This window comes from Felis catus, chromosome D3, assembly GCF_018350175.1.
Source record: "Felis catus isolate Fca126 chromosome D3, F.catus_Fca126_mat1.0, whole genome shotgun sequence".
Taxonomy (NCBI): domain Eukaryota; kingdom Metazoa; phylum Chordata; class Mammalia; order Carnivora; family Felidae; genus Felis; species Felis catus.
Window position 1 is genome coordinate 68,733,606 of NC_058379.1, and position 576,716 is coordinate 69,310,321.

The following is a 576,716-nucleotide window of genomic DNA, read 5'->3' on the forward strand; positions in this document are numbered from 1 at the left end:
AAGCTCCGTGAGGGCAGGGACTCTGCACAACAGTACCTCTAGAGTAAGCCATCCAAACTCAACCCGTGCCGCCTGAATAAATGACCAATAACAGAGGAATCCATCATTTTATCTGAGATGCTGTCCTTCCTGGATCAGGGATTAATGTGCCCTATCCTTTAGGAAACGGCTGGTCATAGACGGTGTTCATTTACGGATTTATTTCGCAACATCAAATGCTGGCAATCGAGTCAAAAGAGTCCCTCAGTTCAAAGCCTTAAAGTTGATGAATTGTTGCCCAAGCCCAAGGAAGGAATCTCAGACCCGGAGAGACCCTGGAGGACTCTTAAATACTTGACTGAGGGATAAGGTGGCCCCAAGGTTGAGAGGTAATGAAAACTCTGGATGACTTCGGAGTCAGTGCCCTCCGCTCCATGCCTCCCTTTTCTGTCTGGGGGCTTCACGTGCATTGTCCCATGTGGACCCCCAGGAAGATGGACAGCAAACTCTCCAAGATCCCCCAGCTGGTTAGAAGCACCTTCAGGTCCAGAACGCAACTCATCCCCCAGGTTCTCTACTCCCATGTGTCCCATATATCTACAAGACAACACAGCAGATGTACAGGTAAAAAGAAACAGGAAAAAAGAAACCAGCCTGTCCGTCCCCGGCTGGCAGACCCGAGCTGTTTTGCACAGAGTAGGTGCTCTGTGAGGGAATGAAAGAATGTGTGATTGCTACCCCGGCCTCCCTTCCGGGGACTCTCATGGCACTCCTGATCTGTATCTCATCGTTCACAGGATTACATTTCACAGTCCCCAGAGCCCTATTGCCCTGGCTGCACCTTGGGCCAGGGGAGCAGGGACGGCTCCCCAGTTCTGTACCCCAACCGTGCGCTGAGTACTGCTCCGGGCACACAGTCTGTCCTCAGGGAGTTGACATTCCTTGGGGAGACAAGTAAATGAATACATAGGAAACGTAATGTCACACAGAAGAGCTCTGGAAAACATGAAGTTGACCAAGGGACCAGGGCTATTTTGGAGCCGAGCGTGGCCGTTTCAGACCTGTGTTTGGGCGGGAGTAAAGATCAGGTAAGGTGCTTCCAGAACAGGGCGATGGGCTGGGCCCAGACCCTGAGACAGGTAAGCCAACATGTTACAGGAACAGTTTGAAAGGCCCATGTGGCTGGGGGCGGGGGTGACAGCATGGGAAGAGTGACTGGGATTGCAGAAAAGAGAGATCTGGAGAGGCTAGTTCATGCAGAGCCACCCAGGCATTTATGCTTCTTAAGCGGAATGTTCTGGCAAACCCAAGATAATGGAGACAATTACCGTTCGAGGGGAAGTACAAAGCACCCCAGCATTGGAACCAGAAGTGCTGTGTTCAAGCATCAAGCCTGTCACCGTTGGCTGTGTCACCTGAGACCTCGGTTTCTCCATGGAGAAAATGGGGATAATAATACCCACATGGATTTGTCTTGAGATCAAATGAGCCAACCAATGTCCAAGAACACCGTAGAGATAGGGCTACAGAATCACGAAGCGAGAAGAAACTCCAATCAGGCATTGCTGAGCCCGTCATTGAATAGTGTTGAACACTAACGCACTAACACTGATTGACCAGCAAACGCTCCGTTTGTGGAATCACTGCTAGATGCGTTTGCGTAGTCAATTTGTTATTATTTCACGGCTATATATGCAAATATACAGCTCAGGTCCCTTCCTCTTTCTCTCCTTGAACTAACAAGAGCAATTAAGTACAATTCCATGGTGATGATGGTGAAGAAACTGACACCAAAATGATCTGGTACTGACGTTTGTTTCCAATTGCGCAAACGCACTAATCTTACTTTGTAAGAAACGAACAAAAGAAAAACTGCCAAAAGAGGTCTAGGAACACAGATGCAGGCTCACTTGTAAAAGCCCCAGGGTCCTAAACCGTTGCCTGGGTTCTGGCCTTTCAGGGGAGCCCCAGATTCCTTGCACATGCTCTGGCATCTATTAGATCCTGATGCAAAGAGAGGATGGTCTCAGGCAGTGGGTGGGGTTTGAGATAACCATCTCCTCTTCTGGCCCTCCTCAGGCTGGGGTTGGGGGGTCCCGCCCCCTGGCACATCAGTCTGCTGGACAGCAGCCCTCCTGACCAGTGGCTGTGCAAGTGTTCCTTGCCCAGGCCCTCTGCCTCATCCCTCTGCTCTGCTCCCAGCGTGACTTTGTTCTCTCCCATGATCCTGGGCTCCAGGGAACACCAGCTCTGTCTTCTGGGAGCCACTGTGGAGCCGGACCAGGGGAGAGACTCCAACAATTGCCTGTGTGCCCAGAACTGCTTACCCATGTAGATTTCTGCTGGTTCTCTGTCCAGCCAGAGACACTTAACAGGCACCTACTGTAGAGTACTAAATCCTTCAGGATGCCAGAGGAGGGTGGGTACACGCATTCCATTTCCCACCCACCTCCCTCCACCCCGCAACAAACCACACTCACCCTTAACCCCAGCCAGCTATCTCCCAATGTCCTCCACTGGCTTGAGAAATAGAGAAGTACGCAAGCTCAGCTGGAAAATCCAGGCCCCAGAAGACACTCGACAAATGTGTGTTCTCTTCCTCCTTCTCTCCAGGTGATGGATAGGCCCCCCCCCCTGGGGGGGGGTGGCTATTTTCACCTTCCAAGAGAATATACTCCAATACTCCAGAACTTCGCTGTTTCCTCTGCCTCCACACGGCCTTGCAGCCCAACACTCAATCTCTCATGGAATATTCTTGACACTTTAAAGGATCTGGCCAGCCGTAAGCCAGTGTGGCTGCATTCTTTAATTAATATTTATTGAGTGTCCCTATTAGGTGCCTGGCAAGCACAGTGTGTAGCTAAAATATCTATTTCCTTTCCTCTCCAAGAAAGTACATTCCTGGACAACCCAGGGACGTTGGCATGCCAAGTAGAGAGCAGCACTCCGGCAATAGCAAAAGTGAGTTGGGAGTCAGTGAAGGGACAGAAGCAGTACACAGGGGTCAGGAGATAGGAGCTTGAGTCTTCAGGTCCTGAAACACCAACAATACGACACCCAGGAAGTAGTGTCCCTTCTTGGAATCTGTGTCTACACGCGCGTGATTGATAGTATCACCCTGTCTGCCTCCTAGGGATCTTACAGAAACTAGGTGATATCATGTAAGCCATGCTTCTTGAAAACTTTAACACGCTACACGAATTCCCGATGTTTTCTCGCAAATAAAATCTTTGGTGCCTTTCTTGGTAGACACAAAAATGGAATCAGGCCTAAAAGAATGGAACCTGGGGAGGTCAAAATCTGACAAATGCCGGTCTGGGCATCAGTTTAGATTCCGAGGCTCTGATCCAAACTATGGAAGAGCTCCTTTATTCTTTGACAAATACTAAATATGTTTATCTTCAGCTATACGTACGTATACGTATATGCATATGTGTATATGTATATGTATACACCCACCCCCCCCCCACATTTGGAGGGAGTCCTTTTGGAAGTCCTTTTGCAGAAGCCGGGTGCTACATATCTGTAAATGCAGAAAATTCTATGTAGATACGATACGAATAAATTAGGCCACAAGTTACTATAATACAGAGTTAGGTGTGCAAACTTCAGAATTTTTATTTCATGCAATCTTGGAAGACATGCAAATTGGTTGATCTTTCTGGACAGCGGTAGATAATTTGAATCCAGAGCCTTAAACATGCTCCTGTCAACAAACAAAAGGCTCTGTACACACAATGAGGGAGGAAATTTTCTGACACAGGCTACACCATGGATGAATCTTGAACACATTATTACTCCGTGAAATAAGCCAGTCACAAAAGTACAAATACTCTGTGACTTCATTTATCTGAGGTATTAGAGTAGCCAAGTTCATAAACAGAAAGTAGAACCAAAGTGTCAGGGGCCCGGGGGGGGGGGGGGGGGGGTGGAAAGTATAAGAGTTCGCGTTTAATGGGTACAGAGTTTCAGTTTTGCAAGCTGAGAAAAGTTCTGGAGGTCGAGCGTGGTGATGGTTGCACAACAGTGTGAATGTGCCTAATGCCACTGAACCGTAATACGCTTAAAAATGGCCAAGATGGTAAATTTTATGTTATGTATATTTTACCACAATTTAGAAAAATATTCCTAATTTATGACTCAGTAATCCATCTAGGAATGTATCCAAAGGACATAATCAGAAAAGACAGCAAAGATGTTTGTACAAGACCGTTGACTCAAGTCTTTTGTTTCTTTTTTTAAACTGGAAACAACCTAGGAGGAAAATAATGGTAGAATGAGTAAAGAGATTACAGAATATCTGTTAGGAAACACCATGTAGCCATTTAAAAGCCTGCTTTTGAAAAAGATAGAATGACATGGCAAAAGACTCCTAAGAAAGAAGATTCAAAACCATCTATCCAGGGTGATCTCAATTTTGGAATATGTTTACGGGTATAATTGGAAGGAAAGAAGGTCGTAAGGAAATAAACCGGTGGTTATCTCTGGGTGGTAGGGTTTATAGATGCATTTTTATGTTCGTCTTTATTTATTTATTTTTAAGTTTATTTATTTTTGATAGAGAGAGGGAGAGTGCAAGCCAGGGAGGGCAGAGAGAGAAGGGGACACAGAATCCAAAGCAGGCTCCAGGCTCTGAGCTGTCAGCACAGAGCCCAATGAGGGGCTCGAACCCGTGAACCATGAGATCATGACTTGAGCCAAAGTCAGATGCTTAACCGACGGAGCCACCCAGGTGCCCCTTTATATTCGTCCTTATATGTTTCCTAATACTCTATGATGAGTATGTATTAATTACTTTTTTTTTCAACATTTATTTATTTTTTTAGGGACAGAGAGAGACAGAGCATGAACGGGGGAGGGGCAGAGAGAGAGGGAGACACAGAATCGGAAACAGGCTCCAGGCTCTGAGCCATCAGCCCAGAGCCTGACGCGGGGCTCGAACTCACGGACCGCGAGATCGTGACCTGGCTGAAGTCGGATGCTTAACCGACTGCGCCACCCAGGCGCCCCTGTATTAATTACTTTTTATGGGGAAAATGATAAATGAATATGAAAAAGACTTTAGAGCCTGCAGGAGTGTCTCTGGATCCCTGCTGGATCTGGGAATGGTCAGGAGGTGGTTCGCACAGGCATAAGGTATGATTCCAACAAGTTCTCCTGCGGATGCATCAGACCTGCAATGTACATGGTCTGCCTGCAAAGTACCAGGGCACAATGCGGATATTTGAGATAAACATTTGTGATTAGGTAACTGTGGCCCCACATGCTTTATACTGCTTTGGGGCATCTGCAGGTGTTTTGTTGAAACCTTTGGGATACTTATATCAGCAGTTGCCTGAAGATTATTTGTCAGAAGTAGGAAAGAAACATAAGGTCGGATGTGTATTTCATGCTTAAAGAGGATGTGATTGACAAGTATGATTCATATGAGTTTAGCTAAAATGTCTAAAACACAGTCTTCCTTACATGGTAAACAGAGGTATTGGAAATTGACCAACTGAAACTACAAAATATATTTGAAGAAAAGCTCCCATTTTCAATGGCAACCCAAAAGATAAAATACTCAGGGAAAGCCTTCCAAATATATGCACATCTATCTGAAGAAAATTTTCAAACACGAAAGTAGACCCGAATAAATGAAAAGACATACCGTGTTCTTGGATAGGCAGACTCAGCGTTACAAAGTTGTGAATCCTTCTCAAATTAATGTATAATTTAACTTGATCCTAATAGAAATGCCAGTAGGATTTAAGCAAGGGATATGCAGGGGAACTGACAAGGTGGATAGACTAAGCCTCACGTTTAAATGAAAAGCAAATGCCAGGTAAAAATTGAAAATGCAGAGTGAGAGACAAGGCCAAGGCCAACCAAGTGTTAAAAAACATGATAAAGCTTTAGTAATTAAAGGAGTGTTTTACTGACACCTGCATCGAGAGATCATGGAACAGCATTGAGAGGCCAGAAATTAGTTTATAAATATATGGGTTTTGTCAATTATTTCTCGATAAAATTTTTGAAAAACATATTATACAGTTTTTTTTCAACCAACTCACTTATGGTTTTGATACTTTTCTATGTTATATGTTTATTTTCTATTTTGTTCATTTTCACTGTTTTTTAAGTCATTTTCTCTCTTTCTTCTTTGCACTTAACATGCTCCTTTTCCCTCACTAATTGAAATAGACACTTTGATCACTGAGTTTTAGCTTTGTTCTTTTATAATATATGCATAAGACTATGCGTGTCTTGAGGTATGATTTTAGCTACAGCCCACAAGTTTTGACAGATTATGTTTTCATCATAACGTCGTTAAAAATATTTTCTACTTTGCAAAAAAAATTGTGTTCCTCCTTTCCCTTTGACCCACGGGTTATTTTATTTAATTAAAAAAATAATTTTTTATGTTTATTAATTTTTCTTATTAGTAATATCTACACCCAACATGGAGCTGGAGCTCACAACTCAGACATCAAGAGTTGCACATTCATAGGGGCGCCTGGGTGGCTCAGTCGATTAAGCGTCTGACTTTGGCTCAGGTCATGGTCTCATGGTTCGTGAGTTCAAGCCCTACGTCGGCTCTGTGCCGACAGCTCAGAGCTTGGAGCCTGCTTCTGATTCTGCGTCTCCCTCTCTGCTCCTCCTCCCAACTCACACTCTGTCTTTCTCTCTCTCTCTTTCAAAAATAAACATTAAAAACATTTGTTTTAATTAAATATATTGAAGCATTTAGGAAACTACCTGACACATAGTAAGTGCCTCTGTGAGTGTTAGCTGTAGGGTAACAATCATCTATTTCAGTTTTGGGGTTTTTTTTTAGTTTTTTTTTTTAAGTTTATTTCTTTATTTATTTTGAGAGAGAGAGAGAGCAAGCAGGGGAGGCTCCTTGCTGCCAGTGCAGAGACCAACGCGGGGCTTGAACCCACAAACCGCGAGATCATGACCCGAGCGCAAACCAAGAGTCTGTCGCATAACTGACTGAACCATCCAGGCGCCCCTAGTTTGTTGTTATTTAAATTGAACTGTATTTGAAGAAGACCAACTCTTATGCTAAGAGGTAGATGACTTCATTTGTAGTTAAAGATGAAACTTTAGATCCTGAAATAAGAGATGCTGGAAATTTTTTTCCTTGGGCATCATGGACTAAGAATTGGGCAGAGCTTCAGAAATAATCAATAAGAGAGGTCATCCAGCCTATTTGGGGACTTTCAGGGACTGTGAATTCCCTGCTTTCAAGGAAGACTGTGCTCTTGGCGGACTCTCTAGTTAAAAGGCTGCCCCCAAAGTGACGTTTGCCTGCTTATAACTTCCATCCATTCATCTACCTCTGCCTTCAGCAGCCGCCTAGCAGACAACCTACGTCCGCCTGCCGGCTCTCGAACACTTCTACGACGTCGTCCTTCACCTCCTCTCCTTATGAACCAAACATGCCCTGTCCGGGCAGGTAATTGTCCCAGGACAAGATTTCCGGATCCTTCACCACCATGATCACCCTGCTCTGGGGATCCTCGGTTGGTTAGTACTCCTGCTGGGTATGGTACCTGGGTCACAGTAGTTTGGGGCTAGAATATCCTAGGCATGAATGTTGAATGAATGAATGGACAGAGTAGTCCAATTAGCAACATAATATACCAGAAGTTTCATCTCCCTTGTATTACCACAGCTTCAGATTATATTAACATTTTCACGAGAAGCTTCCGGATCATTGGCTTGGGGATGTAGGCGTGCCTCCCCAGCCTCTCTCTCCCTGGGGAGAGAAGGCTGTAGGACCCACTGACAGATGCCCACCCCTCTGGGAGACTGACAAAGAAGGCAGCACAGCAACAAAGAAATGCGAAATCAGAAGAGGACAGTCTAATCACGCAAAGAAAGAAGCTCACCAGTGACCAACTCAAAAAGCCTGTCTCTCCTGAGAGCCATTCATTGGAGCTACTCAACAAATATTTCTGGTTCCATTCACAGGCAAAGATTGAAACCCGCTTCCTTGCCCCCTTGAAGTGGGTGTAGCCACATATCTTGAGAGTAAAATGCAAGTGGAAGACCAGGGTCCCATCACCATGTTCCCATTTTCCCACCATTTTCCCACGGAGGTGACACCCCTCTCAGACGGAACCATGAAGAGCTCCCCTCCCCCAACCAACCCGCGACGGACACGGAATACAGGTGAAAAACCTTTGTTGCTTTTCCACTGGGGAAGAATAAAACCCAAGGGGGCGTCTACTTCCACCTGCCAAACTAGCCTGATCCCAGGCATTTTGCAGAACAGAAAATGAAACCCCATGTACACAAAGCCACGGAACCCAGCCGGAGAAGGTCTGGAGCCTCCCATTCCCAGCCGTGAGCCTGGGAAAGTCACTTACCTACCCAGGCCTCCATTTGCCTTTCTATCTCTCCTTCTTTTTAAAATAAAGTTTATTTATTTGGAGGGGAGCGGGAATCACAAGCAGGGGAGGGGCAGAGAGGGAAAGAGAATCCCAAGCAGGCTCCAGGCTGACAGCACAGAGCCTGACATTGGGTGGGCTCGATCTCATGAACTGTGAGATCATGACCTGAGCTGAAGTCAAGAGTCATTCACTTAACCAACTGAGCCACCCAGGCGCCCCAGGGCTCAGTTTTCTTGCCAAGAAGAGGATTTATCTTGATGATCTTTAACTACATTTCTTAAGTCCATAAGATCATGCAAAAAGTCTTTTTTTTTTTTTGAAAAAAATTATTTTAACTTTTATTTATTTTTTTTTGAGACAGAGAGAGACAGAACATGAATAGGGGAGGGTCAGAGAGAGGGAGACACAGAATCTGAAACAGGCTTCAGGCTCTGAGCTGTCAGCACAGAGCCCGACGCGGGGCTCGAACTCATGGACTGCGAGATCATGACCTGAGCCGAAGTCGGCTGCTTAACCGACTGAGCCACCCGGGCGCCCCTAAAAGGTTTTGTTTTTAAGTAAATTCTACACCCTACGTAGGGTTTGAACTCACAACCCTGAGATCAAGAGTCGCTGCTCTACCAACTGAGCCAGTCGGGAACCTCCAAAACACAGTCTTAATGCAGGATGTTCTCATTGAGGGAAACTGACTGAAGGGTCTACAGGATCTCTCCATAGTGTTTTGCACAACTGCAGGTGAAATCTACAGTGCTCTGAAAAACAATAGTCAAAAAACATCATAACCCGACCTTGGGGCACCTGGCTCAGTCAGTGGAGCACGTGACTCTTGATCTTGGGGTTATAAATTCAGGCCCTATGCTGGGGTAAAATTTACTTAAATAAATAGGGATACCTGGCTGGCTCAGTCCATTAAGTGACGCTTGGTTTTGGCTCAGGTCGTGATCTCGAAGTTTGTTTGAGCCTCGCATCACGCTCCGTGCTGACAGCGAGAAGCCTGCTTGGGATTCTCTCTCTGCCCCTCCCCTGCTCACTTGCTCTCTCTCTCAAAATAAATAACAAACTTAAAGATAAATAAATAAATAAATAAATAAAAATACTTAAAGAAAATAAAAGACAACCCAACCTAAAAGCTGAAATCAGTTCTCAAAGGTCTCATTTGTGAGTGTGACGGTATAATTCTTGAAGAGAGAAACCCCTCGAGAAGCCTCCATGGGATGTCCTGGGTACAGGGCAATTTGGCCATGTGCCCTGTTCCTCCCCTCTGAGCACGACTCTACTCCACCCATCTCCAGACCTCCGGAGAAATCTCGAGAGACCTATTCAACTCCCAACAATGGCAAACCAAGAATTCCCATTCTCCTGCTTAACTTAGCCACAAAGGTTACATATTTAAAAAATACAAAGATGTGATGCCATGATAGGTGTTCTTTCACAATGCAAAGACTTTCAGACAGTTGCACCTTTGAATGCTGGAATGACAAGTAAATTCTGGTGGTTATGCTTTCCGCTTTTCTATATTTTCTAGATTTTACTCAATAAAAGAAATTATGAAAGCAAAAAACATTGAAGGAAACAATAAAACTCAAGGTCACAGTGGCAGCCTGGTTAGCCAGACTGTTGGAGGACATTATTGACATAAGAACCTTTAGGAAGTATTAGCCTGGTGATCCTGGGTAAGTTGCTTTATCCCTGTAGGGCTCAGCATCCCCTTCGCTGGACCACAGGTCAGTCCTCTGATGGTCCTTGGACGTCAGAGTTTGAGACAGAGCTACAGGAAGACTCTGTCATTCCAGCAGCCTTTATAGTCACCAATATCATCCCCACCTTCGATTTTCCAGGCATAAAACCTCAGGGATCTAAGCACACAGTAGAATCTGAAGAATCTGACAGACCAGGACTAGCCAGACTAATGTCAGAGTGACATTTTTGGCGATCTACAGACACAGTATAGCGGTTGAAGATCCTCTTTAACAGTGAGTAAACTGAGGCACAGATGAATAAAAGTTTGGTGTAAGGTCACCCCGGGTTGGTGCTGGTACTGCCCTTCCCTGTGGTTCCCTCCTCAAAGATGTGTCTGTACCCAGATCTGTCAGTTGATTAAAGAGTTCTTAACTGTTCCATAGAGCTGTCCAGTGGAAAACCCTGGTTATGCAGGGATGGGCTCAACTATTGGGCCACTCTAGATTTTGCCTCCTGGGGGGAAGAGAGACGCATAGTGGTCTTTCCAAGATCTAAAGTTTAATGTTTGAAATGAATTGATCATGTTTAGACATTTTATTGGTGGATAACTTACACACAGAAAAGTGCATGGATCAAAAGCATACACCTTGGTGAATTTTCACAAAGCGAATATATCCATATAATCAGGTCCCAGGTCAAAACCCAGAACATCAGTAGTGCCTCAAAGCTCCCTCATTCATTTCCTCCCAGCCACCCCCCAACACTGAGAACCACTTTTTTGACTCCTCACACCTGATATTACTTCTGCCTGCTTTTGAACTTTATATAAATGGGATCACCACATTTTTTTCTTTAAGATTTTATTTTTAAGTAATCTCTACATCCAACGTGGAGCTTGAACTCACAACCCTGAGATGGAAGAGTCGCTCACTCTTCTGACAAGGCCAGCCAGACACCCCACCACGTTAGTTTTAAATGTTCTTTCTTTTTAAAAATTCTTTATTTGAGAGAGAGAGAGAGAGCGCTCATGAGCAGGGAACAGAGACAGAGGAAGAGAAAGAATCTTAAGCAGGCTCAATGCTCAGCACAGAGTCCAGGGTGGGGCTTGATCCCACGACCCTGGGATCATGATCTCAGCCGAAATTAAGAATCGGACACTCAACCGACTGAGCCACTCAGGCACTGCTAAATGGTCTTTCTTTTTAAGCAATTAAAAATTTAAGTTTAGGGGCGCCTGGGTGGTGCAGTCGGTTAAGCGTCCGACTTCAGCCAGGTCACGATCTCGCGGTCCGTGAGTTCGAGCCCCACGTCAGGCTCTGGGCTGATGGCTCAGAGCCTGGAGCCTGTTTCCGATTCTGTGTCTCCCTCTCTCTCTGCCCCTCCCCCGTTCATGCTCTGTCTCTCTCTGTCCCAAAAATAAATAAATGTTGAAAAAAAAAATTAAAAAAAAAATTTAAGTTTACATGTAGAGGAATTTCAAGACGGCAATGTTTTTGGTTTGGGCATCAGGCAGCAAGCTGCTTTAAAACCACCCTGTATAGACCATGAAACAATTTAAAAACCAACTTATTTTACTCTGCCTGATCAACTCACCGAGTCTCAGCAGTCAGTCTTAGGGTCCCTGGGCTCCATTTGTTAGTGGGTCCCCTTCTCTTTAGGACACCTAAATCGTGTAATATTAAAACCCAAGCCAGATCAGTTTGTGTTTTTTTTTCAGCCTTTTCTTTAGAACAGTTTTAGATTTACAAAAATGTTGCAGAGAGTGAAGATAGTTCCCATATACCCTGTGCTCAATACTAATTTTTCTCTATTGTTAACATCTGTTACTATGGTGCCGTTTGTCACAACCCAGAAACTGCATTGGTATACTATTAACTCCATACCTCATTCTTTTTTTCTTTTTAACAGAAAATTAAAAAACTGTTTTTTTAATGTTCATTTATTTTTGAGAGAGAGAGAGAGAGAGAGAGAGAGAGACAGAGCATGAGCCGGGGAGGGGCAGAGAGCGAGGGAGACACAGAATCCAAAGCAGGCTTCAGGATCTGAGCTGTCAGCACAGAGCCTGACGCTGGGCTCGAACTCACAAACCATGTGATCATGACCTGAGCCCAAGTGGAACCCTAACCGACTGAGCCACCCAGGTGCCCCTTAACAGAAATTTGTTTAGTGTTTATTTATTTATGTTGCAAGACAGAGAGAGAGAGAGAGAGAGAAACAGAGAGTAAGAGAGAATCCCAGGCAGGCTCTGCACTGTCAGCACATAGTCCAATGTGGGGCTTGAACTCTCAAACTGTGAGATCATGACCTGAGTCAAAACTAAGAGTTGGATGCTTAATTGGTTGAGCCACCCAGGCACCCCTCCATACTTCATTCTGATTCCACCAGTTTTCCCTAACATCTTTTTCTCTTCCAGGATCCCAGCTTGGATTGGCTCCTCGTGTCTCCTTGGGCTCCTCTGGGCTGTGATGGCTTCTCAAGAGTCTCCTTGTTTTTAATGATCTTGACAGTTTTGAGAAGTACTGGCCAGGTCTTTTAGAGGATGTCCCTCAGTTGGGTCTGTCTGATGGTTTCCTCATGGTGAGGCTAGGGTTTGGAGAAGAGGTACAGTGCTGTTCTCATCAGCTTACATCAGGGATGCGTGCTAGTAACGTGACTTACCACTAATGATGGTGATCACCCAGCTGAGCTAGCGCTCGCCAGTCTTCTCCGCTGCAAAGTTGTTCTCTCCTGCCACCCTTTCTATACTGTACCCTTTGGAAGCAGGTCCTTAAGTGCAGACCACACTCAAGGAGAGGAGGGATGGAGCTCCACTTCCTGGAGGGAAGAATATCTACATAGATTATTTGGCATTTCCTCTGTGGGAGATTTGACTCTTCTCTCCCATTTATTTATTGACGCATCAGTCATTTCTTCACATCAGTCTGAATTCCTTCATGGATATTTATTTTATGCTTTGGATTAAAATCCAATATGACATTATGTATTAAGTTTTTTGCTCAAATTGATCCAGCCTTGGCTATCAGGAGCTGTTCCAGGTTGGTTCCTTTAATATACCCCCCATCCTTTTGATCTTTCAGCCCTGCCTTACTTTCTAGCCCTAGAAGATGCTCTCCACTCATCTCGAATATGTCCTGCCTCAGCCCTAGAATCACCCATTGGTTCAAAGGGCGGATTGGCGGGGTTTCACCCATCTTTTCCTCTCTGGATGCAAGCAGTCCCCATGGTGGGAAATAGCCTAGCCTTATTATCCGGTGCAAACCAGCCACTTGTAAACAACTTTAAATGTAGTTTGGTGTTTCGTGGGGGCTCCCCCCGATTTTGATTTGTTGCTATGGTTTGAGTAGCCATGTGTCTCCCTGCATGCCTACTGTTCCTTCTCCCAAATGGTTTTCAGTTTGCTTGAAGCCACTTTCCTCATTCACTGTACTTGGACTGTGATGTAGACCCGCCCCAAGTGAGTCAGGCTGCGGAGCTGGGAGAATAAATTAGAGAGGTCCTCCTCTGACAAGGCTTCTGACCTGCCAGCCTGGAAAACTGCTGTATAAAGATAGATAAGTAGTCAGCTAGCTACACACACACACACACACACACCCACACACACACACACCAAAAGGGAGCAGGCACCAGAGGGAGGGCAACAGAGGCACTTGCTGTGAGAGCTAGTGTTCAAAGGGGAAAAACAGGGAGGCACTTGGGCAATCCAGAACTACAGGTCTGAGCTGGCCTGGGGTTTTAGCACAGGAGGAGTGAGTTCTTCAGAACATGACCAATTAAAACCTTTTAAAGTAATTGTTCCCCTGCCTTCTTTCAAACTTGGGCACTAATCACCTTGCCTTCATTCTTCCCACCATTCTACCATTTTAACATTTGAAATGAAACCCTTTGCTTCTCTCCCACCTCTGGCCCATCACAGAAATGCTCTCCATGTTTGCGGCTGGGGGAGCCATGGAAGGGGACCCTGACACTTACTTAACCCCAGAATCCCCGTGGGCTCTGTCCCACTCCACCTGCAGAGAAGAGGGGAGGAGGCCAGGGGCCGGACAAGTCACCAACCAGGTAAATCTTCATGGCTGCTTCGCCCAGGTGTCCACATTACTCAGCCTCTCCCAGCATTGGTGGTAGGGTGGACAGGGCCTCCCCCGGGGTCAGGGCCATAAACCTGTTATGGCTCCCTGAAATGTGACACATCAAGTTGACATCACCTGTCCACCTTTATTCTCTCCCTCTATCAAAAGTCCCTCCTGTCAGGCGCGTAGCACCCCTCCCTACGTGTCCTTTTGCAGGAGGATTGTACAAAGGTCTGAAGGTTCTGAAGTGATATCGAAAATAAAGTGGATGTTTCCCCATGGTGATAGGATAACATATAATTAATGGAACTGCACAGATCAGTGAAGGTTACCTTGACCTTGACTGAGCATAAATATAATTGGAGTCAGGCAGAGAGGACACCGTTCAGAGGGGCAACCTGCTTTCACCTCTTTTCTTTTTAATCTCATTTCCACGTTGCCTCTCTTGTAGTGTCAGAACATTTTCAGGAAGGAAAACCCGGTCTCCGAATGGTTCGGCCAGCTCCCTGGTCTCTCCTTTCTGGGTGGGGGGCGTCCCCTTTCCTCACACGGGCCGGGAGGGGCGGCGACGTGCCTCAGTGGCTCAGCCAGTTGGTGGCAGGGCTGTGACGGGAACCTAGGCCTCCTCCAGACGCCTCTCGCGTCTAGGCTCTTCCCATAATGGAAGGCTTCGCTCCATTAAAAGTTATTTTAGGGATTCCACAAGCCCACCACCATCCCCCCCAAGGTGGAAAATTTATGTAAACGAGTCAAAATAAAGCAACAGTTTCTTAAGAAGTATGTTTGGAGTCTCACTCCGGACTCAGGCGAGAGGATGAGGACTTAAAGGTTCCAGTGTTCTTGTCTATACAGCGAGACTATTTTTAAAAATTTCAGGACGCATTCAAGTCCACATCAAGTCCAGCAGTGCACACCCCCCCCCTTCCACCCCTCAGGTTAGGCGGGGCGCGGGTTCCGCCTGGCCCCTCTCCGACGCGTCCCCTCCGGGTGACCCCGGCCCCACCACCCACCCCCGCTGCCCGCACCCCCACGACACAGGGTGCTAGGCGGGGCCGCGGCCTAGGCCCGGGTCCCCTCCGTAACTGGATCCTTCTCCCTCTCCCCCGCCCAATCCCACTCGGCGGCGAGGGGGCCAGGCATCGGGGGAGGGGCAGAGGGACCCGGCCCTGGGGTCCCGCCGCTGCCGGGGGTGGCCAGGGGCCGGGCTAGGAGGCCAGAGGGAGAGGGGAAGCGGGGGGGGGGGGGGCGGATAAGGGGTGGGAAAGCATTACTCCGCTCGGGGTGCAGAAAGGGCGAAGGGGTGGGGGGTGGGGACGCTCGCGGAGGACTGAGGGGCGGGGGACCCGGGTGCTCGCTGCTCCTCCGAAAGCCGCCGGGAACGGCCCGGCTCCGCCCGCTTCCGGGCCGCGGGGGTCCGAGGCCGGAGGCGTTGGTGCCCGGTCGCCAGCGGTGAAGGGCTGTGCGCGCGCCCGGGCCGGCTCAGGGGGCGCCGGGGGGGGGGGGGGCGGGAGCGCGCGCGGCGGCGCCGGGCGGAGACCGGGCCCGGCCGTGCGCCGTCTGCCCGGCGCCGCGCTACCAGTGCCCGCGCCGCCTCCCGGGGCGCCGCGCGGGTGGCGCAGGTAGAAGCTCGGGCGGGGGCGGGGGCCACCCCAGGGCTCAGGTTCCAGCCGCAGGCCCGGCCCGAAGCTACGCGCCGCCAGCGGGCGGGCCGAGGAGGCGGAGCTGCGGCGCGGGCCCGGCCCCGGCCGACTCCGCCCCCGGCCCTCCGCCGGCGCAGCGGGAGCCGGTGGGGCGCCCCCGCCGGGCGCCGAGGCGTGGTGGCCGAGCGGGGCGCGGGGACCCGGGCGGGGCGCGGGCCGCACAGCCGCGGTGGCGGCGGCCGACCTGTAAACCTTAATGACAGCGATCTCGCCCGTCTGCGCCGCTGACTCACGCGGTGACCCAGCCTCCAGTCACCCGGCGGCCTCCCTCCCGCCCTCTGGCCTCAGTTTCCCCGGCCGCCGAACAATGAGGCCACTGTGTCGTTATTCATTCCTCTGAGCCCATTCACTCCGGGAGCACCGCCGCCTCCCCGGGGAAGGGACCGAGGCGTCGAGCTTTTAATTATCCCTGATGGGGGCGGGGGCGGGGAAGGCCGGCTGGGCTGCATCGTGAACGCGGGGACTATTCCCGAGCCGGCTTAGATTCTTTATTTTAAACCGTCTTTCCCAGTTCATCCTATTTAAGTTTTACCCCCTTCCTCTCCACTCTGGTGGGGCTGCTTAAAAAGCAATGAAATGACTCACCACCTGATCTGGTGGTTTTTGCCTTTCGCAAATATTGCATGGTTAATCAATTTAGTCGCTTACAAACTTGAGCGCCTACTACGGGCCAGGCCCTGTGTGGTTAGCACTGAAGATCCGGCGGCGGAGCAAGAGACCGATCAGTTCCCGGGCCCAGGCTGTCACAAGAGCCACACTACCTGTTAAGTCCTTGTGGAGAATCTAATGACTGATACAAGCAACAGCGGGTGAATCTAAGCCAGACACAAAAGAATACGTACGGTAGGACTCCCTTGTGAAAACCCTGGAAAAGGCAAATCTATAATCCACAGAAAGCCCATCATTGGTTGCCTGGGAGAAGGGCCAGGGGAGGTGACGGGCATGAGACAAGGAACTCTTTGGGAGGACGGAAATGTCCCATGTCTTGATTGAAGTGGCTATGTGGGTGTATACAGTTGTCAAAACTCACCATCCTCTGAGAGGGGTGCATTTTATTGTACATACGTCGTACCTCAATAAATTGAGGATGCTAGTCTCAGAAGTGTGGAAGCTTTGTTAAGGTCATATGGCTAATCAGCGTTTGCATCCCCCTTAGCATTTAAGAATGCTTTGAAAGAAATAACCGAAAATATTATACCTGTGTCGCTTTGGGGAGGGAAAGGGATTGAGGAAGGAATAATCAGGGCTCCAAAAAGAAGCCTTCACTTGCGTTATTTACCGAAATCCCGAAATCCTACAAGCCCTGAATATTACTGTTTCTATTATCATCCCCACTTAACAGTGAAGGAAACGAACTCAGATAAAATGACTTGTCAGCCTCACTACACGCTTTTGGAAGAGACTGTCTGCAGTTCTCAGTGGGGGACGCTGAGGTTCGGGGTTTGGAGTCACCAGCAAGGGCTTGGAGGCAGAGGGGACCCTGTTAGAGTCCTCTGCCTAGAGGTGTGAGCTGGGGCCAGTTAGCCTCCCCCAGTGTCTGTGAAGTGCGGCTTGCACCTCCCAGGTCTGGTGGGAAGCGGAGAGGGCCCAGTCTGCGAGGGCCCAGTCTGCGAGGGCCCAGTCGGATGCCTGTTAGCTGCTACCATTGTGACCTTTCCCCCTCAGGGCCTCAGCGTGCTCTGTGGCGCAGAGGAGGGGTTCCTTCTGTACTACTGCGGGGGGGGGGGGGGGGTAGGCCGCGGCTCCTGTGGGAACCTTCGTGCGGGGGCTCGTTCCTGCGTGTGGGCCCCCAGCCATTCCCTGCCGCACCACCGGCTGGACCCCATACCGTCCTTGAATCAGGGTGTCTGCTGTCCCCTCTGTGTCCAGCCCCCCATGCCTTCTCCCCCGAGATGGCACATCAGAGCTGTGAGGACAGGTGCGTCCCCCTCCCTGCCACCACCACACATTCTCAGGCAGCACCCGGAGCTCCTGCAGCCTCTCCTTGCTCACGGAGCACCTGCTCCCCTCACCTTCCCGGCCTGCTGACCATCCTTGGCCAGGGGCCTCATGACATTGAGTTCCCAAAGGGGAGCCCGATATCCCTGGGGCAGCTTCAGCAGGGAAAGCCGAGCAAGCCGTCGGTCCCCTCCAGACCCGATTCTGGTTTTAGCACAGCTCTCCTGGGGGGCGTCTTCTCCCCAGCAAGGGTCAGGTAGGGACTCCTGCTCACGTCAGGCATCGAGAGCCACAGATGGTCTCCTGGACGGACCCCACGAGCCCAGCTGTGTCTCAAGGTGAGGGTCAGAAACCTGGAAGCACAGCTTCCCTGTCCCTGTGGCCCAGTCTTAGCATCACTGGGAGAGGTGAAGACACAAGTCCTGCAGAGTCCTCTCTGAGACTGCAGTTTCCACGATGTTCCCATCCTAGCAGCTGACTGGGCAAGCGGGGGGTGGGGACGGGGAGTGCGACTCATGGGAGGAAGCCCGCTGCCCAGGTAGCTGGGTCTGATTGACCGGGACCGCAGAGCATTCTGGAATGGCAGCCGAGCCTTCCCTCGGTGGTCCTGTGCAGCCCCTGCCCTGACGAATCAGGCCTCTGCAAGGGCAGCCCCTCCTGCGGTCACGGCCAGAGGCCCTCCTGGGTGTCTGGCTGAGCCATGGGCTTCTGTGACCGGGCACCCCCAGCCGCCTGGGACCGTTTGCCTTCCCAGATTCCTCTTTCCAGTCTGCCCACACCTTTCCCCTCCCCAGCTAAGCAGTCCCCTGAGGGAGGAGGGCCTCGCCTGAGCAGAAGGCCAGCGTGTGGCCTCCCCAACTGGGGATCATCAGCTCGTTCGTGGCATGTGGTGGGCCTCCCATCAGCCCCGTTCCCAGGTGGCAGGGCGAGAACCCTGTCGCCTCCTCGGGAAGACACCCCGTTTCCAGTTCTGGGACTCGGGACCCTCATGCCTCTGCTTCCCAGCCCTCGTTGCTCAGAGGCCAAGTGGCCGGGGGACTCGGAAACTGCAGCACAAAACACACAAGTCACGTACACACACCTGTCCCCCGCGTGCACCTCGCACATGCACACACACGCCCCCACGCCCCAGAAAATCTCACGCGCGGTGCGCAGGTTGTGTCCTACCCACGGGCCCAGCTGAGGGGGTGTGTGGCAGCTCACGAGTCCCGGCCAGGACCCGTGACCCTCGGGGGGGAAGGGCATCTTCTCCTTCACACAAAGGCCCCGGCTCTGCTCGCTGTGGCTCTGGCCACAACACAGGAGAGTCCCCCACCCCCGGCCTCTCTGGACTGTTAGACCTCAGGACCCCAAGGCCAGCCCCAGCCCTCCCCACTGGACGTCCCCGTCCCACGTGGGGTCCCCTTACCCCTCTCCTGCTCTGGTAGCTTAGCCCTTCCATCCCCAAGCCCTTCTGTCACTTACTACCTGGACCTCACTGTTAACAGTTCACCCACTTGTCCCCCCACATGCTTGCTTGGACCTGCTTGGGCCAGGCCCCTGGCTGAGTGCTTGAGATAGATGCACAGGGGATGAGGTCAAGCTCATGGTCAGTGCGCACCGGCCATCTACACGCCAGTGGTCACACGTAATGAATGAAGCCATGGAAGGAGCATCTCTCGAAGCTGCTGGAGCCCAGATCGGGGACCTGTAGCCCCACTGGGGGTGCAGTCAGGAAAAACTTCCTGGAAGAGGCAGCACTGCAGGAAGGTGCACACCTCCACCTCCAACTGCGGTAAGTCACCGCGTGCTAGCTCTGTCTTCTGTCATCATACAGGGAGGCCTTGGTGTCGGCCAGAGACCAGTCCCGAGTCTCTGGCCTTGGGAAAGGGAATCTGACTCAGCCTCGGTGTCCTTGGCTCTGAAATGAGAATGTCAGTTTTGTCCTTGTGAAAGAATGATCGAGGTGACGTAGCGAGGTGGGCGCTTTGGAATCCCGGCCTCATCACTATGAGCTATTCAACCTTGGGAAAGCGAACTCATCCCTGATTCTGTGTCCTCATCCGATGCCAGGCTGGGGCACAGATGTGTTTGCTGTGCTCCCTTGAGACTCACGGCCAGCCTGGGCCCTTGTTTGTGGAGTGGGACCGCGGCGACAAGGAGGTGCCATCGGTCACTAGGTGGGTGGCCGCAGAGGCTGGCTCTGAACCTGTCTCCTCCAAGCTGGCACTGTGACTGGGAACGCGGCAGTGCCGCTCGTGGTAATCTGATTGCTTTCCTAACCTCTCTCTTCCCTGGACACGGGCTCACCTTGGCCTCAAGCCAATTTCCATTATTATGCCATCTCCTCATTCATTTCCGTCTTCTCAGAATCAACATCTAAATACCAAACAGTCTGGCCGTTCCGCAAACAGTTAGACTTAGCCTATGATCCAGCAATTCTAGTCCTAGGTACGTATCCTAGTTACGTATGTAACACGGGAGTCATAACAGGGATGATTTAGTAGGGAAGTTCATGGCAGCACAAAAGTCACAGAGTAGAAACAAGCCAAGTGTCCATCAACGGACAAATGGATAAGCAGAAAGTAGCGTATCCATACAGTGGAATATTATTTGGCCCTAAAAAGGGATGAAGTGTTGGTGCATGCTAGAACACGACGGGCCTGGAAAACGTTATATTAGGTGAAGAAGCCAGATGCAGAGAGCCACATAGTGTCTGATTTCATTTACTTGGAATGTCCAGAATAAGGAAATCCACAGCAGTAGAAAGTAGGGTTGGTGTGTGAGTAGGAGTCTTGGTGGTGGTGGGTGGAGAGGAGAGTGTTAGCTAAGGGGTATGGAATTTCTTCTCGAGGTGAGGAAGATGTTCCAAAATTGACGGTGGGGATGTCTGCACATGCCTGCGAATACTCTCTAAACCATTCAGTTGTATACTGTGAATGAATGAATTGCGTGACAGTAAATTACATTCAATAAAGCTATTAGGCAAACAGATATGTTCATACACACAAGGCCTTTCCTTCTGCTCAGGGAATGTTTTGTACGGATGGAGATCCACACGGTGCGTGCGGATAGTCTTGGGTACAGAGGCCCCCGCCTTGGGTCCTCTTGTGGCCTCCGAATACCTCCCCAAGCCCATGAGTACCCTTCAGCCAAACTACCCCCTTCCCTTCTTTCTATGGCTCTGTGTACCTCCCAGCTTCTCTCACCCTCCAGTTTGCCTTTCTCCTCATCCCCTGCCTAGGAATCCCCTCCTCATTCACTGTTCAGTGAATGGATTGTGCCCAATCCACACATCACCCCTCCAAGGCCAGGCTCACCGGGAACTTGGTGGTCTCTGTCATCGTTCCTGGGTGTGTTACTCCTGGGGAGTAAGGTTGTTTAGTTGTCTCCTTCCCCAGATGAGCGGAAGAATGTCCTTGAAACTGTCCCATACCCATTCCTGGAGCAAACTAGGTGCTAAGTAAATGCTCCATCGAGTTCCTTTGAACCACAGGGACTTGAACTGAACCAACGATCAAAACCTTCCACCTGAAGTGCTCAACCCTGAATTCAGATTTTAATTTTACTAACGCACGACTTCAATTCATTTTTTTTTTTTTAACTCAAAAAGTACCCAGTGGACCAGTTTGAGTTGAAATCAAATCTATGCCTTTTCTAAGTGCATTCGGGTTGAACGGGAAGACAATTAGAACATAATGTTTTCCAAGCTGAAAATTTCCCAGCGTGAAGGAAGGCCTGCGGGTCCTTTGATTTGGGTGTCTCCCTTCGTCGCCCCCTCTTGCAGGCTGAAACCCCAGCTAGCCCGGAGGGTCCCCAGAACCTCAAGGTTGTCACCTCTCCTGGAAGCTTGGTGACATTGAAGTTAAGGACGATTATCCCTGTTTTACAGATGGGGGCCAGAATGGGAGAGGGGAAGGCCTCTGTGAAGGCCACGAAGGCAGGGCTGGAGGCTAGATCTTTCCCTGTAGCCATTCGTCTCCATGGTAGGAAAAACATCTGGCCAGCGAATTCCCTGAAGATGTCACTGTAAAAAGGCTCACGGTATTCGTTCTCTCTGGGGGATTCGCAGACAGTTCTTGGGAGTAGCTGTGTGTTCAAATGAGCTCACTACTTATGGGCCTGGTTTTTTTCAAACACGTCTTCCAAATGACAAACTCGTGGTAGAAAAGAACCCACTATTGGCTTCGGATCCTTTGTGGGAAGCCTCAGATGCAGGACCCAGGATGCGGGAGATACTGATTCGGCAGGTCTAATGGGTAGGGAGGGGAGTTCTGCATACTCAACGAGTGTCCTCCGTGGTTCCGCTGCTCCCATGGTTTGAGAACAGCCACCAGGCAGGACCCAGCCCTTGGTTGCACATGCGTCAAGATTTGCTCATGAAAGCAGGGAAAAGCAGAGAAAAAGAGAGGGACTGATAACTCACCAGACTACTTCACATGACGATCCTTTTCTGAGGAGTACACAGTAGGTGCTTAATAATTGTCACATATACAGTGAATGAATGCCTGTCCAGGCCAACGGGGCAGTAAGCAGCTCCTCCGTGTGGCCTGAGAGGACCCTGTGGAACCCCTCAAGGGTCACTGTGCTGTCCAGAAATGGCAGCCACTAGCCACTAGCCACTTGTGGCTATTTAAATTAAACTAGAGGCTACCTTCCTCGGGTGTGTGAGCTACCTTTGGAGCACTCAGGAGCTCCAGAGTCTGAGTGCTGATGGGTCACAATCCGGGGTGGCTCACTGATGCAGGTGGCAGGGCCCGGTTCTCTTCTTGCCTCTAGCTGTGCTTCGGGGGAACCGAAGAGCTTGCTGGAACCGGAACTTCCTGCAGTGAAACCTCTACTCCCTGCTCAGCTGGAGAAGAAACTCGATGCTCTCTGATACATGAGTATTTATCCCATTAAAAGATAGAGCCCTGTTCATTGTTCAGTTTTGAGTAGGAATCTTTCTTAAATCCGTCACACACTCCCCGGAGAAGAATTGAATGCTTTCTTGGTGACTTGTGGTCCCCGATGTGACGCTTGTGTTTTCCGTGGGCCGTGACCTCAGAGCGCTCTGAAGGTGAGCCCCTCATCACGTTCCAAACTGACCAGTCAGCCGAGTTTGGATCCGCTCTCCCCCACCCCTTTTAACAGTACTTTCCCCTCCTTTCTCCATTCCTTCCACCTTGGATTGAGGTATCAGCTCATGCAGACAGCTAATTGTATATAAAATATGAGTTCGAGGGTTTTTTTTTTTTTTTTAGTGTTTATTTATTTTTGAGAGAGAGAGAGAGACAGAGCATGAGCAGGAGAGGGGCAGAGAGGGACAGAGACACAGAATCGGAAGCAGGCTCCAGGCTCTGAGCCGTCAGCAGAGTCCAACGCGGAGCTTGAACCCACGGACTGTGAGATCATGACCTGAGCCAAAATCAAGAATCAGAAGCTTAACCGACTGAGCCACCCAGGCGCCCCAGTTCAAAGGTTTCGACTAACCGTCTCACCAACAAATAAAGAGCTTGTCTTTCAAAGCATGGGTTTTTGACATCTTTTCTGGCTGCTAAGAAGTCTTTTCTGTTTCAATCCTGCTCCTGTGGGAATATTTTAGAGCTTGGATTTTTGACTAGTTGACATGCCACGACTCGTTGTAAGAACAATTACTGTACCAAAAGATTAAGTCGCTCCTGCCCCCGAAGCTTGTTTTAAGCTAGCCGTGACTACTCGGTGTTTGACGGTGGGGACAAGACCTAAGACGGTCTTGAACACTCTAGTCATCCTTTTCTTCTTTTTCCTTCCAAAACACTGGACTTGGAGCTTGTTTATGCAAAGGAGCCACCAAATCCTGACATTGAGGCCACGGGGAGAGCTTCGGGGAGCAGTTGGCTCTGCCAGAAGAGGGAACCGAGGGAACAGCTAACCCACACCCTCTGGGGTCAGGTCAGGGTACTCCCATCCATCAGTTCCTGAGTTTCGTCAGTGGCGCGCATTCTGCATTCTCGGAATCAGCCCTCTCAAGAGTATTTGCATTTTCAAATAAGAACTCGGGGGAGAGCAGTGTTTAACTTACTAGAGTCACTCTCTGCGGGCGGAATGTCATGTCCGGGGAATGTATTTATAGGCCGAGTCTGTGGCCCCCGGCAGCCCCACCAGGCCCTCAGAAGTGGCAGTGGCTGAAAGCCGAGGACACGGCTCTCCGGGCTCAGGCTGCCCCAGAGCCCAGGCCCAGAGCCCTCCAGCCTTCTGTTTTGTCATTGCCTTGGAAGACCAGAGCAGCCCCACTGTTTTCTTCCTAGACGTGGCGTGGAGGGAGTGAGGGGGAAGAGCATAGGTTCACTCCCCACCACCAGACCCACCCTCTGGAGCCCACCAGGCACCCCTCGGAGGGAGGATCTCGACAACGAGTAGGAAAGAGGTCACATTCTTGCAGCCTGTCGCTGGGATTAGTTAGGACTTTTCATACCCCAAGATGGCTGTCCAAATGTTTTGACCTGTAACCTCGTAAAAAGTTGGGGAGTTTTGGTCTCCAGGCCCCCGGGGCGTTTAGCGGGGCTCTCCTGCCACCATTCTGTTTCTATTGGACCACCCGCCCACCTACTGAAGCTGGGGCACAGGGGTGCAAGGGACCTGGCTCCGGGGGTCCCAAACAGACCAGGTTTGGCCACTGGCCCACTGACCAAATCCAAAGGCAGAGGAATGAGTGGAGGTGACACAAGAAAGGAATGTATTTCCCTGAGGCCCCCGCCCGGAAGATAGCAGACTAACATCTCAATGACTGTCCCCCGAGTCCTGAAAGCACCTTCCTTTTTCTTTCCTGCCTGTTGTTCCCGGAAAAGCCCCCTGCCGCACAGCATCAAATTCTGTACTTTCCCTGTTGATAAAAGTCTGTTCCATTTTGACCGGTGAGGCCCAGTTCGGCTCTTCACCGTCTGTGGCCCTGAATGTTTTTCTGTCTTGAGCTTCCCAGTCGCCACGGAGCTGGGCCCGGTCAGCCACGAAGCGGAGCCCCCAGGGCAGGAGGCACCCAGAGAGCCCACAACAGGGGCGTTCTGAGAGAACCAGGCTTTCCTTCCGCAGACACGAGAATTTGTTTAAGGAGACGGGAGGTGAAAGTGTGACGGCTCAGGGAAGGCCCTAACCCCAAATGCGATTTTACACAAACAAGACAGTCCAACGGCTTCTGGCTCGGACTGAAAATGAACGGGCTTTTCTGCTGTTCTTTTTTTCCTTCCTTCGACCAAATTATGCTCTCTTCTGTTTTCCCCCCTCCACACCGGAAACTCTACTTATGATTTTTAAATGGTCCTAACTGGGGAGAGGAAGTTGAGTGGCTGTGGAGAAAATTCCACACTCGGTCCATATCCCACTGGGCCGAGAGTCAATACAACAGCCCTCCGGGCTCCAGGCGGCAGGACACCGGACAAGCCACGAAGTATTTATTTTCTGTGGCTTTGCTCAGGCCTCTGCAGACAGAGTTTTTATTGAATCTGGCCCCAAAACTGCTGGGATTAGGCCTTGCTTGGCTACTCAGAGAGAAGTAAGTGTTCTCCAGAAAGAAAAAAAAAAAAGTTGCCCTCTCCTGCCCTCTCCTGCCCTTCCCTTCTTCCCCCCTTTTCCACTCTCCCCACGTGGTTTCTTTGTTTAAAAGTTTTCCAAAATGTGCTTGTACTGAGGAAGAGAGTCATGTTTTTCTGAGAAGCCCAGCGTGGCTCCTCTGGACCTGTGGTTGGCATTGGTTAAAGCGGTTCCTGCCCTCTCTGAGCCGAGCTCCAGGAGAAGGGTCTCCAGGAAGGCCTGGCCTCCCTGTGGCCTATGCCATTGAGGCCCACCAGGGGGGCAGCGGGGTCACGCCTAGGCCTTTCCCGATAGCTCAGAGCTTGGAGCCGACCCCAGGCCCCAGCAAGCCTCAGTTACAGCAAACGTAGCCTCGCGGAGGTGACAGCTAAGGGGACACGCTGAAGGCCCCGCGGGCAGCAGACTCTCCTGTGGTCACAGGCCTGGCAGGGCCGAGATCAGAATCAGGCAGAACTGAGCTCCCCAGCCAGGGGTCTGGGAGTCCCTGTTGGGCCCTGGGAAGTAGGCTGCTGAGTGCTTTTTGAGGCTCACGAGCTGGCACCGAAAACGTGCTCTGCGGCTGTGCCCTGAAGGCTCTGGTCCGGTGTCCCGAGGAGGCCTCTGGTGGCCAGCCGGGGCCACCCGGGGGCTATGAGAGGGTGAGTTCTGTCTAGGAACTGCTGTCACCCTGCTGGGAGGATGCCGGGTCCCGAAGGAGCCACTGAGGTGCCAGGGCAAGAGGCACCCTCGCTCCTGGCTGTGCCCCTGGCCATTTGCTCGGCTTTCACAAACTTGGTTGCAGTGTGATTTCTCTGAAGGCCCCATCCAGCAACCAGGGGGGCTCATTTCTGTGACTCATTCATTCATTTATGTACTCGAGGAACAACTGCAAATACATAAAACAGCTCTAAGAAGATGGTGTTTGGGGGCCTCAGAGGGGAGTGGCCTGGCCGCTGCTCCCCTGGGGGACGGGAGACACCGGGGGAAAGAATTAGACCGCCACCCAAAGACATGCCTCTGCCTCTGCGAGAAGACAGCCTGTGGGGCACAGAGACCCTCACAGGGGGCTGGGATGGGGTCTGGCCGGCCGGCTGGCCTGGACTTAGCTTTGGGTTGGCAGGGAGAGGGGCAGACCTCTGGAGGAAGAAGCGGGGTGGGATGAACTCTGCCTCTGCCGAACTGAGAGACACTCCTGGCACGTTGGGGGGACCAACGAATGGAGCCCTCTTGGGCACCGGCTGTGGCATTAAGCCACGGGAACTGTTACGTGGACCAAGCCCAGCCATGCTGGGTCTGGCGGTTTGTTCATCTGGTTCCTCGTTCCAAACTTGAGGGCTATCCGTGTCGTGGGAGGTGGAGGGGGCTTATCACTGGAGTCTGTTGTGTGGCTATTAATATTGAGCACTCTCCCGCTCCAGGGTGGGGGGAGATCGCGGCCAGCCAGCCGGGTCCCTGGAGCCCCTTCCTCCCTCCCTGCCAAATTCCTCAGAGCCCAGCGGATAAGATAAGCGGTTTGTACTTCCCAAAGGCAGAGCCAGTCCTTGGGGGCTTGGAGCTGGAAAACCCCAGGAAGGGGCCAGGCCAGGGCACGGGAGGAGCCCCCCTTTGGAAGTGACTTGAGTTGGGAATCCTAGGGGGCCATTCTGCAGAGCCTTCTGCTGCTCTCCCCACTTCCAGGCCTCTACTACTCTCTAGAGTCACAACCCTAAAGACAATTCCACAAGAGGGGAATTGCTGGGTGCTCACATAGCAATGGGCAGGAAGGAGAAAGGGGCAGGGAAGCCAGGGCCGGACACAGCCCCAGAGGCCCCTCTTGCTCTGGGTCCTTGTTCCTTTCCTGGCTCCCTCCAGCAACGTCTCAACAGCTGCCCTTGCTCAGGACTGGCCTCCTCCCTGCCCATCCATCCCCGTGGCTGGTGCCCCTAGTTCCCCCTTCTACACCTTCTGCCCACCAGCTGCTCGCCCAGACCCTACCTGCCTTTCTCCAAGGCTAGTCAGAGCAGAAACACTGCTAAATTTGCAAAGGTTCTCCCCCACCCCACCTCCAACCCCTGTGAGCTCATTCAAGCACCCCTGGGTGCCACATTTGGGCCTGCCTCAAGGCATTTGGTTGTTTTTGTGTGTGGAAGAGGGGTCTCCACCATTCAGCTGCTGGCTCCTGGGACCATTCAGCTGCTGGCTCCTGGGACCATTCAGCTTCTGGCTTCTGGGATACACACACACACACACACACACACACACACAGTCCCTCCCTTAAGTGAGCTTCTAAGAGGGGGGCAGGCACAGAACTGATGCTGGGTATTTATCTGACAGTGAAATGATCCATGGGGTGCATTTAAAATTCCCTGCTGGCAGCCATCAGGAGCCCTGGACTCTAGAACTGATTCTACTGCCTTGTGCTGTGGGATCTTGGGAAAGTCACCTAACGTCTCTGTAATGTTCTCATTTCCTCCTCTGGGAGAAGATTAGATTAGCCGATCTCTGCAGAACCTGCTAGGAATGAGGCCAGGAAGAGGTCACGAGTCACAGTGGGGTCAAGTTGTTCCCAAGTTCCTCTTGGGAGGGGTGCTAGGGCCACCCTGCCCTAAGGCTAGACAGGATCCTGGTCCTGCCTGCAGTTTCCTGATTCCCAGCAGATGAATGTCTTCCCTGACTTCCTAAATCTCTCCTCCAGGAGGGAGGGCCAGCGCGTCCACTTAGACCATCCTCACTTTCCCCTGAGTCCTCACCTGCCCAGCCTGTTGGCCTCCTACTTGGTGCAGAGCCCGGCTCTGAACTCAGTGACCCCAGTGGGCTGGCCCGTAACTATGCTCTGATTTCATCCAAGGACAAGTGTAGGCTAAGGAGCCTTCAGACGTCCTCTACCTTCCTGATGCTGGAGAGAGCTTTGATTGGTGGGCCAGCCAAGGTGGTGACTTTGGCCTTCACAGAAGCCCAAACAGGGTGGCTTTCTAGAAGCTCAAGAGTTGCCTAGAGGCCTCCCCACTGGCAAGGGGAGGCAGAGGCTTGAGTGGATTTTGCGCCCCGCACCCTCCACTATGCAGACAACCACCTCCCTGGCAGAAGGCAGTGTGGGTGGTGGTGAGTTACAGCTGCAGGCCTGGCCGGCCTGGGGTGTCCGCGTCCCCACTGCCCAGCCTCTCTGTGGTCTCCAGTCACACCTTGTCGTCATGCAGTTCCCATTTCTTGGGTGCGCCATCGGGGAATTCTCGGTGATGAGGATGCCGTGGACCGTCTTCTCCTCTGACTCCGGCCTTGGCTGCGAGAACGCCCCCTGCACCGATTGTCCTCTGGAGGGAGGCCTCAGTCTCCCCTGCCTCTTGCCCCCCCCCCCATACAGGGTCCCCTGGGGCCTGTCGTCAGCCCTGTCCTCACTTCAGCTCTCCCAGGAGTGACTCATTCTAAACCAAGTGCTCAAATGCTACGTGTGCTCCGATTCATCTCCAACCCCGACCTCTCTTCAAAGTTGCAGACCCCCGCATCCAGCCGCTTCCCGGATCTCGCCTTGGTGCCCTACAGACGCGTCCAACCTGTCTCAAAACCTGGTTCCATCTAGCGAACTGTCTTCACCTCGTCCTGGGACTCTCTTAACTGAATTTCCCGCTTCCCTTCTGGTTCGCCCTTCCAACCTTCCCCCACATGGCAACCACTGGGAAGTTTGAAACATGGGGGCCGAGACAGGCCACTTTTCTCTCTGACACCTCCCCAGGGCTCGTCACGGCTTGTAGGACAAGGTCCTCTCTGAGGAGCTTGGACCTTCCTTCATCCCAGCCCCTGTCTGCCTTCCTTTCCTCCTCCCAACCCTCTGCTCCCACGCATCCACCCACATCCCAGCTGGTCTGCCTCCTTGGAGTTCTCCAAAGTACTGTCGTTGACACCCCTGAGACATCACACCTGTTCCGGAATGCCCTTTCTCCCTGTGTCCGGCACACTCCTCTTCATTCCTCAAAACCCCACTCAAGTGCCACTTCCCGTCAGCAGCCGTCTAGGACCTCCCGGTCCGTGGGCAGGAACGCCTCAGGCTGCGATGTGGTGTTTTACGTTGTGAAGCACATCTAATATTTTGGCTTTCAAGGTGGCACTCTTCCTGTTGCCATGATCCATGGAGAATTTGGAGCCCCGCGAGGGAACCACAGAGCGTTCAGAGATCGTCACACGGCTGCGTACGGGGTGGGGGGTGGGGGGCGCTTATTAGTTTTTCGCAGGATGCAGCCGGCAGAGCCCGCGGCGTGAGCCTTGCCTACGTGTGTCAGGTGACAACTTTGTAAGGAGACTTCTCAAGTAAGAAGCAGAGGCCCGCCACGAGGGAGCTCTCTGGGGATGATGTCCGTGTTCTGTATCCTGCTGGCGTTTGCCTTACCCGGTGTATTCATTTGTTGAAATCCAACAAATACACACTTCAGACTTCTGCATCTCATTGTATGTATACTTTATATCGAAAGGAAAAACGCTGTAAATAAATATGGAATTCTGGGGCATGGCATGCTCGCTGAAGCGTCTAGGGGGGCGATGAACCGAAGGCTGCGATTTATTTTGAAATGTGTCCTGAAAGTGTGCTGGATGAAGAGAGAGAGGTTGACGGACAGATGAGAAAGCAAGCATACTAGTACGTTCACAGTAGAGCCCAGGTGGTGGATGAGCACGTATTCTCCGGAAAATTCTTTTAACGTTGCTGTAGGTTGGAAGTTCTAAAACAGGTTTTACTTATTTATTATTATTTAAAAAAATTTTTTAAATGCTTATTTATTTTGAGGGAGAGAAAGACCGTGTGCGAGCAGGGGAGGGGCAGAGAGAGAGGGAGATACAGAATCCGAAGCAGCCTCCAAGCTGCCAGCACAGAGTCGGATGCGGGGCTCGAACTCACGAACTGCGAGATCATGACCTGAGTCGGACGCTCAACCGACGGAACCACCCAGACGCCCTCTACAACAAGTTTTAAAATAAGATGTTGGGCATTGGGGCGCCTGGGTAGCTCTGTCGATTAAGTGGCCGGCTTCAGCTCAAGTCACGATCTTGTGGTCCGTGAGTTCCAGCCCTGTGTCGGGCTCTGTGCTGACAGCTCAGAGCCTGGAACCTGCCTCTGATTCTGTGTCTCCCTCTGCCCCTCCCCCGCTTGTTCTCTCTCTCTCTCTCTCTCTGTCTCTCTCAAAAATGAATAGACATTTAAAAAATCTTAAAAAAAAAAAAAAAAAAGATGCTGGACAGAAAAACCAAAGGTCCAGGGCCGCAGATGGTGTGGGGCTGGAGGAGCACTTCTTCCCGCTCCTGAAAGATGCGGCCCAGGCTTCTGGCGGGAATCACTGCAGCTCCTGTCTGAGGGGCCAGAGACTATCGGATGTATAGTTTTTATTTACACGGACTACATAAACCGGATATGCTTTATCGCCGAGTAGGTGCCCTGCCACTTCCAACAAATCCCTCCCTTGTCCTCACAAACTCCCAGGGAGGAGAGCTGGGAGGACTCTCCTGCCATTGCAACCAAGACCAGGTAAGCATTGCCTCCATGCTCCCCCAGTCCCGGCGGAAGGCTCTGTGGTAGTGACTCCTTTCTGCTCAGGGTTGACCGGTAACCCAGCAGGATTCTCAGTGTCCTCCAGCGCCCCCTGCAGGTGCACCCCCTGGGGCAGGGGCCACCGCTCGTTTTCCTTCGCATCCCCCAGCACTTGGTCCGGTGGCCGGCATGTGGTGGGAGCTCAGAACTGTTTGCCGGGTGAGGGAATGTTCTGGGCTATTTCTTGTCACCGTCAGTTTGGCCGGCCTGGGTGCTCTGACGGTGCTTGGAGCTGAAGGTGACACCAGCCCCCAACAGTTGCCAGTGGAGACAGCTTAAAATCACTTCGCTAGTGACTATGGGGTGTGGTTGGACCTCAGGATCCCTGAGTCCTGTGTCAGGAGGGAGAGACCCAGTCTGGGGCTCTGAGGGCTCCAGAGTTTCCCTGCCTCTCTGGTATTATTCCCGCTTCCAACGGGCTCATCTGCCCTGGCCGCTCAGCTCTAGTCTTGCCCCCCTACCTCCACCTGACCTTTTTCAGCCTCTGGGCCTTTGCTCACCAGGTGACCCCAGCCTGGAATACCTTCTCCCCCTCCCCCGCCTATCTGAACCGGCACCAGCCTCCTCTGCCCTCTGGCTCCCAGGCCAGGGCAGCGACTTTCCTTTGGTGCATCACCACTGGCCTTTTCTGCCCGCCTAGCACCAAACGGTATTAATTAATTACCAAGCACTTCCGGTGACTTCTTTCTGTGCGTCCCACCGATCTCCCAAGCTCTACCTGTTATCCACACCCCTATCCCTCCCCGGGGCTTGGCATAGTGACCAAGAGGGACAGGCACCCCGGGGGAGCTGGTTGACAGAGCCAACCTTTGGGGCCAGGGTTTTGGTCCCAGGTCCAGAACAGGAGCCATTTTTATGAATGAAGCGTCTGAAATTGAAACCCGCCAACGTGAAGACAGAAGCAAGGTCGAAGCGTGGCTTACTGGCCCTCCGGCTGGAGAGGTACGGACAGTTGAAGCCCCGTCTCCCGGTTCCCATTTCTCTGGAGCCTCATCTTCACCTCCCCCCTTGACCTAGAAGGGGTCTCACATTTGCCGGTTCCCCCATCTCCTCCTGTGCTGCCTTCTGTAAAGTGATCTTTCTATATTTACCTAAACTTCTATTTAAAGAGGAATTCTTCATAATTACTCAGCCGTGGAGAGCTGACACTGTTTGGTTCTGTTTATTTAGTTTCTCCTAGTGATTGGCAAAATGTCCTCGGTGGCTTTAAAGAGCAGATATAGACGAATGACCTGTCGGTCATAAAATAAAGTATGATGTTCTTTTCTGTCCTCGTGGGATATGGCACGTGAAGGGGACGTGCCCCGCCGTCCCGTCCCGTCAAAATGCCAAATCCAGTCATTTCCGGGGTTGGATTCATAAAACAGCTTTATAATTTTTGAAAGGCACGTATTAGCTGGATGTGACTATGTATCCCGCAAGGTGCGTGTTCAGTACGCATGCTAGAAGACACTTCTCGTGCACACACACGGTCACTCACACCCACGCACAGCCTCACAAAGAGCAGAGGGCAGACGTGCCCACGAAGGGATGAAGGGGGGATTAATACATCTATTTCTTTCTCCCCTCCCCCCCAAAAAATTAATTGATATTTGGCTTTTAGTCTAGTAGGGAGACTAAAATAGTAAGTTATTTATGTAGAAATATTCCCAAGGCACTTCCCTCTCTTCTCCCGACCCGCTTCTCTCCCCTTCCACCCCCACCCTCCACACAGTGACCTTACAGAACATTCGGGGAAAGTCCCGCTCCGACAAACCCTCAGAGATGCGCTGGGCTCAGAGATGTCGGCGGTCTGGGTTTGGGGGGGGGCTTTGGGGGGAATGGTATTGTCCTGGGTGCTCTCCAGTTATTCCTGATGAGCCTGGAAGCATCCGGGCAGCAGATACGATGGTGACACCTCCCCCAAAGTGACCTGTCTCACCTCACCCGCCGCAGCTGCCCCGCTCTGCTTGTCACGAGTCCTGCTCGCCGCTCAGTGCCACCACACCACAGACACCCCCCCTGCCCGACACCGCCGCGTCAGCCCTGCCTTCGTGGGGAACTTCCTGCCACCACCCCCCTCACCCATCTCTTCTTGACGTTTCCACCAGCCAGTCCTTGAGTTGACCCCTCTGTACTGGGGCAGCCCTGGGAGGCCCCACCGCCTTTTCAGCGCATGCTTTTCAGACAGCTTTGTGTGGCTGCTATGTGCTGTCTTTGAGTCAGTGTCCCCACATCACCCGGTACACAGGGCGGGGACCAGCATGGCGAGGTGGGGCCGCACGTACGTGTTGCCTTCACACGGCGCAGCGCGGGAGCCCCGGAGATGTCTGCCGTTGACCGAGGGCCCTTTCTGGAAACCCCCTTTCTGTGGGCACGCACGGAGACCGGCCAGAAAGATAGAGCACCAGGCAGGCAGAGACACAGGCCCAGAGCTGGACTGTGGGCCAGACGAGGAGTAAATGACACGTTCACCATCGGCTCTTCTGTTTCCAAAACCTGTTGACGAGGCACCCCCGAGTCCTGAGCTAGTTTCCAGTTTGTGATGATCCACCTGTCCCTTCCTGTTCTTTCACGGGCCTTGCTTCCCCTAAAACCGAGGACCGTTTCGGTAAAAGAGGTCGGGTGAATCGTGCCGGCACGAGGAGGGAGGGCCTCCTCACGTCTCCTCTATCCTGGGAGCTCCCCTCAAGCGTCCGTGAACAAAGCAGAGGGATCGCTGTTTTCACGGGCTTGCAGTCTAGCAAATGTGGGGTGCCTCAGCATCACCTCGGGAGGCGGTTGCGATACCGAAGGTTGGGCCCCAGCTCCAGAGTTTCAGATTTAGTAGGTGTCTCGGGTGGGACCTGAGAATTTGCTTGTCTAGAAGGTTCCCATGTGATGCTGATGCTGTTGGTCTAGGGACCACACTCTGAAAACCACGGGGTGTAGCACATCTCCCAAGGAAAAGAAGTCAGAGCGGTGTTTTTTTTTTTTTTTTTTAATTTTTTTTTTCAACGTTTATTTATTTTTGGGACAGAGAGAGACAGAGCATGAACAGGGGAGGGGCAGAGAGAGAGGGAGACACAGAATCGGAAACAGGCTCCAGGCTCTGAGCCATCAGCCCAGAGCCCGACGCGGGGCTCGAACTCACGGACCGCGAGATCGTGACCTGGCTGAAGTCGGACGCTTAACCGACTGCGCCACCCAGGCACCCCAGAGCGGTGGTTTTTAAGGAGAGAAGAGTGGCGGTCTCGAGAAGCAAAGCGGGTGCCTGAGAAGCACGTGGCCTACAGGCTCCCAGCATGCCAGAGCCTTGAGGTCTCATCGGAAAAGCCATCGGACTCACCACCTGGAGGATGGGTGAACCGGCATGAGGGAGGGGGTAGGCGGTGAGCAAGGGTGGGCAGGCCGGGGCCAAGGGTTCTGGAAACCACTGAGGTTGGGCGAGGGCTGAAGAGAAGGCTCTGAGCCTTCCTCTGCCTCCCCAGTTCGTCTTGGCTGCAGCCCTCCTCCCAGGCACCACCCTGCCCCCCAGGCCCCCAGACGCGGCCGTGGCCCAGCCCAGGCCAGCGAGACCTGGGAGCCCTCGCTGCCCACGACACCTACGGTTTTAGAATCTGGAGAGCAGATGCTTCTCCTTGCTAAGCAACTCATGAAACAAACAGTTTGCTTCAGGGCTTTCTTTTTTGAAGCTGACTTTGTTGTTGGGGTGGGGAGATGTGTGTACGGATAAGCTTCTCCAAGTGATGACATCACAAGAATAATAAAATCGCCACTTTGCACCCGGTGTCGTTCACCTCTGAGGCACGTTCTGCAAATAATCACAGATCCATTCCCCTTATTACCAGTTCCAGGGCCCTGGGGTGCAAGCAGGGAAAGGTTGCCCCCCGACGTACGGGGGGCGCTTTGTGGCAGCTCTCTGAGGGGCTTGGGGCGAGCCGCCTTACCTCTCAGAGCCTCAGTTTGCCCATCTTAAAAGTGGGCTGAGCCAGGTGGTTTGTAGGGTCCTTACCTGTTCCCATTACATACCCAGAATCGATTTTTAACTGGGAAGCCATTTTTTCGATGGAACTTTCGCTGCAGTGATGTTTATTGTAAATGAATTTGACCTGGGTACGCGGAAGTAAACTTTGTTGTTGTCGTTCTTACGGTATGGTCACAGGTTGCTCCAGATTCTGGGGGGCGCTGAAGCTTATGCAGTTTGTGAGGGCGTCTCCTTAAGAAAAGTAATACAGAACTGCCAGTCAAAATTAGGTGCGGGGCCCTGGCAGGGGCTCAGCCTAGGAGGTGCCCTGAGGCCCAAGCTTCTTAGCTCCACGGACTATCTTCTCTGTGTGCCGTTAAAGGCTCACTGTTAATGCTGGCCAACCGTCGGGGTCTGGAATATTGGAGACCCTTGGCACTTTGCAAACCTGAGCGTCTCCCGCGCCCATCCTGTCCTGGCCCATGTTTTGGCCTTGACATTGCGGTTGCCAGGCAACTGTCTATCCTATAGGAATTCACACTCGTTCTTCCAGGCAGACGCACATTTAATTTCAGACCCAGAGCGCTCAGTGACACGGGATGTCACCAGCCTGCGCCCTCACAGAAATAACCTGGAGCACCGAGTCAAAAGTAGCTGGGGGAACTGATACCCACATTTGATCTTATTGCCCTAAAATAGCTTGGTCCTGTTTGTGGGGCCTCTGTGTGAGAGGGGACGTGGGAGCCTGGCTGTGTGGTGGCTCCCTCCCTCCCCCCGGGCACTCGCCTCTCTGTGCCCATTGCCAGAGACACTTGCAGTGACTCATGGCTCTGAACATGATGTAACACCCTTGGCTCCGACGCAGGATGGTGGGGAACGTGTGACAGCCTTGGAATCCTAGGCAGGACCCTTGGTGCCTGCCTGCCAGCTCTTGACCAAGGTCAGGTGCAGCTCAGAGCTGGCCTCTTGAGCCTCGTGGGGACTGGGTAGGAGCTCCCACTGCGGACAGGCTCAGGCCTTGGTGCCACGGGAATACACGTCTGTCCATTCTCGAGAGCAGCGGTCCTCAACCTCGGCCCCACGCCGGAATCACCCGGGGAGCTTTAAACGATGTAGATCTGACGTAATGCTGAAATTCCAGTGCGCAGCCTAGGTCGAGAGCCAGTGGCTCTTGACTGGCATCACCTCTCTGACCAGCTGCTGGGCCCTTTCCCTCGGGCAAGTGTGTCTGGGGCCTGGGCGCCCCTGGCTTCTGCCATCCCGGAGCCCTCGTCTGCCAGGGGTAGACCTGCCCGTCCCGTCTGAAGCCCACATTCCTTAGGCTCCCGGGCTGTCAGCCAGGCACGGGGGGCTCAGCTGCCGGCATACCGTGTGCCTGTTTGGGGCCAGGCTCCCCTGTGTGGGTGCACCAGGCCCTCTAGGGTGCTAGGCCCGGACTGGGGTGGCAGGAGGCGGGGCCTTCTCGGGGTGCTGGCTGCTGGGTTTGGAGAACCGAATCACGGCGGTGTGCGTATCGGGAACAGCGAAGCGTTGAGCTCACCAACGAGGAAGCAGAGGCTGCCCGCCAAAAGAAAACTGTAGAATCTGTTCACTGGTCGGTTTATGCGTTGATTTTTCCGTGTGGTACGCAGCCCATAAAACGTACCCTCTCAGCCACGTGTAAGTGAACGGTGCGGTCGCGTCACCTCTATTCGCGTTGCTGTGTCTCAGGTCCCCGGAACGTTTTCGTCTTGCAGGACCGAAGCTCTCTGCCTCTGGGACGGCATCTGCCCCTTCGCCCTGCCCTGTGACCACCCTTCTACCTTCTGTTTCCATGAGGTTGACCACTCTAGCTATTTCATGGAAGTGGAATCCTACACTACCTGTCCTTGGGGGACAAGCTCATTTCGCTCAGCCAAATGTCCCCGAGGTTTATCCATGTTGTTGGCATACGTGACATGATTTCCTTTTTTAAGGCCGAATAATATTCCCTATTGTCTTCATTCATTCATCTGTCAGTGGACATTTGGGTTATTTCTGCCTCTTGCCTATTGTGAATAAGGCTGCGATGACCGTGCATGTACACGTAACTCAAGACCCTGCTTTCAGCTTTTTTGGACGAATGACCAGACGTGGGGTTGCTGGATCAGATGATAGTTCTATTTTTAGTTTTTGGAGGCATTTCCGTGCTGTTTTTCCACAGTGGCTGCACCATTTCACATTCCCACCAAAATGGTACAAGGGTTCCCATTTCTCCACATCCTCACCAACACTTTTTTCTTTCTTTCTTTCTTTCTTTCTTTCTTTCTTTCTTTCTTTCTTTCTTTCTTTCATTGTGGCCATCCTGACAGGTGTGAGGTGATACCTCAATGCAGTTTTGACTTACATTTCTGTAATGATTGAGCATCTTTTCATATGCTTGTTGGACATTCATATATTTTCTTCCGACAGATGTCTAGTAAGGTCCTTCTCTCATGTTTAAAAATCGGGTTACTTGGTTTTCTGTTGTTGAGTTGGAGGCGTTCTTTATATATTCAGGATATTAACCCTTCATCTGATATGTGATTTGCAAATATTTTTTTCATTTTATTGATTGTTCCTTCTCACTGTACTGATTGTTCCCTTTAATGTACAGAACATTGACCAATGTTTTGTTTTCTTTTTAAGATTTTTTTCTTTTAACGTTTATTTATTTGACAGAGAGCGTAAGCGGGGGAGGGGCAGAGAGAGAGGGAGACATAGAATCCGAGGCAGGCTTCAGGCTCCCAGCTGTCAGCACAGAGCCCCATGCAGGGCTTGGACTCACGAACCATGAGATCATGCTCTGAGCCAGAGTTGGCTGCTTAACCGACTGCGCCACCCAGGCGCCCCTCCAAGATTTTTTTTAAAGTAAGCTCTACACCCAGTGTGGGGTTGGAACTCACATCCCCGAGATCGAGAGGTGCATGCTCTACCAATTGAGCCAGACAGGCACCCCGACTGGTCAGTTTTGAAGTATAATATTGAGCCGGCCAAATAATTTAAGAGCATAAAATAATCGATTACATTTCCTGAAATACAGTTCAGATGTCAAAACCGAGGTAAAAATCAAATCAACATCACACCTACCTATTCATTCTAGCAACAAGTACACAAGAAATTGATAATTTGTACGCCCTGCCATCCAGAGTATGCCCCTGGCTGAGGGTCTGTCCCTCAGGGAGGAAGGATCTAGATCTTGGGTCCTGGGAGGAGGAAAGTGCTTGTTACAGCTAACCACCCGGCATCTGCAACCACATGGGTAGCCAGCGGCCCTGGGGGAGCCTGGCCCACCGCTCAAAGTTGAAGTGGAGTGATGGCTAGTTTTACTTGTGGACCTGGCTAAAGGGTGCCCAGAGAGCTGGTAAAACATTATTTCTGGGCATATCTGTAAGGATGTTTCTGGAAGAGACTGGCATTTGAATCTGGAGACCGAGTAAAAAAGAGGCCCTCCCCGATGTGAGTGGGCACCATGCAATCCACTGAGAGCCTGAAGAGAACAAAAAGGTGTGGGGAAGGGTGATGCTGTCTTTGCTTGAGCTGAGACGTCCAGCTTCGGCCCTTGGCCATGGCGTGCCTGCCTCCCAGGACTTCGGACTCGGAACCCTGATTCCTGGGCCTTTGGACTCAAACCATCAGCCCTGTTTCTCTAGAGAGCACTAATACAGGGGAGGGGAGGGCGTTCACAGCAGCCCCTCTGCCCTCAGGGCACACGGGCTCCCCTAGGGGCGCTGGGCAAACATAGACACCTCACTCTCTCTGCCCCTCCTCAGGCCTCTGCCCCGGAACCTTCTTTGCCTCACCTGTGCCAGGCCCCCGAGTCCTCAGCCTGCCGGAAGTCATACCGGGAGACTTAAACCTGCCTGAGATCCTCCCCGGCTCTCCTGGTCCCCTCTCCCCTTTGCCTCACATCTCCCTGAGCCCGCGCAGGCCCAGTCAACTGGGCCAGCTTCGATCATAACCATGGCAGGGGCCGCCCAGGTCTCCCAGTGGAAATGGGAAGGTATGAGCACCAGGCAGACAGTGTGAGACCCCAGCAAGTCACGTAACCCCTCCGGGCCTGCTTCTTCTTCTGTAGAATGGGAGTGAGTTCTCTGCCCTGCCAGGTGCCAAAGGCAGCCACGGGGCCCTGTGCCAGGTGCTGCCGGTGACAGAGAACCAAGCCCTGGGCCAGCACTCAGCCAACACTCAGCTCACAAATGGTCCTGTGGTCGTCACATTCAAAGCTCCGACGAGCCAAGCCCCAGGCATGTTCCTAAGGTGCCTCTCCCAGCGGTGTCCAGGAAAGGTGCTCTGGGAAGGGGGCCTGGAATCCTAGGCCTAGTGCTTTCTTGATCATTAACTTGATCAACTTCTTCTTTCCTTCCTCTCTCCCTCCTCCTTCCCTCTTCCTTCCTTCCTTCCTTCCTTCCTTCCTTCCTCTTTCTTTGAGGCTCCACACCCAATGTGGGGCTTGAACTCACGACCTGAGATCAAGAGTCAGATGCTCCACCGACTGAGCCAGCCCTCTGTCCCACTGATCACCTTTCTTCATCAACTCCCTTGGGCCTCAGTTTTCCTCATCTACAGAGTGGGAGCGATGACGTTCATTTCATCTCACTCACCACTTAGATGTGAACAGTTCTTTGGTCTACTTTTTTTTTTTTTTTCAACGTTTATTTATTTTTGGGACAGAGAGAGACAGAGCATGAACGGGGGAGGGGCAGAGAGAGAGGGAGACACAGAATCGGAAACAGGCTCCAGGCTCCGAGCCATCAGCCCAGAGCCTGACACGGGGCTCGAACTCACGGACCGCGAGATCGTGACCTGGCTGAAGTCAGACGCTCAACCGACTGCGCCACCCAGGCGCCCCTGGTCTACTTTTTTTTAACGTTTTTTTCTTTTTTTAATTTTTGAGAGAGAGAATGAGTGGGGGAGGGGCAGAGAGAGGGGGGGAGGGGGGAGACAGAGGGTCCAAAGCAGGCTCCAGGCTCTGCGCTGTCAGCACAGAGCCCGACGCGGGACTCGAACTCACGAACTGTGAGATCATGACCTGAGCCGAAGTAAGACGCTCAACCGACTGAGCCACCCGAGCATCCCCCTTTGGTCTATTAGAAAATTACTCACATACTGCATGATAAATGCTGGCCATAAAAACTTCCACCGTCGTGTGCCCTCTTGTCCCCTTTCCTGGGCTGGCAGCAAGCACCCCTTCCTCGCGTCTGCGGGCACCGTCGCACCCACATCCTGTTCGTGCGTAGCTGTTTTGTTGCTGTTTCTTTAGTCTGTTCTGTGACTTTCCTTCCTAGCATGATACGGTATCTTGGAGGGCTTTCTGGGGCCGTTCACAGCGGTCTCCTTGTGCTTCCCAACGACGAAGCGTCAGTCCAGAGCTTGCAAGGACCACAACTTATTCTTCCAGTCTTTGTTTGAAAAGGACCCTAGAAAGGCAGAGCTCAGGCAACAAGGGATCCTGGGATGGGGGAAGGGAAGGGAAGGTGGAGGTGGGGGCAGGAGGGAGGTATTTGGTCCTTTCCGTGCAATTCTGGTTCATGTAAGGGCTGTTGTCACAAATAATTAGATCTCCTGTCCCGCCTAGGTCCAGTGGCAAAGGGGCAGGGCAGGGGTGGCGGGGCTTGTGGAGCAGGGGTACCTGTGGTCGAGGCCCTTCGTAGTCTCCAGAGCCCCCGGATCCAGGGTCCAGCCTGGAGTTCTCCCTTGCACCCACAGGTTTTGACTCCTGTGACAAGCCCAATGGCAAGATGCCCTTTGGCCAGACCCAGGACACGGGCTGTCAGGTGGTATGGGAAAGAACAGGCTCAGGGCAGAGCTTTCTCAAGACCTAGGCCCCAGGGTGGAGATGAACTTGGCTCTTTCTCCCCAAGGGCTTGAAATGTGTGTGTTTTACTTGAATTGGAGCCTGCCCCAGTTGGGACCCGAGGCCTGACTCCCACCCTGGCTTCTGGAGCAGCTGCTCCCTGGCAGGGTGGGTGGCCTGGAGGTGGGCCTGAGAGAAAGGCAGGGAAGGAGAAGGGAGGGGGGGTCAGTCAGGCAGTGTGGGGAGAGGTCAGGGGAAGAACCCACATGCCCCCACCCAGTGCACTCCTGGCTCCATACGCCCTGCAGCCAGCATGTATGAAGCACGGGAAACAAGTTTATCATAGGGGGTTAGTCAATAGGTTCCATTAGTGACATGTGAGTGACAGGGCTCTGGGCTATAGAACGGAGCTAACTAATTTCCTCTTCCTCCAACGTGCCTTTGTGAAGAACGAGAATGGAGAGTTTCTGCAGAAGCACCTTGCAGTGGCTAAGAGCTTTCTAGGACGTGGGGCGCCCCCAAATCTGCCTCAAGGGAGGAAGAGGGCTGTCGTTTCTCCGTGGCCCTGCCAGGCACCAGCTACGCAGCCGAGCCCAGGGCTGGTGCTCAACACGTGCCCGAATGAATGCGTGCCTGGGTCAGTTATGAGTCTGAAAGGAGAGTATTAAGCAAAGCAACCTCCGTGTTACTGGGCCTCACGGTCTGCTCCCGGCCTTCACCTTGCTCGATCTATTAGCAGCATTCAAGGAGGGTCAGCCCCCTCCCCTTGACTCGCCAGTCACAGCACTCTGGCTCCTTGCCCCCCACCTTCTCTTCCTCCTCCTCCCCTTCCTCCTGCCCAGCTGCCCCTATCTCTTCTCTGCCCATTTTGGTCAGATGCCCAGACCTCTTCCTGGGCTCTACCCTCTGGCTACAGGAGGGAGATCCTGGTGGCCTTGTCAATCTCTGCTGTCCGTAGAGGACTCCCATGTCGTCGTCCAGCCCTGCCTTCTCCCCTGCACTCCAGGCTCCCACATCCACCGGCTTCTTTGACCTCTTCAAGGACGTCCAGCAACCTTATCAAACTCAGCAGGACAAACCTCAACTCCTGAACTCCCCCGCCAGACTGCCCCCCTGTGAGCGTTCCCTATCTTGGTCAATGGCAACTTTAGATGACAGCTAAAACCCTTGCTGTCATCCTTGACCTCATTTCCCTCATGTCTAATCGGCCAGGAAATCCCACTGACTCTGCCTTCGGAGTATTAGCCAGAATCCTACCACTTCTCACCGCGGTAATCACATCTGAAAGTTTCCATTACCCACTTGTGTCCCTGTGCCCGTCCTTGTCCCCCTGCAGTCTAAGCTCTCAAAGTAGCCAGACGGTCGTTTTCAAGTGCAAGCCATATCATGCCTGGGCCCCAAACCCGAAACCCTCCAATGGCTCCTCATCGCACTGGGAGGAAAACCCAAAGACTTGACAGTCAGTCACCTGTTATGGTGATTGTCAAGGGAGTGTCATCGGACCAGCTGTATCCACACCTGGGGACCTATTAGAAATGCACATTCTCGGGGCGCCTGGGTGGTGCAGTCGGTTAAGCGTCCGACTTCAGCCAGGTCATGATCTCGCCATCCGTGAGTTCGAGCCCCGCGTCAGGCTCTGGGCTGATGGCTCGGAGCCTGGAACCTGTTTCCGATTCTGTGTCTCCCTCTCTCTCTGCCCCTCCCCCGTTCATGCTCTGTCTCTCTCTGTCCCAAAAATAAATAAACGTTGAAAAAAAAAAAAAAAAGAAATGCACATTCTCAGGCCCTGTCCCAGACCCACTGAGCCCCAGACTTTGACGGCAGAGGAGCAACAGTCTATTCATAAACCCCTCCTGGTGATTTGGATGAACACTCAAGTTTGAGACCTACTGGTCTACTGCTGACCTGCTCCACCTGGCCCCACTGCCTACCCTGCCTACCCGACCTCATTGCCTCTCTGCCCCCATCAAAGATTCCATTCTGGCCAAACAGGCCTCCTTGTTGACCCCCAAACACTGCAGACACCCCCTTGCCCCAGGGCCTTTGTCCTGGCTGTCTCGTCTGCTCACTCTCTCACCCCCATCAAGTCTTGGCTCAATGTCATTTTCTCAGCTGGGTCCTCCCTTCCCACCTTATTTAAAACGTCCACTCTGGGGGCGCCTGGGCGGCTCAGTCGGTTGAGCGTCCGACTTCGGCTCAGGTCATGATCTCGCGGTCCGTGGATTCGAGCCCCGCATCGGGCTCTGTGCTGACGACTCGGAACCCGGAGCCTGTTTCAGATTCTGTGTCTCCCTCTGTCTCTGACCCTCCCCCGTTCATGCTCCGTCTCTCTCTCTGTCTCAAAAATAAATAAACGTTAAAAAAAAATTAAAAAGAAAAAGTCCACTCTGTTATTCATTATGGCTCTGATGACCTCCTTGTGCCTCATACAGTTTACTTACTTATGGATACATTCATTCAACAAAGACATGCCGGGCCCAGCACATTTATGGCACTCAGGGTCATCAGAACACAAGAGGCAAGCCTCTGCCTGAGTGAAGTTGGCATTCTAGTGGGAGAAGTTAGCCAACAGCAAGAAGCTTCATGAACGAATGAATGAATGAATGAGTGAATGAATGAATGTCCCCATAACCCCGAAAAGCAAGAAACTCATTTATTGAGGATATACTGTGTTCTGACCTTTTTTTCAGATGTTGGTTCTAATTCTCTCAAACTCCCTGTAGGCGTGCAACACAATCTCCATTTTATGGAGAACTCAAGGTGGTTAAGCATTTTGCAAAAAGTCGCCCAGCTAGAGGGGTTGGGTCTTGGTGTCTTTCTGATTTTGAAGGCTCTGTTATTTCCCTGATACTAAGGAAGCTTCTCCCAACTGCCCTTGACCCATCCTCCCCTGAGGCCACGGCAGCCCCCAGGCTCAGGGTGCTGCGGCATGGGTATGGAAAAGGTGGCACAGGTCCCCCCACCATGGGATCTGTGCGTAAGAGCACCAAGAAGGGAGAGCCCGCCCCCCCCCCCCCCCCACCGAGTCGGCCGATGGCGCAGGAGGGGGCCGGGGAGCGCGGCGGGCTGGAGTGGCAGTCTGTGGCCTTCCAGCTTTCTCTAGATTCTCATGCACCCCTACAGAGAATGTGCCCCTTCACCCAGTCTCTAAGCAACCGCCTTCTGCAGCGGGCGGGAAACGATCCATTAATGATACGTTAGGAAACCCTTACGGAAAATAATTACACCCTCCCCTGAGCGCGACGTGTCAAAACACACTTGGAGGATCCTTGGTTCAGGCAGAGCCCGAAGGCCAGCCCGTCCTCAGCCCTCTCCTTCCCACTCGCTCTTCTCAGCCTGGCATTTCTTCTGCTCACAGACCCACTCTCTCTTCTTCCCGAGGTTGGCAAAGGGGAGGGGGCACCAACAAATCCACATCCCATCTCTCTCTCTCTCTCTTTTTTTTAAAGTTTATTTATGTTTCTGTTTAAGGAATCTCTATGCCCAACATGGGGCTCAAACTCACGAACCTGAGATCAAGAGTCGCGTGCTCTACCGACTGAGCCAGCCAGGCGTCCCCGGGCCGTATCACACCCCATCTCTTGTATAAACCGCACCACTTAGCTGTCACAGGGCTCAGAGGCTGGGCATCAAGTTTCCAGAAGGGTTGAAATCAGGGCTGCCTTGGGAAACCCAGGACATTTGTAGCTGTGGGACCCAATATGCAATTCCTATAGTGGGGTTTGCTTAGGGGTCAGGCAGTATGACCTCGAGCCAGTCATTTGGCCTCTCTGTGCCTCAGTTTCATCATACGTAAAAGGGCCGAAACAACTCTGCAGGGTTTCGATCGTTACCTGCCCTTTGACCAATGGGCCTTACTCTGTGGGACGGAAGCCGGCACACTGTGGGGGTTCGCGGAGGTGCTTGGCTTCTTCGTTGGACAAATGTGGCTTCACAGGGAACAGCAACATACAGAGCGCAGCTTAGTAGCAAAAGAAATCTGGAAGAGAAGACAGATCTGGATGGGCCGGGGTAATTCGGGAGAGCCGGTTTACAGGTTGAGGCGGGTTTGCAAAGTCAGAGGGCCAGGTGGGGAGACAGCCAGCGCGCGTCCCGCTGGAGGCTGAAACAGCCACGTCCAAGCACATCTTCTCTTACTTGGCATCTCCCCCACCAGAGCTCGGGATCCCTGGGACGGCAGTCTGTCTGGTTGTCCGTCCTCTCACTGCCTGCCCACGACAGACGCTCCGTAGGTAGTTGTTGAGCGAAGAAGGAAGGTGCCAGGCTAGACCCACCACTCAGGATCCCAGACCCCAGGCAGGAGCGCTGACTTTGGACGCAGGAGGAAGTGGGAAGGATTTTGGTTACGACGACGGGTATGCGTATACAAACTGCTTCCCTTGGGGCACCTGGGTGGCTCGGTCGGTTAAGCCGATCATGACTTCCGCTCAGGTCATGATCTCGCGGTTCGTGGGTTCAAGCCCCGCACCGGGCTCTGGGCTGACAGGTTGCTCAGAGCCTGGGGCCCGATTCTGCATCTCCTTCTCTCTCCGCCCCTCCCCTGCTCACACTCTGTCGCACTCTTTCAAAAATAAATAAATGTAAAAAAAAAAAAAACTGCTTTTCTTTACAATTCCTCCAGGGGAGAAGTCTGGAAGGATTCACTCTGAAATGTTAAGAGGGGTCATCGCTAAAGAGTTGGAGGAAGAGTGAGGGTCTTTCAGCTTTTACTTTATATACTTCCTACTGTTTGAGTTTTATTTATCTTATTTTTAAAAATTTTATTAATTTTTATTTCATTTTAATGTTTTTAAATTCCTTGATGTGGCACAAACATGCTATGTTCTTTGTTGAATGTTTATTTATTTTTAGGAGAAAGACAAATTGTGAGCAGGGGAGAGGCAGAGAGAGAGGGAGACACAGAATCCGAAGCGGGCTCCAGGCTCTGAGCTGTCAGCACAGAGCCCGACGCGGGGGTCAAAATAACAAGTATGTTTGTGATTTTTTTTTTTTTTTTTGAAGGCAACAAATTTTAAGAAAATTGGGAACTGCTGGAGCAGGGGGGCAAGGAGGGGAATTGGTCTCTTGTGGGGGGCTCCTTGGGGAAGGTCAGCGTTGGTTGCTCTGCAGGGAGAGTTAGGTGCCCCTCGTGCTCCTGCAGTAGAGGTGGGGGCTGCGGGTCCTGGTGGCCAGTGGGTTTTAGCAGGAAGCTCAGGCTGGGCAGGAAAGGAGGGCTGGAGAGAGTCAGGGCTGAAGAGCCAGGACCCCACTCAGGGTCCCGACGGGAGGCAGGGGCCCTGAGGACTCTGCATTTCAGAACGATGCGGCCTGGCAGGCGGCTGCTTCCCCAGGAAGACCACTCCCCAGGGAAAGGACTGTGTCACTCCCCCGCCCAAGGGGCCAGAAGTGGCTCCGCGGGGACAGCAAGGTCGAGGCACTGCCTCGTTGCTGCCAGCTGTCCTCCACCTTCGCTCGGCTTCCCGCCCTTCCTCCCAGACACCAACAAAATTACCCACAGTTGACCGCTTGGCTGGCTCTCTCATGATCGTGTCTTTTTCTTTTTAGTTTTTCTCTGTGAATGTTTAGAATATCCAAGAACACCTTTTTGCTGAAAAATATTAAAGCAACACAAAAGTATCTAAATACGAAATGAATACGCACCCCACCTCCAGCTGCCTCTTTTTTCAATTCCATTTCCCAGAAGCTAATACTTTGTCTCTCTCTCTCTCTGCCTCCCTCCCTTTCTCTCTCACGGTGTTTTATTCTTTATTATTGTTCAGCTTTGCTTTGTCCCATGTCCACGAATTCGGACTCCCCTTACGTATATTGCGCTATGACTTGCTTTTTTCACCCTGAGCACAAAATCGTGGAACTTCCTTGAAGCGAGCGAAATGCCTGAGATTCACCGTGTGAAATACCACGATTAACTGGAGCCCCCTGGCATGGACGGGCGCTCAGGCTGTCGCTACTTTTTTGCTAATCCGGATAAAGCTGCACAGACCTCTCCCCAAAGCACCCTTGTGGGCTTGTGCGAGTGCTAGTGGGCGCCCTGCTCCCGGACTCGCTCGCCGGGTTGGAAGTCGGGTGCGTGGCGGCACTGCGTAGCTGTTGCAAAATTAACACTGCACGAGGTGGCCCCGACTTCCTTTCAAAGCGACGGCGCGTGCTGTTTTCTACACCCCTCCCAGCACAGTGTGTCGGCAATCTTCTTCCTCCCCGACGAATCGAGGAAAACTACTATCTCGTTGGTGTGGATTTGTATTTCCATTTTCATGGGTTTACGGACCATTTTATTTCGGGGCGGTGGGGGGTTTCTTCTCCCCATCGTTTGCTTCTATTTCTATTGGGTTCTCTTTCTTCCTCGTTTACAGATTCAGGATACAAATCTTTTACGTTTCACTTACGACGCAAATATATACTTTCTCCTGCCGTGTCATTTGTCTTTGAACTTTGTTTATGACCTCTTTTTCCCTCTCTTTCATTTTCTAAGTATCCAGAGTGTTCCTTTCTGCTTTCCCGGTGTCCCTCGCCTCCTTAAATCGTGCCCCTCAGAGTAAAATTGACGGGGACTCGGACCTTGTTGGCATGAGAGCCCAGCCTGAAGAGGCTTACCGTGACAGAGGCATTATGTCAAGCGAGAGCGCTGGGTCCCCAGGCCTCTGGCTGCCCCTGGGCACAGCCCCTCCTGCCTTCAGAAGCCTTCCCCGAGATTGCGGATGGACCCTGGACTCCGTGGCCCGTCACCGCCCCGGGAAAGCAGGGGCCTTGGGACAGGATTGCCCTGCACCCTCCAATGGAGATCCTTCTGGGAAAAGAGAGAGCAGCGCAGCGCTGGCTCCGAGGCACTCGGAGAGGAGAGATTTGTTAAAGGACTTTTCTGGAAGGGATAGGGCTCTGGCTCCAGTGGACAGACCAACCGACCACAGCACAAGTCCAGCAGAGACACCTGGGTGATGTCCTGGGCCTCTGGGGGGCGCCTCCGGAAAATGGGTCAGCAGCGTTGGTCTCTGGAGCACAGCCTCCCCACCTTGAGGCCAGCCCCTCAGTGGTAGTGACCACAGCCCTTTCTTTGCTAAATGTTTGGGTTCTTTTCCGGATAAACCTATTATACATAAACCATTAGCGTACCATACCCCGTGTACAAAAATTGCAACCCTCACAGAAGTGAACCGCTTGGGAAGTCCCTGCCGGCTGTTTGGAGCCCACCCCAGGCCTCGAGTCTGTCCAGAGCTACTCAGAGTTTCTAGCATTTCCTGAGGCTCTTTCCCCAGCAATTCCAAACGAGCATCGTCCACATGATCTCGATTTTCAGATGTTACGGCATGCCACGACGTATATCACTTCCTAACAACCTAAAAGTCTCATGCTTATCTCTGGTCAGGATCCCTTTCCCTGGTCCTATCGTTGTGGGTTTTTTCCACCCCCCTCTATTTTTTCAAGTTTATTTAATTATTTTGAGGGGGGGGAGAGAGAGAGAGAGAGGGAGAGAGAGAGAGAGTGAACGAGCAGGGGAGGGGCAGAGAGAGAGGGAGAGAGAGAGAATCCCAAGCAGGTTCCAGGCTGTCAGTGCGGAGACCGACTCGGGGGTCCATCCCACAACCGAGACTGAGTCGGAGGCTCATCTGACTGAGCCACGCAGGCGACCCCCCAAAAGCCTTTGTTATCATGAAATAGGCATAGAGACGAGTGTGTTTAAGACAAACGTACAGCTGAATGAAGGGTTATAAAGGAACCACCCACAACCACCACAGGGACTCTGGGAATGTTTCCGGCACCCAGAAGCTGCCCCCCATCCCAGGGTCCCTCCTAATCTCAGCCTCTTTCTGGTATCCCGCCCCCCCCAAGATGGCTGCCATCCTGACTTCACAGTGATGGCTTCCTTGATTTTGTTGGCATCTGGGCCACTGCAGTTTGGTTTTGCCTGTTTGCGCCTCTCTTTTATTCCCTGGGTCAAGGAATTGATCGGGCAAGGTCAATTGCCCTGTGTTTCCAAAAATGGTCTCCCGGGCCCTGGCCCAGAGCCCCTGTCCACACCCTCCTCTTCCCCTCCCAAGTTGCTCTGCCCACACTTCACCCCGCGGGCAGAGCTCCCTGGCTTCCGGGCTCATGGTTCACCTCACGGTGGGAATTCCTTCTGTGCTCCTCCCCGGTGTCTTTCCTATAAAGTGAGTTGTCGGGAGGACTGAGGTGTTGGTGCCCGGCAAGCATTTGGCCCAGTTTCTGGCACTTAGTAAGCAGGACACAGATGCTGGCTTTTATTCTCAGAACGTCCCACCTCCCCGACTTGGCTACTCCTATTCCCAGCTCTTGGTGTGCTTTTTCATTCCTTCCCGGTCACGGTCTGGTGCAAAGGCCTCAGCGTTTATGACACCCTCTGTCCAGTGACTTGTTCCTCCGACATCCGTTTCTCGCCCTGGACTCCTACGTTCCGAACGGCAAATCACATCCCTGTCACACGTTGGGCAACTACCCCATGCAAGCTCTTTCCACATGTGATCTGTCATTCTCGCATTAACCAGAAGTAGATTATAGCTCTGTTTTATAGATGAGCAATTTGAGGCTCACAGAGTTGAGGGATTTTGCCCAAGGTCATGGAGTTGGGAAGTGATGGAGCTGAGAGTCAAATCGGGGAGGGAGGCTCCACCCAGCACTGCTTCTAGCCCATGCAGCAGCATTGACCAAGGATCCTGACGGCTTTGGAAGTGAATCCTAGCTCTGCCAGGAGCTCAGGCACTGGGCCACATCCCTGAGTGCACATCACTCTGTGTCCCAAGCCTTCCCTAGGCCTGGGCCTCTCCCAGGCAGGTGCACCCACCTGTCCCAGGGGCATAAAGAGAGGAGAGAGGACATATGCAGGAAGCTAACCTTGGTTGAGCACCTTGCGTGCTGGACCATGGGGAGGGTGCTTTGCAAACATTTGTTTTATTTGTTTTTCACAACCTTGTGAGATAGGCGGTATTAACCTCTATCTTGTGTGAAAGAGGCTCAGAGAGGTTAAGTAACATGTCTAAGGTTACACAGCATTGGGATTCATTCCAGACCTATCTGGCTTAAGTCTGGGCTTTCTTTCTACAACTAACTTTTTGCCTTAAAGTGGGCAGTCTTCTGGGGTCAGCTGTGGATGGTCCTGAGGGAATGACTAAGGTAAGACCCCTACTAGAAGGTCCCATCCCTGATTCACAGAAATAGACATTTCAGAGACTTAAGACATAGGGATTACATTGATTCTCTAGGTCAATTTGGGGATGACTGTCATCTTAACAATATTAAGCTTTTCTTTTTTTTTTTAATTTTTTATTTTTAAGTAATCTCTACACCTAACGTGGGGCTCAAACTTATAACCCTGAGATCAAGAGTCACTCACTCTACTGACTGAGCCAGCCAGGCACCCCAAGCCTTTCAATCCATGAGCATGAGATGTCTTTTCTTTTCTTTTTTTTTTTTAATTTTAGAGAGAGAGAGAAAGCTTGAGCGGGGGAGAGGGCAGAGGGAGAGAGAGAAAAAATCCGAAGCCGACTCCATGCTGAGCACAGAGCCTGATGCAGGGCTTGATCCCACAACCCTGGGATCACGACCTACACCGAAACCAAGAGTTGGACGCTCAACCAACTGAGCCACCCAAATGCCCCTGGGATGTCTCTGCATTTATTCCCATCTTTTAAAATTTCTTTCAACATTATTTTGTAGTTTTCAGAGTGTAAGACCTAACATTTGTTCTCTTAAATTTACTTCTGAGTCTTCTATTCTTTTTGATGCTATTGTAGACGGAATCGTTTTCTTAATTTCATTTTGGATTGCTCATTGCCAGTATACAGAAACAAAGTGGATTTGGGGGTATTGATTTTGTACCCTGCAAATGTGCTGAATTGTTTACCAGTTCGAATAGCTTTTTAGTGGGTTCTTCAGGATTTCCTTTCTCTCTTTTTTTAAATAAAAGCATTTTTAAAAATATTTATTTTTGAGAGAGAGAGAGAGGGAGAGAGCACATGCGTGAGTGGGGGAGGGGCACACAGAGAGGGAGACAGAGAGAATCCCAAGCAGGCTCTGCACTGACAGTGCAATGTGGGACTCGAACCCACGAACCATGAGATCACGACCTGAGCTGAAGCCGGACACTCAACTGGCTGAGCCACCCAGGCGCCCCAGGATTTTCTACGTACGAGATCCTGTCTTCTGCAGACAGAGGCAGTTGTGTGCCTTCCTTCCACATCTCTTCTTGCCTGGTCACCCTGGCTGGAGCCTCCAGCGCAAGAAAGGAAGTCGTGGCGGCCGAGATCCCTGTCTTGTTCCTGATCTTAGTGGGAGAGCCTTCAATCTTTCACCAGAAAGCAAGCTGTCCATCGTGGGTTTTTCATAGGAATCTTTTATCAGGTTGAGGAAGTTCCCCTCTATTTTCTTGTTCGTTGAGTGTTTTTATCGTAAGAGGTTTTCAGATACAGTATAAGAATGTTCAAGAAACGGCAAGAGAACCACCTCCTGCTCGGGTTTGTTGGCCAAAGCTCAGTGCTCCTTGCCTCATCCTTTGCCTCCTCTCCAGCCCCCACACCCCCCCGCCGAGGGGAGCACTCTGGGTCCTCAGATCCCTACTCACCTCTCGGATGGGAGGCCCCACCTACCCAAACAGAAAACATCCTGGCTCTGAGGCTCTGGGCCAGGACAGGGCCCTCCTCCTCCTTCCCTGTGATTGGACACAAGCTGAAACCCCGTTCTCCCGCTTCCCTGGTCCCCAGCAGAGGCCCCATTCTTCTGGGGCGACTCATGCTCCCCGCCCACTCAGCTGTCACGCCTGGGCTCCCGGGCCCTAATGAAGATAATGAGACCAAAGAGGTATTTATGGCGCGTCTTCCTGGAGGAACCTCACAGCTTCCCAGTCATGACCTCAGTGCTCACGGGAACGGCCTCGGGTGCACCAGGCGGGTATGGACTCGCAGGAGGAGGAAACTGAGGCCCAGGAGGGAGAGGGTTCGCCTGAAGATGCTGCCCTGAGGGCCAGTGGGTTTCTGGAACCAGAAGCCTCCCTCCTCCCCCTTCACCAAACCCACAGAAATCAGGGCAGTGAGAACACAAAGGCCCCGTTCGGCCTATCCACTCCTGGTACGAATCCGGGTGCATCTGGTCTCCACCTTCCCCCGCCCACACGTTGGTCCCCATCTTCAGACACATCCAGGGCGGCCTCTCGGGGTGAAGCCACTGCTGTGCGTCATGGAGGAAACTAAGGCCAAGGCTTTGCCCTCATCCCCAGGGAGCCCAGAGAGGGGACAGGGTGGGTGGGTTGTGCACTGGGCTAGTGGGAGCCACTGAGCTGAAGCCCTGAGGGGCGTTGATCTGGGGCTTTGAAGGAGGGGCAGGCATTCCCCCTTCATGTCCAGGGCCACCATCCACGCAGCTCTGGGTGGCTTTGCAGTCGGGAGCTGGTAGCCCCCGGGAACCCCCCCCCCCCCCCCCCCCCTCTCCCCGGCCTCTCTCTGGGCCTCTGAGCCCCAGGCAGACCCCGCCCCTCACACCCTGCACAGATCAGCAGCTCAGGTCCCGGGGTACCTGCTGGCCGGCTGGCTCTCAAGCAGTGAGGCCTCTCCCTCCTTGGGACCCTGACCTGGCCCATCCTTGCTCCCCCACTGAGCTCAGCCGGCTGCCTCTTCGGGCTGGCTGGTGCTGCCTGGACCCCGGAGGAATGATTTCGATCTGCTGAGCCCCCGCTGTGCTCTACACGCGTTATCACAATTACCCTCCGCTCCCCGCTCCCCCACAGAAGCCTTCTGAGGTGGATGCCGTGTCACGGACGGGAGAGTGAGATCTAGGGAGGGCACGTCCTTGCCCAAGGTCACAGACCTGGAAATGACAGAGCAGGAAACTGCTCCCTCAGTACGTGCTTGCTGTGTCCCAGGACTCCGCCAGCTCCCTCCCTCGCCCCTGCGCATCCTGGCCCAGCTGAGGGGAAGCTGGCATGGATGCTTTTGTGGCCCCATCATCTGATTCTTGTCCTTACTCTTCAGGTCATAGCTCTGGCCATGGTAAGTGGGGGCCAAGTGGGAAGGAAACCCTACCTGCCAAGGAGCTGGTGCTCTGGGTGCGAATTGGAGAAGCCGGCCCCTGGGGTGGGGTCCTTGGGAAGGGACCACTGCAGGGCACACGGTACCGCACCAGGCATCAGGCACCGGCCTGCAGGGGAGCAGACGCCCAGGGCACAGCAGGGGAAGCGAGCCGGGAGTCCCGGGCAGAGGCTGGAGGCGTCTGCTGCTTAGCCATCGTGGGCCCTGACAGGCTGGGCGACCTTGGACAAGCCCTTCCCTCTCAGGGCCACATCTGCAAAATATGAACTTCCCTTGAGTTCACCTGGCCAGGGTTCCCCCGAGTCAGCCTCCTGGGGACGTCCCCGGGCCCTATGACATGCGCCTACATCTTGGCTGCAGGTGTGTGTGTGTGTGTGTGTGTGTGTGAACACGCATGACGTGTATGAGAGACAGAGAGAGTGTGTATGTGGGTGTGTAGCTTGGGAGTGAGCTTGAGAGTGAATAAAGACAGCTGTCCCCAGGAGTCCCCAAACCAACCACTGTGCCCTTCCTGTAATTGCTAAGGGTGACAGAGCTGGTCCCCAGGCAGCATGAGGGCGGGACCAACATGCTGTGCCCCCCATATGAGGAGGCACGTCAGACAGGAGGCTGGCAGGGCCCCCGAAGCCGCTCTCTGGCTCTAAATCTTCACCCCCAGCCCCTCGAGCATCCTCCCCACCCCCCACCCCCCCACCAGACCAGCCATCAGGGTTGGGGCCTCACAGAGGATCACTGGAAAGCCTCCCCTCGCACCCTGTGCCTCCTCTGCCCTCATCCACAGACATAGGTTGTCCTAGCTCCAAACACGGCGTCTCTGGGGGTTTGGCTTGAAGTCTGACAATGCGCAGGCCCCCAGGATGACACCTCATCCACCCCACCCTAGGTCCTGGGTAGCTCTGCCTCCGAGTCCTCTGAATACCTGAGGGCCTCGCTGGTTTGGGGTCATCCTTCCTGCCTCTGGGGAGATGGCTTCGGAAGCCCTGATCCTGGCCTGTCCCTACTCCACACCTTCCAGTAGTTTCCCCACATGTGCGTGGATGCTCCTTCCCCACTCCCAGGTCTGAAAACAGTCCCTCCATCGTCTCTGCTCACCCCCAACAGCCCGCCGCCCTCACTGTCGGCTGCTCCTGTCCTGGTCCAGCCATGTGGGGCCGAGTCCCACCATTTCTGAAAGAAGGGGCACAGCTCTGGGGTGGGGGGCGCTGGATCAAGCCCCCGCGGCCCCCCTGTGACCCTCTCGAAGCCTTGGCTTGCCCATCTGGAAACTGGAGCCCGCCGGTGTGTGTCAGCACTGGGGAAAGATACAGGACTCCTACAGAGACGGTGAGCGGAGCTCCGCCCATCCCTGCTCTCCGTTCTTGGTGGAGCCCTGGTGGCTGTCAGTGCCCAGCTGTACCTGCCTTCACGAGGGCCCCCGCAACCCTGGGGACAGGCCACGCACCCTCACCTGCGCCCAAACACGCCTCTGCTCAGATCCCTCAAGGGTGGATTTATCCCCTGTACCAGTCCAGGGCCACCACCAGTCAGATCCTGACTTCCTTCCACCCCACCCCAGGGTTTCCCCAAGACACCCCACGCCCCGGGGTGGGGGGAAGACAGCCCTTGACCTTCCCCGTCTCTGTCCTGATGCACAGACTCCCCCTCTGGCTACTTCCTCCCCGGCCCCTCCCGGGGCGTCCCTCCAGGCTCCTGGCTTCTCTTTCGAGTGGAAGGGACAGAAAGATGAAAGGGACGTGAAGCCCAGCAGGAGACACGGTATCTACGGGGCCCCTCCCACCTGCTCCAGGCTCCGGGACAAGGCGAGTAAGCTCCCGGAAACATGAGCTCAGCTGCCCCAGCACAGGGAGGGGCGGGGACTGTGGTGGACGCGACCCGTGACCTCACCTCTTCTGGCTCCAGGCAGCAGCCCTGCCCACCTCTGGAGAATTCCATGACTCAGGTAAGAGGGGTGGGGCCTTGCCAAAGTCTCAGAGCCGAGGTCACACGCCCTGCCACCCTACTATCCCTGTTGTGTCTACAGGAGGTACGTAACAGGACCAGAGGGCACTGCTTTCCCCACCTGGCCGGGGGAGCAGCCTCCCCGGCTTAGTCAGGGAGACCAAGTGGGGAAGCCATGAGGGGCCCAGAGGGGAATCTGGGTGGTTTGGGAGACCAGGGAGTTGAAAGCCACAAGCTCCTACCTGACTCATCCTGCGGGCTGGGGAGTCTAGGGAGCAGCCGGGAAGGCAGAGGGTGGGGAGCAGGGCCTGGGCCTCTAGGGCTTTCCCTAGAGGGGAGACTCAGGGCAGGGCAGGCAAGGAAGTTTGCATGGGTCGTGCACTGCTTAACTCCAGGGGGCGCCCCCCACATAGACTTTGACGTGATGGTAGGCAAGTGCGAGGTGATGGCTCCATCCTCTCTCTTTTTCACACACACACACACACACACACACACACGCGCGCTTCATTCACATGGCATCTGGAAAGCGACTTCACATCCGTGTCCTTACGCGCACTCTGCCCTGTTTAAAGATGGCAGCAGCACGGTAAAGGTGCGATTGTGGCATGGGCTCCACTGGAGGAATAGGTTTAGAATGGAAGAACTGAATCGCCCTTCTTCTGAACCTGCTTTCCTTGCCCTGCTCCGTGATCCCAGAGTCAAAGTTACCATCACCCCCGTGACTGGGACCGACCGGGGCCGGGCCTGGGGCGGCGGCCTCCTTTGGCCCAGAAGCTGCTTTCCCTTCCCAGGACTTGTCTCCTGCTTTTGTGCTGGCAGGGCCCTTCCTCACGGGGTCCCCCACCCAGACTCCGAGGCACGGCTAGAATGCGACCTTGCGTGTGGTGACTTCCCTGGGCCCCTTGAAAGGTCTCACGCCAGCCATTCCCCTCGACCTCACCTGAGACTACGGTCTCGCTCTTTCCCCAGCCCCTTCCCCTCAAATGTAAACACAGAGCCCCGGTTCCCTGTTAACTCTCCCCACCCCTCACCTGCATTAGCTCTGACGCCGAGTGTGTGGACAGCGGCTGTGAGCCATTCCGCAGCAGAGGGTGGGAATGTCCTCGAGCACGTCCCTGGGGTCTGGTGCTGCCCCCACAGAGCACCCCATTGGATGGGCAGACAGTCCGCGGTCACCAAATTAACGAGGAACATACACAAGGGATAGAACGAGGGTGTTAAGGAAATAAGGCGGATGAGGAACTAACAGGAGGGTCCGGTTGGGGGGACCTCTTCGGGCAGGGACTGTGGACCCCTTAGAGGCTGAGGGCCACGGGGGAGGTGGCCGTCCGAGGACCAGGGGGAGAGAACAGACCCGGCAGGGGACCTGACGTGGGGAGTGGCGTTGGCAGCCCGGGGAGGTAGCAAGGAGGCCACTGTGGCTGGTGCTGTGTCTGAGGGTGATTCCAGGGAAAGAGGGGTCCAGCTTCTCAGGCCAGAGCTGGAGCATGGTAGGGCTCTGTCCCGGGTGGGAGCGTATGTCCATGTGAGTGTTGGTGCAAGCGTGTGTGTGCGTGTGGGCGGGAGCGGGGGCATTGCCTGGGATGCCCAGCGGAGGAGGGAAGCAAGGAGTTGGAGTTAAAAATGGAAGGGATGAGGGGCGCCTGGGTGGCTCGGTCGGTTAAGCGGCCGACTTCGGCTCAGGTCACGATCTCACGGTCCGTGAGTTCGAGCCCCACGTGGGGCTCTGTGCTGACAGCTCAGAGCCTGGAGCCTGTTTCCGATTCTGTGTCTCCCTCTCTCTCTGCCCCTCCCCCGTTCATGCTCTGTCTCTCTCTGTCTCAAAAATAAATAAACATTAAAAAAAAAAAAAATGGAAGGGTTGAAGTGGGACCACGCCGGGAGCAAACTCACAGACGACGTCTGGTGTTCCAGGCTGAGTTCTGTCTCTCCAAAATCCGTATGTGAAGGCCCTAACCCCCAGCGCCCCAGACTGTGACTACGCTGACCCTTGAACAACGCAGGGGTTAAGAGCACTGACCCCCATGCAGTCGCAGATCTGCCTGTAACTTTGGACTCCGTCAAGACTTAACTACTTTATAGCCTACTGTTGACTAGAAGCCTTGCTGATAACATAAATTGACTAAGACATAGTTTGTATGTTATATATATCTTTACTGTATTCAAATGTTTATTTTGAGAGAGTGAGAGAGAGCATGGGCTCATGAGGAGGGGAGGGTCAGAGACGGAGGGAGAGAGAGAATCCCAAGCAGATTCCATGCTGTCAGGGCAGAGCCCGACGCAGGACTGAACCCACGTACTGTGAGATCATGACTAAGCAGAAGTCAAGAGTCGGATGCTGAACCCACCGAGCCACCCAGATGCCCTTATATATGTATTATATAGTGTATTCTCACAATGGAATAAGCTGGAGGAAAGAAAATGTTAAGGAAATCACGAGGAAGAGGAAATACATTTATAGTAGCACACTGCAAAAATCAGTGTATAAACCTGGGAGGCCCAAAACTGTGCTGTTCCAGGGTCCACTGTATTTGGAGATAGGGTCTTTGAAGAGGTAACTGGGATAAAATGAGGGTGGGCCCCAAGCCAATATGATTGGTATCCTTGTAAGAAGAGCTTAGGACATAAACATGAGCACACGGGGAAGACCGTGTGAGGACAGGGCAAGAAGGCGGCCGTTTGCAAGCCAAGGAGAGAGGCCTCAGGAGAAGCCAGACCTGCGAACACCTTGATCTCGCACTTCCAGCCTCCAGAATCGTGAGAAACCTAAACGTCTGTGGTTTAAGCCCCCCTTGTCTGTGGTATTTATTACGGAAGCCCGAGCAGACCAATGATACGTCTGGGTTCAACGCTGAGACAGGAGAAGGGGCACACGGAAGTGTTGGGGGCTGCATGGCAGTGATTTCCCATCAAGCTGTGCTCCCCTCCCCCAACCTAGGTGGGGAGGCCTCCGGGGCTGCGGTGCCCTTTCTGAGCTTGCTCTGAAGCACTGCCCCCCTCCCCCAAATTCTTAAAGGCTCAGCTCTTTTGCAACACACCGTGAACCTGGAAGTGAACCGGGTGGCCCTTTAGGAAACTCCCCCCACCCCACCCATCTTCCAGGACACTGTGGCGGCAATAGCCGCCAAAGGGGCCCAGACACGCGTGCGCACGCACACGTACACGCACACGTACACGCACACGTACACGCCAATATGTCACCTATTAAAATTCCAGTTTTACAAACTTGTTTAAAAATTGCCCAAAGGACGTGGAAAATAGCCCTGCTTTGAAGATGTGTGCGTTTTGGAATGGCCGCCTCAGCTGACATCTGGTCTCCTGGCCTCTGGACGAGGGGGGAGGCTGAATCTGGGCTTCCCGCTCTCTGGCGGGGGGTTGGGCTGGTCTAAAGACGTTTGCACCCACCTGGCTGCCCCTTGCTCTGCCAGCACCTGTTCCGGCTGGGGGCTTGCACCGGCATGCGGCTGGGGGGTGCGCGTGGTCCTTGGTCCAGGCCTGGGAGGGGCCTAGCGGGGGGACAGGGCTGGGGGCAGCCAGGGGCTGGGTGGAAATGTCCCCGCGTGGGACTCTCCTTCCAGGCTGTCCTCCACCCCCGGGTACTCAGGAGCACTGCTGGTTGGCTGGCTGTGGCAAAGAAACACCTTTCCCAGCGGAGAGCAGCCCCCCAGGCTTCTCCAGGCCCAGGCTTCTCCAGGCTTCTCCCTTGCCCAATAGCCCTCGCCAGCACCCCCCTCCCCGGCGGCCCCCTCCCGAGGCCAGTTCTCCCCACTCTCTGTGGGGCAGCAGAGGTTGCAGACGATGTTCCTGCCACCCTGCTCCCCAGGGGCTTGTCATCCCATCCCAATCCAGACCGGGGACCGAGGCCGGGGAGATCTGGAGACGGGCCCATGCTGCAGGGATGCACACTAGGTAGCCAGGTGGGCCTCTGTGAGGCCGGATTCTCTCTAGAACAGCCAGGGGACGGCACTGATCTCTGCCTCAGAAACAGTGGCCCTCGTGGGAGCGGTGTGTGTGGGTGTCAGCCTCTGCCTGTGGGACCCGCGTGCCCCAGTCCCTGCCGGGCACCCTTGGTCCCAGGTACAACGAATCCCTTCTGCTGCCCCGTGTTCACCAGGGCCGTAAGGATGCTAGCGTGGCCCTGACAGCGACTCTGGGAGCACCAGGGGAGACCCGTGTCATCTAACCAGCTGGGGCCGGGCTGCCTGGCCCAAACTACTTCTGAGCCTGGCCTCGAAGGGGGACAGGACCTGGCAGGGAGACAAGGAGGGGAAGGGTAGTCCGGGCAGAGAGTGGGGGCAGAGACAAGGCGATGGGTAAGGGACGGCCCTGGGGACTGAAGCTTCGGCCATCCGAGGGGCATCTCCCTGTGAGGCCCTGGCCCCCCATGGAAACAAAGCCAAGTGTAGCCCAGGGCTCCTGTGGGACCATCAGCCCTAGATCCCCCCATGGCCTGGGGTGGGCGCAGTGCCGAGGCCAGCAGGATGAAGCTAGGAGCCCGTGAGGCTCTGGGGCCAAGCTGGGAGCCTGGAGACCCTCCCAGGCTCCGGGCTCCTTTATGTTATTTATTCCCTAGAAGGTTCTTGAGTTCCCCAGCCAGGCCCGGCGGGCCCCCTCGGGAGCCGGGCTGGGCTGGGCTGGGGAGGGGGTGCTGCAGCAAGGACAGATGTTTCCAGTTTGAGGGCTGGGGTTGTCATACATTGTTTGTTCCCCACCAAGTCCTGTTTCCTATTAAGCGGACTCTGGGAGATGGGGAAGCCGCCATTCGTTCACGCAGCTTGCGTGTGGGAACCCCGAGGAGGATGGGGCTGTGGATGCCGTGGGCGCATCCAGCCGGCACACCTCCTGTTCTTCCACAGGCCCTTGTCCTGGGCATGGTCCCTGGGCCCTCGAGCAGCCTCATCTGTCTGTAGGGTCTGAGAGCTGGGACTCAGGAGCCCTGGCTGGGGGTTCTCGGGACAAACCTAGATCCGGCCTTCCCCACCGCCCTGTTCATGGCTTACAGTGTCTGTTACTTGTCTATCCTGCCTCCCACTTCCTACTTCCTAAAGGAGGCTGATTTTTATTCACTCTCTGCACACAGCTGGTCCAACCTGGCTCCAGAGCCTGATTAGTTTTCTCTGATGGCGGATCCCCCTCCTTGGCAACGATGGTTTAGGAATGGGTATGGGAAGCAGGCCTGGGCATGGAAATGTTAGGGGACTTCTGGGAGAGGAGCCTCACTCCCAAGCTGTGTCCTAGAGGAGATCATGCCTTGATGCAACATCAGGAACTGGGCAGCTCCTTTGTGACTATGAGGGGAGCCAGCCAGAGGGTGCCAGAGCTACAGACAGGCAGAGTCGGTGTCCTTAAGATGGGTTGGGTTGCTGCATTAGCTTTTTCTGGGACTTCCTATCATGTTAACTAATACTAGCTATTATTTATTAGTGCTTACCATGTTTTAGAAACTGTGCTAAATGCTGGCATTATTCAACAAATATTTCTTCAGGACAGGTACTGGTTTAGGTGTGGGATGCAGACACACAGAAATCAGACCTAAATCCCTGTCTTTAGAGAATTTACATTCTCCATGCTTTGCATTTATATTAATTTTCTAAGCATTATCTCACTTACGACTCAAACAATAGCATGGGGTAAGGTGACAGAAGCCACGGTTTGGCTCATGCAGGGCACTCCAGCCCACGTGGAAAGCTACAGGCTTCGCTGTCTCGGTTCCCCTGCGGCTGGGGTTGCGCGTGCAGCTGGCTTTCCCGAGGCAGAGCCAATCAATGGACTGATGGGTGGGAGTGAGCGTGGAGGGGGGTGGCAGGTGCATGGGCAGGAGGGCAAGGTGGTGGCGCTGGCTTCCTCTGGGGCAGCCGTGGGCAAAGTTAGTGACTGGTCCCCAGCTGTGTGCAAGGGTGCTAGGTGGGGCAGCGGCTAAGCTGCCTTATCCTGGGCAGCAGCAGTTGGAGATTTCTCCTGGTTGTACAGTATCGAAGCTTAGTTCCCACGGTGCACCCCAGAATTTGGTGGCTACCTCATACCCAGAAACAAGTCCTTTTCTTCCCAAATTAGCTCAAGCAGATTACACATAGGATTGCTGCAAATCACATGATGCGAAACGTGCCACTGACTTTGGGGAGGTGGCTGGGTGGCCGATGGCGAGAATCCACCTGCGGCGGCTGAGAAAGCAGAGTCCCTCATTTGAACGCAGTGGGAAAATACGAGGCCCAATTGGTTCCTCCCGTGCTTCAGAAGGAAGCCCACGGTCAGGTGTCAGGCCGAGCGCAGGAACAGGATGGGGCTTTGGGCGTATCTTCTTTGGGGAGGGTGGGTGGTGCTCTTTGTGTGGGGAAAAAGATTCTGTGGGTGTTGGGTGGGTAAAGGGAGGAATTAGGCGGAATCCTCCTTCACCTGTATCACCTATGTCGCAGCTGCAGTAGCACTGTTCAGCCTTCCAATCCACGAATTTAATACCCTCCGCTTATTTAGATTTTTAATTTCACTCCCCCCCCGCTTTTTTAGATTGGTCTCTGAGTGCCTAATGGATTTTTGTTGTTTAACTTTTATTTTTTTTCTAATGGATTTTCAGAATGCTATTGGAGATGGTACATTAACCGTTTGTTGTTGGCATCTGGAAATGCAAGTGATTTTTGTTATACGATCTGGTATCCAGAAACCTTGCTAATTCTACTAGTTCATTGGTGGATTCTTTTAGATTATCTACATACTTAGTCATGTCTTCTGCAAATAATAACAGTTTATTTTCTTCCCACCCAATCCAATTTTATATATATATACATATATATATATATACATATATATATATTTCTAATGTTTATTCATTTTTGAGAGACAGACAGAGTGCAAGCAGGGGAGGGGCAGAGAGAGAGGGAGACACAGAATCCACAGCAGGCTTCATGCTCTGAGCTGTTAGCACAGAGCTTGATGCGGGGCTCAAATCATGAGCCATGAGATCACGACCTGAGCCAAAGTCGGACGCTTAACCAACTGAGCCACCCAGGCACCCCCACCCCCCACCCCTTTTTTAAAAACATTGTCGCACTGGGTTGAGACCTTAGGTACTGTTTTTCTCCAACATACAATGAAGCTGAAAGAATTTTACAGTGGACACCCACACACTATCTAGATTCTACCATTCTGGATTTTACCAAGTTTACCAAACTTATTCTAGCATCCATCCATCCATCCATCCATCCATCCATCCTTTTTCTTCATCCTTTTTCTGTTTTGTTGTTGTTGGTGTGTGTGTGTGTGTGTGTGTGAGTGATGCATTTCAAAGTGGTTTCAGGAATCCCTGACTACTTCCCCCTAAATACTATGCCCTGCCTATTGTCACCCAGTATCATTTTGAATAGAAGATATGTTCAGGGACCTCTTTTTCTTGCTCCCAATCTTAGGACGAAAGTTTTTGATATTTTAAGTAGGATGTGTTCACTCCACGTTTTTTGTGGATATCTTTATCAGACTGACATTTCCTTATCTTTCTAGTTTATGAACATTTATATCACCCAATGATTGTTGAATTTCATAAAAAGTGTTGTCCGCATCTGTTATCATTGACTTCTCCCCCTTCATTCTATTAATGTGAATGGCTCTGATTTTTTAATGATAATCCAATTCAATCATGATGTATTTTTACACATCGCTTTTTATCCCTTGCTGGTTTCTGTTTGCTAACATTTTGTTTAGATCTTTTGCATCTACAATGATGAGAGAAGCTGGCATGAAATTTTCATTTTCTATACTGTTCTTGTCAAATTTTTGATATATAAGGATATACTGGTCTCTTAAGATGAAGTTGGAAGGTTTTCTATCACCTAGAAGAGTCTGAGTAAGATTGGCATTATTTTTCTCTAGAAAATTCACAGGCAATCCTATCTGGGCCTATAGATTGCCTTGTGAGATTTTTAAATTATGGATTCAAATGTAGGATGATTCCAATTTTCAAGATTTTCTTCTTCCTTTTTTTTTTTAATTTTTTTTCAACATTTATTTATTTTTTTGGGAGAGAGAGAGACAGAGCATGAACGGGGGAGGGGCAGAGAGAGAGGGAGACACAGAATCGGAAACAGGCTCCAGGCTCTGAGCCATCAGCCCAGAGCCTGACGCGGGGCTCGAACTCACGGACCGCGAGATCGTGACCTGGCTGAAGTCGGACGCTTAACCGACTGCGCCACCCAGGCGCCCCAAGATTTTCTGATGTCAGTTTTGAAAAACCACCTTTAAAAAAAAACTGTTCATTTTACCCAAAGTTTCAAAATGTCTTAATTGTATAATTAAAATGTATAATTGACATTATGAAAACAGCACATGGGTAAAGTGGACAGTTTGATTAGCTTTACATATGTGTATACTCCTGAAACATCACTACAATCAAGACTGTACCATCTATGGGGTGCCTAGATGGCTCGGTTGGGGGAGCATGAGACTCCTGATCTCGGGGTTGTGGGTTCAAGCCCCACATTAGGTATAGAGATTACTTTTTAAAAACGATTGTTCAATTTAAATTTAAAAATTATTAGTATTCATAACATCCTCTTAAATATTTTTAACATCTGTATGATTTGAAGTAATTTGCCCATCTTCACTCTGATACTGACTATTCCTCTGGCCCCCCTCCCTCCCTCCCACCCTTTCTCCTTCCTTCTTGACCAGTCTCGTTACACAGTTACCAAACTCTTAGTCCTTTTAGAAAGCCAATTTTTAATTTTCTTGATTCCCTTTATTCCCTTATTGCATATTTGTGTTCTATATTTTGGCTTTTGTTTTGGGGTTTCACTTTTTTTTTTTAAATTTTGAGGTCATTGTTTTTCAGCCTTATTTTCTAACATATGCATTTAAAGATATAAATTTATAAGCACAGTTCTAGTTGCAACTCAAGTTTGTTAATAGGCTTTTTAAGTATTTAAAAAAATTTTTTTAAACATTTATTTATTTATGAGAGACAGAGAGCACAGGTAGGGTAGGGGCAGAGAGAGAGGGAGACACAGAATTGAAGCAGGCTCCAGGCTCTGAGCTGTCAGCACGAGCCGCGAGATCATGACCTGAGCCAAAGTTGGATGCTTAACCAAGTGAGCCACCCTGGCGCCCCAATTTTTTAAAGTATTTTTAATGTATATTTGACAGAGAGAGCGAGCAGGGGAGGGGTAGAGAGAGGACAGAGGATCCAAAGTGGGCTCTGTGCTGACAGCAGAGAGCCCATTGTGGGGCTTGAACTCATGAACCATGAGATCATGACTGTGCCGAAATTGGCCCCTTAACCGACTGAACCATCCGGGTGTCCCTGTCCATAGGTTTTGATATACAGTAATTTTATTACTCAGTTCAAAATATTTTAGGCGCACCTGGGTGGCTCAGTCAGTTAAGCTTCCAATTCTGGATTTTGGCTCAGGTCATGATCTCACAGTTTGTGAGATTGAGCCCTGAGTTGGGCTCTGTACTGACAGCATGGAGCTTGCTTGGGATTCTCTCTCTCCCTCTCTCTCTGCTGAATTGTTACCTCTTTCTGCTAATTGAATTGACTCTTTTTATTTCTAATAATGCTTTTTTTTTTTTGCCTTAAAGTTTACTTCAATATTAATAGATCTACGCCAGTTTCCTATGACTACTGTTTGCTGGATGTATGTTTCTCCATTCTTTCCTTTCAAAATTTCAGAATTTGTTTTAAAAAGTGTCTCTTGTAAAATAGCATATGATTTTTATTGTTTAAATTTATTTTTAAAGTAAACTCCATGTTATACATGGGGTTTGAATTCAAGGATCTGAGATCAAGAGTTGCATGCTTTACTAACCGAGCCAGCCAGGCACCCCTATGATTGTTACTTTTAAAGCTAGCCTGACAATCTTTGTCAACAATGGAGCATTGGCCCATTTACATTTAATGTAATAATGGATTTATCACACATATCTTGCAACTTGCTTTCTATTTGTTCCACTGTTTTTCTTCTTTCTTATCCCCTTTTGTATCTCTTCAACCTGTCACTAAATTGGTTATTCCATCTCCTCCAATTAGTTTCAAAGTCACACACTCTTTTACTAATACTTTTTATGACATGAGTTCTTGATTTATCAAAGTGTAATATTAAATGGGATTTTTCTTACCCCTCTTCTTGGATGATGCAGGGGGCTTAAAACATTTAAACTGTATGTAAGCCCTCTCCATTTATATACCTTTGCTTTCATGCGTTTTAATTTGATATATATTTGGAACTCCACAACACCATTACTGTTTTACATCATCGGTACTTACGTTGACCTGTACTTTTCTCATTTTCAGTGCTCTTCAATCCTTCCTGAAACTGTCCCTATAATTGGTATCATTTTCTTGTCTGCCCTTAAAACACTCTTAATTTTCCTTTAGGATATGTGTGCTGATGAATTCTTCCAGTTGTTTGTCTAAAAGTGTCGTTTCTTCTTCTTCATTCTTGTAGGATATTTTGCCAACTAGAAGCGTCTAGGTTGGCAGTCATTCTCTCTTGGCACCTTAAAGGCATGATTTCACTGTCTTCTGCTGTTTCTGCTGAGAGGTAATCCCACCACTACCACTACTGGTGGCTTTAACATTTCTTTTTCTCTGGTTTTCGGCAGTTTTACTATGATGCGTCCAGGTGTGGATTGTCTGTTTTAGTTATTTATGCCCCAGGACTGAGGTGATTTAGAAGCTGGGTCACAGTATCCTTGAAGGACAGTCTGCTGATAGGAATGGAGGACTAGGTAATCTAAACCAACCCTCCAGCTAAGAACTTGGAAATCTGGCCACAAATTTAAAATTTTGCTTGAAGGTATGTGAGAGCCAACAGGATGGTGAGGTATTACCTGGTCAGTCACATGGGACTGTTTTTCCTCTGGGGTGGGGGTGGGGTGTCTTTGCTAATTCCAGAGGCTGTTGTCTGAGTAGCTGGCACTTTCAATACCCTTGTAGGGGCACCTGGATGGCTCAGTCAGTTAAGCATTCGACTCCTGATCTTGGCTCAGGTCATAATCTCACGGTACATGGGTTCAGTCCCACGTCGGGCTCTGCACTGATGGCGTGGAGCCTGCTTGGGATTCTTTCTTTCTCCCTCTCTCTCTGCTTATGTTGGGCTCTGTGCTGACAGCTCGGAGCCTGGAGCCTGTTCTGGATTCTCTCTCCCTCTCTCTCTAACCCTCTCCCGCTTGAGCTGTCTCTCAAATATAAACAAACATTTAAAAAAATTTAAAAATACGAAAAAAAAATAGCCTTGTAAAGTCAGGAGAGTCATGGTTGCCATATATGACCTGACCAAAGGGAGGGGGTGGGGCAGGTCCTGGTGAATCTCCCTTGCTTTGTCCCCATATAGGGGATATCCCCCAATGGACACACCCTAATGCAATTAAATTGTATGCTGTATTAAAGTTCTTAAAAGATAAAACATGTATTATTTGCTATGAATTGGGTGCTATAATCCATTCCTCAGCTTTTCATATTCATATGAGGCTTGGAGCTTCATCAGAGAATAGAAACCCTGATCTCCTTAACTCCTGAAGGCAATGTAGGACACTGGAATAGCCCTGAATTTGGCATCAGAAAGCCCAAGGATCAGTCCCTAATATCAGGTGGCAACTACTGAAATTGCAGGCAGAGTGCCTGGGAGGGAATTAAGAGACCCAAAGGGTTGACCTTACAAACCCAAGCCTATAAAGTATGAGCAAGTAGCACAATTCTACTTTATGACTCTGGAAAGGAGCACAGAGTGACTCAGTTACACAGAGAGATTTAATGCCTAAGGCAAAACCCCAGCTCGCCAGAACCTAAGGGCCAGTATGTTGCCTAAAGAGATTCAGAAATTCAGTGGAAGTATCCCCCACTCCACTGAACTTCTCTCTCTTTACCTCCGCAAGCTTCAGGAAGTTGCCGAGTGTTCTGACTGATGCTGGTCCTATGTTCTTTCCTCTCTCCACCTTCCTCCTCCCCAGCTCCTGTGATTTCCTTCCAGAGCAGTGTCCTTTCTGTGCTTCACCTCGGGGACCGTCTCAGTCTTTCCTTTCTTGGTCTTTGTCCTTGAGATCTTTCACACCCCTGCTGCTGTCTGAAGTTGAATGATGGCCGCCCTGTGGGGCCAACACTACAAGGCTGTTGTTCACAGATCTGCCAGCACCAGGCTGGATGGGTGACTATGGGAATCAGAGGCACCATTTTGAAGCTTTTTTGCACATGGCCTTCAGCTCTTGAGAGGGAAGGTGATATTGAGAGGGTCCCGTGCTTTCCAGAAGAAGCATCATGGCGGAACTCTTGGTTTATGACACAGTGTAGTAACAGTTCCGTATCTTGGGTAAAATCAGGGGCTAACTCTCATCCAAACACGCGACGGCCTCTGCTGCCTCATTCTACACAGTTTTACTTTGTGGAAAACAGATTTCTAAGCAAATTAATGCAAGCGTTAACTCAAGGTTATCAGTTAAATTTATTGTCGTAGTAAATCTTTCACAAAAATCGAAGAGACTCCTGGTGGGTTTCCAGAGCTGAGGCAGGGCTGCACTGGTGTCTGGGAGCATGTGCTCACGTACGGCATGAGGCCGTAGCCACGGCCGGGTTTTGAGGCCAGTGAGCACTCCCATTGTTTGGTTAATTAAGGGGGGGGGTGGGGGAGAGGAACCTGCTGAGAATGGGGCTTTGGAGGCACCTCGGTGAGCCAGGTGGCCCTCAGGAGGGGGCACTGCAGGATCCCCTCAATCAAGGGCTCCCTGACTGACTTTTGGGGGGCCCTATTTCCTCCTGCCACAAGAACGCACGGTCCTGCAGCCTGGTGACAACCCCACGGCACTGCCCAGCCCTCGCCCTCCAAGGACAGGTCCACGGTCCCACCAGAGGTTCACTTGCTCCCCGGGACCCTTTTAAAATTCTGTGTTTTGGTTTAAAGGAAAAGGAGGCAAATCAACATGCTTTGGAAACAAATTCCAGCTGGGTCTCACTTCCCTGTGGGGGGGAAAAATGTTGCTACCTAAAACGAAAATCGTTCAGAATGTGAGGGTTGATCCTTCCACCTTCAAACCACCTCTCCCACTGGGCTGGACTGAGCAGGAGCTGTTAACGTGCCTCATCTGCTGGGCTGAGGCCCTGTCCGCGGGATGGTAAGTGAGATCCACGAGGGTCTCCTGCCATTTGTGGAGACAATTAAGAGGGTCTCCTGCCATTTGTGGAGATAGTTAAGAGGCCTGAACGGAGCAAGGCCTGAGGAGACAACAGGCAAACTGCACCTGCCTCCTGGGTCTAGCCACCAGTGACGGCCCTTCGTCAGTCAGTCAGCCTCAGGGAGCCTCAGGGGCTCCAGCATCGTCCTGACGACAAGGAAACGGCCTGGTGGGCCGCAAAGCCCCTGAAGGGAGGGAGCAGCCCAAGCTTCTCACGGGTGGAAGCCACACAGGTGTGCACTGAGGTGCTGGTGTGTTTCTGACCTTTCCAGAGCTTCGTGTGACTGGAGATGGCTCCTCTCAGACCCTCTCACATCGTGACGGCCCAAAATGACTCTGGTCTCCAGCCCGGGGAACAGAGGGACAGGAGAGAATCTCGTTCCTCGTACAGACTGGGCAACAGCAGATTGAAACTGGGTGCTTGGTCTCATCTGGGACCGTGTGCTTTCTATGGGGAAAAGCAAATTCTTTCGTGTCTCTGAGAATGGAAATGAGGCTCCTCATTCCGGAACTGAAATTTCCGCCTCACGGAACTGCCACGCTCTGTGAGAGGGTGGTCGTGGGCTCAGACCGGGCCTCACAAGGACCATCCCACTCTGCCCTCAGTGCCTGCGCCTAGAAGCTTCTTCCTCCAACTCAGGGTCTAAAAGGGTTTAAGCAAAGTCAGAAATGAAGAGAAAAACATGTTTTTCATCTCATGTAGAGTACTGTATTAATCAAATTGGTCTCCTTTTCTCCTATTAGTCTGGTTGAAGAAAAAAGATTGCTTTCAAAATGAAACTTTTCTTTTCCCAATGATTAATACAGAGTAGATTAACTTAATTTGTGCTAGACTCCAATTTAATTCAGCTACAGCTCAGAGGCCAAATCCACAGAAAAGCTAATCTGAACTTCATGAGAAGGAGCCATTTCTTTTTTTGAGAAAGATGCAGGGGATCTGACCTAAAGGCTTCTATCCAACTGCCCGGCCATAGTGTTTATTAAATCATGGGCCCTCTGAAAGGCAACCCCTCACACATGTGACTTCACGTCCTCACCAATTCCCGTCTTGTCATCTTTTCAGGTATTTCTTAATGTTGAAAGAAGCACGCACGCGCGCGCACCCACACACGCAAACACACATACTCCAAAACAAAAATCTTGAACATGCGAAAAAAAAAACAAAACAACCCGAAACAGAAAACCCACCGTATATACTGGTGAAGTGTTATATGCCTGAGGCATCAGGTTCCCGGAAAAGCTCTAGATTTTTGGTTTAGAAATAAAATTGCGTGTGGAATAGCAGGTTTTTGCATTTATTATTGTCGGGCACCCCCCTCCCCATTTTTTTGCACTACAATCTAAGCTGAGCGATCTATTGCCAACTGGGCACCAATTCTCCAAATCCAAGTGTGAAAGGGAAACATGCTCGGGTGATCCTCTCTGACGGAAGATACACCGGGCAATCTGTCTACTTCCGTTCCCCAGAAAGAAAATAGTTAGAAGGGCTGCTTGGCTGGAGGGAGGCGAGGGTGGGACGTGGCGTCCTGCCCTCAGTCGGAGTCCATTGTGAAGAGCTGGATGTCCTGTGGGTTCCAATAGAGGCCTACCGCTGAGTTGTAGACCAGAGACCAGACATAGGGGATAAAAAACTCCTCGGGCTGCTCCTCTTCCACATACTTGAATTTCAGTTCTGGAAATTTCTGCAACAAAAACGAGACGATTTTATAATGTTCCAGTTCCGTGCAAAAGCAGCGGCAGTGTCTCAGTGGTACTGTGCTATGCAGGGAGCCCGCCTCCCTAACTGGTCACGGGCCCTGAGAGCTCTAGGGGCTTTACGGGCCAGTTTCCGGATGACTCCTGAGAAGATGCGAATTACCCACAGGAAAGACACGTCACCCTGTCAGTACCTGTCCGCTAATGTCGGTCTGCCGAGCGGAGCAGGGACCCGAACAGGGGGAGAGGCGGGAGGACAAGAGTCAGACTGGGCTGACAGAGGGCTCAAGGAGAGACCAGCTGCCGCACAGGCTGAGGGCTGGCTCTTCTTGAGGGACTTTGCTTTCAGGGCTGAGTCGCCTTGGAGATGAGCGCTCTCCCTCCTGAGCCCTGACCCGCAGGGGCAGGCACGTGTCCACAGCGGAAGGCCGGGCCGGTTCCGGGGCGGCAGCTGCTCCGAACAGCTTGGCCTTGGCCTTCTCCTGGGGGCCATGGTGAGGTATGCGGCCTCATGGAGGGAGGCTGGGGGATTCCTCACTGAGGCTCCGGAATCGCCCAGGTCTGACTCTGTGCACATAGCCAGGGGGACCCGGCTGGTAAGCAAGCACTGGGCCTGTAGCGCCTCACCAGGATTTGGCCTTTAGGTTCTCTAATTCTACCCGTGCCAGGGCAGAGGAAGTGGTTCTCATTCCAGCAGCCTGAGGGGCTGCTGGTCTCGAGGCCCCCGGGGCGTCCTGGAAGCCTCTGATGGGTCTGAGAAGGGGGCTTGGTGAGAACGCCTCTGTGCAGGGACGCCTCCGATCACCGTGTGGAGAAATGGAGGGCACCTGGCAGAGGCAGAGATAGGCCTGGCCCGGGGCCGGGGTGGGGGGGGGGGGAGGGGATAGACAAACAGGCCTAAACTAAGATGGAGGAGGGGGGGCGGGCAGGAAAACCACCCAGGCACCCACCCATCCACCTACCGAGTTGTAGGGATTTGAAAGCAGCATTTGCAATAATTGAGACTCAACACCTAAGTGCCGGATCCTCGGCGTTCCAGCAAGATGAGAGAAGGGCAGAGTAAGCAGGAAATGCTTCTGGCAAGGTGAGTTCTGAGTTAAATCTTGAAAACGTGTATAGGAATTCCTGAAAGGGGGTCACCCTGGTCACGGATGTTACTTCAACATACCACACAGAGCCCGGTCCCATCTGTTACAGCTTTAATGAAAACCAACTCTACTCCACGGCTCCAAAGGCGTTATGTAAATACAGAATATACACAAATGGGATTTATCAGTGGCCCGAACTCCAGCACCAGCATACCTACCCCTACAGCCTCCCTCACGCTCGACGTACCCCATACTTTAGAGGCCTTTGCAGAACTACTGTGGTTTAATGAGAACCCCAGCCTTTTCAGACCGGGAGCGTGGCGAATCAGTTCTTCGTTACCATCAGTGGAGGCTGGAAGTCTCGGAGTGTGCCGACGGCAATGCTGGTGACTGTGACGCCGTAGGCCACAGTTCCTCCCCCCACCCTGGCTCCCCCGGGCAGTCTGGCTGACCAAGTCTGGTCAGCTAAGGGATGTGGATGAATGCCGGCACTTCTTGAGGTGACTGGCATTCAGCGGGGCCCCCTGGTGTGCCATCCCCTTGCTGTCTGCTCCCGAAGTCCCCCTGAGCCTCTCCCACTCTGGGCCCGCATTCTCTGGGTGCACCGAAACCGCTCAGCAGCTGGGGGGGGGGGCCTGGGCCCTTGGCACCCTTGCTGAAGCTCCTCACACGCTCTGTGCTGCTTCCGGCCTGGCCCGGGGTTCTCAGGTAGGAGGGAACAGAGTTCTCGGAGGTGGCAATAAGTCTCTGTCACGGAAGCAGGTGTCTTATAGGCTGCAACACAGTGCCGTTCTCTCTTGTGAAAAACCTGTATTTGTGTGACTGAGCGCATGCTGTGGTCACCACGAGGTCTTGACGGAGCTGATCCAGACAACCCCACTAATGGAAGCCCAAGTGGGGCCTGGAGGCTAAGCCGGTTCTGAGTCACCCGGCCCGTGGGGCAGTGTAGGTCTGACTGGGTGGGAAAGTCTGTGTGAAAACGGACACAGGGTTGAGGCCACCCTAGTGCTTTGTCCCGGAATTCAACTCTCCGAGGCTCCGCAGAACCCCTCAGGGGTAGTTCCGTGTTCTTTCACTGCATGGAACAGAACCCGGCACACCACTGGTCCTTCGACAATTACCAAACCACAGTGATGTCCTAATCAAGAAAGAATGAGGGGTTGTGTTTGAAGAGGAAATTTACCCCCTAATAATAAGGATGAAAATCCTAGTTCTCAGAATGGTCTCAAACTTGAGAAAACCTCTCCCACTGACCCGGAGAGAAGCGAGGGGCTGGGGAGAGGCGGGTACAGGGTGGTGGTCTGGAAAGCTCAGAGCCCCTACATTCCCTCTTTCTGCTGGAAATAACAACATCCTACATTTCTAAGTAGTAAGGTCACCAATACGATGCACTTGTTGTTAGAAACAGAAGTGACTAAAAGATGTGAAACCTTTTCTCCATCCAGGGACATACTGGGGTTTTTCCTATGAAGGAGGCAGGAAAGGAGGTGAGGCCATTTGCGGGAGGCTGTTCTCTGCATCTCTGAGGGTAAAATGGCAAAGAAAACCAGAAAACCAAATGCTTTTGTAAGAACTCCTTCCAGCTTAATTAAAGACACTTAGGCAAGAGTCGCTGAGTGGCTGGCACTAGGTTCACCTGCCCTCATGATTTTGGGGGATTCTGATGACTCTTCAGTTAGAAACAGTGATGAGTCCAAGCCTGTCCTTCGATCATGCGGCGGCCCCGCGACTATCCTTCCCACCACCTGATCAAGCAGAGCTGAAAATGCCTGGTTTTCACTGTGGCTCAATGAGTTTATGTCAAAACAACAACCCATCTCATTCTGGAGTAGATGGAGTACACAGAGTCTCAACAAGGGAGGATACCCAGAGTGGCAAGAACATCTGAAATATAGTACCTAATAACATACGGAAGACAGTATATAAAATGGCGTCAAGTTTATCTGTCAATACCAGGCATGTATTTTATTACGAAGTTTTTCTTCAAGCTGACCAATGGTTATTTCTATAGAAGTTCTCCGTAAAAGCATCATCAACTCTGAGGCTATGGCGAACATAACTGATCACCTATTGTAGGGCGGGCCCATTCTAACGCTTCACATTGAGCCACTCATTAAATCTTGGAAGTACCCAGAAAAAGCACCTGAAAGGCGCTGATTCCTTCATTCGGCAAATGTGTACTGAGAGCCTACTGCGTCATGAGCACAGTACTAAAAGTCTAGCTGAGCAAGACGTGCATAATCCTGGCAACTCAGAGCTCAAAGTCCAGCCGCGGTAGCTGGGTGACCTGGGACAAATCTCACATCCTCACCCAGACTCTTACAACATAAAAGTTTACCGTGAGATTTTGATTTCGACCATCTCGTCTCCTTCACAGGGCTGGGACAAATCTGATGAGCTGGTGGCAGTCTTGGGGACGGGCTAAATATCTAACGGTCCCGGGCTGTTCTGTGGGTTGACAATAGAGGGCTTTAAAGGCTAAGCCTCCCAAATGCTTAACACAAAGACAAGCACGAGGCTGTGGCCGAGCTGCTCTTGTGGCTTCCGAGCTTGTGGCTCAGCGGGTGGAGGTTCGGGCACAGCCCCTGCCTGTGCTGGCTCGTGAAGGCCACGGGCCGGACGCCTAAGTCATCGTCGCCCGAGGGTGTGCCACTGGACACAGGAGAGGTGAAGAGCAAGCGCGGACGGAACAGCATGAACGCACTTCTATTACCGGCAGACCCTGAACACCGTGGACAGCACCCACGCTCGCCCCCGAACGGACACTACGGGCTCCTCTCTCCTCAAAGGGACACGTGGGCCGTGAGGTGCTATTTTGGGGGTTCTTTGCTCAGAACTTTTCCCCGGCACTTTTTTTTAAAAGGTTCAGAACGGAGGATAAGTCATAATAGCAGGAAAAAAAAAAAAAAAAAAAAAAAAGAGCATGTTCCCTAAAACTGGCTAGACACATTTGAAAGCAGGAGGTAAAGAGCTACCTTTTTTTTTTTTTTTTTTTTTTTTTTTGCAACGAGTTGTTTTTAAGGCCGTGTACTGGGAACATTTTAAAGGGGTGAAATAATAGACAGAAATTATAACAGAGTTTTGGAAACACTATTCAGTCAACCTGATTGAATGTGAACGCAGCCTCTGTATGACAAGCCGTGCACAAGCTGCCTTTAATTTGATCCCCTCTCAAATTTACCTGTCTCGCTACAGAGAGCCAACATGGTTGGAGATTTAAATAGACATTCTCAAAAATATGTGCTCCTCTAGTGTGTCTTAGAAGTCTTGAGAGCTAAGGAAAAGAAAGACAAAAGGTTTTATTTAGCACTAATGACACTGGGGACACATTTTGTCAGGATTCAGTCCAAGAAATGTCATAGTCTGAATGTCAGATCAACAACCTAGAAAAAAATCATTCTTTATGTTCCTTTTCAAGCCTGTGGAGAACAATAATGCCATCCTGTGATGGCTGAGGGAAGTCCAACTTCCTCACTCGAGTGTCTTCATTCTGACTGGGCTTCTCGGGCCCCGCCAGGCCTTCCCAGCTCTGACGTCTGTCCGCACGCTCTCTAACCGCATCTCCTCTTGGACTTCTCAGGCCCCCCCCCCCCCGCCGGGCTCTAGCCAGAGGCTGCCGGGTGGCTGTGCCTGAGGACTGCTAAAACTCTGGGAGAGCACAGGAGGCATTCTGGGGACACGGGGGCTTTGACTTGATAGTTATGGCAAGAATCTTCTGGACCAGGCTAGCAGAGGGCAGAGTGCTGTTCACCTTGGGCCTAGGCTCTTGCCCCGTTCTTTCTGAGACAGTTGTCCTGCGATTCAGCTCAATAAGGAGAGAAAACCCGTCTCTCAAAAAGCTTGGAGCTTGGTCTCAATCCAAAGCTACTTACAACAATCCGGTTGTTTTGATTTTTGGAGCCAGAGGTAATGCTAGACTCTCAAGTTTGGCTGGAATGTTTTTATCAGCTCCAGTGAATCAACCCACCACAGTGGGACATCCGGACGCCCAGCCCAGAGACAAAGCAAAGGTCTGATTTGGTGATTGAGACTTGCGTATAACAAGCAGACCAAAAGCTTTAAAGACCAAAAGCCTTTCTGCTGTCAGTCATGTGATTTGGTGAAAACCCACAGGAAGTTCAGTGAGCAGACACAGGGCTCAACTACAATAATTTTTATTACCACGAAAGTTCAATGGAGTTTTCCCCCTTCCCCCTACAGATTATATAGATAGCACCAGAAACTCTAGCAAGCACCTGGCACGGCTCCAGAAATTTAGTACAGCTTAAACTCAAATAGCTACACAGCACGTTAAAGAGAGTTCTTTAAAAGCCCACATTTAGCCTCTGAAGAGACGAGTGAAAGGTGATGGTCAATCGCAAGGCACCCATCACTGCTGGCGGGGGGGTGGGGGTTAGGAGGGAGGAGGTGGGTTCCTGTTAGCGCCACACGTAAGCGTCTGCGGTGGGCAGGTTCTGTGCACATGAAAAGCAAACTGGTTTCAAGATCCTGCTGCAAGACAGCAAGGTAAAAGCATTCACAGACAACGTTTCTGTCTGGGGGTGCATTTGGGAAGGGTTATCTAGCTTCCCTCCCCTTCTTACCCTCATATGCCACGGCTGTGCAACATTGCCACCTTCAGCGATGGGGCCTTAAGTTAAATGCTGGTTAGGCACCAGCTGCATACAATGTGCTGTGCTTGAGGCTGTCGAGGAAGGAGAGAGAAATAATGGATGTTCCACTAACAGGGGGTATAATTTGAGAGGGATAAGAACAGAGGGCAGCACGGAATATGGAAGGACAGTGCCCCAGGAGGGTTCCCTTCTTGGTCCATCTGGCTAACACTGGGGTCGGAAGATGTTAGATGGGCTCAGAAAGCAAACTCCAGGAGAAATAAGGAACAGACACTTGAAGCATCTGTATTCAGCTAAATTACCATCTGCACAAGCCTGGACTGCAGTCTCTTCTATGTGTAGTAGAATGAGTTACAAACGCTATCAACCAGTATTGTTACTTAACTGACAAAAAGAAGACGGGCCCTGGTCTATGAATGACAGCAACACTGAACGTGGAGTTCTAGCTTGTGTGAATTGCAAAATCGATGAAAAACTGAATTCAAAATATAGAAAATTATAAAGGGCTACTTCTTAAAAGTTAGAAATTATGAAATACAAAGCTGAAATTAAGGAGTCCATGATGAGGGTGGCTCAGAAGACAATCACAATACATTGCATAGGTGGGAGCAGTCTGGCTGGCCAGGAGGGGGGACTCTCTGGGAAGTTAAGTCACGACCCAGGAAGAGGGTTATGGGTGAGTAGGCACCTGTCCTGGCAGCTTGGGCGGGGTGGCCAGCCACCCCTCGCTCAGGACAATGTCTTGTCTTGTTACCTGTGCAAGTGACACAGCTTCTGTGACCAATGAGTGGTCAAAACACTTTAGGAAACATAGATGGAGAGAGTAGAAAGTTGAAACCTGGTGATGAGCTCCCCATAAATTTACCATCACGTCATCGGCCAGAATCTGAAACTCGCTTGAGTGCGAAGCCTGAGCAAATATCCCTAGTTAGACTCTTCTCTTACAGACCCAGGTTAAGGGGATCACAGAAAGAAAGGTATCTTTAGTTTTGAATTTCTCCCTCTCTGAGGGCTAGTGCAGTGGCACAAAGGAGAAGGATGGATGGACAGGCTCTCCTGTTGTTGCAAACGTTGGAGAAAGGCCCCGACACATGGGTTCTGACCTGCAGGGACAGGGCTGGGGACAGGGAACCGGCACTGCACGTGGAGAGACCCTCATGAGCCAAAAGCACACCCCTGGGCCTGGCAAGCAGCGTGGGGCCAGCGCACGGGCCCTGAGGCCAGCCGCCATGGTGTTGGGAAGATGGGGGGGTGGAGACAGGGAGGCTGGCCTTGAGGGCCGGGATGACGAGTCCATTCATTTGGTGAGAGAACAGGTTGGGGACTGATATTTGTAATTTAACGGCTATTAGCTTTGAGGCAGCAGTCTGGATTGCTAAATGTATAAACTAGTCAAGAAGACTGACCTGCATTATTGAGTCAGTGCACCTGTTTCTAAGGCAAATCAATTCCAATTCAGGAGGCTGGGAGGAGGAGGACGTTTTGATTCCAGGGTGGGCGACAGAGGGCCAAAGTGGAGCACTTACTGGCAGAACTCTTTTTGTTGGAAGCAGGCTTTTGGGCGAGTGGGTGGTGGCAGGAATTATCCCCCTGCAGGGGCTCCTCAGTTTGGATAGGGCCCGGCTAGCCGGCCAGGAGAGTGAGATCCCAGAAAATAAATACGCTACCATTAGATGCAATTTTAAGTAGAATACGAGCTCCAGGAGGGCAGAGATTCTTATTTTTCCACTGATGCGTCCCCCAGTGCTGAGAATACTGCCAGGGCTTTAAGAGCTGCTTGCTGAATAAATGAAGGAAGGAATAAATGAACAAATGTGTACAAACTGCTGTTTGCAGAAAAACCCAGAGTTCTTAGTTGGGGAGCGGGGGCGGGGGAGAGTTTGGAAGATTGAGTATGGCACACTAGGTGAGTTAGTGGATTAAGTGTCTCAATTTATTGGGAGCAAAGTGAGCCAGATTAAGCCCGTGTCACTTTGAGAAGCCAATGAGCTGACTCACTGGGGTCTGGGCGGCAATACTTCAAAGCTAACAGATTCATTTACTTCTCAGATCGCCACACTCCTTGCCTGCCACCATTCTGCCGCGTCCGATTCTTGCCGGTAGAAAAATCCAGCTCGTGGATAATGGATACTGTTGACATACACGATTAATGCCCTATTTTATATTTCAGAATCTATCTAATTATGGAAAATGGGGAACTCTTTGTATATCAGTTATAGTCATGGACTAGACTGGTGCATAATATGTAAATGGAGACAAATTCTACTTTTAATCAGTCCTTTACTGTTTACTCTTGCCCAGATTATGGTATGGCCAGATGCCCTCAAATTAACACTTAAGCCCTAAGTGCTATATCAGTGATAACCTTTCTTTACACTGTTTTCTTTTTTTGAGATTAATATGTGAACTAGGGGAGTGAGAGATACAGATCTGGAGAAAGATTCTGAATCATGTTTAGACAAATTCTGGTAAAACAAGAATCCTCGTAGAGTCTGAAAGGTCCTCGTAGAGTCTGAAAGGTCCTCGTAGAGTCTGAAAGGGAGTTACGTGTGGATGACACGTGGAATACACGGGACAAAGGCAGGCAGGAGGCTTCCCTGGCACACTTCAGCCCAGATTGGTGTGCCACTGGTGAGGGGGAGTGCGGGCGATCACGTCAGGTGAGAACACAGACTTTGCTACGATATGTCAAAGAACTATCTGGAAAGACAATTCCACCTGAGACACCTTGGAAGAGTTATCTCTAATTTCTTAAGAGTTAATTTCTTCGAACATTCTTAGGATTGAAGTTATAAGCAAATGTGCTAGTTTTCCAAGACTGTAAGGGACATCACCCATTCTTAGAAAAGTCATGCCTTTGGGGTGCTTGGGTGGCTCAGTCGGTTAAGCGTCCGACTTTGGCTCAAGTCATGATCTCCTGGTTCGTGAGTTTGAGTCCCGCATTGGGCTGTCTGCTCTTAGCACAGAGCCCGTTTTGGATCCTTTGTTCCACTCTCTCACTGCCCCTCCCCTGCTCACATTCTCCCTCACGCTCTCTCTCTCTCTCTCTCAAAAATAAATAAAACATTTAAAAAAGTCACGCCTTCATTATTCTTTAGCAAGAAGTTAAAACTAGCCTCTGATAATCTACATTCCCATGCACCCATTTTAGGTAGGAGGATTTTCCCCCTCTGCTTATGGAAAGAACAATCTATTCCAAGTGTTATGTGAGAAGCCTGTGGTTGCTAAACCAATGATGTCTTCCTCAATCTGGTCGGAGAAAACCCTACTTAAAAGCCATGGTTCTAATGGCAAGCATTTTAGAACCTAAAGTTCAGTTTCAGTCCTTCTTATGGCCGTACTGCCCAGTGACCCAAGCGTGATCCTTGGGTGGGTGAGCCACACCTGTGACTTCCTGTCAACGGTCTTGGCCCCACGGTTATTCCAACATGTGCTGGGAGTGAATGAAAAACACAAAATGAGATTTGTTTACTTCTGCACAGTCATTAGGACTAACAAAGGGTATCAGGAAATCTAGAGGAAAGGAAACAGAAGCAGAGCGCTGTAAATGATTCCTAATACTACTATGTGCCAAAAAGCAGAATTTGGTATGAAGTTGAGTCTTAGATTCCATTCAAGGACCATTATGTCTGTGAAGTTCCAAAATCAGGTAAATGTGAGGTAAAGCTATCTAGAAGATGGGGGGGGGGATCCCCTAGCTTAAAACAAAAACAGGTCTAGGTCAGTTAGAAAAATCCATATTACATTCCTGAGCCTTAATGCTAAGAACTCATGGAATCGTGGAATGTCACCACCAGAAGGGACTGAACACCCCCCTCCCACATACTCTTACCCTTTCATAAAATTTTTAAATGTTTATTTACTTTTGAGAGAGAGAGAGACAGAGTGTGAGCAGGAGCAGGGGAGGGGCAGAGAGAGAGGGAGAGACACAGAACTCAAGTAGGCTCCAGGCTCCACGCTGTCAGCACAGAGCCCGATGAGGGCTCGAACTCACGAACCATGAGATCATGACTGGAGCCGAAGTCGGATGCTTAACCAAGGAGCCACCCAGGCACCCTTCTCCTACCCTTTTAAAAAGAAAGTACAAACAAAACAACAGAAATCCTTAATAGTCGTAAGGTACACCAAGTCAACTGGAATTCACATTAAGTGGCTACTGGATTGATCTAATCAACCTAATATACTAATAACATCACTTCAGCCCCAAATGCCTTCAAACTCAGGCTTCTCTTTGGGAAAGCAGCGGATACTTCCCCAAAATTAAAAAAAAAAAAAGCTACTGATAAATTAGTTGTGTTTTTATCCCCTTGAAGTCAGTAAACATACTATTAAGTGAGCCAAAAACCTGATTTGGTGTTATGTATCACACTGTAAGATATCATCTTAGTGTGTCCTTCCCATTTGTAAAATGGCTATCAGTTGTGAATGTTCAATTGGTTGAACACCTCAAGACAGGAGATAAACAATGAATGCTTCAGAAAGAACTAATCAAGGGGCGCCTGGGTGGCTCCGTCTGTTAAGCGTCTGACTTTGGCTCAGGTCATGGTTTCAAGGTCCGTGGGTTCGAGCCCCGCATCGGGCTCTGTGCCGACAGCTCGGAGCCTGGAGCCTGCTTCGGATTCTGTCTCCCTCTCTCTCTGCCCCTCCCCCGCTCATGCTCTCTGTCTCTCTCTCAAAAATCAACAAACATTAAAAAAAAAAATCTTACTAAAAAAAAAAAGAACTAATCAAAGCCGTTCATTAACTTTTCTCTAGGGAAACCTGAACGGGAAGAAGCGAAGACAGCAAAGTGGGAAGTCGGGCAGGTCAGGGAGGAAGGGGGAGTAAGAAGAACCCTAGTTAGAGCTGTGATTGAGAACTGGGACAAAGAAGAGAAAAATACAGGCGGAACCTACCCTACCCTACACTCAACTGTACAGCTGAGAGAACTGAATGGTGTAACAGCTCTTCCTTCCAATCTGGACCATCACAGATGCATATAATTTAGAATTTATACCTGCTATGTTATCATCACACGAGAACTAACCCAAAGGCCTGTACAAAATATCCAGGGAATATAGGATACATCTTATTTTATAGTTCAAAAACGTGGTTAAGGGTCAAGCTTTCAAGAGTTTGAATTTTGAAAATTTCAGGTGTAAAGGTTTCAAACGATACACCAGCACGTGAAAGAACCAAAGCCCGTATTTCCGTCACGTGCTGCGTTGTACGAAGGACGCCGTGGCTTCGGGAGCCACCACACTTCTTCCTTCCCTCGTCCTCCCTGCATCCTCATCAACTAAGCAGCCTCTTCCGCGGGAAACCCTGTGAGGCACGGCGAGTATAAAGCAGAGTTCCTGTTCTGGAGGGCCCGGAAACCTAGTAAGGGGACGAAGCATAAACGCACAAACCGAGCACCGAAACAGCACTTCGTTGCTAAATACCAAGAAGAATGATACGGAAAGTGAGCTACTGAGGAGTCTCCAGCAGGGAGAGGTCAGTTAAGCCTGTCATGTGTGGGACAGTCTTCATGGAGGCGGTGAGACCCCGGCTGCGAGAACACGTGGAGAAGAGGCGAGGAGGCCGCCGGAGGCAGGGACGAGCAGGGCACGAATGAAGAGTGGGTTCAGGGGCTGGGGGGGGGGGGCAAAGAAGCATGGGGATAGGTGGTGGGGGGCGGGGCGCTAACGGTGGACAGGGTCGGAGTCTGAATCGTATGTTATTTTTCCTGGATTCTTCAGGCACTGGGGAGGGCTGGTGACGGAGGTAAGAGACACAGTGAAGTTCATTAAGATGACTGGCAGGGGCGGCAGTGATGATGGTGGTGTGTACGTGTGTGTAACGTTCTCCCAACGAACTACAGGCACCCAGCCCGTGTCCCCCCCCAGAAGTCCCGTTCGGGAAATGAGAGCCGCAGAGCAGCAGCACCAGTCCCACCTGGGTAGGCACTTGTTCAAATGCAAATTCTTGGGCGCCACATATTCCGTGATTCGTGATTCGGGGAGGCCGAAGGGAAAGAGTGCCCGGAGCCACGAGAATTTCAGTTCGGGAGGAGGAGCAGTATGTGGGCGTACAGGGTCTCAGGACCTGGGGGGGACTGAGACCACGGACTGCTAAGGCGCCCCTGAGTGCTGGAGTTGGAAAGATGCAGACACCGTCCACACAGCTCCTTCATTCAGAACACGGGGAAACTGAGGCCTTACAGCAACAGTGATCCTCAGGGCTAAAACGTGGCAGAGATCTAACAAGAAATCAGTATTTGGGGGCACTGGCTAGGCTGGGCCCCAGACACAGAGGCTTGGAACCAACGGCATGGAGCCTGAGAACAAAGGGAAGGCGACTGGCAATAAAAAATATGGGAGAGGCTGGTGGAAAATGGTGCTTCAAGACAATCCAGTGGGTCTAAATTTCGCTAGGAGCTGCCTAGCTTCACTAGCATGCAATCATTTCACGAATATTTAACTGCTTTTATGCTATTGCTGTTTATCTGCAAAGATGACCATGTTAATGGGGCACAGATTCGGAATACTAAGTGTCTGGAGCTCTGGCCAATCCACACTCTTCTTGGTTTGATGTTCCAAACAGATTGTGCGTGCAGGATCCTGCTCACAGCTAGCCTCTTAACAGCTCAGGGTCAAGATGCATAGCAACCCCCCCCCCCCACAAAGTGTGCATAATTTTAATTCCCCTCCTTGGACAAAGGTGTCCCTGCAGTGAGAATGGGAAGGCAGGGTATGATGAGCTGAGGAACAGAAAGGCTGAATGAAGAAAGGGTTCCTTCCAGGGTTCCAAGAAATACCCTGCGAGGGCACACGCAAAATGAACAAACCGGCCACGGGCGGCAGACGACTCTGGTTAACAGTGGCCCCGGTGCCAGGCCAGGCGTCGTGCCGGTGCTGGCCCTGCTACAGGCAAGTACGCAGCCACCCCTCACCCTGGTCCCCACCCCCCAGACCGGCCAGGGCGTGAGTGATGGGGAGGGAGGAACAAGGCCAAAGTAGACTTTAGCATTTTTTAAGTCATTCTGGTCATGTTCCCACTTCCTCCGCCATCACCCTGTTCCTGCTTTCTTGAAACAGGCAGGCCGCTTACGACAATTCAGAGAGACTTGAGAGCCACAGAACATCTCGGAGTCCTTCTTTATCTTAGCACCACGACTAACCAGAACAACTGGAGAGAGAGCATTTTTATTGTCAATATTACGGCAGGAAAGAAAAAATACTCCAGGCTCTCAGCTTTCCAAAGCCAGCATAGAGACAGGGTGATAAGAGTCAGGTGATTTGATCACAGATCGAATATGACTTGTGGATCTCGGACCGCATGGCACCGAGAAGATACTCATGGAAAGCTAATGAAGGCGAAGATAGTAATACTTGTGGGCGGAAACAAAGATCAAATCTTCCATTTATGAAAGTCTATTCTTTGCCATTCATGAAGCCCGCGTGTACCCTTTCCTGTACAAAAAGGCACAGGTTTTGTTTCATCCCTTAGTGTGTCAGAGGTTTAAAAATCAGCCTACCCCATCTAAATTGGAGTCCTGTACTGGTCCCGGGGCAGGTCAGAAACTCAACTGCACTGACAGAAGTTCACGTGACTTCAATTTTCTCCCCATCATTTTTTAATGAAGGGAACGCTTTACAACTTTATCCACGGGCAACAGCACCACAGGCGGGTCAGAGGTACGTTCCGAGGTGGCAAAGCAGCGGTTACTGAGTGCCAAGGCCAGGACGGCCCAGAAGGGTGAGCGGACACGTGGTGAAGGGGCCCCTTCGCCCCACGTGGAGCCCCGGGTCTCACTGACACCGCTCACGTACGGGGTCAGGCAGGGCCACAAACCTGGGCCCCGGCAGTCAGGAAGTGCGAGGCAAGGAGTGTGGGAGTCATCCTTGTTTCTGTTTGCTCCGCGTGCTGCGAATACGGGCGGAGAAGGTGTCCCTGCAAACATCAAGGAAGGGAGCCGGGCCGAGAGCCACTGCTGGGGCCGAGGCTGGGCCGGGCCAGCGCTTTGCCTCCTGTCCCTTCTGATTTCCTAGCTGACACAGACTGCAAGCTGTAAGAGGCAGGCAGTTGGTACTTAATGCTCCTCTGGCAACGGTCACACTGACCGATTACTTGAAATGGAAATAAGCACTGTGATAAGGAAGCATACACTTTTAAGATTAACAGCGTATCTCTGCCATCGAGGCTCTGACTGGTATAACGGAGGGGAAATTCGGGATGTCTGAATTTTAGACCTGGCTCTGACACTAATAAATAATAAACTCCGGCAAATCACGTCACCTCTCTGACACTTAGCACCCCATCTGTGGAGCGTTACTGCTGATGATGCTGCAGACGGGGCTGTGGTACTTAAGTGACTCATGTGGGGCCGGGGGCCAGGCGAGGCCGGGCCGGGCCAGGCCGGAACCTCGCTCTGCCTTATTCGAGTCGGGCCACAGAGGGGCTCCCGCCCTGTGACAAAGGTCATGGCCACAGGAAAACTGGGAAATAGAGGGACTCCTCCCTTCTCCATTGTGGTCCCCAACGTGACTCATTTTTTAAACCGATGCCCCAGAAGGAAGTAAAACCTCTGTAGGTGAAGCATTTGAAGATCTAAAGTCATTTCCAAAACATGACAGTGGCTTAACAGGAAGGAGTCTTGTGTTTTACAACATAGGCTCTAATTATTCCACGTTTACGTATTCAAATAGAGAAAGATACACTGCTTATCTGTCCATTTATTTCCAGGGACTAACCATGTATAACTCAATTTGTTACATATTGCAAACATGAAAATAAGGCTGGAATTTATCGGGAAAATACCCAAAAAACGTTTTAAAGGCTCTTTCTAAGAGCAATAGTCAACATATTATATTTTAAGCAAATAATAAAATGCTCTTTTATACTTGGAGTATATTTAGAAGAGAGCATACAGACGTGTTTTATTTTTTTTTAAAATCAAAATTTGGGATAAATAGGAAAACAAGGTGAAAACCATAAACTTCCCCAGAGAAATACTATGAGCTCAGCAATGACCTTCTGAATTCTGGAGTTTTTAAAATGTTAGAGCGTTATTGGGGCGACTGGCTCAGTCAGTTAAGTGTCCAACTCTTGGTTTCAGCTCAGGTCATGATCTCACGGTTCATGAGGTCAAGCCCTGAACTGGGCTCTGAGCTGACGGTGTGGAGCCTGCCTGGGATTCTCTCTCCCCCCCCCCCCCCACCCCTCCCCTGCTCACACTGCCTCTGTCTCTCTCAGGATAAATAAAAAAATAGAGCTTTGCTTTAAAAAAAAATAAAGTTTATTTATTTATTTTGGGAGAGCACGTATGTGCAAGCGGGCATGAGCAGGGGAGGGACATAAAGAGAAGGAGAAAGAGAATCCCTAGCAGGCTTCACTGTCAATGCAGAACCCTACACGGGGTTTGATCCCAAGAACGATGAAATGATCTGAGCCAAAACCAAGAGTCAGACACAAGTGACTGGGCCACCCAGGTGCCCGTAGAGCTTTGCTTTTAAAAGCAGCAGATTAAGGGAAAACGCTGGGCTTATTACAAGAGTAACTGACATTGCTAATAGTCTTTCCAAGGTTTCCCCATCCTAGTGAACATACAAACACCTCTGATGAAGGAAGATGGGTTGAGATAAAACTTCTGATTAAAACCCCTCTTGCAAGGTGACCTACTCATCCCTGCATCCTCCCTTACTTTGTTTTAATACTTAAAAAAATTTTAATGCTTAATTTTGAGAGAGAGAGAGAGAGAGAACGAGCGAGGGAGGGTCAGAGAGAGAGGGGGAGAACACAGAATCCAAAGCGGGCTCCAGTCTCTGAGATGTCAGCACAGAGCCCCACATGGGGCCCAAACCCATGAACGGTGAGAGCAGACCTGAGCTGAAGTCGGACGCTTAACCAACTGAGCCACCAAGGAGCCCTAATACTTACATTTGAATTATAGCCACTGATGCTTCAACAATTATGGTATTTTAACACAATGGTGGATACAAAATAATGGTCTTCTTTGCCATCTGGCTGATGAGTTTTGCATCATTTGTTGTGACTATCCCAGGACCCCTGGCTGACTCTTGGCTGCTTTCCTGGCTGTTCCGGTGGTCAGGGCCGTGGCAACGCTGTGGGAGGCACAGGTGGCTGCCACACGGTGCTGCAGTGTGAAGGCGGCAGGCGGGGAGCCCAAGTTGGAGGCTTACTCAGGACCACCGAAGGCTCACCACTCCCCTCATGTTTTGTCGGGGACAAGAGCCCACGACACAAAAGCAGAGACAACAGTGTGTCCATCAATCAGCTACAAGTTACCGACTCAAGGTCACTCCTGTTTCATTGCCCTCAAACTTCCCCCCTCTGAATTATTTCAGTACTGAGCCCAGACACAGAATTTCATCCCTTAAATATTGACCTACATGTTGTGAAACAGGTAAGATTTTTTTGCTCTTCTTTTAAGATACATGATAGGAGAAGAGACTAAGTTATAGAGTGATATTTTGTATCATAAATGTATTTTTTCAAAATATGAAACACGGTCCCTGCCCTTAAAGTAATCTTAATTACTTAGAGAGCTAAGATAAATGCAAATGGAAAAAAGAATCACTAAAAAGCAATTCTTCCATGTTACCTGTTGTCAGAAGACGCAACGTACTAATTGCCGGCTCTGATTCAGACCGAGCCTGCGATGCACACAAACAGATCCACATGACCTCCTAGCTTCCTGCCTCCTCTCTTTCACACAAACCATCAGAGCGAACTCCCGAGGTTCCATCTGGAGTCAGGGGTGGGGTGGGGAAGCAGGCCCTAGAAGCAGAGGGGCTACAAGATGAGGGCAGGGATCCAGGTGACAGGCCCCGGAGTGGGAACCGAGCGGTGGTGGCCATGCCACCAGAGTGGGAGGGAGGGGGCAGCTTGTCACACAGGCCTCTCCCCAGAAAGGGAAATCAGGGCTCGCGAGTGACAGGTCCAGAAATAAGCCCAAGGGTCTCCTCTGTTGATGGTTCTATGTTTTGAGTCCAATGACTTTTGCTACTTATTTCACTGGAAACAAAGGAGCAGACAAAACTCGGTCTGCATCCACTCTGTCTGGCTCCACACTAATGAGTCTTTATCTTGTGATATGGTTTCTTTGAGCCTATCTGCCTCTGGGAAAGGGCCTCGGCAGTGGACCTCACCCTGATTTTGTGTTTAGCTCAGCAGCAGCTGCTACACAAGGCCCCGTCCTGACAGCCTCGTGGCCCAGGTTAAACGAACTGTCTGGAAGGGCCATCAAAATTCTGCCGCGTCTGCCTCTGCTTTAAAAGTTAGAAAGGGGGGGGGGGCGCGCCTGGGTGGCTCAGTCAATTAAGCATCCGACTTCGGCTCAGGTCATGATCTTGTGATCCATGAGTTCGAGCCCCGCGTCAGGCTCTGTCCTGACAGCTCAGAGCCTGGAGCCTGTTTCAGATTCTGTGTCTCCCTCTCTGACCCTCCCCCATTCATGCTCTGTCTCTCTCTGTCTCAAAAATAAATAAACATTAAAAAATAATAATAATAATAAAATAAAAGTTAGAAAAGGGGGAAAGACAGCCTGGGAGAAGGTCCCAATGCCTATTTCTGAAGAGAAATGTTCTGCTCAATTTTGTCCATGTCCCTCTTGATCAGAGAGCAGTGACAATGGCGAGGAACAAGGGCAGACTGGTCGTCCTCAACGGACTTTTCCACTGGAGTCCAGGAAGTGCACCCTTCTCCAGCTTAAGTTCAGGACCTGTTGATGAATGCCCTGGTCAGTCCCCAGGCCTTGACTCTGGGATCTCCAAGGCCTGCAAATACACAGAGACGGATGGATAGTCCTCCTAAGCCAGGAAGCTGCTTCCCACATGTTTGTGGAAAAACAGCAGGACCTTAAGGATTCCAGGAAGAAAAGTTAAAACGGACTGGACTCCAGGTGCTTCACGGGGCCCCTTCCCGTCTCTCATGCACGGAGCATGCCCAAATGGTCCTGCTGTTTGCCGAGTGGCTTCCCTACGACTCAACTCCTGAATTAGCCGGAGAGGAAACAGGAGCCTTTGGGACACATCAGGGTAAGGGTTCCAGCTTAGAAAACTTGACTCCTTTTCAGAAATGTGCTTGTAAACTTCATTCCCAGGATTCTTCCCCATTTTCTTCCAGGTTTCACTTCTGGAAATCAGGGATGGGGACGGAGTGGGTAATGGGAAGGAGGAGATCATAACGGTATCGGAAAGCCACTTAGGTAACCTGACTTCATCTAAGGGTAGACGGCAACAGTATTCCCAAGCGGGAGCTTTCTGCATCTGGAATAGTCTGTCCTCACCCTTTTTTTTAAATTCATTTCTCAACTTCCTCTTCTCCAGTGTGGCAAAGACTTGATTTAACTAGAACCCGACTAACTGCAACTTTCACTAGAGCACACTTTATTTTTACAGCAAGGGGACAAATAAGAGACCAAACACATATTCAGTAAGTGAAGAAAAATACAACAGACTTCCAAGGAACCCTCCCACGGAGATTCGTGTGCGCTCTGCGTGGTTTTCCACACCTGGCAAGGGCCTGGACTAGGAGAACTCACAGGAGAGGGCTAATGGAAACCCAGCAGAATTGTGAATCATTCGCAAGAGATAAAAAAAGCATCATGTTATCATGTTCCTCATCTATGCCTAAAGAATTTCTCTCTTACCATAAGAAACTCGAGGAGCAAGTTATATTGAAATTGTAGTTTGTCAGCAAATGCCTATACAGCCAGAGCTAAAGAAATATGTAAGTGAAAGACACTGTATCCTAGAGCTAGGGGGTTGAATGCGGTTTAGGGCGGTCCTGACCCGGAGGGGCTTCCTGGCTAGGGGACAGCGCTGGCTGCGGCACGCTGGTCATTCAAAGTGTGAAGTGCTCTCAGGGCCGGGCTGACAAAGCGGGAGGGAAGGCGGTGCTGAAGTGGTGACAATTTCCAAATCCTGAGAGAAGGGGGCAGTTTGGGTAGGGAGGGAGCACCTGAAACACCGGGAAAAGATATGAACGGAGTCACGCATGCACAAACAATGGTGACTTCATCTTTTAGAAGGGAGACAGTAAAGGCGCGCCTGAGTGGCTCAGTCGGTTGAGCATCTGACTCTTGGTTTCGGCTCAGGTCATGATCCCAGGGTTGGGGGTAGAGCCCTGTGTCGGGCTCTGCACTGAGCATGGAGCCTGGTTAAGATTCTCTCTCTCTCTCTCTCTCTCTCTCTCTCTCTGCCCCTCTCCCCTGCTTGCTCACTCTCTAAAATAAATAATGAAATGAAAAAAAAAAATAGAAGAGAGAGTAAAACTAATCACTCCCCAAAGGACTAGATGTTTTCATGTTTTACTTCAAACAAACTGGCAGTTTATAATTTACAAGCGTATGGAGAACTTTATCAAAAAACCATATACAGCACAAAAATGTCTATCAGAACAAACGTAATGCCTAGAAAAGCATCATTTTGAGGTAGACTCTGGCTTGGAAATACAAATTCTCTGATGTCAAAATAAGGGGCTTCATAAACTTATTCACTGGTCAGTAAAAATTAACTTCTAAGATTTCAGTTGTTTTAAACTACTTTTTTAAATTTCAGTCTCCCAAAAGTCACTTGTCACTTATAAAGAAAATGCTTTTGAAAATAAACATGCAAACATTTATATTAAATACATCATTCTTAAAACAGATGAACTTCGGGGCGCCTGGGTGGCGCAGTCGGTTAAGCGTCCGACTTCAGCCAGGTCACGATCTCGCGGTCCGGGAGTTCGAGCCCTGCGTCAGGCTCTGGGCTGATGGCTCAGAGCCTGGAGCCTGTTTCCAATTCTGTGTCTCCCTCTCTCTCTGCCCCACCCCCGTTCATGCTCTGTCTCTCTCTGTCCCCAAAATAAATAAACGTTGAAAAAAAAAAATAGATGAACTTCTGTGAAGCTCTCCAGAGCAAACTCTATTTCACACTCTCTAAAGAAACTGTTAATGGTAAGAAATTTTACAGTCACTTCCTGAAGGCCATTCTGAATTTTCAGCTATGATCTATTTGATTAAATCCTACTTGAAAATTAAAAATAATGCAAAACTCCACCAGACTGATACAAGGGAATTTTTGGCCTTTGTACCTGTGCACAGAGAAGCTAACGTGAATTTGAGATCTCCAGGAAGAGTGTATTAAGTTCTATTAATAAATCTTCTGGGATACTGTGTTCCAAATATACAGTTTTCCTTTTTAGACTTCTAAATCTATAATTGAAATAAATCTAGTTTTAATTTTTCCCATGTTCAAAGTTGTAGTTTCTTTGCTTTCAAAGGCTGCTTTGCAATTCAATTCCTTGGTTATTATACATCTAGTATTAATCTGTAGTCATAACTAAATATTGACTCTTAACAGCACAGATGCCCAATCCCTACGGGTTGCTAAGCTATAAACACCTTATTTTCTCAAAATTTTTACTTACTTGTAGAATTTAAATTAGCTACATTCTTATTTCTGAAAGTACTGAACTATTTAAGGTGTGCTTAAAACTACTCGTTTAGCAAATCCATCGCCAGAGCTGAGAGAATAACGCAAGAGTATAAACTCTCTGAAAGTGCTCACTCAAATCTCAAAGCCCTGGCTCAGGTTCTTTGCACAGCATCGTCGCTAAAATATCTCAGAGGCGGCTTGAGCCTTTATTTGAGAGAAAGCAGGGCTATAATCCATTTTTCCCTTCCCATTTGCATTAAAACCATTACCTCTGTTAACCCCGAAGTCCACACATTCATCAGCATAACCTCCTCTACTCATACTGCCTTGATCGTCTTTCTTTCCCTTCTTTACAAGAGTCATAAAGAACATAAAACTTACCATCCTGTCCAATTTTAAATGTAGGATGCAGCAGTGTTTCAGATATTCACATTGTTGCGAAAGATCTGAAGAACTCCTTCCGTGTTGCCAAACTGGAACTATTTAAAGTCTTCCCGTTTCCCCCTTCCCCTCACCCTTGGCAACTACCATTCTCTATTTCTTCGAATCTGACTACTTCAGGTATCTCGCATAAATGAAATCATTTTGGGCACTGGCTTATTTCACTGTGCACGAGGACCTCAAAGTTCATCTATGTTGTAACATGTGACAGGATTTCCTTCCTTTTTAAGGCTGAATAATATTCCACTGCATGTATGTACCACATTCTGTCCGTCCATCCATCCATCCATCCATCCATCCATCCATCCATCCATCCACTTTTTGGTTTCCATGAATAGTGCTGCCAGGCATGAGGGTGCAAAGATGTCTTTAAGACCCCGGATTCTAGTTCTTTTGGATATATCCACACAGGTGGGACTGCTAGATCACGGATAGGGCAGTTCTATTTTTAATTTTTTGAGGAGCCTCTAAACTGTTTTCCATAGTGGTCGGACCATTTTACAATTCTACCGACAGCGCACGAGGGTTCCCATTTCTTCACATTCTCACCAACACTTTCTAAAAAATAGTCGCAATGGCAAGGGGTGTGTTTTAATTAAAAGTAAAAAAAAATTCTATTATGTACCTCATATTAAACAAAATCTACTACTATTCACTGGAGAAAAATTTTATAACAGGGATTTAAAAATTATCATGAGTTCCACAATGCAAATAATGACTATTAAACAATTTTGGTAATACATTCCTCTAGTATATTTTGATAATATATTCCTTTTGGGGGGGCACAGATCACATTTTAAAGGGGGAAAATGGGTAAGATAATTTGATTTTCATGTGCAGATAGAAACGGAGATGAATCTTACATACTAGTAAAAACATTTTTACCTTCATTGAAATCTCTTTAACATTTCCATCACTAATTACATATACTTCATTCATTGTTTAAATAAAGGGGTCTTCACGGACTCCCTCACTTTTTTAGACTTTTCTTTTGTGAAGGACAACACACACACAGAAAAGTTCACAAAGACAAATACACGACAATGAAATCAGTGGAAGGTGAGCATTGCCATTACCACCACGGGGTCTACAAGAACACTTCGTATCCCCAGATACCACTATCCTGACTTTCACAGTAAAAGTAAAACGTTGCTCTTTCTTATAATTTTTACCAACTACATTTGAATTTCTTAACACTACAGTTGAGTTCTACCTTTCCTTGGATTTCATATTAATGGAATTACACAATCTTATACTGCACCTGGATTCTTCCCTTTAGCATTGTACCTGTGGGTTTCATACATATTGGGGGTTCACTTATCTGCATGGTTACACAGGACTCTATTGTCTGAATATACCACAATTTATTAATTAATTCTGCTGATGGACTGGGTTCTGTCCAGGGTTTCACTGTCATGAACAATGATCCTATGGACATCCCTGTATGTACTTCCTGGCACACAAGGCCATGTGCTCGTGTTACGTGTGCACTGAAGAGTGGAACAGACTGTGTGCATGTTCAACTTTAGCAGACAGGCCAAACTTTTCTACTGTTTGTACAACTTGGATTTTTTTTTTTTTTTTAAAGGACCTCCAACAAACACACCACCCCTGGTCTGTTGCTTTTCTTATCCCTGATCCTGCCCTTCTGTCAAGCCCTCACTGGAAACTGTTAAAGCCTACTTGGTGGCCATCACACTCGCATGTTGGCCAATGTGGCCTCCTGTACTTTGGTCAGCCTCGCACCTTCCCATCACAATGAAGAAACGAACGTGCAGTGCGTACCTACTGTGTGTAAGGTTTCAGGCTGAGGGCCAGGGATATAAAAAGGAAGATGGGAGGACCTTGACATCATGTGTTAAAACTGAGCTGGTAAAGGGGGCACACAGAAAAGAAGGGGAGTCTCACCAGAGGCAGGATGCACCAAGCAGCTAGTAACCGGGGTAGATCATGAATGCTGCAGAAGTAGAGAAGACGAAGGGGTAAGGCTGATATGTGAGTATCTTGGGAAGGAGAGGTGATCTTGGCTGAGCCTCGAGGGAAACACAGGGCCAAGAAGAGCAAAGGCCACGGCTGGGAGCGTGCATGCTACGTTTAGAGAACAGGGAAGGATGAATGTTATCCTGGAACAATGATCTGTGTCCCCTATAGCTGCAACAGGGGAAGAATCTGTCTCCTGGATGGCCAGTTGAAGACGAAACTTGCAGCCAAGTAAGATACGCAAAACAATAAAAAAAAAAAAAAAAAGTCTGCCAGTTAAAAAACATTATGCTTAGTCACAAGTGTGCGTTCAAATACTACCTCAAAATACAGTTCTAAAAATACATATGGTACTAGGAAGGACACCGAGTACGTGACCCTTCCAAGGCATAGAAAAATCTGTAATATTACTGACACAGGAGTCCAGAAGTGGCCCTCACATTCTGTTGGTCATAAAGGCGCAGGACAGGGAAAGAGTATTTGAATGAACACAAATACACCATCAATGGTCAGCAAAAACTCATGACATCATCCATACGAACAATAGCAAAGGGCCAATTACTAGTAATAGTAATAGTAACTTTTGGGGGGCTTCACTGCTGGATGGGTTAGCCTAATAGTAGGGGTTGCAGCACCCCCTGAATGCAGAAGTGCAAAGTCGTACAAATGGAGTCAGGAAACCTGGATCTGGGCCTCCATGCACCCGTCAGCTTTGTGACCAGGGGCGAGGGGTTGATTCTGTCCATTTCCTCTGTTCATAAAATGAAAGGTTGAAACAGGGTTTTCTAAAATCTCTCTTATCTCTCTATTCTAGCGACTGATGCTGAGAGAAGGGATCTTTTTTTTTTTTTTTTTTTTTTTTTTTTTTGGCTCACTTCCTTACAAATGAGAGAGCTCATGCCTGGCTCCTCTCTATCTTTCTTTAAACAACAAAATTTCCCACAAACCCGGAGACTTAAATGCTTGATGCAATGGGGCACCTGGGTGGTTCCGTTGGTTGGGTGTCCACCTTAGGCTCAGGTCATGATCTCGTAAGTTCGTGAGTTTGAGCCCATGTTGGGCTTTGTGCTGTCAGCACAGAGCCCGCTGCAGATTCTCTGTCTCCCTCTCTCTCTCCCTCTTCCCCCCTCACGCGCACTCTTTTTTTCTCTCTCAAAAATAAACAAACATTAAAAAAAAATCAAAAAAAAAAAAAAGAGTGGAAATTACAACAAGGAAGTGGCTTCTCCTCTCTCCTCTCCAGGAGTAACTGCAGTCCAAACCATCTCTTCTATTTGACTGGAAAGTGGTACACTTGTGCAGTGAGTCAGGTCAACCATCATGATGAGTGTGAACACATCTGCATGGAATCGACAGATCTTTTCGTAAATACATAAAGCGTCCTTTGAAAATCCTGGAGTCATGGAAAAATCTCTAATACCAAGTTTTACTTGTTCTGTATACTGAGAACAGCAGGTATACTGAGGAGACACAAGCAAAACAAGAGTAGTAGCACAAGAAGTTGGTTATGGAAAGACCAGAACTTCAGGGCCAGATAACCTGGCGCAGCCTGACTTTATGACACAGAACTTTCTAGATGGAGTGATGCGTGCATTAAAGGAGATCACTTAGTTCTGCCAGAGCTACCGATGTGGCCACAAACAACAGTGCATAAATTGTATATTATTATAAACCAAATCGTATTTTAAAGTTACTATTTTAAAAGAATCTTGCTATGATTCCTTCCAAACTAAAATATCAAACCGACCGAATGAACTAGAATTACTCTGGAAGTGATCTGCTTTGAGAGTTCAGACTAGTGACTTGAGCCTTGGGATTAGGTCATTCACTCACTGTTTGGAAAGACAAGGCCTTATGTCTCTAAAGGACAGAGATGGGATCAGCTCAGTGTCCTATGATGGCCCTGACTTTTCTTCAGGGTCACACCCTCCACAGATGTGCCGCCTCTCCTGATATCTTTTCATGAACAGTGCATAAAATTTCTTATAAGACACAAAAAGTAAGATTCACACATGTTGTTTTGTGTTCCTTCCTTTGTTGCACCGGAATAAGTGGTACAAACAGACTTGCCTGTGGCAGTCCTAGCAAGCTGTGGCCTTGGATCTGTTACAAACCTGGGAACCAGAGAGCTGAGCCTGTAAAGAGCAAGGGGCTCCCAGCTGTCTCCTAGGGATAAAGAGCAAGGACCTGAAGCCACCTCTTCTGGGTGTTTAAATCTTCAGCCCCAGTTCCTGGTTTTGTTCTAGAGAAGTGAGGCTGACAGTTAAGTGGGAAAAGAACACGGGCTGAATGATTACTGAGCGCTTACTAGGAACTGTGCATTTATTGTCTCTTCCATTTCCCCAGCTACTTCAGGAAGTAGGCAAAGTCCTAAGATAGACCCATCCTACAGGTGAGGAACTGATGTACAGTGAGGGTTAAGTGACCTGCCCGAGACAGCACAGGTGGCGGAAACAGGATTTGCTCTGAAGGCCTGGAGTATCCTACCTGTCTCTCCATTTATGTGTTCCAGGGCACTGGTTTTGGGCTCTGTATTCGGTCCATAGCCATTTATCATTTCTACACTCAGGGAAATCAAAGTATCCCCCAATCCTGCAGGGCTGGAGCCTTCCTTTGCCATTGGGATCCCCCTAATTTACTTACGATTCCTCATTTACAAAGGAACAGAACAGAGGAAGTTGTTTCTTTGAATGATGCTTTAGAAACTGTGCCCTCCTATACAGGAAGCCTCTTTTTTTTTTAAATTTTTTTTTCAACGTTTATTTATTTTTGGGACAGAGAGAGACAGAGCATGAACGGGGGAGGGGCAGAGAGAGAGGGAGACACAGAATCGGAAACAGGCTCCAGGCTCCGAGCCATCAGCCCAGAGCCTGACGCGGGGCTCGAACTCCCGGACCGCGAGATCGTGACCTGGCTGAAGTCGGACGCTTAACCGACTGCGCCACCCAGGCGCCCCTCAGGAAGCCTCTTTAAGGGCCATCCTCTAGCGGGGTGCAGTGCAGGCAGGAACTGCTCAATCAATACTAGGTGAACAAACAAATGAGAGGCAAGAAAATCCTCATTGCAAACAGTAGCTTTGTAAAAAGAGGAAAGCTAGCCACTGGGTGCTGGAGATATTTATTCAAGGACTCAGAGGTCCAAGGACTGTGGGAGCCATAAATAAATATAATGATCAAGAGCCCACACGGCTCCTTGTATCCCACTGTATCCTGGTATGAAAACCCCTCAATGTTGGATTTGGTGGTTTTCTTCAATAGGGACTGTTAACAAGGAGAGGCTACGTGAGGGAATGGAGAGAACATGTGCAAAGAACTAAAATACTCACTGAGTTTTCATTTTCAGATCCTATAGCTTAGGGCTGGGACATAGATGGCCGGAGATGAAGGCAAATCTTTTATGGTGCCTACTGGCATTATTTCTTATCTCTGTATCAACAGGAAAAATGCTGAATACCCACATTAAAAAAAAAAACACCAAAAACATTTTACTTATTTATTTTGAGAGAGAGAGCACACCAGTGGGGAGGATGGAGAGAGAGAGAGAGAGAGAGAGAGAGAGAGAGAGAACGAACCCCAAGCAAGCTCCATGCTCTTGGTGTGGAGCCTGATGCGGGGCTTGATCTCACAAACCACGAGATCATGACCTGAGCCAAAATCAAGAGTCAGACACAGCCGACTGAGCCGCCCAGGCGCCCTGAATGCACAAATTTGATAAGACTGATACTTAATGGCAGGAATCATTAGAAACAAAGAAAGAACTAGACACTCCATTTGAATGTTCTCTTAGGTGAAATTCCTCTAATGCACGTTTTTAAAGATAGACTGCTTTCATTCCCTCAGATACAGTCTTTTGTTATAAACATGCCAAAACTGAATGGAGATCACTCTTGACTAAATGGAATCACCCACTTCAGACTATGTAATATTCTGGGATACAACGGAAACCATGGACACAATGCTCTAAATTCAACTCAGATTCACAAAAGCTTATCTCTAAGTGATGAACAGAGAAAATGAGTCATTCGTTTACCCTTTATGAAACCAGTGTCTCTCTCTGGGGTTCAGATTATGAGCACAGCCACCAGCCATCAGAGGCCACGGGTTGGCTTTGTGACTTTAAATATATTTTTAGCAAATAGGAGCTACGCCAGTCAAGGGGAAAGGTGCTCACAGATAGTAAGGTTTTACTAACTTGGGAGCTAAAAGTTAAGATGAAGAGTATCTCCAAAGAGTGGGGAAGAGTCTGAGGAATTTCCTCCTAAATATTACCCAGTGTATATGTGTTCAACATCGCATATTTAATGACAGAGAGAGAAAGGATAATAATGGTAGGACTACAAAGGGCCTCATTTATAGCGTCTTGTCATAGGAACTATTGAAAATTAAATAAGGCTGTTTCTAGCTGCTACTGCTCTCAATTAGCCAGCAGCCACTTCCCCAGCCATAATAACTGCCACATGCACTTGGTGTGTTACCTCTGGCCTGCTAATTCCAAACACAGGAGGTCGCAGCCATAGACTGCGCTCCCCAGACTGGCCCACAACCGAACGCCCTGCTGGTCAGATTCCGTTGCACAAAGTGGAATGATTCAGTACGTCAGAATATTTCAGATAATTTAGCCTAGTTCCGCTCCTTAAACATATGAACTAGATTATGTACTTTGTGATAATTTAACCTTCACTTACCCAAACATTTTCTGTGCCACAGAACTACATGCTTCTCTTTATTTTTGTTCCTTACAGTTTCACAAAATTTAAACAATGGTCTCTGCTCTAAGTTACCAGGTTGTGCTGCCAATGAGGTGACTCACGTCATGTGTAAGGGCCTTCATTTTTGAAAATGGAAAAAATCAGTCCTGTGAAACTGACACTTTGGTTTGGTTTGAAAGGCGAGGATAACGTGCAAAATATAACGATCCCATCCCCAAAGGTCATCTTTTTATGTCTATGGAAGTAGCTACCCACCCCCGCCCCTCGACGGTCCGGGGGCTATACCTCCATAGACGTACGTGCCCCCCACCCCCACCCCGCCACTCCAGCAGCCCCTCCCTTGGGGGGCTCCTCAGACCCTCGTCCTGATAGGAGGCCCCAGGGCCCGAGCCACTAACAAAGAGTTAAAGTTCCTCCTGAACTCTGGAAGAAATCGGATTTCGTCAGTGAGGTTTGGCAATGTGAGAAGCCCAGTAACCAATTTCATTTCCTGATAAATGAATGGTCCACAGGGGAAAGTCGGCCAGTGAGTTTCGGAACTGTTGAGAGCTCAGCCTTTACTGAAAGACTCCTTGAAGGAGCCAGCCTGTCTATTGCTTATCACTGCTGAGCCAGCCGGCCCCATGCAAACAGGGCAGCTGCCAGACTCCACTCCCAGCTGACTGGAGCGCGAGGCAGAGGCCGGCACAAACGTGTGGTATCCCTTTAAGAAACGATACTGCTATCGTATGCACCCCCCTCCCATTATCCTGGCCCTTTTAACCTGTGGGTCTGGAAACACATGCCTATTAAAATTATTTTAGAGCAGCGGGTTTAATGGTCTTCATCACTTAAACGTAACCCCTCCCCTCTCCTCCCCCCCCCCCCCCCCCCCCCGCAGCCCACCCGATACAAACTCTAAAATATCCTCGGTATCCAGCTTAGATTCAGATTTGGGGGAACGTAATGTCTAAAAACAGACAAATGCTCAGATAAAGAAGAGCCACGTGTAGAAAGTCATCGGAGGGCAGTTTTGAAAGACAGAAAGTACTTCAAAGTTCTGAAACAAGTTTACCTGAAATGTAAGCAGCCCAATTAATCACAAGACCCTTTACCTTTTAAGCTTGAAATGAAATAAATACCTGTATGGCCAAGTAAACCCAAAGGCCATTCTCATAAATACAACCCTATATGCTGTATTTACACTTACAAATTTTTAAAATCTTGAACATTTCTTCACATTAATTCGGAATTGGGGTCAAAGCATATACTTTCAAATACGTATGCCGGATTCAAGTGCATTTTTGTGAAAGGTTAGCTTGACATTTAAAAAAGCTAATTTGGCCTTGCTTAGAAAACACACAAAATTACCCTATATAAAATAGTCAAATGAACACTTGAAGGCAGGGGAAGGGAAAAAATCCTAAAAAAAAAAATGGCTCCGGGCCCTTAATTATAAAAAATAAAGCAAACAAAATCTGAAACTAGTGAGCTTTCAAGAGGCTTGCAGGCCTGGACCGGCGGCAGGGAAACCTGGAGCTGATTAGCCCCACCCTTGCAAAGGCATTCTCGTGCCAGTGGTGATGGTGACGAGGGCACATGCTGGGGCTTTACAGCGAGGGGGAGCACGGATTCCACCCACCAAGAGCAACGCAGAGAATGAGGAAAAAGGGAAAGCCAGTGGGCCCTTTAGCTTCTTCTCTAACCATTCAATACGTCTTTTTTTTTTTTTTTTTTTTCTCTCTCTTTTTCCATGGTTTTGGGACCACAAGATACATTCTTCCTTTGACTTCAATTTTAGATTGTTGGTGACACTGAGCTGGGCCGTCTCCAGGCCCAGGCTATGGAGAGAGGTCTGTGCATTCGTTTGGAGGGAATCAGTACTAAGTTGGCTTGAGCTAGGTCACATAATTTGATAACAGAAAGGGGAGAATGAAGGGCACGGGAGTTTCCTAGGCTATTTAAAAACTGTCTAAGTTGTGACCCTCATTGGTCACGTGAACCGAAAAAGAAGGCCACTTTAACACCGGGGCTCTTTTGGTCTCTATGGCTTCTAAATCAAGAGCAAAAAATAAATTTCTAAGTACTGGGTTTCTGAACCACTTCGAATTTTAATTATCTATGCATATACTAGCTGTACATGGTACTTCCAAGTTCAGAAAATAAGCAAAACTGATAAAACTCAAAGGTTTAATTCAAAAATAGGGCTCATTACCTGAGGTAGGAGCGTTAGGTCTGGTTCTTAACATGAACAGAGCTATTTAAAGGTTAATCGCCAGTGCTTTGCAGAACGGAGCTACGAATGACTACTGTATTTAATAAGCCAAAAGCACATCTGAGGCCTTTAATTAATCTGAAGAACTGTTTCTTGTAAGGATTCTGCAAAGCACATGGGTTTCTTATACAGTGGGTTCCAAAAGAATGAAAATGTTTTTCTGTTGTTTTCTTCTGAATGCGGCGGCTTTGAGCCGCACTCAGGTTTAGAAGCTGGATGGGGTGGGAGCGGGGGAGGGGGGAAGGCTTCCAGAGAGGGGGGGTACCGACAGACGGCCGGCCGTGTGACCAGACTCCCGGGGTTCTGAGAGGAGAAGCTGCTGCCAAGCAGGGCAGACGGGACAGGATTTCCCTCAGATGCTCCCCAACTAAAACTCTGAGAGGTCAAGAACCTCGCTTCAACGTTTGCCTCCTTGATGGTGAAGGACGGCCAGCATGATTTTCACAAGCTGGACAATGAGTGAGGACCCAAGATCCCAGGGACTGGCCAGCTAGGAATCTGAGGTTCTCATGAGGAGGAGGGGCCAGGGCGACCCCCTCTTTCCGCGTGCTTTTCCTTCCTTCAGGTTCTTTTCAGTCCACGTGAGTCATAGGACTTTCCCCTCTGAGAGCCGAGCGTGTCGGGGGCAGACCCAGCCTGAACGTGGGGTTCTCTCCCACTCCCACTATTCCTTAGGCCTCTCCTCAGACTTTCATCCAAGGATCCGAGTCACTCAGCAATGCTAGTCTAGCCAAAGCGAACAAGTATGATCATCGTAGAGCTGAGGACTTGTAGGCACAGAGAGGTTCAGTAAAGGAGAAACAGGGAGTTGACGACAGGGTCACAGAGAAAATACACACTTCTGGATCCTTACTTGGGAAACTGGCAATAGGTCTGATGAGCTGTAAACTATAGATGCGCAATTTCATCCACGTTTTGACGACGGGGGCAGTGGGTAATGGCTGTAAAATGTCAGGATTTTTCCAACACTGAGAATTCAAAACATTTACTACTCTGAGTCCTGGAAAGAAGGCATGGTAGTTTAAGTTTTGAGGTGGGGAAGCAGAGGGATCAAAAGAATGTTTACTCTGTTTTATAGGAAAAAAAAAAGTTTTATGAAGTGCTCTTTCCAGTGGAAGACATAATTATTATTTTCTGCTGGGAAACATTCTGGCTAGTTTACAGTAAGGACCTGATATAACATGGGAAGAGTTTAAACCCCACACGTTTAAGAGCTTGCTAACACATATTTTCCTATGTTGAGGCTGTGGTGATGTTTATCCTTCCTTTCGATAGAGCAGTGTCGGAAAAGTGTTAGCACCAGCACCCTGTGACTGCAGAAGCAGGGCCACGTTCAAATGAATTATAAGCAGGCAGGCAAACAAATAACCCCGACCCACACTTAATCTTACTGCTCAAAGTGAGTAAATGTTTTCTCTTTGGGGAGTGATCGTCCTGTGTGTGTGTGTGTGTGTGTGTGTGTGTGTGTGTGTGTGTGTGTCTACAGTTGGATGGGTGAATACACACATACACACAAATGCGTATGTATAAACACAAATATGAATATAGCTGTAATCGTGTAAAAAGTGTTATGATGTTTCTGAGTCTGGAAGACATTAAGAAAAGCTGCCACGCCTTTCTCGTTCTAGATGACACCATAAATTATTTCCTACTTTTGGTTTACTCTCCACGCTATAGAGAAGTAAACTACTGTCATGTGTTCTGGTAAAACATTACATTGTAATTGTTCAAGTAATTTACCACTCCAATGTGATAATGAGCCCTGTGTTGTCTACGCTCTGGGACGATGGGCCACACAGAATGATTTTTGCGGGGCCCGTTGACTTTTTCTATGAAGACTTATCACGTAAGAATGTAGGAACAACATAAAGGGTAGAATGTTCGCATCCTGAAGAAACCTGGAAAGGAGTGAGTTGTATATTCCACTCTAAGACAATCTCCGGAGGTAGTGAACACACGTGGTTTCAGTTACTCCCAGGGATCTCCCTGGGAGTGGCACGGACAGGCTATGGATGCCACAGAACACACCGCTGCTGCCAGTCCCGATAACTTTTTGGCAGATAATACGCTCAGATGGAAAACCTTTCTCTCGTTCCACCTAGAGGAGCTCGGTATTGGAGGGCAGGTGTTAAATAGCTTTTATTCTGGCACAAGGGCGAGCCCTGGGCTGTGTGAGAAGGAACACGGAGAAAGAATGCTCGAGTTCCCTGTAGGACCATAGCCCAGAAAGCTCCTTTTTCTAAGATCTGAACTCTTGAAATGATAGGACCATTAATTAGCTCTTTTCTCCAGTGGTGAAGCACACGGTGCCTTGCACGACAAGGGAGGGTCACAAAAGTACTTTTTCTCTTTTTCCTTTTGGCAATGTTTTCCTGGTCTCCAGTTAAAAAAATTTTTTTTTAAAGATTTTATTTTGGGCGCCTGGGTGGCTCATTCCGTTACGTACCCGACTCTTGGTTTTGGCTCGGGTCATGATCTCAGTTTGTAAGTTCGAGCCCTACGTTGGGGCTTGTTGCTGGCACAGAGTCTGCTTGGGATCCCTTCTCTTTCTTTCTCTCTGTCTGCCCCTCTCTTGCTGTCTCTTTCTTTCTCAAAATAAATAAATAATCTAAAAAAAAAAGATTTTATTTTAAAATAATCTCTACATCCAACGTGAGGCTCGAATTTACAATCTGGGGATCAAGAGCTGGGTGCTCCACTGACAAGCCAGCCAGGTGCCCCCTTCAGTTAAATTTTTATATTGAACTCTGGCATCTGTTAGGTGAAAATGACCAAACTGATTGTTTCCTTCTTGTTTGTTTATTGAGATTATCATACAATAACGTTGAGTAATTTCAGTGTTCAATTCGCCAAGTTTTGCTGTTTGGATGCACTCAATGCATCGCCACAATGAAGATACTGCCTGGTTCCATCACACTAAGAAGCCCCTCCTGCCCCTTTGCACTTACCCTGCTCCCCTTGGCCCAAGGCAGCCACTGATCTGCTTTTGGTCACAATTTTGTCTTTTTAAGCATTTTGTTAATTTCTTTAATTTTAATTATTTTTTTGTTTTTAGTTTATTTATTTATTTTGAGAGACAGAGCGTGAGTAGGGGAGAGGCAGAGAGGGAGAGACAGAATCCCAAACAGGCTCCAAACCATCACTGCAGAGCCTGACATGGAGCTCAAACCCACGAAATCATGGGATCCTGACCTGAGCCAAAACCAAGAGTTGGACACTTAACCAGCTGAGCCACCCAGGCACTCTGGCATTTTATTAATTTCTAATCATCACATTTAACTTTGATGACTCTAGTCTTCTTACAATTATTGAGGCTTGCTCTGGGGCTCAGAATATGGTCAATCTTGGTCTAAATGCGCCATGTGCATTCTAAAAGAACCTGGATTCTGCCACTGTTAGGTGAAATGTTCCATGAATATCAATCAAGTCAAAGTGACTGATAGTATTTTCCAGATCTCCCGTGTCTTTGTTGATTCTGTTTTGTCTGGTTGTTCTACCAACTACTGAGATTGGGATGTTAAAATCCCTATGATAGTGGAAATGTCTCATGTTCCCTTTAATTCTGCCAATTTTCTGCTTCATGATTTTGATGCTCTGTTTTTGGTCCCTATACATTTACAATTGCTTATATCCTCCTATTGAATTGTCCTTTGGACCATTATGACATATTCCTCCCTTTTGTCCTAGGTTTTCATGCGAAATCTGTATTCTCTCATATTAACATAGGCACTTAAACCTTATGCTTACTGTTTGCATGGTACCTCTTTGTCATTTCGTCATTTGCTTTCAGCCTATCTGTTACCTTTAAATCTTTTTTTTTCAATGTTTATTCATTTTGAGAGAGAGAGAGAGAGAGAGAGAGAGAGAGAGAGAGAGAGAGAACACGGGGGGAAGGGCAGAGAGGGAGATACAGAATCTGAAGCAGGCTCCCAGCTCTGAGCTGTCAGCACAGAGCCTGACGCAGGGCTTCAACTTGTGAACCATGAGATCATGACCTGAGAGGAAGTCGGACGCTTAACCAACTGAGCCACCCAGGCTCCCCATCCCCAGCCTATCTGTATCTTTAAAGTTAAAGCACTTCCTTTGCAGACTGTATATATTTCGGTCTTATTTTCTCCATTCTGGCAATGCCTGCCTTTCAATGAGTGTTTAGCGAATGAGTATTTTCTATAATTTTTGATGTGACTGGGTGTGGGGTCCGCCACCTTCTTTTCCGTTTTCTATTTGTTCCTTTGTTCTTCCTTTCCTGCCTGATGGGGGAGGGGAGAATCATTTGAATATTTTTTACATTTCTGTTTTCCTGCTGGCTTTCTGGCTATTCGTTTTTGTATTTTTTTTTTATAGTGGCTGCCCTCGAGATTACAATAAACACGTCTACCTTTTCACAGTCAACTTACAGACAACAATTTACTACTTCATGTAAAATACAGAACGCACAGGAGGGCCATTCCATCCTCTCCTAACCTTTATGCTATCACTGGCATTTACCCAGATATATTGCCCCTTCCGGTAAATACTCACTCATTCTTTCCCCCAAATCTGGGTTTCCGTCTGGGATCATTTCCATTCAGCCTAAAGAACTTCCTTAGCACTTTTTATAATGCAAGTGTGCCGGCAGTGAGTTCTGTTGGTTTTTTTTTACTTGATGATGTCTTTATTTCATTTCCATGCCTAAATGATCTTGTCACTGGATGTAGCATTCTGAGCTGACAATTGTTTTTTCTTTCATACTTTGGAAATCTTGTTCTGTTCTCTTTAAGACGATATGGTTTCTAACAAGAAGTGATACATTAACTGGACTGTTGTGCTCCTGCACGTATTATGACATTTTTCTCTTGTTCTTTATCACTGGCTTTCGGTACTTCTGACAATAGCATGCCTTGATGTGGCGTTCTGCGTTTATTCTGCTTGGTGCTAGCATCTGGCATTTGCACATTTCTGTCTTTTCCCCCCTTGGCTCTTTTTTTTTTAATGTTTATTTAGTTTTGAGACAGAGAGAGACTGAGCGTGAGCAAGGGAGGGGCAGAGAGAGAGGGAGACACAGAATCCGAAGCAGCCTCCAGGCTTCGAACTGTCAGCACCGGGCCCAACACGGGGCTTGAACGCACAAACCGTGGGATCGTGAGCCGAAACCGGATGCTCAACTGACTGAGCTGCCCAGGTGCCCCTGCCCCTTGGTTCTTTTTTATTGTTTCTACTTCTCAGCTGAGACTTTTCATTTTTCTGCTGAGATTTTCATGCATTGAAAACATGTTTTATGCAATAAAAACACTGAGGAGAGTTATAGTGACTGCTTTAAAATCCTTATCTGCTAGTTCCGACATCTGGTTCATCTTGGGGTTGAATTCGATTGATTTTCTTTTGTTTAGAGAATGTGTTCCATTTTCTTGGTTCCTTGGATGTTGGGGTATTTTGGATTGCATCCTGAATAATATTAAGTTGTGCAGATTCTTGTCTGGCCTTGAGCTGCGAACCTTGGATTTGGTGTCGCGCTCTAGTCTCTTGTTCAGATCTTTTGCCTTTGGCTGAGCTGCTTAAAGTCTGGTCCTTAGACGTGTGGTTCACACGTATTTCAGAGGTGTGGGGAGACACATTTTAGGATCCCCTTTTCTCCTGGGATTCCTTCACGATTTTCAGACTTCATAGATTCTCTGCCTCTCTTTTCCGGTTCTCTAGGCCAGAAAGGTTACAACTCTCCCCTCACGCCCCGCCCTGTTTCTGCTAGGTGAGTGCTCGCCACTGCAGTTAGCCCCAGGCTAAAAGCCTCAGGGGGACAAGGAGGTCAGGTTGTTATCCCCCCACCTCCAAGTGAAAGTACTCTCCGTCAGGGTCTTCGGATCTGTGCACGCCTCTCTTTCTTCAGGGTGGCAAATCTGGTCTTCCCTCAGACTTCTGGTCTTTGGCTGAAGTGCTGGGAGTCTCTTTCCCACATACGGTTCAGGGATCACTCACCGATGGGGACAGACACACTTTGGGGATTGCCCCTCGGGCTCCTTCCCTTCTGGGGTTCCTCTAGTCTCCTCAGCACTCAGGCTTTCCCAGCTTCACTTCTGTGGTTCCTCAGGCCAGGAAAACCAAGTATTTCCATGTGAACCTCTCACCACCGTGGAGTAAACTACACGGGCAGTGCTTATTAGCCCCAGGCTATAAAAGCCAAGGACACAAAACTTCTCTACCTTCCAATCTCCCTCCTCTAAATAGGCAAGAACTCCTGTTGGAATCTGTTTGCTTCCATTCACTCTCTAGTGCCTAAAATACAGCTGTATGTTGTGTTATTTGTCCAGGCTTTCTAGCTATTTCTGTAGGGGGTGTCATGTGGGGTCTTAGTCAATGACACCTAGAAACAGGTGTTCTCAAGCTGATTTTCAACCGAGCTATCTTAATTCATTCAGCCACATTTGATGAGTGGCTATTCTGTGCAAGGCAGTGTATTATGCTAGATGCCATCGGGAGACATAAACATAGACAGCATGGGAAAGGACTAAGAATGAAATGAGAGATGAGAATATATATACATATTTGTATACAAGATAGCACGGGAACTTTTTTTTGGTAGCTTAAAACTGGAAATCATCTGCATGTCTACCAGCGGTAGAATGGATAAACCATGGACTATTTACACAATGCCATATTAATACATCAGTGGAAAGGAACAAACTTCATGTAGCAACAAAAACGTCTCTCATAAACAATGCTGAGCGAAAGAAGGAAGGTGCAAAGAAAAATAAACTGCGTGATTCCGTCTGCGAAAAGTTCAAAAACGGAAAACCAGGTCGTTTGGGCATATACACACGGATGGTAAAATTATGAGGACGAATCGGACAGTCACCTCCAAAGTCAGGACAGCGTTTATTTCTAGGCATTTCTGGGCTGTTGGCAATGCTCGATCTGAACAGTGAATGCATGGATAGTCACTTTATAATTATTCTTTCATGGCACACATCTATAGCTTATGTAGTCATCTATATAAGGATGCTGTTCACAGTTTAAAAAGAAGGGGGGTGGCTTTATTAGGAAATGGAACCTTGACTACATTTGCACATGAGGCATGACCACGAACCAGTTATTATTCTTATGACTCAAAATTCTTCTGAAAATGGGTATAAAACATGTTCCTTCCAATCTCACTAAGACTAGTGAGCAATAATATAATTTGACAGCAAACACAGGTTTAACTTAATACCAAAGAAAAGCCAACTTTAAGTGTTTTTTAAAAACTGGGTCCCAATTTTAAACATCACAAGGTCATTTCTGTTTGAAAGAGCACGGGAAAAATCTTTTTGACGAGCACAGGTCCTTTCTGGACACAAATAACTAGCCGATATTTTATCATTTTTTTTTTTTAATGTTGGAGTCTCTGTATATCTGATTCTTTTAAGAGGGGCATACTGGTAGTGATCTTCGTAGTCTAGTAATCGGCACTATATTGGTCAGAGATTAGGAACCCCCTGAAATATCTGTCCAAGTTCGTAAATTTAGCTGTGTTTGCTATGAAGACCTTCTAAGTTTTCAAAATGGACTCAGTTGCTTGCAATTATCATGCAGTGCCTGAGGTACTTCCTGCTGCCCTCAGAGCTCTCAGGCGAGAATCCTGTAAGGAACCTGGATGTGGGGAATTGCCAGGAAAACAAATTGTTTCATCAGTTCCTTAGTTATCCCCAGTCGCTGATCGGCATTGACAGCATTCATGTTCTTCACAGAACCAGGCTTTCGTGGCCTTGAGCCCTCTAAAACTAACGGATGCGGCCCAAAGAAACTTTAGCGAGTATGGCCAGATGCTTACCAGCGTCCTCAGTGTGATTACTTATGGACCAATCACTGCTCTTTCCAGCGTGCCCCAGAAAGGAAAGCCACCGCGAAGAAAGTAGTTTTGGTCCTCCAGACAAACCAATTTTGCTACACGTAAGGGATTACAGTCAGTGGACTTTGCTTTCTTTAAAAAGTCTTTTATCACCTTGAAATTTTCAGAAACTTTTGGGATGTGTATGCTCAAGTAAGAACATCTCTTTAAGAAATCACCAGAACCAAACACAATGATTTAGTGTTTCTTTCTTTCACTTAACAACATTCTATTTCTTCTCTGGCTTGAGAGTACTAATAAGGAGAACCCACAGAACAAATTACTATAATTCGTTAGTCATCCTTTTTTTCAGAAACAATTCATTCTTTCACTTATTATCCAATAAAAAGAAATAATTTTGTAACGATCAGGGAGCTTTTCTTTTTGGTCATAAATTACATTACAAAACACTTTGTAAGGATTAGAGCGAATGACTTGAACAGTAGCTCTAAAGGCAACGGAACAATCTCAGTAATTATGGTCAACCTAACGGAAAAGTCAAGACTGGGACAGATGAACAATAATAACTGGTTCAATTTTTTTAACCACCAGAGTCGAATCTCTCCTTAAGAAATGTTAGTCTGTGAATCACACATTTCTGCCTCTACCAAAGAAAGTAATTCTATCAAAACCGATAGCAGAGATTTAAAGATAAAACCACACACATTCACGTTTCCTTTTCAGTGGAAGAGTATCAGCATTTTCCACTGCTGCCCTTGCATGGCAAACGTGTGTGTGTCCCTTCCTTGGTCACTAGAAATCGTGGTTTAGAGAAGTGGGCAAAAATTCTCTGCCTACAGAAAAATCAGATTTTTATCACTTTTCAATTATGTGTTCTAGTTTTCATGACTATACGTGAGATGTAATGAAAACAAAGACTAAAGTTTTACACTCTGGGATCACCGAGTAAAAACTAGGTTTGATTTCTTTCTCGTTCATCACAAGGAAGGGAAAAAAATCCTATCAACTGCTTACAAATCTACCATATGTTTAATGAAACAAAAATAATGTAAGACATTAAATATCATGAGTTAGACTATGGATCAAGAATGGCTATTCTAAAAGTTAGTATGACATGAAGTTTTTGCATGTTTAGTGCAATTTCAATACTATGTATGAGAAAACACTCCATGTATGTTTGAGTACTCTATAAAGTAGCAATAAGTCTAATTTCAAACAATTAAGTCAAAAAGTCAAACGCGGCCACTGGAACTACAACCCTGAGTAAGATTCTGTTGAAGCCAAGAACTTAACTAGGTGTATTATGCATGCTTTAGGTTACACAAACTGATCTAATAGGCAAGCAGGGTTGTGAATTAGGAGACAGAAATTTAAGGTTTAAAAGAAAGAAGAATGGAAATTCATGGCTCAAAGAGAAGATGAACTGAAATGAATGTGGACAAAGCATTAGATTCTCTTTAGCCTGTTTCCTCACTTGCAAAATGTAAATTACCTTCGTATTTCTTACAGTTGTCAGGAAGACTAAATAAAAACACTTATACAAAAATACCTCGCTGAGGACCTGGCACAGAGCAAGTGCTCAATAAACGGAACCAGATAATAAACAACAAAGGAAAAAGAGCCAAAAGAGGGATATTTATGTCAGACCGAGGAACAGATATGCAACATTTTAAAAGACACGGACTTTAATTTTTGGCGACTGTTTGTCTAGTTTATAAAGTAACTGTGGTATCTTCTATCGGGGTTACATGTAAAACAAATCTTCTGTTTTACGGTTTATCATGGAAGAGTTCTCAGTGTTTTATAGGAAAGGAAGATAAAACTGCTCTGATCCCACCAAGGCTACCTGGTAACCCTCACCATCACGGCCTTAGTCTTCATGCGGGCTGGGATTTGGAGGAAACCAGGCCATATGATGGTGGTTCTTCAATCTAGTAAATCATCTGGACCACTCAGGGAACCATTTAAAGTGACAGGTTCCCAAATTCATCACCAAACCACGGAGTCAGAATTTGAGGTGAGACCCAGAAATCTGCATTTGGAAACAGTGCTCTGTGTGACTGTGTGCACTCCTGGAACCCTCAAGTTGATGGGAGGAGAGACAGACGTATTACGGAGCTGTAATCATTAAGATAGTATGGTAACTGGCACAAAAACGGACACACGGATCAATGCAACGGCAGATTTGTTCTTACATAACACCCATACAGACAGGCTTCTAACAGCCACAAGTTCTCTTGTGCTTCCTACAGTCTTGCCCTGAAAAACTGCTCTGAGGGATTCTACTGAGGGGATGACTCTCCTTGGCTAAGACTTTCCATTTGCAGACCGGTGACTTGAAAAGCTAGAACAACATCCTGCACGTGTGTATGTTGGGGGAGTGTGTGCGTGCATGTGCACTTGAGACCGTGTATTTCCTAAGACAGTCCTCACGCGGGGATTGAAGGGTCTTAAGAATCAGCTGTCAGCATTATCCAGAGGTCTCCTGAACCACTAATGATCTTGTGTTTATTGTTCCATGACAGACAAAAGTAACTTATGAGTAAGACTTGATGCTTGTCTTTACTGGGCAGGAAATCAAGGAGCTTAGAACAGGAGGGAGAGCCACTCTGACTTTTAAACTTCTGCAGAGATCATTCTGGGTTTAGGGAAACTTCGGTAGGAATGTAGCCAGTGTTCCTTTTTTTAGGATGGAAGTCCAGCCCAGACCCGTACCTTTTACACTTAGCGCTTCCTAGAATCCACCCAAAAGTGAAAAGGGATTGATGATATTCCAAAAAGAAGAGAGAACAAAGTACAAAAAAAAAAAAAAAAAAAAATTAAGTCAAAAAGTCAAACGCGGCCACTGGAACAATTAAAGTAGTTACAAGCTAGTAGCAGACGGACTCTCAGGAAAAGGCTAACTGTTGGCCGGTGGGACGGTGCTGGGCACAGGAGCTCAAATTTCCCTGTCCGAACGCGAGTGACTTATTCTCGGTGTTTGTCAGAACCTGAGAACGTGCATGCTCTACACATCCCGAGGAAGAGAAAAGTCAGGCAGAAAGAAGCAGACGCTGGCTTCGTATTTTTCACTTGAGCCCAGTAGCTCCATCACGCTCTTCCCTTTCCAAGAAAGATTCAGAAATAGAATGAGGTCGCTTATCTGAATAGTTTCCTCTGCTTGAACGATAATGAAATCAGTGCAAGCCAAGAGGCAAGAAGAGATACTATTAAAAATTTAGGGAGGTCAATCTGCACAGGCAGTATCCTGTTGATGGGTGCACTCAAGTGGAGGTCAGATCAGGGTTGGGTAGCTCTCGGAATACACAGTGTGGAATAATATTATAGGCTTAAAAAATGGAACTATTCCAACAAGGTGACCAGGACTTCTGCTTTGACCTTTGTTCTGCGATGGTGTTTTGGCACGAAAGTGGACCCTGCAAGAAGTCTATGGAGAGCTGTTCTCCAAAGAAGCATGTTAATCGGAAGCAGAATCTCAGACCACCACCCCGTGGTCAACAGACCCCCTTTTCTGCCTGCCTCCTTTCCATTCGGCAAATATGGAAGTGCCCTGATGTGCCAATAGAGTTTCAGACTCTTCAAATTAACAAAACGTGAAGGTCCCTGACCTTCTGGAGCTTCCATTACCTGGGAGAAGAATAATAAATAAGCACACAGTATGTTAACATGATAAATAATGTCAAGGAAGAAAAAAAATACAGAATTGGGGGACAGGGAGTGTGAACACTGAAACCAGAGGTCAGGGTAGGCCTCAGGGAGTCAGGCATCAGGTGCTTGGGCGAGCGAATACACCAAGGGGGTATGCAGACATCGGGGACAGCAGTTGAAGCAGGCAAGAGAAACCAGTACAAAGGCCCTAAGAGTGGAGAGCTGCTGGTGTGCTGGGGGGAATTAGCCATTGCTGTGCTTTTCAAACTTGAACTAACATCAGACACCACCTTTGGGGCTTGTTAAAACGCAGACAGCTGGGTCCCAGCCCCGGAGCTTCGACTTCAGGAATTCTGGGGGCCCGAGAATGTGCATTTCTAACAAGTTTCTATGGGATGCGGATGCTGCTGGCACAAGGGCTATGCCTTGAAAACCAACATTCTAGGGGCGCCTGGGTGGTTCAGTCGGTTAAGCACTGAACTTGACTTTGGCTCAGGTCATGATCTTGTGGTTCATGGGATGGAGCCCTGAGTCAGGCTCTGTGCTGACAGCCCAGAGCCCGCTTGGGATTCTCTCTCTCCCTCTCTCTCTGCTCCTGCCCTGCTTGCACGCATGCTAAGTAGATAAGATAAACTTAAAAAAAAAAAAAAAAAGATCTAATGCTTATTTCAAAAACTGAGTTACTAAATCATAGTGGACTATTAAATTGATTTAATGGGTCTGCCTGGCAATTAAAAAAGAGGAAAGAAATAGGAAATATCAGCGCTCATCACATTTACTGAGGACAAATGACATGTTTCTCTTTCATGAAACTTTTGTTTCGGTTGTATAGAAATGTGTGTAAGATGCATATTTTGCTGTGGGTGGCAGTCAAAAAAATTTGAAAGCCGCCAGTCTAATGACATTAGTGTGTCACTAAATAACACCAGCCACATTAATCTGGTCGTAGGAATTATGAGAAATCTTATGTTTTCAGTGGGACACAAAGCTGAACTTGCTTTGGGTGTTCGCTTTCACTCACCCATACATTTCCTCTGCCTGGATTTCTTTCTCATCTCAGCCCATGGAACCCTCACCACCCCTTTAAGACAGAGAAGATCAAGTCCAGCTTTCTCCTTAAAACCTTCCCAGCGACGTCCCCTTTTCCTGCTCTGACCTCCCTCAGAACTGAACTTCTATGCTGTTCATTTGACGTGCAGCACTGATTGCCCTGCTCTGTGCACGGTCTTTGTGAGCTGCGCCTTTCTCTCCTGAAACGGGATACGTAGTTTTGAGGACAGGGTTGGTGTCGTCTGCACCTGTATCTGCCCACCAATGCTCTGGCCATGTCGTGTTTAAAGTGGACTAGCTGCAGACGGAATAAACAGTCAAAACACATTTAAAAATTATAATGTGTTATTTGTATGCTGTATGTACTACAAATGAGGATGATGAAAATCTAGTAAAGGAACAGTGAATGAATAAATTCTGAGATGTAAATTTGGGGACAGAGGCACACAGATGGTGGAAACAGCACAAAACGCAGGGGAACCAATCAGCTGGGAGAGCTTAGCGCTAAGGGCAGGCACAGCCCCCACCTTCCCATTCTGTACCCCAAAGCCTGGGCCGAGGAGGGGTCCTCACTAAAGCAGGCCATGGAGACAACCCTCACTTTGCATTGGGTGAGAGTAAGTCCTTTTGATGTTTCGCTCTAATGCTGCGAAATGGGTAAGGAGAGCTGAAGGAGCAAAGGAGAAATCGGTATTTTGGCAGAGAGGAGAGCTAGAAGGAAATCAAGAGGCGGGGTGGAAAAGTTCATTTCTGCCGTGACTGTGCTGCCTGGGTGAACCGGGGTGGGCCGCTCGGGAAAGGGAAAGCCTGCCCTGGGACTTGAGGCATGAGGAGTGCATCCGAAGAAAGACACGCAGCTGGGAGGGGGCGTTAGGAAAGGAGGCAGGAGGCAGGCACAGACCGAGACAATGCCGACCTCGTGGAGGTGGGCCAGCAGCCTGGAGCCCAGGATCCATAGGCAAACGGGACCCAGGGTCGAGAGCGAGGCTCTGCCGGGCCCCGCGTGCTGGGCCACAGGAGAGTGGGCACAGGAGACTCCCCTGGCTATGGGGGGGCGGGTGGGTGGGATGGGAACGTGGAGGGAAAGGAGAGATTTGGGAAGTAACTAGAATTCACAGAACTGGTGGCACTTTTGAGTTAGAGAGGATGTCGGCTGGTCACATTTCCACGGGAAGAAATCCACAGGGACACAGGGGAGCGTGGCTGCGGACCTGCTGACGAGAGTTTCTATGGGACCTGGAGGCAGGCCACCAACAGCAGGTGGACACGCCAGGGTGGCACTCAGGAATCAGCTCTGGGGACACAGAGCTGACAGACACTTGGGGTGGGGATGGGGAGAGACTCCCAGTAGGAGACAGGGGGAAGTTTTTAAGCAAGTCAGGATTAAGAAGCTATGAAAAAATTCTTGAAATTTCAGTTAACTAGATTTCTCTTTACATGACTAACAACAGAATATTCTAAAAAGTGAATATAAAATAAAGGCTTTAAAAATAATTTAGTGTCCAACTGGCTACCTGTCTTTAATCCTATGCTTTATCAAGTGAACGAGAGGAGACGTTTAGTTAATTGTCAGTGACTTGTATTATTCCGTAGCTTCCTCTTTATCCTAAAAGGGAAGCTATCTTCTGGTTAACTCCCCCTGAAAATCAGGGCCTAATTTTCAAACGCTAGATATGGTATCTTAGTTTTCAAATTACAGATAATTCACGGGATCAAAGAAAAGAGGGAACCTGGGGGACTTTATGCAGTTGAATATGAGGTGGTGTGGTAGGAGAATCCGCACAGGCCTGGATGCGTTCTGACCCATTGTCATGACGCTCGGATCGCTCTTGGGAGTCCGAACAGTCCCTGTTGCGGACGCAGACAGTGCGAACTTTGAGCTGTGGCTTCGAACTCAGCTCCTGGAGGACACACTAACTTTATTTATTTCCTTCCAACCCCTAAAGGAGAAATAAGCAACTTAGAATTTCAGAGCCTGTCCTTTAGGTCTCTGTTTATGCAGGAGAGTCTGAAAAAACTAATTACCTGGTATTGCCTTTCCCAGACTTCACGGAATACCAGTAAGAAGAGGATGTTTAGAATGACATTAATACTATTTACTCTGAACAGCCAAGTTGTTTAACTATATAGACAGATTTATCCAAAGAGTATATGTTCCCACACAGGATATTACACAAATATTTTAGAAGGCTATGTCAAATAACATTTGATTGAAAAATATTTTATTTGGTTGAAAGTCAATTACTATGCCATGGGCTTCCAGATCTTAATGTTTACTTGCCCAAAATTGGAAGAATAACTCCTCTACAAATTTGGCTTCAGTCCTATAATGCAAGGAAAACTTCAAAACCTTTTGGCTCATCTTCAGCTGACACTAGCTGATTATTTCTCAGGAGCAAGGAGCCTTGTGTTCCTCTTAACAACCCAAAGGGTCGTTGGAAAGAACTCCGAATTTTCTTGATGTTTAATTTATATTTTAGGAAAAGAACAAATCAATAACTGCACACTATCCCACACTTTCAGAAAGACCTTATTACAACAGCATTTCCAATTTAAAACAACCTCTTTTACATCAATCTTGCACACAAAGCTATTATTACAGGCCCGACAATTATTTTATCAGTATATAGTAGTAAACCAGCCAAAAGGCAATAATGTGCTGTCATGTGGTATAATACAAATATTATTCAACACACAGCTTGAATTTTCAATCAACTCTAGATACAGCAGTGTTCTATGAATTAAACTCTAGAGGTTTTAAGTGATTCGTTTTATTATAAACACTCAATCCAAAAAGATGATTAAAATAATTGAGATAAGGCTTGATTATAAAGATAAACAGCCTTTTTTTCTGGTAACATCTGTGGTAATAATGTGCTATCATTTAAACCAACTGAGGATGACTCACCATCTGTGAATAAATATAACTTTAGTTTCTTTTCTAGTACTGGGGATGGCTTGCTTTCTTGTCTTTTTTTTTTTTTTTTTTAAACTAAATCATCCCTCTTCCCTCATCGGTCCCTCTTGCAACCACAGAGCGAGATGGAAATCTGGAGTCAGGAGTACACTTTCTTGCTATGTTTCGGAAAAAAGTGAACCGGCATCTAAGGGATTTATCCATGATCTTGGTCTCCATAGGATCTTGCTCTAAATAAGAGTTAAATGGCTTGGGACCTCCTACAGATTAATTAATCTCTCTTTAACCATAATCCTGAAAAACAAAGAGTCATATTTTCAGTTATATGTTACTGTCTCAAATATAGAGAACACTTTCTTTCTGAACACAGTATAATGAATGCACAACATATTAACATTCAAACATATAGCCTGTATGCTGCAATTCATTTTGCTTTAAATTCAGTACTAGAGTGAACTAATTAGCTTTCAGTATCTGCTATGGTCCATGGAGGGGCTCTTGGGCCAGGGGCATTCACCAAAGGAATTAAAAAATAAAGTCTGGGATTGGAATGGGTAGGAAAGAAATGGACTAAAGACACAATTAGTGAGCAATAATCTGAAAGAAAGGAGCTAAGGTTTATCGCAAGGGAGGGATACAAAAGAAGAAAAATATCTGGTATGATAGCAGAGTGAGGAAGTACTGGCTGTCCACAGAACAGAAAGGAGATGGGGAAAGACAGAACGAGTAGAAGGGTACATAAAGTTCTAAGAAGAAGGTTGCCTAGTGCTGAGGTCTTGTTTCCTGAATACCATTAATTTTTTTAATTTTAATTTTTTTTTAACATTTATTTATTATTGAGAGACAGAGAGACACAGAGCGTGAGCACGGGAGGGGTAGAGAGGGGGGGAGACACAGAATCTGAAGCAGGCTCCAGGCTCTGAGCTGTCAGCACAGAGCCCGATGCAGGGCTCGAACCCACAAACTGTGAGATCATGACCTGAGCCAAAGTCGGTCGGTTAGCCAACTGAGCCACCCGGGTGCCCCTCCTGAATACCATTTATTAAAAAAAAGAAAAGAAAAGAAAAGAAAGGAACCAGAGCTCATTGGAGAAGTGGTTGATTCCAGGACTGGTGTAGGAAAAACATGAGATGAGTCTTGGGTATCTTGCACCCTAGAAAAGTAAAGATGTGCTCAAAACAAGATAGGGGCATGTCAGAGGATGCAGGAACCAACCCGGAGGAGCTCCCACTGGCCAAAGCTAGAACAATTTGAGCGACAAAATAAGTAAGTGATAGTACTGAATTATACTCTATAACGAAATACAAAATTATCATTAGGTAAATACCACAGTAATAACTGTGCAGGTAAGATCCACTGATGGACGATAAATTCAGTGGGCAAAAGTTGTGAGGAGAAACAGGATATTAGCAAAGTCTCACTCCTAACAGAGTCATCAGTTATAAAGGGAAAAACAGTGACTTTTTCCAGGAGAAATCTGGTAGACACCACATTAACCAAATGATCAAGGAGAACCATCATCAGTAGTGAGACATGGTAACATCAGGTACCTCCTGATTCTATGCACTGAGAAGGACACAACATCACTTCTATGCGTAGGTTGGTAGAATATGTGTTAATTTCAATGTAATCATGAGAAAAACCCAAACTGAGGGACATTCTGCAAAACAACTGAGCAGCACTATCCATACTGTCAAGGTCATGAAAGGTAAGGGAAGACTGAGGAACGCTTACAGACTGGAGGAGAGTAAGGAAACATGACAGCAAAATGCAAAGTGGGATCTGGATAGGACTGGGGAGCAGCATAAAGACACTAGGAGAAAAAAAATAGTAATATTCACATAAGGTCTGTAATTCAGGTAATAGTATTATACTCATGTTAATTTTGTGGGTTTTTTTTAATTAAAAAAATTGTTTTTGATGTTATTTTTGAGAGAGAGAAAGAGACAGAGGACGAGTGGGGGAGGGGCAGAGAGAGAGGGAGACGCAGAATCTGAAGCAGGCTCCAGGCTCTGAGCTGTCAGCACAGAAACCAGTTCAGGGCTTCAACCCACGGAACATGGGATCACGACCTGAGCCAAAGTTAGACACTTAACCGACTGAACCATCTAGCGCTCCAATTTTCTGGATTTGATATCGTACTTGAGTTATATGTGTTGTTAACATTAGGGGAACCTGGATGAAGGGCTTATATGAACTATACCTACTGTTTCTGCAACTTTTCTGGTAAGTCTAAAATTATTTTAAAAGAAAATGTAAGACAAAAAACAGCAAAGCAGCACTGATTCAACAATATTCTGCCCATGCCATCCAAAACTGCTTTCTTCCCAATGCTGTGTATTCTCCTCCTCCTCTATATTTTCCCTCCCATTTACTGCTACCTAGAATAGCAAACATTTTACTTATTTACCTGGTTGTCCATCTCCCCCACCAAAAAATAAACTCTATGAAGGCAGCCATTTTTATCTGTTTTGTCCAAGGCTGTATCTACCTACAGTCTAGTACGGTGCCCGACACATACACGGAGAAAGAGTTAAATGAATTAAAATTGTGAAGAGGAAGGTAGAATAAAAATACGAAAAGCAGGTCTGGAGATAAAAAAATGTTACTCCTGAACCTCTGAATTCCAACGAGTCCCTGTTTCCTCTTTAGAGCATGTAAAGTGGGAATTTCACTCATCTTCTCATCAGATTTATTGGGTAGCTACTATGTATAAGGCACTGAAACACGCATCAAGGGGACACAGATGAGCAAGACGCGACTCCTCAAGGATGTGAGAGTCGAGTGGGAAAAAAAACATTTGAACAACTACGTACAGGGTGGAAGAGACCAGGAGTCTCATCAAATGCTGCGGGCATTTAGAGGACGGAAGCATATGTAGGAGGAGAAGTAAAAGGAAAGGTTTCACAGCAGTTCACAAACTCAGCAAGGCCTTAAAATGCTTAGGAAGGATAAGCAAAAAGCAAAGGGGTGAGGGGCCGGTGCACTGGGAAGAGAGAACTGCATCAGCAAATCTGAACGTGCAGGAAGGAAGACGCAGAAGGCACAGAGATCGTTCTGGTGGCTGGATCACTGCTCAGGGAAAGGGGAGTATGGAGAACAGCGGCTGGGGGCTAGATGTGCGCGGTGTCGGGTTCCTGTCCCAGGACTCCAGACTTTATCTGGCAGCAGCAGGGTGCTCACCTCTAAGTCATTTTCAAGAGGAGGAGGATGTTACTAGGGCACTGCTCTACAGAAACTCTTCACGGAATTTTGGAAGATAGAAGTCCAGACCGTTAACTGCAAATCTTTGGGATCATCCTTTGTAACTTAAAAACATTTTTTTTTAAGTTTATTTATTTATTTTGAGAGAGAGAGCAAGCAAGAGTGTGAGTGGGGGAGGGGCAGAGGATAGACAGAGAGAGAGAGAGAGAGAGAGAGAGAGAGAGAGAGAGAGAGAGAGAATCCCAAGCAGTCTCCACGATGTCAGTGCAGAGCCCAACGTGGGGCTCCAACCCCTGAACCGTGAGATCGGGACCTGAACCCAAATCAAGAGTTGGACGCTTAACTGACTGAGCCACCCAGGCGCACCTGTAACTTTTTATAACAGAAATCCTTTCAGCCATTTTTCTTATGTTATGGATTGAGTGCCCCTGCCATCTGGTACTCCCCTTATGCTTACCATCCAGACTTATTTGTGAGTACTTCGCGATTTCCTGGAGCCACGTCTGGACCGCTGAACAACTTAAGTTGTCAGCAAACATTTTCTTACGTTGAACTAACACCTGTCTTGGTTCAGTTTCTACCCGCTGTCCTAGGGCCGACAGTGAACTGCTCAGCTCCTCTTCTACAGAATAATCCCGAAAGCAGTTGAATCCCGAAAGCATACGCACGCGTGCGTGCCCTTTTCCTGAAGTCTTCTCTTCTCCAGGTTACACATCCTCTATTCCTCACCTTACGTGGTTTACAGGTTCCCTACTGTAACTTCACCTGCATCTGCACCCCGCCTGGGTTACTAATGTGATACTCGGTCACATTGCTCCCATACCCCACAAGGCTCTTGGGAGCCCCTATTTCATGGTTGTTAAGTATCACTACATCCTCAGTCCCTGCAAGGAATCTTGCCTCCTTACTCCCCCCTCCTTTTTAAAAAATGTTTATTTATTTTGGGGAGAGAGAGAGAGACTCAGCACGAGAGAGGGGTAGAAAGAGAGGGAGACACAGAATCAGAAGCAGGCTCCAGGCTCGGAGCTGTCGGCACAGAGCCCGATGTGGGGTTCGAACTCGTGAACCACAAGATCGTGACCTGAGCTGAAGTCGGACGCTTTCCCGAGTGAGCCACCCAGGCGCCCTCCTTACTTCTTCTTTAACTGAAACTCAGCTCTCTCCCCTTGGGACTCCGATTCCCCTGGAGCCTTTGGAAGTTAGAGGCTGCTCATTCTTTCACATTCCAGCCTTCAGGGTCTGGAGGTGGGGCTGGTGCCCTCTTTGTTTTCATTACTGTCTCCTGGCTATTATTCCTCTACCCTTAGGCAGAAGGGTCTGCCCATAGGAGGCTGGTACCAGCTTCGTGTCGTCTGTGCACTGCCACCTACTGCCATTGACTGACCGCGGCATCTGGCTCACAGTCCTTCTCTCCACCCACAGCTCATCGCCCTGGGGGACTAGGAAGCTTATGCGAATGACCAGCCCATCCCTGGCTTCCAGTTCACTAACTGGCTCAACCGCACTGACTTCCATTCGCAGGCACAGCACTTCAGTCCCTCACTCATGGCCAGAGCCAGACCACGCTGTCACCAAGACGTGCTCCACTTCTGCCGTCTTCATTTAGCCCCATTTCCACTACTTCCACTGCACCCCCTCTTTGATCCCATTCAAATCCCCCTCCAGATACTTCTGTGACCCTTTCCCTCCAGCCTCCTGACGGCTCCGCTTCTCTATTGACTTAGCTGAGACACCAAGGTCCACCATGTCCTGTAGGCAGCCACTCCCATCTTCATGGGTTTTCATACCGGTTCACGTGGTGTAGTTCAGGTAAACTGGAAACAGCACGTGCGCGCGCACACACACACACACACACACACACACACGCGCGTGCACCCTCGAAAAACAACAAACCTCCGAAGTCTTACTCTATGTAAGAATAGAAACGATATGAATTCCTTACATTTAAAGAACTGTCAGGAAGAGAGTCAAGTCAAAGCTGGAGGGACCGGTGACCTGTAATCAGTTTCTATGTTATTGCCACATGGTGGTGCCATTTTAGCTGATAAACAGAAACCTTGCTGCTGTTTACTTTCGGTGGAACTTGTGCAAGTGGTTATCATGACTAATGTGCTATTATTTTACAAAGTCTGTTGTTATAACTGAAAATATTTTCATATCCTACAACAACCTCTCTCGGGCATTCAGAAGCAGTGGTTCTGTGATAGTGTTAAAAACACAGCCCCCCAAACAGTAACTCTGGAACAGAAGTTGGTTGTGATAAAACACTATGATGAAGGCGGCCAAACATCTACTATGATGCCGTGTTGTTAATTTAGGAATGAGCGCTCTAGAAAAATGAGGCAATGAGGCAAACCCTGAAAAGCAGCATTAAAGCTAAGATGTGTTACAATGCTGTACGTTCACAAAATACTCCCTTTATATCTTTTTTTTTTTTTTTAAGGAGAAAATTAGTCTTAGGGTATGAGTTTCACATCATGAGATCACTTTGGAAACACGCGGAACACGCAAACGTTAAGTGCCTTCGTAAGATACCCTATTTCCCCTACCTCTTCCAAGAGACGCTTCTCTTTCCAGAGCTATGTGCAGGCAGACACTGAATGGCATGGGGATTCTGAGCGTGGACTTTGGAGCCACACTGCGTGAGTATGAACCTCCCAGTTCCACAGTGTTCTGGCTGCGTGGTTTTGGGTAAGTCGCGTAACCTCTCTGTGCCTCAGTTTCTCCATCTGAAAAGTTCGGGCGAAACACTACCCACCTCCAAGGGTTCTGAGGATCGAAGCAGTTAACGGCACGTGACACTCAGAACGCCACAGGGCACTGAGTGAACACTGTGTGGCCCAGTGCTGAGTCACCATCACCAGCAGTGCCTTCCCTTCAACCCTTGACACTTGTAAGACTGAATCATTTCACTGGGTTAAAAAAGTAAGGGGCTTCTTTATTCACAGTGCATGGCGTGGTATGAAGGTGTTAGTCCTTCTCTGGCGGTTTTCTTTTAAAAAACTGTTGGAATCCCTCTACGTCACAGTTCTGTGTACGAGTGTGGAGTAGAGAAGGCAGTAAAGAGCCTTTTCCAGCCAAGTACTGGCAAGTGGTAGGACTCCGAGTAGGGCCTGCCCAGACACTAATGTTTACACCAAGTGATACAAAAGTGCACGTGTCCTTCAGCAGTCTTACCTTCAGCCTGTCTTTGGGCAGTGCGACGGCCCCCTGCTTGATGATTTCCAGGACCCGTTCCACGGAGAGCTCGGCTCCCGCTTGCAGCAACCTTGAGCTGAAGAAGGTGATCACCTGGAAGGTAAAGTGTTACTTCTTAAACAAGGAGATGCACAAGCTGCCTTCCTCACGTGGTAGGTCCATTTCCTAAAGGCGACCCAGCCTTACTCCTCTAGCTCTCCTGCACACGGTCCTCTCTGAAAGCATTTGATGGCTGAGTCAGAGCCAGCGTCTGAATATTCCGGGCTGATGACCCGTGCTGTGGCTTAAGCAAGCCTCCGGAGTTCTGCTCTTTCAGTGTGCAGCCTCACCTTGCGTTTGTTTGTATTTCATTTAGAGGGTGGCACCCATCAGAAGGTGGGGAGAGAGAGCTAAAGCTTAAAATCTGTCAATTTTGAGGCTTACTGACTGGGAACTCTCAAAAAAAAAAAAAAAAAAAAAAAAGCCCAATGAGAAAGCAATCCGAAGCTAACAGCTAAAATGACGTATGGGGGGATCATTTATTAATAGAATGTCATCACCATACTCTTATCCCTGATCAACAAGGCTAATCAACAGCAAGCTAGAACTGTTTTTGTTTCGTGTGACAGCACAGTTGGAACTATGCAGCAAGACGCTAATAACAGAGGTGCTCTGAAAATAACTCTGTCCTTTAATATTGGTCACTAAAGGGGCTCAGTTAAGTGTCCAACTTGGGCTCAGGTCGGGATCTCCACTCTGTGAGTTCAAGCCCCGTGTCTGGCTCTGTGCTGACAGCTCAGAGCCTGGAGCCTGCTTTGGATTCTGTGTTTCCTTCTCTCTCTCTCTCTCTCTCTCTGACCCTCCCCAACTCGTGCTCTGTCTCTCTGTCTCTCAATAATAAATAAATGTTAAAAAAAAAACCACCACACATTAATATTGGTCACTAAAAACTAAAAGAATGCCAGTATTTTTTTAGGAAATCATTTTAAGATCAAGATGTTAATAAATTAAGAAGATTATAGGTCATTTTTTTATTCAAGAGAATAACCTAAGTATTTACAGTCAGGCACGTAAAAATATAAAAATTTGTTTTGTTAGAAAATTGAGTATCTCCATTTATAGGCTCTTTTATATGTGAAAGAGAAAAGCTAGTTTAAAACGTTACCTAACTACAGACACAAAACACCTTTTTATACTCATTAAAACATGATCCTTAGAATGAATCTGGATGACTAACTGTCCTGGATCTTACACGTCACAGAGGCTTCACATTATCAACAGCAAATACGGTATCGGTCACAGTAAGAGCACTGCTTATCGCAGTAAATACAAACCCGTAATGCAAACACCCTGCTTGGCAATTTTTGTGCAACCGTCTCTTGCGAGATGAGAAGGGTTCGTTAGTGTTTTCACCCTGTGATTTAGCATCTGCTCCAGGTTGAGGGGGACCTCGGCTCTGCCATTTCCTTTGTGTCACGTGTACTTCTATTGGACCGCCTTTGATTTATGGCTCCTTTGCAGGACTCTTTCCAATACTCCATCTTAGAGGCTTTACTTAGTTAAACTCAGATTTATAACCATGAATAACATACATCCAGGAACTATAGGTGAATGAAAGGTGAGAGTGCCCACCACGCCCTCCAAGCCGAGACCGCCCCTCTCCTCCCCGGGAGACCCGGAGTCTTGCAGCTGACACGGAGAGCCTGGCGGGCGGTCCGTGCAATGCTATGAATTGGGAAAACTCAATCTCTTTATTTTTAGATGAAAAGAAAGCTCTGATACAGTCCTCCCACGCTGCTATGGACGGTGGGTACAACCTCCAGGGTGTGCGTACCCGTCCACTTTGGAGACTGCCGACGGGGAGACCAAAACGTACAGAACCAAAGCAAAGCAGACTGTGTGGTGCTCAAATACACATACCACAGCCCACAAGGGAGAGCATGGACGTGCCGCACGGTCACAGAGGGAAGGAACGCAACGGGGATCCACTCTTGTTCACTCTGTACCATGTGCGGACTTGCCTCCGGGCCTCAAGGAACTGCCGTTCTCAACCAGGAGAGCTGCGGGGTAGGAAGGAGACTCAGTTTCTAACTAAATTCCCTTTTTCAAACTGGCTCCCATTCGTCTGTTTTAAGCTGATGTTCTCTTGTCGCATTCAAACTCACGCTACTTAAAAAAAGGTAAACCTACCACTTCCCGAAGGGAAGTATAAGTTATGTATCAAAAATGAAAGGAACGGACATCTACTGCATGTTTACTACGGACCATGTGCTCTACTGTTAATTAATTCTCACAACAATCCAGGGAGCTGATAAAGCTCTGTCCTACAGATGACTCAACAGGGTTAGAGAGAGAGAGAGGCTTGTCCCAAGTCAGCCGGTCAGTGTCCGGAGGGAGACCAGTACTTGGCTGTTCCTTACTTTATCATGCTGTCTCCAGCAGTTCTTATTAACAAAAGCCTTACTTTTCTTAATGGAAAGTATTTGAGGTGAAAGGTGTAATTTGTTTCGTCCCCAATTTCATTTGGCGTCAGGCTGCCACAGCGGCCAAGAATGTGAAACAATTTATTCAAAGGTATAGACTTGGGGGCGCCTGGGTGGCTCAGTGGGTTGAGTATCTGAGTCTTGATTTTGGCTCAGGTCATGATCTTACGGTTTGGGGGTTCAAGCCCCGCATTAGGCTCTGTGCTTACAGCGCAGATCCTGCTTGGGATTTTCTGTCTCTCTCTCTTTCTGTCTCATTCAAAACAAATAAACTTAAAAAAAAAAAAAAAAGATATAGGCTTGTATTTCCTACCACTGGGTTAGAATTTTGCAGACAACAGTAAATTTAGTGATGATGATTTTAACAGTTAGGTGGCTTTTATCAACTTTCAGAGCATTCTGTTATGATTAACAGATCATAAAAATGATCAACTATTTCCCCTCTGATAATGTCTGCAGAAGATAAAATATTTAAGGTGAAAATGGGAATGAATGATATGTCAGTGCAACTCAAAGGCAACTTTTCAAAGGAAGGGATTTTTCCCTGGGCGTGTACAGTTTTCCTCCGCCCACCACGTTTGGCTACAATTCCTGAAATCTAAGTACAGCACGTTACCTTCAATTATGTTATTAGTTGTGAACAGTAATTATCCAAGGTCACGTTCTGATTAATCAGCTGCGCCCTTTGAGTAACGTCACAATCACATTTAACCACTTATTATGAAACCAGTGAGTGATCACTAGAACACAGATTTATAGAAATGAGAAGCTCTGGTGGGGTAGATGGGGGTAAAAAAGAGGTAAGTATGTATTAGAGAGGCATTTTTGCTTGCTAAATGGCCATTCTTCCAAGAGGTAAAAGTAGAGAGCTAAGCTTTTTTTTCTTTTTCTTAAGACAATAATAAACACATTTTGAAAAGTAAAATACATGTATTTCCCCACTGATTCTCAGTTTTTCCTCAAGTTTTTGTGCTCTAATCAATACATGTGTTAACAGCCTATTCAGTGGGAGAGATCTTCTCCAGAGGATTTACAAAGAAAATAGATGATATTTTCAAGAAAGATGCGATGTAACTGGAGGACAAGATGAAGACTGAACATGTGTCATTACATAGATTAGACCTCGTGGTAATGTGGGCTGTGAAGTGCTCAGAGTCAGAAGGCGTAGTCTGGGTCCTGCCTCGGATACTTACCAGCTACCGGACTTGTAAGATACTCAGCTTCCTCTCTGCGCCGCATCACGCAGTAGCTTAGAGCACCTACCAGGTGTCAGATGCTTGGGCTTAATTCTTAGCTCTGCTTGTAAATGTAGACAGGTTATTTAACTTCTCTATGCCTCAGTTTCCTGATCTATAAGTGAGGAAAAACACAGTGCTTGCCTCATGGGGGTGTTGTTAAAATGAAATAGGTTAATACCTTCAAAGTGCAAAGAGCAACGCCTGGCACATGGTCAGTGCTCATGAAGTGTCAGTTTCCGTCATTATTATTAAGTGTATCTGAGTATCTCCATTTATAAAGTGACAACGGTGCCCTACCTACCATGTAGGAAACAACTGCAATACATGTGAAACTTATGGATAAACCAAACCAGACAGGAGTAGCAAGCGCAATCTACTGAAAATTCCAGGAAAGCCTGCTGTGTAAAGTCCAACATGATCATCTTAATACGTTACTGAGGGTCAATTTAAAACTCTTCTATTTTTACTTGACGAATTTATGCATGACCTTTCTCTTTCAAAGAAATTTACATTTTATTATTTTCAGAAAATGTAAACAGTACAACGCTGAGAAAGTTTTACTGCATTTTTTTTTAAACATGAAAGAATGCTGAATTTTGACAAATTTTTTTTTTGCATGTATTGAGATGACTGGTTTCTCTTCCTTAGTCTGCTAATGTGAATTACATTGGCCTTGAACTCCTGGGTTACATGATAATTGAGCATGCTGCATTATTCTTTTGATACATTGCTAGATTCAATTTGCTAATATTTTGAGGATTTTTATGTCTGTGTCTATGAGTGACACTGACTTGTACTTTTCTTTTCTTGTAAGATCTTTGTCTAGTAGTGGCATTAGGGTGATAATGTCCTTAATAAAATGAGTTGGGAAGTATCCTCTCCTTGTATTATCTGGAGGAGTTTGTACTGAGATAGTAATAGTTCTTTCTTAAAAGTTTGGCAGAATTAATTCAAGGTGAAGCCTTCTAGGCCTGGAGTTTTCTTTGTTGGTAAATTTTTAAGTATTAATTCAGTATCTATTAAAGATACAGAACTACTCAGATGATCTATGTCTTCGTGAACGAGCTTTGAAAGTTTGGGCCTTTCAAGGAATTTGTCCATTTCATCTAAGTCATCAAATTTACTGGCAGAGATTTCTTATGGTATCACCAATTTTGTTTTCTTCCTTTTTCAACTGTACTGATTTTTTTGTTCTCATCTTTATTATTTCCTTTTTCTTGTTTTGGGTTTAATTTACTCTTTTTAACTTCTTAATGTATAATCTTATAATTTATTCAAGACCTTTCTTCTTTTCTAATAGAAGTATTTAATACCATAAATTTCCCTTTAGCTGTATCCCACAAATTCTGATATTACATTTTCATTTTTGCTAACTCTAAAATAGGTTCTTTTATGGATCCAAAAATCCTCAACAAGATACTAGCCAATCGGATCCAATAATACATTAAAAGAATTATTCGCCACGACCAAGTGGGATTTATACCTGGGATACAGGGCTGTTCAATATCCACAAAACAATTAACATGACTCATCACATCAATAAAAGAAAGGACAAGAACCACATGATCCTCTCAACAGAAGGAGAGAAAGCATTTGACAAAATATAGCATCATTTCTTGATAAAAACCCTCAAGCAAGTAGGGATAAAACGATCATACCTCAAGATCATAAAAGCCATATAAGAAAGACCCAATGCTAATATCATCCTCAATGGGGAAAAACTGAAAGCTTTCCCCCTAAGGTCAGGAACGCGACAGGGATGTCCACTCTCGCCACTGTTATTCAACAATGTTCAATGTTCAATGTTGGAAGTCCTAGCCTCAGCAATCAAACAACACAAAGGAATAAAACGCATCCAAATAGGCCAGGAGGAAGTCAAGGAAGATACTTTATATGGAAAACCCAAAAGATTCCACCAAAAAACTGCTAGAACTAATCCACAAATTCAGCAAAGTCGCAGGATATAAAATCAATGCACAGAAATTCGTTACATTTCTGTACATCAATGAAGCAGCAGAAAGAGAAATCAAGGAATTGATCCCATTGATAACTGTACCAAAAACCATAAAATACTTAAGAATAAACCTAACCAAAGAGATGAAAAATCTCTACATTGAAAACTATAGAAAGCTTATGAAAGAAATTGAAGAAGACACAAAAAAATGGAAAAAGATTCCATGCTCCTGGATAGGAAGAACAAATATTGTTAAAATGTCGATACTACCCAAAGCAATCTACATATTCAATGCAATCCCTATCAAAATAACACCAGCATTCTTCACAGAGCTAGAACAAACAATCCTAAAATTTGTATGGAACCAGAAAAGTCCCCCAATAGCCAAAGTAATCTTGAAAAAGAAAACTGAAGCTGGAGGTATCACAATCCTGGACTTCAAGAAATATCAAAAAGCTGTAATCATCAAGACAGTATGGTCCTGGCACAAGAACAGACACTCGTATCAATAGAACAGAATAGAGAACTCAGAAATGGACCCACAAACGTATGGCCAACTCATCTTTGACAAAGCAGGAAAGAATATCCAATGGAATAAAGACAGTCTCTTTAGCAAATGGTGCTGGGAAAACTGGACAGCGACATGCAGAAAAATGAACCTGGACCACTTTCTTACACCATACACAAAAATGAACTCAAAATGGATGAAAGACCTAAGACAGGAAGCCATCAAAATCCTCGAGGAGAAAGCAGGCAAAAACCTCTTTGACCTTGGCCACAGCAACTTCTTACTCAACATGTCTCCGGAGGCAAGTGAAACAAAAGCAAAAATGAACTAGTGGGACCTCCTCAAAATAAAAAGCTCTGCACAGCAATCAGCAAAACTAAAGGGCAACCGACGGAATGGGAGAAGATATTTGCAAATGACATATCAGGTAAAGGGTTAGTGTCCAAAATCTATAAAGAACTTACCAAACTCAACACCCAAAAACCAAATAATCCAGTGAAGAAATGGGCAAAAGACATGAATAGACACTTCTCCAAAGAAGACATCCAGATGGCCAGTCGACACATGAAAAAATGCTCAGCATCACTCATCATCAGGGAAATACAAATCAAAACCACAATGAGATACCACCTCACACCCGTCAGAATGGCTAACATGAACAACTCAGGCAACGACAGATGTTGGCCAGGATGTGGAAAAGGGGGATCTCTTTTGCACTGCTGGTGGGAATGCAAACTGGTGCAGCTACTCTGGAAAACAGTCTGGAGGTTCCTCAAAAAATTAAAAATAGAACTACCCTACGACCTAGCAACTGCACTACTAGGCATTTATCCAAGGGATACAGGTGTGCTGTTTCGAAGGGGCACATGCACCCCAATGTTTATAGCAGTGCTATTGACAATAGCCAAAGTATGGAAAGAGCCCAAATGTCCACTGATGGATGAATGGATAAAGAAAATGTGGTATATATATAAAATGGAATGTTACTCAACAATCAAAAAGAATAAAATCTTGCCATTTGCAACTATGTGGATGGAACTGGAGGGTATTATGCTAAGCGAAATTAGAGAAAGACAAATTTCATATGACTTCACTCATATGAGGACTTTAAGACACAGAACAGATGAACACAAGGGAAGGGAAGCAAAAATAATATAAAAGCAGGGAGGGGGACAAAAACATAAGAGACTCTTAAATATGGAGAACAAACAGAGGGTTGCTGGAGGGGTTGTGGGAGGGGGGATGGGCTAAATGGGTAAGGGGCATTAAGGAATCTACTCCTGAAATCATTGTTGCACTAGATGCTAACTAACTTGCATGTAAATTAAACAATAAATTAATTAATTTTAAAAAAAGGTTCTGTTTACTTTTGACCTCCTCTTTGTGATGCATAAGTACACTGTTACTTTCTGAATATTTGGGGGTATTTTCCAGATATCTTTCTTACTGATTTCTAGTTTAATTTCCTTGTGGTCAACATATTCTATATGATTTCAAGTCTTTAAAATTTATTGAGGTTTGTTTTATTTCCTGTCTGTGCTCTATCTCAGTGACTGTTCCAGATGCACTGATGATGACGGGTGGGATGTTCTATAATTGTCAGTGAAATCAAGTTGGTAGTATTGCTTGGGTCTTCCGTATCATTACTAATTTTCTATTTACTGTATTAGTTATTGAGACAGAAGTGTTGAATTCTCTAATTATAATTATGGATGTGCTTATTTTTTCTTGCAAGTCTATCAGTTTTTGCTTCGTGTATTTTGAAAGCCCTGTTGTTAGGTGCGTCCACATCCAGGATTGTTATGTCTCCTTGGTAAATTGACCTCTTTATTGTTACATGGTGTCCTCTTTATCTCTGGTAATGTTCTTTTTTCCGAAGTCCACTTTGCTGATAACATAGTCACTCCAGCTTTCTTTTAATTAGTGCTTGCATGATCAAACTTCTTTCAGTCTTTTACTTTTAACCTGTCTAGCTCTTTCTACTTACAGTGAGTTTCTTATCGACAGCACAGAGTTAGATTCTACCTTTTATCCAGTCTGAAAACTCTCTTTTAATTGAGGCACTAAATGCGGTTATTGACAGGGCTGGATTTAAATTTATCGCATTGCCTGTTTTCTCACTGTGCCACTATTATTATCATTGTGACTTTTTAAAAGTTTATTTTGAGAGAGAGTGTGTATGCGTGAGTGAGCACACACGCAGGGGAGGGGCAGAGAGAGAGAGGGAGACAGCAAATCCCAAGCAGGATCCTTGCTGTCAGCGCGGAGCCTGATGCAGGGCTCAATTTAGTGAATTGTGAGAATCGTGACCTGAGCAGAAATCGAGTGGGACGATTAACTGACGGAGCCACCCAGGCACCCCTTTCTACTATTATTTGTTTTGCTTTAAACTTGCCTTTGGATTAAATATAATCTTATGATTTTATTTCATCTCCATCTTTGGCTGACCAGTTCTCTCTTTCTCACTTTTTGTGGCTGACCTAGAGTTTATAATAGACATCTTGCACTTACCAGTCTACCTTTGAAATACCCTTTCCCACGTGAAGACCTGAAGAATTTGGCCCCACCTGCAAGTTACCATTTTGCGGATCTTGGAAGGATATGGAGATATTTCTGGGTCAGTGATGAAGGACAGTTATTCGTCAAGCAACAGCAGCAACCAGAGCACTGGCCTTTTTTCACGGGTTCTGCAAGCCCCAGTTTGCACAAAGGTGGTTTGAAGAAGCTGGATGACCCCCCCTCCCACCCCCATGCAGTAGCTTATATTATAGGAAGAGAACCGTGAGCTTAGGGAGCCCAAATCTTTTACAATGGTCAGTAAGCAGGCCTACCTTTTGCTCCTGAGGGAGACACAGACATACCCTGATCCCACCCCTATGTTCTCTTTGCCTGGGACGCTCTAACCCCAGATATCTGCCTGGCTTACTCTCTACCTCCTTCAAGTCCTAGCTCAGATGCACCTTCTCAGAGACAGGACTTCTCTGACTGTGCTCTTTTGGTTTGCAATTTCCCACCCTTATTCCAACCAGCACTCATTCTTCCTCCCTTTTTTTTTTCCCCTTAAGCAATTGGGTAGATAGTGATGTCATTTACTGAGATCAGGAAAACTGCAGAAGAAAGAATTGATTCATTCTGTTTCATTTTTTGAAGAAAACAAAAGAATTGTGATTTAACCTTGTTCAAAATTTGTGGGATTGTTTTTTTTTTTAAGTTTTTTTAAACGTTTATTTATTTTTGAGACAGAGAGAGACAGAGCATGAACGGGGGAGGGTCAGAGAGAGAGAGGGAGACACAGAATCTGAAACAGGCTCCAGGCTCTGATCTGTCAGCACAGAGCCCGACGCGGGGCTTGAACTCACGGACCACGATCATGACCTGAGCTGAAGTCGGATGCTCAACCGACTGAGCCACTCAGGTGCCCCTATGTGGGATTGTTAGGTAGACAACAGAATGCACTAGTCTGGAGCTCAGCAAGGATGGTCAGGTTTGGAAATACACAAAATCTAACATGAATTTTACACTGTCCAGAGATAAAAATAGTTCTTGCCTTTACCACACTATACGACTTGACTGTTCATTGCCTCTGTTCCTTACTTATATGCAGTCATGAAATTTCTTTCACGTCTTCTCTCATTTGGTGCGGTAATTTGATTGTCCTGCTACTTAATTCAGCCAGATCGTATCACTTTATGGGTTAGATGGGAAGGATATGTGGCAGTGGCTAATAGAAATCTGGCCACTTGAAACACATGTCGATCTCCTTCCGTGGAAGTTAGAAGTGCTCCAAGGTTAGTCTCTCCTGTCTTAGATATTCAACATTGCTGAATGTCTCAATGAAAAATATCAACTCTGAACTGCCTGTCAGCTAAAAATAACAGCAATTCATAGTCTACCCACACTTTTCAAGGTTAACTCCACAAAAAAAGATAGAGCAACGGCTTGCTTGAGCCAAATTTCAGGGGCATTTAGGGCAGCGGAGGGGAAGGCAAAGTGCTGAGAGAGACAAAAAGTAGGGATGTTATTTTTATCTGTATCGTGGCATTCTTTCCAAAATATGTAAAAGAGTTTAAAATGCTTTTTGAACGATCTTCCATTGTGCCCTGCACTATTTTGGACGGCAGTATTCAACAAAAAGTTGTTGGAAAACCTGCTCGTTTGAAATCTTACGTCAGGTTTATTCAAGTGAATGCTGCAAGCATAGAGAGTCTCTGGTAAGAACACCTGGATTCGAGGCCTGGCTGAGTGACCTACTGGCTAAGTGACCTTGGGCCGACCATTTTGCCCCTCGAGCTCAGGAGAGCGAGCGCTGGGTGGATGTCCACGTGGTCACGCACCGTGTGAAAGCACAGCGAGGCCCCTTCTGTTTCCTCACCTTCACTCTGGTTTTTACATCTTTCCAAGGAAACGAAGTTTCCTGCATGGTTCTCTCTGCATGGTTCTCGTGTGTCTCTTCAAAAACCAATATGGCCCTTCTGAGATATTTTTTTAAGGATGTCATCTGCCTGGTTACCGAGAAGGATCCTCAGTTCTAACACTGGTGGAATAAAGACCGATCGGACATCATTAGACGTGATCCTGAGAGAGAAAGGAAATGGCGAAATCTCTGTGGCTAGGACTAGATGTTTTTAGGCAGTGTATGAGAAACTATGGGACCATTTAGTCAAGGGGTTCAGTAGGTGGGCATGGTGATTTCACACATGGGCATGGGCTTTGTCATCAAACTGCCTGGTCTGAGTCCTGCCTCTATGACTTTATGAATATGTGACTGTGAGCAAGGTAAAATCTCTCTGAGCCGGTTTTATCTATAAATTGAAGGTTAAAATGAAATCTACTTCACGTACACCCTTTTCCCAGAAAGCTACTACGCAGTATGCACTCTTGCCAACGTGACGCGGTCAGCCGAGAAAGAGGAAGACACAGGAGCCACAGTCAGCCAAAGGAGACAGGGGAAGGAAATTCCCAGGAAGATGTTGCAACCGGGCAGGAGAACCAGGGCACCGTGTAACTGGGGCAGAAAGCAGGTCTCCAAGAAGAGAATGGAAACAAAAACTTGATCTGATCTGCCTGACCAGTTTGCGAGGAGTCTTAGAGTTATGGCTGAAAGTCTGTCGCTGTGTCCATGACTGGATGCGTGTAACACATCATCAAGAAAGGCCTAGAATCCAGAACACATCAAGTATCTGCACAAAGATAAACAACAGAAAACCTGGCAAAGGATTTGAATGGAAACTCATAAAAGCGGAAACCCGTTAAGAGGTGGGGGAAGAAATGCTCATCCTCGGTGGTCATCAAGAAATTGCAAATTAAGACTATAATGAGGTGCTATCACAAAACTGACAAAACTAAGTGCATGTGAAGTAACAGAACCTCTCGTACACCACTGGTCAGAGAGTCAACAGTAGCCCCCCACGGAAAGCACTCTGGCATAACACACGTTACCTACTAAGCAATTCCACTTCTGGGCGTACATCTCAGAAAAGGGTATGTGCCTGTGCTTACTTATGACCAAACTCACATACTTAAACCGTGTAAGAATTTAACTATCGAGGGGCACCTGGGTGGCTCAGTTCGTTGAGCGTCTGACTTCAGCTCAGGTCATGATCTCACGGGTCATGAGTTCAAGCCCTGCATTGGGCTCACTGCTATGAGCACAGAGCCCGCTTGGATCCTCTGTTCTCTCTCTCTCTCTGCCCCTCCCTTGCTCATGCTCACTCACTCTCTCTCTCTCAAAAATAAACAAACAACAAAAAGAATTTAATTATTGAATGTTTTTCTGAATGTAAGTAATATAAGGACAAGGATGTTGGCTCTTCAGTTTACTCGTGCCTGGTATTGTGAATCAGATTAATTACTCAAGAAACGGTTGTGGAATCACAACAACACTAATTAGAAAAGAAATATGCACCCCTGTGTTCACTGCAGCATTATTAACAACAGTCAAATTATGGAAACAACTCAAGTGTCCATCACAGATGAATGGATAAAGAAGATGTGGAGTATATATACACAATGGAATATTATTCAGCCACAAAAAAGAGTGAAATCTTGCCATCTGCAACGGCATGGATGGATTCAGACGGTATCATGCTAATGAAATAAGTCACAAAAAGACAAAAACTGTGTCGTTTCACTCATATGTGGAATTTAAGAAACAAAGCAAATGAAGAAAGGAAAAAAGAGACAAACCAAAAAACAGACTCTTAACTAGAGAGAACAGGTGATCGCCAGGGTGGCGGCAGGTGGGGGCATGGGTGAACTGTGTGAAGGGATTAAGAGTACACTTACCATGATGAACACTGAGTAATGTACAGAATTGTTGAATCACTATATTGTATACCTCAAAATAACAGAACACTGTATTTTAGTTATACTGATATTATAAAATAAAAAAATCAAAAAAAGAAATATCCTATTCACAGTTTCTTCAGAAGTGTTTGTTTTCATGCAATATCTTTAGCATTTAATAAGATGATCCTATTATATATGGATGATTTTTTTCTTCTCATTTGCTCTACTACAATAAATAAATTACCAATAGGAAAGGCTGGTTGCTTTCCAGGGTCGAATGCTACCTGTTCATGGTATTTGGTTTGCTTGATAAACTACTGAACATATTTTCTGGCTACTTTCTTTAAGCTTTTCCCTAGTATGTTAAGTTAATTAGTAGGAGATTAATCTGTGAGAAAAAAAGGAAATAGTTGTGGAACCAAACTGAACTGGAAAACACTAATACAGCAATAGAAAATACAGCAAAAACATTTTTAGAAAGGACAGAAAGGTTATAAACCTGGGAAGAGTGTTCAGCCATACTTACCAGAGAAATTCACATCAAAATGATAATGAAATACCACTTCTGATATAAAAAGGCAAACATTAAAATAATTATACTACTCAAAGCTGCAAGAAGAGTGTAGTGAGACACATCCTCTCGTAGATCACTCGTGGAAATAAGATGATTTACAGGTGTCTCTGCCCAGTGTTTCTGGAGAGCAGTTTGGCAGCGCGTGTTGAGTTTTCAAAATAGTGATATCCTCCAAAAATAAAAACCAGTACAATTCCAGTTCTAAGACCATACCAAAAATATAACTGAATATAGGGGAAATACAATTTATTTATAAACCATTCATTAATTATGAAATAATATAAAATATGTGAAACACCCAAAATGAGCACAAATGGAATAACGGTTAAATATTCTTTTGGGACATCCGTTATCTTATACGTCACACAGATACTAAAACGTGAGATTTTCAAAGAATTGATGATACCACAGAAAAACGTTGATGATCTAAATGCTAAGTAAATACGGCAGAATATATTCTGTATAAAGTATGATCTCGATTCTATTAAATAGTGTGTGTGTAATGCACACGGAATACAACAATTGTTATGGCAGAACAGACTACAAATCTAGTTTATGTTCAAAGAAGGGATTCTAACTTATGTAGTTTTTTTTAATCAAAGTTTGTTCAACTTTTTTAACACTCAAAAAAGAATCGTGGGATCTCCATTTACACTTACCAGATCGATATTTTGCATTATATCCTGAAATGAAGGATGAGTTCGAAACTGTTCAAAGAGATCTCGCTTGTAAAGCAGTGCGTACACCAAGTTTGGATTGTGGTGAAGAGAATTTGTCAGGCAGGAATTGATGATCTCTAACATCATTCGAATCACTTCTTCAATGACATTTAGGTCTTGTGCCTGACAAAGAAAGAAAACACACACACACACACACACACAGTGTTCTTCTCGTTAACACAGAATTAATCAGACCAAGAGTAACCGCTTTAAAATTATAACGACATTGAAAAGATAATGCAAAAGAGATCATTTGTCAAGAATCTTTAGATTATTTTTCTGATTATTTTTGTCAAGAATCTTTAGAATCAGGTTGATCACTTACTACAGTATTTGAGTAAAAATCTTTTGAACTCAGATAGTCACAATTAGAAACTGAAATAATAAATCATAGACTCACCAATCTAGGAGGAAATGTGGTGCTTACTGAAGCCCTTACTTACTAACCTCTTGTTGGTATTCCCATATGGCATCACCCTAAATCATTAGACTTCCACAGTTTAAGGTGGTGGTTGGGTCTTACCAATTCCAAGAAAAGTGCCTCATTCAGAACATGACCTCACTTCTCTACACTGTCATTTTGATCTTTCTGTTTACAGATAAATAGCCTACTGTTTTGTCTCTTTTTCCCCAGTCAATAGTCTTTGGGAATCTAAACATGAAATAGTTACAAGACAGCAAAAGCAATCAACAAATCTCTTGGAAGAAAGAACAACGGAAAGAGCAAAAATATAGGTAAATACAACACTTTCCTTTTCCTCTTGAGTTTTCTAAATTATGTCGGAAAGTTACAGCAAAAAATTATAACATTGTCTGATGTGGTTCTTGATGTTTATAAGGGAATATCTAAGACAATTATACTATAAACCAGGGAGGGCAAAGGGATGTAAAGACAGAAAAAGTTTCTACTTCTCTCTTGAACTGTTAAATGTCAACAATACTAGATTGTGACAAGTTATGTATGTATACTGTTTAGAGCAAATCTACACAGAGATCCACACAAAAACAGTATATACATACATCAAAATGGAATTCTAAAAAAGTGTTCAAGTATCTATAGGAAGGCAGAAAAATAAGACAGACATACGACAAATAGGGAACAAACAGAAAACAGAAAGTAAAATGGCAGACTTAAGCTCTAAAATATCTATCAGTAATTACATTAATTGCAAATGGTGTAAATAATTAAAACTCAAAGTTTTGCAGAGTGGATAAGAACACAAGACTCAACTATATGCTAGCACCAGGAAATCTCAAATAGAACTCACTTCAAAATATAGTTAGGTCAAAAGCAAAAGGATGAGAAAAAGACATACCATGTAAATATTAATTGAAAGAAATGATCTGATCTATTAGTGTCAGATAAAGTATACCTCAAAGACGGTAGGGCCTGCAAAGTGAAAAATATTTACTATCTGGTCCAGCAGACAAAAAGCTATGCTTATTTGCACACAACTTATCTCCACCTGTACAATGTATACAAAGTATAATGTCCAGCATTCAATCAAAATGTGCAAGACAAAGAAACAAAAACCAAGTAAAAACAACTCACATCCAAGAATCAAAGTAACCAGCATTATCAGACTGACAGAAAGATATTAAGAATATCTAACAAGAAATTTTAAAGAACTATAATTTACAAAATCTATCATGATTGATGGGGAATTTTAGTAGAGCTGAAAACTGTAAGAAAGTGACAAATGTAAATGCTAGAATTTTAAAAAATATAGGGGTCCCTGGGTGGCTGAGTTGGTTAAGTGTCCAACATAACTCATCAGGTTATGATCTCACAGTTCATGAGTTCAAGCCCCACATTGGCTATCAGTGCAGGGCCCACTTCAGATTCTCTGTCCCCTTCTCTCCCCACCCTGCTCGCTCGCTCTCTCTCTCTCTCTCTCTCTCTCTATATATATATTATATATATATTCCTATATATATATATTTACTGCTAATATATATTCCTATATATATATTTACTGCTAATATATATATAATATATATATTCACTGCTAATATATATAATATATATTCCTATATATTATATATATATGTGTGTGTGTGTATATATATATATATATATATATATATATATATATATATATATATCAGCAGTAGAGAACACCTAGGTGGGTTCAATAGCGGACTTCACAGAGTCTTGAAGAGATAATGGCTGAGCATTAAAATAATGAAAGAATCAAACAATGATCTAAGAAGCTCAGAGAATATCCCCCCACAAATGCACCCAAAACAAAACAAAACAAAACAAAACAAAACAAAACAAAACAAAACAAAACACACATCCAGATACCCCATATTCAACTTTGAAAGCCAAAGACAAAAACACATTAAGTACGAGACACAAGGATAGGAATTATACGAGATGGCTTGGAGAAACTACACAAGCTGATCTAAACGGAGGGGCATGGATACAGTGCTGAAGAAGAGTCAAAGAAGAATTCTATAGCTAGCAAAAATATCTTTCAAATGTGAAGGTGAAATAGAGATTTTTTTCACACTAAAATAAGCTGAGATAATGTAGGAGACACCTGTACTGTGAGAAATGTACAACAATTTCTTCAGGCATTAGAATGAGTCTAAAACCAGATTGGATGGTAGACCTACACAAGGAAATAAGGAGTTTTATTTTTTAATCATTCTAGAAGAAAACTGGTCTCAAAAGTAAAATAGGAACAATGCATTATCAGTTTATTGCATATGTAAAATACATCACAACATTCTCTTACTAACGGCCATCCAATCAATTCCTGTCTCCTCGTTTCTACCGGCAATGATACAGTAAGTGTATCGGTAGATCTGCCCTTACGTCTGTCTTCTGTCTGTCCTTGGGGCTTATATCTGTCCTTCCACCTCTCTGGGACAGGTTCCAGGAAAGGGGCTGCTGAAAATATTGGATTTGTATTGTGAATAGATGTTGCCAGATTGTTGCTTAAAGAGCAATGACAACACATGTACACTGCCATGTAGGAAGGCTTATGCCTGAGTTTCTCATCCACATATATAATCATCCCATTTAATAGTCACTGTCTGAAAGATTCATCACTTCTGGACAGTTATGTCAAAATTTCCCCAGATAAGAAAGGGTTTATCTATTCCTCCAAGCGATTCACACATTCAGAGTGACTCTAGGTCCATGACTGTCATCTTTAAAAAAACAACAACACATTTTTATCACTATCTACTGTTTCTCTCAATCCATATTGTTTATTTTATGTGTTTTACTGATATTAACATTGTTGTACCATCTTCATTTTTTTTTTTTTAACATTTGCCAGGTATATCTTTAACTTTCAAGCCTTTAATTTTCAAACTGTGTTACTAGAAACATATATACTTAAAAGCAACTATATAGCTAGGTTTCATAGTTTGTAAATCTAATCTGTGGGGCGCCTGGGTGGCTCAGTCCGTTGAGCATCTGACTTAGGCTCAGGTCATGATCTCGCGGCTCGTGGATTCAAGCCCTGCGTCGGGCTCTGTGCTGACAGCTCGGAACCTGGAGCCTGCTTTGGATTCTGTGTCTCCCTCCCTCTCTGTCCCTCTCCTGCTCACACACTCTCTCTCTCTCTCCCAAAAATAAAACATTAAAAAAAAATCTGATAGTTTCTGAATTTTCAGTGAGTTTAATTCACTTACATTTGTTGTCATTGTTGGCACCTTTGCATTTATTCCTTCCATTGTGTTTTGTGACTTTTAAATCAGTTAGCTATTGCCGTGTGACAAACTACTCCACAGCTCAGCAGTGTAGAATAGCAATAATCATTTGGTTTGCTAATGATCTGGGCTGGCCTTGATGGGGACAGCAGGTCTCTGGTCCATGTGGCTTCCCATGGGGATGCCTGACTGTAGGTTAGAGGCTCTCCTAGTATGACAGCTCACACGGATGGCAGACTGGCGTGGCTTGTAAGAAAAAGGGTGGGAGGTGTAGCTGGGGAGTGGGGGCAGGGTCTTTGATTCTCTGCACACGGTCTCTTCTGGGCAGCAAGAACTTCCGCACAGAATGATGGTTCCAAGAGATCTAATTATCTATTCTCAAACTTTGATTTAATTCTAATTCCCACAGAAAACGATCCTGACAATGGTTAATTTACAAGTTATTTGCTACTGTGACTGGATTCTGGTGCAGGTACCTACTATGCATGGCAATAAGCAAATGAAATCCTTCCTGCTTCATTTTTAAAAGGCACTGTTGGGCAATAATCACTACCTGTACAAAGATGAAAAATAAGCATGAATTTGGTAAGAGTTTTTTTACAATTTCAGAATTGTCCAAATCTCAATATTTATTATTTATTTATTTATTTTTAAAATTTTTTTTTTCAACGTTTATTTATTTTTAGGACAGAGACAGACAGAGCATGAACGGGGGAGGGGCAGAGAGAGAGGGGGACACAGAATCGGAAACAGGCTCCAGGCTCCGAGCCATCAGCCCAGAGCCTGACGTGGGGCTCGAACCCACGGACCGCGAGATCGTGACCTGGCTGAAGTCGGACGCTTAACCGACTGCGCCACCCAGGCGCCCCTAAATCTCAATATTTAAACAGACCTAAATGTCATCTAATCACATCACCATTCGGGTGTCAGAATTTCAAATGGTATTTAGAGAAGATTGCTATTTGATTTTTTTTTCCATGACGATGAAATGAAATAGCACTTGTAAAGTCCTTAACATAGTGTGTAACACACAGTAAGGACTGCACCATGTGAGTGTTTTTTTAAAAAAGTAATAATGTATTTGAAAGACGAAAAATCATGGTAATTTCAGCCATTATATAAAAAGAAAAAGATAAATGCCTTTCCAAAGTTGATAAATTAATTCAATTACTGTAACTATAAAGAATTAGAAATCACATTTCTTAGTCTTAAATATAAGCCCCGAATTCCACTTCTATTAATTTATAAAACTGGTCCATTACAGGGCATGTATAGAAAAACTGACTTATGTTTATGGAATTATGTAAGGTTTTTATAAAAAGATGTGTCTTAAAAAACCAATCATGTTTCCCGTGTATTGTGTCAAAATCAGCTCTCTCAGGGAAAACCTGATGGCTCACCGGGAGAGCAGCAAAGTATGTGGAGAATATCATGTCTTTTTCATTCATGGGACTTTGTCTTTAGCACATACAGTTTCCATTCTAGAAACGGATCCCAGATCAGACTTTCTTCTCCAAAAAGCCCCCCCAGAGTCCCCCCAAAAACGAAAAACCAAAAACACATACTTATTTAGTCGTGCAAAGTCTCAAATGTAAAAAAAAGGATCCCGAAAAATGGTCCCATGTTCAGATGTTTCTGACGGTTTTTGTACGTGTTGGTAACGAACACTGAACAGGTTCTGTGCGAAGCTGTGATTTCACATCTAACAAACAGGCTGGCAGTTGTGGGAGGATCTGACCCTGTCAACAGTGCTCAGGGTTGCCTCATTGTATAAACTTCCTTTTCCTTTTAAGAGGGAATTTATACAGTTAAATAGTTTCAAATCATTTATTTTTAGTTTCCTTAAGAGAAGCATATGTATCTTGTTTGTATTAGTTTTGGGGGGATTCCAAGAGAGTTGTCTAAATTTCCTGCATTTTCAGCAGAAAATAAAACCTTCAACAAAATTAATGGGACTTTGCCAAAGTGGGGATGAAGGGGGAGGAAATGCACAGGCAACGCTCTTTTTAAAGTTAATGTGCAAATGGCCTTCAAAGCCAATCATTTGGTGATAGACTCTTGTTATCTTTATGTTGTTAATTTACTGGCACACACACTAAAAAGCTTTGTGACCATGTTAGTTCTAGCCAGAACTGGATTCGCCCCCAAATATCAAGCTTCTGATAGCAAGAACTAGCTTTATATTACATGGAAAACCGCAGCGGAAGAATAAATCCTGTGACCAGAGGAGACAATGTGTAACCTTAATAACGCGGGAGTAGGGGAGTGGTGGGGGGAGGCAGAGCAAAGGCACCACCGGCCTTGTGTGGGAATGTAAAACGATGTGGTCTTTTTCTTCATTCTTTGGACAGGGTCTGAACGTGGCCCACAAGCCGAAACTAGAAGCCTGGGAAGTCTGTTATTTAAAACATGCTTACTGGTGGCAGGAAGGCAAGATAATGGTGGCTGCTAGGGGACACTGGCTAACTTTACATGTTTTTCCATACCTGGAAAAGAGCCAGAGAACTCGCACAGAAAAGGAACGTTCTGATGGAAATCCAACTAAGTTGCAGCCCCCCACAATCCCATTACCTTAGCAGGCTACTCGCACGGGGCGTAAAGTGGGGTGTGGGGCAGTGCTGCTCTGATTTCCTCAGGCCCTCGTACGGGCGGACAGCAAGCGGACATCCAAGCCCGGAGTTTTTTCTGTTCTGTTTTTAAAAACGTATCGTTTTGCCTTAAGAATTAGTGTTCATGGGGCGCCTGGGTGGCTCAGTCGGTTGAGTGACCGACTTGGGCTCAGGTCATGATCTCACGGTTCGGGAGTTCCAGCCCCGCGTCAGGCTCCGTGCTGACCGCTCGGGGCCTGGAGCCTGCTTCGGATTCTGTGTCTCCCTCTCTCTCTCTGTCCCCCCCCCCCCACTCGTGTTCATTCGCGCTCTGTCTCTCTCTCAAAAATAAACAAACATTAAAAAATTTTTTTAAAAATCCCTTGCTACTTGGGAGTCTCAGCTTCCATAGAGAATGAAGAAAACACTGAATTTAGAAAGCAAATTTTATTAGAGTAACCAAACACATAATTAATGTAGAAAAATCTTTAGGATGACCTCAAACTTCAGTAAAATTCAGAATTTATGTTAGATTACCCCAGCATCTTGAATAGAGCCACTGTTAGTTTAGAAGGGAAAACCACTCAACAACCTTTGAGAGTAAAAATGTGTAAGGCTGAGTTTGAAAATAATCATTCTCTAAACCCTGTGGCTTTTATCATGTATTAAATGTCAAGGTTTATTATCTTTGATACTGTTAATGCACAAAAGGGAAATCATTCCTTTATTTTTTACTTAAAAAAATTTTTTTTTAGTTTCTTTATTCCTGAGAGAGAGAGAGAGAGAGAGAGAGAGAGAGAGAGAGAGAGAAAGAGCATGAGTAGAGGAGGACTAGAGAGAGGCAGACATAGAATCCAAAGCAGGCTCCAGGTTCTGAGCTGTCAGCACAGAGCCCGACGTGGGGCTTGAACTCGCGACCTGAGCCGAAGTTGGACGCTTAACCAATTGAGCCACCCAGGTGGCCCTGGGGGAATCATTTCTAAACGTGGGTGCCCTTTTTTCATTCTTTCTCCCTAAGAAGAGTCAGTGGTGCTAAGAATCACATATAGGAGAGTGACAGCCCAGTTTAAAAAAAAAAAAATGGAAAAAGGAAAACCAGAAGTAGCTGCCACTCGGTGGAGAGAGGCTCTAGACTGGGTTCTAGCCCCGGTTTTGCCATAGACGGGACAAGTCAGCATCTGGGCCTCGGCTCCTTCAAATGTGGAATAAGCGGGCACTCTGGGGCGAGGCAGGGAAGCACCATAAGGGACCCACACTGGCTTGTGCTTAGGATGTGTGAAGATCACCTCTCTCACTCTACCAGTGAGAAAAAGCCAGATAATTCAGTAAATCCTAAGTCTTCGTGAGGCCATCAGAGAGTAATTTTGGAAGTCCATCAAGTGACATGAACTCCCCAGAGGGACAAGCCCCTCTAAAGAGAGAAGGAGCACACACACTCTCTTGTTTTTGGCAAGCACAGGGGGAAGACGTGGTCTCCACGGAAGCTGGTAGAAAGAAATCAGACACTATTTCAACACATTCTCAAAGGCTACGTGTGGTCTAATGTGTCAGTCTGGAAGGCTGGAGCCCCAGATACAGTGGAGTCTGCACTCACTTGAAAGCTCTTTCCTCCCAGCCGTCACCAGGTGCTCAGGAGAAAGGCTGGGTGTGGAGAAGGAGACGGAAAAGAACCCTCTATCTGACCCTGCTTTCCACACCCTCCTCTCATGCTAAGCAAAAGCTTGAAGCTACTGGGGCAGCAAACTCTACTGGCCCAGAACACACGGAAATTTCCACTGTTTCTGGGGAGAAGTAGAAATATAACCCATCTGCCTCTGAATGAGAAGCAGGAAACTCATCTCCAGGACCTAGGCAGAGATCTGTTTCTGCTGGTGGGTGAACCAAACAAAACCCTCTAACACTGGGGATTAGGGTAGGAAACCATGTGGGGTGCAGAATCCTATACCTGGATCTCATGCTACCACTGGAATGGGGCAGGGAACTCTCACTTAAGGCCAACCACAGACACAGAGCTGACAAGATGAGGAGGGACAGAGGCGTCGAGAAAGCCCCACCTCTAAGACCCAGGCACGCACACAGGCTCCCCAAGAAAGAGTCCGGGCCAGGACAACAGAAACAGCCCTTCTCTGACTCGGCCGCAGGGACTGCTGAGAGCAACACGGAACAGAACCCAGGCCCGCCCTTCAGGCACAGGCAACAGCTACTGGGGAATGCCAGGCTGGCAAGCACTGAAGGCAAAACCTAAACCCAGCTCCCGTCCCAACCAGAATGAGTCAACTCCCACATCAGCAGAGGCGGGTCCGTTTTTAGGTGCGCTTTTTACTCCAGACTCCATTCTCCTATACACAGTGTCTGGCACTGAATAGAAAATTAAGGCACATAAATCATACGGCTCGTGAGTCACATAGAGTATATGACGTGGCAGGTGCTGGGGACAGAGTAGTGAAACGCACATGCCCGCACCTTCACACAGGTAATCATTTAGAGGAGACACCCCCTGGGAGGTACAGGGTGCCATGGGAACACTTGGGGGTCTTGGGGAGAAAGGGGAGAGGCAGTACAACAGAGTAGTTAGGACATAAGCTCTGGAGATACGCCTGGATGTGAACCCCAGCTTTAGCATTTACTAGCTATGTGTCCTATGAACCTCACTCAGCCTTCTCATCTCAAAATTAGAATATTATCTATTTCATAGGATATGATTAAATAATATATTTTAAAACATTTGCTGTCTTGCCTGGTGCTCATTACATGGTAGTTCCTATGACTACTTATTACGAGCAGGCAGAGACCTGTCGAAGTTGGCGGGGAGGTCAAAGGCAGAAAAGTGCATGCACAGAAAGCCTGACAGCGACATGGACCATGCTACGGGGAGGAAATCCAGTTTGGCTAGAACGTCAAATGTGAGAGAGGGTGACGAGAGGTGGAACCAGATCAAACGGGTCTCCCTGGCCAAGTCAGACAACTTCAGGACTTCCCCTAGTGTAAAGAGGAACTCTGGGGGTCCTCCTACTTCTGAAACACCCCAAAAGAAGAAAACCCCACTTCTGGCTACAAAGCGGCCCTGGAGACGGGTAGGCGAGACAATTCTGGAGAGGTCCAGAGAGCGCATTTTGAAAAGCTACAGAGGCAGACATTCGGGTGTTATGACTTGCTACCCACAGTGCAAAGGGCATGAGAAACGGGAAAGAGAGCAGAAACTGAAACTCAAGGATGAACTTTGGAACTACCATCCAAAATTTTGAAAAGGAACACCGGCCTGACGTTTTCTAACGAACAATATGTAGTGCAAAGCTATACTAGGTAATATGTTAGATATGACACCATACACAGAGAGATAAGACAGTGGAAGAGAAAGAACCCAGAAACACATCCAAGTATATGTGGGAATTCAGTAAATTATACAGACTGGATTTTATACCAGAGGAGACAAACAATCAAATCAATGCTACTGGGCTGAGTAATAATTAAATATAAAAAAATGTAAAGGCTAGATCTCTAATTAATTCCTTCAACAAAAAGAATTCTAGAAGATTAAAAGGTCAAAAATAAAGTTTAAAGGTTTAGAAAAAAAATACAGGTAAATATTTTTATAATCTTGACCCAGGGATGGGGTAAGAGAGGCTGGGAGGCTTTTTGACATTTTAGAAAAGAATCCAGAGTCTCTGAGGGAAAAAACACATAGTTTTGGATACATGAAAAATGTAAATCTTTTGAAATGAGAAAAGGAGCCTTAAAAATGGAGAAAAGACTAATAGCAACTAAGAAAAATATTAGCAACATATTCCTAAAGAGCAAAAACACATGAAGAAATTTTACAGATCAGCAAGAAAAACAGAAATAGCCAATGGCAAAATGCTAATCAGTAATGGATGCAACCAAAGTTGTTCTTAACAGAAAAATGCACGGCCTCCCAGTCACTCAGAAGTGAACAAGTAAAATTGACAAAGTAAACAGTACGTCCAAAGAAAGCAGGATAGGAGAAATGACAAAAAAAAAAAAAAAAAAAAAAAAAAAAAAAAAAAAAAAAAGCCCTAAAAAAATAAATTAGAAAATGCAGTAAAACCACAAGAGAAAGGTAAATAAATACATTTGTTTACCTTAAAAGCAAACGAAAAGCAGACAACATGTTAATGAGGAACAAAAGGAAAACATATAAAACACTAGGGAAAGAAAAAGGAACAGAACTATGGATTTGGAAAACATTTCAATGAAGATTCTCTGTCTAATTCTCTAAAAAAATTGACCATCTGTGGTAAAAATGAAAAACATGAATGATATACTCTATTAGTGAGGCTGCAGGAAAACAGTAACTCTCAAAAGAGGTCAGTGGGAATGCAAAGTGGTACAGTCTCAGTGGAGGAACATTTGGCAATATGTAAAAAAATTACATGTGCACATGCGCCCTGACTCAGGAATCCCACCTTTAGGAGGTGAATACGAAGGCATGTTTGCCCGATTATGAAACAGCATAGGCACGAGGTTAGTCATTATGGCGTTCGTAAATAACGAAAGAAAACAAAGTGCCCATCCATCAGCTATGGTATCTCCGCATAGCCTAATACTACGCAGCTGGGACAAGCAAAGATGTGTCTACACTAACATGGAGCGACCTCTGGGCTATACCGTGAAGACAGCGAGTTGTACAACAAACGCACAGTGTGTTATCTTTTGGGTAAGAAAGGACCTGGGGAAGACTGGGTCTGTGTGCATGCAAAAAGAAACTGGAAGGATAAAAAAATAATAAATAAACAAATAAATAAAATAAAATAACACAAAATAAAATAGTTACCTACAAAGGAAGGGAGGGAACAAGGAAGAGGGAACAGGAACTAAAGCAAGAGCTTTCTGCGTATATCCTGTTACACAGTTTTGACTTTGGCAACAAATGTTTTACATATTCCAACATAAAATCAAACTGAGAATTAAAAAGAATTCTCTAAAACTTGACAATATGGGGTGCCTGGGTGGCTCAGTTGGTTAAGTGTCCAACTCTTCATTTCGGCTCAGGTCACGATCTCGGGGTCCTGGGATCGAGCCCTGCATTGCACTCTGTGCTGTCGGCATGAAGCCTGCTTGGAATTCTCTCTCTCTCCTCTCTTTCTACCCTTCCCCTACTTGTGTGGGTGTGCGCTCTCTCTCTCTCAAAATAAATAAATAAACTTAAAAAAAAAACTTGACAATAAACTGTAACAATTTATCAGAACTGTAACATGATGATACTGACAAAAGTTCTTACCTTGAGTATCTTTGAAATCCTATTGACTGTACATAAATATTTTCCTAGCAGAATACTAAGTAGACTGTACTCTAAAAACAGACAGAAATGAAATCTCAAACTTAGTTCAATAGTCCAATGTTTAGTAGTCACATTGGTGACACTGTTTTGAAGCTACAGATTACTTAATGCAAGTAAATAGGCTAAGGTTTTAAGAATCAAGGTTTTCAGAATAAGAGAGGAATTCAAAACATAAAACCAAATAAAAAAGGAAAGCTAAAAAAAACTTGTAATGCTGAATGTGAATTTGAAATCATAAACATGATTTTTTGTTGTTGTTCAAAAAATATGCATTTTCTAATACAGTCCACTGCAAAGGTCTAGTAATGACAACCAAACAGCGATGAGAGCACCAGCTGTTAGATGATGTTCTCTAAACACCATTCAGGACCAAAAACCAAACAAACAAAACAACCCAAGCCTCCTTGAAAGGATGACCGGTACCAGGCCTGTGCCTGAACACACAGAGTATTCCTTGAGACACCGGCACTAGACAGAAATCCAGGAGGCTTGTCATGGCCAGTGGATTCCGTTAAAAGGACACAAAAGTCAACGTGATGTGATATCCAGTGACCAAAGACGAAACTTCGAAGAGCTAAACTTCACATATGATGAGATTTCTGGCAGGTGATCAGATGTTTCAGACCAACTCTCCCACCTGAGAACAGCTATAAAAGCTACACATGTACATATGTGTGTGTATACACATATGCACGTACATATACCGTATAATGGCCTCAGAAAGCCATCAAGGTAGTGCAAAATTGTAGATGCAAGATTTGGGAAAACAGAAAGATCTAGAGAGGTAAGTCTGGCATTTAGGACCACTTTTTCCTTAAAGATGTTTGCTCAAGTACAGCTGAGGATCTCAGAAGCCGAGTAGGTGGGGGAAGCTTAGCAAAAGGTTTGACTGGCTCACAGGAGTTACAGGTGGAAAGGGTAAATATTGGAATTTACGATCTGTCGAAGAAGAGGGACCCAGGTAATTCCTTCAGGCTTTTATCTGGAAGTCTAAGAGCTATACCTGAATTGTACAAGTGAAAAACAGACAGATCATCCCTCAGAAAGACTCAAGTCTAGCTTTGAAGCATCTCAATCAGATCGGATGAAGTCAATCTAGGTGTAATATCATTCCTGGCCTCACCAGTTGCCATAAGCAAAAATCCTCTCTGGAAGGAGATAACATCATCAAGGGCCTCAAATTACCTCCACCATTTTTCATATAAAATGTCTGGCACTCAATAAAACCAGGTGCATTAAAACCAGGTCCCTAACTGAAAGACAAGAGAACAAGACAGTAGAAACAGGCTCACAGGAAAACCTCAAATGCATGCTTTAAAATGATTATGCCTAACAAATCTGAGGATGAGACAGAATTTGGGGAAAGAACTGTAAGCTACAAAAAAGAACTACATGAAAAATCTAGATACTAAAAATGCATTAATAACTCATGAAGAACTTAATGGATGGCTTAAATAGCAAGTGAGACACAACTGCAGAGAAAATTAGTGAAGCAGAAAATAGTTGAGCCTGGGTGGCTCTCAGTCAGTTAAGGGTCTAACATCGGCTCAGGTCATGATATCATGGTTCGTGGGTTCGAGCCCCGTGTCGGGCTCTGTGCTGCCAGCTCAGACAGCCTGGAGCTTGCTTCAGATTCTGGGTCTCCCTCTCTCTCTCTGTTCCTTCCCCACTTGCACTCTGTCTCTCTCTCTCTCTCAAAAATAAATAAAGATTAAAAAAAGGAAAGAAAACAGCTGATAAGAAAAGATCCAGAATAAAGAGAAAGGAACTGAATCAATATTTTAGAGATAGATATTAGTTGAGAAATACATCAAGCAACAAATTTAAGAAACGTTATGAATTCTAAACAGGATAAATCTGACAAAAACTGATCTTAGTACATAACAGTAAAACTACTGAAAACCAAAGACAAACAGAGTAATCTTCAAAGCAACCAAAGAGGGACAATCTATGATAATCCTTCTCACTATCAACTTATGTTTCGCACACTTTTCTGTATGTGTGCAATACTTCACTAATAAGTTTTTTTTTAAAGAATTCAATGAATTCAAACATATTCAACATATAAAACTCCGTGAGTTTAATAATGTAACCCTTCAAAACATGAGAGCAAAATCTCTCACCTCCCAAACCCACCAATTCATTGGACAACATTGTCAGTATACAGGCCGCTAGCTTCTTACTTTGAAAACTTGAGATTAAAAGGGAATAATTAAGCCTTTCCTTTATGAATTGCATTTCAACTAACCTTGTCTGATAAAGAAATGTTCTTTCTAGAAAAACTACAGCTAATGAACGTAGAAAGAAAAATAAATTTTGAAAACAAAAGTGCTGTATTCTTAACTAATCGACTCATTTGGGCAACACTCACCAATGTGAAGAGAATAATATGAAAAAAGTAAATGACCTGTCAGAGATACACTGTTGAAAAGGGGGCTGTACTTATATAGTTTTATGAATAGCTCCTTGATTCTATCTTCAGGGAATATGTAATTCCTATGCCCTTTAAGCTTTTATTCATTTTTTTAAAAGGTTTTAATCTTGAATCTCTACACCCAACGTGGGGCTCGAACTCCCAGCCCCAAGATCAAGAGTCATAATCTCTACTGGCTGAGCCAGCCAGGCGCCACACCGTTTAAGCTTTTAAGGTCAGAAAAAAAGATAGTTTCTCATTTTTCCTTAAATGAGGGTAGCGTAACTGATTTCAAAATATGGTAAAGTTAGCTCAAAAGTGAAAACAAAAGCCGGTGTCATTAAAAGACTCAAAACATATACATATCAAAGTCAACATTACTAAAAAATTCTATAACCCAAGTAGCTTCAGGAATTCTAGAATAGTGCAATACTAAGAGATCACAGTAAATATTCAAAGGAGAAGAAAGTTATGGTCATCCTACCGGATTTTTAAAAGGAACGTGAGAAGAGTCCATTTAAAAAGTTGTTTGGTAAAGAAACAGAAAGAGCCTTCATTTGAAAAAAAATGCACCATGGACACAAACACGTAATTCACAAAAGATAAAAACATTAAGATACGTTCACTTTTGCCAGTTTAAAAATACCCAGTAAAATTATAAGGCTCTACCTTTTTTTTTTTTTTTTGACATATTGATACAAATAACAAATCTAAGTCCCAGTGTGGTCAAGAAGAAACGAAATGGGCCTTCTCAGCAGAGTCCAGATGGAAGCATGATCTAACACAACTCTTCCCAGGTGCCAACTTATCAATATGTACTAAGAAAGTCTTTAAAAGTGCCCAGACATTTTTGTGCCTGCAATTCTGATGTTAGAAATTTATTCTAAGGAAATAAGACTGTGCTCAAGGATTTTGCCTTGTGGATGTTTACGCTATAATAATGAAAAATTCTCATCATCCCTCAATTAGTTTTCTATTGCTGCCACAGCAAACCATCACAAGTTGTGCAGCTTAAAACAATGCAAACGTATTATTTCACAGTTCTGAAGACATTCGGGTGGGTTTGGCTGGTTCCTCTGCCCCGGGTCTCACGAGGCCAAATTCAAGGCGTCAGCTGGGCGAGGCTCTTATCTGGAGGCGCTGGGGGAGAATCTGTTTCCAAGTTCACTCAGGTTGTTGGCAGAATTCAGTTCCTCCTGGCTGCAGGGCTGAGTTTCCTATGTTCTTGCTGGCTGTCAGCTGGAAGTCTCTGTTAGCAGCTTTATGCGCCTGCATCGCCCGCTTCTTCCATCTTCGAACCAGCAACCGCGTGTCAAATCCCTCTCAGCTTTGAATCTCTCCAGCCTCCCCTTTGGGCCTATCTCTTCTACTGGAGCTGGAGAAAGTTCTCTGCTTTTAAGGGCTCCTATGTTCTGATTGGGTCCACCTGAAGAAGCCCACTAATCTCCCTATCTTAAAGTCCATAGCCTTACTTACATCTGCTAAGTCCCTTTGGCTGTGTGACTTAATGTATCCACAGGTTCTGGGGATTAGGACCTGGACACTTTTCAGAGGTCATTACCACAATTACTCAAGGGTCATTACACCTACCGCAATCCTAAATGTCCAACAGCAGATGATTAGTGAAATTATAGTACATCAGGACAATGGAATACCATGCAGTTATTCAAATGACAGGTACTGGGCAACTGAGAATGGACTGATAGAAGGACAGGGGTAAGTAGGTAGGTAATAAAGCAAGTTCCGTAAAATGTTAACTGTAGAATTTAGGTGGTAGGTATATGGCTATTCACTATAAAAATTTCTCAACTTTTTTTGGACATTTGAAAATTTTCATAATAAGATGTTGGGGAAAAAACAATTAGCCCAATGGTCTTCTAAGCCCTACTTCAAAGATCTTCAAGCTGCATTGGGTGAAAATCTAGGTGTCTAGGAGACTTCTAGCAAAGCAGCAGCAAATAAGCTTCTGCATAAGGTTTACAAGGAGACTAAGTCTCAAACAGCATTAAATCTCACTCCACTTGATTCTTCAGATAATTAGCAAGTTAAAACAGAAAAACAATAATACAGGATGCATTTTTTGAATTGTTAATTTGAAAACCAAATTACATCTCATGCTTGAGGCATTTTTATTTTCAAAAAGGAAGTTCCCCCTAAAATAATTAACACATAAAACAAATACCGTCTCGATTCAATTATTTCTCAATGGGCATAAACAAACCTACCCCCACAGTTCAACAAAATTTGACAAAACAGGTTCTCAGTTGTGACAGACAAACAAAATACCAAATAACCACAGAAGACGACGATTTTGCAAACAGTAACTGAGGGCCAGCATCATGACCTGTAGCGTTGTCTAAAGCACAGAGAACAGGTACTGAGGATATAAAATAAGATGCGGTCCTTGACCTTTATTTCACGTTGGGAGTTATAAAATCCTGTCTAGCTGTGTAAGGCAGAAATTTCTCAAAAACACTTCTTTCAACATACGTATGCAACCTTACAGAGAAACCTAACTTCATGTTTTCACTTGGAAATAACACTGCAAATATAATTGAGGGATCCTGAACCTCAATCTAGACACCAAAAGCTGTTTTCACGGACTCAAATCGGAAGCCATTACTCGGCATCTTGAAGACTTCCCAGTTTTATGGAAATGTGGCCAGAGCGGCAAAAGAGGAATACTGTCACAGGAGTTAACGGCCCGGCTCTGGGGTCACCCTGACTGGCCTTTGAATCCCTGTTCTCCAATTTACCGCTCATGTGACTTTGGGCAAGATTCTAAACCTGGATTTCTTTATCAGCAGAACCATTACAGTGGAGTGGAAACAAGCAAATGAATAAAAACACCTACCCCAATGCCTAATATGCAGTAGTTCAAAACTTGTTGTTCTTACTAGTAAAAGCAACAGTACTAATGAAAGTTTCTTAGTAGAGACAGAGGTATTTCAGAGGGATGTGAACTCTATCAGGCACTAAGACAAACAACTGTAATGTTTCTGACTTACACTTTCATGTCTATTTAGAGAAAGGCCTCCAGGATGTTGAAATTTGAATTTTAGAACATTTGAGTTGCCTTGCAGTGAAAGGCACCGAGCTAACTGTGAATCTGAGATCTTTAAGAACCTAAATGCTGTTGTTATATTAAATGGCTAATTCCTTTAGGAAATACCGTGTTCAAAACTACTCCAATTCTAATGCTGAAATACACATGGCCCCTGATTGAAGACAGTTTAAACTGAAACCCACTGCACTGTAACTCTATTCCATATAATGTCCAAAGCTGTATTTATGGTTGTCTAATGACTGGGATCAATGTTTGCCCAAACAACTGCCAACGCTCACAATTCAGTCAAGGTCAATAGCCATGAGGCTGACTCAGTCTTCTGTTACAATTAGAGCAAAGAATCACTGAAAAAGTTGCCATGGAAACCACCTATGGCCCAGCAATTACCATTCAAAAACTTTGGGAGGCAATTCTGTATTAAATTTGCAATTTATTTCTTGGGCAGAAACTAATTTTAAAAGCAGTTTGACGGTCCTTAGAGTAATGAAGAATGCTTACTACAAGAAGAGTTGCTAAAAATGAGATGTCTTTAGTCTGTCACTGGACTTACGTTTTCAAAAAGCCTCAAAGGCACCCAAAAGTATATACAAGCCCAATTTATATCTTGCTATTGTCTGTGATACAGCGTTATAAAATACAAATTTTACATTCATTTTAATCTATTTTTGTGTTTGTATAATATGAAATTAGTTTTGGGGAATGGAACTTAACCTGTAACGCTGACATGGATGGGACTTTAAATGGCTCACCTCTGGATCAGGCCTAGCAGTCGGTGAAGCCATGAGTTGGGGCTGCCTGCCATTTTGCTACACGGTGCTGCCTAGTTTCATTTTCTGGATATTTTTCCTGGAAAGGAGTTTGCAGCAACAACTACCAATATGTAAGAGATAAAATCAAAATAGGATGGGAAAAACCCTAATGTAGCATAAAGGAAATCCTTTTTTAGAGGCAAAGAAAAAGTTGATACTAATATAGAAACATAGAAAAAGAGCTATTAAATGAGTCTCTTCAGTTAAAAATCTACTTGGCAAGAAGGAATGTGATTCCCCCCTTGCTCATCTCCTATTACACTTCTTGAGTCTACGTGTACCAATTTGGGAATAAGGAAAGGATTTTGTTATGGGGAAGATACGAAATGCAAGCAAAAGACATTTTAGGGTAACAAGTAGGGTAACAAGAGAACTTTCAAGTGCACGTGTTAGTTTCAACGGCAACAAAACTAAAATTCACTTGGTGGGATTTCTCCTAAGAGCACAGTCACAGATGGGGCGCCTGGGTGGCTCAGTTGGTTAAGTGGCCGACTTAAGTGTTAAGTGGTTCGGGTCATGATCTCGTGGTTCATGAGTTCAAGCCCCACACTGGGCTCTACACTGACAGTGCAGAGCTTGCTTGGGATTCTTGTGCGCACGCTCTCTCTCTCTCTCTCTTTCTCTCTCTCCCCCCCGCCCCAACTTGTGCTCTCTCAAAAGAAATAAATAAACTTAAAAAATCTCAAAAAAAAAAAAGCACAGTTATAGGTAGTACAAGGACATAATATGAAGAAGATGCAGTCTTTTCTACAGTTTGTAGACCACTAAGTGGCAACTTAATGATAATCCCCTTCGGCCAGCTGTCTTGTAAGTTTGTAAACAGGACACAGGCAGCTTCAGTCCAAAGTCAGAGGTGTTATTAGACAGGCACCAGCACAAGTGCTGCCTCACCACATGGGCACCCATCACAGATCTGGGCTGCAACACAACGTCTCTTGGAACAGACGCCATTTGCTTAACTTTGGCAAGGACCTGAATGTGCACAGCAGCAATTACAGACAAATCTCCACCTCATTTCATCAATAAAGCCAATGTTCACTTAAAATGTTCCTGAAAATCATTTGGTTTTACCAGGAGATCACACCGGGAGCTAGGCGAACAAGGACTCTCAAATATCCAAAGAACCGGAAAATGGCAGTATAAAATCAATTTTAGCAATTTTGTTATTACTTTTTTAATAAAAGTGCCTCTCCAAGCAAAATTTTTAGGAAGCAGTTTTTTTTCCCTTGTAGGTGTTTGATTTATAGTGAGGAAATATGTTGTGACATTATTTGAACTAATTTACTGGGTTTCATTTATTCAACAGTCACTGTTAACTCTAACTTGGGGTGCCAACAAGCCAAACGGAGGAATGACGATAACCTTCTTAAAAACCTCAACTTTATGTCAATTAAAATGTAAGGAGACTGGATGGGGAATCAAACATGTCGAGCCAAAAGGGTACAGAAGCTGTAAGACAGACAAACAGAGACACGGAGGGAGATACTAACAATGAATTAACCGCATATACAAAATTCCAGTTACAAGCTGCCTTTTTTATAAAAGATCTCGGAACAGTTGCTGTCTGAATATTCCTTACACCTCCTAAGAGCTTTGCTAACAGCAAGGAACTGAGCACCTGCCCAGGCTTCTGGGCTCCCCTGTAATTTACCGGCCACGGTAGGTCTGGTTCAATGTACTCTAGGCAGCTGGGAAGTTTTATTAACTCCTTCAGGTTACTGGGCTAATTGATGCAATTTAATCAATCCTCCCAGTAGCTACCCATTAGCCCACACAATATTCCCAGGTGAAATCTGTCATTCGTTTAACAAATACCGATTGATGGCTGTGCTGAAAATGTACCCAGCGAGAAGCCGTACTGAAGCAGTGACCAACGATGTAACCCCTGCCTGTACTGCGTGTCGAGTCCGGTGGGAGAGCTTGTGAACTGTGGGAAACTCGGTGAAGGCAGAGAAAAGGGAGAAACAGGAGGATAAGTGGATACAATTTAGACAAAGACCTGAAGAAAGCAGCAGAGGAAGGGTCCCGTTTAAGACATCGCATCATCACGCTTTCAGAAGTGTCCCTCAGTGTCATTAGAGATTTCCAATCAAATAAGAATTCCAGAAGTAGGAGGAAACGCCTAATTGTGGACTGCATAATGTATTAGCAGTTTTCGCCAATCTCCCTTGAATTACCAACAATCCAACTAAGGTTCACAGTGTGGGGGTGCTGATGAGTCTGTTACTTTACGGGCTAAGACAGGCAATCACGCATTAAACTCCGTTTTGAAAACGATCTCAAATACTGCACGTGAGGGCTTGCTTTCCTGTTCTTATTTTTCTTCTCCCCAAACTTTTATCAAATTAACAAATGAGCCTAGTTTAAAAGCCAAGGCTACTACCAGATTTGGGCCACCCTTTGCCTCTCTCTAACCCCACCTCCCCAGAGGCAAGGATTTTGAACCATTTTATCTGTTTCCTCTAACATCTGTAGTCTTAATTCTGAAAGAACGCGTGCTATGTCTCAATTTTTAATTTTATAATTTTCAATTGTCTATTGATCTCTTACCCTTGAAAACTGAGGCTTTTCCTCTTCTAAATTAATTTCAAAATCAGCTTAAATTTTTCTAATTTACTAAACTATGAAAATATCCATTTTTTAAAACCACTATATGAAGGAGACCACTAAAAAGAAATAGATGTCTCTCTAAAATGCTGAAAAGAATTGAAAGCAAGATCTAACTGGGAATCTGAGAAAAAGATCATGCTTCAAATGTTATGACCCTGCTTTGAGACAACAGCAGTTAACCACAGGGCCTTGTATGTGAAGGTCTTATCTGTAAAATGAGGGACAGGAACAATAATTTCTCATGCTCTTTTTACTAGAGTCGAATCTGAGACTGTGAGACTCAGAGCATTTTCTAAATTCAGTTGGGCCTCTCCTAACTGTACCCCATGGTCACTCCCTTTGACAGACAAATGTATTTTGTAACTCTCAGAACAGGACAAATCCTAGGTGGTGGTTTTATTCCCTCTCTTTTGTTTTCTCCTCTTTTCTTTCTTAAGAGTCTGGCATTCCCAACAGGCTCAAAAGTGATCCTGCCGGCTTTCTCTCTTGCTCCTGTGCTATTAGATTTAATTTGTGTGCTTTTATAACTTTGTACTTACGCCCACAGGCTTTTGAACAATGGGCACCTATTCAATAAATCCAAGAAATAAATGACTTGGTGATTGTAAGTGCTTTGAACTCAATGGACAGAAGGCTCTACACAAGTAACATAATAGTAAGGACACAAGAATGTAAGACTGAAAAGAAAAAAACAATAAAGCTTGTGGGGAAGGCTAGTGCCTGCAAGTGTGTGTGTGTGCATGTGCACACCCCCCCCATCCTTTGTTACACAGCACGCATTTTGCTCATTTGTACTCAGTTCTCAAAATCTTTTCCTCTACAATTTTTAGAAAGGAAAATGACAAACGTTTATAAAGCAAAAAATGCTTTAAGGAGTATTTCCTCTGAACCATGGATGTGATGGTGACTGCAAGGCTTACTATATAATGTAAGAGATGCTTAAATATGTCCTACGATCTCATGGAAGTAATCCCAGGACTTTTATGGGGCTACCTGGAGCTTCCTATAATCTGACTTGTGAAAACACACTTTAATGTTAGTGCTTTCCACTTGGTTGATTAAGCGTAACTTAATTTAAAATCTGACATACAGATTTAAATGAATCAGGATATTTAGCTACTATGAGGTTTATTATACATTATTATTAAAGTACTAACTTGCTTTTTAAACAAGCTTAACTCTCACCATCCATCCATACAAGAATTTCATAAAGTTGGCTATGTTAAGAAATAGGAATAGGGGTATAGACATATTCTAAGGTAAGAAAGGCTGAATAGGAGATTGAAAATAGTTAGTTTTGTATTTTCTTTCCTTCCTAGACTTCAATTTCAAAATGTAATCTCTAAAGAATCTTCTCATCATTAATCTAGCTACCTATCAGCTTATACTAGTCACGATAATTCCCACTTTTACATGCCCAGATCCCATCTATGTTTTGCCAGATCCGGTGGCTATGTTCTAACCTTCACGGCATCCTCAGTCTTCAATCCACACGTGGCTCGCCATCTCTTCCCCTCTAAGACACACCTACCTGACACCATGCACCTGGGGTTTCCCTAATTCCCCCTGTTATAAGCACTTCCTCTTTTATCCAGCTTCTGAAGGTTGGAGGCCCCTCAGCCCTCAGAGCTCTGCACTGATCCCTCTTTCCTTCTCATGCCTCTCTCTCTTTCTCGCTCATTGTGCTCTCATCAATTGCCATGGCTTTGAATACCTTATTCGGGTAGACAACACCTATGTTTCCATCTCTGGTTGAGACTTCTCGGATTCCAAGCCAGCGTACTCTCATCTTTCACCGGATTGAGTTAACTGGCCTCAACTCTGACCTCTTTAAATCACCTCTCAAAATCACTTTTTCAAAGGTCCATCAGACCAGTTACTCCACTGTTCAAAACCCTTCAATGACTTAATGCCCCAACTATGGGTAACATCCCAACTCCTGACAAGGAACAGCCCACCAGGCCTGGCAGGGCCTGACACCGATCTATACCTCCAGGCTTACTTAATGCCACTCTTCAAGACATTCTGGCTTGCTTACACTTTGCTGAATAAACAGAACTCAGTCCCCCTTCAGGACCTTTGAACATGCCATTAAAACGCTCTATCCCCACTCCTCCTCTGGCGGACTCTTACTCATCTATCAGGTCTCAGCTTAATTCTCACAGAGCAAGTACCCCATTTCCCCAACCCCAACCCCCACCCCCCCCATTTAAACTGAGATTCTCAAAATTCTCTCGCATCATGTCACAGTTATTTTCCCTAGCCCTATTTATAATGTCACATTTATTTACTTGCTAAACGACTGTGGTTTTTCCCCTCCACCAGCTCCTGAGGTGCAGCAGGGTCCATTTCTGTTCATTCATCACTGTGTACTCAATGTCTGGGGCAAAACAGGACACAAATAAAATCATGTGTTTTAAATGGATGATGCCCTCCTTGAATATATGCTGTTTCACTTTGGTATTTACTGTGCTTAATCCTATGTAAAAACTAATAATAAGTAATTCGTAACAGGACTGTTGTGCTTATTTTCAAATATGGAAACTGAAACTCAAAAAAATTAAGTAATTTCCTTACTATCACATAGCTACTAAGAGACAGAAGGATTCAAATCCAGGTATGTCTGAGGTGACAGTCTTGACAAATCTTATTTCTTTTCTGTTTTTTCCCACTAGTGTCTTTTTGAAAAATTCTTTACAATTTTTTTTTTTTTTTAATTTGAGAGAGAGAGAGAGAGAGAGAGAGAGAGAGCGAGCACAAGTCGGGGAGAAGAGCAGAGGGAGAGAGAGAATCTGAAGCAGACTCCGTGCTCAGCTCAGAGCCTGACACGGGGCTCAATCCCATGACCCTGGGACCATGACCTGAGCTGAAATCAAGAGTCAGACACTTAACTGACTGGGCCACCCAGGCACCCCTAAAAAATTCTTTATTGTTTTTAATTTGCATACCGGTCTTGTTTCTTTATATTCCATTTCCTCCCCGTCAAGTGTTATTTTGAAGCAAATTCCAGACATATCTTTCAGTCATTAGCGTATTGTTAAGCACCTCCAAAAGATAAACATTTTTCTTTTTAAAACTATAACCGTGATGCCATTCTCACACACAGACAAGTTAATAGCAATCTCTGAAAATTATCAAATACCCAGTCAATCTAATCCAATTAGGTCAAAAAACCTTTCTGTTCTTTTTTAAAAAACAGAATGAGGATCCAAATAAAATTTTTATAGTGCAATTGGTCTTTATTAAAGTGTTTCTCTCCTTTTTTCACCGCAATTGATTAGTTGCATAAACCAGCTTATTTGTCCTATGTAGTTCCTTGAGATCTGGATTTTGGTGATGGTGGTGAAGGTTTCTCTGTTCTGGATGTTTCCAGCATATTGGCAGCTGAGTCTAAAGGCTTGATCAGATCAGGTTTGACTCTTTTTCCCTTTTGAAACAAAACTACTTCATAAACGGTGGTGTGTCCCACACTGGAGGGCACATGAGGTCTGGTTGTCTGTTTTTGTAAGTTCAGCGTCACTCATGCTCAGGGCTCGGATCCATTAATTTATGAAGGTCTGCAAAATGATCATATTCTCTCTTTTCAGTTGTTAGCTGGACTACTTCTCCAAAGAGGAACTTTCCCCTCTCTGCTGTTTTCTTACCATCTTGTATAAAAGGCAGGATAAATTCTTCGCTCCTTTTAGTGGAAACCTGGTTGCTAGCGGCGCTCGGTACTACGTAACTGGGTGGGTCACTGTTTCCATGAGTTCAAAAGGCAGGAGGAGGACAACTAACCACAGCTAGAGGTATTAAACAAACAAGAACAGGAGTCCATACAGGTACTTCCTATTCAAACTAAGATCAAAGGGGTGTTACTCAATCTCTCCTATTTTCCATCTGCATACGCTGCTTCCCTGCCAAGAATCCAGGTTCCCAAGGCAATGAGCGAAGCGAAATTAGAATACTGTACAATTGTTCATTGGCTTTATCTCATGTTACACACACATTTCTTGAAATAACAATGACAAGCCTTCTACACACATAAGATTAGTGAAACAGTTTAATTTTGTTTTCAATTATGTCTTTAAGGTATAGCCTACCAGGTATGAAGAGTCACTTGGTTCGTTGGATATGCCACCAACTGGTTATATATTTAGGTTTATTTATTCCAATGTATTAAACAATTTTTTAAAAATGTTTATTTACTTTTGAGAGAGAGAGTGAGAGTGAGAGTGAGAGAGAGAGAGAGAGAGAGAGAGGGAGAGAGAGAGAGAGAGCAGGGGAGGGGCAGAGACAGAGAGAGGGAGACACAGAATCCAAAGCAGGCTCCAGTATCTGAGCTGTCAACACAGAGCCTGACGCGGGGCTCCAACTCACAAACCGCGAGATCGTGACCTGAGCCAAAGTTGGAAGCTTAACCAACTGAGCCACGCAGGCGTCCCTTAGTCCAATGTATTTACATGTTAGAGGTTTGCTCTTGTATCATCACTAATATTCAGTTCAACTCTATATGGGAGGAACTACATAGTTTTTCAGAGGCTTGCCTTATCCCTCTTTATCACTTTCCTCCACTCTCCTTATAGGTGACTGTTCAAAAAAAAAAATATATATATATACATTTTTACAGTTTACAGTTTATCCTTCCATTGTTGTTGCTGTTGTTTAAAGCAAACTCTACCCCCAATGTGATGCTCGAACAGATGGCCAAGATCAAGGGTCAATGCTCTACCGACTGAATCAGCCAGGTGCCCCCACTGTTTGTTTGTTTTTTTCCTCCCCAAAATAGACGCGTCTAGGTGGCTCAGCTGGTTAAGTTTCCAACTTCAGCTCAGGTCATGATCTCACGGTTTGTGGGTTTGAGCCCCACGTCGGGTTCTGTGCTGACAGCCCAGAGCCTGGAGCCTGCTTCGGATTCTGTGTCTCCCTCTCCCTCTGCCCCTCCCCTGCTCGCACTCTGTCTCTCTCTCTCAAAAATAAATAAATGGGAAAAAAAAAAAGATACAAGTGGATATCACCAACCTATCCTGAGGATGATGATGTGGTGGCACGCAGAGCTTCATATAGAAGTATTTATTTGTTCTTATAGCTGCACAGGACACTGCTGTGTGAATGCACTGAAGGTTATCCAACCAGTTCTCACGGAGGGAGCCTTAAAGATCAGCTTGGTTGGTGCCAACGCTCTCAAATAATTTTATGTTCTATTCATTCGTAGCTAAGTCTTTTCTATAAGGAGACTTTTGATGTGTGGTCTATTTTGTTCGCTGTCTTTTTATATTTTGTCTTTTAGTATATTTTTTTGGTATTTAGGAAGTCTGTGTTTTTATTCTAATGGTCATCTTTATTTGAATAACGTATCATTTCTCTCATCTTCTCATTCTTCGTCATTTTCTGTTGGTTCACTACTATAAGCGATACTGAAATTAGCTAACTGCCTCTCTTACGTTCCACTTCTTTCCCACAATCCGACCTGAAATAATAATCCTGGAACTCCTAGGTACCTCTAATCAGCAAGCTTATTCTGCTTCTCACATATTCTCCCCACGGTCCTCTCCGTATTTTAAGACTTGTCAGAAATACAGCCTTCACTCACTACACTTGCTCCTTTCTGCCTATCACTTAACCTTCTACTGAGCAAAATGTAGCACCAGTCTATGTGTGTGGTCTGTCCAATCGTCGTGGTTGTACAAAGCTCCTTCTCTAGCATGGAGGTTGGCAAACGAACCATGGGCCAAATCGTGTTTGTGGACTATTTTAATACGACCTTTTGAGCTAAGAATGGTTCTTACATTTTTAAAGGGCTACATAAACCAATCAAAACAAAAACTAAACACCCCGTACAAAGACAGGCAATGGAGACTAGCCATGTGGCCTACAAACTCAAACATTTACTATCTGGCTCTTTCTGGAAAACCTTTGCTGGCCACTACTGAGAGACAGGAGTAGGAAACAGTCCTCAGGAAGGAAACAATACTGAGTTCCTACATTTCGTAAGATTGTCTGTGCCTGACTTACTTGCAAGTCAGTTTGTTGGGGTATAAAATCCCTGCTTATATGTGCTTTCTTTGAGTATCTTCAATATGTAATTCCATTTTCTTCCAGCATAAAACACTGCTGTCAAAAAGTCTGTTGATAGTTTGATTTTCTTCCCTTAAAAGTGCCCTGGTCTTTTTTGCCTGGCTACCCCTCAATTTCTTTCTCTTTATCTCTGTGTTGGTACCGACTGTCCTTCCACATGCAGTTTCGAATCTGTTTTCTTCTCTATTTTCGGAAAGTTTTCTTGAAGTATAGCTTTTAGTATTTCTCTTTTTTTGGGGGGGGGATTCGTATTTTATATTCTTTAGCTTCTCTCAAATCCTTTTTCTTTCTTTCATTCCTTTTTGCCTTCAAGTTTTTCATCCTTTTCACCTTCTACTAAGGCATTGTATTTATTTATTTACTAGATACTTGTGTATAGATGACATTTCTGAAATGATTCTTTTATTAAGAAAAAAATTACCCATTTCAGTTTTTATATTTCTGATTTATGTTTTTCTGTTTTACTTATTTTTTTTACTTTTTAAAAAAAGTTTATTTATTTAAAAAATTTTAAAAAAATCTTTATTTTTTTAACTTAATTTTTTTTTTAAATTTACATCCAAATTAGTTAGTATATAGTGAAGCAATGATTTCAGTAGATTCCTTAATGCCCCTTACCCATTTAGCCCATCCCCCCTCCCACAATCCCTCCAGAAACCCTCAGTTTGTTCTCCATATTTATGAGTCTCTTTTTTTGTCCCCCTCCTTGTTTTTGTATTATTTTTGTTTCCCTTCCCTTATGTTCATCTGTTTTGTCTCTTAAAGTCCTCATATGAGTGAAGTCATATGATTTTTGTCTTTCTCTGGTTAATTTCGCTTAGCATAATACCCTCCAGTTCCATCCATGTCGTTGCAAATGGCAAGATTTCATTCTTTTTGATTGTCCAGTAATACTCCATTGTATATATATACCACATTTTCTTGATCCATTCATCCACTGATGGACATTTGGGCTCTTTCCATACTTTGGCTATTGTTGATAGTGCTGCTATAAACATGGGGGTGCCGTGTCCCTTCAAAACAGCACACCTCTCTCCCGTGGATAAATGCCTAGTAGTGCAATTGCTGGGTTGTAGGGTAGTTCTGTTTTTAGTTTTATGCGAAACCTCCATACTGTTTTCCAGTACTTATTTTTTTAAGTAAGCTTTACATTCAATGTGGGGTATGAACTCACGACCCCGAGATCAAGAGTCACATGCTCCACTGACTGAGCCAACCAGGAGCCCCCATTCTGTTTTAACTTGTATCATTTTCTTAGTTTCTTTTAGTTGTTTTGGAAAGTTATGTAAGAGTTTTCATTTATTTTGTGGGTGTATCTCATGCTTTCATTATCACTACAGATACTCTTCATTTTCTTTTATCTTCTATCTTTGCACTGGATTTGACTGACCTTTCTCTTATGCTCATTTCTAATAAAGTGAGTTTTCCTAACATTTTAGGAGGGAGGGGTGGGTCTAGCACTTTCTAGTCTCAGGACACTACGGCAAACTTTTCTTAGTTTTTGTGAAGTGCTCCTAAATATTGCCACATTCTTTTTGGGATCTTCTGGCTCTCTTCTCTAGCCCGACGTTTATCTGAACTTTTTATTATTTTGCTTAGTGTCCTTGACCTTCTCTGTGGGCTGTATTTCTAGTAGCTTCACGTCAGTGTGGGGTTTGGTTCTAGAAGAAAGCTTCAGCTGTTTAGTTTTAAAAGTTCATAGGGCCCCAAGTCTAGAATTCCTTCAGATCTTACAGCAGACGCCTTACATTCAACTGTGAATTAGAGTATGCAAAACCCCTAACAGTTTCAGGCGCTTTTCTCAAACTGGCCTCTCCAGGATGCTTTCCAGTGAGTCCCTTCTGCCTACTTTGGGGTCCTCCTGTTCTCAGATCTCTTTGCTTCCTTCTAGTTCCTCCCACACAGACACTACAGGGATCTTGTAGTTCTCGGTAGTTTGCATCCACTCTCTTGTATTCTGGGTTTTTGGTGGTTATTTTGCCATCTCGCAGATGTTAGTGTGAATGAGTGCTGGTGCATTTTATTTGTTGCCTCCATAGGGAAATTTCAGGAAACTAAAAAAATATAAGGCTGGGTCCATCTTCTAAGAATTCTTCTCACAAAGGCGACACTCTCAACCACTCTATATACTGATGTAGTTAAAGGCCCTTCTACTATGGGAGACTCGAATGAAAACCACCCCAAATTTTTACTATGCCTTCTCAGGGAAGCCTTTTTATTTATAGCATTCTATAAAACATAGGCTGATATTTAGTTTATCTACAAATATGTCCATCATTTTGTGACATCTAAAAACGTCTGTCTCAAATCCTTAAAGAAAGGATCTGCACCATGATTCTGTATTTCCTATTAAGCCTCTTCCTACACCTGGGCCCACTATCGCAGTGTAACTCCAGGGCACAATATTCATACCATATTCTAGGCCGTGTTTCAGGGGACATCGTTCACACCGAATACAAGGTGAGTGGAGTCTCCTCCAATTGTGCATTCCAACAATCATCCAGACAAATCCCTTTCTGTCTACCCAGTGCATCCTCGCAGAAATAAGGGAACCGGCGAATGCTAATGTTAAGGAAATTACACGCAAAAAAGCTACTTCAAGATACATTTTAAAGGCAAGGAAATCAAGGGTCAGAATGGCAAAGTAAGTCGCCAAAGCTCACAGCAGTTTGAAGGTAAGAAAAAGACTGAGCACAGGTCTTCTGCTTCTCAGGCTGTTGCTCTATCTCAAACTTTTCTGGATTACTCCTCCACCCCGCAGTTGTTCAAGGTGATTATCCACAGCATCCAGATCATCTCTTTCCCAGCCTCAACACCCTGCCAGGCTCATGGCCGCTCCTGCCCGAAGCCCTCTGCATGCCTTGTTCCATCTCACCAGCACACGTCTTTGGCACAGCCACCTGACTTGTCTTTGCTCAAATGTTGCCTTCTCAATGAGGAAGGCACTTCACTGGCCGCCCACTGACACCACTAACTTCCCGTTGCCAGTGCTTTCCATCCCTGTCTATCCTCCATTTTCCCACGGGATCTTCTAACAGGCCATTCATTTGTTCATTCATTCACCCGGGCTTGCAATCGTTACAGAGCTCTCCCCATGAGAAGGTAGGCTTCAAGAGGGCAGAGAGTTTTATCTTTACTGGTGTCCTCACAGGGAAGAGAAAGGTACCTGAAAAAAATGGTAGCGGCTAACAACACGCGGGAGGAAAGAATAAGGAATTTCAAGTGCCATATGGAGCGTGTTTATGCATGCGTAGCTCCTTTGGAACCGTTATCACTAACTGTTCACCAGGAAAGTATGAGTGATGATATGATGGAGCGTTCCCAATGGGTACGGGGAATTTAGTACTTGGAATTGGTTAATGAGCGAAAGACCTACGCACAGTGAAACAAAAGTTACTCTTACTCTTATCTGAATTAGTGACCAGTATGAAACAACTTCGTAAGAGAGAGAGTACCTAATTATTAAAGGCTCAGTACTTTGTAGCCTTAGAATATGATCCCAAAAAGGATGGCATTAATTCAGTCACTAACATGGCCAGCTAGCATTGCACATTCAAGGAAAATAGACGTGTTTCACAACAACACAATACTCTTCTGGTGACCTCAATCAAAATGCAAAGTTGAGATCACAGAGGGTACCAGGTGAGAGATCACAAGGGGCCTCAAATGCATGAAAATAATGAACCACGCGCTATTCGTTATTAAACAAACATGCTTATAAGTAATTTCATTTCCCTGGCAGCAAGTACATTTAAGGACTGAATTTAGTTCTTATATGTCAATTATCCAAAAACAACTGCTTTGTTGTATTAACAAAAGAAGAAAACCAATATACTCCAATCATGAAAACGCCTCTAACAAATGTCAAATCACAAATGAACTTGCCTTTCTACTTCCCTCCATATACCACTTCTCATGACAGAGGCCTCCAAACTCACATCTCAAAAACTCAAATAATCTATGAGTAAATTAAGAAACAATTTAGGCTTAACTTTCTCTGGTGTTGATCGAACCTTCTAATACCCGAAGTCTGGGTAAAACTCTCATGCGTTCACGCTCGTTTTTGCGTTTGTAAGGTGGTCCTCAAATGTTCTTGTAAGGATTCTTAAGAATTTTTCAGAAATCCATGAAATTTCCAGAAAAACAGGGAGAGCTGAATTCTCAAATATAATTTGTTTCGTAAATTAAATCAGCTAAGGAAAGAGTTGAATTTCCATTCATACAATGAATAAGATTACTGGTTTTTGGGGGTCTTTTTGGAGAAACAAAAATAAAGTGCCATTTATAAAACATTTGCAGCTTTGACTATAATCAACTGTAATAATAAGATACCAGCTCAAAAAAATTCTTTTCATTTAAACCTCTTTTGTAATACTGCTTTTTAATAACCCTCATAATAGCCGAATTAAAGGACCCTAACAGAAATCATTCATCCCACATAAAACAAACATTGCCTTTTCTTCTTAGCTTTGTTTTACAAGCTACATTATTTCCAGATGACGCTTGAGGGGACTATGGTTTCAAGAATTAGATGCTTAAATAGACAGCTGCTTTCTATTTGCCATGTAAATCAAGGATATATCAAAGAAAATTCCAAATAGAAGACTTCTTTTCTTCCTATTAGGAACTACAAACTCAGTCAGAAAGGGAGAAATGGAGAAAAACACTCAAAATTTGAGGAAACAGAAAATTTAAATTAAGATTTCTTAAATAAATAAAACTTGGAGACTGACAGGAAAAGGTATTTTCATATTAGCTCTGCACAGCAGCAGGTAAGAATTTTTTCAGCACAACGGGAAAGGGAAAAAAAACCCCATTATCACTAGTTTTTATAAATATATTCACATACTGCTACTGAATTTAATACGCATGGGTTATTTTCTGTACTCTTTAAACTTTGCTTCGAAAGTTAATTAATCATTGCCAGACTTCAATGCAAATGCATCCTATTTTCCTTTTACAAGCCAGAGGAAAGAACATAAGAGTTATTTAAGTATTTTTAATGATAATTGTTCTTTAAAAGTCCTTAAAAAGAATACTCTACCATACTCCTTAAGAACAGACAGGACAAACATCCTTTCCAGGAATAAGGAAAGGGCAATATTCTTTCCCTCAGTGGAGGTGTGCTTTTTAAGAATGAAGAATTTTGTTTGTTTGTTTTTTTAATAAGAGGAGAGTCTTCCAACTAAATACTGCCCTTAGAATTCTCAGCGCATTTCTGAAACGTCTAGTTCAGAAGTGTGTCCAAAGCCAAGTTACAATACAACCAAGAACATCAGTTTGATTATGTTAAAGTCAGGCCTGGTTTGTAATTAAAGTGGTAGTTGGAAGGGGGAGGTCTGCTTACTTGCTAGAGGGTTTATTTATTTGAATTTGAAAATCAATTGTACTAAAGAAGAAACTTCCTGGGACCTAATCAATGTGGGGCTTGAGATCTATTTGAGATCAAAGCAGTTGTTTCTTTAGAGATGTTTACCAACATTATTTAGAATATTTCCTTTTCTGGTTTTTTTAAGAGCAGTTTCTTCATTATGAAAGCAGCTATAAAGATCTTGATTCTTTATAGAATCTGGTGGATTCTAGAGCTGGAGCAGGGGAAACACCTGATGAGCTAGAACATCTTGAATATCTCAAAAAAAAAAAAAAAAAAAAAAAAAAAAAGGTCTGAGCATATTCAAAGGGCTCCTAATGGCCAAAGTTGGAATAACCTGAACAACAAAATAGCAATAGCCCTGGATTAGAAGACAAAGAAATAATAAAATTAGGATCTATGAGTCCACACTGATATACATACATAACTGCATAAATGAATACATTGAGGACAGGTGACAAATCTTCCTTGCAGAACTGTTCAATAGATGTAAAAGGAATGAGACAAATAGAAAATCACTAATAAATCAGTAATATATGATGCAGATGAGATCACTGGATGCTAAAATTTGTGGGATAACATTTAAGCAGAAACAGGATACTGGCACAGTCGCAAAGAATCTCCCCCAAATACAGAGTAATTACAAAGGGAAAAATCAGCAAGTGCACAGTCAAGAATCCTAGCGGATATCACTACAGTGAACCGATCAAGGAAAATGCAGGTAAACGTCACCAGCAATACACACTAACGTCATGTGTTCCCTGACCTGAGACACTGAGAAGGGCATGTCACCTCTGCAGTACCCTTCTCAGTGATGCATAACGTCAATTTAGTCGTGATAAAATGCCAGACACACCCAAACTGAGGGACATCCTACCGACTAACTGACCAGTACTTTTCAAAAATGTTAAGGTCAAGAAGGACAAGGAAAGACTAAGGAGACGTGACGCAAAACGCAATGTGGGATTCTGGCTTGAATCCTAGAAAAGGGTAAGGGCATCAGTGATAGAACTGGTAAAGCATGCATGAGATCTGGATTTGAGTCAGTATGGACCAAGGTTAATTTCTTAGTTTTGATAAATGGTCTGTGGTCATGTAAGATATTAACAAAAGGGAAAGCTGGGTGAAGGGTATATGGAAGTTCCTTAAAACTCTTCTGTAAGTCAAAAGTTATCTTAAAATGGTAAAGGAAGGAAGAAAGGAAAGGAGGAAGGAGGGAAGGAAGGGAAAAGTAAGTCCCGGGTGTCCTTGGCAAAAATTTCAGTAACTGAGCCTGTAAAGAAAAGTACATGGTAAAAAGTAAAAGTTCTCTGCCCTTGCTGGCCTTCAGTTTGACACCCCACTACTATTTATTTATTAGTGACTACTATTTATTTAGTTTCTTTTTTTTTTTTAATTTTTTTTTTAACGTTTATTTATTTTTGAGACAGAGAGAAACAGAGCATGAATGGGGGAAGGTCAGAGAGAGAGGGAGACACAGAATCTGAAACAGGCTCCAGGCTCCGAGCTGTCAGCCCAGAGCCTGACGCGGGGCTCGAACCCACGGACCGCGAGATCGTGACCTGGCTGAAGTCGGACGCTTAACCAACTGCGCCACCCAGGCGCCCCTATTTATTTAGTTTCTTATGCATCTTCCAGAAAAACTAAAGGCGTATTTTTAAATGTACGTATAACCTACATACTATAAAATTCTCTGTTTTCTGGTTTTTTTTTTTCTTTTCTTTTTGTTGTTGTTTGGTTACTTAAGTGTTACATTTCACACAAACCCATATGGCCTGGATTTGGTTTTTATAAAAATGGCTGCAGAATATCGCACTGGATGAATTTATGCTTTTTCTAATCCGTTCCCTGTTAACGGATATTTTGCTTGTTTGCACTTTTTTGTTCGTAAGTCAGGCTGAAAAACGAACACACCTTTGTGCAGCTGCAGATCTGACTGACTTTAAGAGTTTCTCAAGTGAAATCACTGCTCAAGACACAGCTTCCCTCCCTGAATATATGAAATTTTCCAAAGTATGAGCTTTATTCTCCGACATTCATCCTTATGCGACAATGCCAGTCAAGCTGGTATCTATCTAGCCCATTCAACACATAGTTCTTTTTTTTCCTAGTGCTCCAAGCACTACTTTTTAAAAGTGGCTTCATCAAGATAAAATTCATACACCATATACCTCACTGATTTGAAGTGTCCAATTCAGTGGCTTTTAGTATATTCACAGAGTTGGGCATCATCACCACCATCCCATTTTAAAACACTTTCATCATTTGCAACAGAAATCTGTACTCCTCAGCAGTCACTCCTCATTCTGCTTCACATCCCCAGTCCGATGCATCCACTGTCGAACTCTGTAAGATGTGGACCTGTTGTGGCCATCTCATGTGAATGACATGTGGCCTTTTGTCACTGACTTCTTTAACTCAGCACAACGTTTCCAGGGTTCATCCATGTTGAAGCTCCTATCGGTATTTCATTCTTTTTTAACTATCCAATAATAGTCCATTGTATGGACATACCACCCTTTTTGGCTAGTTGATAGGTGTTTGGATTGCTACTATTTTTTGCCTATTAGGAATAAAGGTGCTATGACCACTCACGTTTCGCCTGGACTTCTGTTTTCAGTTCTTTGAGAGCATCATCATATGCTGGGTCATATGATTATTCCATGCTCAGCTCTTTGAGGCACTGCAGATTGTTTTCCGAACCGGCTGCACAATTTTACATTCGCACCATGAGTTGAATGAGGCTACTAATTTCTCCACGCCCTCACCAACACTTGTGAATTTCTGTCTTCACTGTGGTTGAAATTTGCACTTTCTTTTTTTAAATTAAAAAAAAATTTTTTTTAGTGTTTATTTTTGAGAGAGAGAGACAGACAGAGCACGAGCAGGGGAGGAGCAGAGAGAGAGGGAGACACAGAATCTGAAGCAGGCTCCAGGCTCTAAGCTGTCGGCACAGAGCCCGACACGGGGCTCAAACTCACAAACTGTGAGGTCATGACCTAAGCCGAAGCCGGACGCTGAACCGACTGAGCCACCCAGGCACCCCTAAATTTATTTCTGAGAGAGAGAGAGAGCGTGAGAGAGAGCGAGCACAAGTGGGGGAGGGGCAGAGAGAAGGAGACACAGAATCTGAGACAGGCTCCAGGCCCGATGTGGGGCTTGAACTCACGCACCGTGAGATCATGACCTGAGCTGAAGTCAGATGCCTAACTGACTGAGCCACCCAGGTGTCCCAAAATTTGCACTGTCTGACAATGATGTTGAGCATCTTTCAAAGCGCTTACCGGTCACCTGTATATCTGCTTTGGAGACATGACTATCAGATCCTTTGTGCCCATTTTCTTTTGTAATGTAGTAAAAGCATTATTGCTCTCTTGCATCACAGTCCAACAGGGTACCCAACTGGCTTTCAGTAAGATGATTCGGGGGTCCATGCACTTGCCATACTATGGACCCTGGAATCTCTTAACAGATTTCCTGCATCCAAGCTAGCACATGATGAGAGAGGTAGGGGGAGGTGGACACGCCCCCCTTCGCGTGCAAGATGCGAGCGCGATGGAAAAAAGTGCTTAGTTGTATATCCAGGGAGAGGAGATGGGATCGGTGAGCATCCAGCCCCTCACTGCCTCACCCGGGGCCTAGTGGAGTGTCTGGCATTCAGGAAAAGTGGCTGATGGACTCGAAAAGTGCCAACACAAGACACTCCTTTTGCTTTTGGTGGTCACTCTGGTTTGGTTCATCTTAGGAGCTCTGGGACACACTCAGCCCTGGTATATTTCTAACGCCAGGGAGCATGCTGAGTGAAGGCCCCTCTTTGGGGCTGAGATTCACCCTTTGGTGCCAAATAACTACTTAGATATTTCAAGACAGGTTAAAGATGCTTCCTGATGGCACCACTCAACTGTGGTCAGTTCATGGTGGCTCCCGTTATCTCTCCCCCTCCATCTGATGAGGTCACACGTAGCCTGCAGGAATTTTCCCTGTCACTAGAGGGTGTGGAGCCATCTCCATCCTCCGAACCAACTCCTGTTGCCCCAGAATATCTTTCCCAAACATGAACTGCACAGCACATCTGTAAGAGCTAACACTTACTAAACACTTGGCTGTGCCAAGGATCCTACCTGGACTCTCATTTAATCCCGACAACAATCTTGCGTAGTGGATTCTACTGTTACTCCGATTTTCAGATGAAGCAACGGAGGCCTAGAGAAGCAAAATGACCTGTCCAAGGCCAGATAGCTATGCGTAAGATATAAGATATACACGTTACAGAACCAGCTTACAAAAGATTCACCCGTTTTTAAAATTTGGACTGTTTGCCTTTTTTGTGATTGAGCTGTTAAGAGTTCCTTACATATTCCGAATCCTGGTCCCTTATCAGATATAAGATTTGCAAGTATTTTCCCCTACTCGGTGGGCTGTCTTTTCACTCTCTTGATGGGATATCCTTTGAAGCACAAGAGCTTTACATTTTGATGAAGTCTAATTTATCTGTTTTTCTTTCGTCACCTAAAATTTAGTCCTGCATTTTCTTCTAAGGATATCACAGTCTTAGCTCTTACATTTAAGGTCTCTGCTAGATTTTGAGCTAATTTTTGGGTATGGTGTGAGCCGCTCTTACACGCCAGACACCCTGTCACACACGAGAAACCCTTTGGCGACGACGTGCCGTTTTCACTTCTATGCCCTTGTTCAAGAAGCAGAACTCCTGGATTATTTTCCCGACTTAATCTCTCTTCTTAAAAGTACTACTCAGCTCAAATTGCAACTCCTTTCCATGAAAACCGGCCCGATTCCTTTCCTACTTCCCCCAAATTGTTCTCTTCCTCTTCTGAAACCCCCCAGGTTTGGTTATAGCCACCTTATAAAATATGTCACATGGAATTGTAATTTAGTTGTGTACTTGTTTTCATTAGCCTCTCAGATTCCCTGTGTACAGGCGCTATGCTTACTTCATTTTTACCTCTCACATCATGCTAAAGTAATTCCCAGATAGAAGTTTGATCAAGATCTTTCTTAATGTCACCATCACTGGAATAAACACCCAAAAGTAATTCCTTGTCGTATAGAATCAGTTCAGAATACCTCGTAGCCTCTTTCTGAAGAAATGAAATGTCTAAAAGCAAAAATAAACAAGAGCCAGGAGAGTATTGGTTCAAAAGGTAAGTCAAATGACATATTCCAGGGTTAGCAATATTTTTGGGTTCCATGTAGAATGATAATGATAAGCAGTCAAGACTTGATCAGAACAAATTTCAAATATGTGGCTTTTGCTCTTTAGGAAGCTACAATTTAAGACAGCAAATTATTAGATCAAGTTGACGTTGAACAACCTGTTTTATGTGTACTGAACTGAAAGGAAAAAATGCTACAACTACCCTTTGAATAGGAAAGAGACAATTCTTTTTTTTTTTTAAGATTTAATTTTTATAAGTAATCTCTATACTCAACATGGGGCTTGAACTCATAACCCCGAGATCAAGAGTCACATACTCCAGCCATTTGCAACTACGTGGATGGAACTAGGGGGTATTATGCTAAGTCAAATTAGTCACTCAAAGACAAATATCATACGATTTCACTCATACGAGGACTTTAAGACACAGAACAGATGAAAACAAGGGAAGGGAAGCAAAAATAATATAAAACAGGGAGGGGGCAAAACATAAGAGGCTCTTAAATATGGAGAACAGAGGGTTACTGAAAGGGTTGTGGGAGGGGGGATGGGCTAAATGGGGAAGAGGCATTAAGGAATCTACTCCTGAAATCACTGTTGCACTATATACTAACGTGGATGCAAATTAAAAGAATTAAAAAATTAAAAAAAAAAAAAGAGTCACATATTCCACTGAGGAAGCCAGCCAGGCACCCCAGGAAAGAAGCAACTGTGATATAAAGATCATGTACAAATTAATGAGAAAATATATAATTCAGCTTAAAAAATTACACACATCCATGACATGTGTTGGAAACTAATCTTCTTTGACTAAGAAAACGACCAAACCATTCAAATTAAATGTCATACAGATATAATTTAGGCCTGAGACTCCTTTTCAGTTCTGGACACCGGCGAGAGCGTGCAGGCATGCGGAGACAGAGCTTCATCCCCGTCAATTAACTAGTTAATATTTAGCCTCCTTTTTTCAGCCTAAGACACAAGAGACTCATGCCTTCAAAGTGCACTCAATCCTACTAGGAGAGAAGATATTACAAATGAAACAATTACGGGATAGAAAAGAGCATATATTTAGTTGCTCCTTCTTTGTGTGTGTGCAACAGATCACGTATACCACTGGTTCTCTCATCTCAAGAGCCTTTTAGCTTCTTAAAAATCTCTGATGCTCTTAAGAAACTGTTTTTATGCGGATTATATGTAGTGGTATTTATTATATTACAAATTAAAGCCAAGAACAATTTAAAACACAAGAACACAACGCATTCTGTGAGCTGCCAGAGCAATGAAATGATCGTTGACCATGCAGCCTCTGGACAACTCTACCACACGGTGGTACAGGAGAAGGAGGATAAAAATGAGACTTTGAAAACCACTGGGATGTGTGTGCATGTACGTGTACACACAGACACACAGATGTAAGTTAGTAGCATTATACTTGCTTAGCATTCAATGATAAACTCTTAGCTGCTGTTTATACCTCAGCTGTTTTTTTTCTGATTCTGTCTCCTTAATCTTTTTGGCTGGGTCTTTTTGGCTCACATCCTTGAATTCACCATTTAAAATTAGATGGTAGAGGGGCACCTGGGTGGCTCAGTCGGTTGAGTGTCCAACTTTGGCTCAGGTCACGATCTCGCGGCTCGTGAGTTCCAGCCCCACATCAGGCTCTGGGCTGACAGCTCAGAGCCTGGAGCCTGCTTTCGATTCTGTGTCTCCCTGTCTCTCTGCTCCTCCCCTGCTCATGCTCTCTCTGTCTCTCAAAATAATAAACATTAAAAAAAATTTTTTTTTAATTAGATGGTAGAGTCAGTCCTACAGAAAGTTTCCCAAGTTTGTTGATGATCAAAGGACAATATAATTTGGTTCCTTATGGTGCCACCTAAAATAAAGTTAGTCTTCTCATCTCAAATAGTTGCTAAGATGATTGTTAGAAATTAGGGAAATAAAGCTTACATGACATTGTAATAATATTCATAATTGAAAAACCACGGTTATAGTTTAAAAAGCAACTAAACTCATTTGTTATTTTTGTTTCACTTTCTAGATTCAGGTTTGTTGTATATGACCAAAGTTGTTTTAGAGGCTTATTCTTATTTTATTTACTTTTTTTTTTGGAAATCTTTATTTATGAGGGGGTGGGGGGGGGGGGGAGGGAGAGCACACACAAGCAAGCAGTGGAGGGGCAGAAAGAGAGAGAGAGAGAGAGAGAGAATCCCAAGCAGGCTCTGCACTGTCAGCACAGAGCCAGGCGCGGGGCTCAATCTCGTGACCTGAGCCGAAATCAAGAGTCGGACACTTAACCCACTGAGCCACCCGGGTGCCCTGAGACTTATTCTTAATTTTAAAAAATCTTGAAAGATTCTAACAATTCTCTCCTGTCCCTTTAGTCATCGAATTGACTTTTAGGAAATCCTGATATAAAGATACCAAAGCGCAGCCACGTCGTCAACTGAACTTCATGTGCTTCGCGAAACACGTACGTTGCCCCTGTACAAAGACCGCAGAACCAGCTATGACTCTCTGCACTACGGGTTCTCTCTCCCCAAAGAGGACTTGAGTGCAATTTTTTTTCACTGAAATTTTATTTCCCGTCAAGCAGCCGGACCAGTACCCTCATTATCTGGAACTTGGTGGAAGGCTTCAGGTTTCCCTTGAGATGTTTCGACAAACAAGGTTGTACTAAAGAATTAATACTGATGTTTTGGTAGCTTGCTATTGTTTTCTGTGGTGTTACTCAACTGGCTTGTGAATTACACACTATAATGAGAATAAATATTTTCTTAATATACTCAGAAACCTCCAGGTAGACTCAAAGCACTCTGTGTATTACAGTGAGAAGAAAAACGCATTCCTGATTTTAAGCACTTATTTAAACTCATTCAATCTCCACTGCTGCATGTAGACCCTTTCTTTTTCCTTTTCCATCTTTTTCAAATACGTGGTCTAAAGCATCAGTCTAGGACACAGAGCTTTATGTGGCTGGTGACAGAGACATTTAATTAAAATTTCTAGGGAGGGAAAAAGGAAACACATTTTATTTTCCCAGTTAGTGACCAATTTAAAAGAGAGTGACAGTGAGGACGTGCTTTCAAATATGCACCTCGCTCATGGTGTTTTGAACCCTGGGAATGACGAGTGAAAACAGCCGGTTACCTCGGAAGAAGAACATGTACTTAACTTTTACGACTGCCATCGTGTTCCTCAACTGCCTTGCAGTGATTCCGTTACTGTCACTACCACTGAATCAGGGCCACCCACCCTCTTCAATTAACTCTAAGGAAAGGCAGCAAAATTCAAGTTCATAAATGCACTTGGAGTATGTTGTGGCATGGCTGCTAAAATGAGGACTGTCAATGACTGATTCCAAATGGAATTTTCCCAGCATTTCTATGGAGCAGATACTTTAGGAAATTCACTGTTACTTAGTGAAAGTCTCATGCAAGAAGAAGTCAGCAACTCTAAAAGCTGTCATGTTCAACAGTAGAGGTCGTATGTCCGTTGGGAGTTCAACCTGTCCCGTCACTGCATAATCACCATGATTGGCGAATACCATTAAATACGACCCATTTTCTCAAAGACATTGTCATTTTTCTGGTCTCTGATTACAGGAGCATGCTGCTGGCACAATGTCAAGACTAAAGTCATTCAACACATTGTTATGAAAGAAATGACACAGGAGTACTACATAAGCAAATGACAGTTGTATAAGAAATCACAAAACATTTACAGATGCATTGACTTCAAGCTCTCAATAAACACGATCTCCACTGCCACTCTGAGGCCCCAAATGAGGTTTCCAAGAAGTGATTAGGAAGAAATATTTTTCCCATAACAAGTCATGGCTTGGATAGAAGTGAGCTATTATGCTATTTTTTTTTTTAAGTTGAGAATATTCAATTAGGAAAAGATTTTATATATATATATATATATATATATATATATATATATATATTATTATTATTATTTTTTTTTTTGTAAGAGAGAAATACTTCGGAATTAGAAACTTAATACCTTAATGGGAATGACAGATCACAGCATCACACACAGGCACACAATAAACACAAAATAAGACAAACAGCACGGGTCGGGTTGTGAACGCTCACGGCTATCTCTTGTTTGTCAGCGACTGCTACCCAGACCGGGTGCTGTTCCCACAGTCTCCTATCAGCACAGCCATTTAGAAATGAAACAAACCACAGGAAACAAAACAACTCTCCGGCTGTCTGGCATGCATCACCACTTCAAACTCAGAGCTTCAAAATTCTCTCGTGAAGTTTCTGAACATCAACCCACTGAGTTGTCGTCGGGGGATGCAGGGAGGTCCTTATTAGACTTGATGGGCAAGTTCTGAGGTTTATGACACGAGGATTTTTAACATCATCATCTAAGCCATGTTCCAACAAAATATAAGAAATGTTGCAGTTAGTGACACTGCTCTAAAGGAACTCTGAATGTTCTCTCCTTCCTGTTATAATGCTCATCCCCGAGCTGCTCCCATTCTATTCTGTCATCATCCTCTGAAGTTAGGTGGTAGTAAGCTCTTTATCTTTGAAGTGGGTGAAATCAAGGGAGTACATTAGTGCTGCTGTCCCCTGACCATGGCTTACAGGACCAGAGTAGCATCCTGATCTGAACAGAGCCAACTGGATTCTCTCTCCCAGGAAGTGAGAATGAGGACTTCATGACTCTAGTCAGGTGGCTGAACACACGACCCTCACAGGACATGTTACAGCTTGGGAGGGAGGAAGCTGGAGTGGCTGTTTTAGGTCCTAGTCAACGAATAGGAAATCTGGCCGATAGCAGCACAAGAATAATACCGAAGCAAAAGGAAGCAGAGCCTGGAAACTAAACTAAACTAAAGCCTCAGAAAGACAAAATATTCTTGAATCCAAAAAGCTTTTCAATTTCAGGTTCTGGTTCTCTGATATCTAGGTGTACCTGTCCCCCTTGAGTTCAGTGAGAAACCTTTGCATAGTTTCTATAAAACTGTTCCTTGTGCTTTTATGTAATTAGTTTGAGTGGGTTTCTTGCCTAAGGTAACAAGTCCTATTTTTTTTTCCTAAGTAGGCTTCATGCCCGGTGTAGAGCACATGAGGCTTGAACTCACAATGCTGAGACCAACACCTGAGCTGAGACAGAGTTGGATGCTTAACCGACTGAGTCACCCGAGCGCCCCGCAAGAGTCCAAATTATTAACAATCACTGGCTTAGGTTTGACTTCTTTAACCACTTGATAATAGTCATTTAAAGTTCTTCCTTGATTTGCGACATCACTCCTTTCTCTGCACAGTAAAGGCATCATGGCCATAGACAGACACTGAGAAGAGAGGAGTTACTGTTTCTTACAAACCTAAGCATGAAAGGAAAACCTCTTGCCGACAAAGTAAGGTAACTACTTACGTAATCTGGTAGAGGAACATCATTGGAACTCAGTGAACCTCTCAAGGACTGTGTGGCTTGTTCCAGAACTTTGTTGTGTTTTTTAGACAGCAAGGAAAACAAACTGAAAAAAAAAAAAAAAAAAAAGAATGAGTATCTCCTTTTCTAGGTCTTATACAGAATTATAGAGTTCCACAAGACGTCAATTATTCTAAAATATACATGTAATGACTTTTCTCATGCCTGTGTTAATAGCAGGATTAGTAATACTACCAAAAAGACAAAAAATGAAGTGAGGAGAATGTTTAAATTATAAGGAGTCTAAAGCATAAAAAAAGTTTGACAGCTTAAAGACCGTATTTCAAACACGGGATAGTTTTCTTTCCACAGTAGTGGACAGAGATTCAGACAGTCTGGGATATGAACGAACTTTATGAGTAACTTGGAACGTAATCTATTACTAGTCACTTGAACTTGTATCTCAATGTTCTCATCTTTCATATAAGTGTGTTGGGTCAGATTATCTTTCTAATGTAATACAGTCTATTGCTTATCACAGCTTTACATTCTTCTCAAAAATAAGGACTTTAAATACATTTATTAGAAGATTTCCACTTCTGGCCATCATGGGTTAACTGGTACCGAACAGCCTTCCTGCTATTAACACCTAGGAAAACTGGACGAGATACACGAGACAACATTTTCCAGATGTCGTACGACACCCGCAGGGCAGGACTGTGGTCCCTACGAGAGCGTGTGCGCCTAGACAAGCCTTCCGGACTGTGGTACAGAAAGCTGGCACCCGGCAGCGTGCAGCAGCGTCGTGCTGCGCTGAAATCACAGAGGGAAGGACTGGCGGCTGCGTGGCAGGTGGAATTTGCAGGCAGATCATTAGACTGGAGAGAAACGCAAGAGGGAGGTCCAGAAACCTGCCCAAGGGTCTTCTCCATTTGAGGTTTGGTTCTGTTTGTCATTTTGAGGTTGAAAGCGAACCTCACGCTTGCCGTTCACACCCATTTGCCACGACGCGCTGGTAGCCAGTACGGAGCAGCACTGCGTTATCTGTGATTCCAGAAATGTTATATGCGACAAGACATGTATATGAATGAATACTGTACACACACATCTATCTCTCTTATTCCACCGCCAAATGCGTACAGTTTTGCACCTCATACTTTTTTGCATTTCTTGATCCATTCAATAAACATCGAGTGCTGTAACTTGGTTATCTAAACATCCGGGTATATCAATAATTTAACTAGTCTATCATTAATCATTGCAACGTCTCCACTTTCATTTCGTTATTTTTCTATCAACGGCACTGTGCTGAACACCCTTCTGTATAATTTTTAGCATACTGAGGTGCGACTAGCTACTGGATAAATTCCTTGAAGTGAAACTACCGAGTAAAAGAATAATGGAAAAGAATAGAACAGTGAACTGTGTAGCAGTATACATTTTTCAAATATACAAGTTATTTTGTAAATAATGAAAATAAAAGGCAAAAATATGTTGGGATAGTGTGTAAAGTATATCCCCACGGAAATGCATAAAGAGAAAAATTGGTAAGATTCTTTTGCTTGCAGTACATTTCAGGAACAAATGGAATTTGAGAGGAGTTTTCTGAGACTGAAAGAACTTGCATGGTTAGTTCTAGCATAGAGAATGGCAAGACTCAGAGGCCTGAACCGAATGCCCGCACAAGAAGGGAAAGCAATAAACGCTCCTGGAAGAAGTGAGCTTCCCGGTGTGAGGAGAAGGGGGGGGGGGGCACTGAAGAAGACAGCACACTCTATTGAGTTCACAAAATACCAGAACTCGGGAGCTGCTTAATGGGTTCAACAAACTGGGGGTTCTGTCCATGCCCTGAGCTCACCTTCAGAGGACAACAGAGGTAATCTAGGGTAACTTCCATCAAACCTGAAGAAACTCATTAAACGAGCGGTAGGAATCAAAGCAGAAAGGATCTGAAATGGTTTCCTTTGGAGAAGAAAGGCTAGTTTGTTAACTTTAAAAGTGAATACCAACAACCCGCTCTCCTTGCTAGAAGAAGACAAAACCAGGAAGTGAGCTTCAATGCAAACACAAACTCTTTCCGCTGGGCATGATGGGAAATCTGAGCAGTAAGGGCAGAAAATGTCGCAATGGTCCACCTCAAGGAGCTGTGGCCACCATTCCTGGCTGCTCTTAAGAAAGCTGCTTTGAGAACAGAGGAGTTGAGGTCACTCCCAGCTTTCTATCGTGAAGGAGAAGCCGAGAAGTCACGCTTACTTCAAGTTGTTATTCTTCTACAATATAACAGGCTTTCCCCTCAGGTCTTAACCGCCACAGAGCTTTCAACTTCTTTTTTTGTTTTTTTAAACATTCTATTTCTGGCTCGCATTTAACATTTTTAAGGCAAAATGACCTAAATTTATATGAGACGTGGCTTGCAGATTGCTGAGAAAAGTAATGTCTGCTGAAAGCTTTGCAACCAAAGTACTAGCCCTGGCTTAATGCTGGTCAGAGTACGCGGTAAAGACGTAGGGTGTTTGCACGTAAAGGGGTAATTGCTGGCTTTCAACTGTACTATTCACTCAGGATATGGCTGCCACAGTGCTTGTTTTTAAAAGATTAGACTTTTCTTTTTATACAAGAATGTTCACTACAAACTGGTTCACCACTGAAAAACTGGGAACAACCAGAACACTGAGGAAGAACGGAATGGGTAAATAAACTGTGGGATATTCATACAATGAAAAACTATGTAGTAATTTAAAGTTTTCTAAAGGTACACGCAATAATACGGATACATCTCAAAAACAATGTTGTTTGCTGGGCCCTTAGAGAAGAATGTGACCAAAAGAATATTATTTAAATAGTGTATTAAAAATGCAAAAATGATACTACCTGTCTTCTATGGATAAAACATTTGAATAAAACATATGGAAGTGATAAATACTACATTTAAGATAGCTATTATTCTCTGAGAAAGAAGGGAAGGAAATGGAATCAGAGAGGGGAAAAAATAAGGGATTTAGCTCTCTCTGCATCTTTCTCTCTCTTGCTTTCTCTCTCTCTATATATATGTAAAATGTTGTTTTTGTTACGCTAGATACATACATAAGGGATTGCTATATTTATCTCTTTGACGTATGCTTGAAATACTATATACATTTTAAAAACTGGAATAAAAAGAATACACACCCTGAAGACAAGAGAGTTCCTGCTAACAGCCAACTTTTTTTTTTTTTAAGTTTATTTATTTATTTTGAGAGAGAGAGCTCAAGAGGGGTAGGGTCAGAAAGAGAGGGGGAGAGAGAGAGTCCCAAGCAGGCTCCACAGTGCTAGCACAGAGCCTGACGCAGGGCTCGAACTCTTGAATCACGAGATCATGACCCGAGCCAAAGTCAGGCACTTAACCAACTGAGCCCCCCCAGGTGCCCTGACAGCCAACATTTCAGCAAAGAAAGCAGCATATGGATAGAATATGTACGGTGAGTCCAACATGACACAAGCTAAAAAAAACCACCAGCTGCTGAAAAGGCTGCAGTTGAAGGTGCACAGTCAGTGACAGGAGATGAACCAGAATGGAGATGTCTGAGACAGAATGTGAAGGATCAAAAGTCCGGGGCTTGATTCTACGTCGAGAAGAAGCTAATGGAACATCTGTCTTCCAAAATGATGAAAGAGACATGTTGCTTGTTCCCAAGGAGCTCAAATCTAAGGCGATAAGAAACAACAACAACAAAAAGTCTGCAATTCTGAAATTGGAGAACACCATGTATCTTAAGAGTAGGCTGTGGGAACACAGAGGAAGGCTGGGTACATTTCGGAGGAAACCTACTTTCTGTGGCCTTGACGTTTAGGGGGTTGCTAGCTGGGAGACGTACAGGGTGAGGAAGAGGAACTCAGAAGGGGAAACAGCGCCCACAGAGGCACAGAGAGACTCGAGGGAAGTACCAAGGCCAGAACGACGCAAGTCCATGGGGTGAGCGGGGGCAAGAGAGAAGTTTAGCAAGACAGGGATGGGCTGTCAAAGAAAACATGCTAAGCGGTTTGCAGTTCATCTTGTCGAAGTCACTGAGGCGGGCAGGAAGTCAAATATTTACCAAGAACCTTCTATGTGCCGGGCAATGCACAAGTTGCCTGGGGTACAGTGACATGCAAAAGCAACGTGGTCTTTGTCCTGCCCTCCTGGAGGAGGTGGTTGCGTTGGGGACAAACCTACACAGAAGGTTCTACCGTCAGTGCAGCGATGGAGATGGGCATGGAGAGCTATGGGGACACAGATGAGGCTGCCCAGCTGCACCTGAAGGCAGGAACGGGAGGTCAGCCCTGGAGGTGATGCCTGAGCGGAATCCGAAGGAACACTTGGGGGTCAGCCAAGCAAATGGGGCAAAAGGGTAAAGGTCATCTGGACAGAGAAAAGAGCACGAGGGAAAGCAGACATCCAAGTGCAGGCAACGGGAGGGCACACACGCTCACCGAGTGTCACACGCACAGCAGAGCACGGGGTTAAGGCTGGGCTGCCAGTGGGGATGGTTTATGAAGCGTCTCTCGTGTCTCACTTAGACCTTGGGCTTCATCCTGAATGCCAGCGTTTTATGACAGCAAGGCTACAACAGGAGAGGCAAAAGCGAAGCTGTTGTGTCTGGTGTTCAGGTGGGGACTATGGGGCAAGGCATGGGCAGGAAGTGATCATTCCTTGTTCGTCTATGTCCTCAATCTCTCCCCAGTGCACTCTCATCCCACGGTGGCCAGGCAGTCCCCGCCACAGAACCCCAGGGCTCCAGGAAGCAAAGTCTGAAAACTAGAGCCCGAGGAGTGGGGCACAAGTACATAACTGCGTGCTTGCTGTAGACAGATTCCTCCACCCCCAGAGGGAAGGACAGACAAGGGCTGCCAAGAGAACGGTCCAGAAGCTGATCCTTTAGGTAACTTCTACGCTGCCCAAGAGCGGAGGAGGTAACCGAGCCAAAGCAGTCTGAGCCACCAGGAAGGCAAAGAGACAACAGAGAGAGTGACAGAAAGGAAGGCATGGACGACTCCGAGGTTCCCAACTTGGGAAACAGCAGCTGGCCGAGAACGTGAATGTATGTGCTAGGAACGGAAGAGCGGAAGAGCAGGGAGAGGGCCCAGGAGGGCCAGGGCTCTGCCTTAGAGAAAAGAGCAGCAGCAGTAGCTACGAGGATGCACACAGGGCTCGCTGTGTGTCAGACACCGCTCGACAATAATCACATGAGGTGCACATTATCACTGTCCATCCTTTCTAGGGAGGGTGAAATCGAGGCAAAGGTTGAGTACTTTGCTTAAGGCACACAGCTACTTAGCGGTGGAGTCAGGAGTCATATTCAGGCAGGCAAACTCCAGAATCTGTGTTTTTTAAATGTTTATTTATTTTTGAGAGAGAGAAAGAGAGCGCGTGTGCACGTGCGTGAGCAAGTGGGGGAGGAGCAGAGAGAGGGAAACACAGAATCTGAAGCAGGCTCCAAGGCCTCGAGCTGTCAGCACAGAGCCCAGTGTGGGGCCCGAACTCATGAACCGCGAGATCATGACCTGAGCTGAAGTCAGTCACTGAACCAACTAAGCCACGCAAGTGCCCAGAATCTGTGCTCTTAATGATTCTGCCGCAAAACCCAGAGATGCTCAGGAATATCCAGATGGAGAGGGTCAGGGATACCCAAGTGGGCAGTTCAGAAACACGAAGTTGGTGCTTGGTGCTTGGGAGAGAGGTGAGACCTTTTAGGGTTATCAGCATCAGCTGACATCACACAACTACAGGTGATCACCCAAGGATAATGTGGCAAGTAAGAAAAGAAGATCAAGGTCAAAATTCTGGGAAACACCATGACTAAAAGGGGAAACAGCAAACGGCCCCCTAGAGACATAGAAGGGGAAGAACAAGACATTCTGGAAGCCAAGAGAATGATCTCAAGGGAAGAGTGGTCATCACTGTCAAAAGGTAAAGGCTAGAGTAATACCCTAAAGGGGAGGCAACACTGGGAGGTCACTTTCAGGAGGTGGCATGGGGCTCCCTCCTTGAATACTGCAGACTTTCCCCACAACAGTCTTCCCCCTCACCACTTCTAGGCACCTTCTCTCGACACCCCAGTCCCTCCTTCATAAGAGCAGTCCCCTGAGAAACGAGGACTACCTTAACTCCGCAAAAGAATGGGAGCAGGTAAAGAAACTTAGGTGTACAATTGGAAGTTCGTCCAAGGTTAAAGTCACAGTGTAGTGAACACGCAAGCTCTCTTACAAATGGGGGAAATGCAAGGAAATACAAAATATTATTCAGGGTGTTAAAGGCAGAGCTACGGACAGAAACCGAATCTCCTTACGCCAAGCTTCGTGTTTTCCCTGTAGACAGTGACTCCTTCCACATGCAGGAATCCCCCTCTCTCCTCTCTGCCCGTCTAAATGCTGCCTGGCCTTCGAGGCACAGCCGCATGCTGTCGATTCCATACCCTCTGTGAAGGATTCCTCTAACCTGTGCTCACCCTGCCTCCGAACCACACTAACTTCTAACTTCTCCACACCTCAGCTGACGCTTAAATACAGTCTCACATGGCTGGTCACCTTAGTTTTAATCAGCTTTACTGAGGAATCAGCAGCACAGACTACAATTAACCAATTTTAAGTATACAATTCGAGGAGTTTTGAAAAATATAAACATGCATGTGACTCATCACCATAATCATGACCTAGCTCGTGTCCATTACCCCAGGACAGTCCCCGGCCCCTTGGTAGACAATCCCCTCCTCCACCCCCACCCCCCTCCTCCACCCCCCACCCCCCTCCTCCACCCCCCACCCCCCTCTCCCATCCTCCACCTCCCTCCCCCCTCCTCCACCCCCCACCCCCCTCTCCCATCCTCCACCTCCCTCCCCCCTCCTCCACCCCCCCTCCCCCCCTCCACCCTGGCCCCAAGCAACCACTGATCTGTTTCCTGTGCCTGCGGTACCAGACCTACTCTTTTGCGTCTGGTTTCTACCACTTAGCACTTCATCCACGGGTTTGGTATCAGCAGTTCATTCCTTTTTATCACTGAGTAGTTTTCCATTGTAGGAACAAACCTCGTTTTTTTTTAAATTTTTATTTATGTATTTATTTATTAATTAGCTGATGGACACTTGGGCCGTTTCCCCTTCTGGGCCCTTATGAATAAAGCTGCTATAAACATTCTCACAAAAGTGTCTTCGTGAACATAAGTCTTCATTTCTCTTGAATAAATCCCTGGAAGTGGGACTGCTAGGTTCTGTGCCCTACGTTCTTGCTGGCACTTGCTATTTCAGTCTCTTTAGCATTGGCCCTTCCAGTGGCTGTGAAATCTGGCTGTGGTTTTCACCTGCATCCCCTGAGGAATGTTCCTGTGCTCCTGGGTGTTGTTTGCTGAAGTGTGTATTCAGATCTTTTTTGCCCTTTTAAACAATGGGTTGTTTTCCTTCTTCTTCCTGAGTTTGTAAGAGTTCTTCATATATTCTAAACATAAGTCCTTTATCGGGTATTTCTTTGTAAATTATCTCCTAGACCAGTGGTGGTGGTGGTGATGGTGGAGGGTTCTTTTCCTTTTCTTAACAGTGTCTTTTGAAGAGGAAAATTTCAGAATTTGATCGAGTCCAATTCATCAAAATTTAAAATGCAAGTGGTGTTTTTCGTGTACTAAAAAACTTTTGCCTAACCCAAGATCCCAAAGATTTTCTCCTATGGTTTCTTATATATGGTTTGTAGTTTTACCTCTCCTATTTACGGTTTGTGCTCCATTCAGATGTATGCATGGCATAAAGCAAGAGTCAGGGTTTGTGTAATTGGTTTGGTTTTTTGCATGTGAATGTTTAACTGTTCCTGTGCCATTAGTTGATAAGACTATTCCTTCCTCCTTAAACTACCTTGACAGGCTTGTCAAGATTTCATATATGAGCATATATGAATGGGTCTCCTTCTGGATTCTATTCCATTCCATTGGTCTATAACTCTATTGCACACCAACAATACTACACTGCCTTGACTATGTTAGTTGTAATCTATAGTATACCTTGAAATCAGGTAGTGTGAGCTCTCCAGTTTGAGTTTTGTCAAAATTGCTTTTGGGTCCTTTGTATATCCACATAAATTAAACAAAAACTTTTTTTAATGTTTATTTATTTTTGAGAGACAGAGCATGGGCAAGGAAGGGGCAGAGACACACACACACACACACACACACACACACACACACACACACACACAGAATCTGAAGCAGGCTCCAGGCTCTGAGCTATCAGCACAGAGCCCGACACGGGGCTCAGCCTCACGGAACTGTGAGATCATGACCTGAGCCGAAGTCGGATGCTTAACCAACTGAGCCACTCAGGCTAAATTTTAGAATCAACTTGTCAATTTCTACCAAAAAGCCTGGTGGGATTTTGATTAGGACTGTGTTAAATGTATAGATAAATTTCAGGATCTCAACAATACTAAGTCTCTGATCCATGAACATGGGATCACCCAGTTTATTTAAGTCTTCTTTAATTTTTTTAAAAATGTTTAAAAAATTTTATTATTGAAGTACAGTTGACATGCAGTGTTATATTCATTTCAGGTGCACAACACCATGATTTGACTGATCTTTTCAAATTTCTTTCCACAATGCTTTAGTTTTCGGTATTCACATCTTGCATGTATTTGAGTTATGTTTATTCCTAAATTACTGCATATTTTTAGGATACCATAGACAGTATTGCTTTCAAATTTCAATTTCTGACTGTCACATGAATAGCAAAATATAATTATTGTTATATACTGACCTTATATCCTTTGACTTTGTTAAACTCATCTCTTCCTATTTTTTTGTAGATTAGGATTTTTTAAACATCTGACCCTGTTTTATGTGAATAAAGCCAGTTTTAAGTGTTCTTTTCCAATCTGAGTTTTTAAGATTTCTTTTTGTTGACTCACTGCACTGCCTAGGACCTTTAGTATAATGCTGAATAAATGTGAGAATGAATATCCTAGTCATTTTCTTGATCCTAGGAAAGAATACATTCAGTATTTTACCATTAAGTATGATTTTAGCTATAAATGTTCCATAGATGCCCTTTATCAGGTTGAGGAAATCCCTTCTATTCCTTGTTAACTGAATTTTTTTTTTAAATCATGAATAGACAATGAATTTTGTCAAATGCTCTTTCTGTCCCTAAGAAGATCACATGGTTTTCTTTTTAAGTCTATTAAATATAGTGGATTGTACTGATAAAGCATGGAATGTTGAGGCAACCTTATATTCCTAGGATGCATCTCACTCGTTATCCATCCTTTCATATGCTGAGAAGAAATAATGATGGCAGCTGTCACTTACTGAGAACATCCTCTGTGCCCAGCACCTTACTCAAGTTTTATAATTGTTAACTAAATTCATACACAACAGACTTAAGAGGGCACTACCATTATCATCACATTATACAAAGGAAACTAAGGCATTAGAGAGGTAAATTAATTTGTCGAGGATTATACTGCTCATAAGCGGAAGAGCTAGAATTTATATCCTGGTAAGCTGACTTTCAATTTTGCACTCATAACCATCATATAATCTTTTATCAGGAGATTTGTTTTACTGATTATAGTGAATTCCCCCCCCCCTTCATGATTCACTCCTACTCCCTTCTTTTAAGAACAGAAGTGACTACTCTCCTGAAAAATGTCTAACGACTCTCCTGACACAAGGCTGAGTTAATTATCATACCGTTTTCCTGGATCACAAAGACAAACATACGTTCTAAGCTGGGCCAGACGGAAACTTTCCCTAAGATTTTTCTACCCGGGAACGGTGAGAAAGACTGCTGTTCCCCTTGGTTAGAAGACTGTAGAGATGTTAATCTGGAGGTGCCCATGGTCATGATTTAGTTTCACAGAGAAAACCCAGGTGCAAGAAAAGGGAATCTGCCTAAGCTGAAACAGTGACAAGAAAGGCACAGACAGAGCAAGAGGCAGAGAGATACTCTGGAGGTACTGACTCCTCAATTCAAGTCTCTGGAACCTCACCTCTGGAGCCCCAACATCTGCATTGTTTTCTTTCTTTCCTTCCTTTCTTTCTTTCTTTCTTTCTTTCTTTCTTTCTTTCTTTCTTTCTTTCTTTCAATTTATTTTGAGAGAGAGAGAGAGAGAGGGAGGGAGGGAGGGAGGAAGAAGGAGAGGGAGAGTACGGGGCAGAGAGAGAGAGGGAGAGAGAGAATCCCAAGCAGGCTCTGCACTGTCAGCACGGAGTCCGACGCGGGGCTGGAACTCACGAACCATGAGATCAAGACCTGAACTGAAATCACAAGTCGGACACTTAACCGACTGAGCCATCGAGGTGCCCCTTCTACATTTCTTTTGTCAGCTCTTCCCCACCAAGAATCTCTTAAGACAAACCTCCTTTTTACACAGGCTAGGGTCTGGTAGGGCTTTACTCCTTCATCTTGAAGTATTTGTTCAAACTTCATCTGTTCTTTGGGGGCTACCACAACCACTCCAGTCAAAACTGCAACCCAATCCGGGCACATCCTATTTTCTCTCTGTTGCTTTATTTTTTCTCCACACTACATCCCACTTTCTAAAATACCGTACGCTCTTCTTATGTTTTTATTGTTTCCATCCACCAGAACAAAAGTAGGCAGAATACAGCTTGAAGACCAAATCTGGCCCGCCATCTGTTTTTGCAAATAAAGTTTTATTGGAACACAGCCACAGCCATTCATTCGTGTATTGTTTATGGCTGCTTTCATGGTACAATGGCAAAGTTGAGTAGTCATGACAGAGACCATCTGGCAGGCAAAGGCTGAGACATTTACTATCTAGCCCTTCGGAGAAAGTTTCCTCACTCCTGCACTAGAATGTAAGCTCCATGCTGTCAGCCATTTCCACCTGTTTTGTTCACGGTTATATTCCCGGTGCCTAGAACAATGGCTGGTGCACAGCAGGTATCTGATATTGGTTCACTAAATAAAACACAAAGGGAAAACATCCCCTGAAAAGAATGCACCTTTGTTAAGTTTAAAATTTCAAGGTTTATCTGGTTTCCAACTTGAGCCAAACAGCCAATTCTTTACGGCCAGGACAGTATCTTTTTTCCATTATTTTACTGCCTTAGAAAAACAAGTATTCTCTCCCATTTACCTAGAAATACAATTGACTCACATCTCTCAGTTTTTCCTGAGAGTAATCCTCCAATATTTTTCCTGTGTGTACAAAACTCATTGATGGCAGAGCTGCCTGCGGTTGCTGCCAGACCGGATTTGGGATAGAGAGGAGGAGAGTCAAGGAGATCATCAAAGTTTTTTAACCCCGAGCAAACAAGCAAACGGAATGAGCACATCACTGACTCACTTACTTGCATCGCAAAAGTGAGCACGTCACTTACTGAGACGGGAAAAACTATCCGGGGAACAGGTTCCAAGGAGACCATCCGAGGTCCCCTCTTGGAAACGGGTAAGTTTGAGATGCCTGTTTGCTGTCCAAGTGAAAGTTTCAGGTAGATACTCTGGCTTTAGGAAAGAGATTCCAGTTGAAGATATGTATTTGGGAACTGAAAACACACAACCGGAATTTAAAGCCATGGCAATGGATGAGAAAACTCAGTATTTAGCCTAGAGACAAAAAAAAGAGAGGCCAGCAAGGGCTGAAACCTAAGCCAGGAATGAAGGAAGACTAGACGCTAGGTGCTTATACTCTGGGACGCTGACAAGGTTCGGGTAAGTAGAAGTGCCAGGTATTCGAAGGTGGGGCACAGAGGAGGCCACAGGCAGGAAGGCAGACTGAGGATCTGTATTGAAAAAATCAGACTTTTGGCTCCCCTCTCCTCCCTCACTCGGCCCAACGAGTGCCTTCCTGCGTGTTGGCAGAAGGAGAGATGTTCACTCTTGAAAGGCTGAAGCAGACAGTGGGTTTCGAGGTGGAAGGCACCACCAAGGATGGGTGTGCTATCCCGAAAGAGGGTGATTATGTAACAGCCTAGAGGCTGAACACTGAAATCTCTGCTGTCAGCCCCCTGCTCCCCCGCCCCCCATCAGCTCAGAGAATGCTGTCAGCTAGGCTCGTACATTCGAGAGAAATACTGAGGAGGACTGTCTCGGGAACAGAGGAGAAGTGTAAGGAAAGGTTACCCATAGATACTGACACTGGGGGGGTTCTCAAGAAACCCAGCCCAGGGGAACGGGTTTTTTTGCTTTTGTTTTTTTTTTTTTAATGTTTATTTATTTTTGAGAGACAGACAGACAGTATGAGTGGGGGAGGGGCTCCGAAGCAGGCTCCAGGCTCTGAGCTGTCAGCACAGCGCCTGACACAGGGCTCGAAACCATGAACCATAAGATCATGACCTAAACAAAGGGGTACCCTTAACCGACTGAGCCACCCAGGCACCGCCCCCCCCACCCGCCCAGCTAGAACAGTTTTAAGGAAACGACCAATCAGCAAAGTCCAACCTGAGCACCCAGAACTTCCAGTCAGTTCTTTGATGCCTCACTGGTAAATATGAGCTCTGCCAAAGATCACCAGAGAGCCACTAAAATGACAAGCAAAAAAGAAAAAAGGAGCCCAAATGAAACAGAGATAACGTAGGGAGAAAATGAAAACTCTGACAATGTTACAATTATTAAGCTAAGGAATAGAAGCAAACATGTCAGCTGGGATACAAGAAGGAGGTGGTATAAGAAGACAACAAACAAAGGGGCGCCTGGGTGGTGCAGTCGGTTAAGCGTCCGACTTCAGCCAGGTCACCATCTCGCGGTCTGTGAGTTTGAGCCCCGCGTCGGGCTCTGGGCTGATGGCTCAGAGCCTGGAGCCTGTTTCCGATTCTGTGTCTCTCTCTCTGCCCCTCCCCCGTTCATGCTCTGTCTCTCTCTGTCCCAAAAATAAATAAACGTTGAAAAAAAATTAAAAAAAAAAAAAAAAAGAAGACAACAAAAAGGAACTCTTGGAAAGTGCAATATGATAGCAGAAATGAAAAATTCAATGAAAGGGTTGGAAAACAAATTTGAAGAACATTCCCAGAAAGTGGAACAGAAAAGACAAAGAGATGTAAAACAATAGCAAAAGGCAGAGAAATGGTCCACACAGTCTAACAGAGAATGTTTTAAGAGAAAAAAGAAAATGGAAGGGGGAAAAGTGGACATTACTAAAAATTATTTTAAGAAAAGTTCCCCAAACTGGGAAACATGAATCTCCTGAATGAAAGAGCCCACCAAGAATGCAGAAAATAGATAAAAACAAAGAAATTCCCCCACATAATAGCACATATGACTGGAAGTTCAAAACAGTGGAGACAAAAGGAAGGTCTTAGTAACAGAGAGAGAGCGCGAGTGAGCGCCATATACAAATTGTCAAGAATTACTATGACATTAGACAGCTCGACAGCTACAAAGCAATGAGCAATGCCTTCTAAACGCAGAGTGAAAATAACTCCAGTTCTGAACCCTGACAAGTTTTTATTCTAAAGGTTAAAATAAAGATATTTTCAGACAAATTGTCTAAGAAAGTAAACAGATCACATTATTGTATATGGACCACTGGTGAATAATATCTCACAGCCAACGTAAGCACTGGTCACTGATGTAAAAAGTATGTACACCTGTACTGGGAAAATGGGGAACAGGCCCCCAGAGCGTGTGTGTGTGCGTGTGTGTGTGTGTGTGTGTGTGTGTGTGTGTGTGTCCAGCTGCAGGGGAGCCTAAAGTGATGACTACTACTTCTGAAATATTAGTCTGTTCACATAAAATGTTTTTCTTTCTCATTCCACTTCTTTGTTTCTCATGAAGAATCCTTCTATCTATTCAGAGAAAGTTGAGCAGACCAATGATTGCCAAGAACGAGAGTCAGGCAGCCTCTGTCAAAGACCAAACCAAAGGTGAGGGAACAGCTGTTGGATGGATGGGTCTAATTAACGTGGGGGAAAATCTGAGAGTCTTGAACATCTTCGAGAAAATAAAAACTCATCAAAGTCTATGAAGATTATTACTCATCTTATGAAATATGTCCCCTTATACTTGTGGAATATGCTAGAATTAGTAACTTTCCAGGCTTGTCCTCTCAACCAAACTATATATGTATTTGTTTTAATATGCTGTTTTATGCTCTTAAATTGCTATATGCCTATATGTATGTTTCATAATACATATAATGCATTATATGTATGGTAAACATGGGGTTTTCTCCCCAAATGCTAAGTTCATTTAGGCCTTGATTCTACATTTTTACAGGGTTCTGCACACAAGAGGGTCTAAAATATGCTTACTACTAATGATTTGTCTTTCTTTTTTTTCCTCTTCTCCCTTTCTCCAGTAAAAGAAACTGCGAAGACATCAGTATTCCTTCCTTATAAAACTGGAAACACGAGGTCTTTGTTTTCTTAGAAAAAAAAAAATCTTATTTTTAAGGATCTAAAATTGAAATGAAGAAGATGGCTAACTGCATAATTATCATTACTAAGAACACTGACATTTACACAAAGAAGTACTAGGTTAGAGGAGAAGAAACTGTCCATTCACATTTAATTGACTTAATAACCATAAATATTACTTCAGACACATAGTAAAGAGCTTAAAATTCATTTCCATCCAGGACAAGTGCTAAAATGGCACCGATTTCGTGGCATGTAAGGCAGAGCACAAAATAGGAGACCTCACCACCAATAAATAGCCTGCCGACTGTTGAGTCAGGCTTGTTAAAATGCAAATGTTTAGCAGATCAGCAGTCTACACAGCAACGCACAGAAACATGTGTCCATCGTCACGCTGGATCAGCTAGAATCTACACTGCTCCCTGGTTCAACACTCGAAGACAAATTCAGTAACTCACCTTCTTGAAAAACGCTGAAGGTAAAAAGCAAAAGATATAAAGAGATGCATTAATAAAATCTACTAAGGACAGTTACTACCAAAAGGGCACGCTTGGAAGTGCAGCTGGAGAATCCAACCGGATTGCCGTAACAACACACAAGTATCTCAGTGAGAACTTGAAATTATGGTTACGACGTCCAGAATGATTTTCACTGTACGACTATATATCCAAAAATGACACATAGATGCAAAAATAACTAATTACGTGACCAGAGCAAGATCATCAACGAAATGAGGGGTCTTTTTAATTTTTTTTTTAACGTTTATTTATTTTTGAGACAGAGAGAGACAGAGCATGAACAGGGGAGGGTCAGAGAGAGAGGGAGACACAGAATCTGAAACAGGCTCCAGGCCCTGAGCTGTCAGCACAGAGCCTGACACGGGGCTCGAACTCACAGACCGCGAGATCATGACCTGAGCCGAAGTCGGACGCTTAACCGACTGAGCCACCCAGGCACCCCAGGGGTCTTTTTAAAAAAAAATGCTGAAAACTCAGGAATTGAATTTCCACGGTTAAAGGTAACAAAATAAGGAAGCCATTGAAAGAAAACCGGAAGGTAACTAACAACTTTAAAAATCATGTTACATGAATTATTACAAGAAAAAATGTTTTGGAAATAATGGATAAAATACATGATCTGCCAGTACACAATCTGGTAACTATATATTACAAAAAAATGTAAGCGCGAAATAAGAGATTCCATCTTTAGGTTAAAAGATGATTATATTTTTCACAAATGTATTCGTGCAGATTTGTGTGTTTTTAGCTTTAAAGTCATTCCGTGGAGAAATGTGTAGTGAGTGGACACAATGCAAAAGGTTTGTTTTCTTAAGCAGATTTTTCCAATCCTGACTAACCTTGGTCAGAAATGCTATTTAATAAGAATGACGTAAGTAAATTAAAAATTTTGTAATTTGATTTGTCTCAAAGGAAAAGCTCTATCCCTAATTTTAACTTACTTTTATACCTCTGTCATAGATACTATACTTAAAAATGATATTCTTATGCAAACTCAGATGCAATGAAAGACCCAAAGTATTTTCTAATTAGTACGCAATTCGAAAGAGACCAAAACGGTATTTTCAAGTATATTATGTAACAAACAGAAACAGATTTCCTGCCTGGAAAGAACTTAGGTTGTCTTTCTCTGGTTCTCTTTCTTAGTCCCTTGAGAAAACTAAATGCCAAGCAGACAGCAAACCCATCCGCTTAAAAACAACAACAACAACAAATTCTGTAGCACAATGTCACACTGTTATGGCAACGATTATGACTGAAATAATATTTAATGACAAAATTCATCTGGAAAGTGGGATTTCCCCCCAGTGAATGCAAGAGGAGTCAGGTCAGACAGTTTAGAAGTTACTGTCACAAGTTAAAAGGCACTTCCTAAGTATAAAGAAATTTCCTCTCAGGGGAAGCCTACCAAATGAAGTATGTTTACTACATGTCAGATTTTACAAAGATAGTCACAGGAAATGTGACACTAATCACTGTTATTTAGAAAATGCTGCAGAATACCTACCTTTATATTATAACACAATTTATCAGGAAGATATTTTCCTTATTTGTTGATCCTTAATTGGGGGATCCCAACTAGAATTTTGAGATTTCTTTTGTTTAGCTCTTAATCTTAATTTAGCGAATATAATTAGTCTTTGGGAGGGCTATAGGAACAGGAAGTCTTAATTGGAATTATAGGTCTTTACTAGTAAATGCCTTTTTTCAACTTCTGCCAGACTCATTACTATTAAAAATCTTAGATTTATAAAAACTATCTTTTTATTTCAACTTCCTTTCAACCTCTGCATACTTAATTACTAATTTATGCTTGCTCTATATGCTTTTAACATGTATCTCCCTTTATCTTTTGCTTGTATATTTATCCCATTTCTTCTAAGAACATAATTTTAAGGGCACAGATGTCCGTTATTATTCTTTCAAGTTTTCTGCAAAGTCTACTGTGTATGCATAGCGAGTTACTTGCTCCCCTTCCCCATGTTCTTTTTATTTTTTTTATTTTTATTTAAAAAAATTTTTTTTAATGTTTATTTATTTTTGAGAGAGAGAGAGACCGAGCATGAATGCGGGAGGGGCAGAGAGAGAGGGAGACACAGAATCGGAAGCAGGCTCCAGGCTCCGAGCCATCAGCCCAGAGCCTGACGCGGGGCTCGAACTCACGAACCGCAAGATCGTGACCTGAGCTGAAGTCGGACGCTCAACCGACTGAGCCACCCAGGCGCCCCCTCCATGTTCTTTTTAAACAATTATATCCTGGTCAGCAGATAAATTCTTAAAATATGATTGATTATTGGTGGGAAAATATACTTTTGAGTTCAAGTCGAGAAATACTTTTTAGAAAAACCAAGAATCCAAATATATAGACATCTAGATATCTAGATATATCTAGATATCTAGATATATCTATAGTAACTTCATAGTCAACCCACCTCTCCCATGACTCATTCTCAAATACGGGAGCAGCCCCCATTCCTCCCCTGAAGACATAAACCCAAACCACAAATAAAGAGAGGAAGATTTCCATGTATGAATCAGTGCCCAATGGAAAGCTATGAACTTTAACTCAAAGTCTTATTAATCCGATTTAACATAATTCTCAACAAGCTAAGTTATTAGCTTCCTCAGCTAAAACTTAAAAAAAAAAAAAAAAAAGGAATGAAAAAGGAAAAGCTTAAGTGTAGCGTAACCAAAAACACACAAACGAGTTCTGACATTAAAGTAAGAGCAAATTCAGAATTCGGTTGCAGTTCAGCACAACAGCCCATGTTTAAGCGACAACCCTGCAATACCAAGAAGGTTCGATTGTGCACAAGGTCTTGCATTCAAACACTCCAGACAGAATGCAACAGCAAGGTCTCTTATCCAAAATACTTTTAAGCCATTTTAAGGTAGGGCTTTCATGAAACATACTTTTGTCACCCGGAGTATGTAGAACTCTGTAATTCCCAGGGATGCTAGATAAATGGGGTATCACTTAAAGAGAACTTTAAAACCCTGTAATATTTGAAGGCACAGTCCCTTTTAGTTCTGGGTTAAAGCCCAAACAGCAGTTATTAGAGTATCAATCAGAATATTTGACATAAAATTACAATGTTTTAAAATTAAAATATATTCGACAATACAGGATACAAACCATAGTGATCCTCACAAATAAATAATCACTATGAAATGTCCTTGTAGAACACAGCTCTTTCTTGCAACTACCAATAATTTATAGAGGTGGAATTCTAGAGGTAGTTGCAAAAATATCACCACTTCTGAACAAAATTCGAGCTCAAATGAAGGTGAGCATAACCTGATAAGAAATAACCTTCCATTTGAAGAGCTGTGCTTAATATTTAACCACATAAAACCCCCCAAGTTTCCTAAGACCCAGACATAAATTCATGCTTTGTGCTCCCTCTGCTGGCTCTGTAGCTATAGTTAATCTTGAGAGATTTTTTTGTTGTACAAGATAATTCCAATACAACACGGAATAGCACTGGCACGTTATGTTTGGGATGTCAGAGATATAAGCCAGCTCCCTCTTTTGGGCACTGAGGAAAAACAAGAGGGGAAAAACAACTGACCAAGGTCACACAGGGTGCTGAGAGACAGAACAACCCTGGTCTTTTTACTTCCGATCCTGGGCTCCTCCTATTCCATGATGACCTCAATGTGTTCACGTACAAGATTTACTGACCTATACTTTCCTGCAACTTACCTAGAACAGGATATCTCTGAGCCACACACAGACTTTTCACTCGACTGTAATTACAACTGATTAAGGCATCTGACAGTATTCAGTAGAGACAGAGTAGGCTCAAAGACCTCCCACGATTCCAGTTTTCTTGGACAGTGACCTATTATAAAGTTTCCTAACACACTGAATACTTAAATTTCTCCAATGTGTTTCTACTATTTACTTACAATAAGTCACATGTCACAATATTTGCCTTAGAAGACATCGTCATCATACAGTATGCTTTCATGTTAGTAAAAACCGTAAGGTCATTTCGTTGATGATGGGGAGGGATAGTACCGTCTATCGAGTGCCTATCACATACCAAGTACAGGGTTGGGCCTTTACAGAAATCTGTGCCAGGGACAATCTATAAGGAGGGCACTGCTGTCCCTGTTTTACAGAGAGGAAGCCAAGGGAGAGTAGCTTGCCCAAGGTCTGTGTCATAGCCAAGTCTCTACCACATCCTCTGTACCGAACTCTTTAGATATTGTGTTCATTCTTTAATCAACAGAGACAATAACAGTAGAAGATGCTCCCTTACCACCAGCACCAGCACCCCACCTCCTGCAAAAAAGAAAGCTTTGGGCAAAAGATAATTTATTAAGAACACGACACTGTGTAATTTATTTTAAAATTTAAGCTAAGGTGGGGAGGGTTAATACTTTATTTTTAGCAAAGTACACGGCCCATACCATAAATGTTCATTAACTCATAGCATACATTAGTATTTATTTCCAATGGACTTTTGTATAATTGATGTATTTAATTATTTGTCAAGTAGTCAGTGTGTGGAAAACTGAAAACACGAGCCCTAGTCTGATAACAATACTATTTACACAGACACAAACAGTCTGGGATTAAAGAATTTAATCTGTTCAGACAAAAAGTAAATATTTATTAAGCTAAAATATACAAGTCTGTCTTTGTGGGGAAGAGACATTTGTTTCTTGATGAAAGATACAAATTGTTATCTAAATCACAGACAATTTTTATTCAAAGCGAAGTTTAAATTCTGTGTTCCTCTTGAAAACAGAAAACTAAAGACATCAGTGCCCACCTATCCTTGTTCTCTGGGAGTGGTTGGTTATTTTCACAGGAGGGAATCCTGTTAAAGTTTTAAAATAGGCAAATGGTGTTATAATGAACATATTTCTCAATAAGTTATCAGTAACTTATTTGGACAATATAAGACAACAAATGTCAAAATTTTAGAAATGAGAAAGTAGGGGTGCCTGGCTGGCTCAGTTAGTAAAGCATGTGACTCTTGATCTCGGGGTCATGGGTTCAAGCCCCACGGTGGACACAGAGATTACTTTTAAAAAATTAAAAAAATAAAAATATTTTAAAAAAATCCCTCTTTCAAAAAATTAAAACAACAACAGGAAATGAGATAGCAGCCTAGGTTAAATCCAGACTTAAGGAATTTAGGGGAAATGACACATGAGTGTCAATTTTAACCTTGCATAATTTAAATAACGTGATAAACTTGTTACTCGAGGCTCTATAGGTAGCAGCATATAATATTTACAGAGACCGACTGTTCGACTGAAATAACAGATAAAAATAGCCTTGTCTTTGATGTTCCAAAGAAAGGAATTCAAACCAATTCAGACACACTTCGGTTTAAACAGCAGTCGTCCACTTACTAGCTGTGTGAACTTGGGCACTTCACTTTCCAGAAACTCAAGCTTCTTTACAAAATGCAGTGATGAGGGCAGTGACAGCTACTAAGACTTGCTGTGATGGCAGGTTGACGGAAAAGCAAAAAGCCTCACGGGGAACATAAGGAAAAGGCCACCAGTCAGTTCCCCTTGATTCTCAGCATGGAGGAACGTGGGCTCTCGGTTACCAGCTGTGTCAACTCTTAATTGCTGTCATGGTGGCAGCAAATTCTAACTTCTGAAAAACACCGTGCAAACCAACCACAGCAGCTCTCTGGGCTGAGTCTGGACCACCAGCCACCAATACGTAGTTTCTGTTTTGGAGAATTGCTGGAAGCGCCACATGTCATCCAGGAGAGCAAAGTGTCCGGACTCAAGGGTGTCCCAGGGTTACAGGGATGTTAAAACAAAGAGATACGCTCTGGCAGGAAAAGTCAAGGGTGGAGGTGAAGATGATTTTATGGGAGAAATTCAAAGCAGAAAGCCTGTCTCCCTGGCACAGCATGGTTTTGAAATAACTCGGAACTGTAGTTATATTCCAGTTTAAAATCTTTTTCTATATAAATGTGTTTCAAAAAAGTGGTTATTTGGGGTGCCTGGGTGGCTCAGTCGGTTAAGCATCCGACTTCGGCCCAGGTCATGATCTCCCGGTTTCATGAGTTTGAGCCCCGTGACGGGCCCTGTCCTGGGAGCCACCCAGGTGCTCCTATATAAATATACCTTAATTTAATCTCTGATTCCCCACTTAGTAAAGAGAATGTTACTCCCTGTTCTCTGAACCTCTACAATATACATCCAAATTTACTCAACAGACTTTTATTGATCTTCTCAAGAAATGAACTTCTGTTTATTGATTTGCTCTACGGCTTTTCCATTTTCTGTATCACTGAGCTCTGCTCTTTGTCTTTGGTCTCTTTTTTTTTTTAATTTTTTAACGTTTATTTATTTTTGAGAGAGAAAGACAGAGTGTGAGTGGTGGGGGGAGGTGCAGAGAGAGAGGGAGACACAGAATCCAAAGTAGGCTCCGTGCTCCAAGCTGTCAGCACAGGGCCCGACGTGGGGCTTGAACTCGCGACCACGAGATCATGACCTGAGCTGAAGTCAGATGCGTAACCAACTGAGCCACCCAGGTGCCCCCAGTCTCCTCATTTTGGTTTAATTTGCTCTTCTAGTTTCTCAAGGTGGAAGCTGAGGTCACTGATTGACACCTTTTGTCTTTTCCAACATTGTTACAGGCATTTCAGGCTATAAATTTCCCTCTAAATACTGCTTTAGTAGCATTTTGATCTGTTGTATTTTCTTTAGCCAAAATAAATAAATAAACATTAAAGCTCCGTGCTGTCAAAGCAGAGGTTCGATCCCATGAACCGCAAGATCATGACCCGGGCTGAAATCAGGAGTCTGACACTTAACCAACTCAACCACCCAGGTGCCCCTGAACCGAAATAACTTTTTAAAATCCATTCATTTCTTGGGGCACCTGAGGGGCTCAGTTGGTTAAGCCAACTGATTCCAGCTCAGGGCATGATCTCGTGGTTCTTGAGTTTGAGCCCCGCACGCGGCTCTGCAATGACAGCACGGAGCCTGCTTGGGATTCCCTCCCTCCCCTCCCTCTTTGCCCCTACCCTGCCCGCACGCTCACTCTCTCAAAACACATAAATAAATATTAAAAAAAAAAAGTTTTTAAAAATTCCATTCATTTTTTTCTTTGATCTATGGGTTATTCAGAAGAATGTTATTTGATTTCTTTGGAGGGTTTTCCAGAGAGCTTTTTATTATTGATTTCTGTTGTAATTCCTCTGTGATCAGAGGACATGCTTTCCATGAGTGGAATCCTTTTTGCACTTATCAAGACTTGCTTGATGGCACAGAATGTGATCTTTCTTGATAAATGTTCCCGTGTGCAAATGAGAAGAAAGTGTATTTGGCTGTTACTGGTTGGAGTGTTGTATAAATGTCGGTTAGGCCAAATTGGTTGATAGCACTGTCTGAATCTCCAATATTCAGACTCATTTTCTGTCTACTTGTTCTACCAATTATGGAGAAAGAAGTATTTAAATCTCTAGCTATAATCGTGGAATCTTCTATTTCTCTTTGCTTATTTATTTATTTACTTTTTATCTTGAAGCTCTGTTATTTCTTTGGTACATACATTTAGGATTCTAATAGTTCTCTTGAAGAAGTGACTCCTTTATCACTATAATTTCTTTATTCCTGGGAATATCTTGTGCTCTGAAGTCACTCCCACTTTCTTTTGACCACTGCTATGGATGGCTAAGGTTATAGCTATCATTTTGCTGTTAGTTTTCTATTTGTCCCAAACATTCTTTTCCCCCGTTTGCTTCTTTTTCTGCCTTCTTTTGGATTGAGTATTTTTATGGTTTGATCAGTTGCCTTTTTAGCTGTTTAATTCCGAGCAGGGGTCTGGAAATTCTATTAGAACAGTAAGCTGTGATACTCACAGGGCTCACTCCCATCTTTTCCCAGCCATTAGGTATTAGTTTCTTATGTTGCCTGATGCCCAGTATTTTGAAAACCAATGTTTCTTACGTCTTGAATGTTCTTGGTGTTGTTTCAGGCAGTATGGTAAGCAAAAAGTGGTTTTTAAGCATCCATATGAAAAAAAAAGTTTTAGAAATTTTCTGTAGAAACTTCAGGAACGATGGAGAAAACCAAAGATTTTTACTCTTTTCCCTCACTTGAAGTTGTGCTGCATAATTTTTCCCAACTTCTCATAATCACAGTATTTTAAATTTCACCCTGATTTCCCAAATATGACACTGAATATACGTTTACTTTATCTTGTATGGAGAATTTACTCCCTTAAAATGCCACCAATTACGTGCTTTGCACCACTATCTTTTATTTGCACAATTAGTCTCCTGTTGCAGATTATAAATGCCAATCATTCTAGGCTTTTAAAACCTAATTTTTTCACTGTAGAAATCACCATACTAGGTACTCCCCACTTTTTCAGGTAACGTTGTTATCACCATGAGGGAAGACCACAGAGCAGTTCTGCATCTCCGGCTCAAGGCCACCCTGCCTACTTCATTTCATACACCACCATGTTGACCAGCTTGTTCCCGAACATGCCGTGCCTTTGCTCAGGCCAACCTCAGGGTGTATCCTTCCCTTTCCTACATCAATCTGCCTGGCAAATTTTCCACTCACCCTTCAAACTTAGAAAAAACACTGATCACAATTTCTAATTAGCTGTGTCCCTGTTTATCTCCTTCACTAAAATACTAAGTGCTTGAGCACGGACTAATTCACTTTGGCCTCCTTAGTGCCCAGTATGGTACCTATATATGTAAAACGTTCTCAGAAAATGTTTAATTGAACTAAACGCAGAAATAATATGGGATGCAGCACGTTATGGACTGAGTGTATGTGCTCCTCCAAAATTCGTATGTTGAAGCCCTAACTCCCCAGTGTAGCTGTATTTGGAGTAAGAAAGTAGTTAAGGCTAAACAAGGTCATACGGGTGGGGCCCTGATTCAACAGGATTACTGTTCTTATGAGAATCCACGCTGAAGAGTGGTCTCCCTGCCCTTCTCTCTCCGTGCACATACAAAGAACAGATCACATGAGTACCCAGCAGGAAGGCAGTCATCTGCAACCCAGGGGGAGAGAGAGCCTTCACCAGACATCAATCCTGTTAGGACTTGATCTTGCACTTCCAGCCTCCAGAACCATGAGAAAATAAATGCACGGTGTTTCAGCCTCCCAGCCTATGGTATTTTGTTACAGCAGGCTCAGCTAACACATACAGGGCTGTGGTTAAGATGAGGCTGTTCCTCTCCCCCAACTAGAAGGCAGGCAGGGTTCTTGGGTCTCCAGGACCAGCAGTACAAACTCTTCAGCTGAAAAAATATTATTTCTGCCTTCTCTCCAGAGGGCTATATTTGAAACAGTGCCGCTATTTCGTTCTTGGTCAACTCTGCCGGCACGACTCACTCCAAACCAAGATCAGATTGGCCTAACCCTGTTTACATGCAAATCAATACTAAAAGAAAGCTCGCTCCCGTAAGGACTGGGTTACTGAGGTATTAGACAAGCTCACATTTTTATTCCATCACAGAGTTTTAGTTACGCCAGCACTATACATCTCGGAGGCATGAAGAACTATCACAGCGCTTCTAAAATGACTGTCATTTATGGGCCGTCTGGGTGGCTCAGCCAGTCAAGCATTCAACTCCTGATTTCGGTTTGGGTCATGATCTCATGGTCAGGAGACTGAGCCCCGAGTCGGGCTCCGAGCGGAGTGTGGAGCCTGATTGGGAGTCTCTCTCTCCCTCTCTCTCTCTGCCCCTCCCCTGCTCACATTCTCTTCCCCTCTCTCTCAAAATAAAAAAAAAATTTAAGAAATGTTTTAAAGGTCTTAAATACATAAACAAACAAAAAAACAAATAAATAAATAGAACATCATTTATGACAATAAGGCTGAAAAAAGAATGAAGTGTGGACATGGGCTCTGGTTTTGGATGGGGCAGCCAGAGAGGGCTTCACTGAGGAGGTGACATTTAAGCAAAGATGTAAGGAAAGTGAGTGTGTGAGCTGTGTGGCCATCTGGAGAAAGACATTCTAGGGAAAAGGAGTTAGAAATGCAAGTGAATGGAAGAAGGGCACGTTCCAGTGGAATTAATGGTAAACATCTCATGAATCTCTTTAAATGATTGTCTAAAGCTTAAAAAATTCTAAAACACATCACTATTTTTGTTTGCCAAGATCACCCCATCCCACCCCTAGCAAAATTAAGTTACTTCTTTCCTACTTAAAACAGAAAGTTAAATGCTTACTCTTTAGCCATCAACCCCCTGCAGAACAGGAAACTGGATTTGAAAAACACAATGCTGCTGAAACCATCTTTAAGATTTACTTGAGCGCAAAAGGGAATCACTGCATTCAATAATTCAGTAACGACTGTGAAAAGTCTGTTTACTTCTGAAAAGAACTGGCAGGCAGATAGTGAGGTGTGAGCTGTATTATGTTACAGCTGGAATGAAAAATATTTTTCCAAACTTATTTTTCTTTAATTACTGAGTTGTCATTATAAATAAAAGGCAGACACTAGCAGCGACACCAGAAAGCTAAAAGCACATAGTACTTTAATTTAAATGGAAAACAGGCTAACCACCACTATAGAAATAGGAGTAGTTGTTGTGGTAAGCGTGGAAAAATAATAATAATGGTGCTTGATATGTGACATTAGCATTAGCTAAGTGTTCTGCATACAGTATCTCATTGAAACCTAACCTCAACACAGGGTGGGGCAGGTTTCCCTATCATCCCCACGTGACCTGGTCTTCGAAGACTGCCAGCTACTCAGTGGCAGACCCGGCACAAGCCTAGGCAGCCTGACCCAACACCTAAGCACCATGCTACACAGCCACGAAAACACTAACACCTGCAAACAGGCCTCGGTGATGGGTCGCTGATCCTGGTCAGAATCTGATTCTTAACTAGTTACCATTTTTTTTTTTTTTTAGGAATATTATGATGTACCACTTTCAAAAGTCAGATTTTTAATTTTTCCTGTCTTTGTGATCTGTTCATGAGTTACTTGTCCCAATTTGCCCAGGACAGTCCCAGTTTATGCACTCGGTCCCAGTGGGAGGATTAGAGTCCCCTTTTATTCTCTTCAAGGGTCCTAATTTGAATGGTGAATTCTATGGGCACCCACTTGATAATCACTTCAGTTTTCGCTCTGCCCACTCACTGTCTCTCTTATTAAGCAATGAAACACGATAATCTGCTGTCGTTCCTTCTTCTGGGGGTGTGAGCTCCGTACAGGTCTCCTCTCTCTCATCAGTGGGGCTCTCTGAACATTCCAGGCACATGTTTCCTCATCTCCAGATGGCCCCACCAAACTTTCATTGAATGTTCGGTCTCCTCTCCTCCCACACCCAGTCCCCGTCCCTGCTCCTTCCTAATAAGCGAACACTTTGTCTCACTCGCCCACTCCTCCCTCCATCTTCTTTCAGGACGCCCCCTCCCCCCCCACTGGGAACAACCCACGAATCTACCAAACACCTATCCTCAAATCACTTTAAAAGTCACTTTAGTCAGTGAAGTCTACCTGAGATCACCCATCCACCCACCTATCCTATTTATGGACCAAATCTGTCAGACTAACCTCTTGGAGGCTCAAATTTGAAATGTTTCTGCTATTACATCATTATGAGGTTTTCACCATATTCACTCACGTCAAAAACAAACGTGACTCCTGCCAAACTTTACAATTTCAAAGTAGGGCTTTTAGGTATGTCTATAGCTTTTAACCAAAGAGAATATACAATCCAGAGGGATCTTACTAAAACTCATAAATCCAAGCACTGCTTTCAGACGATCCAGGGACAAAGAGATGTGGTTATCTGATTGTCAAGAGGAAGGCCACACTCGTTGGTAGTGCACGATCCAAAGAGACTCTCTCCTTGGCCAGACTCAGGTAGGCTCAGGTAGGCTCCTGAGCATGAACTGGTTCCATTCTTGGACATGTCTTCTAGAAGCCCAGCTTTAGTAAGAATCCTGTCAAGCTGGCTTGGCCAGAGTCCCCCCACCCTTGATATCTGATCAAATATTCACCCTCCGATATCCCCCAGGTAATATCTGATCTAGCCTTTCAGTAAGAATCCTCCTACGTCAGTTTAGTGAAGAATTACCCTACCTTCTTAGTAATCTTCCAGTCACTGACACCTACCTCCCCCAAATCTGCTGCTTGGCTGTAAGCCCGTTTTCCTTTTCAGATTCAGTGTTGAGAGCCTAATCTCTTTCCCCTATTGCAAAACCCCACTGTGGCAGTCTCCCTGAATAAAGTCTGCTTTACCTTCTTCAACACCACCCGGGGTGGGGGTGGGGGGTTGTACACGGAAGGTGGGTGTTCTTAATATATCGTCTTTGTCAGTGAGTACTTTGTGGCACAAACATTGACAATGGAAGAGAAAAGTGAGTCTTGAAGACGTGGTTGTTCATAACTGAGAAATTCCCCTCAAGAATATGGGTACAAGGGCGTCTTGCTGGCTCGGTTGGAAAAGCATGCAACTCTCGATCTCAGGGTCGTGAGTTCCGGCCCCACGTTGGGTGCAGAGATTACTTAACTGAATAAATAAATAAAAACTTAAAAAAAAAAAAAAAGAATATCGGTACAGCTGCTGTGCCTTCTCTGGGGCTAAAAACACTCTGCCTTTACAGTTCTGATTAAACTTCTAAATGGCATATGGAGTACCGTGAAGCAACAGATGATACGCTGTTACCATATTCTGTCTCTAACATAGTTGAAAAAAGGAAAAAAAAAGCAATCTATATGTACTATCTGCCAAACAACGGGCTAAGCCCAGAAATGACTTAATAACAAGAATGCAGGCCAACAGAGCAAAAGTAGAATAAGAACAAATTACCCAAGAATCATGGACATAAATGAGTTGCATTTATAAGTCTGTAATCAGTGGCTCTTAGTTTCTATCGTGACTCCAGCTCGTGTGGACCATCTTTCAGTGGGACCAAAAATCATTAATGTACGTACATTTTGATGCAGAAACGGTACTATTGTCATCCTTACATTCGCAAGAGGAAGGGAGGGACTAGAAAACCAGACAGTGAGAATGAAATAAAACGTCTCAAAACCGTGGTAACAGGAAATGCCACAGACTCTTGTAACAGTCACACCAAGTGTCATGCAAACTTCTGTAGCCTGGACACCTCTTGCAATTTAGTGCCCGGGCAAAGAAATCCAAAGATAGTGATTCTTCAGAAGGAATATTAAAAAACTGATGAAAAGCAAAGCTCTCTTCTTTCCTTCAAACTAGAGAGTCGCAACACATTGCTTCAATACTTTGCTTGCTACAGTAATGTATCGCTATACTGGACAAGACAGCAAGGAGGAAAAAAAAAACATAGATGATTGCCCATTGTGTTTTACTGACCAGTATTCAGTCCACAATGAGGCTCTCCAACCTAACCATTTAAGGACAGTAAAAGAAATCCAGAGACCATTGTACAACCAGCTAAACTATGAAAAGTATTCCCCAGACCTGGTTTTCTTACTGAACATGAAATAACTACACCTGCAGCTATTTATTCCCTGGTTTTAGACTGATTTGTTAACATCTCTGTTACTATCTAACATTTTACAGAAAAGATACTAAAGTATCACTATAGGTAGTTCCACTGTTACCTTTAAATGTTTAGGAAGTTTAGGACTGAAGGATGGGACGTGAATCCTAAAAGGTGGACCTACCTTAACAAGACAGAAATTGCTCTCTCTGCCAGATTCCCAATGCTGTCACGAGCCCCGTGTGCCAGGATGCAGACTACATTAAACTCTTAAAATTTCTACTGTCGAGAGTAACAGGGACTTGAATTTACTACTGGCTTATACTGTGTGCTACTTGAAAATAAATGCACATAAGAAATTATTCGTGTCAATGAGAGGTACAACAAGAACAAGCTTAATACTTCAAAACTCTATATAAATGTTATCTATACTAGTGCGCACGCGCGCGCACACACACACACACACACACACACACACACACACACACACACGTCTATATGTAACTCTACTTCTAAGTCCCCAGGAAAGCTTCTGCTTATTTGCCTTTTTAATGTTAGAAGAGCAGCACAATTGTTAGTCATTAAACAGAATGACAAAGAAGCTGTAAGACTTTTAGTCACTATCAGAAATTATATTCGGTTGATAATTGCTCTTAATTTTCCCAGTGGCAAGTAAAATGCACAACGTATCCTTTGGGTTACTTTGAAAATCTGCCTATACATGTTTGCTTTGTGAAATCTGGTCAAAGACCTTTTGAGAACAGCTTGTATCTATTATCACTTTGAGAAGGGAAAAAAAAAAAACCAACAAATCCATATCAAAATTAACACCAAACTTAGACATCTGAGATGTCTAAGGGTTTTTGTAAGGATTAGTAGCTTTGGAAACTAAGAGACACTACATGTTTAGAGAGTAGCAACCAGACTAAATGGTACATACACAGAATTTAAAGAACCAAGAAATACAGTTTTGAATTTCTGTATCTATAGTCTACACTTCAATTTTAAATTTTAGCCAGTTTTATAAAGTACCTCAAGTGAAACTGTTGAATGTATAGAGAACAGAAGTTCAAGAACTTAAACACAATTAGCTGAAAATATATAATCATCACAGAATATCAGATTTGTAGTAGGTCCTAAGATAGGTCAAAATAATTTCAAAGGCAAAGTTACTTAATAAAATCATACTGTTGTTAAAAGGCTTGATGGGAGGCAGTAAAAGATTAGAAGTGGGGCTTTCAGGGGTGCCTGGGGGGCTCAGTTGGTTAAGCATCCAGCTTCAGCTCAGGTCATGATCTCACGGTTCATGGGTTCGAGCCCCACGTCGGGCTCTGTGCTGACAGTCTGGAGCCTGCTTCACATTCTGCGTCTCCCTCTCTCTCCGTCCCTCCCACGACTTGCACTCTGAATCTCTCTCAAAAATTTAAAAAAAAAAAAAAGAAAAGTTAGAGCCAGTATATTTGGGTTTCAATACTGGCTTTACCATCTTCTAGCAAGGATTAAATCGCTCCATGCATCATTTCCCTTGTGTATCAAATGGGGATAATAATATTAACTATCTCATAGAGCTGCCTTGAGGATTAAAATAAAAATAGTTAATAATTAGAACAGTGTCTGTTACAGAGCAAGAGCTCAATAAATATTAGCTACTATTAGCACTACTGGGCAAGGAAAATATTTTATATGCATGCTCCAATATGCAGCCTTTAGAAAATCTATACCATACATCTCAAGTTCATTTAAAAATTAATTTTTAATGAACTGCCTCTTATAGACAGCTACTTCGTAGAACTATTGTGCAAAACAAGTGGCCTGTTGGAACACATCTGATTCTAGTTTAGATCAATGTAAGAATGCACGTGGAAAAATGCCTGAGAAAATTAGGGACTCTTCAGTTCCCATTCCAGCTCAAATACACAGGGTGGAGATCGAAAATGTAACAGGAGTGAATGAAGGATATTTAAAAAATAGAAGAAGCTATCTACTGAGAGTAATTCGTTCCGCACATGTATGGTGAGATGGGTTTATCTCACTTTCTCACGCTGTATTATCCAGTAAAGACGAAACTCTGATCATAGCAGAGACCCTTAAAGACACTTAGATTCTACTTCCGCTTTGTTGTGTGATCTCTGCCAAACCATGTAACTTCTCTATAGTCTTCTCTGCTTCCTCGTCTTTTATAAGATAGAAATAAATCCTTTTGTTGTCAATCTAACTTAGAGGGATGAGCTTAGAATAAGTGCCCCTCCCACTGTGCAGCCACATTGAAAAGCACATCACGATGACTGGGTTACTCAGTGTCAGTAGGTAAAACATGAACTCTGATTTACATCACCACCTATTTAAATTCTAGAAGTCAAATAAATGTAAGGGCTGGCATCGTGACATGCCAGGGCATGGAGACTGGGTGGAAATCACTTTTCTTCCATATATGGGAAACCCTGTAAGTTTAAGTCTGTTGGACATTTAGTGACCAAGAATATTTCTATAATAAGCAGTTATGCAAGTCTGCGTGTCTGAATATGCACATGGAATCCCCTGCAAATGGCGGCCCCAGGGGAAGAGTATCCAGCTAGGGGAATTCTGTACCCACTCCATACACAGTCTAACCTGCACGAGAAATTGTAACTTGTTATCTAACGCGTTCACCTTCAGGAACTCTGGTTACACCTATACACCACAAATACATGGCTATGATCTGGGTGCCTCCTCTACCAATGCTCTCTATACCTGAGAGCATTGGGCGGGGAAAAAAAGATGACCACTTTTTTGAATCAAGTATGAATCTCATATTGTTTTTCCCTAGGATTCTATTATTTCTTTCTAAGTTTGGTTTCATATGCCCAAATTCTCATTGCATCCATCTCCCAGAATAAGTATCTTTTATGTTTTAATTATTGATTTCATCTAAATTTCTTCCCTCTGGGGGCGCCTCGGTGGCTCAGCCGGTTGAGTGTCCGACTTCAGCTCGGGTCATGGTCTCACAGCTCACGGGTTCAAGCCCCGCATCGGGCTCTGGTGCTGACAGCTCGGAGCCTGGAGCCTGCCTCGGATTCCGTGTCTCCCTCTCTCTCTGCCCCTAACCCACTCGCATTCTGTCTCTATCTCTCTCAAAAATAAATAAACGTTAAAAAAAAAAAATTAAAAATAAATAAATAAATTTCTTCCCTCTGGACAATAAATTGTACAACTAAGTGACGGTTCAGGGCAGATGACCATGGCAGGCTAGTGTAGCATCTGTTTTGAATGGGGTTTTAATGCTACTGTTGGTCTATCAATAAATACTACCAATATTCATAGGTGGAACACACCGAAAACATTTTTTAAAAACATTTCTGATTAGGTATAGTGTAACAAATTTGCTTGCTTGCCTACCAAATAGTTTTGAATTAAAAAGGAAGTTAAATAGAATTTTTAATACTTACTGGGATACACTTTATTTCTTATCCACATTTCTGAATCTTCATTCTATTACTATTACTGTAGCCACCAGCTTCCATAATTTACTGTATCAAAGGAAAACTTCTGGGGTGGAGGGTGGCGACAGAGCTTGTTCAAACTACTCGATTTTCCAGTTATCTTATAGTATTGTGTTTCAATTTTAAGAGGCAAAATTTCACGTAAACTAATTTTACTTTGCCCTCTGAGTTTCTTCTGCTCAGCTAGAGCCACCAGAGAAAATATTATTTTTGCATTTTGATGAGGCATCTTTCAAAGCATGTTGATACTGCTTGGATGGTCGTGGTTTACTACGTAAATCCAAAGAGTAGAAAGCTTATGAGGTGTTTAAGGAAAAGAGAGAGAAAAGCAATGCAATCCCATACATGCCAGGCAGAACTAGGGAAACTACAACCAGAATACTTCATTATCTAATGGTGCTACCCTGAATGCTTTTTTGAAGAGGTAGTGGCATTTTAATAGGACTGCCACCTTACTGCTTCTCCCAAGTAATCTCTGAAAAGGGAGCCGTTATTAGACGGGGCAAGTCTGCAAAAAGTTCATTATAATAAACTAAAATCATCCCTTCCAGGTAAATACGAAGCACCTATTGTGGACTAAGTATCACATGAGGCGCTAGTGGTAAGTGGATTCAAAAAAGCACACATTTTCTGTCCTCCTGAAGCTTACAGTCTAAGAGAGAAAAAGAGCACGTATGTGAGGGGAAACATAAAATTAAATATAACAATGGATTTGGGGTTAAGGGACAAACCTCTGTAAGGAAGTAACAAGCGTAGGAAATACAGAGTAGGGAACTATTCTGAACAGGAAAGAACATGTAAAAAGCCCTAAGACGGAAAAGGGGCCAGCGAATCCTGGAAAAGAAAGGCAGCTGGTGTGGCTAGGGAAAGTGCCACCCTGAGGGCAGAGGGAAGGCGCCACAGGGATCTGAACAAGCAAGAGCTGGAATGTGGCTTTGGGTCTCTGCAGGCGCTTGCTCGGGGGGGTGGGGACGGGACTGGGGGGCCGGGGGGCTGTGTAGTGAGACTCGAGGAAACCAGGTGGCAGGTTCTCGCCATGTGCGTGGGAGGTGAGGGTGGTGTGAGCTGGCACGGCTGGCAGCAGGCACAGAGGAAGAGAGGACACGTTCCGCGTACATTCTGGATACAGAACTGAAATGGACAGAGTGAGGATGGACGCGGGGGGAGAGAGAACGCAAATGCTGAGGATTCTCATGAGACGAGCTTGGCGGCTAGAGACACCACTTGCCGAGACGGAGGAGACAAAAAGACAAGGTTTGTGCAGAAGGGCTAAGAGTTGGCCTGGGAGACGGGGCAGGAGAGGTGTGAGTGCAGTGATGTTAACACTAGGGCAGCTGACAGTGTGGGGCTGGAGCTCACAAGTGCAGCTGGAGTTACCAACTTGGGACGTACTGACACGTGGATGGCGTGTAAAGTCACAAAAGGAGATGGACATGCCTGAGGTTAAGAGGTTTTTAAAATTTCTTTTAATGTTTATTTTTTATGTTTGACACAGAGATAGAGTGTGAGCAAGGGAGGGACAGAGAGAGACGGAGACACAGAATCCGAAACAGGCTCCAGGCTCCGAGCTGTCAGCACAGACCCCGACGCGGGGCTCGAACTCACGAACTGTGAGATCAGGACCTGAGCCGAAGTCGGATGCTTAACTGACTGAGCCACCCAGGTGCCCCGTGAGGTGAGAGTTTAAGTGAAAAGAGAGTAGGGCCTCAGGAGCAAGCCTTAAGGAATTCCAACATTTACAACAAAGGCCTACCGAGAAATGGCAAACCGGTGGGAAGAAAGCCAGGACTCTGCTGTCACAGAAGCCAAGGGAAGGCGGTAGGCAAAGCTGTCTACCTCAGCTCCGAGACCAAGCAAAGATGGCAGCTGCTATGTCAAGCCTTGCCCTCCTCTCCTCTCCAGAATGCACAGCCACGATTCACTCCTATAATTCCTGAGAAGAAAAAAAGACAATCCCAAGGGCCCAAACAAGGAAACATACTCCGTTAAAGGAGTGACTCTAAAAAAAATTTAACGACATATTGTTTATTCGTTCCAACTTTTCTGATCTGAATTTACCTGTCTGGTTTTGCCTTACATGCCACTGAGCACTAAAGAAGTAAATCTCAAGACCAAACACCACATTACAGAAAATAGAATAAGCTTGATGACAGGATCAAGCAGTGAATGCGTAATTCAAAAGGAAACCATAATGGTTTAAGTGGAATAATGCATTTCATTTCGTGCCACAGAAGTGGCACGGAAATCAATAAAGCACATAGCCACAACAAAATTATTAAGACAGTATCATATGCATGAAAAATTATTACTATGGCTGCAAATATTTATTCATGACAGATTTAGAGAGTGGTATACAGTATGACAAGACTGTTCTAGTAATTTAAAAAAAAAAAAAACCTCTTTTGAGGAAACTCATTAGGACATTGTCCTAGATTCAGACTGAGGATGCAGTTCTTTCAAAGCAATCAAATGGCACCAGATGCCATTTTTCTAAACCACAGTATGAAAGACATACCAAATGGGTGAAAACACTGCTAAATTTGAAAGTGCTATAGTTTAGAGACATGATTTAATGTTGTGCTTACTTAGAATAATAAACCAATTCCGTTAAGAAAAGCATCCCTCCCCCCCCCCAAAACTATAAAAATGCTAAAATAAGCTATGGGAGAAATTTTCTGTGATCACACTTGAAGGAACTCCTATCTATTCCCATAAACCACTGCAGTTCTTTGCCAATTAATAAAATGACATTATGTTATGGTGGTGAAGGAAAAAAAAAAAAAACCAACAGCCAGAGATATACATTTAACTTGGGACGGTGGAGGGAGGGCTGAGGAAAAAACAAAGAAACTTGTAATTTCAATTTGCATAATTTTTAAATGCTAAAAAAATAAATTTAAAATTCTTTTAAATGTCATGTATATTTCACTAATGCTCCGCAAGTATTTGTATGTTATCTAGTTTTTGTCCGCACGCATATAACAGTTTTAATATCAGTATATAATTTTATATTCTTTTTTCAACATTATATCGAATGTTTTCCATGGTTTTTTTTAAATGTTTATTATTTTGAGAGAGAGAGAGAGAGAGAGAGAGAGAGCACAAGTAGGGGAGGAGCAGAGAGAGGGAGAAAGAGAAGCCTAAGCAGGCTCCGCACTGTCAGCACAGAGCCCGACACGGGGCTCGATCTTACAAACTGTGAGATTACGACCTGAGCCGAAATCAAGAGTCGCAGGCTTAACCAACTGAGCCTCTCAGGTGCCCCTCTTTATTTTTCTTTATGATATATATATAAATAAATTTTTTAATGTTTACTTACTTTTTTAAAAAAAATTTTTTTTTTCAACGTTTATTTATTTTTGGGACAGAGAGAGACAGAGTATGAACGGGGGAGGGGCAGAGAGAGAGGGAGACACAGAATCGGAAACAGGCTCCAGGCTCCGAGCCATCAGCCCAGAGCCTGACGCGGGGCTCGAACTCACGGACCGCGAGATCGTGACCTGGCTGAAGTCGGACGCTTAACCGACTGCGCCACCCAGGCGCCCCTATGTTTACTTACTTTTGATAGAACACAAGGTGGGGAGGGGGAGAAGGAGACACAGAATCCAAAACAGGCTCCAGGCTTTGAGCTGTCAGTACAGAGCCCAACACAGGGCTCGAACCCACAGACCATATCATGACCTGAGCCGAAGTCGGTCCCCCAACAGACAGCTACCCAGGAGCCCCTATTTTTCTTTATGATATTTTTTTTAATTTTTTTTTTAACGTTTATTTATTTTTGAGACAGAGAGAGAGGATGAACAGGGGAGGGGCAGAGAGAGAGGGAGACACAGAATCTGAAACAGGCTCCAGGCTCTGGGCTGTCAGCACAGAGCCCGACGCGGGGCTCGAACTCACAGACCGCGAGATCATGACCTGGGCCGAAGTCAGACGCTTAACTGACCGAGCCACCCAGGTGCCCCTCTTTATAATATTTTTAATGGCTACATGATTTCCCATTGAGTTGACAAAATACGGTTTACTTGACTAATCCCTTATTTTGTTCTTAGATATCATTCTTCCCTTGGGTTATTTCCCTAGGATAATAATAAATTCAAGATATTAGCATTTTAATAACTTTCGGTAGATATTTCTTTATAGAAATCCACTATTTTCGGGGTGCCTGGGTGGCGGAGTCGGTTGGGCGTCCGACGTCAGCTCAGGTCACGATCTTGCGGTCCGTGAGTTCGAGCCCCACGTCAGGCTCTGGGCTGATGGCTCGGAGCCTGGAGCCTGCTTCCGATTCTGTGTCTCCTTCTCTCTCTGCCCCTCCCCCCTTCATGTTCTGTCTCTCTCTGTCTCAAAAATAAATAAAAACGTTAAAAAAATTTTTTTTAAAAAGAAATCCACTATTTTCTACCATTTTTTATGTTACATTTGCAACTTATGGGTGCAAAATAATCCAGGATTACACCACATCTTTAGTATATTAAAACAAATTTTAAAATGGTTGAAAGTTATTGGCAGGTGGACTCAACCTGACCCTCTAACAGTGAAACAGTAAGAACCCTGCTGCCTCCCGACATGGGAAGCACCCAGAAGCACTCTCTCAGGGAGGCTATGGAAATAATTCTTACACCGGGAAGAAGTTTGCAGCACAGTGACTGAGATTTCTACCTAGAGCAGTAGTTCATGTTAGACTGAGGTCAAGTTCTTTAAGGATAAACTAATGTTTCTCTCCAGAGACTGACTGGCGTGAGGATCACACTACGTAACCAAAAGCTACTTGAGACTGTGAAGTGAGTCCGAGATGGCTCCATTCAGGCATTCGGCTTGGTCTGTCCTGCTAAGTAACACAGGTCTCTTGAAAGAAAAATGTGTCAACTGCAGAGACTACATTACACTTGACCACGTGTCACTGTGGATGCAGGATGTTAGTCACTTGCGCATGAACGTGGCACAAAGGTGACCAGGCATCTCCCTTGGTGAAAATCAAGCTCATTCTGAGGTCCGTCCAGAATGCAAGCTTTTCACGCCCCCTGCCCCAGACAGCAAAGGGGTGGAGCTGGGATGCAAAGCCGGTGGAGGAGGGGGCGTGGCCTTACCTCCAGTGCCCACGCCCCTAATCGCTGAATTTCCTCTCTGCCATTCAGAGAAGGTGGTCAGGGCCTGGCAGAGTCTGGAGGCCAGGAGACAGTGCACCTGGTTTAACAGCTCTGGAATAAGGTGAGAGAAGAGGGCTGGCAGTCGGAGAGAGGCCAGGACTGCAAAGGGACAGCGTTTCAAAAATGCCATAGAGTTCTCCTGGCCTCAGACTATTTCCTCAACCCATCTACCTGGGTCTACCACAGCCTGATTTTCCTTCTAGAGGCAGCCTACAGGCTTTTCAGTCCCGAGGAGGGCTATGCACTGAACACATGCCCTTCGGAGGGTTATTTACTACCTTCTACCCTAGATGCGAGTACCGAACAACCTCCTGAGAATGAGGAAGGGGCCCCAGGAGGGGTGCTAAAAGAGGAAAGAAAACACATGAAAGAAAATGCTGTTCCAAGAAACAGAGGGTACTTCAGCTCTGCCAGGAATCGGGTGAAGGCACACAGGAATCCCATGCTGCTTTGGCCTTTATGTTTCCCCTCTCGACTTTCTTCACGTCTCCCGACTCTGTCTTCCTGGTCCTTTCCCTTCTGTTCCCTTTTACCTTCCCACTTCCCCTTGTATCCCTCTCTCCTGTCTGTCCCCGTGAGGGGAGGGGTGTGACCCAGAGGCAAGCGGATAGCGGCCTCGGGTACAAACAGCAGATGGTGAAACCCTGCAGCAACTAATACAGGTGACCAGCGCGCAGGTGTGAGGTGCTGCTAGGCCCACAACGAGGGGTCAGATGGCACGTCTACTGCACGAGGCTCGGAGTCTGGTGGGACAGACATGTCATACATGAAGACACACGGAGAAAAAACACAAGTACGGTGTGGTGGTGGCCTTAACGTGCCCACTTAGCTGGGCTACGGGGCCAGTAGGGTGGGCGAACACTCACCTACACGTTGCTGTGAAGGTTAATCAGCTGATTTTAAGGCAAGAAAATTACCAGGGCATCTGGGTGGCTTGGTTGGTTAAGTGGCCGACTTTTGATTTCGGCTCAGGTCATGATCTCACGGTTCGTGGGATAAAGCCCCTTATTGGGCTCTGTGCTGACGGTGAGGAGCCTGCTTGGGATTCTCTCTTTCCCTCTCTCACTCTGCCCCTCCCCTGCTTGCACATGTGCACACACCCTCTCTCTCCCAAAATAAATAAACATTAAAAAAAAAAATTACTCTAATGAGGGTAGGCCCCATCCAATTAATGAAAGGCCTTAAGAGCAGAGACTGAGGTTTCCTGAGGAAGAAGAATTCTTTTTCAAAACTATATCACAAAAATCCTGCCTGAGTTTCTGGCCTCCTGCCCGGCACTGTGGATTTAAGATTTAAGACTGTAACGTTAACACTCACCGAAATTTCCAACCTGCCCCCATAGATTTCCGACTTGCCGGTTCCTACAGTCACAAGAGCCAATTCCCTAAAGTAATTCTCGATCTCTCGTTCTCTCTGCACGGACACACACGCACACATGCCCGTGCGTCTTGCTGGTTGTTTCTCTGGAGGAACCTTCGGTGGGTCCACTAGGAAATCTGGGCAGGAATAGCTACGCTGCCCACTCGAGAGGCTCAATGATTAGCAACGGCTCTCTGTTCCCTGCAACTGGACACCTTCTGTCCCCGATTCCTAACACCATCACTTACCCGACACTCACTCGTTTTCCCAGAGTCAGCTGAAAGTAAATGGCTTTCCTTTGATAAATTCTTCCATATTATATGCATGAGGGCTTATTCCATTATCTTCACTTAACACTTCTGTCTCTGATTTTCTTTATGTCTCAAAACGTCTCTACGGGCTTAATTATGAGTCTGACCAACACCATTATGGGTCTGTAAGTATTTCTGCCACCAAAAACAGGCCGTCAGCTTAGATGTCACACTACCTTCTAGTCTTAATAATCCAAATGTATTCAAAATAATAGTCAAATTTCACTTATGCTGTGTAAAGCTTCTGTATGTTTCTTCAGCTGAAGAGATCTATTTTAATTCCAAAGCTTGCTCTTTTCTAGAAGGTGGTCACGGAAGTTTTCTTCTTTCCTCCTCGAAGTCATTCTGCACTGAAGACACTGCCTCAAACATCATACCTAGCTAACAGTATAGGGCTGGTGCGCAAGTCATTCCTGACTTACAGAAAATGTGTGTTTAAAATGCCACCTACAAAATACAAAGCAGTCGTGTCAAACTACGTCTCTACTTTGGCGTGTGATATACACTACACAGCACGTACGGATTTTCTCTGATACTTGACATCAGTGGCTTGTCTCTTTCTTGTGACTCCCACCATTGCTCTGTTTAATCTACATTCACCCATGACACACTGAAACTTACTGATTTTGTAACTATTCTACATACAAATGAGTGAGAAATGCAAAACCCCAGAGGACAATTTCTACCTTATAAAATCAAACCTGCTCAGCTGAATGTGCTTCTATCCAAATATGGGTGAAATGCCACGGTCAGCTCTCGGGGGTGCTTGCAGAGCGAGGAAGAGAACCCAAAATTCATAAGTAATTAACAGTAACGGTAGAGTCTATTCATACAGAAACCAGACAGAGCACCTCCCAACTATTACACATAAATCAAAAGATTTCCAAATGGAGCAAAGTATAGAAAAGTTCTGTCAGGTTTACGTGACAACTGTGTGGTTGAAAGCTTCTCTCTCTCCCACGAAACATAAAGTACTTAAGAAGACGTTTGCAAGGCAACAAATCCCAGCCATTATTTTAAGGCATCATTTAGCACCATTTCAAATAGAAATCTCCTCGGCAATCATTTCACCGACATGTATCCCGTTCAAACATGCGATTATCAGTCACATACAGCATGCAGCATGCAGTAAACAGACAGCAGAGGTTAATAACCTGGAAGCATAGGATCTGAGAATGTGAGAGCAAGTTAAAGACAAGAGTTCCTCTCCATTGTCACTGAGGGTCGAGAAGCAATGCTGAAGCGTAGAACAGTGATAGTGGGGGAAATACAGTTTGTCCAACACATAAACATATCTCCGCAAGTGGCGGCAGGTATAACTGAAAGACAAAGTAAAAGGAGAAAAACAGAAAGACAGGAGTTTTCCTTTGCAAAAATAAACCATTCTCAATGTCCTCAAAGCTTTCTGTGTATTTTCACTAGATGCTGCCCTAAGGGACAAAAAAACACAAAGAACAAAAAACAAAAAACAAGTGTTAAAAGAGAATATTAAAAACATAAAAAAGAAAACAAACAACGTGATTTAAAAATGGGCAAAAGACCTAAACAGACACCTCACCAAAGAAGCTGTACGGATGGCAAATACGCATATGGAAAGATGCCCCACCTCCTGTGGCATGAAGCAAATGCAAATCAAAGCCACAAGATACCACTCCAAACCCACGAGAAAGGCCAAAGTCCAGAACACTGACCACACCAACCGCAGGTGAGGGCACGGAGCAACGAGAACCGCCCTTCACTGCTGGGGAGAAGGCAAAAATCACACAGCCGTGTCAGAAGACAGGTTCTGTTTCCTCACAAAACTAAACATACTCTTACCACACGGTCCAGCAAGCACGTTCCTTGGTACTCGCCCAAATGGGCTGGCGGTTTCTGTCCGCATAAACACCTGCACATGGACGTTTCTATCAGTTTTCGTAACTGCCCAAACTTGGAAGCAATCAAGATGTCATTTGGTAGGTAAACGGACCAACTGTGGTACATCCAGAAAATGAAGTGCTGTCGTCAGTGGTAAAAAGAAAGGAGCAAGCCAGCCACAAAAAGATATGGAGGAGTCTTCAAACGTGTGTCGCTAAGTGAGAGAAGCCTCTCTGAAAAGGCGACCAACTGTAGGATTCCAACTCCGTGACATTCCAGAAAAGGCGGCAAAATTCTGCAGACAGTAAAAAGCCCAGTGGCCGTCAGGAGTCAGTGGGGAGAGAGGGATGAACGGGCCAGAGCACAGAGGATTTTTAGGGCAGTGCAACTACTCTTTATAATTCCTTACCGGTGGACGCATGCCATTGTACATCTGTCAAAACCCACAGGAAGTACACCACCAAGAGTGAGCCTTGACATGAACTATGGTCTCTGGGTGAGAATGATGTCAAGAAAGGTTCATCAATGGTAACACTTCTAGTGCAGAATGATGACAGGAGGGGAGGCTGTGGGTATAGGGAGGCAGGGTGCATATACGGCAATTCTCTGTACTTTCTGCTCATTTTTGCTGGGAATTTAGAGCTGCTCTTCAAGAAAAAGGCTATTTAGGGGCGCCTGGGTGGCGCAGTCGGTTGGGCGTCTGACTTCAGCCAGGTCACGATCTCGCGGTCTGTGAGTTCGAGCCCCGCATCAGGCTCTGGGCTGATGGCTTGGAGCCTGGAGCCTGTTTCCGATTCTGTGTCTCCCTCTCTCTCTGCCCCTCCCCCGTTCATGCTCTGTCTCTCTCTGTCCCAAAAATAAATTAAAAAAACGTTGGAAAAAAAAAAAAAAGAAAAAGGCCATTTAAAAGTGGGCGGAGATCTACTGACAGGGGGAAAATTTTCAAAATATGATGCTGTCGTTAGTTAACCATAGGAAAATTGCCTTGATAGAGCAAAGTGGTGTGAGAGACTTTCCTCTCTACAATACTACAAATACATTCCTGGAAGACAGGCAATTAATAGTACAGCGATATGGAAGATACCATGGTAGAGGGAACACTGAACTAGGAGTCAGAAAACTTCGAAATCTGGACCCGATCCAGCCACTGGAAGCTTTGTAGCAGTGGGTATTTGATCTCTCCAAGCCTCAATCCCACAAATTGCAACAGAGAAGTGTGTTAAATTATTCCAAAATTTTGGAGTGATACTTAAAAAAATAAAAGAATTATTATTGTCAGAGTAATTTCACTTGTGCCACATTTCAGACTGCTCAAAAATAACAAGTTTGAAAGAGGAAAATACCCAATCAATCTGACAAAGTGAATCAGCAAAACCATGAACACATTAACCGATATGCTTAAACCATTCGTCTTCGAGAACCTTTTCTAAAAATCCACATGGGATGCCTGGGTGGCTGAGTCAGTTAAGCATCTGACTAATTTCGGCTCAGGTCATGATCTCACAGTTGTGAGATCGAGCCCTGCGTTGGGCTCTGCACGAAGCTTGGAGCCTGCTTGGGATTCTATCTCTCCCTTTCCTTCTACCCCTCCCTCTCCCCTGCTCACTTGTATTTGCATGCTCTCTCTCTCTCCAAATAAATACATCAACATTTTTTAAAAATAAAAATTAAAAAAATAAAAAATAAAAATCTACACCCCACGTACATCAAGTTCCCAAGGGGCAACGTGTGACTTTTAAAGTGTGCTGAATTCAAAATAAAGCTAATAGATTGAAAGATTAGAAACAGGCAAATTTCCAAAAAGTGGACAGTCCAATCATCCATTCAACCTATTAACCAGCCTGTCTACTCATCAGCCAAGCAGTATCTACTATGTAGCACGTAGGAACTATGCACTGAGCTGAGGACAGGGTGAGGAAGAAAACAGACACAATTCTTTCCCGGGCAGCTTGCAAGACAGAAGACAGACACGTCCGACAACAACAAAATCCCACGTAAACTGTGTAAGTTCTAACTCTGGAAGCCCTTTGAAGGAAACCGTATAGGGTTCCCTAAGCGAAGTAATATGGAGCTCTCTCCCTGAGACATGGAAGTTGGGAAAGGGCTCCTGCAAAGTGAACTTTAAGCTGACATCTTAAGGAAGAATGGAAGGTGGCTAAATAGATTATGGACCGGGGAAGAGGCGCTGTGAATGAGCTAAAAATCGATTACAAACAATACATGAATATTGTAAGGAGAGTGGGTTCAAAATTAACAACCCTTCTCTGTTCAAAAAACAGGTAGTTTTTTTTTTTATTTGAAGGACAGTTGAGACACAATGTTCCACTAGTTGCAGGTGCACAAGGTAGCGATTCAACAACTCTTGACATTATGCTGTGCTCACAAGTGTAGCTACCATCTGTTACCATACCCAGGCTATTCAAATACCACTGACTATATTCCCTATTCTGTGCCTTTCATCCCGTGACTTATCCATCCATCCATCCTGTAACTGGATCCAAGCCTGTATTTCCACTCGCCTTCACCCATTCTGGTCATTTCCCCACCTCTCTCCCCTCTGGCAACCATTAGTTTTTTCTCTTCTGGGTCAGTTTCTGCTTTTTGTTTGTTTTTAAAAAACAATCACTTTTTAAAAATATAGTGGTTCTTGGGGCGCCTGGGTGGCGCAGTCGGTTAAGCGTCAGACTTCAGCCAGGTCACGATCTCGCGGTCCGGGAGTTCGAGCCCCGCGTCGGGCTCTGGGCTGATGGCTCAGAGCCTGGAGCCTGTTTCCGATTCTGTGTCTCCCTCTCTCTCTGCCCCTCCCCCGTTCATGCTCTGTCTCTCTCTGTCCCAAAAATAAATAAAAACGTTGAAAAAAAAATTAAAAAAAAAAAAAAAGAAAATAAAAATATAGTGGTTCTATTACACTGACAAGAAGATAAGATGAAATATCCAAGTATGATGTATAAATATCTATGAAGAAATCTTTAAAATGGTGGTAACAAAAGCCCTGAGTCAATAAAATGGAAAAAAAAAAACATTTTTAGACAGGAAATTGTAGGATTGTAAAGTCATCCAATGTTCAGGTATTAATCTAAAAATTCATATTCTCAAAAAATATCAACAAGATTTAAAAAAAACTAGCCTTATTAATTCCGAATTCCATTTAGTAAACTAAACATTTAAGAAAAGCCAGAATATTCTGGAAAGCTAAAGTTGATGGGACTAACTTAAAAAAAAAAAAAAATACCATAGGGACGCCTGGGTGGCTCAGTCGGTTAAGCATCCGACTTCGGTTCAGTTCATGATCTTGCAGTTTGTGAGTTTAAGCCCCAGGTCGGGCTCTGTGCTGACAGCTCAGAGCCTAGAGCCTGCTACAGAATTTTATGTCTGTCTCTCTCAGCCCCTTTCTCTCTCTCTCTCTCTCTCTCTCTCTCTCAAAAATAAACATTAAAAAATTTAAAAAAAAGATACCATACAGTGACATTAATAGAAACAGTTTGGCATGGTACATGAGCACACAGGACACTAGAAGAGACTAAAATAAGACGAGAACATAGTATAAGGTAAAGGTGGCACTTTAAAACAGAAAATCAGATGAAATATTCAATAAATGGTACTGGGATAACTGAGTAGATAACTAGGAAAAAAAAAACAGAGCTCTTTACCTTACCTCTTAAAATAAATTCCAGGTTGATCAAAGATTGGAAGGTAAAAATGAAACTATAGAAGTTCACAAATAAACCATATACCTGAGAGCCATTAAAAAATATGACTCATAAATCTGATCCCATAAAAACGGAAAATATAAATAGCCGCTTTGCACGATGCATCTTTCGTACTGTGTCCACTTTCTGTCGTTTTCATGTATCAGACATAAATTAATGGCTAAGTAATTTTTAAAAATGGAAAGGGGCACAGGAGCAATTATTTCAGAGGGAATATGGTGAAGCGGGGAGATCCAGGCAGGTTCAAGGATCCAAAGGAAGTTCAGCATGGTTGGTGTATACCTGAAAATGGTGAAAGGTAAGGTGGGCTCATGTGGTGCCTTGTGAGTTATCTCATCATGAAAAACTAATTAAGGGTCTGAGCAGGGGAGCAACTAGATAGGACTGACTTTTTTTTTTTTTTTTTTAGTATTCATTTTGAGAGTGTGTGCGCGCGCGCGCGCTAGCAGAGGAGAGGCAGAGAGAGAATGAGGGAAAGAATCCCAAGCAGGCTCTGCGTTGCAGTGCAGAACTTACAAACCGTGAGAGCATGACCTGAACCGAAATCAAGAGTTGGATGCTTAACTGACTGAGCCACCCAGGCGCCCCGATATGATTGACTGTTTTAAAGGTGCATTTCTGCAATACAATGATAAAATTGGGGAGCAGCAAAAGTTGAAAGATAACACTAGAAGCACCAAGAGTAGAAAAGCAAAGACCAGCAAGCAGTTACTGCAAGAGTTTATGCAAGTACTGCTGATGGCTCAGAGCAGGGGTACAGCAGATTCGAAACTATTCTGGAGCTACAACCGATGGACTTGCTAACTGATTGGAATGGGGGATGGGATCAGTAGAGGAAGATATCAAGAATAATTCCCTGATTTCTCATATTAGGAACCGAATGAAAGTACGTTTTCTGAGGAAGGAGAAACCAGAGGAGGGACAGGTTTTATGCAGAAGATCACGAGTTTTGTTTTGGACATGCTCAGTTTCAGATACTGCAGCTGTGAGATGTCACCAAATGCTGGTATACGTGTAAGCTAAAAGCTAAGAGAGGTGTAGATTAACCCAGAGGTATTATAGATGGATTATAGACAGACACACAGAAGCAGGTCAAAGCTCGGAGAACATATACAAGGTCAGAGGGAAAAGACAGGACCCGGACCAAGAAATTCCAGGATTTCCAAGTTAAAGACAGAGAGGTGCGGTAAAGAATACCAAGTGGTAGCTAGAGAAGTAAGAAGAAAATCTACAGATGTTGTCAGAAGGTGTTTCAAGAAGGTCATGGTAATGATACACCTCGAAGATAATTTCCATACATGCTGCACAAGCTGTATGACTGAAATAGCTAACATTTTCTTATAAAAGGAAAAGGAGCTCCTGTCCAATTTAGAGATGTTCCTTCCTCGTAATTTAATAATCTTGAAATATTCTTTATTATTATTATTTAATAGAGATCGAATGGAAATAGCCCTGCTGATTAGCAGACACATGAGAGATGTATTCTCATTATGAGAAAAATCCTTTGGTCCCATTACTCTCAGCTTTAAAAAAAAAAAAAAAAACCCACCAAGAAATGAACAAAAAATAATACTAGTTTTTAACAATTATCTTTTAATCACTTACAATTCTATCATGAAGTCTGTCTTAACACTTTCACAGCAACTATAATAATGGTAAAAAGTGAGTTCGAAAACTTAGTCAACTCTACACTTAGACTCTGTTATTTTGAATTCAGCACAATTAATCTGTATTCTTTAAATATAAATCAAGGCACAGGAAATTGGCTTTTAATTATATTAACCTGTCATTATTATCTATGAGCATCCACTGGGTAAATAATTATTGGTTGCTGAACTAGATTTTAATTATGAAATTATTTTAAAAACCTGTGATCTACATAAAATGTTTCAAAAGAAAGGCAGAGATGTGAAAATGGATTTAAAAATACAATGTTGCATTTACATCAGCACTTCACAGCTATGCCCGACAAAGGAATCTCTTCTAATCATTCTTTTTTTTTAAATTTTTTAAAAAATGTGGGGCGCCTGGGTGGCGCAGTCGGTTAAGCGTCCGACTTCAGCCAGGTCACGATCTCGCGGTCCGTGAGTTTGAGCCCCGTGTCAGGCTCTGGGCTGATGGCTCGGAGCCTGGAGCCTGTTTCCGATTCTATGTCTCCCTCTCTCTCTGCCCCTCCCCCGTTCATGCTCTGTCTCTCTCTGTCCCAAAAATAAATAAAAAACGTTGAAAAAAAAATTAAAAAAAAAATGTTTATTTATTTCTGAGATAGAGACAGAGCATGAGTGGGGGAGGGGGAGAGAGAGAGGGAGACACAGAATCCGAAACAGGCTCCAGGCTCTGAGCTGTCAGCACAGAACCCGACGCGGGGCTCGAACTCACCGACCATGAGATCATGACCTGAGCCGAAGTCTGACGCTCAACCAACTGAGCCACCCAGGAGCCCCTAATCATTCTTAAATAGAGTTAGGAACCTCTGTTTATAGCCTCTATAGGACCCACCTAGTCCAGAAGCTGTGCAAGTCCTGGCCTTGCCCACTTCTCTCCAAGTCAAGTCTCAACAAGCTGGTAATGTCTAAGATAAGACAGAGTGAAAAAGATTTTTTTTTTTTTTTAACAGGCTTATCATTAGACATTTCAGGACTCAATCCACCAAAGGAAAGCAAAACTTCAGAAAACATAGAAACTGTGTTAAGGCAGTGGTGATTCACATTTTTAAGCAAGTGATTGCAATAAATATTATCAACAGTAAAGAGACATCATGTAACTCCTGATACGATCACAGCAGAGTCTAAATCTAATCTTGAGAAATCAAAAGACCAATAGAAATTGAAGAGTATTTTATAAAACCCAAAAACAAAAAAAAGGTTCTACAATCTTCAAATTTTGAAATACCAAGAAAGGCAGAGGGACTGTTCCAGATTAAAGGAGGTGAAAGAGAATAAAATGCAACATGATTCTGGGATTGGAGCCCATACTACAGAGGGTTAAAAAGCATTTTTTTTCTCTAGAAAGGAAATTAGTGGGGTAAATGACAAAATTTGAGTGTCTGTAGATTTGACAATGTTAATTTCTTGATCCTGATAAATGTTCTTGTTTTTAAGAAATAGCCACTTTAGTTCCTGGTGGCAAAAGGTACATCATGTCTATAAATTCATTCTCAAATGTTTTAAAAAAAAAATACAATGATTAAGCAAAGGTTGTAAAATTTTACCATTTCAAGACTCTAAGTGAAAGGTGAATGGAAAATCTTTATGTATTTTTTGCAAATCTGCAATTTCAAGATAAAAGATTTTTAAAAATTGATATTAAAATATAAAAAATTCATTTATTTTTAATATAAGAAAGAAAACAGAACTAGGCTTTTTGATACACTGAATAATACCCATTTTAAGATTATGGGATTCCAATCAAGAGCATGAAAATGTCATTCTGACCTCTATACTTAAAGCTTCGGACATCAGAAAAACTAGAGCGTGGGAAGTAAGCAAATGTGGTCTGGAGTTGGCCCATAAAAAACAGTCACTGTTAAGTAAGAGCTGCATTTTCATAAAAAATAAAATCTCATTAGTGCCTTCTTATATGACAATGTCCAAGATTATGCAATGTATAGTTCTGAAATGTTATTTGATATGGTTATGCTTCACCCGAGTAAAGTATCAAAATGTTCTCTCCTAGAACAACGCTTAAATCTGGAAAAGATGCCCAAAACCACAAGCAAAAGAATAATGCTTTGAAAAGACCCCCGAGTCAGGCTTTCTAATAATGTATTTTACAGCACCTTGGCAATCAAAGTACATTTTCATAACAACTCTTTATTAATTTATTTTCTTAATCATTTAACAAGCTTTCAAGAAAAAAATATTGAGCTCACCAGGAGCAGGTTAAACTTTATCAACTCTCTAGACTATGATGTGTATCCCTTTCCAACATCCATTTAAAAAATTGTTTTAGAAAAAGCTTGTTGATGGATTCACTAGTAGATATGAAATACCAGGAAATCAAATTAATAATAAGTGTTCAGGACCTACATGAAGAATATTACAAAAATTTACCACTGGGCAGAAAAGAGGCTTTGATTCTCGATGGGAAGATAAAATATATAAAAAAGGATGCCATGATCCTCCACAGACTCAAAATCTCACTAGGAATGTTAAGTTAAATTTCTACCCAGTTATGTCATTTGGAATTAGAAAGAAAAGTGTTAACTTTTTTCTCTACATGATAGCCTTCAAATATATATAGAAACTGTAAACCTTTAAAATTTTTCTGCTCTGATTGATATTAAACATCTGTTCTTTCATTGTTCATGGGCTACAGTTTCTAGATTCATCATCAATTATATTACTCTCCTTTGGATATTCACATTGATTGATTACCTCCTCAGCAATGTAACAAGAGCAGAGAGGAGTATTTTCTCACTGATAGTATTTAGAATTGCTGATACATGGTGATAATAAAAAAGCAGACCAACTTTTAGTCAGTTTTATCATAGTTTTAAAACGGTTTACAGACCCAAGACAATGCATTGCCAGAACCACTGGTATCATCCCAGCCTTGGTATGCCACTTACCAAATATTTATTCTTAAAATACGGCAGCAGAAGTGAACACATTATTCTAGATGTGTTGTGTTTGGGCAATGATGAGAAAATTATATTCTATTGCTACAGCTTTAAATTATGTATGTTCAAAGACTATAATCAGGGCATTGGGGTGGCTCAGTCAGTTAAGCATCTGACTCTTGTTTTTGATTCAGGTCATGATCTCATGGTTCATGAGTTTGAGTCCTGCACTGGGCTTTGCACTGACAGTGTGGAGCCTGTTTGGAATTATCTCTCTCTCTCCCTCTCTCTCTGCCCCTCCCCTCCTCTCTCTTTCTCTCTATCAAAATAAATAAACTTAAAAAAAAAAAACTAAACTAGGGGCGCCTGGGTGGCTCAGTCGGTTAAGCGTCCGACTTCAGCCCGGGTCACGATCTCGCGGTCCGTGAGTTCGAGCCCTGCGTTGGGCTCTGGACTGATGGCTCAGAGCCTGGAGCCTGCTTCCGATTCTGTCTCCCTCTCTCTCTCTGCCCCTCCCCCGTTTATGCTCTGTCTCTCTCTGTCTCAAAAATAAATAAACGTTAAAAAAAAAATTAAAATAAAAAAAAAACTAAACTAAAATCAAGATGAAAAAATTCTCTCAAACTGAAAACTAAAACAAATGAATTTAACTATCAGGAGATGAAGCAACACAAAGAATTATTTTAAAATTATAAAAAATTATTTTAAAATATAGAATTGATCATACATACTCAGTGGGATACCTAAGGTCAGAGACAAAAAAAAAAAAAATCCTAAACTTTGTTCACTTATAGTAGTAACATTACTATTATTTTAAAACAATTACATGTACATATAAAGACATAGAGAGAGAGAGAGAGAGAGGAATAAAGAGAATATATTAATGCAGTTCAAAGAATCAAATTAGAATTTATATTAAATAACCTTAAATATGAATCAAAACTAACAGTATGAATTATTTTTTTTCCTTTCAAGAATTTATATTTTACTAGTTTTGTCCACTGAAGAGACGTCAAAAAAAAGACACACTCCTTACCAATTAGCACCCCTATCACCCACAACCAGATTGTGGTCTCTAAGTATCACTTCCACTAAAAGAAACCAGAGCTCTGGGAAAGAATGGTGTTTTCTAGGTCTGAGACAGGAAATGTGCAAGATGAGCCTGAGACATTCTACTAGTGGCCTCAGAGTGGGGAAGCAGGGAAACTATCAATGACAAAGAGGGTTCCATCAAAAGGCAACATTAGAGGGGCGCCTGGGTGGCGCAGTCGGTTAAGCGTCCGACTTCAGCCAGGTCACGATCTCGCGGTCCGTGAGTTCGAGCCCTGCGTCGGGCTCTGGGCTGATGGCTCAGAGCCTGGAGCCTGTTTCCGATTCTGTGTCTCCCTCTCTCTCTGCCCCTCCCCCATTCATGCTCTGTCTCTCTCTGTCCCAAAAATAAATAAACGTTGAAAGAAAAAAAAAAAAAAAAAGGGCAACATTAGAGTCTCCCACTGGCCGAAGATGGCACAGTTAGAAACCAGAAAAGATAATTTCTGCAAGTGACTGAAACACATGGTATATATATAAAAATCAAAGAGTTCATAATAACACACGTGAAAAACCAAAAAGCAAAATGCTTTGTTTATTATTGAAGGTAACAAGGACATCAATCTCTCTTTCTGAAAACTAAATATTAAAGGAAAGGAATAAGCATTAAATCCTGTCTTTCCAGGGTGCCTAGGTGGCTCAGTCAGTTAAGCGTCCAACTCTTGTTTTTGGCTCGGGTCATGATCTCACGGTTTGTGTGTTCAAGCCCCACATCAGACTCCGTGCTGACAGTGCAAAGACTACTTGGGATTCTCTCTCTCCCTCTCTCTCTTCCCCTCCGACACTCGATCTCTCTGTCTCTCTCTCTCAAAATAAATATATAAACTTAAAAAACATTTTTTAATAAAAAAAAATAAGAGTGAAAAAAAACCTGTTTTTCCAGGCAAACCTACTTGGGAAGAAAGAATTGTATCTAAAAAAATAGACATGCGATATTATAATTTTACAATTTCATTTTGGGGGTGCCTGGCTGGTTCAGTCAGTAGAGCAGGTGACTCTTGATCTCAGGGTTGTGAGTTTGAGCCCCATGTTAGGTGTAGAGATTACTTAAAAATAAAATCTTAACAAAAAAAATTCCTTTTGGCAGCCTGTGGTAAGACAACTAATCCAGTAAAAGATCATCAATGAATGAAACCATCATGTGAAAGAACAATAGTGTAATTCAGAAGGAAGGGATTAGGCTATCACCAACTGAACCCACTGATCAATTTTAGTATCTCTGGGATAGATATCATGTATCTCCTTATACTACACAATATGAAATATACAGGAACGCTTAATGAAGAACTTTTGCCAAAAAGGTTGAATCTCAGCGATCTATACCCCAGTTTACAGAAGAAATCGATGACAGGAAGAACAAATTAAAGGACACAGAAAAAAGCAAACAGATAAACCAAGAATGTGGGATATTGTGTAAAACAACTGACCTGTTGATCAACTAATCAAAGTTGTGAGTTAAAAAACAAAAATAAAAACAAATCAGAAAGAAAACAAAAAGGAAAGAAAAGCAAAGGAGGGGGCACTGCTCTAGGTCAGGGATCAGCAACCTTTTTCTAAAGAGCCAGGTAATAAATGTTTTAGACCTGTGAGTCATTACTGTCTCTCTTACAACTAACTGAACTCTGTAATTAGTATGATGAAGCAGCTATAGACAAGACGTAAATAAACGATCACTGTCGTGTTCTAATAAAACTTTATTTTGAAAATCCTGACCTTGCTCTAGATTGAAATAATCCTAAGAGACACGACTGTTTAATGGGTGTGAAGACCTCATTTGGACTCTGATTTGAACTAAGCAAAATAAACGTATTTTTCAATCAGGCACAACAGGAGTATTGCTTTGCTATGAGATTAAGGAACTGTTAGTTTTCTTGTGTGGAAAAACTAATCAAGCTGATGCAAACAGGTAATAGGTGCTACAAATGAAAACTAAAAATAAGGAGACTTCACCTGATCAGATAGGTAAGGAAAGTTTTCCCTATAAAAGTAATAATTCAGCCAAGATTTAAAGGATGAATAAAGATGAGCAGGAAAAGAATACAAGCAGAAGGAACAACAGAGACTAAGGATCTGCGCTGACCTGGAGGGAGGGAGGGAGCGGTGAAAGAGGCCAGATTACAGAGGAGTTTGGTCTTCACCCTAAGAACAATGAGAAATACAGAAAGGCTACATAAGCAATTTCAGGACAAGATCTGCGTTTTGAAAGGATCAGTCTAGCTTCAGACTGATGAGCCGAGAGTTGGTAACAAACCTAAGGGAAGTTACTGCAGTAGAGCAGGGAACTAAGGTAATGGGTCGAAGGAAAGAAGCAGCAGATATGACAAAGTTATTCACAAGACTCGGTGATGAATTGGATACGGTAGATGAGAGGAAAGGGGCATCAAAAATACTCCCAGGCTTCTGGCTTGCATAAAAGGTGATGTCATTCATTGAGGCAGGGGACAGGAAAGAGGATCGGGAAGGGCAGGAAAAAGGGAAGATTTCCAGTTTGAAAACACTGAGGTTTGCAGTAACCCTGAAAAACCAGGAAGATGACATCAGGTATCTGAAAGGACAAAAAGGTTTCAAAGGCCAAGAATAGGTCTACACTGGAGATGTATTTTGGGAGTCATCAGTATATAGGTGGGAGTAGCCAAGACCCAGGTAAGGAGAGAACAGAAAGGGGTCTAGGCGTGACCTTGAGAAGTGCCAAATTTAACAGCGTCATAAGATCACAATCTAGACAGAGGAAGATAAATCTTCACAGAATTTTGAGGAGTGGCCAAAAAAAAAAAAAAAAAAAAAAGACACCACAAAAACTTTACAAAGAAAAGAAAAAGAAGAAAGAACCAAGAGGAGACTATCTTAGGAAGGAGTGGTTAACAGCGTCAAACCCAACTGAGAGGGCAAATAAAACAGACGATGCCCGCTGGATTTAGCAATATAAAGTCACTGACGACAACCGACAGGGCTGATGCTGGAAATGTCAAAAAATACCATTCATTAAAACCCAACCCTGAGTATAAGACTTCTCATCTTTAATCCCATTGATTAGCTCATTCACATGCATTAAGTATCATTAAGTTTCCAGGGGAGATTTTTGCAAACCAAAACATTTGTAAAATAACACACACACAATTTTACACAGCATAAAACTTCCAATACAATGTGGATATCTAAGGACATCCAAGAAAATAAGCAAAGGAAAATCTGGGACGAATGTCAGGAAAGTACACAACAGTGGTGGGAGCACAGCCCTTGAATCATTTAACTCCTTGGCAGCAGAAGCCATTTTTCCTGGAGCTAATCTACTGCCAGCAATGAAGATCCTGGGAATCTCTAGTATGAAGGATTAACATACTGGCCCAACCACTGGAAAATACATTGAAAGGAACAATCTAGTGCTAGCTCAGAAGGGATGAAATGACCTAATACCTCGCTGCCAGATCTAGAAAGTAATAAAGATTGTAATAACAATAAAAAAGGGCCTCTTTAACAATATAACATTATAATATAAACTTCTTCCTATGACTTATTATTTCAGTTGCTAAAGAAATCGAAATAAGAAAATTCCCTAGATTTGTCTAACAAAACATTTTAATCAATTAGAATGCACACTATCATTGATACTTGCAGTCTAATCAACCTAATCAAACTCTCTGCTGATTTGAAAATCTTCCAATAAGATCTTTCATCCTCAACTAGCTACTTATTTTGGGATATACACCCATCAATAAAGGCCTAAAATGGAAACATGTATAGGAGCTTAAAAGACAGCCAAATATTTGAGACAGCAATTTCACAATGTTTTTGTCAAATTACTTGTTTCCTGTAACTAAAATAATATTTGTTATAATCAAATATAAATTTGGCAGTATCGACAGAATTAATCATACTTTCCTTTCGGGACAAACTGCATATCCAAGAACATTTCTGAAAACTTCAACTTGTCTTTGAAGACTTGATCACAGTTCATTTAATAGAATCTCCCTCTTCTCTTTATAGAAAACAAAGTAAAGGCATTGATCTTCATACTACTGGAGTAAAGGAGACAAGGCACTTGAAAAAAATTTTAAGCTTTGTAAACAGTAAAAGGCCCTACAAACCAGATATTTACATATTCGTTAGACTAAGTAGATGGAAACTTACATGGTACTCACTCGTTAAATATACCACTGTCCCTTGTTTTAAAGATGGTGTGACCATCTATATTTACAGGTGTCGATAAACAGTTCGGCTTATTACCAGCATTCCTTTCTACATGGCATATGTATATGAAAAATGTCTTTTGACTTTGGACAAAGCAACTATTTAAAAAGAATGTTGTTGTGGTTCTCCATTACAGACATTTGCTCCGCAAGTGCCCAATAAGGCCATGCAGCAATGTACAGCTGGCTGGGTTCCCAGCAATGCACAGTTATGCTATATGGCTTGAAGTTGTATTTCAATGTGTTAATAGCATATTGCTGTCTGCTCTGCTTAGGGTCTAATAAGCAGGTCTAAAAAATCTACAAACACATTCATTCATCCCAAGCTCCCTGCTAACATTTTCTTTTCATGACCTTAGAGTTAGGAGGAGGGGAACACTGACGGACATTTCATAAGGAAGGAAAATTCACTTGAAAAGAATTTCTTGATTGGATTTGTTTACGATTTGTATTTTAACAGAAGCATCTCAATATGTTACTATTTTCCTGCTTGTGCCAAGGGAAGTGGTGGACTGACAGAGCACCCTTTACAATGATGACTCCCACAGAAGCCAAGTTGGTTCCAGCGGGGGTGGAGCTGATTGAAGGAAGAAAAGGAAAAAGCAGGCGCTCATTACAGAGTTAGCTATCAAAGACCCAGAACTCAGCCTGAAAGCTAAAAATTATCTTTACACATGATCTGGCAAAATTAAGAGATGTGTTTTTAAAGAAATCTGGACCTTAGGGGACATTAATGATGATTATATACTAGATTCAAAAGTGTTCCTCAGTCCGCACACATCTGTCTACACTGAGTAATCTGAGGTATAAACACTACGAATGTAATGGAAAGACTGGGTTCACAAACAAATAGCTAAAAAACAGCATATTTAGCACATTTTATGACCATCAGGCTCACTTCTAAAGTCGTTATATTTTACAAACTCCCTCTTGACAAAAAGGCACGGAAGGATTTATAATCATTGTAAAATCCTCCTGAACGATCTGAGTTCTGAGTCTTGATTCTTCACGATACATGCCACAAGTATTAGATCAGTGAAGTTAGATAATCTGGAGCCATGAAAAAAGGCCAATTCTGCTGAGACTGATTAAATATTTATGTCACATCCTTTCTATAGCAGAGCAGGAAAAAATACACACAAGATAAAGTGCTCTATAATCAGAAGAGTTGGAAATCTATTAAGGTCATTAAAAATCAGGACAAGTCTTCATATATAGAAGTTATGCTAATAACTCATCATCGGGAGACCATCTCGGAGTCATTCTTTGGCTGTGGTCACGGATGTACGCTGAAACACCCACACTCCCCCACCCTTTCACCCACATGGGTGTGGTGACACACCCTAAACCCACGTCTGTGAGCTGGCAGCAAGGATTATGGGTGCCGTCTGTTACAGGAATGTGGTAATCATGAGACTGAAGCTCCCTGGCGTAGGTGGGCGGAGATGAAAAGTCTGGTGTCGGGCTCACTAGCTCGACGCTCTCATCAGCCTAACTGCAGTACTAGCCTGAGTGCCACAGTAACTCACGGACACACCACACCAGGACACCTTCTCCTGGGGGGAAGGACAGGCCACGCCTTCTCTTGCCCCTAGGTCTTTGCGCCTGCCGCCAACGATGTGGAGATGCTCGGTCCATCTCCTTGTCCTTCTGGCAACCCCCGCCTCCTCCATTCTTCACGTGCGACTCTTCCGACGCGCTCCCTGATTGTTGCAGGCACATCTAGTCCACCCCCTCTAGGTTCTGATTGTGCCTTGTGCTTCCTGCCAACGTACGACAAAAATACATTTATAACTGTCTTTATGTCTCTCTCCCCTCTCAACCATAACCTCTCTGAGGGAAGATTCTGAATTGTGAGTTTTCTTTCCCTAGCACCCAGCACATGCCTGGTATTAAGAAAGCACCATATTTATTAAGTCACGAAAATTAATGTCCCATATCGAATGATCCACAAGTTACCTTGTTTGGGGAAGTTTTTATGCATTTATGCTACACTGACAATCACACTTCAGGCTGGGCTGGGAGAGTCATAACCATAAATGTAAAATTACATCCTTCCTTAGGAGTGAGCAAAGGCCTATAAATCATTGGGAATAGGAACTTCCACAGTAATTTTTCTCTGAGGCCTTAATTGCTAACTTTTTAAATTCCTAAACGAAATGCATGATCTGTCCACTTTTTCAGAAGTGCAAAAGAGTCAATCGTCGTAATCACCTCTACCCTCCGACCAAACAAAAACTTACTTTCTTTCCATGGAACAGAGAAAACAGAGAGCATGATTAACCTCAGAGCTGGCCGTCGGGCAATAGCTTGGAAGACCTTATTAGCTGCCACTTTATTCATTATAAAATTACACTTTTTTGGAGCAAAATGAGCAACCATCTGTCAACCTTGAGAACTAGATGCCTTAGAAAGGCTTCATATCTTTTTTAAGACAAAAGGTGTAACTGTTGGATACAGGAAATGGGCAAGATGGGATAAAAGAAATCAAGAAAGAAAAGGGGGGAAAAGTTTACTGTAAAAAAAAAACAACCCACAAAACCCCAAAACAACAGACCAAAGTGTGTTTTTGGTGACCATTCAGAGAAGGAGAGAACAGGGTACAAATACAAAGAAGACTTATTTCATGTGGAAGGGACACCAGGGCTTATTATTTATCTAGCATCTGAATCAACAATTCACTCTCTCTTCTCATCTCTATTTGATAACTAATCTATAAGAAAAGTAATCAATGTCATCCATCAAGCAGTTTATAATCTAGCTGAAGATTCAAGATATGAGCACACTAAAAATTAAAGGACAAAAAACCACCTAAGACACATCACAATTCCATGTATTTCCTAAGTGGCAAAACGATAAATCCAGGGCAATGAGAAGTGTAAGAAGAGGAACAGAAGAGAGTACTATGAACTATAAAGGATTAAGTATGAGGAGACAAATATTAGTAGGTATTATGCGTTGAATTGTATCATGCCAAAAGACGTGGAAGCCTGACCCCCAGTACTTTAGGGTACTTTACTCAGAAATGGGGTTGTCAGACATTCCTAGCTAAGCTGAGGTTATTCTAGAGCAGGGTGGGCGCCTGGTCCAGTATGGCTGGTGTCCTTTTAAGAAGACACAGAAACACACGGGGAGAAGATGGCCACGTGACAAAGGAGGCAGACACTGAGCATCTACAAGCCAGGGAGGGCCCAGGACTGCCAGCAGACACCAGAAGCTAGGCGAGGCAAGGAAGGATCCTTCCCTACACGTTTCAGGGGAAGCACGGCCCTCCTGCCATCCTGATCTCGGACGTCTACCTTCCACAACTGTGAGACAATCAATCTGTGTTGTTTTAAGCTCCCGGTTTGTGGTAATTTGCTACAGCAGCCGCAGGAAACTAACACAGTGGGAAAGATGGTCACCACAACCCCTTCCCTGCAGGCTGAGGGGAGTGGAGGTGACAAGGAGACACTGGGTTAACAGCTGAGGTGAGGACGGCAGCGGCGGGTGGGCCCTTCGGCCCGCTTCAATGTCGTCATCACTTAAAATGGAGGACTCAAAACAGGAAGAAAACTGAAAGCTCATCTAGCTGCCCTCAGGCATTTCCTGCTACTGACCGAGGCGTTGCTCTCTCGACACACTCCTGTGTTCAGCTTCCGAAGATTGGGCTTCACCTGCTCTCTTTTTCTCCCCCCTCTGGAAAGCACACAGGCAAGCGGGACCATTAAAAGGATGTTTCAGGGTTAACTGTGAATCCACTCTGAATTACAGTACAAAAGACACCATCAGAAACAAACTACCTGAAGGAGGGCTTCTCCTGACCGACCAGCCGATTAAAGAAGTTCTGCGGTCACTTCACCTCACCCAGCCTTCACTTTCACTCATCTCAAATCCCCCAGGACATGGGTTTACTTGCCTCGCACCTGTGTCCCTACTCAGCAGCCCCCCAAAGGTCTAGCCTACAGGGAAGAGGAGGAGAAGGAGAGTCAATTAATTACAGCACAGCACATTATGAAACATGCCATGAATGGGAGGCGGTGGGTGGGGTGAATGGCAGTGGGGAGGGGGAGACCCAAACCCCAGTGGGGAGACAGGAAAAATGGATCTCAGAGGACGTGACACCTACAACTAAGACCTGAAAGACGAACAGGAGGAATAAACAGATGGCCTCTGACCTGGTGGCAGAGAACATGAAGAACAGGATTAGAACCGAGCAGAAGCAGAAGCAGGCTTTTCGAAAAGGTTCCTCCAAACTCCTACCTTAAGCCACAGATTTTAGGTCTTCTTCATGTCTCCTTAAAATACTTCAGTATTTTCCAAGAACATGTAATGTAACTTAGAACAATATAAACAAAGGAACAAAGGGCCCTAATCTTTTCTAAAATGGCCGGAATTACACTTGAGGTATGTCAAAATCTGCTGCACAAATTCTATCCTCCAGAAAAGAGAGCAATTTTTCCTTCACACTTCAATTGTGTATGGGTGCTGACTTATTCTAAATCCGAGGGATGCTGGCTGCTTTCAGGGTAATTCTTCACTTCAAAAATGCTTTGATGCTTCTAATCTATCACTTCAACATTAAATTGATTTGTAAAGGTAAAAATGTGGCTTTAATAATTTGCAGTTGTGGCTTCTGTGTTTCAGATGGTAATCATCTCAAGACAGACCACCACCAGAGCAGAAATCTGGAGGAGAATGGGAGGGGGAAGGGACAGGATGCTCGCGTCTCCTTCAACTTAGGGGGCTGAAGCTCAGAGGTACAAGCGAAGAGGGGAATGTTCCACAATGCCCCCGTACACGTGGTGATTAGGTCAGCTTCTCAAAAAAGGGGGCATGGGGTTCAAATGTTTGACAATTTTCTTGTTTTTTTAATTAAATTTCTCTTTACCAATTATTAATTCTTACAGGGTGGAAGAATGACATGGTTGGTGAGAGATGTATCTCCATAAATTCCTTTAAAAAAAAAAAATCAACTGCTGGGGACAGGGAGCAAAAAAAAAAAAAAAAATCAACTGTTAGCATGATGCCAAATACAAAGGAGAAAGGATAATCTTTTTGACACATTTTGCTGCAATAATTATATATCGGAGTTCAAAAAAAATGAACATTAATTCATACTTTGTGCCATATACAAAAATTAACTCAAAATGAATTACAGACTTAATGGTAACATCCGAAACCATAACACTTCTAGAAGAAAACATAGGAGAAAATTTTTGTAGCCCTGGGTTAGACAGAAGAGACCTTACTTAAGTAGATACCAGAAGCGTAATTTGTAAAAGAAAAAACTGATGAACTGAACTTCATCAACAACAATAAAAATCCCTAGCCTTTAAAGATGTCGTTAAGAGAACAGACAAGTTGCTAACTGGTAAATATGTCTTTATAAAATACACACCTGTAAAAGGACTTGCATTCAAAACAGATAAAAGAATTCTCACGTAGGGGGATGGGTGGACTGGGTGATGGGGATTAAAGAGTACACTTGTCCTGGGGCGCCTGGGTGGCTCAGTCGGTTAAGTGTCCGACTCTTAGTTTCAGCTCAGGTCATGATCTCACAGCTTCGTGTGTTCGAGCCCCTTAGCCGACTGCGCAGGCAGCGTGAAGCCTGCTTGGGATTCTCTCTCTCCAGCTCTCACTGCCCCTCCCCCACTCACGCTGTCTCTGTCTCTCTCAAAATAAATAAATAAACTTAAAAAAAAAAAGGGTACACTTGTCTTGATGACCACTGAGCTATCTGTGGAATTGTTGAATCCCTATCCTGTACACCTGAAATTAATATAACATGTTAACTATACTGGAATTAAAATTACAAACTTAATTTAAATAAATAAATAAAACATCCCCCCCCCAAAAAAAAAGAAAAAGAAACAAAAAAGAACTCTCAAAAGCGTCAACAGAAGAAACCCAAACAACCCGATATAAAAAGGACAAAAAGTGTGAAGAGGTATTTCATGGATGGCAAAAAGAGCACAGGAAAATATGCTCAACATGATTAGTCACTAGGGAAATGCAAATTAAGTTTAAGGAGCTACAGTTACATATCTGTTAGGACGACTTTTACAAAAGGACAATACTAATTGTTGATGAGGCCATGGAGTAACTGGAACTTTCCTACATTGCCAGGAGGAATGCAAAATGGTACAGTCACTTTGGAAAAGAGTTTGGCAGTTTCTCATAAACTTAACCATGCACATACCATTAAGCCCAAAACACCATTCCTAGGCATTTATCCAGCAGAAATGAAAACTTACATTGACACAAAATTCTCTATACAAATATTTACAGCAGCTTCATCATAACTGCCTCAAAAGGAAAACAGCCCAAATGTCCTTCGATTGATAATGGATAGACTGTGGTATCCTTACAGTGGCATACTACTCAGTAATAAAACAGAACCAGGGGCACCTGGGTGGCTCAGTCGGTGAAGCGTCCAACTTCGGCTCAGGTCATGATCTCCCGGTTCACGAGTTGGAGCCCCGTGTCAGGCTCTGTGCTGGTTGCTCAGAGCCTGGAGCCTGCCTCAGATTCTGTGTTTCCCTCTCTCTCTGACTCTCCCTTGCTCATACTCTGTCTCTCTCTCTCAAAAATAAAAATCATTAAAAAAAGAAATAAAACAGGAACCATACAACAACACGCATAAGTCTCCAGATTCAAAAGACTGCATACTGTACGATTTCGTATCTATGACAATCTGGAAAAGAAAGAACTACAGGAACAGAACGGGGCTCAGGTGGCTGGAAGGGTGTGACTACAGAGCTACACAGGGAATCTTCAGGGAGAAGAACCTTTTCCTTATCATGATTGTGGGGGCAGATACACGACCCTGTATGTCTGTCAATTCAAAGAACTGTACGCTAAAGAGGGGAGATTTTCTGTGTATAATAGAACATGTTATTTAACTGTCTTAAAGAAATAATAACAATCACCTATGATGAAACATTAGCCTGTGCTAGTCAAATATACCAACTGCATTCAAGGAAAGAAGAAAATTAGGTTCTAGATTCCAAGCTCAGCTCTATAATACCCTGATCAAACAGACCATGCATTTTAGTAAAAATGTTTAATACTAAGCCCTTTATTATCTCTGTACACTTTTAAAGTTTCTTATTCCACGCCATCATCAAAAGTTTCTTTCTATTCTCAAAACAGTACTACTATGAGACATCTGGGAACACAACCAAGTGTTTCCTGCTATGACAGAAACTTAACATCTCACCAAAAATGAACTCTACTGAAGTTAGACAGGTGACAGAGAAAAGCTTAACCACACCCTTAGTACTACAACAATGGCTCTTTCCACATCAATCTGCGTATTGGCCCAAAACAAACAAAAGGCGTATTAGAGAAGAATTATTTCCAGAGGTCTTAATGGAAGTCAGAGGAAATAGTCAATGAAACACTAAATATTTAATTCAAAACACTCAGTATACTTGGTTGGTAGCCTAAGACATATGCCTTATAATTAATAAAACAGACTTTCTCCATAAGAATCTACATTCTATCTGTTCATAGACAAAAATCTACAGAAGGCAGAGACCAAGAGAGAATAAATAATAGAACCAAGTAGAAAAACTCAATCTATATGTAGAAATAAATAAAAGAAGACAGAAAGTGTTTCTACATTACAAATATATAAGAAAATGCACAGCATTTAGATAATCAAATGGACCCATTACTTATTGTTTTTTAAAAACGACTTCACTAATGTTTATTCTACTGTACAATGTCCATCTTTCAGATGGATATAATACCTTAGAATAATGCACCACCTTTTGAGAAGTCTGAAAAACCTTAAGATCAACCTCATTATTCCATCACTTAAAGAAGTGTCTTCTAATTTTCCCAAGCTATTTCCACATGTCGGTAAAGACGTACACACGTATTTAAAGTAATGGTGCCCTTTCTTCACATGCATCTGATGTGGAAGTGTAGTATGTACAACAGATACTAGCAGAGGAAAGCTACTCTGGGAGGAGTAGGGGCCCCGGGAGCCCTGGCTGCTCACGTTGCCATTACCAAGGATGACAAGAGGTCTACAGGAGAACCACACACAAAGCACAAAGCCAGAATCCCACCATCTTGGATGCTGAGAGGGACCTTACTTAATTTTTCACCAGCCTCTTCTGTGGCGCCTTCCAAACTGTGCAGCCTGTGTTAAATGGCCTCAGTCATGTTAGGCCTTTCCCTGGTGAGAGCTACACTGTTCCATGTTCACATTTCCATACTGAAACGTATGAATCCCCTATGCTCCCCTCCTGGTTATTAGCATTCACATGCCCTCCGTGGTACAACAGAGCAGGGCGTGGCAGACCTCTTTGTGTCTGGTTCCTCTAAACCAAGTGGCCTCTCTAATGACACACACAGCCCCTCAACTGCCTCACACTGTATTAGCACACCTAGAGCTGAAAGATTGCTAGAAAAACCTTACTCAAAGTCTACAGACTGCAGCACTAACCAGTCTGCCTTGAAGAGAGCCACCTTCACCAAAAATTGATAGTGCCTGTATCTGATCTTATTTCCGCTAACACGAAAAGTAAGAAAGGCTGCAGACCAGAAAACTTCAGAAGCAAACATTCACTGATATAAAAACTTCTTCTATAGTAACAGGCAGTTCTATATTCTTTCCAAAATTCTTCCTCCTTGCCGGCCCATTGATGTATTTTAGTCACACGTGTGGTTTTGCTTTCCCCTGTACCTTTACCCGTTGAAATGTTATTCACCCTTTTAAGGTCTCAGTTAAATGTTGTGTATTTCATGAAGTATTCCATTTTATACTAGGTTAGAATTACTCCCCCCTTTCTTCTATGTACCTAACAGCATTTTATAAAACTTCTCACTTGCTGTCTTATATTATAGTTGGCCATGTAGAAATTCTACTGAATTGAAACTGAATTTCTTATTCCTATACTGTATTTTCACATTTCCTTTCAGGAGAAAAGATACTTAGATGCTATAGGAAATGAAGGACCTATATTATGCAAAAATGGATGGGCTGGTTATATACTGTGTTTCTAGTTGGAATTCAAGACAATACCCAAAAATGTACTTTTAAGAAAACAGCTGGATTAAAAAAAACATCCACCGTAGCTTTACAAAATTGCTTATCTTATTCCAAGTGTCACATGAGTAGCAACATTTTTATTCTTTCCAAAAATATTTACTAAAACCACTCTGTAAAAACACTGCGCCAGGCACACAAGAGTAGAAAGATAAGCCAAGGCTAGGTGCTCTTCGAGTCAAGCTACACTTACTCAAGAATTTCTCTTCCATCTGCTCCTAAGGGCCTTTAACTTGCCAGAAAGCCCTGTCGTCCCACTCCCGTGGCCTGGTGGCTGTGCTCCTGAAATCCTCTCTAGTTTCTTGTTTTCCAGGGATTAGAAAAATGTACTTGGGAAGAGACGGGGTGCTCCCTGCCCTCCAGTGACCCACTCCTCTCCTGACAGACTCTCAGCGAGCACGCGCTGCCACTTCTACTGCTGCGAAGTGGGGTCACACGACTAAGTTCTGGCTTTACCAGCTGTAAGTATTTCGTGGCGGCTTCTGGGAACCTTTCTTAAGAGTCACCTGGTGCCTTGTCTTGCTTTTTGTTCTTTGTCTCCTCTTCTTATCCTGTGGCTTGAACTCAGATGCTGACTGGGACCATAACAACAAAGATCAGACCCTAGGGGTGGTGGAGGTACACCGAAAGGAATTTACCCAAAGATGTCCATGCCCTAATCCCTGGAATCAGTGAATGTTACAAGAGGGGACTGGCAGACGTAACTAAGATTACAGATCTCAAAATAGGGAGGTAATCCTGAACTATCCAGATGTGCACAGTCTAATCATACGAACCCTTTAAAGCACAGAACTCTCTCTGGCTAGAGTCAGAAAGGTGTGGGAAAAGGATAAATCAGAGTGATTCGAAGCATGAAAATCATCTAATGTGCCACTGGCTTTTAAGATGTAGGAACCCATGGGCAAGGACCAGAGAGAGGCTTCTAGAAGCAAAGGGAAGGCCCCAGCTGAGTGCCAGAAAGGTATAAAGAACCTCAAAGAACTGAATTTTCCCAACAGGGAATCTCGAAGGAGATCCTTCCCGGAGCCTTCTGGTAATATCTCTGCAGGCCAGCTGAGCCATGTCAGACTTCTGATTCACAGAATTATGGAATAATACATTTGTGTTAGTTTAGGCAGTTGAGTGGATGGTCATTTGTTTTAGCAGCTAAAGGAAACTAATACTTACTGGAGCAGAACCTTCAACAGACCTTGAAGGCGTGCTCTGGACTTCTACTGGGAGAAAAATAAAATTCTTCTTTAAACTAGTAGGATTGTCAGTTTTTTCAGTTACTCACAGCTGAACCTAAATCTGACTGATACACTTGATGAAATCCTTTCAACACAGCACAGTATCATTACCAACATGTAAAGAACAGCAGAGGCAAGTAAAATATTAGTTCCCCCAATTTTAAGAAAGTCTTTTAAAAATGGCTTAAGTTTGCATCACTGCCAGTGTCCGGACCAGTCAGGGTTAGGAATTACTTACTGGCTACAATAAGGTCAGTATCCATCACCAAAATAGGTACAAATGGTTTGGCAGGAAAGAAAAGCACTATTTTAAGTAAGTGCTACATGTCACTGTGGACGAAAAAAATAGTTATCTTAAAAAAAGCCTAAAATTTTCCAAATATATGGAAAAAATCCATTTCATAATGGCAATATAGACATAATACTATCAAATCCTCATGCTACCCTTTTTTCTTCATAAGGAATAAGACTTCTGCAAACAAAATTTGCTTAAGCTATTCAATCTTCATTTTAACACGAAACACTTGACTTCTAGACATGTAAGGTATAATAACGTGTGTCCAGTATTTGATAATTTAGTTAAACATTTTGTTTTGTTCTAGAATGTTTTATTCACCTTTCAGGTGTCCCTTTTGGATAATCTAAAAATTAAAACCACTATCAGAAGGCACTTCTAGTTCTCCCTTTAAGTGAGGGTGGTCCGTGAAATATCTGTTAACACGTAAATGAAAATACACAGCTACTCTCAGTCATGTTATTTGTATTTCAGAACTGCTTCAATTTGATCAAGTATGCCCTACTTCAAGAAAATATGTGGAAAAAAGAAACTGCTTTCTAAACAGAAATGAATTCTAAGAGCTAATTAACAATGAATAAGAAATGAAAATTAAAAAAAAAAGTAATGACATAAGTAGGTGGGGAAATGTGAGTTGACTACCCCAAAGGGCAACTACTAAGGGCCAAACCTGAAGAAGTCCCTGCCACTGAGGCAGTGGGTGAACACAGCTATAAACCCATGTACAGCCAGTAGGGTCAGATCTGTCCAATCAGGTCTTCTCTTTGTGAATATCACTTAGCAAGGTGAACAGAGGAATGGTCAGCCCTTTGACTTTGCTCTGCCCAGGAAGACTCAGACGAGATCAGGTGCATTCAGGGTGGTGTAGCTGTAGACCCCCCCCCCCCCCCAGGAAGACTCCGAAACAATTTTCCCTGCTACCTAATGAAACACAAGACAACCTGAGATTTGGGACCAGTAGCAAGGGATTCGGCTCCTTGAAGAGAATTCTCCTGTGGCGGCTCACTCAGGATATCCTCATCCTAAATTTTTTTTTTTTTCAACGTTTATTTATTTTTGGGACAGAGAGAGACAGAGCATGAACGGGGGAGGGGCAGAGAGAGAGGGAGACACAGAATCGGAAACAGGCTCCAGGCTCTGAGCCATCAGCCCAGAGCCCGACGCGGGGCTCGAACTCCCGGACCGCGAGATCGTGACCTGGCTGAAGTCGGACGCTTAACCGACTGCGCCACCCAGGCGCCCCCTAAATTTTATCAAGCAAATTATCCATAAGAGTCTTCTGCTTGTAACCCCAGAGATCGCTCTGGAGGATAGTACCAAAAGGTACTTAAAGGTACTTAAAGGTACATAAGCTACAAACAGGTACAAAAAGGTACTTAAAGGTACAAAAGGTACATAAGCTACAAACAAATGCTTATGAGGGATTTTGAGGCTCATGAATAATGAACAGTAATGGTCACTCAGAACCAAGTCTACCATTTTTTCCCCATGCTCTATATTTGGAGAAAAGGAGTGTTGGCTAATACTTAAGTATGCTGAACACTGTTCTAAATGGTTTTCATATTTTTACTGACTCCTCACAATAACCCTACAGAATAGGAACTATTATTATCCACATTTTATTTAACTTGCCCGAGGTCACACAGCTAGCTAGAGGCAGAGGTGGGTCTCACTCCAGTGTATACTTACCACTGACTTTCACATACTGACTCTCATGCATGCACAAGAATTTTCTTTCCAGAGCTGTAGGTGTAATAATGTGCAAACAACTTAAATGTCCAAATACATGACATGTATTTTATTGGATAAATCAAATGATATTATAAAACTCTCCCAACACAGCGTGAGGCGAACATACACAAAAGCGCTTACAAAACTATGTATGCTATAGTCTGTCTTTTGGAAAACATGTACATGTATATGAATAAAAAATGATCTGGAGTGTTATATACTAAGGCATTACTCTAAGGATTACTCACAAGTGGGAACTATGGCTGTCTTCAGACTTGTCTATATTCTTGTAATGAGTCTGTGTCGCTTTTGGTTTTTAACTGTACTATTTTTGCATAATCATCTATTGTGCAAATATTATTTATGTGCCAGGCATTGTTATAGGCACTTGAGAGACTTTCGTGAGTACAAGGATCCCCGTTTCTCTGGTGCTTATGTAGTAAGAGAAGAGAAACACAGGGCAGTGAAAAGTCTTGCTCTGCAGACTCCATTTTAATCAGTTTATTATGTATCCTTCCACATTTTTCCCGAGTAAATAAGAACAAACACAAATATATATTATTTATCCCACTTACAATAATCACATTCTCCACATTATTGTTTTGTGCCTGGCTTTCTTCACATATCTCAGAGAGCCTTCTATCAGTACCTTTACTTTTTCGTGTAGCTACCCATTGTCTACTGTATCAGTGTATTCTATTTATTTAAATAAGCCTCTATGGATGGGTCCTTGAGGTGCTTCTAGCCTTTTGCTAATATATAAAAAACACTGCCAAAATAAATTAGTACATTGTCATTGTGCATAGATACGGGCATGACTGTTGGGTCAAGGAATAATGTATTTGGAATTTAGATAGAAATTGCCACCCTGTTCTTCAAAGGAGTTGTACCAATGTATACTCCCACGGGCAAAGTTTGAGAGTGTCTGTTTGTATATAACTACCCAAGCAGCCTTTTCTGATCTGAAAGGTAAATATGTAATCTCAGGTAAGTTTTAAATTGCACTTTTCTCATTAAATGGAGCATTTTTAAATCTATTTAAGGGCGATATGATTCCCTCTGGAGTAACTTTAAAAATCCTAAATTTTGTGAATATGTGATCTTTAGGCAAATTGGTTATACCTTTAGGGTGTCTAGAGGCAGCTATGGGCCTGGCTTGAATTCACTTAGGTATTATTTTTCCTCTTTTGAGAAAGTGTCAGGAAAGTGAACAGGCAGGATTAGGCTATGAGGATAATGACTGTGCCTTATTAGTTCCTCTAAGCCTAGCACAGGGCCTGGTACACCCTAGGTGTCCAATTTGCTAAGGAAAAAAAAGAAAAGAAAGAAGAGAAGAGAAGAGAAGAGAAGAGAAGAGAAGAGAAGAGAAGAGAAAGAAGAAAAGAAAAGAAAAGAAAAGAAGAAAAGAAAAGAAAAGAAAAGAAAAGAAAAGAAAAGAAAAGAAAAGAAAAGGAAAGAAAAGAAAAGAAAAGAAAAGAAAAGAAAAGAAAAGAAAAGAAAAGAAAAGAAAAGGAAAGAAAAGAAAAGAAGAAAGAAAAAAAAGGCACCAAGAAGATGTTTTCTTTGGAAGTTTATAGCACAACAGCACCACCAAGGGGAGCTTTAGCTAAAGCATCCCCCCCACCCCCTCACATCAAATTTCCAGATCTCTAAGCCACAGCAAACACATGATAGAATTGCAGACAGTATGACTGCTGTATAAATGCTACTTCCAAACTGTCTCTGAGTTCCACCCTCCAGATATAATGTTCCCCTTTAACCTCCCTTTACAGAACTTCTGCGGCTGCCATTGTCAGTCACACGGCCACAGGATAACACAGCTCTACATTTTCTCAGCCCAAAGGTAAGATCAGGCCAATATCAACCGCTCAGTGACTAGATCAAGTGCAGTAACATGAGCATTCAGAGGACAGGAACTCTGCCCACTTGTTCTAAGTAGAGAAGACACCGTTGCTAGAAAGTGGGCACTTCCTTCTCAACACATGAAACTGAATACAGGCAGAAGTCAGGGGAGAGAACTTCTACGTCAAATGTAGATTAAACAAACAAACAAAATACAAAGATGGCATCTGAATGGATTCAGCTGAATTTTCTATTTTGAAAAGAAATCCAGACGTTTATCTTAAGCCTAGAATTGAAGAATGGAAGTAGTCATTCATTTTCGCAGCAACATTGGGAATAATTTCTAACAGTCCTGTGACAGGCAGTGTCCAAAGATGGCTACAGAGGAACCAAGACCCCCAGTGTTTATCCTTCTGTGGTCCCCTCATTTTGAATCTGGGCTGGTCCTGTGACCTGCTTTTGACAGATAAAATGTGGTAAGAGTGATGTTCTGGGATAGATGAGCTAGGTCCGTTTCTGTCACTCTTGGGACCCGCCCCCCTTTTTTAAATTTATAGTCGACATAAATATTCCATTAGTTCCAGAGGTACAACACAGTGCTTTGATCTCTATGTCATGGTTCGTCTTGGGCACTTGTGAGAAGACCAAGCTTCATGGACAGGCCACATGGAAAAGAATGAGATGTTCTAGTCCACATTTCAACAGCCCTCCCAGCTAACAGCTGACATCGACCACCAGTCACGAGACTGGGCCACACTAGACATCTAACCCAGATGCTGTCTGACTCCAAGCACATAAGAGACTTCAAGCGAGTATCACTCAGCTAAGCAATCAATCCACAGCACTGCGAGAGATAATTAGTAACCAGTGTTTTAAGCAACTAAGTTTTGGGGTGGATTTGTTACACAGGAATAAATAACCAGAACTATTTCATAGCCACACCCAGGCAAGGGGAGCAACAAACTTATAGGACAATTTAGCACAGTAACATTCCCAGTTTATGACTTTTAAAGACAGAGACCATGCGCTCTTACAGGGAATAAACATGATTTATGTATTCTGTGTTATCCCCCTTCCCTTCCAACCCCTTGATAACTATGTTCTCGATAAATATTTATTAAATGGAAGCATGAATAATACAAACATAGCTAACTATTGATTATATTGATGGAAGGAAGTAAGGGTATAATTAATTCAGAAATGGGAGATATTTAAAAGTATATACAATGAACTCTGCAATACAGACATATACAGATGCACTATCTCTACCCCATCCTCTGAAAGGGCATTAAAACAATGGCTTTCCACGTATCTCAGGGCCCCTTTAGACTTCTAAAAAATTACTGAAGACCCCAAAAAACTTTTTGTATGCGGATTATACATATAAACATTAACTACAATGAAAATAAAAATGAGAAAAATAAAAATTCATTTAAATATAATAACACATTACACGTTAATATAAACAAAAAATAACCCCTTTTGAAAACAAAATGTCTGAAGAGTAACTTTATTTTCTATTTCTGAAAAATCCTTTTACTGTCCGGTATAACAGAAAACAGATCCTCACTCCTACTTCTTAAGTCAATCCTGTTTTAGTTGAAGCATATTAAAATGTAGCTTCCTAATATATGTACTTAGAAAAGAGAGGACCATTTTGCGGCGTGTGGGTGGCTTAGTTGGTTAAGTGTCCAACTTTGGCTCAGGTCATGATCTCACGGTTTGTGAGTTTGAGCCCCACGTCGGGCTCTGTGCTAACAGCTCGGAGCCTGGAGCCTGCTTCGGATTCTGTGTCTCCCTCTCTCTGGCCCTCCCCCGCTCACACTTTGTCTCCATCTCAAAAATAAAGAAAAACATTAAAAAAAAATTTTTTTTAAAGGGAGGACCATTTTAATGCCCTTTCCAGAAGATTGTTGATATTCTACTTTGACACCACAATAAAATTCAAATGGCAGTTTCTTAAAAGATTAAAGTATGGAATCGGAAGCAATAATGAAAAATTTTTTGAGTCTTTTGCATTAAGATCCATTGGTCTATTTTGTACTTTCAACGAATCTTTTTGCCGATGCTTAATTTTGTAACTGCATGCTTTGGTCATTTGAAAAATATCGGTTTGCTGAGTCATACAGATCTTCCAAATGTTGATACATTTCATCACACAATAGCCCAAATTCCCAAACTTACCATCATCTTCGATCGCATCATGAAAGTCTTTAATTATTGGGAAGCTGTTGAACTCACGGTGCCAACAGGAGTTTTTTACAATTCTAATTTTTGCTTCTAAGTTCCAATTTTATGGTTGGCAACCAACGCTAGCGGCTGTTTTCCTTGAAGTGATGGGCTCATTTTATTCATCTCTGCAAAAATGTCTGCCAAGTCTAAATAATCAGATTGTCACTCATTCTTTAACAGAGAAGTGGTATCGCATCAAAAAAGTGGCTAGTTTAGTTCACAGCTCAATCTTCCGTGTGCCTTCCACAAGACTGCGGCTCAGTACGTAGAAGTGCTCGCGTGAGCCGGTTTCATCACACACCGTGTTTCAAAGACATGTATCCAGAGGTCAAAATGTATTGCAACTAATCATTTTTACTGGCTCATCAAGGACATTCTGAAGTAAAAGTGGCTGTCCCCCACCCCTCACTCCAAGTGTGTGGTTGTAGAAAACACAGTGAGTACTAGGACAGACCAGCACCGCTGCCTTGACTTAATGTTTTACCCCAATTTGCTTTCGTAAGTTTGGTTCGAAGGACAGCACAGAGGAAAGGCCAAATGACATTCGAAAAGCAGCTCCCACTGCAGGGAACCCATGCGGTCTGTGGGCCGCACTTTGGGAACCTTTGCATTGGTGTGATCCCAAAACTCTACACAGTGGACACCACTCACTCACAACACAGAGTCTGACGGTAACGTGGTTGACACCTGTCTGTCCTTCCCAGTACTTGTCAACGTCAGGTCTGCCATAAAGAGAAGAACCAACACTTCTGGGCTCAGGTCACACCTGGATTCCAGTCTCAGCTCCGCCACGCTGGGCAGGAGGAAAGGTACGTCGCATCCATCTCTGACGATGGGCAGTATCTGACACGTGGCAGACATACAGAAAGTACTTGATAAATGAGGACATGACCCCTAAGTACTACCGTTGTTCTAAAACAATTTAAATATTGTGAAGAAAACATTATTAGAAGCAGTTACTCTCATTTCTCAGAAGGTATGTTTAGAATCCCAGTGACTGAGTGATTCTAAATGGGAAATTTACAATGACGTGAAGGTCTGAAGGTCTTTTATCATCTTATCTGTTAAGGTACCATTATTACGCTCACATCAGGGAGTAAATACAGAGCTGTGTACACTTCTGAACCCAGGACTGAGATCACGAAAGTTTATTAAATAAATAATGTATAATATTGTAATATATATTAATGTGTAATATTCTATGATCTTCATGTTTGACTAATAAAGGTTAAGAAAACAGGCACATTTTAGATGGGGAAACAGCACTAATAGCAATGTCATATCAGGTTCCTACAGAGGTTTGTCTTAGGTCTGTGGTCCTCAAACCCAGAAAACCCCTCAGATCTTTTTCAAACAGGGTTCCTGAAAAAGTGTAATTTTGTCATCAATTAACTCCTCTCCCACGTGTTTAGAAAGGTTTCGGCTACGTGCCATCCTTGGGGAAAATGGCCACTCATCCTGTTCTCCACAGGGAGGCTCGCTCATGGGACCCCAAATGACAAAGCGCGCTAGGGGACGCAAGGTGTCTGAGACCCCACAATTCCCCCTCAAATCTCAGTCAGCAACTACTAAATGGCTGTCAATGGTTTTTTTTTAAAAAAACAAGGGATCACGTGCTTAAAAAGGTTGAAAACAACTTGCCCAAGGCAGGATATAGTATTAAATGTCTCGTACGCCAATTATTCACATGTTTTTGGTTTCAAACTTCATTTTTAAGAAGCACTTGGCAGTGGAATGTGGTACAGTATGGTGGATGGAGGACAGATGAAGGTTTCAATCCCAACACTGTCACTGTCTGGCAACGGGACCTTAGATAAATTACTCCTCTGAGATTTCGTTTCTTCACTGTAAACCGGAAAGAGCGACACCCGTATCATCAGATAACACAAATAGCACTGCAGAGGGCCCAGTGTGTAGCGTATGGCAGATACGGGCTGTACAAAAACCCCAAGACGGTAGTCCATATGGCACGCTGTTGCTACCTCACCTATCGCCAGTAGATTTTAACTTTATTTTAATCCAACTAAAGCGTTAAGAATTTCACTGAGCCACCAGGAGCACGACATAGTGCTGTCTGTCCTCTAACCAGGAAGATTTTTCCCTCTGAGAAGTACGTGGTGGCCATTCCAAGTGTTTTACATATAATAACTCACTTATTCCTCCCAATAGCACTGGGAGGAATATCCCCACTTGTAAATGAGGAAACTGAGGCATAGGAGGCAAATGAACAATGGTGACTGCTCCGAGTACTGGTGAATGTGTGCGACAGGGAGTGCCTTCCTACCTTTCCAGCAGCTACCATTTCTCATCTCCATTTTCCCTCCACACCCCCACCCCCTCCCTGCCACCTCCCCACCGGAAGCGGTCTCTCCTCCCTTGCATGGCCCCGTTTGGGCTCCATCCGATTCTGCGTGCACGGACACTGGCCACGAGAGTCATTTTCAATCACTGAGCCTTCTGTATACACCTATTTCTCCTGTTACCACCACCCTTGTCTATCGTGGCTAGAAAAGGTGCTTTTTACAAAGTCTGTGAAGTGTATGCAATTCATCAAAAGAAAAATGCTTTCTAAGTCACTTTATTTCTCTTACCTGACCTTAGCATTTTATAACATATCAGGTATCACAGTTATGTTAAAAAAAAAAAAGAAGAAGAAGAAAAGAGAGAGAGAGAATACATGCACATAAATGCATGCCTTTTTTCCCCTCTTTTGTTCTGGGAAGAACACGAGGCAAGGAGCTGGGAGACGTGCTTTCTACGTCGGCCTCTGTAGCAACGTCCACTTGGACTAGTCACATAACAAATCTAGGTCTCAATATTTCCAGGTGTAAAATGTGCAAACTAGTCTCAGACGCTCTTTAAAGGTCCTTCCAAACCTAAAATTTCGTAATTTGTGTTTAAAACCAAGATATTCTTGCTTATGTCAAAGCCACTCAGAAACAAGGCTTTAAGGGTTGTGCCAACGACACTGACACGTGAATGGGAAATTCATTATAACACATAACAAAGCCGAGACTAGTGAGGCCATTCAATCCTTTCTTACTTTTTCTAAGATACATAAATCCAACACATTAGCAAGTGACACATGAAACCCAGAGTAGCATCGACTAGCTACCTTAATGACACAATGACAGGTTTTTCCAATTGGCAACAGAAACATGTAACTCAGTAAAGACTGCAGGGACACAATTTCCCATGGGTCTCTCGAGTTTTTGCACATCTTGAAAGCAGAGGCAGTGATGGTCTCATGCTCTAGACTATCTTTCTATGGGCATCTGCAGAGTGAACAGACGTGGAAGGTGAAGATGGCGTCTCCCTCTAGAGTAGAGGGCAGTTTGTTTGCTCTCAAATACATTAAAGAGGCCTCCATGCAAAGACTGGGCAGATTGCTTGAATCCTATAGTAAAAGATCGGAGTTTTCTAAGCTCAGGGTTCCTCTTCTGTGATGCAGCCCACGGCGTGTACAGATGCCCACTGTTGTGTCGTGCTCTGGACACATGAGGAACCACACACAAAAATGATATTCTGGCTCCTCCCACTGGTGTGGTTAAGAGACTGTCCTTTGTCTCTGACCCAAGAATACTGAGTCTCTACCAAGACCCATGAAAGTGTGGAATCTAATTTGTCAGCTTGAAAGTTGGGTAAAAATCTCAGATCCTTTATAGTAGACAGGAATAGGGGCTTAATAATTCATGGCTAAAGGACAAAGTGTGAACCCTCTCCATTACCTCTACAATATGACTAGAACATTCTATAAAGTTCCATGCATGTTATTTTAAGGTTTAATGTCCCATGTGACAATTCTGCTTAGAAAAATCTGTACTTATAAGAGATAAAAATTCAGGTAAGTGTGTGTCATGCTACTTTAAAAGTTGGTATTTTGAGTGGGCGAGCAATCTAAACTAAAATTAAACCAGTTGTGAAGTTTTCACATGTCCCATCAAATCTACGCAGATACACTTATTGCTAAATATTAGCAGTCTCTGAATGGTTAGAAATTCTCTATTGAAAACACAGGTTTTCAACTGGGAGCTAAGTACTCTCAATGTAACTTAAGAAAGGGCTAAACTAAAAAGCAAACCATGGCTGATTTTCCCGCAAAATTTAGTTACCTTCAAAGTACCATTAACTGTAGGAAGTGCAGGAAGCCACATTTTATGGCAAAATATTTTTCCTTCCTTTCTTGGTTGTTATGCCAAGATCAGACAAGGATCGGCAAAGTCCAAAGCAACTGGGAAGCTGCAAGTACTGTATTGCCTAGGCGTCAGGCAAAAACAAGTCAATTAAACAAGTCAATTCTCTCCTCTAAAATAAACCATGTAAATTTAACAGAAGTATTTAAACTGCAAAACCATTGCTCAGACCTTCAACCAATCTAAAATAAGACATATTACTTAAAACTATATTCAGTGACGTTTTCATTTGGTGAAATATTTGGGATATATGGGCAATTTGATGGTCCTTTGGGCAAGGAAATCAGAATCCAGGAGTATTAACAGGGAGCAAGAAATTTTTTTGTAGGGATGTTATGTAGATTTACTTTTAGATTAAAATTATTTCAAAAATGTCACAAAACTGTTAAGAGAAAAGAGACAGCTGCTAAAGACTTTGCAAGCAATTAATGACCCTCACAACACTTGCACGAGGCATACATATGTCATCAGAAAACACATCTTACCAGGATTTCAGAAACAGAGTTGAACTTTGTTATAATCCTTAATGTCACAGAATTCCTTCCCTAAAGAAATACTTTCCTGAATACAGTGATATCAGGTAACGATACAGACTGCAACGGAATTATTAGAGATTTAAAAAATAAAACCAACATGAGTATAACACTGAATTTCTAGATACAAGGAATGGCCTTCATCTGAAATTAAAATGTGAAGTATCTAAAATTAAAGAGAATTTCAGTAGTAGCAGGTCTACAGAAAAAGCCTGATAAGTACTTACTGAATTAAAAATAAATTCTAATGTCAAGGATTAAGTGGAATACATAAAAAATATTAGAATTGTAGGCTGAATGATACACAGTTCTTGTCCTCATTCCAAAGGTCATCTTGCAGGATAATATCCACACACCATGTACAGCAGGGCCTCGACACATCCATACCTTTCTCAACTAGCAAGTTTAAGAACAAAAGAAAAGACCTTCCAGTCTTTGCAACTGTAATTCTAGGTACTTAGCTATATTATCGGGAGAAAGTTGAAATGAGGGGGGAATGGAATGATCAATTAGAGCTTGGTCACCTTCCATGGCAGAGAACCATCTGTTCAAGAAAACCTCCATAGCTTGGATATGTGAATTACCCTCAGAAATAATGCTTTGCCTCTCTCTCTCTCTCTCTCTCTCTCTCTCTCTCTGCCAGTGCAGTGGAATGAACCCGGGCTTTTAATCTGGACACACTTACCAGCCGTGTAGCATCAATACCCTAAACTAAGCCTCCACACTTTTACTAGTCTTAAATGCAACAAAAAGGAAACTAGCAGAGAGATACTGAAGGTGATAGGTGTAAATTTATCATCGAATGGCCCTTATTTTAAAAATAAGACAGTATTGCTAAAATACCATAACCAAGAGAAATAACCAGATATATCACTATATATGAGTATATTTGAGTATTTTATGTTGCATAATATACATTCATCCCAACGACAGACCGTTTTGCTTCTTAATATTTTCTTGTAGGCTTTCAGTTCAATGTATTGCTTGGCTCAGAAAAAAAAAAAAAAATGAAAACTTAATTCATTGGGGACAGAAGTGAGGAAACCTGATGTGGTAAGTTAATACCAGATAGTATTATTAAAAGCAAACTGTCTATCTTTGATTCCATGAACCATCCTGAATGACCTAGTTTTGTCCAAAATACAGGAGCTAACCACTCAGAGTTAAACAACCAACCTGGTTTATGCAGTCTTCAGAAAAATGCTGGATGACTACAATGTCTATTGTTACATATGCAGAGCAGAACAAGGAAGCTTACATAACTGCCAGTCTGGGGCTGGTTAGACAGAGAGAAGGAGAATGTGCAAGAGTCTACATTCATTACTGCTGGCTGTTAACGGTAAGAAAAGGTAAGAGCAAAAATCATGGGTTGAAGCATTTTTAAATTCTTAGATTACTGATTAGATTTTACCAAAAAAACCTCCTTTGTACTACTATTAAATAGTTGTAATTAGGAGCGCCTAGGTGGTTCGGTTGGTGAAACATCCAACTTGGTCTCATGTCATAATCTGACAGTTCATGGGTTCAAGTCCTGTATTGGGCTCTGTGCTGACGGCTCAGGGCCTGGAGCCTGCTTCGGATTCTGTGTCTCCCTCTCTCTCTGCCCCTCCCCTGCTCGTGCTCTGTCTCTTTCTCAAAATAGCAGCACTTTCAACAATAGCCACATTATGGAAAGAGCCTAAATGTCCATCAACTGACGAATGGATAAAGAAATTGTGGTTTATATACACAATGGAATACTACGTGGCAATGAGAAAAAATGAAATATGGCCTTTTGTAGCAACGTGGATGGAACTGGAGAGTGTGATGCTAAGTGAAATAAGTCAGCCAGAGAAAGACAGATACCATATGTTTTCACACTTATGTGGATCCTGAGAAACTTAACAGAAACCCATGGGGGAGGGGAAGGGGGAAAAAAGTTACAGAGAGGGAAGGAGGCAAACCATAAGAGACTCTTAAAAACTGAGAATAAACTGAGGGTTGGTGGGGGGTGGGAGGGAGGGGAAAGTGGGTGATGGGCATGGAGGAGGGCACCTGTTGGGATGAGCACTGGGTGTTGTACGGAAACCAATTTGACAATAAATGTCATATTAAAAAATAAATAAATAAAACTTCACTTATTAGTTCTAAAAAAAGTAAATAAACATTAAAAAAAATAGTTGTAAATAAAAATCTAACCTACGTTTTATATTATTTTATTGTCAAGAGGTTTGGAAGACCAGAAAGCTTCCAACAAAACTCTGCACTGTCATCAACTTCCCTGGCTCCAAGCAGCAGCAGGTATGTGCAAAATGCAGCTAGAGACAAATCAATTTACATAAAGTTTCAGAAAGACGGCTGCCAGAACCAAGCTTAAAATGTCAGATGTCAGTCCACCTTCTAAGAATCGGTCAGTAAGTACTTATTAAAAGTCTACAGTGTGCTTCATGAGAGCGCCTCTCTGTAAACTAATGCAAAGAAATATAGCACAAGTCTTTTATTTCCAGTAATTACTACTCTGCTTAGGCAACAAGACTTGCAACCTCAGGTCAGGCCCATGTGTCACAAGTACCTATAATGGTCAGCTCAAGAAGACGCTCCAGTTATCTCTCTCCCACACCCGCCTCTGGGAGAAGCCACATTTTCCAACAGGTAACCTTCTCCTTTTCTGGCCCATTGGCCCCACTCCTGGCCCAGTAAGTAGCTACTGGGCCAGAAACTGATCGTGACCTGGGACTTCTATGAAGCAATGAATAGGGCCAGCTGGGTTCTTCCTCATTGTAATCTGAACAGGGAAACACGAATTGACTGTGTTAGCAGCAGCTAGGTCTAAAGTAAAAAGACCCAAGAGCCATAGGGGGTGGGGGGAGGTGGGGGGGGGGCGGGCCGGGAGGTCTGGCCATTGCAGGAGCAAGGTAAAATGCAACAGAGGGGTAGGAAGCTGGTGGAAAAGGCTCTGCAGAAGGAAGAGGTGATACAAAGTGAAAAAGCCTCAACTTTTTTCCAGGGCTAGACACAGAAGTGCAGCTGTGAAAGAGCAAGGAACTGCAGTGATTCAGCGAAGTCAGAGCAGCAGGCACCTGCCAATATATCACAGGTCGTAACAGAAGACAGAGGGCAAATGGCAGGACCCCGATTATTTCCCATAAGGCAAAGTTCCTCAGCCTCAGCACCACTGACGTTCTGGGCGGGACAATTCTTTGTTGTACTGTGTATTATAGGATATTTAGCAATATCGCTGGCCTCTACCCACTAGATGTCAGTAGCAACCTCCTCCCCAGTTGCAACAACCAAAAAAAAAACAAAAAACAAAACAAAAAAAAAAAACCAAATAAAACAAACAAACAAAAAAAACCCCACAAAAACAATGAAAAACAAAACCTTATTCCAGACACTGCCAAAATCACCCAAAGCTGAGAGCCACCGCTTTGAGGAAGTTGAACCGTAACCTCCTGGCAAAGGGAAGCTACTGACTAACTTGAAGCCCAAGGAGCGGTGTGTTGAGATACACCTTCAAACGGAAGCAGCAGAGCCAAAGCCTATGGGCAGGGCAGGTGAGGAGGCAAAGGATCAGGCAGGCTAATGACACCGTGTGGGTTCAAGATGGTGAACCTGTGAACCAAGGCAGTACTGGCGGAGACAGGACATGGGGCAGGAATGTGAGCTTCAACGGCAGAGTAAGACAGAACTCCAGGGCCCAAATGGATATAGCATTTAAAGAAAAGGGAGAAATGATGGAGAATTACTTGGCAACTTAGGCGGTTAGGGTGAGGGCGATTACCTGGTACAGGGAATTTACAAGGAAGAGCGGGTTTGAAAGAGCGGGAGTTCAGCTCCAACTGAGCTTAAGGTGAGCTTTTAATAAGTTTTAAACTTAATAAAAGTTTGAGGTGAGCGTGGGATACATCCAGGGAGTGACGTTAGTAGAGTAAGTGTTCGGCCAGTCAACACTTATATAGAGTGCATGTTATGTGCCAGGCCTTTTGCAAATATGAACTCACTTAACCCTCACCACATCCCCTGAAATAACAACTACTGTCACGCATCTTACAATGGGGAAGCTGTTACATAGAGAAGTTAAGTAACTTCTCCACGGTTCCAGAACTAGTACGTTTCAGAGCGGGGATCCCAAACTCAGAGTCTATGCTCTCACCCACTATACTGTACTGCCTGCCTCAGAAAAAAATGGAGCGATCAGAACCGTGAATTTGGATGGTTTTCCGTACACAAGTGCATGGTAGGTGAAGTCACAGGTATGTCTGTGAACTCCTAGGGACAATGAGCAAAGAGAGAAGAAAAAAATAATGTAGCATGAAATACTGCAGAAAAGTATGTATTAAGCCAAAGGTGAAGGCAAAGCCAGAGGAAGGAGCCAGTGGGGGGTGGGAGCAAGTTGGGAAGGTCTTAAGGGCAGGAAGTAACTAATGATGCCTTTGTAACCCACAATTCCCTGCATATATTCTATTCTTTCCTGGGTCTATAATCTACTCTTTATAAATGTTTTTTAGGTGTTTATTTTTGAGAGAGAGTGCACATATGCACAAGCAGGGGAGGGGCAGAGAGAGAAGGAGAGAGAGAATCCCAAGCAGGCTGCACTGCCAGCACAAGCCCGACACAGGGCTCGAACTCAAATCATGAGATCACGGCCTGAGCCCAAATCAAAGACGCTTAACCGACCAAGCCACTCAGGTGCCCCCCTCTTTATAAATGTTTTTAATTGAGTGGTCACGATCATGTCATAATCTCACGGTTCGTGAGTTCGAGCCCCATGTTGGGCTCGTGCTGGCAGTGCAGAGCCTGCTTGAGATTCTCTTTTTGCTCCTCCCCTGCTCTCTCTCTCTTGCTCTCTCTCGCTCTCTCAAATAAATACACTTTAAAAACGAATGTTTTTGACTGAGCTAAGTATAATCCCAGATAATGATCATATCAAATGCCCATGCTTATAGGATATTCAGAAGATTTTACAGTTGAACAAAACTCAAATCATATATGCTTATGAGATTTTTCTAGAATACCAAGAGTTTATGGAAGATACACTGTCATTAAACATGAAACAACAGCACAGACACCATAAGAAATAATTCCTTACATTTATGTCCAGCTAAAAAGGCTTTTAAAAGCTTTACTCACAGCCTACGTCACAGCAATGTAACGTGTTACTCTATTTTGCACTTTGTTGAAGATGGCATGAAATATTGGCTCTCCTACGTTTTGCAACTGATAGATACTGTGTGGTCTCTTCCTAAAGCAGGATTTAGAAAATGTGTATATGAAACTGATTACTTCTCACTTGAAGAAGTTACTGAAGCATCTGGTGAATCTTGAGTTGTACTGCTATAATAAATCTGTGTATCTATTATATATAGATCTGCTATAATAAATCTGTGTATTTTGTTATGCATTCCTTATCATACTTGACAATTCCATACCCCGAACACAAACATTTAGTCGAAAAACGAGTTTCCTCAAGATTAAAAAGTCGGCCCCCGTTTCCATCTGAAAGTGAGTGTTTTCTACAGGAATAAATTTTGATTTCCAGGTCCAAGCTCAAAGTGCTTTCCAAATGTGAGTATGCATACAAATCTCTGGGGATCTTGTTAGGATGAAGACTTTGATTCAGCAGGTCTAAAGCTGGGCTGACGCTCACATTTCTAACGGGCTCACTCCTCTCCTGGATGACGATGTCCCGGTCTATATTGGTGACTCACATGTGGCCCTTGAACCTGAAGTGCTGGCAGCATCTGGGAACTTGTTAGAACTGCCCAGGGCCCTCGGTGTGACAAACAAAGCATACCAATATCATCTGCTGAAACTGAGGACTCCAGAAACTTCTATTCAATTATTTTTTTAAAAACCCACTTACAGCTCATTCATTCACAGTCTCTTTTTTGTTACTGAAGATCAGACCTTCTCCTCTCTCAATTCCTTCCATTATTCCAAACTGTGCATCTAAGACCTAAGCACCCTCCAAGGCGGCCCCAGCTGCTTCTTCCAGGCTTTCCTCCTATAATCCCTATACAGGTCCACAACATGCCATCTGAATGGGACTGGTTATTTTCTAAATAGAATGCTGTTCATCACAGCCCCTCTCGGTCTGCGTTGTTGTGGTTGGTGCTTTTCCTTATCAGGCCGATCTCTAGAGCCACCACCTCTCTCGAATCACCTTGCCTGATTTCTCAGTAAGATGTAATTTTCCCATTCTCTGAACCAACCAGTCACCCTCACCATAGGGATTTGTCTCTCATTCTAAGACATTCTGCTGTACATATGCTGGCCCTCGTCTTATCTCAGCTACTGAAGGACAAGCAGGAACCTTCACAACTAATTTGGATGTATGGACTTTGCGGTGCGTAACACAGTTCCTCACTAACACAATGCTAAACAGAACTCCATGAAAATACAGCAGTATTCCTTATTGGTGATAAATTTGATCTAGATATTCCCAAATCACAAATCTCAATTATGTTTCTTAGTTCTCCAAATCCAATCACTTTTCTGCTTTATTCATCATAGATAGAAAACTGGGCACAGTGCTTTATCTGCTTTCCCAACTCTTATACTTAGAAACTGTGTATTTCATCTGTTTATGACACCTGTTATCAGAACTCGAAATGTGAACCAGTTCACTTGCCAATTTCATTTTGAACGGGTCAAATGTTGGTGTATCCATTAAGGAAAATGAATCTTGTACTGAAACTTCATCAAGCCACTATGAAGCTACACACACACACACACACACACACACACACACACAGACCTCAGAGCGGCACAACATCATTAAATATGCCATGCTGAACTAAAGCATAGTAACAAAAAAATTACTATTTAGAAACTAAAGAATCTTCAGAACACCTGGAAGAACCTGAGGTAGGAGGAGATGCTATGTGAGCTTTAAGTCATCAAGTCAGTGTTAGTACAAGGTCAGTCAAACAGACAACCACCTAAGTACAAACCCCCAAATAAGCCAATATAATGTATTAGGACCGGACCTCAACTAACCAGTGAGTCACTGGAAATATCCTTGCTAAATTCTGAGGATAAATATATAATGGTGAGTGACTATTAAAAATGAGGCCAGCTCAGTAAGCGTCTCCAACCAATGGATGGAAAGTAAGATCAGAGTTTAAAAGTGATACGGACTTGTGATTACCACCAATGCCTGGAACACAAGAATTAATCATTAGAATTGCACTGCTCCAAAGGCAAGGTCTAGAGGAAATGATCTGACTTCACTGACTTACATAATAAATGCTCTACTTCAGAGCCTCGAGGACAATCTTGTGCATTCCACCCCAAAGACCAAAAGTACCCATGTATATTAAAAATCTCTGCAAATGAGGGGCACCTGGGTGGCTCAGTCAGTTAAGCATCTGACTCTTGGTTTCGGCTCTGGTCATGATCTCATGGTTCATGAGTTTGAGCCCTGCACTATTAGTGCAGGACTTGCTTGGGATTCTCTCTTTCCCTCTCTCTCTCTCTGCCCCTCCTGTTCTCCCTCTATCTCTCTCAGAATAAATAAATAAACTTAAAATTCATTCATCATTTGTTAATTAGCTTTCCTGCCCTTAAAGACAATGTCTTTGGCAAAGGGTGGAGAGAGGACAGAAAGGACCTTCTGGTGACGTTGTGGCAGGTAGAATAATGGTTACTCCCAAAATGTCCACCTGCCGATCCCCCAACCTGTGAATGTGCAAAGGGCACTCTGCAGTTGTGATTCAGCCACGGACCTTGAGATGGGTACGTCACCCTGGCTTACCCGGATAGGGCCAAGGCGATCACAAGAATCCTCCGAGTGGAAAAGGGAGGAGGTCGGAGGGATGAGACATAAGAACGACTCAACAACCTAATGCAGCTGGCGCGGACAGTGGAGGAAGGGGCCACGAGCCAAGGAAAGCTGGCAGCTTGTAGCAGCTGCAAGAGCCAAGGAAACAGACTTCCTCCTCTAGAGCTGCTGGAGAGGAACGCCACCCGGTAGCATCTTGATTGTAGCCTAGTGAGACCTGTGTTGAGCTTTTAACCTACCGATTAATAAATCTGTGTTGTTTTAAGACATTAATTTGGGGTCATCTGTTACAACAGTCAATAGGAAAGTGATGCAACAGCAAACTGCTACCAGAGGAATTCTCTAAAACAAACACAGCTACCCTCCCTTAAAAGCGTAATGCGATGCTCTGCAAAATGCTCAGCAAATATGGTTGTGGTTTGCATTACTAAGAAATATACCTGCTCCTCTGTAAAAAGCTAACACGCAAAGCTTACAACTAAATTTTATAAAAAGACAGAAAAGTAAGTACAATTAACTCTGACCAAAAAGTTGGGTAGGAAGGCAGAGCAGGATGAGGTATTTTCAACGAAACAAGAAGGTGATAAATACTAGACAGGAAAATTTGATATTCCTCGTGGATAACATTAAAAAGGGACCACCGCGGTACGCGTTCCGCTGGGTCAGCCAAAAGGCACACCTCAGTATTTCTCATAAAGCTCATATTTACCTGATGATCCTCTGGGCAGCGTACTGGTGGAGGGAACGAAACTGTGCCGACATATTTGCCAAGGCGGCCAGACAGTTGGTGTGAAGGTACTTGTCCTGCGAGAAAATAGCAAGGTGAAAACAGACATCGAGTCGTCTCTACGTCTGAAGCAAGGTCAACCAGAAGGAAATGTCGACTCAACTGTCACTGATTCTAGAAAGTTCGGGTCCACGATCCCTTTTCTCTAATTCTAAAATCCTTAATAAAGCATTGAAAATTCAAAGTTTTGGGGTGCCCGGGTGGCTCAGTTGGTTGAGCGTCCGACTCCAGCTCAGGTCGTGTTCTTGCGGTCCGTGAGTTCGAGCCCCGCGTCAGGCTCTGGGCTGACAGTTCGGAGCCTCTTTCAGATCCTGTGTCTCCCTCTTCCTCTCTCCTCCCCCGCTCAAGCTCTGTCTCTCTCTTCTCAAAAATAAATAAATATTAAAAAAAAATTCAAAGTTTTTTCATACTGGTACAAAAGATTATGATGCTACTTATGGTCTTCGTTATCCCTCTCCTGGTGGATACTGAATTATTCCGCTGCAGAAATACTAATGTTTAATTACAGGAACCTAATGGTTCCATACACTGCAGCACTGTAATTTAAGTACTGTAATTATCTTTCTAAAATCAAAAAATTCTCCATTCTTAACCATACCCGGCTCCTAGAGTTTCACATAAAAGATTATGGACAAGCATCTACATTAGCCTCATTGAGGGAAATAACTGAACACAGTGCAGTAAACCTGACCATTTCTCTGAGCTGTGAATTCCGTGTATTCCTTCTCTATAGACCAGAACTGAAACTTGCTCCCAGGCGCTGCAAATACAATCCAGTTGAAGTTTTCCTTTTACTCTTGAAAGTATTCTTTCTACTTTTCTTTCCCATCTGAATTCATAATTCTCGCACACTTTGTATCTTCACACTGTTTGTTGTTGCTTTTATTTTTTTAAGTTTCATTTATTTATTTGAGAGAGACAGAGACAGTTTGAGCGGGAGAGGGGCAGAGGACGGGAGGCGGGGCAGTGGAGAGAGAATCCCAAGCAAGCTCCGAGCTGCCAGTGCAGAGCCTGACGTGGGGATCGAACTCACGAAACCGTGAGATCATGACTCGAGCCAACACCAAGAGTCGGACGCTCAACCGACTGAGCCACCCAGGTGCCCCTGTTGTGGCTGCTTTTAAAGGGAAAATCGGTGTTACTGGTTCAGCAAAGGTAAACATTTTTTATCTAAATATGCCCACTGCTCCTTTTGTTTCATGTAAAATATCTCTGTACAATCTATTAAATATTAAAACACAGACACTATACATGTTATTTCAGGATCATGTAATTCAGCGACTATACGCAGATCTGTATTTTCTGACCATATTTCATGAAAATGTTAGTACTCGAAATATTGAGATCGCTTTAAACTACAGGCCTAATTGTGCTATATGCAAAACAATTAAAAAAAATAGCCACGGAATACTTACTCTTGTCCTTGTCATGTTGTACTGGATGGTTCTTATTACGACCAGTATCAGGAGACTCCCCAGTGAAATTTCAGTTAAAACCCGTTCTGAATACCAAGTGATATTTTTTAATATCTGTAGTGGGGAAGAGAAGTTTAAGTGAACAGGATTGCTTCCAGAAAAGAGGGATTATCCATGTCTACAATTTCTGATAAGCCCTGACTTTGCTCTGAACGTTAGTATATAAAAGTGAACTGTGACACTTTCAGTTCAAGGTAGTGAAGCAGTGCTGAGGTGTTTACTTCTTCCTTCTGAAACAGAAAAGGAAAGAAAATAGATCTGGAAAACAGAGGATATCGTTAATAGACGAAAAGGAGATATGTCTGGAAGACGATGGCACAAAGTCGAGAGAGAAAACCCAATCAGAGCTCAGCAGTTTGAAAGCGAAAATAAGAAAACCGAGGAGTCTCTTGAAAAGTAAAGCTGTCCCAAGCACCACAGAAAAGCTTCAGACTTGTGTTCAGGAAAGGCCAAGAAACGCAGATAAGCCCAGCTCCGGAAGAGACGTGCCGCGTCCTGCTCCGGCTCCTCAGAGCAGGCAACGGTGGCGCTCACCGCCACACCTCAGAAAGCAAGAACTGTTTTCCAGCTCAAGATGGCGCGGTTCCACCGTAGATACGTGACATGGCGTCAGAGAGAGAGGCAAAAACTGGGCAGTGCAGCAGGTTGGTGATTTGAAAGAAAAAAATTGAAAAAGTTCTCTGAGACAACAGCAATAAAAGGCAAAAAGACAAAAATAAAGTATGAGAGCAAGCTGGAGACCTAGTATCTACTTAACAGAAGTTCCAAAGGGTACAAGACTAGGAGAACAGAATAATTAGTGACAGGAGAACATTTTTCTGAGGAAAAAGAAAAAAAAAAAAAAACTTTCAACATTCCGAGCAGAAATACTGAAAGAAAGCAAAATTTATTCTGGGAAGACTTCTGAATTTACAGTATGTAATAAAATCCTATTGGCTCCCAGAGAGAAGAAACAGGTGATCACCAAAAGAAAGACAAGCAAACTAACATTAGATTTCTCATCTTCAACACCACCCATCTGTGTAACAACAGAACGATGTCCATAAATTTTTGAGGAATGGATTATGATTTAAAATTCTATACCTAGAGAAACCACCACACAAGTATACAGACAAATAAAGACTTATAATTATGCAAAGAATCAACATGAACCGCCCATGCATCATTTCTGGGGAAAAACCCAAACCACCACACATGTAACTACTTAGCTGCTCATCCTCTCTACCGTGACAACACAAAGTGACTTCAAGAGAAGGACAATAACGACTACCAAACAAAACTCAAAGCAGTAACAAACCACAATTATAATCCATGGAATCAGGACAATGTGATTGAGACCAAATAATACAGCTGTACTTCAGTTCTTCTAAAAGATCATTAAAATAGGGGCGCCTGGGTGGCTCAGTGAATTAAACATCTGACTTCGGCTCAGGTCATGATCCCATGGTTAATGAGTTCGAGCCCTGCTTCGGCTCTGTGCTGACAGCTCGGAGCCTGGAGCCTGCTACGGATTCTGGGTCTCCCTGTCTCTCTCCCCCTCCCCTGCTCACACTCGGTCTCTCTCTCTCTCTCTCAAAAATGAATACACATTAAAAAAATCATTAAAATAGGTATTTCTCTGGTAAATCTGCCCCTCAAAAAGTCCAAAAACTATTAGAAATGAAAAAAGGGGGGATAGAAACAGACGAGTTGAACCTTTATAAAGGTACAGTGAAGTGCTGAGTCCTTCTGACTTACTCTCTAATGCAGCAGTTCTCAAAACGTGGTCCCAGAATGCTCCAGGGGTCCCGGAGACATTTCTGGAGTATTCTCAAGGTCAAAACTATTTTCATGATAATACCAAGACACTACTTTCCACGCGCATTGTCTCATGAGTATGTAGTTGAGTTTTCCAGACACTACACAACGTGGCTGATAGTCATGTTAAACAAGTTTAACACAGAAGCAGACGTGAGAATCTATCAGTCTTCTGTTAAGGCAATTCATTAAAAAGATTTGCAAAAACATAAAACAATGCCATTCTTCTTGCTAAATTTTTGTTTGGGAAAAACAGTTATTTTTCATAAAAATGGATTATTGATGCTAACAGGTAATGGGCTCATTATAATGACCAGTATTTCTAAATGACCTAATATTTTTTAAAATATTTCAGTTTTAATTTCTAATAAGATAGATGTACAAAACTATAACCCACAGAAAAAAAGCTATTTGGTGGCTTCAATTATTTTCAAGTGTAAAGACCAAAAAGTTTTAGAACCAGTGCTCTTAAGTCTGCAAGGGAACTAACACATAACACACGATACTCATTAAGCAACTTTACTAGAGATAGCAGCTTCTGTCTTTTTAGAGGTCACACCTTTGAGTAGAGCTCAGTTTCTCTTCTCTCGGCTCCTTGATTTAGAAATAAATTATCCTAAGGCATCCTTATTTGAAACAGAGGTCATTAGTTCTTATCATCTGCCTGTGTGTGTGCATTATATAACTGGATGGAAGGAGTGTTTGGAATAAAAGCAGTCTTCTTCATTTAACATTCTACAAATATTTAAATAGTAGCCACACAGTACACTTACAATGTTACTATAAAAATCAGAAATCCAATTTAGTGTTTACGTAAATTTCTTTCTTTTCTTCCTGTGAAAAATGATCATTGTTTAGAAATTCTGGTAGTGCTTAAGAAGAATTATAAATAACTCCTTACAAAGCTCACACAGCTTTCCATGGGACATCAATGCAGAATGGGTAACATACAGAAACTTTTCTTGGTAACCTAGCTGTAGTTGTTGACTTCTTTAACTGGTTCTTACAAAAACAGTTCCCCATCTCTCATATTCAATACTCGTACAGACAGTTTAATAATCACAGACTGCTATCCTGATTGTGCAATATATATATTTATCATTTCATGGTAAACTAACTCAAATAACATGCAGAAGGAAACCCCTCAAGGATCTGAAAATGTCTTCCTTCTCAAAAAGTACCTGAGAGAATTGCTTGTCCTAGGTCTTTTCCTGAGCTTCCCCCCCGCCTATACAAATTTGGCTTTATTGAATATAGCTCTTCAAAATGTTTATAAGCTAGAGTAGTATACATTAACATATTATATAATATCAACTCTTTAAAAAATCAAATATGTATAGAAAGACCAAGAATAATTAACCTCCACACTCCCACAATTGACATTAACTGTTAAGATTTCATTTTTTAAATGTATAAATCCCGTTTTATTCCCCCACTATCAACCACTAATCAACTACTATCTTGAGTTTAGTATGTATCTTTCCAGTCGCTTTCAAATGCTTTATGTGTGCACACACTCCCCCTAAAACCCAGGATTCCTTTGTATATTTGCTAGTTTACAAAAACAGTATCACTGTGTCTTAGACTGAATAGCGTTCTCCAAAATTCATGTCACCCCAAACCTGTGAATGTGACCTTATTTGAAAACAGGGTCTTTATAGATATGACTAAGATGAGATTATACTGGGTTAGGAAAGACCCTAAGTCCTATGGTGTCGCCATAAGAAGAGGAGAGACACAGAAACAGACATTCACGGGAGGGAAGGTCACGAGACAACAGACACGCTGAAACTACATGCCAAGGACACGCGTGGACTGGCCACCAGAAGCTAAGAAGAGGCAAGATCTCGCCCCTAGATCCTTCAGAGAAAACACGGCCCTGCTGACACCTTGCTTTTGAACTTCTAATCACCAGAACTGTGACCATAAATTTCTGTTGTGTTTAGCCACCCAGACCGCAGCAGGATTGCAGCCTAGGACACTAACACACATAGGTATTTATTTGCATCTTGTTTTTTCACTCAGTATGTTCTTGGAAGCCCCCTATGTTGATGCATCTAAGAACATTAATACTTACCACATATGCCAAATTCCCATAGTGCCGATCACTTTTTTTTTTTTTTCAACGTTTTTAATTTATTTTTGGGACAGAGAGAGACAGAGCATGAACGGGGGAGGGGCAGAGAGAGAGGGAGACACAGAATCGGAAACAGGCTCCAGGCTCCGAGCCATCAGCCCAGAGCCTGATGCGGGGCTCGAACTCACGGACCGCAAGATCGTGACCTGGCTGAAGTCGGACGCTTAACCGACTGCGCCACCCAGGCGCCCCCCGATCACTTTTTAAAATGAATACTTCTATGGCAGTCAGTAAGAGCTGTTACACCAAGCCACTCCCCCAGGACCTCCTGAGGGTTCAGCAACTAACATACAGCAGACAACGGAAGACCATGGTTGACACCCATTCTTACTGGCTGGTTTTGGTACCATACTTGTTAAGTATCTGAATATCGCCTTTACTCCCTTCCATCTAAGCACTGAAGAGTACTGCACTCATAGGCCACACTTCTTTTGGTTCACTCTTCTACTAATGGAAATTAGGCTATTTCCAGGTTTTCCCCTAGTAAAAACAATGTTACGATATAGATCCTTACCCTTAACTGTCCAAAATCTCACTATATGAAACTCAGAAACCAGAGATTCCTTACTCTACCTTTATTGCCTGAGCGTTAATTATCCGAAGTCAGGAATCACGAAAATTTTTTAAAGAAAAATAATCTATCCAACACCTGTTTTAAGCCGCCCATTTTTCAGTACTTCCTGACTTCATAAACAAATCGCCAAGATTTTGCTAGGACGCAAAATTGCAAAGTCACTGAATAGCTCTTTTTTTAAAATAAATGCAGGTCTGGGTCCCTGTTAACTAAAAAGCACAGAGCAGTACTGTTCATCACAGTAGCACTAGCCGTAGGTGGGTCCTTAAGTTAAACTTAAATTGTAATAAAACTAAAAATTCAATTCCTTGGTCACACCAGCCACACTACAAGTGCTACCATATCAGAGAGTACAGTTAGAGATTTCTGTCATCACATTTCAAAGTTCACAGAAGTTAAATAGCCAGCTATGAAGAACACCACTGCATCTTCACCATTTTATCAAATGTTAATGTCTTTGCTTCTGAACTCCTCCTCCCTAATCCTCTTCTCTAACCTCTGGCAGCCTGAACTGGACACCTGATTACCATGCAGATTTTTGAGATTTACTATTATCAATCCACGTGGCTCTATTTCATTCGTTCTGGCTGCTGCACGGTATCTCATTGATGTTATCAGCTGTTTGCCATCTTTGAACACTACAAACGATGCTACGATGAACATTCTTTCAAGTGCGTTCTTGTGAAAATCTGAAAAAGGTTTTCTGAGGACGCAAACCAGAAAACGGAATTGCTGGGAGGCAGAGTATTTATTTACTTCTGCAGTTTTTGAGGAATGTGAAAGGCCAGATTCCTCTCGAAAGTTGGTCTGCTCATTTATACAGTCCTCTCAAAGCGGACTAGGAGAGTCGTCTTTCTCTATATCCTTTCCGGTTCTTAACGGGGCTTGTAATTTCTGCCCAACTGACAAGGACAAAACACTGCAGTTATTTTAGTCAGCAGGATCCTAATGAATCACTAGGTTGAACATCTTTTTAAAATGCCTATTAGTCATTCGGGTTTTATATTCTGTTTTTCTATTACTTTGCCCATTTTTCTACTGAATACTTTGTTTTTCTGATTATGCCAATCCTAAAAAATGCTAATCCATCTTGTAGTCTATGGCTTGTTCTCATCTCACCATGAAAATTTTTTATTTTAATGTGGTCAAATGTATTAATGTTTGCGCTCATGGTTTATACATTGTATAGCATAAAATGTAAGAAATCCCTGTCTCTAGTTGGGAACAAATATTAGCTTTCATTTCTCTTTGGAGGTTTTAAAGGTCAGCTTTTCACATCCAAGTCTTGTTGACACAAGTGGAATTTGTCTTTGTATGTGGGGCAAGGATCATATAATTTTACTTTTAATACTTAGATAAGCCAAGCTCTCAGTCTCAGCACAATTTACCTACTATTTCTGTCACACTTTGTGTTTCCATGTGTGAGTAATTTCTGTACTCTCTATTTTCTTTTGCATTTATCTATTTTTTTATTCCATTATTAATGAAACACATCTTAATTACTAATGTTTTGTAACTAGTTTTATCTGCTAGGGTAAGTCCACATTGCTTTTCTCCAAAAACTCTCTGGGCAAAATACTCCTCCATAGAATTTCAGGGATCGTAGTTGACCCTTGAACAATGTGGAACAAGTTGACCCCCTCCACGGTCAAAAATCCATCTATAACAAAATTTTGACTCCTGAAAAACTAACTTAGTGATAAGCACTACTGTATTTATTGAAAACGTCCAAGTACAGCTACATAGTTCAAATCCATGTTGTTCAAACTGTATTTTATCAAGTCTCCTCCAAAAAACTGTTACAATGCTGGTAAGAACTGCATTGAACATAGCGATTAATTCGAAAGCAAAATTAACAACTCAGTCACTGAACAGAGTTGTCCATAAACACAAGATAGTATCCTCTCTCCATTTATTATGTCACATTTAGTACCTTTCATTTACGTACTTTTGCTGATTATTGCCATTTTAAATAGCATCTCTAGGAGCACCTGGGTGGCTCCTTTGGTTAACTGTCTGACTCTTGATTTCAGCTCAGGTCATGATCTCAAGTCGTGAGATCAAGCCCGGCATTGGGCTCTGCACTGATAGTGCGGAGCCTGCTTGGAATTCTCTCTCTCCCTTTCTCTCTCTGCTCCTCCCCTGCTCGTGCATGCGCAATACTTCTAGATAGATAGCTAGGTAGGTAGGTAGGTAGGTAGATAGATAGATAGATAGATAGATAGAACATCTAGGTCACATTTTTGAAGCACTTTGTTACTGTACAAACTGTATTTGTTTTTGTATACAACCTTTAGAACCGGAAAATTCACTCAACTTTCCTAACAGTTCTAATTTTAGAGTGTTTCTTGAATTATATATGCAGTCAATCACAAATTCTGTGAACATGGACATTTTGATTTCCTCTCTTCAATTTTTAAGCCATTTACATCTAGTTCTAGTTCAAATGACCTGCTCGGAATTCTGATACAATGCTGAAGAGGAGGGGTAACACAGAGCATCCTCTTTGTTCTGACTTTCAAGAGATTATTTCTAAAATTCTCCAATCAACTATAATGCTTTTTTTTTTTTTTTTGAACGTTTAGAGACCGAGCAGGGGAGGGGCAGAGAGCGAGGGAGAGAGAGAATCCCAAGCAGGCTCTGTGCTATAAGCACAGAGCCAGATTCGGGTCTCAATCTCATGAACCGGGAGATCATGACCTGAGCCGAGATCAAGAGCCAGACGCTTAACCGACTAAAGCCACTCAGGCACCCCTCAAGTGTAATGCTTTAACTGTAGGTTTTTGTAGATACACTTTACTAAAAGACAACGAATTTCTTTTCTACCCCTATTTTGTGAGAATTTTGCCTTGTTTACCATGAATAGGTGCTGAACTTTATCAAATCCTTTGCTGTTATCTATTGACATGATTTATGGTTTTTCTAATAAATTACATTAAGAGATTTTCTAATACTAAACCACCCTTGCATTCCTGGAATACTGTTATTGACATATGCTCTTTTTACTATCTTGCTTTACTCCATTTTACAATATTAGACTTACAAGCTTTCTGATTATATTTGTGCCACTTAATAAATTTTTGCCTCTCAACTCAAAATCCACCTGTAATTTTCCTTTATCAAATTTTGATAAATTTGGTATCTGGATTATGCTGTACTCATAAGATGAGCTGGAAAGATTTCCCTTTTTTCTAGTCTTTAGATGAGGTTTAGAAGACTGGTGTTACCTCTTCCTCCAATTTTCAGAAGAATTCAGAGGTAAAGATCAGTTGGGCTGATAATTTTCCGTTTAGGATTTTACATTACAAAGTCAGTTCCCTTGATAGAAACAGGACTATTTTTATTTAGTTTCTTTTGTGAGCTTTGGTTACTTTTTTTCTGGGAGTGGAGGAAATCTGTCCATTTCATTTAATACTTAAAGTTTACAGCATAAACTTACTCATAGTACCCTCTGAACATTTTTTTAAATATCTCTGGGATATGTGTCCTAATCTCTTATACACTCCCAGTAATATATATATTTGTAACTTTTTCTCTTCTTGATCATCTTTCTAGGGGGTTATCAATTTTATGAGTTTTCATATATTTTGCTTATAGGAAAAAAAGTGGAAAGATTTGAAATCAAAGATCTAAAATTCTATCTAAATAATCTTAAAAACAAAAAGCAAGTTCGTGGCTAGCAAGCTACGGCTAGTACAGATATAAAAAGGTAAGTGGACGGGGCGCCTCGGTGGCTCAGCCGGTTGAGCGTCCGACTTCGGCTCAGGTCATGATCTCACGGTCTGTGAGTTCAAGCCCCGAGTTGGGCTCTGTGCTGACAGCTCGGAGCCTGGAGCCTGCCTCGGATTCTGTGTGTCCCGTTCTCTCTGCCCCTCCCCCACTCACACACTGTGTCTCTCTCAAAAATAAACATTAAAAAAGAATTTTTTTTTAAATAAAAAGATTATCTGGGGGCACCTGGGTGGCTCAGTCAGTTAAGGCCCAACTCTTGATCTCAGCTTGTGTCATGATCTCACGGTTCATGAATTCGAGCCCCACGTCTGGCTCCGTGCTGACAGCTCGGAGCCTGGAGCCTGCTTCGGATTCTGTGCCTCCCTCTCTCTTTGCCCCAACCCGCTCGCATTCTGCCTCCCTCTCTCCCTCAAAAATAAATAAACATTAAAAAAAAAATTCTTTTAAAAGGTAAGTGGAAAAAACAGTAATAAGAAAAAAGCAATAATAAGTAAAAAAAAAAATTATGAACAACTTTACAGGAATAAAATCAATCCCTTAGAAGAAATGTATAAATTCCTTGAAAGACACAAATAATCAGAGCTCAAAATTTAACCAAATACACTGTATATAAAAAAAGAGAATATATTATGGCCAAGTTTATCCAAGGAATGTAAGATTGATTTAATATTCAAAACTTAATCAGTATAATATACAACATTAACAGACTAGAAAAAAAATCCATGTGATTCAGAATATATAAAGAAAGCTTACAACTCAGTAATATGACAAAAAAATTTATTTTTTTAAATGTTTATTTCTGAGAGGGAGAGGGAGGGAGGGAGGGAGAGAGAGAGAGAGAGAGAGAGCGAGCGAGCGAGCAAGCATGCAAGGGCAGAGAGAGAAGAAGACAGAGGATCTGAAGCCGACTCTGTGCTATCAGTGCAGAGCTCAACGTGGGGCCCAAACCCACAAACCGTGAGATCATGACCTGAGACAAAGTTGGACGTTTAACAGACTGAGCCACCCAGGTGCCCCCCAAACTCAATTTTTTCAAAGGGAAGTATCAGTGGGGCACCTGCGTGGCTCAGTCGGTGGAGCATGTGACTCCCGATCTCAGGGTTGTGAGTTCAAGCCCCATGTTGGGTGCAGAGATTATTTAAAAACACAATCTTTAAAAAAACAAACAGGGCACCTGGATGGCTCAGTGGGTTAAGCCTCGGACTTTGGCTCAGGTCATGATCTCGTGGTTCGTGGGTTCGAGCCCCACGTCGGGCTCTGTGCTCACAGCTCAGAGCCTGGAGCCTGCTTCGGATTCTGTGTCTCCCTCTATCTCTCTGTCCTTCCCCCCACTCACACTGTCTCTCTCTCCCTCAAGAATAAACGAACATTAAAAAAAAATTGTTTTTTAATATGAAACAATTTCTCAGTCTTCTTCTTTTTGTTCCTTTTTTTTTCTTTCTTTTTTTTTTTTTTTAATTTACATCCAAATTAGTTAGCATATAGTGCAACAAGGATTTCAGGAGGAGATTCCTTAGTGCCCCTTACCCATTTAGCCCATCCCCCCTCCCACAACCCCTCCAGCAACCCTCTGTTTGTTCTCCATATTTAAGAGTCTCTTATGTTTTTGTCCCCCTCCCTGTTTTTATATTATTTTTGTTTCCCTTCCCTTATGTTCATTTGTTTTGTCTCTTAAAGTCCTCATATGAGTGAAGTCATATGATATTTGTCTTTCTCTGACTGATCCCTATTCTTTCACTTACTGTGTATACAAGGGGCTGACCTGTTTGACAATTTCTGTCACAACTAAAAATGGGAAATGAAACACAGAGGAAAAACGAACTCAGTGAGAGCAAAAACATTTACTTCAATTACTAAAGAAACTGTTTTGAGAGTTTTTTCCCCCTCAAATGTTTATTTTGAGGGAGAGAGAACATGACCAGAGGAGGGGCAGAGAGAGAAAGGGAGACAGAGGATCCCAAGCAGGCTACACGCTGTCAGTGCAGAGCCTGATGCAGGGCTCAATACCACGGATCGTGAAATCATGACCTGAGCTGAAATCGAGAGTCGGACACTTAACCAACTGAGCCACACAGGCGTCCCAAGAAACCATTTTGAGAATTAAAATAAATTTTTTAAATATTTATTTTTGAGAGAGAGACACACACAAAGCACAAGCGGGGGAGGGGCAGAGAGAGAAGGAGACACAGAATCTGAAACAGGTTCCAAGCTCTGAGCTGTCGACAAAGAGCCTGCCATGGGGCTTGAACCCACAAACTCTGAGATAATGACCTGAGCTGAAGTCGGACGCTTAACCGACTGAGCCACCCAGGCGCCCCTTAATTTTTGTTTTTAATGTTTATTTATTTATTTATTTATTTATTTATTTAGTTAGTTAGTTATTGAGAGAGAGAAAGACGGATTGCAAGCTGGGGGAGGGACAGAGAGAGGGAGAGACACGGAATCCGAAGCGGGCTCCAGGCTCTGAGCTGTCAGCACGGAGCCCAGTGCGGGGCTGGAACCCACGAACCACAAGATCATGACCGGAGCCAAAGTCAGATGCCCAACTGAGCCACCCACATGCCCCAATTTTGAGAATTTTTAACAGGCTACTAGTCATTCATAAAAAAAGCACTTCATAAATCTGAAAAAAGACACACCGTTTCTGAGGTTCTTGTGGAAACATCTACCAGAAGGAAAAGAAGGAAGAAATGCTAAAGCCGCCGGAAATCACGTGGAGGGACATGCCTATTCTGTAACTCTGACACCCTTAAGTAATGATAACTTACCACTTCGTGAATGGATCTATTAAAGCCATCATCTTCTGTAAGGATCAGTAATATTATAAGGGCCATGTACACATGGTGTGAATTTCTTTCTTCAACGTGATACAGAATCTCAAGAATTGGTAAAACCTGTCAGATAAAAATTTTAATTTACTATTCCAATTACTTTATCAGAAGACCAATGTTTTCAACCTTTATGCTTTTATTATATACTGTTTCAATTTCATAGTTATAGGTTTCTTTAAAGGAAAAAGAAAACCACACAAACCAGCTTATGACTGAAAGTACTTTCTCCGTGTACACAGCTCAGATAGCAGGAGAGAAAACCTTCGCCCTGCCACCACATAAAGACTGGGTCTGCAGAGACCATCTGGGCCAACATGTGGCACTGAGTACAGGGAGATCTGCCTCCAGCCTAGCAGGAGCTTATACACAGTAAGGTATTCTTAGAAACACTAATGTGTCAAACACTATCTTCTTCATAGGAAAGATTGTAGAATAAAAGAACGGTTGACAACAAAATCAAATCAGCAGAGTAAATTTCCTACCGATAACACATTTTCTAATCATAGCCTCAATAAATATTGACGAAAGGCAAAGGACAGGTAAGGACATCAGTTGAGACATTATCAAAATAATCTATACAAGAAATGAAAAACAAAGGTAAATATATAATCCTCCACCCCCACTCCAAGGAAACCCAAAACAAAACCTTTTAAGTTTTTACTGGTGTTATGTCATCATATACAGATGAGTATTCTTATGTACTAACATCCTTACCATGAACTTTCTAGAACAGATGGTGTCATGGGCTTTCTGCTTATTGCCATCATTTCACTTAGGATACATCATGCTCAGAATTGTCTCTGCTTATTCCCACTCACCCATCAGTAAACAGGCCTTCGCTCCAAGTTTTTATTCCCATGAGCAGAACACTGTTACATCCAATTTTACTATGTAAAATAACCAATGTTTTCCACATACAGTGGGTGTGCAGACAGGTCTGTTCATTATGTTTTTGGTCTTTACCGTCACTTTGACACAGAACATACTCTTCAAATGAATTCTAATATTCCATGTTACGCAGTATTTTCACGTTAACTCTGAAAAAATGGCCACCAAATCCCTGGTGAATCCTGTTACCGCCTTGTAAAAACTGGTACAGGGGAACATTCCTGTTGCCACCAGCAAGCTGCTGGCTCTTGCAGGAATGTTCACAACTTTATTAATGAATAAATAGCCCACAGGTATCTCTATAGTATGCATTTCAAATATAATATTAACACCTTGGTGAGATAAGGTTTACTTGTCCAGTCATGGAAGCATTTTTGTTTACACGTTAGTTACAAAAGGAAATCACTGATTCACTACAGGAGTTCTGCAGCCACATTTCAGTGCTCTCTGGCACAGGTACTTTAAACTCTACCACTCTAGGAATTGAGTTCAGACAGACTTCAGGTCTAAGCCTCATGAAGGGACAGGACACGTGGGAAACCAATCTGGAATATCACCCTTCCGGATCCTAGCCATGTCCACCAGGAACTTGCTGCAAACAGGACTAGCTACATGACCTCGGTAGGTGGACACTTAGCATTGGAAAGAACCACCAGGGTACAAATGTCTTGAGAATGGGAGGCGGTGCTTCTTGGAAGACTTGATGGGGCTGGATCCTGGGCAACGGGCAGCTGTAAAGGCCTGAAGTTCAGAGAAGCTGGTTGCGCTGCGGGGTTCTCGGGCGCTGTGAGCACACTGCCATGTGCACTGTCTCCTGCACCGTAAAACTCCTACCCCCACCTGTGTCTGCTGGCAGCTCCCTGTCAACCTCTCAACCCTCAGCTTTGCAGAGAGGCAAAAGTATCTACCCTCTTGGGAAAAGAATCTGCTCTTCAAAAGATTATACAATACAAAAAGGATGACGAGGGTAGCGTGATACTTACAAGATTTTCCATGTCTGTGCGAGCCAACATGTATGTTCTAACGTTACTATTCTGATGCAGCAATGTGTACAAGAGGAGAGTTGCTTGGTCGGACGTCTGCTGTTCACACAGAGCTGTGTACAAACTGTTGAAGTTAATCTGGAAAGCGTGTGGAATTGATGAGGGGAAAGGACTGCTATCTGGAATACAGAAAACACAAAATTATTGGAATATTACGCTGGTATTTTCTGGACCATGCCTTATACAAGTAATAAAAGCACCGTTAATGTACACAATTTGATTCCCATTAATGTTGTATGTTGCCACATTTCAGGTTCAAAATTCCTATTTCTATTTTAAATTGTATTTAAAGAACTAATTAAAGCATGGTGACTATGGTTGGTAACATCACTGCGTAACTGAAATTTGCTAAGAGAATAGGACTGAAATGTTCTCACCAGGGAGGGGAAAAACTGGGACAGTTTATTTCTCTGTACTATCCAAACCACAGCCTTCGAATGATTATAAATATATGTGCAAATACCACTTAACAGAGTGACAGTTTATATTTTAACAAGCCAAATATAAAAAAAAAACAACTAAGTCACATACTTTGACTTCATTTACTATTTTTGCATTAATATAGCTAAATTAAACTGGCTATAAGAACATAAGCTTAAATAAACAGAGCTACGGGCCCAGCCCAAAGGCCCTTTAATAAATACAATTTAACCATGACATCTGAAATGTTCTGTTACCAAAATTAAATGACCACCAGTCCTAAATAAAGAATACCAAGACAAAGAATATAAAAGTTTCTATATAAAACAGAAAATCCTCTTGTAAGGGCTAAAAAGAAAAAAGGACTTCAAGCTAATCTTTTCCAATGAATAACTACGGCTCAAGTACTCACCAATGTCACTAATCCATTTATGAAAAAAACAGCTAGGATAGCAACATATAATTTAATTACTTTTATTTTTTAATTGTTTTTTTAAAAATTTATTTATTAAGCAAATAGTACCCCCAACATGGGGCTTGAACACAGGACCCGAGATCAAGAGCTGTGGGCTCCACCAGCCAGGTTCCCCGAGCCAGTTTTAAAGTACTATCAGCATGTTCAGCAGTAGCTTCTATAGTAGAATATACTGAACCTCAGACAACTATCAGAACATGTACGTGATTTTGTAAATCCTTTTTTTCACGTTTATTTATTTATTTTGAGAGAGAGAGAGAGAGAGAGAGAGAGAGAGAGAGCGTGCGTGTGCACACATGTGAGTGGATGAGGGGCAGACAGAGGAGAGCAAATCCCAAGCAGGCTCCACACTCTCACCACAAAGCCCTACGTGGGACTTGAAACCCATGAACCGTGAGATCATGACCTGGGCCGAAACCAAGAGTTGGACGCTTAACTGACTGAGCCACCCAGGCGCCCCTGTAGATCTTTTTTTTAGAGTCACTAGCATGATGAAAGCCATAAATCCCAGCCCATGTGGGAAAATTCCTGATTCCGCAAACTGACAGAGCAGAGCCCCCTTCCTACATGCGCTGGACTCTTGCTTAAACACCGAAGCCAGCAAAGTTAGCAAGTCAAAAAGGAGGTAGAGATGGGTCAACTGACGTAGAGAAAAGTATGATCCTATCAGATAAGAACACTGGAACATGACAGCACAACAAGGTGATTATTTTAATAATATCTTGGAAAGAACCAAGATGTTTTTTTTTAAAGACACAAAAAATAAATAAAAGTAAAAATTTTTAAATTCTTGCGTCAGAATCTCCACAAGCTTCACTCTTACGGAAAAGAAAGATGTACCAACACAACTTTGATAGCACAGTCCCGTACCTCTTGGAGCCTCCTTTCTAACCTGTACGTTGTGAGAATTATCTAAAAAATGTCTGTAACTTTACTACAAAGTGCCCTCACTTTTCCTCCCACATTTAGCATATAGGTTAGTTTTCCAATCCTAACATTGTATTTTGGTCAGCTACAAAAATCACTGTTTTGTGTGACTTGTTTTTGCAAAGGATGGCAAAAGGAAGCGTTGCATATAACCTATGAGTATGCAAATGACTACAGCATCTACAGAATGGAGTAGACACACTATGCCTCTCTACAATGAAGCAAAGTAACCTGTTTGCCAGGCTGATTTATACCTGACTGCAAATGGAGTATGTGTGATGTGTGTGTATCCATAACATTTATATATTACTAGCTAATAAGTGCTATGACCTAGCTATTATTTATAGATTTACATGTATTATCCCTTATTTAACGCATACAAGGATCATGTCATTATTCTGACCAACTTCACAAAGGATGAAATAGAGGCCCGGGGAGATGAACTTTTCCTAGAGCAGCCCCAAGTAAAACACGGATCACCCTCTGTTGTCACCACTGCATTATCCTGCTTCTTATAATTACAGCAATAATAGAATGACCCTGTACTATGATAAATACTTAATTTTTATAAAAACCCTGTGAGGTAGAAATTATAACCCCTGCTTTACAGATTAAAGACACTGGTATTTAAAGAATAAAAACTGGGGGCACTTGGGTGGCTCAGTCGGTTAAGCTTCTGACTCTTGATTTCAGCTCAGGTCATGATCTCGTGGTTCGTGGGTATGAGCCCCATGTCGGGCTCTACGCTGGTGGCATGGAGCCTGCTTGGGATTCTCTATTTCCCCCTCTCTCTCTGCCCCTCCCTCTTTCTCTCAGAACAAATAAATAAACTTAAATCATTAAAAAAGAGGGGTGCCTGGGTGGCTCAGTCAGCTGAGCGCCCGACTTCGGCTCAGGTCATCATCTCACAGTTTGTGGGTTCGAGACCCGCATCGGGCTCTGTGCTGACCGCTTGCTCGGAGCCTGGAACCTGCTTCAGATTCTGTGTCTCCTTCTCTCTCTGCCCGTCCCCCCTCCCCCCACCCCACTCACGCTTTGTCTCACTCTGTTTCTCAAAAATAAATAAATGTAAAAAAAATTAAAAAGAAAAAAAAAAGAAAAAGAATAAAAACTGGGATATGAACCCAAGGCAGTTTAACCCTAAAGTCAATGCTCAGAATCCCTGCACCAAACTGTCCACCAAAAAAGATGGCGACCCCAGAAAGGTTCAACCTTCAATAGCAACATCTGGCCTCAGCATCAAAAGTGACAATATATACTATAAACCAAGTATCTGGCTATGTCGCAAAAACTGAGCTAATCATTTTAAAACCTTACCTTGCTTGGTGCTTATACAAATATTAGGGGACATTATTCCCATTTTAAAGACAAAGCCAGGGAGGCTTGAGGTTAAGCAAACTGTGAGAAGCTTCACAGCTCTGAAGTGACACAGTGTGGCATAAACTCTGTCTGCTTGACTCCCAAAACTTGCTTTTGTTTTCTTTTCAAATTTTTGTTTAATTATTTTTTTTAATTTATTTATTTAAGCAATAGTGGCTTCAGGAGTAGAATTCTGTGATTCATCATTTACATATGCCCTCCTTAATGCCTGGGACTGGCCCATCCCCCCACCGACCTTCCTCCATCAACCCTCAGTTTAAGAATCTCTTATGATTTGTTTCCCTCTCTCTTTTTTCTCCCCCCCCCGCCCCCCCCCCCAACCAATATGTTCATCTGCTTTGCAAAACTTGTTTTCTTAACCAGTAAGCCACAATGTAATAGCAATGGGAACAGAAAAGTACTATCAGATGCATGAGTTTTCACATTTTATCTATCAAATTGTTAGAGGTTACCTATCATTATTTCCCCCTACAAACAGTGATACCAGAGTTGGCAAAGGTACACCCAACTGGCACACTCATATACTGTCTATTAAGAAACGCGTATTAGAAGAGCCTGGATGGCTCAGTTGGTTAAGCCTCTGATTCTTGATTTCGGCTCAGGTCATGATCTCACAGGTTCATGAGATCGAGCCCCGTTGTCAGGCTTCGTGCTGTCAGCACGGAGCCTGCTTGGGATTCTCCCTCTCCACTCTCTTTCTCTCTCTCAAAATAAATAAATAAACTTAAGAGAAAAAGAAGAAACGTGTATTAGAACTCTGGAAAGGAACATGGCAAAGCATGTCAGAAGCTTTAAAAATGTTCCCATCCAATAATTTCACTTCTTACCCATGTTGATTATACTAATGTCCAATACACCTTGAAAATCTAGCTACTGTATTAACCTGGCTTACAGAGTGTAATCTTTTGATTGGAGATTACTCTTTCAACACGGAACTATCTACCCATGCTCTACAGGGCAAGTTACAGACCACAGGCAAGCTCACCACCTATTTTGGAAATAAAGTTTTAATAGAAACCAGCGATGCTCACTTCCTTATTATCTATGCCTGCTTTTTGTACTACCACAGCAGAGTTAAGAGATGGTAACAGAGTTAAGACCCCTACAAAGGGGTCTGCATCTTTCCAGAAGCAGTTTATTAAGCTCTAATTTTTAGTTTTATAAAACTCTAACTGGAATACAGACTTTAAATGAAAACCTTCAAACAATCTATCACTCAGAGTTTTCCAGGTTAATTCCTATCCCTAACAGGTGGGACAGGAGGATCTAAATGAAGCATATTGCTGGCTTGGTTATTTCTGGACCAAAAAAAAAAAAAAAATAGCTTTAAGTGGCTCTAAAGAACTACAGCTTTTATCTAAGATTTATTTGACCTTCCTAAGAATACAGATAGAAAAATCTAACTCTTTCTCATCTTTAACCAATATGAAAATATACAAATATTCATCTCCACAACTATAAAATGATAACATGGGTAAGCAAAACCCTCATTCGTCATTAGAAAGAATACTCAGGGAACAAAGTACCACAAACCTTGCGTATTCTTAAAGGACATAATGGCCTGTCTGTAGGGGTTTGGCGTATCTGCAGCGTCGGTCAGGTTGGCCAGCACCAGCAGAAGCAGGAGACTCTGGTTGGCCAGAGGAGAAGAAAGTTCTGGAGTGGCAGCTGCTTTGCTGCCCACGCCGCCCAGTGTGAAGACCGTCCAGAGGCCAGCTTGAGAAAAAAAACCACATAGTTAAGAGGTGCTGGGACTAGTGAGATGGAAATGCGTACTTCTGTGTGATATTGTACACTTTTTCATATTTCAAACTTTGAAGAAACACTCTTTTCAGTTATTAAAGTAAAACAAGTCTGGTACGTGAAAAGTCTCCTATTGCCCAACGATATAAAATTCCTTAAGACCATCATTCCCCACTCCTATAACCTACTTTTACTTCCCAGAGATAACCACCGCTGAACTTCTTAGGTCTTTCGAGATTTTCTTTACATATCCAAACATCTACAAAATTATAAGAAAACTTCAGGTGCAACTTTATACCAACAGATTTGAAAACCTAAGCAAAATGCTAAAATATCTAGGAAGATACAAAATACCAAAATTGGCCAAAGACAAAAGCCTGAATGAACAAACAATCTTAGAAGAGCAGAAAACGGAGTCCAAGAGCTAGCCCTGAAAACCAAATCCAGTCCAAAGCTCACAAATAAGTCCACCAAGCCCTCCCAGCACAGACAATTCCGGGTCACATAAGCAGCTCCGAAGTACACAACAAGAGTCATATACACACAACTCATGTGACCAGGCCAGAAAAATCTCCCTGCTACAGAAACTGGACGATGACAGCGTTTAAAATAAGAGGGAGAAATGAAAAGAGAGGTTCACAGACAGACTCAATCAAACAAAAGCAGACGAAATCTTACACAAAAATTCGTTAAAAGAACAAATGCAGCATGATCATGAAAGTTTTGTCTCTGAGATGCAAGAATTGTTCATCATTTTAGAAGTCTGTTAATTTGTAGGCAGGCACACTTCAGAGATACTGCAGGTTTGGTTCCGACGAGTATTGTGGTGAAGTGAATCAAAAGAAGCTTTTGGTTTCCCACTGCATAGAAGAGTTATGTTTACAGGGGCGCCTGGGTGGCTCAGTCAGTTAAGCGTCCGACTTCGGCTCAGGTCATGATCTCACGGTCCGTGAGTTTGAGCCCCGCGTCGGGCTCTGTGCTGACAGCTCAGAGCCTGGAGCCTGTTTCGGATTCTGTGTCTCCCTCTCTCTCTCTGCCCCTACCCTGCTCATGCTCTGTCTCTCTCTGTCTCAAAAATAAATAAACGTTAAAAAAAAAATTAAAAAAAAAGAGTTATGTTTACACTATACCGTAGTGGATGAAGTGTGCAATACCATTATGTCTAAGAAAACCAACATACATACCTTAATTAAAAAATACTTTATTACTAAAAAATGCTAACCATCATCTGAGCTTTCTGCTAGCTGTAATCACTGATCGCATTATCACCATGACAAATATATTAATGAAAAAGTTTGAAGACTTGTGAGAATTATCAAAATGTGACACAGAGACACAAAGTGAGCAAATGCGGCTGCAAAAATGGTGCGGACAGACTTGCTCAATGCAAGGTTGCCACAAACCCTAAAACAAACAAACAAACAAACAATAAAAACTGCTGTATCTGCAAAGCACAGTAAAACACAGCACAATAAAATGAAGTATGCTTGTTACTCACTGTAAAAAGATGGAGGAAAAGATAATCTCACCAATATTTAAAATTAAATGTAAAACCCATTAAGAATTCTTACAAATTTGGGGCGCCTGGGTGGCTCAGTCAGTTCCGCATCCAACTTGGGCTCAGGTCATGATCTCACAGTTAGCGAGTTCGAGCCCCGCATTGGGCTCTGTGCTGGCAGCTCAGAGCCTGAAGCCTGCTTCAGATTCTCTCTCTCTCTCATTCTCTCTCTCTCTCTCTCTCTCTCTGTCCCCCTCCCCCACTCACGCTCTGTCTCTGTCTCTCAAAAATGAATAAAAGTTAAAAAAAATTTTTTTTAATTTGAATTCTTACAAGCTAGAAAAGAAAAGTAACCTCTTTGGATTCTAAAGTCCATCTAATCAGAAATCCATGGTGGTCAAACATTAGAAGAACACCCCTATGGATATCACCAACATCACCAATGAACTACAGGTGGTCAGAGCAAAAGTGTTAAAGCAAGGCGGGGGGGGGGGGGGGGGGGGGGGGGGAGGGGCGAAATAAGTCAGTCAGAAAAAGACCTATCATATGATTTTACTCATATGTGGAATTTGAGAAACTTAACAGATGATCGTGGGGGAAGGGAGGGAAAAATAAGAAAGAAACAGAAAGGGAGGCAAACCATGACAGACTCATAAACACACACAAAAAATTATTTGCAAGCAACCTGACTGCACTGTCCAATGGAGTAGCCACCAACCACTGTGGGTACCGGGCACTTGAAATGTGGTTCGTCCCAAACGCATCATGCTGTAAGTATAAAATACTCAATTCTGAAGACTTAATACAAAAGTAAAAACTTTTTTGCCAATTTTTAAATATTGATTACATGTTGAAATTATAATATTTTGGACATATTATATTAAAGTGTATTGTTAAGATAAGCTTCACCTGTTTGTTTTTACTTTTTCAATATGACTACCAGAAATTTTTAAATCACATATGTGGTTTGCATCTATGGCTCACGTTTGTATCAGACACAGCTGCTCTAGAACATCAAGAGAATCAACTGACACACTATCAGAACGAACATATTTTGGTACAGTCTAGAACTAAAAGAGTGACATATAAAAAATCAAAAACCTGCCTATACGTGAGCAACAAACAATTACAAAGTCCAATCACCACAGCAACAAACAATCTTCAAGGATCAATAAAATCTTCAAACATCAACACAAAAGAGGGGCACCTGGGTGGCTCAGTTGATGAAGTGTCCAACTCTAACTCCAGTCATGATCTCCCGGTTCAAAAGTTAGAGCCCCGCATCAGTCTCTGTACTGATGGCTCAGAGCCTGGAGCCTGCTTCAGATTCTGTGTCTCCCTCTCTCTCTCTCTGCCCCTCCCCTGCTCATGCTCTCTCAAAAATAAATAAACATTTAAAAAAATTTTAAAAAAGAATCAACAGAAATGTGTAATACCTTCGGGCAGATAACCACAGACCTTGAGACTGAAGGCCGTATAAGATCTAAATTAATACAGAGGTACAGTAGATTTCTAGATTAAAAGGCAATACTGCAAAACTACCCATAAATTAATCTAAACTTCAGGATAATCACTATCAAAATACCAAGAGGAATTTGTGTAATATTTTGTAATACAGTGCAAAAGAAATATTGCTGAGGAGGAATGTTCCTGGTTAAACAGCAAAATTTTTATAAAGCTAAGGTCATTTAAAAGTGTGATACTGGCAGTAGGCAAATTAGCTGGATGGACCAGAAATGAGTTCAAGTTCAGCAACAGAACCACATATATTTGAGAATTAACCTTATGATACAGATAGTATTCCAAATGAGTAAAGACAAAACTCTAGAAATATCTTCGGGACAACAGAATTTAATCATTTTCCCAGTATTTAATTATAAAAGTACCTGTATGAACCTTGAGTTCAGAAAGCCTTTCTGTTATGCAAGAAACAAAATTCAAAAAGATACAAAGAACAGCAGCGCCTGGGTGGCTCAGTAGGTTAAGCATCCAACTCTTGATTTTGGCTCGGGTCATGATCTTACAGTACGTGAGGTAGAGCCCTGTGTCAGGCTCTGCACTTACAAACATGCTGATTCGAAGGGGCACGTGCACCCCAATATTTATAGCAGCGCTATTAACAATAGCCAAATCACAGAACGAGCCCAAATGTCCATCAACTGATGAATGGATTAAGAAGATGTAGTATATGTGTGTGTGTACATGTACACACACACACACACACACACACACACACACACACACACACACAATGGAATACTACTTGGTGATGAAAAAGAATGAAATCTCGCTATTTGCAACAACATGGATGGAACTGGAGGGTATTATATTAAGCGAAATAAGTCAGTCAGAAAAAGACCTATCATATGATTTTACTCATATGTGGCATTTGAGAAACTTAACAGATGATCGATGGGGGAAGGGAAGGAAAATTAAGCTAAAAACAGAAAGGGAGGCAAACCACAAGAGACTCTTAAACACAAAGAACTGAGGGTTGATGAGGGTGGGGAGTGGGGTAAACGGGTGATGGGCATTGAGGAGGGCACTTGTTGGGATGAGCACTGGGTGTTACATGTAAGTGACGAATCACTGGGTTTTACTCCTGAAGCCAAAATTACACTGCATGTTAAATAACTTGAGAAATAAATAAATAAATGTGCTGATGGCTCAGAGCCTGGAGCCTGCTTCAGATTTTGTGTCTCCTTCTCACTCTGTTCCTCCCCTGCTCGTGCTCTCTCTCTCTCAAAAATAAAGATTAAAAAAAAATTTTTTTTAAAGCAAACAAAACAGACCACCAGAGACCTCACAGGCATACGATTACGTAGAATATAGAAAAACCTTATCAATACATCATTAAGTGGAAATGCAAATCACAAAACAGTATATACATACACAACATGCCCCACTTGTGTTTAAAAAATTATAAATGTACATCTTTCTGCATGTAAAAGCACCTACAGGTGCCTGGCAGGGTGCCCTTTTGACAGAAATTCTCTCTGATCATAGAGGAGAGTAGGAGTGAAGGTGGCCTGAAGGAGTTTCTTATTTCGTTCAGTTTATTCCCGACTCTTGTACGACATGGACATATCAATATTCAAGCATAACTTTCAATTAAAAACATTATGAAAGAAGTGAAGGAAGGGAGAAAATTCCTGGTCACCAACCCCACAAGATATGAGGCAATATGCACCTGGGCTAGGGGATACAGCCCGATGATCTTTATTTTTAAAAAGCACCTCCTGACAGGTGCTTTTTGGAAGGATAAACACCAACACGTTAACACTGATCAGATCTAGGATGGTGGCAATGGTCGTGATATTTTAGTCTTTGTACTCATCTAGGTTTTTATTTTAATTACCTGTTATAACGAGCAGATGACATTTTTAACGAACACCTCTGTTAAAGAAATTAAATGCTTTGGTAAAGAAATTTTAAATGGATGGCAAATAAACAAAACTGGGAAATGTCATTTTCCCAGAACTAACACAGGTAGATACTTTTCACTTCCTTTTTATAAACCGTCAACAGTTCAGTGTGACCATCTGTTCACTTCTAATATTTTACATTTTTGAGTAAACACATGATATAAAACTACCGCATGGATCCCTATCAGTATATCACTTCTTACATAATTGTGGTCCTTCAAATCTCAAACATTTTCTATGATTCACTGGAATGACTTTTCTATTCCAGTGGGGGTATTCCTGCCCACGTTTTGGAGGTCCCCAAAGGAACATGCAGGGACGCTCAGCATGCACAGAACGCCCAGTACAAACCCCCAGTGTAGGCACAAGCAAACTTGAGGCCCAGGAAGAGAAATTACCCAAAGGATGTTTTCTTTAACGTAGGAAAGATCTTAAGATGACTGACAAAGACCGTAAAATTTCTGTCTAGCACTGTGCTCCCTGCTTTGCATTAGGAAAACTTAGACATTTGAATAAAAATTATCAACTAATAATTCATCATTACACATCACAAACTTAAACTGATTCAAAGCAACGTTCATGTGAACAGTTGCGGAATGTGAAACATTTCATAAGAGGTTCAGAATCGTTTAAGAAAGCGCAACCAGCAGCCAAATATTATTTGCTTTGGGACTGACTTGTTGTTTATCTTAACATTATAAAAAGCTTCCAGTCACTTCCTTCCACTCAGAGTATGCCCCGGGACCGTGTACCCCTGCCTCCACCGCTGTGTGTTCCAGGATCGCAAGCAAAGAAAAACCCAATCAGGAAGTTCAATCTGCAAGAAAAATAATCACCGAGCGCTCTCCCAGGTAAAAGATAAGTGGGGTTTTTTGTTTTGTTTTTCTGTTTGCTTTGCAGATTCTCTTCACAGCTGCGCATCTTTGCGACTAGAAGAAGTAAGAGCTGACCGCCCCTGGAAAAAATTTCACACACGTCTAACGGCACAACTCCACTCTCATTTTTTTTGCCCCTTTCGGGTTTTCCCAAAGGGGGCTGAGAAGCTGCGTGCAACGTCAGACACACTAACTTTTTATTAAGAAGCTAGTGCAGCCCCGCCTGCCCTCACCACACACATCCCTCCTCCCTGCCCTGGCAAATATCACTGCAGGGCGGCCTTTCCTTATAGGGAGAAGGGAGGCTGCCTGCCACTGCCTACATTGTAGTTTAAACTGGCCCATGATGTTGGACCAGAATTCTTCCAAAAGTTCATTTCTTTTTGCTGATCCAAGTCTCTGATCTGTGACCCAAGAATCTTAGTGGAATTGCATTTTCCTGTTGGCAAACAAAATCTCTCTCCACCAGAAAAATAAGGGAAAGTTACAGTATGTTTCCTTCTGTTCTAAAAAAGCAAATTAAGGATGGTCTCCCAAGTTTTTTAATTGTATCCCTCACTCAGGTCTTCCAAATAAACTCTTAAAATAAGATGTATCTAACTAAAACTAGTAAGCACGGAAATAAACTAAAAGAACAAATCTGGTGTTGATGATTCAATCTTTTAAAAGTATGGACTCAAGATTATTTATCTGTTAACAATAAAAATGTGAGGGAGGGGACAGGTCTCATTACCAATATAACTGGTATGACAAAATTGTTGACTTTTTAAAGCGGAACTGAGTGTAAAAAATTAGATGTATGCCTCAGGTGTTATCGATGCTAAGAGAGCATCACTGCGTCCTGCTCCGTGAGAGCCATTCTCTCCCACTGGGCACACAAACTAAAGTGGTTTCCCATAAGCCCTTCCACACTGAGCCCTTGGTTTTGCTAAAGTGTTAACAGAGAGGCAAAAGTTGAAAATGCGTTAAAATTCTGGCAAAGGGAGCAAAATGACTAGAATGGAAGAGATGTTACTATTCACAAAACACCTGTTCACTTGCGATCATTACTTGATCAGGAAGCCATGTTTTAAGCATTTTATATTAAAAAAAAAAAAACCCACTAGTTTCTTTCTTAAACACAGGCATTCGGTGTGCTTTAAAAAAAAATGGCTGAGTAGGGGTGCCTGGGTGGCTCAGTCGGTTGAGCATCCAGCTCTCGATTTTGGTTCAGGTCATGATCTCACAGTTCGTGGGATTGAGCCCCTCTGCGCTCCATGCTGACACAGTGGAGCCTGCTTGGAATTCTCTCTCCTTCTCTCTCTGTTCCTCCCCTGCTCGTGCTCTGTCTCTCTCTCAAAAATAAACAAACATGAAAAAAAAATTTTTTTTAACTGGCTGAATATGTTGGGTCATTATCACATTATAATTTTTTTTATGTAAAATAATGGTAAATAGGCTCCAGATCAGCACTTTCGGCAGAATGTCTGATCTTCATGAACGGATTATGGATGTAAAGTGGTGGAGGTCTGCCTCACAGAACTATAGTGGAGGGCCAGTTGTTGGGGGTCCAACTACAAAGTCTCGACCTTGATGGAAATGCTCTATATCTTAATGACGGTGGTTTTTGCATAACTGCACATAATTGCTAAAACGAAACTAGACACAGCAAAAGCAGCTTTTACTGTATATAAATTATATCTCAATAAACTTGACTCCACCTTACCCTCTCCAAAAACATGTTGGCACGGATGTGGAGCAAGTAGAACTCTCATTTACTCCAGTGAGACTGTAAACTGGGGCAAATAATTTGGAAAACAGTTTACTTGTAACCAATATAAGTGAATGAGGCACAACTAGAACCCAGCGATTCCACTAATTATTTTACGAGTGGACCAACAAAATGTTTACATGTGTGCACAGACAGGTACACGAATGTACATAGCATTGTCTTAATAGCCAAAAGTTGGAAATATCAAATACACATTACAGTAGAATGGGTAAATGTGAGATAGTCTTAAAATGGAATACTACATAATAAAAATGAACAAACTATGCGTCATGCAAAACCACAGATCAATTTTACAAGTAAGCGAAAGAAGGAAGACACAAAAGAATACAGAGCATACGATCCCACTTCTATAAATTTCAAAGCCAGACGAAACTACAGCACTAGATGTTGGGATAGTGGTTTCCTTTGCAGTTGGGAGGGGAGAGAGGTCAGGTGAGTGTGTGAGAGGAGTTTTGGGGTGCTAGAATTACTTGATCTGACTGACCAGCAGTTACATACATGTCCATTCACTCTATCATAATGAATTGAACTACACTTCACCTGTGTATTTTTCTGTACGTTACCACTAAGAATAAAAATGTTAACTCCTACAAAACAAAACAAAACAAAACAAAGTATCCATCCTTTTTTGTAAGATGATGATGGTAAGTATATCCCACAGTGCTCAAAGTGGTTGTCTTTGTTTACTGGAACTAAAAGTGATTTGTTTTCCTCATTAGAATGCTTTGATTTCTAAACTGAGCATGTAGTGAAAGAAATCCTAAAATCTGCAAAAAGTTCATGGGGTATCCTTAGAACAACATTTCTTAAAAGAAATATGTTAAAATATTGGATTAATGAGGAAAAAAATCATACTTGATGTTCTATCTTTATTAAAGGGCATAGTCGTCAAGTGTCTCTTTATCTCTAACGAAATTTATGTTAAGAAAACATGATCCCTAGCAATTATTTTTTCATTTTAAAATGAACATAAAAGAGCAACATACACAATCTTGAACTACATCCAGTCATACTATAATACTAGGTGATGGGGGGGGGGGGCGGTCACTAATAGTTTCACTTTTTTACATGTGTTTACATTTAAAGCCCTCTTAGAATATCTGGTGACTGCTAGTTCCTAAAACAATTTTGAGTCAAATTCAGTTTTCCTAAGACAAAACAACATGATATTACTACCCCATCCTGTATCCCAGAAGGAATACTTTGACCATCACAAAAAGAAAGAGAGAGAGAGAGAGAGAGAGAGAGAGAGAGAGAGAGAGAGAATCCCAAGCAGGCTCTGTGCTGTCAGCGCAAAGCCCAATGCAGGGCTCGATCCCATCAGCCACGAGATCATGACCTGAGCCAAAATCAAGAGTCAGACACTTAACTGACTGAGCCACCCAAGCGCCTCAAATTTACTTTTTATGTAAAAATATTCATATGAAATTCTTTACCTTCTCCAAATAAAAATCAAGGTTAAAGTCTGAATTATGCATGAGATTTTGTCAGAAACTACCTAGATTAACTGTAGGATCAATCCTCAAAAAACACAGGAAATAAACAGTATCAGTAACCAAAGAGAATCCATTTGGAACCTACCAATAAGTTTCTACCCAGTAAAATCTTAGACTGATTACCCACATTAGCATTCAACTTCCACTTGTGGAGGAGTAAATATAAATCAAATAGGTGCAGAGGTAATAAACAATATAGATTTATTCCTACCTTCGGTAGCCATCATTTTTTCCACGTAGGTCTCCCAGTGTTACTTTTCTGGGAATTATAAACTGAGAATCTGTTACTACTCCCTGGTTGAAAATGACATTGATGGAAAGACGGAAGGAGTTTCTTCTCAAAACTCTGATCATTTCAATTTTAAAATGAATTTTTAGGGGCGCCTGGGTGGCTCAGTCGGTTAAATGCCTGACTTCGGCTCAGGTCATGATCTCACGGTTCAGGAGTTTGAGCCCTGCATCAGGCTCTGTGCTGACAGCTCAGAGCCTGGAGCCTGCTTCACATGCTGTGTCTCCCCCTCTCTCTGCCCATCTCCCGCTCACACTCTCTCTCTCTCTCCCTCTTTTTCATAAAAAAACATTAAAAAATTTTTTAAAATAAAACGAATTTTTAAACGCCTTAAAGACATCTACCATCAAAGAATAGGATGGGAACTTGGAAGGCACTAGGAAACTAGAATCTTTAAAATGAGGACATCCATCCATAAATATTTGGAATATTAAATTCATTTAATTAACGAATCCAATAGGTTCCCAAGATGTAAATGCTCAGCAAGGGGCATCTGGGTGGCTCAGTCGGTTAAGCATTCAACTTCGGCTCAGGTCACGATCTTGCAGTTCATGGGTTTGAGCCCCATGTCAGGCTCTGTGCTGACAGCTTGGAGCCTGGAGCCTGCTTCGGATTCTGTGTCTCCCTCCCTCTCTGCCCCTCCCCCATTCGCGGTCTGTCTCTCTCTGCCTTTCAAAAATGAATAAATGTTAAAAAAAAATAAATTAAAAAGTGAAATGGCTATAAATATCTACGGTTCCTTGAGATATTATATAATGACACTGTGAAACCATCGTGATTAGCAAGACATTGAAACACTCATCAGGATGATTATTAATAATTTCTGTAATACCAAAAGATTTTCTTCTTATTAATAAACACAATTTTAAATATGTTAAAAAAATTTTTAATTGTATTCTTTGGAAGATGTCGATTTATAGATGTCTTATAATGTACATGACACATTAGTTTAACAATGCACTATATAATTTATGAATCAATTCACTTAAATTAGGGGGCTGCTATCAATGGGGTGGATGATCAATAATGTTTGAAGGCTACCATACTCCAGTAAGTGTTGAAGGCGGGGGATAACAGAAGACAAGGAATCTAAAGAGGAAGAAAAAAGCAGTTTTTGCCATTTAATGACGATCTCTACTAATTACCACATTAAAACCAAACCAAGCATTATTATCATTCACCCAACTTTACAGGCAGATTAAACTCAGAGAGCCTCAGTTCCTTAGCACCCAAGTTGCTCTCAGTCTAAAGCAAATACTCTCACCCACTGCCCTCACTGCCTCTCTGGCTCCCAAACAATAAAGGCGGCCCCTGGTCTTAGCCGTGAATTACAAATTGAAATCCTAACATAGATCAGGTCTCCCGTACCTGGGATATAACAGGCCTAAATTCGATCGATTTGCTACCAGGAACAGCATTCTGTGCTTCACAAATGAGTCTGTACCCCCATTATCTCGCCCTACTTCTCTCTCACTTTTCAACCTCATCCAGAGAACCCTATATATTTTCATTTTTTGTTTTTGCATGGATTGGGTTTTTTTTTTGTTCTTCAACCTTCTGCTTCTGTTCATCTTGGTAATGCATGTGTATTTTCTTGATTTCCCCCTAAGGAACCATCATCGCTCCTAGGCATTTTCCCCCTTTCTTACGGTGAATAAACATTTACCAAATTATCCTTTTGTTTTTTTTTAACGTTTATTTTTGAGAGAAAGAGAAAGAGGGAGAGAGCACAAGCAGGGGAGGGGCAGAGAGAGAGGGAGACACCGAATCCGAAGCAGGCTCCAGGCTCCGAGCTGTCAGCCCAGAGCCTGACGCGGGGCTCGAACTCGAGAACAGCGAGATCATGACCTGAGTCGAAGTCGGACGCTCAGCTGACCGAGCCACCCAGGCGCCCCTTTCCAAATTCTCTCTCTAGCAAGTGTGCCCACCTCCTTCAATGAATAAATTGGTGGCACTACATTCAGGGTACCCACAACCCTGAGAGAGGAGACGGGCAGGAATGTCATTCTAACACTGTGTAGTGAGAGTGTTACACAGTTGCGTGGGAAGAAAGCGCTCACTCTGCCAGCGCGTTCCCAGGAAAGCCTCCCAAAGCTGCTTCCTGTGACCTGGGGCGTGCAGGTGAGTGACAGATCTGCATGCAGGTGGAGAGCGGGAAGGCATCTTCAGTGCACGGAACGCTATCACACAAAGCTGGTCAAGCATGGCCCTTCTGTGTTCCTAGCGCTTCAGTCGGCAATGTGGAGTGAGATAAGGCTGGAGAGAGAGGACAGGCTACGAGGGCGGGGGCCGCAGGACAGCGCTTCTCCAGGAACGCTCGACCCACTGCCCGATTCTGAAGGGCCCCAGGCAGGCCAAGAATTCAAGTCTTTTCTGATGTTCACACAAAAGAATGACAATTATCCCATATTCATTTTCAGGTGTACCTACGGTTAATACTGACCCATTACGAATGTACTAAATCAGTTATGGGATCCCGTAATTGGCTTTCATAAACTAGAAAAAAGGATCACCAGAGCTTACAGGAAATCCTAAGTCTTCTTTCCAGTAACTGCTATGCAATGCCTGTTTGTGCTACCAAGCTCCTTATGCCCGGACAAGCGATGTGCACCCAGGCACGCACGACAGGCGTTTGGCATTCCTGCGTTCCCCGTTTTGTTTTGAATTGGTCATGGCCTTAAGTGATGCACTTTAACCTTTCTGAGTTATAAATTTGTTACATTGGCTTCCAAATGACCAATTAAGATGGTTGTGGGCTCTCTGGTTAACCCTCCAGAACACAGTGACGCACAACTGGGAAGACCACCCTGCCACCAAGGCACGCTTCCCCGCGCCGGGCCACAGCCACCCAGCGGGACGCAACGGAGGCTCACGGAGCTCTGAGTCCCTCAGATAAGACACCTCCTTCCGGGGCCGTGAGGCCAAAGCCTCACCAGGACAAACCGTCAAAAGCCACAACTGGAACTGATCACCCACCTTCCCCTAAAAGCTCGTCAGGACGAACTGCATTATGCCCTGCGTCCCTGTTTACCCAGAGCAGCAAAAAGGTCTGAAGCTCTATCACACCTGGGCTCCTCGCCATACGGTTCGGCACGTCACTTAAATAGCTCTCCCCATCCGGATCCTTCTACTAGCCCTCTGGAACCCAGGTCTTTTGGCGGGGGAGGGGGGGAAACCCTCTAACGCTTTCAAGTTCAATCTCTCTGAATGCCTCAGATATCACAGAAACCTGGGTGTCCCCTGAGGACAGTTCTTTCTCAGAAGACGTTTCAAGCGATGACTCACTTTTTCTCTCTCCACAGCCCATGTACCACAGACTCATTACCGCTTCCCAACTACCTCTCTCCACACATTCCCGCGACCTTCAGACATCCCATCAGTCCTTCTTGCTATAGTCATCTACAGACAACGTTGTCACTTCTGCTCATCTCCCAGTAACGTGAGCACTGACCCCGTCTCTCTCTCAGCACTACTCGTCCTCATTTTAAAAATTTCAACCTACTCTCAGTCAAGCCACCCAACAGTAAGCCTCAGAGGCCCTGATCTGCTAATTCACTTCCTCTGTCCTACCTCAATGAGCCACTCCCATGGCCGCACCCCGCCTGCATGTTCTAACTGCACCACCACTACAGTTCTGAATTCCTGCATTCCACGCTCTGGTTACTATCTCCCAGCTTTCCAGGTCACCTCCTCCATGGAATACCAGACTCAAATCGTTTTGGACCTGAGCGGGTCTCCATCACTTTTTCAACGTCCGTCACCACCCCCATGCCCTTGCTTCCCTCCTCACCCAGCTAGGTACTTTATTGTACCTATGTTATAACTCACACATTAGAAAACTTCCGTGAAAGAATCTCACAGAAGATTAAGTACAGCAGGAACATTAGTGAACTAAAACATAAATCGGAAATTAGCCGAATGCCAAGAAGTAGAATTCTCAGAGAGAGAGAGATTGGAAGAACAGAACAAGAAGGTCCAATACACGAGTGACAGGAATTTCCGAAGACAACCGCAGAGACATAACGCAACACGATAAAATTGCCGATCACACAAGCTACCAGAAAGGAGAGGTTTAAGGATCTCCATAACCACCCCTAGGTCAGATAACTAACAAGGTTAAATCCAGGTTTCAGGCTTTTTGCAATGTATCATATCACTAAAAGAGGAAAGAGAGAAACAGCCAGTGTGCTAAGAGATCCCATGAGGCTCAAATCACACATATGCTACTTCTCCAGCTGGGATGCATGAACTCCGAGATGGTCCATGATGTGCTAGGAATAAGCACATCAGAAAGGTCAACAAATAAGGTCAGAAAACAGACATGCTACTTTTTCCTGAACTATTAATTTTACACAAAAGATTCCAAGGAAGTTAATTAAGTCCATGAACTGGCAAATAATTCCATCTTAACAGAAACGAAACAAGCACGGATATGCTCACGGAAGGAGTACTTAAACGTGCATTAATTGAGAAGATAAAATATAAAACCTGGGCGTGGGCCAAGCGGCTTCCGACAAACTCCTCCATCCTTAAGGTTATGTACTCACTTGCCTCAGCTATTGTCACTAGGCTAAAAAAAGCACTATTAATAGCTCTGGTTGCTATCTCATCAATGCGTGAATTACTACGACTGGCAGAATTCAAGATCTGCTTAACAACAACAAAAGATTCTTTCTGTAACTGTTTTTGTTCTTTCTTTTGTTCTGCACTTACATGCTGCAGTTTGTGTAGAATATAGCAAAAATGCTGGGAGACTGAGGACAAAAAGTGGTACGCAGAGAGGGAGAGATACAGGGCTCTGCCTCATCCCACGGTTTTCTGGTCACTGTGAAGTTCTGATGAGAAACCCTACAAACCACCCATCCTAGAAGCCTAATTTATTATACTACTGCCTTGTCTGCATCCACTATATATCACCACCCAGGGGTAAGTCAGGAATGGGTAAATTACAAGTAACAGACCCGTGTAATAATGGCTTCAATAAAAGTCCCAAACTGGGGCGCCTGGGTGGCGCAGTCGGTTAAGCGCCCGACTTCAGCCAGGTCACGATCTCGCGGTCCGTGAGCTCGAGCCCCGCGTCGAGCTCTGGGCTGATGGCTCAGAGCCTGGAGCCTGTTTCCGATTCTGTGTCTCCCTCTCTCTCTGCCCCTCCCCCGTTCATGCTCTGTCTCTCTCTGTCCCAAAAATAAATAAACGTTGAAAAAAAAAATTTTTTTTTAAAAAAGTCCCAAAGTAGTTGCATTTTGCTCTGTGATGTTCTCTTGTGGCTCTACTACGTATAGTCTGCATTCCTAAGTGTCACGCATGGTCCGATATGGCTACACCAGCCCCAGCCATCCCATTTTCATTCAAGTCAGCAGGACAGAGGTAAGTACACGCATTCCCTTTAAGAACTCTACCTGTTGGGGTGCCTGGGTAGCTCGGTCGCTTAAGTGTCCCACCCTTGACTTGGGCTCACAGGCTCACGGTTCGTGAGTTCGAGCCCCACATCGGGCTCCATGCTGATGGTACCGAGCCTGCTGGGGATTCTCTCTCTCTCCTCTCTGCCTCTCTCTCTCTCTCTCAAAATAAATAAATAAACTTAAAAAAAAAGAACTCTACCTGCAAGTTTGCCCATATCACTTCTGCTTACATTCCCTTGGCCAGAATGCAGACTATATATGGTTGCAAAAGGTTCTGAGAAATGTGATCTATTCTCGGCATCCGTGTAGTCCGCTGATATGGGGGAAGACACAAACTAGCAGTCAGTGTCATACCATATTTGAATAAATCCTTTGCAATGCCCCCTAAACATGCCCCTTCCATCTGAGATGATGGAACAGCTAGTGTGCTGAACATACCCTGCCTTTCTGAGCCCTTTCTGTAACTCAGCTCAGGGGAAACAAGTGTGTCCAGATAACCGGTGAGCTTTATGAACAACTTGAGAACTGGCAGGAACACTGGTACACTTAACCAAGACATCCTTTTTGTTGTTGTTGTTAATATAAGCAACAGGAAGCCTCAAAGCACGTGCTATTAATCATACCACAAAAGAAAGGGGTTAATAACTTCAGCTACTACACAGCAAGAATTTGCCTGCTTCCTGATTTGACCAAGTCAGCTATGAAATTAACGAAAGTCACAGCTTGGATTTAAGCCACACCTTTCCTCACTGGAAATCAAACTTTGCCAGTATATAGTAATGCGATTTTATTTTCATAATGTACCCTAACGACAAAATAAAACCTGGTATTTATTGGCACATCTTAAATCTCTCCTGCTTTAACATTTTAATTTGCTATATGCAAACATATACATACACAAGGATAAGAACTGAAAAAGAATGAGAAAAAATGGCAACAGCTGATTTGTCACACCGTGGTAGAATTATAGCTTATCTGTTTAAATATTCATTACTTCTAACGCTCTTTGTGCTGTGATGTTTTAAACATTTTTATAAACACACACAGGAATATATATATCACACACATGCAGCGCAGAGTATGGACAACAATAGATGGTATCAGGAAAACATCACTGGTTTTGAAGCCACACGTAATCTGAAAGTCCAGTCTTCCCACCTACCAGCTGTGCGACTTAATGCAAATTACATAACGTCTGCAAAATAAGGATCACACTAGTACCATTTAACGTCTGTAGCTCTCACTTCCACCCTGCTCTCACCTATGGTCAGTAGTGTAGGGGGCCAAAACCCGCAAACTCTTATTTTCCAAACTCCTTTGCCTGCTGGCTTCAGGTCAGAGCAGACAATGAGACTGGAAGTGGACAAGGATAGAGAAGGCATTTTTCTTTCTGCTTCCGGTCGGCTCTCTAGCAGATGCAACCATGGTTCCACAGGCTTCCTGCTCGGGTAGGAAGGCTCCAAGGGTAGTGGAGCAAACTGGGGCCGTCTCAAAATCAAACGGATCTCAAAACATAAACACTAGATGGACCCACAAACTGTTATTTACCCAAACAGCACCATCTCTTAAGCGGTATAAATATGTAAATGGGCAGAATTGTTTTTACTTTTAGAAATATTCCTGGAAAGCTTTATACTTTAGAATAACTACTATTGGAAAGACCTCCTCTCTTAAAGTTGGTATCTGTCAGTCTCTCTATACTTTCTAAGATAAACAAGCCGGGGGGTAAGAATTGACTAATATTACCAAGGCACAGAAATATTATTAGGAAGAGTTTTAAAAAGACGAATTTAAAATGTTCCAACCCTTACCCTCAATCCATAGCATCAGGAGCCACTGGAAGCATAATATGACAGACTATGAAAATATGTGACTCAGCAGCTTATGAAATTTTTAATTGCAAAATGATCTCAACTTGGCTTGCTTTTGCACCAAATGGCCTGAAAAACAGTACTGATAGCTAGCCAGGCTTCCAATTTGACAAAGTTATGGCCAGGGATGCTAAGGAGGTTGCTGCTGGATCTGCTTATCATCCTTTTCAATCATCTAGAAAAGGGGAGGCAATAGCCTTAATTTTGTCAGCAGAAAGGCTGAGGGAACACGAAACACGAAAGACAAAAATAAACAGTGTTTGGAAAAGTGGAGAAAGTGACACAGATGGGAGGGGGGAAAGATGAGGACGATAAAGGGTAAATGGCATTTGCTTTCAGCACTTATCATGTTCTAAACACTTACTCACTACTTGTCATATATATGTTATTTAAATGTAACAGAAGCCCACAGGGTAAATGATGTTCTAGCTTCTATTTTTAAACTGAGGGAATTAGGGTTCGATGAAGTTTAAGTAACTTAATCAAAGTGACACAACTAGCAGAAGGCAGGGCCCAGTTTCTAGCTCAGATCTGATGCCAAAAGCTTCCAACTCACCATCCCGCTGGGGAAGATTTCTAGCTGCTTCTCTCCCTCCCTTTCTTTCGCCTGGCCTCTGTCAAGTATGGGACCTCTATGGCCTTGTGGAAGTGAATCTGGAGACTCCCAAGCACCAATGAATTATACCTCCCTTTCTCTCTCCACTATTCATCCAACTGGATTCAATAAGCCTTTGAGGACCAGGGTCTGGCTCACAAAAGCAGAAAAACGAAAGATACTTACCATAATTCCGCAAGGAATCATCGTTCCTTTTTTATAGACAGGGAAAGGCTTAGAGAGATACAAAACTTTCACAGGTTATAGAGATAATTAGATTACTTACGGGAAAGGGTTTAAAACCAGGTCTGGTCTACTTCCACATTCTTCAGAATCTTACCTAACAATTCTAAAAGGCTCAGGAGCAAAGATACAGCTTGTTAATGCACAAGCTGAAATTTACAACACTAACTCATCCTCACAGTGATTCTGTTCTTTTTACAACATTAAAAAAAAAAATTTTTTTTTAATGTTTGTTTATTTTTGAGAGAGAGACAGAGTGTGAGCAAGGGAGGGGCTGAGAGAGAGAGAGAGAGGGAGACACAGAAGCTGAAGCAGGCTCCAGGCTCCGAGCTGTCAGCACAGAGCCCCCGACACAGGGCTCGAACTCACAAACTGTGAGATCACGACCTGAGCCAAAGTTGGACGCTTAACCGACTGAGCCACCCAGGCATCCCCCAACATTTTATTATGAAATCTGTCAAACATACAGGAAAATTGAAAGGATTATATAGTGAATACCCATATATCCACCACATCCATGTTACATGAACATTTTGCTACATTTGTGATAACATCCCTACCCATCTATGCATCCCTACCTTCACCCATCAGTGTAGCTTATTTTGTTAATGTATTTCAAAGCAAAGCTCCAGATACATTTTAAATGGGAGTCTTGAATAACTCAAAACACTAAACTTTGGAATATTATTTACTCATGTAAAAGGTGGTCCCAAACTATACCAACTTATCCTTTAAGAACGTTTTTACTACCATTCACAAATTCTGTCAGCAAGTCACCTTTGAATTTATTCCAATAGCCATGTTGAAATTAACATAAGTTAAAACAGCTGCTTCATAAAAGTTACACTCACTTGACTGTGATAGAATTTAACAGTTTTAAAGCAAATCCATTTTAATTGCTTCATATTTCAAATAAGATTTGCCTTCCCAAAAAATGGAAATTCCCTAGCTTTCATATTCTTGTTTTTTTTAACTCTTTAATATTTTAAAATTTCACAGTACTATAAATTCTGTCACAGAAGTCCTACAAGCAGATCAAATCACTTCTAGCAAGCCTTGGAAACTTACTCCTAGGATCTCATTTGAAACTGACTGCTTTGGTACGGGAGCGGCTGCCACCGAGTCCGGACCCAACACCACATGCTGCCGACACCCGCCTGCCTGAGGTGCACTCCCGATTCCTTCTGCTTCTAAGTCTAAGGTTATAGAGATAATTAGATATGGCAACTCTCAAGGATCAACTGATTCAGAATCTTCTTAAGGAAGACCATACCCCCCGGAATAAAATTACAGTCGTTGGGGTTGGTGCTGTTGGCATGGCTTGTGCCGTCAGTATCTTAATGAAGGACTTGGCAGGTGAACTTGCTCTTGTTGACGTCATGGAAGACAAACTGAAGGGAGAGATGATGGATCTCCAGCACGGCAGCCTATTCCTCAGAACACCAAAAACTCTCTGGCAAAGACTATAATGTGACTGCAAACTCCAAGCTGGTTATTATCACAGCTGGGGCACGTCAGCAGGAGGGAGAGAGCCGTCTTAATTTGCTCCAGCGCAATGTGACCAGCTTTAAGTTCATCATTCCTAATATTGTAAAATACAGCCCAAACTGCAAGTTGCTTGTTGTTTCCAATCCAGTGGATTCTTGACCTATGCGGCTTGGGAGATCAGCGGCTTTCCCAAAAACCGTGTTATTGGAAGTGGTTGCAATCTGGATTCACCGGTCCCGTTACCTAATGGGGGAAAGGCTGGGAGTTCACCCGGTAAGCTGCCATGGGTGGGTCCTTGGAGAGCATGGAGACTCCAGTGTGCCTGTATGGAGTGGAGTAAATGTTGCTGGTGTCTCCCTGAAGAATCTGCACCCTGACTCAGGCACTGATGCAGATAAGGAACAGTGGAAAGAGGTTCACAAACAGGTGGCTGACAGTGCCTATGAGGTGATCAAACTGAAAGGCTACACTTCCTGGGCCACTGGACTGTCTGGGGCAGATTTGGCAGAAAGTATAATGAAGAATCTTAGGCGGGTGCATCCGATTTCCACCATGATTAAGGCTCTCTATGGAACAAAAGATGATGTCTTCCTTAGTGTTCCTTGCATCTTGGGACAGAATGGAATCTCAGACGCTGTGAAGGTGACCCTGATTCCTGAGGAAGTGGCCCGTTTGAAGAAGAGTGCAGATACACTCTGGGGGATCCAAAAAGAGCTGCAGTTTTAGAGTCTTCTAACGTTGTACCACATCACCGTCTAGACTACAACGGGATTTTTAGTTGGAGGTTGTGTATATCGTGTTCTGTTATTCAAGTAATAACGTTAAATATGGCCTAGGAAAAATGTCAGTTTCCTAAGTTACAAATAGGAATGGTTCACAAAGCCTTGCGGCTACATCCTGATGCTGGATGGTACCCATCTTGCGTCGTCCTAAGTCGGTTAACGTGAAACAGTTCCACTGCCTCAGAGACACCACCGCCCATAATGAATATGCTGCAGTTCGCTATTCAAACCAGATGTGTATTTACTGTGTGTTGTATGACTTACTTCTGGATCCTTCACCCAACATGCCTCGTGCAACTTTTGTTTTCTCCAGCCAATCACATCCTGGGATCCAATGTTTAAATTCAGCACTGCATGTATTGTGCGTAACTGCTCTAAAGGGTCTTATTTTGTGTACTGTGTAAGTCAGAACATAGTGAACGTTGCCATATGATGTAAAAAGAAAGATCTACCTACAAACGATGCAACCAACTATCTTAAGTGTCACACCAAGCAACTAAAATATCAAATAAGCATCGAACAGTGAAAAAAAAAAAGAAAAGAAAAGAAACTGACTGCTTTATTCTATAACCTTCCTGGTGAATACGAATGAATTTGCTTCCCAACTCTCTGTGACAGAAAAGAGGCCCCGATCTTCCCTTCACAACTATGAAGAAGGAAACGCGCACAGAGGGCTGGCACACTGACTTTCACGGCCATTTCAGGCACGGTGGTCAGCAAATCACAAGGATAATACGAGAGAAGCCAAAACTGTAGTTTGACACCATACTACTTCCAATGAATATCATTTAGGAAACACCTTTTAGAAAGTCTAAAACCGGAAATACTTTTTTGCAGAGAGCAATTAAAAGTGAAATCGCTCCTGTTCCCACCCTACAACTGCACACAGGCATTTGGATTGCGGATACTGACCGATATACTCCATGTATCCCTGCAAGGAGCCACCACAAGGAACCAGCAAAATGAAATTAACTCTACTTTACAAGCTACAAAATTAGTTTCAGTCCTGAAAATAAAGGAGGGTGGAAAAAAAAAAAGCCATTCTTTCACCTGGTATATAAAATCTACCAAATCATTCCAAGTAAAAATGAACTGAGAATGTAATTATTGTTTATTTACAAAGCACTTCCTTTTCTTGAAAGTTCAAAGCGCTTTCATTAGAAATGTTTTCACAACTATGCCTGTTTCTGAGGGCCACATACTTTTTCTCTTACGGTAGTTTTTCTTTCTCGCAATGAGTCAGCCCAGAAAAAGCCAAAACTGAAGAGAAAAATAACCATCACATAAAACAAATTACAACCACTGCATAGCATACCTGTCGTAACGGATTCAATAACTTTCTCAATAAAAGTAACCGGGAGAGATAGGAGTTTTAATCTTCAAATTCTACTTTATTAATTTCTCTACGACAGCATCCGCCTAAACAAACAATCACAACTTTGGCCTTGCAATTTGGCTGGGACACCCACCACCGCAAGCAAAGGAAAAAAAAACATTTTTGATGGCTCATTCAAATGGAAAAGCCATATATCAGAAGTTATTGTGTAAAACCTCAGTACTTTGACGGAAAGCGCAGTGTGGGAGAACACATTTAATTAGGGTTGGCTCTTCAAAACATTAAATACTCGGTTATAATCACATTACAGCTTTGTCTTCTAAAGAGAAAACACAAGAAAGTTCAAGGTCAGCCCTTCCTTGCTTCAACTCTTTTTTTAGGCATCAGAGGCAAGTAAAAAGCTTGAAAATATAAGAAAAGACAAGGTCAAAGAAGTTAAGGATAGAACCAAAAGAAAACTAAGTAACTGTTATGTTTTTCTTTCTCCCAATATTAAATATTCAGCGTAATTAGTAATTCTTCCAGTGACTATCTGAAATCTCTATTATAAATGTGTAAACTGGGGGCACCTGGGTGGCTCAATTGGTTAAGCAGCTGACTTCGGCTCAAGTCATGAGCTCACGGTTCGGGAGTTCGAGCCCCGCGTCGGGCTCTGGGCTGACAGCTCAGAGCCTGGAGCCTGCTTCACTTTCTGCGTCTCCCTTTCTCTCTGTCCTTCCCCTGCTCCCACTCTATCTCTTTCTCTCTCAAAAATAAATTAACATTAAAAAAAAATTTTTTTTAACGTGTATACCAAAGAGCAGATATTTTCATAATTTAGTTACATTAGAAATCTGAGTAAACTTGTAAATCACTAAATGGTCACTGGCCTTTTTCAAAGAAAATTTTTAAACAAAAGTTATCTTTTAAATATTGCCATGTAGTATCCATTACTAATAGCGACCGCTTTTGTGCACCTGCTAGGTGCCTGGCTCCTTCCTGCGCTTTTGCTCATTTGATCACCGCGGCAGTCCTACAAAGGGAGGTACTATCCTCATTTTCCCCTGGCTGATCTGAGTCACTACTGAGAGGTTAGCAGCGAACACCTAGTCGGTAGACAGCAGGACTGGCATTGAGTTCCAGGTCTGCCTGACACCAACAGCCAATCTCACACTTGCATCCCTTACACAATTCCGATTATCAAAATCTAGAGCCAATCCCTCCGAAGGACGATGTAAATGGTGGCCTCCACAATCAGAAAAGAAAACAATCTGTTTCAATCACAGAATTATTTCTGGAGGGACTCCTTACACCTTCTGGAATGTCCTTTTTAAAAAAACAAAAAACACATTTGTGAGGTCGGGAGAGGCTGCTGGCCCCACCACAAGCAGGGCTGTGGTTTAAAACAAAGAATGACCGGCACTTAGAGATGCCTTAGCTGTCAACAAACAAGAGGCCAGCGGCCTCCCAAACAGAATCTCAGCACTTAATACTTATTATGGACTGAATGCGTCCCCCCACCCAAATTCATATATTGAAGCCCTAACCCCCAATGCAATGGTAACAAAAGGGGAGGCCTTTGGGGGTGATCAGGTGTAGAGGAGGTCACGAAGGTGGAAACCCTACCTCGGGATTAACGCCCTTACAAGAAGAGGAAGACACACCAGAGCTTTCTCTCTCCACCGTGTGAAAATAGAGCTCGCCAGGGAGACAGCCAGGGAGAGGGCCCTCACCAAGAATTAAATCTGCTAGCACCTGGATCTTAGACCTCCCAGCCTCTGGTACTGAAAGAAGCGAGTGTCTGTTGTTCAACCATCCGGGCTACGGCATTTTATTACAGCTGTGTGAGCTATGTGTCATCACCATATACCCTGCTCCGTCGCATCACAATAGGAGAGGTTAAGTGTCTTCGATCACTGGCTTTGCAGAACATCTTTAACAGGGGAGGGTGATATGCTTACAGCGTAAAGTAAGAACTACGTATCAACTGCCTGACTAACTGTAACTAAGGCTACCAATACTACTGATACCTTTGATGAGCTGAACATCTGAAGTATTTATTATAATACGGGTTAGTCAGCATCAAGTCTTTTTGTACGAAAGTCTTTGGCTAGTTTCACAAACTATCGAAAAGAGACTGTATTTTTTTCAGATAAATTAGTGAATAAGAAGCGGTACCATAGCAATTGTTGTCAAGGCAAGTTCATTTAGGAAGCAAGGCGAAATCTCTTGTGGGCAATATCTATTTAACAATCAGATTTTCCTTTCTGCCTGTCATTGGCCAAATTTTGCACCACATAAAATGGAAAGCCAGTTGGAGAAAGAGCAAAAACACGGCTGGTGTTTCAAAACATTTTTTACATAAATTTTGAAGTCTGACGAACAGACCAAAAAGACAAAATATTCTCTGAAATTTTAAACTCCCATAAGTTTATCAGAGATTTTCTGATCACTCACATCATCTAATTAAATGTATCTTCTTTTAAATTATTTTGACTTCAACAAAAAGCAGAGGAGCTTCAATGCAGGTTAAAAAAAAGTTATTCGATGAGGAGAGATGTTGTCTAGTTTCAGAAGTTATTTTACATACAATACCTCATTTATTCTTCACAATAACCTGGTACAAAAAGTCTTGTTTGTTGATCAGGCTTATGTGGTAGGATAATGAGATTCAAAGAGGTAAAGAACTTGTCTAAGATCATGCTGACCTGGGACTCCATTGCAAATCATCTGATTCTCAATATCAAGCTCTGGCAATCTACCCTTATCCACAAGGACTTCCGGGAATGAGAGAAAAGTCAGCTGAGAGCTCCCTGTGGTATAATCTATAATCTAGAGTGGAGATATGAGGCGAGGGGAAGGTGCTGGTGTGAACTCACAAGAGGCCTGGCCAGCACCTCTTGCCACTAAGGGACTACGAGCTCTAGCTTCATGAAGAGCCTTGTGGGTAAGTCCTAAAACTCAGGAGAAACTGTGGGAATCCTCATCAAGTCTGAGGTCTGCTGTCTGGGAAAACCAGGCTCTTGTCCCCCACCTCCGCCCCAGCTAATCCTCGCTGGGATTCCAGGAAATGAAATTGAGTCTATGTAGAAAGTCACAAGAGCCCTCAAGACATTAATTTTCTTTGTTATTTAACATGTGCCACCTACAGAAACACCCTGCTTTCCACAAAGGAATTAGAATGAGTAAATCTGGGAGCGCCTGGGTAGCTCAGTCGGTTAAGCTTCCCACTTAGGCTCAGGTCATGATCTTGTAGTAAATGAGTTCGAGCCCTGCATTGGGCTCTGTGCTGACTGCTCAGAGCCCGGAGCCTGCTTCGGATTCTGGGTCTCCCTCTCTCTCTGCCCCTCCCCACTCGTGCTCTCTCTCGGCCTCTCAAAAATAAAGAAACGTCATAGAATGATTAAATCTGCTTTCAATATGGTGCCAAGGACAGAACCATGAATAAAGGAGGAAGCCCCAAAATATCTGTTTAAGGATAATCTAGGGCTGAAAATAAGCACAAATATTACCGTTAGTTAAAATTGTGGATCATACCATACCTAAGAAAACTATATTTGAGACACACTGAACATTGCATGTATAAAACCTGGAGGGGAAAGACAGGACATAAAGTTGCAGCTACAGAAAGGACTGAGCTGATCAAACTAACAAAAACTCATTAGTAACTGAATAGTACCTGCCAAAAGAGTTAATGAGCACTTAGTCTAGATTAATAAAAAAAAAAAAAAATGCAATGTCCAGAATCAGGGAGTTTAGACTCCAATCTATTTCGTGCTGGAGTACTGTACCAATGGTCACACTTCAGGATAAACTGATACAATGAACCTCATCAGCAACAGAAAACAATGAAGAGAACAACAAGAAGAGAAACCAAGATAACACAAGAGCAGTAGGTCAGTTAAAACCATCAGAGCTGCCTGACAACAATATATTCCTCAGTAGGTAATAGTACCAGCTCAACTGTGTAATGATGGGCCCACAGCAAAATAGATCCAAGCACGGGAAAGGGACCCAGACCAAGTGAGTGGTGCTGAAATGCACCAGCTATATTAGAATGCTTCTTGAAAATGTCTATGACAGGGTCCAAGCACATGTGTAATGACTTAGAAATTAAAGGGTGTAAGCGCATGTGCATGCACTTTTTTTTAATTATGCCAGATGGACTGCTAATGTTGAGAAGTCACCCGCTGACCTTTAGCCTCGCTTCTCCTAATCTTGGAATTCTCCGATTCATTAAAGGATACGTTAATTAAAATTCTAGCATTCTTTTGGAAACGGTAAAGTGATGTATCAGTTGGTTCTTCTTCCATTTTGTCAGCATTTTAGAGAAACATCTAAACTAAAAAGCTATAAAGAGGAAGGAAACCATGATTTCTTGTACTGCAAAATTATGAAGAGGCTTGTTGGCATGTATCACAGTTGCTGCCCGGTAAGGTATTTTATTAATGTACGACTGATCCTAACCACTTCCAGGGAAAGACAGAAACCACACTTGACACGTGTGAAAACAACTTTTTTAAAAAAGAACAAAATCCATACAAGTAATTTTCACTGCTCTCATTAACTATGCAAAAAACTTACCAGTGGTCATTAAAAGATAATAATAATTCCTCCAGTTATTTATTACCTTCTATTCAAACATCATCCAAACACTCACTGCATACTGCAGGACCAATAATAAACAGAAAGGAGAAAGGTGTGGGGGCTGCATCATGGAGCAGTTAGTCTGAGATAGATAAGTTGTTAGCAGCATAGTGACAAGAACACCTAACTGTAAAAATTCAATTTAGGTGCAACCCAAATGATACTGTATTAATAAAGTAGATTTCAGAATACAGAGGAAATCTCCATTTCTTAAGTTTTACTGACAAAGAAATAAACATTTGTTTTTAAGGGTGGCTGAATACTGAATTTACTGAAGTTGGTAAGTGTACTGAGGTTGTGTAAGAGATATCCCCTTTCAGGAAATACACATTCAAATATTTAGAGATAAAGGGTCACAATGCATGTAACTTACCTTCAAATGGTTAAAAAAAAAAAAACCACTGTGTGTGTGTATGTGTGTATGTGTGTGTATAGAATGGGAGAGGAGGAGGGAGAGAATAGAGATACAAAACTAATAGGATAAAATGTTAATAATAAATCAATCTGTATACTATATCATTTTTTATAATACCTTTAGTTTTTGAACTTTTATACATGTATGAACTTATTTCCAAATAAAGCTTTTTAAAAAGAACAAGAAGCAGATGAGGAAAAAATAGCAAAATACTGATAATTCTTAAAGATGGGTTATGGAAAGATGGGGATTCATTCTACCAATTTCCCTACTTTTATCCACCTTTGAAATTTTCCACAATGTTACAAAATAAAGAGGAGGTGAGTCAGCTACTGTAACTGTATGTAAGTTAGCTACTAAAGTGACTGGAAATGAATGGATACACACACACACACACACACACACACACACACACACACACACACAGGAATATTATTCAACCTTCAAAAAGAATGAAAGCTTGCCACATGCAATGACGTGGACAGAGCTAGAGTGTATTATGCTGAGTGAGATAAGTCAATCAGAGAAGGACAAATACCATATGATTGCACTCATATGTCTTACTTAAGAAACAAAACAGATGAACATATGGGATAAAAAGATAAAAGAGAGGGAAACAAACCATTAGAGAGTCTTAAAGATAGAGAACAAACTGAGGATTGATGGTGGGAGGTGGGTGGGGGATGGGCTAGATGAGTGATGGGTACTTGGGAGGGCAATTGTTGTGATGAGCACTGGGTGTTGTATGTAAGTGATGAATCACTGAATTCTACTCCTGAAGCCAATATTGCAGTATATGTTAAGTAACTAGAATTTAAATAAAAATTGGAGAAGAGAAAGATAATAAAGTGACTGCAAAACAGAAGGCATTCAGTAAACGACAGACGTGTTATTATAAACTGAATTCACATCTATCTTGAATGTAGACAAGGTATTAGCTGTTGGTCTTTAATTACAAACAAGAATCTATTGACAATCCACAAACGTAAGGCGCTCTGCTGGAGACTGCAGTGAACATGCTCGCATAAGTCAAGCACCAGCTGACGTACTCAGGACTCAAGTGGTGATCAGAAAGGACCAGAAAGCAAAGCTCAGGAGTCAAAGAAACTGAGCTCAAGTGCAAACCAACATCACCTCCTATGTGATCTTAGATAATAACCAGGAACATCTCTTCATCAATCACATTAAAAAGGTGAAATCATGTGTTTGACAAGGTTGCTACAAGAATAAAGTGAAATACACAAGAAGTCGCTCTATGACCTCTCAAGTGTTATATACATGTTAGTTCTCATTGTATTGCGTGTAGAGCCCTGGTGCGGAGGTGATGTCCATACACAGTAATCGTAACACAAAGCAGAGTGCTAAGTCCGCCACAGGAAAAGATCACCCCTGGCTAGGAGAGAACAGGAAATCTTCGTGGAGGAAGTGGTACCTGAGACAGCGCTTAACGGATGGACGGGCAGAAAAAAGTCAGAGAGGAGGAAACAGGATCGTAGGTGGAAGAGATAATCCAAGAAAGGACATGAAAGGGAGAAAGCGTAAGGCATGTAAAGAGTAACAGAGTTATGGCTAGAGTCTGAGAAACAAATACAGCAGTAGAATAACTAAAAATAAATCTGAAAAAGTGAGGATAAACCGGAGAAGGCCTTGCCTAACTCCTGTGAGGGTCCAGATGAGTGGTTCACCGCTCACCTAGCACGAGCAAGCTCCTCTTCCCTGCTAGTGCCAACAAAACTTTGCTATCCAAAGCTATAAAGTTTTCCAAAATAAGGCGCTCGGTTTCAAAGGAAATTAATCAAGTCAAACCTACCATACGTACACCGCTGCGACAGGAAATGGCTTTCTATAATCAGGAAAAACTCAATCCCGGTGAAGATAAATGTCACCCAAAAGAGTTTATATTTGGCTTTGGAGTATTTTTTTTTTTTCAGGGAGGAGCTTCCAAGTCATATTTTTCTTAAGCCGATGCTAAAGTAAGAAGATTCCCAGGGCACCTGGGTGGCTCAGTCGGTTAAACACCCCACCTTCAGCTCAGATCATGATCTCACAGTTTGGGAGTTCGGGCCCTGCATCAGGCTCTGCACTGCTGGTGCAGAGCCTGCTTAGCATGCTCTCTCTCCCCCTCTCTCTCGACCCCTCCCCTACTTTCTCTCTCTGGGTCCCTCTCTCAAAATAAATAAATAAACTTAAAAAAAAAAAAAGTAAGAAAATTCCTTAACTACCCACCAAAAGATCTTCAAAAGTGGTCATACAACTGAAGTCAAATGTTCTTGTAAACCTGACTGACTTTCACAGAATGTGGCTTAATTCAAAATTACGTGACTATTTTTCCTTTCTTATCCTTTTTGCAATAAATAATAAATAGCTGTACTTTTTAGGAAGAGAACATCCTTTTGCTGTTTTTTTGTAATCCTTTGAGTCACCTACTGTGAAATAATGAATAATCACTCCATCATGATTTATACCTTTATATGACTAATCTCATGAAGACGTAAGAAGGTACGTAAAATGTCTTGTGACTATAGCACACTAAAAATCTTAAGTCCATTTTAATGCCCTTAACTGAATATTAAATTTTTTTCACTGCCACCTCTCCCCCTGACTCTGAATGTTAAATTTTTCACTGGTGAGAAGAAAGGCCATAGAACCATTGCAAGTTATATGGAAATAACCTCAGAGATCATCTATTCCGACCTTCTCCTTCAACAGACAAAAAAACCCGGAAGCTAGGGAAATTAAGGGACTTCCTTCTGATACACTGCTAACTAGGTAGAAACAGCTCTAAAGTTTAAAAGGTTTTTGGCACCTGGTACTGATGACACCACATTCCCATACTGGACATTCTTCTGACGACACATAACTCCAAGAAAAACTAAACACTGCACACAAATCTATGTTTGCCCTTAAAAAACAAACAAAAAAAACAGAAAAGTGCAAAGAATTGGCATTGTTTCGAAGAAAGCAGTTAATGAACTTATACTATCTCTCCCCCCCCACCCCAAATCCCCAACCATACTGAAGTAATGGAAAATACTCAGCTTTTATAACCTCATACCAGTTTAATGATCGAAAAAAGAAAACACGAGAAGCCAGTGCTATGCTGCGTTCGGAAGCCATGAATGCCTCCCCATCAGAAACAAGGGCAGCGGGTAGGAGCAAAGCAGAGAACGAACTTCGGCGGGTCTGGCATGCTAGGGAGCCTGCTCAGCACGGAGGACAGAGCTAGGAGGGAGCACAAACGTAATTCAACCCACAGTGTTAAAAGAAATCAAAGGAAGGCAAATCTGGAAAGCCTGGCCCAGAGATCAATTCCAAAAGTCAACAGAGGTCTTAAAAAAAAAAATGTTTTTAATGTTTTATTTATTTTTGAGAGAGAGAGAGACAGAGTATGAGCAGGGGAGGGGCGGAGAGAGAAGGAGACACAGAATCGGAAGCAGGCTCCAGGGCTCGAACTTGTGAACCTCGAGATCATGACCTGAGCTGAAGTCGGATGCTCAACTGACTGAGCCAGTCAGGTGCCCAACAGAGGTCTTTTAACCCAAAGACGTTCCCAAGACTCATTACCTAGTACATTACCAAGCGGGACTACACTTCCACATCAAACTGCTATCCCTCGCAGTGTGGAGCGCACGCTGCAGCCAGCATTTGGCCGTGGGACTGGGCTCAATGTAGAGTTCCTTCAAACAGCCAAGCCCTGCACTACGCAAGGACGGCCTACGCGGCTGCTTTAGTAAGAGGCGCCTGCAGACCCTACAGCTGCCGCAATGCCAGCCTGGTTTCTGATTCTCCTTCAGAATAAAGCAGAAGGTCGGGTTCTGTGACTTCACACGACACGGGCCCGCCACGCTAACTAGAGAAAGGACCAGAGCTCCTGCTGCCACTCCCAGGGTCTTCACGGCCGACACCGTGAACCGGAAATGAGGCTTCACTGTCTGGGAGGGAAAGGTTTCCCTCAGTTAAAGAAATCTGCTTCCAATCTGATAAAACCCGTGTTTGTGCCACTCCAGAATTCAATACAAAATTCTTCAAAATGCGCTCATTTGTCACTGAATGAATAAAACACAGAGTCTAACAAGAAAACTACACCTAATTAGTCACGTAAGGTCCTGACCAATAAAGCCTCTAAAACAGCAGTGTCTCCTCATACAGCACAGCAGTAAAAGGTTTCCAAGACTTTAACTGTATAATACTGTGCAGCTAAAACGCACGCAATATATGTATTTATAAACATTATTCTTGGAAAGTGGTGTTTTACAGGTAAACAATCTATTCATTATTTGCATATATTTCACCGCATTAATCACTGCACTAAATGGACAAAATATGTTCAGTTACTTTCGGTATTTCGCATTCAGCCAGCTGCACAGGGCAATGTAACCATCAGTAGTGGCAGCCAAGCAAACACAGTTTCTTATGCCAATTAGACAAACTCTATCTACGCCAGAAAACTGACAAAACCTGATCAGACTTACTTGCTACTCCGGATGCGAGTCCATACAGCAGTCCGCCCCCATCGGATTGCTGTGGGAGAACGTGTGCTCCTGGAGGGGGCGGCTTCTCTTGTCTGATAAAGTTATACAATAGGGTTTTCACAAGTTTGCTGGTGTATGGAAGACTACACAAAAAGAAAAAAAGAAGAAAATCAAACCCGTGAAGTCGCCTGACTTTGTATAACAATCTACAGAATCTATTAATATTAAAGGGATTAACGCTTCGAAGGAACCTAGCACTGTTACATAACGGTGAAGATTGTGGGCTTTGAGATCAGACTTGAGGCTGAATTCTGGCTTTCCTGTTTCTATGCCACAGTTGTTGGTCAAATCACTTCAATTCTTGAGCTTCAGTTACCTTACTGGTAATCCCGTATAACAGGTGAGATACTATTAATTCAGGGTATTATACGGTACCTGGTGCTTGAAGGGAGATAGTACCGTAGAATCAGTAGGGAAACACAAGAATTAAGAAAGCATTAATACAAAAGACTACACATTTTAAGTATGAAATCATTCAATTTATGCATGCACACACAAGACACATATGCATACAGGTGGTTTAGATGTTAACACTCTTTGCTTTAAAGTAATGGAATGAGAGGAGAAGGGAGAGGACGCAGGTGAAAAGGGATACGTGTCCACAAATTAAGGTGATAAATCAATTCCTGCCATCTAGAGAAAACTCTGTAATAGAATCCTGAGCCAAAGCCCAGGCTCCTTCTCTATTATCAGCGGTTTTCAAATATATTCCAAAGAGCCCTAAGGGATTCTATGGCTGTGCCACAGAATACTCAAGGAGAGAGGTGACACACAGACAACCAAGGCAGCAAGGACGAGATGACGAAGACAGAGCTCCCATTCTCTGAGAACTTCCATCAAAGCTACTTGGTTTGTATCTGTTTTACAATCTCAAGTTCTGTGAAGACTGTGTCAATAGAAGGTGTGTGTGTGTGTGTGTGTGTGTGTGTGTGTGTGTGTATTTTGTATCTACTCCCAGCCCCCCATAAGGAGACTGTAAGTTTCTGCTCAAGAGCAGAGCCCCCCATCCTAACACATGTCAGGCACATGGTTGCCACACAATAAGTATCTGTGACCACGTGAAAGTAGGAACCGTCAGCTAAGAGGCTGCCGGAGTAGTCCAGACACAGGGTGACAGGGCAGAGATGATGGTCGTTTCAACGGGACTAGTGAGAGGGGGAGACTGAAAACAACTTCAGCAGACAGACATGACTGATGGGTGCTTACACATAGAGAATGATGCAGAAGGAAGAAGGAGGAGGACTTCAACGTTTCACTTCTACAAAGAAACCACTTGAGAAGGTAAGAAGCTGGGGGACGAAAGGGGCGGGGAGGACGGGCAGTTTAAACAGGAAAGCAGAAGTGGGTTACTTATGCGTGGGGTTTGGAGTGTGGACGGAATGACCGAAGGAAACGTTCGGCGGGACATCTGGGACAACGTTAAGGTTAGAGGACAAGACCCGAGACAGAGATTTGTACAATAAAAAAAAAAAAGAAGGTAGAAAAATGTAAAATAGAAACATACCATCGACCTCGCATCAAATACTTGTGACTGATGCTCTGTCGCAAAACCTCCTTGTGGAAGAGTTGGCAAGAAAGGAAAACCACCATTGTTGATACAGCTTCTACTGAGATTTCATATGTAATATCTCTGCAGAAACAGGAAGCAAACAGAATAATGATCACTTTGGAAGATTAGGACTGCTCTTTTCTAAATAAACTATACATTTAAAAACTCAATCTAGGGGCGCCTGGGTGGCTCAGTGGGTTAAGCGTCCGACTTCAGCTCAGGTCATGATCTCACGGTCTGGGAGTTCAAGCCCCGCATCGGGCTCTGTGCTGACAGCTCAGAGCCTGGAGCCTGTTTCGGATTCTGTGTCTCCCTCTCTCTCTGACCCTCCCCCATTCATGCTCTGTCTCTCTCTGTCTCAAAAATAAATAAATGTTAAAAAAAAAAAAATTTAAAAACTCAATCTAAATATTCAATACGTTTCTAGGTTACAAAGAAACACTAATGTGTTTTACCTAAAAATTAAGTCAGGCAAAAAGAGGAAAGCTTTTCCCAACCATTAGCTTTTGTACTCGGGTCAGGCATCCCACTACTTTCCTATTTTCCATTTCCAATCTCCTGCTGAATGACAAGTCCATTACTGTAGAATGGAAACAGTTAGCAGCAACGTTCTGCTTTGAAGATAAACCCTAAAACCTTAGGTTCATCCCTGTTTGGTTATAATGCAGAAACCCAATATTCAGATTGTCAAATTTAAGAGTAAGTCACAGTGCAAGGAAGAAAACAATGCCTTTTCGTGTTGATAATCACTTAACAATCAGAACAATGTATACCTTACAGCCCCCCATCTCTAGTGTCTGCTTCCATAAGGCCACCTCTGTATGTTCAGCAAAATATGGACAGTGAACAAATTATTCCTGTTTTATTAAGCATATTTCTATTATGAAGGACTACTCCTGTCCTCCCAAGATCATTAACTCTCTTTAGAAATAAGTCTTAGGTCAAAGAAAAAGGAAACAAGGTTTTGGCTGAGGAGGAAGCACAAAAAAGAATAAACGCATTAAGTAATCTTCAGTTGCTGCAAAAGTTTAAACATGATGATCACGGGGAACAGGAACAGATCAGGAAAGTGGAGATCTCAACAACACAACAAAAAGAGTAACAGCTCCGAAAGAATATCAAAATATTCTGACAGAACTAAAATATGCATGGAAATCCAAAAAAAAAAAACCCAAAAACAAACACAGAACAAAAACAAAACCCACTTAACATCTACTTAAGTGAGGCTCATTAAACAAATTAAATATGACCTGATTCTAGAATTGGGCACGCTTAAATTCTACCAGATATTTTAAGGGGTTACTGCTGACAGAAATCTCTTTTAAAAGCAAAGTATACAAAACAACACAAGAGGTCCATGCAATTTACATTATTACATAATGGATAAATCTCAGTTCTAATCAGAAATCTTACTTTTAAAGTACTATAGAAAAATTCTCTTTCCTGACATTTCTTTAACTGTCATAAATATTAACCACGTAAAATGCAATCCTATTTGTTCTTATTCCTTCAACTGAATGAAAGACAAGCCTGACACTGAAATCCAAAGAGGCACAGAGAACTCCCTTCAGACATAACTTGAATCGATCTTCTGCATGACACATCATAATGAAACTGGCAAAATACAAGGATAAAGAGAGAATTCTGAAAGCAGCTAGGGATAAACAGGACTTAACATACAAAAGTAGATACATAAGGGTAGTAGCAGACCTATCTACTGAAACTTGGCAGGTCAGATAGGAATGGCAGGAAAGCTTCAATGTGATGAACAGAAAAAACATGCAGCCGAGAATCCTGTATGCAGCAAGTCTGTCATTCAGAATAGAAGGGGACATAAAGGTCTTCCCAAACAAACAAAATGGAAGGAATTCATCACCACTAAACAGCCCTACAAGAGATCCTAAGGGGGATTCTGTGAGTGAAATGCTGCAAGGACCACAAAGTACCAGAGACACCACTACAAGCATGAAACCTACAGACATCACAATGACTCTAAACCCGTATCTTTCAATAATAACACTGAATGTAAATGGACTAAATGCTCCAACCAAAAGACGCAGGGTATCAGAATGGATAAAAAAAAACAAGACCCATCTATTTGTTGTCTACAAGAGACTCATTTCAGACCTGAGGACACCTTCAGCTTGAAAGTGAGGGGATGGAGAACTATCTATCATGCTACTGGAAGTCAAAAGAAAGCTGGAGTAGCTGTACTTATATCAGACAAACTAGACTTTAAATTAAAGGTTGTAACAAGAGATGAAGAAGAGCATTATATAATAATTACAGGGTCTATCCATCAGGAAGAGCTAACAATTATAAATGTCTATGCACCAAATTCGGAAGCCCCCAAATATATAAAACAATTAATCACAAACATAAGCAAACTTATTGATAAGAATGTGGTAATTGCAGCAGACTTTAATACTCCTCTTATAGCAATGGATAGATCATCTAGACAGAGAATCAATAAAGAAACAAGGGCCCTGAATGATACATTGGACTAGATGGACTTGAAAGATATATTTAGAATTCTGCATCCCAAAGCAACAGAATATTCTTTCTTCTCGAGTGCACATGGAACATTCTCCAAAATAGACCACATACTGGGTCACAAAACAGCCCTTAATAAGTATAAAAGAATTGAGATCATACCATGCACACTTTCAGATCACAATACTATGAAACATGAAATCAACCACAGGAAAAAAAGTCCAGAAAACCTCCAAAAGCATGGAGGTTAAAGAACAGCCTACTAAAGAATGAATGGGTCAACCAGGCACATAGAGAAGAAATTAAAAAATAAATGGAAACAAATGAAAATGAAAATACAACAATCCAAACGCTATGATATACAGCGAGGGCAGTCCTGAGAGGAAAAATACATTGCAATCCAGGCCTATCTCAAGAAAGAAGAAACATCCCAAATACAAAATCTAACAGCACACCTAAAGGAAATAGAAGCAGAACAGCAAAGACACCCCAAACCCAGCAGAAGAAGAGAAATAATACAGATCAGAGCAGAAATAAACAATATAGAATCTAAAAAAAAACAGTAGAGCAGATCAATGAAACCAAGAGTTGGTTTTTTGAAAAAATAAACAAAATTGATAAACCTCCAGCAAGGCTTCTCAAGAAGAAAAGGGAGAGGACCCAAACAGATAACATCACAAATGAAAATGGAATTATTACAACCCATCCCTCAGAAATACAAGCAATTATCAGGGAATACTATGAAAAATTATATGCCAACAAACTGGACAACATGGAAGAAATGGACAAATTCCTAAACACCCACATACTTCCAAAACTCAAACAGGAAGGAACAGAAAACTTGAACAGACCCATAACCAGCGAAGAAATTGAATCAGTTATCAAAAATCTCCCAAAAAATAAGAATCCAGGACCAGATGGCTTCCCTGGGGAATTCTACCAGACATTTAAAGCAGAGATAATACCTATCCTTCTCAAGCTGTTCCAAAAAATAGAAAGGGAAGGAAAAACTTCCAGACTCATTCTATGAAGCCAGCATTACTTTGATTCCCAAACCAGACAGAGACCCAGCAAAAAAAGAGAACTACAGGCCAATATCGCTGATGAATATGGATGCAGAAATTCTCAACAAGATACTAGCAAATCGAATTCAACAGCATATAAAAAGAATTATTCACCATGATCAAGTGGGATTCATTCCTGGGCTACAGGGCTGGTTCAATATTTGCAAATCAATCAATGTGATACATCACATTAATAAAAGAAAAGACAAGAACCATATGATCCTGTCAGTCGATGCAGTAAAAGCATTTGACAAAACACAGCATCCTTTCTTAATAAAGACCCTCGAGAGAGTCGGGATAGAAGGAACATACTTAAACATCATAAAAGCCATTTATGAAAAGCCCACAGCTAATATCATCCTCAATGGGGAAAAACAGAGCTTTCCCCCTGAGATCAGGAACATGACAGGGATGTCCACTCTCACTGCTGTTGTTTAACATACTGTTGGAAGGTCTAGCATCAGCAGTCAGACAACAAAAGGAAATCAAAGGCATCAAAATTGGCAAAGATGAAGTCAAGCTTTCACTTTTTGCAGATGACATGATACTCTACATGGAAAACCCAACAGACTCCACCAAAAGTCTGCCAGAACTGATACGTGAATTCAGCAAAGTCTCAGGATACAAAATTAACCTACAGAAATCAGTTGCATTCTTATACACTAAGAATGAAGCAACAGAAAGACAAATAAAGAAACTGGTCCCATTCACAATTGCACCAAGAATCATAAAATACCTAGGAATAAACCCAACCAAAGATGTAAAAGATCTGTATGCTGAAAACTATAGGAAGCTTATGAAGGAAATTGAAGAAGATACAAAGAAATGGAAAAACATTCCATGCTCACGGATGGGAAGAATAAATATTGTTAAAATGTCAATACTACCCAAAGCAATCTACACATTCAATGCAATCCCAATCAAAATTGCACTGGCATTCTTCTCGAAGCTAGAACAAACAATCCTAAAATTTGTATGGAACCACAAAAGGCCCCAAATAGCCAAAGTAATATTGAAGAAGAAAACCAAAGCTGGAGGCATCACAATCCCAGACGTTAGCCTCTACTACAAAGCTGTAATCATCAAGACAGCATGGTATTGGCACAAAAACAGACACGCAGACCAATGGAATAGAATAGAGACTCCAGAATTGGACCCACAAATGTATGGCCAACTAATCTTTGACAAAACAGGAAAGAATATCCAATGGAAAAAAGACAATCTCTTTTAAAAATGGTGCTGGGAGAACTGGACAGCAACATGCAGAAGAATGAAACTAGACCACTTTCTTACACCACTGACAAAAATAAACTCAAAATGGGTGAAGGACCTGAATGTGAGACAGGAAACCATCAAAACCCTACAGGAGAAAGCAGGAAAAAACCTCTCTGACCTCAGCCGCAGTAATTTCTTACTTGACACATCTCCAAAGGCAAAGGAATTAAAATAAAAAATGAACTATTGGGACCTCATCAAGATAAAAACGTTCTGAACTGCAAAGTAATCAATCAACAAAACTAAAAGGCAACCAATGGAATGGGAAAAAATATTTGCAAATGCCATATCAGACAAAGAGCTAGTATCCAAAATCTATAAAGAACTCACCAAACTCTACACCCGAAAAACAAATAATCCAGTGAAGAAATGGGCAGAAGACATGAATAAACACTTTCCTAAAGAAGACACCCAGATGGCACATGGCAACAGGCACATGAAAAGATGCTCAACGTCATTCCTCATCAGGGAATGCAAATCAAAACCACACTGAAATATCACCTTACGCAGGTCAGAGTGGCTAAAATGAACAAATCAGGAGACTATAGATGCTGGAGAGGATGTGGAGAAACGGAAACCCTCTTGCACTGTTGGTGGGAATTTAAACTGGTGCAGCGACTCTGAAAAAGTGTGGAGGTACCTCAAAAAATTAAAAATAGATCTACGCTGTGACCCAGCAATAGCACTCCTAGGAATTTACCCAAGGGATACAGGAGCGCTGATGCATAGGGGCACTTGTACCCCAATGTTTATGGCAGCACTTTCAACAATAGCCACATTATGGAAAGAGCCTAAATGTCCATCAACTGACGAATGGATAAAGAAATTGTGGTTTATATATACAATGGAATACTACTTGGCAGTAAGAAAGAATGAAATAGGGCCTTTTGTAGCAACGTGGATGGAACTGGAGAGTGTTATGCTAAGTGAAGTAAGTCAGGCAGAGAAAGACAGATACCATATGTTTTCACTCTTATGTGGATCCTGAGAAACTTAACAGAAGACCAGGGGGGAGGAGAAGGGGGGGGGAGTTACAGAGAGGGAAGGAGGCAAACCATAAGAGACTCTTAAATACTGAGAACAAACTGAGGGTTGATGTGGGGGGCAGGGGAAAGGGGAAAATGGGTGATGGGCACTGAGGAGGGCACTTGTTGGGATGAGCACTGGGTGTTGTATGGAAACCAATTTGACAATAAGTTATATATAAAAAATAAAATAAATGAAATAAACTTTTTGTGGAAGAGTAAACATGGCCAAGTCAACCTTGAAAATGAAGAGTGATGAGAGGGCCTTTCACTACCAGGTATCAAGCCATGCTATGCAGCTGTAACAATAAAAACAGCATGGTGTTTGCACACACGAAGAAACAGACAAACGAAAGAAATCCACCTACAAACCAAATGTATGGCTCACACCTGCGGTGTAGACATAAACAATATACAGTAAAGATGGATCCACAAATCAATGAGGACAGAAGAGATTGTACAGAAGACTGGCTCATTTCACAAAGAAAACAATGATGGATCCCTATCAAAGACCTACTACAGACAGATTAAAGACCTGGAGGTGAATGGTAAAGCTAAAGTTAACACAAGAAAATGTACGCTAAGTTTCTAACAGAAGGACAAAAAAAGGACTTCTTAAATAAAAGCCTAAGAGCACAAACCACAAAGCCAAAAAATACATTTAATCACATCAAAATTCAGGATTACTGCTCAACAAATGAAACCTTGGACAAAGGTAACAGGCAGATGATACAGAGAAGAACAAGAAACTAATATCTAGAATATTGCCAGCAACTCCTGCAAATGGCCAAGAAAAAGGTGAGAACTCCACTAGGAAATAAGAACAAAATATATAAACAGTTTAAGACAGTGTGATATCCCTTTATGCTGTAGAAAACAAAGTACCGGCAGGCATATGATGATATATAAACCCTCATGTACTGCTGATAAAAATATTAACCAGAGAAATCATCTTTAGAGAGCAACCCATGACCCAAATATGTATATATGCCAAAGAAAAATTCACAGCAACTGGCTGAGGACTGTGCTAGGCAAACTCTAAAACAACCCCCAATAATCCCTGCTTCCTGCTATTCATATGCTCTTATGTACTGCCTCCCCTTGAGTATAGGCTGAATCCAATAACTCACTTTTAACCACTTTCAAGGGACGATTATCTTACAAAGCAACTATAGCTTGTGCTGGGTACCCTCTCTTGCTCTTTTTTTTTCCCTTTCTGTGGGAGAAGCTAACCACCCTGTTGTGAGCTGACATATGCAGACATCTACCTGGCAAAGAACTAAAGGAGGCCTCCAGTCAACAGCCAGTGAACATCTGAGGCCCTCAGTCCAATTTCCCTAGAGGAACAGAATCCTGCCAACAGCAAATGAGAAATCAAGAAAGCAGGTCTCTCCCTCCCTAGCTGAGGCTTCTGACGAGACCACAGCCCCACCAATAAGCTCAACTACAACCTCAAGAGGTATCTGGGTCAAGAGGCACCACGCCAGCTGTGCCTGCACTCCTGATCCTAACAAACTATGAAACAATTCATTACTTGTGGTGTTACAAAGTTGGAGAAAGCCCTGGTGTCCATCACTGAGGAACTGGGTAAGTAAAATGTGGTGGATACACACAATGAAAGTTTTAACAGCAGCAGACTAGATGTTCATTTAGTGTCACGGGTAACGTTTAAGAACAGTTCTGAGAGGAATAAGTAAACAGAATGAGTTCTGTAACAATTCTATTTATGTACATTAAAAATACATGTACATGTAACATTTAGTTGAGCATATACATATAAAAATAATGCATTAAACACATTTCAAATGGCTGTTTACGGGAAAGAAGAACAGCACGGAATGGGGATAAATGGGAATAAATGAACAGATGAATATCAAATGGAGGGAGAGATGGACCTCACATGAAGCAGGGATGACAGTTAGCCTTGAACTGAAGAATATGGTCTATTCAACCCTATGCCTCATGTGTCCAAAATCAGAGACAGTGGGACAAAGGGGTGCATCAGAGGTTGGGAGACATATTGACATGGAGAAATACTTTGACCAACCCAGGAAACAAAGAACATGCAATAAATTATCCAGCTAGAACATTATGAGGACCGCAATGAAAACACTGACAACAGGAATGGAAAAGAGCAACCAGACTTGAATGATACGGAACAAAATAAAACTAATAGCACTCAGTGACAGACGGTATGCTTAACGTGGGCAAAAAAGGCTAAGACTAATCAAAGAACACAGGCTTATAGATTTAGAACTCATGGTGTATCAACCTAAATCAAGAACACTGCAAATGGACAATCACTTTACACATATTTACGTGTATTGAAAACGTTCCCTTCTATTCCTAGTTTTCTAAGTTTTTTTTTTTTTCATGAATGGATGTTGAATTTAGTCAAATGCTTTTTCCACACTTACTGAGATACTCATATGGCTTTTCTAATTTGTTCTGCCAATATGGCATATTGTGTTGATGGATTTTCAAGTCTTAACAATATCACATTCGTCCGATAAGCCCCACTTGTTTATGATGCTATGCCCTTTATCATATATTACTGGGTGCAATTTACTAATTTTTTAAAAAGATATGTTTCTCCTACATTGATAAGACACACTAGTCTGTAACTTTTTTTTTTTTTAATTTTTTTTTTCAACGTTTATTTATTTTTGGGACAGAGAGAGACAGAGCATGAATGGGGGAGGGGCAGAGAGAGAGGGAGACACAGAATCGGAAACAGGCTCCAGGCTCCGAGCCACCAGCCCAGAGCCCGACGCGGGGCTCGAACTCACGGACCGCGAGATCGTGACCTGGCTGAAGTCGGACGCTTAACCGACTGCGCCACCCAGGCGCCCCTGTAACTTTCTTTTTATGTAATGTTCGTTAGGTTTTAGTATCAGGGTTATGCTAGCCTTACAAAACACATTACTCATCTGCTTCTGGGACGTACTTTATTGAAATATTTGCCTCGCGACATAATATTGAGCAAAAATGGTAGAACATTATGTATTATATGAATGAATACACATGCAGGTGCTAACAGGCAAAAAATAAAAAAAGCAATCTTGAGAGATGAGATTACAGGTGACTATTTTTATTATTTTTAATTTAAACTTTTTAAATAGGAAGAGCATGAAGAAAATGAATATAAGAAATGTTTGCTCCCAAATGGCTGTGCCTACTGGGAAATTTCCTTGAGAAACAAAATCATAGTGATGACGGTCTGAGGATAATGTCTAACCTCATTTTAACCATAGGTCTTCTTAATGATACCCCTCTTACTTCACTGTGAGCAATCAAAGTAACAAAGCTTTGTAACTAGGGAAAAACAATTTAGCAGGAGAGTGCCTTAGTGCTTGTAGATTGCAATTGACAAACTAACAGACTGAGTGGTTCACAAAGCACAGAAATTTATTTCTCACAGTTCCAAAGGCCCAAATCAAGGCACCTGCAAATTCAGTGTCTGATAAGAGCTGGCTTTCTGGGTTCACAAACAGTGAGCTTTTTTTTTTTTTTTTTTGAATTTTTTTTATTCTTGTTTTTTAAGTAAGTTCCATGCCCAGCGTGGAGCCCAATATGGGGCTTGAACTCATGACCCTGAGATCAAGACCCGAGTTGAGATCAAGAGTCGGATGCTCAACTGACTGAGCCACCCAGGTGCCCCTGACAGTGAACATCATTTTGCTGTGCCATCACACAGTGGAAGGGGGACAAGGAAGCTTTCTTGGGTATCTTTTACATGGGCACCAATCCCATTCATGAGGGCTCTGTCCGCATGACCTAATCATCCCCCCCAAATACCATCACCTTGTAGGTTAGGTTTCAACATAAGAATTTTGGAAGGACACAAGCATTCAGATCACAGCAATGAGTCAGCCACACTTGTATTACTTAGGGCTCTGCAGAGAAAGAGAATCAATAGTATAGGAATAGATATAGACAAAAAGAGATTGACTATGAAGGACTGACTCACACAATTATGGAAGTTGAGGGGTCCATTACTTGCCATCTGCAAGGTGGACGCTCAGGAAAAGCCTGGTACAGTTCCAGTCCAAACCCAAAGGCCTGAGAACCACAAAAACCCCAGGCTAAGTCGGAAGGCCCAAGAATCAGGAGGACCAATGTCTAAGGACATGAGAAGATGGACGTCTCGGCTAAAGCAAGAGAGTAAATTTATCTCTTTCCTCCACCTATGTGCTTTATCCATCCCTCAAAGGACTGGATGACACCAGCATGGGTGAGTATGATCTTTTTCACTAAGTCTACTGATTCTAATGCTAACTACTTCTGGAAACACACTCACGGATACACCCAGAAATAATGAAACCATGTCTGACCTCTAGGCACCCCTCAGCTCAGTTAAGCTGTCACACAAAATTAACCATCACACTTGCCAATCAAAGATGTAAGTTACACTTTTAAATACTGGCTGAGGGCACAGAGTCACAGATTCAGTCTCATTGAAAGCATATATTTTGTTGTTGTTGTTGAAAGCATATTTGAAAGACTTTGTACGTAGAAATTTTGTTCCTTCGTAAGAAACAAACAGCATTCTAACACAGACACCTAGTTTTTAGTGACTATCCAAAGCAAATACACATTTCAGTAAAAACTTTTTACTCAAGATAAAGCTAGCACATACATTCTGATTTCCAAAATAGCCTATAACTATGAGCCAAAACCAAGACTTCCCATATGTCAATACACCATTTACTATGAATAAAAATATAAGATTTAGAGAACCAAAAGGAACTAATGCCTGAAAAGAAGGGCATCTAGCGTCTCTTTGTTTGCATAGACTAAAAAACAGTTCAAACACACGGTAGTCACTCAGATTTGATCATGATGGAGACCACAGTGATCTCTCTTGTGAGGCATCTACTGAAGAGCTGAGCAGCCACTTCTTATCTGTAAATCATTGTTATACAAGTTAAGAATGGGACTTCATCAGTACAATACCAAACACACAGTGGTACACGTACTGTCCAGACAACTGCACAGTCTGCTTTCAGAAGGAAAAAAAAAAAAAACACCTGAATCTACACCTCAGACCCTATATACTAAAAGAAATCCCAAATAGATCAGAAGATTAAATCTTAAAAAAAAAAAAAAAAAGAAAATCCTAGGGGCCAAGACGGGAGATTCTCTTAAAACATGCTTTAAAGAAGGCCTTTTGGTGCTTCTATTTTAGAGGGACAGACAAAAATGCTGTGCAGTAAGTGAAAAGGTTGTAAGTGCCCTGAAGAAAATAAGGCATGAAGGTTGGATAAGGAGTACCCGGTTAGGGTGGTTAGGAATAGTGAGGCTAAGCTGCTACTATAGAAGTCCAAAATGAGGTTTCAAACCAGATCAAAGCTCATTTCTCTGCCACTTAGCAGTCAGATCAAGCAGGATCTACTTAGTAAGATCACTCAAAGGCTCTGCCGGCAAGGAAGCTCGGTCACCCTTTGCATGTGCTTCCAAGTTTGTTCCGGTTACCATTTCCCACCAGAGAGAAGGGAGAAAAGTGCACTCCAAGGAGAGTCATTTCTTTTTAAATAACGTAAGCGCTGTATGTATCAATTCCTCCGGTACACCCATAGCTAGCTGGCAAGCGAGCCTGAGAAACGTCATCTCTGCCTGGACAACCACTGCCCAGCCAAAGGCTAATAAAGAGAAGAATGAATTTGAGGGACCACTGACAATCTATCACAGATGTGTTACAATTTTAAGTAAGAAGACTCAACACGAAGCTGACTTTTGAGCAAAGACTTGAAAAAAAGCAAGGAGGCACGGGAAGAGTCTGCCAGGGAGAGGGATAAGCGCATGCAAAGGCCCAGAGATAGGAACATGCCTAGCATATTTAAGGAATGCCAAAGAAGCCAGTGGGGCTACAATGAAATGTGCAAGAAGGCAAGTAGAAAGAGAAAGGGTCAAAAATGTTAACAATGAGCCAGTTTATACATCCGAAGGCCTAGAAGCTATCAACGATGGATAAATTAAGACTCTTAAAAGTCGTTTTTGAAAATTTACCACGTCAAAACAAAAGCGTGCTATGAGCAAATAAGTCAAGTCAAAAGGCAAATCTAGAGGGGCGCCTGGCTGGTTTGGTTGGTAGAACTTGCAACTCTTGACCTCAAGGCTGTGGGTTCGAGCCCCACACCGGTGTAGAGATTACTTAAAAGATTCAAATCTTTAAAAAAAAGAAAGGCAAATTTAGGAAAAAAAATACTTTAAATTCATATCACAAAGGGGCAATAGGAGTCCTATAATTAGATGGTAATGACAGTTTCACAACTTGTGTGAATTCACTAACGACCATCTAATAATACACTTTCGAGGGGTAAATCTGGGGGTATCTGAATATCCTCATAACAATAATGAGAAAGCTCTTTAAATGCTTGTGTACAAAAGCTGACTGGAAAAAGAAGAAAGTTCAAAAGAGTATGTATAATTTCCCATCTTTTGTGTGACTGCAGGGAGATATAAGAATCTGTGCTCATAACTGCATATGCATCGCATGAACATCTTCGGGAAGGATACAGAAGAGACTAAGAACAGTGGTTACTTATGGAAGCAAACAGAACAGCTGGAGGGATGCGGAACCAGAAGAGGCAGTAGACTGTTCACTTAGGTATTTGGATATTTTAAAAATATGCTCTCAGATTAAATTAATCAAGAACTAAAAACAGAGGACTGTCATAAATGTTAAAATTAAACTTTCATTGATTCACATCTGCTGACATATTGAAATAAGAGCAAACAAAAACTTAAATCACATTGTGCTATGATGTAGAAGTCAGTGATCCAAAATTAGGAGACTCAGGGTCTGCCTCTAAGCTCTCTAGTAAACTCATTCTGTTAGCACCAGGTGTTGTATGGAAACCAATTTGACAATAAATTTCATTAAAAAAAAAAAAAAACAAAAAAACCTCATTCTGTTAATTTTAACAAATAATTCCTCTGGGTCTCAGCTTTCCTATTTTTAAATTTGTTTTTAATGTTCATTTATTTTTGAGAGAAGCAGAGACAGAGTGTGAGCAGGGGAGGGGCAGAGAGAAAGGGACACAGAATCCGGAGCAGCCTCCAGGCTCTGAGCAAGCTGTCAGCACAGAGCCTGACGCGGGGCTTGAACTCACAAAATGCAAGATCATGACGTGAGCTGAAGTCGGACGCTCAACCAACCGAGCCACCCAAGCACCCCTCAGCTTTCCTATTTTCAAATAAGTACTTTGGGCAAAATGATCTCTACTGTCATTTCTTGCTGTAACTTTCTATAATGCTCAAAAAAAGGAATTCAGGGAAATGTCAGATGTCTGTGAAAACAAAATTTTAAATCTATTAATTGGCCTATCCTAAGTGCCAAATAATCAGGGAAAAGAGCCAGACAGGCCAATAGTACTTAAAAGAAACCAAAATGGTACCATGCTGAGTGTGGTGGTTTTTCAAAGATGAAAAATGTTTTAAGCTAACAGGTCTTTCTTGTTTTAATGTCCTTGTATGATCTTCAGAAGATCTGCATCACACAATCGCCAAAACAAAGTCAACTTTAAAAAGCCAAAGTGTTGCTCTGGCTGCCATATTATCCCAAGAACTTTCCACCATCTGGGCTGGAAACGTCCTAAAACAAACTACTGTTGGAGCAAGTTATTAATTTCATGTGAAGAAAAAAAGGACAGGCGCCTTGACCTTGCACTGCTCTGCTAGGGCAGAGTGGAACACTTGGATAAAGACAAAAGCCTTCATGAAATGGGTGTTAGTGTTGGCTAAGGACAAAGTCAACGAATACGGAGGAGAAAAACATCCTCCTTTTTTACTTACTATTGGATAAGAAAACGGACAGTACTGTAAATGGAACATATGTTTAACACAAACAACTGACAAATTCAAAGGACTGAGACCAAAGTTTAGAATTATCACTGTCACGCCACCAAGGATACTGTGAAGGTAAAATACGAGGAAAGACTAAGAAGGAGTGCAGTGTATCACAGATGCTGTCAGTAGTTTTGGGGCTGGTTTTAAAAGTGAACAAAATCAAAGACACAGTAATACCTTTTGTTTATACAAATCTTAATAGTGGAACAGAAAGTGCCTGGAGACTAGGAGTCAAAAAAAATCTGGATTCTAGTCTCAGAACTGTCACTCATTACCTTCATAAGCCACCTCACCTGTCGACTTCATCTTATGTAAAAATCAAGGGGGCAGATCAAATAAACTCAAATATCCATTCCGTCTTTTCGTGGTTTCTTAAAGAGCCAGTGCTCTACATGTAACAATGCATCAAACGCATCAATAAAATATAGCCACATAACTTCTTGAAATGGTTACATGGATGTCCAGACTCCAATTATGCCAACTTAAAATGTTGCATTCATAAAACAAGAACCAGAGGAAAAAGAGTTCTCAGGAATTGAAAATGATTGCTAAACCATCTCACTCGTAATGAGAAAATACATGTAAGAATCACACTACGATTTCCATTTTTAATTTACAAAAAAGTTTATGCAATATTTGGCAAGGCTCTGGTAAATGATTTTGGTGAGACTATAATTGGTATAATCTAGGGTGCCTGGGTGGCTCAGTTGAGCGTCCAACTTCAGTTCAGGTCATTTTCTTGCAGTTGATGGGTTCGAGCCCCACACCAGGCTCTGTGCTGACAGCGTGGAGCCTGCTTGGGATTCTCTCTGTCCTCTCTCTCTCTCTCTGCCCCTTCCCCATGCTCTCCCTCTCTCTCTCAAAATAAATAAATAAATTTCAAAAAATAATAATTGATATCATCTCTTTAAGGGACAGTTTGGGTTTTTTAACCAAATTTATATTCTTATCAAATTTTAAAATGTACACACTTAATACCAATTCTAAACTTGTATGATGGCTGTATCTGTACACATGCATGAAGTTAATTTATGTACATGTAGTATATCACAACAATGGAATATTATTTGGTGCTAAAAACGAATGAGCTATAAAGCCATGAACACGGAAGAACCTGAGATGAATACTGCTAACAAAGCTAACTGGAAAAGGCTACATACTGTACGGTTCCAACTGTATGACATTCTAGAAAAGGCACAACTAAGGAGACAGCAGAAGGATCAGTGGTGGCTACGGGATGAACAGGCAGAGCACAGAGGACTTTCAGGGTAGTGAGTCTACTCTTATAATACTATTAATGGTGGATCCAGGTCATTTCCCGTTTGGTAAAACCCATTCTACGTATGATGCACGAAGAGTGAACCCTAATATAAACCGTGACTTTGGGTGATAATGATGTGTCAATGTAGGTTCCTCGACTGCAGCAAATGTCCTGCTCCGGGGTGGGATGTTGCAGGGGGGTAGGAGTGCTACACGAGTGCGGGGACAAGGATTAGATGGGAATTCCCTGCATTTTCTGCTCAATTTTGCTGTGAACCAAAAACTGCTCAGAAAACTAAAGCCTACTAATTCAAAGGAAAAGAAATATCATTATTTAGAAATATATATATATACATAAAGGTATAATAACGGTAAAGATTTCTATAAACCACCCAAACAGTTAAACATCAAAAATGACGGTCTCTGGGGAGGAAAGAAATCAAAGGGATAGGACAAACAGCATTTGTTCTCATCATAAGCCCTCTGTGCTGTCTGTTTTTTTCCAAAGCCATGAGCACACATGGATTACCATTAAAATAATTCCATCAGGGGTGCCTGCGTGGTTCAGTTGGTTAAGGGTCTGACTCTTGGATTTCAGTTTAGGTCATGATCTCTCGCTCATTCATGTGTTCAAGCCCCGTGTTGGGCTCTGTGCTGACAGTGTGGAGCCTGCTTGGGATTCCTCTCTCTCTCCCTTTCTCTCTGCCCCTACCCTACATGCATGCACGCTCTCACTCTCTCTCAAAATAAATAAATTAAAAAATAAAATAAATAAAATAATTGCATCAGTATCAATGGCTAGTATTAAATATCCATGTGTAATGTAATCTGGATTATACATGTATATAATATACATGTGTAATGTAATCTGGAAAAGAAATTACTCTGTCAAGAATTAACTTATGTAAGTGACACAAAATTAAAAAGAAAAAAAAAATCAATTCTTTGCTTGAAGAATTAAACTTTGCAATTATTACTATCAAACTTCCTCATTCATACTTTGCTATCCATGTACTAATAACAGCAAGAGAAATTAACAAATGTATTCCGTGCCAGTCTTGGTTTTATGACGGTAAAAATTCTTTGAAGGCAGAGAGTCAGTGTTTTCAGGGCCACCTAAGAATCCTGCAAACTGACCTTAGGAAATGCATATCCCTTCTACTCCAGAGACATCATATGGAAGATCAAAGGGCTAGGCTAAAGAAAAGCTGAATTTTCGTTCTAAAAATCCAACGATTATCTGGCTCATAACCTGCAAGGAAAATATGCAAACAGGCAAAATGATAGCCAGGACTCAGGACCCCACTTCTGCTGCTGCTAATCTTTCCCACCAAAGGCCAGGTTGGCACCAGTCCTCCCGGGCAGCCAAACACGACAGACAGAAACTCCCTTCAGTTCCCACATGATTCAGCCTTGTTCTCTGCAATCTCAGACATCATGTGCCCTCTGCCCACTATACTTGTTGGTGACCCAGTGCTGCTCCTTTTCACTGAGAAGTCTAAAATAGGAAAATTAACTCAGAGAGCAAATGTATTCAGTGTTTTTCTTGAGTACTCAGGATGCATAAGACAATACACTTTTATAATCCTAAAGCATTTTAAAATGTACAAAAGCATCTTCAAGTGCACTGCTCTGGCAACACAGTAGGCAGTGAGAACACCAGGCAGACCTCATCCCAGGTTCAGGGGCTCCCCCTCAGCCGCTGGCCACTCCACTGCATCTAAGGACATGATGTACGGCTTGGCTGTTCCTCCAACAGCCACAGGAGTTGATCGCCAAACTCATGCACTTCAATTTCCTTATCTAAAATGCTGAACAGCTGAACTAGATGTCTTCAAATGTCTTTTCCAAGTATCAATTTCTGGTCTGATCTATTACCCCTAACTTTAAAATGAGAAAACTGAGACGTAGAGGACATCGCCTGTTAGTAGAAGAGTTGGGATTCGAGCCCGATCTTCTGGATTCAGAATTAGTAATGTCTTTTCCTTACCACACAGTATGTCCTATACATCTTAACAATCAGTTGTGCAATTATGAGCAATCTGAGCACATAACTTATAAAATCAACATGATTTGTGGTACTGGAGGTGTTTTAGTCAGACTTCCATCAACATGGTAGACCTCTACATATTTTTTTTAAATATTTAGCTGAGAACCCCCCTCCTCGCCACACCAGACTTCAGTAAACATGGTCAAGGTTTGGATAGTTTTTAAGAACTTAACTGAGATCCACCCCCCTCCTCACCACACCAGAAATCAATTTTCAAACTAAAAAGCTGTTGTGAACTTAATATATAATACCGTCTTGGCATATGAAAATGCTATCACCTTTAATTCAGAGCACGTAATGACAAAAATCCCTAATTCAATCAGAAAGCCATACTAGGCATTTCCCTACAGCACCTACAACTTGAACACAGACTTGCTCTTTCAGCTACCTGCTCTGCTGAGGCTGGATTTGGAGAAGGGTTTAGGTGTTAACATGCAGGGCTTCTACACAAAGGCATTTTGTTGATAGTCTAGTAGCCCTTCACTGCCAGCAATGGGTCCTCTAGTTCCCTCACTGTCCCCATCAACTGTAGACTTCATAAAGTAACTGTTCATGGTTTTTCACACTCTCAAACCTTCTCAATGGTAGCACCAAAGTTTTCGAATTTTCCAATTTTCCACAGGATAACATCTAAGCCAGTATCATTAGTTTATGGGTCAAATAAATATGCATTTCGTATCATTTTATTACATTTCGGAAACCCTATGGATAAAGTGATTTAACAAATAAGATTCTTATTCAGTTTCATCCCTTCCCAAACACTTCCAGAATGGATTTTAGAAAAACAGCTCTAAAAGTACCTTCTTTTACATCTTAATAAACAGAGAACTCTAAACATAGTCAAATCGTCAGTCTTTCTAAAATTCAAGTCTTTGCCCCATCAAACAACACAGTCCATCCCTAATCTCCCACAAACCCTCTGCTCTAATCAAGCTAGTGGACTTATGAGGACGCCTGGGTGGCTCAGTAGGTTGGATGTCCAACTCTTGATCTCAGCTCAGGTCATGACCCGAGGGTCGTGGGATTGAGCCCCATGTTGGGCTCCACACTGAGCATGGAGCCCCCTTGGGAATCAGTCTCTCTCTCTCTCTCTCTCTCTCTCTCTCTCTCTGCCCCCTCCCCCACTTGAGCTCTCTCTCGCTCTCTTTAAAAACAAAACAAAACGAAACAAAACAAAAAACTAATGCACTTATGATTCCTCAAATTCATTATTTACACTCAAGAGGCCCTGGGCCGGCTCCTCTCTGGCTCTTCGATGGCCGAGCCACTGCTAATCACGACAGCCCCAGTGACTAGCACTCAGCACTGCTCCTCCTCCTGGGCAATCTTTCTGCGTACTTATCCATCTCCAAGCTCTTCAGAAACCACACCTTTCTTTGTCCAGGGCCTAGTAAAGTATAGACACACGGCATATTCCCAATACGGGTTTTTGAGAATGAACTTAATGAAAGAGTGATTATCATACTGTAAAGGGATAATCTGAGGACTACTGAGATATAAAGTTAACTGTCCCTAAACTCAATGGTCTCAGACCACTCAGCATTTATAACTAATCTACCATTTCCTTAAATACTGTCAGACGTTATTTCTCCGTGTTTCTGTTTCCATAGCCACCCTTCTACTACTAACGTCCATAGGACACCTAGTTTCTATAATACAACGTACCATCTGCAAAGGGCTTTGAGCCACCGCATTTGCCATGGAATGTGCCTTAGCACAATACTGTCTGCATACAGACTAGATGAGGACAAACAAAATGCTTTCAGCACACTGGACAGGTTGTGCCCCTACTATCTCAGCCATTTGACAAATATTTGCTGAGGGCCTACCATGTGCCGGCTGGCCTGAACACTACTGGTAACAGCAATGAGCAAAGCAGACGCAGGCACAGAACAGTCCTGGTTTTCACGGAGCGTTCCTCCTAATCTTATTTGAGGGAAACAAGCAAGAAGAGTAATGGCTGATATGGAAACTACTTTCCATATCAGCCATTACTCTTCTTGCTTGTTTCTTGCTTGTGGTAAGTGTCGAGTAGAGACAAAAAACAAAGCATGACGACAGAACAGAGAATGAGAGGGGTCCTATTTCAGGGTGGTCAGAGCAGCTGCTTCTAAGAAGCAGGCCTCCTCGGAGCAGAAGGAAGCATGATGGTGAGGACGCGAGCCACGCAGGCACCTGAGGGGGGATGTTCAAGGCAGAAGAAGAAAAGAGGGCAAAGGCCCTGGAGACAGGGAGTGGGCTGGCACGTCCTAAATTAGCAAGGACACCTGTGTGGCTGCAACTGAATGAGTGACATGGATGAGGTCAGCGGAGAGCGTCAGCACCCCCCGTACTCGAGCGGTAGGCAAAGTCACACTGCACGAGTAGAGACACCCAGAAAAAGGCAATCGATTCGGGGTATCTCATCTAAAAGAAGAATGTTCTTAGATTAAATCATAACTGGAAAATCTGCAAATCGGGGCCAGGCTGAGAATTAAACAGCCCTAGTCCTCAACGAGTTCACAGGTTGATAAAGAGAACACAGAAATGGATCTCAGAAGAAGAGGCTGTACATCCGACCTGGGGCCGGTGGGATGGCCCACTTGGAGCCAACCTCACAGGGACCTGTATGGAGTGGTAGCCGTAGAGAAGGGTAGGACCCAGGGTTGACAAGAGCATCATCATATACAGCTAAGAGGGATGGCTTTCACAAAAACAACACCAAAGACAGACAAAAAGACAAGTTAAGAAATCCAATTCAAGGGGTGCCTGGGTGGCTATGTCAGCTAAGAATCGGACTCCTGATTTCAGGGCAGGATCGCACGAGGAGCCCCGTGTCCGGCTCTGCGATGCCAGATTCTTGGGATTCTCTCTCTCCCTCTCTCTCTCTGTCTCTCCCCTGCACGCGCACTCTCTCAAAATAAATAAATAAACCTTAAAAAGAAGAAACCCACTTCAAGTTCTCAAAATAACTTCTATTTCATAATAAGACAGCCTCACGAGCAAACCTAAGTATTGGGCCCATCCTGTATCAGCTGTTACATTACTGCTCTGCTGCTGGGGCCCTTCCAAAGCTCAACCACTGGGCTGCGTCAGCCGGGTCTCATTCAACCCCCAACAGAAACACCGCGAGGACCGATTCACAAACTCTAAGTGTTACGCGTTCAACTCTGTCATGCCAAACCATTTCTTGTATTACACCCACTACTCATGTCTTCAGGAAAATACCTTCATCTTACTTAAGTTATTCCTTCCCAGTCACTTCCTTGAGATCACAGAGAAGGCAGAGCAAAGCACAGGCTTTTACTGAATTCTAGTGGGATCTACCCAATATACACTGAAAAATGCCAAGTCGTGACCCTGTGAACGACTTAGTCTTTATTTGAAATATATAAATGCTGAGAGGTATGCAGTAAAGAACGGATTCCTGGAAGATGTGCTATTTTAATCAGGCTTTGAAGATTAGCATCTCATAGAATTATTATTTTACCAAAATATCCAACTATCAGAGAAGCAGTTTCCACTAACTCCTTACAACTCAATCTTTATTACAAGTGAATTCCCACAAACTCTGGGAGTTTATCTAAACTACTACAGTTGATCCTGATCTCTTAATAATAAATAACCAGTTATTTTTTTTTTTATTTTTCTGATTATTTCTTTTGAAGGAGAGCGAGACAGAGCATGAGCAGGGGAGGAGCAGAGAGAAAGGGAGACACAGAGTCCCAGTTGTAAGTTGCCCTCGGTGGTTGCTAACGCACTGCATTCCTCATGGGGCACCTGGGTGGCTCCGTCGGTTAAGAATCCGACAGCTCAGGTCTTGATCTCACAGTTCCTGAATTCGAGTCCTACATCGAGGGAGCTCGAGCCCTGCTTTGGGTGAACTTGAGCCCTGCTTCAGGTAAAACATGAGCTGGGTGAGCCCACTTCTCTCTCTCGCTCTTTCTCTCGCTGTCTCTCTCTCTCTCTCTGCCCCTTGTGGGATTCTCTCCCTCTCTCTCTCTCTCTCTGCCCGTCGCTTACGCCCTCTCTCTCTCTCTCAAAACAAACCAACCAACAAACAAAACCCTGCCTTCCTCCTGCTGGCACCGCACTGGCATGTTAAACATGACAAGTTACATTGAGGCTGGGGATGGTCAGGTGTGAGAGCATCCCCCTTAAGCCAGAAGTGGACCCACCACACTGCACTACGGTTAGAGTAGTTGAACCATTTAAAATAGTAGTTTGGTTTCACATGGAAACCGTTACTAAGACAAACCTTCTTGGAGAATGGAGTTCCAAGAACATTAAATCATCAGAAATTGTTTCAGCAGCTGGCTAAAGCTGAGTGTACATAATATAAGACATCTGGTTGTCTGTGCATTTTCAGTTCATTTAAAAAAGTATAAACACATTAAAACACCGAAATGTTTGATATATTGCAACACTGTCTGCTTGCTCCTCAAGGGTGTTTAAGTGGCTGGTCTATTCATTGCATTCAAGGCTTATTTGCCAGCTAAAGAGATTTATTTATATTTCCATCCACCCTAACTTCACCAAGACATTTTATTAACAAAGGAGAAAAAAAAAAAAAAAGAATGTACTCACTGAGGATATACCTTAAATTGCTGGTATTCGATAATGACATATGCATAATAGAGATGAAACTTTTAAAAATTAAGTCAAGGGGGCATCTGGGTGGCTCAGTCGGTTAAGCGTCCGACTCTTGGTTTCGGCCCACGTCATGATCTGATAGTTCATGAGATCGAGCCCCGCATAGGGTTCTGTGCTGACAGTGAGAAGCCTGCTTAAGATTCTCTCTCTCCCTCTCTCTCTGCCCCTCCCCTGCTCATGCTTGCTTGCTCTCTCTCTCTCTCTCCCTCTCTCAAGGTACATTTTAAAAAAAACATTAAAAAAAATTAAGTCAAGAACACACGAAATATCGCACATACTATGTATGACAAGTAGATAGTAGATGATATAGGTGTTCCCCTTCCCACGTTTGACCATATATAACAGAAACCTGACCACGGTGGCTTAACCAAAATAAGTGTTTATTTTTGTCACTTAAGAAGAAATCCTAAGATAAGCCACCTAGGGCTGGTGTAATAGTTCCATAGTAACATTCATATCCCAGGCTCCTGGGACACTATTCTTCGCAGATGGCACTCACCATAATGGTCTCAGGACGACCCAAGCACCACCTCCGCATCCCAGGGAGGGAGAGAATGGTAACGGGCAAGCTGAAGGCCTGCCCCACTTCCCCCCAAGTAATACTGCCCTCTGTTAGAAAAAGGGCAAGAAGGGCCGTCAGAAGTGCAAGGAACTGTGTCGCTCACAGAGTTCAACTTCCACAGGACCTTGTCCCCTGTACTCTTCCCCACCCGGTGATGCCTCAGGTGCCTCAGCCCCACCTTCCAAGCTGCACATCATCAGACCAAGTCCCGACAGGGTTTGGCAGTTGTCATTTCTAAACCCAGATTACAATTCTGGATGCCGGACCTACGCACAACAGAGGCCGGGAGCCCGTTTTTTCACAAACACCTGGTCCTTCCTGTTTGGGCCACAGGCAAGCAGCACACAGGTCCAATGATATCACCACGTTAACTGAGATTCTGTCCTCAGCAATCTCAAAATCTTTGTCTTTATTTAAAAAATAATTCCTGGGGCGCACCTGGGTGGCTCAGTTGGTTAAGTGTCTGACTCTTGATTTGGGCTCAGGTCATGATCTCACGGTTGTGAGACTGAGCCCTGTATAGGGCTCTGCACTGGGCATAGAGCCTGCTTAAGATTTTCCCTGTCTCTCCCTCTGCCCCTCCCCTATTTGAGCGGTCTCTGTCACTCTCTCTCTCTCTCTCTCTCTCTCTCTCTCTCTCTCTCTCTCTGTAAGTAAATAAATAAATAAATTCTTTAAGTGCACCTGGCTGGCTTGTTTAGTAGAGCATGCAACTCTTGATCTCAGAGTTGTTAAGTCTGAGCTCCATGTTGGGTATAGAGATTACTTTAAAATCATGGGGCGCCTGGGTGGCGCAGTCGGTTAAGCCTCCGACTTCAGCCAGGTCACGATCTCGCGGTCCGGGAGTTCGAGCCCCGCGTCAGGCTCTGGGCTGATGGCTCAGAGCCTGGAGCCTGCTTCCGATTCTGTGTCTCCTTCTCTCTCTGCCCCTCCCCTGTTCATGCTCTGTCTCTCTCTGTCTCAAAAATAAATAAATGTTAAAAAAAAAAAAAAAAATTTTTTAAATCTTTAGGGGCACCTGGGTGGTTAAGTGTCTGGTTCTTGATTTCAGTTCAGGTCTTGATCTCAGGGTGGTGAGTTCAAGCCCCACACTGCGTTCCATGCTGGGCATGAAGCATACTTAAAAAAATTAAAAAATAAAAAATAAAAATAAAAAAAATTTTTTTTTAAATAATAATTCTTTTAAAATATGCATTCTTGGGGCACCTGGGTAGCTCATATTGAGCTTTGGACTTCAGCTCAGGTCATGATCTCGTGGTTTGCAAGTTTGAGCCCCGCATCAGGCTCCGTGCTGACAGTGTGGAGCCTGCTTGGGATTCTCTTTCTCTCTCTCTCTCTCTCTCTCTCTCTCTCTCTCTCTCTCTCTCTCTCCCCAACCCCCTCCCTCTGTCTCAAAAAAAAAAAAAAATTAATGAAAAAGACTGCATTCTCAATGGGGTGATATTACCCACAAGAGAGTGAAAACTCATTCTTCAGGGGTGAAAAAACTTCATAGATATTATAATGGTTTGTGGCCCTCCAAAGGGCCACAGTACATAAAGATACATTCAGTCTATCTGGGGTATTCAAATTTCATTTGTGGGGAGAGGCAATTTAAAAAATGTCTAAAAAGGCTTTAAAGAGAATTTTTTTTTAAACAAAAGTTGAGAGTAACTGCTTTAAAAGTAACATTTTATAGCATCCAAGAATTGCATTCGGCTGTAGTGACAGAAATCCAGTTACAATAAACAAGTATTTTTCTCACATGAGAAGGGGGTGAAAGTGGCAAGGGGGCACTGGTAGTTGATGACTTTGGTTCAGCAGCTCAATGATGTCCAAGCAGAATTTTCTGTGGGCCTCCTGACTCATGCAAAGATGGCCACACAATTCAAATTACCTGGTCCCACATTCCAGATAGCAGGAAAAAAGAGCTGTCAAGAAAAAGATACATCTCCTAGCTGAGGCAGGTGCCCTTTAAAAAGCTTTACCCAGAAGTTCTTTGGGTTTTTTTTAAAAATTTTTTTTAACATTTATTCATTTTTGAGAGTGAGACAGCACGTGAGCGGGGGACAGGTAGAGAGAGAGAGGAAGACACAGAATCCGAGGCAGGCTCCAGGCTCTGAGCTGTCAGCACAGAGCCCGATGCGGGGCTCGAACCCATGTACCATGAGATCCTGACCTGAGCCCAAGTTGGACGCTCAACCGACTGAGCCATCCAGGTGCCCCTACCCAGAAGTTTTACTGGAAGATGTCCCCTTACATCTCAGGGATCACACCTATCTTCAAAAAAGGCTAGAAATGGAAATCCAACCTCTCCAAAAGAGGTCAGGAAGTAAGGAAGAAGGGGAGGATGCTGGGTGGCTAACTAGCTGCCCCTACCACATACGGATTAGAGTCTCTCTTACATCCTACTTACAGAGCTCTGTAAGATATCGCTAAGGAGATTAATTCTGTGCCTACCATTTGCTCAATATTCCTAAAGATCAGTTTATTTTCCCCTGAACATAAAATTCTTATTTTGATAATGCAGAGTGAGAGTATAAATATTAGGCAAAAGATACAGATGAACTCCATGGGTGTACACAGAGACATACATTAAACACATACATAACAATACGACACCAGAGGGGCACCTGAGTGGCTCCGTCAGTTAAGCGACCAACTTTTGACTCGGCTCAGATCAGATCTCATAGCTGTGAGATCGAGCCCTGATTCGGGCTCCTCACTGGGCGTGAAGCCTGCTTAAGATTCTCTCACCCTCTTCTTATGCATCCCTGTCCCACTCGCTAGTGTGCACAGGCGTGCTCTCTCAAACAAAAACAAAACCAAAACCCACACCAGGACCCACAAACTCTTTGACGTGATCAATTACCATCTTCAATATACAAAAGAAGATAAAACAAATCCCGGCTGAGCCAGAACTTACAAGAGTGGAATATCAGTGATTAACTGCATCAAACAACAGAGCAATTCTTCCAAAAGATCTTCAGCGTCAGAACCTGGTAAGACACATAAATGGTTTTTTAACAAAGCGTAAAACAGAATTGAGCTTTTAGTTCAGTCTTCATTTCTAATAAGAATAACAACAGTTATGGTTACATAAAGTCAGATGCTGTGTGTTGACCTCTAATAAAATCCGAACCATGAGCAAGTTAGCACATACTACGATCTTCATCCAGTATAGGAATTTTGAACGTTAGCTATTAAGTAGGTAACTTTTAACACATCAAAGTCTCTTATGGTTCTGTAGGGCGGCAGATTTCAAATCTCTTATTTTACACCATGTTGTTTCATATAAAATCTTACACTAAAGTGAAATATATAAAATAGACAAAAAAAAATCAAGCTGCTCTAGCTACTTTGTTTGCATCATGAGTAGAATACCTATACTTCTTCCCCCCAGTAAACACGTGACCAAACGCTGGATCTCCTTGATGGGCCCCAGAGCACCTTTCTGAACCCGTGGGGCTCCACAGATCACAGACCGAAACCCACCAAGAGGCCAACCACCCCTTTACAAGTAAAGAGCCAAAGGTAAAATGGCTTTCCTGAGTCACAGAGGAAGTGGCAATGGTAGGATGCAAAAGAAGCATCCAGAAGAAATGCTCCTCTGTCCCAAACTGCTCTAAGCGACCATCTCATTTCCAAAGTCAATCAAATCAGCAGCTCACGTGACTTCTGGCTGTGGATGCTACCGACACCTACTCCTTCACAGAATTCTTTCTCCCCTCAGGTCCTACGACACCTGATTTCCAATCTACTTCTTTTTCTATTCGTTCTCAGGATCCACTTCCCTAGCATTTCTGTCGACTACTGCGGTGTTACTGGCTTCCTCTCTTCCTGCTCCCTATGTCCTCCTTCATCAACCATCACTTACACACGGGTGATGCCTACACCTGCACTTCTCCTCTTGGCCTCGCCACTGAACTGTTCATCTCTATATCCAATGGCCTACTGGCCATCTCCACCTAGAGGCGTCAGTAGTACCCCAACTCCGTGTGTTCAAACCTGACCCCATCTTTCCCAATCCACCTATTCTTTCTACTTTCTTCTGGTGACTGCATCAAGAAGGCAGGGCCAAACCCAGACTATGCTCCCGGAGCTTTCTTAACCAATCTCTAGGTCCACTCTAGGCAGGCACAGCCTACCTCTCTGACGGTTCCTCTTTTCTGCACTCCTCGTCAGGCTTGTGTTACTTCATCACCTCAGCTCAGTTAAACCAGCTCACTAAACTCAAACTCACTCCTGATCTTCTTTCAACTCCCACCTTCAATCTTCCTCCTCTCCAACCCAGACTCCAGCCTGCTGCCAGACAGAGCTAACCCAACTCCTTCCTTTCCCTCTCCTGGCTTACTTCCTTTCAACTACTTTAAGCTGAACACGAGGCATCAGAAAAAACTCCACGTGCAAAAGTACCGCATGCCAGACGCTTCAAGACACAGGCCCTGTACCCCTTTCTACCATGACCCCCCCCCCATTATTCACAATTTATATTCCAACAACAACACAACTTATATTCAGACCAAATCGGCTACCTGCAACACGCCATTTCATGCCTCCTCAACAACATTCCCTCTGCCGAGCCTGCCCTCCGACGATAAAAACCTGACTTTTTTAAGGGCCAATTTTGATCCATTTGGATCCTCCACGGCCTTCCTCTCCTCCATAAAACCCAACTCTCCTGCCTCACTCTGAGTAAAAATAATCATCTACAAAGCACCTTGCCTCATGCATGGGTCTTTCACTGCATGTGTTGGTTACATTATGCCCTGATTCCTGCCTCTATGTGGGAAGGCTCCTCCTGGACTCTGTACTTCTCGAGGATGAGGACTGACAAAGAGCTTCACACACACACCATGTACACTAAAGACATGTCTGCTGAACTAAATTAACCCAGGTGTCTAGGAGAAATCTAGTGGTTATTTCTGAGGCATCAGCGCACTTGGAGCTTCAAAGTTTAGCAATTCTTTTTTCTAGACCACCATATGACCTGGTACTCAGAAATTATGAAGAAATTCCTTCCTGCCTTGCTACAAACACAACTGGAACAGTAACCCTCTGAGAGGTAAGTGCAGAACTTGAAGAAAATACTAAATCACACTGACCACAACGATCAGTGCTAAAAAGAACACACAGCAAGAATCAAGTTCAATAACTACCTTAAATCTATTCGAGCAGTGCCAGGCTTAGCTCAACTAGTGAAGAAAGTAAAATTTGGAGATATGTAACACTGGTCTCTGAGGCTGCACCACAAAAAGTACACGGAACTAAAATCCTTCTCATTGCAAAAGCCATCCAACATAACCCAAGTGAGCCAATAACCTACTCCAAGTTGATTTGCTGGCAGACAATCTATACCCAATTCAAGCTTGCTGAAATGTCATTTGCTGGCTCATCCTACAGAACAGAGTGACACAGACCCAAGTAAGGACATTTAAAATCAATCATTGATTCCCTGAAGAACATTTCAGACCAAATCAGCAGGCCACTCGAACGGTGTCCCCTGTTCAGCCAAGTAGTCAGCAGTCTGTTAATTACAGAATGTGAGGGAACAAATGCTGAGGACCCACACATGGTTGGATTTTTTCCTTTCAGGGGTATAAACACATCTCATTCTCAACTCTTAACACCCTGAGGAGGACTTTGTATTCTATGTCACGTGCCATCCAAATCCTGACTTCGGCCAAGATTACAGCATAGGTCAATTAAGGAGTCTATTCACAGCTTTGTCATCAACCTACCAATGAAAATGACGATAAATACATTTCATCCAAGTGAAATGTACCATTTCAAGGCCAAAACTCTAACAGAAGACAAGAACAAGCAATTTCCAGGTGAAATCTCAGACAACTTCCACTTCCTAAAACAAAATATCCCTACAGAATACCATATTCTTATGTCTGGGACTAATCTAGAAGCAGATAATTGTGTATCAAGTGAAGATGGACAAGATCCGACTGCTTACCAGATCTGATGTCCAAGCAGTGTTTCTATCACTCAGCTTTCATTTGAGGCCAAATATCTTCCTTAGTGCCAATAAAAACAAGTAGATATAAACTCACCTGCCAAAAATTATAGTAACACTCATGCATTTCTCACAGGAAAGAGAATCTAGAAAGTCCTTGAAATCTTCAAGTCAGCGGCAAAGTAAATTGAAGTTCTATGAGCGAAGGACTTTGAAGAGATTCAGTGTGTTTACTATACTGTGAAGTTTTATACCCAGAGTTTTTCTCTCTTAAAGAGTTTTAAATTGCCTCTTACAGCTTCAGTCAAATAGGCTCATATTTTCAATGTTAGCTTCTCTGAGATAACATTCATAGCTAATATTTACTGAGTACTCTACCCTTTGAGAGGCACTGTGCCAAGCATTTCATTCCTTATTCCACATTAATCCTGACAATAGCTTTTTCTGTTTTTTAAGATTTTATTTTTATGTAATCTCTACACCCAACATGGGGCTTGAACTCACAACCCTGAGGTCAAGAGTTGTACAGCCCACCAACTGAGCCAGTCAGGCACCCCCCCTCCCCCACCTGATAATAACTCTTCAGAAGTAGATATGATCATCACCATTGTATTACAGACAAAGAAACCAAGCGTCAGAGAGGTCAGTTTACTTACAGTAAGTGGTAGAGACTAGATTTGAACCCAAATCCAGACGGACTCATAGAAAGAAACAAAAACAAAAACAAAAACAAAGAAACAAACAAAAACATTATGAATGATTTTTAAAGACCTGTTTCTACACAAAGTTCGAAAAAACCTGGTCCAACAACCCATGATTCACTGAAGACCCTAAATACAAACCCCTGGTAAATGAATGAGGGGAGAGATATGAAATACCCTGTGTTAGCTACACATGAAAGTGATATGTTACACATTCATGAACACATACTAGAAGTCTTTGATTTAAATATCCCATTTAGAAGGCCCCTGGGTGGCTCAGTTGGTTGAGTGACTGACTCATGATCCCAGAGTCGTGGGATCGGGCCCCGCAACAGGCTCCACACTGTGAGTGTGCATAAGATTCTCTTTCTCTCTGCTCCTCTCCCCTGCTTGTGCTCACTCTCTCTAAAAAAAAAAAAAAAAAAAAAAAAAAAGAAGAAAGAAAGAAAGAAAGAAAGAAAGAAAGAAAGAAAGAAAGAAAGGAAGGAAGGAAGGAAGGAAGGAAGGAAGAAAGAAAGAAAGAAAAAGTAGGGAATGCCAACTGGTGCAGCCACTCTGGAAAACAGTATGGAGGTTTCTCAAAAAATTAAAAATATTAGACACAGAAATTGCACTACTAGGTATTTATCCAAAGGATACAAAAATGCTGATTTGAAGGGGGCACGTGCACCCCAATGTTTATAGCAGCACTGTCACCAATAGTCAAATTGTGGAAAGAGCCCAAATGTCCACTGACAAATGGGTAAAGAAAACATGATGTGTATATATCTACATACAATGGAATATTACTCAGCAATCAAAAAGAATGAAATCTTGCCATTTGCAACAACATGGATGGAACTAGAGGGTATTATGCTAAGGGAAATAAGTCAGTCAGGGAAAAACAAATATATGATTCCAAGAAACAACATAGATGAACATAGGGGAAGGGAAGGAAAAATCAGACAAAAACAGAGAGGGAGGCAAACCATAAGAGCCTCTTAAATACAGAGGACAAACTGAAGGTTGCTGGTGGGGTGTTGGGTAGGGCGGTGGGCTAAATGGGTGATGGGCATTAAAGAAGGCACTCGCTGGGCTGAGCACTAGGTGTTGTATGTAAGTGATGAATCACTAAATTCTACTCCTGAAACCATTATTATACTACATGTTACTAACTTGGGTTTAAATAAAGTTAAAAAGTAAAATTAAAATTAAAAAGAGAAAACTACCTAAGTTAGAAATAACCTCAAACAATGAATAAATAGAAACTTGTTATTGTGAGTATTATGCAGAACAAGGCCACTGAAATCCTACTTCTATACCAGGGGTTCCCCGTTTTGAAGCCCTAACCCTGCTTCTCTGGTCGCTATGAGTGACGCCACGGGAAGGAGCAAAGAAAGACCAGATGACAGCCACGGTCCCTTCCAACTCCAGGCATCTCCACTTGAAACTGAGCTGTTCAGTCCCCATGCAGTACGGGCTAAAACACCACACGCTCCTTAGGGAGGGAACCAGAGGAGAGCAAGATACTGTTAAAATCAAATACCTTCCACCAAAGTAGGAGGGGAAAGGGAGAGGGAGAAAATCATGAAAAAAGCACTCACTCGAGGAAGAGGGAAAGAAACAGCACTAAAGGAAAACGAAGCAGCAGCCAGAGAAAAACCTATGGGTCATTTAAATCAGGTAGCATGGAAATATTAAAACACAGAGAGCTCACTGCTGTTTCCTTTTGCATGTAGAAGGCTGCCAGTTTCTAAATGCTGCGTAAAGCCACACCGTGCCAAACACAAGTATTAAAAATATAATCAAGAACTAACAGAGCCATATGCCACAAACAGGTTCCCAAAGTGCCTCAAACGCTTAGAGCAAAACTGACTTCCTTAAGGTGGAGGACACATAAGCTGGATTGTATTTACTATAAACTTATATTCAGAAAACCATGGTAAAGTCTGTAATTGGCAGTTTTATTTGTGAAACTAATATTGGAATTACTCTAAATTTTTTTTAAATTTTTTATTTATTTTTGATAGAGAGAGACAGAACACAAGTGGGGGAGGGGCAGAGAGAGGCGGAGACACAGAATCCGAAGCCGGCTCCAGGCTCCGAGCTGTCAGCACAGAGCCTGACGTGGGGCTCGAACTCACAGACCGCGAGATCATTACCTGGGCTGAAGTCGGACACCCAACCGACTGAGCCACCCAGGGGCTCCTGGAATTATTCTAAAATATTAAAAATCATATTGAAACTTCTAATGAGCAAAATTGAACATGCTTCTATAAAATAATCATAAGTTAAGGGAAAGCAGATGGACTCACTCTTTTCTAAAATGAAAACTGATCTACATTTTAATGTATTACACTATTTGTAAGCCTGTGCCCCACACATTCCAATAAAATCTGCAATCATTCCGGCTGCCTGCTATTACTACAATCAAATGGAAATGTTTCTAATTATACTCAAGGATAATATAGTCTTCCAGGTTTAATAAAAATATGCCTTTTTTATTTCTCAGTTGAGTATAGTATAAACACTGTTGATAACAGAAAAGAGTAGAAAACAGTTTCGTGGTACATTGTAAAAAGTTTAGAAACAGATTTTAGTGAGTAACCACTAACTAAATAGAATATATATGCGACAAGGTATTGTACTGCATAATACGTACTTAGATTCTAGGCCAATTGAAAGTTCTATCCTCTTAAATTCTACTTTTGTTATTTTTTTGCATTCAATTTATACTAAAAAAATAAAAAAATGTACCTACTTCTACCACCCCCGATCCCCCAATCTGTTCTTTTCATCTATGAGCCTGATATATGTATAATATTTTTTAGCTTCCACATATGAGAGATCATATGGTATTTGTCTCTGACTTATTTCACATAGCCTAATGCCCTCAAGGCTCATCCACATTGTCGGTAAATGACAGGATTTTGTTTTTTATAGCTGAATAATATCCCATTGTGTATATATACTACATCATCTTTGTCCACTCATCCATCAATGGACACGTAGGTTATTTCCATATCTTGGGTAATGCAAATAATGCTGAAATGAACATGCAGGTACATACATTTTTTTTTAATTAGTGTTTTCCTTTTTTTCAAATACCCAGAAATGGAACTGCTGGGTCATAGGGTAGTTCTGTTTTTAATCTTTTTGAGTAATCTCCATACTGTTTTCCATAGTGGTTACACCAACAGTGTGCTGCATTCCCACCAACAGTACACAAGGGCTCACCTTTTCTCCACATTCTTGCCAACACTTGCTATTTCTAGCCATTTTTGACCAGAGGCATTCCAACAGGTGTGAGGTGATATCTTGAGGTTTTGATTTGCATCTCCCAGATAATTAGTGATGTTGAGCATCTTTTCATGTACCTCTTTGCCATCTGTCTTCTTTGGTAAAATGTCTATTCAGATCTTCTGCCCATTTGTAATCAGATTATTTTTCCCTATTGAGTTGTACTATATAATACATAATACATATGTGTATATATATATTATATATAGTGTGTATATATGTACATATATGTATATATATATATATATATATATATATATATATATATTATATATTTATGATAGCACTATGGTTTATTAAGCTGTGCCTTAGTACAGATGTTGGGGCCCCATGGTGCTCCTGAAGTAGAAAGCCCAGAATTTCTGCCAATTGTTCTTGAGCAATGACACCAGGAAACTGACAGCTGTTGTATGCAAGCTTATCATCTGTAACGTTCATGCCAGACACAGCACCTTCTTCATCTGGAATTTGATCGTGGACTTCACTTCATCCATTCTGGCCACCATGTTCTCACTGCGGGTCAACAAGGAAGGGAACTTGCCAGCCTTATTAAGTCCCGGGCCCAGGATTCACAGGATCTACTCGATCAAAGATTATGAAGCCAAAAAGGCATCACACTTCTTGGCCAGCTTCTTGCCTAGTTTTTTATTCCTGTTGAGTTCTTCAGCACATCAATGTCCATGTGGGGAATATCCACAGCCTTGGCCTCATCAAGCGTTGCTGGTCCCCCAAAACACATACAGAGAACTTCAGGCAGGGAGTGGACTTAAGCCCAATGGTGCCCAAGAAGGATTTGTCCTTCTGAGAGCCACAGATATTCAAGGTGATATGCAGCTCCACCATCTCCCAAAACTTCCGGCACCCACGCTGGTTCCTGTGCAGGACTTCCTGCACCACCTCGTACAGGGTGTTATGGGAGGCTTTGCAGCTTGTGGTGCCATGCACTGCAATAACCCGAAAAGAGGTCAAAAACTGTTGAATCCTTAGGCTTTTTGGTTGTTGTTGTTGTTAAGTAAGCTTTATGCCCAACTTGGGCTTGAACTCATGACTCTGAGATCAAGAGTCCATGTTCCACCAACTGAGCCAGCCAGGCGCTGAGTCCTTTTATATTTTGGATATTAGCCCCTTATCAGATGTATGACTTGCAAGTAACTTCTCCCATTCAGTAAGTTGCTTTTTCATTTTCTTGATGGTTTCCTTTGCTGGGTAGAAACTGGTTAGTTTGATGTGGTCCCACCTGTTTATTTTCACTTTTGGGGTCAGATTCAAAAAAGTCATCTCTAAGACCTACATCAAGGGGCTTACCACCTATATTTTCTTCTAGGAGTTCTATGGTTTCAGGTCCTACATTCAAGCCTTTAATCCACTTTGAATTAATTTTTGTGTTTAGTATGAGATAGGGGTCCAGTTTCATTCTATTTATTTATTTTATTTATGTAAGTTTACATCAAAGTTAGTTAGCATAGAGTGCAACAATATTTTTTTCAGGAATAGATTAATGACCCTTACCTTTAGCCTATCCCCCCTCCTACAACCCCTCCAGCAAACCTCGTTTGTTCTCTATATTTAAGAATCTCTTATGTTTTGTCCCCCTCCCTGTTTTTATATTATTTTTGCTTCACTTGCCTTATGTTCATCTGTTTTGTATCCTAAAGTCCTCATATGAGTGAAGTCATATGATATTTGTCTTTCTCTAGTTTCACTTAGCCTAATAATACCCTCTAGTTCCATCCACATAGTTGCAAATGGCAAGATTTCATTCTTTTTGATGGCTGAGTAATACTCCAGTGTGTGTGTGTGTGTGTGTGTGTGTGTGTGTGTGTGTGTGTATACACATACCACATCTTTATCCATTCATCCATCGATGGACATATGGGCTCTTTCCATACTTTGGCTATTGTCAATAGCGCTGCTATAAACATTGGGGTGCATGTGCCCCTTCGAAACAGCACATCTGTATCCTTTGGATAAACACCTAGTAGTGCAACTGCTGGGTCGTAGGGTAGTTCTATTTTTAATTTTTTGAGGAACCTCCAGACTGTTTTCCAGAGTAGCTGCACCAGTTTGCATCCCCACCAGCAGTGCAAAAGAGATCCCCCTTTTCCACATCCTGGCCAACATCTGTTGTTGCCTGAGTTGTTCATGTTAGCCATTCTGGTAGGTGTGAGGTGGTATCTCATGGTGGTTTTAATTTGTATTACCCGGATGATGAGTGATGTGGAGCATTTTTTCATGTGTTGTTTGGCCATCTGGATATTTTCTTTGGAGAAGTGTCTATTCATGTCTTTTGCCCATTTCTTCACCGGATTATTTGGTTTTTGGGTGTTGAGTTTGATAAGTTCTTTATAGATTTTGGCTACTAACCCTTTATCTGATATGTCGTTTGCAAATATCTTTTCCCATTCCTTTGGCTGCCTCTTAGTTTTGCTGATTATTTCCTTTGCGTGCAGAAGCTTTTCATTTTGATGAGGTCCCAATGATTCATTTTTGCTTTTGTTTCCCTTTCTTCCAGAGACGTGTTGAATAAGAAGTTGTTGCAGCTGAGGTCAAAGAGGTTTCTGCCTGCATTCTCCTCGAGGATTTTGATGGCTTCCTGTCTTAGGTCTTTCATCCATTTTGAGTTTGCTTTTGTGTATGGTGTAAGAAAGTGGTCCAGGTTCATTTTTCTGCATGTCACTGTCCAGTTTTCCCAGCACCACTTGCTGAAGAGACTGTCTTTATTTATTCCACTGGATACTCTGTCTTGCTTTGTCAAGTATTAGTTGGCCATACGTTTGTGGGTCCATTTCTGGATTCTCTATTCTGTTCTATTGATCTGAGTGTCTGCTTTTGTGCCATTTCCATACTGTCTTGATTACAGCTTTGTCATACAGCTTGAAGTCCGGGATTGTGATGCCTCCAGCATCAGTTTTCTTTTTCAAGATTACCTTGGCTATTCTTTTCTGGCTCCATACAAATTTTAGGATTGTTTGTTCTAGCTCTGTGAAGAATGCTGGTGGTGTTTTTATAGGGATTGCCAGTTTCATTCTTTTGCACGTGTCTGTCCAACTTTCCCATCACTATTTACTGAAGAGACTGTCCTTTCTCTATTGTATATTTCTGGCACCTTTGTCACGAATTAAGCGACCACATATGCGTGGGTTTATTTTTGGGCTCTCTATTCTGTTCCATTGATCTGTATCTGCTTTAATGCCAATACCACACTGTTTCGATCACTACAGCTTTGTGATATAGTTTGAAATCAGAAAGCAACCTATTATATTAGTAAAGTTTAATGATTCTATTCCACTGATAACAGAAAAGAAAGAGAGAAAAAAGAAATATCACAAAACAGTATTACCTAATGTAAGGCCAAGAACAATTCAGGAGGTCCTAGAAGCACTTTTATTTTTCTGCAAGGACAGATTACAAATCTTATATGCTAAATATTTCAAAATAATAAATCCATGCTTTCTTGAGTTCTTTTTCTAGCAACTGTTTTACTTGCTTTTTACATTACTCAACTAATGAAATTAAACTGTTAAGTTTTATACTAAGACAAAAATAAACCAGACAGAAACAAGTCCCCTACCCACTACACAATTTCAGGTTTACCTCTTGAGGTACAGCCTGCTCCAGGCCCTAGAGGGTAGCTCAAGCAAAGAGAAGAGAACAGTGAAATCCTGCTGCCATGGGAGCCAAAGCACCTCAGCCATCTGAAAAAATTCAAAACTAGTTTCAAAGGAGGGAGATTTACCTTTACTGCATTTAGTCAAATGAATTCATCATGGATTCTGAAGGTACTTCCAAAGAGTCTCAAAAAGGTTTTCAGCCAGAGGAGAATGAAAAGGAGAGTAGTTACGTTAGAGAGGTATGATTATGGATTATGTTTTTAATTTCCACAAATATTCTATCCTTGATCGTCTTTTCCTTGCTTTGGTCTCTCACAAGCTGGAAGTTTTTTTCAACTGCTCAGGACCCTTGGATCCCCATTTGCTTGCCAGAAGGAAGCCAATGTTCATGGAACTTCTGCATGCACAGGCACAGCCTGCCTCCAGGGGGAGCTTCCAGAGCTGTTCCATTGAGGGACACCCAAACAACAGCATCTCCACGTCTTTTCCCTGTTTTGGGTTCATTTTCTCCAGAAGAGTATGCATCAACCTTCGAGATAATGGGTACAACCACAGTGCCCACATTCCTGGAAGCCAAGTCAAGATGCCTCACTTCTCCATTTGTAGCGTTTGCTCTTAGCCCTGTTCTCAGTAGACCACCCCTCCACTGGGCCAGGGAGCCCCCATATCTTGGTTCAGCCTCTTGGAGAAGAGATTCTAGTGGTTTTTTTTTTCTTTTTAAATAGGCTTCCTGCCCAGCACAGAGGCCAATGCGAGGCTTGAACTTATTATGACCCTGAGATCAAGACCTGAACTAAGAGTTGGACACTTAACCGACTGAGCTCCCCAGGTGGCCCAAAGGAGGGGGGTGGTCTTGGGTGGTCTCCTGACTGCGCAGAGCTGGGGAGAGGAGCTGGGCGACCCACTGTTTCTTTCCATCACTCCTCCTGGGTGTCTGCCTTCGGAGACAGTTCCAATTCCTCAGCCTTTCCAGGGTTCTATGGCAAGAACTGGCTGTTTCCTGGAGTTCTCCGACCCTGAAGGCATGTAGCCTTCTTCGGCTTTCACCGATCAGTTGAGTTCACCATTACTCCACTTTCCAACTTGCGAACCGTTAACACTGTGTTCCCCCTGCCTCCTCTTTAATAAGAAAATCATGACTTTCTAACAGTGCTTTTACTGATGTTTTATTGGGGCTTCAGAAGAACGCAAAGATAAACATGTAGTTTCAATCCACTATGCTTGAGGGCAGTATGATTTTTTAGAATAAATTTATATTGAACTAGTTTATGCCAAGGAAACGTGGCTAAGTGAGCCTTTGCATGGACCCGACAAGCTCCAGCGTCTCTTCTACCTACTCTCTGCACAGCCATAACCGACCACCACGCTCCACATTCTGCTGTCCCCAGCTCTTGGCACATGACCCATGTCCTTCATCCCCTCACCGCCCACCCACACCACCACCTGCTCACAGGCACACATGGTATGCTCCTTCAAAGCACCCCGCTCTGTGCTCTCGATCCTAGTGTCCCCCACTTCCCTGGGCTTTCGTTTCAGCTCGTTCCCCTCTTTTTTTTTCTTCTCTCTTCAGTCTCTCAATCTTCAAAGCTTCTTCCCTCATTTATTTTTTTTTTTTTTAATGTTTATTTATTTTTGAGAGAGAGACAGAGAGAGAGAAAGAGACAGAGCATGAGTGGGAGAGGGGCAGAGAGAGAGGACGACATAGAATTCGAAACAGGTTCCAGGCTCTAAGCTGTCAGTGCAGAGTCTGACGCGGGACTCGAACTCATGGACTGTGAGATCATGACTTGAGCCAAAGTCGGACATTTAACTGACTGAGCCACCCAGGCACCCCACTTCGTCCCCCATTTAAAAAAAAATGTAAAAATGTTTGTAAATAAACTATAATTGCCTTCCACTGGGGGCAATATTAGTGGAGTAGTTACTCCAAAGAGGCCTCCTATACAAAACAAGTAGTTCTTGGCTAAAATAACTCTTTTTAGTGCATTGATGGGCTTCTAGAAAGTAAAGGAACTCTCTAAGGACCCTTGCACCATAACCAAAAAGCACAACCACAGGCGAACAAACTGGCTTGCATCCAGAGTAAAACACTGGGCAGTAAACAAACTCTAAGGGTAGGGTGACCCTGATGATGAACGATGATACAAGGCGCGACACCGGGTTGCCACTGGGAAGCTGAACCTGAGATGTCACATTAGGCCCAGAACCTCTGGAGGAGGCTTAATGGCCTCGGGTGATGCAGCCCTAGATCCCTCCAGCAGCAAATGCAAATCCCTCCCTGATTTGGGCCTCAGATTAAGATCCAACCAGCAAAAGCTCACAACCAACATCCTCAAATACATAAGGAAACAAAGTGTTTGCAAAAACAAACTATACATGCAAACCCCTCAGGACTTCAAATATCGGATTTAGGAGATGCAAAATGTAAATTAAGTATCGGAGGTAATGGAAGATGATACCGAGAACCACAGGACACTAGGAGGAACAGAACTCACACAGAAGGCAAAGGGGAAACAGAAACCGTTTTGTCGGGCTTCCTGGTTTCCCCTAGGGCTAGCTTTGTCCCCTCTGACTATTCTCAAAGGCTGGGAAGAGCACCAAGAATTATAGGTACAAGAGGATACAAATTCTCCCCAGCAAACAATCTATTACCACATCATCCACAGCCCGTGGGGAAATGTTCACCGAGGACATCCTCACAAATTTCTGTTACAAACTGGGAGCTTACTGACAGTCACATTAGCCTCAGAAAGAAGGCTTCCCTGAACATGCCAGCAACATCCATCTCGCCGCAGCAGTTTGACAAGGAATTGGAACAAAAATCCTGTAGGGTGTGGTAACCCGACCATCCTAAAATCCCACAGCTGACTGTGCTCAATTGTTTGTAGATGGTCCTGTACTTCCGTCAATTCAACCTTCAAACAACCAAACTGCATACTATCTACACCTGCAGCCTTCGGCATACCTAATGCGGATATGCACATACAAGCTGATAAATGGATGTTTTTAGGTACTGCATAATGATGTCTTTTTTTTTTTTTTTTTACCATTTAACAGTATGTATGCAATCATTTAATTTTATTACTTTTATAAACTGTAAAAAGACATTGATAGAAAATGTAAAAAGGACTTAGACCACTGATAAGTAGAAATGTCAAGGGGTGCCTGAGTGGCTCAGTTGGTTAAGTGTCTGACTTCGGCTCAGGTTATGATCTTGTGGTTCATGAGTTTGAGCCCCGCATCGGGCTTTGTAATGACAGCTCAGAGTCTGGAGCCTGCTTCGGATTCTGGGTCTCCCTCTCTCTCTGCCCTTTCCCTGCTTGCACTCTATCTCTCTCTCGCTCTCTCTCGCTCTCAAAAATAAATAAAACATTAAAAATTTTTTTTAATTTTTTAAGTAAATAAAGTACAATATATGCATAATTGTTTTGACATAAAGCAAAACAAAGTGTTGGGTTTGTAGGTTCTTGGCTGGCTTAGCTCTCAGGCCCCATGAAGCAAACATGCCCTCCATTCCTGCTGCTACCCCTTTGGTGGAAAGGTTTGCACCTCCCCGACTAGGGCTGCTTTGGCACTTTCGGTACCACAAAAACGAAGCCTAGCATTAACAAAATTAACACACGCCAGGCAGAATTCTGATTAAAAGCTCTGTTTAAACATCCATGTATGTTTAACAAATACAGATTATCACAGTAGTAAACTGAACATATTTCTCTCTTAAAACTCAGAATCAACATATAAAGCTCTAGGTAGGGGGCGCCTGGGTGGTTCAGTCAGTTGAGTGTCTGACTCCTGATTTCAACTCAGGTCATGATCTCCTAGTTGATGAGTTCGAGCCCCACGCTCTCAGCAGAGAGCCCGCCTGGGATTCTCTCTCTCCATTTCTGCCCCTCCCCAACTTGTGCTGTCTTTGTCTCTCTCAAAATAAATAAATAAATAAACATTTTAAAAAAACAAAAAAAACCCTAGGTAGACAATAAGTCTAATGAGAACAGAGACATGTTTTTTTAAGTTTGTTTAATTATTTTGAGAGAGAGAGCGCGCACACGTGCACACACACACGCACGCACACACACACACACACAGGGGTAGGGGAGAGAGGCAGTCCAGAGAGAGAGAGGGAGAGAGAATCCCAAGCCGGCTCCCTCTGGGCTGTCAGCGCAGAGCTGCATGCAGGGCTCAAATGCACAAACCCGTGAGCTCATGACCTGAGCTGAAATCAAGAGTTGGACGCTTAACCAAATAAGCCACCCAGGCACCCCTAGAGACATATTTTGAAAAATGAGTCCAGGATAAGCATCTGACTTTGGCTCAGGTCATGATCTCACAGTTCATGAGTTCGAGTCCCATATCAGGTGAGCTCGAGCCGCGCTTCAGGTAAACATAAGCCCCACTTTGGGTGAGCCCCACTTCTCTCTCTCTCTCTCTGCCCCTCACTCACTTGCACCTCTCTCTCTCTCTTAGAGAAAGAAAAATGAACCCAGAACCAGGAGCAACACTGCCTTTGCAAACCTCAGAGAGAAGTCAGCGGGAAGGGTAGATACAAAATCCTATACTCCCTGTATTTCACATAACAATCCCTTTCCGCCCTTCTACTTTCCAGGCTGTAAGTTTTCATGCTAAGACATAAAACACCATCTTGAAAACTACAGGCCCTCCTAACTACTGCCAAAAAAAAAAAAAAAAAAAAAAAAAAGTAACACAAAAAAACCAGCAATATCAGGAGAAAACAGCAACATTTCCCTGTGTCTTCGGAAAAAGACCACACATTTCGGCATCGTAAAACTGCCCTTAAATGTTATTTCTGATCAAGTAAGACCCAAAGAGCCAGAGACTGCTGCGTCCTATGAAAGTAACCTTCAATATGTCTAAAATCCGTACTTCTGATTGGTTGTCTCCTTTAATAATGTATTCCCCTAGTAATGATACTTAAGCTGACAACCCTGTTTTCTGAAAGGTGTATTTGTGGTTTTTAATTTTATTTTCCATAGGCGTCAGAGTCAAAGTAAGTAAAAGCTTCGCTGCTACCAGCTTCCTTATTTCAAAAGAAAAAGGGGAAAAAAAGGACTTTGAGAGCTCTGGCTCATTTAAATATAGGAGAAAAGGGAGTGACAGCTTGCCAGGTCGTTTAAAAATGAAAAGGGAAGACAGAGAGAATTTTCAACACTATGCTTTGATTCCTCAGGTTTCATCCTTCCGTGTTACACGTGCTCTCCCTGGAACATCTTCAAAGGCCATACTTACTGTAACTGCCGGGAGATTTTTCTTCGTACGTGAAATGAAGTTGCAATTCCTCCTCTGACATCTCACAGATGAACACCTTCAGCAGACAGCAAATAATAAACAAAGCGTTGTGTGTCTGCCAAATGAAGATGTGGCTAGAAAGGAAAGACCAAACCACACGGGAATCAGCACCTCATCAGGAGCACGGGCACCATGCAGTTCACGATTTCTCGGTCGTTTTGCCCATTCCGTTTGTAATATAAACACAGCGTCCCTATCTTTTCATGGCTAGTGATATATTACGCTATGCCAATCCACTTCATGTTTCATGCTGTACATTTTACTTAGTGAGTCAACCTAACAAAAATATTTTCGTTAGGTATGGCCGCTCTTTGTTCTTAACTTCGTACTTGTCCCACACGTGGGCAGGGCAAAGAAAAGCGAAAAAAAAACATAGTAACATAAAGAGATTATATGCAAACACACGACCAAAATTTTAAATGGGGCACTGCCAGCAGCCCAGGACAATAGTCGCTATTTGTATTAGTAAGCAGGAACTCAACAAGAAAAATTTAAATTAGATTCAATATAATTTGTTTGGAAGCAAAACTGGTTTTAAAAAATGCTTGAGGGCATCAAAGATTAACCTTCCAAGGCATCAAATATAAAATTTTAATATCTACATTAGCTATACTGGAATTCAAATAAAAATAAAATTATAATATCTAATCAGAACTTTCTTTCATCTACTAGGAAAGGAAGAAAGGAAACAGATGTGGAATGAAATACTCAAACTTAGTCATAATTTAAACTAGGTATGAACAGCAATAATAATGGGGGCGGGGAAACTATCTTTTTTAATAATAATTACATTGCTATTAACCTTCTTAAGGAATATATTTGTGAAGATTGTCTGAAATGCTGAAATCAAACAGATTCCAGAATTCATAACCTCACCACAATGACTTGGACAGTAAATTATAACCTCTCTTTTACTTTTTAATAATGAGAATTCCTTTATAGCTTTCAAAAAGACCATAATCCATTTCCACCAAAAAATGAAAAATACTCATATTGCTAAATATAAAGAGAACATGATTTAATCAGCCAGCTTACTTCTGACATTCTGCCGAAAGTTTTAGTTCTTTGGTTCTAGAAAGGAAGACCTTAATTAGCGCACCAAGGTTTCCTGTTCGAGGATTGTTTACAACTGCAAGAGAAGATAAGGTTTTAAAAAGTTAAAAACTGAAATCAAAGTGAACATATTAAAACACTTATAAAACCAAGCTGTCAAGCTGAAGTTGCTCACAGACAAACCTTATGACCAACTTCACATCTAATTAGGAAAATAAACAATGAGAGAAATTGCTGGTCTTAATTTTGAACAAAAAGTGATCTGCAAGGGGCGTCTGGGTGGCTCAGTCAGTTAAGCGTCTGACTTAGGCTCAGGTCATGAATTCTCGGTCTGTGAGTTCGAGCCCTGCATTGGGCTCTCTGCTGTCGGCACAGAGCCTGCTTTGGATCCTCTGTCCCTCCCCCTTCTCCCCCACGTGCTTGCGTGCTCTCTCTGTCTCAAACACAGATAAAAAACATTTTAGAAAATTAAAAAAAAAATGATTTGCAAACTGAAAATGATGGAAACAATAGGACAAAGTAGCCAATTCATATCAGAATTCAAAACTGTAAAGAGAGAATAGTTGATACATACTCAATTTACACACACACACACACACACACACACACACACACATTATTTCTCTTTAGAAAAGCAAATGTTAAAAAAAAACTCAAAAAATGATTCCCAGTATACAGAATACAATCAACTGTAAAGGCAAAAACTCTGTTCGGATCATCATAAATCATTCTAACGAAAAACAGGCACATAAAGCACTATGGCCGGGGGGAGCTATTTGGATCAAATACAATTTTAAAGAATTTGCTCAAGAAGTTGCTTAAGTTCAAAGGGGGGCATTTCAACAAGTATAGCCCAAAGAATTGAGCGGATACAGTAATGAGAATCAGAAGGTCTGGTTTCTAGATCCAAGGCTATAATTAACAGAATATTAAACCTCAGACAAATTACTTTTCTTCTCCAACCTGTTTTCTCATCGAGCAACAGGTAACACACACTGACCAATATACAGTAAGTGCTCTACACATATCACCTCACCAAATCCTCAAAACCAACTATGGGATAAGCACCAATGTCACCTCCATTTCACAGATCCTCACGTCTCTGTTGTTACTGCTCAAGGACACATCCTTGTCTGCTGGTTACAATCCCTGGCTCTAAAATGCTGTGCTACACCAACCCCTCTAATCAAGGAATCAGACTTAATGAAGATATAAAGCTCTATCAGGCTGCCCAGTAAGACACACGTGATGATTAATTTTACGAGTCAACTTAACTGAGCCACAGGACGCCCAGATATCCGGTTAAACTTATTTCTGGGTGTATCTGTGAGGATGTTTCTGCATTTTAATTTTCAGCTGAGTAAAACAGACGGGCCTCTCCAAAGTGGGCGCACATCATCCAACACATTAAGGGCATGAACGGGACCGAGGTCAGAGAAGACTGAATCCTCCTCTGGCTGACTGTTGAACTAAAACGTTAGCCTTCTGCCCTTGGACAGGGACTTACAACACTGGCTCTTATGGTTTTCAGGCCTTTGGACTTGAATGGGAATTCACACCATTGGTTTCACTGGGTCTCTGGACAACCTTAATACATCACAGAAGCACAGAAGTTAAGAACCCGTCAGAGCTAAAGAGTACTATGCTAAGTGAAGTAAGTCAGAGAAAGACAATTACCATCCGATTTCACACTTCCTATGTGGAATTTAAGAAACAAATGAGCAAAGGGGGGGAAAAGAGAGAGACAGAGGCAAACCAAGAAACCGGCTCTTAACTACAGAGAACAAACTGATGGTTACTGGTGGTGGGAGGGGGGAAATAAGTGATGGGGATTAAGGAGGGCACTTGTGATACAGACATGCTGAATCACTGTATTGTACGCCTGAAACTAATACTACACTGTACGTTATTTAAATACACTGTATGAATTTAAATACAAACTTAAAAAAAAAAACTCATCAGAAGGAAGAAACCATTTAGCCAAAAACTTTAATTTTATTGATGAAGGAAAAGAGACCCAGAAAGGTTAAGTGTTGGGCCCAAAGTCAACAATGTTAGTGACAAATGTCCAGTCTTTTTGCTTTACGAACGGTTTTCAAACTGAGAGATTCCAGAGTTCTGAATATTTGTTTCTCTTTCAAAATGTATTTTTAACTATTTTGAAAAACAGAAATGCACACTGGCCTCTGCTGCCTGAAAAATTCATTAAAAAAATTTTTTTTTAATGTTTATTTTATTTTTAGAGAGAGAGAGAGAGACAGAGCACGAGCAGGGGAGGGGCACAGAGAGAGGGAGACACAGAATCCGAAGCAGGCTCCAGGCTCTGAGCTGTCAGCACAGAGCCTGATGCGGGGCTCAAACTCACTAACCACGAGATCAGGACCTGAGCCGAAGTCAGTGCTTAACTGAGCCACGCAGACACCCCAGAAAAATTCAGACCTGACACTTATCATTTGCTGCCATGTCTATGCATACATTTGAACTTGTTGAAAATGTGTCAAAGATTTGAAAGAACAAAGTTCTCCAGAACTGTTAAAAATCCAGGTATGCACATACATGCATAAAAAAAAAAAATCACACATGGGAATAAGTACACCATTACAGCATACCTGCTCGGTGCTCAATAACTGTCAAGTTAATTCAGGTCAACCTGCTGGATAGCTGTTCCTGTCACAGCTTGAGTCAATGCAAGTTACAGTGTAACTTTCTCTCTGCGATAAAGCGTTGCAGCACCTTGCTATTCCAAGCGTGGTTCAGGGACTGGTGGCAACAGCATTATGTGGGAGCCTGCCGGACACACAGAACCCCAGGGCCACCCCCTGCACCTGCTGAAGTTAACAGCGCTTCTCAAGGCTTAACGTGCCTTTAAATCACAAGGCACTCTTAAAGTTCCAATTCTGATCTCGCAGGTGTCGAGGGTGACCTGAGAGTCTACAACACTGCCTCCCAGGTGGTGCTCCTTGCCCCTGAACGGAGAACCCCACTGTGGGCAGCAAGGTGCGACACGTACGGTAAGTCAGGGCGGGTTTTGTCCGGCTGTTATAATCAAGAATAGATATGTGATTAGATGTTAAATCTTGTCAGTTACACTTTGAAATAAAAAATTTCCTGCTTCTCTTTCAAGCTTTGGGGCTTAATGAAAGAATATCCTGAGATTTCCGGATACACTGTGTAAAAGCAAAAAAAAAACAAACCCACAAAAACAAAAAGTTAATGTTTGCAAGTGCATCTCTGTGTGAATTATTGTTACCTACCTACTGTAAACCAAAACAAAATACCGAAACAGGGGCACCTGGGTTGTTCAGTAGGTTAAGTGTCTGACTTCGGCTCAGGTCAGGATCTCACGGTTCGTGGGGTTCAAGCTCCGCGTCGGGCTCTGTGCTGACAGCTCAGAGCCCGGACCCTGCTTCGGATTCCGTGTCTCCCTGTCTCTGTGCCCCTCCCCCGCTCGCGCTCTCTCAAAAATGAATAAACGTTAAAAATAAATTTAAAATTAAAAAAAATACCAAAACAAAGAGGATATGACTACAAGCATTATTCAGAACCCCAGCTTCACAATCTTGTGTTCATTCAACAGGTCCTTTATTACTGAATGACTTCATAAGTAATTGTTTGAATTTATAAACGGTTAGCTATTTAAAAACAAACAACAACAAAAAAACAACACTGTGTTGTTGGGAACAGCAACCAGCTACTACCACTACTGTGGATACCTTTTCTTTTCATTCATTCATTCAGCATGTATTTATTGAGCTAATTCTACGTATGGACCCAGTACTCTTTTAGATACTAAGGAGATACTCAGGACGCACAGTCTTAATGCAGCTGACATTCTAAAACATTTCATTTTTCACACTACTCTTAGACAAGATGCAGACAGGGAAATAGACTAATAAAACAAAGTACACTCCCTGCTGTTTCAACAACAATACCCAATGGTAGACTCAATATTCCAAAACACCTGGATGGAATTTAATGGAATCAAAGTTAATTGGTAAAAATCAAATTCAAGCTGAATAAGCTAGAGCAGGAACAGGGGATAACTGACAGGAAGGCAGAAAAGCATAACAGAATCAGACCACAGAGTCTGCCTAGGTTCAAATCCCAGCTGCACCACTGACTAGCTGTGACACCTGGCAACTTACTTTCAGCCCCCCACCCCATGCCTCAGTTTCCTCAACTGTAAAATTAAATAACAATGGCACTTAAAAACTAGCTCATTTCACTCTAGAGTTTGAACTTGTAGCAATCCGTTCATAGCTTTTGTGTAAAGAAGAGACTTCCCTATCTCTACAGGAGTTCAAGCAAAGTCTGAGTAACATTCAGGTAAAGGTATTATAAAGAAAATTTCCATCTGGGGTAAGAAAGTTGGACTTGCTTCCAGACCCTGAAACAACCTTTCGCAATATTTCACTAAAATACCCAAGTCCCCAATCCAATAAATACACAGAAGCTAGGACAGAGACAGGTTAGCAATCCATGGGGATGCACTCAACAAAATTTATATTGTGGGAAACTCTACTGCCCACTTTCTTCAGTCAATCAATCAATCAATCAATCAATAACTAGGGGAAAAAAAGAGATAGACAATAGCAGAAGGAACCTAGCTATGAAAAGAATCATAAAAACGTATCAACCAATAACAACATATAGGCTTTATTTTGGTTCCCGAGTCACATAAACTAAGACAATCAGAAATGTGAACACTCAGTGGTTATTTTATAATGTTAAAAATGATTTTCTAGGGGTGCCTGGGTGGCTCATTCAGCTGAACATCTGACTTCAGCTCAGTCATGATCTCACAGTTTGTGAGTCTGAGCCCTGCATCGGGCTCTGTGCTGACAGTTCAGAGCCTGGAGCCTGTTTCAGATTCTGTGTCTCCCTCTCTCTCTGCCCCTCCACTGCTCACACTCTGTCTCTCCCTCTCTCTCAAAAATAAATAAACATTAAAAAAAATGTTTTTAATTGCTTTCTAGTAAGATAGTGGTATTGTTTTCCTTAAAAAACAAAACAAAAAACTCCTCTTAGGGGATCTATGCCAAAATATTTATGGATGAAATGACATGCCTGAGGTTGGTGTCTAATATGCGAGGACGTGCTCTCTGTTTGTCGGCTTTTCTGTACATGTTTCATACTTCCGTGAATGGTTGAGAGATATAGATGAAGCCTGCCCATTAGCTGAAAATGAGTGAAGTCAGAAGAGGAACTTACGGGAGTTATTACATTATTTGGCCCGCATTTCTAGAAGCGCGAAACCTAAATATCAAACACCCTTGAAAATATACAGCAAGACACAAGTTCACACAAATGCTAATTCCAGGCAGACAGTCCTTCTCCCCACCAAAACAGAGAACACTTGAACTACAGAGTTTATAGAACCGATGAGTATTTACTTGGTAATCAATGGACGGTTAGCAAGGCTAACCACTTGAAAGTAACTTTAAGGACAAAATCTCCCCCTCTCTGTCTACTCCAACAAGAAAACTTACGTCACTCATCCCACTTCCTACACTTCGCTCCTACTTCCTACACCAACTCTGAGGCTACCCCCCCGAACCCCGCTGAAAACAACTGGGGAGAAATAAACATGCCAGACACAGAGCAACATGCACTAGAGGGTTCATGTACAAAAAATGTTGACCCAGATGTTCCTTCAGGGAATTTTATAATTCTCTCCAAAGCCAAGGAGTAAGGGTAAGAGAAGGTCCCATTTAAACCAAGCAAAACCTACACAAAATAAAACCTTCCTGGGTTCTAAAATTAAGTTAGGAAACAGCAGCAGCCTGCCTTCAAGCTTAAATAAGAGCAGATTCAACAAGCACCTACAGGATCCACACAAGGAACAAAGTTACTAACAAGGTGAATTTATACCCTCTCTGACAGCAAACAACATACCTACATGGGTACTCTCCGTGTGTCTACCCTGCTTTAGTTTTCTGAAGAGACACAGCATATGAAAGTAGGTCTGTTTATTTCTGGTCTGATTCCCCTAATGAGACAGTGCCATGAGGTCAGGAATCTAGGTCAGTCTTTTGCGCCAGAATATGGAATATATTATGCAATATATAGCACAGTATATAGAATAGAGCCTATAATATAGTAGGTGCTCAATAAATATTTGCTAGTTTCATGAATAAGGAAAAACAAAACAGTAACAACAGAGTAAGGAACAGGCTATGGTAAACCTTCAGAGGAAGAACTGAATCAAAACTATCAAACAAGGGGGCGCCTGGGTGACTCAGTCGGCTGAGTGTTCGCATTAGGCTCAGGTCATCATCTCATGGTTCACGAGTTCGAGTCCCACTTCAGGCTCTGGGCTGAAGCTCAGAGCCTGGAGCCTGCTTCGGATTCTGTGTCTCGTTCTCTCTCTCTGCTCCTCCCCCACTTGTGCTCAGTCTCTCTTAAAAATAAATAAACCTTAAATAAATAAATAAATAAATAAATAAATAAATAAACCATCAAACAAATTTGAGTAACAAGTATCATCAGTGGAAGAAGAGAAAATAGACTATTTTTTTTTTTATGTTTATTTATTTTGAGAGAGAGACAGAGTGGGCAGGGGAATGGTAGGGGCAGGGAGAGGGAGGGAAGGGCAGAGAGAATCCCAAGCAGGCTCCACACTCAGCACAGAGTCCAACATGGGACTCAATCTCATGACCCTGAGATCATGACCTGAGCTGAAATCAAAAGTCAGACACTTAACCAACTGAGCCACCCAGGTGCCCCTCAAACGTCTATCCAAAAAAAAAAAAAAAAAGAAAGAAAGAAAGAGGGACCCCTGGGTGGCTCAGTTGGTTAGGTATCTGACTTCAGTTCAGGTCATGATCTCGCGGTGCGTGGGTTCGAGCCCCATGTCAGGCTCTGTGCTGACAGTTCAGAGACTGAAGCCTGCTTCAGATTCTGTGTCTCCCTCTCTCTCTGCCCTTCCCCTGCTTCTGCTCCCTCTCTGTCTCTCAAAAATAAATAAGTGTTAAAAAATTTTATAAAAAAATTAAAAAGAAAGAAAGAAAGAAGAAAAAAAAAACCCAGAAAGCCCCTGGGAAAAATGAGTATAATGAAAAGAGAGTAGTCTGACATCCAGAAAAAAACAAAGAATGATTAAAAACAAACTAAAAATGAAATAAAAGATGCACTAGAATCTTTACAAAACCGTAATGTATAGAAACACTGAATCAAAGACATAAAGGAGGAAACTCAAGAAAAGAAAGATGATGAAGAAAAAGAAGATACAGGGACACCTGGGTGGCTCAGTCAGTTAAACTTCTGACTTCAAGTCAGGTCATGATCTCACAGTTTTTGAGTTTGAGCCCCACATTGGTTGAACTCGAGCCCCACTTCAAGCTCCACACTGACAGTGCAGAGCATGTGTAGGATTCTCTCTCACCCTCTCTCTCTGCCCCTCACTCGCTTGTGCCCCCTCTCTCTCTGAAAAATAAATTAATTTGAAAAAGAAATTTCATTTAAAAAAGAAATTATAGGGGCGCCTGGGTGGCTCAGTCGGTTAAGTGTCTGACTTCGGCTCAGGTCATGATCTCACGGTCTGTGGGTTCGAGCCCCGCCTCGGGCTCTGTGCTGACAGCTCAGAGCCTGGAGCCTGCTTCAGATTCTGTGTCTCCCTCTCCCTCTGACCCTCCCCCCATTCATGCTCTGTCTCTCTCTGTCTCAAAAATAAATAAACATTAAAAAAAATTTTTAAAGAAATTACATTAAAATTATATTAATAAAATTATATTAATTATGATAAAATTACATTTAAAAAAAGGAGAAAGAAAGATACCAAAAGCAAAAACAGTCCAAGCTGACTGTTAACAGGTGATCCTAAGCTGGGGGAGAAGAAACCCAAAGACAAGGAAAATCAAAACCATAACTAAAGAAAACTTTGGAACCGAAAAGACTTTAATAAGCCAATAAAAAAAACCTCATCAAATTTCAGGCAAAATCAAAAAGAAAAAAGTATAATGAGAAACACTTAATCATAATGGTTAATGAAAAAAGTGTAATAAACAAAGAAGCAAAAAAAAAAACAATTACGATCTTCAGACTTCCTCTCCAGTAACCACTTTCTTAAACCATATACAAAAATAAATTTGCAATGGATTAAAGACCTACATGTAAGACCTGAAACCATAAAACTCTTAAAAAATACATAGGCAGTAAATTTGGAGTTCAGTCTTAGCAATATTTTTTGGATCTGTCTCCTCAGGCAAGGGCAACAAAGGCAAAAATAAACAAGTGGGACTACATCAAACTAAAAAGCTTCTGCACAGCAAAGGAAACCATGAACAAAATGAGAAGGCAACCTAATGAATGGCGGAAGAGATCTGCAAATGACATATTCAATAAGAAGTTAATATTCAAGGGGTGTCTGGCTGGCTCAGCTGGTGTACCACGTGACTCTTGACCTCAAGGTTGTAAGTTCGAGCCCCATGTTGGGTGTAGAGATTACTTGAAAATAAAATCTTTTTTTAAAAAAAGTTCACATTCAAAATATGTAAAGAATTCATACAACTCAACACCAAAAAAATCCCACATCTGATTAAAAAATAGGCCGAGGGGGGCACCTGGGTGGCTCAGTCGCTTAAGTGTTTGACTTCGGCTCGGGCCATGACCTCACGATCCATGAGTTCGAGGCCCACATCGGGCTCTGTGCTGACAGCCTGGAGCCTGGAGCCTGCTTCAGATTCTGTGTCTCCCTCTCTCTCTGCCCCTCCCCTGCTCACACTGTCTCTCTCCCTCTCAAAAATAAACATTAAAAAAAAATTTAAATAAAAATAGGCTGAGGACTTGAACAGACATTTTCCCAAAGAAGACATACAGATGGCCAACAGACACATGAAAGGATGCTCAGTATCACTCATCATCAGGGAAATGCAAATCCAAACGACAATTAGGTATCACCTCACACCTTTCAGAGTGACTAAAATCAAAAAAACAAGAAATAACGAGTGTGGGTGAAGATGGGGAGAAACGGGAACCCTCTTGCACTGTTGGTGGGAATGCAAACTGGGGCAGGCACTGTGGAAAACAGTATGGAGGTTCCTCAACAGATGAAAAATAAAACTACCCTATGACGCAACTCTTTCTAGCCTTTATCTGAAGAAAATGAAAACACGAACTTCAAAAGACCTACGTGGCCCCAGGTTCACGGCAGCATCATCTACAATAGTGAAGGCATGGAAACAACCCAGGTGTCCGTCGATAGATCAATGGATAAAGCAGAGGTGATATATACATACAAGGGAATATTACTCCACCATAAGTAAGAATGAAGTCTTGCCATTGGTGGCAACATGGATAGACCCAGAGGGTACTGTGCTAAGTGAAAAGTCTGAGAAACACCAATACTGTGTTATTTCACTTATATGTGGAATCAAAAAAAAAAAAGAAAAAGAAAAAGAAAAAACAAACAAAACAGACTCATAAATATAGAGAACAAAGTGGTGGCTGACAGGTGGGGCAGGGGGTGGAATGGGTGAAACAGGTAAAGGGGATTAAGAGGTACAAACTTCCAATTATTAAAGAAGTAAGTCACAGAGATGATCAAGTCCAGCATAAGAAATACAGTCAGTAATACTATTATAACTGTGTATGATGACAGATGGTAACTAGACTTATTACGATGAGCATTTTGTAACATATACAAATGTCAAATCAAGATCAAATCACTATGTTATACACCTGAAGCTAATGTTAACACTGTCCAACTATTCCTCAGTTAAACACCAAACAAAACAAGCTAAAACAGTCTGTGGTTTAGGAGAGTCTATTACCACCACTGCAAGTGAGCAAGCATGTGTCTTTCTGCTCTTGACCAAATGGTACCTTCTAGCGGCCCCAATGAGCACCATGAACAGGAGTAAATATTACTAAATATAATCATCCAGAATATATCACTTCATTAATTTAATTCATATTACACTACCAAAACTTGTAACAGAAATTTTTAAATAAATGCCACCCATACACACACACACACACACACACACACACACACACACACCACACACTCACTCACTCATTTTGCCCCTTACCTAAAGACCTGCAGACTGAAACAGTTGCTTCCTCCAAGAGCTTCAGCTCGGTGCTGGAGGGAGAGAAGAAAAGGTAATTAATAACTACAGTGCTAAATAGGTACACACTGACCAGTTAAAGGAATAAATAAAATAAAGAGGAGAAAAACAATTTAGAAGGAAAATAGGATGTACCATGATAAACAATAAAATCACAAATTTTATTGGGTGGCTCAGTTGGTTAAATATCTGACTCCAGCTCAGGTCATGATCTCATTTTGTGGGTTCAAGCCCCAAGTCGGGCTCTGTGCTGACAGCTCAGAGCCTGGAGCCTGCTTCAGATTCTGTGTCTCCCTCTCTCTCTCTGCCCCTCCCCCGCTTGCACTTGGTCTCTCAAAATAAATAAAAACATTAAAAAAAAAATAAAAAGACAAAATGAAGTTAAGCTTCTGTTTTCGACATAATTAGAAAATGTACTCAGTACCAATCATGGGGTTAGAGTTATTTGAAAAAAATGCCATTATTTTTAGGAGAAACATGAAGTCTCATGATACCTGCAATACCTTTAAATAGATCAACAAATAAAGGAAGAAACAAGGCAAGAAAAGCACGAGAACACATACATAAGCTTCAATAATTTATAAACAAAGAAAAACAGAAACACACAGAGATAGAGATGAGTGACACAGAGACAGGAGGCACAGACAGAAACAGACATAAAACTCGGAAAAAAACACAGGGGAAAGTTTTATGACACTGGATTAGGCAATGATTTCTTGGATATGATACCAAAAACACAGACATTAAAAGAAAAAAAATATGTAAGTTTGACTTTATCAAAATGAAAAGCTTTTGCGTATCAAAGGATACTATCTCAGGGTGAAAAGCCAACACAGCAGAATGGGAGAAAATGTTTGCAAATCATCTATCTGATAAGAGACTGATATCCAGAATATACCAAAACAAAAACAAAAACCTCTGACTCAACAAAAAACCAAACAACTCAATTTAAAAATGGGCAAAACTTTAAAGAGACATTTCTCCAAAGAAGACATACAAAAGGCAATAGGTATATAAAAAGATATGCAACAACACGATTCATCAGGGAGATGCAAAGCAAAACCACAATGAGATACTGCTTTCACACCTATTAAAATGGCTATTTAAAAAAAAAAAAAAGGAGAGAGAGAAGGTAAGTGTTGGAGGAGATATAGAGAAATGGGGACCTTCGTGCATTATGTAAAATGGTGCTGGTGCTTTGAAACAGAGTATGGCAATTCAGCAAAACGTTAAATATAAAATTACTGTGTGATCCAGCAATTCCATTTCTGGGTATACAGATACCCAAAAAGGACCGAAAGCAGGGACTCAACCTGATATCTGCACATCACACTCACCATCACTCATAACAGCCAAAAGTAGAAACAATCAAAATGTCCATCAATGGGTGAATCACGGTACAAAATGTGGTACATTCACACAGTGTAACACCATTCAGCCTTAAAAAGGAAAGAAATTCTAACACGTGCTACAACACAGATGAACCTTGAAGACATTATGCTGAGTGACACAAACCAGCCACAAAAAAAGAAATACTGTATGATTCCACTTATAGAAGGCCCCTGGAGTAGTCAGATTCATAGAGACAGAAAGAACGGCAGTTAGTGGCGTTGAAGGCGGGGGGAATGGGGAGTTAGTGTTTAATGAGTCGGGTTTCAGTCTGGGAAGATGAAAAGTTCTGGAGACAGACGGTGGGTCAAACAACAATGCGAGTGTATTTAATGTCATAGAAGCACACACTTAAAAATGGTTAAGGTGGGGCGCCTGGGTGGCGCAGTCGGTTAAGCGTCCGACTTCAGCCAGGTCACGATCTCGCGGTCCGTGAGTTCGAGCCCCGCGTCGGGCTCTGGGCTGATGGCTCAGAGCCTGGAGCCTGTTTCCGATTCTGTGTCTCCCTCTCTCTCTGCCCCTCCCCCGTTCATGCTCTGTCTCTCTCTGTCTCAAAAATAAATAAAAACGTTGAGAAAAAAAGAATATTTATAAAAAAATGGTTAAGGTGATCAATGTTATGTTGTGTTTTGCCACAATTAAAAAAAAAAAAAAGTGCATTCCAATTCCAGCTCAACTACTTACCAGCTACGTGACTTTGGACTAATTTCTTAACCCTTTATGTCTTAGTTTCCTTCTATATAAAACAGAGATGATAAATGATTGTACCTGCTCCAAAAGACAGCGTTATCATTAAATTACATAATATGTTATGAAGTGCTTGGAACAGTATCTGGCACAGAGTAAAACCTCATAAATGATCACTATTACTGATTCCAAAATGTAGTGGGTTCCCCCTCCCCCGGTTAATTAAAATAATGCTTTATGTTATATTTTTCAAAGCACTTTAAAATTTATTAGTACATTTAAATCCCATGACAACCTCTTCTTTTTTTTTTTAAATATTTATTTCGAGAGCATGAGAGGGAGTGAGTGGGGAAGGGGCGGAGAGAGAGAGGGAGAGAAAGAATCCCAAGCAGGCTCCACGCTGTCAGCACAGAGCCCGACACAGGGCTCAATCTCAGGGACCGTGAGATCCTGACCTGAGCCGAAATCCAGAGTTGGTCGTTTAACCAGCTGAGCCACCCAGGCGCCCATGACAACCTCTTCTGATAAGCAGAAGCTATAAACCCTCTTTTTATGTACACATAGATACATACGAAATGTATTATTAAGACTGATTTCGCCTGCTTCACTTCTCTAATGTGGCTGTTGGAAAACTTTAAATGACCTGTGTCTCACCCTGTATTTGCAGGAGAGCTGCTCCGGAACCTGTCTCCTGACAACGGAAGGCAGTGCCACGTCTAAGAATTATAAGTATTATACACACGCACAAAGCTGGAACCCACTCGCTACTTCAGCAAACATGCCATTACCTTCAGAGTCTCAAGTTATAGGGGCACCTGGGTGGCTCGGTCGGTTGGGCGTCCGACTTTGGCTCAGGTCATGATCTCACGGCTCGTGGGTTTGAGCCCCATGTTAGGCTCTGTGCTGACAGCTCGGAGCCTGGAGCCTGCTTCGGATTCTGTGCCTCCCTCTCTCTCTGTGCCACTCCCCCCCGCCCCCGCCGCCTTCACTCACGACCTCCCAACCTCCACTCATGCTCTCTTTCTCCGAAAAATAAATAAACATTAAAAAATTTATTTTTTTAAAGAATCTCAAATTATACTCACATTCAAAAAGATAAATATCTTGTCAAAGTTAAATCTCTAAGTTTCTCATTGAAGTTTTTTTTAGCCAAAATAACCTAGAAATAATGCTATAATAAAGCATTTGTGGGTCTCTGGGCTTTATCACTGTATTTTTATTTACAAAAATAGTTTTAGGGTCTGCCCACCTCACAGTGTCTGTCAACCTGATGTCCCCATCCCTTTCTTCCATCTTCCCCCCTACCCCCCAGGGGTGAGGAGAGCCAGACAGGCTTGTTCAGCAAGACCCCACTCCCTGGCCACTGCTGACTCAATCAGAGACAGACATTTGGAATGTCTGGGGAATCTGGAACTGGAACGGAAAGAAAGGTTTTCCATACAACTAAAATATGGCTGCAAAGCTGAGAGTTATGGGAAACCATCCTCTATCCACTGAGAAGCAGAGAAAGCAAGTTAGTAAGAAAACAGAGAAAATGAATAAAAGAGATTTGAGGAAAGAAGCAGAGATGAACAGAGCAATTAAAGGATTCCTGCTGGCCTTCCAATTCTTGGGGCCAGCTCTTCCCAAAGCCTGTCTGTGTTCTTGATCTTGGATTCAATGAGACATCCCTGTCTCTTCATCACATATGCCCCTCTTTCTGCCATATGTCAAATCAAATTGATTCTTGTTAATAACCAAAAGAGTTCTTATTAATAAATCACTGTGGTCAGATTTAATAATATACACTTGTTGGCAAGAAGCAGAAACTATGAATTACTCAGTTTATTGGTTACTCAGGCAAAAAAAATAAAAGTAAAGAGGTATAAATGCAAAAGACTGTAAATAGCTTTATGAGGTTAATAACTAGACCACACGCATAAAATCTGTTTCGGTGGTGTTTCGACTTTCCTCAGTCAATAACACTCTCTTAAAACTGGATGGAACCAAGAACTTCAATTATATACATGTGGCTACAGCCTTCAAGACCTTCTAAGCTTGTTCATTCAGCAAACACTGCCTGGGCGCTCAGGATATGCTGGGTTCCGTGAAAGATGCTGTCTCAGCCCCCAGGTTACACGGAGGAATAAAGAAGCAGCTAGACTATTTGGTGGGGTGGGGGGTTGGGAGGGAAACACCAAGATCAAGCCCAGCCCTGTATGTAAGGTCCTAAGCGGTGCATCCTAGGGTAGGTGCAACCTACCCTAGGAGCGGTCAAGGAAGGCATCCTGGAGGAAGTAACCACAAGAGAACTCAGTCTGGCAGACATCAGGAGAGGGCTTTCCAGACACGACTGACAGCGCATGCAAATCATCACAGAGAGCCTGGCACGTTCTGGAAAGCAGAGGTTCGTCTACACTGGAGAATGGCAAACTACAAGACTAGAAAAGTAGATACTAGATGGCTGGAGCATAGAGTTCAGTTCTTTAACCTGTTCTCAACAGAAGGGTATTGGATGTTCCCAAAACAGGGTTCTGATTTTATTTTTAATACAATATTAGCCTGAAAAAAGGATCAATTCAACATCTGTTAGCGAGGCTGGTTTGGACATCACTTCCTCCGGGAAATCTTTGATCGTCTAAGACCAGGTGAGAAGCCCGGTTTCAGCCCCCAAAGCACCCACGTATAAAAGCGAGTACTCGGTAGCAACATTGCCCAATTCTTGGTCTGTGCCCCGCTCCACTCCAGGACTGTGGACTCCTTGCTCATCACGGCGTTCCCAGCCTGGTACAAAGCAGGCACATAATAAAAATGTACTGAGTGAATGAATGCCATCCTCAGATACTTCATCAGAGGACAAAGTTCATTACTTCCCCTTGTTCCTCAAGAAACACTTCACACTCTCCAGCCCTCAAGGCAAGGCCCGCCCCGAAGTTTAAATTTTATTAAACTATTTTTAAATACTTATTTAATTCCAGGTGTGGAAAAAGGTATCCTTTCGAAGCAGTCTGAGTTCGTGGATGAAGAGATAAGAAAAGCTGGGAATTATCCCACCCCCACGTCTCTTGGAAAGCCCCCTCTGGTGGTTAAGCCAGCCAGCACCTGCCATCCTGTGATCAGGCCCATCAGGCCTGGGTCCCCCCACACACGGAACGACCTAGAAGAGTCCCCGTTTCACTGCCACCACCTCAACAATCGCCACCTCGGGTCGGAAGCGTCTCCAGCGCCCAGAGTATGAGCACCAAGAGAAGAGGGAACGTGTCTCATTCACCCGCCGCGCCTGGTGCCGTGGTTCGGCCAGAACACTTGAGTAATGACCTTGTAAATCAAAGATCCACAGAGCTCTGCTGTCGTAGTGCACACGCTGTGGTCTCCGCACCCTGAAGCGTTACTTTCTTCCGCAAAGAAAACCAGCCAGGCACACCCCTGCCAAAAGCAACACGCCGACTGTTCTACTAGAATCCCCCTTCCTCTCATCCCTCCACCCTCCCCATTTTCTAAACTTCTTGGAACATTTTAGGAACGATCTTCTTTCTCACTTGCTTGATTCAGAGCCAAAATGAGGTGGTAAGCGACTGGGGTGGCTGGTAACCGTTGCTGTGCGTTATAGGCATCGATGTACGGGGCTGTTTTAGTTAAACAAATGAACTCAGATGTTCTGGCACCAGGCAACTGACAAATCATCATTTGCAGTAAATAAAAGTAAAATGGTGCTGCAAAACATGCCAATGTTTCCAAGACAATTACAATTAGAAACCGAATGTCGTTTCTGAAGGCAAATTTGGGGCACTGGGAGCGTGCAAAAAGGCGGAGAGAGAGGGCAGCAAATACTTACACCAGTACAGGTTCAATACATTAGTACCACACAGAGTATCTTAAACTCCACGACGCCCAGGTCGATATTTTAAATGTCAATGACGGGAGATTAAGGAGAAATACTTAAAACCAGTCATCAAACTTTCGCTAAATGAAGTAAACTCTAGACAAACAACCATACTGATCCGACGATCAGGTGCGGCTCTGTCTGCGGCCATCCTTCTATGTGATAAGGTATCACACTCCTCATGCTTGGGGCTGGGCCGCTACTCCAGCAGCAACACATGGGAGTCACGGGAGTCTCCAGGTTGCCGGTGACACGCTAAACAATGAGGCCTACGGCCGTGGAGAGACAGTCCCAAGAATTACACTCACGCATCACAAGAAAATGTGTCACTGCTCCAGGGATTTTCCCAGTTTTCAGAACCTTCACTGGACTTCCCTGAAGATAATTCGGCAATGAAGCACTTACTAAAATTTTCACAACCGCAGGCAAGTTCTTAAACATTACAACTGCCATTTCTGCTCCCTTTCTTCCTTCCTTCGATTCTCATGAAGAGAATCTCCCTAAGGAGAACCCTTACCGACTGCAACCTCACACTCTCCACACGCTTGTGGGAGAGCTTCTGAGACAAAATTCCCCAGTGGGTACCGGTAACACAGCTCAATGACTGCCAAGTTACATCTCAGATCGTCCACACGCTCTACGCCGCCTCTGCGGAATGTACTAACTAACATACAGCAAAACCAAGTGAAATAGCTACGAGGCGTAGGCAGCACCGGAGAGTGGCACGGCAGAGAAGGAGAGTGAAGAACCTCCATGTCGCGTTAGGGAGTTTGGATTTCATCCTGCATTCAATGGGCAGCTACTGAGCACAGAATCAAAAACACAGCGAACTCTTAGAGCAGAGCCAAGGTAAAATGACTACAACCATCTTGAGATTTTTAGACAAAAAAAAAAAAAAAAGAATAACCCTAATGCCTCTGGTGACGCGTGAGAAGCCTAATCGTGCACTCACAACAACACTGCAATTAGCCAATGAGACCAAGTGTTGGGCCAGCAAACATAGATAAATCACTAACTTAACTGTGACTACAGGAGAACACAGTCGGGGCGCCTGGGTGGCGCAGTCGGTTAAGCGTCCGACTTCAGCCAGGTCACGATCTCGCGGTCCGTGAGTTCGAGCCCCGCGTCAGGCTCTGGGCTGATGGCTCAGAGCCTGGAGCCTGTTTCCGATTCTGTGTCTCCCTCTCTCTCTGCCCCTCCCCCGTTCATGCTCTGTCTCTCTCTGTCCCAAAAATAAATAAACGTTGAAAAAAAAATAAAAAATAAATAAAATAAAATAACAAATTTTAAAAACTGGATCATAAAAATAAAGCTACACAAACCTATACAAGAATTATACAAATATACACATTTTTAAAATACACACTTATACACAACTTTGCTTGAATAGATTACACTATATATGAGCTATTTTTTATAACTGGCTTTAACCACTTAATATGCTGTGAATCTCCTCCCCTTTCTATAAACATATGATCATTTTTAAGGACTGTAATGTTACAGTGTGCAGATGCATTATTTTTATTTTTTTTATCTAATTTCCTTACTCGAACATTTAGATTGCTAGCAATTTTCTTTCATACATTGCTATGAATGTCTTTATACATGTATCTTTCTACACATTCTTCTGAACATGTCCAATTATCTCCTTAACATAAACTCCAGAGGTGCAGTTGGTAGGCCAATGAACCCTTCTGTTCTGATGAATATTGCATATTACACTGTAGAAAGATTTCACCAATTACCACCCACCAAAAACGCATAACTGTGGCTTATAAACTCACACATATTCCTAAATTTGCAAAATTACTAGCCCAGATCTTTTAACACCAAATCCAGTGGTCCTAATACTCAGATAAGCATATGTTGACCAAAAGCAAGCTAAGAGCCTTTATCACATTGAATTTTTTCCCTTCTAAAATGGTCTACTGGGAGGAATTCATTAAGGATGTGATGTCTGGTAAATTATTATCACGCCACTATAAATTCAAAGCAAATTCTATTCAACACCACCTAAGTTCTTTCATCATACCAGGAAGTCAATTTTTGTATTAAATAACATGGGGGTACATCAAGAAATGCTGTATAGAGAGTTTATGACTTCTTTGGATTTAAACTCTGAAGTTACAATCCTCTGACAAAGAACTCTGGCTGTAACTTCAAAATGGTACAGTGAAAGGGATACGGAAGTGTTCAGATGTGGGGCGTCTGGCTGGCTGGCTCAGTTAGTAGAGCACGCAACTCTTGACCTCGAGGTTTAAGTTCAAGCCCCACACTGGGTGTAGAGATTGCTTAAAAATAAAAATCTTTAAAAAAAGAAGGAGGAGAAGGAGAAGGAGAACAGGAAGGAGAAGAAATGTTCAGTTGTGATAGAAAAAGAAAAATATTAGCAAATATTAAGTAAAAAACTGTGGATATTTTGGGGGCACCTGGGTGGCTCAGTCGGTTGAGCATCTGACTTCAGCTCAGGTCACGATCTCGAGGTTTGTGAGTTCGAGCCCCGCGACGGGCTCTGTGCCGACAACTCAGAGGCTGGAGCCCACTTCGGGTTCTGTGTCTCCCTCTCTCTCTGCCCCTCCCCTGCTCTCACTCTGTCCCTCTCTCTCAAAAATAAATAAACATTAAACAACAACAACAACAAAAAACTGTGGCTATTTTTTTCATTATAAAAATAATCAACCATATCAGCCACTTGTACAGAAAATATCTCCAAATATCTTCAGCCGCAATTCACGAGGTGACAGGAGAGACGGGAAACAACCTTGTCCCTGATGGATGGTTAGGTATCTGCTCTCCACATCCACCTCACCGAGATCCCGACATTAGCTGGTAAATGGAAGAACAAAAGGGCCAGAGCTCGGTGTGAGGGCACACGTCCCTGCATTCACCAACACAGTGCCACTGCGAGACGGAGAGCGGTTTCCACAACTGACCAATAAACAAGAAAGAACATTGGTTGGCAGGGGAAAAAAAAGCCAATTTCAAATGAGGCCTGTAGTTCAAGAATTCAAGGTTCTGCAACCAAAATAAATATATAAAAAGGGTCATCTAATAAACCAAATACCTCTTCCTGTTAATTGTCACACATGAAAATATGGAAGAGTTATTTACCACCATATTTTAGTCAGCTGGTGTACGAGGTCAGCCAGGCTATGGCTGCCAAGCAAAACACTCACCACTGCAGCTCCCAGGGGCAGCGCATTTAGGTTGATGACTGAGCTGACCTGTGACCTGTGTCATGGGGCCAAGAACACCCACCGGAAGGACCTGTCTGTGGCCCTCAAGTGGTTTCTACGATCCAATGTGGCTCCCCCCCCACAATGGCCCCCACTCTTCCTTCTCTTTTCTACCAACCCATCTGTGTCATCCTTCATCCGGCCACACTCTGGATTTTGAGTAACATAAGAGGTACCAATGGATGCTGCCAGGCCATGGTGCTGGCCCTCGGGGATTAAAGCAAGAAAAAAAGGTTGAATAAACACGATCTTAGAAAAGAGATTACCAGTTGGTTGTAAACCAACACTGCAACCTAAACACAGTCTTACCATACTCTCAAATACAAAAGTATGTGGGTTCCCACATAAAAGCAAGGGTTTTTTTTGTTTTTTTTAAGTTTTTACACTACAGAGAAAAATATTTTTTTAACTGAAAATGTGACTTCATTAATTTGAACTCCACTAATTTAGAATTTCGGCTGTTTGGCTAAAATGGAGGTTAAACTGACTTTCATGTTGTATTTTAAACAAAGCACTTCAACGAGGGAGAAGTTTTAGGACAAGCGTTGTTTAATGTCTACAAAAGAGGGGTGCCTGGGTGGCTCAGTCAGTTAAGCGTCCAACTCTTGATTTCGGCTCAGGTCATGATCTCACGGTTCCTGGGTTTGAGCCCCACATCGGGCTCTGTGCTAACAGTGTGTGGAGCCTGCTTGGGGTTCTCTCTCCCTCCCTCCCTCCCCCTTTCTGCCCCTCCCCTGCTTGTGCCCTCTTTGTCTCTCAAAATAAATAAATAAACTAAAAAAAAAAAAAAAAAAAGGAAAAGTAATATTTAAAAAAAAAAAATTTCTGGGGCGCCTGGGTGGCGCAGTCGGTTAAGCGTCCAACTTCAGCCAGGTCACGATCTCGCGGTCCGTGAGTTCGAGCCCCGCGTCGGGCTCTGGGCTGATGGCTCAGAGCCTGGAGCCTGTTTCCGATTCTGTGTCTCCCTCTCTCTCTGCCCCTCCCCTGTTCATGCTCTGTCTCTCTGTCCCAAAAATAAATAAACGTTAAAAAAAAAAAATTTTTTTTAAAAAAAAACTTCTACAAAAGAAGCATGTTTAAGGATTTTAGCATATTAATTGTTGATATGCAAATAAATTTGCTGATTAGAATTTGCAATGTGTATAGACCTAGAAACTATTCAAAGTTGTCTCACCATGGTCATTTCACTTGATTGCTTTCCAAAACCCCAAGAAGCTGCCTGACAAAACAGGAGTATTCTCATTTTATAGGCAACAGAAACAGAGAAGCCAAGTAGCTTGCCCAAGATCACAATGTAGGAATAAACACATCTTATATCTAATATTCTTACAATATGAATAGTATTTAGCTTTTTTATTACAGTAAACCCACAGGACATCAATTTAAAACACTCCCACTAACTACTTGGAATTTCTATACATACCTAAAACAACTTGTGCCACACACGTATTATCCAGCACAAAAATCATATGTTATGATTAAAATCATGTAAAGCTTATGTGAATGGTAAGAAACTAAAGGAAATAGAAAGTTTTAAGTCTAATAAGGAAAGTGGAAGGATGTCAGATGGGACTTTTTTGTAACTGTTAGAAATCATAAACTATACTTTGGTCAGGAAGCTAAATTTTTAAATTATATATTCCCTAATTCACAGCTTTCAGCAATTTAGACTGGTTTTATTTCACTTTTAAGCACACCCATCTCATATATGAATCTCAATAATGACAGATGACAAATACATAGTTCAAATCATATTTAATGAAAGGCTGATGGACAGAAAGCTGTTGGGGTAAATTATACATAGATTTCTGATCAAACTATAATCATGAGGTTCAAAAAAGAAACTGAAAATGCTTATGTCCCTTTCACTGAGGATTTTGCCATAAAATGATTTCAAAATTGGCATTATATTGATACTATCTCTTTCAGCCCACAACACACACACTCTGACAAATATGTAATGTTTTGCCAGTTTAAAACACAACCTGAGTAAATAAACAAGTAACCATTCAGCAAAGTATGGAAGCATTCCTAAAGACTTTTCTTTCCCTTAGCAAAGAGAAAATTGCAGAAATCATTCACAAAACTAACTAGAATCAGCCCATTCACTGGTTCAACTACGGGAAAGGGAATGTTTCAAAAGGGCCTATTCATAGGAAAAAGCCAAAGGCTAAAAACTGCATATAAATTTATGATAGCAATTTTGAATGCGCCAAGCAGGACCTAAAAGGTGTTTAGATTCATGGGATTCACAGAGAATCCTATATGTTGCCATTCAACTGCCACAGTGAAAGGAAGCATAACTATTAAAATGTCACAGTTTCAGTAGCCACCATGCAAGATAATACTGTCTTTATTTTCTCAAGAAAGTGGCAGAAAAAATGACTTGAAAATCCAGATGCTACCCAACACAGCGGGGAAAGGAAGGAAGGGAGTCCTCGCAGTAAAATGCACTTGCCCCTCATTTTCATGTTTTCAACAAGGCTAGTTCTACTGCCCCCATTTCCACTTTTGGTCTGAGGGAGAAATCATCAACCCCGGGCAAACTCACGCATCTTCTAAAGTGATCTTGCATAGAAGGGGATAAATGAAAGAACGGGAAATAAAGGTTTTGACTCAAGATGTGAAAACTGACCTTCTTTCGGCCCCTCGACGGGAGAAAATAAGGTGCCAAAAGAAGTCTCAAGTCATCTATTCCCTTCGCGAAACACCGAGTATGTGACCCTGGTCACCATTCAACTACACCAACAGCAGAGCAGACGGCTTCAACTTGAAACAGCTAATGAAACTGAACAGCAAGCATGCCAAAGGGAATAAAGGCACAGCAGCGGACACAGGCATCAAAAATTCAAAGAAAAAAAAAAAAATGTTGCAATCACTGAATTGTTTCTGTCAGTTAAAACCATGTGACCTAATTCAAATAAAAGACTCTCTTCCTGTTTCTCAGCTGAGGGAACACCAAGAAACTCCGAGGAAGGATCATTCAGGCAGCTCACTGCAAACAGGAGGAAGTCACACTCCACTCAAGGCCAGGCTAAATGGGGGACAGCCTACCCATGCTGTAAACAATGTAATCCTCACAATTACATTGTACGTAACGGCCCTCAGACGTAAAGTACCTGTTATTGTGACCTACTGTGCCTTGAAAGTGCTCCAAAATGTGAACAGATGATCTGGCGATTCTGTGCTCCGAGATCGTCATACAATTTGATGTTGTAGCTCTTTCACCATTATGTGAATTCGTCTGCGATTCTGCTTCCAAATGGAGACTGTGTACCATGAGGGCCCACAGAATCCAGCTCTGGAGCTACAGAAACTGGGTGTAAACCTGGTTCCCGTCAGCCTCGAGCCACGTGAGCCTGGACAACCCCCGAGGTCTCAGGGTCTCACGTGCAGACCCAACCTCACAGACCTGACAAGTGATCTACACACGGACAGGCACCTAAAGCAACAAGCCCAGCACCTGGCCACGCAGTACGTGTGCCATAAACCACTGCTAAATGAACGATGACGTGTACGTTAGCCGAGTCTCTTGGCTGAACGTACGTAGTTTCTTATAATGTAAGAGGGATCCCTGGAGAAACAAAAAACAAAAAACAATCACAGTGGTGACTGGAACCTAACAATGCTGAACAGAAATGGAAAACATTTATTTTTATGTTTTTTAATTTTTTTTTTTTTTTTGAGAGAGAGAGAGAGTGAGAGCATGCACGCGTGAGCGGGTAAGGGGCAGAGAGAGAAGGAAACAGAGAGTCCAAAGCAGGCTCCACACTGTCAGTGCAGGGCCTGACGTGGGGCTTGAACCCACAAACTGTGAGATCATGATCTGAGCCGAAGTCAGACACTCAACCGACTCAGCCACCCAGGTGCCCCCAAAATGGAGACCTTTTTAAAAAGAATATGTAAGTACAACAAACTGAAGTTCAAATGAACACGATGTGATGGGGCACCTGGGTGGCTCAGTCAGGCGAGCATCTGACTGTTGGTTTCGGCTCAGGTCACCATCTCAGGGTTGTGGGATCAGGCCCCACATCGGGCTCTGCACTGAGCATGGGCTTGGGATTCTCTCTCTCTCTCTCTCTGCCCCTCTCCCCTGCTTGTGTTCTCTCTAAAATAAAAAAGTTAATTAATTAAGAAAACACGATATGGTATGTACATAAAATGGACATTATTCAAGCTAAAAAGGAAATTCTGACACGTGCCACGTGGATGAAAGTGAAAGAAGCCAGACATGAAATGACAAATGTTACACGGTTGCACTTATAAGAAGTACCTCAAAGAGGCAAATTCACAGAGACAGAAAGTACAACAGAAGTTACCAGGGGCTGGGAAAGGGGCAATGGGGGGTTAGGATTTAATTGGCACCCAGTTTCCGCCTGAGATGATGAAAGAGTTCTGGAAACATACGCTGGTGGCGACCATACAACACTGGGAATGTACTTGACTGAATCACACACTCAGAAACAACTGCAATAGTAAATTTCACGTTATGTAAATTTTACCGTAAGAAATCAGACTATGTGAGTAAAATCTTTCCGTAGTATAGAAGAGTTAGTAAGTCTAACAGACTAGACTCCCCTCTCAAATGCCAGCAGTAAAACGTGCTCGTCTCTGGAATACCATGCAACATAAAAAGTCTCGAACGTGGCCAAAGTCCCATGCTTCCCTGCTAACTGTTCTGCCTCCTGCCATTCCACTGACATGTAGGACTTCCTCCTGCGGCAGGTGCATGCTGGTACCTGCCGTTCCCTCTACCTGGAATATTCTTTCATTTGCATGGCTCAGTCCCTGGTTTCGCTACTGTCTCTACTTAAATGCTGCTTCCCCAGAGACCCTCGATCTAAAGAAATCTCTTGCTTGTATTTGCTCCCATTCTGTCACTCTCCGCGACTTTGCTCTGCTTTATTTTTCTTCACTGCACTTGGCATTTTCAGAAATGATTTTATGTATTTATTTCTTTATGTATTGCCCATCTCCTCCACTAAAATACAAACTATAAGAGGGCAGGGACTTCATTCCTCATGTTCACAGGAAGACTTCCAGCCTTTAAAACAGTGTCTCATGAAGACGGGGCACTCAGTAACTATTTTTTTGATAAATAAACTTTAAAAATTCACAATTACTGAAAAGGAAATATGTCATATAGAATATATTAATTTGGGGCATCTGGCTGGCTCAGTCAGTGTAGCATGCGACTCTTGATCTCAGGGTTGGGAGTTCAAGCCCCACACTGGGTGTAGAGATTACTTAAAAATAAAATTAAAAAAAAAAAAATACAGGGGCACCTGGGTGGCTTGGTCAGTTAAGTGTCCAACGCTTGGTTTCACCTCAGGCCATGGACTCACAATTCTTAAGATCGAGCCCCAGGTCAGGCTCTGCACTGATAACATGGAGCCTGTGTGGAATTCTTTCTCTCCCTCTCTCTCTCTGCCCCTCCCCAACTCGCTCACTCTCTTAAAGTAAATAAATAACCTTAAAAAAAAAAAAAGAATACATTAATTTTTTGGTCGCATAACAGTAATACAGTATAATCCCATATTTGTAGGAGAAAAAAAGACAGATATAAATACACATGTCTATCTACAGGCATGCACATTATAAAAAGTATGGAAGAATATATACCAAATATCAACAGTGGCTTTCTTTATGTGAAGAAAATACATGACTATTTTCCCTCTTGTTTTCATATTTTCTAACTTCTCTACAATGAAAGATTTGTGTGATTAAAAAAAAAAAAAAAGACAATTTTACCAGCAAATCAACTAAGAGCTTACTCCACTTATATAATTACAGATATGTAAAAAGACTTGACTACAAGAAGTTCATCATAGTTTTACATACAATGACAAAAACCAGACAACCAGGGGCGCCTGGGTGGCTCAGTCGGTTAAGCGTCAGACTTCGCCTCAGGTCATGATCTCGGGGTTGGTGAGTTCGAGCCCCACGTCGGGCTCTGTGCTGACAGCTCCGAGCTTGAAGCCTGCTTTGGATTCTGTCTTCCTCTCTCTCTGCCCCTCCCCTGCTCATGCTCTCTCTCTCTCTCTCAAAAATACATAAACGTTAAAAAATAAAAAAATTTTTAAAAAGACAACCAAAATGTTCAATGTTAGTTAAATTACTGACATACTGACATCCATAAGACAGAATACCATACATCCATTTATAAGCTATGCTGTAGGAAAACACTGACGTGAGGAAAATGTAAGCTGGGGCGCTTGGGTGGCTCAGCCAATTAAGTTTCTGACTCTCTGATTTTGGCTCAGGTTATGATCTCACGGTTGTGAGATCGTGCCCCATGTGGGGTTCTGTGCTGACAGCACAGAGCCTGCTTGGGATCCTCTCTCTCCCTCTCTCTGTGTCCCTCCCCCGCTCCCTCTCTCTCTCTCTCTCTCTCTCTCCAAAATATATAAGCAAACATTTAAAAAATGTAAGTTAAAGAAAGAACATGTAGAATATGACACATTTTTAAACAAGAGAATTGATGGCATATACACCAAAATGTTAATGATAGTTACTTCTGGTTGCTATTATTTTTACTTTTTTTTTCCTTCTTTGTGCTTCGCTGTATACAAAGGTACCAAAAGTAAATATGCATTATCTGGTATTCAAAAAAATGAGCTTATACTTGACACACCCCCAAAGGCAAGGGAATTAAAAGCAAAAATGAACTATTGGGACCTCATCAAGATAAAAAGCTTCTGCACAGCAAAGGAAACAACCAACAAAACTAAAAGGCAACCAAAGGAATGGGAAAAGATATTTGCAAATGACGTATCGGACAAAGGGCTAGTATCCAAAATCTATAAAGAGCTCACCAAACTCCACACCCGAAAAACAAATAATGCATTGAAGAAACGGGCAGAAAACATGAATAGACACTTCTCTAAAGAAGACATCCAATGGCCAACAGACACATGAAAAGATGCTCAACGTCGCTCCTCATCAGGGAAATACAAATCAAAACCACACTCAGATATCACCTCACACCAGTCAGAGTGGCTAAAATGAACAAATCAGGAGACTATGGATGCTGGAGAGGATGTGGAGAAACGGGAACCCTCTTGCACTGTTGGTGGGAATGCAAACTGGTGCAGCCACTCTGGAAAACAGTGTGGAGATTCCTGAAAAAATTAAAAATAGACCTACCCTATGACCCAGAAATAGCACTGCTAGGAATTTACCCAAGGGATACAGGAGGACTGATGCAGAGGGGCACTTGCACCCCAATGTTTATAGCAGCACTCTCAACAATAGCCAAATTATGGAAAGAGCCTAAATGTCCATCAACTGACGAATGGATAAAGAAATTGTGGTTTATATACACAATGGAGTACTACGTGGCAATGAGAAAGAATGAAATATGGCCCTTTGTAGCAACGTGGATGGAACTGGAGAGTGTGATGCTAAGTGAAATAAGCCATACAGAGAAAGACAGATACCATATGTGTTCACTCTTATGTGGATCCTGAGAAACTTAACAGAAACCCATGGGGGAGGGGAAGGGAAAAAAAAAAGAGGTTAGAGTGGGAGAGAGCCAAAGCATAAGAGACTCTTAAAAACTGAGAACAAACTGAAGGTTGACCGGGGGTGGGAGGGAGGGGAGGGTGGGTGATGGGTATTGAAGAGGGCATCTTTTGGGATGAGCACTGGGTGTTGTATGGAAACCAATTTGACAATAAATCTCATATATTAAAAATAAAATAAAATAAATAAAATAATAAAATAAAATAGAATAGAAAATAAAATAAAATAAAATAAATAAAATAATAAAATAAAATAGAATAGAAAATAAAATAAAATAAAATAGAATAGAATAAAATAAAATAAAATAAAGTAAAAATGAGCTTAAGTTAACTGTGTGTGCCAAAAGCCGCCTTCTTGCCTTGTTTGAGCGCCATCTAGTGGTTGGAAAACATAATACAATTTTCACAAGGCAGTAAAGGTTTCTAAAGGTGATCTTTATAAAAGGACATTATGCAAGCACAAAGACAAGTATTACTATACTACGTGGCTGATCTAATTTTCTGAAACAACGGAACAATTAATTCAAAAGAGTCAGAGTATTCTCAAACTTTAGGAAATAGCAGTTATCGGAGAAATTGGTAATTCCTGTTGCTTTTTTTTTCAGCCCTCAAATATTTTAGACTGTCCCAAGACAGAGCCTTTCCTCTTTTTTAAACTGATTGATAGTTAATCCTTGAAAGAAGCAGAAAGTCAAACACTTTTACACGCTTTATGGTGTTTTATACTCCCCCCCCCCATACACACACACCAAAAAATCTAGAGGGCAGGTGTTACCGTTTCCATTTTACAGAAGCTTCAAAAGTCCCAGTGAGATTAAGCAGCTTGCCTAAATTCACAAAACTAGTCAGTAGTGGAGCTGAGACAGTGGAACCAGACAAAGTTGGTCTGGCTCCAAAATCTATGCTCCCCCTATCATGCTTCACTGCCTCCATTCCTTACAGGTCACTCAAAAAGTCAGTGCACCTTTTCGGTAAAATGATTCTCATTCTTAATAAGTAGACAAAAGCATGTGGACTCTTAAAATAAATAAATAGATAGATAGATAGATAAACAACCAACCAAACAAACAAACAAACAAACCAAAAACAGAAACAGAATCATAAACACAGAGAACAGGGGTACCTGGGTGATTCGGTCAGTTAAGCATCCACCCGAGTCTTGATTTCAGCTCAGGTCATAATATCACGGTTCATGAGTTCAAGCCCCAAGAGGGGCTCTGCACTAACAGCAAGGAGCCTGCTTGGAACTCTCTGTCTCCCTCTCTCTCTCTGCCCCTCCCCTGATCGTGCTTGCCTGCACTCTCTCTCTCAAAAATAAACATTTGAGGGGCGCCTGGGTGGCGCAGTCGGTTAAGCATCCGACTTCAGCCAGGTCACGATCTCACGGTCCGTGAGTTCGAGCCCCGTGTCGGGCTCTGGGCTGATGGCTCAGGGCCTGGAGCCTGTTTCCGATTCTGTGTCTCCCCCTCTCTCTGCCCCTCCCCCGTTCATGCTCTGTCTCTCTCTGTCCCAAAAATAAATAAACGTTAAAAAAAAATTTTTTTTTTAAAAATAAACATTTGAAAGGAAGGGGAGGGGAGGAGGGGGAAGGAAGGAAGGAAGGAAGGAAGGAAGGAAGGAAGGAAGGAAGGAAGGAAGGAAGGAAAGGGAAGGGAAGGGAAGGGAAGGGAAGGGAAGGGAAGGGAAGGGAAGGGAAGGGAAGGGAAAGGAAGGGAAGGGGAGGGAAGGAAGGAAAGAAACCCAGTGGTTGCTAGGAGAGGGAGGTGGAGGAATGGAGGAAATAAGTGGAGGGGATTGAGAGGTTTAAACTTCTAGTCATAAAATAAGTCATGGGATGAAAAGTACAACAGAGAACACAATCAATAGTGCTGTAATGATGTTGTATGGCAACTACACATTGTGGGGAGCACCGCACAATGCAGAAGAAGAATTGTTGAATCACTAGGTTGTCCACCTAAAACTAATAGAACCCTGCATGTCAACCGTAATTCAATAAAAATTAAAATTAGAAAATAAGTGCACAAGCTGTCACTATATGGCTGAGCATTGCTCTCAAATCTAGAACTGTAAGCTCATTAAGTATTTATGTTCGAATCAAGTATCAATTTAAAACAAAAGAACTTTTAAAATATATCATTCTTTTTTATTTTAAAAAAATGTTTTTCTTAATGTTTATTTACTTTTGAGAGAGAGACAGACAGACAGACAACAAGAGTGCGGAAGGATATAGAGGAGTAGACAAAGAATCTGAAGCAGGCTCCAGGCTCTGAGGTGTCCACACAAAGCCCGATGTGGGGCTCGAACTCACAAACCGTGAGATCATGACCTGAGCTGAAGTCAGACGCTTAACAGGCTGAGCCACCCAGGCGCCCCTAAAATACATCATTCTATGCTCTGTTCTGTTAGCTGGCTATGCCAGTTCCAGGAGGATGCGGTACTTTCCATTTCCTGCGTCGGCACAGACACTCAGACCTTCATCACGCGGTGGATCCATCACCGCCGCGCCTGGCATGTGGGTTTCCTGCCCTACTTTCTCTTCTTTCCTGCTCCTTCCAATCTTCCATTCACCCTCCCTAACAAGTGATCTCCCTAAAACAACACTTTAGCCAAACCCACTCAACAAGAACCTACAATGCTCATCCTCAGCTTTTCAACAGGTGTGGCCCAAAATAAGCACCCTTCTCCAGGCCACTAGACCCGGGCAGGCTTATGACTCTACCCTGCAACACCATGAATCATGTTGGGAGGCGTTTTTAGTGATCCGTAAAATCTGGTCCCCACCTATCACACTTGTGTCTCATGCCCTGCCAACACAAACTAGAAGAATTAATGCAAGTCCTTCAGTCATGCTTTACTCACAGCACAAGAACCGCTTTCATCCATACGTACATGGCTATTCATTGTGGCACTCGCTTGCAATGTAATAACAAAACATTGGAAGCAATCCAAATGGTTAATGTATTTGGCTATATTAATTTTGGTATATTCAGGGCATATGCTATGCCTGCATCAAAAAGAATGAGGAAGCTAATATAGAGAAGGCTCTCCAAAATACAATCCAAAACCCCAAGGTACAGAAGTGCATGTAACATACGTTATTGTCTAAAACAAGGGGGATGTATGTGCATGCATTTATAAATGCATGTGCTACGGTCTGAACGTTTGGATCCCCCTCCCATAATGCATATGTTGAAATTCCAACCCCAAAAGGTGATGGGATTAGCAGGTGGGCCTTTGGGGGAGGGGTGAGACCTTCAGGCATGGGATCAGTTCCCATTATCAGAAAGGCCCCCACAGAGCCTGCTCACCCCTTCTACCACATGAGGGCCAGAGAAGGTCCTGACTACGCACCAGGAAGAGGGCCCTCACCCAGTCATGCTGATGTCACAGCCGCAGACTCCCGGCCGCTAGAACCGTGAGCAGAAAACTCCGCTTGTTCATGAGCTCCCCGGTCCAGCGGGGGTTCTGTTACAGGGGCCTAAACGGACTAAGACAGCATGAGACGTCCTCTGAAAGCACATCTAAGAACACATGGCAACATCGGCTGCCTCTGGGGAAGGCAACGGGACACACGACAGGATGGAGGAAGGGAGACTTCCCGCTTTGTAACCTTTTGTGTCTTTTGAATTTGGGACCTCAAGAACGTATTACCTTTTCAGACAAAAATAAATGATAATTTTTAAAGTTCCAGCTACAGGGGCGCCCGGGTGGCACATTCCAACCCCTCCAAAACACTTTCCAGAGTCCTGTAATCCTGATTATCCTACACAGCATCCATATACCTTCTAACATTGCACCTACCTGAAACATACATAACTGATCATGTAACCGAATTATTTAAAAAACAAAACAAAACAAAGACACTGAAGAAGTAATGCAGTGGACCCTGAACAATGCAGGGGGGTTAGGAGCACCGACCCCTGCACCGTGAAAAATCCACATACAACTTTTTTTTCCAAAATTTATTTTGAGAAAGAGAGGGAGGGACAGGCAGAGAGAGAGAGAGAGAGACAGAGAGAGAGAGAAATCCGAGCAGGCTCCACACTGGTACAGAGCCAGACACGGGGTTCAATTTCACAACCATGAGATCACGACCTGAGCTGAAATCAAGAGTTGGACGCTTAACCAACTGAACCACCCAGGTGCCCCTGGCATGGGAACCACCACATATAACTTCTGACCCAAACTTAACCCCTAAGGGCCTACTATTGACCAGAAGCCTTACCAATAACACACAGTCTATTCACACGTATTTGTATGCTATATGTATTATATCCTATAGAAAGTCAGCTAGAGAAAAGACTATGCCATTAAAGAAAATCGTAAGAAAGAGAAAACAGATTTACAGTACAGGGCCACATTTATCAGAAAAAAATCCACATACACGTGGACCCGCAGAGTTCAAATCTGTGCTGTTCAAGGGTCAACCGTAATTTCTGCTGAAGGACACAGTGACAGTCACAAGGTGATGCAGAGTATCTAATAAAATGAAAAGTCTGATCCCGGCCTTTATGATAAAAATCTTTCAATCACATTAGGACAAAATCGAAACTGCTTTCTTTTTTACAAGACCCCTCAAATCTGCCAAGCCCCCGCCCCTCACCTCCAGTTCCACACGCCGGGCCTCCCCTCTGCCCCTCCCCTACTGGGGCCAGACCCTCCTATTCCCTAGGGCTCAGGAGGCCACTTAAGCATCTCTCCTTCTTCAGTTGCCTCCAGAAAGGGCTACTGGCTGAGGGCCACAGGGGTGGGAAGGAGACTTCCATGACATAGCCTTTGGTACCTTCTGGGATTTGAACCATGAGAATGAATTCCCTTTCAAAACATAAGTGCCACTTCTTCCCAGGAAATCTGTGACTCACCCTGTCCCGCTCTGCCTCAGACCCTGAGACGCTGCTGCTGTGTTCATGCTCCACTGCACTCATGTGTTGGTTTACAGACAGATTATAAGCTCTTCGAGGGCAAGAGACGTTATCTAGTTCCTCATTATATCCTGAGATGTAAATGGATAAATTTAGCTTACAGGGGCGCCTGGGTGGCTCAGTCGGTCAAGCTCAGACTTCAGCTCAGGTCACGATCTCGCGGTTGGTGGGTTCGAGCCCCGCGTCGGGCTCTGTGCTGACAGCTGGGAGCCTGGAGCCTGCTTCGGATTCTGTGTCTCCCCCTCTACCCCTCCCCCGCTCATGCTCTGTCTCTCTCTCTTACAAAAAACTAAAAAATAAACATTTACAAAATTAATAATAGCTTATAAATAACGAAAGGTCATCTGGTCCAGTCACAAGGACGACACATATTAATTACAAATGTGTTCCCATATACCATACCCTCACGGGGGGATACTCGGATGCCCACAAACCAAAAAATAATAAGCACGGTTTTGTTTCTTGTTTTTGCCGCTATTATTTAGTATTTAGAAATATATAAAATCGGCCATGCAAGCAATTTTAAATATTTTATTAAGAAAAAATAAACAGCATATTATTTAAACTCTACTCTTAAATTAATCTTGATTTTATTTCGGACTTTTGCTTCACAAGTAATTTTAATACAGTGAAAAGTTAAAAACTATTGAAGAATCTTAATAGGATTTTGCAACCATGCCTGGAAGCTCGAACAAAATCTGATTACTCTAGTGCCAAAAATAATTTATAGTAAGCAAGAATTAGATTAGTCCTAAAGGCCTTACAGTGTCTAAAAAAAAAAAAAGGCAGACATCAATTTTTGGCTGCAAAAAATGGGCTGCACTTGAAAACCGCACATATGGATCCAAGAAATTCCAGGAGTGAGCAATCTAAAAACCATCTAAATTCAGAGTCTTCTCTGCAGAGATTCACCGTAGTGCTGAATAATTCATACACTAGGTAATCCCATCTCTGACTCTGCCAATGAGGCGGCACCTGCTAGCTCAGGGCCTGCTCAATGTCAAGGCTCTACAGGTCACACATCAAACACCAGCACCGAGGGGCAGGGACAATACCAGCACAAAGGGGCAGAGAGGTACAATGCCACCAACGAAGCCTCCAGGACCATCCCACACACACACCTGCACGATGCCGCTTATTCACTTTACAAGTTTTCACACTTTCTAAGATTCCTATATGCTTTTCCGTATAAACTAGGGTGAATTAAGAAAACGGAATGACATCAAAGAGAATAAATACGTGAGGACAGCAAAGGATCTTCGAGAAAGAGCAGTAATTAACAAAACTATGAAGCCACAGTAATTCAAACCACGAAGCACCAGCAAAAATATGGCGACCTTTAGAGGGTACGAAATAGACAAAAAGAACTAACGAATTCTTCGCATCACTATTCCTTAAGAAGTTCATCCTTCCCCCAGTGCTCCGAGGTGCCAGTTCTGCATAAATCAAACACGTGTCCGCATACGCACCCTTCTTCTTCTTCGATTATTAGGATTTGCTCTTTGCTGTTTTAAGTTTTAGAATCAGCTCATCAAAATCTCTCCACCTTATCCCCCCAGCCCCCATAAAAAGCTGTTGTGATTTTTAACTGGAATCGCCTTCTCGGTAGGTCCATTTGGGAAGAACTGACATTTTTACGGTAGTCTTCTTCATCTCTAAACATGGTATCTCTCTCCATTTAGTTAAGTCTTTTTCAATGCCTTTCAGAAGACACTAAAAACTGCGCTGTACCGTAGCTTACCCAAGTGAAAAGAAAACGTGTGTGACAGCAAATGACGAAGTCTCTCTATGCCCTTTTTCCTCTAAGTCTTATTTCAACACGAGCAGTGGCACTCAGTGAGAAACTCCTCACGGAGTAAGGAAACAGATTCATTTTCTTTTTTTTTTTAATTCAAGTTAGATAACATACAGTGTAGTCTCGGCTTCAGGAGTAAAACCCAGTGATTCAACTCTTACAAAGGACACCCCGTGCTCATCCCAACAAGTGCCCGCCTTAATGCCCGTCACCCCTTTAACCCATCCTCCCACCCATCCACACCAACCCCCAGTTTGTTCTCTGTAGTTACGAGTCTCTTATGGTTTGCCTCCCTCTCTGTTTTTATCTTTTCTTTCCCTTCCGCTATGTCATCTGTTGTGTTTTTCAAATTCCACATATGAGTGAAATCACAGGATATCTGCCCTCCTCTGACTGACTTATTTCGCTCACATAATACGCTCTAGTTCCATCCACGTTGTTGTAAATGGCAAGATTTCATTCTTTTTGACTACCAAGGAGTGTTCCATTGTATAGATACACCACATCTTCTTTATCCACCCACCAGTTGATGGACATTTGGGCTCTTTCCATGCTTCGACTATTGTCAATAGTGCTGTTATAAATACTGGAGTGCATGTGCCCCTTCAAATCAGCACTCCTGTGTTCTTTGGACAAATATCTAGTAGTGCCACTGCTGGGTCGGAGGGTAGTTTTATTTTCAATTTTTTGAGGAACCGCCATACTGTTCTCCAGAGTGGCTGTACTAGTTTGCCTCCCACCAGCAGTGCAAAAGGGTTCCTCTTTCTCCTCATCCTCACCAACATCTGTTGTTTCCTGAGTCATTAATTTTAGCCATCCTGACAGGTGTGAGGTGGTATTCCATTGTGGTTTTGATCTGTATTTATTTCCCTGATGATGAGTGATGTTGAGCGTCTTTACATGTGTCTGTTAGCCATCCGGATGTCATCTTTGGAAAAGTGTCTATTCGTGTCTTCTGCCAATCTCTTCGCTACATTATTTGGTTTTTGGGTGTTGAGCTTGGTAATTTCTTTATCGATTTTGGATACTAACCCTCGACCCGATAGGTCATTTGCAAATATCTTCTCCCATTCTGTCGGTTGCCTGTTAGTTTTGTTGATTGTGAAGGAAAACGGTTTCGTACTCTGCTGATGCTATAATTGTCTTCAGTTTGACGTCTCCCACCAAGCCACAGCTTCTTTAACTTTCTAAGGATCTCAGAAGCAGTAATAAGTACCCACTTCCTATAACATGCAACTAATCCATGCTATCACATGAAACCGTAAACTAAGTGAAACTTCCAAGGCCCAATCCAACTGTATCCAGAAACTAGAAATTGAACATTATTGCCAAAATATATAAATAGTTCACAAAAAGGAAATAGCAATAATCCTTACTCTTTAAACACATAAAAATACACATACCCTTGATCATTAAAGAAAGGCAGATTGGGGGTGCCTGGGAGGCTCGGTCGATTAAGCGACCCTTGACCTCGGCTCAGGTCATGATCTCATGGTTTGTGAGATCAAACCAAGCGTCAGGCTCTGCTGACAGAGTGGAGACTGGTTGGGATTCTTGCTCTCCCTCTCTCTCTCTGCCCCTCTCCCACTCGTGCCCACACTCTCTCGCAAAATAAATAAATAAACTTAAAAAAAAAAAGGCAAATTAAAACCATAAGGACCACAACATACATCCACAGATTTTTTTCTTTTTAATTCACCATCCAAAGGCAGAGAGACAGGCCTCCCAAGCCTGGGGTTGAGGGAGAGGGGAAATACTTATTTGTCACCGTTATCCTATTTTCATACTGAAAATTGGTGAAGGAAAGGAATTAAGTGTTTACCCTTATTTAATCATAGAGTAAAAACTGCATATAACTTAAAAGATGAAGGAGAGTTCTTCTTTACAGAAAAATTCCAGTTAATAAATACAAAAGAAAGGATCAAATTAAAAATATCACCACTTTGTAATTTCTTATGAAACAGGTGATTCAGACCAAAGTCATCAATGGAGGCTAAAACACACTCAAACCTCAAATCAATCTTAGCACGATAACTGATACAAAACCACAGTTTCTGCATCCTGATGTAGCACAATATCAAGTATATGGAATCACTTACACAGTACCCTTACCAAAACTGTTTAAGTTGCATCAAGCCTTTAAATCTGACTTCCAGTTTACAAAACACACACACACACACACACACACACACACACACACACACACACAGTTACAAGATATGAGAAGAAATCAGGTAAATCCAGAAGGTGGAACATTCTACAGAAAAACACACCCAGTTTGTTGAAAAATTTAATAGCACAGGGGGAAAAAAATGTGGCAGGGGCTGGAGAGTGAATATGTCTATTATAAAGACATTTAAAGGGCATCTGGGTGGGTCAGTAGCTTAAGCATCTGACTCTTGGTTTCGCTCAGGTCATGATCTCACAGTTCATGAGATCCAGCTGTCAGCGCAGAGCCTGCTTGGGATTCCCTCTCTCCCCACCCTTGCCCCGCTCATGCTCTCTCTCCCCCTCTCTCTAAAAATAAATAAATAAAGACATTTAAGAAATGTAACTGGGGTGCTGGAGTGGCTCAATGGGTTGAGCATCTGACTCTTGATTTCGGCTCAGGTCATGATCTCGCAGTTTTTGTGAGTTCAAGCACAGAGGCTGCTTGGGATTCTCTGCCTCCCCCTCTCCCTGCCCCTCCCCCATTCAAGCTGTCTCTGTCTCTTAAAAGAAATAAACTTAAAAAAAAGTTTTTTTCTCTCTCTCAAAAGTAAACAAAAAAATTTTTTTTTAATTTTAATGGCTGCAGGGTATCTACAGAAAATATTTAATCAGTTTTCTATCTGTGGATGTTGTTTTTAGGCTTCTGTCATAACAAATAACGCTGCATACATCATTTCCCCTGTGTACAAATACATCTGTAGTATAAATTCTGCAAAGTAGCATTGCTGGGTCAGAGTGTTCGTGTTTATAATTTTGACAGATCTTGCCAAACTGTTCCATGGAACTTGTGTCCATTTATACTCCTACAAGCAGGGCAAGAAGGTCTGTTTCCCCACCCTTTTGTCAATTTAATGCAATTTGAGACTCTTTGACCTGTGCCAATTTGACAGATGAAAACCAAGAGCTCCTTTTTAACTTTATTACAAAAACTGATAGGCATATAATAACGTAGAGTGACTAGAATACTGAATACCCACATAGTCCATACCTACACAGGTTTAGTGTGACAGGCAGAACAGCAGCCCCCTAAAGGTGTTCTAGTCCCTGGGATCTGTGAATGTTATGTCACAGCATATGTCAATACCTCACTCCTTTTTATTTCTCAGTGATAGTCCGTTGCATGAATGTGCCATATTTGGCTTATCCATTCATAATTAATGCCATTCTGACTGTTTCCGTATTTGCTTCACCCACTTTTTTCAAAGTATTTTCAAGTAAAGGACATTTTCTTCTCCAACCATAATACCATGATCAGACCCAACAAAATTAACAATAAATCCTCCTACCGAGTCCATATTGACATTTCTACAGTTGGCTTTATAATGTCTGTTAGAATTAGGAACTAAATAAGTTGCATTCGTTGCTTCTGGTAGTTACATTTCTTTCCTTCTTTTTAATTTTTTTTTTAAATGTTTATTTTTGAGAGAGAGGGACATAGAGTGCGTGCTCACGCACAAGCGGGGGAGGGACAGAGAGAAAGGGACACACAGAATCTGAAGCCGGCTCCGGGCTCCGAGCTGTCAGCACAGAGCACCACGAGGGGCTCGAACCCACAAACCGTGAGATCATGACCTGAGCTGAAGTCGATGCTTAACCAACTGAGCCACCCAGATGCCCCCCTCAAACCACTTTCTTTAAAAAAAACTTCTTTTAATGTTTATTTATTTTGAGAGAGAAAGAGAGACAGACAGACACAAGAGAGTGAGCAGGGGAGGGGCAGAGAGAGGTTTGTTGGGGTTTTTTTTTTTTTTTTTCATTTTTTTCATTGTTTTTTTCAAGTTTATTTTCTGTAGCCATTTGAGTGAATAAGACAGTTGCATATAAGCACACGTTTACAAAATACATTTTACTTAACTGTAGGGAAAAAAAAAGCAAGGGATAGGAGCAAAAAAAGAAAAAGCAAGGCATGTACAGGATGCTGGCACTTGTGTTTAAACAATGTTGTAGAACTCCATGAGACATATATGCTTAAATAACCTTGTATTATTCTAGAAGATTCAAAAGAAACTGCCATGAGGAATCACCTCCAGGGAAGGGAGGTGGCTGGGTGGAAGAAAGGAAAGAGAAAAACTTATTTCCAACTTTCCATACCTTTTGGATTTTCTTTTTTTTTTTACTTTTATTTTTTTTTCAACGTTTATTTATTTTTGGGACAGAGAGAGACAGAGCATGAACGGGGGAGGAGCAGAGAGAGAGGGAGACACAGAATCGGAAACAGGCTCCAGGCTCCGAGCCATCCGCCCAGAGCCCGACGCGGGGCTCGAACCCACGGGCCGCGAGATCGTGACCTGGCCGAAGCCGGACGCCCAACCGACTGCGCCACCCAGGCGCCCCACCTTTTGGATTTTCTACGGGTACATGTATGACAGAGGATGGACAGACAGAACGTTAAAAGCTTTCTTTTTTGAATCGGCATACCACACAAGTTTACATGAATTTTCGATCTCCGAGTAACCTCTTACCTGCTGGTCGGTGCAGGGAAAGAAAACGAGAGGAGCTGATTCCAGAACGGGTCATTCTCAGAGACGGATTCCGTGCCCGATAACTTTTTTAAGTACTCGTTTTTAGGAAGATCACCGATTCTGCTGCTGTTCGATCCCATCTTCCAATCTGGTCGATAACTTGTCCTTAAGCCTTCATTTCCGCAAGACAATCTACAAAGGATGAAAAGAAATTTCAAACTTGCTCAGCATTAATCATACTTTTCCCATCCTTGACCTAAATGAAAAAAAAAAAAAAAAAAAAAAACCCAACCCGGAAAATTACTTAAGGGAATCACACTTCTCTTTATTTTTAAATATATTAGACACCAGATACAAAGTCACAAAGGAGAGAAAGGGGCTAAAATTAAAATCTGTCTTAGCTAACACACACACAAAAGTCCAACTCCATGCTTTAGATCTTCAAATGAGCATAGCTCTGCCTAGGAAACGTCTCAAAGCAAATCCCTAACAATGATAACTTCTTACCAATTGTCTGAAAATGAAGCTACTTTTATTTTTTAATGTTCATTTGTATCTGAGAGGGAGAGAGAGAGAGAGAGAGCACAAGGGAGGCGCAGAGAGAGAGGGAGACACAGAATCCGAAGCAAGCTCCAGGTTCTCAGCTGTCAGCACAGAGCCCGATGCAGGGCTCGAACCCGTGAGCCATGAAATCACGACCCCAACTGAAGTCGGACGTTTAAGTGACTGAGTCACCCAGACGCCGCCGAAAATGAAGGCCTTTTACAACAAATGATGGTGATAAAGAGATAGTGCACATCTTGAACGTGCTCAGAAGGGGGGGCAAGTAACTGAAGGGACGGCTCAGGGGAGAAGGAACCTGAACTGAGTTATGTGCTGAAAGAGAACGGGCTCCCCGTTCCAAATCTGACACTTAGTGTCCCTCTCGTTGTGCTGTCATGCACATCAGCATTAGCTGGCAGGCTTCTCCCCCTAAACCATGAGGCACTTGGTTTCTCTGACAATAAGAACTGATTCACCTTCCTCTCCCCAGTGTCTAGACTAGCATGTAACAGGTATGCCCTGAGCAGTACGCTGAAGGAAAGCTTAGGCGAATAAATGATCAGCATCTGCAACATCTGTTGTGCTTGAGGTTTTCTTGTTTGTTTTTCTTTTTGTTCTTTTGACAGTGCAAACCATTTATTCTGGCTTCTTCTGGTGGTCCTCAGGGTCATCAGGGCACACCGAGCCCCACACAGCACCGCGGCAGGCCTGGGACACAGCAAGGCACAGAGGCGAGTCCAGCATCAGGTGACACTGACGGCCAGGGACGTCTGAGCACCAGGAGGCGGCCAGGCACTGGCCAGGGGCGTGGGGACCCCCGAGGGACAAGCAGTTCCAGTGTGTACTGAGGGGGAACAAACTGACCCCAACGTGGGCCTTACGGCAGTTCCTCGGGACATTCACAGCACAGGGGTGAAAACGCCCCTCAGCGCATCCGTGAGCAGCAGGCCAGCCTCACGGCCCCACGGCAGCCCCCCATTCCTCATGCGCCCGTCAAAGGGGCTCCCCCAGGGCAAGTGTCCACCAACCACACTAGGGTCCAGCCCCCTTGTTCCGGGAAAGGCCAGAAGCTGGTAATGGCCTCAGGGCCCAGCTGTTGCCGAGGCTACCCCAGGCCCTGAGGGGATGTGCAGACAGGGTGGGTGCAGATGGGGCCAGGGAGGGGACTTCTGCAGGAAAGGGCTCTTCTCTTCCCAAAGCCCCGGCCCCTCCAGCCAGGTGTGGACAAGTGAGGGTGGTGCTGTAGGGCCCAGCTGTGCCCCAGGCAGCCCAGGGAGACCACAGTGAAGGCAGAAGGTTTAGATAAAGCATGAATTGCTGTCTTCATCAAACCACACTTGACATAGTTCTAGATCATGCTCTATCTCAATTTGTTCAGGAAAGCCTCTCACTGACAATATAAAATGGTGGTAAGATGAATAATAATTACACTATGCTAAAATTACCATCGCAATGAAAGGAAACCATGTCCAAAGGGAAAACTCCGGTTGGATGAGAACCTCCATTGGTAGCGACTTACTTTCTTACGTCTGTCCCTCCTTACTCCACAGAGACACTGAAGCCAACATCAGAATTTGGAAGCATGCCTTCCACATTCTCTTTGGAACTTTGTGACTGGACTAAGCTAAATTACCTAAATGGATGAGGCTCTCCCAGTGCACACGGACAGCTGGTCTTCTGAACAGGAGGGAGAAATACTAATCTGGCTTCCTGTCACCTGGCCCTGAATTCAACACCACCTAGCATTTTCTTCTTCCCTACCCAGAGGACAGGGACCCCAAAACCAGCTGGCTCCAACTAAGCCTCCATATCACCAGCTAATCGTACGTCTAGATTGTGGTTTAATTTTTTATTTTTATTTTTAAAAAATCCGGAAGCTTCGGGGCGCCTGGGTGGCGCAGTCAGTTAAGCGTCCGACTTCAGCCAGGTCACAATCTCGTGGTCCGGGAGTTGGAGCCCCGCGTCGGGCTCTGGGCTGATGATAGCTCAGAGCCTGGAGCCTGTTTCTGATTCTGTGTCTCCCTCTCTCTCTGCCCCTCCCCCGTTCATGCTCTGTCTCTCTCTGTCCCAAAAATAAATAAACGTTGAAAAAAAAATAAAATAAAAAAAAAAAAAAAATCCGGAAGCTTCACGAATCTACATGTCACCCTTGCACAAGGGCCACACTAATCTTCTCCATATCGTTCCAATTTTAGTATGTGCGCTGCCCAAGCCAGCACTGTGGTTTAATATCTTAAATGAGGAATTAGTAAGCCCAATTAGAAAATGCTATAAAAATATTCTGAAATATATAAATGCCTTACTTGTCACACCCAATTCCAAAGCTATTTTACACATTTTAAGTCATTTAAAATGAAATGTTTTAATATAATCTTACAATGGGGTACATTACACTAATGAAAATGAATTAACTAGAGCTACAATTACCAACACGGACAAAATACACACTAAAGAAAATGCTACAGAATAACAGACATGGTGTGATTTCATTTATATGATTTTAAAACATGCGAACAATATCATGGATATGTTCAAACCTACTACAAACTATTAAAATATACATGGGAAAAATACACAGCAAATTCAGAAGAAGGCTTTTACAGAATGTTATGAGGAGAGGAACAGAGGAGCTTTAGTGGTATCAATAAACACTTTCTCAAACAGAAAAGGGGAAAGGAACAGAGGGAAAGGGATGGGGGCGCCTAGTTGGCTCAGTCAGTTAAGCGTCCGACTTTGGCTCAGGTCATGATCTCACGGTTCGTGGGTTCGAGCCCTGCATCAGGCTCCGTACTGACAGCTCAGAGCCTGGACCCTGCTTCAGATTCTCTCTCTCTCTCTCTCTCTCTCTCTCTCTCTCTCTCTCTCTCTCTGCCCCTCCCCCGCTCACGTTCTGTCTCTCCAAAACAAATAAACGTTAAAAAAATAATAAAAAAATAAAATTATAGAAAGGGGATGAAGCACATGTGCCAAATATTTAGACTTGCTGAAAATGGACAGTATGTACAGGGGTCTGGCCTATTACCCTCTGTTCCTGCCATAAATATTGAGTGAGAGTTGTTTTAAAAGAATGGTTTCTCAATCACTCAGCAGCAATACTGGAAGGTAAATGATAGGGAAGCAATGTCTCTAAAATATTAATAAAAAATAATTTTAGGGGTGCCTGGGTGGATCAGTTGGTTAAGCATCCGACCTGGCTCAGGTCATGATCTCACGATTTGTGAGTTCAAGTCCCACATGAAACTTGCCGTAGTCAGCACAGAGCTGGCTTCAGATCCTCTGTCCTCTCTCTCTGCCCCTCCCTTGCTCACGGTCTCTCAAAAATAAATAAAAACATTTAAGAAAATAATAATAACAATTTTAACTATAATTCTTCGGCTAGCCACACTACCAGTTAAGTATAAAGGTAGAATAAAGGCATTTTTAGACTTGCCGCAACTCAAAAAAGCCTCCCATGGCCCCATCTTCTGGAAGGTACTGGAAGATGTACCCTTTCAAGGTGAGTGAATAAACCAAGAAAAATGAAGACAAGGAATTCAAGAAACAAAGGCTGCAACACAAGACAGGAGTAAGACACGCCCAGGAGAAGACATGTGCGGCAGGCTGGGACACGAGTCGAGACGGCCCCATGACCTCCGGGGGGAAGCAAGCCAGAGAGCGACAGGTCACCTGACATGTCTGACCTTATTCTGTGGCGCGTTACCAATATTGTAGGAGCATCTGGTAGGAACGAAGGACAGCTACACAGAAAACAAATGATTTTTTAATTACGCACTGTGGAAAAAACAAAAATTGTTTAGGGGTCATGTAATCATAGTACATGACTCAATTCTACAGTTATCGATATCTATATAATCATCACAATAGAAAAAGTAGACATTTAACCAAAAATTGCGAGGGAACTATATTGGGAAGATGCTTAAAAAAGAATCAGTAGTGGTGGTTTAAGAGTGTGAAATTCTCATCTTCCATAATAGGCAGGAAGTCAGCAGAAAATACCTAATTACTAAATCGGCAAATAACAGTGAAAGTATATTAGTTATAAATCAGGAAATAAATAACCAGAAACAACAGCTAAGAGACTGGAGTGCAGCCCTCTCTGGAGTGGAGAGGGTGGTCATGCAGTCTTTTTGTTTTGTGTCCATCAGATTATCTGAGTTTTTTTAACTATGTCTATGTATTACTTTGATTTTAAAAATTAAATATGTTTAAGCTCCTTCACCTACTCATAGTTAAATTTTTAACACATATGGGAAACACAAAGTTACCATCGTAACGAAATTCGTAGTGACCAAAACTGTAAATTATTCTTTACGGAGGCAAACAATTAGCAAACTTTAAGAAATCTATTTGTCTGATATAGGTTAATGTCATTATATTATTAAAGTTATCTCCCAAAATCTAAATTTCAGATTTCCACCATTACGTGTTTACTGACAAGCAGTAGTCACAGCTTGGTCAGAAAAGAGGAACTGAATTCAAACCCACAGTAGGGATAAACACATAGATCAATGAAACAAAACAGAAAATCCAGAAAGGGACTCACTAGAATACAACCAGCTGATTTTTGTCAACAATGCAAAAGCAATTCAATAGAGCAAAGACCGTTCTTTGAACAAATGGTGCTGGAATCCAGAGGCCACTAACAAAAAACCCTTGCATCTTAAAAGTTAACTCAAAATAGGGGCACCTGGCTGGCTCAGTCAGTAGAGCCTCTGACTCTTGATCTCAGCGTCATGAGTTCAAGCCCCACAACGGACACAGAGCTCATTTAAATAAATAAATAAATAAATAAATAAATAAATAAATAAATAAATAACTCAAAATAAATCACAGACCTAAACATAAAACAAAAGTCTATAAAACCCTTTTTAGGAGAGAACAAGGGAGAAAATCTTTGTGACCTGGGGTTAGGAGGGGCTTATTAGACATAACACAAAAGCACAGCCCATAAAAAAAAAAAAAAGGTGACAAATTAAGCTTCACAAAAATTAAAAACTTTTGGTCAGTGCAAGACCCTGTTAAGAGAATGAAAAAAAAAAAAAAGCCACAGACTTAGAGAAAATATTTGTAAGTCACAGAGCCACCAAAGGACTTGTACCCAGAACACAGAAGGAACTCTCTGAACTCAACAATGAGAAAACAGTCCAATCAGAAAATATGCAGAAGATTTTAACACATCACCAAAGAAGATACGCAAATGACAAACACATGAAAAGATATTCCATCATTATTAGCCAGTAAGGAACTACAAATTAAGAGCACAATGATATACTGCTAGTACACATCTACTGGAATCGCTAAGATAAAAAACAAACAAACAACACTGAGAGTACCAAAGCTGCCAAGGATGCAGAGCAAGTGGCACTCTCATACAGTGCCGGTCGGAACGTAACATGGAACAGCAACTCTGGCCAACGGTTACGCGGTTTCTTATCAAGTTAAACACAGACTACCATTTGACCCGGCAGTTGCATTCCTGGACTACGTATGATCCCAGAGAAATGAAAACTTAGGTTCACACAAAAAAACTACCCAAATGTTCTTTCAACACGTGAATGAATAAGCGAACTGAGGTCCCTCTGTATAATGGAATAAAAAGAAGGAACCCTTTGATATATCCAATAACTTGCACAGGTCTCCAGGGCATTGTGATAAGGGAGCAAAGCCCATCCCCAAAAGTTACAGACTCAAAATAAGAAGAGCCACACTGTGTTTAGTGATTCTAGTTTATATAAAAGTGAATGAACAATGGGGATGATAAAAGGAACAGAAGAAAGGAATGAGGATGATGCACTTTGTTATCGCAAGGTACTTGCGCTACCTGTGAAATGGTAGGGTGTGGTCTGAAAGTGCACTCGGGTTAGCTGTGTGTATTGCAAACACAAGGGCAACCACTAAACAAAAGTTTTAAAAAGCGCAATGGACATGCTAAGAAAGGAGAGAGAAAGGATTCACCTAAGTACTCCATCAGCACCACAAAAGGCAGAGAAAGAGAAGACCAAAAAAGGAACAAAAATAAGGGCAGTGAATAGAAAAGAGGAACAAACACTGGTAGACATTAATCCAACTTTATCAATAATCACCCTGAACATCAATGGCCTAAATCTGCCAATTAAAAGAGATCGTCAAAGTGGATCAAAAAATAAGACCCAACCAAATGTGTCTACAAGAAACACTTTATATTTTGTTTAATATTTTGTTGTTGTTGTTGTTTTAGGGGGGAGAGAAGGTGTGCATGCACATGAACGGGGGAGGGGCAGAGAGAAGGGGGGACAGAGGACCCAAAGCAGACTCTGTGCTGAGCCACCAGGCACCCCAAGAAACCCACTTTAAATATACGAGACACATACAGATTAAAAGTAAAGAGATGGAGAGATATGTATCACTTAACACTAATCAAAAGAAAGCAGGAGAAGCTATATTAATCTTAGACACAGTCGACTTCAGAGCAAGGAAACTTATCACAGATTAAAAAAAAAAAACAAGAGAGCATTACATAATGATAAAGGAGTCAACTGTCCAAGAAGACCTAATCTTAACGTGGACCGCCTAGCACAACAGTGTCAGAATACAGGAGGCAAAAACTACCAGAACTGCAAGGAGAGGTAAACCACGATTATGAAGGAAGACCTGAGCACACCTCTCTTGGAAATGCTCAGACCCAGCGGGGAATAAAATCAGTGAGGACCTGACGGATCTATACACCACCATCAATCAACCGGATCTGACATCTACGGCCTACTTCATCCAACAACAGCGGAATACACATTGCCCTCCAGTTCACACTGAATAGTCACCAAACAGACCACATTCTGGGCCTTAAAACATCCCAACAAATTTAAAAGAAGCGCTTTTGAGCGCTCAAAACCAAGAAGCTTGGGAATAAAGAAACGACTGAGATGACCACATGCGGCAATATTGTGACAAACGCAGAATACACGACATTCATTGTAAAGAACCATCACCCTGTGCATGGGGTTGGGGGCTTCTCTCAACTGGAGGAGACTGAAGGGATATTGTAACAACCAAATGTCTACATGAATCTTCAACGAACCCAGATTTGTAAAGAGAAAAAACCATTATAAAAGACAATCGTGAGACCCAACTGGATATGGACTGAATAGAAGATATCATATGGACGTAAGTGAGATAATGATAGTGTAAGTAGAAAAATGACCTAATTCTTAGATGTGTGCTTGAACATTTAGTGGTAAAGAGCAATCTTATCTGCAACTTAACTTTCAAACGGTTTCAGAACAAAATACAGACAAAGCAAACATGGCAAGCTATTAACAATTATTAAATCCGGACGGAAGGAACAGGCGTTAATGTGTTGTACTGTTCTCTCTACTTTTCTGTATGCTTGTAATTTGTTATTGAAAGAATTTTGGCAAACAAAAAGGTTACGCACCGTGACTCTATTTATGTAACACTCAAGATGACAAAACTAGTGGCGAAGCACAGATCGGTGGCCTGCCAGGGCGTGGAGGGGGCAGAAGGTGACCATAAAAGGGCCGCCTGAGGAAGTTCATTTGTGGGAATGGAAAAATTCTGTATCTTGACTGCGGTGGTGGTGGCGATGGCCGCATGAATCTACACATGTGATAAAATTTCACAGAGCTACACACACACAAGGGAAAAAGAACGTAAAGCCTGAAGAACCCAAGTGCGGTCCACCGTCTATTATTTTGGGTCAATATGAACTTCCTGGAATGGATAATGCACAATCCTTATATTAACACTGAGGAAAGCTGAGGGAAAGGTACTTGGGATTTCTCCACATTATTTTCGCAACTTATGAGTCTATAATCATTACAAAATAAAGGGTTTTTTTTTTAATTGGGAAAAAAAAAAAAAAGCCAAACCCTTTCAAAGTCTAATCCACGTGCCCAAGAAAGGTGCCAGCAAGTCTTACAGGTACTTTCTATCACAACCACTAGGTTTATTTTTCCATATTACGTTACTTCATCACCTATAACATCACATGATGAGATATTAAGAGCTCACAATTATTTTACTTGGTGGCTTGGAACACTCTTTTATTACACAGACTACTTTCTCCAGATAAATTATTTCAAGTCTTACTCAAAACCAAACTTTTTCAATAAAAGCAAAAGAAGTCATGCATTTGGGTCCATCAGGGAGTTCCTGTTAACTGTATAATTCTGAGGAATACACAGCAGATTTCATCCTCAACTACTTACTTCTTTTTTATCAAAGCTTTCCAATTCTTTTTTTTTTTAATTTTTTTTTCAACGTTTTTATTTACTTTTGGGACAGAGAGAGACAGAGCATGAACGGGGGAGGGGCAGAGAGAGAGGGAGACACAGAGTCAGAAGCAGGCTCCAGGCTCTGAGCCGTCAGCCCAGAGCCCGACGCGGGGCTCGAACTCACGGACCGCGAGATCGTGACCTGGCTGAAGTCGGACGCTTAACCGACTGCGCCACCCAGGCGCCCCATAAAGTGGCATTTTTAAATATTTCATTGAGACATATTCAGGAGTCTCAGGTATGATTAATTATTAGAGTATTATAATTCTGTTATTAGAATTGGAAAGCTTTGGGGCGCCTGGGTGGCGCAGTCGGTTAAGCGTCCGACTTCAGCCAGGTCACGATCTCGCAGTCCGTGAGTTCGAGCCCCGCGTCGGGCTCTGGGCTGACGGCTCAGAGCCTGGAGCCTGCTTCCGACTCTGTGTCTCCCTCTCTCTCTGCCCCTCCCCCGTTCATGCTCTGTCTCTCTCTGTCCCAAAAATAAATACACGTTGAAAAAAAAAAAAATTAAAAAAAAAAAAATGCCACTTTGGCATTTTGATGATTTTGAGCCACAGGCATTTGAAAACTAACAAATGCAGGACGAAGCTGTCTATCTGCCTCAAGACCGTTCCTCCAAAAGAACTTCATTATTATAAATCCCTCCCCTGAGAATTTCGCCAACCAGGTAATTCATCACAGGGAAGACCAGAAGTGGACACCACACCAGACACACCATCCCAAACTAACGCACCTCTCGTCTGTTCTTCTAAGGGCTCATTCCTCTTTCCTAGAAACCATTTACGAGCCCCTAAGAGACCCACACCTCCCCTCCCCTGTCCCCCCTAAGACGGTATTTGAGTCTGAAATCTACGCCACCTCAGAGAAGTGCTCATTTTTCCCTCGGTATCTCCCATGTATACATGAGGTACACACGTTAATAAATTTCTACTTGCTTTCTCCTGCTAACCTGTCTTCCGTGACAAGGGTCTATGAACTCAGATGGGTGGAGGGGGGACTTCTTTTCCTCCCGTGTACCCCTTAGCTGCCCTCTTCAGAGACTGCCAGCCTGCACCCCGCTCACCTCTGCACCTGTTCTCCACAGCACGGCCACCACCGTCTCATCAAACTTTCTGATCCCTGCCAACTGCTGAGACAGAAAAGTCTTTCAGTATGATTTTAGTTTGCGTTTCTTTTGCTGTGAAAGAGGCCATTGCCTGTTCTTCTCCTTTGCCTATTTTTTATTGGTTTATAGCAAATAAATTTTATTTTCAAAGCTGCGAGGATAGGCCACAAAGTATTAAAGTCAGTTCAATCCAGGACCACTATGAAACCCTTCTAAAACAACAATATGAATCAAGCCTATAAGCTTCTCAGGAGAGACTGAACAGAATATTCAAAAAAAAAAAAAAAAAAAACAAAAAAGCTTAATTGTCAGTAATGCCACGGCCATACTCAGAATGTCACAGGAGACCAGAAGTTGTGAGGCATCCCCGGAAACTGGAAAACAGCCGGAGATGGACTGAGAAGGGGAGCGGCATCCCACGGCAGGCAGAAGAGCCGCTGATCAAGGGCAGCAAGAGTATAAACAGCAACTCCAGTCCGGAAGCAGAAGGCCAGAAAAATGCCGGAGCCCAGGGACAACTGACCGGGATGACTCGGGACACCCAGCCTGTCACCTTTGCCCTCACTCCCCCAGGGAGCAACAGAAAGTACTATCTGCCGAGAACAGTGAAGGCGGCGCCCAAGGCCAGGCCTCAGGCAGCTGGAAGGCCCAGGAGGGACAAGGGCAGCCAAGCAAGACAACTAGCCACTGGAGATTCTTGCCAGAAAGTTCCACCTGCTCCCAACCCTCACAGAAAGCAAAGTAGAAAACTGAGGCCCAATGGTCTCTCCTCTGCCACGATTCATGCCAGGAATTCCAAACACAAACACATACACACACACCACCTGAACTGAACACAATTTATTTGGAACTTTATCAGTGAGACCCTTATCAGTGAAACCCAGAATAAAACGGAACTTGAAAAACCCACTATCCAATCACCTCAGCTCCTAAGGGCCCTGTTGCTTTTCCCTCTGGCTGGGCACCAGGATTCCTGGGCTGTCGGCCCTGCCTTCTCTCAATCTGTCAGGAACGGAGCCTATCTCCTGGTTTCACTCGTGGCTTCTACTCCCAACCTCTGACCCGAGTGCCAGTTCTGTCTGTATCCCTAAAATACTTACAGTTGTTTTTAATTCAAGAATATGTAACTGTATATATAATTAGTAATTTTGTGGATAACCATGCTCCTTACCTAAGTCTAGACTAGAAATGAAATGTGTGCTGGGGCACCTGGGTGGTTAAGTGTCCAACTTCGGCCCAGGTCCCAATCTCGTGGTAAGTGAGTTTGAGCCCCACATCAGGATCCATGCTGACAGCTCAGAGCCTGGAGCCTGCTTCGGATTCTGTGTCTCCCTCTCTCTCTGCCCCTCCCCCGCTTGTGCTCTGTCTCACTCTGTCTCTCAAAAATAAATAAATGTTGGGGTGCCTGGGTGGCTCAGTCGGTTAAGCAGCCGACTTCAGCTCAGGTCATGATCTCGTGGTCCATGAGTTCCAGCCCCGTGTCGGGCTCTGTGCTGACGGCTCAGAGCCTGGAGCCTGTTTCAGATTCTGTGTCTCCCTCTCTCTGACCCTCCCCCATTCATGCTCTGTCTCTCTCTGTCTCAAAAATAAATAAACATTAAAAAAAATTTTTTTTAATAAATAAATAAATGTAAAAAATAAATAAATAAATAAAGTGTGCTAGCACTAATGCTTTCAGTAATAAACCTTTTAAAGGACCCGTCGTTAATGCTGTGTAGTCAAGAACTTGAGGTTCACACATAACAACGGATGCCATCCTCCCTCCCCAGATCAGTTTCCCCTCTCAACTTCCCACTACCCCCATAAAGTTCCCACTATGTAAAAACTACCTTGAAACTTTCTGTTGTATCTATGACCTGTCTCCTGAGGTCGATTACTTCTGAGAGGCATGAATCAGGCTTTACCTTTCTTCCCCATTTCCAGTCAACCTGCAGCACACTGCTGAAGAGAAATTACTCAAATAAAAACATAAACCCCAACACCAAAAAACAACCTGTTGAAACAGGCAAGGCCCCACAAACAATAAATATATAAAAACATCTTCAGTATAAATTAGTAATAAAGTATGCTAATTATAACAACATGGTATTATTTCGACCCATCGTATTAGTAAAGGTTAAAAAAAAAAAAAAAACCTTGATAGCAGCACGAGGCAATAGGAAACAGGCACCCTTTTAGTGTGTAGATATCTGGCAGTATCTATCAAAATTTTAAGGGCGTGTACTCTCTGTGAAAACGATTTCATGAGTTTCACACCTGAAACTCATGGATTGTATGCCAACTATACTTCAATAAAAATTAAAATTAAAAAAACTGTGGGTTCTTCTGCAGCATCCACAATTCTATGTATCATCTTTTCTCTTTTTCTTTTAATGTTTTATTTTATTTTATTTTTGCAAGAGAGAGTGCAAGCAGGGAAAGGGCAGAGGGAGGGAGACAGAAGATCCCAAGTGGGCTCTGCGCGGACAGCAATGAGCCCAATGTGGGGCTCGAATTCCCCAACAGTGAGATCGCGACCTGAGCTGAAGTCAGACACTCAACCGACTGAGCCACCCAGGCGCCCCAACATCACCTTTTTCCAGGTAAGCTTCACACTTAGCATGGAGCCCGACACAGGGCTCGATCCCACAACCCTGGGATCATGACCTGAGCCAAAATCAACAGTTGGATGGAATGCGGGTACCGTACTCTGTGTTTCAGGTAATGAAGAATCACTGAATGTTATTGGGCTGGTGCGTGAAGTGACGGGAATGGTAATTTCACTCACATTAAAGATCTATTACATCTCACCTTTTTTTTTGGCTAGGCACGCTCCCCCAGGTCCCTTCCTGAGTGCTTTGCATGCTGCTTCATCCTGCTTCGTCCTCAGAAAACTTTATGAGTTGGAAGTACTGTTTTTCCCATTATGCGATGGTGTAAGATGGAGATTCACCCTCGCTCAGCACAGACTTAATAAGGGTCTGTCTCATACTAGAACCTTTGGTTTTAATCGCAGTCCTGGCTTGAATGACCTGTTGAGGATTAATACGGTGGTGGCCTGTGCAGGGTGAATCCAGGCGAAGAGGCGGGAAGCAAACAAATTTGGATACTGTTACACTCGATCATGTGGGATTACAGAAGCTGACCTAGCATGGGGAGCTGCTTCGTAAAATTTTATGATTTTATGAGCCTGGGTGGCTCAGTTGGTTGAGCATCTGACTCTTGATTTTGGCCCAGGTCATGATCCCAGGGTTGTGGGATCAAGCCCCACGTTGGGTTCAGAGCTAAGCATGGAGCCTGCTTGGGATTCTCTCTCCCCCTCTGCCCCTCTCCCCACTCATGCGCTCTCCTAGCTAAAAAAAAAAAAAAAAAAAATAGGTGGGGCGGGGGGCAGGGGGGTGTGGGGTGTGGAGCAGGGTGCCTGGATGGCTTAGTCGGTAAGTTTCTAGTTTTTGGTTTCAGCTCAGGTCACGATCTCATGGTTGGTTTGTGAGTTCGAGCCCTGAGTCAGGCTCCACACCAACAGTACAAAACCTGCTTGGGATTCTCTCTCTCCCTTCTCTCTGCACCTCCCTCTGCTCATGCCGGCATGTGTAAGCATACACACTCTCTCTCTCAAAATAGGGAAATAAACTTAAAAAAAAAAAAAAAAAAACCAAAGTAGAGGCAAGTGTTCTTGTCAATAGCTAGCATGCCCATCTACACCTCTGTTCATGCCATTCACGCCTGCCTTCGACCACCACCCCTGATCCCCAGCCCCTTTGACCCTAACCACAGAATGAGCCCTCCCTTTCCTCTGTAATCCTAAAACACACTATCTTCACTATCGTTTGGAATTTAACTATCCTTCCCGTAATACCTGGTTTTGCTGTCTGACTCTCATACTGCTATTTAACTTCTCGGGCCAGTTATTTCCCCGAGTCAATTTTACCACCATGGTCAAAAATGATACTTTGAACAAGAAATGATATGCTCAATATTCTGTTTTTAATTCATGAAATATTTGATATATACGTAAAATTATGTCTCCTCTTTTATGCGTACTGACTCGCGGTCTCCTGATTTCATGTGCCTTAAATGGAAAGTAAACATTAGTGGATCTGAAAAATCCATAACCAAATTCTGTCCTAACACCCTCAAAATATGTAAATGACACCACAGTGTACTTTATCCCAACTTAAGCTGAAAATCCATTAATCATAAGCTATATTCCAGAATCACCTGCTTCCTGAGAAAGGAAAAAAAAATAACACCTGCCCCCTCATTTGTATGAGACTTTTTAAGAGAAACATGTTTTGTTTTGGTTTTTTTTGAGAGAGAGGGAGCAGGGAAGAGGAGGAGAGGAAGAGAGAGAATCTTAAGCAGGCTCTGTGCTAGCTCAGCATGGAGCCCAACTCACGGCTTGATCTCACACCCCATGATCTAGGCAGAAATCAAGAGTCGGACGCTTAACAGACTAAGCTACCCAGGCGCCCCTGTACTCAAGACTTTAAGACCAAACCTCACGGTTGAAACAGGAGACGAGAGAAATAGTGGACAACAGTCACTGGCCAAAGGACATGTTAAACACACAGATGCCTTTGGTCCACCAAGTAATGGAACATTCTCCAAAAGGTCACTATGTTCCAAGTGCTATATTAAGTACAGTGGGGTATTCCACTCCTGTGAAATGACAGTAATGAGAATAAAAAGATTAAGCTCACAAAGATCAGAAGAGGTGTGGAAGATGGAAAGGTGACAGAGGGGTACTAACTGAACTAGCAGAGCTGAGGAAGCCCCAGTGTAAAATGATTAGACTCGTGAGGAATGCCTCCGACACAAAATAAAGAAACCAAAATCAACCAAAGAAAGGAATTGGAACACAGATGATTCTAAGAAAAAATTAAAAACTAAAATAGCCTCAAAGAGAGTAAACAGTAACAATAACGAACGCAAATATTTACTTAGCACCTGCTATATCCCCAGGCACTATTCAGTTTTTTTAAGCTTATTTTGAGAGAGTGAATGAGTGAACAGAGGAGGAGCAGAGAGAGAGGGAGAGACAGAACCCCAAGCAGACTCCGTGCCGTCAGCACAGAGCCCAACGTGGGGCTCGAACTCACAAACCATGAGAATATGCCCTGAGCTGAAATCAAGACTATGAGGCTTAACCAACCGAGCCACCCAGGTGTTTCCCCCCATCCCCCAGGCACTATTCAAAGTGCTTTCTACATATTAACTCACCTGTTCCTCACCACAGCCTGAGGTGGTATTTCTACGTTCTAGTCACATAGATCATGGGTTAGCAAATTACGACCCAAGGAGCCAGGTCCAGCCTGCTGCCTGAAGAATGATTTTTACATTTTTAAACGAATGAAAAAAAAAACAAAAGAATATGTTGTGACACGTGGACGTTATGAGAGTTCTAGTGGAACACTGCAACACTCACTTGTTCACATGTTGCCTGTAGCTGTTTTTGTGACAACAGCAGAACTGCATAGTTACTACCCAGACCGCATGTGATGACGCCTTCATCCCCTTATACCGCTGCTGCCCACACTACAAATCTCAATAACACAGTTAGAAGTCAGCACTGCAAGTACCCTGCATATTGTGACACTACCACTGGATATACGTCATGTCAAAACAAGAAAAGAAGAAAGCAGACTTTGACGTCATGCTTTTATAGCAGAGCAGAGATCGTTTTTTTAAACCTGATGAGATGGGGAAGCATCACGTCTGTTGGGGAACAGCATCACGCTTGCACTGGAACGCCACGTAGGAAGATATTACCAGCTACGCACAGCCTCACATGCCCTACCACGGAGCGCTCCCGGTTCATGAAAGCGTCGATCAGGAGAGTCAGCAAATTTAAAACACAACATTTCAGGGGTGCCCGGATGGCTCAGCTGGTTAAGCGTCCAACTCTTGATTTCAGCCCGGGGTCATTCTCATGGTTCATGAGATGAGCCCCACGTCCGGCTCTGTGCTCACAGTGCAGAGCCTGCTTGGGATTTTCTCTCTCCCTCTCTTTCTGCCCCGCCCCCACTTGCGCACGCATGTGACCTTGTGCACACTCTCCTCTCTCAAAATAAACTTAAAAAAACAAATAAAAATACAAAACACGGCATTTCATCACAGCAGGGTGCTTTCCCAACAATAAAGAATGAAAACGAGGGCTGCAAACAAAGTCTCTGGATGGTTCATGTATTAACCAAACAAGACAAGTCACTGACCAATCATGAGATGAACTAAATCGTGTGTGAGTGCAGCAGCCAAAGAAATGTGTCCAGGAAAAATAAACATCTTTCAGACCCTCCATTGAAAATAACTGTTCAGAGAACAGTCTGAATGGAACAACTACACCTATGATTATTTTCCAAAAAAGTGGAGGAAAATACTAATTCGGTACAACCTGAAGTGGGATCTGCTAACATGCATAATAACTGATGGTGGTAAAAATACACCATCAGAAAAGGCTTAGATGGACAAATTTACAAACCTTGTAAAAATGCAAGGTGTTTATAACCTATTCAGTATTTAAACACACACACACACACACATACACACACACACACACACAATGGGGCGCCTGGGTGGCTCAGTTGGTTAAGGATCTGACTCTTGGTTTTGGCTCAGGTCATGATCTCATGGTTTGCGAGTCTGAGACCCGCATCGGGCTCTGCGCTGGCAGCACGCAGCCTACTTGGGATCCGTTCTCTCCCTCTGCTCTGCCCCACTGCTCGCACACTCATACACTCTCGCTCTCTCAAAACAACTTTAAAAAAAAAAAAAAACAATAGCAACAACCTACTCATTGCAACAACCTACTCATTAGTCATTGTATGATGAGCAGGAGCACTGCATAAAATATTTGAATCTCACATGTGTTATTAAACCAGTTACGACCGTTAACTTCATTACCTTCGTGAACTTAACCACCATCAGTTCCATAAAAATTCTGTCTGAAACAGAAGCTGAATATCCTGATGTGTCCTACCACACAGTACCATGACTTGGCAGGGGTATGTTTTTATGGAAATTTCTCGAGCTCAGAACTGAGAATGAAATTTTTCTGAAGAACCATCCCCCTGAGCCACTGTTAGTGAACACTGAATGGCTTTGAAAATTCATTTTTGCTGATTTGCTAATATTTCTCAATGAATTCAATCTAAAATTAGGAGTCCAATAGCACTTCCATGCAAAACCTATACTGAGATAGTCATTTCAAGGACAACTGACACTGATTCTTAAGTGATGTCAAACTGCTTTACACACTTTCTAGGCTGTAAAAAAATTAAAATGAGATGGGATCTCCAATCCCAAACAAATATGCAGCAGATACACTTTCCAAAATAAAACTACAGTTCCAGCATTTTTCAGACCTCAATACAAGTATAAAAGTACTTTCCGGGGACACCTGGGTGGCTCGCTCAGTGGAGCATGCAACCCTTGATCTTGGGGTTGTGAGTTCAAGCCCCATGTTGGGTGTAGAGACTGCTTAAAAATAAAATCTTAAAAAAAAAAAAGAAAAAAGAAAAAAAAGTACTTTCCACATTTCGAAAACCATTTAACTATGCAACAAGAAGCTTCTACCTAACCTTCCATTGTAAGTGATTAGTGGGCAATGCGATGATTTGCTAAAAGGTAAGTATCAAGAAAACAATCTAGCAGAATTCAATAGATGCCTTCCAAGCAATAAATACGCTCCACTAAAATCATACGTTCATGGGTTGATATCTGTATTTGGAGGCACCATGGAAAAAGATACTTTCAGGGGCATCTGGGTGGCTCAGTCGGTTAAGTGTCCAACTCTTGCTTTCACCTCAGGTCATGATCTCATGGTTCGGTTCGTGAGACTGAGCCCCGCTTCAGGGCTCTGTGCTGACAGGCTTGGAGCCTGCCTGGGATTCTCTCCCTCTCTCTCTGCCCCTACCCCCACTCGCTTGCTCTCTCTCTCTCTCTCTCTCTCTCAAAATAAATAAACTTTACACGAAATACTTTCAAAGATGAAACACAAAAAATCTCATTAAAAACCCATGTTAGGGGGGCACCTGGGTGGCTCACTCTGTTAAGTGTTTGACTTCAGCTCAGGTCATGATCTCATAGTTTGTGGGTTCGAGCCCCGGATCAGGCTCTGTGCTGACAGCGCAGAGCCTGGAGCCTGCTTTGGATCCCGTGTCTCACTCTCTCTCTGCCTCTCTCCTACTTACACTCTGTGTCTCTTTCTCTCCAAAAAATAAATAAACATTAAAAAAAAAAAAAAAAAAACCCACGTTAGGGACACCTGGGTGGCTCAGTCAGTTGAGCATCTGACTCAGGCTCAGGTCATGATCTCACAGTTGGTGAGTTCAAGCCCCGTGTCAGGCTCTGTGCTGACAGCTCAGAGCCTGGAACCTGCTTCGGATTCCGTGTCTCCCCTCCTCTCTGCCCCTCCGCAACTTGTGCATGAGCGCTCACTCGCGCTCTCAAAAATAAACCTTAAAAAAAAAATTTAAGGGGCTCCTGGGTGGCTCAGTTGGTTAAGCGTCCAACTTCGGCTCAGGTCATGATCTCGCAGTTCGTGAGTTTGAGCCCTGCGTCGGGGCTCTGTGCTGACAGCTCAGAGCCTGGAATCTGCTTCAGATTCTGTGTCTCCCTCTCTATCGCTGCACCTGCCCAGCTTGTGCTCTGTCTCTCTCTCTCTCTCTCTCAAAAATAAATATTTTTTTAAAAAATTTTTAAACAGTACCTATGAACATCTGTAATCAATTCTGACAACTGAGGTTTACATTCAGTATTCCCTATTAGGTAAAATGTTATCCCCTCTCCTCCAAAAAGAGATTTCATTCTTCTTGTTAGAAAACCTTTATTACATGAGTTCGAGCCCTGCGTCGGGCTCTGTGCTGATGGCTCAGAGCCTGGAGCCTGTTTCAGATTCTGTGTCTCCCTCTCTCTCTGACTCTCCCCTGTTCATCCTCTGTCTCTCCCTGTCTCAAAAATAAATTTAAAAAAAAAAGTTAAAAAAAAAAAACTTTTATTACAAAAAACCTATTCTCAGCCATTATTAGTATTGTATTTTCAATTTCCTCAGTAAAAAACTTATGGAAATTTCTCCTCTCTCATCACATAAGTGCCCGTATAACAGGGGCACCTGAGTGGCCCAGTCAGTTAAACGTCCAACTCCGGCTCAGGTCACGATCTCATGGTTGTGGAGTTCGAGCCCCACACTGGGCTCTCCGCTCTCAGCACAGAGCCCTCTTCGGATCCTCTGTCTCCCTCTCTCTCTCTCTCTCTCTCTCTCTCTCTCTCTCTCTCCCCTCTCTCTCTCAAAAATAAACATGAAAAAAAAAAGTACCTGTATAATAATATGCTTCATTTTGCTTCTTGGCCCACAATGCCTGAATTATTTACAATCTGGCCCTTTACACAAATGTCTGGCAACTTTTGGCCAGAAGAAAGAACGAAGGTGAAAAAAGATTAAGTGACTTCCCCAAGACTATAGAGTTAGAAAATGACGAACCGGGGTTTCAGACCAAGGCAGGCTAGGTGCAGAAACCATGCTCTTAACCACTATACCACACAGTTTCCATGACCCAAGAACAAGATGTCATTTAAAAAAAGGGAAACAATCAAAGAAACAAGAAAAGATGCCTGAAATTAAAAGCTGATTAAAAAATTCACTAGAGAGGGGCGCCTGGGTGCCTCAGTGGGTTAACTGTCCAACTCTTGATTTCAGCTCAGGTCATGACCTCACAGTTCGGTTAGTGAGATGAAGCCCCACACTGGGTTCTGCACTGACAGCGTGGAGCTCGCTCGGGATACTCTCTCCCTCTCTCTCTGCTTCCCTCTCCCTCTCAAAAATAAATGAATAGGGGCGCCTGGGTGGCTCAGTCGGTTAAGCGTCCGACTTCGGCTCAGGTCATGATCTTGCGGTTTGTGAGTTCGAGCCCCGCGTCGGGCTCTGTGCTGCCAGCTCAGAGCCTGGAACCTGCTTCCGATTCTGTGTCTCCCTCTCTCTCTGACCCTCCCCTGTTCATGCTCTGCTCTCTCTGTCTCAAAAATAAATAAACATTAAAAATAAATAATAATAAAATAAATGAATAAACCTGAAAAAAAAGTTTTTTTAATTCACTAAAGAGAAGATAAGGTCAAGGAAACTCCCATAATAAAGGACAGGAAGACAGATGGCAAACAGGAAATGGAAACTTACAAGGCACCACGAAGACAGGAGCGCCAAGAAGAAAGCAGGAACAAAACAGAGGGGTGTTAAGTGTAGACACTGCTGGGCCGGGTGTGAAGTGTCTGAGATTTTATCTTACACGAACACTGACAAAGCCACGAAGCCTCTGGGACAGGGACCAAAACGATTCAGTGCTCACAGCAACAGCGGTCGCCAGAGTAACATCTTGCGTCAGTTTCCCGGGCCCCAATCCCCACAGGCCTTTCAAAGTATTTGGTAAAAATTAGTAATACGTCCCTGAAAAAAGCAGCAAATGGGGGGTGGGGAGCAGGGAAACCAGGTAAATTACTCAGCTCAGCAGCGAGCAATATCTCTTAGCAATGTAAACGCTGAACGCTCAATGAGCCAAGAATTCTTACCTATGGAAGGGCTGGAAGACAGGGGAGGAGGAGGAAGAGCACCTCGTGTACCATAACAAGGAATCAATAGGTAGCACCCACAGTTGATAAACCAAAAAATGGCCATTTAGTTATATTAGTCATAAATACAGTTCAAGTAGCTGTCTCTGGGAACCCAACTCCAAAGGATAGAGAAGGCAAGGTACTGCCCATTTTGTATTATGTACCTTCTTCTACTATTATTCTTATCTTTTCTAAAATAAAAGCACTACTTTAAATAGAAAAATTAACTTTTAGGGGCGCCTGGGTGGCTCAGTCAGTTAGGCGTCCGACTTCAGCTCAGGTCACGATCTTGCGGTCCATGAGTTTGAGCCCCGAGTCGGGCTCTGGGCTGATGGCTCAGAGCCTGGAGCCTGCTTCCGATTCTGTGTCTCCCTCTCTCTCTGCCCCTCCCCCGTTCATGCTCTGTCTCTCTCTGTCTCAAAAATAAATAAAACGTTAACAAAAAAAATTTTTTTTAGAAAAATTAACTTTTAAATAAAGTAGAGAAGGGGCACCAGGGTGGCTCAGTTGGTTAATCCCACTCTTGACTTCGGCTCAAGTCGTGATCTCACAGTTGGTGAGTTCAAGCCCTGCTTCTGGGTCTGCGTCGACAGCGCGAAGCCTGCTTGGGATTCTCTCTCTCTGCCCCTCCCTCCCCAAATAAATAAATAAACTTTAAAGATAAATAAATAAAATTAGAGAGAACGTGCTTAACTACTCACCATCACAATCACTGATTCATATAAACAACTCAATGTGCAAATACCAAAGAAGAGTGCCAGGGTGAAAACACAAACTAGCAGTACCCAAGCACCATCACATTACGCTTAGGCAAACACAGGGGGTCTGCCGATATTTCCCAAGTGCCCACTAGTGACCAGCACGATGCTAAGCACCAAGACTGAAATTGTGAAGAATGGAATTGACTTACAGTCGAGTAAGAGATATAGGTAAATCGACAGGAAATTATAATATGGCAACTATTCAAGACTCAGTGAAAGCTTCCCAAAGGTCGTACCATCAAAGCTAGGGCCTGAAGGATAAGAAGGACTGGCCTAGCTGGGTGTAGGGTTCAGAAAGTTGTCAAAGCAAAGGGAACACCACACGTGAAGGCTTAGAGTGAAGACAAACACAGGCAAGGGCCCATTCCAGGAACTCAGAGAAGTTCAACACGGCTGGAGCAGGGCTGGAGCCGGGAGGGAATCAGGGTGGAAGCAAAAAAGGGCCAGAGAGCAGGCTGATGCCTGATGCGTTATAACAGGACGACTTACTAACAGGTTTCTACTTTGTCCACTGGAACCAGAAGATAGCACACATCCCTGGGTCTTCTAAGAGATCAGTGAACTCTTCCCCATACACTGATGATTTCAAAATACCTACGTCCAGTCCAGAACTCTTTGTGGGTGCCAGACCATTTATCTAACTGCATGCCATGCACCACCATCGGGACCCAGAAAGCAAGCCACACCCCAGGGATGACAGAGTAAGAAACTGGGTAACTAATGACAGTGGAGTCACCATGCCAGCCCTGAGCTGTCTACCTCTGGACTTTTACACGGGAAACAAACAAGATGTTTAAGCTATTATTCAATCAAGTCTGCTCTGCACAGCCAAACCGAATCTTAACTGATGCAGGAGGCTTCAAAAGCATCCAAGGGGCGCCTGGGTGGCTCAGTCGGTTAAGCGTCCGACTTCGGCTCAGGTCATGATCTCGTGGTTCATGAGTTTGAGCCCTGTGTCAGGCTCTGTGCTGACAGCTCTGAGCCTGGAGCTGCTTCGGATTCTTTGTCTCCCTCTCTCTCTGCCCCTCCCGCTCACGCTTTGTCTCTGTCTGTCTCTCAAAACTGAATAAATGTTAAAAAAAAAAAAAAAAAACCACATTTTTTTAAAAAGTATTCTAAAGGGAAGGGTTGCAAGAGATATTCTGAAGGGACTGTTACAATTTGGTGACTGACTCCATCTAAAAAAGAAATTATCAATCACATCACATACAGAATATGTATTGTTTAATTCTTCCAGTGTTATTGGAGAGTTAACAGCTACTTTTAGTGCCTGCATTGTTTTTACATTGAGATATAATTGACATGAAGCATTATGTCAGTTTCAGGTGTACCACAGAGTATTCTATGCGTGCATATATTGCAAAAATATCACCACAGTAAATCTAGTTGACATCCATCACCGTAAATCGTTACAATTTTTTCTTGTGATGAGAACTTAAAAGATCTGCTGTTAGCAACTTTCAAATATACAATAGAGCCTTATTAACTGTAGTCGCCATGCTGCACATCACACCCCCATGACTTATAACTAGAAGTCTGTACCTTTTGACCACCTTTACCCATTTTGTCCACACACCCAGCCCCACTCCCACCCCGTAACCCCAGCCTGGTGTCCGCATATGTAACGAATGGGATCAAACTTACAGAAGAAATCGGAGGGCCTGGGTGGTTCAGTCGGTGGAGCGTCCGACTCTCGATTCCAGCTCAGGCCATGATCTCACGGTTCATGGAATCGAGGCCAGCACTGGGCTCTGCACTCACAGCGCAGAGCCTGCTTAAGATTCTCCCTCTCTCTCAAAATAAAAAAAAAGACATCTTAAAAAATATTAGAGATCAGAAAGTACCAACCAAACTTCCCGAAAGGAATGAAAAGAAACAGAACATTTTAGTAAGTGAGACCTATTTATAAAGTTGTTCTCAACGCTGCTAGTTTAGATTATTTGGACCACAAAGAAGTATCAGGCAGATAACTTACACGCTGTTTACACGCAGGTTTTAAGCAGAAGTTCAGGGCATTAAGCGCCACTAAGAAGCTCCCAAGGGGAAACGAGGTAAAGAGCAGGAGCAGATACTGAACAGGCTCTTCCTGAGACGCGGTAACCGGAAATGCACCACCACCAGAACCAGCACCTTCACACCCCGACACGGTCCCGACCTCGGGAGCTGAGGACGGAAGCAGGACACCAAACTAGAGGCCTTCCGGAAGCCCTCTCTACCTCCAACATTCACTCTTCTCCTGGTCCTGGGAAAGGCTCAAAGCCCTTTTCAACCAACCAGATCACAGAAGGACAAGTCGGGAAGGGGCCTCGAGCCCAGGGCTGTCAGGAGCTCACTCTTCCTGAATGTTTTCACACTTTAAGAGCTTCCCGTCGAACTGGGGGTGCCTTGATCACCCACTGAGTCGGAGAGCCTTCTCCCTCACTGCCCCAGCCTGCCCTGTGACTTCAAGCAGCTGCTGGGTGTTACACACACTCTGATTACAAGTACACAAAACTTTAGAAACATGAATATAAAGAGACCGAAACGAAATACAAAAAAACTTCGCAGGTTGTTACATCGCTTTTACGCTTAGTCACTTTTTTTTTTTTTTTTTACATCCAAATTAGTTAGCATATGGTGAAACAATGATTTCAGGGGTAGATTCCTTAGTGCCCCTTACCCATTTAGCCCATCCCCCCGCCCACAACCCCTCCAGTAACCCTCAGTTTGTTCTCCATATTTATGAATCTCTTCTGTTTTGTCCCCCTCCCTGTTTTTACATTATTTTTGTTTCCCTTCCCTTATGTTCATCCGTTTTGTCTCTTAAAGTCCTCATATGAGTGAAGTCATGATTTTTGTCTTTCTCTGACTAATTTCACTTAGCATAATACCCTCCAGTTGCAAATGGCAAGATTTCACTCTTTTTGATGGCCGAGTAATACTCCATTGTATATATATATACCACATCTTTATCCATTCATCCATCAATGGACATGTGGGCTCTTTCCATACTTTGGCTATTGTCGATAGTGCTGCTATAAACATATAAAATATGTCAATAGTGCATGAGTCCCTTCGAAACAGCACACCTGTATCCCGTGGATAAATGCCTAGTAGTGCAATTGCTGGGTCGTAGGGTAGTTCTATTTTTAGTTTTTTGAGGCACCTCCATACTGTTTTCCAGAGTGGCTGTACCAGCTTACGTTCCCATACACTTAATCACTTTTAAAGGTCTCATTTTACCAAAGCCCACACTGCAAGTGCACAGGTACTTCCCGTATGTTTGTCATGGTCACTAAAAAGGAAGATGGAGTGGTCCTCTCTACCACTAACCATTCCCATTGCCTACACAGTGAAAGATGACACTTACATTGAATTTGTAGTAGCAAAAGAAGTCACCTCACCTACTTTCCGAAGTCTCAGCAAAATGTCCCCAAACACACCATGGCAAAAAGAATAACAGCCCCCAAAGATGTCCATGTCCTTATCTATGGAACCAGTGATTGCTATCTTACCTGGCAAAGGGGACTTTGCAGCTATAATTAAGTCAAGGACCTTGAGATAGGGGAGATCCTCTTGAATTATCTAGATAAGCCTGATCTAGTCACATGGGTCCTTAACCTTTCCCAACTGTCACTGGAGAGATACAATACTACTCACTTTGAAGACGGAATAAGAGGGCCACAAGCCAAGGAACAGGGGCTGGCCTCTAGAAGCTGGAAGAGGTAAGGAAACCTCTAGAAAACTCCAGAAGAGAACAGAGACTTGTTGACACACTAATTTTTTTAGCCCAGTCAGACCCATTTTGGACTTCTAAAATAGAGACCTTTAAAAATTTGTTTAAATGTTTCTTTATTTTTGAGAGAGAGAGAGAGAGAGAGAGAGAGAGAGAGAGAGAGAGAGAGAGAGAGCACGCACAGGGGAGAAGAAAAAGTGGGGGTGGGGGGACAGAGGATCCGAGGCTGGCTCCATAACAGCAGAGAGCCCAACACAGGGCTCGAACCCACAAACCGCAAGACCCAAGCCAAAGTTGGACACATCACTGACTGAGGCACCCGGGTGCCCCTAAAATACAGAACTTTAAAAATAATTTGTGTTGTTTTTAGGACACTAAATTTGTGGTACTTTGTTACAATAGGCATAGAAAACTAATAACACACACAGTAAACAACTTCTCACAATATGTGAAATTATCTAGAAAAGCATAATCAAATTGCCCCATACTTAGAACAGACATAAGTTATTTGTGAATATACATTTCGCTTTTTAAAAATCTGTGCATGTGTTACATTTCACTTCTATCTTTCTCCCGCTCTTACAAAACTCCATCGATTAAAATGCCAAAGTGACAATTCTTCAAACTTTTTACACAAGATGAACCATATTAACCAAGAAAAAGGAACAGGATACCAGGAACAACTGGAAAAAAATCAGGAAACAATTATACCATATTTTTTTAGAGAGTCAAACAGCGAAGCGGTTGGAATGTGTAACTTCTTTGTATCAAATGGATACCACATTTTAAAAAATAAGTCCTTTTAGGGGCGCCTGGGTGGCGCAGTCGGTTAAGCGTCCGACTTCAGCCAGGTCACGATCTCACGGTCCGTGAGTTCGAGCCCTGCGTCAGGCTCTGGGCTGATGGCTCAGAGCCTGGAGCCTGTTTCCGATTCTGTGTCTCCCTCTCTCTCTGCCCCTCCCCCGTTCATGCTCTGTCTCTCTCTGTCCCAAAAATAAATAAAAACGTTGAAAAAAAAATTAAAAAAAAAAAAAAATAAGTCCTTCTAAATATTAAGAGCTTACCATTGATTTTTTTGGATATGATACTTGTATGTGGGTATATTAAAAAAAGAGTACCTCAACCTTGCACAGATATACACACACATATTTACAAATGAAATGGTATGCCTATGATCTGCTTTAAAACAGGGGGCCAGGCACCTGTGTGGCTCAGTCAGTTGAGTGACCCCCTCTGGATTTCGCCCTGGGTCATGACCCAGAATACTGGCATTGAGCCCCCAAGTCTGGCTCCGTGCTGTGTATGAAGCCTGCTTGGGATTCTCTCTCCCTCTCCCACTGTCCCTCTCCCCAACTCACTCTCTTTCTTGCTAAAATTAAAAAAAAATAATAAAATAAAATAGTTTGGGGGCGCTTGGGTGGCTCAGTTGGTTAACCATCGGACTCCTGATTTCAGCTTAGATCACGATCACAAGGTTGTAAGACTGAGCCCCACTGTCAGGCTCCACACTGGGCAAGGAGTCTGGTTAAGATTCTCTCTTTCCTTCTCTCTCTGCCTCTCTGCCCGCTGGTGTCTTTTTACTTCTTTGTCTCTCTCTTAAAAAATAAATTAAATTAAATTAAATTAAATTAAATTAAATTAAATTAAATTAAATTAAATTAAATTAAAATTAAAATAGGAAGCCTGGGTGATTCAGTCAACTGAGCGACAGACTTCGGCTCAGGTCATGATCTCACGGTTCGTGGGTTCAAGCCCCACGTTGGGCTTTGCACTGCCGACACAGAACCCACCTCGGATTCTGTCTCCCTCTCTGTCTGCCCCTCCCCAGCCCTCAAATATAAATAAACACTAAAATAAAATAAAATTAAAATTAAATAAAATTAAATAAAATAGTTCAGAGTGGGGATGGGAATGGATAAAGGACACAGATGAAACTAAATTAGCCTGAGTTACTAACTGTCAAAGCTGGGTAATGGGTACATGAGGGCATATTAAATTATTTCAATGTCTGAACTCTTCTGTATTTGTATTTAAAAGTTACAAAAACAAAGTCCTTGGCCTCTATCAAAATAAGACTTAATACATTTAACAGAATCTCCTTCCTGTGGCATCGCCCCCCTCAATTCTCTGCCACTCAAACCATCTGCAATTTATAGTTCAATTATTCTTTAATCTCCAAGTCATTTTACCTTATTTAAAACCTTAAGAGTTTCAGAAAATCACTTAAGCTCTGAGAGACTATTTCTTCATCTGCAGAATGGGAGTATTTCTATTTGGCTAGTCTCAGTTGCCAAGAGAATTATACCCAAGATGTAAGTTATAAAGCAGAATAATCTTTCCAAAAATCATAAATTTCATGCTCAGCAGCAACCACTCACCTATTCCTATAAATCTCCTCCCTTCCACCTCCAGTTTCTCTCTTGAGCTCTCAACCCATCAGACCGAAGCCTGGGTTCCTCTGTAAGATTACACTCCTCTCCCCGGCCTCCACCCTCCATGTTTCCACATCTTTGAGCAGCTCCTCCCTACACGCCTCTCCCACCAACCCCCGCTCTTCCCTTTCAGGGTCCCGCTTCATCTACCCCCCCGCATTCTGTCCATTCTGTGTACCCCTTTGCCGGCCCTATTACAGTCACCCCATCACTCCTCTACCCCAGCTCAGTACTTTCGTGCGATCAGCTTTATCACCCCGCTACTGCCACTAACTCACAAACACCTGGGCTAACTTCCCACCCTTTCACCGTTCAGCTGACACACAACGCTAGCTGCCAGGGGGTGGGAAAGGGGGAAATACAGACCGTTAATGGGTAGGAGTTTCTCTTTTGGGTAACAAAAATGTTCTGGAATTAGAGAGTTGCACAAACCCAGTGAATACGCTAAAAACCACGGAGTTATACTTTAATTGTACTTTTAAAGGGTGAATTTTATGGTAGGTGAATTACATCTCAATAACAATGTATATGTCAAAAAAAAAAAAAAAAAAAAAAAAACACTATTGCTCACCCTGCCCATCACACGCCCATTTGTCAGACCAACATCGCCCCATCTCCCGGAGCATCTACCTGCTCTTCGGTATCCCTCCAACTCTTACCGCGACTCGGACAGACGTCCCTCTAACTCTCTTGACTAACACACTCCCTCACCCTCTGAGTGCCACTGTTCCCTGGAAGGGGGCGGGGAGAAGGGAAGATGTGGGCAGCTCTTGGGGCCCAGGCACAGCCCCTCCAGGGTGGCCCAGTCCCCCACTGGCAGGAAAGGACCCTCTACCCCGCCCTGGCGGAGAAGCCCCACCGACTGGCGGGTGTCCTCAAACCCGCTCCGACAAGGGGCCGGGGGCCCCGCCGGATTTTCAGGGCCGCTCCGCTGGGGGCGGCACCAGAGCCCACCTGTCTCAGCCGGCGGGCAGATCCGCTTCCAGCTCCAGCGACGCGCGAGAGGGTGGCAGAGAGGGATCGGAAGAAGCCGCTGTCGCCGCTGCAGCCGGAGTGGCGCACGCCGGCTCAGGCCTCCATGTTTCCACGTCTCTGCGGCTCGGGCTCCGGCTCGACTCCGGCTCGGCTCCCGCCCCGGCCGCGTCCGTGCGCAGGCCGGGAGGCGGGGAGAGAAGAGGGAAGCGGCTGAGAACGCGGCTGGGGACCGAACGGCCGGGCGCGCCCCGGCCGACGGTCACGTGGCGCGCGGCCGCGCAGGCTTCTGGGAAATGTAGTCCTTCAGACGTTAGACGTTTCGCCACCCACCTAGCGCGCGTCCAGGGCAACCGCAAAGCCACGTGGCAAATTCGAGAAGCCGCCAGGCCCACTACAGACTGCTGGACCGCTTACCCCGCTCCACGTGTTCTGGTGGCTAACTTTGTTAAGGCCCCTCTTTATCCCAACTGGATAGCCAACTCACAGTCAAGCAATTCCTTGTAGGGCTCTGAAGAATTGCGAAATAGGAAAATGATTAATCTTTTGGGTTGTTTTTTTTTTAATCTCCATCTTTATTCTTTTCAAACCCTTGTGTCGAGAGCTGACTTTTGGAAAATAACTTTTGATGGAGGCAGGTAGCAGATCTGTTACCTGCACCGTTTATAGAAAGCACACTTCCCATGGGAAAGAGTATCTATACAGCCAAAATTTGGAATTTGAAGTCAAATGAGCTGAAGTTACCAGATCAACGTCCGTCCTTGAACTTTTCCCGTTAGTTTCCTCTTAAACACATAAAGATGATGATGATGATTCTTCCCGTACAGGACTATTGGCAAATCAATAACAATAATTAGCAACTCCCATTCCGGGTTGGTTTCTATGTGCTGTGCACTGTTACTGCTTTCAACAAATAAAGGTGAGACAAATATCACTAATTTCCCTTTTACAGTCAGTGTGTCAGATGTACCCCGAGAAGTACTATACAAATTTTAGATACACTTTTCTAGCATCTATTACCAATAAACTCCCTGAGCTGTCAGGACTATTACAGAAAAACATACTAAAAACACAAGGTACCTTGGAGCCTAGCTAAAAAGAGATGGGCACTGCTATGCAGCCATTGTAAAGAATGCTAGGATACATGCTCATGATCTATCCAGTGGAAATAGTATATGTAATCTTGTCCAATTTTTATAAATGAATTATATAGATAGATGCACACACACACACATCCCCAGGAGGGGAAAAGGCTAAAAGAATATTAATTATTAACTTTGGAGTATGAGATGGTGTGTGATTAAATTCAGTTGTTCCCTGTTTTCTATTTTTTCTGTGATGAATATGATTACATGTATAATTTTGTAATTTTTATTTTAAAATTATAGCAAAAGAGAGGCACCAAAACCAAACTCAAAGTACTTTATATTTTTGCCTGTACCAAAAATTGTACCCTCCACCTGCCCCCAAATGACCAAGCAACAAATGTGAGTCTCTCTCCAGAATTAGCGCTATAGACCAAGAAACAATTCATTCTACTTGGAGACAATCCTATTGTTAAATTTAACATTCTCCCTTTTTTACAATTTTTGGATGGCTTGAAATAAAAAGGGTCTTACCACTGTTCCTAGGTAAATGTCATAACGCTGCTGGGCAAACATCATAAATCAGCATATTAGATTAGGAATGGTTTTCCCAATATATGAAGCATGAGCTGGAGTAGCAATCCTTCACTAAATATTTATTGTGTACGTAATGTGCTAAGTATTATCCTTGGTCATCAACTCCCCATAGTGCTGGAACCACTGTCATGATAACTTTGACCTGATTACATCAGTGCCTAGTTGGTGCAGAAACACTACCAGAAAGTCATGAAAACCCTGCTACTAAATGCAAGTGAGTGTCTGTGTCAGATCCTAGAACCAAAAAAGGCAATAGTGGGAAAACTTATGAAATCAGAATGAAGTCTGCAGTTGAGTTAATGGTATTGTACCAATGTTAATTTCCTAGTTTTGACAAATGTGTTATGGTTATGGAAGACATTAACATTAAAGGAAACCGGGAGAAGGATATACAGGAACTCTCTGTACCTTGCAATTCTTTTGTAAATCTGAAATTATTGCAGAGGCGCTGGGTGGCTCAGTCAATTAGGCATCCAACTGTTTATTTTGGCTCAGGTCATGATCTCATGGTTCGTGATATTGAGCCCTATGTCAGGCTCGGAGCTGACAGTGCAGAGCCTGCTTAGTATTCTCTCTTTCCCTCTCTCTCTGCCCCTTCCCCATTCGAATGCTCTCACTCTCGCTCTCTCTCTCTCTGTCACACACACACACACACACACACACACACACACACACACACACACACACTAAATATTTAAAATTATTCCATGTGGTAGGCAGAATAATGATCCCACTGAAGATATCCATATCCAAATCCCCCAAACTTATGAATATGTTAGGTTACAAGGCAGAGAGTTGCAGATAGTATTAGGTTGCTAATCAGATGACCTTCAAGCAGGGAGATTATCCGGGATTATCAGGGGGGATCTAACGTAATCACGAAAATGAAAAGTGAGAGGAAGCCAAAAGAGAGTCCTAAATATGGCTCTGCAAGAAGGTCAAGTGAAGCAATGCAAGGGTCGGTCACTGCTGACTTGGAAGATGGCAAGAGACTGGGATGTGCCCAGTGGCCCCTAGAAGCTGGAGAAGATGAGGAAACACATTCTCCCCTAGAGCCTCCAGAAGGGAACACAGGCTTGCCCATACCTTGACTTTAGCTTAGTGAGAATTATGTCAGACTTCTGACCTACAGAACTAGAAGATAATAATTCTGTGTTGTCTGAAGCCACTAAATTTGTGGTAACTTATTATAGCAACAACAGAAAATGAATACATTCCAAAATATAAAGTTTAAGAAAGAAAACTTTCCCAAAGGCTGCCTGTTTTCCGGACACATTTTCAGTCTGAGACTGTACAAATATTCATGCTACTTAGAAAGTAACTGTAGGGGTGCCTGGGTGGCTCAGTCCATAGAGCATGCAACTCTTGATCTCGGGGTTGTGAGTTCGAGCCCCATGGTGGATGTAGAGCTTACTTAAAAATAAAGTCTTTAAAAGAAGGCAGCGGGCACCTGGGTTGTTCAGTTGGTTGAGTGTCCTACTCTTTTTTTTTTTAATTTTTTTTAACGTTTTATTTATTTATGAGACAGAGAGAGACAGAGCATGAATGGGGGAGGGTCAGAGAGAGGGAGACACAGAATCTGAAACAGGCTCCAGGCTCTGAGCTGTCAGCACAGAGCCCGACGCGGGGCTCGAACTCACGGACCATGAGATCATGACCTGAGCCGAAGTCGGCCGCTTAACCTACTGAGCCACCCAGGCGCCCCGAGTGTCCTACTCTTGATTTCGCCTCAGTTCCTGATCTCATGGTTCATGGTTTCAGGCCCTAAATCAGGGTCCATGCTGACCACCCACAAAGCCAGCTTGGGATTCTCTCTCTCTCTCCCTCTCTCTCTCTACCTCTCTCTCTCTCTGCCTCTCCCCTGCTCTGTGCTCTCTCTCTCTCTCTCAAAATAAATAAGCAGAATACTGTAGACTGGAGGACTTAAACAATAGACAATTACTTCTCACAGTTCTGAAGATGGGAAGTCCAAGATCAGAACCAGCGTCTGGTGACAGCCTTCGTCCTGGTTTGCAGACAGCATCTTCTCATCATATTCTCATATGGTGGAGAAAGAGTGCCAGTTTCTTTCTTCTTTCTTTCTTTCTTTCTTTCTTTCTTTCTTTCTTTCTTTCTTTCTTTCTTTCTTTCCTTCCTTCCTTCTTTCCTTCTTTCCTTCTTTCCTTCTTTCTTTCTTTCTTTCTTTCTTTCTTTCTTTCTTTCTTTCTTTCTTTCTTTCTTTCCTTCTTTCTTTCATGTTTATTCGTTTTTGAAAGAAAGAGACAGCGGGGAAGGGACAGAGAGAGAAGGAGATACAGAATCCGAAGCAGGCTCCAGGCTCCGAGCTGTCAGCACAGGGCCCGACACCGGGCTCAGACTCAAAGACCGTGAGATCATGACCTGAGCCGAAGTCTGACACTTAAACAACTAAGCCACCCAGATGTCGCTAGGGCTCCAGTTTCTTCTAATGAAAACACTTAGCCATCATGGAGGCTCCACCCTCATGACCTTATTGAAATCTAACTACCTACAAAGGCCCCGCCTTCTACTGTCACCCCAGGTAGGGTTAGTTTAAAGATAGGACGTTTAGGAGAACACAAACACAGTGCATCACAGCTATTTGACTCCTCTGAGCCTCATTTTCTTCTCTGTAAAGAGACAGGAATACTCCCCTCACATCTCATCGTTGCGATGAGAATTAAGTAATGCAGGTAGCATGCCTTTTTTAATAAATGTGATTTCACCTGCGTAATCCAGATGGCACTCAACTCACATGTTGTCGTTGCCAGTCTCCAGGCATCCCTCTGAAGAGAAGTATAGATTAACCAGAACTGGATCATCTGGACAGGGCGATCAGGATGGTGAGAGGTCTGGAAATCATGTCAGATGTAGCATGCCTGGCAGAACTGAGTACGAACATCGAGACTAAGACTTGTTGTTATAACTGCTCTCAGGAGGCATGACCAGACTTGTTTTATGTTGTCGCAGAGTGCCAAACTGGGACCAAAGGTCTGAAGTTATAGGACGCAGATTCTAGCTCCACCAAAGAACTTTCTGACAAGAATACCAGGACTCATAATTAACAATTCACATCACGGGCTCTTTGCCGTGAGCTGTGCACTGTTATTTTGTTTAACTCCCCCAACAACCCTATGAGAAAGGGTTAGTGTAGAAACTGATGACTCGGAAACAAATGACTCGGACTTCGCAATAGTTTGTTAAGTGGACGTTGGCTTACTGATAGCGAAATGGTCCGCTTGGAAGAAAAATGAGATGCCAATCCCTCTACCTGTGTTTGAGCTGGGTCTTGGGTAAACAGGTAGTCAAAAGGACAACTGGGAAGGAACACTGGCAATCAGTCAAGTCCCTTCATTTGAGAGATGAGGGACTGAGTGCCAGGGACGCATGAGGATTCGGACAAGGACACACAGCCAGTAAGCTGATGATGGGACGGACCATTTTTGCAGGCCTTACCGAAGCCCCAACGATGCCGGCTGTTAGCAGTCAGCCAGACGCCTGCCACGGAGAGTGTTGAACGCCCAAAAGGCAGTGACTACGCGGTTCCAGGGAGTTGCTTGGCCAAGCGAGAGGCTACGCAATTAGCCCTCCATTCCCTCCACCCCCACGGGTAGCTCAGCTACACATCCGTGCCGTGCCTACAGGGTTCCTGTTCATCTCTCCTTACTAATCCTGAGCTCTGAGGCTAAGCCTTGGGAGAAAGGCTTGGGCCAGCCAGACCACCACAGCTCCTGCCAGCGACCACCGCTCTGCTGCTGGAGAAACCCGGGGGGGGGGGGGTGGGTGGGCACTATGCCGTCATCACAGTCTCCTTCCTGCTGGGCACAAGTCAGGAGGAGTCACAAATTAATATTACTCAATGAATTAGTCTGGAAAGCAGCTACCCATGCCAGGCACTGTTCTAAAGTTTCAGGTGCATTAACTCAATGGGCTTTATGACCCTCCAGAATGGGTACCCAGACTTCCTCACACCACAAAACTGGCCAGTGGCGATTCGAACCCAGGCAGTCTGGCTGTAGAGCTCACACCTGCTCACGGGAGGTCTCAAGGCCGTCTCAAGGGCTCCCTTTACCGACACCACCGGTACTCGTGAAGGTCCACGCTGATTCCTTCAGGGTTATTTTGTCTTTCCAACTAAGGTGGACTACAATGCCTGGGCGTGTTATTCAGGGCTGCTGTGACAACGTACCACAAATCGGGTGATTTAAACAATAGAGAATTTATTGTCTTGAAGTTCTTGAGGCGCCAAGTCCAAAATCAAGATGTCGGCCGAGCTGGCTCTTTCAGAGGCCGTGAGGGAGATTCTGTTCCAGGCCTTCCAGCTAGCATCCGGTGGTTTCCTGGCAACCTTTGGGGTTCCGAGGCTTGTAGAAGGGTCACCCGATCTCTGCCTTCCTCTACTCGTTGTGTTCTCTCTGCACGGGTGTGTGTGCGTGTGTCCAAATTTCCTTTTTATAAGAATACCAGTCATACTGGATTAGGATCCACCCTAACGACTTCATTTGAACTAATCCCATCTGCAATGACCCTATTTGCAAATAGGGTCACAGTTTGTGGTTCTGGGGGTTAGGGCTTCAACATAAAAATTGCGTGGGAGGCTGCGTGCCATAATTCAATCCATAACACTGGGTACAACCAACTAATCCAAAGAAGACTTGAAGAAATGTAACCGATTTCAGAGGACACGGTTAGAGTTTATTGGCACAAATGAACCAAACTAGGTAAGTGTTGTTTTAACACACACTAGATCATGTTTTGTAGAAAGATATAATTATACAATAATGAGACTGCTGGTCTCATTAGGCAAAGTGAATCTCCCAGAAGCTATGAGCCTAAGGGATTTAGGCCCCAGTCTGTGCTGTCCTGCCATTGTATGGAGAATGGGGATCAGGATACCCAGAGGAAAGAGCACGTGAGAGCAGGGACCAAAATCTCCAAACCCTCCATTGGGTCACTACGTGTGGGAGTGGAGTGGTGGCTTAACTGTTTGATAAGGTCGTTTAAAGCACCTTTTCAGGGCTTTCTAGCTTTTACTAGAAAGGCAATCTTGAAACATGATAGATAGGACTGATATTTGGGGACAAGAGAACACTGGCGTGGTATAGAACATTGGTTACCAAATCCTGTCTAAGGTAGGTGATAAGTTTTCACCAACCAACTATAAAAAGAAGAAAAATGTGGACAAAATTAGTGTGAAGTTTCCATAAAAACATTTTTCACAAACGTATTCAAACTGACGGGCTATTGTTTTCCTTTATTCTCCTGTTCTCCTTCATCCTTTTAGTGTCAAAATGTCTTTTCTGAAATAATGGTGATAAAACATTATAGCTTTTTCAAATATTCTTGGTTGGCCAAATAAAAATGTCAACTGTGTCTCAGTCCCCTCGACCTTTTTTTTTTTTTTTTTTTTTTTTTTTTTAGCATTTATTTTTGAGACAGAGAGAGAGAGAGACAGCATGGACGGGGGAGGGGCAGAGAGAGACAGGGAGACACAGAATACGAAACAGGCTCCAGGCTCTGAGCTGTCAACAGAGCCCGATGCAGGGCTTGAACTCACAAACCGCGAGATCATGACTTGAGCTGAAGTTGGACGCTTAACTGAGCCACCCAGGCGCCCCAGTCCCCTCAACCTTTTTAAGAACGTTTTACTAGTATGTAAGACACACGACTGGGAATCAGTGCTGGAGTATGACACTGTTAGAGGGGCAAGGGCCTCGGAAGACCAGCAATTCTTGGGAACGTGAGTTTACGTGAACTGGGATGACTGGGGAGAACTTTACAAAAGTATCCATACTCAACCTCTGAGAGTATTGCATTAGAAAAATGGTGTGCTACAGAAAAAATGAGAGAGAAAACCGAGAGAGAGGAAGATGTGGGGTGTGGGATCCAGGAGCGGTAGCAAGTCCCAAGAACTGCCCCTGGGCACCAGGCCTTGGCAACAACTAGTCAGGAAAGGAAGTGCATAGGGAGAAGAAAGGTAATTTACAACTCTAGGAAAGCCATGCTTGTGAAAGGAAACACATCACGCTACCGTAGTTCCTTCTCATCTGTGGGTGATATGCCCTGAGCCCCACAGTGGATGCCTGAAACAGTGGATAGCACCAAACCCCACATATACTGTTTTTTCCTACACATACATACCTATGACAAAGTTTAATTTATAAATTAGACACAGTAAGAGATTAATAATGAAACAGAACAATTATACTGTGACAAGTTGTGACTGTGATTTCTCAAAATATCTTATTAAAAAAACACAAGAACCTTTTAATATTTATTTTTGCCAGAGAGAGAGAGAGTCAGAGCGTGAGCAGGGGAGGGGCAGAGAGAGAAGGAGACACAGAATCCAAAGCAGGCTCCAGGTTCCGAGCTGTCAGCCCAGAGCCTGACACGGGGCTTGAGCTCACCAACCATGAGATCATGACCTGAGCTGAAACCAAGTCGGACGCTTAACCAACTGAGCCACCCAGGCGCCCCTCAAAGTATCTTACTGTTCGTACTTGCCCTTGTGATGATGTGAGTCAAACACTGAAGGCGGGGGGGGGGGGGGGGGGGGGGGGGGCGACTGCAGCACACGCTACCCAACGGTGGTTCCTGCGTGCTCGTTGTTAGTGTCCCAGAAAGCAGAAGGCACTCGAGATAATGCAGTGACCCACAGGCTGTAGTTAAGAGATGCTATCACCCCTATCAGCCCCAAAGGACAAGGTGAGGGAGAAGTTAATGGAAACAGAAAACGTGCAGTTGGCCAATTTGAGGCACAGGGACTTTTGGTTGAGGGACAGAATTGACCTAAAGAGCCCTCAAGGGAGGCAGCCAAGGGAATAAATACCCGGACCGCCCTCCTTCCTTCCCCTTCCCCCTGCTATAGATCTCCACTAGCTAAACCCAGCAGAATCTTAGAGGCCAGAAGTCTGTTCATGTAGTTCATACCGTTTCTTGGGCAGCAGAGTAGGGCAAAGGCAGCAGATTTGGAGGGGCAAATGGAAGACATCTGGCGCACTCAGGATGCTATAAATACTAGTGACAACCCAAATTCAGAAAACAAATCAGGAGGATGTGCGGGAGAGGCAGTGGGACTTGCAGTGTAAGATAGCTTGAGCTCAACCATGGCAGAAAGTAAGAGTTAATAGCTCCAAAGACAGCAGCACGTATGTTATTATTTATTAACATGGCGATAAACAGAAGACCAACAATACCTAAATGAGTAATGCCTTTGGGGACGAAGGGAGTAGGGACATTATACGCCTTGCAATATTATGATTTTTAAAAAGTGATATATTTAATAAAAACAAATTAAGGGGGTGCCTGGGTGGCTCCGTCAGTTGAGGGTCCGACTTTGGCTCAGGTCTTCATCTCGTGGTTCCGGAGTTTGAGCCCCGCATCGGGCTCTCTGCCTGCTTGGGATCCTCTGTCTCCCTCTCTCTGCCCCTCCCCTGCTCACGTGAGCACTCTGTCTCTCAAAAGTAAAATAAAACATTAAAGAAAACAAGGGGTGCCTGGGAGGCTCAGTCGGTTACGCATCTGAGTTCGGCTCAGGTCACAATCTCACAGTTTGTGACTTTGAGCCCCATTCAGGCTCTATACTGACAGCTCAGAGCCTGGAGCCTGCTTCAGATTTTGTGTCTCACGCTGTCTCTCCCTCTTTCTCTAAAATAAACATTAAAAAAGTTTTTTTAAACAAAAAAATATCAAGGAAGTTGCTAGAAAGCTACACAAAAAACTAACAGTGGTTACATCTGTGGAGCTGGAATAAAGGCAGAGAAAGAACATTTAACTTGCTCTTGAACTCTCCTACTACAAACTTTGCTTTTTTTTTTTTTTTTAAATATTTTAAGTAATACCTAATGCAGGGGCTTGAACCTACAACCCCAAGATCAAGAGATGCACACTCCACTGACTGAGCCAGCCAAACACCCCTACATCTATTTTTTTAAAAAAAAATTTTTTTTTCAACGTTTATTTATTTTGGGGACAGAGAGAGAGCATGAACGGGGGAGGGGCAGAGAGAGAGGGAGACACAGAATCGGAAACAGGCTCCAGGCTCTGAGCCATCAGCCCAGAGCCCGACGCGGGGCTCGAACTCATGGACCGCGAGATCGTGACCTGGCTGAAGTCGGACGCTTAACCGACTGCGCCACCCAGGCGCCCCTACATCTATTTTTATAATAGTTTTTATACCTTAAAAAAAAAACCTCATTGGGGGGTCCTGTGCAAAAAACCTAATCAGCTGAACACAGTCGCTAAAGGGGATCTCTCTTATCCTTCAGGTGGGGTGGAAGAGAAAAACTGAAAGCTACTGCCTTGCATCAGATGAAGTCCAGGGTGGATCAATGACCTGACTCGACACACAGCTTAACAGAGCCTCAGTGAGGACCGAGGACTTCGAGGGCAGGAGTCCCTAACTTCTCCTTCTAAACTCATAGGGAATGCACACATCCAATACAAAGATATGGTCATCATCTTTGACTATTTATAAATCCCGACACTAATGTGAAGAAGCCCAGGGAAGAAAGACAATGTGGGGACCCAGACCAGCAAAGGACTCTGCCCAGTCCTCTGTTAAAAACCACTCAATTTTGGAGTGTCTTATTATGCAACGGTAATGGATACAATCTACTCTTAAAAAAAAAAAAAAAAAAAAAAAAGATTGTTGTTTCACAACTATACAGATGCCGTCGCACTGTAATTCTGCTTTTTGATGGGCTACAAAATGGCCCTTTTAAATATTTAAACTTTACCAGTACCACGCTCTAACCAGCTGAGCTAACCGGCCAACCCACTAAATATTTAAACGTTAAAAGAAAAAAGACACCACACGCTAAACAGAATATTTAATATACTTCGTAAGAATAGAAGGAATGCAACAAGGATTAGAATTAGTGTATATTAGACATTTCTGTAAAAGGTATTCCGTTTCTCAAAGGCGTCTCCCCAATTTCCCTGTCTTTTCTATTTTCTCAGAGCCATAAGCAGTAATTGCTACCCTCCCGAGTAAGCTTCTCCGTTGTATTCGACAGTAATTATATCTTTAAGTTTCAAGTCCTCATCATCCCTCCAAACACTCTTTCCTTTCACTGCACAGTCTCACTGCACTGTTTCACAGTAACATCGTGCTCTGTTCAAATTCAAAGAGCCTGAACAAAAGCTAGAGGCCCAAGGATTTATGAGTACTGATTTAGTAGCAGTGTCTACAGGCACAACCCTTTTATTTCTTCATAACTGTAATAAGAGAAATTAAAGCTACTTTAATGAAAAAGGAACTCAGGAATGAGATCATTAAATACAACTCACTAAACACATCTTAAATACAAATATCACGTATTTCCTGATTAGTATCAGGTAAGCAGCTAAGCTATCTATCCGGAATCCTGGTCTCAGAGAAAAAGGTCAGAGACAATTACAAGCAAGGTGCTTCATATTATCAGGTCCATTTTTAAACAATGCGATCCTTTGGGACAAGCACTTTAGTCTTTCTTTTTATCAGAGATTTCCATTGGTCCTTTTGTTGGTAATCCATTCATGTCTGCACCCTAAAATAAAAAACCATGTTAGATATTAGTACAACAAAAAGACACTCATTTTAAGAGATCTTCTCTTTAAAAACAGGCAAACTTCAGAATGAAAAAACCCTGGTTCAGAAATGGGCAGGGTAGCTAAATTAGTGCAGAACACAGTTGAAGTTGAGCTTAACAAGCGCCAATGCTAAAAACAGAGTTGTCCAAATATTCATTTTAAAAAATAATTTTTTTTCTTTTTTAGTTTATTTGGGGAAGGGCGGCAGAGAGAGAGAGGGAGACGGAGAATCCAAAGCAGGCTTCAAGCTGTCAGCGCAGACCCCGACGCAGGGCTTGAACTCACGAACTGTGAGGTCACGCCTTTAGCCAAAGTCAGATGCTCAACTGAGCCACCCAGGTGCCCCTTTTTGTGTGTGTGTGTGTGTGTGTTTTTAATTTCTATGATCCTTCCAACTAAATCTCTTACCCAAGTTATCAATCAATGAAACTGGCATATTTTAATATCATCTCTTCTCATCCATTAGCTATTTACTGTTATTCTTACCAGCTAAGAAATATTGGTTACTATCATGGCTTAAAATCAAGACACAAATGCACTGACCAGAAGTCCAGTTTAAAACCTTAGTTCAAACCAAATGTTAATTACTTAAAAACCACCCCAAACCCCTTATTTTAAACAAAGAAATTAAGACACATTAAGGAAGGGGCGCCTGGGTGGCTCAGTCGGTTAAGCAGCCAACTGCCTCAGGTCATGATCTAGTGGTCCATGGGTTTGAACCCCGCATTGGGCTCTGTGCTGACAGAGTCTGGAGCCTGCTTCAGATTCTGTGTCTCCTTCTTTGCCCCTCCCCTACTCATGCTCTGTCTCTCTCTCAAAAATAAACAAACATTAAAAAAAAAAAAAAAAAAAGGCACATTAAGGAAGCTTCTGGTTCCAAGAGCTTGCCTTTTCAAAGCCACGTATTTTACCTTGACTGTACCACCCCCCTCACCCACCCTCATTCAAGGTATCTTCGTGTTCCTACCTTGCAGTCTACTTGGACTTTGTTTTTGTCGTGGGATTCTCGGAGGGCTTTACTAGGCCACATGCGACTAACAAAGGGGGAGAGCAGAGGGTATATGTACGGCTCCAGGAACTTCTTGTAGATCCAGAGCAGAACTGGAATGACGATGCAAGGGATACACACCATCCTCCCAGGCTGGGGTCCCGAAGTGCTGGCACACGTGAAAACGCAAGTTCGGTTAGCAGACATGAATGACGCAAGGAACTTACCTAGGTTAAGATACTGGACAGGACCAGTTCTACATTAAAGGAAAAACTTAAATCATTAATTAGCGAAAAGCATAAGTCTATTCAATAAAATGCTACTTTCTGTAAAGGAGTAACAGGTGTAGACATAATAAAAATAATAGCGAGGCTCCCGTCTCCAGGCCTCTTCAGTCACTTTTTCCCAACCATAAATGTGATAAAGGAAAGACACCAGTTAGTTGCTGGGTACCAGGCAGTTAGGCCCTTTGCATTTAGTAACTATGTAATCCTCAAAAAACCCAGTGAGATGGAGTACCCTTGCCATTTCCATACAAAGAAAAGTAGGCTCAAAGACATGGAACATTAATTAGGACTTCTATTCCAGTTTGGTGGGAATTAACTCCCAGGGCCTAATCGTCTTCAGAAACCGACAATATTGACCAGCGCAAACTCCAAGGCTAAGGGCAAATCTTCTAACATGGAATTCGCTAAGGACTCACTTTGGAAGACCTCTGGGCTGCAAATCAGCTGGACTTTCCCAGGCAACAACTCTCCTATGATAGATTTGCTCTCTCTCTCTTTTTTTTTAATGTTTATTTATTTTTGAAAAAGGGAGAGCGCGAGTGCACGTGAGCGGGGAAGGGGCAGAGAGAGCCGCAGACACAGAATCTGAAGCAGGCTCCAGGCTCTGAGCTGTCAGCGCAGAGCCCGACAGGGGCTTGAACTCATGAACTGTGAGATCATGACCTGAGCTGAAGTCAGACACTTAACTGACTGAGTCACCTAGGCTCCCCTGCCTTTTTCTTTTTAATAGCAATTAAAGTATGCTGAGAAAAAAAAAATTATGCGGTATTATTATCGTTATAAGTAAACTGTCCATTTCAAAAAAAAAATACCTCGAATTTCCTTAATTAGAAATCTTGAAATTTCTCAAAACCAACAACACTTCCATAATATACTACTGAACCAAAGACTTTAAATTTACAAGAATTTTTAATCCCTTAAAGTAGGCATGAAACACTAACAAGCTTCAGAACAGTGCAGAAAACTAATAGTTCAGAACGCTAAAATTTCCTATTTTGGAGGCACCTGGGTGGCTCAGTTGGTTAAATGTCCCCTGATTTTGGCTCAGGTCATGATTTCAGGGTTTGCAGGCTCTGCACTAACAGCTCAGAGCCTGCTTGGGATTCTCTCTCTCTCCCTCTCTGCCTCTCCCCTACCCATGCTCACTCTCTCGCTCTCTCAACATAAACCCCCCAAAAAACTTACTTCAAAATATTGCAAATCAGGTAGTACTTGCTGGCAAATGAATCGGCACAATGACTACACTAAGGTGATTTAAAATTACTCACAATACAAGTAAGCAGCAGTATAGACAACCCAATCTGAATGTGGCTTTGAAATGAATTACAAGAGCTATAGACAAGTTAACATAAATGTACATCAAGGAACGATCAGCTATTTTATAAAGGATTCATAGCTACATTCTTTGAGACAGTCCTCTGGTCAAATTAAAGTCACATTATAAGAATTTACCAAACTATTTTGTTCCGAAGTTTTAAAGAACATATTTTCTGATGAAAAAACCCAAACCGAGCACTGAGCCTTTTTCAGCATTTACCAAGCAATCATTATTTTTGGCCATAGACCTTCTGAATTTGGTCTGAAGGGATGTGGTTTTTAGGTCTTGCACTCTTACACCACAGCCTACTAAGCAAAGCAGACTGGTTGGCAGCTGCCAGAATATGAGACCTGTTCTCACCACTTTCGAATTGGTGTCCTTGGGCAAATTATCCAAGGAGTCTGATCTTGATTCCTTCCAGTGGAAAATTAGGACAATAGCCTCTCTCACGGGATGCAGATGGATTAGATATGTTAATAACGAATACAAAGGCCAGAAGAGTGTGTGAATGGGTTAAGTGCCTTCTAAGCGTTGTTACCACAAAAAACCCGGAACCTCCCCACCCCCCCCCCCCAACAAACCCAGATCCAAAAGCTGCAACCCGTCCAAAGTTCACGCAAAGGCAAATAGTAACTAGAGTAGGTTAAGATCAGAATTCCCAATTCTGGTTTCCTACCTCAATACTCTTGCTTTTTCCCCTAATAAAAATACAATGATCAAGTTATTCTCCTCCTACCAAGCCTTCAAGACCAACTTAAACCCTTTGAAACAACTGACAGTGCTCCTAGGACTAGGTTCAGTTAATGACCGGCAGCCCATCACAGATTCATCTTTACCTACTCCTAATTATTATCTTAAAGAAACTCTCAAGAGCAAGTACTACCAGTCGCTTATGTCACAAACATGGCTTTTATAAAACTGTTTAGCTCTCTTCATAATGAAACTACTGTATTTTATCTCTCAATCTTTATGACACTCTGAGGAACTTCATACATGTGGAAACTGTGGCTTAGGAAGGTCTAGAAATTGGCTATGACAAACTGGTAAAATGATTATCATTCTACTTTCATGAAGCCAGTTCTCGGATATTACAGCAAAGCGAGCAAAACGCATTTAAACTGTCGGAGGAGAGGAATTCGCTTTCATTCGGCTTAGTCCAAGACAACGGACTACAGAGGAAAAGGCTGAGGCTCTGTTAGAAATCTGGCAGGTACCGTGTCGGAACGCCACCTCCCTTCAGGTAACCCCCGTTTGGCACATCGTTCTACGGGACGGGCTGATTCAAAGACAACGACAAAGGACAGGACAGGATACGAGCGAACGGTGGTGAAGACAAGAGAGCGAAGTGAAGCCGACAGTGCAGGCCAAGGAAGAGAATAAACGGACATATGGAAAGGGAGAGGCGGGCCGGGAGGCGGGCGGCCGCGGACGGAGGAGGTAACGGCGAGGGGAGGGCAGGAGGCAGGGGCGCGCGTCTGGAGGGCGAAGCGGGGTATCCCGGGAGAGCGCAGGCGGGCCGCGGGGTGCCCGGCGCAGGCCAACTGCAGGCGGGTGGGGCTCGCTCAGCACCACCCGGGCTGGAGCCTGCGAAGCGGCCAGACGGCACCAGGGACCCCCCGCGCGCACCCCCGCCCCGAACCCGCAGCCGAAATCCCCGGCCCACCCGGCACCGCTCACCCGCGTCCACCGGGTCCAAGTGGAAATGTCCGCACTTCCGGAGGGAGGGACGTGCTGCCGCCGAGCCAATGGGTACCGCAAAAGGGGCCGACAAAGGCGCGCCTGCGTCAGGCTGAGGACGCGCAGGACGTAGCGGTGACGCCCAGGCGGACGCGCGCCCTGACTTCCGGCGCCTTAAGCGCAAACCCTGCGCTCAAGGGAGTCGGGGTCAGCTGTCCCGGACACTCGAACTAAATCCAAAACGTTGTTCCGGATACGGCGGGTGCCGGTGGTTCACCGCCAGAGAAGGTCACTCCACTTGCGTGTAAGGACCAGGCTGTTACCGAACGCTGTCGTGACTAAACTTCACTGTACTAGTGAAAGGGTCGGAGGCTCAGGCAGGGAATTAACACGAAGTTGCTCTAAGTGCTTATTGGACCCTCACAGACTGCAGTTAGGACTGTAAACAGCACGACAGGCGAAATCCAGGAAATCCACTCTTGGTACAGACCCAAGAGAAATGAGGACACGCCCACACAAGCTTGTAGTTTCAGCTGCACTACCCACAATAGCTTAAAAAAGGGTCCAAACGTTAGTAGTTTATACGATGCATACCTATTTGTCAAAAAATAGACGTGCTTTATCACAAAATACTATGCAAAATTAAAGCCAGTGACAAAAGACCACATACTGTCAACTCATTCGCATGAAATGTCCAAAAGAGGAAAATCTATACATCCATGTTAGTAGTTGCTCAAGGCTGGATTGGGTTAGGTAAGGTTCCTCTTGGGATAATGAAAATGCCCACAAAGATTTGCCCAGTGACAGATGTGTAACAATATAATAAAAGCCATCAACTGAATTGTGTTTGGGTGAGTAGGTGTTAAGTCTCAATAAAAGTGGTTGGAAAAAAATTCAGAAATAGCCCCATACTCAGATTCCATTTTATGCAAGGTAGCACCAAGTAATTCAAAACAGCCTGTTTCCAAATCAAAATTAGTGGCACAGGGCTAACAAAATAATGTTTCTAATTCTAATCAGAAGAAAACCCATTTGCTCCATTTTGTGAGGATACTTGTAATACGTTTAATAACAAAGACAACCAGCATTCTGTTTTTACTTTTATTTGCATGTATTTCATGCAGAATTTACTCCCGGGCCATAAGTTTTTGTTTCTTCAGTTTCTTCTGGGATATCTGGGGAAAGAAAAAAAAAGGCTGTTACAAGTTTCCTGGAGAAGTTTGCACTACATCTTAAAAGGAAGAGGTAAAGGGACTTCCTCTGGCATAGAGAAATGGCACGGGGGGAGTGACAGGAGAAAAAGCAAGCAGGGGAGTTTGTGCTGAAGACTGGAGACAGGGAGACCATGTGATTAAGTGGCAAAAAGAACGGAAGACAGTATTTAAGAAATTAAACCAACAGAAGTTAGTTAGGCTGAAGGGGGGGGGGGAATCTAGAATCACTCCCAGGTTCCCGGCTTAAAGAACTGAATGGGATCATTTACTGCAAACAAGCTTATTAGTTTGGGGGGACGGAGGGGCCCTTTTTTTGCACATGTTGCATTTTAAGTTGCTATAAAAATTCAGGTGGGGCCATCAGCAGGTAATTATACAGTGCTGATATATGTATATGCAAAAAGGCAGTATCAATCATACACAAAGCCGATCAACGACTAAGCAACAGTGAGTAATTTACCTTTTTCTTCTGTGCAACCTCCTCTTCTGGTTTAGGAACAATCTGCTCTTTTTCAGTAAGGATCATCTCAATGTGGCAGGGAGAGCTCATGTATGGGTTAATCCGACCATGAGCCCTGTAAGTTCTACGCCGCATTTTGGGGGCTTTGTTCACCTGGATGTGCTCAATGACCAGAGAATCTACATCTAAACCCTGGGAAGAGACGAACAAAATCAAATTGACATCTTTATCTCAACACCACAAACCTTATCACTGGAAAATCAAGTCCCCATCTTTGCAAGGCAAACCTTAAGACTTCAAATAGCCTGTCAAACATTTTTTTGCTTTCACCTTTATTCTAAGGGTCCTTCCTTAAATCTAAATAACTATTAAAACTCAGTGCAGGGTGCGTCTGGGTGGCTCAGTCGGTTAAGCGTCTGACTTCGGCTCAGGTCATGATCTCACGGTCCGTGAGTTTGAGCCCTGCGTTGGGCTCTGTGCTGACAGTGCAGAGCCTGGAGCCTGTTTCAGATTCTGTGTCTCCCTCTCTCTCTCTCTGACCCTCCCCCACTCATGCTCTGTCTGTCTCAAAAATAAACAAACATTAAAAAAAAACCCAAAAAACTCAGTGCTATATGCAGCTTGTAAGGGGCCTCCCTAAAAGTCATTAAGGGGAGTGGATCATGCTTCTGAAGATCTTCACACACAAAATTTTGGTCTTCTGGAAATTGGGAGGTAGAGATTTAGAAAAACGAATGGGAAATTTCAGTTACTGAGAAAACAAGACAGTCAAACAAATCTGGACAATAGCAACAATAATTGAATAACAATCCAAGTTATATGCATATAAATAAAGATGTTGGGGTGCCTAGGTGGCTCAGTTGAGTGTCCAACTTTGGATCAGGTCACGATCTTGCAGTTTGTTGGGAGTTCACCCCACACCGCGCTCTCTGCTGTCAGCAGAGCCCACTTCAGATCCTCTGTCCCCCTCTCTGCCCCTCCCCCGCATGTGCACTCTCTAGCTCTCTAAATAAATAAAAGTCAATGGTTTAGGTACCTTAAGTTCAGCATTACTCTCTGCATTTTTAAGCATGTGCAGTAAAAATTCGGCACTCTTTTTGGGCCACCGACCCTGTGTCCAGCCCCACTGTTTGGCCTGAAAGGAATCCAAGGAACGCGTTAGTCATTTCCCCTCATTTTAATCAGTGTTACAACCAATATGATTTTTAATCCAACACCAAGGTTGCTCAGAACACAGTTTTTTTTCATGGTTAATCCAAAGGTGTCCTAAGATAGTCATCCCAGCAACCAGAAAGAACCTGATTCCAGGCAGATCCTAACCCCACCCGACCCCTCTCCATTACAAAGTCATTTCAGCCACTGTGAGCTCTCACCTGGGCACACCTACCAACTCCACCATTGTAGCGTCGGAACGGCACACATTGCTTCTGCAAAGTGACATCTTTCAGATACTTGGTGGCTTTTCGGATATGCATGCCCTTGATGGCCTGGGCAGTTTCCCGTGTGTTCTAAGTATAAACAGTATAAACTGTGACTTAACGATGTGAAAGAGTAACAATTTTTGAAGTAAACACGAAATTGTTTTTTAAAATGTCAACATACATCAACAAAAGATTTCCTGTTCTTTAAAGGGGAGGGAATATGAGAAAAAAAACCGGCTGTGATTAAAAGCCAGGGAGACTTGGAAGTCAGGGAAAAATAAACCCCAAACCTCTATTAGTGTAATAGGTTTTATTTTTTAAAAATTTTAAATGTTTATTTTTGAGAGAAAAGAACATGAGATGGGAGGGGCAGAGAGAGAGGGAAGACACAGAATCTGAAGCAGGCTCCAGGCTCTGAACGGTCAGGACGGAGCCCGACCTGAGGCTTGAACCTGGGAACTGAGAGATCATGACGTGACCCAAAGTCGGATGTTCACTGACTGAGCCACCCAGGCGCCCCCTAACTAGAATGCTTTAACTCCATCATCTTGTAACCATGTTAAGGGTCTTGTTATCTTGATCTCTACACCAAGTTCTCCAATAGATCTCTGGTAATCTCATGCAATTCCACAAATCAAAGTGCTCATTATATGATTGATCATTACAGACTCGATGCCTCAAAGGTGACTGCTCAGAACTGATTAGTTTTCATGGTAAATCCAAAGGTGTCCTAAGAAACGCATCACTGCAGCCACCTTTTTAGAATGGTAAAAACAAAAACAAAAACAAAAAACCAAAACACTGGAACAATGTGGCACAACCCTTTCAGAACATATATGAGGATTCACATACCTTAAAGTGAACACGAAGATTTGAACCTCTTGATTTGCATGCTGAAAAATAAAAGTTTTGGTTAATTTTGGGTTATCTTATGATTCCTCTTACCCCAAGGTAAGGAATTTAGATCTCTTCCGGTTCACTTACATTTTGTCGGGTTTTCCGGGTCAAGTGAATAGCGAACCATTTTCAGAGATCACCTGGAAGGGATCAGGAGGAAATTCCGTCAACACACATTTACAGTCACCGATGCAGTTTAAATACATATTAAATGCTACCGACAGCCGCTCAGAAAGTAGTTGTTTTCACGGTTAATCCAAAGGTGTCCTAAGAAATGCCATCATCGCAGCCATCCTTTTCTCCAGAGCTTTCTTCCCCGCTGCATCTACTAGGGACTCGGACCTCATGAGCCCTTTTCCCCTCTGAAGGAGAACGTGGCCTGTCTCAACCCCACTCTGGATCCCTCACGAGTATAAGGACTCCACGCAATGGCACCGCAGAATGCTCGTCTACAACCCTCTGCACGCTCCCTCCCCATAGAAGGTGATGCCATCTTCCCAGGTACTTTTGGGCTATTAGGTTAAGCGCCATCGAACTTGAAACACTCGTTCAAATGGGTAAGTGACGCCTCAACCCAACTTCACTTTTATGCCCCCAAACTTTCTCGTTGCAGCCACACAAGCGTCGCGGCCAGCACTCACCGCAACACACTGGCCCTCGGGAGTCGGAAACGGCACTGACGACAGGCCGCCGGTACCCGTTCCACCCCCATTCCCGCCCATCGCGGCCTTCTGCTCCGACACGTCCCCCTGCACAGAGGGACATCGCCTTCAGCGAAGAATCAGTAGCCGCAGGAGGCTTCCTCCCGCGGGCATAGCCATCAGCGCCACCGAGGCCCGGATGGCGGCGATAACTGGAGGATTCAGCTCTTGGAGAGAGAGAGAGAGAGCAAACAATCACTCACCTCTGGCCGCTTACGGGAAGAGGAAGAGCGGTGGCTCCTGGGAGAATTCATGCGCACTCGACCTCTCGCGAGATCTCCAGCCTGAAGAACGTGATTTGAAGATAGGCGGAGCGCTAAGAGAAAGGGAATGTGGGATATATTTGAGAAGATCTGGAAACGAATTGCCTTCTTAGGGAGTGTCTCAAAATTCTCCTTTTTTGATATCCAGAACTAAAGTTATGGATTTTAAATATCAGTCAATTAAGAACAGGTCTGTAATTCTAGCACAGGATCACATATTATTAGGTATAGATGAGACACTTATTCACCAACATTTGTTAGATTTGATTATGTGATCACGTACCCCGAAAAGTGGTAGGTAAATGGACAATTAAGAAGATGTAAAGGATGGGTCGTAATTATGGTAATCAGAGAATTCTCTGGAGGGGAATACCACCCAATCAGTTCTACGGAAGAGTGCCACTTCTAGATCTTCCGGTGCAGAAAAAACCCTTGGGCACTATCTTCCCTTTCTTCCTCACCCAAGTCATCTATCTGGTTATTCCCTCTCCGCCATTGGTGGTGTTAGCACTTTGGGTCTTCTATTTCTTTTTTGTTTCGTTTTTCTTTTTAAAATAATTTGTTGTCAAATTGGCTAACAAAAGTGTGTACAGCGTGCTCTTGGTTTTGGGGGTAGATTCCCGTGGTTCATCGCTTACATACAATAACCAGTACTCATCCCAGCGAGTGTCCTCCTCAATGCCCATCACCCATTTTCCCCTCTCCCCCAGCAGCCCATCAACCCTCAGATTGTTCTCTGTATTTAAGAGTCTCTTATGATCTCCCTCTCTGTTTGTAACTATTTTTCCCCCTTTCCTTCCCCATGGTCTTCTGTTACGTTTCTCAAGTTCCACCTATGAATGAAAATATATGATATCTGTCTTCCTCTGACTGGGTCTTCTCTTTCAAAGCACTGTCACTCCAGGCAAATTTGAACTCTAAGTGAAAGAAGTCTGGACAATGCTCTAAGCACTCTTGGTTTCTTGACCTCAATTCCAGAGACCTCAGTCGTAGGTCCCTCTCCTGGAGTCCACTTCCATTGCCAGATGATGGATTCCACAGTCTTTCCTCAGTAGTTCCCATCCCTCACATGGCTTCCAGCAGAGGCTGAGAACACCCAAACTAAGGTTTCCACTCCACATCTCTTGCCTTAACTAGCCCCAAGTATCAAACAACTTTCCGGACATATTTCGCAGCAGGTCTGGGGGTCAAATACTTGAAACCTAAAGTACCCTTATCATTCAAGTTTCCTGGAATTATATCTTGAAGCTTGATTAGATTCAGTTCAATACCAGGGGCAAGAAAACTTCATAGGTGATATTGTGTAGGTGGTATTTCCCCTTGCATCCTATCAGAATGCACATAATGTCATCTGATTGTCTCATTTGTACTGATGTTAAGATGGGTAAGTGAGTTCAGGAGTTGTAGCTCTTATCCCTTCTTTATAAAGTTCGACATCAGCTTTTCACCTAATGGCTTTAGCAGCCGTTGAAATTATTTACCTATATCCATTATTTCCGCTGGAGTTAAAAATGGTGATTTTTTTTTCTCCCTAATTCTATCAGTGTTTTTTAGCTGGACTTGTGTCAAAAAGAATTTTCCCTCTTTCAATTATTTGATTATCTTGAAATATAGTTCATATAGAAAAGGCAGGATAAAACTTAATCTTCCCATTTATTTATGGACTTTCAGAAAAATGAGCTGGTTTCCTCAAAGGTTTGCCAAAGGTGACTGATTTGGATTTTTACAAATCAGCTTTATTAAGGTATACTTGATGTATAATAAAATTCCCCCAGTTTTTTAGCATAGAGTTTATTGTTTTGACAGATAAATACAGTCATATAGGCACCACCATGATCATGATGTAGAACATTTCCATCTTCCCCAAAGTTCCATCCTGCCTCTTCATAGCTAATCCCTTTCTCCCATCCATGGGACCCAACAGCTATTGATCTGCTTTCTGTCACTATAGTTTTGCCTTTTCCAGAATATCACGTAAATGGAATCATATAGTATGCAGTGTTTTGTGTCTGGCTTCTTTTGTTTAGCACAATGCTTTTGAAATTCACTTAGACTGTCTCAGTCTAAGTTGCGTGTATGAGTCAGTCATTCTTTTTTGTTATTGAATAGAATTCCGTTTACAGCTATATCACAATTTATTAGTTCAGCCACAGACGAACATTTGTGTTGTTTCAGGTTTTTGGCTCTGATGAACACACCGGCTGTGAACATCTGAGTGCAAATTTTCGTGTGGACACGTGTTTTCATTTATCTTCAGGCAGATACCTAGGAGTGAAATTGCTTGGTTACATGTTAAGTTTATGTTGAACTTTTTAAGAAACCCCCAAACTGTTTTCTAACGCACCTGTATCTTTTGATATCCCCACCAGCAATGTATGAGGGTTCCAGTTTCTGTATGCCCTTGCCAAAACTTGGTATTGTCTGTCTTTTTAATTATTGTCATTGTAATGGCTATGTAGTGGCATATCATTGTGGTTTTTGACTGCATTTCCCTAAAGTCTAATGATGTTGAGCATCTTTTCACATGCTTATTTGACATTCAGCTTTCTGAAGTATGTGTTCAACTCTTTTCGCCATTTAAAAATGGATTATTTGTCTTCTTATCGAGTTGTAAGAGTTATTTATTCATGCTGGATACAAGTGTTTTATAAACTTTGCAAATATGTCCTCCCTGACTCTGACTTGTCTTTTTATTTTCTTTTTTTTTTTTTTTTTTTTTTAAAGAAGGTTCAGGAGGACATGGTTTTTTTTTTTAATTTATTTTTGGGGGGACAGAGAGAGACAGAGCATGAACGAGCGAGGGGCAGAGAGAGAGGGAGACACAGAATCGGAAACAGGCTCCAGGCTCCGAGCCATCAGCCCAGAGCCTGACGCGGGGCTCGAACTCACAGACCGCGAGATCGTGACCTGGCTGAAGTCGGACGCTTAACCGACTGCGCCACCCAGGCGCCCCTTTTTATTTTCTTAATAATGTCTAACAAAGTGAAAAAGTTAAATTTTTTTTCTCCCTTTTTTTAAAAAAATTGTTAATTTTAGAGAGGTAGGGGGAGAGGGGCAAAGGGAGAGAAAGAATCCTAAGCAGGCTCCCTGCTCAGCATGGAGCCTGGTGTGGGTCTCCATCCCACGACTCTGGGATTATGACTCGAGCTGAAATCACGAGTGGGACACTCAACTGAGCCACCCAGGTGCCCCACAAGAGTTTTAAATTTTGATGAAGTTCAATGTATTGATTAAAAAAAAATTGTGATTCTGGTATTATACCTAAGAAATCTTTGCCTATCCCAAGGTAATTATTTCTTTCCCATGTTTTCTAAACTAAACTAAACTAACCTAACCTAGACTAAACTAAAACAAAAAAGTTTTAGTTCTTACATTTGGGTTGAATTAATTTTTGTAACTCAGTTTCATTTGACATAAGGTCCAAATCAATCTTTTTGCATGTGGATATTCCATTTTTCTAGCACCGTTTGCTGAGACCATGGTCTTTTCTTTATTGAACTGCTGTGGCACTTTTATTGAAAATCAATTGACCAGAAAGGGGAGGATTTATTTCTGGACTTTCACTTCTGGTCCATCCATCTATTTGATTATCTTTGTAGCAGCATGTCACTGTCATGTAACTTTACAGCCAAATTTGAAATCAGCTAGCATATGTTTTCCAACTTTATTCTTTTTGAAGTTGTTTCGGCTCTCCTGGGTCCTCTATGTTTCCATATAAATTTTAGGATCAGCTTGTTAATTTCTACAAAAAGTCTGCTGGGATTTTGATAGGGACTGCATTGAATTGAAGAGGTAATTAAAGTAAAATGAGTTTATATGGATGATCAGTACGAGGCTTCAGAAGAACCTGGACACCTTGATCTTGGACTTCTAGCCTCTAGAATTTTAAGAAAATAAATTTCTGTTTAAACCTGCTAATCTGTGGCACTTTATTATGAAAGCCCAAGCACGCTGATATACCTTCTCTCTCCAGTAACTTCCAGTTCCCTATTTCCAAGGCTTCTACCAATATCAGTATTATATCCTTCCAGAAAAATTCTATGAATTACAAACACTCCCAGGATAGTATACTGTATACAATCTTCTGCATCTTGCTTTCTGTTTATCTTTGTTTGTTTTTGAGAGAGAGAGAGAGAGAGAGAGAGAGAGAGAGAGAGAGCGCGCGAGCACAACTGGGGGGAGGAGGTGGGTAGAGAGAGAGGGAGACACAGAATCTGAAGCAGGCTCCAGGCTCTGAGCTGTCAGCAGAGAGCCGGACACGGGGCTGGAACCCATGAACTGCGAGATCATGACCTGAGCTGAAGTCAGACGCTTGACCAACTGAGCCACCCCGATTGACATCTCTTATACTGGGTGTTGTGACTGCATGCTTTACATTTGCCACTTTCTGGAAACTCCTGAATAGATGAGGTAGATGGCCCAGATTGGGCTTCCCAGAAAGCAGAGTCTGAGAGAGATTAAGTAGTGCTCATGGATTCAGTATCGTGGAAAGGAGACAGGACTGATCAGAGGGTCAAGTTAGGGTGGGATGCGGTCCCAGTGAAGGTATCAGCCAGCACCTGCTCCTACCTAGGGGACCTCTGGAGCTGGTTGTTCCTTCTGACTTGTCCCAACCCGGGTGGGGGCTGGGCCTCTGTCCCACCCATAGATTCGTCACTGGATGGGGCTTCTCCAGGAAGATGTGAAGCAGTTGTCTTCAGCCAATTCTCAGAGACGACTGAGACGGCTGAGGACTGACAGCACTCCTGACAGAGGGAGAAGAAGTCCTTCATTCCTGAAGAGAGACGAGGGAGGCACATCTCAGTGTCCACGGCAGCAGGCACTGTTGTTTCATTTTGCAGATAAGATAAACAAGGTTCAAAGGGACAGGGCTGGGATTTGAACCCAGATCTCCTCTCCGCGCCTGTGTTCTTTCTCACCATCCTTGCCGCCAGTTCTTCACATTCCTGTCTTCCCGACTGCTTCCCAGTGACCTCCAGGTTTCCTGGTGACCTGTGGCTCACTGGGGCTGCCCTCACTTCCGTGTCCTGCCTCGGGACAGTCCATTTCTCGACTTGCACTCCAGCTTTTGCACGGCTCTCCAGGCCTGGCCCACACTCCCACCTTCTCAGAATACTGTTGCTTGCATTCATAGGAGGGACCGAATGAGAGCAGGTCGAGGAGGATTATTCTGGCTCTGAGATGCTGGGTGGACTGGGGAGATCAGGAACCTCAGAGTGGATTGTGGCAGAGCCCCAGAAAAACGAGCAGATATTCAGGCATGAGGTCGTGAGTTTGGCAAAGGTAGAGAAGGTGGGAGCAGAATCGCAAATGCCTCTGGGCTCCTCGAAACAGGACAGAAACACAACTCCCCTGAGACCTCCTATTGGCTTCTCCTTAATGATGACCTCTGGGGCTCCATTTACTACCTAGATCTCCAGGGAGCAGCAGGAAACAACAAACCTTCAGTCTTTCCAAGTGGTAGCCATTCTCCTCTCTGACCCGACAAGTCAAGATATCAAGTGGGCCCTGCGGGGGTTTGACAGTTTGTCCAAACAACTGTTTTTTTTTTTTTTTTTTTTTTTTAGCTGAAGCTATAAATCTGTTGGGAAAAAAAACTGTCTGCTTGGCCATTCAATCGGTCGGCCAGTCTGGATTAGTCCGACCATCTTCTCAGAAAAGAATGTCTTTGGGGGATTTTCAGATGAGTGAATATTCAATGTTCTGTCTTTTAGCATTGTCCCCCACCTTCCCTGCCCCTTTGTATAATACTCTTAGAGGGTTGGCTCCTGGGCCTCCAGGAGAACCAAGGAGGATAGTCTTAATCCCCTGGCAAATACTTATTCTGCCCTCCTCATTCTAAACCTCCCCACAATGCTGTTTGAGCTTCACTTGGAAATGGGCTTTATTTGCCAGGAAAGGGGAATTCTTTTCATGACAATAAGGAAAATGTAATCCCTTATTCAGGGGGTTGGAGGCCTTTTCTTTCCCCCTCAGGCTGATGGGCTGCTGCCCTCTCCTCCCTGTTGCCTGGTCTGCCTTTCCTGTACCTCCCAGAGCTACCGCTGGGGTGGCGGGGATCACCTAGAGGGATACTGGCATCCAGAAACCGGGGATGGGATTCCAGTGCTTCCCTGCTGGGTGACTCAATGCAGGTGGTTTGGTTTTGCCCAGCTTTGTTCCTTCATCTGTAAAAAAGGAAGATAACAATACCAATTGCTGAGACATAGGAGGTAGTGAAAAGACATTGTGAATAGCATAAAATAGGTATTTGGTAAATGTTGGGTCGTTCCTTCCTTCTTCCTTTCTCCTCAGAATTTATTCTTGGATATCACCTGATCGGATACTTGTCCCTCTGTGACACTCTGCAGTGGTTTTCCTCGGGGTGTCTCCCCCAGACCCATTCTCTGGTGTCTGTGCCCTGCTCCGTGCCCCTTGAGGTGGAGCCCACTGACTGCTACCCTGGTTGGGGATGGCCAATGATGAGCATGGGCAGGAGTTGGGAGGTCATGGGGAGAGAAGTCGGGCTATTTCTTCCCAGCTCCCTGGCTGCCTTGACACTGGATTCTGGAGTGGCTCTATCCCTCCAAGATTATGGCCCCTGCCAGATTGCCCCTCCTCCCAGGCTCAGATTTCCTTGGACCCCATTACAGTGTCAACTTTCCTTGTCCCACTAGTCCTGGGCATTGAAACGGCTTTGTGCTGTGAGGTTTCTGGGTGTGTTTCTGTGTCCCTCATTAGTTTGCCCACATCTCTCAATTTCCTTAAAGCCTCTTCTGGTGAACTCTCTGCATGTAATTGTTTCCTGCAGGCATATAAACGGAGGTTATCTACCCTCTATTTGAATACCTCTAGGGACCAGAGCTCAATATTTGTCTTTTTCACGCCCATTTCAAAAATAATGATGTACTTGAGGACGGAGCTCATGTTTAGGGTACATGCTCAGTGCTATGTACGCTTCGTCACACTCACTCCCCACGATGACTTTGTAAGAAGGATGTACTGTCCACATTTTGCAGAGGATGGACCCGAGACTCAGGGAAGTTTTGCAACCTGTCCCGGATCCTGCAGCTAATAGGTGGCACAGGACACATTTGGCTTAGTTAGGTTGGCCTCACTCCAGCATTTTTTTTTCTCGCCATTACACCTGCCTGTTATGGGGGAAGAATTCCAAACAAGGAAAACTGGAAAATGGGAAAATTTGCCTTGTATTTCACAATTTCACCCAGGGCTAGCCTCAAGGAAACCTTAATATTGTTCACAAAAACTTCTTTTGAAGGGTACAGTCTCTTGTGGGGTGGCTGGGTGACAGGATGAGCCACTAGATGGCACCAGTTCAGCGTTGGGTAGAGCTTGTCTCCGTAGTTTTTGTGGGCAAAGGGTGCGGGTAGCAAGTTCGTCCGTTTACTTTGACAAGTAAATATAACTTTGATCTAATGGCCTCTGTGTTTCCTCCAAACTGGGCTGCCTTAAGTTTTTCAAAGATGAGGCTCCGAATGGACGGAGAGTGGGATTGGGGTTATGGGGGGTGGTGGGAATGGGACGACACAGAATGATGAAGGCTCAGCCCCAGGGAAACCTGGCAGGCTAGATAGAGGGAAACAGTACTGACCTACGACACCGAACCAAGAAAACTCACTCAAAGACCGTGAGACCATTAGAGCTGGAAGGGTCTGATGAGCTCTTCTAGCCCTACTCTTTCATTATGCAGATGAAGAAATATTCTGTTGTTCTCTGTGTAACAGAAAGTGATCCCCAACTTACCCGGTTGTCCTAATAAAAAATATTGTCCCAACATTTCTTGCCTTGTGGCCTTCCTGGTGGCTGGGGCCTTTTGTAAGGCAACTAGATAAAGGGTGAGGCTTTGTTTCTGACGGGGATTTCTTTTTGTCCTCATAACACTCTCTAGACAAAGTTTTCAAACAGTTTTTTCTTTCTTTCTTTCTTTCCTTCTTTCTTTCCTTCTTTCTTTCTTTCTTTCCTTCTTTCTTTCTTTCTTTCCTTCTTTCTTTCTTTCTTCCTAAAATGTTTGTTTGTTTGTTTATTTTTTGAGAGAGAGAGCACACACGTGCGTGCGGGGGAGCGGTAGAGAGGATCCAAAGGGGACTCTGTGCTAACAGCAGAGAGCCCCATATGGGCTCCAACTCACAAACCATGAGATCATGACCTGAGCCTAAAAGAAGCATCAGAGGCTTAACGGACTGAGCCACCCAGGCACCCCAGTTTTTTCTTTTTTAATTATTATTTAATTGGTTCCCCAAATCAAAACAGTGTAAAAAAATATCTAATAAAAAGTCTCACTCCTATCCCTTTCCCAATCTGTCTCATTCACCCCTCCCCTCAAACCCCAGGTAATTACCATTAAAAAAATTGTTTTATGTTTATTTTTGAGAGAGAGAGAGAGATCATGAGCAGGGGAGGGGCAGAGAGAGAGGGAGACACAGAATCCAAAGCAGGCTCTAGGCTCCGAGATGTCAGCACAGAGCCGGATGCAGGGCTTGAACTCACAGACTGTGATATCATGACCTGAGGTCGGCGCTCAACAGACTGAGCCACCCAGGCAGCCTGGTAACCACCATTCTTATTTTAACTTGGGTGTTCTTTAGGCAAACACAACCGAGTGTAAACATGGAAAGGTATATTTATCTCTTTGCAGGAAATGATTCTCCATTGTTGCTTCCCACCTGCTGCTAAATTCCCTTTCGTTTTCACTTGCCCTCAGCGGTGATTTCCATAATGACCGCATTTTTTTTTTTTTTTTTTTTATGGAATAAAAAGTTGAGACATAAGGCCTGATAAGTATCAGAAAACTGTGTCTGGATGATGCTCCTGTTCTGGAAAATGCGGAAGCTATTGTCGCCGCAGCTTGTCCAGAGCTCCTTGTCTTTTCCCAAGTCCCCTTTCACTCCCGGAGGAAGGCTTTCCTGCTTCCTGAGCCGCGCAAGAGACCCTGCGTCTGTCTAGCCTCCTCACTTTGGAGCCTCTTCACCTCCCCCACCCTTCCCGGGGTGCTCCTCTCGCTCAGCACCTGCCGGGCTCCCCCCACCCCCAACATCCGCGGGGCTCCCACTCATTCCTTACTCAGCCGAATGCCGGGCTCCCGCTCTGCCTTTAGACACCCCCAACTCCTCCTTCTCTTCCTCCAACTCTTCACCGTCCCTTTCTTGCCCTCTTTGCCATGAAAGTTCTCCAAAGACTAGCTAGATTTCCTCACCGCAGAGCTCAGTTTGCTACAGCTTAGTTAGCACCTGCGGGGAGGAAGAGTCAAAGATAAAAAAGATGTGGTCTCTGTCCCTAAGGCGCTTAAGCTCAGACCTAATTTAGTGACATACAGGGGTTCTGTGCACGAATACAGGCGCGGTGCAACCAGGCTGAGCACAGAGTGGGGACTCGATATTTCTGGGTCCGACAGGGAGAGTCCCCACCTGTGGAGCCCTCCAGGTGCTGGAGCATGGAATATTAAAATGCAGGCGCTGCCTCCTCAGACAGGGCCCTGGGGTAGGTTTGCTCCCCTTTCTTAGTCCTCTCCCTGTGCCATGTGTTTGGATGCTATTCCCCTAGGAAGCCCTCCCAGACAGGGCCTTTTCCAGATATGCCCTTTCCTGGCGGTGCTCCGTGCTCCAAATGGCCCTCCCACGTCAAAACCAAAGCTGTGCCCTTTCCCTCAGAGTCCTGTGTTTGCTTCCCAGGGTGGCAGCTTGCTTGTGTGAAGATTATATATTTTCCTGAAGGGCCCTTCCCAGCTCAGTAACACAGGTACATTTTCCTGGAGGCCTGGAGGCGCGCCTGGGTGGCTCAGCCGGTTAAACCTCCAAGTTTGGCTCAGGTCATGAGTCACCGCTTGTGGGTTCGAGTCCCCCGTCTGGCTCTGTGCTGTGTTGACACTGTGCTGACAGCTTGGAGCCTGGACCTTGCTTGTGATTCTGTGTCTCTCTCTGTCTCTCCCTTGCTCATGCTCTGTCTCTCTCTCAAAAATAAATAAAATATTAAAAATAAAAAAAATTTTTTTTACATTTATTTATTTTTGAGAGACAGAGTAAGACAGAGCACAAGCGGGGCAGGGGCAGAGAGAGAAGAAGACACAGAACCTGAAGCAGGCTCCGGGTCTGATGCGGGGCTGCAGGCCCGAGGTGGGGCTCAAACTCAACCACCAGATCGTGACCTGAGCCGAAATTAGACGCTCAACCAGCTGAGCCACCTAGGCGCTCCATCAAACTTAGTGGTTTGAAACAACACATGTATTAGCTTACAGTTTTCTGTGGTCAGGAGTCCAGGCGAGCTTGGATTCTTTGTAAGACTAATCAAGGTCTGGGTTCTCAGCTGAAGGCTTGACTGGGAGAGGATCTGCCAAGTTCAGCTGGTAGTCGGCAAGGTTCAGGTCTTTGCCGGCTGTCAGACCGAGGGCCTCAGTTTCTCACTGGTTATCACCTGGAGGCCATCATCAGTTCCTAATTAGTTGTTGGCCAGCGGCTGCCCTCAGTCCCTTGCCATGTGGCCCTCACCAATGTGGCTGCTCAGTTCATCAAAGCCAACAAGGACAGTGTCTGTTAGCAAGATGGATGTCAGACTCTTACGTGACATAATAATGGAAGTGATATCCTGCCACCTGTGCTATATTGTATACTTTGGGAACCTGTCACATTTCCTGCCCATACTCAAGGGGAGGAGATCGTATGAGGGCATGAGACCAGGGGGTGTGTCTGCCCTACCAGCTCTGAAGTGGGCATTTCTATCCTTTCTATTCTCATCATAGAGGTGCAGAAAAGAAAGATTTGCATATTAAGTAACTTGCCCAAGGGCACTTCGGTAGAAAACAGGAGATAAGGGATTCCAAACATGGCCTGTCAGATTTGAAGCTTAGAGCCATTGTGTTACAAAGGTAAATTGTGGGTGTTTCACCTGGATCCGAGAAGCTCAGATCGGGGGTGGTTTTCATATTGATAGTCTTTTGGAACTTGGGTAACCACTTAGATGAGGGCGTAGACAGAAGTTAATTCCCAGTCCTGGGAATTATCAAGAATAGATTTAACTTCTGAATAAAGGACTTCTACCATTTACAGTGACCTTCATAGAATAAGCTGGCTGCCTCCTGAAGTGGCCTGTTCCCTTCATTACTTGGGTTCAACCAGCATCCATGGAAGCATGAACATTTGTCCAGGACACCAGAGGGAATTCTACCACTCGATGGGAATCTGCTGAGTAGGAATTAAGATCTCAGCAGTAGAGAGTCTGTATCTCTTAAAGAATATATATATATATGTATATATATATATATATATTTTTTTTTTAATTTACATCCAAATTAGTTAGCATATAGTGCAACAATGATTTCAGGAGTAGATTCCTTAGTGCCCCTTCCCCATTTAGCCCATCCCCCCTCCCACCACCCCCTCCAGTAACCCTCTGTTTGTTCTCCATATTTATGACTCTCTTCTGTTTTGTCCCCCTCCCTGTTTTTATATTATTTTTGTTTCCCTTCTCTTATGTTCATCTGTTTTGTCTCTGAAAGTCCTCATATGAGTGAACTCATATGATATTTGTCTTTCTCTAATTTCACTTAGCATAGTACCCTCCAGTTCCATCCATGTAGTTGCAAATGGCAAGATTTCATTCTTTTTGATGGCCGAGTAATACTCCATTGTGTGTGTGTGTGTATATATATATATATATATATATATATATATATACCACATCTTCTTTATCCATTCATCCATCGATGGACATGTGGGTGGGCTCTTTCCATACTTTGGCTATTGTCGATAGCGCTGCTATAAACGTGGGGGTGCATGTGTCCCTTCGAAACAGCACACCTGTATCCCTTGGATAAACACCTAGTAGTACAATTGCTGGGTCGTAGTGTAGGTCTATTTTTAGCTTTTTGAGGAACCTCCATCCTGTTTTCCAGAGTGGCTGCGCCAGCTTGCATTCCCATCTCTTAAAGGATATTAAAGGCGGACCCTGCAGAACCCAGCAGCCAGGTCGAGGAAAGAGCCCAGATGAAGTTGCACTTCACTCTGTGCATCTGTCCAAGTCGGTAGACCCCTTGACAAGGCCCCCAGCATGCTTCTCCATGTCTTCACTGATGTTTGCCTGGGAGGAAAGGTCATGATGATGGTAGCAGTTCCCACGTGGTTGTGCCCTCGGAGGCCTTCAAAGACACTTTTCTTAGTTTTATTATCCTGACTGTACAGATAAGGAAACTGGCCAACGAGGGAAGAGAAAGTGGAGGTCACTGTCCAGTATCTCTTGGCAGGTCACACTCAATTCTTTCTGCTCACATCAGCTGGGGTTGTAACAGCTCCCAGTTATACTGTATCTGTACGGGTCACCCCATGGCAAAATCTTGTCCAGTTGGAAGCCCCAGGCCAATGAGCTGAAGTGAACACCTCACCCCACTATTTACTGCTCCTAGAACAAATTCCTTGTCTCACTGATAATTCCTTTGTGTGTAGCTGAAATTGTGCCAAACGTTATCAGTTCTGGAACAGTGCGCATAACTTTGCATACATAATAAAGCTCCTTTCATTTATTTATTTATTTTGCTGAATAGCATTACTATTACTTCCTCTAGGAGTTCCCGACATAATGTTACCCCCAAGTAGAAGCTTTTGTATCATGATATTAATTGCTGAATCGGCTTGGAGCCGGATTCCTATGGGGGGCAAGGGCCTGGAGATCAAAGCTGTCCTTTCAGATCCTGATTCAGCTGATATGCGATTAATTCTTTGCTTGCTGTTCATATTCTCTCAGGCAGAGTGTAATTTGAGGAAAACAAGGAATGCGTTTATGTGTGCATGCTACGGAGACGGAGAGTGAGCGCTCTCTCCCACTGTACCAGGTGACCTGGTTTGTCCACTCTTTCCTTGTGCCCCTGGGACTTTGTGCCTTTTGATGCCCTTGCCTGGAAAGCCTTGTCTGTTTCTCTCATTTAGTGAACAGAGCCCCAACCAGGGGGTTTGGGAAATCCAGCCCCAATTCTGGCTTTGATGTGCGGGATAAACGTTGGTCAAAGCACCTGGCTTCTTTGAACACTCATTCCTGATGCGTGGCAGGAACTATTTGTTGACTCAAACTGAACCCACCTGGACAGTGGGAAGATCTCCCTGAATTATTCACCCTGCTGGGTAGCTGTAGGGATTAAATGATGTAACAGAAATTAAAGCAGGATTGTTCTTGACTCCTGGCCATCATTGGCATCCAAACCAGAGCCTTCAGAAACACTCCAGCCCACAGTGACTGCTCCCCTCTGATTTGTCGCTTGTATAGCCTTATACCGTTTTGCTAATTTATGATCTATTTACGTGTGTGCTTTATCTAATCTTCTTGTACATAAGCTCTTTTTCTGGTCCTTTGAATCCTTTCGGTGCCTAGAGTGATGCCTTAATCATAACTGGGTTTAGTCTTTGTGGATTGAGTGCTTAATTGAAGCTGCATCCATGGAAGGAGACTCATTTTCAAAAGACCACCCAATGCAAGGACCTTAGGTTTGAGATCATTTTATGCCCCTTTTCATGGTGGAATGAACAATGAATAACACAGTCTGAATGAATAATTCAGTGTGTCATGAGTTGGGAAGGGAGAAAAAAGCAGGGTATCTATACATGTCATTTTCAATCATCTTGACTTGAATTGCCTGGTCTTATTTGGTCAAACAAGAACAGCTGGGGGGAAAATGGTTAAACTTCTTACTTGGTTCTTTGAGACAAAGTAGCTGGCTGATTGTCCTTTCTGCTCAGTGGAATGTGCTGGCCTCAGAGGCCATGACGGGTAACTGAACTGAGGCCATGACGGGTAACTGAACTGAGGCCAACAGGATCGTACCCAGGGAGGAAACAGCAACAGGCAACATCTTCATTTTTGCCTTGTTGGTGTAACCTTGTTTACAGAGAAGACACGGAAGAGAAAGGACTTGGAGAGTGAGAGAGGAAAAAGAGAAGACAGAGCGTGAGGAAGGGCCAGGAGGACGCAAAGGAACTTATCTGTTACCGCTCAGGGAGTCTCCCAAGTGTCTGTGGGAGGGCCACCGGAGGGCTTGTTCCACATGCTGACCGAGGATGGGCTACACTTGTCTTTCTCGAAGCTCTGCTCCCCAGAGTGAGGTCAGTGGCCATCCCCTGCCCTTTGCCCAGTGGGTGACAAAGGTCCCCTCACTCTGCCTGTGCACAAGCCTGGGCTCAGTGATTCCCTTAAGCCCTCAAGTCAGAGTTCTCCAGAGAAACAGAACCAATAGCATGGCATATGGTAGCTGTAGGGATTAAATGATAGAACTCAAAGCAGGATTACTTCTTGACTCTTGACTATTTCTTGACTGTATATGTAGCGTGTAGGAAAGAGATTTATTTAATTTGTTTTAAGGAATTCGTCTACACAATTGCGGAGGCGGGCAGGTCTAAAATTTGCAGAGTAGGCTGGCAGGCTGGAGACCTGGGAAAGAATTGCAGTTGGAGTCAAAAATTGTATCCGCTGGTCAAACTGGCTCTTCCTTAAGGGTTCTCAGCCTTTTTCCTCTCAGAGCCATCACCTGATTAGATTAGCCCCACCCAAATCACAGAGGGTAATCTACTTTGCCCAGTCTACTGATTGATTGATTGATTTTTAATGTTTATTCATTTTTGAGAGAGAGAGAGAGAGAGAGAGAGACAGGCCGTGAGTGGGGGAGGGGCAGAGAGAGAGGGAGACACAGAATAGCGAAGCAGGCTCCAGGCCCTGAGCTGTCAGCACAGAGCCCGAAACGGGGTTTGAACTCACGAGCCATGAGATCATGACCTGAGCCAAAGTTGGACACTTAACCTGCTGAGCCACCCAGGCACACCCAGTCTACTGATTTATTTTTTTATTTTTATTTTTTTCAATGTTTATTTATTTTTGGGACAGAGAGAGACAGAGCATGAAGGGGGGAGGGGCAGAGAGAGAGAGAGGGAGACACAGAATCGGAAACAGGCTCCAGGCTCTGAGCCATCAGCCCAGAACCTGACGCGGGGCTCGAACCCACGGACCGCGAGATCGTGACCTGGCTGAAGTCGGACGCTTAACCGACTGCGCCACCCAGGCGCCCCCCAGTCTACGGATTTAAATGTTAATTTCATGTAAAAAATACCTTCCTAGAAACATCTGGAATAATGTTTGTCCAAGTATCTGGGTCCAGTTTGGGCCCAGCTGAGTTGACACATAAAACTAGCCATCAAACCTGGGAAGGGATGGCAGAACTGATTCTGGAGGAAGGGGAGTGGTTGAGTAACTTCGCCCCACCCCTTTCCTTTTTAGTCGTTATTTTTGTATGTATGTATTTATTTATGTATTTATATTTTCAAACATGAATACAGGCACATGATAAACAATTCAAAGGGTCTAGAAAGGTATATAGTGAAAAGCGAGTCTGCACCCCACTCCTAACCTATTTCTTGGGAATTCTCTTGGAGATATTATGTGGATGTACAGGCATATTCCCATAGAGAGGAACATACACAACAGACATCACACGCTACACCTTGCTTTTTTTTCACGTAACTAGTGCACTGATGCAGCCTCCTGGCCATGTGCGATGTGAGGACAGGTTTTCTCCTCCACTCTGTTGCCGTTGACAACTGTGTTGCAGCAAACATCCTTCCCTGTGTGTCCTTGACACAGCCCTCTCCCTACTGAGGCCCTCGACTTCCCTGATGCATCATTCAGGTGAGTGCCATCAAGTTTTTTTTGACACAGTCCCCGTCCCTCCCGGTCACACCCTGCCTTCACCCCACCTTTCTGTGCAAAGCCAGTGTCTCCCCTGCAGGCTCAATCCGTCCCTCCAGTGAGAGGTTAATCTCCTTCTGGCGTCCTGAGACCCTGCTCAATTGGACGGTGTCTGCCTGGGTGTCTTTATCCCAACCCCATCGTGGTTCTTCACACTCAGCCAGGCTTGCTCTTTGTTGGAGAGAGCCTGTATATTTTTCTAAGCTTATTTTGGAGGCAGCAGCATTGAGATTCAAATCCCTCCCGGCACTTAGCTTCAGTCAAAATGACCGAAGAGAATACATTGTAGCCGGACAGGCCACACAAGCCTCCTGCCTGCCGGAGGGTTTTGTTGGCTGAAAATCCTGTCACCAGGCAGTCAGACATCCTCATTGCTCCCCGGCAGGTCCCGTGGGAGGCTGTGATAGACAGGGAAGGTCGGGCTCCCTCCAGGCTCTTGAAATAATTTCTGGTACCCAAGGGTCTGGATGGTGGGCTAAGGGAAGGGCAGCAGGAGCCCCAGGAGATGGCCGAAATCACACAGCTCACGCCTGCCTGGCAACAGATGAGGACCCGGAGCGGGCTGGCTGAGAAGCCGGCTCTGGGCTGCACCCATCATCCCAGGGGGCCCACATTTTTGAGGCTCTGATAAAAGCTTGGGCTCTTCTTTCCAACAAAGTGAGCACATGCAGAGACACGCAGGGTTTTGGACACGCTGTGTGTCTGGATTGGGGTGGTGGGGAAGAGGGCATTCCGGGCGAAGCGTCAGTTAAGATGGTACCTGTTAGGGGCGCAGGCGGCTCCACTGGGTAAACGGCTGACTCTGGGTTTTGGCTCAGGTCCTGATCTCACGGTTTTGTGAGTTCAAGCCCTGCGTTGGGCTCCGGGCCGGCAGCTTGGAGCTTGCTTGGGATTGTCTCTCTCTCCGTCCGTCTCTGCCCCTCCCCGACTCACTCTGGAGCACTCAGACCAAAACATTCCTCTGCTAACCTGTCTTTAGCTGGAAATCGTTGCATTTCTGGAAGGTGCTGGTTGAAATGTGAGGGAGGAACCTGGGTTTTCCCAGCTCACTGATGTGAAGGGTGGACATGCTTACATTTCCCGTAGCTACCGAAAAGCTTCTTTCTTCTCACACGGGCGGGTGGCATGTGTCCAGTGTGAGCCAGGCCCAGCGAAAGTTCTTTTTTTTTTTTTAATTTTTTTTAACGTTTATTTATTTTCGAGACAGAGAGAGACAGAGCATGAACGGGGGAGGGGCAGAGAGAGAGGGAGACACAGAATCGGAACCAGGCTCCAGGCTCCGAGCCATCAGCCCAGAGCCCGACGCGGGGCTCGAACTCACGGACCGCGAAATCGTGACCTGGCTGAAGTCGGATGCTTAACCGACTGCGCCACCCAGGCGCCCCGGCCCAGCGAAAGTTCTGAGCCGCCCAGTTGACAGATCTGATGGAACTGGTACCAACGGACACAAGACGGGAGAGGGCCTATTTCACGTTTGTGAGAAAGAACTTTCTCGCCCCGCTGAGTTTAAAATCCGTGCGTTACCTCTGCCCACTTTACCAAAGTAAAATGTGTTCATTTTAGGAAATGAAGACAAAAAGAAGAAAATAAAAATCACCAGCAATCCCAACCCTCAGAATATTAATATTTTATATTTTGAGGCGTGATCTCCCAAATGCACACGTGCCCACACCCTACACACACTTTGCTTATGTCTCCTGCTTTAGTTCTGATTGTTTCTCTTAAAAAACCTAAGACTCGGGCGCCTGGGTGGCTCAGTCGGTTGAGTGTCCGACTTCGGCTCAGGTTATGATCTCGCGGTCTGTGAGTTCGAGCCCCGCGGGCTCTGTGCTGACAGCTGGGAGCCTGGAGCTTGCTTTGGATTCTGTGTCTCCCTCCCCGCTGCCCACCCCGCCCCAGCTCATGCTCTGTCTCTCTGTCAAAAATAAATAAACATTAAAAAAAATTTTTTTTTAAAACCCATAAGACTCTTCCAACAACTAAAATGGTCCAATAATATAATCAGATGCCTCAAAAACAGTGGGGCCCCAACTCTGGAAGTCTTGGGGCAGAGGTTTGACAGGGGTGCAATGGAAGAGATTGTAGGTGAGCAGTTAGATGAGATTTTAAAGATTCAATGCACTTCAGGACTGGGTGAAGTTTTCTCTGTGGGTCACTGGAACTCTTGGGCAGGTAGCCATTGGCACCCTGCTGTCCTGGCTTATGCTCCCCAATCAGTTCTGCGATTCCTCGGTCTGGCTTTCCTGGGAGGCCCGCTGAGGCCAGACAACACGAAATTCACTACTCCCCTGCCTGCATTGTTACCAGCCCCTGGGAAACAATCTTCCCCGCAAAGGCTCTCATTAGTGGAAACTTTACTTTCAAGCAATGACCTGATTCTTAATACAAAAGAGAGAATATTCTATTTCTATGCTATTGTAATCCTCCTGTGGCAATTTGTATTTTTCATTCAGCCCTCCACAACCAACTGGTGTGCGGGCGTGCGTCATGTGATGTAGCGTAGGTTTTTACTTGTCCAAATCATCCCGTTGCAATTATTTCCCCCTATTCAAATCTTCTCACACGGCCTCGTGCTTGAGGAAGCGGGCAGATGCCTGCGTGGGCAAGCTGGTAGGTAGTGAGAATTTGGTTAGAATCGGTATGTGTCAGTGATCAACTTAATTTAGTGTTTAGAGTTTAAATTATAAGCTATTCCAAGAATACAGAACAGTACAGAAAAATGTAATTGGCTTCCATGCGTCCCATTCACTTGATTTAAGAAATGCATAATAATTTGCCGTATGTACTTCAGAATGCCCTCCTTCTGCAGGAAATAAAATATTACAGGCCAATACTCTCATTCTACCTTGTTCCCTCCCTTCAGGTTAACCACTAACCCAAAATTGCGTGTTTTCATATTTTGCTGTGTACATGAACGAAGCTGTGGGCAATACATTATGCTCTTGCTTCATTTTGAGGTTTACGAAACAGTATCACACCGTAGATATAATTTGCTGCCTCCGTTTTACTCAACCCCGTGGTTTTGGCACTGGCCACGTTGATCAATGACGTTCTCATGGATTTCATTCTCAATATTATATAGCATGCCATAGTTTGCAATGGTGCCATTTATTCATCCATGTTCCTAACGGGACTTTTGGGTTGTCTCTCTTCCCCCCTTCGCTGCTGCGGTTGCAAATAAAGCTGCTGGGAAATTCAGCGGACTTGCTTCCTTCCTCGTGCGCAAGCGTGAGAACATTCCCAAGGTACGAATCCCAAAGGAGAATCGACGGTTCATGGGGTATGCAGCTTCATTTAAAAGTTGAGAATAAAGGGTATTTTTATTGTGGTTAGCTTGGCTGTTTTTGTTGTGATAAAATATACATAACGTAAAAACTACCATTTGAGCTGTTTTGAAGCGTGCAGTTCGGTGGCATTCTGTGCATTCACACTGTTGCACCACCATTGCCACCATCCGTCCTGCTTGGAATTCTCTCTCTCTCTCTCTCTCTCTCTCTCTCTCTCTCTCAAAAAAAGCCAGACATAGGAATGATTATATGGAACAAGTAGATGAATCCAAGGGCTGGAAGAGTCCAGAAGCAGGCAGGGAATTCAGGGGGACAGCTGAGGTGAGATGAGGTAGGAGTGGGAGATGGGAGAGCCTTTAGAAAGGAAAGAAATTCTAAGCTGAACCCTGAGTATGAAATATGATTTTTTCAGGCAAGCAAGCAAAGGTGTGTGTGTGGGGGTGTCATGGATTTGTGAAAATGTCTTTAAAAACCAAACCAATCAGGGGCACCTGGGTGGCTCGGTTGGTTAAGGGTCTGACTCTTGATTTGGCTCAGGTCATGATCTCACTGTTTGCGAGATCGAGTTCCATGTCGGGCTCCACACTGACAGCAGGAGCCTGCTTGGGATTTTCTTTCTCCCTCTGTGGCTGCCCCCCTCCCTTTCAAAAGAAATAAATAAACATTAAAAAAAAAACCCAATCAAATATAGCTGTGTCATTAGGGGCTAACCAGGGTGAGAGAAACCACTGGAAGTATGTGACCCAGAGGGAGTGGAACGGTGGGCATGGGTTACACAGGTGATGAAGGAGGTGAGGCACCAAACAGGCTAATGAGGCCCCCAGAGAACAGCAATGGAAGGAAGTGCCTCCCACCCTTCGGTCAGAGGGTCAGAGGGAGGGGGTAGTGTGGTCAGAGCCAGAGGCTGGGATCTTCCGAGGAAGATTTGGAACCACAGCAGGTCTGACAGCCGTTGGAGCCCTGGGGCAGACAGAGCCTCCTCTGGAGAAGCTGCAAGAGACAGAGAGGGAGGGGGATGAACACCCAGGCTTCTTCCTTCCTCCCACCGTTCGCTTCCCATTGGCCAAAAGAACAAAACTACAACACGGAAGTAAGAAAGCAGCTATCATCCCTGGGGAGGGAGATGGGGACAAGAAGAAGAGATTGGGGGCATCAGAATTAGAGTATTGGAGGACGAGCTCCACGGAAATTTCTGAGAAGGAGGGGCCTCCTAGCTCCTTCTGGGGCCTCATAATGAGAGGGCAGGCCCTGATTAGTTGATGCACAGACTTCTGAGAAGGTCTTCCCTTCACCAAAACAAACATGGGTCCCCTCTTGCTGAGAGTCTAATCTGCTAATAGCAGGCACCACTGCTAAGCCCCCAGTGCAGCAGTTTTCCCTGGAGGGTGGTGGGTGGGGTTATGAAGCCACCGGGTGGCAGGTTGATGACATTGGGTCCCTTTCATTAGGAAAGGAGCAATATTTTGTTATAACTGGAATAGGTAGTATTCTGAATGTGATTTGCCTTCTCCAGTTGTGACACATGGCACCAGCACCATCTGTGGATTTAGGGAATGCCTTATACACTGAAATGTATACCACGCAACATTGCTTGTGACCAAGGAGTTCATTTCATTTCATTTCCGGGGGAAAAAAAAGTAGCAGTGGGCTCAAGCCCATGGAGATCACTGTTCTTACCATGTGCCCCATTTGGCCTGAGTTGTGGAATAGAACACGTAGATACCATGCCAGTTGGAGGAACAAGCTGGAAAGCTGAGGTTTTGGCTTACAGGATGTGGTATACGCTTTGAATTGGTGACCAAAATGTGGCGCTACTTTTCCCACGGGCAGAGCATACGGGCGTAGGAATCGAGGGAAAGACAGGGAGCGGCTCCGTTAACTATTACACTTAACCGATTCATAGAATTTTTGCCTGCTGTTCCTGCAACTCTGGACTCTGTTGGTTTGGAGGTCTTAGTTCCCAAGAGAGGAATGATTGCACTGGGAGACACCGTATTGGTTCCATAGAATTGAAAGATGAGTGCACCTCGTGGCCAGAGGGATCGATCCTCATGACCTGGGAAATTTGGTTGCTGTCATGCAACTGGGGCAAAGACGACCCTGTCTGGACCCTGGGCATTCTCTGAGTACCTCTTGGTACTTCCATGTCCTATAATAGAAGCTAACGTAAAAGTATACCATCTAAAAAAAAAAGACAAAAAAAGACAAGCTGACTGGGGTTTCAGACCATTCAGGAATTGAAGGTTTGGCTCACCACACCAGGGCAGATGGAACATGGAATGGGCAGCGGAAGAAGAAAGTCACAAATATCAACCGCAGCCTTGTGACCTGTTATAGAAATGAGGGTCATAGCAGCTATGCGTATTCTCTCTGATTTATCCACTCACGGTTTTGGCTTAGTTATGTATTATGCATGTATACTAAGTATTTTCTTGTCCCCCCTCCCCTGCCTTTCCCTTTATTATCTTATTATTGTGTCATCCTTGTAAAACTTATCCTTTGTGTTCTAAGGGTCTATTGTGGGTCTGCCTCCCTGTTAGGCAGAATCCTTGAGTGAAGGCACCTTTTACCTGCACCTCAAAGACAGGCCCAATTGGCTGGGCATGTCTTGTGGCTGCCTTCTGCTACTCCTGTCCGTGATTATCTGCTTGACTACTTGGCATTCCCTGCACAGAAACAAAGGGTTAATTCAGCTCAGGAGCTGTCACAGCCGGTTAGTAACAATGATCACTTGGCTCAGCAGGCTCACCAGAGAAGAGTTAAGCGCTGTTTAAGGAAGCCTGTAATCACTCAATATATATGTATTATATTCATTTATTGAGTGCTTAATAATAATAGCTGTTAATAGCTAATATTCATTGCATTTCCAGCGCTGGAGATACAGTGAGGACATAGTCCCATCCCAGTGGGAAGTGAACTAATAAATCCCTGGTTATGGGACCGAGTCACAAGTGTTGAGCTAGAGGTTTTGGGGAGGCCTAGGCTGGACGGCGAGAGATCTGCTGGGAAAACTTCTTGGAGGAGGTGGCCCTTGAGCCGAAGCTTCACATAAGTGTCGTAAGGGTTGGAGTTCACCTGCCCAGTGGGGTAAGGATATACGAGGCTCTTTTGATGCGGGAAACAAGATCTTCTGCTAGAGAGCTCATGCTGGCTTTAGCAGTGGGGTTGGTGATAAAGACACCGCCAGGGATCCGTACACAGGAGTCCTGGTACCTCTGGGCATCGGGGTCTAAGGTGCCAGTGGTTCTCGAGTGCATCAGAATCACCTGGCGGGCTTGTTAAGGCACAGATGGCTGGGCCACCTCCAGCGTTTTCAGTCAGACTAGGGAAGGGCCAGAGAATCTCCATGTCGAGCAAATCCCCAGGTGAAGCTGATGCTATGGGTCTGAGGACCACACCTTGTGACCCCCTTGTCTAAGGCAGGGCTGGCGGCCTCAAGAGCGGCAGTTCGTGGATCTCGGCCCTAGCTTTGTGCAATCACCGTTGTTGGGATGCAGCTACCTTCTCGCCCTGGCTCTTGCGTTTACCCTCCGGCGAAAGTTCCTCACCTGCAGCTCTGCGTGTCTTGTCCCCACCTCCTACCTGGCTTTGGCTCGCTTCGTGGGCCGTGATCCCTCTGTCTGACAGCCTCTCTCTGTGCATCATTCTGACTTGGCTCTTTGGCTTCTACATACTCCAGTTCAAACGCTGAGAGAAATTTGGCCACGCTTGTTCCCGGATGGGCGAATTTGGGGGTCTGGGCAACCTCACAGGCTGCTGGCCAGCCCCCGAAGGGGCTTTGCTTGACTGAGGGCACGAAGGACGGGGTGGGGGGGTCCAGAGGAAACGTCTGCTGCCTGCTGTCCTGGACATCTAGAAAGGGGGGCCTCCCTTTCCTCTCTCCACTCCTCTCCTCCCAGCACCACCTGAAATGTACTGCTTCCGTCACTCTGTTGAAGCCTCTTCCCAAGAATCATCCACAGCTACTGTTCTCCAAGCCCAGAGGCCTCCTTTAGGTTCGCAACACTTATTTTATTTTGCTCTACTTGCGTCAATTTAGCTTTGAATAGATTATGTATTCATACAGTTCAAAATTCAAAAGGTTCCAAAAAGCTATGGAGTAAACAAACAAACAAACAAAAAAAACCCCTCTCCCCACTCACCCGAATGCTCTCTCCAGAGGAAACTAATGTTTCTAGTTTCTTCTAAATCCTTCCAGAAATATTCTGTGGTTGTGTAAACATGTACGTATAAGTATTCTCATTTGCCTAGTTCCCTGTCCATGGACATTGTTTACAATGTGTTGCTATTTGCAATAAGTTATTCTGTGCATGTGTGACTTTGTACACAAAGAATGAAGGACAGATTTCTTAAAGTGGGCTGGGTAATTCCAAGGTATTGGCGCTTGTGATTGTCTTGGGATGGATTCCCCAGAGAATGGACTTGAAGCAGCGTTTCATGTGTAGGTGGTTTATTAGGGGAATGTTCCCGGGGTCCTATCAGGGAGGGAGCGAGGCAGCAGAAGTGGGCAGAGGAAGGTGGCGAACTATGATGCTACAGAGGCCCCAGTCATCCAGCAGCGTCCTGTGAAGTCGAGGCAGGCAACGAAACCTGGCCTTTGCGCCACCAGGTCTACCGGACAGCATATGCAGGTTATAGGGGGGGATGGGAGAGTGGCTTTGGGCAGGCAATTCCCTTAAACCAAGAGCACTTCCCGGGAAGAACTCTGCCCTGAGTCGTCAGCAGCCCACACTTCCATCCGCCAGGAGGGCACATGCCTTACACCTGAAGGGCATTTGGGTGAAGCACCATGGTATTCATTACAGTCTACCCTTGAGCCAGTCAGCTCCTTTCGGTTTATAAGGTAGATTTACTGCATCTCGGAACATCTCCAGAATTCTAGTTGGCCTTTTCCTGGCAAGGAAGGCTTCATGGAAGAGGTGATTTCTGACTTAGATTTTTTAAAAGTTTGTATTCAAGTTAGTTAACATGCAGTGTAATCTGGTCTTCAGGAGTAGAACCTAGCGATTCATCTCTTACCTAGGACACCCAGTGGTGATCCCCCAAAGTGCCCTCCTTAATGCCTGTCACCCATTTCACCTTCCCACTCCCCCTTCCGGCAACCCTCAGTTTCTTCTCTGTATTTAGGAATCTCTTGCTTACCTCCCTCTCTGTTTTTATCTTATTTTTCCTTCTCTTCCCCTTTGTTCATCTGTTGAGTTTTTCAAATTCCACGTATGAGTGAAATCATATGATATCTGTCTTTCTCTGACTGACTTATTTTGCTTAGCATAATACCCTTCAGTTCCATCCATGTTGTTGCAGATGGCAAGATTTCATTCTTTTTCCTTGCCAAATACTATTCCATTGTGCATATATACCCCATCTTCTTAATCCATTCATCTCTTGATGGACATTTGGGATCTTTTCATAATTTGGTTATTGTTGATAGCACTGCTGTAGATACTGGGGTGCATGTGCTCCTTCAAGTCAGCATTTTTGTATCCTTTGGATAAATTCCTAGTAGTACAATTGCTGGGTTGTAGGGTCATTAGTTCTATTTTTAATTTTTTGGAGAACCTCCACACTGTTTTCCAGAGCGGCTGCATCAGGAAGCATTCCTACCAACAGTGCAAAAGGGTTCCCCTTTCTCCACATCCTCGGCAGCATCTGTTGTTTCCTGAGTTGTTCATTTTAGCCATTCTGACCAGTGTGAGGTGGTATCTCATTGTGGTTTTTGATTTGTATTTCCCTGATGATGAGAGATGTTAAGCATCATTTCATGTGTTGGTTGGCCATCTGGATGTCTTCTTTGGAAAAGTGTCTATTCGTATCTTCTGCCTATTTCTTTCAGATTATTTGTTTTTTAGGTGCTGAGTTTGGTAAGTTCTTTATAGATTTTGGATACTAACCCTTTATCCGATATGTCATTTGCAAATATCTTCTCCCATTCCATCAGTTGCCTTTTAGTTTTGTTGACTGTTTCCTTTGCAGTGCAAAGGGCAGAAGCTTTTTATCTTGGTGGGGTCTCAATAGTTCATTTTTGCTTTTATTTCTCTTGCCTCTGGAGACCTCTGACTTAGATTTTTAAGGATGAATAGAATAAACATCTTGAGGGGCTTTTCAACATAAATGTGCCTAGGCTTCTCAGGTAAGAAAGATCTGGTTTACCTTCTCATTTTACAAGTGAGGAAACGAAGGGGTTATGCTGATTGAATTAGAGCAAAACCAGGTTGGATTCTCTGGGTCACTACCCCCTCACCCCACTGTCCCTTCCTCTGCTCCCTCCAATGCCTCCGCCACCTGTGTTTTCCAAACTGTGCTCCTTCTGGTGAGTTTCAAGAAGAGATAAAAACACTCTTAACTAAAATGGAATAACTGCTTTTCCCTTATTTGCAGAAAAATATTAACATCAATAATATTCTCCCGTAGTTTTCTCCCATAACTTAAAAAAATGGAGGTATTATACTCATTTCAGGAATATAGCAAAATGAGTTGATATCAGTATATATTTCAAAATAACCAGCACAATAAGTCTGGTTCACATCCATCACCACACATAAAATGTTTTTCTCTTGTGATGAGAACTTTCAAGATCTACACAGCAATTTCAAATATGCACTACACCAACTATAGTCACTATGTTGTACATCTCCCATAATTTTTTTTAACCTTGGATTTTTTTTTTTTGTAATTTTACATCAGCGCTGTGTATTCCTATTTTGTAAAATAAAATTTTAAACTTTGTTTTGAACTAATTTTTGCCTTACAAGTTGCAACAATCGTACAGAGAGCTCCTTCTCCCTTACCCAGCTCCCCCTAATGTTGACACCCTACATAACCACTGTGGAATGGTCAAAACAAGGGCCCCGACATGGGCACAATACTCCCAGCCTAACTGCAAACCTTATTTGGATTTTATCATGTCAAAAAAAAAAAGTTTTATTTTGAACCAGTTTTAGGCTTACAGAAAAGCCATCATCTTTCTTAAAGTATTTGTGCTTTCTAGTACTGTGTGCCTTTAACAGAGAAAAGAACACCAACAAGTAACAAAGGGGTAGTAATGGAAAACCCAGGACCGGCCAATAATGTCGAGAGAGCTGGTGTTCCATCTGTATTTTCATACTGCGTTTTGTAGTTTGCAAATTTCATTAAACTGACATTTTAAAGCAACCCAGATGAGCTAAATAAACGGTTTATGTGAGATCATAGTTTCTGCGATAGAATGGAATATTTTAACATTTAACCCTCTTCGGCAAAAAGCATCATGACCTTTAGGAGCTCTGCCATCTACAAAGAGCTCGAACACTATTGCACTAGATAACGCCATCTGTCCGGTTTGAGATGCAACACACTGTGAGGGTGGTTGTTGATTTTGGGTTTTCCTAGGGGCAGAGTCAAGCTCTTGGCTTTCTGGACCAGGCTCTCTCAACCAGTTACTGCTGAGAGGGTGGTAGACTTCAGACCTCTGTTAACTATTAGGTACTGGGATCAATATTATGTGTCTTCCTTGGAATCATTCCTCTATCTCTAATATTTAGCTCTTCCGTGTACTAATTTAATTTATATTTTCATACTTTAATTATTCATTTTCTTATGCATGCACACAGCGAAAAATTCAAGCCGTATAGAAAAGCATGAAATAAAGAGTTAAAATCTTCCTCCACCCCTTCCAACCAGTCTACACCACTGGTTCTTGGTTCTCAAAGGGTGGGGTGGGGGGGGTGCTATTTCCTGGGGGCATTTTGGAAAAGCCTAAGAGTGTTTATGATTGTTCCAATGATTAGAGAGTATTACTGATTACTGGAATTTGGGGAGGGGGCAAGAATGCTTTTCATCCTGCAGGAAAAAAAAAGAAAAAAGAATTTACTGGCATCCAACGCCATGTTTTAATCTTAGTGGATGTTCCTGAAAGTGAAAAATACTATTTACTATTACCTAAGTCTAGAATATAGGGGGTGTCGATGGCTGTGTGGGTTGTATACTCTCCAACCTAGGGGTTGCTATTCACATCACAGAGATCATAGATTTCAATATTATGCCATTTTTCTGGAAGATAGCAGTGAAGTGTCTGGTCCTACAAAATTAGCATGGTGTGGTCTTTTTCAGAAAAGTGGAGGTAAAATATTTCGAGGAAGGGAGTCCTTTTTCTGATTTGCGCAAGGTGACATATTGTATTTTTTTTAAAGTTTATTTATTTATTCAACTAATCTCAGCACCCAACGTGTGGGTCAGACTCACAACCCTGAGATCAAGAGTCACATGCTTCTTCTGACTGAACCAGCCAGGCACCCCTGGATTCTTTTTTTTAAAAATTCTTTCAAAATTTAGAAATGAGTTCTTATATGTAAACAAATATTATGGAACTCAGTCCGAAATTGTCTTCTAACTGCATTTAAAACTTTTAGGGGCGCCTGGGTGGCGCAGTCGGTTAAGCATCCGACTTCAGCCAGGTCGCGATCTCACGGTCCGTGAGTTCGAGCCCCGCGTCAGGCTCTGGGCTGATGGCTCAGAGCCTGGAGCCTGTTTCTGATTCTGCGTCTCCCTCTCTCTCTGTCCCTCCCCCGTTCATGCTCTGTCTCTCTCTGTCCCAAAAAATAAATAAACGTTGAAAAAAAAACTTTTAAAAAATATTTTATTCTTTTAAAGTAATCTCGACACCTAACATGGGGCTTGAACTGGACAACCCTGAGATCAAGAGTTGTGTGCTCTACCAAATAAGCCAGCCAGGTGCCCCTGAAGTGTTTTTTCCTGCAGTAAAAAAGTTTTAAAAGTTTTTGTGTAGTCAAGCTTACTATGTTTTTCATTTATCTTCTGTGTTTATATCCTTCTTAAAGATTCTTTTCCTAATATTTTACTTAAAACATTTGAAATGAGATGGCTTATAGTTTTTTTTTCTTTCCTTTTTTCTTTCTGCATTTCAATCTTTGTCAGATTTTGGTATCAGTGTTATTCTGATTTTGTAGAAAGGATTTCGAAGCTTTTCTTCTTTTATTTTGAAGCTCTGAAAACGTTTAGTTACGGATTTTATTCAGGCACTTATTCAACAAGTATTTATTAAGTCCTGGTTCTGGAGATACAGCAATGACCAACATACACAAAAATCCCTTTCATCCTAGCAGGGAAAGGCAGACTGTAAACAAATAAGAAGTTAAGATACATCACATGCCAGATGGTGGTAAGTGTTAGGGAGAAAAATAAAGCAGGAGAGGGAGATAGGGAATGTCAGTGTGTGTGTGGGAGGGATTACAACTTTCAATTGGGTCATCAGGGAAGCCTCATGAAGACATGGGAGCACAGATCTGAAGGCAGGGAGGGAGGGAACCCTGTAAATACCTGGGGAATCAGTAGAAGGAACAGCAAAGGTGAAAGCTCCAAGATGGAACATGGATGGTGTGTTCAGAGAACAATAAGAAGGCCAGAATGAGGAGGGGGTTGAGTCGGGTGGACAGTAGGGTGAATTAATGTCAGAGAGGTACAGGGGAGGCCTTGCAGAGCCTGGCCCTTTATTAGAAGGACTCATCTTTACTACAGAGGAATTGGGGAGCCACTGGAAGGTATTTCAGATGGTTTATTTCAGGTGACAGATGATAGTGGGGGCAATGGAGGTGTTAAATGGTGGTCAGATTCTGGATGAGCATTGAAGGGGAAGCCACCAGGAACTGTTGAATGTTGGATGTGAGATGAGAAAAAAAAGGGAGAAGTCAAAGTCAGCTCCCATTTTTGGCTTGAGTGACTGAAAGGATTAGTTTGCCATTTACTGAAATTGGAAAGATGACTGAGGCAGGAGTAGGTTTGGGGGGAAAGATCAGGGATTCAGTTTTAAACATGGTATGTTTGAGATGGCTTTAAGACATCTAAGGTGATGAACAAGTCTCGAGTTCAGGGAAGAGGTTCAGGCTGGGGGTTATATATCTCTATCTCTGTCTTTATCTCTCTCTCTCTATCATATCTATACATCTGTATATATCTCTGTATGTTTGAGAATCACATACAGATGTCTTTGAAGGTGTGAAAATAGGTAAGATTATTGAGGGAGTGATTTTAGATAAAGGAACATAAGAGCTCCATAGATGGAGCCCTAGGGTGCTCTAGCTATGCCAACAATGAGAAGTCAGTCAGCAAAGAGACTGAGGAGGAGGGACCAGTGAACAAGGAGGATTTATAAGCCAGATGAGTTTCCAAGGCTGAGGGAGTGGCCGTGATGGGGGTAAGACGAGGGCTGGGGATTGACCTGGCTGTGTGGAAGCCACTGGTGACCTTGATGAGAGAGATTGTGGAAAGGTGGTGGAGTCCGAGTGGGATGGGAGGAGAGGGATTGGAATCAGGGATTAGGGACTCTTTAAAGGAATTTTGCTGTAAAGAGCAGCAGAGAAGGTGAGTCTTGAGACAGGAGGTAGAGTCAATGCAATTTTTTTAAGACGGAGACATTGTAACTCGTGTTTGTGTGCTGATGATCCATGGAAACAATCAATAGAGAGGGGGATTGTTGGGGTGATGTTCTCATGTGGGTGAGAGGGGATGGAATCTGGTGTTTAACTGGGGCTCCCCTGGCGGGGGGTGGTGCTTAGACAGCAGTAGAATGTTCATCCTTAGCAACAGGAGGCGGGCTGAGGACATGGGGACAGATGTGAACAGATGGATGGGTGTGATGGTAGAGGTTTGTGGATGTTCTCTTCTGATTGACTTTATTTTCCCAGGGAAACGGGAAGTCAGATCATCAGGATGATGGATGGGGGAGACATTGGAGGTCTGAGGGCAGAGGACAAGATGGGAGAGAGTTGTCTAAGAGAAGGAGTAGAAAGAGGAAATTGTCTAAGGGAATTTCAGTTGGTTGCTAGGCAAACTTCAAAGACCAGGTGAGGTTAGCGGTGGTTACTTTAACTTAGCAAGCTCATGTGTTTTTTTTTTTTCCCAGCTATTATCTGCTATGTAGGTGTAGATATAGGAATATGTGAAAAATTGGATTTAACTGAACGTTTGGTAGTTTAAGGGAATTTATCTGGGGAACCATATACATCTGGCACTCTGGGGGTTGTAAGGATAGAATTGTTGGTCACTATCAATCTTCTCTTGTGGTTATTGGGTCTCTAGATATCCTGGGGTCAGTTCTTTGTAACAGATTTTGCTAGAAGATGGACCTTTTTGAATTAGGTTAAAAATTTTTTTCTTTTTACAGAGCTTTGGAAATGCCAGAGCATTTCAAAATGGACTTAATTTGGTGATCTAGTCTTCCAGGCTGTCATTTGAGCCATTATCCGTGCTTCTCAGTTTGGCAACGAGCCCCTCTGCCTCAGCCTTTCTTTCCTTTGCCTGTTCTATTGTGTGGACGTGATGGGCGAGAGAAAGAGTCCTCGCAGAGCCTGCACGGTTTGCTCAGCTGGGCTCCCTCTGCATGGAGTTGGGTGCTGTCTTTTTGTCCTCTCTGTGGGGGGTGTGACCCTCGGGCCTGCTCAGGACCCCGAAGTTCTTGGCTGGGATCACAGTGGTTATTGAGTTTTTATATGTAGGGCTAGTTGGAAAAGATTGCTAACAATGAATTCAATGGCACTCTGAGCCGAACCACTCTGGTTTTGTGGGGGGGTAGAGGGTGTGAATGGGGCTTAATATTCTTTCCCTGGGTCTCATCCTGATAATGTAGCCCAGCACGGCATACGGCCTCTTCCCAAAGTAATGTGCCGGCCTGACTAGTTTCTCAGGTAAATTCCTTAAGCCATCCGACCCCCTGGTTAAACCCAGTATTTGACCTGTTCAATGCCTGTATATATGCAGGAGGAAAACAACCATGTGTAAACCACAAATACGGATTTGCAAGAACATCTCTTTATTAAGGAGAATTACTTAGCTCCCTCTAGATGTCTTCTAAGTAAAAGAATCTGAGGTGCTGAGGTTGTGATTTGCAGAGGAAGGGAAACAAACAAATAAACAAATCCAGACAAGCCTACCCATAGCTACCTTCGGCATATGGGAGAGCTGAGGTCATACTACAAATGGAGATTAAAACTGAGGCTCAGTTAATTTCCTCTGTAGTTACAATTCCTAACACGGCGCTCTCCAGACTATCTTTTTGGAGAATTCTGAGCCTTCGCTAAACTTTTCATGGGGTGAGGTTTCTGTGGTCAAATCAAATTAGCAAAAGCCAGATACTCTGTCCCCCTCTTGGAAATTCATCATATACTTTATTTATGGAATTAATCATTCAACAAGTATTTCACAAGTTCTTTCTATGTGCCAGGATTTATGCTGGGCTCCAGGAGAAAAAAACAAAACAAAACACCAAAATCAAATATAGAAGCTGCTTTCATGGGGCTTATACACTAACAGGGAGGTGGACATTAATCAAATAGCCAAACAAATAATGTCTAATTACAGAGACAGGTAAGTTCTATAAAATAAAGGGCTAAGCTTATAGGAAACGTAGGCCAGGGGCCAGGGAAAGTGTCTCTAAAAGAAGAAAACACAAATGGATATCTGAAGTTTGATAAGAGTTAGCATTAACCAGGGTCAAAGGCCAAATCTTGACGTTTTAGAATATCCAATAGAAATATAATGTGAGCCACATATGTAATAAAAAATTTTCATATTATGGCAGCCATGTTACAAAAAAATAAAGATATGAAATTAATTTTAATGATGTATTTTACCTAACTCAATATATCCAAAATATTGTCATTTCAGCATTTAATCAACATAAACAATTATGAATGCAGTATTTTATTTTATTTTTTCATAAAATTTTTTTTAAGGTTTATTATTTTTGAGACAGAGAGAGACAGAGCATGAGCAGGGGAGGGTCAGAGAGGGAGACACAGAATCCGAAGCGGGCTCCAGGCTCTGAGCTGTCAGCTCAGAGCCTGACGTGGGGCTCGAACCCATGCACTGTGAGATCGTGACCTGAGCCGAAGTCAGATGCTTAACCGACTGAGCCACCCAGGCGCCCCTGAATGCAGTATTTTATTTACTTTTTTGTTCTAAGTCTTTGCAATGCAGTATGTCTTCTATACTCACAGCATATCTTTGTTGAGACTGGTCCCGTTTCAAGGGCTCAAAAAGTCACAGATAGCTCATGGGTATTTTATTAGAGCAGACAGAGGAACTGAAGAGAAGGCCCATGGGGCAGGAAGGGAGAGAGAGAAGAGGAGGGTGGTGTGAGCTGGGGTGGTGTCATTCCCCAGGGCAGTCCATGGAGAGGGTTGTAGGCCATGTGAAGGATCTTAATTTTGAACTTGAAGCCACTGAAGGGTTAAAGCATATTGAAGGTCCTTGGAAGTTCTGCAGGGAGGATGCCTGTTATAGCTTGTTTTTTACTCAGCGTTCCCATTTTATTCCGTGTAGCACCTGTTACCATTTCTGGCCCACACACTGGGAAATGCGGTTCCAGTCTTTCCTTTTGGGAGAAACGCTGCTGTTGATTGATATAAAGTTCAGTAGCTGAAGACCTCAGGCTTTTGAGTTTGTCAAAGGGAGAGCCAGTTTACTTTAATTCCTACTAGGCGGTCAGAAGTAAGAGACAGTAAGCAGACGGATGCTCCTCCCTTGAAGGAGGTTTGCACTCCTTTGCCAAAAATTGTAAGTAGTAAATAACTTAGAGGATCCCAGTGCCAGCCAAGAGTTGAGACGTAAGGCTTTTCCATTCTTTAAGGGCTTGTCAAGTCCTGCTTCCCCCCCACAATACTTTTCCCAATAGCTTTGATTCACTTATATTTTTTTCTTCTTTGAATGTATAATGTATAGTTTGAGTAAGCTGTGCATTTAATTATAGTTTCCACTTCTTTTTTGAGTTTCTTATAGCATTAAGCGTAATGCTGGACATGTGACAGATGTTTAATAAATATTCGAAGGGGTCAAGTTTGTACTCTTTTTTTTTTTTTTCTTTTCTTTCTTGGAACCAGTGATCTTGTGGTTGTGAGATCGAGCCCCATGTCAGGCTCTGAGCTGGCTGTGGAGTCTGCTTGGGATTTTCTCTCTCTCTCTCTCCCTCTCTCAAAATAAATAAATAAACTTTTAAAAAATAATATATTTTTTAATATATTTAATATAAAGTCGGTTTATATTAAATAACTTTATATTAAATATTAATATATTTAATATAAAGTCGGTTTATATTAAATAACGTCGGTTATTTTGGCTGAGTCTTGCTTTCATTATTTGTAAAGCGAGACAGTTCTACTGAATGATCTCTAAGATCTGTCTTAGTTTTAACACTAGATTTCTGCCGTCCAACATGGTAGCCACCAGTTATGTGTGGTTACTGAGCACTTGAAATGTGGCTGGTCTGATTTGACATGCGTTGTAAGTATACAGTACAAGAACAAGAACGTAAGACATCTCATTAATACTCTCCTATATTGACATGTTGAAATACCATTTTAGACCTATTGTGTTCAACAAAATACGTTATATTTATTTATTTATTTATTTATTTATTTATTTATTTATTATTTTTTAAAAGAAATGTTTTTTTCAACGTTTTTTAATTTATTTTTGGGACAGAGAGAGACAGAGCATGAACGGGGGAGGGGCAGAGAGAGAGGGAGACACAGAATCGGAAACAGGCTCCAGGCTCCGAGCCATCAGCCCAGAGCCTGACGCGCGGGGCTCGAACTCACGGACCCCGAGATCGTGACCTGGCTGAAGTCAGACGCTTAACCGACTGCGCCACCCAGGCGCCCCAAAATATATTATTTTTAAAACGTTTATTTATTTATTTTGAGAGAGGGAGAGAGAGAGAGAAAATCCCAAGCAGACTCCACAGCCAGCTCAGAGCCTGACATGGGGCTCCATCTCACAACCACAAGATCCTGACCTGAGCCCAAATCAAGAGTCAGATGCTCCACCGACCGAGCCACCCAGGTGCCACGAAAATATATTATTTAAATTAATTTCACAAGTTTCTTTTTATCTTTTTGTGTTGCTGTTAGAAAATGCAAAAATATACATGTGGAGCTACGGAGAGAATTGTGTTCCCCCACCCAAATTCATATGTTGGAACCCTGACCCCCAGTATGATGGTAGTTAGAGATGGGGCCTTTGAAAGATAATTAGGTTTAGATGGGGTCAGGAGGTTGGGGCCCTAACGATTGGAATTAGTGCCCTTATGAGAAGAGACCAGGGAGCTCGCTTTCTCTCTCTCTCTCTCTCTCTCTCTCTCTCTCTCTCTCTTTCTTCCTCCCATGTGAGGGCATAGTGAGAAGATGACTATCTATAAGCCAGAAAGAGGGTTTTCATCAGAACCTAACCATGCTGGCATCCTGATCTCAGACTTCTAGCTTCCAGAAGTGAGAAAATAAATTTCTGTTGTGCGAGCCATCCGGTCTATGGTATTTTGCTACCGTAACCCGAGCTGATTAAGACATGTGGCTTGTATTATATTTCTGTCGGACAGCACTGGATGTCTGGTAACCCCTCCGCAGCAAGCTGTTGCCACTTGTAACTTTCTGCCTTGTGTTCGTGAGAGCCGGGATGGCCTCGTGAACGTTCCTTGGGGGTGCTCTGCTCAGTGCTTTACCTGTAATAGCTGCTCGATTTACATGTGGTGATTAAGCCATCTCCTTTGTTGCAAGCACTATAGTTTCTGGCTCATTTATGCAGAAGAGAATCATTAAAATGATACTGGGTAGTTACCAGAATCTCTGTGGGGCACAGGAACCAGGCTTCGGAGATGGTTCAGGCACAGGCAGTGCCTAAATCCCACTTCCCACTGCTGTGTCAGAGAAACAGAGCTGCCTGCCAGCACTGCTGCCCCACTGAGAGAGGCTACCTGCTTCTAGCCTCACTGGCTCCCAGTGCAGAGTTCGACTGACGGAATTTCAAGTGAGAACTCTAACAACAAGGGAAGCAGGAGAGGCCTCCTAAGAGGGGAATTCATTCCTCTAACACGGAAAGGTGCCTTCACATGTTGGTAGCCAAAAAGAATGACCAGAATCCTTCACTAGCGTAGCCTGAAACCTTGAAATTTTGACTGCAACACAAACCCAGAATTTTCCGTTGAAACTCCTCAGACAGACTTCCTCCACACAGGAGGCTCCCCAGATCTCGTGGTTCTTTTGGAAAGTATGAAGCATAGCAAACAGTTGATGTTACACATTACTCTGATGCTGTGATTGTAATTTCGTTATGTCTTTTGACAGTTATCACATTATATTTTATTATAGAGACACAGGAGGGCACTCTAACCAACCAGCAATAAAACTTAAGTGGTTTAATAGCCTTGGCAGTTTAAAAAAATGGATATGGGCTTTGTTGAATCTGTTTTTTCTTCCTTCCCTTCCCTTCCCTTCCCTTCCCTTCCCTTCCCTTCCCTTCCCTCCTTCCCTCCCTCTTTCTTTCTTTCTTTCTTTCTTTCTTTCTCCCCCTTTCCAGGTAGGATAACCAACTTTGCAGGAATACCTAATTCCCCTAGGGGATCTACATGTAGCAAAGATACATCCTCCACACTGTCCGGTTAAAGTCCTAGGGACTATGGCTTTGAGCAACCCAGAACAGAGAAGGGGGTTTTTGGCTCACAGGTTACCCACTGCCTCATCCCTGAGGCATGACAGATGGAGACAGGGTTCCCAAGAGCTCATATGTTAGAGGTCAACCGCCCAAATGAAACAGAGAGCAGAGGAGAGAGACCTAGTTGTCAAATGTCCTTCAAATCTGCAGCCTGCCCCCATGACTTACTGGGGGCCTGCCCTCATGTGTAAGTTATACCTGACTTATGTCTGCATTGTTCACCAACGGAGGAGAGCTGGAGGGGAACGGAAGCAACATATCTAGGGGTACCATTTACCATCCCATAAAGTGCACGGGGTTTTATACTGAAAAATAAAGCCAGTCGACTTCTTGTTAACGAATTGCGGCACACGGGAAGGACAAAGCTTGCTCCGTTGGCGGCTGGAGTAACAAAAGTAACAAGGATAGGCCGGAACAATACCTGCTCCTCGGGACTGGTTTCCCCACACTGATCTCCTCGGCTGGGGCCCCGACACCAGGGAGAAAGGGGGGCGAGGCTGCCCGGGCGCTTTTCCTCCCCAGGTGGGAGTGGGACCGGTTCCCTGCGATGGTGGGGTTACTAGAGGTCAAAGGTGCAGTCTTGCCGAGCCAGCTTTGGCTGGCTGGACCCGCTGGGACCGCTGAGCGCAGCCGCCCCCCCGCCTCCCCCCCCACCCCACCCCCCCGCCTCCCCCCCCCCCCACGCAACTCTGCGTCCCCAGGGGAGGTTGGTGCCGCGGGTGCCCCAGGCGCAGCTCTGCTTGCGCACGCCAGACGCAGACTCACGGCCAAGGTCTCTGGCGCTCTCTGCTAGTAGTCCCGAGGACGCTTCGGGCAGGGAGCCGGAGCCAGCGCAGGAGGGAGGAACAGGGACCCGGAATCAATAAAGGCAAGGACTGCAGGGGAAAAACGACGAAGGAACAAGTTGCTTAATTCCACTCAACAGGTGGTTGCGCGCGTCGGCCGAGACTTGGCAATGGCCACGTGTCTGAGAACCCCAAGTTTGACTCACTGTTCCCTTTGGAGAGTGTCGCCTGGTATCCCTCTAGCGCTGCATTCCCAAGGTAAGAGAGAGCCTACCCCGTCACTTGGCAGGCCCCGCGCTGAGCCCTGTACCCCATTATCTCTTTTTATTTCCCCGAGTGCCATAAGCTTGGGGCACTGTTAACACCCGAGTATTGCGACGACGGAACGACCTTAGAGAAGCTGGGGGGGGGGGCTTTGCTAGAGTTTTACTGCTAGTGGCGGAGCAAAGACTCCAGAAGGGACTGTGCGATCCTGAAAAGCCCAGGCCACAGCCCACAGCCCCTCAGCTCTGCCGCGTCCTTGTCAAGTCACTCCGTATGCACCTGTCGCGGGCCTCGCTGGGGGTGGGGGTGGGGGCTCGAGAGGAGAAGGACCGAAAGGGTGACCAGATGACTCTCCTCCATCCTGACCCTTGGCTCGCGGCGCGGAAAGCTCATTTAGGGCGCACTTTGGAGAGGGTAACCCTCCTTCTCCGGGGATCGCGTCCGCAGCGGGCGCGGCTTTTCGGGGCAGTGTCCCCCCTGGGGCGGCAGGGGCGAGGAGAATCTGGGGTCTGAGAGTGGACACTAGCAGGAAGTGGGGTGGTGGGAGCTCGGCTGCCAGCAGGGCGGGCGGGGCTGGGCGCGAGGCGCGCGTCCACGCGGTGGGTGTGTGCGGCGCTTTCATTCAAACTTTGGGGAGCCTAGGTTCCGGCGTCAGCGAAGGTGTAACCAATCAGAGTCCGGGGACGGGAATAAATTATGCAAATCACCATCTGGCGATGGGTCAGATGACTCCCATACTTTAAAAACTACCTCGCCGGGAGCTCCAGGAGTGACAGCGGCGAGTCCTGGCTTCCCCGGCGGGCGGGCGGCCCGGGTGAAGGCACCTCTAGTTCAAGCCCCTTCATACGCCCCGTCCCCTCCTCACGGCTCACTTTAGCCAAGTTTTCCCCTCCACCTTCACCTTCAGCTGGCTAAGGCCACCGCTCTCTCCCTGGGCGAGAGAGGGCTGCCCACTTCGGGTCTTACCAGCGCGGACTGCTGGAAACCCCGAGAGGTCTTCTTCCTCTTCTTCTTCTTTTCAGTCCTGTTTCGGGAGAGGGGGTGTGGCGGGGAAGGATGCGAAACTCCGTTCCTCTGCTCTGCCTCTGGAGCGTCCATTGTTGCTTTGCGGCGGGAAGCCCCACACCCCCCGGTCCGGAGGGACGGCTGCAAGGTAACGTGCACTTACCCTTATTACCCACCCCCTACCCCAGCTTCTCCGGGCCATGCCCCCTCTCTGTCTCGCCGACGCTTTTCCAGCCCCTCCCGGTGCCTGCGAAATCCTCTTTCCTTTCCCACTGCCCATTCGCTCTTCCTCAGTTCACTTGTTTCTTGGCGCTCCGGGCGTGCACATCCCCAGCAAAGCATCCGAGAAGCCGCAGGCGAGTGTGTGCGCTGGCCCGCGCTCACCCTCTCGCCCCACCCCCTTCCTTGATAAGATTCCCTGGATCGGTGCTGTCCAGCCAGCCGAGTCGGCTGCCGGCTGCTCTTTAACCGTGCCCTTTGCGAGGCGAGAAGGTTGTTAGAGCTAAGTGGCTTGGTGCCCTTCCTTCTAGTCTGGGTGTAGGTGTTGGCAAAGTTGGGCGGCAGGGGTAGCTGGCTCTGGTGTGATTAGCGCTTGCGGAGAGCGTTTGGTGAGTAACTTGTGCCCAGAAGCTGCTGGGCCGATTCCCCCAGGTTGCCAGCCTCCTCCTCCCCAACACCCTTTTCCACCCCCGCTCTTCCTCTTCCTACCTCTCTTCACCTTCCTCCTTGTAGCTGCTAGCTTTTCTTCCAAATTCCTTTCATCAGAGGAAGCCTTGCCCTGGTGGAGTGAGGGTAGGATCACCCATCCGGGTGCCCAATCTATTAGCGAAGCAGTGGAGAAGGGAGATCTCCCAAACTCCACCCCATTATTTCACCTTCTTCTAGTCTGCCGAGGTTGGGCCAACGATGCTGGTCCATGTCAGTTTATGTACTTGTGGGAGGGGTAATTTGAATGAATGGGAAAGCCTTGCTTTACTTAACATGTTCCAATGCTAACTGGAACTGGGACCTGGGGTAGGTCAGGTCTCTAGCTCCCGTCCTGTAAATCGGTAACACTCCTTCCGTTTCACGTGTTCTGTGATTCCGAATAGTTGTTGGCCATTCTCTCAGTCGAGAAAGTATGGCTGCTCAGTGCCAGGCACTGTTCTAGGATCAGGGGATGTGATGTGGAACAAGACAGATGAAGACCCCTGCCTCACGGAGCTTGCATTTCAGTGGTGGGAAGACAGACGGCAGAACTAATTAAGATATATAATGATACTCGGTGGGAGAAAAGTAAAGCAGAGGAGGAAGGAACAGGGTGCTGGGGGAGAAGGTGGCACAGTTTTAATCTGTGGTCTGGTTTCCCTCACTGAGAAGTTGACCACGGAGCAAGGAACCGAAGGAGGTGAGAGAATGAGCCATGAGAGCACGTGGGTAAGAATAATCACAAAGTCCCAGAGGTTGAAGTGCCCCAGGCTGGAAGCGGTAAGAATGAAGCCGGAGAACTCTGGGGTCAGAAAAGGCCGGATGCTAAGGTGGAACTTTTATGTCAGTATGTGGGTTTATCCACAAATCTGTCCCAGGAAGCCAGCAGACGTCTCTCCTTTTCTCCTAGAATTCCCCATCTGGTCTCCGTGAGTAGCTATCTGGGTGATAACTGGGGAGGGAGACTATTTTTGTCCATGGTTCAAATTTCTGCTGGTTGGGGCTTTTGTTCATTACTTTAATGGCAGTTAACCCGAGGTCTGCTCATGTATATTTAGTTGCATTTTCTGGAACCTTACCCTTTGTACATCTGGTGTATTCTTTTTCTCCCCACTGCCCTCTTCACCACCTCCTTCTCTACTGTTTTGCTGTCTCTTTCCATGATGCCATTTGCCCACCCACTCTGGGATAAATGAAGCTCCTGGTTTGGTCATTTGGTATTTTTTCCCTTGATTTCTGGGTGACAGGAGAGTTTGATTTTTCTAATTTCCCAGCCTGTTATCAAGAGGTAGTTTCCTGGATGGCTGGAAGAATGCTGGATGGGGTTCCTTTATGACTGTCCATAATAATGTGGTGATGACAGTGCTTTGTGTTAAAAGGGCATAAGGGCACTGTATGCGCTGAAAGTTACAATTTTGCTGCTTTTATGAATTTCCTCATGGCTCAGTCACTTCTTTAACAAACTTAAAGAACGTCTGGCCCATGTTTAGCACTGCGAGAGCCCTGTTGCAGGAGGTGTTTGAAGCCAGTACTGGAATCTAGCTGGCAACGCTGGAGGAAGCCCGTTGTATGATAGCGGATGGCTTCTTACCTCTAATTCCAAAATCCAGAATCTCTCAAAATTGGAAAATTTGTTTGGTAATTTGTTTGGCAGCGAGACTTGGCCTCACCGGCCCTGAACTCATGTGGCAGCAAAAACTGATCAGAACTGACACGAGGCTATCGATAGACTTGACTTCTGCCCTTGAGCGTGAGTAGTTTCGTATTTCCCTGCAGAAACATTAGTGTGTTTGATTACTGGGGAATGCCCCCAGACCCTACTGGGGATGTCATGTACTGTGTGGCTTATGTGCCATGATGCCTTTCTAAAATCTGAAAAGTGCTGAATTTTGAAACTCGGCTGGTCCCCAGCATTTCAGGAAAAGAATCGAGGACGCATACTCTCTAAAAGTAGCCACTTGAGCGTAGGAAGGAGAACTCGTTTTGGTAGGGAAGAGGAAAGAGAGGTAAGAGAACCTATTTATTTCAGAGTCACAGTAATTAGTACCGATGGCTTAATATTCTTAAATTCTGAGATGTCCCTTTATAATATCTTTGCAACTCTTCCGGGAAATGAGAACACATTCGGCAGGTATAAAAGCTGAAACCCAGAGGATTAGGTAATGTGCTCAAGATTGAACTAGAACTAGACTCCAGATCTCTAACTACCCGAGCCTACTAGATGCACCCACGCTCTGTTTCTTTCCCCCAGATGAGCTCCGTACGCCCAGGAATGTACAGATTGTTGCCAAACCTCTTGTGAGATTTAACCTCCGCACCTCTGGGGACTCAGAACACGAAGGATGCTACCTCTCCCTCGGCCACAACCAGCCCTTGGAAGACTGTGGCTTCAACATGACAGCCAAAACCTTTTTCATCATTCACGGATGGACGGTGAGCCCAGTGGAGGGAGCTCGGCAGCTTGACACAAGATTTGCCTTTGTTTTGGTCAATTAAAAAGAAGGCTGGTGCTTCCAGATTCTACTGTCTCTCGCTCTCTCTCTCTTCTTGTGGGCTGCTTGTGTTTCAGACAGCTGTGAAGAATGTAATGGGCACTTCGCTGAGGGGGCTATATGGACGCCAGCAGGGTGGTATTTAATGCTGGCACGCAGCGGGCTTTCAGAAAGTGGCTCTCCTGAAGGCAGCGGCCCAGTTCCACTGGCTCTTAAGGGGCCCTCTAATTACACTTAATTACATTGGTCAACCACTGCCTCGAGGGGGCCATCCCTCCCTAAGAGCTGAGCTGAACTGCAGCAACTTGACTGGCTCCGAGAGTCTATGAAGAGCCAGCTGGCCCAGATCGCTGGCCGCCGTTGGCATGGTGCCCTCCTGTTTGCATAGAGATGGCTCCGTTTAAAGGCACTGGGGCTCTTTATGCGCCCTAGCTGAGCAATTCACATTGAAAGGCCCATGACAAACTTCAACAAAAAAGGGCTTTAACGCTCAGCTTTAGAAGCTTTTGACCAGCGAGGGGTTTATTCATTCCTATAATGATGGTCTGTAGGGAAATGACACTATTAAGTGAGCAGGTTTCTGCCTGGGCTAATTGAGGGGGGGACATTCCTTCTTTTAATGATGAGAAATTCATATCCGTTACATGCTTTCTGGGTCTTTAGGTCTGTCACCAACTGCTGGGGTCAGGCCTTGTGGGTGGGGGCGCCTATCTACCTAAGGTGACTGAAGAGGCGGTCAGGGGCTTGTCTATCCATCCTTATCCCACAGCCTACAATTAGAATCATGCAATTGAACCTTTTTAAGCCCCCCTGTCAAAATGCAAATACAAACTGCCTGCAACTTCCAAATGGGTTGCATTCCAGAAAGTTCTTTTGTAATCTGGAACTTGGAAGAGCTTTTTCCCATAGAGGCAGGATTGTAAACGGCGTTTGGGTTCCCAGGCCACGCACAGAAAACCTATTTATCTAATAATGTACATGTGGATAGGTTTACAACTGGACCTAGTCACTATTTATAACTTTGTTTCTGTGGGAAAATGTGTTCTGAGTTCTAATTTGGGATTCCAGGGACAGATCTTCCCTACCCTGGGGTCAAGAGGGATGGCAGAGATCGGTTGTAGGAAGGGGTCATTTGTTAACTCTGCATCCGCCTAGGAGACCGCGTCTCCTTGCGTCTCCAAGAGAAGAGCTAATTCTCCAGGGTTACCCTTTCTACCTGCCTTTGAGGCCTCTTGCTTGTCTGTGACAGGGACTCAGGCTAACCTCAGGCCAGTATCGCCACCAATGTTTATCTCGTAATGGTCTTGTTGGACAGTGGGTAGCAGCCTAAGACACCAGCTATGAAAATTCTGATGGGAAAAAAAAAAAGATATAAAGAGCAATGGAAGACAAACACTCATGCAGCAGTCCTGTCTGTGGCGGGCCCTGCTCAGGTACAAATGTCTGGTGCCTGAGCAGCCATTGCGAACGTTCTGGAATTGGCTGGGGAGAGGGTCATGGAACTGAATTCCATATTCATCAGGATTCCTGAAACCGACAAGGAGAATTTTTAAAAGTGTCCTTTTTTCTTTGCAGATGAGTGGCATGTTTGAAAATTGGCTATACAAGCTTGTGTCTGCCCTGCGGATGAGAGAGAAAGAAGCCAATGTTGTGGTGGTTGACTGGCTTCCCCTGGCCCACCAGCTCTACACAGACGCGGTCAATAACACGAGGGTGGTGGGACACAGTGTTGCAAGGATGCTCGATTGGCTGCAGGTAAGTGCTTTTAAGAGCAGGATCTGGAACCTGAACCTTCTTAAGAAAACACAGTTCAGACTGTGTTCCAGTGAACTTCAGGCTTCTGAGAATATCTCTGGGATGCAAATTTTTACTGAATTAAGTATTGCTTGAAATACTTGAAGGCTGGCGCTTTGAGAAAGCTTTTTAGTTATTGATATATCTCTGGATTCTTTTCTGTTCTTTTATTCGCCGGAAGAAAATCTGCCTTATGGGTTGTTACTTGCTGATGCCCTCAGGTTGGGAATAAAAAAACTTCCTGGAGTCTGCTCTTGCCTCTGAAGGGTGGCAGTCCTCAGGGGTGAGGAGAGGGTTGGTTCCCACAAATGCAGCCTAATGCCACACTTAAAATATTAAGTGTGGAAAATATGTCTTGAGGTCTTAGATTTACTCTCTATAGGTTAATGATTTGCCTGAGATCACAGACTTTCCTGGGGGCAAGGGTGCGCTGGCAAAGTGACCCCATTATCTGGGCAATTCCAGCCTGACTTTCCTTTTGCCCCTGGAATCTGATGAATTCTGGCAGCATCTGGTCAGGGGTACTCTAGCATTACCTCATTTTTCTGCCTAGGTCGTTTTGTAGAGCTTGGTGTCTGAGCTGTGGGACCAAAGTCCCACCTCGGCACCCCTGCCAGGAAGTGCCCTCTCAGGGTATGGTGCTTCAGCTCTGGGGTCCTGGGTGGGCTTGTGGTGAGCAGATCGGCAGCTCCTGGGGCCTAAGAAGGGAGGAAAGAGTAGGCTGCTGCAGGCCGTGGCTGGCACTTAGTCTCCAGTGAGTCTGGTGGCTTTGATTTCCACATGGCCACCCCCACCTCCTGCAGTGCCAGAGAGAATGGGAATGTAGCCAAAGGGTCAGGTATGTGGTTTCTAGTCATAACCTGCACCCTGCCCCCAGCGCTTGGCATTTAAAGTGGCACAAAGTCCTTTTGCCTTCCCCTCACCTGGCTACGTCCCTTCCCTGTCTCATTGCCGGCAAAGAGGGCCATGCCCTGGGAAGTCTCTGCCCCTCGTTCCCATGGCTCTTCCTCGTCTCCATGGAATGGTGGGTGACCCGGTGGGCTCGGGACCACTGGCTGCGCTCACACACTTTTGTGGTTTTCTGCAGGAGAAGGATGATTTTTCTCTTGGGAATGTTCACTTGATCGGCTACAGCCTCGGAGCCCACGTGGCAGGGTATGCTGGCAACTTCGTGAAAGGCACGGTGGGCAGAATCACAGGTAGGGTCTGCTTCCTGCGCTGACGGCTGACCCCCCAGCTCCCCCGGCTCCTTGGCCAAGCTGGCTTTTCTGAACTGGAGTGTTCCCAAAGAGGCAGCATGAGGGAGCCATACAGGGTTAGCTTTGGAAGGGACCCGGGGGATATGGAATCCAGAGCTTTTAAGCGTTCGTTTCAGTCACAGAATCCCTCTTTCAAGTTGAGCTTGTGTGGGACCCTGATAAATGAAACAGACAGAAGGGATGTTCTGGTCGAAGCTGGATATATGGTGGGTAGTGTTAGCTTTGCTCTTGGGCCTTCCCCATCCCCAGAGAAATGTCAGGATCCCAGAGCACGAAGGAACCCACTTTGAAAACCGCTGGCCGGGTCTGACAGGCAAGGAAACACCTAGAGGCAAACAGCTAATAACTGAAAAGTACAGAACCGCGGTGGGTCCTGACCTATCAGCCTTTGAGGCTCACTCTTTTCTCCACCAGTGATGCTTAGGACCTCAAGGGAAATGAACGGGTGGTGGAGTCGAGTTTCAATTCTGCCTTATTTCTGTTTCATCCACCAAGAGCCTCTTTCCAATGTTTAGCTGACACATTTATTAGTGATAATTATCTGTTTAGAATGTGCCGCTTGAGATTCTCTCTCTTCCTCTTTCTGTCTCTCCCCCACTCACGGTCTCTCTCTCTCTCTCTCTCTCTCTCAAAATAAATAAATAAACATTAAAAAAAAAAGAGGGCTTGGGGTGCCTGGGTGGCTCAGTCGGTGAAGCGTCTGACTTCGGCTCAGGTCGTGATTTCATGGTTTGTGGTTTCAAGCCCCGCGATGGGCTCTGGGCCGACAGCTCAGGGCCTGGAGCCTGCTTTGGATTCTGTGTCTCCCTCTCTCTCTGCCCCTCCCCTGCTCGTTTTCTGTCTCTCTCTTTCAAAAATAAATAAACGTTAAAAAAATTAAAAAAAAAAAGAGGGCTTTCTGATATTGGCACCCAGGTTGTCAACAAAAAATTGAGTTTCCCTTCTTGCTGAGCTTTTGATGTGTGTTTGGATTAAATCATTTAATGATTTAAAAAGTGTGAAAGATTTTCCTTCCCATTTTTATGCTTCCTCAAATCTGTAAACAGAGCTACCCCTAGGCTGAAGTTAATGGCAGATTTGTTGTCCTAAACCTTTATCTTCCTTCCAGAATTCTTTTATTTGTCTTCACTCCCAGCTTCCCTCTCACCTCCGAGGTACCAAGGCCCAGCTGCTCACCTGGAAGGAAAGATTTGATCAATTTCTTTCCTGGCAGTATTTTTATTTTAAAACAGGACTTGGGAAGAAGGGAGTCCTTAGCTAATAACTAATTTAGTAAAGGGAGAATTTCAGGTTTTAGCAGCAAGCAAGTGGGGTAGATTTAAATATATATGGATATTTGTAAACTTTTATTGGCTCACCTCAAATCATCCCTGGGCTTCCGTCTAAGGTACACACACACACACACACACGTATACACACACTCTCCTTTAGATCCAATTCCTTGATTTAGCACAGCTTGAGAGCCTCATTTTTGTTTACCAAGACTGTGGGGCCTAATCATCCAGGCGGACAGTGATCGTGTGGCCGCACAGGACTGCTCGTTAACCCGTTGCTGGCACAGCGCCGCTGGGCTGTGAGCCGCTCTGGGTTCCACCGTCCGAGCGACTCCTCCTGGCCCCCAGTGAGAGGCCTGATGCTGCAGAACCAGGCCAGCCGTGTTCAGACTGCAGCTCATTCAAATCCCCAGCCACCCCTCCCCCTCCCCGCCAGCCCAGGGTCATGGGCAGCAAGGACAGGTTGCAGATCTTTCCTTATTCTCTTTCTAAAGCTGCAATGAGTTGGGGAAGAGTTTTCCAGTTCTTTCCCCCTGCCTCTTTGGGTGGCGGCTGCTGAGATGGGGGCTTTGCTGACCGAATGCTAATCAGTGCTCCGTGCTGTCCGCACGCAGCCTGGGGCCTGCGTGTCCCGAGCATGGTCCTCTCCTCCAGCCCTTCTCTGCGGGCAGGGGCCCGAGTGAGCCCGGCGGGAAGAAGTACCCTCTGTCCAGTTGCCCAGCAGCACCTCAGAGGGCACGTGGCTCACCTGACGGGTGCTGTTGTGCATGTCTGGTGTGGGGGAGGGGCATGGATGTTCTTCTCGCTCAGTCCGCAGACTTCCCCTGGGTCTGGGAACCACGTGGTTCCAACTGGTAGAAGGACCAGACTGTAGCTCGCGTGGGGTCCTAAGGGCCATGATGCTGCTATGCAGAGGCCAGCAGGGAGACACCTGAACCCTAGTCTTGCTTGGGTTAGGGCTGTAGATGGGGGTTTGCCAGAGTTTTACCTTCTTAGGCTTTTGAGAGAATTCTGTGCCTCACTAGGAAAGAGGTCATTTACTTCTCTCTCTTTTTCTTAAAATTTTTAATGTTTATTTATTTCTCCAAGACACGCTGCGGTGGGGCAAAGGGGGCCTTTTGGCTTCATTTGGCGGATGGGGTAGTAGGAACCAGTGCTTAAATGACAAGTGCAACATTTTACACCCTTAGTAGCAGAGCCAGGATTCAGACCCAGGCTGTCGGGTTGCAGAGCCTGCCCTGGCCACTGTGCCACACTGCCTCTTCTTGGTTGGTGAAGATAAACCAGCAGTGGGAACCGAGCGGGACCTGCCCTGCCAGACGAGTGCAGAGGCTTTCCCGGGCGTGTGTGCGTGTGTGGTTTCCATTTGCTGGACGGAACATCTTGGAAGGTGTCTGACTGAATGGAAGAAGGGCTGGCTCTCCACCTTTTCTTTTTTTGGAGGGGACAAGCTCTCCCTCCCATCCCTAGTTAAAAAAAAGTAAATCGTACCACTTTTCCCCAGAGTCTGTGAGCCCTGGCTCTGTGTCAGGCTGGGTCAGTCTGGGTGGGTGAAGGCTCAGCCTGCCCCCCCCCCCCCCCAGCCATCCTTTCGAGAAGCCCTGTCAGCTGCCTGCATTCCTACAGCACAGCTTGGTTTCCATGGCACTGACCGTCTGGTGGAGACTTTTGTTCACATCAGGCGAAGAGCCCCTCTCTTGTATTGGTTGCAAAGCAGAATGTTCCTCTCTCTCTCTCTCTGTCTCTCTCTCTCTTTTTCCTTCCAGAAAACATAGCAAGAGGCAGGGGAAGGCTGCCTGTGTCAGTCCTGTAGCCCTTGGCAGCCTCTGAAATGAGTCATCGTGGGCTGTGCCGGGGGGTCACTGCTTTTGTACCATCCTTCTTGAGGGCCCTGGGCTGGGGATGAACCGCCAGGCAGCTCGGGCTTCTTTTCTGCCTTGGCCATGCATATGCATTTATTTCAACTTCTTCTGGAGCCCACTTGCTTCCGCCAGCCGCCGCAGCTCTCGTGAGTGACGGATTTCATAAGCTTACCGTCCACTCCAGCCAATAGCTTGGCCTATTGCTTGGCTTAAAATCACCCCCGTCAGGCCTCACAGGGTGCTCCCTGGTTCTACTGCGCTGGGATCTGGTGGGTTCTTTTGCCCATCTCCTCCTTTAACGACTCTGTTCTCCGTCTAAACTCCTCTCCCACGTGGTGTTTCTCGATCAGGGTGCCTCGACCTCAGCACTGTTAATGCTTTGTTGTGGGAGCTGACCTGAGCATTGCTGGATGTTTATCAGCCACCCTGGCCTCTGCCCACTAGACGCTAGCGGCTTCTCGTCCTCGTCCTTCTCCCCCCCCCCCCCCCGCAACCGCGACAACCAAAAGTGTCTCCAGACATTGCCAAGTGTCCCCTTAGGAGCAAAATCACACCTAGCTGGGCACCCCTGTTCCAGGCTCAACAGACCCCCTCCCCCCACCACTTATAGTGCACCGTATTCTCAGCTTTTTCCAGGTCCTCTCTCTGTGTCCAGAGGGCAGAAAGCCTTCTATGCGGGCATGAACTTGGCTCCCATAATTACTCGAGCTTGGCAACAGCAGCTGGTATTTACACTGACGAGCGCTTAATCTCTTAATATCTCACATGCGCTGTATGGATTACGACGTTCAGGTTTAATTTTATTGATGATGCTGAAGGTGGGAGTTTTTTCCACTCTGGTTCACCTCCTTTCAGCATCACCTGGGGGTGCTTGCCAGTCAGGATCTCTAGGGGGCTGGGGAATCTGCATTTCATGCTTTGCAAATTCTTTTTTTTTTTTTTTAATGGTTTTACATTCATGCGGTTCCAAAATTAGAAGATGGTGAAAGGCTTTTATTGTTGCTACCATCTGCTCGGTTCCCTTCCCTGCCGTCTCGCCCAACACACATACACACAGGTAGCCAGGGGCTTGTGTGTCCTTCCAGAGTTTTCTATAGCTACATGGTAGAATTTGAATTTTCAACAAGCTCCCAGAGATATTTGTGCCGTTTCAAATGTGAGAACCGATTCTTTCTGCATTGCCGCTTGCCTGTCTGATGCAGAAAGTTTGCAGGCAAAAAGATTTCTCCTTCTTGCTGCAAAACAGAGGAATGTGGAGGCCTGGGATATGGATGCTCAGTGTATCTCGTGTCCGCTCCCCCCCACCCCCCCACCCCCCCCCACGTTGCCTCAATCTCATCGATCCACCTTTGGGCCTGATTCATAACTAAAGGAAGGGGAAAAGGAAGTCCAAATGCAAATAGCTCGGTTTGGGGAAACTGAGTCCTCCCTCCAGAAGATACAGGTAGTTTAGTTATTCTGTAAAGGGGCTGCTGCATTAAGGCTGCAGAAGGCTCCCAGTGGCAGAATAGATGGGACAGCTGGCTTAGTTCAGCCACAGCCAGCCCGAGTTCTTTCTAGGAGTGCTCCAGTTCTGACAGTCTGTGGTTCCTTGGAGCTGTATGTCATTGTGACTCAGTTGAGTTGTCAGGATAGGTGAAGGCTTCAGAAGAAAGCAAAAGTTCCTCCAACCGCAGGCATCCCACGGTTCCAGATTTACGGGGCTTGGCTCTGAGGGTGGCTTCTCTGTGCACACTTAGATTTACTTTTCAGTCAAGACTCCAGGACTTTGCACACCTGATGCAGCTGCTCTTGGCTTGCTCTTCTGCTGTAGGTTTGGATCCTGCCGGGCCGCTGTTTGAAGGGGTGGACATCCACAGGAGGCTGTCCCCCGACGACGCGGACTTTGTGGATGTCCTCCACACCTACACACGTTCCTTCGGCTTGAGCATCGGAATTCAGATGCCCGTGGGCCACATCGACATCTACCCCAACGGGGGTGATTTCCAGCCGGGCTGCGGGCTCAATGATGTCTTGGGGTCAATTGCGTATGGAAGTGAGTTCCTTACTTTCTGCTTCATACAGTGGTTTGACTCGGTTATCACATCTCCTAAGTCAGCCAGAGCACGTAGTACTCCCAACAATGTTCATTTTGCGATGCCCACTCCCCCCCACGGGGGCGGCCGATCCCGTGTGCAGTTTATCTTCCTGCAGGTCTACTAACAGCCATCTGTTGGCTTCTGCTTTGCCCTCTCATGCACTGAGGTCCCAGTTGTTTATTGGTTAATTTCTTTTTATAAGAAAAGGAATATATATCTGCTGGGAAAAGCACTGTAAAATCACCTAGAGCAAACAGTAAGCCTCTTCCTCCAGCTGCCTCTTTTACTCTTTAAAGGTAGGCAGTATGAACAATTTTGTGTGTATCCTCCTGGTCTCTTTTCTTTGCAAATTCATTTGTGTGTGTGTGTGTATGTGTGTGTGTGTAAGATTATATTTTTTAAAATCACATTGTCCTGTAATTTTCCTTTTTCGGTCACTATATATATTATATATATAGTCACTATATATATAGTATATATATATACTATATATATAGTGACTATATATATAATATATAGTATATATATTATATATATAGCATATATATAATATATATCTATAGTGAATATTCTTAAACATCAGAACACATAGATTTATTTATCTTATTCTTTTTATTTTAAAAGAAAGGTGTTTTTACATTTATTTATTTATTTTGAGAGGGGGGAGGCAAGTGAGCAGGGGAGGGGCAGAGAGGGAGAGAGAGAATCCCAACCAGGCCCCACACTGTCTATGCAGAGCCCAGTTCGGGGCTCAAACCCACGAACCCACGAGATCATGACCCGAGCTGAAATCGAGAGTCGGGTGCTTAACTGAGCCACCCAGGCGCCCCCCGTCCCCCCCCCCCCCGCCTTATTCTTTTTAAAGGCTGTACAATATTCTACAGCATGGATGCTCTATAATTTAATTTTTTGTGACATTTTAAAGAATTAAAACCAAGATGAGGTCTCCATTCACTTACCATTTACCTTCTGGATGCCTGAGCCTGTTCCCAACAGACTTGGATTGAACTGAATCTGCTGCCGAAACCCATGTGTGCCTGGAGTGACCAACCCCTTTCTGGATTTCCCATTTTCTCACTCCCTCTGGTCTCGGCTGTATTGCTAAATCTTGGCCCCTATTGGCTCCCTCTAATCTGATGCTCCGCCCTTTGGATGTCCCGCCCTGTCATTCAGTCTTAAGACTGTAGCCCTCTCCCAATGTGATAATATTCAAGTAGCCCCTGCAAAGCTTGGAGGTCCAGCAAGGACCTCTGTCAGATGCTGGCATTCCTCAGGACTAGTAGTGTTACTGAGGAGGGGGTGGGGGTGGCTTTGTCAAATTTTTCCTAAGGTCCTGGGATTTACCGGGCTGTTGGCTGTAGCTTCCGGTTACAAGAGATAGGACGCACCGTGGGCATGGAAATCCCAGTTACACTCCTAACTTCGTAACCAACCGATCATGTGACTCTGAGCAAATGGCTTCATCTCTGTGGGCTTTGAGGGCACAATCTCTATCTGATGAGAGGCTCATCCTGCCCGTCCTCCCCTCCCCCAGCAATCACGGAAGTGGTGAAATGTGAGCACGAGCGGGCCGTACACCTCTTTGTTGACTCCCTGGTGAATCAGGACAAGCCGAGTTTTGCGTTCCAGTGCACGGACTCAAATCGCTTCAAAAAGGGGATCTGTCTCAGTTGCCGCAAGAACCGTTGTAACAGCATTGGCTACAATGCCAAGAAAACCAAGAGTAAGAGGAACAGCAAAATGTACCTCAAAACCCGGGCAGGCATGCCCTTCAGAGGTAACCCTCTGTCCCCACAGTGTCCTGAGGAGGGACCTTCGTCCTTTCCCTTTGTCTAATACCATGTTGTGGAGCAGGGCACGTCCCAGCCCAGGAGATGTGGCAGGGCACAATTAAACCAAACCATTGCAAATCAACGATGTTGTGCGTGCCCTAGGAAAGTCAATCTTTAAAAATAAATGGTGAGGACTCCTTTTGTGATGAAAACCATCGCTCCATGGTCGCAACATCAGTATCTCAAATTTGTGTTGAGACGGAAAATTGTCATTTCTTTGCAATTGACTTTTGCAAAGCTATTTCATATTTTTCTCATGATCGTCACAGCAAATCTGAGGGAGGACCGATAGGGCATCAAAATGAGGTCTTGCGTCTTTACAACATGTGAGAAAACCATAGGTTTTTGCCGATGGTATTTACATGTGAGGAGGCTGGGGCCCAAAGCAGTTAATACCTTGGTCCTTAATTCAAGGTCACACAGCTAGAAAGTTGCTAGGTTGGAATCACCAAAAGAGTCACTGGCCTCCAAGTTTGGGGCTCCTCCTGTATGAGGTGATCCCTTATGCCATTGGACTGAAGATGACAAGAGGGAGGCTGGGCTGGACCAAAGGGACATTAGCCCCTAAAAACTCAGTGTTGTGAGTGACTCAGTTTGGGTCAGCGTGTCCTGAGATGACCGGCAAAGTTCACAAATGCCTTTGTCCCACTGTCTGTGCAGTTTACCATTATCAGATGAAAATCCACATCTTCAGCTACAAGAATATGGGAGACATCGAACCCAACTTTTACGTCACCCTTTATGGCACCAACGCAGACTCCCAGATCCTGCCTTTGGAAATGTGAGTCCCGGGCTTCCTTTAATGAGTTCAGGACCGAGAACGAGTCCGGCTCAGAATGAGCGAGCGTGGGAGCGTGCGAGCCAGTGCAGGGGAGTGCAGCCTGAGTGCCTGCGGGAGGGGCTGGGTGGCTCTGTGGTCCACACTCTCCACCAAGCCCTTGACTCAGACCCTTTCTGGGAAGGATGCTCCAGGATGAATCAGCAGCATGAGAAACTGCTGGGTCAGCTGGAGAGAAACTGTTGCTTCGTTTCAGGCAACGCCTGACACCTGGGGCTCTGGGAAATTTGGAACATAAATGTTATCCCTGCACCGTTTCTAATGATCTGTGGGAGGGGCACATGGCGACCGGTATATGTTTGTTAAGTGCACGCGAGGTACAAGGAGCCATGCCAAGTCATGTTGGGACTGCAAAGTAATGTCCTCAAAGTACTCGCTTCCCAGGGTTCAGGGTCTAGCTGGAGGACCAGGTATGTATGCACACACTCACCTCCATAAATGGGATGGGACAGGTCCCCCCAAGGGTCACATGATGGGGACAGGCAGGAAGGGGCTGGGAGTTCAGAGGGAGGCGAGCGTCTGTGGGCTCATTTCTCTGCAGTCACCATGTGGCAGGTGCTGCCACCGCCTCACCCCACACGGTGGGGCAGTTTTCCATGTGGCCAGGCGGTGAGACCTGCTCCTATCTCCCCTTGTAGAGTGGAGCAGATCGGGCTGAATGCCACCAACACCTTCCTGGTCTACACCGAGGAGGACCTTGGAGACCTCTTGAAGATCAAACTCACCTGGGAGGGGGCAGCTCAGTCCTGGTACAACCTGTGGAAGGAGCTTCGCAGCTACCTGTCCCAGCCCCGCAGCTCTGAGCGGCAGCTGAACATCAGGCGCATCCGGGTCAAGTCTGGGGAGACCCAGCGGAGGTAAGGGCTTCGCGGCCTTTCTTTTGCCGCACCTTGTCTTGGCTTGGAGGAAGGGGGGCTTCTCCTGGACGGGGCTCCCTACGAGCACTGCCCTGATGACCTGTTTGCTGTGGGGTCCACACAACCAAAGCCTTCGCTTGCCCCTGTGCCGAGCATACCAGAGTATCAAGCCTACGGAGCCCCCACGGCTGAGGTCTGCAAGAGGCCCTGATTTCCCCAGACCCTTTGAGCATTATATCCTTCCTTCCAAGGCTCTGAGTCAAGGGTATGGGGTGGGGCCCTGACGTCAAGTCACAGAGAATGCTCTATGCCATGCCAGCTGGCAGTTCCCCCACGAGTTTTAACCTCAGGCTTAGAGTGAAAACTCTAGACCTTTATGTATCATCCCCTAAAATGGTGCCTTGACTCTCTGAGCAAACTTCTAAACAGAAGCCAAGGAAGCCCGTGGGACCTTTGTCAAAAGAGGAGGGTTTCCTCGGCCATATCTTTCTGCAGACCGCTGGGAGGTCACCGCCAGCCTGGGGATGATAGGAGGCAGGCACCACCCTCCTTGGACCTCATCTGGTATTTTCTCCATCACAGTTCTTCATGTGTCCTGTTTCCATCCATCGCCTGCGGCATAGTGTGGCCTTAGGGGGAGGGAGGCGGGGGTCCCTTGTCTGAGTGATTCTGGTCTAGGAGTCTGTGAACTGGGGAGAGCTGAGGCCTCTTTGCACCCTACCCCTGTCACTGGGTTACAGTAGATGTATTCTCCAACTTGACTAGATATTATGGAATCTCCTTCCAAAGTGTTTAGACCAATACAATCTAAAAGTAAGAGCCCCCTTTTCCTTTCCTCCTCACCTACACTGGAGGGGACACACTTGCCATTCTGTTGGGTGTGAACTGGTCCCTTATTGTTGCTTTAACGTGTTTTAATTTCCTGGTTGAGATGAGATGGCTCACCTCTTTATATGTTTATGGGGCATTTGGGCTTTCTGGTAAAGGTTCTTTTGTTTTTAAATGTCTATTTATTTTGAGAAAGAGAGAGAGAGAGGGAGGAGAGAGAGAGAGAGAGAGAGAGAGAGCGCGCGCGAGCACAGGCAGGGAAGGAGCAGAGAGAGGGAGGGACAATCCCAAGCAGGCTCTGCACCATCAGCACAGAGCCTGATGCGGGGCTTGAACTCATGAACCGTGAGATCATGACCTGAGCCAAAACCAAGAGCCGGACACTTAACTGAGCCACCCAGGTGCCCCTCTGGTAAAGGTTCTTAAACCTGTTCTGCAGGTGGCGTTCGTCCTTCCCATCGGCATCAGGATCAGGTATCCCGTACATCTGTCAGTCGTGGGGTCATACGAATGCCACACCACAGAGGCTGCGGTAACCCACGTGGTTTGGCTGTACATTAGAGTTGAAATGGTTATTAGACTAGTGATTTTTCTCTGCGACCTTGGTTGAGCATTTTCTGACTCACAGCTGCATCCAGTTATGCTTGTTGATGGGTGCTTATGAGCACCCCACTGGAGGTACACTGAATTCCTCCATTTGAGGAGACTGTGGTCCACCATAGATACGGGAATCCATGGACAATTCGAGGCAGTGTATGATGCGTAAAATAAGATGAAACATTTATTATTAACTCCATGCCGTGCATAGGAATGACAATAGCAAAGGCAACACCTATAAAACAATATGCTTTTCCATTAAGGTCAAGGGCTTGGGCAGTCAGGGAGACTTCAGAGAGGCTATGCCTTGAAAGGCAGGCAGCCTTTTGGATGGACAGACAGGAGAAGGTGGAAGGTGTGATCAAAGGGCTGCATGAACCAAACCACGGGAGATGTCAGAGTGGGACATGGCAGCAGCAGTGAGGGGTTCTGAAGATTCTGAGTCAAGGTGTGGCATGATGAAAGCCCTTTTCTCCTCACTTGGTCCACTTTGGATCCAGAAAGCACCGTCTGGCTAAGGCACAGCAATGTGCCTCCCCCACTTGAGTTTTGGCTACATGAGTGGTTTCTTCTTCCTCCTAGGTTGACCTTTTGTGTGGAAGACCTTGACAACACCAGCATATCCCCCGGCCAAGAGCTCTGGTTTCACAAGTGTCGGGATGGCTGGAGAATGAAAAATGAAACCAGGTAACCAGGGACTTTCTCATAGGGTCATGCGGTACCTGTTAGGTCACCTAGCATGTGCTGGATATGGGTCTGGGTGCTTGGGATGTAGCAGTGAACAGACCAGATACAGATCTCCTCTTTCGTGAAGCTGACCTGTTGGGAAGAGATAGACCAACCCGTGGAACATGCAGGATGTCGGAGGGCATTTGTGTCCCTTTGCCCCTTGGTCCAACTCCCCTTCAAGATGTTCACAGACCATGGTCCTGCTGGAGTCAGGCCATCTTAGGTTGAACTTCTCCATGGTGACAGGGGCTACAGGAAGATTCCAGGGCCCCTAGCTTCCTTCTGGGCGCCAGTTTGGAGTGGGGACTCAGGTGGGAGGTAAAGGGGAAGAGCATGGTATAATCCCCATTTTTAGGTTTTTCTGGAGCCCGGGTGGGTGTCAGGGATAGTGATCAGCTCTCCCCCTTTTGGAGAAGCAGGAGTGCTCATGTGTATGACACTGAACCAGACCAAAGGCACGTCTTGATTCTGTGTCCCATGACCCCATGCCGGAGTCCCATTATTTCAGATTTGAGGAAGGCAGATCTCATGGTGTGAGGCAGCAGGTGCATCCAAAAGGGAAATTCATCACAGAGTCTCTGAGCCTAAACACCTGGTTCTGGAGGACGGAGACGGGCCCCTCGATGGCTTCCACCACTTGCCCCAACTGAGATGCTGTATAATAATGCAGCCTCCAAACACCGAGCACACGACATGTGCCCACCTGTGTTTAGTGCCTTTTCTATGTTAGCTCATTTACTTGTATCACCAGCCCCATGACATTGGTGCTGTTAACCCTGTGTACTGTTGTGGACCCTGAGGCTCAGGGAAGTTAGGTCATTCTTTCCAGCTCCCCCAGCAGGCAATGGTAGAGTGAAGATTTGATGTTGGTTTATTTTAAAGCCCGTACTCTTTCTTTTTTTTTTTTAATTAAAAATTTGTTTTCATGTTTATTTTTGAGAGAGAGACAGAGCATGAGTGGGGGGAAGGAGCAGAGAGAGAGAGAGAGAGGGAGACACAGAATCCAAAGCAGGTTCCAGGCTCTGAGCTGTCAGCACAGAGACTGACATGGGGCTCGAACATTCAGGATGTGAAATCGTGACCTGAGCTGAAGTCGCAAGCTCAACTGACTGAGCCACCCAGGTGCCCTGTCTGTATGCTTTCTTGAGCATGGAGGGTTCACTTACTCAGATAAATCACCTCACTTTGATCTGGGTATCAATTATCAAGCAGCTGCACCCATTCGGAGGGCCCCTGTGATGAGCCCTCTGCCAACCCTGGGGACCAGGCTTCATCCTGGCTGCTCTGTGTCTTGTTCAGGATCACCAGCCTGATCACAAGCTTGGTGATCACAGGACGTGCAGGATTCTGAAAACTGCCCATCGAATGGCTCAGTCTAGTGCAGGCTCATAGGATATTCTGCTATAATAATAACTTTAGTTCTTTACATTCGTATTCAGATTATTACCTTTCCAAAGTGCTCCCCCATGCATCAATTTCATTGATCCTCAGAATAGCCGTGTAGATGGTACGCACCCAGGAAGGATCACTGTTCTTATCATTATTGTTATGATAACATATCTTATGATAAAACATTTTCTTCTTCTTTTCCGCTCCGGAACTTTGTAACAGCTGAGGATGTTATGTTGATACTTATGTAATGTTAGTACCTCGTCCTACTAACACCCTACCTTACTCATCCTGGTAATGAGAAAGTGAAGTTGTGACAATCCCTAGACATAGGTTATGCCTTCGGTATCCTCTCACCTGATGTGGATACTGTTCGCCTATTCACCGATAAAGAGACTGAGGTTCCAAGAGGTTCAATTGCATGTTCGTGTAGTTGAGACTAGAATCAAGATCTCTGGATTCTGTCTTGCCCCCTTCCTGCCACCCTACAGTCGCTTTCGTATTTCTGGATCAAGGCAAAGAGGATCATGGATAGTTTTCCCTGCATGTGTGTGTGTGTGTGTGTGTGTGTGTGTGTGTGATAGGTGTGTAAGAAAGCTTGAACTTGTGGCAAACAGAGCACACCCTCAGTACAGGCTGCACGTTTGCCAAGCAAGCCAGGTGAGGATGCCAAATATTGCTCATCTCTTACATGGTTCCTTTCAGCCCAACTGTGGAGCTTTCCTGAGGGGCCAGTGAGGCCCACTCACACCCGCCTTCCAGACACATGGAGGAAAGTTACTGCTGAGGACCCACCTGATGGAAGGACCCCTCTTGGCCTTGACCCTCAGGCACTGGCAAGAGACTGTTTGCTAGGCCCAGGACCTTACCTCCTATGACTGTTGGGACTTCTCGCCGGAGGGGACCATACGCTGCTGTTCCTGCTGTTCCTGCCGCTCTAGAATTGCTCTAACTCCAGACCTGTGTGCAAAGGGTCGGACGCCCGGGGCCTCCTGCGCACACTGCACTGGTTTCTGGGTGACTGGATGAGCCTGTGCTTCGCCTGACAGGGGACACTTGTGAAAGCGCATGGAGGACTGTCAGCTGCCTGATCTGAATGGTGGGGAGAGGTCTTTCCACTGGGAGCTGACTCATCACGATGGCAGACCCATGATCTCATTTGCCCAGAGGGAGGGGAGTATAGATGTGGGGTGGTGGCGAGGCCCTCACTGTTGGGGTTCGGTGGGCTGCATTGATCAATAATCATTACATTGCAGGCATTCCGTCCTGCTCCCCAGCTTAGTCTCTAAAGCACACATCATTGGGTGTCTTGGTTTTCCAGTTGCTTATTGTTTGATTGGACAGATGTTTATTAAGCACTTAAACTTGATTAGCACAAGGCAGTAGACGCATTAGTAAACCTTTCCAGACTTGGAATCTAATGGAGTTGGGATTTCTAGTCTCCCTTCCAGTTTAGATGATCCATGAATATACATGGGATGAAGGGCACAATGGACACCGGGAGGGCTACAGGGCGTAAGCCTCGGGGATCCGAGGCTTGAAGTGGTTTCAGCTATTTCTTGTTACTCAACGTGCACACTCCCTGTAAGAGCGACATGCTTGATCACTTGCATGGAAACGAGGAGAGTGCCACATGTGCTGGGGATGGAACAGTGGCCCATCTCCAAATGCGATTGCTTCAGAGCAAAATCTCTTCTGCTTGGGGAGGTAGAAGGCATCATATATCTGTTATACGTATCTGTTCATACAGAAACCAGCACCTGTCAAACAGAGCTGGCGCTAAGATTCAATAGAATGCCTTTTCCTCCGTGGAATATCTTGCTCTAATAGCAGCGCCTTCTCTGTGTTGAACTTAGAAAAGCCTCCAATTGTAGCTCTTGACATAAATGAATATATGCGATACCTGAGAAACTGGTTTATACTTTTCAAAAGATTTGCATGTGCATCACTTCGCTGGAGACTCACAAGAGGCGCGCAAGGCAGCTAATGTCTGTTTTACAACACGAAGGCTTAATGAGGTTCAGCCACATGCCTAGATTTATATCCCAGGTCGGTGGTGGAGCCTGGTGAGGACCCAGATTTCCTGGAGGCAAAGTCCGTGGTATGTTCATTTCTGCAACTTCCTCAAGATGTCTACAGCCTTTTGACCCCAACATGCCTCAGAGGTGACAAACAAGGAGCTGGTTTTTGGAGGCATCCATTAAACCATAAACCCTTATATTAGTATATAGCCAGGAGAATAAGAGGTTGGGCCTTTTATGGACGAGATTTATTTGGAAGGAGGTGTGATGTCAAATAGGGGAGAAGAGTGATTTTTCTTTGTACTTAGGTTTTTCGAAAGATGTTGTTTTAACCTGTGTTGTGCCAAAGTTGTGTAATTTTCAATGCCAAACTTTTGAAGACATAACCAGTCAAGTCTTAGTTCAAGGTGTTTTCTTAAATTGTGTGCTTCTTCTGTTGCTTCTGTGAATGCTTTCTAGCCAAAGTGGAGCTTCTGTTATTCGCCATGCCTCCTGATTACTTCTGCCTTCTGTTTCTAGGAATGGAAGCCTCGGGAATCAAATCCTCAGTGGGTCCTGTATTTATACATTTGGCTTGAAGCCTTAGTTGTATATAATGATGCTTTTTTTTTTTTTAACACTTAGAGTACTATTTATTTCTCCAGTGTATATACTGTATAAAAACAAATATATGGTTAGTTTTTATTTTAAAATTAACCAATTTCAAGATTAAACATTTTTAATAGGAAAATAATAAAAATCTATATAACTCTTTGTGGTCTGGCCTCTCAGTTCTTAACATTTGAAAGAATTATGGCTGCCCAAGCTTAGAGTTTGACGAAAAGTGACCTACATATAAGCTATAGTCTCTGTTTGGTACTAATTATTGGTAGGAAGTGGGCAACAGCTTCTTTCACTAAAGAACAAGAAGGAAAACTGTTTGAATGGCAGAAGTGCCTGAAGTATACGTTAGGAAAAAGGAGGGGTGGCTGCACGTTGGCGCACATTGCATGGGACCCAGATAACAGTAACTTATGCTGTAACTATGCATGTAGAAACTGAATTCTCTATTTTATTAAAGTCTCAGTTGGTATTGAGGCTCGGCTCCTTAAAGCAGGGTCCAGGCTCTAAGCTTTTGCTGTTCCAACCACAGGGTGTTCGCTTCATCCCCACAATCCAAAGTGTCCCCTGTCAGGTCCCCTTCCAGCCCACGAGAAGGAAGAGGAGAAGAATATTGAAATATTCTTGAACTATTTTGAAATATTCTTGAACTATTTCAATATTGAAAATATTGAACTAGATGAAGTTCATATTTGTCAAACTCTGACATCTCTTTCTTAGGCCTCTTGCTTTCTTCACTACACAATATCAAGGGCACTTGTTGCAACAGAGCTTAATGGTCATTTTGTAAATGGCCACAGAAATGTCCATACAGTGAGAGGACCATCGTCTTTTCCTTAGCTGTCCCTCCATGGCTGGTCATCAGGTCCACGTTCCTTCCCTGCCCCCTTCGTTCCCCTGGTGCCTTCTTTCCTATTGCACACTCTCATGTGGCTGCAAGCACTTCCCCTTCCCTACCTCTCAGACGTTCCTTTTTCCAAATTTACTTGAGTTTCTACTCCCTCAACCCAAGCCCTTGTTTATTCGGTGTAGCTAACTCCCAAGAGGGATTGTTGGAAGCTTTCAACTCAGTCATGCTAATGTATCAATGGCTAGTAAGGCTTTAGCCAGTCCAGAGTCATTCCCATTATCAAAATAGGATGCTTCTTAACCCAAATTCATCTTTGATTTGCACTGAGGTGGCAGGGCAAATCAAAAGGAAGGTTTCCTGTTAGGGCAGGAAAATATTGGGTCAGGGTGGTGGTCCTGCTTGGGAATCTCTCCTCTAGTGAAATCCCCTAAAATATTGCTGTTTTGCACAGTTGATCCCCTGCCTTCACTCCTGACCTATAGCTCCTGGGAGCACCAGTATTTGTTTTTTCCCTCCCCCTCCTCCCCAATAGTTTCCATGGGGGCAGTAGTTGCCATGGAGAAGTGGCGAGAGGTGTCGAAGCTATCTTTTGTAACTGCGGGTTTATCTACAAATTGGGGATGGGTTCTCCTAAAAAAAAGATGAATAAGTAAAGGAATAAAGGTAAAACAAACTAGTGTTCGAGTCACTTGTTCTAAACACCTGTGGTTAGCAATATCATTTAACCTTGACTTTCTTTATAGCGTGCCCATGTATGTATGTGTTGTGACGGGGAAGTGCTTCTGAAAGAGTCTGGAAGCTAGGACAGGTCTAAGCAGGCAAGGGCTCAGGCCCAGAGAGCAGCAAGGAGTAGTTAACTGGCCCAGCGTTAGTTATGGCAGCCCAAAAGAATGCACACTCTGCCTGTCTATACTTTCACGGGAGGTGGGTGGTCATGGTCAGATGCCATATGTGAACCTTGCAAGTGTTGAGGCCAGGAACAGAGGCTGGGGTTATTTCACTGGGGTGTGGAAGGTGGGAGTACACTTTATTGTGATTTTTAAGTGTTGATTTATTTTTGAGAGACAGAGAGAGAGTTGGGGAGGGCCAGAGAGAGGGGGACAGAGTATCTGAAGTGGGCTCTGTGCTGATGGCAGAAAGCCCAATGAGGGGCTTGTACTCACAAATTGTGAGATCGTGACCGGAGCCGAAGGGTCTGCTTCGGTGAGCATCGGTGAGCTTAACCAACTAAACCACTCAGTGCCCCCCACCCTTTTGGGGGGAGTACCCTTTATTTTTGTATTTTTATTTTATTTTTAAAGTTTGTTTATTTTGAGAGAGAGCGAGCATGGGTGCATTCAAGTGGGGGAGGGGCAGAGAAAGAGGGAGAGAGAGAGAGAATCCTAAGCAGGTCCCGTGCTGTCGGTGTGGAGCCTGGACGCAGGGCTAGATTCTCAGAATGAGATCATGACTTGAGTTGCAACCAAGAACCGACGGCTTAACCAACTGAGCCCCCCAGGCGCCCCTGGAACACACTTTAAAAGTAAAGATATCTTGCCTGCTGCCCTGGTCAGTATCTCAAGACAACTTCAGTGCGATGGTTGTGAAGGTAAAGCCTCAGCGATTTATTGGGAGGGACACCATCGTATCGTGAGCGCAACAATTTATTTATTTATTTATTTTTTGGTCAGAGATATCAGTCCTACTGTCTGTCCTGGGTCTTTTTCAAAGATAAACACAGCTTTCTTCTTTCTGACTGAGCTACCCTAAACTCTCCATGCAGGCTTCTTCTGGCCTGTCAAAGAGACCCTCAGAAGGGTGGCTTCATAAACCCTACAGTCATCTTCCTGGTGATCAGGCAACTCTAGTCTCTCCCTCCAAGGCAGGCTTCTTCATTAGCTGTTCTGCTTCTCCCTCTCCCTTGCTTCCTCTCCCCTTCCCCTTCCCCTTCCTCCCCCCCTTCTCCTCTTCCCTCCTCTTCCTCCCTCTCCCTTCTTCCCTCCCTCCTCTCCCTCCTCCCCCTCCTCCCCCTCCCCTTTCTCCCCATCTCCCCCTCCCTCCTCCATTCCTGTATCTTTGGTGAAGTATCTGCTCAACTCTTTTCTCCCTTTTAGGGGAAGTTGTTTGTTTTCCTATCATTGAACTCTGGAGTTTCCTTCCATGTTCTGGATATAAATTATTAGACATATGACTTTCATATACTTTCTCCCAGGCTATGGTTTATCTTTTTAGTCACCTAACGGAGTCTTCTGAGGAACGATGTTTAAAATTTTGACGCAATACAGTTTATCAATTTGTTCTTTGATGGATGTTGCCTTTAGTATCATCTGTAAGAAAAATTTACCTAACTCAAGGGTACAAAGATTTTCTCTTCTGTCTTATCTAGGAGTTTTATAGTTTTTAGGTTTTACATTTAAGTCTATGATTCATTTTAGGTTAATTGTTTTACATGGTGTGAGGTATTGATCGAGGTTCATTTTTTTTTTGCATACAGATATTTGTTTCAGTACCATTTGTTGGAAATACCATATTTTCTCTAGACAACCGTGTTAGCACCTTTGTCAAACGTTGTCGTCTGTGTGTGTGTGACTTTGTTTCTAGACTCTGTTTCACCGATCTATTCATTTGTTTTGATGTCAACGGCACACTCTCTCCATCACTGTAGCTTTATAATAAGTCTTGAAATTGCACCCTGATAGTTTTCCCACTTTGTTCCCAAGTTGTTTTAGCTATTCTAGGTCATATGCATTTTTATATGCATTTTAGAATCAGCTACCAATTTCTACAAAAAGCCGGCTGAGTTTTAGTAAGATTGCATTGAATCTAGAGGCCTGTTTGAGAATTGATGTCTTTTTTCTTTGTATAAAACAATTTTTAACGGTTTATTTTTGAGAGAAAGAGTGAGACAGAGCGTGAGCAGGGGAGGGGCAGAGGGAGGCAGACCCTGAATGTGAAGCAGGCTCCAGGCTCTGAGCTGTCAGCACAGAGCCCCAAGTGGGGCTCGAATTCACGAATCGTGAGATCATGACCTGAGCTGAAGGACGCTTAACTGACTGAACCACCCAGGCGCCCCAACGTCTTTTCAAAAATTTATTTAAATTCAAGTTACTTAACATACAGTGTAGTCTTGGCTTCAAGAGTAGAACCCGGTGATTCATCTCTTACATATGACACCCAGTGCTCATCCAGAAAAGTATCCTCCTTTATGTCTGTCCCCCATGTAACCCCCTTCCACCTCCACACGGAACACTTTTTAGATTGAATTCAGTATTTTATAGCTTGACTGTCTAGGACAGACAGCATTATTTCTTCAGGGGGCTTGGCTTACTCTTTCTGAATGCACAAAAAAACTACTTTTGAGTAGAACCATGTTAAGCAATATGCAATCACTTACTTACAGTGGCATTTTTATTTTTAAAATTTAAAATTTGCGGGGCGCCTGGGTGGCGCAGTCGGTTAAGCGTCCGACCTCAGCCAGGTCACGATCTCGCGGTCCGGGAGTTCGAGCCCCGCGTCAGGCTCTGGGCTGATGGCTCAGAGCCTGGAGCCTGTTTCCGATTCTGTGTCTCCCTCTCTCTCTGCCCCTCCCCCGTTCATGCTCTGTCTCTCTCTGTCCCAAAAATTAAATAAATAAATAAATAAATAAATAACGTTGAAAAAAAAATTTAAAAAAAAATTTAAAATTTGGCCAAAAATGTCGAGATGCCACTTTGCATGGTGCAGGGGGAACTGCCACTCTCCTTCCCAGGCTGCTGGGAGTGTTGGCAGTTGAGGGCTCTTAGATGAGCCTCTCTCCAGGAATTGGCCTCAGCCAACCAAGGAGCTCGAAGGCACAGTTCCTCCCCCCGGGGGCAGTACTTGGCCATTGACTGGTGATTAGCCCCCCCCCCCCCCAAGACAGGACTGATCTGAAGCCTTAGGGGCTGCAGATCTCCTGGTGGGACCAGCCCCTCCTGCTGCCCTTGAACTCCCCGCCCCCCATCCCCTCCCCACCCCAGGTGTGATCCCCGAGAGCAGTCCCCAGCAAAAGTTTTGCATGCAGATCTCCACCTCACGCAGAAGACTGTCTCCTGGGAATTCAGCTGAGGCCAGATTATTTCCTAACCAGCTTCCAATTAGTTCCGAGCTTTGAGGAGTGTAGACAGAGAAAATAAGGTCAGCCCTTGAGGCTCAGAGATGAGACTGGGCCAAATAGGAAGCCAATTATCACTGGGCTGTTATGACTGCTTATGGCCAAAGTCACTTACATCACCCAGGCATGCTTTCCCTTTCACATGGCACCCTTTGAAGCTGCCCTGATTTGGGGAGGAGGAGGAGGAAGCATCTGGCAGGGACAGGGATGATGCAGTGGGAGAGACAGGGAAAGAGGGAGGCTTTGAGTCAAGGCCAAGTGAAGCTGAAGAGAGGCTTGCTCACGGGGAGCAGGGTATCACAGAGCTGGGGCGTTCGGGGAGCACTCGTGGAAGGTGAAGACTCACTTCGTAACTTTCCTCAACTCCCTTTCAACAGCGGCAGGCATGTGAGATGGGGAGTCGGAGGAAATGGCACCAAAAAATACTATACGACTGTGATACTCAAACATGTTTTTATTCACCTGCTGCTGATGCGAATGAAAACCAGAGCTATCCGAGGTGACAGGTGGGCAACCAGTATCCTAACGAACGGATTTCCTAAGTGGTCCTTGCTATTCAGGCAACATTCACCTTGACCTAAATCTTGTCCTATTCTGTCGCAATAATACGTGCCTCATGGAATCCCCCCACATGTTTAAAGAGTTAGAATGGGGTCTTTAAAAACAACCTTGGGCTGGCTGACGTAAGTGAGTTTTCCTTATACAACAGACTTACATTTTTGTAAATTTAATTATATAATGACTAATAAGTCCTCTCACCTATGTTCCCTTATGTGAGCCTTACAACCATCTCTGCTGTAGGTTTTGTTATGCCCATAACAATGCCTCCTCTTAGCAGAGTAGCAAACTGAAGTCCCCAGAGTCAGCGGCTGGTACAGGGCCTCTCAGTCAGTGGATGAACTTGGATTTAACTTGGGTCCACAGATATTAAAGCCTGTGTTATTTCCTTCCCTTAAAAGCACTAGAAGACTTTACCTTTCCGAAGAGTGAGTCTGTCCTCTGTATAAATCTGGATGTTCACTTATTGCGAGGTGGGGCCACCTGCTTTCTGTGAGGGAACACCCATTCTACGATTTCTCATAAGAAAATGGACAATGAGGAAATAGTCTCTTCAGTGCTCCAGGTGAGTGAGAGATGAGATGTCACCAAGATTTCCAAACTTGCCCAACTGGCTCGCTGTGGGATACCGGAATCACACATTCCTGAAGAATGGCCTGGAGATGTTTTACCAGCAGAACCACCTAGTGTGGTGGGAGGGGATACTACCCAAGGGAAAGAGCAGCTACAGGAAGAGGAGAAGGGCTCCAGCTATCGCTCAGTAAGGCAGGCATGGAAAGTTCTGGAAGCAGTAGAGGACCCAGTGTGGAACTGGCCCTTTTCAGTTCCATTCCATTTAATCTTCACTGCACTGCTATGAAATGGATTTTCCCATCCTTTATTTCAAATGTGGACCCTGAGATCTGGAGAGACTGAATCGTCAAATATCAGGGCAATAAGTGGAGGTTGGAATTAAATTTCGAGCCCAGGTCTCACTGACACCAAATCGGTTTTTTTGTTTGTTTGTTTGTTTTTAAATGTTTTATTTATTCTTGAGTGAAAGAGGGACAGAGCACGAGCGAGGGAGGGGCACAGCAAGAGAGGGACACAGAATCCGAAGCCGACTCCAGGCTCTGAGCTGTCAGCACTTGGGACTCGAACTCACGAGCCGTGAGATCATGACCTGAGCCGAAGTCGGATGCTCAACTGACTGAGCCGCCCAGGCGCCCCAAATCAGTTGTTTTTAAACACTGAGTTACACTGTGTATGAAGCAAGCGGGATAAGGAATTATATTGCATACCTTCAGACCCCCTATTTAAAATATTTCTTCAACATTTAGTTAGTGGAAAGATTAAGACTGAGAAGGGGAAGGGTTGATGGGGTGTGGGGGAGCAGGCAGCGTCCAGCCTCCTTCACTCAGCAGGCATGGAGTTTTGAAATGCAGAACAGGGGTCAGATGTGGGAACTACTGGCCTGTGAAAGTGGGCACTTTGACTTTGAGCCCCGTGGAGAGCCAGCTCAGCTCTTATACCTCCCTGAACCTCAGCTTGCAAAGTCCCTCCAGACAGAAAGCTGGGGATTTCTGTAGGGATTTGCGGTGGGTACCGTGGTTACCACCTCCTTCCACCTTATAAGGCACACTGGGGAAACTGTGCTCGCCTGAGCTCCGCATTGAGCGGTATCTTCTTCCCCATTCTGAAGCCCATCGGAGTATCCCTTACAAGCATAAGCAGTTTAAACCCTGAGAGGTGGCCAGGGTGGTTGCGGTGCCGAAAGCAGGCTCTTCAGGCACTGCCACTGTCCCCCATGCGGTCACACCACAGATCACATCTGTAGATACTTCAAAGAAGTCTCGTACTCTGTCTTCTGACTTTGCTCAGTATGACTTCCTTCTCTGCTCTGTCCCAGGTTGGCAGCCTGCCTGGAAACGCGGGGCCCCCACGGCCCAAATGGCTCTACCGTGTCCCTCCTCCGCTGGGCCATGCCACACTGTTTTGTAGCAGGTTTCCGGACACCGTTGTCCCTAGTGGGAGAGCAGGAGGGGAGGGGACCTGGTGATCATTTCAGGTAATTGTCACCCACTTGGGTGGCTTTCTCTCAGCCTACATCCCCTGCTTCCCTTCAGAATGTCAACAGCCCCAAACAATGTGGCCCCATCTAGCCACATTAATCTGAAGAAAATTGGGATTATAGAAAGACCGTTTTCTGGGAAGCCTGCCCCAGGCTGTGCACATGGTGATAAATAACCTATTCTCTCCTTTTTTATTTACTTCCTGTAACTGTCGATAGACTTTACTGAGGTTGAAGTCCGTGGCATTCCGGTCGAAAATGAATCAAACGGAATATTTCTAAAAACCGTGATTTCGTGTAATTCAGACCTATTTTTATCGAGGAGATTGTAGTCTACCAAGAATTCAGTCCACAGTGTGGCAAATCTTTACTTTGCCCAATCCAATTTCAACACTTAGGAAAAGATAAATCTAAAAGCTTGTACACAAAGAATTATGTATGAGAAGTGGAAATAAAAGAGAGGTACAGAAATGGGCAAAGATAACTAGAAGTGGCTGGCCAGGAAGGAAGACCCAGGGAAAGTCTGCACCTGCCACACAATGTGCCCATCAGAATCCTGACAATTTTTAGAAGAAAATGAATATAAAAGACACATGTTATAGGGCTAGGGCTTAAGCCAGCCTAGAGGTACCAAGAAGCCTGTCCTAACCTGTGCAAAGCCAGGAAGGGCTATCACCCGGTATTCACAAGATTAACCTGAGCTGTAAAGATGTGCAGATTATTCTATGAATGAAAGACTCTGGAAGAATACTCAGGGGGTACTTGGAAAGTTTTCGTTTCCTAGAGGATGTTCCAGGCCATGGATCACCCTGCCCTGCAGCTGTGTGCATAACTTCCCCGTGATGACTGGTGAGTTTGCCCAAATTCCATGATCGTGTATTGGCTAACACCATCCAGGAGTGTCATGAGGGCCCCGGGGAAGATCCTGGTAGAGTGGGTCTGGCCACGACAAGGACAGGCACGAAGGTTTGGAACATTTGGCAATGGATGTAACATCTGACTGATACTAGGTTATTCATGATGATGTCAATTTTCCCTTCTTTTGTTCTGGAATAAGTCTCTCATGCATAACAAGTAAGTACTCCAATAATGATTTAATGCATAGTCTTCTGATTCCCTTAGGAAAGGTAGGAAGTACTTAATTAAAGAAGGAAAAAAAAAGCACAGATAAAGCAAATAGCTTAGTCAAGAGCTCACGGCTCAGGGGCACCTAACCTGAGGTTTCTGATGCCAGTAAATGGTCCAAGGAGATGTAGTCTGTTGCCTTTCCTCCTGTACTGGTTTCTTTCTGCCCAAAATATTGGGGTGACCAACAAGATCCTTGTTATTTTCCTTCTGGTCTTTTCAGAAAGCAAAAGGTACTTTTTTGGGGGTACATGAATGTTCGTAGTAATATTATTCATAATAGCCAAAAAGGAGAACCAATTAAAATGTCCATCAACTGAAGAATGATTAAACAAAATGTGGTATGTCCATACAATGAAATATCACTCAGCCACAAAAAGGAATAAAGTTCTGACACATGCTAAGATATGCTAAGATCAGGAAGCCAGTTCCCAAAGACAACATATTGTATGATTCCATCTATGTGGAAAAGAAACCATACAGAATATAGGCAAGTCTACAGATGTAGTTGATTAATGGTTGCCTTGGGCTGAGGGACTTAGAGCAGAGAGGTTGGAGTGTGGCTGCTAAACGGTATGGGGTTTCTTTTAGAGGTGATGGAAATGTCTTAAAATTGGCTGTGGGGATGGTTGTATAACTCTGTGGATATACTAGCAGCCTTTGAATAGTACGTTCCAAATAGGTGAATTGTACGATATGTTAATTATATCTCAATAAAACGGTTGAAACGGAATAAGGAGAGACCTCTACTAAGATTTGAGGTGCTGCAGATGGGAAGCCTCAACTGTGTTTGCGCCTCTTGCTGTAGTCCTGGGACCAGACCTGAGTGTCAGCACAAGCGATGACAGAAGTTTCCTGTACTGGATACCTAGGGGCTAAAGCCGGGAGGCATTCAATAAACGACTAAATAGATACTGGAATTCCTACTTCTTTGTTAACACCCAGTTAGTGAGGAGGGAGAGAAAAAAGTTTATGTCTCAGGATGTGGATCCGGGAAGGGCTTTGGATGGTGGCTCAAAGAGATTTTGTATTAAGGCTTTCATAGAACCAACACTATGGGGGTATATTTGTACGTCTCTTATCCCTCAGAGAGCACTGTATCTGGGGTCTCATTGGGGGCCTGGGTGCTTTTAGATGGAGGGGTTGAGAGTGGGTGTCTCTCGTCCGGCCTTCAGCGTGGAAACCTGGAATGGATAAGGAAACTGCACGGCTCTAAAAGATGTAATCTCCCATTGTAGCAGGTGGCATTTAAAAGAATCATGAAGATTTTTTCCAGCAGCAAAATTCCCAAGACAGTGCACCAAGTCACCTCTGGAAGACATGGAAACTTTCACGTATGAGGGCACCTGGGAGTAAGATGCAACTAGATATGGGACTGGGATATGGATTATTTGACTTCTGGGAAGCCCGCAACCAGGGGAGGCTGGAATCTCACCTGTCCCAAGATCAAGTTCAGACGTAATCTGGTCGGTCGAACACAGTCAACTGTGTCATTTCAATCAAGTCTTAAACCGTCTCCCGCTACACTAATTTCTTGTGTTAGGCTGGGGCAAGCCTTTTGCCTCTGTAAATCTGGTGTCAAAGTGTCAGTAGGGATGGGTTTGGAAAAAAATTGTGCGGTCACCTTTCATTTTCCCTGTCACTTCCGTCCTTCAGTTCAACTGTGCCTGGAGCCCAAGAACCAGCGTTGTTCCAGTCTGGTCTCAACTCCTGGGCCTTAGCAATATGGCTGGCAGAGGCCGCAGAAAGACAATGGCTCAGGCTAAACCATTCTGAGAAGCAAATTCATGCTGAGACATATTTGACTGTTATTTAACATGTTGCATTTGCAAAGAGCAAGTCAGTTATCTTAAGGAACAATTTAATGACCCCATACCTCATTGCGGTAGAATCTTTTTGCTTTGTTTTATTTTGCTTTAGGTGGGTGGACTTTCTGAATGCTTCTGAACTGACCTAGTTAAATAGATCAACGCATCCCATACTTTATGTACGTAGGAACCCCCTGGGTATCTTGTTAAACTTGACTGTAATTCAGTGGGGCTGGCATGGGGTCCGAGATTCTGCATTTCTAACAAGCCGCCATGGGGTGCTAACACAGCTCACGGCGGGGCGGGGGGGGGACTACCTTTGAGTAGAGGGCCTGCATGACCACCGACCCACAATCAGCAATACTAATGCAGTCAGGAAGGAGCTGAGTTGCTCTTTCTTGGAGCCCCTTTGATGCACTCTACATCCCTCCATCACAGCACTGAAAACATTGGACTATAATTGTTTGCTTGGGACTCAGCCTCTCTGTTGCCCTGAGAATTCTCACACCACAGCAGCCATGTCTTATCCACTTCGTCTTGGACTGTGCCTCTCCCCATCTTAGCGCCGTGCTTGGCACGAAGAAGGCACTTAGTGCTGGGTGATGAGCAGACATGGCTCTGGAGGTGAGTGGAGGAGGGCATAAACTCTTACACGGTGCTTTTGTTTCCACTTGGCCATGCGGTGTCATCCAGTGTTTTCCCACCCCGGATGCAGATTAGGGGAATTGAAAAAATACCGATGCCCAGGTGCACTCCAGGTTCCCATTTCATTGAACTGTTTTGGGACCTATGTCTGGAAGATTTTAAAAGCCTTCTGGGCCCTTAAAACTCAACAACAAAAAGACCGATACCCAACTAAAACATGGGCAAAAGATTGGACCAGACGTTTTTTCAAAGAAGGTATACAAATGGCCAGTAAGTGCATGAAGAGATGTGCAAACTCATTAGTCATTAGGGAAAGGCAAATCGAAGCCACAATGAGCTAGTACTTCGTACCTAACAGGATAGCTATAATAAAAGATAAAGAGGGGCTCCCCGGGTGGCTCAGTCGGTTGGGCGTCCAACTTCGGCTCAGATCATGATCCCACACTTCATGGGTTCGAGCCCCGTGTCAGGCTCTGTGCTGACAGCTCGGAGCCTGGATCCTGCTTCTGATTCTCTCTCTCCCTCGCTCTCTGCCCCTCCCCCCCTTGCGGTCTGCCTCTCTCTCTCTCAAAATTCAATAAACATTCAAAAAACATTAAAAAAATAAAGAACAAAAGATAAGCGTTGGCGAAGATGAGGTGAAATGAGAACCCTTAAACACTGCTGGAGAGAATGTAAAATGGTGCGGCTGCTTTGGAAAACAGCTTGGCAATTTCTCAACAAGTTAAAAACAGAGTTGTCGCACGACACAGCAACTTCATTCCTAGGAATAGGACCCAGAGAACAGAAAACGTATATTCCCACACAAACTTGTACGTGAATGTTCATAGTAACATTATTCATTATTGCTGGGAAGTGGAAACAACCCAAATGTTCATCAACTGATGACCAGGTACGTCAAATGTGGTATAGCCATACGATGGAATGTTGCCCAGCCATAAAAAGGAATGAAGTGCTGTTATATGTGTGGATGAACTTCAAAAACATTGTGCTAAGTGAAAGAAGCCAAAGGCCACATATTGTATGGCTCCATTTATATGAAATCTCCAGAATATGCAAATCCGTATTTGTGGATTAATGGTTGCCAGGGAATGGGGGAGGGTGGAAATGAGAGTTATGGGCTTTCCTTTCAGGATGATAGTAATATTTTATTTATTTATTTATTTATTTATTTATTTATTGAGAGCGAGCGTGAGTGGGGGAGGGACAGAGGAAAAGGAAGAGAGAATCCTAAGCAGGTTCCACACCCAGTTCTCAGCCCGACTTGGGGCTCAATCTCATGAACCATGAGATCATAACCTGAGCCAAAATCAAAAGTCGGAGGCTTAATGGGCTGAGCAACCAGGTGCCCTGTAACAATATTCTAGAATTAGCTAGAGGTGATAGTGGTGGGACGTTGCGCCTGTGCTAAAAGCCACTGAATTTTCCACTTTAAAATGGTCACAATGATGGATTCTAAGTTTTGTGAATAGTTATCTTAAAAAAAAGAAACCAACTTGAAAGCCTCCCAGGAGATTCTGACTTGCAGGCAGGTTTGAGAACTTCTGGTGTCAGATAACCTAGGGTATGTGCTCCAACATTTGCCCTTGAGACGATGACGTGGTTGACCAGAAGTTCTCAACTTCAAATGCACATTGGGAATGACTTGGGGAACTTTAAAAATGCCGATGCCTGGTTCCCCCCACCCCCCAACCAAAAGAGTCTGATTTGAATACTCTGGGTGCAGCCTGGACAGACTCCACAGGATATTCTAATGGGCAGTCGAAGTAGAGACCATGTTGTTCCTAAATATTAGGGTCCAGAGGACCCCTTTTCTGAAATCTGCCCACAGAGATTCTGGTTCAGGAGGCCTGGAGTGGGGCCTGGGAGTCTTTATTATTAATAAGCTCCCCTGGTGTTACTGCTGTAGGTGGTCTGGACCACGCTTTGAGAAACCCTGCTTGGGAGGAGGCCTCTCAAAATTTCATGTGCATACAAGTCACCTGGGACCTTATTAAAATGCAGCTTTTGGTTCTGCGTTTCTAAGCAGCTCTCAGATGATGCCAGGGATACTGGTCCATGGACCACCATTTGAGTCTCAAGGCTATAGAGCCATGGTTCTCAAAGTGGGATGCCTGGACAGGCATTAGCATCACCTGGGAACTTGTTAGAGATGCAAAATTCTCAGGTTCCACCTCAGATTTGCTCCACCCACTGGGGATGGGACCCAATGATCTGTTGTGTGTGTGTGTGTGTGTGTGAGAGAGAGAGAGAGAGAGAGAGAGAGAGAGAGAATTTCAAATTGGCTCCACGCTGCCAGTGCAGGGCCTGATGTGGGGCTCCATCTCGTGAACTGTGAGATCATGACCTGAGCCGAAATCAAGAGTTGGGCACTTAACTGACCGGGCCCCCCAGGGGCCCCCCACAGTGATCTGTTCTAACAAGCTCTCCACACACTGGAGTTTGAGAACCATTGCTAGATATGTATCAAATGCTCTCACCCCCCCATAAATGCCTCCCCAACATGGACTAACACCTCAGTAGAGTAGCTGAGGGCTGTAAACCCGTGAGACGGCCTGTGGCCTCAGGGGGCTGCTGATTCTGAGGAGAGGAAGGCCTTGAAAAGGGGGTGTAGGAGAGGGATGGTGGGTGCTCTCAAGGATTCATGAGGTCCTCAGCCCCGGGTGGTGGCAGAAAGAAGGGCCGGTTCCGAAGGGGGTTGCTGGGTGATAATGGTAGGGGCTGGGGGTGCATTTGTGGCAGGACGGGGTCTGTGACCCAGGGCCTCGTGTCTTCTCTTCATTCCTGCTACAATGCAGGGCACCTGCCTTCCCAGGCCTCCAGGCCCCTTGGGAGAGCCGTACCCCCCCCCCCGCCATTTACACTGAGGTGCTAGGGACTTAATGTGTTACTTCTTCCAGGGTCGTCTGCATTTAAAAAGTGGCTTCCAGGAGAAAGCACTAATTCTAAAGTGGAATTTTAAGCTTTGGGCTTCCCGGATAGGAAACTGCCAGGTCTTCAAACCGCACTTCCTCAGTGAAAGTGTAGGGGGCTTATGAATGTGGCTCTGCCTCCGGCTTTCAGCCTGCTTGGCTGGGAGGGCCCCCTCCCTGGGTGCGGCCGGGAGAAGTGAGCCGAGGAACTCCCCATCTGCTGGGCCGCCTCCTGGAATCTCTCACAGCCCCATCCTCTGTGGGAGAGCGGCAGCAATTAGCATAACTGGAACAGAAACGCTTTGTCTACATTCCAGACTGTGGGATTCAGGCCTCCCCCAGAGACATGTTAATTGTGTGGAAGGGACCCCGGGTGCCTCTTGGTGCCAACCCTTGCTCAAATGTTGCTGCTGATGGAAAATAAACCAGGTGTAGGTGGATCCACGGCCCAGGCTTGTGCACCGATTAACCCCTTTCTCATCCAGGAAGACTGCTCCCCCTCCAGCCCCTCGAGGTCCCTGTCCTTTGTGGTCAGGACAACCTGCTTGTTCTTGGCATGAGTGTGTCCCATCACTTCACCCAGATTGGCCTTCCTCCCCATCTGGGCTGCAGTTCCTTTAGAGGGGACCTTGTTTTCCACTTAACTCACTGATCAGCCAATCAACCAATCAATGTTTATTAAAGAAACTCTTTGCCCAGCACTGTGCCAAGATCAATAAGGCACCGCCATCCGGAAGGAGGGGGGCGCAGCCTGGGATAGGGGTACACAGTTGAGTGAACAGTGACATACCAGTGGTGAGTAGAGAAATGCATCGGATGCTCTGGGGACATTGAGGAAGGGGTCTGGAAATGTGCCTGGGAAGGTGCGGTGGTGCGGGGTGGGGGGGGAGGTGTGGGGGAAGGCTTCCTGGAGGCGGTGACATTGGAACATTATTAAGAATGAGTATGGGGCGCCTGGGTGGCTCAGTCAGTTAAGTGTCTGACTTCGGCTCAGGTCATGATCTTGCGGTTTGTGAGTTCGAGCCCCGCCTCGGGCTCTGTGCTGACAGCTCAGAGCCTGGAGCCTACTTCCGATTCTGTGTCTCCTTCTCTCTCTGCCCCTCCCCTGTTCACGCTCTGTCTCTCAATAATACATAAATGTTAAAAAAAAAAAAAAATTAAAAAAAAAAAAAAAAAGAATGAGTAGCATTTTATCACATAGGTGTCCCAGACAGGGAAAGGCATCTATGAAGTCCAAGGTGGGACAGAGTTTAGACTTTCCTAGGACCATAGGCACCTGAGGTGGCGGGACTGTGGGCCCACTGTGAGAGGGACAGGAGACAAAACGGAGAGGTGAGTGGCTGAGTCCTGGAAGACTTGATGTTCCAAGCTAAATTGTTTGGAGGCTGAGAGCACTGGGCAACAAGTAAGGGGTTTGTGTTTCAGAAAGCGAGGGCCACAGTGCGGAGGATGGCCGCGGAGGGCGCCCTGGAAGTGGGGGGACCAGGAAGATATCAAAGTGCTGAGGAATGAGACCCAGGCAGGGGGAGTGGGGAGAGGAAGCAGACAGTGAGGGAGGGGGGCATCTGGGGTGACACAGCCCAGGGTCATGTGTCTGTGATGTTGCCATGGGAATCAGGACAGGGATGAGGACAAGTTCTTTTTTTTTTTTTTTCAACGTTTTTTTTTTTTTTATTTTTTTTATTTTTGGGACAGAGAGAGACAGAGCATGAATGGGGGAGGGGCAGAGAGAGAGGGAGACACAGAATTGGAAGCAGGCTCCAGGCTCCGAGCCATCAGCCCAGAGCCTGACGCGGGGCTCGAACTCACGGACCGCGAGATCGTGACCTGGCTGAAGTCGGACGCTTAACCGACTGCGCCACCCAGGCGCCCCATGGATGAGGACAAGTTCTGTCCCGGACATGGAACGTCTGCGGTGCCCGAGGGAGGATCTCTCCCATGGGAGGGGCCCGGAGTGAAGGAGAGGGAGGGGATGGAGAGATCTGACATCAGAGGTGGTGTCACCGTCTTAGAGAAGAAGGGCAAGGAACCCGGCTGAGTTTGCATCCTGGCTTTGCCTCTTACTAATTGCGTAAACTGGAGGAAGACGCGATTTACAAGCCGTCTGTGCGTTGCTTTCCACTTTGGTGGAAAAGGAATCGAAGTCCTACTTTGCCAGGCTGCAGGAGGACTGCATCAGGGAATATGTGGAGGGTGCCTGGCACGGCATCTGGGCCACCGGGACACTTGGTCGTTTTAAGTCACCAGGGAGAAGTTGAAGCCGGGTGTGGGTAAAATGGCCCTGGGGAGCATGAGCCTTGTGCAAAGGAGAGAGTCAAGAACACAATCTCCAAGGAGCCAGCAGCCGGCCAGCTAGGAGAGACGGGTGAGGGGGACGCAGATGGGAGGAGGGAGTGTCCAAGAGGCCAGACATCACAGGGGCTTACGGAATGAAGGGGGAGACTGCAGCTCATCCGTCCCGAGGTTCCTAGTCATTTTAGAGCACTTTCAGAGGAGTGGGAAATGAGTGTGCATAATATTTGCAAAAACATTTTTGTGAAGGGTAGGAGATAATAAAACGAAGCAAAAGGGAAACAGGTCCGGGGAAGACTTCTCTCTCTCTTTAACATTTATTTTGCAAGACAGAGAGAGAGCACATGAGCAGAGGAGGGGCAGAGAGAGAAGGGAGAGAAAACCGCGAGCAGGCTCAGCGCTCTCAGCCTGGAGCCTGACGTGCGGCTTGAACTCACGAACTGTGAGATCACCACCTGAGTCGAAACCGAGAGTCAGATGCTTAACCAACGGAGCCACCCAGGAGCCCCAAGACTTCCCTTTTAAGACAGATTTTGTACATCTGTCTTTCCTTCCACTTTCCATATTTTACCGAAATGATCTGTGCACATGGACATCTGCCTCCCCACCCTTCTCTCAGCCTCCCCTCACCCCGAGAGGAACTGAGGTTGTTGGTTGCCTGTGTGTCTTCCCATCAGACCAGGAGGAAGCGTGCGGTGTGGGTTTCCCAGCGCCCCCGCCGGTGCCTGGAACAACATAGGTGCTCCATAAATGCGTCCTGAACCAGCTTGTGGGAGCGAGATATCGGATGGAGGCTCCTGCTTCCAGACGCTGCCCGCTTCGCTTTTGCAGTTTACGATGAATTCAGCCAATCGGTAAGTATTTCAGTGCCTGGAAGGGCTGCGCGTGTCTGGGGGTTGGAGCCGCAAGGCAGCTAGTGACTCTAGCGTGACCGAGAAAAATGACAGAAGAGCAAAACCTCTGAGGTTGCTCTGATCACCTACTGAGGCCAGTGCAAGTTCAAGCATGCCCATGTCGGCTGCGTAGACCCAGAGTGGCTCACTCCTTTGTTCCCGGAACTGGGGTTTGTGGTGCCAAGGATGCGCGAAGTCTTGTCCTTCCTGGGTCATGAAAAGTCTTCACGGGAAGCAGGGTCCTAGCGTTGATTCCATAAAGGGGTGCTGTGGAGGAAAGGCTCTGACCACTCAGTGTCCCACTCCTCACTGGTGCCTGCAGTTGTCCTGTTCTAAGTGTGGCCTGCAGGGGCAGGGACACAGAACGACGTAGTAACCTCAGCCTCCTCACCTGGGGAAGTCAGCAAGTCATTTCAGCTCCTGATGCCTCTGATTCAGTTTGAGATGCTTTCTGGAGATTGGGTTTTGGTAGAAGAGCCCGGAAGGATGGTAAGCGTTTGAGAGGAAAGAAGGGTGACAGGCTGAGAGATGGGAGATTATGGCTTTGGGAGAGCAGCTGCCAACCTCCCTCGTGTCACTTCCCATCCAGCTGAGGAGTCAGGATGACAGCAGCCATGAGATACCCTGACGGTCGAGGCAAGTTCTTGGTGACGGCAAGTTCAGGCAAAGGGATACACGTGGGATCCGATGGGAAACAGGGGTTTGGATCAGAGGAGGTCAGACCTGCCCTGGAAGAAACCCAAGGGCCCATGAGGTGGTCTCAGGACTCCCTGGGACCATTCTTTCTAGGGCCTTCTCATTGGATCTGCTCTGGCCTGGACAGCTTCCGGTTCTACCCAGTGCCATAATCAACCTCTCCAGGTAAGCCAGGGCCAGAGCAGACCCAGCCTGTGGGGATGGAACATCTTGGCACAGTCTTCTCCCTCAGCTATAGCGAAAGCACGCGAGGAACGTCCCTCTGCCCTTGACGGTGCTAGCCCATGAAGGCCTGGTTTTGAGTCTGAGTGGCTAGAGCAGGGATTCTGAGAGAGCTTTGTTCTTTCTTCTCTTTGACCTTGAGGTTTGAGGCAGGAAAAGCAGCTAGGAGGATGCCTCCCAGGGCTCTGCTGTCCTTAACTTTGCACGGAGCCTGTGTTTCTGCTGTGCTTGTAGCTCTCCCCGCGCCTCGCATCGGGCTGGGCAAACAGATGTTGCCCTGAAAATACTCGGTAATTGACTAGATCAATTGTAAACCGCAAAAGCGAAGTGGTTTTTCACATTTCTGTACTTATATACGTTGAAATCTGCCATTTCAACCTCATCCCGAAGGAGGAAGTTCAAGTTACCTGTTTGAACGGTGGGAACTTTTGTGCCCTGGGTCCTTCTCCCACAGTGGGATGTACTCCCGGATCAGCTCCACCCACTGCCCCACAGAGTGGGGACACCCCAAAGCACCCTTGGTCACCTTCTGGTCCTGATCAGGTTAACGAGAGCGTGTTTTGTGACTTGGTCAGGCAGGGTTTGCTCTAAGAAGTGGTCTTTACATCTTGAGGTTGAGGAGACCCTTTCTGATGCCTTGTCGTCAAGTTGGCTTGAGAGGGTGAAGTAATTCTAGCCTCTGTGGAGTCTGTTTTTCACTACACCCTAAAAAGGGGAGGCAGTGAACTTGGAGTCAGAAGACTGAGTAGTGCTGCCCCTCGAGATCCATGGATACTTCACTCCCTGGGCCTCAGTTTTCTCATCTGTAAAGTGGGGATAAGAATAATTATCCTTGCCCCTCCCAGGCTAGTTTTGAGGACCCGATGAGATGAAAATAGGAAGGAACCTTAGAAGCTGCCACGCGCAATCCTGAGGAAAGAGATGGTTCTTCTGATTAGGATCCGGCTGGCTCTGCCTCCTCCAGATATCTGCTAGATCAGACCACACGGGCCCGCAGGATGTGTGGGCTGCATGTGGCATGAGGCTCGCTCCACCCCATCCAGGGCCATCTAACTGGCAGCACAACCTGTTGTCTTGAATCTCTTGCCCATTTTGCCCCACACGGGAGAGGCAGTGGGGGCTTTAGAGCCAGAAATGTTTTCCTGGTTCCTGCCATGAGCCAACCAAGCCTCCCCAGGGCTGCATTCTGAGCTCCCCCAGAAGGGCATTGCTGGAAAGGATGAAAGCCTGGCCTTCGTCTCTGGGACAGTGATAACCTTCATGGCCAGGCAGGCCTTTCGCTGCTCCCCCCGGTGACGACACGACTGGAGCCCAGCCCACCTCTTGGTCACACTCCCCGGTGTTGAATGAATATGCGAGAAGACCAGGAATCATGCACAGGACAATGACAACTGTGCACTTGGAATGTCAGACAGTCCCAGAAATTCTCTTGTGGTTGAGAGGCAGCTGGGGTGAGAAGGGCTGAAGATCTGGATAAGGGGCAGGTGTCGCTTATGAGCCCTTGGGCAGCATCTCATTAAAACCCTCTCATGGGAAGGGCGCCTGGGGGGCTCAGTCGTTAAATGTCTGACTTCAGCTCAGGTCATGATCTCCACGCTGGCAGTGCGGAGCCTGCTTGGAATTCTCTCTCTCTCTCTCTCTCCCTTCTGCTCTCTCTCTCCCTCTCGCTTGTGCTCTCTCTCTTTCTCAAAATAAGTAAATAATCAAACTTAAAAAAAACACAAAAAACCCCACCTCTTATGGGAAGCAAGTCAGTGCCAGAGGAGGGGGTGGTGGTTTTCTGGGGGGCTATCTCTGAGTGGTGGCTGAACCCAAACATTAGCATCAGGACTGTGGAATTTAGTTAAAAAAAAAATGATCAGTTTCACACCGAGAGCAATTTTGAACAGGCATGTAAGAATCAGCGACATAGGATGCTTCCTCATCAGGAATCTACAAGAAAGGGTGTTAAATACAGTCACATGTCGTTTTGACCCGCAGCGGATTGTGACAACTGCTATGAGGGAGTTGCCAACACAGTGTGATGCGTGTTGTGTGTATTGCTCTGGTCTGAATGTTTGTGTCTCCCCCAGATTCCTATGTTGAGGCCTTATCTCCAAAGTGGCGGTGTTAGGAGCCGGGGCCTTCGGGAGGTGATGAGGTCATGGGGGTGGAGCCCTCGGGGATGGGATCAGCGCTGTTGAAAAGAGATCCCACGGGGGCGCCTGGGTGGCTTGGTCGGTTAAGCGTCTAACTTCGGCTCAGGTCATGATCTCACAGTCCGTGAGTTCGAGTCCCGCGTCTGGCCACAGAGCCTGGAGCCTGTTTCAGATTCTGTGTCTCCCTCTCTCTCTGCCCCTCCCCTGTTCATGCTCTGTCTCTCTCTGTGTCAAAAATAAATGAACGTTTAAAAAAAATTTTTTTTAAATAAAAAAAAAGAAAAGAGATCCCACAGAGCTTCCCCTCCTTCGGCTAACTCTCTTCCCACCACCTTCAGTGCGAGTGTCATATGCACATGTAATCGCTCATGCTCACTCTCATGTGAGCATCTCTCACATCTCACTCTCATCTAAGCTCCCCCTAGGCTCTAATCCCGACTTTTCCCTTCAGGTTTTCCGTCCACTAAACAGGTTGAACTAGATGAGATTCACCGGGGTCCCTTGCAGCACTGCAACTCTTGAACTTTGCGACGAGTTAGCAAGCCACTGGAGGACAGACACTCTGCCCCCCGTACATCTCTGTGCCCCTGACAGCAGCAACACGGAAACCATGCACAAGTCGGTGTTGAGTTTGTTACTGCGACAGCCGGCCTCACTGCAAGGGCCAAAGGTCTCCTTGCTGGCATGGGTCTACAGTGTGGTGCGGATGCCCTTGTCTCTTGGGCTGCGTATTACCCAACAGGATGTGTACACATATAGATTATTTTAAGGAATTGGCTTATGTCATTGTGGAGATCGGCAAGCACAAAATCCACAGGCTAGGCTGCGGGCCGAAGGCCCAGAGGAGGAGTTGCAGTTCAAGTCCAAAGGCAATCTGCTGACACAATCCCTTCTTCCTGGGGGAGGTTGCTAGTCTTTGTTTTCTATCAAGTTCTTCAACTCATTGGATGAGGCCCACCCACGTTAAGAGGATAATCTGCTTTACTGGTGTCTACTGATTAAAATGTTAATCTCATCTAAAAAAATACGTTCACAGAAACAGCTAACGTTTGGCCAACTCTCTGGGTACTGTGGCCCAACCAAGTTACTACCTAAAATTAACCATCACAGACTGGTTATCTTGCTTTTCTATGAAGTTCCCCACTGGCCTGGGTGTTTGTTCCTGGTCTTAGAGGCTGGTATGCCGAGATCCTCCCACTGAGGGCAACACACGTATCCCAAATGAATGGAAAGAAGGTGTTGTTCTGGGAGTGCATGTGGAGAACCCATTCCTGGGCAGTGGTTGGCAGTGGTAGCTGGTGTCCCAGCAAAGCATCTTCGACAACACCAGTGATCATAGGATCTGCAAGCTCATGTTGTCAGTCGTGGCCTTTGTGTCTCAGTTTCCTCTTCCATTAAGAAGGTGACAATTTGTGGGACTGACTATGCTAATAAGATGTGAGTGCCTATCATATGACAGATGTCACATAAACGACACTCGATAGGTGTCAGTGTTCTTGTCTCTTTCTTCCCTGCCTCCTTCCTTCATTTCCCAGGGGAGATGATTTTCCTTGGACCCAGTGACAAGGACTGAGACAAGTAATCTTCCTTCCTTTGTGGGCAGATATTTTTCTAGTTCCCTCTTTCCACTTGCATGTAGCCCTTTGGGGATCCAGTACAGTGTCCTTTTCGACTACACCCCCTCGGGACAGCCTTAGGCGTTGTTTCCATATTCCCCAACTTCACAACCTTTTCCACCAATCCCCACCAGCTGTCAGTACCCATTATGTGGGGAGAGAGTGAGTGCTTCTATTGTCTTGCCTCACTGGCCAGAAGGTAACTCATTTATTTCAAGAATTTTTTTTTCCCCTCCTCTTAACGGCCCCACTGTGTGTGACTCAGACCCAGATAGTTCATGAGTGAGTAAGACATCACCGGTAAATTACAAGGGTTCGGCACCATCAACGTGGTAGGAGTGTTCTTTCTTCTGTGACCTTATACTTACCTTAGGAGCAAACAAAGCCGAAAGAAACAGAGGCACTGTCTCATCTGCCCAAGCCGTTTCTCTCAGGGGTAGTGGTCTAATCCCGACTTTCCAAATCACTTTGCAGTGGAAGGTAAAACAGATCAGGCAAACAGAAACTCGAAAGTAAATAAGATAATGGTTTAGTGACCCCAGGCTTGTCTTGAATGAGCCAGGCGCTGATAAGTTTCCACTTACCTCTGATAGGTAAGATTGGTTGACAAATATGTTAAACAGGAAGGAAGTCAACATTCAAGTTTCTATCATCAAATATTTGTAATATAGCTGACTCTTGAACAACAGAGGGGTTAGGGGCACTGACCCATAGCTCAGTCAAAACTTCATACCTAACTTTTGACTCCCCCAAAACTTAACTGGTAATAGCCTACTGTTGATCAGAAGCCTTACCAATAGCATGCACAGTAGATTCACCCATATTTTATACATTAAATATATCATATACTGTATTCTCACGATAAAGTAAGCTAGGGGAAAGAAAATGTTAAGAAAACCATGAATAAGAGAAAATACATTTGTAGTACTGTGCCGTATTTACTGAAAAAGACCCACCACCAATATGTGCGCCTGTGCAGTTCAAAGTCGTTCAGCTATAGTTGATTTTGTCAAAGAAAACCACGAAGTGCTAGAAAAGAGGTTCTGGGGAGGAATGGAAGCCCAACCAACCTAAGGTGAGCACATGCTCAGGCTGTGCAGTGCTTCCCTGGGAGTCGACCTGGCCTGCCCATTCCACGTTCTGGGTTCAGGGTCTGTCCTTGGAGGGCTGCCTGTGGCCTTGAGTGAGAGCATCACCAACTTGCGTGCAATTTGCTCACCAATCAAACAATTTCAAACTCAGAGTTGAGGCATGTGGCATTAGAATCCCAGGGGACCTCATTGAACACACACACACACACACACACACACACACACACAAATTTCCCCACCCCATGTGGGTTTGACTTGGCAGGATGGCAGTGGGGCCAAGAACCTGCATGTTCACTGACCTTGCCAGGCGATTCTGCCGCAGGGCCCGGTGTGGGAACCATAGTCTTAACTCAGTGTAGACTGATTGGAGATGGAACATGTACTTCCATATCAGCCCCCTTTCTGTTCCCTCTCTGATTGTGCTTTTCCACTGTTTCTTGGCCTCAACACTACAGTATGTGTGGGTGCGTGCTCTCAAGAATATGTAGTTATCAGATGTTCTAGGTGTTTAACCCACCCTCCTCATAATAAAAGACATTCTCCCACAACCCCTTCCTCCCCCGGGTAATCATGGTTAGTGACTAACCATGAGCAATTATTATTTAATTGTTTAATAACAATTATGGTTCAATCATTTATTAAAAATCATAAAAATATTTAATAACTTGTTTAACTAATTAATAATTACAGAATTATTAGTTAATTGATTGCTTTCTTGATGTCTGTGTCTCCGGCTAGAATGGGAAAGGAAGTTTCCCTGCACACACACGTGTGTATTTGGACTCTTTTCCTTTGTTTATTTAAGTTTATTTTTTTTAAGACGGAGGAGGGGGTGCTCTTCCCTGCGCCCCCCCCCCCCCTTAGACTTTGCCTCCTCTCTGCCTCCACTCAACAGCCCTACTTTCTATATCCTCTACATGCTCTCTGATTAGGACAGCCTAGCCTGAGTGCCTCTCCAAGAACTTATATACATGGGCACAACCGGAAGCCACGTCTTCATGTGAGCACATTCTATCACCCCGATTAGATCAAGGAGGGCAGGAAATAGGCTCCCAGTACTCACTAGTGCCCTGCACGCTGATGGAGGTCCAGCTATCCTGGGTAACTGACTCCCGGTGAAACACGCCTGGCTTCCTGTGCTATCTGAGGCATTGGCAACTGTTTCCACCGGTGGCTTAGACAATGGAAAGAACAGCTCTTTTGTTGGGAAGAATTCTGGGTGTCTAAAGAAAACATTGCTCTGACCAAAGCAATCCATTTCCTCATTCATTTGTCCTTTGATTTACTCCTTCTCAGGAGAACTACCAGGTCCAATTCCAGGTAATACACGCTCCCGGGGAATTTACTTACCATCGTAGTGGGACAATGAGGCTTAAAACAGACAACAAGGCAAATCAGCATGGGACTAGGTGCCTCACATACTTGATTCGAATCCTGAATTGAGGAGGTCAGAGAAGGGCGCCAGGACTGCAGGGCGGTGTAGGCTCTGTGGTGCAGAGTGGTTTCCCAGGCCATGGAAGGAAGAGCAGAATTTAGACACACGGAAGAGAATGTGGGAGACCTTCCGGGCGAAGGACACAAGGCAGAAGAAAGTTGGTGTTTTGCAGCAAGCGGAAGGTGTTCTGGGGCAGTGGAGGGAGCAGAAAAAAATAAACGAGGATTCTATGCTGCTTCCGTGGACGTAGCAGGTGAATGGGCCCACTCTGGCCATTCCAGGCCTTGTCTGGGAATCGCTCTGGTAACCAAGAATGTGTGACAGTCGCCTGCTGGGGCTGTCCTCGCTTCTTCCCATGCCCCACAAGCAGGCCCAGCCGGGGCCGGAGGCCTCAGCCAGACCACTCGTGCCTCATTCCAGGCTCAGAGGTAGCAAGAAAGGCTGGAAAGGCAGAGCTGTTTGATTTCCAAGCCTTTCCAAGCCCGCCAGGTGGAAGGCAGCCAGAGAGGCAGAAGCCGGTGACAGCCTGCCCGACTGCCTTAGACAGCTACTCAAGGGAACAATTGGGCAGAAAGGGGGGGGTGGCAGGTCAGGGAACGTGGGCCAGTGGAATTCTGAACAAGGTCAAAGTCCAATTTGGTACAGTGCTTTATTACCAATTTAAATCTCATCTCTCCTCCCAGGGTGGCTGCTGTCCCTGTAGGAGGAAGCCAGGGCTGCCCCAGGGGAAATTTGCATGTAAAGAATCTAAGTGCTTGCTTGGTACCCTGGCAGGGCAGCAGTCTGGCCTGACTGTTCATCCCAGCGTCCAGAAGTCACACACCAAGTTTGCTCCTATTTTGCCCATATCCGGACCCCCGCTTGCTTGTGGGGACAAAAAAAAAAAAAAAAATCCCAAACTCTTTGTACTTCTTCCAGGATAGGGGGAAGGATCTCTGAATGTGCAGTGTGGGCAATGGTGGGGTCTGGAAGGTGGTAATCCTGTGTTCTTCTGAACTGGGACTGGATGAAATTCCTAGGGGAGCAGCCATCAGCCGCAGCAGGGGTGTTAGAGCCCCACCTGTAATGTGGTCCGTAGGTTGAGGCAAGGATCTGGGTGACCATGGAGATCTGGCGGGGGATTCTCCAGACGTGGTGGGCTGGTTTATTCCCGGCATGTGATTCCGCTTGGGGCAAGGCTCTCTCTTGGGGGACACTGGTTTCTCCGTCTTTGACCTCATCTGGGGTACTTTAGGAAATATTCGTGCCTGGTTTCCAACGCCCCGGAGATTCTGATGTAGCGAATCTATACCCCCTCTCTTTCCCCATCAATCCCACTGCCTCCACCGCCATGCCCACCATCCTGAGGAAAAGGGACAGACAAGTTCCAACTCACTACAGCGCCGTGGGTTGGTCTTCTTGTGACCGCTTTACCTTTTACTCAACACACATCCACTGGGAACCTGGGTGTTGGTGAAAACGTAGCCTCGTCGCTTAAAATCTACACCGCTTGGGTGTTTGGTTTCAGTTGTACTGTCCGTGAGAAGAGGGAGCATATGGTACAATGTGTTCATGACGTCAAGGCTCCTGGGGACAATGACCTCACAAGGAGACTTGTTTGTCAGCACCCTCAGAGGTAAAGCCTGTCACAATCCCTTGGCTGCTTGTTGGGCTGGGACATCAGATGTGGGTTATCCAACACACTGGACCCAGGAGCCCCGTGCGTGCCCGCACACAGACCTACCTCAGGCACCTGAAGAAACATTCTGTGTATCCTACAGCTAAGTCTGTGGTCCACGAGGCCTGGCTGGCCCTGACTCCATCTAAGCATTCCTGGGACTCAGGAAGTGAGCTTAGGTTCTGCTGTGGGCCTCGGTGATTCCTTATCCTCCCCTTTTCGGCTAGCAATGGGGAACAGAGGTTGAGGCGACAGGGACGCTCTGTTGTCTCTTCCAGTCTGACTGGAAGACACAGGGAATTCCAGAGCTGTTCAAGAACCTGTGGGCCCCTCCAGGCTCTGGTGACTGCCTACAGCTGTCAGGAGCCTGGGAGAGGAGTTACTCAGAGGTCGGCACCACAAATCATCTTTACTGGGCCACGTTCCCCACATGAAAACACCGAGCCCCACTCGGGCCCGTTGGCCACTCACTTTGAAAGCAGAAGGAGGTTTTGCGCATCACACACATTCAGGACCCCACCCCACATCAGGGGTCCTCGGTAGCACCAGGGGCTCAGAGTCTGAAGCCCAGAGGTCTTTGGAACGCCATCCAGAACACTTTATCGTCAGCTTCCAACCTCTCCTGTCCTTCCAGCCTTCCAAGTATCTGTCTCTTTGCTCTCACCTCAGATATTCTCAGACCGACCCACTCTGCCCACCTCACCTCCACCTCCTCTGGGACGTTTCACAGGCCATTGTCCCTGTATCCATTGCACCATAGGTGTGGAATACCTACTTCCTCCTTAGATACTCATCAAAGTCTACTGGCCCATGCAGGTCCAGTTCTGGGAGATCTCCCTCAACTGGGAGTGATTTATCTGCATTTCTCCAGGATGGCGCTTTGTATTATCTGTCTCCATATCCCTAGAGTATAGCATGGTACGAAGAAGCTGAATAGGACGGGGTTGATAAGTAAGTATGCCTCGATGGCCCATGTCACTAATTTGGCACTCTGCCTTGAGCGTGTAGCTCCATGTACATACATCATCTAACGAAGTTCGAAGCTCAAGAAGTCACAGGTCTTGCAATTCACTTCTCTCTGCGCTCAGCAGCACACGGCCCAGAAGCTGGGACATGGAGGTGTTCAGTGACAGATGTGTTTTGATACTGAGGAAGAGAGACATTCAAAGTGGCTTCCTTCCTGCTCCCTAATTTGGACACTCTTTCCGCCAAGCCCATTTCTTCACCGTCCCTGCCACCCACTCCCTGCTCACCTGGGCTGTCACGTGTTTGCTCTGTCTGTTCTCCAGTCCCTCTCTTTGTTGCCCCAAGCCCTTCCCGTTGTTCTCAAGGTGCGCTTGAACCCCACCTCACCCACAGTAACCACCTCTAGATCTCTCATAACTGGGAAGGCCCGGTTCACCAACTTTGGTCTGCAAGCAATGGCACAGTTCTTAATTTCTAAAACAGCTTGTTTCAGTTCATTTTATGGGTCGACTTGACTGGGCTAAAGGATGACCAGAGAGCTGGTAAAAGATTATTTCTGAGTGTGCCTGTGAGGATGCCTCCAGATGAGGGTTGCATTTCAATCGGTAGGCTGAGGAAAATGGAGACTCTCACCAATATTGGGTAGGAATCACCCAATGTACTGAGGGCTTAAAAAGAACGAAAAGATCAGGGGAGGGGAATTCACTCTGCCTGAACTGAGATGTCCATCTTTTCCTGCCCTCAGACACCAGTGTTCCTGCTTCTCGGGCCTTCGGACTCAGCCTGGGACTTAGACCATCTACCCCGATCCTCAGGCCTTTAGCCTTGAGCTGCATTACACCATCAGCTTTGCTGGTTCTCTGGCTTACTGACAGCAGATCCTGGGACTTCCTGGCCTCCATAATTATGTGAGCCAACTCTTACAATAAATCTTCTCTCTCTCTCTCTCTCTCGTGTACATCCTACTGGTTCTGTTTCTCTGGAGAACCATGACCAATAACACAGTTTAATGTTGATTTCATCTCCTCAGCCTACCGGACTGTGAGACAATTCAATCCAAATATTTCTTTGGCCACTATGTGATCCCCTACTGGGTTGGATAAAGGCCCCAGGCCACTCCTGCCATGAGTCACTAGTCCATATGTCTCACAGTGGCAATGCCCCCACCCAACAGGTGCCGACTCTCTGGATCTACTGCTCGGCGTCTTTCAGATCACCTTTGGGCCATGGGTCAGTTTTATGGTATGGCTTTAAAATTTAATCTTTTTATTTTGGTAAAACATATGCCATATATTTATACATAACATAGAATTTACCTTTTTAGCCATTTTTAAGTGTATAATCTAGTGGCATTAAGTACATTTGCAATACTGTGCAACTATCCCTACCATCAATTTCCAGAACTTTGTCATTATCCCAAACAGAAATTGTACACCTTTGAATAATAACCCTCCATCCGCCCCTCACCCCAGGCCCTGGTAACATTTCCTCTGCTTTCTGTAGACAGTGCAGGTAGAAATGTAACAATGGGGTTTTGGCAGTTTGAGAAACACGACTGTCTCAGCCATGGCCGGGCAGCATGGAGCAGGGAGAATGTCTGTTTCACTTAGCATAATACTCTCTAGTTCCATCTACGTTGTTGCAAATGGCAAGATTTCATTCTTTTTGATTGCCAAGTAATATTCCATTATATATCTATATCTATATCTATATCTATATCTATATCTATATCTATATCATCTATCTATCTATCTCTATATATAAATCTATCTCTCTATCTACCACATCTTCTTCATCTATTCATCCACTGATGGACATTTGGGCTCTTTCCATACTTTGGCTGTTGTTGATAGTGCTGCTATAAACATGGGGGTGCATGTGTCCCTTCAAAACAGCACACCTGTATCTCGTGGATAAATACCTACTAGTGCAATTTCCGGGTCGTAGGGTACTTCTATTTTTAGTTTTTGCAGAACCTCCATACTGTTTTCCAGAGTGGCTGCACCAGCTTGCATCCCCACCAACAATGCCAAAGAGATCCTCTTTCTCCGCATCCTCGCCAACATCTGTTGTTGCTTGAGTCGTTAATGTTAGCCGTTCTGACAGGTGGAAGGTGGTATCTCATTGGGGTTTTGATTTGTATTTCCCTGATGATGAGTGATGTTGAGCATCTCTTTCATGTGTCTGTTAGCCATCTGGATGTCTTCTTTGGAGAAGTGTCTATTCATGTCTTCTGCAGGAGGTGTCTTTTCACTCTCCCCACACCTTTTCTATAAACAGGATGGGTAGATTTGCCTTCCACCTCCCTGGGTGGAGGCAATGTGGATATTTGCCAAGGTAAAGGAAGGCACACTTTCTGGAAGCCCTGTGCTTTGTGGGCGCTTCTCCTAGGCTCTAGGGAGCTCCTGGAAGCTTGGTCCTCACATTCACACAACAGAAACAGTTCCCCTGCAAGTCTGGGCACCTTGGGACCATCTTAGAAAAGCTAGGAGGACATGTGGACTGTATCTAGGCTAGGTGGCCAGTGGCCTGGATTTCGCCTGGGTAAGTCTGGGTTTGCTTTTTTCTTCCCTGGAGATTTACTTTTCCCTTTTCTTTCTCCTCAAACCCTGAGCCAGGGGAGACCCAGGAAGAAGCAAGAAGCAAGTCCCAGACACCAAGGCTGTGGGCATGACCACCAAGGGAAATAAGGTTGCGTTTCTTTAACCAGTCAGTTGCTCACCCGATGGCACAAGCCAGACCCCTTGGCTTGGCTAATTTTGCTGTGATTAATTCCGTTTACATTGCTCCCTGCGTGGAGGCCAAAGTTGTGGTTGTGAGGCCGCTCAGCTCCCTGTGCTGGGCCTGGGCCTGGAAAACGTCAGGCTGTGGCTGCCCATACATAAACAACCAGCCACTCCTGAGCTGAGGAGAGTTTTCCATTCACCTGGCTCCAGATTTCCAGGTCTACGTCTGTCTGTGTTTCTGTCTTAGTCCTGTGAATAGAGTCTCCCTCAGGGGAGGCCTGTTCTCAGGGCCCAAGAACGGTGGCCACCTATCCCCCATAAGACAAGGGGCTGGACGGTCACACCTGAGTCCCTCAGAACGTTGCAAACTTTTTGGGAAGGACAGCCAGGATCCGTCTTGGGCTAGAGCAACACTGGGTGGGGGACAATACAATGGGTTCAGTGGACAATTCCGTTGTGCTGTGATTCAAGGGGGAGTCCCCTGTTCAGATAGACCTATTCTCGCCGGGGTTACTCAAAATTCTACCTACGTGTGACTCAGATAAAAAAGTTACAATAATAATAACGACAGCGTTTCTTGCTTGAATCACACTTTCCAGATTTCGACAGCTTGTTTGGTCTCCATGTCAGGCTCACAGTAGGTGGGCCAGGAATTATTTCCACTATGTTATAGATAGGGACCCTGGGAGCCTCAAGCAGAAGAAGCAGGTTCTGGTCAGGGGCCGGGTGGCCTGAGTCCTATCTTCATTCTGTCAGTCGCTGTCAAAGGACCAATGACTCTCCAAACTTCGTTTCCTAATTTGAATATACAATAAAACCTTGGTTTGTCATTCCAGCAACATGCTTGTAATCCAAAGCACCTGTATATCAAAGAGAAGTTCAAGAACCACTGGCTCACTTGTGATCACGTGCTGTTTGGCATCAGGTATCGCTCGTATGGCAAGACATTGCTCATTTATCAAGTTAAAATTTACTAGAAATGTTTGCTCGTCGCACACCAACTTACTTGCCGTCCAAGGTTTTACTGTATTTTGTGATTTATAAAATTCTTTTCATTTAAATATGACATACCAGTTAAACAACTTTTTTTTTAATGTTTATTTATTTTTGAGAGAGAGAGAGAGAGAGAGACAGAGCGCAAGAGGGAGAGGGGCAGAGAGAGAGAGGGAGATACAGAATCCAAAGCAGGCTCCAGGCTCTGAGCTGAAAGCAGAGCCCGATGTGGGGCTTGAACCCACGAACTTGGAGATTACGACCTGAGCCAAACTGAACGCTTAACTGACTGAGCCACCCAGGCACCCCTAAACATGACGTATGTTAGAGGCAGACCGTATACACTGATATGGAAGGGTATCCAAGATAAGGTGCTAAGTACAGAGTAATGTGGAATGTGGGTATAACCTGCTACTATTTGAGTCTAAGAAAAAAATGGCTATATATCCACCCACATACCTCATTGGATTTGTGCATCATCATCCCTGGCTGGATATACAGAGCATGTTGTTGGCAGGGGTTGGGGAAGAAGATGGGTGTGGACGGAGGGTGGTAGGAGGGAGGAAGTCATGGGTGGGTGGGAGGCTGACTTTTCTCCACATATCTTTGTACCTTTTAATTTTCTGCCGTGTATAAACAAAACTTAAAAATACATTATTTTATATTGAAGGTTGTAAGGTTTTCTTTTGGAGCCAATGGGGTGATGTAAATGATATGAGATGCTTTATGTGCATAAAGGGATTATTACTATCTGAGGAGGTACTTTAAAGACTATTATCAACCATTAGACTTGACAGCATTGTGTATTGGGAAAATTATGGCCTTAGGAATTGAACGGACATTAGTTAAACTTGGCCCTCAGGTTTTGTCATCTAAAAATCTGGAGGAGAAAGAAGTATTTTTTTTATAAACTTTTTTTAATGTGTATTTATTTTTGAGAGAGAGACAGAGTGCGAGTAGGGGAGGAGCAGAGAGAGAGGGAGACACAGAATCCGAACTGTCAGCACAGAGCCTGACTCGGGGCTCGAATTCACAAATCAGAGATCGTGACCTGAGCTGAAGTTAGACGCTCAACCACTGAGCCACCCAGGCGCCCCAAGAAAGAAGTACTCTTATGAGTTATAAGAAATACAACGAGGGGCACCTGGGTGGCTCAGTCAGTTAAGTGTCCGACTTCGGCTTAGCTCATGATCTCATGGTTGATGAGTTCGAGCCCCACGTCAGGCTCTGTGCTGACAGCCCAGAGCCTGGAGCCTGCTTGGGATTCTGTGTCTCCCTCTCTCTCTGCCCCTCCTCTGCTCATGCTCTGTCTCTTTCTGTCTCAAAAATAAATAAAAACATTTAAAAAATTAAAAAAAAAAGAAATACAGTGAAAATGTGAAACACAGATGCAACATTGGACATGCCTTTCTCCCTTCCCATGACTGTACCAGCAGGACTCTGGGAAATGGAAAAGTGTTCTGTGTTTCAAGTAAGTTTTTTTTTTTTATTAAAATTTTTTTTAACGTTTATTTATTTTTGAGACAGAGAGAGACAGAGCATGAACAGGGGAGGGTCAGAGAGAGGGAGACACAGAATCTGAAACAGGCTCCAGGCTCTTAGCCGTCAGCACAGAGCCCGACGCGGGGCTCGAACTCACAGACCGCGAGATCATGACCTGAGCCGAAGTCGGCCACTTAACCGACTGAGCCACCCAGGCGCCCCTCAAGTAAGTTTTGACATCAGATAAAATCTCTAAGGCAGCAGTGTCCAATAGAAATATAATGCAAGCCATATATGTACTTTTAGGTTTTCTAGTGACCACATTTAAAAAAAAAAAAAAGCACAGGGGTGCCTGGGTGGTTCAGTCGGTTAAGTGTCCAACTCCTGATCTCGCCTGACATCATGATCTCACAGTTTGTGAGACTGAGCTCCGTGTGGGGCTCTGTGCTGACAGGGAGGAACCTGCTTGGGATTCTCTGTCTCCCTCTCCCTGCACCTCCTCCACTTATGCTCTTTCTCTCTCTCTCAAAATACATAAATAAACTTAAAAAAAAAACCACAGTTTCTTTTTAAAAAAAAAGCACAAAGAAACAGGTGACATTAATTTAAAAACTGCTTAAATTAACCCAATTAATTAATTAATTAATTAATGTTTATTTTTGAGAGAGAGAGAGAGACAGAGAGAGAGACAGAGCGTGAGTGGAGGAGGGGCAGAGAGAGAGGGAGACACAGAATCCAAAGCAGGCTCCAGGCTCTGAGCTGTCAGCACAGAGCCTGACACGGGGCTCAAACTCAGTAATGGTGAGATCGTGACCTGAGCCGAAGTCCGAGGCTCGACCGACTGACCCCATCCAGGCGCCCCAGTCCAGTATGTTTAAAATATAATTTTGGGGTAATCAACATAAAATCATTCCCAGGATAGCACATTTTTTTTTCATACTGAGTCTGTGAAATTGTGTGCATTTTAATCAATTTCGACCAGCTCTATTTGGACCTCCTCTGGTTAATAGCCACCTGGGGCTAATAGCTGCCTTACTGTGGAGAGCAGCTGGAAGGTGTGGGCTCTTTGCCAGGAATGACACAGCGGAAGGTTCCAGATAACCCAGGGGCCTGGGGCTGGAGCTTAAAGGAGGAAAGTGACAGAGGTGAACCCAGGTTTGTCCAGTGCAGGCTGTGATTAGAAAACAAAAGCACAGAACATGCTTGAGTAAATAAGGGGCTGAGCACTGTCCTGTGAGGCTGTCCTGCCATCACCCCGAGAAAGGTCAAGTGCTTTCACTGCGGTGGCAAAGTAGAAAGGGAACCGGAGGGGAAGCAAGGACAGGGGGCAGGGCAGGGAAAGATCTGGGCACTGTCAAATCTGGGTGACTTCCCTGTCGCCCGCTCTCCTAAGCGCTCTCCCTTCCTTCTCAGTCTTTGTTGGAAGTGCTTTGTCTGCCCAAGCCCTGAATGGTGGTGCCCCTCCAGTCTTGTTCTGAGCCTTCCTGTCCCCTCACGCTGTACAAGGCTCACTCCTCATGGCACCAGGCCCATCCATGGGCTCTCTCTCCAGCCCTGACAGCTCCCCTGAGCTGAAGTCTACTGCACTGAGTCCAGAGTCTTCCCTGAATCCCCACTGGACCTGCCCTCTCCTGCCTCCCCATGCTTGTCCCTCCTCCCATGTTCCCTCTCCTCCTTTCAGTTGCTTGAGTCAGAAACTCGAGAACAAAATGTGATTCCTTTCCTTCCTCCTACTTCCAAATCACCACCGAAGCTTGTCAGTTCTGTCCCCAAAGAGCGATTAAATGTCAGAGAGATTTCTCGTTGTATTGCTGCCATACGGTTCTAATTGGTTTTTGTGCATTTAATTTTGCCTGAACCCAGTCTGCTCTCCACCTTGCAGCCAGCGTATCTTTCTAAAGCTTAAATTCTGTCCTATAACTTTCTGGCCTAAACACATCCACCTGTCACCAATGTCCCTGGATGAAGTCCAGAGTCTGTGTGCGTCCCCTAGCCCGAGGCTGTGATCTTGTCTCCCTCCATTTCATCCTGGCCTTCTGCAGTGGGTTGAAGAGTGAGCCCCCAGATTCACATCTACCTGAAACCTCGAATGGGACTTCCTTTGGAGATAAGATCCTTGCAGGTATAATTAAAGATGGAGATGAGTTCATTCTGCAAGGGGTGGGCCCTAAATCCAGGGACAAGGGTCCTTATGAGAAGAGAAGACACAGACAGGCACATAAACACGAAGTCCATGTGAAGAGAGAGGCAGCGATTGGGTGACACAGCTACGGACACCCAGGATTGTTGGAGCCACCGGAAGCTAGGAAGAAGTGAGAGCAGATTCTCCCCTCGAGCCTGCAGAGGGAGCATGGCCTTGGTGACACCTTGTGACACCTTGAGTTTGAATTTCTAGCTGGCATAACTGTGAGGGGACACATTCCTGTTGCTTTAATTCGCCACGTTTGTGGTAATCTGTTATGGCGGCTCTTGGAAACCCATTTTCCTGCCCTGCCTCCCTTCTGCCTCAGCCTGACTCCTGGAAGCTTCTTGATGTGTGTTCCCAGCTGGGTGAGGTGCGTCTCCTCTGTGTTTCAGAGTACATGGCTGTCTGTGTACCAGTGGCTTCTCTATTTGCCTGAATCCCCCACTGGACTGGGAGTCCTGTGGTGACAGGGCCATCCTAGAGACACAACCATTATGCCCGCCACGCCCAGACGGGATGCCCGGCCTGTAGCCAATGCTGCAGGTGCCCTTGCAGGTGCCCCACATCAGGTGCCCTTTTCTCACCGTGCCCAGCCCTCTTCTTGGCCCCAGTAGGCTCCAGGCCTCGACGGCCACCGGGCCACGGTTTCTGCCGTCTGCCCGCCTGTGTCTTCCACCCTCCTTGTGAGGCCCAGGCAGCTCTCATCTCTTGCACAAAGCTTCCCCGCACCTTGGCTCCACTGATCCCCTGGAGGCTAAACTCCTTCAGCGTGAGTCTTACACCCGATATCATCATCCTCGTTCTACTGGTTCCATGCACACGCGTTGTATCTCTCGTGTACGTCTCCTGCCCTAGAGGGTGGGGGCAGAGTCCTGTAGTGCAAAGAGCATGGGCTTTGGAAGCCCAACACTTGCAAGTGAATGATCACTTAGCAAAGCGACTTTGAGCCAATGATTAACCTCACAGCCCAGCCTCCATTTCCTTGTCCATAGAATGGGAATGATACCCTCCTCTCAGGGCTCTTGTGAAGATAATATGAGGCAATGTGTAGCACGTCCTTGGCATGCAGCAGGAGAGTGATAAAACCATGTTGATTAACCAAGCGACCGGATAATCATTGCCATGGTTCCAACCAAGACCAGGAGCACTTTCTTGTTTTCCCTTTTAATACAGTTAACCTGTGGGTGTTCATTAGTGTCATTTGCAGACGGGGAAAATGAGACTCAGACCAGCCGTCCAGTACTCAAGGCACACTGCACCTGAGAGGCACACTTGTGGTGTCCTGACAGCTTCTCCCCTTAGATTCTCTGCTTTCTCTACCCCATTACTCCTTGGGTGGGGATAACGGGCATGGGGACAGCTGCCCCCGTTCTGCCTCTGCTCCTGGGCTGAACGCATAGTCCTAGTTCAATAGGCTCCCTCCAGAGTGTCGAAAGATTCCCCGCCCAAACCGAAGTAAAACCAGTAAGTCACTGAAATAGTAATCGGTAGAAGTTGATTGTGCACACACCAGAAAGACAGTTGGCAAACCAGGAGCGCTCAAACCAAAACATGGAATGAGGCTCAGAGACGTATTGCTATCCAGCGGCTTATATAGTGTGGAAGCAGGGACTGGGTCATCTTCACAGTGATGAGTTACAATATTAGAATTTTCTTTTTAAAAAATTTTTTTAAGTTTATTTATTTATCTCTGAGAGAGAGCAGGCAGGGGAGGGGCAGCAAGAGAGGGAGAGAGAATCCCAAGCAGGCTTCACGCTGTCAGCACAGATCTTGATGTGGGGCTTGAACTCACAAACCATGAGATCATGACCTCAGTTGAAACCAAGAGTCCGACGCGTAAGTGACTGAGCCACACAGGTGCCCCTAGGATTTTCTTAAATGAAGAAGGAATTGGTTGGTGGTTGCCTCATATCGATTCTAGAGAACAATATAAATCTCACCTACAATTCTCAGAGGCAGAAGCAAGAAGCGACCTAGATAAAGTTAGCCTCCCTTGTCTTGCAAGATAAGCTAAACTAAGCTTTGCCTGTGTGACGAAACTGCTTGTGTCTGCTCGGGGAATTTGCAAGTCTGCTATTCTGCTGTGTTTGATTTTCACAAGGGTCTTTTTGAACAGAAGTCAAGGTTGGAAAGCTTGGCTGGTGTGCCCAGCTGCCAGGGGACGTGTAGGCCCTGACAGGCTGCGACTCTGGCCCTTTGCAAAGGTGCTGGGCTGTGTCATGTTTTGATGTGATATCCTGTGTTATCGCACGTGCTGCAATCCTGATCATGTGGGGCAGCGCTGGGGCCAGCCACACACTCCCTGCCTCCTTTTCCCCGTTGGTCCTCTCCATGCCTGAGGTCAGGGCTGCCGCCAAGGTCTGGAACATCACGTGTTTTGTGACGGTACATGTTATAGGAAAGGGGTGGAGCTGACGGGGGGAAGCCGGGAGAGGGAGGAGGAGTAGGGGGTGTGTTGGTGTTGGGACCTTTCTGGAAAGACACGGAGGAGACAGGATCCCCTTGTGCTTCTGCTCGGACTGGCCTGAGGCCACACCGATGGGAGGTCAGCTGGAGGCTTCGACTCCAGAAAGGAGAACCCAGAAAGGTGCCGTGGGGCCTCACGGGGTGGGAGACGGGGCCGGTGCTGGGTGCTTGGTTCCTTCACCTGCAGGCCCTGACAGGAAGCACGTGGAATTGTCAAGCTGCCATGACCAGGCTGGGACCTGGCTTCCGGAGCCAATGGCAGGCAGCCGAGGAAGTTAGTGACACATTTTCAGTTCACTGAACGGGCTTCCCAGGTTTTGGTCAGAGCTGCAGAAATAATTTCATGGGGGTCCCCCCCCACTTCAAATTTTATTCCGAACATGAAAGATGGCTCTATCTTCGCACCCAAACAGTATCACCAACTTCTTTCCCTCTCAGGTACTGGCCGTGTCACATGATGAGTGGTGTCTGGGGGACAGGGGTGCCCAAAGCGCCCCTCCCACAGTTCTCAGCCTCAGCTGAGGGGTGCAGCCATTCTGTTCCCGAGAGAGTGGTTGTCTTTGGGGGCGACACATCAGCTGGAAGCTGTGGATGGTGGGAGCTGAGAAAGGGGGAAAGGCAGCCAGTCCTGGGCTGAAGCAAGAGCTGGAAAGATTGAGCCAATGAATGAGGCTGCAGGGGAGGGAGGCGGGATCTAGAAATGTCTCCCAGGGCCCCTCCAGTCTCCACCTTGCCCCCCTCTCCCTCCTGAGTGACGAGCTGATGTTTTGCTTCCTTTCTTCTGCTCCCCCTTCACCCAGCTGGGCTGGTGTTCTGGGGTGTCTGTGTGCCCAGGGCCCCTTCTGCGGCCAGCTCAGCCCCTCGCATGGCCTCCAGGGCCAGAGTGAAGCTTCGAGGCTTTGTGTGGGGGCAGGGGAGTGTCAAGCGAGGAAAGAGGAAGGAAGGAAAGAAGGTGCTTTGATCTGGTGATGAAATTCGTGTCTGTGTCTGGGTGCACAGAAATGCACATTGAATGAGACCCAGCCTGTACCCTGTCACCACCTGAGTTCAAGATGGTCAGTGGTGACCTAGGCAGGTGACCATATCGCCATCCACACCAGCAACTGCTGTTTGATGATGTGAGAAGACAGCGAGTTACCAGGAGCAGTACGGAAATGCACATTGAAGCTTTTGGATTGAAGGGAAGGATGAAGGCAGGTGCATGTTTGGGTGGCTGGAGGGGGCTTCAGGGAGGGTTCTCTGGAGGCTCAGCTGGGATCAGAGAGAGAGGACAAGTGTCACTGACGATGTCGGGAGGGGGGGCAGGGGCATTGAGCTCACAGAGTGTGGCAGCAGAGGGCACCCTCCCCCCATCCAGTTCTGCAGATAGGGCCCCTGAAAGACCAGCCGGGCTGGGGCTCTGGCGCAGGGAGCCCCGTGTCCCAGGCCTCAGACAGAGAGAGAAGAAATGGAAGTCTCTCCCAGGAGCCTAGCTGCATTAACGATTGCCATGATGCTTTATGGATCCCGAAGCACTTTCCCCTTCCTTATATTATCTCATCCGTGCAAAGACCGTGGCTTCTTGAGGGCAGGGCTGCTGCTCGCAGGTCCTGGGGTTGCTGACATGCCTGACACGGGGGTTGGCCCAGAGCCGCACGAACGATCAGCTGAGTTTGGAAGACAGCAGGTATGCGGAGCCAGGAACCCCCCAGAGTTTTGCAATGATGTTCTAGAGTCAGAACCTGACCTTGCTCTGAATTATAAATTTTATCTGCACAGAGCGTTAGTGTTTTTAAAGCACCTTCTTCTCAACTACCTCTTCTCATCCCATTCCCCTCCTCAGTCTGTCCTGCTTACTTTTTTTTTTTTTTGCTTTTAATTGATTTTTATTATGATAAAAAAAAAATGCCTAACATGAAATTTACCATTCGAACTATCTTTAAGTGTCCAGTTCAGTGGCATTAAGTACATTCACATTGTGGTGCAAACATCGTCACCATCCATCTCCAGAACTTTTTTTTTTTTCTCTTCCGCAACAGAAGCTCTGTCCCCAGCGCGCACGATCCCCCTGTGCCCCTCCCCCCAGCCCCTGGCAACCGCAGCTCTACTTTTCTGTCCTCATGGATTTGACCCTCCAGCTAGTTTGTGTAAGTGGAATCATGCCGTATTTTCCTGTTGTGGGCCATCAACTTTTACCGTTGGTACAGTTACACTTCCTCGGTCCTGGCCTCATTCAGCGTCTATGAGGTACCTTCTTTGGGCACCACCCGTGCCAGGCCGTGCCCCGCACGTGCCTTCTGTGATCCTCATAGCTACCGGGGCAGCGGGTCTTAGTATTACCCCCATTTCAGAGACTGGGAGCCTGAGGCCCAGGCAGGTGACACGGCAGGGGATGATGGGCGGCAGGTGGAACCCAGGTGGTCTGATTCCTGAGGCGGCCACCTCCTCCCCCCTCTCCAGCCAGGTCCTGGCTTTTGAGCTCAAAGCTGACTTCGTGTGGACCTGGTGCCCGCTTTATGGCATCCTATGCGTCCCATGGGACCCTGTCTGACCTCACCTCTTTCCCAAAAGTGTTCTGGAGCGTTTGCATGGGGACAGCACCCCATGGAGACAGGCGCTTTTACCACTTCTCCAAGTCAGGACGGGGGAGATCCCTGAGTGCGTCTTCCCATCAGCCATCTACTTCCTCGGGTGTTATTTGCTCAGTCACTTGCGGATTGGTCCCACCATGAATCGCTTTCTCCTTTTGCCTGAATTTTTGCGGTAGCCTCTGAGCTGGCCACCCTGACCGGAATGGCACCCTTCCAGTCTGTTCTGATGAGGAAACTAGGAGCAGCCAGATCTGGAGTCTCCCAAAGGATCCCTGCTCACACAGGCTTCAAGCAGAACGTGGTCTTGCGCCTGGGTGAAGGGCAAAGCCTTGGCCACGTAGAAGCCTCTTTGCCTAGGAGCCCAAAATGCAACCCCTGCTCCCCCCCACCTGATACCCCTTTTCTATCTTCGTGTCTCTCCCAGCTTTAGGAAGTAGGTCAAAAGTAGGGGAACTGGGTCAGAAACAAAGGGTGTGAGGCTAGAAAGCGGGTATAGGAAGCGTGTGTTTTCCACAGGAGATCTTCACTGTGATTAGGACATCAGCCACTCCTCCTCCCCCACTGAGGGGGCTTGTGGGCAGCCTGCTGGGCCAGGATCCAGTGGAGTCTGAGAGGTCACACCTTTGTCCCTGGGGACAGCAGCACTAAAGAAGAAGGAAAGGGGGATCCCTCAGTGTGCAGTCTCACCGGGAGCCCAGGGGCGCTGAGAAAACCCTGGCACTTTCGCTTGGATGACTCATTAGCCCAGGTGGGGCTGGGCAAGAATGCAGCCAAGGTTTACTTCCTTCATGAGGAATGTGCTTGCTCTGGGCTGACAGGCCTCCCTGAGAATGAGTCCATTGCACTGGACTTCGAACGAATATAAACAATAAACAACCCCCCGCCCCCTTTACACAAACGCTGAAGCAAACCAAAGCTGGGGCTTCTAACTGTCCGCCTGGTCTGGACCCAAGGCAGCCGTCTGGACTTTCTGCCTTCTCGGGTTAATCTGGAATAACTCCCCCTAGATCCCCTCTGACCCTCATTCCTCCAACATTCTCTAGAACCTAGAGCCTCAGCACTATTCGCCCTATGGGTTGGGCAAATTCTGCATGGAGGGAGGCTCTCTGCACACTGTAGGATGTTTAGCAGTATCTCTGGGCTCCACCCACTGGATCCCAGTTGCACCTCCTGAGTTATGGTAACTAAAAATGTCTATGGACAGTGCCAAGAATCCCCTGGGGCACAGAACTGCCCCTAGTGAGTACCACTGAGCTACAGTATAGACGCTTAAAGCCTTTAATGCCACGTGTCAAAGTTTCAAAGCTTTAATGCCACGTGTCAAAGTTTTCAACTACGGGCCCAATTTCGATTCAAGATCGCAAATGATATGTCGAATGGGATCTAGCAAGCGGTGTCTCGCACACTGTGTGTTGAACGGGGCATGATAAGACCAGCTTACTGGTTCCGCAGCCCAGGGCAGGCTAACCGTCCTTCTGGAGGCTTATAATTGCTAACCAAAAGTACAGCAAAACGGCAGAGGCTTCTGTTAACGGCAGCTGTGCTCTGAAGATAAGGACGATAAAACGCCAGCCAGCGAGGAGAGCTCTTTGGAGGGAAATTTGCAGTGTGGTAAGGCCCAAGGAATGTTTTTACTTTCCTTTTATCGGAGGCTTCAATAAATCAAGCTGTTGGTCTAGGAACCTACGGATATAGGCAAGATCTCCATGGAAAACCTGAGTTCAAATATTCTGTCGTATGGTTCCCGCACGGCTTTGAACTATCCCAGGAATCCCAAATTGGTGTTTCTCAGCCTGCCTGTCACCTCCAGGAGCAACGTGAGCAGCCTTTGTTGGACCTGGAGTGTTGCTTTTGGTATCCTTCCCTGCGAGGTACAGTCCGGCGGTAAGGCTCTGGCCCTGCCGGCCTCCTGTGCCAAGGCACCGGGTGACGTGGATTCTAAATAGGCAAGAGGCTCATACTTGCATCCGCCAAAGACCCTCAACAGGTCCCGCTCATTGTAGACCTTCCTTATATTACAGACATTCTTGCATTAAATGGTTCGTGAGTGAAGGGAACAAGCACTTTACCGTGAGTCAAGAACTTGAGATCCGGTCCCAACTTCACCATTTCCCTTCTCTGGATCCCGCTTTTCTTGTGCGTAACGTGATAGACTTGGACAACGCGACTTCTGAGTCTGCTTTTAGCTTTGACCTTCTCTATTTCCGGTCATGTCCATGATGCTTGAACAGCTTTCAACACTCATGTATTGTGGGCACCCAGGAAGCGGTGCAGGCAGATGGTGTCCCCCAAGAGCACACAATCTGGATGCATAAAACACTAAGGATTTAAGGCCAGATTCCGGGGGTCTGTGTCCTCATAAGCTGTGTGACCATCCCAGAGTTATTTAAATACTCAGTTTCCTCGCCTATAAGATGGACATAACCATAGTACTTAGTCACAAGATGAGTAATGTCCTTAGAACAACGCCTGCCACATAATAAATTTCCATTACCAATAAGCTATTAACCTTACTACAATGCAGCGTAGTCAACCTCATAGCAAAAGCATAAACAATTCTTGGGAGGCCTAAGGGAGGAATGCTACCTGGGCAATCCAGGAAGAATAGACTGTGTGCAGTGCTGTGACCCTAACAAAGGAAAAGGCTCAGAAACCAGCAACAGTCAAGCAAACCCAGTTTCCCAGCGTCCCATGTGGCTTTGCCTGAGCCAGCGGGCTATTGTCCAGAGGTGGGGAAGCTTGGCTCTCTGATGTGTCCTCCCCACCGTGGCCCGAGTTCAGGCTGTCTTTGGGTCACTCTAGACTAATGCAGCTGAGAACAGCTGCTTTCAGGGAAAAGTCAGCTGTATGTTGAAATGATGGAATTTCCTAGCATTTTAATTGTTTATGGTGAACAAATGACCAATGATTCAGAGAAATAATATCTATTACTCGTGCTGAAAAGACCTGAAATTTCTGTACGATCTTAGTGAACACAAAGTCATAACTGTCTTTCACACCAGGCACAGCTCAAACACCTCAAATCTGGAGAACTGACAGAACTGAGCCTAATGGCCGTTCACCAACAGACTTGTTGGTCCCCGAGAAGGGGCACTGGTACGTCCAGGTAAGTGATGAATCCTAAATTTCTCTGGACTTTGGGCTTTCTTTTGGCTCTTCATTGAATGTCACTATCAAGTGCCAAGACAATTAATGGGGAAAAAGACAGTCTTGTCAACAAATTGTGCTGGGACAACTCAATAGCACATGTGACAGATGACATTGGATCCTACTTCACACCATATACAAGAATTAAATAGGATCAAAGGTCTAAACGCATGATCTGAAATTATAAAACTCTTAGAAGAAAGCATAAGGGGTGCCTGGATGGCTCAGTCAGTTAAGCATCCGACTTTGGCTCAGGTCATGATCTCACGGTTTGAGGGTTCGAGCCCCGTGTTGGGCTCTGTGCTGACAGCTCAGAGCCTGGATCCCGCTTCAGAGTCTGTGTCTTCCTCTCTCTCTGCCCCTCCCCAGCTCACGCCCTGTCTTTCTGTGTCTCTTAAAAATAGATAAATGTTAAAAAAAAAAATGGGGCAATGGCTTTTTCACTGTGACACCAAATGCACAAGTGACAAAAGAAAAAAATAGATAAATTGGATATTATCAAAATTTAAAATGTTTGTGCCTCAAAGGACGCTATCAAGAAAGTAAAAAGACAGCCCCACCGGCTAGGAAAAAATGTTTCCATTTTTTGCAGCAGCATTGTTTCTAACAGCCAAAAAGTGGAAACAGACCAAATGCCCATTCACTGAGCAGTGGGTAAACAAAATGTGGAATATTCATCAAAGGATGGGATATAATTTAACTTTTTAAAACAAGGAATGAAGTGCTGCCACATGGATGAACTTTGAGAACGTCAAAGTGTAAAAAGCCAGGCAGAAAAGGGCACATATTATATGATTCCATTTTTGTAGAATGTCCAGAATAGGCCAACATAGACAGAAGGTGGATTGGCGGTTGCAGAGGCCGGGGCAGGGGAGGGGTGAGGAGTGACTGCCGGTGGGTCCGCAGTTCCTTTATGATGATGAAAATTATCTGGAACGTAGTAGTGATGATGGTTGCACAACCTGGCAAATATCATAAAAACCACGGAACTGTACCCTTTAAAAGGGTCAATTTTATGGTATGTGCATTATACCTCAATAAAAATAAGGAGCTATCAAGTGACTTTTTGCCCCTGCCTACCATACCTTTCCACTCCCTCCTTAGTCTTTTTTCAACTGCATTACCTCAAGCCAAGTATCTCTATTCTGTACTCTGCAGTTGATTGTCTTTAAAGTGGCGGAAATTTATTTTGCTCTTGTTATATGTCTTCTTGTTAATTTAGCTCATCTTGGGGTGCCTGGCTGGCTCAGTCCCTAGAGCATGAGACCGCTGATCTCAGGGTCACAAGGTCAAGCCTCAGACTGGGCATAGAGTTTGCTGAAAAAAAAAAAATTAGTTCGCATTTCTATCCTTACAAAATCTTGAACATGTGATTTTGTCAGTGAAAGAGACCTTCTCAAGATATATATTGCATAATATCTATAAATTTGACAAATGTGTATCTTTCGCTAAGACATTGATGAAAAAACATTGAATGAAAATTGGTCATGGGCAGAATGAGGCATTTTACCTTAACAAAATGTGTTTTGGAAATTAAAACAACCCTGTGATGTGTATACGAATCATTGTATTATCTGGAGTGACCGGGAGTTTAAGTCTGTGTTACTCGTTCTGTTGACTCTCACTCATGGTAGCTTATTTCCTTGCCTATTTTAAATTTTGGAGAGTAAATGCATGTTTTGCAGGGTTTAGCCTCTGAGATTCCTGGGTGGTCTCTGAAGAGTGATACTGCATTTGAGTCTCATGGTGCTTTCAGCCTGGGGTGTTAATCTCTTACCAGGGGGAGGTGGGGGCTTCCTGGATCATGCAGATAATATAAAATCTAGATAAAGGCAGAACCCTCGTTATAAATGATCAGGGGAGATATGTTTTCTATCCGGACAAGATAGACAAGCTACCATCTCTCTTTGCAAGGGAGCAGATATTTTGCCTATCACCTTTAATCAAGGGTATAAGTCTCAGAAAATCCTGGCTTGATGGAGGGGTCACAGTTCTGGTGCAAGCTTGCCTCAGACCCTGCTGTGGCATTAACTCTGGAGCTCTCTGGGTATCAAGACTGGCAGCTCTCCCATCCCACCTCCTCTCTAACCAGAGCCGCCACAGCATCAGCAGGCTTCCTTCTTTGGCTTGAATTTTCTCCTTTTAGTTTTTGGTTGCAAGGTTTTCCTTCCTATAGCAAACGCTCAGTTAATACAAGTGAAAGGTATTCATTATCTTTTATCTAGCATTTCTAGGTGTTTTTACAGCAGGAGGTTCTGGTGTGCTTTATAATAAATACATATTTGGTCTTTATCTTTATTTAGTGGTTCCTGGCTCACAGCTCCCAAAACCCTTGGATTTTCCTGAGCAAGCAGAGCAATGGAAGCATCTTTTGTCATAATATTCAGTCTCTCTCCTCACTTTCTGAAATCACTTTAGAGCCATGAAAGTGACAGGGGTGTCTTGTTATCCATAAAAAGAGCTTCCCCACCACAACTGGGTTTATATTAATGAGATGACTTTTGGAAAGAGCCTAAAGATGGGAGTGCTGGTTGCCAGGGGAATCAACCATGAATGGAGGGGTGGAGCTTTACGTCTCATCCCCTGATTCCTGCAGAGGAGAGGGAGTGATGGAGGTTGAATCAATCACCAATGGCCGATGATTTATTCAACCATGCGTATGTAATAAAGCCCCCATGAAACCTAAAGGAGGGGGTTGGAGAGCATCCAGGTTGGTGAACCAGAATGCTTCCCAATGCCACCATACCAGCCCCTAAACTCCATGAGGACAGAAGCTCCTTTGCTTGCTACCTTGCCCTAGGTATCTCTTCATCTGGATGTTGATTCACATCCTTTAAGATCCTTTGTAATAAGCCAGTAATCTAGTGAGTAAATGGGTTTCTGAGTTCTCTGAGCCACTCTAGTAAATCAGTTGAACTCAAGAAGGGGGTCATGAAAACCTCTGATTTATAGCCTGTAGGTCAAGAAGCTCAGGTAACAACCTGGCCTTGCGATTGTCTTCTGAGGTGGAAGGTAATCTTGTAGGACTGAGCCCTTCACCTGTGGGATCAGAGGCTATCTCTGGGTAGACTGTGTCAGAATTGAGTTGAATTGCAGGACACCCAGGTGGTGTTGGAGCATTGCTTAGCGGTGTGGAGAACCACCTCCCAGGTTGGAACTGGGTGCAGAACCCTTAGCAACCTAGAACCCTTTCTAAGTTTTCAAGTCTGCTGCGCTACCAGAAATGGATGTTTCTATAGCACAATATCTCTCTGTCACAATGGCAAAGATAACAAGGGCGTAAGTGAGGATGAAGGAAGGACTCATGCGCTATCGATAGAACTCTAAACAGACACATCAATTCCCAAGGGAATTTGGCAACAGTAATTCCATCTCTGGGAATTTACCCTATTGAAAGCATCATGGATGTGTGCAAAATTCCAGCTTGAAGGATGTTTGTCTTAGCGTAGCATTTCCAAAAATTATAAACTGTTTAAATATTCCAGGCAAGAAGAAGAAAAAAGAAAAAAAAGAAGAAGGGGAAGCACTTATGTCAGGAAAGGAAAACTTTCTGAAAAATTCCCAGCAAATAAGGGCTTAGAACTCCTGGGTCCAACCACATCTCTGGCCACCCCTGTTATAAGGGAAACTGGAAAAGGTAGAATTTTTATTTGGGTACAAGACCAAGGGTTTTCTTAGTACGAAAGAAGGGAGGGATGGAAACTCTACCGTCCGTCAATCTGTCCATCTGTTCATCTGTCCATCCATCCATCCATCCATCCACCCACCCACCTACCTACTCTACCTACTTTATCTGCCTGCCTTTTGTCTATCTATCTATCTATCTATCTATCTATCATCTATCATCTATGTATCTATCATCTGTCATCTATCAATCATCCATCTGCTTCTTGAAGGATAGACATAAATTCTTCTGATGGTTATTCATACCTATTTGGAAGAATTTGAAAGGTGGTTTTTGCTTTCTTATTTTTGCATATTAGATATTCTAAATTTATTTCTAGTGAAGATATATATTTTTTATAAAAAGAAAAAGTCATTTAAAAGAGGTTACGGTTGTTAGTATGGAATGGCACATGGTGGCATTAGGACCAAACCAGGCTTGGTGTCAGAGGAGCTGTGAGAAGCAGGGAACCAAAATACCTCAGGTGTGGGGGATGAGGAGAGTTAATGGAGACATGGCGACTGTGGTTTGCAGGGCATTCTGGTTGTTCTTGCTGGGTTGTTGTTTCCTTAGCTTTTAATTTACGGACAGTCAAATGCTGCCTGGTGTCTTAAAGATGCTGCCTACATAGACCTATTTGGAATTTACAGAGCAGGAGATAGAATTCTATCACTGGTATAGGCTTCCCTGTTTAGGAATCTAGAATATTTTGATTATGTGTAGATTTTGCTAACACCTAGGTAGCTGTTTGCTACTGTGTCTGACTTCTCCTTTCAGCTCTTTAGTTGGTTGACAATGTTCTGAGACCTCCATAGTGTTGTATCTAGCCTCAGAATGCACACCAATGGTCATATGGCCATTAGCACCATAGCAGCTGCTTGGTCTTGAGATTCTGGCCACAGAGGGAGAGACACAATGTGCTGGGAACTCAGAGAAGCACAATTCATCCCCTTTACCTGGGATTATGTGGATGATGATGGCAACCATTTACTAAATGTTTGCTATATTTTCTCATTCAGTCCTTAAAACCACTTCACAAGGTAGGTGCTGATAAATAAGAAAACCAAGGCTTAGTAACTTGTCTAAGATCTCACAGCCAAGAAAGTAGGAGAGAATGACTGAAGGTTGTCTGGTTCTGGAGTCTATATTTATAATTATTATGCTGTGCTTCTCCTGAGGTGACCAACCACCTGGTTTGCTCTGGACTATCCTGGTTTTAGCATTTAAAGTCCTACGTCTTCTTTTTTTGAACTTCTTTTTTTTTAAATGTTTATTTATTTGGGGGCGGGGGGAGTAGAGCAAGTGGAGGAGGGGCAGAGAGAGAGGGAGACAGAGGATCCAAGTGGGCTCTGTGCTGACAGCAGAGAGCCCGATGCAGGGCTCAACCTCATGAACTGTGAGATCATGACCTGAGCTGAAGTCAGACGCTTAACCAACTGGGCCACCCAGGCATCCCTAAAGTCGCACGTCTTGAGCAGCCCCTCCATCCCAGGCAAACCCAGATGGTTGGTCACCTGAGCTGCTCTCTTTTCTCTCCTCCAATCCAAGTCCTATCAGTCTAAAGCCCATTTCAGTTCTTTCCTCTTCTCTGAAGACCTCCCTGACCTGCCAGCTCCCTTTGGGAGCTCCTTTGGCATTTATAGATCTCTTCCCACTAAGCACTCAGTGATAAATGTGTTCTTCACACGTGGATGTCTTCAGTGCCCACCCGGCTGCCATTGAGGCTGGATGTGTTCTGTAGTGCTTAGGGCAACAATGGGTACATAATTAGTACCAAAGGAAAAAAATCCTAGTGGAATTAATGGGTGAATGAATTATTAACATCACCTTAAGCAAATACTTGCAGAGCATTTGTTATGAGTCAGGCATGGTTAGGTGCTGTGGGAAATGAGTAAATGAATTTTAACTATATAAAGAATACAGTAATGAGAATAATTGCATTACACACTGGGGGAGGGGGCTGTGCTGTTAGTGACATCAACAAAAATTAGTAGGAGATGTTGCATCACAGGCTTGATGTCTGTAATAACAGCAGTGGGACCCACAGCAGTAACACCACTCTGCTTTAGAAGGTCCTATAATTTTTAAGCTTCTCACTCACATGATCTCATTCCTCTGACTCCAAACAGACATGGGAGATAAGCAAAGGAGACATGCAAATCCCCATTTTATAGGCAAGGAAAGCAGTGAGTCAGAAAGGACCCACAACTTATGATCTAAAGCCATGATTGTATATAGCCATGATTGTATATAGGGTTTTCAGGTCATACAAAGGCCACTGTTGTGTTGTGTGGTCTGCAGAATTTTCTAAATAATTGAATTCCATGATGACATTTAAAGATTTCACATAAAGATTTCACATAAGAATCTGGATTTCTGGTTCCTCTTGACAAAATGGAAGATGTGATATCCCCGAGTTCTCAATAATGGATGTCACTTTAGACGAGGCATTGACTCTCCAGTTGTTTCATTTCCAGAAACGTCCTGACCTAGGTTACCTGAGGCATCAAAACAAAGACCAGACAGTAAAGATAGCATGTCCAGTGTAAGAAAGCTTGTGGTTACAAGTTGCCTCAGGTCTCCAAGATTTCTCTTCCTGGGTTGTTTCAATGGATCCAGGATGCATATAGGAATGACCACGCCTACTAAGGCAGGCCTTGTGCATATCCTTCTCCAGGAATCTAGATGCTGTCCTTGACTTCTGCCCCTTTGTCATCACAGTCTCTGCCATCTAATCTGTCAAGTCATAAACTGAACTTCTGATTTTTTTTTCCAGTTAGTATTTTCCTTCTGTAAATGGCAACTCCATTCTTAAAGTTGTTCAAGCCCCAAACTGTGGAGTCATGCTTGCCTCTCTCATACCCCACCACAGCAAACCTTGGCTCTACCTTAGAAATAAATCCTGAAACTGCCTACTTCTACTGTGCTCAAGCAGACCACCTTGCGCTTCCTTGGACCACTGCTGCAATCTTTCCTCAAAAGCTGTCATTTTATTTTATTTATTTATTTAAAAGTTTATTTATTTTGAGAGAGAGAGAGAGAGAGAGCGTGCACAGGGGAGGGGCAGAGAGAGAGGGGGACAGAGAGAATCCTGAGCAGGCTCCGTGCTGTCAGTGCAGAACCCCAATGTGGGGCGCGAAACCATGAACTGTGAGATCACGACCTGAGCTGAAACCAAGAGTTGGACTCTTGACTGAGGTACCCAGGTGCTCCCAAAGCTGCCACTTTATTAAAATATAGGTGAGGTCATGTTCCTCTGCTCAAATCCCTCTATAGTTTGTCATTGGAGTAAATCCATTGTCCTTAACGTGGCTCTTGGCTACTGTCTACCTTCATTTCCACACTTCTCCTCCCTGTTCTTCTGTGGCAGCCACACCGTCTCCTATCCCCACCCTACTAATCTTTCAGCACAACAAGCGTATTATTGCCTGAGGTTTTTGTACTTGCTGGTGGCTTCAGTTATCTAAAGTTGTTTAACAGATCACCCGACACTTAGTGGCTTTAAACCATAATAATCATCCATTATCTCTTATGGATTCTGTGGGATGGAAACCAGGAGCAGCTTAGCTGGGTGGTTTTGGCTTATGCTATTTCATGAGGTTACAGCCAGATGTTGGCAAGAGCCAAATAATCTGAAGCTTGATTGCGATGGGGGAATCTACTTCTCAGGGGGTTCACCCATATGGCTGGCCAGTTAGTGCTGGCTGTTGGCAAGAAGCCTCAGTTCCTTGACATGTGGACCTCTCCATGGATTTGTAGGATGCCTTGAGGATATGAAGGTTGGATCCCTTCAGAGTGAAATAGCCAAGAGAGCAAGGGGTAAGCTGCGATGCCTTCTACAACAGCGTCAGTTGGCTACGCACTATCACTTCTGATGTGTTCGGTGGGTACCACAGAGCTTCATAGGAGTGGGAGACCAGGAGGCATGGATCATTGGGGGCCATGTTGGAGGTTACCATGACGCCAGTATCTCTGCCTGCTGTGCTTCAATAACTTCAGGGCTAACTTTTATATTTCCTTAAGATCTTTGTTCATATGTTCCTTATCAAAGATCTTAAGGAAATGTAAAAGTAATGTAAAAGAGGCCTTTATAGACCATCCCTTATAAAATAACACGCCTACCCTCCTGACATTCTTATCCTGCTTTACTTTTCTGCATAGCACTTATGATACCTGAAATGTTGTATATTCTTTATTTTTGTCTGTCTCTCTACAGTACAATGAACCCCCAGCATTTAGACCAGTGTGTGGTGCACAGAAGGTACCTGATATTTTTCAAACGAATGAATAGTCTATATGCATTAAATATTTATTGAAAGAAGGAAGCCTTACCTCTTTAAATATACCCCATCACTTCACATCAGGGTGCATACTATCAACATGATTTAGCACTATTGATGTTGACCTTGAGCACCTGACTGAGGTGGGTTTGTTGGGTTTCTCCACTGCAGAGTTAATGGGTTTTCCCCCCTTTTCTGTTCTGCACTCATTGGAAGGAAGCCCCTGTGTGCAACTCATCCTTAAGGTGGGGAGCTACCATCTACCTCCCTGGGGGCTGAATTGTCTGCATAATTTATTCTGCCAAGAATTCTTCTGCCAAGGTTTGTTTCTTCTCCCTCATTTATTAACTTATTCAATCATTTTTTTTTATCAGCATGGACTCATGGATGTGTGTGTGTGTGTGTGTGTGTGTGTATAAAATACTCTGGATTATAATCCAATCATACTTTATTAATCAAATTGCTTAAACTTTGGCCATTGGGAACTCTTTCAGTTGGGTTCTGTGCCCCTTGGATATATTCCCATCCACACATGTGGGTTTCATTTTGTTTGTATGTGGTTTGTTTTTGTTTTTGTTTTTAGCATTTCCTGATTTTTTGGTACTATCAGATGCTCTAGGCTCATCTTGTTTATTTCCTACCCCAGTCATAATGTCTCTAGAGAGCCCTGGTTCCTTTTACTGGAGAATAGAAATCCCCCTCAGCATTTCCTCAGGCTGGGTCCTTGTCTAGACCACCACCTCCCTTAGTGACAACCTGCCCACCACTCGTGGTACTGCTTCTACAGTTTTCTATTCATCCTCCTCCATTCTTCCCTCTGCAGGCAGGGTCATAAATCTGATCATGTCAAGAGTCTAATGGACACCACAGCTCTCAGGTTAAAATTCAAACTGCTCTGCACAGTGTAAAACCCTCTTCCTGACCTGGCCCATGCCCACCCCTCCAGCCTTATGTTTTCCCATCACCCCAACTTGGAGGCTGCATTCAAGCCTCACTGAACTTGCTTTCATTTCTCTGTCTTTTCATATGTTCACCCAGGACTTCACACGACTGGAAGACAAACTCTTAGCCCAATGATTGTTTGGTACTATGTTAAAACATCGCTTTCTCCTTTCTTTTGTTTGGAATTGAAATATAAAAGGCCCCTATGATATGAAAAGTAAATATTTGGTCTTTTCCCCTGGCTCCTGGCACACAGCTCCTAAATCCCTTGGAATTTCCTGGGTAATAAATAGGATTGTTTCTTATTCTAATGAGGCCACTCTTGGTGGGCCCCTAGATAGCTTCAAGATGAGGGCTTATCACCAGAGAGACCCAGGCATGGTTAGAGGGTTGGAACTTTAAGTGCTCCTTCCCAACCTTCAGAGAGGGAAGAGGGGCTGGAGATTGAATGAATAACTAATGGTCAGAGATTTAATCAATCATGGATATTTACCTAAAAAATGCAAAAACACCAATTCAAAGGGACACACGCACCCCTATGTTTATTGCAGCATTGTTTACAATAGCCAAATTATGGAGGCAGCCCAAGTGTCCATCATAGATGAACGGATAAAGAAAATGTGGTGTATATATATATATATATATATATATACACAATGGGATATCATTCAATCATAAGAAGAATGAAATCTTGCCATTCACAGCAGCATGGATGGAGCTGGAGAGTATAACGCTAAGCAAAGTCAGTCAGAGAAAGACAAATACCATGCGATTTCTCTAATATGTGAAATTTAAGAAACAAAACAAATGAACAAAGGAAAAAGAGAGAGAAACCAAGAAACAGTTCTCTTATAGAGAACAAACTGATGGTTGTTGGAGGGGAGGAGAGTAGGGGATAGGTTAATTAGGTGATGGGGATTAAGGAGTGCACCTGTTGTGATGAGCACAGGGTGTTTTATGGAAGTGTTGAATCAGTATATTGTACACTTGAAACTAATATAATACTGTGTTAACTAAGTGGAGTTAAAATAATAAAAACTAAAAAAAAAAGACAAGAATGTTTAAAAAAAAAGTAATTAATATATTGTGAGCATTTCTCCATGAAGCAGTCTTTTAAAGCATGATTTTAAAAGGCTACATAGAATTCTATCTAAAATTTATTTAAACAATTCCCCGTTAGGGGCGCCTGGGTGGCGCAGTCGGTTGAGCGTCCGACTTCAACCAGGTCACGATCTCGCGGTCCGTGAGTTTGAGCCCCGCGTCGGGCTCTGGGCTGATGGCTCAGAGCCTGGAGCCTGCTTCCGATTCTGTGTCTCCCTCTCTCTCTGCCCCTCCCCCGTTCATGCTCTGTCTCTCTCTGTCCCCAAAATAAATAAACGTTGAAAAAAAATAAACAATTCCCCGTTAATGGTATCTGTTGTCATTTTTTTTCAAGTAGGCTTCACGCCCAGCACAAAGCCTAATGAGGGCTTGAACTCACTACCCTGAAATCGAGACCTGAGCTGAGATCAAGAGTTGGACAACCCGATGGAGCCACCCAGGCACTGTGTCGATTTTTTCAAATTATAAATAATGCCTTGATGGCACTCTTGTAGATACATATTTATGTGCATCTCTGATTATTTCTTAAGACTAAATTTCTAGAAAGAGAATTACTAGGTCTAAGGTTCTGCCGATTTCAAAGGTCTTTGGTGCCTCAGGTCCTAGGGAATGACTACAAGTTTCTGAGTAGAAGAGTGATCTGGGAAAGGTCTTTTTTTCCCCATGGGTGCTGATCACTTTCTTCTTCTTTGTGGAAGACAGTCCAGGGGCTCCTGCCTGGCCTGGACTCCTTTTCAAGAATGATCCAGCATGCAGAGCACCAATGAAGAGGGGCCCTCCCCTCCATGTTCCCGCTACACACATCTACCCCACTCCATCCTCCCTAACCTTGGCCGCACATGCTTCACCACCACCCCCGCCCCCCCCCCCCCATCCTCCCTGTCCCTGGTCATGACTTAAAGGGCTTAGGGGATGGCTATGACTTACATGGTAGGGGTTGATTCCACAGAGAACTGAGGCTGAGTGGGTGTGTCACATGCTTGCCGGGCAGAGCTCTCCTGGCCCATTGACAAGATCCTCACTCCTTCCATATCCTAGGATGTCTGATATTCCCTGCCCTCCCCGCCCCCCCCCCCCCCCCCCCCAATTTCTGTGAATCCCTGGGCTTACATGTCCTTGAGTCACTCTGGCTCTAAATCTTCCCTTTTTCCTGTCCTTTCTCTTTGACTCTCACCGCCCACTCTACTGCCCAGGGGACGCTGAGTGTCTGGTCTTGAAAAATGTAACTGGCAATTCAGGGATTTATATTAGGAGAGTTTCATTGCAGGTTCAGACAGTAAATAAATTAAAGCTGAATATTCTTGTCTTTAAGTCATCCTTGTTCCCGCCTCCTACACCCACTTCCCACGCCTCTCCAGCCCCACACCACTCACTCTCCTCTTCAACTCTCCCTCCTTCTCTCTCTGTCTCTCTGTCTCCCTGTCTCCCTCTCTCTCTCTGCCCCCCCATCTTTCTCTTTCCCCTGCCCCTCCTCTTATTACATTCGACAGCCTCAGATTATCCCCTAGATTTTTAAAAATATGTTTTTAATGTTTATTTTTGAGAGACAGAGAACACAGCATGGGAGGTGCAGAGAGAGAGAGAGAGAGAGAGAGAGAGAGACAGAATCTGAAGCAGGCTCCAGGCTCCGCACTGTCAGTGCAGAGCCTGATGTGGGGCTCGAACCCCACGAACTGTGAGAGTAGAAGTAGGACCTTTAACCGACCGAGCCACCCAGGCACCCTTATACCCTAGATTTTTGTGAAGAAGTTTGGTGACAGCAGGTAACAGTTTCCTTCACCTCTGTATCCTTTGTTCCATGAGGTTTCACACAATGCTGGACACAGCCTCGAGTTTCTGTCCACATTAGATGGCCTCTGAGGGACCCATGACAAGGTCAGGGGAGAAAAGAGAGGAAACATTCTGGCCTGGAGGACAGTGATACAATGCCCCCATCCCGGAAATCCTTCCAAGGAAGCTCCCTCCCTGCTCAGAATCTGAAGTCTCACGGTGCTGCTCCAATAAAGGATGCGTATGGGCTGATGGAAGGGGAGATCTCCCTTCTCTTTACTCATAGGGCTATTGAAGGGTTAAATGATATAGTAGATAAAGAAGTATCTCATAAAACACCACACAAATATAAGAGCTTGCTATAAGATGGCTTTTACTGGTTAATGTAATCTGAGTTCCAAACAACCACTTTCGAATGAACTCTTGGAATGTAATTATACTGCACATCTGTTGTTTTGGTCTGTCCAGTGGCCCGTTCCCCTTCCGCTAACAACCCTTGTCCTCCGGAGAAGTGTGCCTCCTCAACCCCAAACTTGCTATACTGCTGGGGCCGCCATTACATCAGTCTAGTGCCAGGCCACAGGGATGGACATGTGACCCAGGCTTGGACAATCACAGTAGGCCCTCCCCCAGCTCCGTGATTGGTCCATGGGATGCATGACCAAAGTCTGGTCAATCGCCATTCTTCCTTGGCATTTTGACCTACTAAAGCATTGAGAAAGGCCCTTTCCTTCCTCTGGGGGTTGCTGAGCTGGGGTGATACGAGCCATTGACAGTCTTGTTTTACCCTATCCTGCTTCCCATGGCCACTTGGAGGAAACCTTCTGCCAGGAAAGAGTAAGGCCAGTCTCGGAGTTGACCCTGGGGACCCAAGTCCAGAGTAGGAGAGAGGCTCCCAGTGCATCACTGGTGCCCCTGGTCTCTGTCCCTGGGACAGCCACTGTCCCTGTGCTTTCCTGAGAATAAACAGTCTCTTCTGCTACAAGAGACTCTTTGTCTCACATCTGAAAGAATCCTGTTAACACAAGTTAACCCATTTCTGAGTTGAAGGTGGCTATGAATCGTCTCCTACTTCATGGAGGAATATCACGTAGCAATATCTTCCTTCTTCAAAGAGATTTGAAATGTCTCACGGGCAGGAGGCTTTGACTTGACACAGGGTAGTCTGCAGACCATGAAGACATATTTATCACATGAAACTGAACTGGATTGGTAATTTTTACCAATAAAGCCTGCACTGGCCTTCCATTCTTTTCAGAATACGTTGAAGTATAAAAGGTAATACATAACAGATGTGAAGTTTATGTCACTGGATGAGTCAGGGAATATATTCGTAATTAAATTAAGGGAAACTGAGTGTCCAACTAGAGGCAATTGTGTTCACTGCACAGACTCAAGAGTGAAGGCCTATGTGCTTCAGGGAAAAGGTGAAGGAAATTGGAACTTCTTTTCCTGTTCTGGGATCTTGTTCTGAATGTCGTTTAAAATGACTGGGTCTTACCCAGATACTGGCAACCATTCTTTGCCAAAGAGATTTCTACCAAAATAAGATGTGAACTGTACTTTGGATCATTTGAATGGAATATGGAGTCTGAGGACACTCAGAGGACACGCAGAGGGGTGTGGCGTCTGGGTGGGACCGGGGGCACCAGCTGGCAGGAAGCCCAGCACCGTCCATTTTTAGAAAAATCAAAATGGGACGCTACCACCAACAAAAACATAACATGATCTTGAGCAAGAAAGTGTGGCAAGGAGCATGAAGGGAGATAGACGAAGTAAGTAATTTAGGAGCTAGGATGATGCTTGGAAATTTTAGATTGTTCACCCTGCTAGTAAAGATTAAATAAATACATCTCAATTAAAGGCAGGCATTATTAACCTTCATTTAAAAAGTACATACATTAATTTAAAAATGCTCAGGACTTAATATACTTAATACTGGTTACTAAGATATGCTGACCATCGTCTGAGCTTTTAGTGAATTGTAATCACTGATCACAGACTACCCAAACGTATATAATAATAATAAAAGTTTGAAATATTGCGAATGGAAATGTTGAGAATCACGAAAGCGTGTGACACAGAGACAGGAGGTGGGCAGACAGTCTTGCTCAATGCAGGGTCACCACAAAACCTTCAATTTGTTTCTTTTTCAAAAAAATTTTTTTTAAATGTTTATTTATTTTTGAGAGGGGTGGGGAGAGGGGGAGAGAGACAGAGCGTGAGCAGGGGAGGAGTAGAGAGAGAGGGAGACACAGAATCCGAAGAAGGCTCCAGGCTCTGAGCTGTCAGCACAGAGCCCGACGCAGGGCTTGAACTCATGAACGGAGAGATCGCGACCTGAGCCGAAGTCAGATGCTTAACCAACTGAGCCACCCAGGCCCCCCCCCAAAACCTTCAATTTGTAAGAAACACGCTATGGGCGCAACACAAGGCAGTGAAGTGTGGTAAAGTGAGGAACGCCTGTACAATAGGCGTATGTCACAGAGGCTGTGGACGCCCATCTGCTCTCCTGCAGGCTGAGGCCTCTGGTGGCCGCTGTCAGAGAAGGAAGACAGCGTTGCGGTGTGTGGCTCTCTGAGGCTTCCAGTTCTGGCTTGGATCCCTTGGCTGCCCGGTGGCCTCATTCTCCATTTTCCTCACCTGCCAAGTGCCCTGTTTGCTGTGTTTTTTTTTTTCAATTTTTTTAATGTTTATTTATTTATGAGACAGAGCATGAGTGGGGAAGGGGCAGAGAGAGAGGGAGACACAGAATCCGAAGCAGGCTCCAGGCTCCGAGCTGTCAGCACAGAGCCCGACACGGGGCTCGAACCCACGAACCGTGAGATCATGACCTGAGCCGAAGTCGGTGGCGCAACTGACTGAGCCACCCAGGCGCCCCTGCTGTGTTTTAAAGGATGAAATAGTGGATAACGGTAATGTATCTTGAAAACGGTAAATAACTTGAGACCTAATTAGGAATCGCCCTCAAATAGACCTTACAAAGAAGGAGGGAAACTACACAGCCTGAAATAACAAGAAACCAAAGCTGGGGTCTGGGTGAGAGAGAGGGACTTCAGGAGGATTCGGAGGCAGGTTGCGCACCCCGAGATGTGCTTTTCGCTGACGCGTGGGGATGTGAGTAGTTACCAGGCTTCAGTGTGCTGCGAGGGTTAATGGCCTGGACAGCTCCCAGAGCCCTGACTGCTCAACTCAGACCCCAGTTGCACCGCTCATCAGCCGTGTGACCTTGGGTGGGACACTTAGCCTCTCTTCGCCTCCGTTCCCTTTTCTGTGAGATGGGCATAACTACACCCATGTCAGAGAAGTAAGCAGATTCATTCACGTAAAGTACTCAGGACAGTGGCTGGCGCTCAGAAAGTGCTCAGGAAATCGGCTCTCTCACCGTCATCTGGCACAGTAGTCCTGGCCTCACTGTAACGACTTGTGTGATCTCAGGCAGATGATTTCACAGTCCTGTGATGAGATGACGTGTTCGACGTCGAGTCCAGAGGGGTTCTCCGCATTGGCACTCTTGCTATTTCGGGCCAGATAACGTTTTCAGTGGGTGGCGGTGCTGTGCATCGTGGAATGTATGGCCTCTGCTTGCTAGATGCAGGGGCGCAGTTGCCCTGGAGCAGGAGCAGAGTCCCTAGGCTAGAGATCCCGGCGGCGAGTTTTGAGAAGTCTGCGAACCTCCTGAAACCTGTATGTGAACTTGTGCATGTGTGTGATGCACATGAAGGAGCTCATGAATGCATTTTTCTTAGGAGAGATCCCCAGTTTTTATCAGTGGACCAAAGCAGTCCGTGACGCCAGAGTCAAAGCCACTGGTCTGGAGCCCTTTCTAGCTCGGAGGGTATGCTAGTCTCTGCTCTGGGTCCAGACAGGGGGCGGGAGGTGATTTTTAGATGAGCAACAGTTCCTCTGATCACCATGGGAAGCTCACTGGTTTTTCCCTCTGAGCATTTCTGATAACCCTTTGCCTCAACCACTCCCCCTCCCCCCCAAACCCTCCACAAAGCCTCTTCCTTCTCTCCCATGTTGGTGACCGCAGGGGCTTTTCCTCTTTTCCTGGAAAGTATGTGTATGCTCTCCAAACAGCCAGCTGCTCCCTGCCAGTTCTCCCTTCGGCCCCTCCGAGCTGGGTGCACATGGCAATGGGTGAGTGGGAGGGAGGGAGGAGGAGTGTGACTGAGAAGACACAGGACGAGGGTGTCCTTGGTCCGATGCTGGCTTTGTTCGTGCCCCTTCCTTGCTGGTGGTCTAGTCCTTGTCATGCTAGGCAGAGCCAGAGATGCCAACAGCTTCTTGCCCAAGACCACTCTGTTGGAGAGCTAATATTTATGTTGCTGCTGGGGTGGAGGATGAACCTGTTCTATTCCCTGACCTCAGCCAGGCTCAGCCCTTGGTCTTTCTATGCCATGCGATCAGACTGAATACTCAGTTTCCCATCAAGAACTTGGCTCTGAACCAAGGAGATCTGCTCCCCTTCCCAATCAAATCTGCACCTTCATTTACACTAGACTAGGAGTGGAGGAAAGGGAAAGAAGGCCCAGGCACTCAGAAGTTTTCTGGCCACGTCCTAGTTTAAATGAATGAATGTCGAGTAGGATGAGAAGAGGAACTTGATTCAAACACTATCGGCCGGTGCAGGTCGTTCCCCAAGGATTGGAGCTCCGGAGGCTTGGCGCTGGAATGTTGCAGCAGCCTGTTCCTACAGCGAGAGCACAGATGGAAAGCACCTACCATTGTCAAGGCTCTTGCCCGTTCCCCCCACCCTTTCCTCCCACTTCTGCCTTAAGGGATGGATTAGAAAGACTGATCCCTCCAGGGTGAGTCTATACCTGAAGCATTTGTAAGGCATCAAGACTGAAGAAAGACAGATGTAGACTGGAAAGCTAGCTGGGGTGTCTGTTCAAGGCAGTTGGCACTATGATTCTCTGCACCCCCACTTTTGCTTTAACAATCCAGGCAGGGCTTTTCTCTCCGTGATGCAGTCGGTTCATGTGGGCCCGGGGCAATCTGGACTTACAAAATGGGTGACTGAAGGTGTGATTGTTTGCTTCACAGTTTAAGCTTTACCAGTAGGAAAGGAGTCACTAAAAGGTTTTTAAAGACAACTTCCTTACATGAACAGTTAGAAGGATATGATTTTTTAAAAATATTTATTTATTTTTGGGAGACAGAGAGACTGCAAGCAGGGGAGGGGCAGAGAGAGAGAGGGAGACACAGAATCCGAAGCGGGCTCCAGGCTCCGAGCTGTCAGCGGGGGAGCTCGACGTGGGGCTCGAACCCACGAAGCGTGGGATCATGACCTGGGCTGAAGTCGGACGCTTAACCGACTGAGCCACCCAGGCGCCCCTAGAAGGGTGATTTTCATCTAATTGTTCCATTGTACTATGTTCTTTACAAGTGGGAAGAGTCAGGCCACTTCGGCTTCCAACAGCATCACCATCCTCAACAAGCACTTATTAAATGCCCAAATAGAGCCTGGCTCTTCTTCCAGTTTTCTGGATCCACGTAATAGGTCTGTGGCACCTTACACAGGACAAGGAAGCTATGCGATGCTTGTTACGCTACCTTTCCCCCCATGGGAAATTAGGGCAATGTGACTGGGAACAACCTCAGGAAGGTTGTTAGGATCCAAAGAGACCCTAGATGTAAAAAGATAGTTTTTCCATGGTGGCGTCAAAGATGCCTCTAGAATAATACAGAGATCAGATAGCATACGGTGTTAGCTTCTCTGACAACCTTAGTGCTACAGAAGAGACGAAGGAAAAAAAAAAATGCTTCAAGTAATTGTAAGGCAGTCAAAATAACATGAAGGCTACCATTTGCTGAATGCTTTTCGTGTGTTAGCTGCTATACAGATTTTACACATATGTAAATACACATTTACGTACGACAAGCTCTTTGCATATGAGCTTCCCATCTGTGATCTTGTAAGTATTGGCACCATTTATAGGAGAGGAAATGAACGCTTGAATCCAGGTTACAAACAGGCGTTCCGGAGCCCACGGGTACAGTGCGTACAGTTACAGGAAAAGACCCGTCAGTGCAGCCTGGATTCCCTCAACATTGCTTCTGGGGCTGTTGGAAGCTGGGAGCGGGGTCTCCAGCCTACAGGAGACCACGTGGTGGGTGAGTGCACAGAAAGCAGGTTGCGTGGTAAGGAGAGGAGATGGGGCACAGCCGAGGAGTGGGGTAGTGGCAGCAGGTCTAGGAAAACAGGCCTAAAAAGGCAGAGTGATCTGGGCCAGTTAGTGTAGGTGTGGCATCAACCCTGAGGGCAGCCCTGTGTCCCAGGCCAGCACAGGACCGTATATTCATCAAGGATATGCTAACTTATGCTGGACATATTTCATTTAAGAAGACAGGAGAGGGTGAATGTTCATCGAGGAGAGTTTCCTGAAAGCTGGCCTGAGCACAGGATGCAACAAGAATGAAGGCTTGGGGGGCAGAGGAGGACGGGGGTGGGGGGGTCCCATGGGAGAAAAGGCACAGCAGGGGGCGTGGGGGAGGCACCCCCCATGAGCCTCCAAGTTTTACCAAGGGTTCTCCTCAAAGGTTCAATCTCCAGCTCGCTTTACCCCGTTGCCTTCTCTTCCTGCTCCTGGACGACTTTGGGCTGTGGACCTTGCGCCATAATGTCTTCAGGTAAACTCCACGTGTCAACACTGGGGGCATCCTTGGTTGCGAATGGGATCCTGAGTTGTTCTTCCCTCACTCTTCTGCCCAAGCGAGCTCCATATCCAGGGAAGTCTCCAGGACCAGGCCAGCCCTGCTGTGTGTGGACCGAGTGACTTACAGGGCTAATACTGAGGTTCTTGTGAGGAAAAAAAATGAGGTGACGCATGCAAAGTTTTTGGCACAGCGTCTGCCAGGTAGTAAGCACCCCCCAAAATGAGGCGTTCCATCTGGGCTGAAGACTGTAGCACTTGAGACTATACTGCGCAGACATAGCTGATGTGATTGTGCCCATTTCAGAGGTAAAGGAATTGGATAAGCAGGAAAGTGTGGTAATAAAATGAGTGTATTCTCACCTCAGACTTAGGGAAGCTGGGGGCGGCATCATTTGATGCCTACGACCAGAAAGCAAAGCTTATGTTCTCATGATCATGCTAGCCCAGAGATTAATGCGATAGCCTTGAATGAATCAGCCGTATCCTTCTAATCTGGAATCAGAACGATACCATCTACCTCCTTGGGTGGGATGAGAACACAGAGTGTCTGGGAATCCAACGCCTTGAAGATCCAAGGGGAGATTTGTAGAGTATGTCCCCTCTTGTCTTGTCCGCAACTAGTCTAGACTTGACCTGACACCCAAGAATGAAGGAGATCCTACTTTATGAAACCAGCAGAATGTGGAGCCTAGCTGAAAAAGTACACGGAATAGCAGGATTTGGGGTGAGTGAGACTTTGTGTGGGACAAGAGCAGTGCTTTGGAATTACAGCGGTGAATCAGAGGCTTTGGGGGTTTAGCTTAGTTGACATTTTTGGAAACCCACCACGACAAAATTCTGGAGCCCTCATGAAAATAGGAGCTAACTATGAATTAGTCAGGGTTTTCAGAGAAACGGTACCAATGCGATGACTCTATCTCTGTCTCTATTTCTGTGTCTATCAACCTACAGGAGGGAGATTTATTTTAAGGAATTGCCTCAGGCAGTTGTGGAGCCTGATGAGTCCAAAATCTGCAGCATAGACCAGCAGACTGGCGGCCCGGGGAAGGGTTGCAATTGGAGTCCAAAGGCTGTTTGCTGTCAGAATTCCTTCTTGCTTGATGGAGGTCAGTCCTTATTTTATTAAGGCCTTCAGTTGGTTGGATGAAGCCCAGTCACATTATGGAGGGCAATTTGCTTTATACCAAACCCACCAATTTAAGTGTTAATTTTATTCAAAAACCACATTCATAGAAACATCTGAATAATGTTTGACTAACTGGGCATGCTGGCCCAGCCAAGTTGACACATAAAATCAATTGCCACAAACTGAAAATGCAAGGCTGAAACTATTGGCCCTCTATTGACTGTGTGAGGCTTGGAGACATAGGAGGAGCCTCTGAGGGACTTCCAGGAAGCCTCATGGTCAAACTTCCAGAAAGCTTTCACGGGGTGGGAGGTAGGAGCACATTTCCTGGGACAGAGTCTAGTCTCCTGCCTCTTGCATATTCAAGTTCATGTTCTTTCCTCTTAACTTAGGATAGGAAGAGAAACCTGAATTTGCTCAGTACGTTGTCTGTAAAGTTTCTGTCTCTTTCCAGAACTTGAAAGGTAGAGTCCTAATGAGGTAACTTGGTCATTTGGCATCAAGATATTTGGGGCAGACTTTCTCTGCCAATGCAACACTTGGCAACCATTGTACAATAATTTTATGCTTATGTCCAGCCTAACTGCGAACAATGTAGTCAGTGTTATGAACTCATGAATAGAAACTCTGGTGCTATAACTGCCCGATGCCCAGTTCCCAAGCATGGGAAAAGGAGCCCTTCTTTGGAGCAGACATAGGGGAACATTCTTAGCAATTCTACTCACAGAGCCGAGAGTGGAAACATCGTCAATAGAAGGCAACACCATCTGAAGGAGGTTCTCATGACCTTATAGCTTCTGAAACTGGCTTGGAATGACCTCCCTCGGTGTTGCCTGAGGACCTTGGGGAGCCAGGCAGGCAATTTCATACTGGGCAGGTTCCTGGCTAATCATAAAGTCCCCCAAGAAGGCTAAAAGCTGCATGCGAGAGGCACTGAAGTAATGAACATCCTATCACTTCAGGAGCTCGTCATGTAGCTGGGAGACAAGCATCTGGCCGATGGTTTCACCAGATGGTCATTTCAGTGAACACAGAGACTCAGCTTTCAGCTGGGTCCTTCAGTCTTAAGTTTGCCAGGTAACGAGAGGAAGAGTCCCTTTCCCACCAACCCTTCCACTGAAGCACACCAAACAGGTTTGGTTGGACCACTAGGAAGTTCGTCTTCAAGGCTGGCTTGGGGAGCAAGCCTGCCTCCTGCTTTAATTGGCAATTCCATTAGATCAGGCGCTTCTAGGACAGGGCTATAGTTCAAGAGTGACAGGTGCCTTGAGGACCAGGGGATTGTTGTAACAGCGATGTGCTATGTGGAGTCAGAGGATAGGTCGCACGCCCCTCTTGGTCACTTCCCATTGTTTTCTGTCTCAAACCAGCGTTTACAATCCTGGAGTGTTACACTCCAAAGGTTGTTTCTTCATACGGAGCACGAGGGAAACAATTCTGCTTCTTAGACACAGCTCGCCAGAGCCAAGGACTCACGCATGCCTTATAAATAGACGCGCATTTTGCAGTCAGTCAGCTAACTCCCTGATTATGAATTTTGCTCAGACAGATTGGCTACAAAAATCTGCAAAAGAAAAGAAAAGGATCAGCTATTTTTGATCATGAATAAGACGAGACTGCATTTGGCCCAGAGGAGGACGCGGGCCTTCAGGTTGATTGTGCTTGATTACAGGGAAGTTCTAAACTGACCATGAAATAAAGCTGCTCTTTTGTTCTTGGGAAATAGATGGTTTAAAAAAAAACTTATCCAGGTCTTTCTGGATTTCTTCCGTTTGAATTTGGTCTTCTGATTCTGTTCAGTTCAGTGACTTGAATTGTTGGACACCTGCTATTTGGAGGAGACAAAAAGAAAGAAAAGAGAATATGTGTTCTTCCTTAAGGAGCTGATAGAATTATAAGAGGTACACTGGAGACACAGTCAAGTGCAACAAAAGTGCCAGTTTGGATAATGCAGGCACTTGGTGTTCACTGGCAGTTAAAGACAGAGAAAGAGAGAGAAGCTTGGGGCTGGGGGACTGTTTTATTGAAGAGGTGACTTTTGAGCTGGTCATTGAAAAACATGCAGGGCCTAGATGGGGGAAAGGCATGGGCAAGACGCCCTAGACTTAGCAAACAGTGCAAGCCCAAGTGTGGAGGGCGGGTGAGCCAGGCCAGCAGATGTAAAGATACACCAAGGACTTTCTGGAGAGACAGCAAAACCGAATGTTAAAAGTGGCACTTATACATGAGTCCATAGTGATATAAATAAGTGATCTAATATTGAACACCTGTAAGAGAAGAGACAAATCTTTACACAAGAATTCCAAACAATATATGTCGATACTCCCACCTCTGAGGGCAGGGGGACCTTAACATATTCTTGTCCCTATATATATATATATATATATATATATATATATATATATATTTCTATATTTCTATATTTCTATATATATAAGCATATATATATATATATAGAAATATATATATATAGGAGAGAGAGAGGAAGATTTATTATAGGAAGGAAATTTTTGTCTCACACAGTTATGGAGGCTGAGAATTCCATGATCTACCATCACAGGCTCGAGAACTTGGAAAGCAATGGTGTAATTCAGTCTGAGTCCAAAGGCATTGATAATCAGGGTCTGACGGTGTGAGTTCCAGTCTGAGTCCAAAAGACTGAGACCAGGAGTGCCAATGTCTGAGAGCAGGAGAAGACGGATGTCCCAACTCAGTAAAAAGCAAACATGTCCTTCCTCTGCCTTGTGGTTCTATTTGGTCCCTCCACAGATTGGATGAGGTGCACCCACACTGGTTTACTCAATCTACTGATTCAAACGCTAATCTCTCCCAGAAACACTCTCACGGACACATCCAGAAATAGTGCTTTCCCAGCTCTCTGGGCCACCCTTGGCTCAGTCAGGTTGACACATAAAATTAACCATCACACCTGATATGATATGATGTGCGGAGAAAGACACTTCATTTCTGTGGTATTCTTCTCAAAAAACCTGTAACCCCAGTCTAATTACAGGAGAGCATCAGATAATCCCACACTGAAGGATATTCTGTTAAAAACCTGGCCAGAACTCCTCAAGACTGTCAAGGGTCATGAAAAACAGGAGGCATCTGAGAAACCGGCAGAGACCGGAGGACCCGAAGGAGGCAGGACGGCTAATGCAGTGTGGGACCCTGGACTGGTCCTGGAGCACAGAAGAAAGAACATTAATGGAAAAACCAGTGGGTCCGAAACAAAATTTGGAGTTAAGAGTGATACACCGGTGTTGGTTTCTCAGTTTTGACAAATGTTTTGGTGGAGGAGGATCATATTAGGGAATCCAAAATGGGGCAAGCAGGGCCTGGGAACTCTCTGTACTATCTTTGCAACTCTTCCGTAAATCGAACACGATACCAAAATAAAAAGCTTATTAAGAAAAAGAAGGCATGTTCCTTAAAGCTAAGGTTTTGGAACTTTCTAGCTTTGCAGGCTTTTCCCCAGCCATGTGATGACAGATCTTTGTGTTTGTGGTATCCATAGATTGAGCAAACGCCTCTGGGCAAAAAGCTACTCATACAGAGCAGTGGCTCAGAGCCCACGCACTGTGGTCGAGTCCTGTCTCTGCCACCTACTAGCGGTGTGGCCCTGGCCAAGCTATTTAGCCTCTCTGTATCTCAGTTTCCTCATAAGTAAAATGGGGATAGGAATCACAATTGAACTTTTCTCCTAGGCTATTGTGGAGATTAAATGAGTTGATCATGTAGAATGCTTAAGGGGCTGGGAAACACTAAATGCTGTGTAAATATTATTGTCACCAAAAAGTCACTTATGTTTTTTAAAAGCCTTTGCCTTTTGATCATAGCAATATGACATGGTGACATCCTGGGCAGGGGATGCAGACACCCTGGGGCAGGTGTCAGGTAATCCAGGACTTCAGAGAGCACGGGTCTCAGTGGAGAGGAGGGTGCTGCTGGCCTGTGCCTATAGTGGCCTCCAAAGCACCCACTGTATACTTGGCAAATGGAGCCCTAAGGAGTCTCCATTACATACACAGGGAAAGGAAGACCAGGGATCCAGGACCAAGATTTCTTAAAAAAAAAATTTCATTTTATTTATTTTGAGAGAGAGAGAGAGAGCAAACAGGGAAGGAGAGAGAGAGAGAGAGAGAGAGGTTCCAAGCAGGTTCCATCCACACTGTCAGTGTAGAGCCAGACATGGGGCTCAAACTCATGAACTGAAAGATCATGACCTGAGCCGAAATCAAGAATCGGACACTTAATACACTGAGCCACCCAGACACCCCAAGATTTTTTTTTTACCACAAGGGAGGACACAACCACATGAGTCATATTTTATCTCACCGTGAAACGAAGCAAGATCCGCCAAGAACTTCTTTAAAAATTTCGACTTTGCACATATGGAAACACATTTTCTACCCCCACCCCCAATTTTCCTTTCAAAGTTTGCATCAAAGACCTAAACACCTTTCCCTCTTTCTGGGAAATAGGACCTGGTCAAAGAGAGCCTGAGCTCTGGAGATGAATTCGCAAGTGCAATACTTGCCTCTACCGTAGCCTGTGTGCCCTTGGGCATGTTACCCCACCTCTCTGTGCCTCCGTCCTTCCTGTAAAACCAGGCTAAAAATAGTACTTCCCTCACAGCATGTTTTGGATGACCAACTGAGATAAAAAGTGAAAAGACCTTAGTAGGCTGCCTGGCATAATAAACTTAGGATAATTGTTAGCTTGTAAGATGGTGACCAGGAGTGTTCAGTGTTGCAAAGAATTCGAGGAGAAAGAACAACGAGACGTGGCCATGGGATTTGTTCCTATCAGGGTCCAAGCCAGGCAACAGTTTTGAAGGCTGGTAATGGGGTGAAGATAGAAAGCTCGACTGTGGGAGATGGGCAGTGAGGGGACACACCTAGTTCCCTCCTGCCTCTGAGCGGTCATTCATTCTATTTGCCTCTAGAACTCGATTAATCCTCCTTTGAAGTTTGTTCATTGGTGTCTTCATTAATTCATCCGCACACAGAACGTTTGGCTTTCTTGCTGATACTATAAATCCTTGACTCGGCACACACAGGATTCTCCCAGTTACTTCCCCAGTTACAGTTACCAGGGACGGCAGCAGGTCTGATGGAGGGACCCTGAGGGTCAGAAACTCCTCCTCTGCCCTCTTCCTGTCCCGCTGGTTGTCCCAGGGAAACCAGCAGTGGCCTCTTGCCCAGCCCCAAGAGCAATCGGGAAGATGCTACCTCTTCTCTTGGTTCCTTTTCGTTTGGTTTGCCACCCTGAGCCTGTCCGGGAAGGCAAAATGAACCAGAGGAGGCAGCAGAAAGTAAGCAACAGACGTTTGGATCAGGAAAGAGGAAGGGGAGGAGCAAGGCCAAGCCGTTCTAGCACCCTGCCAACAAAGCGTAGCTGTTTCCAACTCTCGGAAAGTTTTCTCTTAGAATTCCCCAAGGCTTCAGAGACCGTAGTAGATTCGTCCTGGAGTAGTAAAACCTCCAGAGACTGGTTATTTCTCCCCTTGGATGTGGCTGAGCGGTGAACTCAAAACGTGGCCCCCGTCCTGGTCACAGAGCCTTTCAGTGTTATTTAAATCTAAGAGGGCAGCTGGCTGGCTCGGTTGGTGGAGTGTGTGACTCTTGATCTCTGGGTCATGAGTTTGAGCTCCACACTGGGTATAGAGATTTCTTAAAAGTAAAATCTCGAAGGGGCACCTGGGTGGCTCAGTTGGTTGAGTGTCTGACTTTGGCTCAGGTCATGATCTCATGATTCGTGGGTCTAAGCCCTGCGTCGGGCTCTGTGCTGACAGCTCGGAGCCTGGAGCCTGCTTTGGATCCCGTGTCTCTTTCTCTCTCTCTCTGCCCTTCCTCAGCTCATTCTCTCTCTCTCTCTCTCTCTCTCTCTGTCTCTCTCTCTCTCAAAAATAAATAAATAGGTGCACCCGGGTGGCTCAGTCGGTTAAAACATCCCACTCTCGGTTCTGGCTCAGGTCATGATCTGGAAGTTTCATGAGTTCGAGCCCCACGTCAGGCTCTGAGCTGGGTGGTGGAGCCTGCTTGGGATTCTCTGTCTCCCTCTCTCTCTCTGTGCCTCTTCCCTACCCATGCTGTTGCTGTCTGGCTTTCAAAATAAAGAAGCTAAACATTTTTTTAATAAATAAATAAACTTAAAAAAATAAAATCTTAAAAAAAAAATTAGACAGCAGGTATTTAAAAACCAAGTTCAAGTGGAGAAGGGAATGGGCAAGCAGCCCCGCAGCTTTGGGCAGCTGGAAGGACCAAACGGAAGTTGCAGCCCAGCCTGAGAGGGTCTGTAGCTTCAGGAGGAGCGAATGGAGAGGAAGGGCCTAGGGGGGACCTCCTGGCCCCCGAGAAGGCAAGGACATGGACGCTGAGTGCCAGCCGCGGCTGTCCTAAGCCTCAAGTGTCAGCAACAGCAGGAGGAGGGACGCCGCCTCGAAGGGAGAGCGGCATGGGATGTCTCGCCACAAGGCTCGCCCGACTCCTCCTGCAGCCGTTGGGTGGTCTGTGTCGCCTCGTGTGCCACAGACCCCTCCGTCGTCTTGGGGAGAAATGGGTTGGGAGGGGCGAAGTCTGAGACGTGACTGTTTTCCCGGGAGAGTCTGTGTGAATGATTTTATTGGACCCGGCTGCCATCTAACATCTAGTACCCGCTGCCCCCTCCGCATCATACCCTGTGCCGCTAGGGGCACATTCACGAGGAGGAGCGAATCATTTAACTGGAGCTAGGGGTCGAATTGCGCCTCCCCAAATTCCTAGATGGAAGTTCTAAGCCCCGGTACCTATGTCAAAATGACCTTATTTTGAAATAGGATCATTGCTGATGTAAGTAAGTGAGGTGAAATCATACCGGACTAGGCAGGGCCCCTCATCCAGTGTGACTGGTGTCCTTTCAAAAAAGGGAAATTTGGACACAGACACACATGCAGGGAGAACACCTTGTGAAACTGAAAGCGGAGGTCAGGGTGAAGCTTCTAGAGGCCAAGGAACATTGGCTTAGAACTCTGGCAATGGAAGATCGCCAGCGCACCACACAAAACTGGGGGGCAACATGGAACAGACTCTCCCTCATCCCTGGCAGAAGGAACCAGCCCTGAGGAACTCAGCCCTCGGACTTGTCCAGAACCCAGAGACGATACGTTTCTGTCGGTTAGGCACCCAGTGTGTGGTGCGTGGAAGTGATAGACCTAGCAAACCAACACATAAAGAAAACAGACTGCCTTTTCCACATATTCCATGAAATGGTACCAGATCGGATCCCCAGGACCCAAGCACCCCGAGCCAGTCCTGCCATGTGGGAGTCGCAGTGAAGCCATCAACGAGACAGAGAGACACTGGGAGAGGACGGTGCGGGCCCTCAGCAGGTGCCCACAGAGAAACCAGGAGCAGGCGACAGGGGCAGGGCAGCGTCTCCAGAGGCTTCGCTCCTCTGCTCTCTCGGACCTGCTCTGCCTCTAATGACAGCCTCTGTCCCCTGGGGGCTCTTCGTGTCTCTGGCAAAAACTGGAATGGAAGAAGACAGCTAATTTATGGGAGCAACATGACTCCCTTGTATTCTTACGAGCTGGTGAAGAGTTGGCAACATCAAGTGTGCGTCCTTTTGCATTTTTCCTAGAGGAAGTGGAGCCCAAATTTGTCAGGCCAACAGCTCAAACACTGTGGAAACCCTGTTCTGATTCTCCCTTCTCCAAGAGGTCTCCCTCGTGAACCCCCCGAATGGGAAACCCCCACACAAGTTCTTTCCTCTGAGTCTCTCAGGCATTCATTCACAAGTACTGTTTGTGTCAAAGCCTTCCAGAAAAATCCAACCAGCCAAATAGTCTCCATCAGGTCGGGCCATTGTAACAGAATACCATAGTCGGAGTGGCTTATCAACAGCAGAAATTTATTTCTCTCGGTCCTGGAGGCTGACCGTCTGAGAGCAGGGTGCCTTGTGGCTGAGTTCTGGTGAGAACCAACTACCAAGGGTCAAACTGTCAACTTCTCGCTGTGTCCTCACGTGATCCGAGGGGTGAGAGAGCTCTGTGGGGCCCCTTTTATAAGGGCGCTGTTCCCATTCCTGAGGGCTCTACCATCATGAGCTGATCACCTCCCAAAGGCCCACCTCCTAATGCCGTCACATCGGGGGTTAGGCTTTCAACATAGGAATTTTGTGGGGATACGAACATTCGGTCCATAACACAAATAAACAAAACCCCCAGGGACTAGAAGGATCTGCCATTGAGCCAGACTGGCCCAGGCCGAGGTGGGGTTCTGCAGACAGAAGCAGAAGGAGCTTGGGATAGGCTGGCATGATCCGCCAAAGGCCAGTCTTCACTTACAAAAGCCGTGGAGTAAATGAGAAGCCACGGGAACTGGAGAAGAAAGGTGTCCAGAGGTGGGACCACCAAGGAGTAAGCGCAACTGTGGTCCTCAGCAGAAGCAGCAATGAGACAGGTGCTCACGTGGTGAGCAGCAAAGAGTCCTAAGGCGAAGTAGATGACACTTGAGGATAATGGGACAGAAAACCTAGTGATTCCACTGATTTAGAGAGAAAGGGGATGAACTGTGACCTGTGCTGCCCTTCACCTAGGGAAGGAGAGAAGTTTGAGGCCTAAGTACAGCCTCTATGAAACATCAGAATCACCCAGTGGCGTTTTAGGAGATGATCCTTGGGTTGTGTCCCAACTGGCCGACCCCTTGAATCTCTGTGCCATTGGTGGGATTGGGGCGAGGGCATTCCTGCTACACAGGACGCCGTCCACACGTCCACCTGTAGCAAGAGAACACCGTGAGGGCAGATCCTGGCAACGATGCTCTCGAACTCTCAGGAGATTGTTTTCTGTGTTGATCCTACCCAGAGAAGGATAGGAGAACAACCTGTGTGTAGCACTTTGCGGTTTGCACAGAGCTTCTGAGTGCATTGTCTCACTTCCTCCTCATCACAGCCCCGTGCGGTGCAGACGATATATCATTGTTTTGCAGAGGAAGTCCTGCACCTCGCACAAGGTCATAGAGTTAGCATCATTTCCTGATGCCAGGTCCCAAATCTTTCTAGAAAACCTCATCCGCAGAGAAGCATCACTACCCTTTAAGAAAGTTGGCATTGGGGCGCCTGGTTGACTCAGCCAGCTAAGCGTCCGACTCTTGGTTTTGGTTCAGGTCATGATCTCATGGTGTCGTGAGTTCAAGCCCCACGTTGGGCTCTGTACTGGCAGTGCAGAGCCTGCTTAGGATTCTCTCTCTCTCCCTCTCTGTCTGCCCCTCCCTCACACTGTCTCTGTGTCTCTCTAAATAAATAATAAAATAAACTTAAAAAAAAACTTAAAAAAAAGACAAAGCTGACATTAAAATTCGCTACATTAAAACCCTATTTCCTGAAGGGTTTATTCATTCATTCACCCACAGATATCACTGAGGGCCTGCTATGAGTCAGGCACTGAACAGTTTCTCTCTCTAATTACACAGGAGCCTTTATTACAGCAGAGGCATATCTTCTAGTTCCGGTATGTTCTTTCCGGCACCGAACACAGCTCCTGATGCACCTGCCGATCTGCAGGCATGTGTTAATTCTCTGGCACTTTCTTTTCAGGGAAAGCCAACAGGGAATTTCCTCCCCTCTGTAATTTGTTTAGTCTGGAAAAGGCCTGTTTATTTCCTACTTCTCAGAGCTCCTAGGGAATCCCAGGGAGTCTTTGGGGTGAGTTTTTCCCTATGATGGCATCTGTATTTGAGCCAGAGGATGACATTCTTAGGCGGAAGGGACATGCTTGAGGTGATAGCAAGTCTGTGGTTAAACTCATGTCTCTTCTCTCACCGGCACCCCCAGGCATGTTCCTGGGCATGCTCCAGTGTGTCGGGTTATAGTGCAACTGATTATCAGATCTCAGAACCATAAAATGTCAGAGCCGGAAGGAAATTCAAGGGTCGCCAACTCCAGCTTTATTACTTCATTGATAGGGAGATTGAAGCCTGGAGAGGGGAAGGACTGGTGGTTCTGAGGCAGGGCTAGGGTTAGAATTCAGATGTTCCCAAGGTCAGGTTCCATGCATTTTATCTACACCGAGTACCATCATCTCTGTACTCCTACTTCTTTGCTTAAACTTTGACAAGGTCAAAGCATTGCTGTTAGGTGACTTTGGATGGAAAAAGAGAGAAGAGCCAGTCTGGGCATGTGCTACTGGGTCCACCTGCATCTAATCTGTCCTAGACTCATTCTCAGACCTCATCTAACAGTGTTGACTTCGAGGGGCTCCAAAACAATAACCACTTGAAATTCAAAAGCATACACGAGAGAGGACCATGTGCTGGCTTGTGCTTGGATTAGTCTTGTCCGCTGTCCACTTCTGAGACATGTATTCTTGTGTGGATATTGACCACATTCCACGTTCAAAATTGGGCAAATTCTTGGGCTGCCGACCTGCTTGGAATTTTCTAGGTGTATGTGCCTCTCTTGGTTGGGACCATCCTCCAGAGCAGGCAGGCTGATGGGCAGGTGGTCTGAGGCTGACCCAGAATCCCTGCCAGAGTCTACCATGGCTGGGCTGTGTGGTCTAAGGTTAGTGGCATAACCTCTCTGGGCTACAGTGTTCTCTGAACACTGGAACTTATGATAGTTATGGCTTGTGGAAGGACCAAGTGAGGAACTGATGGAGAAATGCCTGGAAAAGAGTAAGTGCCAGCAAGCTGGATGGGCGGGCAGCTCTGTTCTGTCCTCTGTTCTGCCTCCCATGAGGTGACTTAGCGGTGGGCAGAGATAAAGCCTGTTAGCTTCTGCCAGGAGCTATCTTGCAAGTCAAAGGTTTGTTGTCATTCCCGAAAACTTAACAGCGTGGAGCAGGACTGTCCCATTGGAATCCGGATCCCTGGGCACTGGTCAGGTAGGTTAAAGTTTCTGACCAGGAGGGCAAGACACTGGGCAGCTTTGTGTTACGTACTGGCTGGTGCTATACCTACTGGGAGGGTATTGACCACAGAGAAGAATGTGGGGTGGGGTAGAGACCCACCTCCACATGGGTCTTCTATCTGGCTTGATATACTTTGAAAATGGCCTGCTTAAAAATGCAGTCCTTAATTCCCTGGAAGCTTAAATTCCTTCCGAGGGGGTAATCTGATACTAGTATGATTCATACATTTCAAAGTTAGTGAGTTTCCCAGCTCTCTTCTGGACCGAAAATCTGATAGCTGGGGAGGAAGGAAGAGCAGGGAAGGGAGAGGGGAGAGAGGGGGTCTGAAATTCAGACCAAGGATAGAGGATAGGATTATGCAGTTACAAAGGTTAGTAAGTTTCTTGCCTAAAATAAGGTTTGGGGATTGCCTAGGGCTTGGAAACAGCTAAGTTCTCCTTTCTCCTTTGGATCTACCAATACGGGGTTGATTGAATTTATTTTGATGTTTTGCTATTTTTCAATTAATAATTTAGTTCCCAAGATGTATTTTTACCAATTTTGAGGGAACATCAAATTCATTTTCTCCTACTAAATGATCTGTGCATTTGGTTCATGCGTGGTATTTTAGCAAGTGTGATAGCATATTGCCTCATCACACATTTTGCAATAATTCCCAAATACTTTCTCTCGTGACCCCCTTGCCAGGTTTTTGTGGGTTTTCTTGTTCAATTCCCTGGAAGGGTGTTTCATAAATAATACATATTCTAGGATTAAGAAAATTTTTTTTTAACCTTTATTTATTTTTGAGACAGAGAGAGACAGAGTGAGAGTGGGGGAGGGGTAGAGAGAGAGGGAGACACAGAATGTGAAGCAGGTTCCAGACTGTGAGCTGTCAGCACAGAGCCTGATGCGGGGCTGGAACTCGCGATCTATGAGATCATGACCTGAGCCCGAAGTCGGATGCATAACCGACTGAGCCACTGAGGCGCCCAATATTCTTTAATTTTTTTAAGGCAATAATCATGATGATGGTGATGACGACGACATTAATGGTGCATTAATTAGCCAACTTCCTCATTTATTTTCCTTAAACAAGTTTTCTTTTTTTTTAACTTTTAATTTTTATAATGCTTTTTATTTATTTTTGAGAGAGAGAGAGAGTGTGCGCCCAAGTGGGGGAGAGGGCAGAGAGAGGGGAGCAGAGGATCCAAAGCAGGCTTTGCACTGACAACAGAGAGGCCAATGTGGGGCTCAAACTCATGAACTATGAGACCATGACCTGAGCTGAAGTTGGACGCTCAACTGACTGAGCCACCATTTTCTTTAAACAAGTTTTCTATCTCATTCTCCTTGACCTTCTTTGATAACACAGAGCAGGTGAAGAATGGGTCCACCTGCCCCTGCCCTCCCCCAAACAGCTTAAATCCATCTAGATTATTTCTTCTCTCTGGGTCTTGGTTCCCTCATGTTAAAATGACACCAAATTGGATGCCTGCAGGGGTAAAACGAAGTCAGTGAGTGAGTGAAACAATACTGGTGGGGACCGTGTCTGGCTGGAGCGGCTCTGCCTGTCTAAGGGGTGGTGACTACTGGGTTCCAGATGTCAACATCTTGCGAGATTAAGGACCCGCTTTTTACCAGAACACTTTTTTTTTCCCAAAGAAATTCAGAAAGTCAGATTTGAAAAAAAAAATCATCTGATTTTTTTTTTTCAACGTTTATTTATTTTTGGGACAGAGAGAGACAGAGCATGAACGGGGGAGGGGCAGAGAGAGAGGGAGACACAGAATCGGAAACAGGCTCCAGGCTCTGAGCCATCAGCCCAGAGCCCGACGCGGGGCTTGAACTCACGGACCGCGAGATCGTGACCCGGCTGAAGTCGGACGCTTAACCGACTGCGCCACCCAGGCGCCCCAGAAATCATCTGATTTTTAAATGTTGGCACCTAATTCAGATTTTTTAAAAGTGCTACAAGCCAGACACAGCTCAAACTGAGAGTCAACAGCCTATCATCTCAGAATGGGAGGATCCAGAAGGCCCCTCTCAGTAAGCAACCTGTGGTTTTTTTAGATAATGTTCACTCATAGTAAGAAGAGAGATTCTCTGTTTCCCTTCCTAGTTTTAAAGGTAAACGTTTGGCAACTGTGAGGCCAGAGGAAGGGGCTGAAGTCTCCACCACTGGCTGACCATCAGAGTTACTCAAGGAATTTGCAAAATTACAGATTATGAAGTCCCACTTCAGACTCATGCTCGCTAGTTATGTAAGGGATGATTTATGGACATTTAAAAACCATCCATGTATCTACCCATCATTCTTTCACCAATCCTTTTGTCAGTCCATTGCCAAGATATCCATCCATCCATCTCATTCCAGAAAATCTGTCAAGCACCCACTGTGTGTGCTGGACAGCGTTGTAGCCACCATGGTGGCGGCAACCAAGGGCAAGCTGAGGATTGGCTGTCCCCAGGTGACCGAGGGGCACTCCTAGATGGCCATTTACCAATAGGCTGTGGACTCTGGTTCTTGTAAACTCTGATACTCACGAAGCTGACTCTGGATAAATTTGAAGCAAGAGAGTTTCTGAATATTTAGTCTCTGATCATCGGCTCAACTCTGGAAAAGATGCCTGTGCAGGCAACACTATATAACCAAACCCTAGTTCCCACCAGGAAGACTTGTCCGTGTTAGACAGGAAGAAAGCTGTCTCCACACATAGACCGCAGCCGGGGCATCATCTGGGGAAGACGAAGAGGAAACACCCTTTTGTTTCTAAACTAGGTTGGTGGGATAAGGTTCAAGGTCAGATATGGAGGCTCCAAACTGTTTCACCAAATTAGTCGTATCAACAGTCTCAATCGAGGGGGCAGAAGAAGAAAGAAATATAAATTTAGGTCCCTGCTCTTGAGACAGTCAAGGTTTATGGACACCACATTTTTACTGAGAGAATGAAGTGAAGCAGGATAGAATCAGGTGTGCAGTGTGCGTGCAGAGAGGGAGTGCTGCAGGGGGGCTAGAAGTCTTTGGAAACTCTTTTGTATGGAGAGGGGAGACTGCGCTCCTACCTAGTTCTAACTGTGGTTTCCTTCTCTGGTTAGGAGATCCTGTTCTGGAGCTGTTCCTGGCCTTACCCTCCCACTACTTGCAAGCTCAGCTAGCCTCCCCCATGTGGTTAGATCGTGAACACTGGTGAATAGATTAGCGGATGAGAATAGAAAGCCCACCAGTAGACACACGTCCGTATGGAAACTCAGAGTATGATAGAGATGACACATCAAATCGCCAGAGCAAAGATCTTTTTACTAAGTGGTGGTGGGATACCTGAGCAACTACTTGGAAAGAGGTAAAATTAGATACATGCGTCACTTCATACGCAGGGATACCCCAGCAGTGCTAGGGACATGTGGCCGTGGAGCACTTGAAAGGTGATTAGTATGAATTAAGATCTGCTATAAATGTAAAGTGCTTGGTATGAAAAAAATGTAAAATATTAATTACATGTTGAGATGATAATATTTTGGATATACTGGGTTAAATAAAAAATATTATCAAAGTAACTTAATGTTTCTTTTTAATTTTTATTTATTTTTGAGAGAGAGAGAGAGAAAGAGAGAGAGTATGCAAGCAGGGGAGAGGGGCGGAGGGAGAGAGCATCTTAAGTAGGCTTTACATTAGCTCAGAGCCCGATGTGGGGATCGATCCACGACCCTGGGACCATGACTTGAGCCAAAATCAAGAGTCGAATGCTCAACCAACTGAGCCACCCAGGCGCCCCTATTCCTTTTTTTAAATATGGAAGCTAGAA

General features: G+C 44.5%; 4 protein-coding genes, 3 long non-coding RNA genes, 4 other non-coding genes and 2 pseudogenes across 26 annotated transcripts; 5 read left to right on the forward strand and 8 right to left on the reverse strand.

The window, feature by feature from the left end:
• Positions 1 to 68,919: 68,919 nt before the first annotated feature.
• Positions 68,920 to 420,954, reverse strand: DYM (dymeclin). 10 transcript variants are annotated; one of them, XM_045042248.1, is made up of 18 exons: positions 420,695 to 420,954; positions 392,334 to 392,525; positions 364,208 to 364,260; positions 354,159 to 354,252; positions 353,064 to 353,197; positions 337,190 to 337,262; positions 312,028 to 312,153; positions 310,464 to 310,606; positions 279,670 to 279,852; positions 274,875 to 275,053; positions 272,941 to 273,066; positions 261,873 to 261,986; positions 260,380 to 260,474; positions 176,842 to 176,944; positions 134,326 to 134,508; positions 120,622 to 120,735; positions 73,605 to 73,697; positions 68,920 to 69,322 (listed from the first exon to the last, which is right to left on the reverse strand). In XM_045042248.1, exons 2-18 carry the CDS (start codon positions 392,471 to 392,473, stop codon positions 69,173 to 69,175), a joined length of 2,103 nt encoding a protein of 700 aa, XP_044898183.1. In that variant the 5' UTR covers positions 392,474 to 392,525; positions 420,695 to 420,954; the 3' UTR covers positions 68,920 to 69,172. The 10 variants fall into 10 exon arrangements, with proteins under 10 accessions (XP_044898183.1, XP_044898184.1, XP_044898185.1 ...); XM_045042249.1 differs by lacking the exon at positions 420,695 to 420,954 and adding an exon at positions 394,322 to 394,423; XM_045042250.1 differs by lacking the exon at positions 420,695 to 420,954 and adding an exon at positions 394,396 to 394,416.
• Positions 298,542 to 299,573, forward strand: LOC101088788 (annotated as a pseudogene).
• Positions 344,453 to 345,210, reverse strand: LOC111557361 (annotated as a pseudogene).
• Positions 394,989 to 395,095, reverse strand: LOC111557435. The gene has a single exon (XR_002737472.1). It is a non-coding gene; the product is annotated as a U6 spliceosomal RNA (small nuclear RNA).
• A 5,239-nt stretch (positions 420,955 to 426,193) lies between the features above and the next one.
• On the forward strand, positions 426,194 to 431,674 carry LOC109493454. The gene is made up of 2 exons (XR_002147706.2): positions 426,194 to 427,112; positions 430,659 to 431,674. It is a non-coding gene; the product is annotated as an uncharacterized LOC109493454 (long non-coding RNA).
• Positions 431,206 to 436,389, reverse strand: CD3H18orf32 (chromosome D3 C18orf32 homolog). 2 transcript variants are annotated; one of them, XM_003995180.5, is made up of 3 exons: positions 436,235 to 436,389; positions 432,932 to 433,121; positions 431,206 to 431,921 (listed from the first exon to the last, which is right to left on the reverse strand). In XM_003995180.5, exons 2-3 carry the CDS (start codon positions 433,094 to 433,096, stop codon positions 431,856 to 431,858), a joined length of 231 nt encoding a protein of 76 aa, XP_003995229.1. In that variant the 5' UTR covers positions 433,097 to 433,121; positions 436,235 to 436,389; the 3' UTR covers positions 431,206 to 431,855. The 2 variants fall into 2 exon arrangements, with proteins under 2 accessions (XP_003995229.1, XP_019670811.1); XM_019815252.3 differs by lacking the exon at positions 436,235 to 436,389 and adding an exon at positions 434,918 to 435,062.
• A 932-nt stretch (positions 436,390 to 437,321) lies between these two features.
• Positions 437,322 to 440,366, reverse strand: RPL17 (ribosomal protein L17; the record flags this gene model as incomplete). The annotated part of the gene is given in 6 exon segments (NM_001128842.1): positions 437,322 to 437,409; positions 437,909 to 438,100; positions 438,945 to 439,043; positions 439,282 to 439,416; positions 440,182 to 440,222; positions 440,314 to 440,366. Coding segments are annotated over 6 exon segments (555 nt in total). The 3' UTR covers positions 437,322 to 437,361.
• On the reverse strand, positions 439,130 to 439,195 carry LOC111557391. The gene has a single exon (XR_002737440.1). It is a non-coding gene; the product is annotated as a small nucleolar RNA SNORD58 (small nucleolar RNA).
• LOC111557392 lies at positions 440,016 to 440,080 on the reverse strand. The gene has a single exon (XR_002737441.1). It is a non-coding gene; the product is annotated as a small nucleolar RNA SNORD58 (small nucleolar RNA).
• Positions 440,367 to 440,449: 83 nt separating the features above from the next.
• Positions 440,450 to 440,515, reverse strand: LOC111557393. Its single transcript, XR_002737442.1, has one exon. It is a non-coding gene; the product is annotated as a small nucleolar RNA SNORD58 (small nucleolar RNA).
• Positions 440,516 to 454,696: 14,181 nt separating this feature from the next.
• LOC123381425 lies at positions 454,697 to 460,216 on the forward strand. Its single transcript, XR_006588352.1, has 3 exons — positions 454,697 to 455,268; positions 456,681 to 456,841; positions 460,085 to 460,216. It is a non-coding gene; the product is annotated as an uncharacterized LOC123381425 (long non-coding RNA).
• A 17,275-nt stretch (positions 460,217 to 477,491) lies between these two features.
• On the forward strand, positions 477,492 to 498,655 carry LIPG (lipase G, endothelial type). Of its 6 annotated transcripts, XM_045042258.1 has the most exons (11): positions 477,568 to 477,707; positions 478,736 to 478,866; positions 481,657 to 481,838; positions 483,473 to 483,652; positions 484,779 to 484,890; positions 489,900 to 490,121; positions 491,699 to 491,941; positions 492,657 to 492,777; positions 493,473 to 493,691; positions 495,699 to 495,803; positions 497,940 to 498,655. In XM_045042258.1, the coding sequence occupies exons 2-11, from the start codon at positions 478,770 to 478,772 to the stop codon at positions 497,959 to 497,961; spliced, it is 1,503 nt and encodes a 500-aa protein (XP_044898193.1). In that variant the 5' UTR covers positions 477,568 to 477,707; positions 478,736 to 478,769; the 3' UTR covers positions 497,962 to 498,655. The 6 variants fall into 6 exon arrangements, with proteins under 6 accessions (XP_019670814.2, XP_044898193.1, XP_003995252.3 ...); XM_019815255.3 differs by lacking the exon at positions 478,736 to 478,866 and having other exon boundaries at positions 477,492 to 477,707; XM_003995203.6 differs by lacking the exon at positions 477,568 to 477,707 and having other exon boundaries at positions 478,392 to 478,866.
• Positions 498,656 to 525,184: 26,529 nt separating this feature from the next.
• Positions 525,185 to 528,383, forward strand: LOC123381432. The gene is made up of 3 exons (XR_006588391.1): positions 525,185 to 526,123; positions 526,771 to 526,905; positions 527,666 to 528,383. It is a non-coding gene; the product is annotated as an uncharacterized LOC123381432 (long non-coding RNA).
• The last annotated feature ends 48,333 nt before the right edge of the window (positions 528,384 to 576,716 follow it).

Bases quoted from the DNA above. Each gene is read 5' to 3' on its own strand.
- DYM (XM_045042255.1), bottom strand. From the start codon at position 392,473: ATGGGATCGAACAGCAGCAGAATCGGTGATCTTCCTAAAAACGAGTAC. The intron at 337,263-353,063 runs GTAAGTATGGCC...GTGTCTTACCAG, and splicing joins AAAATCTCCCGGCAGTTACA to GTTCTGACGCTGAAGATCTT. The intron at 176,945-216,560 runs GTTATTAACCTC...TTTTTTTTTCAG, and splicing joins CTCAGATCCTATGCTTCCAG to TTTGTTTTCCTTGCTGTCTA.
- CD3H18orf32 (XM_003995180.5), bottom strand. From the start codon at position 433,096: ATGGTGTGTATCCCTTGCATCGTCATTCCAGTTCTGCTCTGGATCTAC. The intron at 431,922-432,931 runs GTAGGAACACGA...TTTTTATTTTAG, and splicing joins AAGTCCAAGTAGACTGCAAG to GGTGCAGACATGAATGGATT.
- LIPG (XM_019815253.3), top strand. From the start codon at position 480,975: ATGATAGCGGATGGCTTCTTACCTCTAATTCCAAAATCCAGAATCTCT. The intron at 481,156-481,656 runs GTGAGTAGTTTC...TCTTTCCCCCAG, and splicing joins CTTGACTTCTGCCCTTGAGC to ATGAGCTCCGTACGCCCAGG. The intron at 483,653-484,778 runs GTAAGTGCTTTT...GGTTTTCTGCAG, and splicing joins GGATGCTCGATTGGCTGCAG to GAGAAGGATGATTTTTCTCT.